At 45.5% G+C, this 511,581-nt stretch overlaps 8 protein-coding genes, 1 long non-coding RNA gene and 1 pseudogene across 26 annotated transcripts; 4 read left to right on the forward strand and 6 right to left on the reverse strand.

The window, feature by feature from the left end:
• Window positions 1-8,572: 8,572 nt before the first annotated feature.
• Window positions 8,573-18,992, reverse strand: LOC135917912 (RAC-beta serine/threonine-protein kinase-like). Of its 3 annotated transcripts, none has more exons than XM_065451531.2 (8): window positions 18,800-18,992; window positions 18,162-18,291; window positions 16,240-16,409; window positions 15,643-15,765; window positions 15,451-15,562; window positions 14,232-14,742; window positions 12,802-13,257; window positions 8,573-10,838 (listed from the first exon to the last, which is right to left on the reverse strand). In XM_065451531.2, exons 3-8 carry the CDS (start codon window positions 16,382-16,384, stop codon window positions 10,602-10,604), a joined length of 1,584 nt encoding a protein of 527 aa, XP_065307603.1. In that variant the 5' UTR covers window positions 16,385-16,409; window positions 18,162-18,291; window positions 18,800-18,992; the 3' UTR covers window positions 8,573-10,601. The 3 variants fall into 3 exon arrangements, with proteins under 3 accessions (XP_065307603.1, XP_065307602.1, XP_065307605.1); XM_065451530.2 differs by having other exon boundaries at window positions 18,722-18,992; XM_065451533.2 differs by lacking the exon at window positions 18,800-18,992 and adding an exon at window positions 18,368-18,673.
• A 670-nt stretch (window positions 18,993-19,662) lies between these two features.
• Window positions 19,663-73,193, reverse strand: Cpsf100 (cleavage and polyadenylation specificity factor subunit 2). The gene is made up of 16 exons (XM_065451485.2): window positions 72,869-73,193; window positions 71,937-72,202; window positions 64,525-64,770; window positions 57,999-58,087; window positions 53,787-53,885; window positions 52,070-52,192; window positions 49,995-50,162; window positions 47,722-47,819; window positions 45,227-45,314; window positions 41,522-41,628; window positions 38,660-38,745; window positions 32,703-32,947; window positions 29,983-30,151; window positions 27,288-27,343; window positions 26,198-26,332; window positions 19,663-19,780 (listed from the first exon to the last, which is right to left on the reverse strand). The coding sequence occupies exons 1-16, from the start codon at window positions 73,015-73,017 to the stop codon at window positions 19,688-19,690; spliced, it is 2,217 nt and encodes a 738-aa protein (XP_065307557.1). The 5' UTR covers window positions 73,018-73,193; the 3' UTR covers window positions 19,663-19,687.
• A 37,464-nt stretch (window positions 73,194-110,657) lies between these two features.
• Window positions 110,658-272,205, reverse strand: LOC135917913 (atlastin-3-like). 9 transcript variants are annotated; one of them, XM_070527340.1, is made up of 16 exons: window positions 271,913-272,106; window positions 268,059-268,111; window positions 267,368-267,508; window positions 185,709-186,033; window positions 184,438-184,686; window positions 181,258-181,479; window positions 162,595-162,768; window positions 162,484-162,540; window positions 154,634-154,705; window positions 152,102-152,248; window positions 145,500-145,742; window positions 142,758-142,853; window positions 137,884-137,982; window positions 135,554-135,625; window positions 130,581-130,730; window positions 110,658-111,151 (listed from the first exon to the last, which is right to left on the reverse strand). In XM_070527340.1, the coding sequence occupies exons 3-16, from the start codon at window positions 267,415-267,417 to the stop codon at window positions 111,101-111,103; spliced, it is 2,007 nt and encodes a 668-aa protein (XP_070383441.1). In that variant the 5' UTR covers window positions 267,418-267,508; window positions 268,059-268,111; window positions 271,913-272,106; the 3' UTR covers window positions 110,658-111,100. The 9 variants fall into 9 exon arrangements, 8 of the variants coding, with proteins under 8 accessions (XP_070383441.1, XP_070383439.1, XP_070383440.1 ...); XM_070527338.1 differs by lacking the exon at window positions 268,059-268,111 and adding an exon at window positions 268,431-268,629; XM_070527339.1 differs by lacking the exon at window positions 268,059-268,111.
• LOC135917911 (uncharacterized) lies at window positions 219,326-224,846 on the forward strand (annotated as a pseudogene).
• On the forward strand, window positions 227,705-258,686 carry LOC135917891 (uncharacterized). 3 transcript variants are annotated; one of them, XM_070527346.1, is made up of 7 exons: window positions 227,710-228,324; window positions 232,208-232,310; window positions 239,129-239,200; window positions 244,182-244,328; window positions 246,931-247,173; window positions 256,947-257,102; window positions 258,381-258,686. In XM_070527346.1, exons 3-6 carry the CDS (start codon window positions 239,159-239,161, stop codon window positions 257,094-257,096), a joined length of 582 nt encoding a protein of 193 aa, XP_070383447.1. In that variant the 5' UTR covers window positions 227,710-228,324; window positions 232,208-232,310; window positions 239,129-239,158; the 3' UTR covers window positions 257,097-257,102; window positions 258,381-258,686. The 3 variants fall into 3 exon arrangements, with proteins under 3 accessions (XP_070383448.1, XP_070383447.1, XP_070383446.1); XM_070527347.1 differs by lacking the exon at window positions 232,208-232,310 and having other exon boundaries at window positions 227,705-228,324; window positions 244,191-244,328; XM_070527345.1 differs by lacking the exon at window positions 232,208-232,310 and having other exon boundaries at window positions 227,712-228,324.
• A 117-nt stretch (window positions 272,206-272,322) lies between the features above and the next one.
• Window positions 272,323-311,988, forward strand: LOC135917914 (atlastin-3-like). The gene is made up of 13 exons (XM_065451539.2): window positions 272,323-272,665; window positions 289,644-289,712; window positions 294,020-294,344; window positions 300,007-300,219; window positions 302,839-303,057; window positions 303,190-303,354; window positions 303,412-303,468; window positions 303,523-303,594; window positions 303,660-303,803; window positions 307,093-307,338; window positions 307,516-307,590; window positions 308,422-308,493; window positions 311,606-311,988. Exons 2-13 carry the CDS (start codon window positions 289,684-289,686, stop codon window positions 311,738-311,740), a joined length of 1,752 nt encoding a protein of 583 aa, XP_065307611.2. The 5' UTR covers window positions 272,323-272,665; window positions 289,644-289,683; the 3' UTR covers window positions 311,741-311,988.
• A 1,652-nt stretch (window positions 311,989-313,640) lies between these two features.
• Window positions 313,641-334,707, reverse strand: LOC135917898 (uncharacterized). Its single transcript, XR_011508978.1, has 4 exons — window positions 334,275-334,707; window positions 317,920-317,993; window positions 316,231-316,311; window positions 313,641-314,390 (listed from the first exon to the last, which is right to left on the reverse strand). It is a non-coding gene; the product is annotated as an uncharacterized lncRNA (long non-coding RNA).
• Window positions 334,708-348,396: 13,689 nt separating this feature from the next.
• On the reverse strand, window positions 348,397-382,003 carry LOC135917894 (venom metalloproteinase BumaMPs1-like). 2 transcript variants are annotated; one of them, XM_065451512.2, is made up of 14 exons: window positions 381,900-382,003; window positions 380,339-380,508; window positions 378,152-378,244; window positions 377,917-378,031; window positions 377,338-377,397; window positions 371,468-371,601; window positions 370,398-370,469; window positions 367,970-368,091; window positions 363,287-363,339; window positions 358,303-358,411; window positions 355,034-355,201; window positions 353,312-353,453; window positions 351,896-352,009; window positions 348,397-348,526 (listed from the first exon to the last, which is right to left on the reverse strand). In XM_065451512.2, the coding sequence occupies exons 1-14, from the start codon at window positions 381,946-381,948 to the stop codon at window positions 348,482-348,484; spliced, it is 1,446 nt and encodes a 481-aa protein (XP_065307584.2). In that variant the 5' UTR covers window positions 381,949-382,003; the 3' UTR covers window positions 348,397-348,481. The 2 variants fall into 2 exon arrangements, with proteins under 2 accessions (XP_065307584.2, XP_070383425.1); XM_070527324.1 differs by lacking the exon at window positions 348,397-348,526 and adding an exon at window positions 350,504-350,586.
• A 7,779-nt stretch (window positions 382,004-389,782) lies between these two features.
• LOC135917890 (venom metalloproteinase antarease TserMP_A-like) lies at window positions 389,783-408,310 on the reverse strand. Its single transcript, XM_065451506.2, has 14 exons — window positions 408,101-408,310; window positions 404,828-405,000; window positions 403,661-403,753; window positions 403,344-403,464; window positions 402,672-402,734; window positions 400,213-400,352; window positions 395,221-395,292; window positions 394,792-394,913; window positions 394,448-394,500; window positions 394,036-394,144; window positions 393,099-393,266; window positions 392,217-392,358; window positions 391,380-391,493; window positions 389,783-389,959 (listed from the first exon to the last, which is right to left on the reverse strand). Exons 1-14 carry the CDS (start codon window positions 408,243-408,245, stop codon window positions 389,915-389,917), a joined length of 1,560 nt encoding a protein of 519 aa, XP_065307578.2. The 5' UTR covers window positions 408,246-408,310; the 3' UTR covers window positions 389,783-389,914.
• Window positions 408,311-453,734: 45,424 nt separating this feature from the next.
• On the forward strand, window positions 453,735-483,394 carry LOC135917896 (uncharacterized). Of its 5 annotated transcripts, XM_070526970.1 has the most exons (8): window positions 453,754-453,870; window positions 459,437-459,567; window positions 465,352-465,447; window positions 467,489-467,559; window positions 470,508-470,603; window positions 476,069-476,122; window positions 482,094-482,141; window positions 483,166-483,394. In XM_070526970.1, the coding sequence occupies exons 2-8, from the start codon at window positions 459,495-459,497 to the stop codon at window positions 483,244-483,246; spliced, it is 519 nt and encodes a 172-aa protein (XP_070383071.1). In that variant the 5' UTR covers window positions 453,754-453,870; window positions 459,437-459,494; the 3' UTR covers window positions 483,247-483,394. The 5 variants fall into 5 exon arrangements, with proteins under 5 accessions (XP_070383072.1, XP_070383071.1, XP_070383073.1 ...); XM_070526971.1 differs by lacking the exon at window positions 476,069-476,122 and having other exon boundaries at window positions 453,735-453,870; XM_065451513.2 differs by lacking the exons at window positions 453,754-453,870; window positions 459,437-459,567 and adding an exon at window positions 464,805-464,921.
• The last annotated feature ends 28,187 nt before the right edge of the window (window positions 483,395-511,581 follow it).

Genomic DNA, 511,581 nt, shown 5'->3' on the forward strand with positions numbered 1-511,581 from the left:
TGCCTCTTCTGATAACGCGCGTGCCGTTTGTTACTGGAAAGTTCCGGGCTTGCAGCGATAAAGAAAGGAAACGCATCAAGGCAGATGACGATTATTTTTGTGTGGCAGAAGGGGCAAGCCAAAGGGTGTAAACTGCTCTTAGAGTGTAAGAACAGTTTACACCCTTTGGCTTGCCCCTTCTGCCACACAAAAATAATCGTCATCTGCCTTGATGCGTTTCCTTTCTTTATCGCTGCAAGCCCGGAACTTTCCAGTGACGAACGGCACGCGCGTTATCAGAAGGGGCACTCCAAAGGGTGTAAACTGTTCTATGCTGATAACGCGCGTGCCGTTCGTTACTGGAAAGTTCCGGGCTCGCAGCGATAAAGAAAGGAAACGCATCAAGGCAGATGACGATTATTTTTGTGTGGCAGAAGGGGCAAGCCAAAGGGTGTAAACTGTTCTTAGAGTGCAGCTTGCACTCTTAGAAAAATTTACACCCTCTGGGGCGTATCTTGTCCCACAACAATAATCGTCATCTGCCTTGCCCGCGTTTCCTTTCTTTAACGCTGCGAGCCCGGTACTTCCCAGTCACGAACGGCATGCGCGTTATCAGTGTGACGCAGCATTCTCGACAGGAAAGTAGCGAGCGCCGAGTTTCAAGAAAGGAAACGCAAGCAAGGCAGATGACGATTATTGTTGTGGGACAAATATACACCCCAAAGGGTGCAACCGTTTTAAGAGTGTGGAAGCGGCGTTGTAACAAATGCTCTCTTTCGCACAGGTTCCAGTTGTATGACGCATGTTTTGTGTGTATTTTTTCTATTCCGCATCGTCTTGAACGCTGGACAAAAAAAAAATGCTCTTCTCGTCAAATCGGAATAAACGGCTTATGACAGCGCGCTCTTCGCCGACAGGCGCGAGCGGCTGCTGACGAAGCGCTTTTTCGGAACGCCGTAGCCAGCCGCTGCCGGTAGTGTCAGAGCCGAGCAAAGGTCGAATGAAGCCCGTTCTTGTAAGTGAAGGGAAGGCGCGGCGCTGGTGATGTTTTTACAAATAACTCACGAGACCACTGTAATCGCGGCGCATTCGGGCCCACAGAGCGCGCTGTCACGTGGTATTTTTTAAACTCCGCGGGCTTTCGTTTTTCCCGAAAAATAACGGCCACGCTAAGTCTATCTCGTTGAAAGTACCTAGGTTGGGCAATATTTGTAAATATCCACAACTTTCCTATTGATGCCTGAACGTTTCAAGCTATAATTAAAAATGTTAATAAGTTTATCTCGGCTAATTAGTCAGAAGACAAGCAAAAAAATAGTACTGTAAGTTTAGATAAACGCTAACAACATCCACGCGATTTCTGTCCTGAAGTAAGCATAGGTTTTTTCAAAATCTTGGTCCGAGTTAGCTGGGACACCATGTATATCATAGGAAGGCAACAAAGACACGAAGGACAACATAGGGTAAATCACCCGTGCCCACTAATCAACGATAAATCAATGGAAAGTGGATGAAAGAACAAATGGGCGCAGATGGGATACAAACCCACGTCTTCACATTATGCGTGCGATACTTTTACCAACCACTCACCATCTCTCTCCCTCTATCTTACACACGCACACACGCACGCACGCACAGACAGACAGAACTTGGAACTTAAGTGTCCTGCATACGGGCCCCACCCGCTTGCAAGAATGCCGGTTACAAAACATATTGGATATAAAGAATTGAAAACTATGGCATCATCCTCTGAAGTATGTGTTCTATGGTAAAACAGCTCACTTACTAGAACGTTTGCAGGCTACGTTAATGATTAGAAGTTAAGGCGCACAAAGAGACACGCGAAGGGACATACATAAACAAGACAAGCGCCATGTGTCTCTTAGTCGAAGTTTTCTCGTGCCTTACCAGTATTTCTGACTAATTAACTAGCTCAAACAAAAGCTATGCTACACCAAAGGAATTGATGTGACAGCCGTGAGCTAGCTTCGAGAGTAAAATGCTACGATTGTAACTCTAACGATGACGAAGTAGTGCAGCCTGCCAAGGTTGTGTCATAGCCATGATTGAGTCTCTACGGAGGTTCGTTTTTGTGAAGAGCCTATCACTTTGTCATGTGAAACACTTGTATGCTTTAGAGAAACTTGTCAGCATGCTTTCCGAGAAGCAAGCAAAACTGACAGACTATGACTGTCTGAGAACAGTTAAAGTTACACAATTTCCTTTGACGTAAGATGTTTAAATATTCTTTCTACTTTTACACATAACCAGTTTACAAGGATGCAGTATCCTAGGCAATATTTTATAAAATATTCTTATAAATGTGATGGATTGTAGCACCCTTTAATCTGGCTATGTGTCAGCCGTTATTTTGTGTCATCATCATTGCGCCACTGATGACACCCTTGTCAGGTCAGCTATGACTGCTTTGTGTGAGAGCGTTTCTTTAAATGGCCCTGTACATGTTTTGCTTTTCATTTCTCCGGGCTTGGAGTGAACTGAAGTAAGTGCCGAAACGTAACAATGTTCTGTTACCACATGACCACCTTCCATGTCATAGTAAGGCTATGATAGTACATTATTTGACGCAATAGTGCTGCGGAAACCCGAAAAGTGGAGAGAAGTAAATTATGTAGGACTGTCTGATGCTTGCCAGTATATTTTTCTAGGTTTTCAAGGTAGAGGACTTTCATTTAGTGGAAAAAGAAACTCAAGGCCACTTAGGTATCCCTATGCGGACGAATTCGAAAGCATTATGACATGCTTCCCGATGACGACTCGTTTTATGAAACGCAATGGTGTTGTTTTCATATTGCCTCATAATATTTGCTGTCTCACATGCCTCGGCCTCATTTGCGTACTTGTGTGGACGTCCAAAGGAGTCGGGCTCTGCTACTGACTGAGAAGTCGAAGGTTCGTTCATCGGAGCGCATGACAGAACCCACTGAAATCAGCACACCAACTGGCAGCAGGCCAGTGCCGTCAGCGCCTTCGCAGATGAAGTGGCAGTACGGGAACACTGACCCGATGAATGGCATTGCAGCCAGCTGTGGAAGATGCCGACGAACGCATGAGCAGTGGCACATGTGCGTCTCTGTGACCAGTGCGACTTCTTGTACTACCTCCGTCCACGCCGCCGGATTTTCCGCTTCACGAGCCATGTAATGCTTTCGCATTAATACGAAAAGATGTCAGTACTCTTTTGAATACCGATCGGTGTCCATGACCACCGACGACCACATAGGAGAAGCTCACAGGATCATGTGCAGGGACGATATCCCAGAGGGTGCCTCGAAGGCGGAAAGCATCCTTTGTATCCAGGCGCAAGAATTAAGGTCTACACATGGGGGAAGGAAAAGCTTATTCCCTTTATCCCAGTAGGTTCCCTTTGAGAAGTTCGCATGCGGTGTTGTCATATAGCAGTCCTCTTAATTCTGGGTATATACTGCAGATCCCAACAATCGGAGACTCGCAGGGGCGCTGCTCCTTGGAGAGGAATCAACAGCAGATTCCTCATGCAACAAAATACACATGAACGAAGCATGGTGGCCTGAAGGACTAAAGGAACACAAAGAGAACGCACTCTGGACTTGTAAATTACACTTAATGAAATCAAGAAGCAGCCTTACCGCAAGCACAGTTTTGGTAAGCCAGAAAGGATGTATATAAATGATAAACGGTTTGATGTTCCCATGCTTGCCCCTTGTGACGTCACAATACCTAGACAGCGTCTTCTCGAAACTAAATATTTTATCAATACGCAAGAATTACATTGCATTCTAAGAAAGAATTATGGGAACATTTTGTAACGAAAATGACCAGAACGTGAAAAAATACTTATATATTAATGTTGTCACACCAACGTACCAGTATGTGCTGCAAATCGAGCGTGAAGTTCAGAAATAATTTTTAAAAAATATTTCGGCTAGTCAGTAACTTATTTCTGCCAAATAAATGCGAATCGGGTCTTGGAAGAATCGCTTCACCAGCCTAAGCTAATGCACTTGCCGAAGCCCAGCCACCAGATGCATTGCGCACAGGTAGTGCCAGAGGTGGCACTGCGTGGCCCCTCGCATATCCAAATTCTTGCACATCATGCAGTTGCCCAGACGTCGTGCACCAAATGTGTCAAACTACATCACCAATTCCACAAAACGATGTTGTCAGTCGTAGTCCTTAGTGGCCTCTATGTCAACTGTGAATGGAGCACACGGTTTATATTCGCGTTGCATTGTCAAGGAATACATCAAACCCTTGCTTGGAGCAAGGAGGGCAAGGATATGTTTAGTTGTGAAGTTCCACAAGCTAAACTGAAGAGAACAGAGAACACATGCGCAGCTGCAGTGTAGCATATTTACTTGCTCCACCAGATTCGTGGCCAACACTCCCCGTACGCATTTTTCTTTCTCTCTCAGTTCCTTAATTGGCATTTTTTCATACTTTTTTAGGCCTTTATAGCATTAAAGACGGAAGGTTTGCATTTTGTATAACTGCCACATTATTCATGGCTTTAATGTGAAGCATTTTTCTTTGGATTGAACGGCTTTCTGGCGGGTGAGTCCATCTCACTGTTTTCGTGGGCCAGTCAAAAATTGTGTCACAGGGGTGACTGGACATGTGCACTGAGGCCACTGGGTTTTCGTTTGCTTTCATTCTCATATTTTGTCATGAGCACTAACACTGTTTTACTTAATATAAATACTACAGCCTATAATATTACATAACCGTTCACTACACAACATTACTGATACAACCATCTCATGCTGCAATGATTCACACAATGCTTTGCATTACGTAGGTGCCAACCACAGTCAAGTCTGCCAAGTCTGCCAATAAATGTCGATTGCTGGTGTGCGCCAATGTGCCTGCCTCTGTCTTTGCCTTCACCTGTGCAGCTTCAAGAATGTACTCATATTTACCCTATCATTCCTTTACCAGCTTGGAATTCCTTTTACTCCCTAATAGTAGACTGACTACCAAACATCTCCATCTTCTTATTCTTCTATCAAATAATTATTCAGGTAAAATGATATTTATAATTTCTAGCTTTAATACACGCAGACTTATAAAGCTGCACTGCTAAGTTGAAACGTACACAGGGACAAAAACAGAAGTGACAAAGCACTTGGTCTTTGCTATTTTCGTCCCTGTGTATGCTTCAACTTAGCAGTGTTGCTTCATAACTACAATATTCCACCTAGCCCCAACAAAAGCCTTAATTAATAGTCTCATTAAAACTATTACTACTATTCCCCCAACCTTTTATTGCTCTACAGCCCACTGCATGGCCAATTCCCCATTGCGAGCATGTGCCAATGTCAGCGATCAGCACCATCATTCAACCAACCTTAAGGATTGAAGGGCAAGATTCTACAGTAGAGGCAGAGTTGAAGGGTAGCAGGTGGACCACAATACACATGTTGCACAACAGTAACTCATGCCAAATGATCTACTATACATAGTTGACCTGGACACTCAACTTGCCTTGGATTTGAGTATGGTAGAAAGACGGCAAGGACAACAGGTACTATCACGGCACAGGCAGGCCAGCTGCGCACACACTCAAGGAATGGGACGATTGGGACAGGAAATAAAATGAAATCCACCCAATAGCAGCATGAAGCTACAAACCTGCATAGGCTTCTCAGGAAGTCCCCCCAGTTTTGAATTAAAATTTGTCCTAGTCCATGGATTGAAAATAGGACCAACAGGTTTCTGGAGCAGTCGCTATACCTTCCGAGCTAACCAGGAAGCCTTCAGATCGCACAGCAAAGCAGAATTGTCAACTCAAAGCACAGGGACACTCATCGAATATCTCAAATCAGTTTTGCGGAAATACGCAAGGTGGAGGACAAAGCTTCGCCAGCTTCATGCTATTCTACAGGTAGAGGACAATTTTTCCCTTCCATGAAACGTCCTCCACTTAATGCAGTTCATTTCTGCACTTAGTGCAGTTTGGTTCAAAGCAAGAAATAGTGCTCACATAGCCCTCCCGCTCCCCCCCTCCGCCCCCTCCCTAATGACAACTCCCACAGTGCAATGGAAACCAAGTGGACTTATCGAAACAAGAGAAAAATAAATGTGGGAAGATCTTCGTATTGGTCGCATGCTTTGCTCGCACTAATAAAACGAGTCGGAAATTGCCAGTGCGGTATTTCTCGAGGCTATGGTAGGCATCCTATGAACACTTTTTGCCCCCTTTTATTGCAACAGCCTACAAAATAATTCTAACAATGTCCTTTTTGATCTAATATGCAATTTATCTACGTCGCACGTAATTACACATAGCATGCTGTAAGCACTACTGCTGGAACTGCTGATAAATAGTATCTCAGTATTGTATAATAACGAACATTGTTTAACTGCACGAACAACCGAACCACAAAGACAGCAAGGGACAAGGACGGGCGCAGTCCTTGTCCCTATCATGCGGCAAAGTTTACATAGGCCAAACAGGAAGGTGTGTGAATGTATGCTTGCGTGAGCATGAATTGTCTATTAGAAATAAAACGAATGGGCACCTGCCTGTCCACTGCCTGGCGTGCACGTGCAAGCCGATCACGAAGGAAGTAAAGATTTTGTGCCACTGCCGATATAGCCGAGCCAGGGAGCTAGTCGAGGCGTACCATATTAGAAAGAAGGGACAAGAATGTGTCAGTGACACCTCAGTTTATTTACATAACAGTGTGATGAGGTTTATTGACGATCGTAGGTAGGTCGCGCTTGGCTTATACAAGGTTTTACTTTTCTTTTATCTTACCTTTTTTCGCACACGCGCAGTGGTTTATGTCGGGGGTGTACTTATATGTAGACGTTGTGGAATAAACTTTAGTTGCAAGTCTGCGCCCGTCCTTGTCCCTTGCTGTCTTTGTGGTTCGTTTGTTCGCGCAGTTAAACAATGTTCGCTAATATCTACCAACTCGCCCAACAACAAGTTCTTCTAAGTTGTATAATAAAGTGCGGTCAAACTTCATGACAATGATTACAAGTGTGCATTATGTTTTGCATGGCCTCTGGGATTGTGGCTTTCTTCCATTGTGCCACAAAATATTGAAGGCTGCACTTTAGAAGCATAGAACCGTTGATGCTTATTCTCAGAATAGCGAAGTGCGCCATGCACAAGCGCATGGAAAAAGAGTTTCATTGAATTTAGAAAGTCAGATGCAAGCATAACCAACAGCCAACTTCATAACACCCATTCGTTTAAGCCTAGTGATAAAAGACAATGGAAACAATAGACAATAAAACGTAATGTGTTTTCGAATCCCCTCAGAAGAGGACAAAGTGTTGAACAGAAAATTTTTGCTATGGTTCACCAGAAACAGCTTAGTTCCGGCAGATTGAAAAGTTTACACTGCTTCGGGTTCATTTGCCTGAGTAAAGAATACAGTAAACCAGCACAAATTTAATTTGTACAAAAACTTGACGATGCCGCTGAGCTGCCCTGAAGGATTACACCTGTTTGTTCTTCAAGCTGCACATAGTTACAAAAGAATTACAGATCCAACACCAATGCTGGAATCTATGCAAAGTAAAGCTTTATTGAGAGAGAGAGAGAGAGAGAGAGAGAGAGAGAGAGAGAGAGAGAGAGAGAGAGAGGGAGGGTGAACATATTGAGGAAACAGTCATCCAGCCTGCTACTCTAAAAAAAATTAAATTATGGAGTTTTACGTGCCAAAACTACTTTCCGATTATGAGGCACGCTGTAGTGGAGGACTCTGGAGATTTCGACCACCTGGGGTTCTTTAACGTGCAGCTAAATCTAAGTACACGGGTGTTTTCGCATTTCGCCCCGATCGAAATGTGGCCGCCGTGGCCGGGATTTGATCCCGCGACGTCGTGCTCAGCAGCCCAACACCATAGCCGCTGAGCAACCACGGCGGGTAGCCTGCTAGCTCAGGGGGAAAAGGAAGAGGAGAAAAATGGGGGACCGAGAAGCAATAATGAGGACGGGTAGCAGGATGCGATTATATACACGTTTGTGTTCGAAGGGCCCATACACAACCGTTAATGCTAACTTGAGTGAACTAAATATTCTAGGAGAGCCTTGATGGCTTGCTTCATTGGTATGTCCGGTAAATGTCCTAGTAACAATAGTTCACTGAATGGCCTGTTGTTCATTGGTGATAACGAATAGATTATCGCCTGCCATTCACAGTCATACTGGGGACAAGCAACACTTACATGAGCTCCACTGTATCGGCTACTTTGCACGCATCACAGCCTGGCGAGTCTGCACGTCGGATGCGATGCCATGTTGTCGTGTTAACACAACACATAGTCTACCTCTTGCCGCAATATGCTAGCAACCCTTCTAAAGATGTTTTTACATTCAAAATTGCGAGAGGAGGGTGGGTATTTACAAATAAGGTAGCATGGTTAATCCACAAGAGCAGGCAATGCATGGATAAAAAGCTCCTGGAAAGGTGGCCAGCCTGAACCGAAAACCATTATTTTTTTTCTTTCGGTCTGGCTCATGAGTGCAAAATATCATAGTGTTCCGGTTCAGTTCTGGTTCAAGCAAAAAAAAAAGTATATTTTTCTGTTAGGTTTGACACCATGGTGGAGGTGCCCTCATCCAATGTAGTCACAATCTCCGTGAAGCATTTTATTAGCCCCACCTCAGGCCTTACATTATGTACACGTTGCATTCCGTTCTTCCCAGGAGTCAAGCGGAAGGGCAACTTGGTTGGTTCCACTGCATATCGGCAGCTTCAGTGCCAACTGTTTGGGCAGAAATGCGAGTCTGTCCACAGCACAGGATTTGCTACAGCAGCTGAGGGAAAACGCGGCACCTGTTTCAGACTGCAGCACAACTACAATCCCCCCTAGACGGGGTCGAGTGAAACTGTGCACCACAAAGGCCCCAACATGGCTTCAACACAAATTCTTGGGAACGCTCTAGACAGTAAGGGCCCAATGTTTGTGCACTACATCGTCATTTGCACAACGGATTTTGGGTTCCATGCACAAGTGATGTAATTTTTTTTTTTTCGTGCCTACACCAAAGTCCCTTTGTATAAGCAAGCCACTCGAGTTGCTATTTCTAAATTTCTCTTGCAGCACACATACCTGCAAAATGCCCGCAACCTGCAATACAAATTTCTGTAAGCAGGCTATTCCACACTCCTAACTTGCCCTAATGAAGATGGCCGCATTGCTACTCGTAGCACTGTTAAAGCTGAGGCGTGTTTTGAGAGCTTGAACAGTGAGGAACACAGGGCAGCAAGATGTCACTAACCTGCATGTTGACAACTTATGATTCTAGTCCAGGGACTGCTATTCTGGTTATGTCAGACGATGTGTGTGGACAAGCGCACTAGCGTAATTTTACGTACTGTGCAAGATCACGCACTTGACACCTTCACCCCCACAGATGTGACAAACCGCCATCATCAGCAAGGTTACATGGCCGTAGGCTTGTGAACTTGCAGAAAATGCCAGGATTTAACGCAGGTCCGCAGTGCAAGTACCAAAGGCATGCCATTACTTTGCAGTCTGTATAAGCTAGCTTGTAACACAGAACAACAAAGTTCTTACATAAAAGTTAACAATACAGTGGAATCTCGATAATACGATCACAGTTTACTAGAATTTCACGGTGCTATGAATACCTAAGTAGTCCTACAAAAAATTAAGTATGATGCATTCTGTTTTGGGATGACTTGAACGCTATACTGGGCTGTAACGAGTAGTACGAATTTGTGAGTAGCCACAAAACCTTTCACAGTAGGAAGAGTATGGCTGTGGTGCATAGCAGCAAAGTGGCATATCACATACTGGGCCTCTCATGATCCTGGCCAAGAACTTTGTAGTTGCAAAGCACTCACTGTGACACGCACTGAGCCCTGGATAGGTAGGCGAAGAAACAAGTGCAAAGTTTTGCGCAGTCTGGGAGTGCCTACTTGACACAACACTAAGGGAATGAAGGTCAGTAAGGTCATCAAGAACATCTTCAACTGGAAATAGTCCCAAACGTAATAAACAAGAATGTCTTAATGTCACTTACGTGCTGTGAACACTTATCAATACTATGAATTTCAGATAATAAAAATCCTTTATGATGCCCCAAGATATTCGTAGCATTGAGAGTTAACTGTACTGTAACATGGAACTGACAATTCCTGCAATGCGTTGCTCAGCACTGAAATAGCATAAGCTCATAGCACGCTTTTGTAGCAAACTGCCCACCAACATTTTGGTTGAACGTCATGGTTCATTGCACCTTTCCAGAGTGAATGCAGATACTAAACGTGACAAATATTTTACAGTGTCCTTTAAGAACATGTGTAAGTGCCGACCATTTTAAGCAAAAGCTCTCCTGAAAAATCCGAAAAGGGCAGAGCACACTCAAAGATGACGTGCTGGGTCAAACAATTGCTTTTGCAATCTCAAACCATTCAACTCTATACAGGACCATCTGCAATAAACAGGGTTGTAGGGGTAACTTCTGACGGATGACAGAACACATTTTACCCTTGAGTGGCTCGTGTGTTCCATTTCACTGCGGCCGATGCAAGTTCACTGTGTTATCTGGATGTCGTGTTCCGCCTCAGCTGTGTGTGCACTGTTCATGAAAGAGAGAGAGAGAAAGACAGAAGTTCCACAATGACCTCTTCCGCTCAGGAGAGGATGGCCTTTCGATCTCCCGCCGAGTAGCCGCGGCCCCCCCCGCACAGGGCACCAGAGCTGCCGTGGTACGAGAACTGCTGGAAATAGGGCTGCTCAAACTCCTCGGATATGGAGTTCAGGGGGCCTTCCTCAGGCGGTGTCAGCTCCACCGTTTCGCCCGTGAATTCCTGGTCGAAGTAGCGCGTATCCGTGTCAGAGGTTACTAGCGGCTTGAAGGGCGGCGTCACCTGTGGGTAACAGGCAGGGCTGGTCTCACAAGCCTGTCGCAACAGCAGCCCCTTAAAGGGACACTAAATAGGAACACTGAACCTGTTTAGACTGATAAAATATTCATTCAAAACTCTGTTAGCCTGAGCCCACATAACATTAATTTGGCTGCCTATGATGACGAAACGGATAGTATTAAGGCATGTAAGAAGATATGCTATCGTAGGTCAGCAAACTCACACAGAAGCACACCCGATTCATATCTGTTCTACACACATTAAAAGGCATGACAGTGTGTCTGCAAGTGAAGAAAGGTGCGAGTGGATGCGAGCACAAGCAGGAGTGAGTACCGGTTGACATAATGAAAGTCACTGACAGTGATGTTAAGTTGACTTGGGTATAAACATGAGTAAATGACTTCAAATGGCTTCATTCAAATGAATGACCTTGAATGACTTCATTCAAATGACCACCTGTGTTTGCTGCTCGCAATGTATCTCATGAAGCTGTCTTTGCACAATCTGTGCAGGAGCCTTACTGCCATGAGTTTCCGGGTTGCACTTATTTCCTGGTGTAAAGGTTTTGGCAGTGATATAACCTTTATAGAGCAATTTCGGTCTTTTTTGTTTTTGTACCAAGAAATGTCGTGCAGCCTAGGGCAGTGGCATTATAGCAATTCCTTCCAATCGGTTCTATGCCACTCTTATCGTACACCTCTCATGGCTGGCTGATCCCACTGATAACATGGACAGGATGTTGCTTTGACAACAGATGAAACCCAATAAGTCAGAAAAGGTATTACTAGAAAAGCACGGCCCGGGAGTGTTCAGAATTCCTTACAGTTAAACACATTGTCCGGACATGTATCTAGTTACTGATGCTCTTGTTTCTAGCTTTGGTTTCTACGTGGTGTTTCTTGCTTTTTGAGAAACGAGCTACATCAGACATGACAAAATAATAATCAAAGTTACTCTTTAGGTTAGGCTGAGCACCTTCATGTGTAGCAAGTGCTTAATTAAAACCCTGTTAAAACATTTAACAATAATTGAAGGAACATATCTATAAAAACAAAATAGTCCAGACCACACATCTAATGAGTTATCTTAGATGAACTTGGGCAGTGACTTGTAACAGTGAAGTTCTATTGCATGTGAATGGCAAATGAGAAAAAAAGGGGGAAATGAAAAATGACTATGGCTGACTTTTCAATAGTCATAGTAGGCATGGTAATCACGATGGCACAGTGCAAACGAAACACTGACATAATGGTACGACACAGCCCTTCTCACAATCTCCACAATAACACCCAACCTCTTTTACAATTCTACAACAAAGCCCATTAGGAGGTCAGATAGGAACATTCTATATTCCCCTGGATTTTGCTTGAAAGGTGAAACATCAAGAATGACAGCAAGGTATTGTGAACAGTATGCAACGGTCACCGGGGCCCCGTCAAGTCGTTTTCATGGCTTTTAGCCCAGCAGACTTTCCAGCATATTGTCTGGTAAATAAACCTGAATTTGAATGTATTAAAAAGAGTAAGACTAGATTTTTTTATGGGCACTGCCGCCTCCTCAAGTTGGGCACAATGTGCATCTGCTTCCTGCTCCATAACTGCATAGTAGTGGTGTGCAGCCACACCACACTACTATGTCACTGTACCTCCGGCGTTGAGCTGCAACACTCCTTGCACGAGCAACTAGCACTCTGCTGCTTCAACTTTGGCATGTTTTGCCAGACAGCATGTTCAAGGACGATATAATACGAGACAGGCTTTGGGTAGTGGGAAATAGTGGAGGGATCTCACTTCACAGTGGAATTGCTATTGTCATTTTTGGCGTCTTTCTTTCCCTGACCAAAACTGGGAGATGTCACTGATGTCACGAGTGCGGCTGGAGTGCCCACAAAATAGCGACTGCAATAAAACAGAAAGCAACTTGATGCATGGCAAACTTTAGCCCTGGTCCCAGGAACAGCCCTCACCTTCTTCTGGGCCACGTCGTCCCAGTTGACGGAGCGGAAGAACGGGTGCACCTTGATGTCAGCGGCATCGTTGACTGAGCCACCCAGCCGGTGCCTCGGGTTCTTGACGAGCAGTCCCGAAAGCAGGTTCCGTGCCTCGGGGCTCATGCTCTTGGGGTACTTGACTTCTTCAACGAGGATGAGTTCAAACAGCACATCATGGTCTCGGCTGTAGAAGGGTAGGCGGCCACACATCATCTCGTACATGACGACACCCAGGCCCCACCAGTCCACGGCCCGGCCATAGTCAGTGTCCTCTAAAACCTCGGGCGCCAGATACTCGGGCGTGCCACAGAAGGTCTTGGTTGTGGACCCAAATGAGATGTCCTCTTTGCAGAGGCCAAAGTCCGCAATCTTGACGTGGCCCTCCCTGTCCAGCAAGAGGTTTTCCAGCTTCAGGTCCCGGTAGATAATGCCCTGCAACAGACCATTTAAAAGACTCTCACTGAAATGGAGCAGGTTCCGTAGTTGAGACGGACAAGGCCTTCAGGAAACAAAAGGGTGAGTCAGCAACTCTGCAAGGCTGTTTCTCAATCAAAAACTCTCGTCCACTGACATTTCTTCTTCTAACTGCAGTTCTCCTAGGGAGGAAGTGTGAGTAGCACCTGTTCTACTTGCTGCTCTTGTTGTTGCTAGTTGTTCTCGTCCTGTATTTTTGCGCCACACAAACTATGTCAGAGCATGAAGGCTCTCCGAGATTTGTTCAGAAAATGTGTGTTGTCACAGTCGCCCAACTGGTTCTCCTTGTACAAGGAATGTATTGTTCCCGTACAATATTTTTCACCACAGGCCTACGTTCACAGAGTATGACGTAGTAGTTCTGCGGAAACCCGCAAGGTGGAGAGAAGTAATGAATAAAGAGAAAAATCAGACATCCACCTGTTCGCAGCAATTGCTACAAAGGAAACCCATACGGGTTCCTTTGTAGCAATTCGTCCCGGACCAGGACGAATTTTTCTTCAACTTTGTGGCTTTTCTTTCGAGGAACCCGTATGGGTTTCCTTTGTAGCAATTGCTACGAACGGGTGGATGTCTGATTTTTCTCTCTGTTCACAGAGTAGAAGGGCGTGTGAAGGCTTTTGGTGGTGGTAAAGGCAAGACTACCGAATTGTAACAATATATATATCTATTAGTCTGTGGACAACAGTTCCTGGTTGGAAGACAGCCACTCTTGCGAGACAATAGCATCATTTTCCTTCAAATGATCTCTTCTGCGTCTTGTCCTCCCATGGCATGCACACTCCTCTAGCTTCCGCTCACCACAAGCTCGCCACACCAGTGATCTTACATGCTGCCCCCACTGGAATGTGGCCACCGAATTAAAACAGATGGCAATTGAGTGCTCGTGCATCTAGAAAGTGGGATGCAGCAGGTGAGAGGTAAAGACGCACCTGGCTGTGTAGGTATTCAAGGGCGAGCAGGATCTCGGCCGAGTAGAAGCGGGTGCGCTCCTCAGTGAATACACGGTCGCGTGACAGGTGGAAAAAGAGCTCGCCACCGTTGACATATTCCATGACGAAGCAGAGGCGGTCAGCCGTCTGGAAGGAGTAGCGCAGAGAGATGAGGAACGGGTGCTTGGTGCTGCGCAGCACCCGGTTCTCGGTCAGCGTATGTGCCACCTCATCCTTGTCAATGACAACCTTCTTCTTGAGAATCTTGATCGCATACAGGGACTCCGTGGATTTCTCACGACACAGCACTACCTTGCCAAAGGTGCCCTTGCCGAGCACTTTGAGGAACTCAAAGTTGTCCAGGCTAAGTCGGTTGCCTGTTGCGTATGTGCGGGTGGAGATGCTGAACTTGTCACGCAGGGACTGCTCGTCCTTGGGCTCGGCCATCTCAACGTCCTCCTCGCTCGCCAACTTCTCGGACACCTGCTGGATGGCCCGGCACCAACCCTCCCTACGTCAAGTACAGAGACACACAGACTCACCATGAGGCCGGCAGGGCAAGGCTTCGCAGCTACAAAGCAGACGTCGCCCAGCTTGCAATGTTAAGCTGTGCTCTTGACACACCTTCAAGACAATGCTCATGGTGTATCGGTATCAACCAAACATTTGCTGTCATCAATATTTTGGGTACTTGAAAAGTACCGTATTTACTCAAATAATGATCGCACTCTTTTGTAAAAAAAAAATTGACATGAATTCAGGGGTGTGACAACAGGATGCGAGCATTGCATTACGCGGGTTCAATTTCCTGCGAAAAGATTTTTTTTCAACCCGCATTAGCTGCGGGATAACAACAGGTCAACAAATAGGTGGCTGCCGCTGTATGTAGTGCGAGACACCAAAACAAAAATGGAGGCCGGCAGAGCAAGCTGAATGTGCAGTTCCCGCTAAAGCTATGACAAAACTATTTTACTTTGTTGATGTCAAGTCCCGTAGGCTTTTGACAGCAAGCACAATGCAGTCAGCACAGTGAAGATAGCAGCATGTGGATAGCATATAATGTATGCATAGCCCATTAGATGTGCACTGCATGCATTTAGTGATTGCATTGCTTGCTTGTGTGTGCAGCCAAGCACATGACACGCAAATATTCGGAAGCATCAACAATAAGCAGCTTCCGCAATTGTGGACACTCTTATCTCCAACAGCAAGGTCTCACCGGTCATCCTCAGAGTCGACGCAGAACATGCGCTCAATGACCGTCGTCCACTGCAGGCCACGTATGATGAAGGTGAATGGCTTTGGTCGCTCAGACTTCATCAGTTGGCAGCCTACAGCAGGTGAGAGAGGAGAAATGAGAAATTACCACCCGTCACGCAGACTGTTTATTGCGACGATGAGGGACACAAACCTTTTACAGTAAAGTTGTTCAGAGGGTCAGCGTGGCTATGCTCAGGCTTAAGCTTGAACCCAATCAATGTGCCATCCTCACGTAGCACAAAGTAGCGCTTTCGCCAGTTCTTGATGTGTTCCCCTGCATTGAACGCATCAAAAGGATCAGTAAAGATGACGCACTGATGCCAGCTCTAGCTGGAGACCTGTTACCGAACAGCAGCACTGCTGAGCTAGAAAATCCGATGAGGTTCAAGACAAACAAACATGCAAGTTTAAAAAAATTAAATTGTGGGGTTTTACATGCCAAAACCACTTTCTGATTATGAGGCACGTTGTAGTGGAGGACTCCGGAAATTTTGACCACCTGGGGTTCTTTAACGTGCACCTAAATCTAAGTACACAGGCGTTTCCACATTCTGCCCCCATCGAAATGCGGCCGCCGTGGCCGGGATTCGATCCCGCGACCTCGTGCTCAGCAGCCCAACACCATAGCCACTGAGCAACCTCGGCGGGTGAAAACGTGCAAGGTTCATGTGACAACTACCACAGATGGCGTTGCAATGATTTCGTATAGAAAAAAGAGTTATCACTGCAGCACCACCCATGGACTGACCTCGTTTGTTGAGCCAGCCTTCCTTGACGATGGACGGCTCCGGGTCGGCAACGATGGGCTCCATGCCGAAGGGGGCCATGCTCATGCCTCCGGGGTGCATTCCGAGCGGGGCACGTTGCTGCGGCGCCAGCGGCGCTTCCATCATCGTGACCCCGCCGGACCAAGCCAGCCTGCGCAAAATATGAGGACAATATGGCAAATCAGTTCTGTGGAAGCCCGCAAGGTGAAGGAAGGTTTATGAAAGAGAAAACTGTCATCCGCTGAACTTCAGCAAGAAGCGGCAATGAAAACTCACGTAATGATTTCTTAGAAAGACAGTGTCGCAAAGAAACTTGTCATACACAACAAGCCTCTTATTCGGAGGTGCACTAAGTGCAGCGATTTGCCTTTTCCTGTTGGAAACGCAAATGATAGCTACCCTGGTACTTCTACGGCTTCTAGTATACAAGAATGTGATTGACGTGATAACTGCCCCAGCAGTACAACTCAGCCAACTGGCTTAGCCATGCTCTAATGAAGAAAAAGAAAACATTCAGTTTTATTAAAAGTATCCAAAACAGCTTCTAAAGGATGTGCTGAAGCAAGAAATACACTGCATGCAACTGAGTTCCTAGGAAGTTGGCAAATACATTCAGAAGAACCACTCGACGGTACTAAGCATATAATGGCCACTATGCTCAACAGAAACATGCAGAACTACAAATGCACGAACAGAAACCAAACATCGATGTATTTTGAACATCTGCTGGTTCAAGTAAAGTTGGTTAATTAAGCGTGTTACCCCACGCAACAAAGCTTAAACATCAAGCCATGCTATACGAACTATTCCTTCATCGGAGCACTTTTAAGTACTGTTCTAGAAGGGCGCCAGGTTGCTCTCACCTCTGACTAACGCGTTTGCGCGAGGATCATCGACAAATGCTGCATAGACGGCTTCGCAAACTGCTTCCACAAGGCTCACAGATCATCCCGGGAGAAAATTTGGTTGTGCTTCAGTTGGCTGGTGTACACTATTGCACAGATAACACTGCTTTCAACTAATCCTGCAACAAGGCTGCTTACGATACAATCAGTACAGACAGACAAACAACGAAATCGCAAGCGGATGTCGGCGCGCTAGTGCGTATTTTCAGCCGCAGGTGCGGACAAACAACAACCTGCGTCCAGTGAGCAACATTTCCGCTTTTAGCAAGCAACGTCAGCTGTACTATAGAATGCAATGACGACTCCGAAATGACCTCGCCTGTTCGGCAGCCCGCCCGCCCGAACCAAAAATGCACAAACATCTTGTTAGCATTACCGCTGACGGTGACTGTAGGTGTTTTTGGAGCTCTCTTCACAGCTAACGGCGCAGAAGATAAGACCGAAGAGATGTTGCAGCTAGACTTTGCGCAATAACACCACGAGGTAAAAAAGCAGACGGGAAAGACGCGAAGAGTTCCGTTAGACACTTTGTTTTTCTTCTCGCTGGCAATAACTCATTCCTGTCCCAACCAAAAAGAGAAAGCTACACTGTCAACAAGGCTTGTGCGAAGGACAACCACTGCGCTGGTGCGCACATTTGGCAAGCACTCGGCTCGCCAGTGGAGAGATCGAAGTGAGCACGCTGCTCAAAACGCGGCTTCAAGGCGAATTCTCTCGTTCCTGAGGGGCGCTAGGCGAATAGCAGTACGTGAAGTTGCCACTGTGAAACTGTCTCTCAGAACTGCTGCACCAAGGCACCGTAAATACCTAATGCCGCTGTCGAGGTCGCGGCGGCAACCTCATAGACGCATTGCAAGGAAGAGACAAGCAAGGACACAAAACGACAGCTCACGCCGATCACCTTAATCACCAAACAATTCGACAGCTTTCGTATGTCCATGCGTGTTTTCTACAGAGGAAGCCAACGCAATATGCACTGCTGTAGGAAGTGGGCTCACCTAGCAGCGGCAGTTTAACCCCCGGCCCGACAAGATATGATGCTGTAAATCCGCAGTCCGACGCAGCGGCAGGTCACTGGCGTCCTCGGCTTATATCCGGTCAGTGGTGACGCCCCGTCGATGAGCGGCCCTAGCGAAGAAACAGGCGCGCAACGTTAGCTCGACCGCCACCCAAAATCTGCCAAGGCGGACAGCCCGCTGCCAACACCTAGATGGGAAGGGGGCCGTTATCGGAACAGCACGCCGCTTTCCAACTTCTCCCAAGCCGTGTCACCGTAGAGGCGGGCCTCAACGGCAAGCTGCACACCAAGGCTGCTTGGGAGAAGCGCAAATTTAGGCAACCGGCGAGCAATTAACGCGGAGACCACGCTCCGATCATCAAAGTAGGCTTAGCGACGATTGCGGCGGCTGTCCTGTGCTGCCGCCTTGCCTCCCACCACCTTCCGTGTGTCGGCAAACAACATCGGCCGCGTACGGCGCCGACAACCGTTCTCGGATAGACGCACGCAGGGAACGCGTGTGGCGCGTTGAGCGATAGTAGGCCGTACAGCATCGCTTACCCGCCCATGGTCAGGAAAAGTTAACATTACTTCACTCAGTCGCAAACACAACTTCCGAGAACACCCAAAGCCCCTCACGGTCGTTCCCAATGTTTGTTTGTTTGCACGTTTCCCGTGCTCCTGTGTGTGACCATCCGCGCCAGCGCCCCAAACCTCCTCTCCACCAAGTTCGCGAGCGATATCAAACAAGTAGGTTATGATGGGTGAGGCTGTCATCAATTCAGAAGAGTTGCTCTAGTTTTGTCAAAGGACGTGCTGCATCGACGCCGACAGGACTTGCTTTGCCTTTTCTTTTTTCTCGCCCGTCGACCATGCGTCTACATCGAGCGAAGTGTGCCCAGAAGTGGCGCCAACTCATGCTACGTGGCTATTGTTTGCCCTGCAACGCTAGTTATTGGATTCTCACGGCCATTCCGCAATTACATAGCTGAAAAAAAAAAAAAAGTTGAGAGTCGCATCGCGATGCATCATTCTCGGGAAGTTCGCGTTTGAGCGATTTCCACGATTGTGGCGGTATATTTAAACGTTAAATTCGGTTTTATGTTCACTGCTCGAAAGTGCGATAATTACAAGCTTCAAGTGAAGTCCGTTGCCCACGAATTTGTAAACACACACACACATTATATATATACATGCATACATACATACACATACACACACACACACACACACACACACACACACACACACACACACACACATCCACCGATTAGCACGGAAAATAGCCTGAGCAATTTACCTGAATTCTTGCACTGGTCAACAAAATTAGCATTGGATGCCTAAAAAATGGTAGAACATTAACATTTCGTTAACAAAAAAGAAAAAGAGAAAAACACATCGGCGGACCTGGTTCAGGGAATGTTGGGAGATGCTGCAAAGAAAAGCATGAAGGAGTGACACCAAATATTTTGTGCTTAAAGCACACCACATGCAAGAAAGAGTACATTTATAAAAACATGTTTATTTCTAGATGATGGCATACTGCTGGTAGAGGATCTCGCGCACTTTGAAGTAGTCTTCGCACAGGCAACCTTCAATGTTGATTCGGCCGGCTTCATTCTGCAAAAGATCAGACACACATTGAAATAACTAGAATACTAACAACTGTGGAGCTGAAATACACAACTGCTCAGCAAAAGCTGAAATAAACAACTGCTAGCCACGCCAAAGTACAGTCTGGTATGAAAGCTTACAGAAGACGAGTTCAAATGTGAATTTCTGTTTGGTTAACACAGTCTGAAACTTTGAATTAAAGTTTATAGGCACAGGTTTCACAAGAACCGGGCGTTTTCACAAATCCTGTGTCCTGTATACTTTCCTGGCCAACTACACATTCTTGACCTCATGGTGAAATACACCACTCTTGTGACTGCCAAGAATAAAATTTAGTGCGATTTGAAGATACAAAAAATAATATACTCTTTTCTCACCCCTACAAATGAGCTTAATTTTCTTCCAATTCAAGATGCATTGTCGCAACATATGCTGTGATGCATAATACTGCTGCTTAATCGTTTGCATTTTGTATGGAACAACATAAGTTATTGTCCACGAAGTTTCTCAAAATTTTTGTGAAAGTTCAAAGGAGCATCTCACGAAGTGCAAATGGAAATAATAATTTGCAATTTTACTGAAGTAAAAGAAAATCTGAAGCATATGAAAGTATGTTTCTCTCAAGAAGTTAGACCATGGCAAAAAGCTATAAAGATTTGGTGACATGAATATTAGCGACTGTAATGCCCATGTTATGCAGAAAAGCCGTGGCTTTGCAATTGTGAGAACAGGTATGCGCGCCCATTTTGTAGAGAGTGTTTTGAATCCTTGCAGCAAGCAACTGGTTCCATTTATTCTGCATTCTGTATGTTGTGCCTTGAGCAGAGGTACAGGGCCAAAATAACACATCTTTAATGGCAACGCATACATCTGCACCACCGTGTCCACACTATACACACTTCAAACATTTGAAGCAATGGTTGTCAGGTCAGGGAACAAACTAACATCATCATACTTGATTATCATCAGGCTTAACGCTAACGAATAAAAGCAACCCATCGTGGATGAAGTTGCACTCAATACTAGTTGAACAACATGATAATGAAAACAATATCCACACCTGCATGTGCATGTGTTTGAGGCATCGTTAAAGCAGTGTAGCAGGAAAACTGGATGACCTGACAGAAGCTCCCTTGTCTTCACTGTTGCTGCCATTTAAAAATTATGCAGCCAGGTCTACCCAAGTGCACATTTTGCGTCACTTGATGTTGGAAGCGCAAAAAGCACTGGAAGCCAGTTTTGACGATACCTTCTGTCGAAGCTTAGTTTTTGAGACTCGCCAATGCATCAAATATTGACAAATCTGACCAAAACTAAAAGGGGAGTCTTTTTTCCATTATGATGGAAGAGTTCCAACAGCAACATTTCACATGTTGAAATACTGTTGACCAAAGTGATGCATTTCCTATGACCTGGTAATGAAAGAGCTGAGTTTACAGCTCTTCAAAGACCATAGCTTTCAAACTTGTGTGACGCTGCCACTCTTCTTTAATGCAGTAAGTTCCTGTCTCTATTTAGCTGTACGCTAACTGACTGTGCATGGTTGGTGGCTAGCTAACTGCTGTAAAACTTTATTCCTCCCACTAGACTGTTAAACATTATTTTTCTTTGTTTATCGATTTCCAGGACAGCCAGAACATTTTGCTTACTAAGGTCATGGATTGCCTTATTACAGAGTGCTGAATTCACTGCCCAAATGGAATTGGGGATATAATGAAGAGAAAAAGAAGCCTATAAATCCACGACAGAGAAACCAACGCCGCTTAAAGGGATCCTGAACCACCCCTCGGGCTTGGTGAAAAAACAGACTGCAGATAGAATATGCTGCTGTGAACATTTAAGCCAAATTTTGTAGTTGTGCACGGTGCGTAGAGCTAACAAGCGGAGTGTGTTGCCGTTTTGTCAAACACTTTCTTTTCAAACAAGACCTTGTCCTCACCCATTTCAATGCAGCCGGCGGCTCGCATATGTCATCATATGCAAGATTCCTACAGACGGATGACATTGGCCAATAGCTAACATCAATCAAGAAAGGTGTTTGGACCAGTGCACTTCTTTCTACTGTAGTATGGTAGCTAGCTGGGCGAGTCAGTACATCTGCATTATTATTACTTAAAGCGTGCACTAAAAACACGGACAAAGAAGAGAGAGCGCTCGTTTTCCGTCTCTCTTCTTCGTCCTTGTTTTTAGTGCGCACTGTAAGTAAAAATAATCTTTCTACTGTTACTGTGTATATTGTTACATGTGATATCATGCACAAATACTTACGCAACAATATTTACTGATGCAGTTAATAAACAGGCTGAAGTAAGCGAAAATGTGTGTTTCGAATTTCGAAAAGAATGATGTACTTCTAGAAGAAGGCGACTGTAGCCTGCTCATGCTCGGTCACAGCCACCTGCATAGGAAATAAACTATGGCCATCCTAGTTATTGGTGTTGTAGCCGTTGGGGCCTCACTAATTTCGCTTAGTTTTGAACACTCAACTAGCCTCGAACCACGCAAAGGTCAGACCACATGTATGCTTGCCAATGCTTCTCCTGAGTGGACACCTTGGCAGACATTGTTTCCCGTTGAGCTATTGACAGTGCTTCAAAATGTGCAAGTTGAATGTGGCCACAAGCCAATAGCCAAGCTGGTGCAAAACAAAGCCGGTCCATGCCACATAGCAGACTTAGCATGGCTAGACTAGAGCACATGAGCGTGAGTGTGCACTCCAGCCTTGTCGTGCACAGATGAAACATTGTGCATATGCACTACAAGTTGCATGTAGCTGTGTCCGCTACATAGTATAGCTACGACAGGCACTGTGGGGTGCTACAACAAGCCCACTCACTGAGCTCAATGTGGCTTGCCAAGGTCAACCACCTTTGGCGCATTGTAGGCAGGGAGTCGTAGGCGCGAAAATTGTAAATAGCGGCGTCAACGTGAATACTGAAATCAAATTTGAACTGCGCACCATGGTGACATTGAGTAGGCAGAACGTTGCGGGCGCACCCCACTCCACCGTAGCCTTTGCAGTGCAAAGCATTGAAGAAGGAGTGGGAGCACCATGAAGGGGTTCAAAGGCGATTTTTTACTGCCAGTTGCTCCACTTCTGCTGAACACATTGCTGCAACGTATTTCTGAAATAGTCTATTTTAACTTCAAATCCATATCTCGAATTCGTTAAGTGTTTCGGTGACCCTTAAAATGACAAAAATAACCTGATGATAGGCAGATTATATACAGTCGAATGTCATTATATTGAATTCAAATACCACACAGAAATGTGTTCATTATGTCTAACATTCAACACAAGCATATGTTCATTACATGTCGAATATCGGTAGGAAAATTTTAGACCTTAAGTTAGGTTGACCTAGATGGATAGACTACTTGTCTAGAGGTCTATAATCGTTTTCTGTGTGCTAGTATATCACTTTGTTGCGTAGAAAATTGCTGCCGGAAGCCTTGCTGCTGCTCCTTAATTTGAACTGCCCTAGCTAAAATGCATCGATTTTTCGGACATAACTGATGATTCTGGCGCCTTTGTGACACCGCCATGTACCCCGTAGAACCAATGTATAAGGAGGTCTGAAATGTCAGACACCGAAACCCTCCTCAGTCCAATTTTTCTGACTTTTTGCTGTGACTGCAGCTATGAAATGGTATGAACTGAAGCTGCGACTGCCATCTTTTTGATTGTTTCGCAGCCTCAAACCAGCGCTCTCACATGCTGATCTATGCCAGTCTACTGGCAGCCAAAGTAGTCATTGTGTGCTGATATTAGGCCTAGCTGCTTCGATGTTCACTATCAAGCTTCTTGGGGTGGAATCTTATAACGGTTTGGAAAGTGAATGGTTGCATGAAAGTGAACTTTGCCGTTTGTGTCACTAAATGGGCAGCTCCCAAGCCGGAGGTGGAAGAAGGGGAGGATACGAGCAATAGAAGAGAAGGTGCCGCCTCTGAAAAGCAGGTCATTATACTGTGTGCTAGCCAAAGAACTTTACAATCTTCTGCTTGCTCAATAAATATGAAATACGAATTAAATATCATTTTGCAAGTGTTAAAGTGTAAACGTGTAGATCTGGGTGCTTGCACGATGCTTGAAGTAATTTACTAATGTCATTCGTTTTCATTCTCAGCTAACAGGTAGTGTCACAAGCGTAAATGCGTTGGCAGAGAGCAGCACCATGTCATCTTCTACCAGGAGCTTGCACGATGCACCCACCAGGAATGCACAGCCAGTGCTGTCTAAGTAGCGAGTGCAAGAGACCCATGAACTGTTTTATTAGGGCCACTTTTACTAACGTTCCTTTATTAATCTTGCCTTTTATTTTGCCCTTTATCATCAGCTCGGACATGACTCAGATACCGCCGCGCTGCCGTTACCATTGCGATCTGCCTCGGCACATCGTGTCATAAAAACAATGGAACCTGAAATCGAACATTACAATATATGGGCCCTGCATCGCCTGCTCGAAGTAAAATCTAGGAGCAAGGTGTTGATGGCGCATGCTGCACTGTGAAATTGAGAATGAAAGTGCAGCACTCCTGAACTAGAGCAAGGAGGGCAGCCAAATTTGGGGAGGTATTCTGTAAGAGTCCACTTAGTGGACATGTCCATTTCGTCTGCTGCTGCAGTGCTGATTGGACACACAGACGAGCCCAGCCAATTGGAACTTCAACAGCAGACGAAATGGACATGTCCACTAGGTGGGCTCTTACAGACTACCTCCCCAGATATCTCTACACTCTTCCCATCCTGATCACTTTGCAGTCTTATCAGCCGAACAAAAAGAAGCACTGGAGCTGCCTTGGGTGAACCATTCTGGCTGCTGAACGGCGATCTGCAAGCTATGGATGCTGGTGATAGCACAGGGAATCCCATCTTGCCATGCAGATGTCTTCTTGGCATTGGCTTTGACGGTCAGGGTCACCCAATGACACCCAATGACAGCATTGCGAGAGCTACTTTGTGCACAGTGTCGGCAACAGAGATCTAGGCCATTCTGATGAACGCTTCGCTTTGGACAGGTCTCTCGACGCTGCAGGAAAAGGGGCCAAGAGCCGCAGGGTGCAATTCATTCTGCTCCGTGGAACGACCACTGCACGCACACTGAATTGCACCTGAGTCTCCTCCAGTTTGTAGCGTAGCCAGCAAAAAGTCTGCTTAGAAAGCTGACAGTGATGGTGCAATTAATTTTATGTCATCTCTTTGAATGCGCATTATAGCTCCAGCTGTCGTCGACATAAAAATAACCCCAAGCAGACGACAAGGGCAAGTGATAGCCTCCGAAGCAACCAACGCACGCACGCAGTGCTCGCGGGTCTCTGGGGCAGCGCGGCCAGGGTCGCAAGTCAACAGCCAAGTCATAGCAACCGAACTCAAAGCGGACTACCTCTTTGCCAGTTGCACTCTTAGCCGACGATTGGTTCGCTTTAAAAATGATTGAGAGATGCGTGACGTGTTCATAATTGGTGGTCTCGCTACGCTGTCACTTACAGCTGGTGACGCAAGCACAATTCTGACCACTCACATGACGCCAAGTGAATCATCCGCTTTCCTAACCGTTACAAGATTTCGCCCCTGCTGTTTGGCGTCGTGTTTTTCCTTTACAGGATTCCCCACAATCGGCAATAGTGCCGACTCTGCATTTGTCATCCTTGGCGATGGCATCGAGGAGTGGAAAGCACGGCAAAAGTTTAAAGCGTTGTGCAATGCCAATTTTTGAAAGTCGGCCTTGCCGCAATACGCAGTGAAGTAAACTGCATTGCGATCTAGCATACCAAGAGCAGGAAGGGGCTACTGCCACGGGACAGAAAATGTGTTTAACTACAAAAATGCAGACCCACGATCTCCTGTCATAGTATGAGCACTGGGACGTCTAATGAGTGTACTGGCAGGCCTTTAGGGCTTCTGTATTCTGTGTTCTTTCATCTTGAGTCTCCTTTTTCCACACCTTGCGGTACAGATTTCATCCAGTACACTATAGAATTCTTTCAAGCTATTTCAGATGTGGCTGTAGTGATTTGAGCCCTTGAGGGCAGTTAAAGGTGTGCATTCACTGTTTCAGATTGCCCGATTTTCCTGATGTTTTCGCAGTCCTTAGGGAGTCCGAAAAATTTAGTGAATCTGAACTCTGATTTTCTGTTTTGGTCCTTTTTCTCACTTATGAGAGCTCTGTTCACGCTAGGAATGATGAATTCGTTACAACAGAAGCCTAATCTTTCAATTTAGTTAGCCTTAATATTTTCCTTTAGTGTACCCTTAAAAAGTGGCATCACCGTCTGTCTTTTGTTTTCGCATCTTTTCTGTGTTGGCAAGCCTATTCTCCCAGTAAGAGCAGCTTTTTTTGCAATTGCATAGAAGGGTAACTTACTAATACAGTTCAAGTTATTCTTCTAGTCGCTCTGAACATTGCTGAATACAATACCAACCCTTCGCACTGCCACGATGCCGTTGCAGTACAGGACTCCACCGGAGAATTCAGCTTGGACTCCGTTGCGAAGAAGCACTTGTTTGAAATCCGAGAGTTTGAGTTCGTTAACAAAGATGGTTGCGTGTCCCGGTACCTAGAAAATGATGAAAACAGTGTGAAAGAACTTGAACATCACTATGCAGCATTCTCTCTCTCTGTAAATGCACTGATGGACCTGCAGGATCCTGTGCAGCTTCTGTACTTTTTAACACTAATTGTTGACTAATGAGAAATCAATATTTATTCCACATACTAAAAAGACCACTCTCATACCCCTTGAAATATTGACGTGAAATAAGTTTGCACGTGTTGTCACGGGACCCTTAAGGCGAGAATGACGAAGTTCGTGGTTGCGCGCGGGCTCTCCGAGGACCAGCCATCGCTAAAGGCAGACGTTTTTTCCCAATCTGTCGGTGGCCAACTGTTTTAGTTGCAATAGCTGGGTGACAATATTACAATGGTCTATCTCAGCAAGTGTAGCCCTGAAGTTATTGGTAAGTGTACACACAGGCATGGGATTAAATAATTTGTTTTTGAAGTGTTCATGGCTTTAGATGTTTCTTTTACCTGCGCAAAAAAAAAAGGACACAAGAAAGAAAACACACGCCACACCACGAGCACATACACCACACCATGAGAGCTCGTGGTGTGGTGTGCGTTTTTTTTCTTGTGTCTTCGTTTCTTTCGCACAGTTAAAAGAAATGTCTAAAGCTATGAACCAACCAGCCCGCCTGAATGTCCTACCGAAGTGTCCACACCGTCAAGACATTATACGTACTTAATATGTTTGACTTCTGCAATTTCAATCATGTCAACCTGTAAGAGAACATCTGGGCACACTGTTTTGTTTATGAGCCCCATTAAACGTTGCTCACTGCAACATAAACTATGACTGCTTAGAGTACAGAAAATTTGCCAACTGACAAACTAAATGAGCAGTAATTAATGCCATCACACATATTGTTGCACAAACTCTGAATATGTGAAAGAAAGGAGTACTTTTGACGGTGCCAACATCACCTCTGACGATTCCAGTCCATATAACCTACCTGACTGGGTGGCAATGGTTGAAGTATGTACATGCTGTCACGATTCTCGTCTTCATCTGCAAGATAACAAAACAACTGAGTGAACAACTTATGCACATCAGCAGATGCATTATTTACAAGACAAGGGCATGGAAATGTGTGGTTGCTAAGAACTCTCATCACGTACAAAATGGAGATGAAACCTTTTTCATGGTAGAATGAAACAGAGATGAGACAACAAGATAGGAGGCAGACATGCGTGCTCTCCCTGCACAAATTTGCCGGTGACGTTAACCCTTGTACGCACAGGCACAAGTACAAAAGCACCCACCTATTTGTATGCATGGGACTGCTGCATATGATAATGCTAGAATAGCAGGAGCAGAAAAACACAACAAAACAAAACCACATCAAGTGCAAACTGCGCAAATTGCTGCCTTGATCTGACGATAGTGCTTCACTAGTAGGCTTGGAGTGAATGACCTCCGACAGGCTGAACTACGCACATGGTGTCAGCAGCAGCCATGATGTGACTGAAACAATTTGATGTGTGTAAATCGGTAGCTCAAGACAGGCTCAGATGCAGTAAAATTAAAGGAGTGCAAAAAAGCACATAGACAAGACTAAACAGTATAAGTGCTCACAGAGAACTTGTGTGCTCTGTGAGCACACAAGTGCTCCGTGCTCTGTGTGCTCTGTGTTTCCTGTTGAGAACGCACGTTCTCAACAGGAAATGACGTGTTTAAGACATTTTTTCCCTAAGTTAACCTAAGACAGCTGCTGCCAGTAAGGGGGTCACTACTGGGGTAACTGTGGTCAGGAGCATGCATGGTGACTGGTAAAGTTCAAGTTATCCGGCTAAGGCTAACTTTAAGACGAATATAATGAAACTACGGGCCCATAGAAATACACAGGTGCTGGCCAGTACCTTTGGTCAAGATAGAATCAACCAAAAAATGGAATTAACCAGAGTCAAATTAACTGAATTCTACTGTATACCATCAGTTATGAGTTAATTTGGCATACACAAACAGCATTCTCTACCACTTCGGTCAAACCACAAGCCCCTGTTGCAACAACTATGGCTCTATGAAATCAATTGAATATATTCTGCTAGACTCTAGAGCGTACAGTGATGAAAGAGTTAAAGTCGAACCCGGCTATATCAAACTTGCAAAAAGATGCCTATTAGTTTGACGTAGGGCACAATTCAATATAAGCCTGCTAAAGAATTGGATGTCATAAAAGCACATACCATTTATAAGATCACTTTATTAACGAAACTAGCTTAGTTTCGCATGAAATAGTGCTGTATGTTCTTGTGCTTGGGCAGTTTCACTGCCTGCAACACATGCACTTCACACTGTCTAAAGAGTCGGAGCAGATGAGGCTGCAACTTTCCACATTCGCACAAAAGCACCGGACTCGTGTGAGTGCACCAATCACCTCGGAGGATGTGGGCAAAGGACCATCGTTGCTTTCCTCATTGTGCCTAATTTCACTTGTGCTTGGTACGATGTCGGTATGTAGTCTTCACTTTCGGGCTCTACCGTGGTCGCGACACCATCATCTGCACTCACAAACTCTTTGACTGTTGACTCGTCAATGGCTTCCGGAAATTCTGACAGCTCGCTCCAAACTTCGGCAATACCGGCAATGGCTACGTAGCACTCATTAGAATTTACAGTAATCACCAGGCACATGGAAGCCGGCATGTCAGAAGCAATTTTGGATGAACCACTTGTACACGGCTGTGCGCACGCGTCAGGCACCACGAGCACCGGGTCACGAGTTTGTTTGCTTTAGCTCTAATCTCCCCCTTATTCTTCAAGATCGTGCTGAGAGTGCTCCTTGGAATGTTGCACGCTGCGGGGTCATCCGACTTCTCACCGCATTCGACCCAATTTACGATTTCAAGCTTCCCGGGGAAAAGCAAATTCTGTCGCTTCATCACGGCAACATTGCGGGAGGAGACCCACAAGGCACAAACACAATGAACCTGAAAAGCAGCGAGACAGCTCGCACTTGTGCCATTTTGCACGATGAGGGCACAAGAGCCTCTGATTGGCTGTCTGCGCAAGTGCTGCGGGCAGGCCAAGATCATATTTTGCAGGGGGGTGTCAACGGCTCGCCGGTGCACCGCGGTCACGGTAGGGAGAGCGGTTGGAGGGAGCCGTGCCCCAAGGTTTCTCCACAACCGCGAGAGAAAGCCAACTTCTGGGGGCACTTTTGCGCCACCTGTTGTTTGATGTATTGGGAGTAGCTGCTATTTTTGTTCGATGTAAGCGCAATTTTTGCTACACATACTAATTGTAACTATAACGTCTTCAGAAATTGTTCGATATACAGAAAAATTCTATGTAAACGGGTTCGATGTAGTCAGGTTCGACTGTACATACAAGACAAATGTGGCAACAATCTGTCAAGGTCCTCTGACACTAAGGCTCACACAGGGTCTCTGGCACTCTCCATGAATGCAACATCAAGCACTTGATTTCTTACTTGATTGCCTCAACTCAATACTCCAGCTGTTATTCGGACAACACACATTATCATAAAGCCAGCAGTGAAGTGAAGACTCACGTACTCAGAAAAGTAGGGCTCGAAAGCAAAATCAACAAATCAACGACTACAGGAGTGACTGCACATCCTCAAACTCCTGGTGAAAGTCTCACGTAGTTGCAATCCTCTCGAATAGTGCAAAGGCAATACTCACCGATGCTCTCGTCACGAGTCCCGTCGGGGGCAAGGTGCTCCTCTGTCGCAATCTCGCCGTCCAGCCAAGCCAGCTCAGCATTCTTGGCTCGTGCAAACTGCAGGGAGCTCACTAGCGAGTCGCGCAGCTTCACCTGGTAGATGTGTGACTCGGTTGTTGCATCTACCACCTGCACAGATGGACAAGACAGGCTGAGGATAAAACTTCACTATCGTAGCAAGTTCCCTTAAAGGCGAACACGATGGGATCCTGGAATTCTGTTTGTCTTACGAGAAGCTTGTCCCAACAGAAGTGCACTAAATCCATGGAAAGGTAAGTGATGTTCTCCAAGCCATTCAGTTTGCTAACAAATTTACTAGAGGCAATGCTAGCACCATGACTGCTCAGCTAACATGTGAAAGATCATTACTGCAGGGGCTTTTTGTCATCTTCATGCTTGTGGCTGGACACATTCTCGTGACGCTGCTTACAATGCATCATCCTTCTAAATTAAAAAAAAAAAAAGTATTTCTAAGTGCACGAAGGCAATAAAAATCTGTGCTGCATGATCATTGCAAATTGTTACATTTATAACACAATGTTCTGTTGAGAATGATCAATTTGAAAAGTCACAAAGCCGTTTAAAGCCACAGGGACAAAGTCTAGGCAAATCCATGAACCACCCATCATATCCAGGCTGGCTGGAATCCTCGTACTTTAAGCTCTCGCAGACATAGGTGCCTTATTTCCCTTATTTGTGTGCCTTATTGTGCATAAGTGCCTTATTTCCTACTGCCTTTAATTTATACTTTCTTTAATTCAATTATTAGGTACAAGTAATTTCCCCTATGTTGTCCTTGGCATCCTTGTTTGTTGGCTTCTTATGATTAATAAGAATCGAGCCCATCGGTTAACCCCCTTTCCTCTCGTTCATTACATAACGAGCATCTCGAATCCAGTAACATTGATGCCTTCAGGTAGCAGGTGTGAGTTTATTGACCAGTTGCCTTCAACCAAAAGAATTACGTACTTGGGATGCCTGCGGCAGAAAGGATGTTCCACATCCGCCGCCAAGATTAGTGAGTGATGGCGCAGGCTAACACTCCCAAGGTTAGTTCTTGTAGTAAAAACATAAATACCCCACCCCAGAAAGTGGATGTGGAAACGGTACCAGGGTAGCTCAATTGGTTAGAGCATCGCATGCGTAATGTGAAGACATAGGATCGTTCCCCACCTGTGGCAAGTTGTTTTTTCATCCACTTTCATTGCTATTAATTCATAATTTCTTTAATTCAATTATTAGGCACAAGTAATTTCCCCTATGTTGTCCTTGGTGTCTTTGTTTGTTGGCTTTTTATGATTAACAAAAAATCGGGCCCCTCGGTTAACCCCCCTTCCTCTAGTTTATTTCCCTCTAGTAATTTTTGTATAAAACCCTTGCTCCAAACTTTAGCTTACCACAAAACTCAGCTTAGATGTGAATTAAAGCAGACTGTTAAGTTAAACAGCCCCTCATCAGTTTTGGACATTTCAAACAGACAAGCCTGGGTGCACAGATCACACATTGGTGACTGCGTTTACAAAATCTGAAATCCCATACGCAAGAAACCTGTGCCGTACGATCTTCTCCGGACTTTTCGCCATGAGTGCAGGTCTGCAATGGCATTAATCGAACTCACCACTTTGATTATCTTGCTGCCTCGAACCGGTGCTCTTGCACGCAGATCCGTTGGCAGCTGTAGCACCACAGCAGCAACACTATCCTAGCTACTTCGATGTTACCTACCAAGCTTCTTGCTGTTTGGTGCCATGTTTTTCGTTAAAACAATTCGCCACTGTTGGAAATGGCGCCAACTGCGCATTCGTAATCCTTGCCAATGGCTTCGAAGCTCGGAAAGCACATTGCGCGGCATAATGCCCGTTTCCGAAAGTCGCCTTCGCTTCAACACAGCAATGTTACGCAATGAAGCACACACGCATTTAGGTGAAGCATACCAAGGGTAGGAAGGGGCAACTGTCACGGGGCATGGTATGTATTTTTTACTTGCACACGCCGTGCACCTACCATCTGCTATCACAGAACGAGCACTGATAGGCCTAATAAGTCTACTGGCAGGCCTTCAGAGCTATTTCAAATGTGCCTGTGGCGATTTGAGCCCTTGGGGGCAGCAAAAGGCACGCACTCACTTGTTCAGACATTTTTGCGGGCCCTAGGGAGTCCGAAAAATTGGATGTTGACTGTTACAATTGTTGTTGTGACAACAATAATTTTCCCATTTTCGATTTGCGACAGGGAACTTATGTGAAGACATTAGCTTCAGTAGGTGACCAGAAGCTGAAATGTTTCAGACACAACTCTTTGCTATGAAAGTTGAGTTATGGAAGTTGCTCCCACAGTGAAATGTAGATACGCAAGAGAATTCATGTTTGATTTAAAAGAACTCACACTTAGTTCTGATGCATTAGAGAGATAACCATGATCTGTGCAAACTCACCTACATTCTTCCTTGGCTGTGATGCTACTGCATTAAAACAACCAGCACAAAGATAATGACTTGCGCCAACTTACTTGTGGAGCTACTGCATGCGCTCCCAGCAACATGTACAGTAGCACTATGTTGGTAGCAGATGACAACAACCATCACATTTAGTGTTTACATTTCCTAGGCACAGGTCATGTACACAAGGTCATCGATGCATCTCCTAGCCTTAAGTTTTACTACATGCAAACGAGAACTTACCTCCCCTAGCCTTGGGGTGAACACGCGGCCTTGGACAGAGCCCGACGATCGGCAGAAGGCAGCCATGGCCTGTGTAGCCTCGGGACTACCGCGCACCAGTATTACCCGCTGTGGTTTCATCATTTGCACTATCTTCCGCACCGACTCGCCGTCCGAGCGGCCCTCAAAGTCGATGAACTGCAGTGAAGCGTTCACATCCAACTGCAGAGAGCTCTCCAGGCACTTGGTCGGAACCTCTGTAACATCTGCACAGCACACCAGAGAAAACAAGTCATTGACTACCAGCAGCTACTCCTACTAAGAATAGTTTCTAAACATTTTTTGCCTCCCAAAAGAGGTGTAGAAGCTGCATTTTTATATTTCATGACCGTTGTACACATTGGGAGATGTTGCATTTAACGAAAGATTGGAGATGTTTGCCTGACTGATGGCTTGGCATGTTAATCGAGGTGCGTGAGAAACATGATATATACACAGTGATCACACAAACACACAAATGGCACATACATGTAGACACGTGCACACACTCAGACTGCTCATAAAATGTCACTAAGGCTTGTAATCAAAAAGAAAGATATATCAGAAGTGCTTTCACTGTGTGCAATGTCTGACCAGTATTTCTCCCGGGGCCAAGAATGTCCAGCTGTTTCAAGTTTGAGTTATGGTATAAATATTCAAAGATCGTCTGATGAGTAATGATTGCAGTCACATACAGCAATCACAAAGTCCTCAGGATTGATGAAGCTTAAATGAGCTGTTGTATTTATGCTCATGCTTTCATCTTATGTAATACTATGCCAAGGGGTCTCTCAAGGCACCCTGAACCACTCCTCACGCTTAGCGAAAAACTACATTTCAGGGACAGCACATAATGCTGTGATCATGCCAGCCAAATTTGGCAGCCGTTCATGGTGCTCACTAGCAGAGCACAATGCCCCATTTTTCTAAAGTAATTCCTTTTCAGACAGACGCCTTTTCCTCACTTGTTTTTGGCACATAGCTGACATCAATTGAGAAGAGTGTTTGGATCAGTGTGCTTCTGCTTACTGTTACTGTGTATGTTAATTGATGCAGTTTACTAAACAGGCAAGCAAAAAAATTCACGATTACAATACTCCCTAATTCAAAATTTGATCACAGCTGCATACGCGTTTTCATTTCGCGTTATAATGGCTGGCGTGCACAATCTGTCTCGTGCGGCATGTTGCAAATGGAGTGATATGTGGTGCGACTGTGTCGCTGATTTGGAGATTATGAGGCAGCTCGAGGGTGATGTGGGCACGATTGACAGTAGCTGTTGCGACAGATCTTTGTTCATGCAGCATTTTGTTTCCATACAGATTACACATGATACACTGGTGCCATCTCGCTGCAAAGTCCAGCTTGCGTGGCATCACATTATTTTTCTCATGCTTTCACCATACCCACCTCGTCTGCTTTCCATCTTGCACTCTCTTTGCTATCACAGTCTATTATCTCCCGCTGTTCTCCACATTTGCTTTCATCCTTCACTGTATTTGTTCGCTCGGTTACGAGGAACAACACCAACTCTCACCCCTGAAATGAGTGCCTAAGAGCTGTACTCTAAAATCTGCGGTCGGAATTTCAATAAGAATTACGCAGTTCCAGAAAAAGACGACTATCATCTGCTCACACTCGGCGCGGCATCACATTATTTTTCTCATGCTTTCACCATACCCACCTCGTCTGCTTTCCATCTTGCACTCTCTTTGCTATCACAGTCTATTATCTCCCGCTGTTCTCCTCATTTGCTTTCATCCTTCACTGTGTTTGTTCGCTCGGTTACGAGGAACAACACCAACTCTCACCCCTGAAATGAGTGCCTAAGAGCTGTACTCTAAAATCTGCGGTCGGAATTTCAATAAGAATTACGCAGTTCCAGAAAAAGACGACTATCATCTGCTCACACTCGGCCGTGCCTGCCCACATAGGAATTGAACTTTGGCCACACTGCTTATCGGTATCATAGTCATTGAGTGTCACCGATTTCAATAAGCGTTGAACACTCAACTAGTCACGAACCATGACAAGCTTAATATAAGGCTACGCGTATACTACGCCTGCCTTGCCTTGTGAGGAATGGCAATTAGTACAGTTAAACTTCGATACAACAAACTTCAATATAACAAAATTCTCGATCTAACGAAGTATTTTACTTCTCATAACCTCTTATCCTCAGAACATCATGTATTTAGACAGTTTTAGTTTAGCGTACGCAACTATAGCGTACGCTATACGCTATAATATAGCGTGCGCTAAGCAGAGCACGTTTTCTACAATTTTAGTTGGCCGACGATATCTTCGGATCTCTGAGGCCACATGCCATCGTTGCAGCTATTTCGAGCCTGTATCGATAGGTGGCACTGACATCTCGAACGTTTCTTTCGGTAGGCTTCGACTCGTTCGAAACGAGAAGCGATCTCGAAAACACCACGGAGTTATCCATAATACTCTGTCGTCGAAGCGGCCTGAGACTAAGCGAAAGCCGTTTACACAGTCATTTGCTACGAACGAAGTGCATTTTACAAAAGCAATGCCAAATTGAATTCGAAGCGGGCAGCCGGGACGGCCGCCATGTTTCCCGCAAACTCCGCAAACCACGCAAAAACGCTAACGCTAACTCGTTTGCGTTGCGTACGCCTGCTATACCCGCTATATTGTTTAGCGTTCAGCGCATGCGTAGTGACGACCCGCTATTTTTTAGCGTACGCAATGGAATAGCGTACGCTATACTAAAACTGTCTTTTAGAACCTCAACATAACGAAATGTGCTTGTATGCGATTTCAACATGACAAAATTTCACTCCTGCAGCGACCGAATGCCGAAACAATAAACTGATATTTCCGCAGACGCAGATGGTCAAATGATTGAATTACAAGCGGCTGCTTACAAACGCACCTCTCAAATGACGCCCGGCGCGATAAGAGCAACCGCAGAAGTGGAGCCGCATAATGTTCCGTATAAGGTACAAGTGCGATAAGATCCTATTGCATCCCACGCGCTGTGTGCTTTAGGTGCAAGAGAAAGTGTGCAAGGATGAGACAAGAAAGGTGGTGGCTTCACGAGTGCCGCCTTCGCGCATGAGCAGCGAGAAAGAGGGGAGCGAGCTCATGGTAATGCGATCAAGCGCATGCGAATGTGCAGGGGGGGAGAATAAGGATGTGCGCGTCTCGGTTTCTAGCTCATATCTCGGCTATGGCTGCGCATGGATGTAGAGTGCGGCTGAGAGCGTATGCAGCCGCACATCCTGCTTTAGAGGTAATCTACCGCGTGTGAAAAGAGTGAGCGTGCTGAGATGGTGTGGCATAATGTAAGCTGTCTTCCAGTGTGTTTAGTATTGGAGATTGCGTAATCTTGAGCTTCAATGACCTGTTGGAGCGAAAGGCAGATGAGGCATTCACTTCCCACTGCTGGCGCTTTTCATTATAGTGTCGTCACAGTGCGGGTGACGCTATCAGCCATGTGGGCAGAGTGCACATGAAAGCATGGCTGGCTTCGCATAATTTGTACCACCAATTTGAAAGTATCGTCAACGTGGCATGAAACCGTATCATTCGTCGACAACTACCAAATTTATCAATATGGATTGTTTTCTCATTCAAGTTTGCTTTCTTCAATTGCCCGATAATTCGGAAAAGTCTGTGGCCCCTTTCCTCGCAAGAAAGTTCAATCGGCGACTGCTTATTTGCGTAAAAGGTCAAATTCCAATACAACAAATTTACGATATAACGAATCAACTTGCTGATTTTACTGACTTTGTTATATCGAGCTTTAACTGTATCTACAAGGGATGCGTGCCAGTGTGTGCTCACTCCCAGCTGCTCTTGACTAAACATGCTTTCCACTGAGGTATTGATAGCGCTTCAAAATGCGCATTGTGCATTTGCCTGCTATCCATGCAGGACAAAGCCGTGCACTACAGTTGCGTGTAGCTGGGTCTGCTGCATAGCATGAATATTGTGCCTGCTGCACGGTGCTGCAACGAGCCCTTTGAGTTACCATGGCGGACGTATTGAAATACATTTTCTTGGGTATTTGTGCATGCGTATGTATTTGTGTACGTCTATGTGCATCACATACTCCTAGGTTACACAGGCATTGCATAGTACTGTGTAAAGAATGCAACTTGTGTTAAGATACGACACAGAAAATGGTACAAATATAGGATACAACAGACACACTGGCTTCTGTTAGTCAAGAATTGTGAGCATGCACCCATCAGGCACTGTATGCACAATTGTGAATGCAAAGAAGATGCATCAAAAGCAAAAAAGCAGTGTTGAATATGATACAGTCAACGACTGAATTTTCGGACGCCCAAATTTTCGGACATGTCTGATATTTCAGACGTCTTCGCAGCACCACCACGAACCCCATAGAATCAATGTATAAGGACATCTGAAGTTTCGGATGCTCGACCTACAGCCGTCCAATTTTCCTGACTTTGTGAGGCGACGGAAGGTCCTTTGACTCCTCACACAGCGCCCTTGAGCAGGAAATTGACTTGCAGCCAAAGCATATCACTGCTTTGAACCACAACTAGCCAAATCTAGCCGTCACACACCGATTTGGTCTGGCCACGCTGGCTCTGTTCATCGCTGCACTTCCGCTTCCGCCTCCGGTGGAGTTTCCGGAGCGGCGCCATTTCATTTGTTTGCGTAGGCCACGTTTTGGCTGGCGTGGTGTGTGGCTGTGCTGCTGTGGAAAGTGTGCTCTGCTACGCTAGGCCTAGGTGCTTTGACGCTCGTCTGCGAACTCCACTGTTCGCAACTTGAGGATTTCGCTTGCCTTCGATGGCCCCCACTCCGTCTTCGTTGTCCTCGCCGATGGCATCGAAGCGCGGAAAGCAGTACCGTCGGTTAACGATGGAGAAGAAAGCCGCCATTATTAAGCAAGTCGTGAGCGGCCCATCGCAGGCTGATGTGAGCAAGGAGTTCGGCATGGAGCAAGGATTGCATGGAGCAAGGAGTCAGGTTGTGGGGGATTCAGAAGACTCCGATGTTGAAAATGAGGAGCCAATGCCTGCGCCGCCTTCAAGTGCCGAGTTGACGTGAGCACTGTTGACTCTTTCATCGGTGTACAGTGCTGACATGACCCTTGCTCAGATCAAGGTGAATATGATCGTATGAAACCGGATCGCCGTCGAAACAACAATCAACAAGTTCTTCAAGTCACTGCAGCAATAAAACCGGCTGCCCGACGATGCACATGTGCATAATAAACTGGCAGTCGGCTGCATACAGAGTTTTTGAACGCGTTTTTTTATAGCCACTTCACTGATGCTTTGGCAAGGTTTTTCGGAAACCTGGTACTTTGCCCTTTACCTCTAGATCCGAGAAAAAAAAAAGTGCGTTTTTTGCATGCATTAATTTTTTCGGACTGCCTGAATTTTCGGACGTTTTTACGTTCCCTAGAGGGTCCGAATATCGGTCGTTGACTGTATTTCAAATGTGTCACATGCACTTTGAAAGACTTCTGTTTGGGTATGTGGTGGAAGTTTGAACAATATGTGTAAACTGGTTTTAAATGAAACAAGTTGGAAGGTCGACAGTTGGGTGTTTGCTTTTGGTGCCTGTACATTGTCAAATAGCATGTTCACTTTCTAAATAAATAATAAAAAAAATTCTATAGGAGACATATTTTTCCAGTGGGCAGATAGGTGATCTCCAAGTAGGCTAAACATGAAATAGATGATGTCCTGAGAGTCAACGTTCCTGAAGAGAGCTCGCATGAGATGTACATGTTCTGTAAACTTTAAAAATAGACTGAAGAATTGAAAATTCTAAATCCGTTCTGCCGCTGCATGGTTCTGAATATCCAAGGAATGTGGGGAAACAGAATTTTTGATAGACTGAATATATTTCCGCCTTGAAGAGATATGCAAACACGCCAGCCTACTAACCACAATCTTCTGTCACGTGAGACAATAACTCACCCTGCATGAGGTCGTCATCGTCTGCCTTCTTCTCATCGGCCTCTTCCTCCTGCGCCGTCTTGTCGACGACCACAAAGTCTTCGGGCCTGCAGACACCACAAACAATGCGAGGCTTTCCACATACTAGAAATTATATATCTTTTGTTGTTCCATTGACGGTGAAGAAACGAACACTGTTAAAAGTGTGAGCTTAAAATCTAACTCTTCATTGGGCGATCTGGTACCCAGAAAGACAATGACAGTGGAAAGCCCAATCGGATGTTGAATCTGAATTTCATGTGTTGAGTTCGTCTGCTTTATTTACACAAAAAGTAAAGCAACGACGTGTGGCAGCATGGTAGCTTCGTATTGGTTTGTAATGCTGTATACAGCCAATGATTCAATTGCTATTGCTTGATCTGGAATGTGTTCTGCATGTGATAAGGCTACAAAGCAACCAGAACATGACCAATGGAAAGAGCAACAAATACAAACATTAAATCAATGCTAGCTCAGTGAGGGAAGTTCACAGTAAAATTGATAATAAAGAACAACTGAAGAATATGGAAGAAAGTAAATGGGCTGGGAGAGTGTTGAGGTATTTGTACAGGAAAAATATTGATTCACAGTGGAGGAAAAGAACTAGGAAGCTTACCAGCAAGTATGTGCCCTGTAGGGTAAGCAACACAGCAACAAAGAACGTCAAGCGGAAAGTCAGAGAGGCTGAAATAATCTCATGGGTGGTGGCAGTGGAAAAGAAATCTGCCATGAGTAACTAGTTAACAGGAAAAAATGAAATCAGGAAAGAAACGATTTATGATAACTCAAAGGGAAGCTCATTACTTTTTGAAGTGAGATCAGGATGCTTTGAAACATGTACCTATAAAACAAGATATAAGAAAGAAGAACAATAATGTGCTTGCTGCAGTAAAGCTAGAGAAACAGTGGAGCATATTTTATTAAAACATGACGATATCGGCCCAGCAGTCGATTTAGGCATCACTGGCCTCCTTGAAGCCCTTGGGTTCAGTGAGAGCAGGAGGAAAGTAAACATATCCGCAGTAGAGATTAGTAAGAGGCCAATGGAAGATTGGTGGAAGTAGGGAAACGACAAAGCATGAAGACGTACAAAAACAAAGTTCACAATAGGGAGTCAGATAATTTGGTTATGGGAATTCATCATGCTTTTTTTTCTTTTTTAACCTAGGTAGGATGTTAGGCAATATAATCACAAAAGCTTGGTGGTGCAACCGACCACCCTGTTCCAAAGGGGACACTCATAACATCCCTCCATCCATCCTAACACGAGTGACTTGATTCTGAAGTGTGGCTTCCCGGCAGCGCGGTGTGTGCTGCCATGAAGCCACACCTCTACAAAAATATTTGCTACTATGAAGCGTGCATCTAAAGGCAGAATTTGCATATAACCCACACGTTGACTTTACTGTTAAATTTTAAAATTTTTGGTGCAGGTGATATGCACCAAAATACAGTATTATAAATTGTAAAAAGGAGACGAGTTCAGGAGCTGGTGTGTGGATGCTTAATTAACCATTGAATTAATCGCTACAAATGCCTATGTGTTCGAATTACTGGCCATTTTTGTACATTGAAACACATAATTTTGACAAGGCCACTCTGTCCATTTGAATTCACAACATTTCACTGTAGTTTAGTCATAACATTTGAAGACAGTAAATAAAATGTTAATCAGTTCCATCAGCTACCTCAAATTTAAAGAAATATAAGTGTTTTCGGGCAGACTTTGGCCCCTAACAATTTCTGCCACCAACACATAGCTAACCTGACACACATCATCGATAAAAAGATGTGCACTATAGAAAGACAACCAATTTTAGTGGAACAAATTACACCTTATAGCCCCGGCTCAGTTCCTTGGGAGTGATATGCCAACGTGCAAATTATAGATCAGTGCCTATGCCTACAACTGACATACCGAAAATTTGAAGCACCAAACCATATTTTTTATCAAAATTGGCAGAGTGGAATCTATACACATAAAAAATTTTCTATAGGCGAGTCATTTTCCTATCTTCGGTATCTTCGGCGTGCCTTGGCATGATTTGCTATTAATGTTCTATTAAATTTAAGCCTGTGCTGCTCTTCAAGAGGTATTGGCCCACAGCACCGAGTTCCCCATAAAATTTACCAGAGAAAGATGTGGTGCTAGAGAGTATAGAAGCTGAAGGTATGGCAGTTCAGCCACCATGGGAATGACAGGCACTACATGGATTTGCCTAAACATTGTGCTTCTAGATTCAAACGACTTAATTGACTTTGGAAATTAATCATGTCAAAGAAAATATTTGGTTATAAATGCAACAATTCACAATGACATGCATGCATGCAGAGTCTTACCGACCTTCACGGACTTATAAAATATATACAACTGCTTAAAAATACAGGCCAACGAAGGCAGATAAAAATAAATAAGGCCACAAGGACACCTGAAGTTACAAGATTAAAAGATTGGACAAATGCATCATTCCAATCATCCCCAAATACTATTCATTCCAATGGTAGCTGAATAATTGCAGCACCAGACTATCCTCCAGTAATAATAAAAAAATTTAATTCTTGAGTTTTATGCACCAAAACCACAATGTAATTATGAGGCACTCTGTAATGAGGGACTCCGGATTAACTTCGACCCCTTGGGGCTCTTTAGCATGCACCCTATGCTTGGTACATGGGCATTTTTGCTTTTTGCCTCGATCGACATGTGGCCATCACGGACGGGATTTCATCCCATGACCGTTTTTAGCATTGCAATGTCAAAGCCACTGAGTCACCACTGCATCCTCTAACTTAAGAACGAAGCCCTAAGGTCTATAGTACAACACAGTAAACAAGAAAACTAACCGTATTACTTCTCCGTAGTCGTCCCACTTGATTTTCTCTTCCTTCACTGGAAACATGAGGTACGACTTTTTGGCCTGCTTGAAGAAGCCCATGCTCTTGGATTTTGCCTGCAAGTGTCAGATGCAAAAACAGATCAAGGCAAAGCAAACTAGGCAAGAACTAAAGCAGTTTGAGGCCACAAACATACCTTAAAAACACAGGGAGAATGATTTAACGCCACAGTTTCCGCACATGGCTTAAGCAACGTCATTGTGTATATATATATATATATATATATATATATATATATATATATATATATATATATATATATACAGTCGAACCCGGCTATATCGAACTCGCAAAAAAACGCCTATCAGTTCGATATAGAGCATAATTCGATATAAGCCTGCTAAATAATTGGATGCCATAAAAGCACATACCATTTATGAAATCACTTTATTGATGAAACTAGCTTCGTTTCGCACGAAATAGACCTGCATTTTCTTCTGCTTGGGCAATTTCGCTGCGTGCGAGGCACGCACTTCCCCACGTTGTCTAAGGAGTCGGAGCAGCTGAGGCCGCAACATTCCGCCTTCGCGCAGAAGCACCGGACTAGTGCGAGCGCACCAATCGCTTCGGAGGATGTGGGCCAAAGACGGTCGTTGCTTTCCTCGTTGTGCCCATTTTCACTTGTGCTCGGCACGATGCCGGCAATGTAGTCTTTGTTTCCGGGCTCTCCTGTGGTCGCAACACCATCATTTGCGCTCACAAACTCGTCCACCGTTGATTTGTCAACAGCTTCCGGAAATTCTGACACCTCGCTCCAAACTTCGGCAACGACAACGGCTTCATCGCATTAATCAGAATTTACAGTCATCACCGAGCACGCGGAAGTCGGTACGGCTTAAGCAATTTCGGATGAACCACTCGTACACGGCCGCGCGTACGCGTTGGGCGCCACAGGCACCGGGTCGTGAGTTCAGCCGCTTTAGCCCTAATCTCCCCCTTATTCTTCAAGATCGTGCTGAGAGTGCTCCTCGAAATCTTGCACGCTGCGGGGACATCCGACTTGTCACCGCGTTCGACCCGGTTTATTATTTCGAGCTTCACGATGAAAGGCGAATTCTGCCGCCTCATCACGCCAACACTGCGGGAGAACGCGCACACAATGAATCAGATAAGCAGCGAGACAACTAGCACTTTCGCCACCTTGCACGACGAGGGCACAAGAGCCTCTGATTGGCTGTCGGAGCAAGCGCTGCGGGCGGACGGGCCAGGATCATTTTTTTGTAGGGTGGTGTCGGCGGCTCCGAGGTAGCGCAGTCACGTAGGGAGAGCGGTTGGATGGAGCCGCGCCGCCGGGTTTTCCCTTCACCGCGAGGGAAAGCCAACTTCCGGGGGCACTTTTCGCCGTTTGACGTTCGATATATAGGGAGTCGCTACTAGTTTTGTTCGATGTATGCGTAATTTTTGCTATATATACTCATTGTAACTATACCGTGTCCAGAAATTGTTCGATATATGGAATAATTCGATGTAAACGGGTTCGATATAGTCGGGTTCGACTGTATTTAATTTGCTTACCAAATGAACAGGTGCATTTTATACACTGGTGTGACTTACATACCCTTTTTCTTTCTCAGAAAAACAGTCGTTTTGAGGGGGATGCGAATTATAAGCAAGTAAATATGGTATTCCATAACTGAAAACTCACTCCAGCATATTAAAAAAAGTACTCAGGGTGTCTACAAAGTTGACATTTCCAAATTCCCTGAGTTTTCCAGGTTTTCCCTGAGTGCCTTTGCAAAATTCCCTGATTGATGCAGAACTATGTTTTATGTCAAGACAGGCTGAAACTATATTGGCCGATGCTGTCACTTTCTAGTAAGCATATGAAAAAAAAAATTTAAAAACGACTTAATCCGATTTGTATACTAAGGAGTAATGTTTATGTCATTCAAAAAAGAGAATAGTAGGGAGGCGTTAGTAGAATGCACAGCAAATAATATGTCTTCGAAAAAAAATTGCAAATCGAGTCGGACATTCTCAAATACAAATACAGAAGCAAATATTTTCGAATGTCAGCTATTTCTATCAACTGATAGCAAGCTCAGTGGTATAAGGCCAGAACTTTGTCAGAATTGAAATTCTCTCTCAACAGCTCATAAGTCAACCTCAACTGTCCTGACATACTCTCAGCCCACGTACGACACCTCAGGGTTGTGTTTCACTGCGTTAAAGGGTTTATTTTGGTTTGGATGAGGGACACCTACATCTCGGCATTAGCCAACATTGTTTTTTGAGCTCAAGCTCCTTCAAAACAGCGGCAGCAGGCTTCCTTTCCAATTCATTCCTCAATGCGTAGGTCCTTTCTGTTCTTGTCCTCCTTCTGCCACTCGTTCGCCCCACGGACCATCTGAAGTAACTTCTTGGTCAGTTGCACAGTCCACGTTTGATTTTTTTAACTCCCTAGGGGCCGCGAAAACGTCCAAAAAATCGGCCAGTTGGAACAAATAAATGCATGTTATTTACTGCCCTTAAGGGCTCAAACCGCCACAGGCACATTCGAAAATGCTCTGAAGGCCTGTCGGTACACGCATCAGGAATATCGGTGCTCGTACTGTGACAGGAAATACCGGGTGAACGCATGTATAATTAAGGAATACATACTGTGTCCCGTGGCAATAGCCCCTTCCCACGCATGTTATGCTTCACTGCAATACTTTTGCATATGCTTCACCAAGTAACATTTTTGTACAGAGGCGAAGCCGACTTTCGGGAACTGGCATTATGCAACGCACAGTGCTTTCCAAGCATCTAAGCCAATCGCGGCCGACCACAAAGGCCGAGTCTGTGCCATTGCTGACAGCAGCGAATTCTTTCAATAAAAAACACGGTGCCCAACGGCAAGAAGCTTCATGGTGAACGTCGAAGCAGCTAGGCCTAGCGTTGTAGCAGTGGTGGCTATGGTTGCCAGTGGATCTGCGAGAGAGACGGCCGGTTCGAGGCGGTGAGGTAATCAAAATGGCAGCGGCGGTGGCTTTGATTAATTCTGTTTCAGATCTGCAGTCACGGCAAAACGCCTGGAAAATCAGACGGCAAAGAGTTCTTGCGTCCGAAATTTCAGACGTTCCGATACATTGACTCTATGGGGTACGTGGTGGTGCCGCGAAGCCGTCCAAATTATCAGGAATACGGAAAGTAGGTCGTTGACTGTACACTGGCCACTCTCCAGCCGACGACAGGGTGTCAAAGACGATTCATTACGATTCCTGTCTGTTACTCGAGCCAGAATTACCGCGACTTTCGACCCTTTCAATAAAATTAGAGCTAATTTTCCCTGATAGCGGCACAAATTCCCTGAGTTTTCACTGAGTTTTTCCAGACTACTCAAAATCCCTGAGAATTCCTGGTTGGTAGACACCCTGAGTACATAGGCTTACATTAGGTTCCCTGCGCTTAAACCAGAATTTTGAGGTATCAAACGCAGTGCAGCTTAAATAATACTCTGGACTATACAGGGTTAATTATCAGTTTGATTACATACCAGTACAGCCACAAACATTTAGCCATGTACTCTGTTTCCTTGATACACTGTAGTCTGTGATTTAGCATGAACGACTTTCTAAACAACTGTTTGCACATGAACAAGTTTGTACTTTGAGCTTTCACAGGAGTTACTGTCAGACGTAAATGTTTACTCAATGTCATTATATGGCCCACCTCTCCTTTTGGTTCGGGCAGTGGCTTCTTCTCATCAATGTCCATGTCATCCTCACTTTCTTCACTTGAGTCAGAAGCGTCCAGTTCCCTGCAGCCGGGCAAAAAGGAAAGGACAGCTTAGAGCACATGCTCATACCTGCCTGTGCACAAACAGCCATAGAGTTTTCCACAAAATTTACTAGAGAGAACTTTGGCGCTGGTGTCTTCGGAAGCTGCTAATATGGCGGTTCAACCAGTATGGCTGAACTGCCATATTACGCCTTAACTATGTCCTCATGACTTTCGAATGGCTTAGTGACTTTGCAAACCAGTCATTTTTCAACATGCTGCATTATCAATGCAGCGATTCACAACTACTATGCAGGTGTACAGAGACCAATTGCCTTGCTGCGTTTAGAAAAAAAAAATTTGCTTTTCGGAAATTTAGAAAGACAAGGCATAATGGTTAACATCGCAAGAATGATGAAGCCACAAGCCTAAAGATTACACCAATCCAGGTATTAACCACTACTGCCATGGTAGCTGAACAATCGCAGCACCAGACTTTCCTCTAGTATACACTATAAACCCTTCAGTTGGTGCTGTGTGCACAACTGAGCATTCCAAGATAGCGCATCAAAAGCAAAAGCACTGATGAAGATAACAATATTTCAAATGCGTCACAAGCACTTTGAAGCCCTTCTGATTGGACCTGTACTGCAAGTTTGAATATGTGCAAGGTGTTTTAGGAAGGCAACTTGGCTGGAGGTTTGCTCTCGGTGTCAGTATGTCAGCCTGCGGCGGGTTCACTTTTGTCATTGTTTTTCACACTTTATATCAGGCGTATTTTTCAAGCGGCAGGATGGGTGCTTTATTAGTATGACAGACATGAAAGAGCTGATGTTCTTATATCTGAAAAGTTCTTGATGGAATCCACCAGGGTCCTTCACAGAAACGTTTGAGGGGTGGACATCTTGCGACTGGAGGTACGTATCCAAATGAGCTCTTTTTAGCTTTTGTTTTTTATTGATAAGAACATTCTGGCATTTTTACGTTACATTCACCAATTTTGCATTTTGAATGTATTAATGAAAGAAACATAAGTGAAACCAGCGAAGCAGTCTATCGGTATTGCCAAACATTGCCGGGACAAAGAAAAGCAGAGCACACCGCAGTAAAAAAAATGCGCACAAAGTCTATGCCAGCAATTCAAATCTGCGTCAGCCAATAGAAGTACTTCTTGTGTATGGCAGCAGTAACAAATCGCTCTGCTATTTTTTTTCCTCTTTTCACTTGCTTCTTTGGCTTTTAGTTTTGCATGGCAAAGTGCAGCACTGTGGCTGTCTGAAGCTCCCATCTCTCCTCTTCGCGGTGATAGGAAGATGACGGCATTGCATTAACAGAAGGTCGTGCTATCCGTTTTGCGATGGCACCTCCCGAAGTCTGATTTTCTACTCTCTTTTTGTTGCTGCACACTAAAAAGTGTGATTTTCTCAACTTTTACTTCTGATTTGTTTCTAATATTTTCCTATGTTATGAAGAAATAACTAGGAATTGTAGGGAAAAAAACAAGAGTGAGAACTGAAAATTTTCACTAAATAAACCATTTTCATTGCAGAGTCCCCCCCAAAGGTGTGGGCAGTAAACCGGAACAATGGGCAGCACTTCCCCCGTCGCCTACCGCGACGAGAACCCTTGAATCCACATTCTATAAATTTGAGAAGACTCACTGAACAATTGCAAATCCTTAATCTGTTTTCCAGCTGTACATTTTTCATGATTCTGAATAGGCAAAAAAAGTGTGTTGAAAATGAAATTTTCGATGGTCAGAATTAATTGGCACGTGAAGAAGATTAACTGTGGCCAACGACTGGAAAAGTGGTGCACTCTAAGTGACCCCAGGTTTTGGAGTCCCTGAGCATGCAGTTCAACACAGGCAAATACAGATCAGCATAAATTCAAATCCGGGCAAGCTGAAAGTGGTTATAATGCACTGTTGCATTAACAGCATAATCTGAATTTTTAACTGCAACTTAGTTCCCGGTCGAAAACATAGGTTGGGGTCAACACCAAGCGTAAGAACTGGCTACGGAGTGATTGCATGTAGCACTCCCATGTGGTTGCACATTCTAGGTGTTCTGACTAGATTTTTTTTTATGTCTGCATTTCCATCCATGCTCATGCAACATGTTCATGGTGCAAACACAAGCAAAAGTTGGTTTCATGCCCCAACGATACAATTTGGCCATAAGGGATGCTCTTGTGGGGCTGGCTTCGTATTCATTTTTGTCACACTGGGTTCTTTAAAATGCACCTAGATCACCTAAACTATGCACCTGTATTTTAGTCCCCGAGTGTTTTTGCATTCCATTCCCATCATAACGCGGCTGTAGTGGTTTGGATTGAACCCACAACCTTGCACTTGGCAGGAGAATGCTGCAGCCCCTGAGCTACCTCACCGCCTGTGGGATCACAAGTATCACAAGTTTCTGCAGCGAATACATGAAACAACTCACGTGTCACGTTCAGCTTTGTGCCGTGCTGCGGCCAGCTCTTTCTCCTTGCGCATGTATTCTTCAAGTTCGGAACCTTCTAAGCGAACACGCTTCTTGACCTGTGAAACAGGAAGAGAACCAACCAAGCTAGAGCGAGCATTTCTTTGAGCACATGAGGTTTTTAAACTATCCATCCACTGCAAAGAAACAAATAATTAGAGCAGCACCAATGTAATGTGATTGTCAAAGTAGTCAAAGGCCTTGCTTGGCCGCTATTGCAGTGTACCTGAGCCAAATTATTTTCACAAAGTACAATCACTTGACATGTACTTGTGCACATGCTGATAGGACTCACCTTACTTTCTTTTTGTTCTTTTTGTGAGGTTTCAGCATTTTTCTTTTTCAATTCACTGTCATTTTAGTGTGCATTGTGTTGCTCACCAATGCTGGGTCTGAATGACTTTGTGCCAAAGAAGCTTATGGCTTTTGCAGGCCTGAAACTGTATCTGTACAAAAATAACCAACAAAATTATTTTTTTCTTTGTCTAATTATTATATATATATATTTTCACTTTATGTGTCATCCCAACTGTCTAGCTCTCTGAATATGTCCTAATTACTGTCCACAAAAAAACTACCTGCTGATCATACAACCACTACAAGCCTCCCGACTTGCCTTTTGAGGGCTATATTTAGCATCACACAATACAGTAACAACACTGCCTGAATTTAATTATATTCAACTATATTTGATTTCGGCCTGACCCAATGTGTGTTTTAGTCAAGAACACAGCACAGATAAGTTTATCTAAAATGTTCTTTGCTTCTGCTAGTCTCACTTTTGCTAGTCAAGGTTCCCTGTTAAGCTTTCAAGCATTCTGTTCAGCTGACATATTGTTTGGACAGCAAGGTAGCCTGAATCATTTTTTAGTTTGATGCTGTCTTTGTGAAGCTGTTCCTTTTTGCTGGATTTGTCAGAATTAGAATGATACTTGTGAGGAAGCTTTAGGTTGGGGCTAACACTGATTTCCCTATTCAAACACATGTGGAATGCAGAAATGAAGTTTTAAGAGAAGAGACAACCGCTGGACCAATTTAAATTAAATTTGTTGCATTTGAGAGAGAACGGTAAATTACAGTGACTGTAGGAAGCATAATTTTGATCTAAGGCCTGGAATTTCTTTCTGACATTCCCCAAAAGTAGTAAGCAAGAAAAAAACAACAAAAACAAATGAAGCAAGACGATTACCTCTGCACTAAAGCAGACAAGCAGATGGCGCTGCACCAAAAGCAGATATTGCAGTTCTGTAAACTGCTTTTCTTAGGGCATCTCAAGCGTACAAATATTATATGCGGGTATACAGCTTATGTGAAATTGTTACGATGTTTACGAGGGTTTTGCAAAAGTCCTACTAAAAAATTAGCAGTATATTTTAGAGCGGTGTATAACACACAAATTTTGTTTGCTTTAAATGCATAGTTAAGTGCAGTTTACAGCATTCTGATATCGTCTTTCATAGCTGAGTTGCAGAGTCGAACACATGGTACTTGAGTTGCTTTTCAGTTTTCAACAATTTCCATAAAAGAACCCGCAGAAAACTGCACCCTAAACAAAATCTCTGCTTCCTCCAGCTACTAGAGTTTACTTTGTTTCAACTGCAACAAACCTCACTAAAATTGGTGCAGTGGTTACCGAGAAAAACTGTTTCTCTGTTCCCATTTATTTACATAGGTGCCCCCTGAGCGCTGTCCACTTGGCTGTCTATTTGGTCATCTACGGCAAGCACAGGAACATAGCCTGTGAACACAGTCTGCCACACAGAAGAACTGCGACAAATTACGTGGTGTACGTACAGGTGCGAACAAAAGTAATTGGAACACGGAAGCTGTGGCTGAACTGCCTTCCAGTGCCACCTAGAAGCCTCTGCACTTCAGTGCTGGCATGTGTACATGTGTGATCCCATTTGTATTTTCTCCTTCGGGCCACTAGAGGGCGCTGGAATGCACTTCGGACACAGATCCTGTGTTCCAACGGCTTTTTTGTTTGCCCCTCTACCCCTCAATATGCAATCTCAATATGCAATCGTTTCATGACCTACCGCATACGTAACACACTCTTCTGTTCCTTGTCAGCCATACAGCTCGATGCTTTGTATATATTGGTACATGTATGCTGTTACATGTTTATGATTTACTGCCTGCGTAACAAATTTTTGTATCTACCTTTGCAATGTCTCATAGTGAGACAGCAGTACTTGCATATAAACAAGATAACTAAATGACGGTGCCCTCACCGTGATAGTGAGTGACTGCTGGTGTGGATTCTCGATGAGTTGCCGTGTCAGCGTACCGGGCGCCGATCGACTTGTGAGCACCACGCTGTTGCGCGGGCTGCTGCACCACTGGATGAAGAGCTCCCGCGAGAAGCCGCACTCCATGTCTGACATGCTGGCTAGAACAACCTGCGAGATTTTTTTGTTTTGCCTATGTAAAACAAAACCTGTTTCTTCTGCAAACTGCACACAAGTGCAAAAGTACAAATGAAAGTCTTTTGACCTCACACATTGCGGATGTCAAAACAGCGACCAAGATTCTACCTGTGTGTTGGATATTGCATTTGAACCTTGATAATTATGAAGACTGATGTAACGAAATAAATAAAAATGTTAATTGCCAGTATCTGCCTATGATGAATATATCCTTATAATACATATAGGATATAACAAAGTTGTTTTCCTGTTGGGTGTGACTTCATTAATTGGAGTTTGATTTATTTATACAAACAGAACGACATGAAAATTGGCAACATTTTACATTTGACTTATTAATGAACAACACAAGGCACACATGGCCAGTGTGGTCAGAGGGGGGAAGACAATGCAGCTAGCTTGACCTGAGCACAGTTGACTGCTGGTTAGTTAAAGCTAGGTTATATTTTTATTTCCCACAAGAACGTACGGGGTTTGCACCGAATTGTGATAAAGTAAAGCATCATCATAGTGCCGGCCACACAAAAATGACACAAAACAAGAAGAAGAGAACCATTCAGACCATATTCTGAAAAGGCAAAGCTTGATGATCATCTCTGCTGCTGCTACTGCTTAGTAGCACGACGGTGGACAGTTTAGCAACAAGGTGAAACAGACCAGATTATGTGCAAACACAGGAAAAAGAATACAATTTATTTTTACAGTGAAGCTATTTAGGGAAGTCTAGCAATTATTTTCATGCAGCAATGAAAGACAGGGAGCAAAGGCGTGCTTGGTATGAAATGTCAATAAAAAAAACATCCAGTAACGCAACCTGCATCCGACACTCAAATATTTGCTTTAAAACATAATTATCCAGAGTTACAAAATAAGTCACCTTGAATATGCGTCACTTGGATAGACAACCATTTCAGTGAGTGTTTATCTCAGTTAGTAATTAAAAATCTTTGTTTCTCAGGTCACATTTACATGGCTACACTTTGGATGTCAGCTAGAAGGGGTCTAAATCCACAAAACATTTTATGGGTATAGCATCTGGGCCTTTTGGCTAAGGTCATTTCTTTTTTTAATTATGGGGTTTTATGTGCCAAAACCACGATCTGCTCACGAGGCACACTGTAGTGGAGGACTCCAGAAATTTAGACCACCTGGGGTTCTTTAACCTGCACCTAAATCTAAGTACATAAGGTCAATTTTACCTCAGCATTTGTGTTCCCATGCTACCAGCATTTCATCAGCATTGGCTTCAGCATCCATGGGCCTGCTGAGGATCCCGCCTGCTGTTAATCTATTTTAGTTAGCTACAGCTAAAGCTATAGTTATCGTTCGCAAGAAAAAAGGAAGTTTCAAAGGTTGTTTTTAGGGAGTTTCAAGTTTTAATCAGTATCACTCTATCTCTTTGTTGGGTTTTACTTCGTCACAAAATTTCTCCTTTCTTTCAAATTCTGTACACAAGCCACATTGTTTACTGGAAAGCAACACAGCTGTGAGTATATGTGTTACCTTGCCTGTGCCACCTTGGTTCTAACCTGTCCTTTTTTGCATTGCAAAGCAGTAAGTGAAGCCATGACCTTACACCAACTAGTTATCCTCGCAGCATTACAATCAAGCCTTATTATAATGACATCGCACCTGACACAAAAATACCTTCGTTACATCTAATATTCATTTATGCATCCATTTGGCACAAGCTGATATTAGAAGGAAACATTAGATTTACTGTGCTATAACTGATAATTCTTTATTTCCCTGCTTGTTATTCTCAGGTTTCACTGAACAGAGATAGGGTATAACGTGCACAACAACCAGACCAAGACAACCCAACCAGACAAAGAACAGGCTACAGCAGGAAAATGCCTGCTACCCAGAAGTCCACTGACCTTTGGCTCGGGGACCCTGGCGAGTTCTGCCATGCCGTGGCAAAGTTGGAGGTGTCGGAACTGGAAGGGGTTGTTGCGCGCACCTTCGAAGGAGCGCATCACCTTGTCGCTCATCCACTCCACCTGGGGGCAGCAGCGAGCCAAGTGAGAGCAATGGAGTGCACTGCAATATCTCATTCCAAGAACAGGCCATTTTTTATCATCTGTAAACATGCTTCTCTGCATTGCACATTTGCCCAACAAACAGCAGCGCTGGTCAAGGCTCAAACGAAGATGAAGTTGTAGCTGCAACATGCTGGAGCTTGTCTCTATAGGATATTTTCAGCACAAGAGTCATGGCTACATTTTCCATGTAATAAGACAAGCAAACTGTTTTAGTGTGTGGCAACTGCCAAATATGACAAACGACTATGCTATTATTAGCTTGGCAAACTGCCTCGCAGGGAAGCTAGCTTTACAATTATGAGAAGGCTCCGTCTTGCTAAAACCACACTCAATATCTGCAATAACTATAAAAATCCTTTATGAAGGATTTAAACGAGAAAGAAGATTAAAAAATATAGTAAATAGGAATTTTAAGGCTTTAAGGCGTAAGTCATTTGGTACCTAGTGATGCCCTAAGTAAAAGATAACACATATCTGTCGCACTTGTTTACTTAGATGGCAATGTGCTTGTTGAATACCTTTGGAAGAATGCTCCTAACTTTACGATGGCCACTCTATTGAGAATGTTGTATGAAATCATTTCATTTTAATGCTCATGTGAATTATTAAAGAGAAGTATGGCAAATTGATGCTTCCATTTTGCTAAAACAGAAAAATCTATAAAATACTAATTTTAAAGAATAACCTAGAGTCAGCTAAATATTTTTTTGAATCTGCAAAAAAAGACAGGTTGACAATACCATGATGTAAAATTTGCTATATGCTAAAAGTGCATTTTTGGCACTAGACAAGCCACAAATTTGTTCGAACTAACAGAAACTCCATGAAAACAGCAACATTGATGCACAGCCCTCGTGTGGTATAAGAAACTCCTTCAACACATAATGGTTATGACAGCTGTCTTGCATTTCAAGTGTTCTTCAGCATAGCCCATGCACTGCTACAATAAATCTTCCAGCAAAGCAGCAAGGTTGATTGCCTATACGCCTTGACGCAACCATGATTAAGGGCAACAAACTAAATAAGAGTAGCAGGTTAAATAAAAAAAATTCAGCATTGTGAACCAACTGGCTCAAAAAAATGCTTTGCCACCAGCTGGCATCACCAGAACTGACGTGGTACTGTTAGCCATCAGCATTCATTTAGTGCCGTTGTGTGCAGCTATCGTTATTCATAAAAAAAAAATATCAATCAAATCAGCGAGTTGGTAGGTTACCATTGTAGAAAAGAAGCAATACGATAGGAGTGCAGGACAAAAAGAATTAGACAACACAGGCACTGTACAGCACCTGTGTGTTGTCAACTCCTCCATTTCCTGTTCCTTTCACCATTTCTTTCTTACGATGAAAAACATCACATCAAATCAAATTTGCTCTGTCTGAAATACAGGGTTGGTAAGGTGGCATGAGTTACAAAATGTTTCCTTAATCCGTACCTTCATGACATGGCCTCTACAATTACACACATTGCCGGGAAGCAGCGCTAATGTAGATAGGTCACTTCTCGGATGTCACGCGAAAGAGAGAGTTTCAGTCAGGTCCCCCCGACTCACCTGTGACTTGGCAAACTCAACCACATTGTAGCTGACATTGTTTAGGAGGGCCAGAGAGTACGCCATCAGGCCAGAATCCTGGTTGCGCCAGAGCTGTTCCTGTGAGGTGTGCACACAACAAGTAGATTTGTTGGAATCCTAAACTGAAATGTCAGAACTAAGTAAACTAAACTTCAAGACCTAATATGACATACAATTTTCAAGGTCTTTAAGGTAATAAGTGAAAATTAGGCTAACATATTTCTCCCGTACACTGTACAGAGATTGTTTTAGTGATTATGAATTTTTAGGGGATGGTACTGTCATACTGGCATAATGTTATCTGCCATTGTGATTGTGAGTGCTGCTGGATAACACTCCCAGGCCAGATCTAGCAGTCACACACAAGTACCGAAGAAAGTGGGAATCGAGCTATGGCCACAACCTTATCTCAAGTGGTAGAACATCATACCCACATTGTGGAAGACGCGAGTTTAGCCCCTACCAGCAGAAAATTGTGTTTTCCTCCACTTTCACTGCCATTTTCATTATTAACCAAGTTAAATTAAAATAACAGTCAATGTCCCCTATGCTTTCCCTGGCATCATTGTCTGTTAGCTTCACATAGTTTTAACTAACAAAAATTCAGTCCCCTTTGTTGCACATATGTGCTCATAATGACAACAGTGACACCTCGCTGAATGAATGGCCACCCACTGGTGAACTATGCTGCATACCTTCAAACATGTGAAACTTATGCAGTAGAATTCGCTTAAACAAAACTCAAAGGAGCAGAAGAAAGTGTTCCATTTATCCAAAGTTTCTTTTAAGCAAATGACACAAACAAGAACAATTACTTTAGGGAAATCATCAAGTGTTTTAGGTTTTCTGCAGTAAACAAAACAATGTTATAGTGCTTTGCTTCGAATATCACCACTCGTGCATAAGCCATTAATGCCCTTTTAGATGCAACCTCTGCTGCCTTCTATGTTAGCGTTGGGCAACTGATAGAAAAACTGTCACTCCACGGACATGTGAACCGCACAAACAATACTTTTTCAGTTTCTTCACGGTGAGATGTACGCATCTGCATACAGGCCTTCAAAAATATACCATTTAAAGCAGCGTTTATTTTCGTTTTGTCTTCGTTATCTCTGACAATGAGGATTTCAGAATCCAAAATTTTGCCACATTTCTCGTCTTCCATGATGTACATTTTTGTAGCCACTGTTGGTGCTTTATGCTCTTGATTTTGACTGGCACTATTAAGAGGCACAGAATGTGAAAACTAGGCAATGTGAAGGCTGCATAGCAACAGTTGTTGCTCCACCACTGCAAATGCCCGACGGACTGAATCTTCACCATTTAGCATCTCCATTTTACATGGTTGTTCAAGTTCCAGTTTTGTTTAATTGGAATTTCCATACACACAAAAAAAGCATTCCATTTGGGTGAAGTTTGTTAACATACTGGCTACGAGCGGCCAACCAAAATTGGTACGCTCAGCGAGTTTCGTTTATCCAGAGTTCACTGTATTCCTAAATGTCCCATAGGCACAACAAGGGTTGGAGAGAGGGAACAGGATGCATTTTAAAATGTTTCATGTGGGAACACACGCTTTTGTAAAATACATACCTACTTTAATAATGATGATTTACTACAACGACTATATTTTTTTCCAAGGTCCCATTGGTCACGAAATAAAAACCACAGGGAAAATCAAAATTGTTTCATTTGGAACAGTTAGACGCACTTTCCAGCTACATCTCTACATAGTTGCTGTTTCAATTGAGACATCCATCGTAGCCTGGTGCCAACTTTCCTATACCCTCGTCATAGAAGGCAGCTGGCTGCGCATTCAGCCAATTCTGTATGCTGGTCTGCAGCTGGTTGTCCGAGCCAAACTCCTGTCCTCCTTATCAGTGTTTCGTGTGAGCAAGAGCAAAAAGATGATAATCAGAGGGAGCCAAGTCCGGGCTGTACACTGAGTGATCAAACACTTCCCATCAAAAACGCTGCAGGAGCTTCTTTGTTGCAGCTGCACTGTGTGGCTGCGCATTGTCATGAAGAAGGACAATGTCTGATGACAACATTCCTCTTTGCTTGTTCTGAATTTCCTTTCGTAGGCATTCAAGAGTCACGCTGTACGAGGCTGCAGTGATGGTCATGTCACGTTTCATGAATTCCACTAAGAGAAACACCATTGCTGTCCTAGAACACAGTAGCCGCACACTTTCTGCTGGAGAAGGTTCGCCTGAACTTCTTTTCTTCCGAGGAATCAGAATGCATCCACTGTTTGGATTGCTATTTTGTTTCTTCAGTTTCAAAATTGACTCATGTCTCGTTCCCTGTGACGATTTTCTTCAAAAAATCTCCTCCTTTATGATGGTAGCGATGGAGAAATCTTAAGGCTGCACCCATTCGCTGTGTTTTGTGATGTTCAGTCAGCATCTTGGGAACCCACCTCGCACAGAGTTCGTAGTGCTGGAGTCTGTCACTCATGGTGGTATAGAGAGCTGACCGTGAAATTTTGGGAAACGAATCATTCGAAACAGAAACTGTGAACCGACGATTTTTCTAATTGCCTGATCCACTCGCTGAACAAGATCATCGGTTGACACTTGTTTCCTTCCCTGCGTGCCTGCATCATGAACATCTGTGCGTCCTGCTTCAAAGTTCCAGCACCATTGCCGCATTTTTCTGTCACTCGTGAAAGTTGTGCCGTAAACATTACTCATTTGTGAATGAATTTTGGCTGCATTGCACCCATCAGCATGCAGAAATCGAATGACAGCATGCACTTCCCACTTAGCGGAAGACTCTATTGTTTGATGTATGTTTACGTGCTCATTGTGCACTCAGAATTGACATCTGCGACCTCACGCGATCGATGGGCGTACTAGAGACACTGCGCAACATATCTGCACACAGCATCATCGGATTTTCACTGTGGTTTTTCTTTTGTGACCAATCAAACCTCGAAGAAAAAAAAAGCCTTATACATTGCACAAGAGCAGCGGCAAACTTTGTAAGGCAGTGTTGAAGAGCAATGCATTGCTTTTAGATCACAGCGACTTCGCTATTGTTGACATGGCCTGCTTCAGGAACTTGTCTGAATAAACTAGTTTGAAGAAAGTACCCCTCTGGTATATGGCGCCCTACTCTACCACAAGAGGGCGGCACAGGTACCATTCCAACTTCTCTTTTGTATACGCACTGTTTTGCAATCTCGCACAGTATTTTTGACCACCTTTAAAGCTTTTTTAGCAAACAGAATTCATTTTGCATAAAACTTGAAGCAACACTTGTGAAATTGTAGAATGAGCCAAAATTTGTAAAACTTTAGAAAAATTTGGTACAGTTGGCAGTTATGGCTACGTGACATGGATGTAGTGCTAATGGAAGGTGTGGCATGTTCTTCGCCGTTTCTACTTCTGCTAACTTTGCCAGTCAATGTACAATAAAAATATAACACATCGAAAAGAAGTTTACCAATGCAACCCTACAAAGCACCAGTGTTACGCAAGTAAGAAGTATTTAAATTGCATAGTTCATAAAACATTCTTGCTGTTTACCCTAGTGAGAGCCTAACCAGACAAATGCATGAACCACGAATGTGTAACTCAATTGCCAAGCTGGAAATGTGAAAAAAAAAAATAAAATAAAAGCACCAGACAAAAAGTATTTGGATTAAACACATATTATTATGTACAGGTTAAGCATGCTCTTTCAATGGTACCATTTACCAATAAGATATACATAAATCGAACTCTAGTTTGGTTAAAAATTAAATTAATTAAATTGCGATATACGAGCCAAACCCAAGATATGACTATGAGGCACGGCATAGTGGGGGACTTCGGATTAATTTTGATGGGCTGGGGTTCTTTTACATGCACTTGAATACAACAAGTGCATGAGCGTTTTTGAATTTCGCCTGTACTGAAATGTGACAACTACAGCTGGGATTGAACCCATGATCCCGAGCTTAGCAGCACGACGCCATAGCCACCTGTCTTCCATGGTGGGTTTTAAGCTCAGTGCGAGAATGATTATGGTATTCATCTAAATGTACCAAGATTGATACTCAGAAGTCCGATTTCATTACCTATGCCCCAGGGACTTATAAGTGTTAAACAACAAAAACGATAAGCACAGTCTACTACAGTGACATTGTTTAAGTGTGCAAATGTTAGCTTCAAGCTTGAACGAGCATCAGCAGACTTGTCGTACCAGCATGTGGGCCAGTTCGAGGACACGGCCAGCGGTGTCGACGGCCACTAGAACGTTGCCACCGTTCCGCAGGGTTTGGAGAATGTTGGCTGCAAGGAACATATCAGAAATGATAACAGTCCCACACTGTAATGCTTCAGCAGTGCAGGTCATTTTGCCAGATAGACAAGTAAATAAATCAACTTCATCACATACATTTGAGCATCATTACAATGAAGGTGCATTTGACCCAAGACTGTCTTCACATCCAATATTCATTGTAAAGCATACATGCTGAAATATTTTAGGCTAAATAAATTTGTGATATTATATTTGCTTCAGTATATCTGATATTTTATTATATTAACTGATTCCTTATACTGCATATACTTGAATCTAAGCAGGTATTAAAAAACAATGTGCAAAAGTAGAAGGTCAGCTTAGATTCGAGGATGCGATTTGGCTGCAACCACCAGACACTTAATGTCATCTCGGGGCCACAGAATAGCAGTGGGCAAATTGGCGACTGGTGTGTGCGATTTTGTTTCTTCGTTTTCTCAAAGTGTGTCATTCTGAGTGGTTGCGTCTGCAAGCATTTCACTGTTGCTTTGTTCTCGTGAAGAGCCCATGCTTGAGGTGAAATAGAACCCACCAAGTGACCCCACTACACTGTGGCCTTTAAGCAAAAGGTCGTTTCGCAAGCAGAGAAAACATGAAACCTCCAAGTCAAGCACAAGTTCAGCGTAGATGAAAAGAATGTGCGCCGATGGTGGAACAAATGGAACGAGCTCTTAAACTGTGCTGCAATGTGGATGGTGTTCACCGGACTACAGAAAGGTCGACACTACAAAGTGGAAAAAACAAAACAAAACAAAAACAATATGAACTTCATCAGGACACAGAGAAGCATGCATCCCTACAATGATGGAGATTACAGGTGAAGGAAAGGGAGGTTGCAAATGTTCGAGGCGTTGCATGAACCCAGTTTACGGCCAGCAGAGGCTGGGTGATGCCACTTTGAAGCGGTTCGTATGCAGCATTTGATGATGGACTTCAGCATACCAAAGGCTTTCTAGCGAATTCAATGAGAAGCTCATCGTATTCAAGTGCTATGTAATCAACGAAGGACTGGAGAAGGGCTACCAATTGGGTCAAATTGGGAATGCTGATCAGATGCCAGTCTACTTAAATATGCCTGTGGCATTCACAATTTAAAAAAAAGGTGCCAAGGAAGCTCATACCTGAAGTGCAGGCAATAAAAAGCAACAAACGATGACAATGTTGACTTGTGCTGCTGACAGGTGGAAGCTGCTGCCATACATTGTTTTTAGGCGCAAGACTCCTTTAACCAAAGTACTCCTGAAGAATGTGGTTGTGTATGTTCACGAGAACAGGTTGATGAGTAGCACAGTCATGGAAGACTGGGCCAAGACGGTTTGGCAATGCCATGCTGGGGTCCTGTTGCATAAGGAGTCGCTCCTGGTTCCCGGCTCCTACTGTAGTCACTTGACTGATGTTCTAAGACTGCGATTTTGTGAGGCAGTATGAACATCATGATTATATTGAGGCTGCTCGACGTCAACATTCAAAGACAGGCTTTAGAAACATTATATTGACTGGTTGACATTGCAAGAGCATCAGTTCACTTCACCTGGACGCATCAAGCATGCTTTGCTGAGTCAGCTGGTGAACTGGATCGTTGTGACATGGGACGAAATTATGGCAGAAATGATTGTGTGCGTGTTCCAAAGGTGTAGTACTTCTAATGTGCAGGATGGAAGTAAGGACGATTCACTGTGAGAAGGAACAAGTGACAAAGAGGACAGTGGTGTTGCGGATGCTGCTCACGCCAATGAGTAAACGTCGGACGTGCATATGACGAGTATGCTTGTGTAATATGATGCATGCTCTTTTCTCAGTCAAGTATCATTTCTTTTTCACTCTGCTTACATTCGACTTTTTTATTTTCTGGCCTTGGAAATTTCAAGGGTCGGCTTAGGTTCAACTAAATATGTTATTCGCTGATATAGGTGAAATAAATTATGTACATATCATATAACTTTTGCAATATAATCGAGCAATATGTGCCTGATATTGTGTTGAATCTTGTAATAATTTCATGCTGGTGGCAAAATTCCTCCTGTAAAATACGTTTAGCCACTGGACAGCTGAACTTTGTGAGAAAGCCAGCCTTTTAATAGCAAGGGGCACAGATTTGTGGACAGCAAGATGTGCTCTTTTGCAAGGCCACCCCCAATAACGAGCTTATTGCTTGACAGCAGACGCAATGAGTGATAGCTGGCACAGGGTCGAATGCCTCTGAGTTTACGGGCATTTGATGTATAATAAAACACGGGTTGGCGAGAACAGACAGCTTGTGGGAATTACTCAATTTTCCAGGTTAACATGAGCCAAATATACAATATTTTAGTATAGACTCATTTTTTTTACCATATACAATGTAATTGCGAAGTTCCAACATGTTAAATAACCGAAATTGCTAATAAATGCACGTATGTGCATATCATTATTTGATATTCAAAGCTATGTATCACATTCAATTCGGATTTGAAAATTTTGATATTTGCACACCCCTAGCACTGTACACAAATCTTCATGCAAACGCACCATGCAGACCTCTTTGTAATCATTACCCCAGACTCATTGCTCTCTGTGCACAGTGATATACAACAGTTCCCTTCCATAAAGTGACACTGATGTATTACTGTGCTTGCATGAAGATTTGCGTACACTTTTGATCTCTGCATTTCAAAAAGAGTTCGTACTCAGCACTCGTCCTGTCTATGTGTGTATTACTGTTGTCGTCATCAGGTTCATACAAGGTTCTTCCTATTAACAGTTATGCACCAATTAGTCCAGTAATATGTTCTTGTTAATCACAAGCCCCGTCCTTCGTACCAGTGTATGTAGTTGGTGAGAAGGCATATAGCCCCCTGATGACATAGGCAATTGGAGATTTACCTATTTATCTAAATGCTAAAAGGCTTGGATTAGAAGATTAGCAGATGAAACTTGAAGGAACAAAATCTGAACAGGCTGAACCACAGAAATGCAGGCCAAATATGTGCAAGTGATAGGAAATTACCAAGTCATCTTATAAATTAGGAAAAAAATTGAATTCTCAACTTCACGTTACACAGTCCCAATATGAAAAGGTTTGTTGGCGGCCCCAAATCTGCTGTAAAAATTATAGTATATTTATATTCCATACCAATCTGACATGTGCACCTATTGTTCGTTTATGCTGTGTGAGCTTTATCTCATAAATTTTTATGTTTGTATTGCTGTTGAGGATCCTCCTTTAATAATGCCTTCTGAGCAAATGCAGCAATCTGAATGATATTTCTTTTTCTTAATTTGAAATTTTGTCACGCTGCATAAAATAGTTTTGTTATAATGTACAGGTTGGTCCACTGTTAGAGGGAACATGCGAGCACATGGCTCACCCTTTGCGCAGCGCCATATAGGGAAGCACTGAAAAGCAAGCGCATGCACGAAATGGCGCTGGGGCAGCGCACGCCGTGCAATGTTTGCTGCCCACCGAATCGTTTCGCCTCCGTGTGGCTGGGCGACCACACATCTTGAGCTGTAGTTGCAATGAATGCGATCTAAAGGAGCAAAGATGCATTTCACTTGCAAGGCATCTGGATGATAAGAGCACAGAAATGATCGAGCTTTCAAAACATTATAGGTGACATGAACAGGGTGTCTACCAAGTTGACATTTCCAAGTTCCCCGAGTTTTCCAGGTTTTCCCTGAGCGCCTTTGCAAAATTCCCCGAGTGACGCAGAACTATGTTTTATGTCGAGACGGGCTGAAACCATGTCGCCTGATACTGCCCCTTTCTAGCAAGCATGTGAAAAAAAAAAAAAAAAACACGACGACTTGATCCAGTTTAATACTAAGGAGTAGTGTTTATTTTATTCAAAAAGAGAACAGAAGGGAGGGGTTAGTAAAATGCACAGCAAATAAAATGTTTTCGAAAAAAATTGCAAATCGAGTTGGGCATCCTCAAATACGAATAAAAGGAGATGCATAATGAAGCAAATATTTTCGAATATGAGCTATTTCTATCAACTGATAGCAAGCTTAGTGGTATGAGGCCCGAACTTTGTCCCAATTGAGATTCTCTCAACAGCTTGTAAGTCAACCTCAACTGTCCTATTTCTCAGCCCGCACATGATGCCTCAGTGTTGTGTTTCACTGCTTTAAAGATTTTAATTTGGTTTGATGAGGGACAACTGCATCTCGGCATCAGCCAACACTTTGTTTTTTGAGCTCAAGCTCCTTAAAAACGGTGGCAGCGTGCTTCCTTTCCTGTTCATTTCTCAATGCGTAGGTCATTTCTGTTCTCGTCCTCCTTCCGCCGCTCGTTTGCCCCACGGACCATTTGAAGCATCTTTTTGGTGAGCTGTACAGTCAACGTCCGATTTTTGAACTGCCTAGGGGCCGAGAAAACTTCAGAAAAATAGGCCAGTTGGAAAAGAATGCATGTCTTTTACTGTCTTTTACTGTCCAAACTACCACGGGCACATACGAAAAAGCTCTGAAGGCCTGCTGGTACATGTATTAGCAATACCGGTGCTTGGGCTGTGACAGGAGATACCGGGTGCACGCGTGTATAATTAAGGAATACATACTGTGTCCCATGGCAATAGCCCCTTCACATGCTTATGCTTCCCCGCAATACTTTTGCGTACGCTTCACGAACTAACATTTATGTACAAAAGCGAAGCTGACTTTTGAGAACCGGCATTATGCAACGCACAGTTTCTTCTGAGCTTTGAAGCCAATTGTGAGGACCACAAATTCGGAGTCGGTGCCATTGCTGACAGCGGCGAATTCATTCAATGAAAAACGCTGCACCCAACAGCAAGAAGCTTAATAGCGAACATTGAGCAGCTAGGCCTAGCGTTGCCGCAGGATCTGCATGCAAGAGCGCCGGTTCGAGGCGGTGAGGTAATCAAAATGACCGCAATGGTGGCTTTGATTAATGCCGTTTTGGACCGGCGATCCCGGCAAAAAACTCGGGAAAATCGTATGGCGAAGGGTTCTTGCGCCCAAAATTTCAGACGTTCTGATACATTGACTCTATGGAGTACGTGGAGGCACCGCGAAGCCATCCAAAAAGTCGGTCGTTCACTGTACACTGGAAACTCCTCCAGTCGACGATGGGGCATCAAAGATGATTGATTACGATTCCTGTCTGTTACTCGAGCCAGCATTACCGCGACTTTCGTTCCCTTTCAATAAAATTACAGCTTCCCGATAGAAGCACAAATTCTCTGAGTTTTCCCCGAGTTTTTACAGACTACTCAATATACTTGAGAATTCCCGGTTGGTAGACACCCTGATGAAGCACTGTTTTTTTGGAGGTGGCTTAGCATTCGGATGTTATGGCACGACGGATCGAAACACATTCACTTCATGGATGGAGCATGGCAACTGACTCAACGAAATGAGTGACACCGCAGTTTGTTTATGGCCCTGTGGCGCATGGCATGTTTCAGTGATGTCTGCCTACAACGTGCTCAGTCTGTCGAGTTGCTGGAAGATACAAAATGCTGTGTAAAGCTGCCATTGGCACATCAGGAAATGTAAACGTGTATATAGTAATTCAGAAGTGTCGCTGCTTTCCCCCAAAGTGACAGTGAGGGAGTGAGACTAACATATACATATAAGCAAATACATAGATAATAATTTGCAGCTACCGACGGTGTTGTGAATGTGTTTCCATCTGCCGAATGCTTGCGCGAGACGCAGCACGGCAATGTTATTTGGCCTGTCCAAAAATACCATTCTCCGAAACATAGTTCTGCCCCTGATTATTCGGATTCTATGTCACTGTAGTAGAAGTGAGAGTATTTGTGTGCTTCCTATGTCTCACGGGTAGCAGTGCACAGAATTAAATGCTTCTCCTTGAGGCAGATCCTGTTGATGTGTGACTGCATGGCAGCACGGCACTGCACAAGCAAAGCGGCAAAGGGTCAAGGTGGCAGCAGATGATGCACGGGGTGCGGCGCACCAGCACCGTTTCACACATGCACTTGGTTATCGTCGCTTCCTGTACATAGTGCTGCGCTGAGCATGAGCCACACACTAGCGTGTTCCCTCTAACAGTGGACCGACCTGTACATATAGAGCTGGTTTGCTTCAATGAAGTCTAGCAGTGATCTATGGTGTTGTGTTGGCCATAGATTTACAGATTGTAGTCAAGTGGGTAACTTGGATATAGCACAAATTTTGACCATTATAGTGGTGCCTTGATGAGCACAGTCCAGGAGAACTCTACAAGAGGCGCGGTGCATCTGCAAGAGCAAATGAGCAAGGACAGACGGGACAAGTTGCATGGAAGGCTGGCCGACGGTTCGGAACCCATAGCAAATTTGATTAACCTACTTCTTTATTATATGCATGCTGATCTATTAGCCCACAGATGTGGATTATGCTACTGCACACAAATATACATTGTACGACAGACACCTCAACAATAGTGAAATCTGGAGAAATGGAAAGCGGTGCTTACTCATGAGCTGCTCGTCACGCGTCCTTCGGCGTGCCTGTGCATAGTTTGCATTGTAGCAGTCCGTGATGAGCAGAGATGGCCGGCTGATGGTTTCGAGAGCACAGCCATTAAGATGCCGCTCCTTCTTGTGGTTGAAGTCCACCGCGTACACAATGTCCTCCTCGCCATCCTTGACTATGCGCCACACTGTGCCCCCGATCATGTGACCGGCTGGAAGCGGAGTGATGGAGAGGCCCTGGCCTTTACCTGCAAACAAGGCAGAGACCAGCGTTTCCCAAAGTACAGTCTATCTGCCATGGTCGCTCAATGGCTATGGTATTGTAGGAGCACATGGTAGCAGGTTCGATTCTGCGCTGTGGTGGCTGCATTCTAATGGAAATGGAATGCGTAAGTGATAATGTATGTTGGGTGCCTGCTGAAGAGCTCATGGTGGTTAAAATTAATCTACAGCTTTACACTATCATGTCTCTCACAGTGGCTGCTGCTTTAGGACATTAAACCCTAGCCATCAATCACTACACCAATCAACTATTATGTTAATCAAAGTGTGGCCTGCAGACACCCGTGGTTCCCTAGAGTAGATTTGAAACAGCAGGAGCACCTTCTGATGCAATTTTGGGAGCAGTAAAATCTTGGTTTTGTACCAGAATATTTTTAGTTTCGAGCAGGTTAGCAGGGTAAAAAGGACACTTTTGGAGCTGCAAATTTTAAATTTGGAGCAGCTTATTTAGAGCAGTACCACTTCAAATCTGGAGTGGCTCAATGAAGTAAGTCATCACAATTTTTACTCTAGTCCTTAATTTTGCCAATAGCTCCTGCAGTTACAGATCCAACTTCAGGGTGCGCAAAAGACATCTATGTTCCACTTTGCAATGTTTACCAGGTACAATGAAGTCCTTGTACAGTTGAAACTCGATTTAACAAAGTGATGACCATGCATGAATTATTTAGTTAAATCGGGAAGTTTCGAAAAACGAGTAAGGGGTTTTTTGGTCCTTTGAAATCTAAAATTGTAGCCCAGTGACACCCACAAGCTACTCTGGCATTGCATTTGCTGCTGAATCATGGCTGCGCGTGCAAAAAGTCTGCAAGGGCGGCCCAACTACTAGCTCCCCTCGCGGCTTCCTTATAAGTAAGAATGCTCACAGCTGCAGAGTCTTGTTCTGTGCGTGGGCGCGGCATGCAGCCTCGCCAAAATAAAGCTAGGGCCGTGACTAGGGTGCACATATGTTTTAAAGTGATAGCGTTAGAGTGCACACTCGAAGAAAAACCCGTCTATGTCAAAATTAGAAATCCCAACTTTTTTTTTACTCATTCATTTCTGAAAAAGCTTCATCGAATCAGGTTTAATGCAAGCTAGTTTCGTTAATTTGGGTTGATGACAACATGGAATGTTATGGTTATTTGCTGGGGCATTGAAATTTCTTCGTTAGATCTGGAACCTCGTAAGACTGGGTTTCGTTAGATCGAGTTTTAACTGTAATTCTAACTCCCATGGTACAATATAACGGATGATACGAACAGCATTTTGGGACCTGTTACGGAGCAAAATACTTAGATCCTATTTAGATTCTTCAATTTAATTCTTCCAAGAATTCAAACCCCAGTGTGCACAGTGCAACTGTGGACAAAGGACAGAAAAGCACAATGGAGACAAGCACTGACACCGTGGGTTGTTTAAAAAAGCTTCTTAAACCAACATATTTTCGACCATTAGTAATGGTTTTGTCAGTTTGCAAGCACGCTGTTCTCCCATGAATGCGGCTGACGTAAAATGCATTCCCATGTTGATGCATGCATTACTAACTATGGCCAACACTCGCCGTGCATCATTAACCCAGCCATGCTTCCAGCGAGAGTTCTTTTGATCATAATCTGTCTTGACCAGCATAAACATGACCATGCACTTTGCTGCTTTGTTTGCTTTTCCCCGTTAATATCTTATTTCTATGGCTTGATGACACAGACGTAATGGCCTGCCGGGCCTCTATTGTGAGTGCATTTGACATGGTGGCGATGGGATAACTTGCAGATTGCAGTCTAGCTTTGTATCAAACGGACTCCCATTATACCAGCCCCTTTATGGTCCCCTTGGCTTTAGTACCTAGAGCACAAAGTGAGAAAATATTAGCATTTGATAAAAATGGTAACATTGTTACAATATGGATGCTTCAAATTAATTTAAATCAAATACCCTTAGACTCACACACGAATTGTGTGCTGCTACAGTGTTCCTAGCAAGTGACAGGGAGCCTAATTGAAGTTTTCGCATTTACGTTTTACAATGTGTGTTTACACTGCTGTAAGTGAAACAACTGCACAGAAATGGAATGTACACACTGAATGGGTTTTAACAGGTGTGTCCTGACGCCGAGTGAACGAGCAAGCAAAGCAAGTTAGGTCTACAGGCCCAGCTGGAGGTATGAACTTGCACATGGGTTGGCGTCTTAGGGGATAAGTACGAAGGTATGCCACTCATAAAACACGAACGCGGGCATGCAGGTGTACTAATATGGTTGTGCATTATTGCATGTGAATGCGCAGGCTGGAACGGACCAGCAAAGTGTGGTACGCAATGACTCCCAATATCCTGAGGATCAAGTAAACAAAACATAGGCTATCTACCTTGAGCTCTATCACTTCCCTCTTCCTGCCTTGAATCAGGCTGCCCTAAGTGGTCGCACTCAAGTGTTTTGGAGCATCTTAGATGCAATATGAGGCATTGTTATGGTTTTGGCGCAGCCTGGCTCGGCAAGTCACAAACGTTGTACTTAGGCGCAATTGGTGCTGCTGTGCCACTTGTGCTAGAGATTTTCAAAAAAACGTCTGCAAACCCTGCTGTCATTCCATCCAGCTATAACAAGCATAGAAGGAACAAAATAGTTTGCTCCACTAGTAAAGTCTCTCATAACACTTGTGTTGCTTTGGCACATGGAACACATCAACCAATCAATAGATCAATAAACTAATATTTTAATCAATAAAAGTGTGGTTGTGGACACCAGAGAGCTCGAAGGGGTCTGTAGGAACTGCTGTAATTTCATGTACCTGATAAGCATTAAAGGAACAAAATAACTACCGTATTTGCTTGAAGATTGGTCAAACATGTATACAGGTCAACCTCTATATTGGACTTGCAGAGAAATAAAAATAGGTAATTCAAATAAATGCAGACCCATATCTTTTTACAACAACTTATATGACACTCGCTTATTTACTACAAGCTCGGCTACTAAATCTTGCTAGCCAATGTCACAAGCTACATCCTCGTCCTAAGTGCCAGAGTAGTCGTCCTCATCGGATGCTTTGCCAATGACCCAGGCACCCTAACAACATGATCCTTGGTGCTGTTGAGTACCTTGCATATGCAGAATTTCCTAAAGCCAGTCTAGATAATCTCCAGATTGTCTTTATAGGGGCTGTGAAGGAGGTACTCCATTCGCATGGAACTTTAGCTAGGTTGGTTCACGAGTATAGGTCGAGATACTTTGGTAACAATTATAGGTGGATAGCTCATTCTGGATATCATTTTTGAAAAAAAAAAAAAAGAAGGTTGACTTATCTTCGAATAAGTATGGCAGGCGTCACACAAAACTGACAAATCTGTTGCGTGTGAAGGTTCCTTGTTTATGTAAGTACAGACCAAATCGAATAGATGTAAAACGAGGTTGGTGCTTTAATGTTGGATTGGATTGTACTATTGTGAATAGAGGCAGATGAAGAACCAGTTTTCTGGCAGCAACATCACTTCTCTCCAGTGATTGTAAAGCGCGAGTAACATTCAGAGCACTGATATGTTACTGTAGTAGCTGAATACTTTATTTCTTATGGCTCAAGAAGTGATGTACAGAGTTATGTGCATGTTTTTATTTTTAAAAATTGCATAGGCTGTATTAGGGACGCAGCTGCAGTGGAGCATGTGAAATGTCTTGCGCGTGCTCCAGGGGGTGTGCTGGCAATGGGGTAAAAATGATGTAGCTAAATGCACAAGTTCATTTATTCACGCATTAGAAAGCTTAATTTATGTTACAGGTAGTCGGGGGTGGGTCTTACGGTTTAATTTTGCTATCATCCTCGCAGCCTATCCATAGTGGGTTCATTTATTTTGCAGAGACTGTCGGGTCACTAAGGTAAAGAAATGATCCTCCTACTAGTGCCACTGGAGTCCGCCGCCCTTGTATGTACATGGTAGGGGCTCCTGCGCTTGTGCTCCCAATGGAGGTGGACACATTCTGCTGTCATCAAAGGGGTCGGACATCCCTTTGGCTTGCTGCCCGAGTTTCTTCATGCCATTTCTGGACTGTGCGAGTTCAACGCAGAGGCACCATAACCAAGCAAGCGTGAAATTTCAGCAATAAATTACACACTTGTAGGCCTTATAACTCCCAAGGAGCACAGTTTTGAGTTTGATAAATTATACCTTCTATGACTGAGTCAGTTCTCTCAAATGCAGTCACTCCTGCTTGAATCGACAAATGCACTGCCTCGGTTCGCCTCTCCGAACGCCAAGCAAACAGCTAAATTTAGCTTCGATTATGTAATGTGTGGCATGACAACTGCATGATCTGTGCAAGCAACACATTCATGATTGAGTAATTGCTTTTTTTCCCTCTATACCATGACATCAAAGTAAGATGTATGGGTAGCACAGCTGCAAAGCTATCAGTGATGATAGAAGAAGGTATTCATTATCTGCATATTATTCTGTTCTGCAAACTCTACTGATAACTCTCCCCTGCTATTCCTAGAACATATGCCATATTCCCTCACTGACTAGTCTCCAGCTTGCTTTTTGCCTACCCTGGCATTGAAGTCGCCAATCAGTATAGTGTATTTTGTTTTGACTTTAGCCATCGCCGATTCAATGTCTTCATAGAAGCTTTCGACTTCCTGGTCATCATGACTGGACGTAGGGGCGTAGACCTGTAGAACCTTCAATTTGCACCTCTTATTAAGTTTCTAACAAGACCTGCCACCCTCTTGTTAATGCTATAGAATTCCTGTATGTTACCAGCTATATCCTTATTAATCAGGAATCTGACTCCTAGTTCTCGTCTCTCCGCTAAGCCCCGGTAGCACAGGATGTGCCCGCTTTTTAACACTGTATATGCTTCTTTTGTCCTCCTAACTTCACTGAGCCCTATTATATCCCATTTACTGCCCTCTAATTCCTCCAATAGCACTGCTATACTTGCCTCACTAGATAACGTTCTAGCATTAAACATCGCCAGGTTCAGATTCCAACGGTGGCCTGTTCGGATCCAGAGATTCTCAGCACCCTCTGCTGCATCACAAGTCGGACCGCCACCGTGGTCAGTTGCTTCGGAGCTGCTGGGGCTGAGGGCCGGGGTTTGATTATTGTATTCATATAGGAGGTTGTGGCCAAGTACTGCACCAGGGTGGCCAATCCTGCTCTAGTGAGGGAGTGCGTTACCGGTTCTGGTCACCAGGATCAGGCCACACTTCAGGCCTGTTTATGCAATTTTATCAACATGCATTTTTTTTAAATATCCAGTGGAAAATTGCGCAGCACCGGGATGCGAACCACGGTCCTCTTGCACGCGAGGTGGATCATCTACCTCTATGCCACTGCTGAACCACTGATAATATAATTCCATTTAATTCCACATTTTTGCATGAAAGAAGTGCAAGCCATCACTAAATAGGGGACTGGCACTCGGCCACAGGGTCTGTTTCGGCACTTCATTGGTGTTATTTATGCATGTTCCACTTGCATTCTGCCTGCTCTGTTGGTGTCACCGTTGCGCAACTCAATTAATGCCACACTTTTTGTTAATCATGCGGTCATGTAAAACAACAACAAAAAAATAAGCAGTTGCTAACTGTTAATGCTCACCCTACTTCACCGCTTGTTTATGCATCACCATCTTTCTTTTTATGCGAAGCATATTACGAGGGCTCAACCCAGCTCCTCAGGCGCGGCGGTGACCATGAAATCACGTGACACCGTGACGTCACGACAGAGGAGAAGTGGCTTTGGCTCAACTCTTGCAAGACGGGCTGGGTGGGAATCGAACCAGGGTCTCCGGAGTGTGGGACGGAGACGCTACCACTGAGCCACGAGTACAACGCTTCAAAGCGGTACAAAAGCGCCTCTAGTGAATGCGGTGTTGCCTTAGAAACGCGCTGTTTCTAAGGCGTGCGTCTCTTGCTCAGGCGCACATTTCGTTGCCGCGCCGAACGCTGCTTTGCTCGACGCTCACCGCGTCCAATGCGGGGCGCGTAGTCGCTGCCCTGTAGCCCATTGTCTTACACCCCTTGGCGGGTCGACGGGAACGCTGTCGCGTTCCACTCTTGAAGGCGAAGAAGTAATGCATGAGTTGTTTCTTCGTCTAGCCGAACCAAATATAGCCAAGCAACAGCAGTTCACCAGGCTAAACAGTGGTTCAACAACTAAAATAAAGGCTAGTATGCTTCGCATCCTGGGCTTAACCTTACCTAAGCCACAGCAATTTTTTTCTTCTGTGAAGTCCAAAACAGAAACTAAGTTCAGTAGACAGGTTATGTATGCCACTATGAGTGATAGCACAATGGCATGATCACCACAGTAAAATGCATGTAGTAATGGCTGCCAACAAATCAGTGGTATGACTTCCTGTGTCTTGTTTCTGCCATGTGCCATATGATCGTCATGTAATGCTGTACTTTCGGTTTCCTTAACAGAGAATAAATTTTGATTGAAGAAAAGATTATGTCTTCTTAATGGGACTAGGACCGCATAATAAAGGGACATCTCAGGCACAGATAAAGGTGGTCACACAGCCATGCAATTATATGCCTGAGATCAAGTGTGTCCTGCAATATAATGCGAGTTCTTACTTTTTTTTCTACTGCCAAGTGATCTTCACAATACCTCATTCATGTTTCGTGGTATCACATAGTGTATGGAATCACCAACACATCCAGACAACAAATTGCAAAAGAGCTACACCCATGCCTTGCTGTGACCATTTCAATTGTTTAAAACGATGCCAAATGCTTTTTGTGATGTAGTTGAAACGCAAGAGACACACACACAAAATATACATGATTGTGGTGAACCGAGGGTGCGACGATACATATCACGTGCTCGACACATGCAATTACTAGCCTTTTTGCAGCGCAAATCCTAATGTTTCTCTTGAACATCAAAAATTGCATTTTAGCATTTAAAACTGCGCTTCAGCCACAGAACAAAAAGCCTTTAGAAAATATGCATGCCATACGTGTGCATATAAACACACAGTGGCTAGCAGAGAATGTGACATACCGTTTGAATTACGCGTGGTTCAGCCAGTGTCTGCCAAGCATGAACTCCACTCAATCTTGTGGCCCATATCTAGACACACATTTGCATCTGTGGACCATGAGGTTGTGGTAGCATGCAGCATAAATGTATAATGTGACCTCACCTTTCAGATTGACTGTTTGGCTGTACTTGAGTTGAATGATTTTGTCGAAGGCAGCGTCGACATCGTCGAGGGTAAAAAGAGTAAAGTCCTCCATGTTATGGCGTGACTGGAACAGGTCGTACATGAACATCTGGCCCATCTTGTAAACGGGGACAGTTGCATAGATGGGGCACTTGAGCTCACACTGCCCCACCAAGTATGGCAGTGCCCCCAGGTGTCCACAGTCAGGAAATGAAAGAAGTACTGCATCCACCTGGCTTGCATGCCTGCATAGAGAAATGATGTGAGCACCATACTTCGAATCCTTCATAATGTAAAAGATGAAGGAAGTCATACAAATGCTACCCATGATAGCAAATATAAGGTAGGCATTAGAATATAAATTTCCCAACATAACCGCTTAACAATTGTGATGATGGCAAGCATCGCATTTAAATTCTGCATCCATGACGTTGTTTTTAATTCGAGCATTTGATGAAAGGAAACTACTCCTACTGAAGTCTTCCTTCCGCTGTTCACGAAGGTTTTATTTGTGTTGAAAAGAGGATCTATCATGGCAAGCAAAAAATAAAGTGTGCTAAGGCATTACTGGAGAAAGGTGTGCACACATGTAAACTTAAGGATAATCGTGCACCGAAGCGATATGAAAACATCACACAATGATGCGGCTGCGCCAAGAGTCAGTAACACCTGTTGCGAAATGAGCACAATGGTCTCTACGTTGGCCCTTCCCTACAAGAGTACATAAGTTCATCAAATGCCCCAAAATAATGTCTAGAAATGCCTAGAGTCTAGACATGACACGATTACTGTAAAATCACAAAATCAAGGAACGTTTAAAAGAAACGCTTAAAAGACAAGTTGGCTACGAAAACAAATGGTTGTCTTAAGAACGCCGACTAGAACTTCTACACGGTTTCACGCTCACTCACTTTTTCATTTCTTTGACAGCTTGCAAGCTGAAGAACTCATCCCAGCCACAGTCGAGCAAGAACTTAAATTCGTCCACTTGCAAGAGGTAGCACTGCGGCGATTCATCTTGAACGCCCGAAATGGCGTGCAGTTTGATAATGGAAGTCATACCGAAAAAAAAAAGAAACGATGAGGCGCTCTGCAGCGAGCACCTACGAACACATACACCTGTGCAGTCAAAATATGCACATTTGGGAGCGCACACAAGTTTAGAAAGACCGACGCCGCGGAACAAATGCCGGCCTCGCGTCTGCCATGTTTAGCGCGTTGGCTTGGATTGGATTGTCTGCAGCATGTCTTTCTCATGTACTGTCAAGCCACTTCAAGCCATTGCACAGCCATTTAACACGTAGGAAACGACGGAGGATGTAGAAAACTCTATCTTTACTGATACCAACTGATACCATAGAGTTTCCTACATTTTTGTAGGAAACTCTATAGCTGATACGAGATGTTCATTTGAGGGCTCGCCAACCGTTTGCGTGCAGGCGCGAGTAAGAACGGGCGTGAGAGGGAAAATCTGGGGGCTTTTGCTACGGAGAGGATTTCCTAGCTCGTGTTGTAAACATTTGACCCTAGGCGTGCCGGCATAGACAAGAACGGCACCGAGAGCGGCGCTGCTGCGCCGGCGTTGAGAGCGCCGCATGCGGAGCAAAATTCTATTAGCCGGTGGTGCCCCTCTCCCATCTCTCGTTCGCGCCGCCTTGATTGCCTCCTGCACTGCGCGTGTTTGGGCACGTTTCGCGCCGCGCGCGGTGTGTGCGCGTGGACATTTCTTTCGAAGGGCGGTGTACAGTCTCTCTCACATTTAGGGGAAAACTCGAAGCGCATTGCATCGCGATGCGGCGAGCGCTTGAGTCAAGCGGCGGCAGCAGCTCGCGCAGATGCTCGAGGGGCGGGATCTTGAACGGCGTCGTCTGCTACGGCGACGCACGCTGGCCGCATTGTCGAGAAACGTTCTACTGTCAGGTGCAGGGCGCTGATCACATCGTTACTGCGTGAAAGGAGCCGGTATTCTTTGCTAAGCGTTGCGCGACGCCCACTGATACGCCTCGAATGTAAGTTCATCGCTGCATGGCAGTCATAGACGACGTACTGATTCCATACATTCTTGACGGCCCGTTTCTGGAAGGCGACTAACTATTCTAACGCGATAGGACGCCGATCCACACTGCTCGTGCTGTGCAAGAACTGCTAGAAGAGCGCGCAGTCACTCTCTTGGAGCGGCCGCCTCAATCCCCGGGCGCCAACATCATTTAAAATGTCTGGGGCTCGTTGAAAGTATCGCTGGCGCAACATCCCCTCTATCAGTCGCCCGAGGATAGGCTTCGATCCACCATCGTCAGTGACTGAGACGTGCAGCGAATGAACACATCCCTGATCAAGTCATTCTACACTTCACTGCCTTCCAGGATGAGCGCTGTCATCGCTGCCGCTGGGGACACGACGAGATACTAACTGAAGTTCCGAGCGTGACGTGTCCAATTCCCCACCGGCGGGCAGGGTCTGTCTGGTGTAGCGAAAGATTATCGAGAAAAATCACTTCCAGCTCATTGTCTGAACCTACAACGTTCATTTAATCGTGTCCGTTTGTTTCACCGTGTTCGACTCCCATTGTTTAGTGCTTTGTTTTCCTTTCGAGTCAAACAAAGACTGAGCACGTTGCGCGCACATCTTGGTGCGTTTTGTCGCTGCTCATTACGGTAGCACACACAGTGAAGAAATATACGTGCACACGCTCAGTACTCCGGCCTTTCGAAAGAACAAATGAACCATGTTGTCAAAAGAAGTTTGTGGAACTCCATTATCGCCAATGAAGGATCAGAGTGTGGCGACGCACAACGTTTAGTAAAGAATATCAGCTCAGTTCCCGCAGTACCGATGAAATCGGTGCATTGCCCCTGACAGTACCACGCTTCCCGAAAATGCGGCCAGCGCGCGCCGCCGTAGCAGACGACGCAGATCACGGCACTGCCCCTCAAGCGTGTGCGCCTGCTCGAGCTGCTGCCGCCGCACGACTCCATTGCTTGCCGCATCGCGACGCAATACGTTCCGAGTTTTCCCCTTAGTGTGAAACAAACTGCACACGCTATATTTGCCTTTAAGAAGATCGGTACGCTTGACAATTATTTTTATGGCTGCAATGCGGCGAAACGGCAGCGTCTGCTTAACCATGTAAGGGACGCAGAGCAGGTAATTGGAAACGACATCGTATGTGCCGCCGGAAAAATCGTCAGCACATACGATGCGGCACATACATACGGCACCTACGAGCTAAAGTCATTTTTGCAGTTTCTCACATTATGTTTGCTACAAATCCGTGTTGTCTCTGATGGCGACAACGGACTTCTATCGACACTGTGCGGAAATAAACAAGATATATCGCTGCATAGCACAAGTACGACATGCGCACACAACTTTAACTAGTACGTCCCCTACAATATGGAATAGAGGCAGCAATGTAGACAGCTTGGTCATTTTTAACAGTACTCAAGAGACGGAAGTTGAAAGTATTATTAATCATTCCTGCTTCAGCAATGCCGGCGCGACCAAGACGCGGGTGTGTATCGTCCAGTAACCCGATCGATCGGTGCGGTGGTGAAGCGGGAATGAACTCCGGTCATGTTCAATGCATCATGCACATATTCAATTTCTCGGCACGCGTGAACTTCGGCCACTGCTAGCGCATACAACAGACGTGGTTTCCATTCTTAGACAGCGCACACACAAACGAAACACGAGAAAGAAGACAGGACAAGCGCTCGTTTAACTTAAAGTTTTTATATGAATAAAAGGATTATGTACCGAGTAATTATTAATTTCACGTGGGTTACATATAGAAACCGTCATACACTCAGGAGTGATCAATAAACGATCTCGCTTCGTTTGCCAGATGTTTACTTCGCTCGGCGCACCGCAGTAATCCATGTCTGTCGTCTGCTTCTTTCGTACCATTTTCTTGTGAATCGGTATAATTTCACTGGTGGCATCAACCTTTTCATGTTTACATTGCTGTCGTGACAGTTAACAACACAATAATAATTTCCGGTCATCCGAAGAGGCGCCGTCGCAAACAAGAGACGTTTCGCGCGCAGCGCGAACTGAACGCGGGCGCGACCGCGAAGGGAAGCGGCGACGGAAACCTACACCTTCTCGCGTGCAGCGCGCGCTCAGCCTGGCCTCCTCTGGCTCAGCGCGAGCGAAGGGAACCGGCGGAAGCAAACCCCCGGGGGATTGGAAACCGTGCCGCCAGGGGAGAAACGAGCGCTGGCGTCTCGGGCGAAACTTGGCGTGCGCTCGTCTATCCTCCTGAGACCCGAGATGCATTTGGGTGCACAGATTTTCCCCAAGCTTTCAGAATAAATCAGTAGGGTTATGAAGGTGAAAAGTGTTAAATATTTTTTCACTGGCCCTGATAGTTTCAGCTCAGCATGATGTCCAATATATTGGACACTGGGATGCTACCCGGTCTCTTTTCACACAGCGCGCACGTAATGACGTACCGCAGATATTGCGCTCAAACTCGTGTGCAAAAATGTTTAAGTACCTCGAAAGGCAAAATAGTGAATAAAGTACATAAAAAGAGCATTCCCCTGCTCAACAAAAATTTTGCTCTTTTGTTGACTTCCTGTGGGAAATTCCAAAACACCTTTTTGTCCTTGGTGATGCAGCAGAAGAGCCGACATTTGGTGCAAAAGAACTTTCTATTCATGTCGCAGTCCTGTAGTCTGCAATGAGCAGTTTTTGCAGTGTCTGCCAACACTGAGCAGTGGGTAATGCTCTTTTCTTGGGGTTCTCGAGGAGACAGTTGAACCTGCCTTGAATGGTTATGCCACTCGGCTTCGTTCTCACTCTCCGTTTCATCCTGCTTGTTCCCTTGAGCCACGAGTCTCAGCAACAGATTGGCCGAGCTGCATATATTTGAGTATTTCTTTCCGCTGTTTCTTTAGGGAGCGTATGTCCGGCGTGTACTGCACCCAGTAGTTGTTCAGGGCAATGTAGACGAGGTGAAAGATGGCTCTGATTGTCCACATGTTGACGCGTGCTTTTATCCTGCAGTAACTTATCATTCGGTCTGCCTTGTCAACACCGCCCATGTTGACGTTGTACATGCGAACAATATCTGGTAGAGGGATATCGATATGTTTTTCCCTTACGAGACCACCTGCGTCAGCTGGTGTGTTGCGGGTCCAAGCCATGGATTGAAAAAGGAAAAGTTATCGGCTTAATCCATCAGACACGCGAGGCCGGTCCCTTAAAGAAAAAAAAGAGACGCGATTTCGTCCACAAGCCGCTAAATGCCAACAGTACTCGCCTGCTGTTCATAAGAAAGCCATCGCAAAAGTGCAGTCGAAATAACCGGGTTGAGTCCTAGCGTCCAACGTAATGGACACGCGAAATCAAAGGAAGCGTAAAAAAAAGTAAGCGCGCGAACAGTTTAAATTTTGTTTTCTGCGCGTATGCTGACGTATTAACTTTAGTATGAAATTCAAAGATATGCCCTAAGAGCAGGTAGAAATACGAGAAAGAGTCCTTATTTCTCCGGCAGCTGGCGTTAAATGCCGTACCGCTGAATGCCGCCATTGTGGAACTGTTTCGGCGGGAATTTGAACGATGTATTTTGATCAATGATGCATTGATGGCGCAAGCAAGTGTCCAATAAGCGGGACAGCGTGGTTTTATGAGGATGAAAGCCTTGTCACAGGAGTACTGCCTCATATCTGAATGTCCAATATATTGGACAAATCCCCATAGCCGGGTCTCAGGAGGCTATTGCGGAGGGGGGTCGAGTTTGCCTAAGCTCGGACATGGGCTGCCGGGGCGGTAAAATAGGTGCTGTTGAACGCCAGTGGGCGAAAGGCCGCCGGTGACGATGACTGACAGTACCAGTTCTGACTGATGCTGCAGAAGTCGCGGAGTGCGGTAGTGCTGAACTTATCGTCACAAATTGGCGCCTGGACGTGATTAAATTTATTCAACCGTTTTTTTTTCTAATTGTAACATGACCATCATCACCAGCCTATCTTATGTACACTGCAGGACGAAGGCCTCTCCCTGTGATCTCCAATTACCCCTGTCCTGCGCCAACCGATTCGAACTAGCACCCGCAAATTTCCTGATTTCGTAGCACCACCTAGTCTTCTGCCGTCGTCTATTGCGCTTCCCTTCTCTTGGTACCCATTCTGTCACCCTATTGGCCCAACAGTTATCTAATCTGCGCATTACATGATTTGCCTAGTGCCATTTCTTTTCTCTTAATGTCAATTTGAATATCATCTATGGCTGTTTGCTCTCTGATCAAAACCGCCTCTTTCTGTCTCTTAAAGTTATGCCTAGCATTCGTTCCATCGCTCTTTGCGCCGTCCAGGGTTGCCGTTGGGAATTTTTCAAAAAGAGCCAGAACTGAGGCTAAAAGTAGCCAAAAGTAGCCACGCCACCTGGTCTTGGCGCCAAATTTGTAGCCAAGTAGAAAAGTACCATTATTATAAGCAACTTTTATTAATGAACAATAAATAATATCATTTTGAATCAACACAAGAACACAGAGTAAATAAAGAGCAAGGAAATTTGGTTCTCTTGCTTGGCCTTCAAGCATCAGGTACGTTGCAAATAAATAAAAGTTCAGTCCGCGTAGTTTATCTAGAGTAGATAGTGTTCATGCCGGAGTAATTTTGGCACATTCTATTCAACAACTCAGCAGGAACGTCAAACGATGATGCTGTTTTTTCTTGAAGTCGTAGCCCAAATTTGATTCGCAGAATCGCCATGAGCAAGTCCAGCTTCATTTTGTTACGGATCTGTTTTCGTCAAGTTCACGCAAGAGAACACGCGCTCTGCATTAGCGTTAGAAATTGGAAGGGTCAAAATTTTCAGTGCTCCTTGCGCCAGGTGTTGAAAAGGGCATTCGCCGCTAGGGTCCTTGTACGATGCCGCTGCGTGCCAGAAAGTCAAACATGATGCGCGATCAAGTGCACCGCTAACACTCTGCAGCTGGCGTATTTCAGACTCCAGTTCGATTGAGGAACATTAAAAAAAATGCAGCGGTAGCTTCATTATGCATTCACGGCTCTTAGCACTTTCTATGCCATCGGGATTTATGGCACACAGTCTTCGAAGTGCAGAGGAGGCATTTGGAAGTCGCTGCTGCAGTCCCATCGCCATTTGCCTCAAGAATTGGAAACAGCGCTCCCTCACGGCCCGTTGGTCTTCAATAGGGACTAGTGAAATCTTCTCTCTGAAGACGTCACCTAGGTCCACTACCTCTGGTTGCAGGAAAATCGACTTCATTTTTGCCAGGTCTAGCGACAGCAGACTTGCCGTTGTGTTGTGCCTCAAAACTGATGGATTCAAAATCCGCCTAAGAATTTCCAAATACAAATTTTCTAGCTCTTGGTCCAGTGGGTCAGTTGTGTTTGTTTGGAACATTTTGTTCACTCGCCTAACGTTACGGAGAACTGAGGCAAGAAACACGAGGTAAACATAATTTTTTCTGTCTCGATACATCTCTCGTAAAATGCGCACGTTGTAGCTGCGATCTTCTGCTTTCTCAAAAAACTCTTCGAGAGACTGGTACTGCGCCAAAATTCTTTCTATAGAGTCTGCAATAGCAAGCCATCTCGTCTGCGAAAGCGACAGAATCTTGGGCGGTGTATTTGCACTTTCATCTTCCACTGTCATACTGGCATACAGTCTCTTATAAGCATCTTGCCGGCAGCTGCTGTGTGCAAAGTAGTTGTAGGTTTCTCGCACTAAGTGCTCAGCCGCAGAAGGAATCGCCTCCATCGACTTGGATGCCACAAGGTCCAGGCTGTGGCAAGAGCATTTGATCAGAATCAAGTCTTTGTTGTCCTCACTAAGACGACTGAACAGAGAATTGTGTTTGCCGCACATGGCATTTGCACCATCGGTGCAGAGTCCGAGACAGTTCTTGATCGATAGGCCGTGCTTGTCCAACGTCTTCAATACCGTGTCGTGAAGCGTTTCTGCCGTTCCATCAGACAGCTCTACGAGATCAAGAAGGGTGGTTGCAATCCTGTTTTCTTCTAAACTCAGAAACCGCACAACCATGCAAAGTTGCTTTGTCGTGGATACATCGGTTGATTCATCCACCATTAGAGAATAGCTGGAGCCGTTCAGTTGTTTGTCCATGTTTTCCGTGAAGTACGGGAAGAGAACATTCGTAATTATAGCCGTGCACTTCGTTCTGTGCAGATCAAAATCATTGAATTCGGAATGCAGAATCTCACCAAGTTCGTCGACAGCATTTATGGAAGTGTGCACTGCAGTGTACAAGGCGATCCTTAACTCTCGGCGAGCCTTTTCATAGTACGTTCGACTCGAAGACGCTAGAAGCTGCGGCAGTTTTTGTTGCGAACTTGGGATTACTGCGCACTCGCGGTGCTTTTTGGTTTCTGCGTGCTTCAACAGATCACTGTAGTGGGGTCGAATGTTGCAATTGCAGTACTTGCAGTGAGCAGTCGTTCCGCCGTCACGTGACGAAATCCATCCTGTAACGCATGGTAATATGCATATTAGATACTAAGCGGCATGCGACTAAACGCCTAAAGAATAGTTTCCGTTTTGCTTACCGCTCAGTTTCTTGTCCTTTCTCCATTCTTCTCGAAACGTGCGCTTTGCTCTTGCGTCTTTTTCCCATGGTAGACGCCGGTGTCGGCAAGCCGAAGGCACAAAAACAGAAGCTTTGTCGCCTTGGGGTACACAAGTGTTATTTCACCTGTACTGCTCGTTCCTCTCTGGTGTCATGCCGTGCACACGGCTGCACCTAAACGCATGGTTTCGGATGCATGACCCTAACGGAGAAAGTACTCTAGATTAGTGTTATTTTCTCCAGATGGAGCGCAGCGTCCTTGCGGCCTTTGCTTCGCCGTGCGCTAGAATTAGCGTTATTTTCTCCAGATGGCGCGCAACGTCCTCACGGGCTTTGCTTCGACGTGCGCCCATCACCCAGAGTCCGTGCGTCTGCGCACCCGCGTCTGCTAGTTCGTCTCTATGTGCGCACCGCCGGCGGAGAGAATATATGCGTACAGGACGCGCGCGCTATGGCGCGCGCACGTCAAGGCGACCGGAACAGCCATGAGGAGAGCAAAGCTTTATAAATAATTGTTCTTCTTTGTTGCTCTGGCTTCGCCAGAGCATGGTAGTAGGTCGCACGTGGACGCATTACTTAAGGAAGTTAAGGAGCTTAGAGAGGAGGTACGCCGACTCAAAGCCGCCAAGGCAAACCCAAAGTCCTTTGAAATAGAGGCGTGCGACCAGACGCCACAGGTAGTCGAACATATACCCCGCGTAGGGCTCACTAAAGCAAAGCGTAAGGCCCCCCTTCCTAACGACGAGAGCGACTCGGAAACGTCTGAGGGAGAGGTCCAGCAAAGAAAGATGTTGGAGGAACTACTTAGGATAAGTAGAGAAAATCAGGAAAGCGTAAAGCTTTTGGTCCAAAGAGTGACCGTACTAGAAAAAAAGGCGGCGATTAAGGCCAAAGCCAAGGTGCGAACGCAAAGCAAGGCAGTGAATCACTCCGAGGTTGCTCCGGCTGTGGAGCAAGGTATGTTGTTGTAGCATCATGGCGGGCGATCACAAAGAGCTGGTAATATGGCAGTGGAACTGCGCTAGTTTTCAAAGGCGCAAGGCTCCGCTACGGCAACTTTTGGCGAATGAGGTGGAAAAACCGCAGATTTTGTTATTACAGGAAACACTATGTGACGACCCTACCCTTTCTGGCTTCAACACTGTGTCGGTCAGGAACGAGGGAGGCAGAGGACTAGCTACGATGATTAAAAAAAATCTAGCCTTTATTGAACATCCAATCCACTCTGGACGGGGTAAGATGGAGGCCCTTTTCGTGGAGGTTATACCGCACGGGCGTCTCAAGCAGAGCGTCTTTGTGCTTAATGTCTATAGCCCGCCGTCGGACCAGAGACAGACGTTTAACTCCCTGCTTAGGAAGGCGACTTCGATAGCCAAACACTCTCCTCTGATAGTTGCTGGGGACTTTAACGCCCCTCATAATGCATGGGGCTATGTCAGACGGACTGTAAAAGGAGAGAACCTGGCGATCATCCTGGATGATCTTGCGTTTTCGGTAATCACGGACCCAGGGTTCCCCACTAGGCTGGGCACGTCAGTTGCGCGAGACACAACGCCTGATTTGGCCTGTGTAAGGAACGTAGGTAACGTAACGTGGGCCAATAAGCAGGAGAACCTGGGCAGTGACCACTTTATAGTAGCGGTAACATTGACGGTGGAAGCCCGACCGGCGAGGGTATTTCGAGTCACGGATTGGGACGAGTTCAGGAAACTTAGGAAGGAGCGAACGAGCACATTTTCCTCGTTTGACGAGGCTATCGAATCGCTAACAGAGGACGTCGAGAGGGCTACTAAGGTAGTACAAACAGAAGCGGAGGTCCCAAGAGTGGATCCGCACCTAGCGCATCTGTTGGAGGCGAAATCGTCAATTCTGATTAGGTGGAAAACACAAAGGTTAAATCGTAGGCTGAGGAAAAAGGTTGCGGAGCTTAATAGAGAGATTGAGAGATATTGTGCGGAGCTCAATAGGCTACAATGGGACGAGGTCTGCGCGGCAGTAGACGGGTCCATGCGCTCAGGAGGGAAGTGGAACCTCCTCAAGCACCTCCTGGGTGACGCGCAGACAAAACATAATCAAAGGCAAACACTTAGTAAAGTCATACACCGGCACAAACAGGAGGGAGGTAGTGAAGAGTCACTTTTGAATGCGATCGCGGATAGATACCTTCCTATAGGGCCGACGCAGGAAGAGGATTATCCGCAGATCGAGTGCGCGACGGTAGAGGAACTGGACGCGCCTTTCACAGAATCAGAGGTCAGGGCGGTGATCTACAATTTAAACAGCAGATCGGCTCCGGGTCCGGATAAAGTTTCTAACAGGCTATTACGAAACCTGGACGATAAAGCAGTGGAACTACTTACTAAGGAGGTCAACAGGGTATGGGAGACAGGACAGGTGCCTGACGGATGGAGGTCGGCTATAGTGACACTCATCCCTAAACCAGGAAAACCTCTTCATTTGGACAACATGAGGCCAATATCACTAACCTCGTGCACAGGTAAGGTAGCGGAGCACGCAATCTTGAACCGGGTTTCCGGGTACATAGAGCGCCAAAACCTCTTCCCACATAATATGGTTGGTTTTCGGCCCGGCCTATCGACGCAGGAGGTTATGCTAATGCTAAGGAAGCAAATCTTTGATAGCGGCACCCGGGACGTGAGAGGGATTCTCGCCCTGGATCTCACTAAGGCGTTCGACACAGTGTTTCATAGATACATTCTGCAAGCCACGGCCGGGATAGGCCTGGGAGTCAAATTCCAGGCCTTCGTCAGGTCCTTTCTCATGAATAGAACTGCTACTATTCAGGTGGGGCAGATTCGGTCGAGCGTGTACGAATTGGGAGCTCGGGGTACCCCTCAGGGATCAGTCATCTCGCCACTGCTCTTCAATATCGTCATGAAGGGTCTATCAGATAGGCTGGGCGGCCTCCAGGGCATAGGTCACGCACTTTACGCAGATGACATCACGATCTGGTGCCCAGGGGGCTCCCTCGCTGAAATAGAGCAAGCTCTACAAGCGGCCTTGGACGAGACGGAGGCTTACCTCGCGGACACGGGTCTCAAGCTGTCTACGAGTAAATCGGAGCTGTTGCTTTACAGACCCGCAAGGCAAGGGGTTCGGGGTCTGACACTCCTCAACCAGCTACCCGTGGCATTATACGCGAATAATGGGCAGAAAATTCCCAGAGTCGACTCAGTTAAGATCCTAGGCCTGCTCATAGACGCGAGGGGCTGTAATGCCAGAACAATTACCCACGTTACAGCTAAAACAGATATATGTTGCGGCTAATTTCTAGGGTGTCCAACCGAAAGAAGGGGTTAGGTGAAGACAACCTCCTTCGGATGTACAACGCGTTCCTCATGAGCCATATTAACTATGTGGCGTCAGCTCTAGTGTGGACAAAAACGGAAAAGACCAAATTAAATACACTCATGCGCAAGAGCATCAAGAAAGTGCTAGGCTTGCCTATTGCCACGAGCTCCGACAGGCTAGATCAACTCGGTATGCACAATAGCATGGACGAGATCATAGAGGCACAGGTCACTGCCCAGGTGGTTAGGCTATCGTCGACCCAAGCTGGCAGGCGAATTCTCGACGAGGTTGGCATGGCTCCTAGGATAATGCAGGACCGGCGTATAACATTGACACGAGAAACGCGGGCGACATACCTGGTGAGGCCCTTCCCGCGGAACGTACATCCGCAGCATAACGAGGGTAAACGTAAAGCCCGTGCACGAGCCATATTGAAGAAAGTTAGGGATGACAGAGACTCCGCGGTCTTTGTCGATGCGGCGCAGTACGGGAACAGGAGAGTGTTCGCGCTGTCGGTTGTAGACGGGCGGGGGGTGCTTCGGTCCTCGGCCTCGGTCAGAGCGGCCACCGCGAGTATAGCGGAGCAAATTGCGGTTGCGCTGGCCTTGTGTGATCCAGAGCGTACCTACATTTACACCGACTCGAGAGACGCAATCAGAGCTTTCGAGTCGGGTAACCTCGCACGAGAAGCGGCCTCCATTTTAGAGAAAAGGGCTTGCTCCGGTTTTCATTATATCACGTGGTTCCCCGCACACATGGGGACGAACGTTCTCGAGGGATTCCCAAACCTCAACGAGCTTGCCCACGACCGTGCGCGAGAACTAACGCGCCGCGACGGTCTGGAGGCTCCGGAGGGGCAGGAAGGGCCTCAGCAGAACGATCCACTCCTCACATTTAATGAAATCACTAAACATTACCAACTTGGTCGGAGAATTTATCCTCTGCCTCACCCGAAGCTCAGTAGAGGTCAGTCAGCTACACTTAGAATGCTGCAGACGGGATCTTTCCCGTCGCAGGGATTCCTCAGTAGGATGTACTCGGATGTGGACCCTAGTTGTCCTGACTGCACTGAAACCTTTTGCTCAATGGCTCACATGCTCTGGCGATGTCCCGCGTTGCCTAACGACTTCCTCTCCAGCGAAGCCGAATGGGAGGAGGCCATCAGAAGCACGCTACTCCGAAAGCAAGCCCAGGCTATCCAGAGGGCCCAGGAAAGAGCAGAGCGTCACGGCGTTCTGTCCTTTACGTGGGCGCGGCCAGCGGCTACAATGGCCTCCCGTTAGGAGGTCCTGAAAGTAGCTCCTCAGGACTAAATAAAGTTCGTTGTCCGTCTGTCTGTCTGTCTGTCTGTCTGTCTGTCTGTCTTTGTTCTTGCTTGCTATTGTATATGCAATTGCAAAAAAATGGCTAGTGAATGCGCCAAAATAGAAGTTCAAGGTAGCCAGAAAGTAGCCAAGGAGCCAACGTGAAATTTTCATCGCCAGACGGGGTCGAAAAGTAGCCAATTTGGCGCAAAGTAGCCACCAACGGCAACCCTGGCGCCGTCCTTAACTTGTTTTCAAGCTTCTTTGTCAGACTCCAAGTCTCTGCCCCATATGTCAGCACTGGTAAAATGCACTTATTGTATACTTTCCGTAATATCCTCTGTCGAAATCCAGTTTCGGTTTCGAATCGTTTACGTCAGGACGTCACTCTGCGCCTATGCTCTGCGCCAAACGCTGTAAGTACACCTGTTGCGTTCACGACCTGCTGGAACTCCAGCTCTTGTTAGATACGGGACCTTTCCCTGAGCCTCCTTCGAGTTCACCAGACCACATCGAATTGCGTCACACCTAATTAAGGAGCGCAGAAGCACATCTACCACGTTCCCGAGGCGCAGCACGTCCAAACGAGTTGGCGTCCCCCACCTTGTGCGCCTTTATGTGGAGCTATTGTACCACTGCTAGGCTCTTCCTTAACATGTAGAGGGAGCCTGGCACGGTTCCAGGTAAACTGGGTCCCGAGAAAAGCTGCTTTGCAGCACTGGCGCCCACTCTCGTTCAACCATTGGCCGTTGGTGTCGCTTTTATAAGCTGGTAAGGGATAGGGATGCATTAGAACACGCTCCTATAAAGCGAGATAGAAGGAAGAAGAAGCATGTGCTTGCTGCGGTAAAGCTAGGGAAACGACGAAGGATGTTTTATTAGAATGTGAAGACGTCTACCCAGCGCTCAATTTAGGCACCACTGGCCTCCTTGAAGCCCTTGGGTTCAGCGGGAGCAGTGGTAAAGCAAGTATGTCCGCAATAGGCATTAGTAAGAGGCGATTGGAGGATTGATGGAAGAAAAGTAGGGAAACGACAAAAGACGGAGACGTACAAAAGCACAGTTCGCAATAGGGGATCAGAAAATTTGGGTGTGGTAGTTAACAGTGTTTTTTTTTCTTTTTTATTGTTTAACCTAGCCAGGACATCAGGCAATATAATAGCTAGGGCTTGGTGGCGCAACCCACCGCCCCGTTCCAAAGGGGACGCTCATAGCATCCATCCATCCATCCATCCATCCATCCATCCGTCTGCTACTCTACGGTCAAGGAGGATATATAGATATCCTCCTTGTCTACGGTTGACTGGTGCGGCATTGTAATTAGTACGGCGGCTGTTGTGTTGTGACGAGCTACTTGTCTACTTGATGATTTTTGCTAACACAGTGACAGTGATGTTACAAGGCTTTGATCGGTCACTTGGCTCCAAAAGTTGACTGACCGAACATAAAAAATATCGGAGCGTGTAGACCGCTGCTCTCTAAAATAGCGTTAAACAGCCGCCCCTATTGCCTTTTTCAAGGAGATTATTATAAATCACACTGATTATAGAGTTCGTAAAGTACACAACAGTTTCATTGTATACGTTGTAAAATTCGTTTCAGCGCTCTTTAGAAACTTGAAACCACCATAATGTTCTACGACAGAACGATTACCACTCATTTTAACGCTTAAAAGTTGTCCGTGAATGCGTCGTGAGTTCAAAAAGTGAATTACGCACACTGCTTCACTGCGTCCGTATCTTATGGCGTTTCTCAGTGGTCGATTCAGAGCAGGATTTCTTGATCCGCGGCAAGGAATCCGAATTTCACTGGTCGATCTGGAGCGGGTTCGCGCGTTCTACTGGTCGTTTCGGATCAAATCACTCCGTACCGGATCGCTCTCACTTGCTCCGCCGCCGAAGCGCGGATTCGGGCGGAAATAGCTCACGTCACTTCCGTCTTCTAGCGAAATCGGTACCCGGTAGGTACGCACAAGAGTGCTTCGCAAAATCGCTGCGTTCAGTGCTGCTGCGGAGCTCGCGTTTAGCGATGAGAGCTCGGACGACAGCGATTACGAGGTGGCGCAGGTGCTGTACGAAGCATTCTATGCACGTTGTCCATGCACAATCCTTGCGGGCGTGACATGGAAATGACGGATTCTGCGACTGCCGCGGTCAAATTACGGACGGGGGACGGAAAGTTTGGTTGCCGTGGAAACGTACAGAGCGGAAGTCGGGCATGGTTTCCGGAACCGGGTTGTGCGACGTGTACGCAGACTTCCCGTGTGATCCCCCGCGGAGCGTTTTGCGCTCCGCTGGCCTATTCGGATTTGTGAAACACGAGTGCTCGCTCGAGGATTTCGGCGGCCGCTCCAGATCGACCAGTGAAAAACGCCATTAGTAACTTATCAGTTAGCAACGATGGTCACAATGGATTTGTGGTAGCTATATACAACTGCAAACACATTCTTTGATACTGTGAAATCCATGCACGCATGCCGCTGGGTGGTCGCTGGGTGGGCAGGATCAGTGTGGCATCGCAATCGATGTCTTCAACACGAAACGCCAAGCCACTCCCTTTTCGGTCCCGACACATCCAGCACGTATATTGAGGTACACCTGTGAAGGTGTGCATGAACCTCGAACGCGCTCTGCTTAAAAGACTTCGTGCTGTCGTGAGTACTGCGAGGAACAAGCGAGGTAAGCAACACGTGTTTCTATATGCACAAAACCAAGTTGCTACTTAACACGAACTATGCATTCATAACGTACGTCTACGTGCCGCAAATGCACCATATGCGCTGTCAAAAGCAGGAATCACTGACCTGCAAGGCGTTCATTGTACAGATTCTGAAACGCATCGGTTTCGGCCTGCGATGACACGTTAGCATGATTCCACCAAAAGAGCAATATTTACCGCGGATATTCCTTCGCCCGATGCCATTGCCATGACGCGGTACATTGCGTACAGCGTTGCATGCGCGTTCATTTCACGAACTTTAGTTCCTCGTGTCCCACCTGGCTACGGCAACATCCGGGAGAGCACGGTCCAGATAACGCAGCGCAACCAAACACGGAGACCAACGGAAACCTGCCCGCTCGGCGCATTTGCCACGGTACGAAACCTACGGAGCAACACGTGTGAGCGCACAGAACCAAAACAAAGCCGCCATTGTGGCCCGAAAGGCGTGGCCGCCACGACAAAGAAATAAAAAATCAGCAAAAAAGAAAAGATTCTACTACGTCACTTCCTCCACACTTTTCTCCTAGCGCGTGGAGGGGGTAGGGCCTCTCCTTAGTTTCCTTCCTTCATGATAGACAAGAACGGAACCACGAGCGGCGCTGCTGGATGGATGGATGGATGGATGGATGGATGGATGGATGGATGTTATGAGCGTCCCCTTTGGAACGGGGTTGTGGGCTGTACCACCAAGCGCTTGCAATTATACTGCCTAATGTTCTACCTAGGTTAAACAATGAAAAAAAACCCTGTGAACTACCAAACCCAAATTTTCTGATCCCCTATTGCGAACTGTGCTTTTTGTACGTCTCCGTCTTTTGTCGTTTCCCTACTTTTCTTCCACCCATCTTCCAATCGCCTCTTACTAATGCCTATTGCGGACATACTTGCTTTACCACTGCTCTCGCTGAACCCAAGGGCTTCAACGAGGCCAGTGGTGCATAAATCGACCGCTGGATAGACGTCTTCACATTCTAATAAAACATGCTCCGTCGTTTCCCTAGCTTTACCCCAGCAAGCACATGCCTCTTCTTCCTTCTTATATCTCGCGTATTCTAAGGCATCCTGATCTCGCTTCGAAAAGTAATGAGCTTCCCTTTGAGTTATCATAAATGGTTTCATTCCTGATTTCGTTTTTTTCCTCTTAAGTAGTTACTCATGGCAGGTTTCTTTTCCATTGCCGCCACCCATTAGATTAATTCAGCTTCTCTGACTTTCCGCTTGACCTTTGTTGTTGTGTTGTCCACCCTACAGGCCGCATACTTGCTGGTAAGTTTCCTAGTTCTTTTCCTCCACTGGGAATCAATGTCTTTCCTGTACAGATACCTGAACGCTCTCCCAGCCCATTTACTTTCTTCCATATTCCTCAGCCGTTCTTCATACTCAGTTTTACTGCGAGCTTCCCTCACTTTAAAACTAGTCCAGCCCTTATCACCCTGCACAGCTTCATTTGTAGTCGTCCCGTGAGCGCCCATTGCGAGGCGACCCACTGACCTTTGGTTCCCGTCGAGTCCTAATTGTACCCCTGATTTAAGGCAAACAACCGCATTTCCAAAAGTAAGTCCTGGAACCATTACACCTTTCCACATACCGCGGAGGACCTCGTACCTATGTATCCCCATAGCGCTCTGCGCTTCATTATGGCTGCATTTCTCTTCCCCTTTACTGTTATGTTTTTTTTCCTAATTTTCCATATATCTATTGCCTTCGTTTATGCATATACCAAGGTATTTATATTCTGTTACCCGAGGTATTTCTTGGCCCTGTATCTCCACCGTCTTTTCACTGTTTTCATTGAATACCATAACACCTGATTTTCTAACACTAAATTTCAAACCTAAATTGTTGCCTTCCTGTCCACAGATATTAGCCAGCCGTTGCGAATCACTTTGCTTGTTAGCTAGCAACACAATGTCGTCGGCATAAAATAAACCTGGGATGCTGCTCTACTACTGTACCCGCCTGTTTGTACGAGAGATTAAACCCGATATTACTTCCTTCTAGCGCCCTCTCCATCCTCACCATGTACATCATAAACAGCAGCGGGGATAAAGGGCACCCCTGCCTCAGTCCCTTGTTGATATGAACTTTCTCCTCGCTCCTCATCCCTTCCCATTCAACGCAGACAGTATTTTCTAGGTAAATCTCTCTCAAAATCTGTAGACAATCGTTACCTAAGCCTTCCCCTCCCAGAATATCACACAAAATGTTGCGGTCTACGTTGTCGTAGGCTCCGGTAATGTCTAAAAAGGCCACATACAACGGTCTGCTTTCTGCTTTTGATATTTCAATACACTGTGTAAGAACAAATAAGTTATCCATACGCCTACCTATTCTGAAGCCATTCTGAAGCTCTCCCAAAATGCCATTATTGTCTGCCCATGCTTGAAGCTTTATTTTAATTGCCTGCATTGCTAGCCTGTATATTACCGATGTAATGGTCAACGGTCTACACGAGCGAATGGTGTCTTTCTCCCCCTTACCTTTATAAATTAAGTTCATTCTACTTTGTCACCAACTGTCTGGTATTCGTCTATATTTTAAAGTTTTTTCCACTGCTTTCACCAGAGCTTCCTTACTTTTTGGTGATATATATAGTTCATTAATCAGCCTAACGGGAACCTCGTCTAGCCCTGTGGCTGAACGCTTAGGAATTTTCTCTTCCGCTTTCTTCCAGTTTAAATTTGTTAGCACCAGCGCCATTTCCACTTGGGTCTCTTTCATGCTCTTGTTTTTTTCAACTACAACATCGTCATTGCCTTGGAAAGATTCGGCTGTTACTTTTTGGGATGTAATTTATTGCCGCTTCTCCTTCCAGTCTGTTTTCCTCTTCATCTGCGCCGGCGTTGAGAGCGCCGCATGCGGGGCAAAATTCAACTAGCGGATGGTACGCCTCTCCCATCTCTCGTTCGCACCGCCTTGATTTCCTCTTGACTGCGCGTGTTGGGGCACGTTTCGTACCGAGCGCTGTGTGCCTACGTGTGTGTGCGTGGACGTTTTATGCGAAGCATATTACTAGAGCTCAACCCAGCTCCTCAGGTGCGGCGGTGTCGCCTTCAATACACGTGACACCGTGACGTCACGACAGAGGAGAAACGGGGCTCCAACTCGCGCCGTCGCTCGCGGCGTCGCGGCGGTATATAAGCAGCTGCGCTTGCCTCTGCTAGACACTCACGAGGTGAGATGCCTCCTGGAGACAGAGCTGCTCGTTGGAATGAGAAGCGAAGGTTGCGGCGTGCTACGGAGACTGTTTCTAGGTGGCTTTGCTACGGCGCAGCGACTATACGCACCCCGCATCGGACGCGGTGAGCGTCGAGCAACGCAGCGTTCGGCGCGACAACGAAATGTGCGCCTGAGCAAGCGCCGCACGCCTCAGCCGACGCCGACGGCACCGGCTTTTCTGCGACACGAGCTCCTTAACGCTGTCGCGTTAAAATAAAGGCTAGTATGCTTCGCATCCTGGGCTTAACCTTCGCTAAGCCACAGCCATTTTTTATTCCAAGGACGACAGTGTGGAGCGCATTGCATCGCGATGCGGCGAGCGCTTGAGTCAGGCAGCGGCAACAGCTCGCGCAGGCGCAGGTACTCGATGGGCGGGGTCTTTAACGGCGTCGTCTGCTACGGCGGCGCGCGCTGGCCGCATTGCCGGGAAGCGTTCTACCCTCACTTGCAGTGGTGGTGGTAGAAACATTTTATTGCCAATGATATGAATGGTGGGGGCGAAGCCCCCTACATGGCACTTGAGTGCTCCCTTACTATGAGGGGGCACCCTTACAAAGCAAAGGAGAGTCCTTGAAGCGCAATCCTTCTTATTGCACTGGAGATGATCCGGCACTGGTCTTGAGCGGAAGTGCAGGTCAGAAGAGTCTCCCAGTAAGGCACCGCCACGGCAGGTGATGGGGGATGAGGGAAGGTGGGGCACGTGAGGAGGGTGTGCAGGAAGTCTCCTGGTTTGTCGCAAAGTTTGCATGTTGAGGGGAATTGGTCTGGGTATCTGGCATGTAGTAGTATGGGGTATGGAGCAGTCCGAGTTTGTAGTCGACGCCAGTGTGCGGCCTGCTCTATGGTGAGGGATGGGGCTGGGGGTGTGTATTCCCTTCGTTTGTCCCGGTAGTACGAGAGAATATCACGGAAGGAGAGCAGGCACTCCCCGGCCCGTAGAGGGGGCTCGGCTCCCACTGCCCGGAATGTGAGACCTCGGGCGAAGGAGTGAGCCTCCTCGTTGCCGGGGAGGCCAGCATGTGCTGGCGTCCAGATTAGCGTTATGCGGCGCCGGGGCTGCCAGGAGCGTAGTAAGCGCGCAGCGGTGCGGGATATGTAGCCATTGGCATAGTTGAGAATGGCGGATTTGGAGTCAGTGATAATTTTGGTGGCAGATGAAGAGATGAGAGCAAGCGCGATGGCTGCCTCTTCTGCCTCTGTGGTGGAATTGGTGATGATTGAACTGGAGGTTAGAAGCTTTGCTCGATTGTCGGCTACCGCCAGGGCCATACGGGAGCCTGACGTATATTCCGCTGCGTCCACGTAGACCACCTCATGGTCCTCGCCATACTGTTTGTGGAGGGCCCGAGCCCTTGCTCTTCGGCGGTTGCCGTCTCGCTCAGGGTTCATGTTCTTGGGGACAGGGAGTATGTTGAGGTTAGAGCGGAGGATAGGAGAAAGGGGGACGCTCTCGGTAGGGTGTGTAATAGGGGTTAGGTTTAATTGGGATAACAGAGTGCGGCCAGGCTCTGAGTTAGACAGACGGGATATTTGTGCCGTAAAGGTGGCTTCTCTGAGTTCCTCAAAGGTGTTCTGGACACCGAGTTTGAGGAGTCGGTCATTGGATGTGCTGGGAGGAAGGCGTAGAGCTGCTTTCGTGCAACTCCGTAGGAGCGCGTTTACTCGATCTCTCTCCTTCTGTCGAAGGGGTAGGTAAGGAAGAGCATATGCGGTGCGGCTTATTATGTAAGCCTGGGTGAGGCGAAGCGTGTTTTCCTCGCGTAAGCCAGCCCGGCGGTTCGCTATGCGGCGAATCAGTCGGGTGGTCTGTTGAGCGTGTGTTTGGAGAGTTTTTATGACTTCTCCGTGCGCGCCATGAGAGTGGATAACTAGCCCTAGCACTCGGATTTTTGATACTAGTGGGATGGGGTGAGTACCTAGCGTAAGGGTGATGGGAGGAACGACTGAATCGTGTTGCTTGTGGCGGTATAGAAAGAGCTCCGATTTTGAGGGGGAGCAGGTCAGGCCACGCTCTCGTACATATGTGTCGATGGTGGTTAGTGCCAATTGTAGGTGTTGTTCTATTTCGGCGTTATTGCCTCGGTTTGTCCAGACAGTGATGTCGTCGGCGTAGAGGCTAAAATGGATGTCGGGGATTTTAGCTAGTTGTTGAGGTAGGTGAAGGAGTGCTATATTGAATAATATAGGGGAAAGGACGGCTCCCTGGGGCGTACCTCGTGCCCCGATTGTGATACCTGGGAGGCTGTGGTCACCGAAAGTAAGTGTGGCTGTGCGGTGGCTGAGGAAGTCTCGGATGTAGTTGTACATCCTGGCTCCGACTCCCAAGGTTGTAAGGTTTTGTAGGATAGCTGAGTGTGTAACGTTGTCAAATGCCTTAGTAAGATCCACACCTAGAATAGCCTTGGTGTCGTTGGTTTGAGAGTCTAGAATGTGATGTTTTAGCTGTAGGAAGACGTCCTGTGTGGAAAGTCCAGGACGAAATCCAAACATGCAGGTGGGCATCAGATCATTGCTTTCTAGGTAACGGCAGAGCCTGGTCTGGAGTATGTGTTCCATCAATTTGCCCACCGAAGATGTCAAAGAGATGGGTCTGAGGTTAGAGGTGAGCAGAGGTTTCCCGGGTTTAGGTATGAAGACGACTTTGGCCTCTTTCCATTGCGATGGGAGGGTTCCCTTTTGCCAGCACCCGTTAAAGTATTCGGTAAGGGCCGTAATGGATTCGGCGTCGAGATTCCGGAGTGCCTTTTTAGGTACCCCGTCCGGACCGGGGGTTGAGCACGTGTTAAGTCTCTGGAGTTCAGCCTGAACTTCTGCTTCTGTAATGGGTTGGTCGATGAAGTCGTTAGGGGGGCCTGCATAGTCGGGGTGTGTTAAAGGAGGGTGTGTGGGGAAGTACAGATTTCGAAGTTCTTGAAGGAGTTCCAATGGAGGTGTATCGGAAGTATGTATGAGTTTGGTGAAGTTGTGTCTTTGTGTAGTCTTAGACTGTGTGGAGTCTATTAAGTGTCTAAAGAGGTTCCAGGTCTGAGGTAAACTCATATTGCCATCTAGCTTGTTGCATAGTGATTCCCAGTTTTGTCGTGAAAGAGTCGCTGCGTGTGTCTCTATCTCTTTATTGAGACGGGCGAGGCGGCGTCTAAGTGTCCGGTTCCAACGCTGCCTTTGCCAGCGTCGTTCTAGGCTTGCTTTAGCTTCCCATAAATGTAGAAGGTGGGAGTCAACCGTGTCGCTGGGGTAGTCCTCCCATAGGGGACGAGTTACGAGTCGGACATCACTTTGTAGTTGTTTGGACCATTCGGTGATGTCCTTGATGGGGGCGGAGGTGCGGGCTGCTCTACATGATCGGAAAGAGTCCCACTTCGTGAAAGTGGAGCCTCTGGGAGGTCTGCGGGGTAGTTGAATGTTTAAGAGAATTTCGATGATGCAATGGTCACTACCCAAATTCTCTTGTGTGTTGCACCATGTGGCGTGAGGGAGGCGATGTGCGAACGTAAGGTCTGGCGTAGTGTCTCTACAGACGCTGGTTCCCGTGCGTGTAGGAGAGGTAGGGTCGGTGAGTAGAGAGAGACCGGCTTGTTGCGCTGCTAACCACACACGACGGCCTTTCGGTGTGTCATGTGGGTAACCCCAAGCCGTATGCGGGGCATTAAAGTCTCCTACAACGAGTAAGGGGCACTTGTTTGCTATGCGCTTCGCAAGTGTAAAGAGGCGTTCGAAGTTGCTTTGTAGGCACTTTGGGTGGCTATATACATTTAGGATGAAGAGACTGTTCGCTCGAGCGTGTTGCGGCACAAGCTCAATTAGAAGGTGATTAATGTCTTGAATCGGTAGGGTTTGGGAGATGGTGGTGATTGAGCGACTAACTAGAAATGCTACCCGGGAGGGTAGGGGAGATGTGGGCAAAATAGGAGTATAGCCAGGGAGGGTAAGTGGGTTGGAGGGTTCCTGCAGTGCCAGGATGTCGGGCCCCGTTGCGCAGGACAGCAGTTGGTGGACCACATGACGCTTCTGGCGAAAGCCCCGGCAGTTCCACTGCCAGAGTGTAAGATTACGGTTTGGAGCTGCCATCATGAGAATCGATAGCAGGGGAAGGAATAACGGGGGGGTGGGAGTCGTGAGCAGGGGCGTAGCCAGGGGGGGGGGCTTATGGGGCTTCAGCCCCCCCCGAAATTTTTTCGTGTTGTCCATGCACCGCCGACCAAAGCGACCCCCGGCGCCGGAAATCACTCTGTATTTTGTCTAGAATGTCTTTTTGACGCTCGAAAAGACATTTAACCGCGAAGATTGCAAACTCGGGCTGGATTTCGTGGCAACGCCCATAACCGGGAGTCACATAACGCCAAGCAGTCCCATCCGAGCACAAAGTTTCAAGGGCGCTTTGATGGTGAGCGGGCTCGCCGCGGCATCTCACTGAGGCCACGGAATCTATGGAGCGCATGGATATCAATTGCGAAACTTTAGAGGTATAAATCTCATAAGCTTTTGATGTGAAAGGTGCATTGACATTTCCAAAGTTGTGCTTCAGATTTTCAATTGCGGAACTTTGTGGGTTTAATGCGGTTATAAATATTTGACGCCAAAGGTCCATTGACTTTTCTAAAGACTTACATCAGAACATACAACGAGACAAGCCAAATCAACACACCAGCAGACGAGTTGACAAAGCAGGTAGCGAGGTCCAATAAGACGAAACGTTGGGGTGGTTCATTTGTGCCGTCATGTCACATAAAAAAATATGAACATTTTTTTTACCTACGCCAGAACATCCATGTCAAGACACTAAAGCCAGCCAAAGTAACTACCTTCTTATTTATTTTTTCTACTTTGACTTTTATTCGCGAGGACACATTGAGCCTCTTCAATTTTTTTTGTTCTCGCTACCCTACCCGCGGGCTGCCAGAGCCAGCCAGAGCGCATAAGTTTTTCTCGTATGGCTCCGACCACCGTGCGGTGCACTTCGGTGCATGTTCGGTTTGCTCTGGCCGAGTGCATTTTCACCTGACATAGTTTTGGACGCTTTCTGGCTAGCAGACGAGAAAAAAAAAAAACAATGGTCGCTCGCCGCCATCAGTGTGGGGACTCGAAGCATTGCACCGCATTCCTTGAGCGGAACCTTTCCGGAAAGTCTTGTTTCGCCGCTGTAGGATACTGAGCATTATGCGTATGGTTCTCAGTGGACCAAGCGTCTCATGTTTTCTTCGGTATTCCTTCCGTAGCCCCATTAGGTGCCCGAAGTAGGCATTCGATTCTGGCCAACATACTTTCCTATGCGTTTTTTTTTTCATTTCGGTGCCTCCGCCTCACACAAAAAAATACATTGTTGCAGCGCAGCGAATTGTCGCTTGGTGAAAGTTCGATTTTGATACTTCTTTTGCGGAAAGTAATGGGCGACGGGACGCTTCAGTTGACGGATACGTTTATTATATTATTGCGAAAGCAATTATATGGACACTCCAGGCGCATTCCTGCCGTCGCCGTCACGTTTCGTATAAAGTCCAAGGGTGATAAAATCGTGACCACGCGCTGCATGCTGTATGTGCGAGTGAAAGCGTAGGGGGGGAGGTGGAATGGGTGAGCCGAGGATGGTGGCTCAGTCTTGTGTGCGCAAAGGAGAAAAGCGGGGAGCAAGCGCGTCGCCTTCCGTCGCGCGCAATGCATCGGGGGGAGTGCATTGAATGGGAGCGGAATCTAGGATTCTGTGAATCTATGATTGTGCAACATGTTTATTTGCCTTGTTTGACGCATTATATACAGTTACTTCTTCTTACATACATAGACTCATTGGAGACTTAAATGTATACTTAAATATCTTGTTGCGAGGTTTCGTGTATACATGCAGTGAACTTTGTTTCCAGTGACACTTTTTTGTCCTTTATCAAGCCGTATTTTCGCATTTCTAATGTATGAGGGCGAGTCAAATGAAAGTGAGCCTACCCTAACCACGCAATAATGGTCCGGCTCATTACCTGCGATGCATGCGCGTAGGAGAACGGCATGTCTCATTTACAAAAGTGACACGCAGGTGTGAAAAATGTTCTTTAATGCTCTCATACACTGGGTTGAATGTGGTTGCGTCACATTATGGACACTTCAAAAGTTGAACAGCTCGGTGTCGCGAAGTTTTTGACAGCTGAAGGTGTTTCCAAAACAGAAATTAATCACCATATGGCTGCCGTGTACGTTGAACACTGCATTTCACTGACCACTGTGAAGCGTTGGAGCAAACGGTTCAAAGGACGTTGCAAAGACATTCTAAGACCGGGCCAAAACCATCGTGCAATCATCCTCCCCCCAATTCCAAAGGTTCATGAGGTGCTGATAAGCATCGGTGCTCATGAGGTGCTCGTGATAAGCATCGATGAACTGACAGACCGTCTGAACATCAGTCGCGGTTCGGTTCACGCCATAATTCATGAGCTTCTTGGTTATTGGCTCTTTGGTGCACAATGGATCCCCAAGATTTGGATCCATCGCGAGAAGACGGAGAAGTTTCGCGCTGCCTTGACTCATCTGATCGGGTATCACGATGAGGATGACGACTTCTTGTTTGCAACTGTGATCGGGGACGAACCTTGGTGCCACTACTACGAGCCTGAAACACGACGGCAAAGCTTACAGTGGAAACATTCGAATTTACCACGCCCAAAGAACGTAAAGGCCATCATTTCCGCTGGAAAGGTGACTTTTTTTTTCGATCGACAGGGTCCATTACTGATAGAATTCGCTAAATCTTGAGAGGCTATCAATTGTTTCCGATATTGTGAAACGCCAGAACGGCAGCGTGTCCCAATCAAGAACGAACAACGTGGAAAATTGATGAATGGGGTCATCTTGTTCCACGACTATGCCTGTCCCCACGTCGCTTATGTGGTTAATAGAAAACTGGCAAAGTTCAAGTCGGAAACGCTGCAACATCCGCCATACAGTTCAGACCTGTCACCTTGCGACTTCTACATTTTGGGGCAACCGAAAGAAACAGCTCAACGGAACCAGATACAGACTTGTTGAAGCAGCAACCCAAGGAGTTTTATAAGATGGGAACCACGCGACTCGTTAGTCAATAGGACAAATGTCTAAATTTTCACGAAGACTACTTTTAAATAAGGTACCCCGTTGTTGGCTCATTCATTTGACTTGCCCTCATATATCTTGCAGAACTCCTGCTTTTTATACGTGCTCTCTGTCGCGACTATAACTTCGGTGCAATTACTCACGATACACGACAAGGGATAGCTACTCCTGCGTAATACATTGGAACAAACGACAGCGTCATTGAGATTTTTCACTGGCCGTTGCATATATACAAAAATGGAAGCACGGTTCTTGAATGACAAAGTTTCATTAACATATTTGTCCTCAACTTGTTCAGTTCATTGCCTTTTAATTTTTCATATGAGCGGCATGCGTTGCTTTCCTGGTTTCGAACTGATACAGTTGTAAAGTTCGTGTGATATTTTATTTACTCAATAAATAGACAAAAAACATGGAAGCATTGATGTCAGTTATGTTGGGCAAATTTTTGGCACATACGAGCATAATATTTTATGAAAAAATACATATGTTACTTGTATTTACAGTGCGTAGCTTTCAAGAATTCGTTTGCAGCATCTTTAGCAATGACAATGCAGTTATTATTCATGTATCTGATCCCTCGATAAATTGTTTAAGAGGAAGCTTTAGCTCGGGCCCAATCCGACGCGGCCTATTCAAATACTTGTAAAACGCAGAAACGCTTTTCTGAGATAATCCTGCTAATCGCTTTTATTGAAATTGGTTGCATTTGAAAGAGAAAGCTATATCCTAGTGTCTATAGGAAACAGAACTTCGATTTAGGGCCTGAATTTTGTTTAAAACATTTTGAAAAATTCGAAAGTTTGAAAAAATAGAAGCACGACGTTTAAAAATTATTAGCTATACATGAAGAACAGATATTTTGGTTCTGTAAACGGCATTTATTATAACAGTCAAGGCGGACAAGTTTTCTGTGTTAATTTGTATCTTACGTGAATTGGTTACGCTGTGTACAAGGGTTCTGCAAAAGACGTATTTCCACAATACTAAATTTTTTTGAGATTCATGTGTAACATATCTATTTTGTCCACTGTAGATGTACTATTAGATGCAATTCACAGAATTGTGATATAATTTTTCATTGTTGAGTCACTGAGTTTTAAACTCGATAGTTCCATTTTCTGAAAATTTTCAATTATGGCCAATTTTTAATAAATAATTGACCACCTAAATAAGAACTTCGAACCAGTAGTCACTAGATTGTACGTTTTTCTTTCAAATGCAACAAACCTCATCAAATTTGGTGCAGTGGTTGCCGAGAAAAACGAATTCTTCTTTTATATGGGTTTGGATAGGAGCGCCCGAGCTAAAGCTTCCTCTTAAGGAGGAGGCGGAGCTCAACGTGCAGCAATATATATATATATATATATATATATATATATATATATATATATATATATATATATATATATATATATATATATATATATATATATTGGGCCAGTGGCGTAGCCCCCCCCGAACAAAATTTCTGGCTACGCCACTGGTCGTGAGCTATGACAGGCATAGGGTTGTCGTTTCCCTCCGTTGCTTTAGCCTTCTTGCGTCTATTTGGGGTGGGGTCCCGCTTCGGGAGGGCGGTTGAGTAAGAATTGAGCTGGGACTCAAGATCGCTACATCGGTTAGAGAAGCCTTGGGTTAGTACGTCTAATCGTTGGTTAAAAGAAGTATTATCTTGCGTTAAGTGGATTACCGCGTTTTTGAGCGTTGCACATTCCTGGTTGATGTGAGTAATAGCGGCCTGCAATTTTGCCTCAAAGCGAGCAGCGAAGGACTCAAGCAGGGTTGGAATGTCGTCTCGTGAGGTAGCGGTGGGGGGAGTGGGTGCTGTGCATGCAGTTGAGTTTGCGGAGGGTTCCGTGTCAGCTTCCATTGCTAGCAAATCAGGAGAGGAAGTAGGGTTGGAGTGACTGGGTAAGGTATGGGCGGTGGGTGGGTTGGGGGTGGGAGGCTGGTATGCGGCAGGAGCGGGGGCAGGTGGAATGGGAGATCCAGAGGCAAGAGCACTTATCTGGGTTTCCAGTTTGGCGATATGTTGATGAAGGGCGGCGGCTTCTTTCCGGGCTGCTGTAGCTTCTGCTTTGGCCGCCGCTGCCTCCTCCTGGGATTTTGCAAGGGTGTGTTGCAGATTGGGAGTCGCCGTCATGGATGGCATGTGCTTGTGAGAAGAGAGGGGAGTGTCCCAGGCTTGCTTCAACGGCGCTGTCCAGGCTTGCTTGTGTTGATTGGGCGACAACTGGGGAAAATTGTCCCCGGATGTGATCAATTCTTGATGCCGCGTTTGTGGGTGGCTCGGCTGTTTCCGTGTCTGGTGAAGGTTTCGTCCCTTGCAGTATCCCGTGCCGGTAAGGTGAGGGCCCTCGCACAGAATGCAATTAGGCGTGCAAGGAGGTTCTTGTTGCGGATGTTGTATCCCACAGCGGGGGCAGAGATTGGTCTTGGGGCTTGGGCATACGTCATGACGGTGACCCGGTTGTCTGCAATTTGTGCAGGCTTCCGGACTGCCGCGGTATTGGGTGCAGCGGTGGATGGCTCCCATGTATTTGATGGAGTTCGGGACTGCGCTTGCGTCGAAGGTGATTAGGATGGAGTGCGTCTTTCCCATGCGTCGGGCTGCTAGTATGGTGTGCTCTGGATTTCTTCTGACCAGGTCTTGGTAGAGTTGCATTGGGGTCTCGTCGTCATAGGCGTTTGTGATGACTCCTCTGGTAGCCCCCGGTGGGGGTGCCACGTAAGCTGCGCACGGGTAGGTTCGGTCTCCAATGGTGAGGGAGGTCAGCGTCTTCAGAGTCTCGGCAGTTCGGAAATGTGTTGTTGCCATGGTGAAAGTATTGTTGGTGGGGTGGATGCGAAGGCAGAAGTCGTCCGGTAGAGTGGTTTGGAGCTGGGTCTGCACTGCCTTACTGAGTCGAGGTGTTGGGATGTCAAGGAGTCGCACTTCACCTCGCGGGCGAACGACCACTCTAATAGCGTTGGGTGGGAGTGGCGGCAGTTGCTTGCTGCGTTGCACTGTGAGTCGAGCCTCCTTGGTTGCAGGTGGTAGGCGGGCCGGCGTCTTGCCGCTGCTAGTTGCGGCTGCTGCGTCGGGCGCCGCGTTCCTGGCGTTCGGGTTTGCTGCCTCGGAGGTAGCGTTGTCTGAGCGTTGAGGTGGTTTCGGCGAATTGGCCGGTCGGGAGGCATAGGCTTTATATATAACTGGTGTCCAATCGTCTGACTGGAGCTCTTGTGCGGTTACCGTGTGTCCTTCAACCGTTACTTCCATGTTAACGGCTGGCGTCGCAGGCGGAGTGGCGGAGTCCGAGTGAGGCTTAGCTCGACGGCTGAGCGTCTCTCCGGAGCTGGGGAGCCGGAGTCCGGCACCTCGGGAGGCCCGGGCGGGGGGCGACGGGCAAAGCTCGCGCCTCGGGAGGCCCGGGCAGGGGGCGACGGGCAAGGTACACGTCGGATAGGTTCGGAGTGCGCGCCGACGGCACGTACGCTCTCTTCGGGCAGATTTCGGGGTCCGGAGAGCGCCGACGGCACGTCCGCTCACTTCGGGTGGCTGTGGTCGACCCCTCACTTGCAGTGCGCCGATCTCATCGTTGCTGCGTGAAATGATCCGGTGTTCTTTACTAAGCGTTGTGCGACGCCCACTGATACGTCTCGAAGGTAAGATCATCACTGAAAGGTGCCGGGAAGTCATAGACGAAGTACTGATTCCATACATTTCTGGAAGGCGACTATGTATTCTGACACGATAGGCCGCCGATCCACACGGCTCGTGTTGTGAAAGAACTGCTGGAAGAGCGCGCCGTCACTCTCTTGGAGTGGCCGCCTCAATCCCCGGGCGCCAACATCATTTAAAATATCTGGGGCTCGTTGAAAGTATCGCTGGCGCACCATCCCCTCTATCAGTCACCCGAGGATAGGCTTCGACCCACCATCGTCAGCGACTGAGACGTGATGCGAATGAACACATCCCTGATCAAGTCACTCTACACTTCACTGCCTTCCAGGATGAGCACTGTCATCGCTGCCGCTGGGGACATGACGAGATACTAACTAAAGTTCGGAGCGTGACGTGTCGGCGGGCAGGGTCTGTTTGGTGCAGTGGATGATTGTCGAGAAAAATCACTTCCAGCTCATTGTTCAAACCTAAAGCATTCCTTTATTCGTGTCCGTTTGTTTCATCATGTTCGACCCTTATAGTTATCATTGTTGAGTGCTCTGTTTTCTTTTTCGAGTCAAATAAAGACTGAACACGTTGCGCGCGCATCTTGGTGCGTCTTGTCGCTGCGTATTACGGTAGCACACGCAGCGAAGAAATATACGCGCACACGCTCAGTACTCGGCCTTTCGAAGGAACAAACGAAGCATGTTGTCAAAAGAAGTTTGTGGAACTCCATTATCGCCAAAGAAGGCTCAGAGTTTGGCGTCGCACAACGTTTAGCAAAGAATATCAGCTCAGTTACCGCAGTAACGACGAAATCAGTGCACTGCCCCTGCCACTGCCACGACGCAGATCACGACTCCGCGCCTCGAGCGTCTGCGCCTGCTCGAGCTGCCGCCGCCGCCATGACTCCAGTGCTTGCCGCATCGCGACGCAATGCGTTCCGAGTTTTCCCCTAAGAGTGAAACAGACTGTACACGCTTCTATTTGCCTTTAAAGGGAAGCTGAAGAGTCTGTCGAATTGAATAAGACGCTCATATACGGATGCGGGAACCTTATAAACCATGTAGGTAAAATTTGGGTTTTTTTTTCAACTAGGAGCGACGTAATCGTCGGTTGAAATTGCGCTGTAGCTCCGCCACCCGTTGAGTGAGCGAGCGGAGCGGAGACCGGAAACCGCGGTGTTGTGACGTCAACTCTGTTTCGTTCCTTCGCAGCGTCCGCAACCGTGCCTGACCGCGCTTGTTTCTGCGTGCGTGCCATCGTAATCTGCTTCGATCGACCCTGCATTCCTTTGTTGGTGCGTCTGCGTGTATGTAGAGTCAACGTGCGTGGTAGTCAACATGAGTGGTAATCAACGTGAGTGGTAGTCAACGTGAGTGGTAGTCAACAGATGAAGGTCACTACACGTATACTGCATGAACCGGGAAGCTTTTCACGCGTTTAAACCGTCTTTGTAGATTGCCGACAGCTTTGGGCAGCGCACAAATGCCGACGATCGCATCCCCGCTTAAGTTCCACGAGGAGGCATGCAGGAACACAACAGTACAGTTGTTTGACCGGAAACGAGCTCACTAGATCGGCGGAAGATCGGCGAGATCACTAGATCGCTTTGCAAAAAACATACTCACCAAAGAGCATTTCCAACACGAGGAGATCCCAAGACTTTGCTTTCGTTCGCGCCGAAAGCACTGCTCGCACCAGCATCCTTTGCTTCTTCGAGAGGCCGGCTCTTCGCAATCGGCTCGTACATGTAGGGAATAACGCCGAACTCCTCAGAAAAACGCAGTCTCTCTAAATTTTCCATTACCGTCTCAGAAAAACAGCACCAAACTACCTGGCACCGCGCTTCATGTGTAGCGGCAGCGGTCGTTTACTAGAGTTGACGTCACGAGACGCACCGACCAATCACAGGCGGAAACGAGACGCACGAGCTGGGCGTGTCCGCTGCTGCACTTTTCGTCGAAATAGAATATATTTGCGCTTTCTTTCGCTCAATTTCGATACGATATTGGAATTCGGAGGGTTGAAAACCATTATGTACAGATGTTCACTCATTTTTTCTGGAAAACCTTTCAGCTTCCCTTTAAGAAGATCGGTACGCTTGAGATGGTACGCATGGTTGCAATGCGGCGAAAGGGCAGCGTCTGCTTAGCCATGCAAGTGCAACCATGCAAGTGACATCGTATGTGCCGCCGGAAAAATCGTCGGCACATACGATGCGGCACATACGAGCTAAAGTGATTTTTGCAGTTTCTCACAATACGTTTGCTACAAATCCGCGTTGTCTCTGATGGCGACAACGGACTTGCATCGACACTGTGCAGAAATAAACAAAATATATCACCGCATAGCACAAGTACGACATGCGCACGCAACTTTAGCACGTCCCCTACAATATAGAAAAGAGGCAGCAACGTAAATAGCTTGGTGATTTTTAAACAGTACTCAAGCGACGGAAGTTGAAAGTATTAGTAATCATTTCTGCTTCAGCAATGCCGGCGCGACGTGTATCGTCCAGTAACTCGATCGATCGGTGCAGTGGCGATGCAGGAATGAACTGCGGTTATGTTCAATGCATCGCGCACATATTCAATTTCTCGGCACGCGTGGACTTCGACCACTGCAAGTGCCCACAACAGAAGTGGTTTCTATTATTGGACAGCGCGCACACAAACGAAACACGAGAAAGACGGGACAAGCGCTGGTCGAACAACTGAAAGTTTTTATATGAATGAGAGAATTATATACCCTGTAATCATGAAATTTATGTGGGTTACATATAAAAACCGTCATACGCTCACGAGTGATCAATGAACGAGTTCGCTTCGTTTGCCAGTTGTTTACTTCGGCGCACCGCAGTAATCCATCTATGTCGTCTGCTTTTTTCGTACCATTTTCTTGTGAATCGGCAGAATTTCACTGGTGCCATCAACCCTTTCATTTTTACATTGCTGTCGTGACATTTAGCAACACAATCATAATTTCCGGTCATCCGAAGAGGTGCCGTTAAACACGAGACGTTTCGCGCGCAGCGAGAACTGAACGCGGGCGCGACCGAGAAGGGAAGCGGCGGCGGTTGGAGATGAAATCGTTCCGCCAGGGGAGAAACGAGCGCTGGCGTCTGGGATGAAACTTGGCGTGCGGACGTCTATGCTGGAATAAGGTGACACGTTGTCTGGTCCCCGACTCAAGCAGTCCGGTTCTCTACGAGGCGCTGCGCGCCCCGGCCGTTTAGGATTCATGCCGTAGGTCCTCCTTCCGGCCGCCCCGTCGAAGTCACTACAAACTGGCGACGAGAATTCTAGTGTCTTCCATCGTACCCTTTCTGCCATGGCTGCCCCCCACCAAAATACTTTCGCCGGATGGGCACGCTGGGACACCGCTCTCGCGATGAGAGAGCGTTTCAAGCCTGTGACGATCCTCGATGCGCTCTACAGCGACTCAACTTACATTAGCGGAGGTACGCAGGGTATACGCGAGCATTTTCTGCTAGCCCGCGGTGATGCCCACTATCGTCAGGTAGACGATGTGGAGGACATCACAATCTGCCTTGCCGTTGCCAACGCCCTTGCTCCGGGACTCGAGAAGCTAACTCTCAAGGATGCCAACGAGCGAGTGTGTATCACTCTCCTTATGTTTCTGCGCCGAGAGGTGGCCAAAAGGGAGCTGGTCCACATTACCGACGAGATGGGGGCTGAGTGGATGCGTCCCGAAGCTGCCGGTACCCCCGCAGGCCCTCTATCAGCCATTGCATGGCTTCCGCAGACAAAGGCTGAGCTTCGCAACGTTGCTGCACCTACGACTGGTATCCCGGAAGGAGACGTAAAGTTGGTCCTTTGCGCTCTGGTGTCAGCCGCCACGCCCTTGGTTGCCGTCACGGGCCCAATGCTGCTGATCGCAGCCACCATTTTAGCTACAGCTAAGAAGGGTGACATCACTGTCGAAAAGCTCGCTGCTGTCCTCACACAGATCAACGCCGAGACCGGCCGAAGGATTGAATTTGGACCTCAGCTGGTGAAACAGCTGTGGCAAAAGGTTTGCTGCAAAATCCCGTACAAATCTCTCCGACCCATGCTTGAGATTGAGGCATGGGAGTCTAAGATGGAGAGCAACTCACTCTGCATGCGCGAGACCCTTAAACAAGCGGCGTGGACCGGACTGACCCAGTTCATCACCATCCGGAAGATGCTCCTGGGGTACCCCGGGTTCGACTGGGCAAAAGTTGCCGGTCTCTTGCCAGTGGATTTTCACAACTACATCAAGGCGGTGGAGCTGATCGGCAATGACAAGTACTTCGGGTTCAAGCCTAACATCGGGGTCGCAGCCGCCACCGGCTACCTTAACTTGGGCTACGTGGCCAAGGAGATGGTGATAAAGCTTGGAGGTCGGGAGGGAAGCGCCATCTCGGGATACAAGGGATGGATCACCAACCCTAGGTACAAGGCGGCTCTTGACGCCCTGGTTGCGGCCTGGAATCCAAGAGGATGAGCCGGCGACGCCCCGCCGGACCCAGATGCAGTGTCCGACTTGCGGCAGATCCTCCGGTAGGTCCCAGCAGCCTCTGCCATTGAAAGCCCTGACGAAACAGAGCACACGGTACACCAAAGGACACCAAAGCTATAACCTGGACTGGTCCGTGGGATGGGGCTGGCCGAGGCCTGCACTTGCCAGGGAGGTATAAGATCTGCTGTCCGCGACAGCGGCAAGTCAATTTTTTATGCGACCAACCCCTGACATGCTTCGGCCTCCGCGGCCCCAATCCACGGGCCGCCCTGCTTCCAGCTCTGATCCCCCGCTACCCCTTGGGTTCCTTGGGGATCCTGTGCCGCCTGCTTTATTATAACCACTGGTGCTTTCCTGAGGCCTCATTCTGCCGGTTACATGTGCTATCCTGGAGCAGTGCTTGTAAAAAATGCAATCTATCGTCGCGACTAAAAAAATGCCGCCACCGTCTGGAAGACGTTGAAGTAACGAGCGTTAGGTGTTTCGTTTACTAAAATTTATATGAATGAGATTAAAGTAAGGTACACCAATGGCAATACGAGTTTGTACGTTTATTTTCCCATATGATAAACACACTCACAAATATTTCCCTTGTACATATTGCAGCTGACTATCACACACGTTACTGCTCAACATCTTCACAATCACCTTCATCAAATTCTTCACTTGATTGGTTAGACGAACTGTCTTATTCCATAACACTTTCGTCATTTAGGAGCAAGGCTTTTAACTGTGTACACCGTGGCGCACACCTTACGTCTTTATTAGAAGCCACATAATCGCTTGCAATTTAAAAATTAATTTGCATATGTCAAATTGTGGGTTCTCCTGTAAAATAGTCAAGTGCTTCCGGCAGATATTTGAGACTTTGACTAAGGTGGCACAATCTACTTGCCAACCAAGTATGCTAGTGGAGGCAGGCCGGGGTGTGTTCAATGCAAAGAACATAGCATCTGCATGGAACACTTGTTCATCAATTGGCAGATGTTACCATACAGTGTTAATAGAGCAAAAGCCTCTTAGTTTGATGGCTTCTGCAGACATAATTTTTATAAAACAAAATAAAATAAAGCATTTTTGCACGAAGTAAATTTCTGCGCTTAAGATAGAGTGCACAGTGAGGCACTGTATTAGCCTTCCCAGACACATGTGTACTTGTTTTGAGATGAAGATAAGATTCTGTGAAGTGCGATAATTTTACTTTAGCGTACCTTAACCACTTCAGTAGGAAAAAAAAGCTTTGGTTTCAGTTAGTTCGTTCATTGTAAAACTACGCATAGCCGCATGCAAAATCAACGTGCATGGAAGAGATGTGTAAAACAGGATGGTGCTTTTACCAATTTATGATTTGCTTCTTTGTTTTTCTTTTTCATGCACTGCCTTGCTTGTACTCATGCTTATGTTGCGTTAGATGCATCGTATTCATCACATATGATTTTTGGTTTGCAGCTGAAGCCATGCTATACTTTAGTTAGATTGCATTTTTAACTAGTCGCAATAATTGATCATGTATTTATGCAACCTGCTCCCAACAAGTATAGTATTCCTACCGTAAAGGGAATGAAGTGCTACCATATATGAGAAGAAATTTGATACGCAAGATTTTAATGTCTATGCTCCTTGCCGTTTTATACTCATTTGCTACACACTACAGTAAAAGCTCGTTAATTCGAACCGCAAGGGGATGCCGCTTCAGTTCGAATTAACGAAAGTTCGAACTAACGAAAGTGAAGCAGAGCAGCAGTACACTGCGATTTGGAAGCAATAGGGCATGTCAGAAAATTCGCGTGTCAGAAAGTGATGTCGTGTGCCGCGGGCACACGCCATCTTCAAGTCGAAGCTCTGGGTCCGACTGTGCCACACCACCGATGTCTACCGAAACGAACGTTAGCCGAGGCTTAACACCATCACAATGAATCGCGACGGCCGATACCTCCTAAGCTGAAAACAGAGGTGCACTACCGATGAAGACTGCCGAGACAAAGACGCTGAACATGTGAAGGTGGCGAAGGCCCCGATTCGTTGGTTCTTGATTGCAAGCGCAGCTGCGACGTACTTGATTAGCTGTGTTTTGGCGCTTGCCGTGCCATCTCCACACAACATTAGCAGCTGTACAAGATTTGCAAAGCCGCCGAGATTCGAAACGGGCAAGAAGTCTCGGAGGTTACGTAGAACGGAGAGGCGGCAGCCGCCGCTGCCTTCTGGCTGACCCCGCGTCGGTTAGATTTTTTTCCGATTTTGCCTTCTTTCGCCATTCTCTCCGTTTCGGAGGCAATACAGCCTTGTGTGTAGGCAGTAAGCGCTTTTCTCTGGCCGTGTGCCAGGCGAGCGTAGTTCGAATTATCTGTGAGGGAACCTTCTCGCGTTCGAATTAACGGACTTTTTTATACATAGACTTCTGTGGAGCTTGGCCGGACCAAATCGTACAGTTCGGATTATCCATAAATTCGAATTATTGAAGTTCGAATTAACGAGCTTTCACTGTATACAGTATTGCAAATTTAATTTTATTTATTTGTCAGAAAGTGTAACGGATCAATCCCAACAGCAACAGGAAACTACTTTCGTGAGGACGCCAACCGAATAGGAAATACGATGCGCCTCTGTACCGCTTTGAGACCGGGCGGGATATTGCTGCAGAATGACGACAAGACATGCTTAGAAACAATAGGGTGCAGCCCATAGATAAATAACTACGTGAAATATTTATCACCAAAGCTAGACCGGCGGCCTCTCATGAGAATATACGACACATTTATAAATGCACTGTAGTCTCAGTCAGGAACATCCATACATTGCACAGGAAGTTATAAAATGAGCTGCTGTCTTAGAATATGGCACAAAATATAGTTTCTTGCACAATTTATCTACGTTACCAGCACCATGCTTAGCAGCTCATCTGGTAACCTCTGCCAAATAACTGCATGCGTGTTGCGCTAGAAATGTGTTTGCTGGCCAGTAATGTGGCGCATATTTCTCTTCGATCGTGGTGTCAATACTTTGCGAGTTTGCGAACGTTTGTCCTATGTTTAACTTTCCATTGTATACTTTATTTTGAAAAGATGGAGCCATTTGAAAAATAAAGGATTTTTCTACACTGCTATACTGATGAAACTTTAGAGAATACACTTGTTTTATTACAAGATGCGTTGTAAAGTTCGTGGGCGTCATTGTAATGTTTTATGTGTGTCAGTATATTTCTCAAATTATTATTTAGTTTGTCTTGTGACTGATCAATAAAGATTTTGACCTTTTAAGAGAAAAAAAATGTTTCATTTGAGTAACTCGGCGACTAAAGATTACTTCCGATTCACCAAGCTTAAGTGCAGGAGCTGCTGATGAAGGAATCAAATATTCCACACATGTAAGTATTACGAATCTCTTCTAAGATGACCATGGCTCTACATCGTGAGTGCTTTTACATTATTGGGAAGAGTACTAGCACTCTGTTCTGAAGTAGTACAATCTCTCTGTTAGGAGTTCAAGCACTCTGGGGAAGTAGAAACACTCGGTTTGGAGTACTATTAGCCTTGTGTGGAGAGTATTAGCACTCTGCGGAAGAGTACTAGCACTCTCTTGTGGTGGAGTAATAAAGTGCTGCGAGGAGTTATTGTACTCTCTCTCAAAGGGGGTCGATTTACTCGAAAACGGAGGGAATTATGGGACAAGCAAATACTTCCTCGAAGAGAGTTCCCGGAACTCTGTTTTTAGAGTATTACTTGCTTTGTTGGTTCCCTTTTGACGCGTACGCTTCTACGCCTCTGTTTTGTGTGCAGTGCAGCATAGGGGTGATCTTTTTAGGTGGGCGCACATAGACAGACGTACATTGCTTATCATGTTTATTTTGTGCCCGAAAAATCTAATAACAAGTACTAGAGATATCATTCTTCGCCATCACGACAATGCGACAGCATCGAAACGGCATACGCGCTTGCCTTAGCCCTCTGTAAGAACTTTCGCCTTGAGTTCTAAATTTTTTGTTAATTATGGGGTTTTACGTGCCAAAACCACTTTCTGATTATGAGGCACGCCGTAGTGGAGGACTCCGGAAATTTCGACCACCTGGGGTTCTTTAACGTGCACCTAAATCTAAGTACACGAGTGTTTTCGCATTTCGCCCCCATCGAAATGCGGTCGCCGTAGCCGGATTCAATTCCGCGACCTCGTGCTCAGCAGCCTAACAATATAGCCACTGAGCAACCACGGCGGGTTCCTTGAGTTCTAATATTTAGGAAAATAATACGCACCGAAAAGAAAAACAACTCCGCTTGTAACATCTCTTATTCTGATTCTATTTGCACAAGCGCTTCCAAAAAACAAGGACGCATTAACAAAAACGTTTCCAAGTAGGCGCTGACTATCTGTCAACTGCTTTATTTTCAGAATACCGCGGATTTCATACACATAATAGCTAGAAAGCTATTATAAAGAAATAATACAGAGAAAAGGATATATGACTTGCAGCGAAGGACTCCCAAAACGAGAGGCGCTTTTTGTTGATCAGTGATGTGTGCAGCTAACCTGTCAGCATCACAGGAGCAGCACACAATACAAAGGTGTTTATTATAGTCTTATTTTGTACATTTCAGAGGTATCCGGTAAATCAGTTTATATTTTACCAGAATACGCTTGCTTGAGCATTCTATAGTCTCGGCTCCACTGAGTCGTGAGTATCAGACATTTGTCCGCGCGTCTGAAAGGAGCCTCTGGTCGAGTTCTGTCGTGATGCAGGTGAGTTGTGCGTGCTGGTGGGTGGGGCAGGGCGGTAGGGCAGTGTGGCGCGGACAAAGGCACGGATGGCCTATTTTTCTCGGTTCTGATTGGTGAAATTCTTGAACTGTTCCTCCAACTTCTGCAAATTCAAACAAACGAGTACACTGTGACTCTCTTTCAGTGGCTTGGTTGAGAGCCAAAAAGCAATGGGCCATGTACTTAAGCACAGCTTCATAAAGATAAAAATAATATAATCTTACTAGCAGAGAATAACCTCTTACGGCACTGATCGGCATGGACTGTTAATAAACACTTGAAAGATTAATTTCATTCTGAGGTATCCCAGACTCTCCTGAAGAGTCTAAACTTTTACACGGTGCTTTGAGCACTTTCTGCTATGTCCTCCTAATTACATAGTAATTATCGATGTAATGCCCGGTCAGTCATGTGCTTATTCAGAAATGTTTCAACCAATGGCTCAAATCAAGTGAACGGATTAGTTGTTGGCAGCGGTCATTACGAGTCAGGCCAACTCATTCCTTTGCCATTGCTGACGGAACACGGTGGTGCCATCACTGAAGTAGTGAAATGAAGCTGAATGTAGCCACAGTGCGTAAGCAAAAGTAACCGTTCAATTAATCCGCAGATCTATATTTGTGGCTTTTGTTCCTGCTTGCTACTTATATATATATATATATATATATATATATATATATATATATATATATATATATATATATATATATATATATATATATATATATATATATATATATTTTTACGTAAGAAGACGCAAATGAAAAGCTATATACAAGTATATTTACAACGTAATACGCCGCACTTGGCCTAGAGGCAACAGCCCGCGTTAGCCTCCAATCGTTGTCGTCGTCTTCTTACTGCTCGCCTCTTCGTCGTCGGTTATACTATTCCGTAGCACTACCCCGGCGGCAAAAGCGCCGTCCCGTAGCGACTAAAGGCCGGACTTGGAAACAGTGTAGTAGGCCTTGAGCCTACTGACGTGCACGACATCACTAGGTGCCACAGTAGATGACGAGGTTGAGCTCACAGGGGCAATTTCGTACGTCACAGGCGTCACCTGGCGCAGCACGCGGTAGGGCCCTGTGTATCGCGAAAGGAGCTTTTGTGAAAGTCCGACGTGACGAGAGGGCGACCACAAGAGCACGAGCGCACCAGGCGAAAACTGTACGTCACGGTGGCGGGCGTTGTACTGACGCTGTTGAGTGGTTTGCGAGTCCGTCAGTCGAGCACGGGCAAGCTGGCGTGCATGGTCGGCGAGAGCGATGGCGTCGCGCTCATACTCGCTTGTTGAGATCGAAGCAGGAGGAAGTGCCGTGTCAAGGGGCAAGGTCGGTTCGCGACCGTAGAGCAGATAAAAGGGAGAAAATCCGGCGGTGTCGTGCCGGGAAGAATTATAAGCGAATGTGACGTAAGGAAGGGCAATGTCCCAGTCGCGGTGGTCCTTGGAAACGTACTTTGACAGCATATCGGTAAGAGTACGGTTTAACCGCTCTGTCAGGCCATTGGTTTGAGGATGGTATGAGGTAGTCAGCTTGTGTTCAGTGGAGCAGGAACGTACAATGTCGGCGATAACTTTCGAGAGGAAGTTACGACCACGGTCAGTGAGCAGCTGTCGCGGGGCGCCATGAAGTAAGATAATGTCACGCAAGAGAAAGTCCGCGACGTCAGTGGCGCAACTGGTAGGGAGAGCCCGCGTGATAGCGTATCGGGTGGCGTAATCAGTTGCGACGGCTACCCATTTGTTCCCAGAGGATGACGTGGGAAAGGGACCGAGGAGGTCTAATCCAACACGAAAGAACGGTTCCACAGGGACAGTGATCGGCTGGAGATGACCGGCAGGTAGCACCTGAGGTGTTTTCCGACGCTGGCAGGTATCACAGGCAGCAACATAGTGTCGGACGGAGCGAGCGAGACCAGGCCAATAGAAGCGGCGGCGGACGCGGTCGTACGTGCGGGTTACGCCAAGATGTCCTGCAGTAGGTGCGTCATGCATCTCAAAGAGCACAGTCTGTCGTAGATGTTTTGGCACGACAAGAAGAAGATCAGATCCGTCAGGGAGGAAGTTCCTTCGGTACAGAATGCCACCCTGGAGGACATATCGGCGAACGGATGCGTCGGTAGGTGTAGAGTGCAGACGCTCGATGAGTACTCGCAGCGATAGGTCTCGGTACTGCTCATCGGCGATGTTAGCGAAGGCAGACACAGAGAAAATGCCGTCGGCGCTACTACTGTCGGCGTCGTCAGGCTCGTCTACCGGGTAGCGAGACAGGCAGTCAGCGTCCTTGTGTAGTCGGCCAGATTTGTAGGTGACAGAGAACGAATATTCTTGGAGGCGTAATGCCCAGCGACCAAGTCTTCCTGAAGGGTCTTTCAATGAGCATAACCAACAAAGCGCGTGATGGTCTGTGATAACGGAAAAGGGGCGGCCATATAAGTATGGGCGGAACTTCGCAACCGCCCAAACTAGGGCCAGACACTCACGCTCAGTGATGGAATAGTTGCGCTCCGCGGGTGAGAGGAGCCTGCTGGCGTAAGCGATAACACGGTCGTTGCCGCGCTGGCGTTGTGCCAGGACTGCGCCAATTCCGTGACCGCTGGCATCAGTACGAACTTCGGTAGGCGCAGAAGGATCGAAATGGGCCAGAACGGGAGGCGTTGTGAGAACGTCGATTAGATGCGAGAATGCAGAGGCCTCGTTATCGCCCCACTGGAAAGGGGCGTCTTTTTTCAAAAGCTCGGTTAGTGGTCGTGCTATGGCCGCGAAATCTTTCACGAAACGGCGGAAGTAGCAACAAAGGCCGATGAAGCTGCGCACATCCTTGACACACTTCGGAACAGGAAAGTGCGTAACAGCATGGATCTTGCCTGGGTCCGGTTGCACTCCGTTCGCGTCAACGAGATGCCCAAGGACGGTAATCTGGCGACGGCCGAATTGGCACTTCGATGCGTTCAGTTGCAGACCGGCGCGACGAAAAACGTCCAGGACTGCCGAGAGGCGCTCGAGGTGCGTAGCGAACGTTGGGGAGAATACTATGACGTCGTCCAAGTAGCACAGGCATGTGGACCATTTGAAACCGTGAAGAAGGGAGTCCATCATGCGTTCAAAAGTGGCAGGAGCGTTACATAGACCAAACGGCATCACTTTGAATTGATAAAGACCGTTCGGAGTTACAAAAGCAGTCTTCTCGCGGTCGAGATCGTCCACAGCAATCTGCCAGTAGCCGGAGCGGAGGTCAATAGAAGAGAAGTAGCGAGCACCATGGAGGCAGTCAAGGGCGTCATCGATCCGAGGTAGGGGATACACGTCCTTTTTGGTAACCCTGTTAAGGTGCCGATAATCCACGCAAAAGCGCCATGAGCCATCCTTCTTTTTTACCAGTACAACCGGTGACGCCCATGGACTACATGACGGTTCTATGATGTTATGGCAAGCATTTTGCGAACTTCAGCGTGAATAACTTGACGCTCAACCGGTGACACTCGATACGGGCGGCGATGAATAGGAGGGGCATCGCCGGTATTAATGCGATGTTTAACAGTTGTAGTTTGGGCCAAAGGACGATCGTTAAAGTCAAAAATATCGTTGTAGGAAAACAGAACGCGGTAGAGCTCACGAGCGCGCTCGGACGGCATGTCGGGCGCAATCATTTTCTGTAAGTCGGCGATGGTGCAAGTTGTCGACTGAGATGGTAGAGGAGGATCGGCTGAATTGCTGTCCACCTCAATAGATGCTATTGAGTGATCTTCGAATGAGCAAAGCTGGGCCAGAGACATCCCGCGTGGCAGCACTTGTGTCGTCAAGCCAAAATTGACCACTGGCAGGCAGACGCAATTAGCCGTAATAGATAAAACGGTATGAGGTACCGTGATCCCGTGTGTAAGGAGGACGTCTTGTATAGGAGCCGCGATATAGTGACCGTCGGGCACTGGTGGGGCCGGAGTCGAAGGCAGCCGGATAGGCGGCCTCAATCTCACGCCGAACGATCTTGGTAATATCGCCGGTGTTGTTGGGACGAGGAGCGTCGGCACAGGAAGAAGTCACTGGGGTGTTGGGCAAACGGGCAAACTGCTGATCGATACGTCTGCTTTTAGCGAGTTCCAGGCGGCGGCACTCTTTGATAACAGCATCCACCGTCGCGACGTTGTTGAATACGAGCAAGTTGAAGGCGTCATCGGCAATGCCTTTGAGGATGTGGGATACCTTGTCTGACTCAGGCATGTCTGCATCAACTTTGCGGCACAGAGCCAGGACGTCCTGAATGTACGTGACATAGGGCTCTGTTGACGTCTGCACACGGCCGGAAAGCGCCTTCTGCGCGGCAAGTGTGTGACCGTAGGGGTTGCCGAACAAGTCTCGGAGCTTTTGCTTGAACGAATCCCAACTGGTGAGCTCCTCTTCGTGCGTCCGAAACCAAACTCGAGGTGTGCCACCGAGGTAAAAGACTACGTTGGCGAGCATGATAGTAGGGTCCCACCGGTTATTGCGGCTGACGTGTTCGTACAGGCTGATCCAGTCATCGACGTCGTCCCCATCTTTGCCCGAGAATACGCCAGGATCACGAGGAGCAGGGAGAGAGATGTAGGTCGTCGAAGTGGCAGGAGGGGTAGGAGGCGGCTGAGTCGAATTGTCATCGCCGGGAGCCATGAAGCTAGGCTCGACGTACCGTCCGCTGCGAAGCTCCGTGACGAGGTACAGGGAACGTCCACCTCCACCAGATATGTTACGTAAGAAGACGCAAATGAAAAGCTATATACAAGTATATTTACAACGTAATACGCCGCACTTGGCCTAGAGGCAACAGCCCGCGCTAACCTCCAATCGTTGTCGTCGTCTTCTTACCGCTCGCCTCTTCGTCATCGGTTATACTATTCCGTAGCAATATATATATATATATATATATATATATATATATATATATATATATATATATATATATATATATATATATATATATATATATATATTTTTTTACGTCAAAATCAATGATGAAGCCTCACGATGATGCCTTGGCTCATGGGGAAGTCGTGCGGTGGTGTGTATCACAATTTCTTTTATTGCCACTGTATTGTACCATCAATCCCATTTTTCTTCGTTTGTAATTCTGTGCACAACTTTTTCGTTTAAGGCTAATTGCACCAAGGCTCTACCCGGAGTGTGTAAAACAGCCGTCGTTACACCTGTAAACCATTCCTGATGATGGCCGGTCTCCGGCCGATACGTCTCCGGCCAATACACACACACACACACACACACACACACACACACACACACACACACACACACACACACACAAAGAAAAGAAAAAAATGAGAAGAAGGGTTAACAAAGGGGCCCGATTTTTATTAATCATCATAAGAAGCCAACGAACAATGACACCGAGCATGGTTATAACGGCGCGTGTTGACGACAGGACACAGAAAGAATGCACACAGGACAGTCGCCGAACTTGAACGTCCTGTGGGCGTTCTTTCTGTGTCCTGTTCTCAAAACGCGCCGTTATAACCATGTTCCGTCGAGCCAGCAACCAACTAGCCCATCTTAGTCTCTTAATGAAACCGAGGACAACATAGGGGAGATTACTTGTACTTGCTACTTGAATTAAACAAATGATAAATCAATGAGAGTGAAATTGGTTAAAAAAAAACAACTTGCTGCAGGAAGGGAACGATCCCACGTCTTCACATTACCCATGCGATGCTCTACCAATTGAACTATCGCGGCGCCGTTTTCCCATTCACTTTCTTGGGTACTTATGTTTTACTTGTAGAACTAACCCTGGAGTGTTAGCCAACGCCACCACTCACAAACCATGGCGGCGGATGTGGAACATCCTTTCTGCCGCAGGTGTCATGAGTACTGTTGTGCTAAAGCTCCCATAAAAAGTTCGCTTTGCCGGCATGCGGCTAAAGCCGGGCGCCGAGCGAATTGGCCGGGCCCGACGGCCGACGGCGAGTTATGTTCGATACGCTGGCGCCGCCGAAGCGGCGCCGATGAACCACTTCACCGGGATCGCCTGACGCAGGCGTCTCTCGTCCATTCGTCGGAATTCGCACAGCAACCCGCGGTGAGCCCTGCTTGGATGAGTTAGAACCGCTGACGGCTGCAACGACTCCTGGGGTTATGGAAGTCCGCACCACGGGATGCCGGAGGGAGACGACGACGATAGCGAGCAGAGGCGGGCTCCAGTTTCTCGCCGCACGCTTTTGTGCGAATCAGTTATGCTCCCGGCCTCTGAGCCGTTCATGTAACGCCCTTGTACATACTGCATACAAATGTTTCGTTTAATCACCGTCGCCTTGGATCCCCCCTCGCAACAGTGGCGGCAGCGTTAAGACTTCTCCGTCACAACGTTGGTTGGCAGCTGCGGGATCAACTGGCGTCAGCTACCCCGGCGCAGTGAGCGCCTGATGTTTTCCCCTCAGATCCCCAGACTTCTCTAGCACAGGTTATCGTAGCTTAAAGTAGGGCTGTGGTGAAGCACTGTGGAGAGCTTTGAGTGTTTCAGACCTAGTGAGAGTTTTGAAACCAAAGCTAGTGCCGAGAGAGTAAACCAGACAGTGTAAAGAATTGCTTGCGCGTGTCACGCTAGTAGCTCGATAGTGGTGAACGACAAGGGAATTCTAACAAGGGCAAACGGCAAGAGGCCACTGTGAACAATGGAGAACTTTCGGGTAAAGGAACTCATCGAAATTTGCGAGCAGCTAGGCCTTACCTTAGGCCGTGCGAAACGAAAGCAAGCGATTCTTGATATCTTTCAGAACGAGAACGTAACGGCTGAGGAGGCCAATGAGGCCTGGGCTGCGATCAAAGAGCACCACGAGCTCGAGGAGGCCGAGAAACAGGAGCGTATACGTAAAGAAGAGGCCGAGAAGCAGAAGCGTATACGTAAAGAGGAGGCCGAGGGGCAACAGCGTATACGTAAAGAGGAGGCCGAGAGGCAGGAGAGCATACGCAAAGAGGAGGCCGAGGGGCAACAGCGTATACGCAAAGAGGAGGCCGAGAGGCAACAGCGTATATGTAAAGAGGAGGCCGAGAGGCAGGAGCGTATGCGTAAAGAGGAGGCCGAGATGCAGGAGCGTATACGCAAAGAGGAGGCCGAGAGGCAGGAGCGTATACGTAAAGAGGAGGCCGAGAGGCAACAGCGTATACGTAAAGTGGAGGCCGAGGCAGGAGCGTATACGTAAAGAGGAGGCCGAGAGGCAGGAGCGTAAACGCAAAGAGGAGGCCGAGAGGCAGGAGCGTATACGTAAACAGGAAGCCAGTAAACAAGAGCGGCTCGCGACAAAGGGGTTGGAGTTAGAGCTTAATTTGGCAGTCCTCGCCAGCGTCTGGCGTAGCTTCTACGACGGTTCAGGCGAGCGGTCCCAGAATTCGGGACCAACTGCCGCCGTTCGTGATTGGCGAAGGCATGGCAATGTATCTCGTCGAGTTCGAGCACGTTTGTGAACGAAACGGCATCGAGAGGTCTCTTTGGGAACCGAACCTGTTAGCTATGCTTCCTGGGGATGCATCTGACGTGATAACGTGTCTGTCAAAGGATTCGTTTGAGAGCTACGATGATATCAAAGAGGCTCTATTGAGGAAGTATAAGTTGTCACCCGAGGCTTTCCGGCAAAGGTTCCGGTTCGCAAAAAAAAGGCACTGAGTCGCATAGCGACTTCGCATTCCACCTTAAGGCTGACCTGATTGAATGGCTTAAGGACGAAGAAGTTTATGACGATCGAGGTAAATTGGTAGAGTGCGCAGCATTGGAGCGATTCTACCACTGCATCGAAGATGACGTCAGGCCGGCGGCGAGTCATGTTCGGGTTACATCCGGTGGCGCCGCCGCAGCGGCGCCGATGAACCCCTTCACCGAGATCGCCTGACGCAGGTGCCTCTCGTCCATTCGTCGGAATTCGCACAGCAACCCGCGGTGGGTCCTGCTTGGAGGAGTTCGAACCGCTGACGGCTGCAACGACTCCTGGGGTTATAGAAGCCCGAACAAAGGGATGCCGGAGGGAGACGACGACGACAGCGAGCAGAGGCGGGCTCCCGTTTCTCGCCGCACGGTTTTGTGCGAGTCAGTTATGCTCCCGGCCTCTGAGGCGTTCATGTAACGCCCTTGTACATACTGCATACAAATGTTTCGTTTAATCACCGTCACGTTGAATCCTCCTTCGCAACAGTGGCGGCAGCGTTGAGACGTCTCCGTCACAACAGTACGTCATCTTTTTGGGTGAAGGCAACTGGTCAATATACCCACTTAAGCAACCTGAAGGTCTCATTGTTGCCAGATTAGAGACCCTCGCTATGCAATGAACGAGAAGGAAGGGGTTAACCGAAAGGCCCGTTTGTTATAGCACATATCCACACCTCCAAATACTCAGTAAGACACATCCTGCACTCTATGAAGATGTATGCCCTTGGTGCGTGGAGCAACCAACTCTTGCCCACGTAACTTGGACGTGTAAACTACTGCCTCCAAATTCCAATACACCTCTGCAGCGCAAGTTCCAAGTAACAGGCAATGGGAGGTTTCAATTGCTAGCGAAGATCTAGAGAGTCGTAGAGCTTTTCTCAGTCAAGCACAGTGAACTGCAGAGACCAGCGAAGCCCTGGGCTGTGGGACCCACGCACCGCCGAAAACCACTAAGTTAAATAAAGTTTGTACCACTGCTTTTAAAATTTTGAGTTCCTTCTGCGCCTCGGACACGTTCGAACGTCTGCGATCGAACTCATCAGCGAACCTCCATGCCACCCGTGTTCTGCACCCACGACCGCGCCCTCGAGCGTTGCCCTTTTTAGGGCTCCCAAGGGTGCAGATGCAGTCGGAGGTCCCAGCTTCCAGGGCTCTCTTCCAATGCACTGAGATTGTCTGTCTCCGACAACCCAGTGCAGGGGCCACGCGGTCCCACCCCAGCGCACTCGCGGGCGCTCAAACTGCTTCTTGCGGAAGCGAGACAGCAGTTTTGCGCCACCGCCACGAACGACGAGCAGCCTGTCGAGGCGGCTGCCCCATCCCCGAGGTTCCTACGTTCGGGAACCTGCAGGGACACTGCCCCAGTGGCAACACAGCATCGTCGACGCGGCCGTGCTGCCCCGCACAACGACGACGAGACTCTCAGCTCGCGCCGCTCTAGCAGCTGCCCGCCTTCCTGCTCGTACTCGTCAACCGGCGAGAGCAGCAGCGAGGACAGCCAGCTGACCCTGGCCACGGACTCGGCGAGCAGCCGTTCCCCGTCGCCCAGCGCCCAAGAAGAAAGGGTCGGCACCCCCGCTAATGCCAAAACAAGCGCTGAGGCTGCGCCTACTCGAGCGCCGCTCGAGACCCCGGCACCCGTAGTCGCACCCACCGAGACTGAGGCGAGCACGCGCGCGGTGGAGAGCGACGCTCCCGAGAGCGGCGCCACGGCGCATGCGCCGACCCCCACCGTCACGGCGCACACGCGAGGCGACGCCCCGCCTCCACCCGCTGCCCCTCTCCTCCCCGGCACGAAGCAGCCGGCCAGGAAAAAAAAACAGCCGTCGCTAGCGCCGCAACATGCGCTCGGCCACGATGATCACCACCGTCGTTGCCACGAGCGTACGCTCAAGCGCCCCTGCTGCAGTACAGGACACCGCACCGGCCACAGAAGGACGGGAAACTGTCCTGTACAGACCACTCGCAAGGAAGGCCCACTTCCTTGCGGCATCACGCGACGCTATTGCCGCATTCCTGGCCGGAGTTGCAGGGACCCATCCAGTGCGGCCGAACCTGCGACGGAACGTCGTGGCCGTCGACGCGCTGCCCGGCACGGACCTGTGTGCACTACTCGCCGTCCGGGTGATATGCGACGTGCCCGTCAAGGCGAAGGCACTTATCGCCGACTCTTGCACGGGCACGCTCTTCAACGTGGACCCGGCGATCGATGGGCCTTCCATCCTTGAGGGGCTTGAGTCCCGGGTGCCCGTTCTGGCCGTCACCAGGAGCGGCGATGTGGCAACCCTCCGCTTCGCTGGCAGAGACGTGCCGGAGGAGGTTCACCTCTTTAGGCAGCGCCTCATCGTACGCCCGCAGCTTCCGCGGCCGTTGCAGTGCGGTCGATGCGGGCTCTTCGGGCACGCCACTGCAACCTGCTCTCGCGACCCACGGTGTCTCCAGTGCGCGGGGTCGCACGCGACGACCGCCTGCACCTCAACGCGGACCCGCTGCATTAACTGCCGGGGCCCGCACGAGTCATCAGAGCCACGCTGCCCCAACTGGCAGCTCGAGCGGCGGGTGGCGAGCATACTCGCGAGAACCGTTCCGCGCATCACGCACCGACAAGCCTTGGTTCTCGCGAGGAGCAATGCCCCTGCAGCGCGGAACCAGCAGCCGGCCACCACCACCACAGGACAGCGCGCCCCCGAGCCTCGACCATCGCCGTCGGTTCAGCCGGGCCGATCATTCCGCGACGTGCTGGCCGGCAACACAGCGCCACTGCCAGCCGCCGAGAGCAGCCCCGCCCAACCCCGTAGCACGACAACACCCGATGCACGTGACCTCGTCATAACGACGCTCGCGTCGGCATTGCGTGCACTTTTGGAATCGGTACCTGCCGACTCCCCAGTGCGCCACATGTGTGTGGCAGCACTGGAAATGCATGACGCCCTGATCCAGCATGGCTAGCACACCAGTGGAGCAACGGCCGCGCATCGTTCAATGGAACGTTCGTTCGATGCGCCGCCGTCATCCAGAGCTGGCGGATGGGGCTCTTTTGGACGGATGCGACGTGCTTGCTTTGCAAGAAACCCACGTCCGCCCGGGAGAGCTCAATCTGCCTGGCTTCGTCAGCTACCACAGTGCTGTTGGCTGCGAGCAGGCGTCATGCACGGCCATTCCGTGTACCGATTCCGCTCATCCGGCTGGGCGATCTCGCGCGTCACTTTATGTGCGCGCTGGGCTCCCTCAGGCCGTAGTGAGTGTTGACGATTTGCCGTGCGCGGGCGTCGAGTACGTGGCGGTTACCGTGCGAATCGGAGCAACCGACACGTGCGTCGCGAGTGTTTACGCGTGCTGCGGCGGCCGCTGGGACAAGGAGCTAATCGTCCGGCTGTCGCAATGTGTGCGCGGGGATCTCGTTGTATGCGGGGATTTCAATTCGCACAACACGGCGTGGGGATCGAACCACACCGACAGCAGTGGCCGAGACCTGCTTGACGCCATCCAGCGGGCGGGTCTCCTCATAGCCAACACAGGCTGTATGACTTTCGCTCGTCGTGGCTGCGAGGGCAGTGTGTTGGACCTTTCGCTAGTCTCGGAGCGCTGCCATTATGTCTGGCGCCGCAACCCTGACATGCGAGGGTCCGACCACTATCCAATCCACCTCGAGCCCCACCATGCTGCCCACCTGCCGACGCGCGCGTACAGTGTAGTGAATTGGCCGCGATTCCGGGAACTGTGTGCTACAGTTGCCAGTCTCGGAGGGCGGCCTGTTTTTCGAACACATCGCACGGTGCGCGCGCGCCGCGTCAACTCGCTGTGTTGTGCCGGCCGGGACGCCCGTGCCCGACATGAAGCAGCTAAACCTCCGCGCTGTGCGTCGCAGTGCCGAGAGGATAGCGCTGCGCTCGGGCCAGCGCGAACATTGGACTGTGTACAACCGGCTGGACGCGGTATGCCGTCGCCATGCAAGGCAGCGCCGCGTCGCCAGCTGGTCCAGCCTTTGCTCATCGCTGGAGAGAGCGTGCGCTCGATCGAGTCCATGACGCATTGTTACGACTTTGCACCGCTGCACCACTATTACGACTTTGTGGTCCCGTAGCGCTCGTCACCCGTTTCGTGACAGAGCGTTGGTAGCGAAGACTCCGAGCCAGGCGTCGATGAGAATAGCGAAAGGGATTTTATACATTATATACAGGTCATTGTACAGGACAAGATCGGATCGGCACTGGGGCCGAGAGCTCACACAAACGCGACTGTTCCCGCACGACGGCGTCCGGCAAAAACGCGTGACACATCTCACCCCAGTCGGGAGCGACACTGTCTCCCGGTGGGTCGGCGGATCCTGTTTTTCAGGCAGCGCGTCGCTGCTTTTATAATCCCCGAGGAACCATTGTCACTCCAACGGCCCAATACAAAGTCAGCACACGACGGTCGTCCGAGGGGTCCAACCAGCGACCGCGCTGGCCACCCGGTTCAAAGTTCGCGCGCGCGGTGACCTCCAGGCAAAGGGAGGTGCGGCGCCGGGCTGTCTGGCACACGCTGACACGTCCAAACACGCTGCTCGCCGAGGCTTCTCCCGCAGGACACCGCTGCCTGACGGCTCAGCATCTTGCCTTTTCAAGGGAGAATTTGGGCGCGCGCAGGATAGATTCTGCATCTTGCAGATTCGGAATCCGGGCTTGTGGTAATGGCACAACAGCATCCCCGCCCTCAGATAAGGCGCCGGGAAGACGAGCTGCCTCCACGTGGCTCGGATGCCGGGCGCGCACGTTCGTCAGGCTCGTCCAAGTTCACGTCCAGTGTCGGGACGCCAGGTAACTTCACGTGCCCAGGTCCGACTCGCCAGGACAGGAGCTCTGCTCACCGCGTCGTCGCCAAGGCACCTTGACCAGCTCCGCTCGGGTCGTTCCTAAGACCTTGCTTCTCGCCACTGGTCCCGCTTGGTCGTTCTGCAGCTTGCAAAACCGACCGGCAAAAGGCAACACCCAACACGAACAAGTGCCCTCTGTCTCCCGTCAAACACCAGACAAGGCCCTAATTCAAATCAACCTAACTAAATTGCTATCCCTCTTTTTGCTCCCGCTGCAACAAGAGGCAGGTGTACGATCTAGTACACAAGGCTCAAACAACCAGTTTTCAAATTAACAACACACCAAAATAGAAACACTTAATAATCAGCAATAATAATTACAAATGGAATGGTCCCCTTGAAATCACTTGGACCGAAAACATACTTCTGAGGAAGCAAATGAGGTCATTAATTTTTCCCGGCGATATTTTCGCGGAATCCGAAGCTGCTTATATTTGCGACCCTGCTTATACGTGTAGCGGCGGTACAATAAGCCAGATTCCTTGCCAAATGAAACCCTCCTTTTTTTCACTCCCCGTTTGACGCTCTTCCTCAGATCGGCTAGTGAACAATCTTCCTGTTGCTCGCGAATCCGAGTTTCCCTTTCAACTGCAGCCTGCTCCTGCCAGCTGGCGGAAACCGGAGCGAGTGTGGAGCCCGCGTCGCCTAATTGCGGCGTCGCGTCTCTATCGCGGCTAGCACTGCACGCGTCACTCCCACTCACCTCCAGGACCCGCTCGCCTAGGCCAGCCTCCGAGCTTTGCCTCTCCCGTGCCTGCTCACCACTTAAGTTACCTTGATCGGTCCGTGTGCCGCACCGCTGTTCGCTCACCGACGCAAAGTCAAGTTCCCTCGACAGCGGGCGCGCTTTGGATCTCGTGAGGGCCATGTACGCCACGTCGGCAAAGAATGATTTGCCGCGATCCCTCAGCAGCTGCTCCGAGCTATTTGAGAAGAGGTAGGAAAATTGCTCCGGGAGGGCGGCTGACACAGCGGCTTCGGTGTTAAGTTTCCCAAACTCTCCTTCAATGATAACCGTTGCGATCGGTAAACAGACACTCTCCTTCTCGGCCACTTGCCGTATCCTAACGCGCTCTCCCGTAAAGTCACTCGAGGAGACGAAAGACGGGTGAACAACGTCCATAGTTGCTGCAGAGTCCCGCAGTGCTCGGCACTTCTTGCCGTTTACCTTAATTTTCTGCACATAGGGCTCCAATAGACGTATGTTTTTGTGAGTTTCCTGTATCGTTGCAAAAGCAATTCTCTCTGGGCAGCTTGCAGCGATGTGCCCTTGCTTTTTGCAATTGTAGCAGGTTAACGGTTTCCGTTTTTCAAAAGAACGCGTCATTTCGTTTCGCTGTTTCGGACCATCGGCATCATTCTGAGATGCATTCTGTCCTTCCCTTACAGTTTCTTTGGTAAGGGATTCGTCGTCCCGAAACTCGCGACGCGTGATTTGCTTCCGTTCGTCGGACCTCCCGGAAAACCCATCTCTCCTATCTGCTTTTTCTACGCGCACTGCCTTGCTGTGCAAGCTGCGGCGGGTGTAATACTCTTCCGCTAACTCTGCTGCCTTGTTTAGCTTAACCTCCTTTAGCCTATCTTGCAGCCAGAGCCGGACATCCTCATCAATGCAACGGTAGAACTGCTCCAACGCGATGCATTCGACAATTTTGTCGCGGTCGTCGTAAACCTCTTCGCCCTTCAGCCATTCCACCAGGTCGGCTTTTAGACGAAACGCGAAGTCAACATACGACTCCTTGCCCTTTTTTGCATACCGGAACCTCTGCCGGAAAGCTTCGGGCGACAATTTGTACTTCCGCAGTAGCGCTTCCTTCACATCACTGTAGCTCTCAAACGCCTCTTTCGATAAGCAAGTTATTACGTCTGATGCCTCCCCAGGAAGCAAGGCTAACAGATTCTGTGCCCAAAGGGATCGCTCAATGCTATTCCGTTCGCACACGTGCTCAAATTTCACGAGGTATTTGGCCATATGCTCTCCGACGACAAAGGGTGGAAGTTGATCGCGTATTCTTGGAACGTTAGAAGTGAGACTAGGCGCCGGCGAGTTATTTCGGATCTCCAACTCTTTCATTTTAAGCTCGTGCTCACGTCGCTCCCTCTCTCTCCTTTCCTCCTTTTCCTCCTCGCGACGTTGCTGTTCTCTCCTTTCCTCCTTTTCCTCTTCGCGACGTTCATTGACACCCGCCAAGGCCTCTGCGGCTTCCTCAGCCGTTACGTCCCCAGTCCTCATGACCTCAAGGATCGCATTCTTTCTTTTGGTTGAGCCCAACTCAATGCCCAACTCCTCACAAATTTCGAGAAGTTCCTTCACCTTGTACTTCTCCATCGTTCACACTGTCCTCCTGCTGTTTACCCTTTTTGAATATACCTGCCGTACGCTACTATAACACTACTAGTAAGACATATGCAAGTATTTCACACACTGCCCTGTTTACCCCCTCAGCATCCCCTGGTTTTCAAAACACTCTTACTAGGCTTGAAACACACAAGGTTATCACAATGCAACACCAAATCCTTCCCTAAGCTACTATAACCTGTGTCAAAGAAAGTCTGGTGTTTGAGGTAAACTTCAGGCACTCACCGCGCCGAGGTAGCTGATGCCGGTCAATCCCGTCGCTGCCATCCAGTGTTACGTACTTTGCACCGCTGCACCACTATTACGACTTTGTGGTCCCGTAGCGCCCGTCACCCGTTTCGTGACAGAGCGTTGGTAGCGAAGACTCCGAGCCAGGCGTCGATGAGAATAACGAAAGGGATTTTATACATTATATACAGGTCATTGTACAGGACAAGATCGGATCGGCACTGGGGCCGAGAGCTCACACAAACGCGACTGTTCCCGCACGACGGCGTCCGGCGAAAACGCGTGACACATCTCACCCCAGTCGGGAGCGACACTGTCTCCCGGTGGGTCGGCGGATCCTGTTTTTCAGGCAGCGCGTCGCTGCTTTTATAATCCCCGAGGAACCATTGTCACTCCAACGGCCCAATACAAAGTCAGCACACGACGGTCGTCCGAGGGGTCCAACCAGCGACCGCACTGGCCACCCGGTTCAAAGTTCGCGCGCGCGGTGACCTCCAGGCAAAGGGAGGTGCGGCGCCGGGCTGTCTGGCACACGCTGACACGTCCAAACACGCTGCTCGCCGAGGCTTCTCCCGCAGGACACCGCTGCCTGACGGCTCAGCATCTTGCCTTTTCAAGGGAGAATTTGGGCGCGCGCAGGATAGATTCTGCATCTTGCAGATTCGGAATCCGGGCTTGTGGTAATGGCACAACAGCATCCTTGGGGCAATCCTGCGGCCCCGCGTGCCGCGCTGCCCCGCCCTCTCCATCGCCGTGGCGCGCGGCATCACGAATGCTCAGCTGGCTGAACTGCTTGCCGAGACTTTCTGCCCGCCGCCCACCGTCCGTCCACCGGCGCCATACGTGCTGCAGCCGCAACCGCATCCAAGGCGCGAGCTGCTTGCCCCGGAGCGGTACTTCCCATCGGCCGGGATCCTCGAGGACATCAGGGCACTGTGCGAGGCTGACTTCACTATCGGTGAGCTTCGCACAGTGCTCACATCGAGGAAGCGCCGCTCAGCACCAGGTTCCGATGGCGTCACATATCAGATGCTTAGGAACCTGGATGGTGACCAGCTCCTGCTACTGCTCGACGCCTACAACGACGTCTGGCGGACCGGCAGCATCACGGACGAGTGGAACGATGCGGTGGTCGTCCCATTGCTCAAGGCTGGCAAGGCAACCAGCAATCCTGCTTCGTACCGGTCCGTTTCGCTCACCTCCACTGCTGGCAAGGTGCTCGAGGCCATGGCGCTGCGGCGGCTCGAGTGTATCACGGCGGCGCTCGACACCTTTGCGGCGGAGCAGAGCGGCTTCCGGCGACTCCAGGCCACAGCAGAGTGCCTTGCCGACGTGATCGCCACGCTGGAGACAGCAAAACGTCGGGGCGAGGCAGGCTACCTCGTCCTCCTCGACGTTGAGAGCGCCTTCGACCGTCTGCCACACACTACCATCATGGACGCACTCGATGCGCTCGGAGCGTGCGGACGAATGCGGATCTACGTTGCGGCGTTCCTCGGCGGCAGGACGATGCGGGTGCGCGTTGGGGGAGCATTCAGTCGGCCGCGTGCGGTTGTGACAGGAGTGCCGCAGGGCAGTGTGCTTAGCCCATTCCTGTTTAACCTTGCGCTGGCACGCATCCCCGACTACATTCCCCAGTTCCCGGTGCATGAGGTTCGTGTCGCTGTATATGCGGACGACATCGCGCTGTTCGTGAGTGGCCCCACCAGTGTCGGCTATGCCGTGCGTGCTTGTGTGCAGCGCGTGCTGGACGGTGTCGACAAGTACATCAGCGGCATCGGCCTCACCCTCTCGGCAGCCAAGACGAAGGCGCTCATCATACACCCAAAGTACGATGGGCAGTACAGCACGCCGCGCTTCACCCTCCACGGAGTGCTACTTCCGTGGGAGAAGCGGGTTCGCTACCTTGGCCTTGTGATCGACCGACGGCTGAACTGGTGTGCTGCGGTATCTGCCCTGCGGAAAGGTGCCGCAAAGGTAGCGGGCGCCGCGCGATCCCTGCTCGCTCGTGGCCAAGGCTGCTCGCCGCCCCTCGCTCTGCGCCCGTACAACTCCGTGGCCTCGGCGCGGATCCTGTACGCGCTGCCCCTGGCGGACCTGCAGCCGACGCAATGGAGGGTGATGAACGCGGATCACCGAGCCGTAGTACGCCAGTTCCTGTGCCTCCCGCGGTCTTCGCAGAGCGGCGCCACTCTCGCCGAGGCGGGGGAGACGCGCTTGCATCGCTCGCGGCACGGCCAGCAGCTGATCGGCCGGCTGCACTCTCTCCCGAGCTCCGGCATGGGTCGCCGCGTCGCCCAGTTCGCCAACCTGGTACGGGGTGGCGTCACGTGTACGTAGCTTGCTCCGCCCCCGCATCGAGAGCGTCGTCTGCTCGTCCGCACGACCGTACCTGTCGTTCGAGGCAAGCGCAACACACTGCTCTGCGCCCTGCAACAGGAGACTGCCGTAGCCATCAACGAGCAGCTGGCCGGCCGGGTGCTCGTATTCACCGACGGCTCTGTCTTGCGGGACGGTGCTGCTACTGCCGCGTGCGTAGCTCCTGAGATCCCGGCGCACAGTCAGTGCCGCGTCTTGAGCGCGGTCTCATCAACGCACGCGGAGCTGGCGACCATCGACTTGGCGGCCGAGCTGATCTTCCGACGGCGCATCCCTGCGGCGGCCATCCTCACGGACTGCCGAGCGGCACTGCACATGCTGGTCAGGGCCGACCAGGGATCCCCGCTCATTCAGCGCCTCCTCCGCAGGCTGCACGGCGTTTGCGAGCAGGGATGCGACCTCGTTCTGCAGTGGGTGCCTGCCCACATCGGCATACACGGGAACGAGGAAGCGGACCGGCTCGCAAGGGACGCCCACACGGCGTCGGTCCCTCGATCGCTCATCGTGACTCCCTTCGATGTCGCCAATCACACCGTGGCTGGCATGTTGCGTGCGAGACACCCGGACGCCCGCGTCGCCAGTGGCAACCCGCCGAAGCTGCTACCACGCACGGGACTTCACAGACGAGACCGGGCGCAGCTGCTTCGCCTCCGCATCGGCTGCTACCGCACCGCGGCAAGGATACACCGCTTGCAAGGTACGGGGAGCCCCTTTTGCCTCAAGTGCGCCGATGTGGAGGACTTGGAGCGCGTGCTTTTACGGTGCCCAGCGTACTCCGTGCAGCGCGACACGCTCACGAGCACTTACCGTCGCCTTGGCCTGCCCTGCGACAGCACCGAGGCGCTTCTCTTCCCGGCGGCGCACTCGTCGGTGACCGGACGCGCCTGCGCGGCACTGCTTGAATTCTTGGACGGCGCCGAACTGTACGAGCGGCTGTAGCCGCCGCGCCTTCCTGACGTACCTTACCGCTGGGCTATCTCTCACTTTTATACCCTGTTTTCTTCGCTACCCTTTTTATCCCTTTCCCTTCACCCGTACAGCGCCGTGGAGGTGCCCTCGCACGAGAGGCAGTAACAGCGCTGTACTTATCTCTTCCTTTTCCCCCTTTAAAACCACTCACACACACACACACATGTTTATAAAATTTCACTGAGGTCCCGTAAAATTGGATTGCTGCCTGGCTCGTCGTTAAGGAGGTTTAAGTCATTTTTCAGCTCGTTCTTTCTTTTTCCCGAGGACAAGTAAATGTACTTGTCATTTGATGTGCTCGCTGTCTTCTGAACGTCCGCGTTTCTTTACCACGCTTTTCGTTGCCGCAAATCCTGGGTCAGTTTGTTTACTGCGTAGTATACATGATTTCATGTCCCAGGTGTTGCGTTCCAAAAGAATTTAGCAGACAGTTATAAATATAAAAAAACAAATAGCTAACTATACAGATTATAAATCTGCAAATACAATAATATCGATGCACATATCATATTTAGGGAAAACCAGGTATCCCAGACCGCCCCCTCGCCCCTCCCCCTCATTGTGCTGTCGCATTCCTGCGGAGATGGCAGAGCAGTCACATCTCATTGAAACATTCGTGTAGTAAGCTTAAGAGCGCAGAGCCAGAAAACACCAAGGAAATACAAGTATTAAAGATTTTTGTTCATGCACACATTTGGCCTCACTGTTTTGCCTTCAGAGTGGTAACAACAAAACAGCTGCTTAATCTGTGCACTCAAGAACGCGATTTGCCGTTCATACTAACTTCTCTACGACGAAGCGGCGGCGCATTACAGTGGTAATTATACGTAAGCGGCACTATCGGCGAGAGGTTGGCTCAACTACGCACTCAAAATGTTAGAATTAACTAAACTGTACCACAAGTGGGCTCAGTCTTCTTCCACAATCACTACCACCATTCTATTGCCTTTTTTATGTCTCTGAGCCTGAGGAAGGTTTACAGTTAACATAGATTAGCTTTAAGAAGGAGTACTGGGCTGCAGGCTGTAGATGGTTGTGGTGCCAGCGACGAACTTACACTTTCAAGCGTGACTACGAAGCACCGTAGCACCCTCTTGCCGGCCGAATAGCAGGCTTTGAAAAACACTTCTTCAGCGGACTCTCGCATTCGGTAGTGGTGGATTTTCAGCCCTTCCTCAGTGAGGCGGGGAAGCGATTCGCCGCACACCTGCATACAAAGCCATGTTTGTTGATTTTTTATTGATTTATTCACAAAACTATAAACTCTTCACAAACGCGTAAGCACTGATGTGCTTCAATGCAGCAAGGGCATTATACAATAGCGAAATCTTTATGCGTTCAATAAAATACCAACTAAATAATGAAGATAGCGGATCGAAGAGATAACACGCGGTGGCAGTGCCCAGATCGCAGATCGCGTCTTTCCTGCATATGGTACACTTAAGCAAAAGAGAAAAAAGAATCCTTGTAATTGTTGGGAACTATCTTTTCTTGCAATCTTTATTGAATATTGTCAGAAAGAAGACTGTCATACTTCATTAAAACATAGCATTAAGCTTTCAACTTCGCAACAACAGAGATTTCACTGCAGTTCAAATATGAAAAGATAAATAGGGTAAAGCGCACATAATTAAATATTAATTTGGCACTTGGAATCATATATTTAGATAGTGACCTTTCGAAATGTCTTACTCACGCCACAGTGACATGTACCACCATGTGCCAGGTATCAATTTTGTCCGTTTCGGACGGTCTACCGGATACTATAACAATATAGCAGCTCTTGACCCCATGACTTGTTAACTTCTTATTTTTGTGGCGCTGCATTGAGGGTGTTAATAAACTTTCCGGTAGAACCCACCTCATGATGAATGTTGATGCTAATGCGAGTACCATGAAATAAATGCAGCGACGTAAACGCCGCATTGCCACCACAGACACACGAAATGGCTACATCGCTGCCAACTGCAATGCTAATAAGACACAATATATAGTTGTAATCACTGCACCCTAGTTGAAACTTCGTAGTCTCCGTAGTCTTTTGATTCCTTTATTAAGTTATTTAGATTTGTTAGATGCTCGTTCTTTCATCTTGCTAACATTCCATAATTTTTAACTCCTTTTTTTGCGAATCCCCTTGAATCCTACCCTCCCGCGACACTGCTTCGGGAGCCGGTGAGGTAACTGCAAAAAAAATATATGCTGCAACCTTCCTGCAACCTCCCTGCAATGACTCTCACTCAAGAAGCCACGCTCGACGTCGAGGGGGTTGAAGCAGATGGGGTGCTGTCACTTTAATTTAAGGCTACGTACCCTTTGTGTAACCTTGGCACGCTCATTCTTAATGATTGACCAAGGATGGCCGCGTACCAATCGCTTGGTGGTCACATTGTCTCGTTTTTATTTCTCTCACCCCCACTAAAATGTGACTCTTTTTTGAAGTCCTTCGAATAGGAACAATTCCCCCATTGTCGAAATCTGGCGGTTCTTGTCAAACCAGAATTTTGAGTGCAGTGCCTTCCTTCCTTCTTTTTTTGGGCAGTCGAAAGGGCATATCACAAGCTGCGTGAAGCGCGGGGGATGCAGAACGCCACATGGCTCTCAACAAGGCCCACCAATGAGCACGTCTAACTCGCCGTGACGGAGGCTGGCTGAAGAAAAGTGTTAATAGTCGTTGGGGCCCTCGCTAGTAAAAAAACCCGTGCACGAAGCATCTTCGTTGCTCAATCCTTCCCCCAGCGACTCACCACCCGTTCCTTTTGCATGAAACCCATGGAACCAGGTGCACGTACCCCAGGCTAATCTGCAGTATGCGAAGCGCCGTTTTGAAGCGAAGCTTTCTTTACCTTTTGCTTCGACTTTCCCGCTGCTGCTGCTGTGCAGCACACCGCGTCGGGGGGTGATTCAGAGTTTGTATATACATGGAAGAAGCATGGCAGAGACGAAAAGAGACGGGAGGAACTCGTTTGGACGGCACCGCGTCGAATCTGCACAATCCCCTCTGGAACTCCCGGGTCGTTGCCACTTTAGCCTCTTGACAGCTGTAATTCAGTAGAGATACCAGTAGTCACAGAGGCATTACGTAATCAAGGAGTGCAGACCGCTTACGTATCTTGGAAAATATCTACAGATTTTCCACAGCAACCTTAATTATACAGAAGAAAAGTAGGAAGATACCTATAAAGAAAGAATACAGACAAGCAGACACAATCTCTCCAATGCTATTCACTGCATGCTTGGAAGAAGTATTCAGGCTATCAAACTGGGAAGGCTTAGGAGTAAGGATCGACGGCGAATACCTCAGCGACCTTCGGCTTGCCAATGACATTGTTCTATTCAGCAACACTACAGACGAGTTACAACAAATGATTGAGGACCTTAATTAAGAGGAAGCTTTAGCTCTGGTGCTCTTATCTAAATACATGTAAAAGGAAAATATCATTAAAATCGGTCCAGGGGTTAACACAGAAAAACGTTTTTGCGTTTTACATGTATTTGAATAGGCCGCGTAGGAGTTGGTCCCGAGCTAAAGCATCCTCTTAACAGATAGAGTCTAAGAGTGAGGCTGAAGATTAATATGCAGAAGAGAAAGATAATGATGAATGACCAGGCAAGGGAACAAAAGTTCAAGATCACCACCCAGCCTCTAGAGTTTGAGAAAGAGTACGTTTACCTAGGTCAATGAATCACAGGGAACCCTGATCATGCGAAGGAAATTCATAGAAAAATAAAAACGGATTGGACCGCATATGGCAGACATTGTCAGCTGCTGACTGGAAGCTCACCATTATCATTGAAAAGGAAGGTGTATAATCAGTGCATTTTACCGGTGCTGACATATGGGGCAGGGACTTGGAGACTGACAAAGAAGCTTAAGAACAAGTTAAGGACCGCAAAAAGAGCGATGGAACAAAGAATGCTAGGCGTAACGTTAAGAGACAGGAAGACAGCGGTGCGGATCAGAGAGCAAACGGGGATAGCCGATATTAAAATCAACTTTAAGCGATAAAAATGGAGCTGGACAGGTTAGATAAACGTTGGACCATTAGGGTTACAGAATAGGTACCAAGAGAAGGGAAGGGCAGCAGAGAACGGTAGCAAACCTAGGTGGTGCACTAAAATCAAATTCGCGGGCTCTAGTTAGAATCGGTTGGCGCAGGACATGGGAAATTGGAGATCGCAGGGAGAGGCCTTCGTCCTGCAGTGGACATAAAATAGGCTGATGATGATAGTGATGAGAGCTGTAATTATCCGTGACCCCCCGAAAGCGCTTACCTTCCTACCAACGTGCAAGTCCAGGGGAAAGCTAGTAGAATTGAAGAGAGGAGGGGGAGAGGAGGCAGGGAATGGGCAGAACCGATGCAGTCGCGAAACGAATGAATAACAGCCTTGCCACTCTTCGATCGCAGTTCCCTTACAAATACGAGGGGGGGATAGGGAAAAGGTGGACGTGAGAAAGCAAGGAAACGCTGGATAATGTTAAGTTCAAGGTAGAGTACGGTGCGTTTTTGCTATTTATGAGAAATAAAACCATGCAAATATGTCTAGCGGACAACTTACACAGGGCTTGCAGAAGCAAAGCCGCATTAATTAAAGCGCACCGCAGGGTCTAGGCGACACAACGGACGTGGTAGCACGTCAAATCAACACTTCTTTGCCTGGCGCGATAGCTTTGCGGCTATGGCATTGCTCGAGGCCGCGGATTTGACCGATGCAGCCACATTTCGACGGGGCGAAATAAAAACGATCATGCACTTTGATTTAGGGACACATTAAAGGACGGTGTCAAAAATTAATCCGGAGTGCGACACTACGACCTGCCTCATAATCCGATTGTGGTCTTGGCACGTACAGCCCCATAATACAATTAAAGTTTAATGCTTCTGCCATGATGCGATGTGCCATGTGAGGCAATGATAATGCTCAACCCTCTCAGAGTTTATGAAATATGGCGCACAACAACGCCTCAAGCAAACACCTCTCCCTTTGTGTTTTGTGTACTACGCAGACAAACAGCAGTAATGCACGCAAGGTAACGTCAACCACCTTGCATCACATCAACCCACCATTCTTGTGTTGGACGAAACGTTGAAGAAATTAAACATTAACCGTCAACATAACTGCTAATTATCGTCAGTCAAAGCGAACAGCAGAGAAGGCTTCGCTTACATCGATTCCCAGAGTGCGCGGGATCTGCATAATTATTTCTTTGCTTTTTTTTCGTCCTAAATTTGTTACTCCCTGAATGGCAGTCATGCCCTCGCAGCGTGGTCAGCTTCAAAGCTGTTTGCCCTTTTCCTTTGGAAGCCTTTTTTTTGTGTGCACGTGCGAGCTCATGGCGACCTGTCGAGATAGCGGGGATAAAGTGCAGCGCCAGAAAGCAGTATTCGCTCTCCAAGCAGCAGGGGGACAATGCACCCATTTGTTTATATAAATTATACTGTGCGCGGTGCCCGGAGAGAACGCCGGGCCGTCAGCGCACGATTGTGCAGATTGCTACTGCGAAGGTCCATTCGGGGAGAAATCTGGTTTAACCCAATTCTTCTGAAACATGTTCGGGGCGTAAAAATCGGGTAAAATCGGGCTTTACCCAAAAACGAACAACCATAGACATACGCAGCGACACATGTTGCCTGCTTGGAAAGATAGCAGCCGGCACATGCCTTATGGACCAATCTAGTAGGCCATCATTTTTTTTCAATAGAATAAGCGCCAAAGAGTGACAGCACACAAGAAGAAAAACAGACAGGAGCGCCTTGTCCTGTCTGTTTTTCTTCTTGTGTGCTGTCACTTTTTGGCGCTTATTCTATTGAAAGCTATGCACCAACTAGCCCCACAACGTGTTTTACTCTAGTAGGCCACTTTGGCAACTACATATATGAAAGAGGCTAGGCACGTATAAATAAACCACAAAGTGGGGGACGTTGCCCAAGAATGCTAATCGCCATTAGAAAAACAAATCCTAGGATAATATATCGTTCAGCGGTCCCTGCAATGTATCATCCTTTTTCGTGCCGCTTAACTCCTTACCTGCTCCATGCCATCACTGTAATGTTCGTGTGCCCGAGCGAGCGCCTGAACGTTGGCCGCCTCTGTCATCGCCTGTAACGCAACACCCTGCAGTTAGACGCTGCACGTTCCCAGTAACCCAACGCCAAATTTCGTACGTGGTACGAAGATCATCACTTGGCGTTTCACCTTATTTATCCATACGAAGGCTGGCTGTCACAATGGTACTGGTAGTATAGAATCAATAGGGCTTTTATTAAAGTGTTCCAATCCAATCTCATTTCGAAGGCAACACACCTGTTGAGACATAAAGAAACCATGCACTAAATCCCACACAAGGGCTCGTGTTCGTGTGATACAGTGTTCATCTATGTCTCAACAAGGGTGCTGCCGTTGAAACGATAATGGCCAACCAGTTGGCCACAAATACCCCGAGTAAGTACTCTGGCCAGTCGACTGTCTCTGTAACATTACCAACAAATTTAGTTTAGAACGTAACAATTACTTGCACAAGTTGAGTGTTATACAGCATTCACATGATCTAGATTTAGGGACACTAAATATTTGGTCGAATGTGCAAAATTTATGCGATGCGCTTTTCGCGACACATTCACCTGAATAATAGAAAACCTAAAACAAGCCAAGCAGCAGTTCTACAGAACGTTGCGAGTATAGGGTGCCGTGCGTCCGAAGCACAAGAAAGAAAAGAAAATGCATGTTTTCTCAGCGAAGGCATGCCGAATCGTGGGGAAATGCTGCCCATGAGTACTACGATATTTGAACATGAATGGATGGATATTATGAGCGTCCCCTTTGGAAGGAGGCTGTGGATTGCGTCACCAAGCTATTGCTATAATATTGCATAATGTCCCACCTATGTTAAAGAAGAAAAAAGTAAAATTAAGAAAAACCACGACGAATCCCCATAACCATAACCAAAGTTTCTGAACCCTTTTGATCCCTATTTTTCTGCCACCAACCTTCCGATCGCCTCTTACTAATCTCTACTGCGCACACGTTTACTTTCCCCTTCTCTCACAGATCCCAAGGGCTTCAAGGAGGCCAGTGGTGCCTAAATCTACCGCTGGCAGATATGTTCCAAGGCATCCTGATCTCACTTTGGGTTTGTACTCAAGAGCTCATTGTTACATTGCCTACTTTACTCAATGCCCAGCAGGGCCTGTAAATATGCCGGCTGCTATATATATATATATATATATATATATATGCCTAATTGTTGAAGAGCTCTTTATACCCACGTTGTTTCATGTGTTAATATCATGGGCGTAAAACCGTGACAGTCATTGTTTTTCTTCATATACGTGTGCCCCGCTCCTGTTGTCCAAAACAGGGCTGCAGATGTGCAAATAAACTTAAAAAAAGCTAAAGGTTGTGGGCTCACTGTACGTCTCCGCGCACGGCGTCGCCAAGTGGCCCCCGAGAAGTGGAGCCTCGCGACGCGGCACGACGGCGCACGGCGATAGACCCACCGCAGGCTCGAGCACCGAGCCGAAAGACCTGGCCGGCTCTGGCCGTACGCATGGGCGCTCTCCCAGGAACACAAGGCGTCCAGGACAGTTAAGGCGTTTATTGATCACAAATGGCCAACACGTACCAGACTGCACCCAAACACACGGAGTACACTCGGCGCCCGCGGTTCCCGATGGCGAGGAAGGCGGGTTACACGCCGCGTCGAACAATGGTTTGCGCGCGCGGGCCGAAATGCGTTCGCAAACGCTACCTAGCGCTTCCCGTCACCGACAATGGTCTGCGACGGTTCGGACACGCAAAATGTGATGCACTGAGCACCTGCGACTACCGCAAGGGCGGAACGCAAAGCCACTCAGCAAGCCACACTTACGCAAGCTGACAAAGCACGTGAACGTCTCCAGGCCGGGGCGTTGGGGACACAAATAGCTGGTCGCTCACATACCTTGCAGCTTGCCTCTCGTGACCGGCGCTCGTCCCTGTCGCAGCACGACTCCCCCAAGCACGGCGATCGTCCCCAGTCGGGGCTTCTTCCCTACGTCACGCCCCACGACCCAATCGCAGGGCCGCGTAGCATGACGTCGCGGGACGCGGCCGCGGCGCCCGGGGAAAACGGCGCGCGGTCGAGGGGCAGGCATTTGGGAGAGGTTTTCCTCGCAATGGCGAATAAGTCCGGAGCCTTAGGCACAGCAACGACTGCACCCCGGTAGACCGAAGGAACTCCCACAAGGTAAAAGAGTTAAAAAGGAACACTGTAAAACAATTCTACACCAAAATAACAAAAACGAATATTCAATAAAGTTACACTGAGCATGCCCGGACAGATAAGCTTTGTTGCATGCGGGCATGGTTTACGGACTCACCTCTTCGTCGATAACCATAAGAGGTGGGTCAAGCGATATCCTTTCGACACCAGGTAGTTCAGTGGACGCCACACTGGTATTGTCGTCTGTACCACCACACTGCATACATCAGTTGGTCAGATTTCAAGCACGAATCAATCATTCGGCTAATCAGGTCACCCTAATCACTTGTTGGTCAACAGGGTAATCAGCTAATAACCGTTGTTGTTATTGTTATTACGATAATAATAGCACTTTCCCATTTGTGTAGACCCCCGTGTTGTCGAACGGAAGTTGCCATTGAGCAGACAGTAGCGTAGTTTGAAAATCTTAGACGTTCCTCATGACATGAGGAGTCGGTAACTGTTTTCCGCGTACATAGAGATGCTGTTTTCTGCATCTAACAACGGTAATTAAACAAAAAGAAAAGAAAGTTCATTATTCACTTGACTAAGTCATACAAAAACCGACTCCAGAGATATTATAGCCGTGAGCTGTCTCCAAGTCCGGGGATGACACAGCTCATTTATGTCGGCTTCAAGAAGTTAGCACAGGAAGCTGCAAGGACAATGGAAGCCAGAGAGATGATCAGAGACATCCATTAGCAGTGGGCAATGATTCAAACACGATAATCGGGCCAGTACTTCTTTCCGCGCGGTGGACGCTGAGGGCACCGAGCTGATGCACTGTGGTACTCGGTGCGCCCTAGGTGAAAGTGAAGGCTCCTGTGACGCAGTGTGACTGCATTTGTTCCGCAGCGATCACGCAGCGGCCACTGGTGGAGCGAGAAATGCCAGCCGCTGTGCGGTCCGATTATTGCGTTTGCACTTCCCACGAATCCCATGTTAGTTTCTGGACAGCGGTTGCAGACGCCGACATTAGCGCCAGATCTACCTCTAGTGACCATAGCGTGCAACTCCATGCGCCATCGGGGCCTACGCGATTGGAGCCGGCAGACAACCGCGAATGCCACAGTACCGCTGTGCTGCAGTTAGATTCATATCGTTGTTTCTGTACGGGCTTAGTTTCTTACAAAAGTTGCTAGAATGAACTCCGATGGTGCGATCGTTCGGCTATTCAATAGGATTGAATGGGTGTACATGCGTTTGTCTATAATCTTCGCTGCTATTCCTCCAGACGTTCTTGTAGCGTCACTTCTTAGGATTTAATTCTTTAATTGTTTTAAACATTATTTGATAGCATGAAGGTAACGAGACTGTGTGCATACGCATAATTGTTGCGAATTACTGCACTCATAACGCGGTATTTTAGAATACTAGGTAATAGAATAGAAGCTTATTCAGCCGTTTACAAAAATGTCCAAAGGCACAGGCACTCAAGGCATACAGCTTTGCCTGACGAGGCCCAGGACCACCAAGTCTTGCTTGCAAAGTCAGCATAAACAATATTTCACGCACGGCAATGCGGATCAACTTCCTCCTAGTGACAAGCAGTGACGAATAGTGACAGTACAAATTCTAAATCACTGGCACATTGTGAGAAAGTAGCAGTTGTACAAGCATGATAATGAATATTATTTAATTATGTGTTTAAATATTTTATAGATATCATATTGTGACAAAGAGTGCCTGCAAAAGGTAAACGATGAATAAGTGTTGCTAAGACATGCTCACTTAGGGTTGGGAGCCGTAGTTAGTTCGATTGGCCATAACGATCAATTTGCAAAGTAGGAAAGCCGTGTGAATCTACAAGGTCGAAAATTGGGTAAACTTATGAATACACTATCGATCATTCCCGTGCTGGCTCAGCGGCCATACTTGCAGCAATAGACAGTGGCGTAGCAAAAGGGGGGGGGGGCGGGGGGCCGTGGGCCCCGGGTGCAAGGGGCCAGTTGGTGGGCGGGGGGGGGGGGGGGGTGTCATATACGCCTGAAGACACCCCTCTTTCCGCCGGCTTGACTGGGCGCAAATTGCAAAGAATGCTCCGGTATCCAGTACCCCGAGCTCATGCACCCGATACGTTGCACCGCAGCATTGTCAACTGCAGCGCCATCAACACCCCACGAAATATTTGCACGAATGTTCGGGCTAAAAAATTTCATTCGCGAAATGGTCGCTAAACTACTCGCCTTAGCGGAACGTTTCATGTGGGGTGCGCTCGTGCTGTGCGTTCATGTTGGGAGCAGGAGTCGCTAAACATACAGTGAGGCGTTGTAAGGCGTTGGGGCTCTTGGGTCCCTCTTCCGTTCAGAACGCGCAGCGAAGACGAACAAAGACATCAGCATGAGGGCGTTTACGGCGAAGCGTTCGTTGAGAGCGACGTTGCATAAGTGGGGCCGTCAAAAGTCTCGAATGGGATTCTCTGTATCGTCTTCAGACTCGGTGCCGCCGAAGAGGTTGGCGGCGTATGACTCGACAGGCTGTAGTAGCGGGCCCGCCGCGATGTCCGGCTCGCTTTTACTTCGCCTCTCCCGCTCGCTCCGAGAAGCCGCTGCGAAACCTGCCGTTATGTTTCACGCTTTCCTTCTTACCCTCGAAAGTTTCAGAAAACTTGTTGTTGTGTGACTTCATGTCACAAGTACAGTGTCTGTATCAGCTGCACAGAATTTTATAAAGAAAAGGTGAATTTTGTAAGGATATTTCCCGATCGAGATTCTATGATGTTATGTCTTTTAGTGATTACTAGGAACTCGGTAGCGCGAAAAATATGGCAGATAAGTAATAACCACATCCTTAATAATCCCGTAATTAGTACTTATAGAGAAAACACTTCAATTCGAGAATTGAGGACTCAAAGTCATATTATTAACTCAACAAAAACTTCTTAAAACAAAATCGTTTTGGGTGCTACAACCTACAGTACTTTGGCACTGCGGGCGGCGCCCAGTATATGGCAGCAGTGAAAGAAATATGAAATAGTGGACCAGTGAGGTTGATCCCTTAATCCTCTCCATTGCGGTGCAGACCAACAGTAGTGCAAGCTTTCGCTGGCACGCGCTTCACCGCGGCCTTTTCGTTCTTTTTATTTATGGTGATGCCAAGAATCGACGCGAACCGTGCTCTATTCTGTTCTCAATTTTGCGGCGGTACCGCAGCTAGGATAATCACGCTTGTCCGTATAGCAGAAACTGAAAACAAGGCTTTATTGATCAGAATGAAGAGAACTCGTAATTCTCATAGCATTGGCGCCCGCGCAGTGGGGAGGCAGGTAGCGTTTTCTAATAGGACGGGGAGATCAGCCTCACTGACAAACAATTGAATTTTCGTTTTCGTTCAGGGCTGCCCACAGACAAAATACTGCGTGCCATAGTACCTACGACGATTTTTGTGAAGTTGTTGTTGGGCAAGATATGAATGTCGGGCCTCAATTTTGCAAATGCGATATTGCCGCTAAAATTGGTAATTAAAACTTTATTATAAAGATATTTTCGTTACTTGTGACGTGAGTCATATTTTCCACGATGCCGCATTTGTATTGGCTGCCAAGCCTTATAGTCTGGCAGAAGATGTGCACATGGACTTATCACACGTTATCAGTGCAGCACCCTGTGTTATTTGGCGCAGGAAAAACACCGTGTATATTATGCGAAGCATATTAACGTAGGTTTCGGGCCTTCGCGCAACGCCCGGCGGTGGCCACCATTGACCCTGAAGTGGGGTCACGTGACATGACGTCACGTGCTGACGTCACACAGGCTGCAGATCGGGCCTCATATCGCGCCGTCGGTCGCCTCCCGGCGGTGGCCACCATTGACCTTCAAGTAGGTCACGTGACATGACGTCACGTGATGACGTCACACCGGCTGCAGATGGGGCCTCATATCGCGTTGTCGGTCGCCTCCCGGCGGTGGCCACCATTGACCCTGAAGTGAGATCACATGATGTGACGTCACGTGATGACGTCACACCGGCTGCAGATGGGGCCTCATATCGCGCCGTCGGACGTCGCCCGGCGGAGGCCTCCACGCTTTGGTTCGCGCCGTCGCGCGCGACGCGGCGGCAGCGCCACCATCGCTGCATCACGTGATATGTGACGTCACGCCAGGGATGAAGCGGCGCGCGCCCGCCGTCGCGTCAGTCTCTGTGCCCGCAACCGCGCCAGCGTCTTTTCGCCGGGCATGTATGCGGTCAAGATGCCTCCAAACGCTAAGGATACGCTAAGGTTAAGCCCAGTGGATGCTTCGCATCTACTGGGCTAAACCTTGATAATCCTCCAATTATTTGCTACATTCGCGATCTCTGGGAAAGAAACCGAAGGAGAAGGGGACCCGGGGAAGGTGCGCGGTATCCAAGGCTACTGTACTGGTGCTGAAACCCGGAAATTGTCGATATCCTCGCCCGCCTTCCTCGACTACATCAGGTCGGGGGGGGGGGGGTGACAGAAGACCTATGGGCCCCAGGTGCCAGACGACCTAGCTACGCCACTGGCAATAGATACTTGAGGTGCCAAGATAACTATCAAAGTTGCGCCATTCTTCCTTTCCCGCTCCCCTCCTCCTACATGGAAGGCCACCAGCGCCCCCAAAAGGTTCCAAACGTCTCAACACGCGTGCAATAACAAATAGCTTCTAAATTGTGCCGTACTGCACTTATTATCAATACTCATTTTGAAACGTTATTCTGTGCGCTAAATCCTTACTAACGCGCCCGCTGGCGTAACCCATGCTACGTGAAAAAGTTTGAAACCTGTTGGGACCGCTAGTGATCAGTGCGGTCATGCGGAAATGCTATGTGATCACACTAAGACCGTCAGGCACGGGCAAGGGGGGTGTGGAGCACAAGGATGAGGGGCGCGGTGGCAAGATGAGAAAATGACCTTGTACCATGAAACTTTCTATCTAGGGACATTATCTAGTACTATTTCTAGGAAACTATGCTTTCGGAACTCTACTAACTCCCCCTTGCGGATTCCCGCTGAACAGGTTTGGTACCCACTAATGGTGTCTCCTCGTCGTCGCTGTCATCGTCGTACGTTCTGCTGCTGTTGGTTGCTCCTGCAGCCCTCGATGCGTTGTTCTGCCTCGCCTTTCTCTGAAAATTAAAGACCAGGCTGATGATAAAGCTCTTCAGTTGACCATGCATATTATTGAAACCACGCCGTTTCACGACACGGCGTGTAACATTATTTGTTACGGTGACCACGTGATGCTTCAAAATCATGAAAATATCACACTGATATTATTATTCCTTGTGAATTAGTAACTTATTGATTATTAATGTAGTAACGAGATGACAGCAATTTAAGCTGATATCTTAACAGTGTTTTGCATAATTATTGCTAATTTTGTTTTCGTAGGCTCTCTAGTCTTCTTTTTACCTTGGGAGAGCTGCAATAAATACGTAAATTTCAGCCACATATCCAGAAGTGCATTTGGCCGCTTGGTCCGGCTCCTGTTCTTAAAGCTACCATCATGAAGTAATAATTGTTGCATTAGTGTTAGTATAATGTTGTAAAACGGCAAGTGAAGTGGCAAATTTTCGAGCCTGCTTACTGAACTGCGGCCGACTTGGGTCACGGCTGACATGAGAATGACCGCCAGCAGATGAGGGTGGGGCAATACGAGTGAATGACATGTATTCAAGATAGGGGCCAGGATAAATAAGAAAGCTATGCTAAATAGCGATACTAAATAAGAAGCTAAGCCCATTTACAGGTGTTCCTTTCTTATGCGGAACAGTTTTTTTAAAAGAAATGTGTCACACCTAGGCCCCTGCCATTCCTGCAGATGGGCTACGTAGCTAGGGAGACATTAGCAACAAGAAAAATGTCGACTAATAATTTCGGGAATTACGTAAAGTACGCTATGAAGTTATTAATTCCTCAGCTTAGGTCGCATGTTTTATCGCAACATTGAAACCGAGGAGTATCGAAATCACGTCTGATAAACAGGAAGCAGCCTTTTCGAGATATGCTACTTAAAGTGTTCTACAATATACCTGGGCGTTCCAGGTAAATTTCCTATAAGAGGGTATTAACTGGTTTGGACGGTATAAACCGGAAGCCCGAGGCATTTTTGAGCAGATTATGGGGACGGATATTTAGACATTAATGCTAGTGATAGGATTTATGATAGTTGTCTCAGTGTAACTGGATTCGGCAAGTAGATCGTTTGACTGTGCGGATCGTGGAAGGCCTCGTATCGCTCGAAAAGCCGCTTGATGATCTTTCCCTAGCTGAGCCATCAGTCGAGCTGGAACATTGGCCAAAGTGAATGCAAAACGTACTCTTGACAACTCGGAAAGGGCAGTATTGTAACGTACGCACGCATATGATATGCACAAGATTTTTACTCCCGCGATGCATGCGTCTGGGTTCACTATGAAACGCAGCGTTTAATTGGTAGCTGGGGAGAGGAGAAGGTGCGCCCTACGGGAGCAAATGAAAAACTGTAAAAACTGTTATTTAGTGGTTTCGGGCATTAACGGCCGATGTGGCCACCGCTATTGAACCACAGCAAAGCCTATTTGAAACAAATATTGAGTGCCACAGTTAGCCTGTCTAAAAAGCTGCTAGGCTGCTGCGTGACACCGCTGCCACTCTTCCGCTGTACTGCCCACGAAATTTAAGTGATCAAGGCCACATCACCTGCTGCAGCTTGCTTCTTCAGTAATGTAACTCAAAAATGTATTTGGATTGCGCGGAGCTTTACAAAATAAAAAAGTAGGTGATCAATTGAACAATTGAGTTGTTTAAATTGTTTTCGTTACGTACAAATCTGAACATCGAACGCGACAGCAGTCGTCACGCAGCGAAATGGGTGGACGAAAAAGCAAGTTCTGAAGCACTTAATTGCGGTCGCAGTGAAACATTTTATACTGCAGTGAAGGCCCACTTACATCCATCACGTGGTTCGTCTACATAAACGGACTTCATTCTCTTAATGCGTTTCTGCGTGTTCAATGCGCTGTATAGAAAGTACTTGTATTTCTGCCCATATGCTTGCGTAACTTTCTGCTTTTCTAGAAGTGTTTTTTTGTCTTGTATAAGTTGTAGACTTCCTGCAATGACGTATTTTACTGTGTCCCGGGTCATCTTGCTCGAGTACACTTACATTTATCTAATCTTGGCCTGACCGCACAGCTGCAGAAAGAACTACGATTGCTGTTATAGACTATGTGTAGAATATTGGACTATAGACTCCAGGCTTTCCAGAGACCACCGGGTACTGTGATCTTCCGCGCTTCGTTCTCATCTCTCATCACACCTGTCTGTCCCCCTTCCTCCTTCTCGTGTGCAGATAAGGCCAAAAAGTATTTTAGTCGCGGACAATTATATGTGGCAACGAAAGGGTGTCAAAGCGCGCGAAATATAGGGGAGCTTATGAAAAAGGTGCCACGTCTTCATCCGCTATAATTGAAGCTGGGGAAGAAAAAATATTAGCATCTTATTTATAAGAGCAAAAAAAAGAGAAAGCACTTCGCTCAGTAATAAAGTTTAACTTTTTTTCCGCTTAGCTCTTCCATGTCTAGCCAAATGCGAAACTGTCGCACTTGGAAGCAATGCTGATTCGTTATCCGTTCCGAGAGACCAAAAGCGCTGTCAAACGCTGCCGTGCTACTTTGCGCAGTAATACACCTGCACAAGCTCCACCGCATTAGCTTTCCCTTTGGCACGGAAAATTGTCCGCGTCTATATGAGCTCAGGCCAATCTCTATGCCTTTCATGATAATGAATACCTTGCGCTTGGCAAGCATCAGATCCACGACCTTGTGAACAATGTGTCCGGTCAGAGACACAGCGCCCGCAGCCGCGAGCAGGCTGGCCACAATGGGTAGCTCCACCACGGCCAAAGCGATGGCTCCAGCCGCCAAACCGGCGGTCAAGACGCCGTGCATAACCTTGAAGACAACACTGTCGAAGACCGTGCTCTTCTTCTCTTTCAGGTACTCGCAGAAGAATTCGAAAGCGGTGTCGATTTTCTGAAACATCAACGATGCAGTCTAAGTCATGTATATCAGAAGCAAACACAATAATGAACACCGACAAGCACACTAATTTACTCGGGTCTATTTTGGTATCAGAAAAATTAAAGCACCATATGGCTAAGTATCAATCGGTCTGGAATCCCTGCGTGCGAGGCTCCATGATGGGTCTTTTTAGCGTTAGTTAGCGGCAGTATCTAGTCCTGGAAGGACATTTGTATTTTATCAAAGCCCAAGCTTAGGGCATATAGAAGGCAAGGAAACGCAAATTAAGTCGAGAGGTCGAGCCACTAAATCGAAATCCACGAGCAGTTATGTATGTAGCCTTCGCTGAGATCGAGTGTACTGAGTGAAGCGCAGGGCTGGCAGGGTTTCATTTAAATTAAATAGAAATGAATTCTCTCAAAGGACGTATTCATCAACAGCGCTTGAACTTGAGTTTTTTCGTGTGGTTTAATGGTACAAAAAAGCGCAAAGGACTGGACAACAAAGAAAGTACATAGCGCAGGGTAATTGTGTGCTTTGTGCCGTTTCTATATCATGAAAATGTACGCATACCCTCACTAATCTGTCCGTTCGAGCTCAATGACTTACATGCGTGAATGGGCAGCATGTGCAAAGCATTGTTTTAGCACAAGGAAGGTGCTCTACTACGGAGTGTAAATATTGTCGCCGGTATAAAACTATTTACACGATGTATTTACAAGAGATACATAAACAGCAGCTGATAATCTCGAGAGGCTGTTGCAACTTCGTTGTCGTCGCCGTCGTTGACGTTGTCCTCTTTTCCCACCGTAACACGACCCCCGGCGGAAAAAGCACCGACCCAGTGCGTCATCGGTAATGGCATAGTAATGGTTAAGCCGAGAGACGTGTTCGACGTTGGGTGATGTGGAACCGGGGGGCATGATGGAGGTCACGGGGATTATCTCGTAAGTGACATTGATTACTTGACGTATATATATAACGCGGTAAAAGCCTTTGTGGCACGGAAGGAGTTTCGCGGAGAGCCCCACTCGGCGGCAGGGAGACCAAAGTAGAACGAGAGAGATTGGTGAAAAGTAGGTGTCACGTTCATTAAGTCAGCAAGTCTTTTTTCATTCATTTAATCATCCTTATTCACCCCCATCCCATACCCTTGCATGCCCTGAGGCATTTATCCTCGCATTAAAAAAAAAAGGTGTCACGATGGCGGCAATTGTAAGCGTGCCATTGAGTTTTCTGCGATGCCAACAGACGAGTACGGGCAAGCTGGCGCGCATGGTCAGCATGTCAGCATGCGTCGCGGGCACACTCGGTCCTTGAATCGCGTACTAAAGGGAGTGAAGCGCCCAATGGTAATACACCGTTATGACCGAGCAGCAAGAAAAAGGGGGAATACCCAGCAGTATCGTGGCGTGATGAATTATAGGCGAACGTGACATATATAGGCAGTGCCACGTCCCAGTCCTTGCAGTCGGGTGAGCGTATTACGACAGCATGTCAGGAATGGTTGATTAAGACGCTCAGTAAGGCCGTTGGTCTGGGGATGATAGGAGGTAGCCAATTTGTGCTTAGTAGAATATGAGCGTAGGATATCGCGATGACTTGGGAGAAGAAAGTGTGGCTGTGGTCGGTGATAGGCTGTCGCGGGACGCCATGTACTAAAATGATATCCCGGATAACGAAATCTGCGACGTCGGTTGCACAGCTCGTGGGAAGTGTCCGAGTGGTGGCATAGCGCGTCGTGTAATCAGTAGCAACATCGATCCACCTGTTGCCGGAGCTGGACTCGCGCAAAGGACCAAGTAGATCCAAACCCATGCAAAAGAATGGCTCAGGTGGAATGTCGATCGGCTGTAAATACCCGGCAGGAAGGGTTGTTGGCTTTTTCCGATGTTGACAGGGCTTGCAAGATAGCTACATAGCGTCTTACGGAGCGTGCGAGGCCGGGCCAGTAGAAGCGGCGGCGCACGCGGTCGTATGTGCGAGCAACGCCAAGGTGTCCGGCAGTTGGGGGGTCAAGAGAAAGGGAGGACCATCAGGATGAAAACTGCGTCTGTACAATATCCCGTCGTTGAGGACGAACTACCTTAACGATGGATCAGTAGGAGCAGATTCTATTCGGTCAATGAGGATCATCAAGGTAGCGTCATGGCGTTGCTCGCTGGCCATGACCAAAAGCTGGCAAATGGAAAGAACATTTGCGGAAGCGGCCGTGTCAGCGTTGGCGGGCGTGGGTACAGGGTAACGGGACAAGCATTTGGAGTCCTTGCGTAGGCGACCAGATCTTTACACCACAGAATAGGAATACTCTTGTAGCCACAAAGCCCGTCGTCCAAGCCTCCCTGTGGGGATTTTTTAAGGGCGAAAGCCAACAGAGGGCATGGTGGTCTGTTACAACAGAAAACGGCGTGCTGTATAAATAGGGGTGGAATTTCTCTACTGCCCACACAAGGGCCAAACATTCGCGCTCGATAATAGAGCGATTCCGTTCCGCAGGTGACAAAAGACGCCCAGCGTACGCGATGACACGTTCAAGGCCGTGTTGAACTTTTGTCAAGACGGCACCAATTCCGTGGCCACTGGCATCAGTGCGAACCTCTGTAGGGGCTGAAGTAACGAAGTGTCTTAGAATCGGTGGGGTGGTGAGCATTGTGGTAAGGTGAGAAAAGACGGCGGCCGGAGAGGCTCTACGCGAAAACGGCACACTTTTCTTCAGGAGATCTGTTAGAGGGCGTGCTATGGTGGCAAAATCTTTAACAAAGCAGCGGAAGTAAGAGCAAAGGCCCACGAAACTTCGGATATCTTTTGCGGACTGTAGAACAGGAAACTCTTTGACGGCGCGAATTTTCTCTGTGTCCGGTGGGATGCCAGTTGCATTGACATGTTCAGAGGACAGTAACGTCACGGTGCCGATGTTACATTTCTTGGAGTTGAACCGCAGACCGGCCTTGCGAAAATCAGCAAGTACAGCGGAAATGCACTCAATGTGTGTGCTGAATGTGGGCGAGAACACATTAACGTTATCTAGGTAGCAGAGACAAGTCGACCACTTGATTCCTTAGAGGAATGAGTACATCATACGCTCAAAGGTAGCCAGAACGTTGCATAGCCCAAACGGCATAGCTTTTAAGTGGTAACGACTATCAGTCGTTTTAAAGGCGGTCTTTTCACGATCGAGATCCTCCACCGCGATTTGCCAATATCCGCACCGAAGGTCCATGGGCGAAAAATACTGCGCCCCGTATAGTTAATCGAGGGCGTCATCGATACGAGGTAGTGGGTAGACGTCCTTCATCGTGATGCTGTTGAGGTGGCTGTAATGGACGCAGAATCTCCATGCGCCGTCCTTTTTGGCCAGCACGACAGGTGAGGCCCAGGGACTTGGCGATGGCTTAATGATGTCTTTCGCGAACATCTTGTCTTCTTCCGTTTTGATGACGTGGCGGGCCGAAGCTGAAACTCGGTAGGGTTGCCGATGGAGGGGTGGATATCGCCTGTATGTATACGATGTTTGACAAGTTACGTCTGGCCTAGGCGTCGGTTGTTCAGGTCGAATATGTCCTTGTAGTAAGCAATAGACTGCAGGGCGTTTAAGCCTCCGCCGTTGAGAGATTCGGGGTGATCATATTCCGAATGTCGTTGTCAGTACTGTTGGCAGTCCGGAAAGGCTCACAGGAAACATCGACGGCAAAAGACTCAAGGCAGCTAACGTCTAAAGCAGTGATCGTAGCCAGGCATCTTCACGTAGCATTTTCTTAGTGAGCCCGAAATACACTACACGGAGATACGTGCGATCCTCTGTGACTCTCCGTATTGTATGCGGGACAGTACCGTTGTGGGGGAGAACGAGGGCAGTTACAGGAGCGGAGATGTAATCACCATCGGAAATTGGCGTAGAAGGCGACATTTCGATGCATGTCAAAATCTGTGGTGGAAGGTGAACAAAATCAGTCAGCCATAGGTGAATTTCATGTGGTGTCGGAGGAACGTCCAGTAGAGGCAGGTCAAGACGCACAGTACTTGAGGAACAACCGATGAGCGCTCAATAGGCGGAGAGGAAGTCTAGGCCCAGTATGAGGTCAAGGGGCACTGGTTAAGCACAATGAAAAGGACGACAGTATGGCGGCCGGAAATGGTGACACGTGCAGTACACATTCCGACCACGGTCACCGTGCTACCGTTGGCGATTCGTACAAATCGAGTAATGGCAGGCGTAACAATTTTCTTTAAATGGAGGCGTAGGCGGCTGGCCATAATCGATATGTGTGCTCCGGTATCTATGAGAGCTATGACGGGTGTGCCATCAACTTGGACGCCGAGAAGGTTATGTCTCGTAAACAACGTCAAAGGAGGATTTTGCGGTGGATACAACATTGCAGCCCCACCTCGAGGTGACCTATTGCCTAGTTTTCCTGCTGGGACGGTCCTGGGTAGGTCAGCGAGGGCGAGCGGTGAAGCTGGGGCCCACGTATACTTGAAAAAAGAAGCCTATGAAAAGCATTTAAATAGAACAATCACGTGTCGCAATAAGAAAAGACACCTGAACTGCTCGTTACATGAGCGTGTTAACGGCAATGCCAGCAACTAATATAACAACGTGTTATGCAAATGAACGCAAGTCACAACGTTAGCTAACGCAGGGGTAATCAATAGAAATGCCAACTCATTTAACGTTGCAAGCTTGGACGAGTTGGTAGTAGTTCACAGTGGTGTATTGCGCAGCACATGAGTACCTTTAGTAAAAGTACGCGGGAGAAAGAGCGCTGACTTCCAACCGATCTTTTATTTTCATGTAGAGCAGTGTATATACGAAGGTGTCCAGAAAGAAAAGACGAAAGTACAAACCAAAACCAAGGCAAGTCAACTCGCTTATAGCACGCGTCTACGATTGCCCCTCAACCAGGCCGAGTAATCATGATCACGGCTAGTGCGATATTCACTGCCGCGATTTTTACTGCGCCCAGGTCCCAGTAAACGCATAAAAACACAAGCAGAAGAAATTTTGTAAGCTCGGAGACTGCTGCAGCGTAAGTGCTCCATTATGGCCCTATCACGCCTTGGCCGAGTTGATTACTTCGCCGGGTTAAGGGGCAATCGTGGACACGTGCTATAAGAGAACTGACTCGTCTCTGTTGTCCCTGATCTTGCTTTTTTAGACAGTTGTGTCTGTGTACTGCTCATCCCAAAAATAAATGTCAGTTGGAATTCAGCGCTCTTTCTCCTCTGTACTTTTCCTAAATTCATTCACGCGATGCGGAAAACACCTCTAAAATCATTTAAGAATGGCGAAGTCGTTCGTTTTATTCTCTTTAAAAACCCATATTCCTTCCTTCTGCGTAAGAATGTTGATTACTAGATGAGAAGATTAGAAAATAAGAGTTGCTCCTTGAAGTGGTGTCTCCCAGTGAAGGCTATCTCTGAATAACAGAAAATGACCTCGAAGGTCGCGCTTTTTGCTAGCTACATGCGCCTCAAGCGATTCGGGAGCAGGGAACACGCCATAGACGTTCAAAAGAGCCACGCTAGTTGGTGGCTGTTCATAGTTTCTTCTTGCGCTATCTACTTAATGACGAGAACGTTTTCACCATCTTTGCTGCCGTGCTCATCATAATGTGCGAAGCGCAAGAAAAAACTATGAAGGTCATCGACGCTATGTTTTGGTAGCCATCTATTCATACTTGATTGTAAATCCGAAACCTAGCACATCGCAATTCCTTTCTCGAGCTTAAGGGCCGACGGCAATGAATTTTCACATTGGCTAGTTTATTGCAGAGAGGGAGAGAGAGAGGAGTGAGATTGCATAGACAGGCAAGGAGCTTAGCCAGAGGTAGTTCCGGTTGACTACCTTTCACGGGAAGTAGTAGGGGGATAAAAAGAGAAAGAGCCGAGGGGTGAGAGAAAGAGATATGAACACGAACAAACCGCATACAATTGTGCCAAAGCTGCAGGGCTGATATTCGTTTAATGTTTGTATAACAACCTTTAAATAGCACCTTAGTAGACGACGCGTGCACATCGTACTTAGCAGCTGTGACGCAAAAGCTAGCACATCGCCTCCGAAATTCTGATCATGTCGCAAGCGCCGCCAAATCTCTGACGTCACGCTCAAAAGACGCGCTAGTTCTCAGCGTTCTAACTTCGTTTCCGTCATTTCCGTCGAGTAGCAATGAGGCTTTTTCGCTGAGTTTCGGTATCGAAAACGTCTATTTCTGCGACGATATCATCACACATTCACTCGTATTTCAAACGCACAATAATGCAGGCAGGCTGTTCCGTATCTACGTTATCCGAAACAACAAGCCCTTACGCGGTCCAAAATTTCGTTGCAGTAGGCCTTTAATGGACACTATATATAAGCGGAAGGAACGTACCTCTTCTAGCTTCTGCAAATAGAGCTGTTCCAGCTCCTTCCCACCCATCTTGGGCGTCTCTCTATACCGCTCGAGCGCCTCCTCGCGGAGCCGGTAGTGTTGACCCTGCATGATCTCGCGACTTACGCCGCCAGGACGCTGCAACACCTGTAAGCATTCGGGAACTGTCAGTCCACTGCAATTCCTCTTGCCGTAGAAAGGTGTAGTGCCGCACAAGACGGGCTCTGCGGCGACGATGGCTACTAGATGGCGCCAGTGTAGCGCACGTCGTGTGTTCACCGTTAAAGCCCTTGATACCATATATGGAAACAAAGCGCTGCATGAGCGGAGGTCTGTCTGCGGCGGCTGCCGTGAATAGCGCCCACACGTCACCCACGCGCTGCCTCTCCCGATCTTCCAATTAGCGAGGCCGTCGTGCAACACATGGCCACGTTTGCAACGTGCCATGTGGGACAGATTGTCCGCGCCACCCAATATATCGCGAAATGGAAACACTATTGAGCTGCGCTCAAATTTCGCACTGGGTAGTATCGAAATCGCCGCTGCATTTTTTTTCTCAGCAACCACTGCACCAAATTTGATTTTGGTTGTTGGATTTAAAAGAAAAGTTAATATCCATCAAGTGTTGGAAACAAGTTTTGCTAATTGGGCCGTCGACTTTTTGTAAAGATTGCTGAAAATCCCAAATATTGAGAAAAGGAAACTATGAAGTTTACAATGCTCTAACTCGGCAATGAAAACTGATATCACTATTCTATATATTGCAACTAATAATACATGTATTTCATTTGATAAAGTAATATATTGTCACGGTGTAGTGATGGTGAAGAACACAGTAGCAAAACTGTGAATCGCGAAACAATTTTTTATTGGGCGAACCCGTGCCCACAAAAGCAAGCGACACTTGAAGCACGACGATAGCGACAAGCACAGTCGCCGATCGTCGACTTCGGATCTGCGGGTCAGGCACGTCGGCTTTTATACATGGTTCGCCGAAGGTTCCAGTGTAGTCAATGGTGCGCGGATACCTCCCAGAAAATACAACAGTGTTCGCGTCGCACACAGAATTTGATTACACAAAGCTCGGCGAAATTATAGACAACAGACAGAAACAACGATAACCTTCGAGTAAGTTCCAAATTATGCAGGTGCGTCTTGCGCTGTGCAATAACTTTAATTTGTTACCTGGGCAAATGCAGTCCCAGGAAAAAGGATAATTGATAACACGTGTCAGTGGCCCCGCTCTTAAAAGCATCGTCCTGATGCTTCAAATGCGAGAGGAACTAAATCACACGTCGTAAAGGAAAATAACAAGCAAACATACAAAATCCCAGAGTTCGTTAGCGCCGGTAGAAGAGCTTAAGGCATCTTTCCAAGCATGAAAGAAGCCCGCGAGTACACAAAAGATTGCTGCGCGACTGGCCGCTCGACGTACTTTGTGTGTATTCGCGGACTTCTCTCATGCTTGGGAAAACACTTTTATGTAGCATGTAGTGAGCAACAGAAAGCTGTATAGGAAGATTTTCATGTCGCTGTACAATTTTCTAATTACCAATTTTCATCTAATTATATTTGAGAAGTTGATTGATTAAATAATTATTACTAATTATGTAATTCGGCGGAATCGGAAAGTAATCTGAATATCTCCAAGCGATAGCAAACATTGTCAATTGGTTCTGTCCAGCTACGTGACATTTGCATATATTTAAAGTTTGGCTCAAGTTACGTGGGATATTTTGTATATACAACGTTCCTTTATTTCTGGCTCATTATTTACAGAAAGAACAGTACGAATACCAGGGCAAGAGCAAAAAGACACTTGACGAAGGCGCCTGCCCCGACTGCATTTACCAGCCGACATTATAAATACATCACCGTCACCTGCATGGAAGAATGCACTCGAAAAAATGCGTTTGAACGTGTGCATATCGGCATGACAGAAAATTTTCATTTTTCGCACAGTGCAAAGCTCCGTTCGAAGAGGGTCACAGACTGATATACCAAAATTAAATATTATCTCTCTCGGCCACAAAAAAAAAAGAAAAAGAAAAAAAGAAACAGCACAAAGAAATGCTTGAGAGAAAAGCGCCAACAAACAAAACCGGCGAAGAAGGAGTTTGAGACGGACCTTATTCACGACGAACAATCAGTTAAAACACAAAGGTGCACATATAATCAAAATAACGTAGCGCCACCCCTTCTCCTTCCCCACAAGACCTTCAAAAATCAATTATAAAACGCGTGCCCGGTTTGTGTATTTCGTTCATCTATTTTTTTCGCTCTATAATACTTCCAGTACGGTACAGTGCAGTTTGTACTGAATTCCTAGGTTCTCACAGGGTATAGCTGACGCTTGCTAGAAAATACGAGTGTTACCCCCTTTTGTTGAACTCCCCGCGGTGTTCATTTGTTACCAAAAGTTTTATTTACACATATATTTATTGATAACAAGGACTGTGAGGGCTTCTTTACTAGATCAAATGCATACTAACATTCTAAAACTTCAGTTTCCTTACGGTACAAACCACTCACTTTCAACATGCTGGTCGTGTAGAAATGGAAGGCAATTTCCATGGCTGCACGGATGCTTGCCACCTCGGTCACCTGGAGATAGAAAGAGAGCCTGTTGAAGGACAGATATCTCCGTCCATATACATGCTGATATTCTCTTCGGTATAGGGAGGAGACCAAAAGCTTTTAGAGAAGGGCTGCTAATTGTCGTTCATTAAAGACTCAAGCCAAGGAAAAATAGGTCTCTGGAGAAGAACTTCACTTTGGCCTGGTTGGTGTTTACTGCATATCATATTGACCGCAAATAAAAACGGGGACAAAGGGAGAGAGCACACATGTGTTCTCTCCCTCTGTTCACGTCTTTACTTGCGGTCAATATGATATGTAGGTCTCTGGAGCATCGGCAACCCCATAAACGACTAAAACAAACTCCGGCGGCAAAATATGAAGGAAAACAAAAAGAACAAAATGCTCTAGCGAGGAAGGGTCGAACAAATTGTATAAGTCAAACGTAGCGTTGTCGTCCTTCATGGAAACATGTGTCAAAATTAGCAAAGGAAAAGAAACCACGTAGGTAAAACATTGCTCACGTGTGAATATACGTAGCAGAAATCTATGTTTTTTGTAACACGAAGGGAACTTTGCCTATGCCAATTTCAGAAGGACAATTTCAGAAAGGTAGAACAAAACAGTCCTATGCCTTCCAGTCCTAAGGAAGGGCATGGAATGGTTCCATACCTCCATACCAAGGATAGCACCAAGGACGACAGCGCAGCGTAAGAGGTCAGGCATCCATTTGGCGTTCGAAGCAAGAATTTTTGTCTGTGTGCACAGGTCATTCAGCAATGGCCGAACAAGCGAAGCTGCAGCCTGGAGTCAGCGCTTCGTCAACTCGGATTTGCCCTGGCGAAGCAAGACCCTTTGGAAGTAGGAGGGAAACTTGGGCAAGTTTCTGTACGTTTATACTTGACAATACACATCGCTAACAAACATGAGTACGAAGTCGTCAAGGTAGTATTCCAGGCGACTGCTAGTCACAGTCATCCATCGACAAAATGGCTCATATCGCGTTATGTGCTCTGGTCAAGGAATGGGAGGTCTATTTCAAGTTATAACCACAAATAAAGCTTCAGGACTGCTACACAGTTAAGTGGTGTTGAAAAGTGAAATTGCACGTTAAATATGAAAGCAATAATAGCAAGATCAATATAGTCAATTATCACCGAAGTACAAAAAAAGTGTCCAACGATTACGAAATACTCCCTAACATGAAATTCGATCTCAGCTTGATACGCGATTTCATTGCGCGATATATTGAGGCAAAGAATTTGAGACCGAAACCACCGCACCGACTGACAGTGGGCCAGTGCCGTCGGCGTCTTCGCAGAGTGTGGGCCGATATGGAAACGATGGCATGATGAGCGGCATCTGAGCCAGCTGTGGAAGACGACGACGACGAACACGCGGGCAATGCCACAAGCGCGTTACGCTTAACCCAGGAACGGTCACCTAGGGGCTGCGCTCTAAAATGACACACAAGTTAAGCAGGCCATTCGGCTACACTGCACAAGAAATCCTCCGAGAGAACACTTGACTCTTCCGGTAATCCTTTCCTTTGGGGCTAGCGTGTGGGGCATAGCTACAACATTTGTGATGTCCCGTGAAATTTTCTGCACGAGACAAAAAGAACTGCATGCAAAAATTGCCGTTTCTTTTTATGCTAGCATAATTATTTTATGCAACGTCTAGATATTTTGGCTTCGAAATCTCTAACAGCTGAGATCTTTTTTTTTTTTACAAATTCAAGTGTATAATTTCATGCCCACTTATTTTCCTCTCTTCACCGCCCAGGTAATTCATGGTCCATCCCCCAGAGAGGGTTGCGCCACTTTACTAAGGAACAACATTCTTGGGGCACCAAACAGAAGAATATCAGGTTCTGTTACGTCCAGACCAAGCACTGCTGTGCGATCCTACCTTGATTTCTTCTTCCTTGTCTTTGTTAGCGCTGTTTATTGTCAAGTATCAACGAGTCACTTTGTCGAATAGCTGTCTGCAAGCTCATGATTCCATTTTTCGCCCAGCGTTGATTATTTCGTATTGAACATGCAAACGCAGATTATTTAACTGTATAACTTGCGGGTGCTCCTAGTTTTTTGATAATTGCACGATTATTTGGCATAGCAGTGACAAAGGCGCGTGGGAAATCGTCAAAGCAAATTAATTCTAAAGCTGAGTGTTTTGTTCTGAACGTGAAGAGTCAAATTGAAGATGGAAGACTGCGTCAACGCTCCGTCCTTCTTCTTACATAATTAGAAATCTAGTATATTGGGCACGTGATTTAACCACATGATTTTACCCTGTCTTCGTGTTACCATGCTCTTGAATTTTTTCTTCCTCGATATAGATTAAATTTAAGCAGCGCCCCGTTTGTTGTACAACTCTTGCTCGTGACCTGTCCCCTTTTGAATTTGCAACTCGGACAAGCTGACGTCCTGTTTACCTCTTCAAGCTTCCCTCTCAAACTTTTGTGCTTTTGGAAGTGCCACCCTTTGAGGTAATATATGAATGCACCGCTTGTCGCGACTTGGAAGAATAGCCGCAGTTTCGGCCTGATTCTACTGGCGCCTACCAAGCTCTGACTCAGAATGCAACGATGTGCATCCCGCTATTGGTAGCTATTACAGAGTCCAGCAACCTGGATCGAGTTGGTTGAGCTCGCTCAGCATTACGATGCAGACAGCGTATGATCCGGATATACTGAATCCGGATCAAGATAAATCGCGGTCGAGGGTACCCGCCTAGAAGCACCCGACCCGGGTTGGACTCGACAGCGCTCCAATGTGCCTCCATGACAGGGGTAAACTCATCAAGGGTCTAGATACCTCCGAGACGTCACAGTGGTTGTGTCGGGCGACGCAATGGCAAAAGCGTCACTCTTGGTACTTGTGAGGCGGCTTCCCACGCGGCTTCTTTAAGTTCTTTTTGGTCATTAACGAATCCTTTGCCTCTTTCTTCATTTTCGTTTTTAACGTGCAGTGATATCGCGACACACCACCCAGCTCGCTGCACTTTCGCGAAGCCGCCGCTCGTCGGTGGCACCTAGCGGAGGCTACGAGCCCCAGAGTCTAACTTTAATAATGGAGCCCGGTTACATGCGGGAGCCCGCGCGACTGGCTTTGCGACACGGATTAGTATGTCGCATGCGGAAACGTTATATATCTATATATATTGGTATGCAAAAGTGATCAAGCGCGACTTACTTGACTCTTGACTCTGCATGCCAACAACAGCGGTGCACGCTTTTCTCCTCTCTCTTATTTTGCACATCCTGCCCGGAAATATGGAGAATTTTAGGCGCATGTGTCAGCCACTCGTGTTTTCGAGGCTGTTGTAGCACTGAACGGCACAGGCTTGGGCAGACAAATGCACGGGAGACACAATCTCGCAGCTCATACTCCCGTACACAACACGCCTATGCAACCACGCTGCTTGACGACTCTTTCATTTCCACCCATAAGTTGGGAAGTCTATTTCGACAAACCGAATTTAATATGCCCCGCCAGAGCGTTTTGAAACACTTTAAAGTGACCAGCCAAATGTGCTACAAGTAAACACGCATGATAGCACGCGCCTAAAGAGCCACGTGAACAGAGTTCAGACAATGACCACGACGAATCGCGGTCACAACGCTGGCGTGATGAGCAGCACCGGCAGCGGGGGGCGTGCGCAATGCAATGCTTGTTCCATAGCTGACGTTCCATACTGCCGCTCCCTTCATTACTTCGACTGTATCGCATATTAGAAACACAGCAGATGACCTGACTTCAAACAGTGGACCCACAGGGAGAACAGCGCGCATCAAGCTACTAGTCTTCTCCGCTCCCCCTGCCAGCCATATATAAATTGATATCCAACACGCAGCACGCGGGCCGGGAAGGCTTGGCACATAACTTAGGGGGGGGGGGGGCGCCGCCCATAACCGCATGGCGCACTGACTATCGGTATTGGTGCATGCGCACCGATGCATGCATCCGCATAAAAGGCGATGTCTGCGTGCCTCGGGGGTTGTTGTGTGGCCGGCTGCGCGACACTCGAGTTGTGTGAGTAAACGCTCTTGTTCGAATTGAGCACTCATGCCTGTCTTTCCGGCTGGCTTCGGAAGGGTACAGTAAGCGAACCCCACAAACTTTATGGCTAATCGGGCTGCGCATGCGCTTTGTGCCCAGGACATCATGGGGGCGAATTCACGCATCAAGGATCCGTGCAATTACTGCCGCCATGAAAAGGAAATTGGGTAAGCTAACAATGTCCACCCTTGGGCAGACAAAATACACCGCGTGGCTGCACAGGCTCCAGGTCAGCTTCAGATACGGTGGACTCCGCGGGACGCTAGGTATTGCCAGTCACATATACAAGTCGACACCGCTGTGCACAGTGGGCTACCATCTACTTTTGGCGTACCTATCCCAAGTGACCCACAGGGCAATTTCTTCCAGCGCAAGGAGATCTTCCATCCCACCGCACGAGATTTAGCCCCGTATTGCCAAACCATCTTTGACTCGAAGTTCTTCCTCCACTCGAGTTGAGTACAGCGCCACCCGTCGACCGAAGAAGGTGTGACGCTTCCCAAGAATTGACGTTGAGTGTCAATGAAGCGCAGTGACACTTCAGTCGAGGAGCGGCGCGGCCATGTACTTTCTTGAGCCGAGGTGGCGTGTTGAGTGCAAGGACATTCTATAATATGGAGGTTAATCCCACCGTGTCGTTCAAACCTTCCAGGCGGCCTTGCCCGCAAGGGGGAGGTGGTGTAGCGGAGACTGAACAAATAGCAAATACAGTCACTAGAGTTGAGGAAGAACTTGGCAAATGGTGAAGTAAAGAGTGGGAATATAGTGAGCTTATAAGTGTATTAAAGACAGAACTACAGAAAGAGAATTAGCATGTTCGTTGGAAAGGAAAAAAGAAACCGAAAAGCTGGTGGAACAAGGAGATACGAGACGCGATCGCCGAACGACAGAAAGCATCTCGAGAGCACAGGCAGGCAAAGAAGGCGCAGTTGCCACAGGATGAAGTAACTAGTAAATGGGAAATATACCGGGAGAAAAAGTCTATGGTTCAAATACTGGTGCAAGCAAAATTAAAAGGTGAAAGTGAACGTTGGTTGTCAGAAATACGTGAGAAACAGATGGCCGCACCTAGAATATTTTGGAACCACATAAAATTATTAGGCAGGAAGTCAACAACAATGCAACAACATATCCTAGACGAAGATGAAAACAGACTCGAAGGAGAAGCGGCAATAAATTACATCAGAAAAGCAACAGCCGAATCTTTCCAAGGCAATGACGAGGTTATACTTGTTGAAAAAAAGAGCATAAAAGAGACCCAAGGGGAAAAGCAGCTGGTGCTAACAAATTTGAACTGGAAGAAAGCGGAAGAGAAAATTCCTAAGCGTACAGCCACAGGTCTAGACGAGGTTCCCATTAGGCTGATAAATGAACTAGGACCAAACAGTAAGGAAGCTCTGGTTAAAGCAGTGGAAAGAACTTTAAAAGATAGACGAATACCAGACAGTTGGCGACAAAGTAGAATGAATTTGATTTATAAAGGAAAGGGGGAGAAAGACAGAATTCACTCGCATAGACCGTTGACCATTACATCGGTAATATACAGGCTAGCAATGCAGGCAATCAAATTAAAGCTTCAAGCATGGACAGAGAATAATGGCATTTTGGGAGAGCTTCAGAATGGCTTCAGAATAGGTAGGCGTTTGGATGACAACTTGTTTGTTCTTACTCAGTGTATTGAAATATCAAAAGCAGAAAGCAGACCGTTGTATGTGGCCTTTTTAGACATTACAGGAGCCTACGACAACGTGGACCGCAACATTTTGTGGGATATCTTGGAAGGGGAAGGCTTAGGTAACGATTGTATACAGCTTTTGAGAGAGATTTACCTAGAAAATACCATTTGCATTGAATGGGAAGGGATGAGGAGCGAGGAGAAAGTTCATATCAACAAGGGACTGAGGCAGGGGTACCCTTTATCCCCGCTGTTGTTTATGATGTACATGGTGAGGATGGAGAGGGCGCTAGAAGGAAGTAATACCGGGTTTAATCTCTCATACAAACAGGCGGGTACAGTAATAGAGCAGCAACTCCCAGGTTTATTTTATGTGGACGACATTGTGTTGCTAGCTAACAACAAAGTGATTTGCAACGTCTGGCTAATATCTGTGGACAGGAAGGCAACGATTAACGTTTGAAGTTTAATGTTAGAAAATCAGGTGTGATGATATTCAATGAAAGCAGTGAACAGACAGTGGAGATACAGGGCCAAGAAACACATCGGGTAACAGAATATAAATACCTTGGTATATGGATAAACGAAGGCAATGGATATATGGAACCACAGGAAAGAACCATAACAGTAAAGGGGAAGAGAAATGCAGCCATAATGAAGCACAGAGCGCTATGGGGATACAATAGGTACGAGGTCCTCCGAGGTATGTGGAAAGGTGTAATGGTTCCAGAACACACTTCTGGAAATGCGGTTGTTTGCTATAAATCAGGGGTACAATCAGGACTCGACGGGAACCAAAGGTCAGTGGGTCGCCTCGCACTGGGCGCTCACGGGAAGACTACAAATGAATCTGTGCAGGGTGATATGGGCTGGACTAGTTTTGAAGTGAGGGAAGCTCGCAGTAAAATTGAGTATGAAGAACGGCTCAGGAATATGGAAGAAAGTAAATGGGCTGGGAGAGTGTTCAGGTATCTGTACAGGAAAAACATTGATTCACAGTGGAGGAAAAGAACTAGGAAGCTTACCAGCAAGTATGCGGCCTGTAGGGTGGACAACACAACAACAAAGGTCAAGCGGAAAGCCAGAGAAGCTGAATTAATCTAATGGGTGCGGCAATGGAAAAGAAACCTGCCATGAGTAACTACTTAAGAGGAAAAAACGAAATCAGGAAAGAAACCATTTATGATAACTCAAAGGGAAGCTCATTACTTTTCGAAGCGAGATCAGGATGCCTTAGAACACGCACCTATAAAGCGAGATATAAGAAGGAAGAAGAAGCATGTGCTTGCTGTGGTAAAGCTAGGGAAACTACGGAGCATGTTTTATTAGAATGTGAAGACGTCTACCCAGCGGTCGATTTAGGCACCACTGGCCTCCTTGAAGCCCTTGGGTTCAGAGGAAGGAGTGGCAAAGCAAACATGTCCGCAATAGACATTAGTAAGAGGCGACTGGAGGATTGGTGGAAGAAAAGTAGGGAAACGACAAAAGACGGAGACGTACAAAAGCACAGTTCGCAATAGGGGATCAGAAAATTTGGGCGGGGTAGTTCATAGTGTTTTTTTTGTGTCTTTTTTCATTGTTTAACCTAGGTAGAATATTAGGCAGTATAGAAGCAAGAGCTTGGTGGCGCAACCCACCGCCCCGTTCCAAAGGGGACGCTCATAACATCCATCCATCCATCCATCCTCCATGTGGGGATGGCCCTTACCCCGTCGGCCACCTGTGCCTCGCCACAACATCTTCATGGACCATTCGGAGATAACCTCCCTTATTTCTCAGCTCCAGCATCCACAGCTAAAATCAAACACCTCTCGTAGAAATACCCGACCTAAACCAGATACGACGACGCTATACCTGCAAGCGGTGGGCCTTCATCTAACGAGACCAGCCACTATGATTCTTGGCTCCAAGGGCCCAACCATCGAGAACTACAGATCTACATCAGAGAAACCGAACTGCATTTGCATATTTTAGCATCTATACTGTTGGGCAAGCTTTCGAAATAAAAAAGAAAAAAGAGTGCTACCGGGTGCTCCGGAAACCTTGCGGAATTCAGAAGCACTGACCTCCATCATAGATGTGGGCTCGCGTAGCCGGCCTCTCTTGGTTGCCCTCACGTAGACCTGCAAGGACCAGTTTCCATTAAGGCGGCTGCAAAGGAAGCTCACCGAACTTACCCGAAAGTACGTTATCAGCTCCTGGCACGTTATTCTGCGTCCATTGATTTCCTTGGGCAGCAGATTTTCTGGCTCTAATAGCAACTGCGTGAATTCCGCAAGGTGTTGTTTGAAGGCATCGCCGATATCCGACAGGCGGCCGTCGAATTCCCGAGACGAAGACGTTATCGCCACCTGTATGGCCCGAAGGACAAATTGTACCGTTTGAAAAAGGACAAAAAATAGCAGTTTGGTCCACTGGCGAATCCAGAAGGAAATCCCTGGGGGCATTCCCCCTCCTGAGTATGCCGGCACTTTAGTGCTTACAGTAATAGGCATACAGCAAGCGGTCCCTCTTATTTCTTTTGCAGTTATTTATAAGAGCCGCTCCATGCTGCCCTGAATCCGCCGCTGGTTTGGTCCAAATGTGATGCATCAAAAGCGATAGCAAGGTTTACCTTTGCGTTGAAGGAGTTTCTGAAACTTGGCGTGATGAAGAGCACCGCACCACTAGACCGAAGAAGAAACGTCGGCATCTTTCAGTATTCAGAAAAACCTTTATATAGATTTAGTTTGACGTCTGCGGTGTGTTCCCCTTAGATAATTGTAGGTATATACAATGATGTGGTATGCACACGGCTGACCTGCAGGAACGCTATAAATATAAACAAGTACTGCAACGCAGGCTTGTTGGTATGGCATCTTGGAGTACTATTGTAGCACATACAGGCGAACACGCAAGACGCCAAATGAAATACAGAGACATTGCGCTAACCCTTTTTTCTGTGTGCAGTTGAAGGAATGAATCTTTCAAACAACATTCTAGTTAACGGGACCTTCGAGATCTATGTCGGACCGTTGCCCTATGCGCCACAGCAGCATGCGGAGCACGTTCGGTAAGCTTCTATGTACAGACGCAAATTCTACCGGAATATTTCCGAATGATGTTCAGTGGATTTATTTATTTATTTATTTATTTATTTATTTATTACAGAACCCACAGCGCCAGTGTGGCATTACAGTGGGGGGGGGGGGGGGGTCAGATAGTATGTACAACAAACAGTACAAGTCATTTCATAATAAATGCAAAATAATTTACGGCACAACATATACATCCTGAGAGACACAACTTCAGTCAATAACAGAATATGTTATCTTAATGAAGAAAAAGAAAGATACATCGTCAGACAGCATTGGTCCTTAGAGCACAACTTCATTCATCAAAAGAACATGTTATAACAAGGAAGAAGAAAATGCATCGTTAGACAGGATTGTTACAGAGTTCTGCGGTAACCTGTTCCGGTTCGAGATTGTCCTGGGGAAAAAAGACATTCTTAGCATTTCGGTTTTGCATTTTATTTCTCTTACCTTATTCACATGATCTAGACGTAAAGATACATAATCAGGCCTAAGTATGTACTTATCGCGTTCAATACCAGTTCTAGAATGAGATATGTTATGAAAGAACTTTACCCTGAGTGATTTTCTTCGTTGCTCTAATAGTTCCCAGCCAAGATTCTCTTTCGCACGTGATACGCTGAAATGCGTAGAGTAATTACGGAACACAAAACGAGCCGCTAAATTTTGCACTCGTTCTACCTTTTGTATGTCAACCTTTAACCAAGGGTCCCATACAGCGCAAGCATAATCGAGGACAGATCTAACATTCGTATTATACAGGAGTTGCTTAGTTTCCGAAGGAAAATGTTTTGCATTTCGTCGCAAGGAACCTAGTACCCTACACGCCTTGGCTGAAACGTATTCAATATGTCGGTGCCATGACAGATTGGAGGTAAAAAAAAACACCAAGATATTTGAACTCGGATACAGATGACAGCTGTTGAGTGCTTATATTGTATTTAAATTGACGAGGAGTACGTTTTCTTGTAAAAGACAGGTGAACAGTCTTCTGCAAATTTATACGCATGCCCCAATTTTTGCTCCAATCCGTAACCTTGTTCAGGTCCTCTTGCAAGGCAAGACAATCATTTTCATTATGAATAACTCTATATAACACACAATAATCTGCGAATAAACGTATAGGAGATGAAATATCAACACATATGTCATTCATGTAGATTAAAATTAGGAGAGGGCCCAGGACGGATCCCTGTGGTACTCCTGATGTTACCTCAATGTCATCCGAGTGTTGGGTGTTTAAAAATACTTTCTGGTGCCTTGAGCTTAAATATTCCTTAATCCAAGCAATAACTGATGTGTTTAAATTATACCATGATAACTTCTCTACCAATAAATCGTGGGGAACAACATCAAAAGCTTTCTCAAAATCGAGAAAAACCGAATTAACAGAGCAGCCGTTATCTAATGCACTTGCTATATCATGTGTTAGTTCCGTTAGCTGGGTAACGCAGGAAAAACCTGTACGAAATCCATGTTGCTGAGGACTTAGAAGTGAGTATCTGTTTAAGTGGTTTATAATGCTAGTAAAAAGGATATGTTCAAACACTTTGCAAACAATACATATCAAAGAAATGGGTCGATAATTGAATACACTGTTACGGGGTCCACACTTGTGCACAGGGACAACATTTGCAGATTTCCAATCGTCAGGTAAGGCACTTTCTTGTAATGATTTATCAAAAATAACGCGAAGATATTTTGAGACAGATTGAGCACACGATGACAGTATTGCAACAGGTAAGCCATCAGGACCGCAAGCCTTACCAACGTCCAGCCGCTTTAGTGTCAGTTCAATTCCCCTCTGATCAATCAAAATGTCTTCCATTGGTTCACCACCCATTTTGCCAAAATTCGTATTCATTTTGCTGCTCTGTTTCCACGAGCAGAGAAAACCGAAGCAAAGAATGAGTTGAAGCATTTTGCTTTAGCCAGATTTTCGTTAACAACGATGCCAGCATCGTCTAAGGGGGGAATTGATAAGCCGTCCTTTCTATTCATTTTGATAAGCTTCCAGAATACTTTAGGCTGGTTTTTAATTCGCGAGGGGAAAGAGCCGAAAAACCTTTCCTTGGCCTGTTTCACTGCAATTTTCATTTCTTTTGTAAGGTTATGCAATTTAACTTTTCTTGTGGCCGACTGGTTCATTTTGTAGCTAGCGTAATTGACTGACTCATTTTGGCCAACATCAACGTCCAGCTTCCGGGAGTCGACTGCCTTATGAATTAAAATAAGAACGCCTCCTCCACGACGACCGCGATCCTTCCTATAACAGACGTAGCCTTCGGGAAATACTTCGGTATCAACTATATCGCCGTCCAGCCACGACTCGGTTCCAATTACTGCAGTTGGCTTCGCGATTTCCAAAAGACTCAAAAAGTCGTCGGTTTTGTAGCGAATACTTCTGCAGTTGACTACGAGTATTGTGAAAGCGGAGTACTGTGGCCGTGCCTGTCAAGCAGACCGTACAACTTGTTTGAGCGATTCATCATATACATACTTCGTCTTGTTTAAGTATAGTGTGTCGTACTTTAGGTTTACCTTATCGCCTTCTGTTCGGTGCTCCTTCGCGTACTCCCACAGCTGTTTCCTTTTTTTCCGCACACCTTCCGAAAAGTCTTCCAATATGCTAATTTCTGTTGCCTTCAACTTTTTTGCATTTGCCAGTACAGCCTGCTTGTCTTTGAACGTGGTAAATTTGACGATTATTGGTCGGTTTTTTCCGAACTGGTCGCTTCCAAGGCGGTGGGCTCTTTCAATGTTTACAGCGTCACATTCCAATGTAGACCGACAGATTTCCAAAACGTGTTTTTCAGAAACTTGATAGTTTTCATGTTCTTCGTTGTCTTGGACCCCATAGAAAAGCAAGTTGTTCCTTCTGCTCCGGTTCTCGAGATCGTCTACCTTGTTAACAAGGGATTCCAGCTTGGCTTCTTGCAGTTCACTAATTTCTTTGCACTCCCTGACAGTATTGTGCAGTTCCTCTAGCTTAGTTATTTGCGATTCGAGTTTAGTCATGCGCGCGGTAAGGTCACACATTGCCTTTTGATTATCAGCTTGATACTGTTCAATAGCGTTTAGCTTACTCTTTATCTCTTTCTGTCCATTCAAAAGCTGCTTTACAAAGTCGTCTCCGGGACCCGGGTTTCTTTCAACGTCGCCGCATAAGAGCAATAACAAAAGATAAAATGCGCACCGCCGTAAAAGAGAGAAACGGTGACGCCTACGGAAAAGTTTTCTTTGCACATTCGAGTTTGAACTGACACTTCCAAAAAGTACAGGGGGTGAAACCGGCAGCGCAAGAATGGGATGAGTGCAACATACATCATCGTAACTAACCTGCACGAAGAACAAGAAGTTCGTGAGCGACGCAGTCATGGCCGCGCCGACTGCGTTTCCTTGATTCCTTCAATTGGATTAGTAGAAAAGTTAACGCCGTGTCCGTGTCTTTCGTGTGCGTTCTTGCGTCTTCGTCTCTATGCGCTACAATAGTACCCCGAGATGCAATGTACGCGTACGCCCATGACGTTCCTGCCAGCGACGGAAGCCAGAACAGTAACTGGGCCTCCTCGGTTAGCCATCCCTGGCAGTTCCGGATTACCCGAGGCGTGCTTTCATACAATGAGTGTTGCATATGCAGTGCCTCAGGCAGTACTAAATGACAAATTGCAGCGGTCCACTGAAAACGTGGTGCCGCTGCGATCACTAGCAATGTCGATTTTAAAGCTCGATAATAAATTACGCGCTTTACACAGAGCACTTGAACGTACCCCTTAATGGACAAAGAGACCCAATGAATGAATGTGTGTGGTTAGTGGCGCAAGGGCCAGATATGGCCAGAGAGCGCCAAGACAGTGTTAGTGATTTCACGGTGATGGTAATGAGTTCTGTGAAGATGTGACTTGGCTGTAAAGGGGCCTAAAAATAGTGGCTGTAAAGTGCGTAAAATCCACGTGCTATAAAATTATGGCAATGACTAATGACGAATACTATGAACATTAAAATCCATCGTAGAAGAATGATGCATTATTTAATATATTCGAGAAGTTAAATTGCTTACAACACTACTGCCTCGCCAGAGCCCTTGTACCACAAAGGCCTAGAGACATGTGCTATTCAAAATAATTATCACAGCGGCATCCTCTGAAGAGAGGAGGCGCTACGAACATGTGGGGCTAATAACGTGCAACACAACATCTTTCAGAAAACCTAGCACTGCGTTGGTGTCAAAGAGTGGTTCTGGACCAAGTAGCATAACAGGATGAAAGGGGATAAGCTGCCGGTATGCTAAGGGAAAATGTTTCTTTCTTTCAGATTCGGCTTCCCGACACTCCAGTAGGACGTGGAGGACGGTCAGCCTCTCCCCGCATCTATGACAGGTTGGAGGCTCCTTTCCCGCGAGTAAAAAGTTATGTGTGCCAAAAGTGTGTCCTATTCTTAGACGGCAGAATAGGAAATCTGTCCGGCGGGATTTTGTTACAGGAGGCCAGAAACCTAATTGTGGTTTTATTACACGCAGTTTATTATTTGTTTCCAGGTCCCACAAGCGTTGCCAGTAGTTTCGCAGTTTTCTTCTTAAGAAAGGCTTCAGGTCTGTGACAGAGACCGAAGCAGTAGGATTAACTGCATGCATTCAGATTGATGTGGCCATCTGGTCCACTAGAACGTTACCCTCGATGCCCCTATGTCCAGGCACCCAGCATATAATCACATGTTGGTTAGATATATATGCTTTGCACAGGACAGAATAGAGTTCATTAATTACCGGATTTTTGTGGTTACAGAATGACATCAACGGCTTCACAACACTAAGGGAGTCCGTATATATAAAGTTTTGATTTCTTTATATGCTTTACAACCGACAAGAGTGCGTAGGCCTCAGCCGTAAAGATACTGGTTTCCGGATGTAGTACGTCGGATTCCGAGAAGGATGGACCGACGGCTGCATAGGACACCCCGTCGTGTGACTTCTATGCATCTGTGTACATCTGTGTGCATCTATGCTCCCTGCAGAAATGTTTGTACTGGAGTTCCCGGAAATGCATTTGGATTTCAGTCTCTGGAGCATGCTTTGTGACTTGCACAAAAGATATATCGCATTGTATGAGCTGCCACTCCCAAGGAGGTAGCAGCTTGGCTGGATGAATTAGGCGGAGCTCGAGGAGTGGGACATGCATTTGACCACTAAGCTCCCTCACACGCAGCGAGAAAGGCTGTCTTACGGAGGGACGATTATGAAAGAGTGTAGCATATGTCATATCGTTAACGGTATTGAAACATGAATGTTGAGGGTTAGAGTGGACTTTCAGGAAATATGTTTGGCTGATGTATGTTCTTTGAAGATGAAGTGACCACTCATTTGATTCTACATACAAACTTTCAATAGGACTTGTTCTGAAAGCGCCAGTGGCTAGTCGGATTCCTAAATGGTGAACCGGATCTAGCATCTTTAGCGCGCTCGGGGCTGCAGAATGATAAATCACGGCACCGTAGTCCAATCGTGATCGAATGAGGCTTTTGTAAAGATTCATCAAACATTTTCTGTCGCTGCCCCATGCTGTATGGGATAAAATTTTCAGTAAGTTCATTGTTTTTAAGCATATCACCTTGAGATACTTTATGTGCGGAATAAATGTTAGTTTAGAGTCAAGTATGATACCTAAGAACTTGTGCTCTTTGTTCACAGGGATTTGCTGGCCATACATTTCTATATTGGGATCTGCAACGAGCCCTCTCTTTCTTGTGAAAAGCACACAAGAACTTTTGTTCGGATTCACTTTGAAACCGTTTTCTTCTGTCCACTTAGATATCTTGTTCAATCCCTGCTGTATTTGTCTTTCGCACACTGCAAGGTTACAGGATTTAAAACCTATTTGTATGTCATCTACGTAGACGGAATAAGATATAGCTGGCGGTAATGAAGCGCGGAGTGTGTTCATCTTAATGATAAAGAGAGTGCAACTGAGTACGCCTCCCTGGGGTACACCAGTTTCCTGTGTGAATGTACGCGACAGTGCATTACCTATTTTCACCCGAAATGTACGGTTTTGTAGGTAGCTTTCGATAATGTTTAACATATTGCCGCGGATGCCCAGCGCTGACAGCTCGCGCAATATTCCGTACCGCCAAGTTGTATCGTACGCCTTTTCCATGTCAACAAGTACGGATAGGAAGGATTGTTTATGTACGAAAGCATCGCGAATGTTTGATTCGATACGCATGAGATGGTCGGTTGTAGATCGCCCTTCCCTGAAGCCACATTGAAGTGGGTCAAGCATATTGCCGGACTCTAGAAAATGTACGAGACGGCGATTGATCATTTTTTCAAAAAGCTTGCAAAGACAGCTCGTAAGCGCTATAGGACGGTAGCTAGTCAGCAGTGATGTATCTTTACCGTGTTTCAAAATAGGGATAACAATAGCTTCTTTTCATTTAGATGGGAGGTACCCGGCAGCCCATATAGCATTGAAAAGTGCGAGTAGCGTTATTTGAGTATCGTCGTGGAGATGTTTAAGCATATCGTACATGATCCTGTCAGGTCAGGTGCAGAGCTCTGACATGCAGCCAAAGCAGCTGTCAATTCGGCAATGTTAAAAGGCTGGTTATATATTTCGTTCTGTCTGCATTTGCGGTTGATGGCTTCACGTTCTGCTATTTGCTTGTGCTTTAGGAATGCCTTGGAATAATTATTTGAGCTGGAAATCCGCTCAAAATATTCCCCGAGTGCGTCAGCTTGTATCTTCTAAGCTATTGCCTTCATCGTTTACTAGGGGCAACGGATGAATTTCTTGTCCCTTTAGCCTTCTAAGCTCGTCCCACACTTTAGCCTCTTGAGTGTATGAATTTATATCTGAAAGGAACCTCTGCCAGCTTGCCCTCTTTGCCCGTCTTCGCGTTCGTCTTCCCTGGGATTTAATCTGTTTAAATTCTACTAAATTTTCAGTGGTAGGGCGGGCATTCATGTAGTTTGCCCCAAGCTTTATTTCGTCTCCTCCGTGCCTCTCTGCAATCGTTATTCCACCAAGGGACCCGTCTTTTCAATGAAGTGCCGTTTGTCTGAGGGATGAATTTCTTTGCTGTATCAATGATAAGAGCGGTAAAGTATGATACGGCATGATCTATGCTAAAATCACTTATAAAATCTGGTAATATGTAGGTGGATTCTTTAAAGCATTCCCAATTAGCCTCCGCTCGTTTCCAGCGAGGAACAGGCGGAGGGGAGTCATGTTGTGTTACTAGGTTTAGAGTTAATGGGAAGTGATCACTTCCAGATGGATTTTTAATTACAGACCACTCTAAATCAGGGAAGATAGAACCAGAACGGATAGACAGATCTATTGAGGAGTATGAATTATGCTGCGGGTTGTAGTAGGTCGGTTCTTTCTTATTAAAGAGGCACGCACTGGAGTTTAAAAAGAAATTTTCAATGAGTCGACCTCTCGCGTCGCATCGTGAGTCTCCCCACATCGGGTTATGGGCGTTAAAATCTCCCACGAGTATGTAAGGCTCGGGGAGCTGGTCAATGAGGTTATAAAAGTCTGTTTTTTCAAGACGCTGGTTTGTCGGTATATAAATGGAACACACTGTTACTAATTTGTGAAAAAGAATGGCCCGAACTGACACTGCCTCGAGGGCCGTGTTAAGGGCGACGGGTCGGCAAGCGACAGATCTGTGGACTACTATTGCTACACCGCCAGAAGCGGTAGCCTCGTCGCGGTCATTCCGAAAGATAGAGTAATTACGAAGGAAATTAGTGTTTGTGGGTTTCAGATGTGTCTCTTGAACACACAGCAACCTTGGATTATGTTTGTGTAACAGTTCATTAATGTCGTCGAGGTTACGTAAAAGCCCTCGTACATTCCACGGTAGTATTTGTGTTTCCATTATGATAAATCTGTTGGGTGCTGTGTGTTTAAGAGGGAAGAGTTAGCTCACGGGCCTTTCTGAGGCGCCGTGACGGGAGTTTTGTCTCTTTTGGAGCGATCGAGAGTGCCTCGCTGCTCCTTAGGCGCTGGTGGCGCCGTCTTGCTGGTGGTTGTATCCATCGCCTCTTGCGAGGCGCTGGACACTCGCTCTTCCAAGCGCTTTGTTTAGCGTGAAGGCCTCGGAACGTTGAACGAGGCCTTTGAGGTCACCTGCCCGGAGGTAGATGGCCCCTTCTGCTGGGTTGGCGTAGCAGCGCTAGCTGCAGCCGCCGGGGGGGGGGGGGGGGGGCGGATGGCGTTTCTGCCGCCTCACTGGGTGTGAGTCGGACAGCCGCCAGAGACCGTTGTGGTGCTGCCCCTGACGCGCCACTTCGGCAAATGTGTTTTTGGGCAGGTAGGATACCCACCTGCGTGCCTCCTTGAAACTAATATTTCCTTTTACTTTTATCATCACAATTTCTTTTTCTTTTATGCGAAGCATATTACGAGAGCTCAACCCAGCTCCTCAGGCGTGGTGGTGTCGCCTTGAATACCACGTGACACCGTGACGTCACGACAGCGGAGAAACGGCGCTCCAACTCGCGCCGTCGCTCGCGGCGTCGCCCCCCGCATCGGATGCGGTGAGCGTCGAGCAACGCAGCGTTCGGCGCGACAACGAAATGTGCGCCTGTGCAAGCGCCGCACGCCTGAGCCGACGCTGACGACACCGGCTTTTCTGCGACACGAGCTCCTTAACGCTGTCGCGTTAAAATAAAGGCTTGTATGCTTCGCATCCTGGGCTTAACCTTAGCTAAGCCACAGCCATTTTTTTCCAGGATGGGCACGACCGCGAGTATGCGGCGTGCTCCCCTTCACAATTTACACAATGGAGAGTATTCTTGCAAGCTTCAGAAGTATGTTCATGGGCACTGCACTTTGCACAGGTTTGACGACTTCGGCAGCTCTGCGAACTGTGGCCGAAGCGTTGGCATTTGAAACATCTGAGAGGATTTGGCACATATGGCCTAACACGGAGCTTGATGTACCCTGCCTCGATTGACTCGGGCAGGACACTTGATCCGAAGGTGATTATCAAGTGCTTGGTTTGGATTTCTTTGCCATCTCGCCTCATCTTAATTCTTTTGACATTGATTACATTCTGTTCACTGAAGCCCTCCATGAGTTCAGCCTCAGTGAGCTCCAGCAAGTCATCGTCCGACACAACGCCGCGGGTGGTGTTCATAGTACGGTGCGGGGTTACTGTTAGTTGGTTATCACCAAATGACACTAGCTTAGGCAGTTTCTCGTATTGCTTCTTATCGCGGAGCTCCAGGAGGAGATCACCACTTGCCATCCTGGTGGCCTTATAACCGGCTCCAAAAACATCAGTCAGAGTCTTCCATACAAGGAAAGGTGAAATGGTGCGTACTGGTTTGCTTGGTGTTTCTGAGTGAACAACATGGAAACGTGGGAAGTTGTGGACTTGGCGTCCGAAAAACTGAAAGACTTCATCGGTGCGCCCTCTTTTCTGAGGGCGCTCAGGGAGTTGAGGAAAGGAGCTATCCATAAATATATGTGATCTTTCGGCAGTAACGCCACCCACTCACCATGGAGTCCTACAAGGGGACGCTGCAGGACCTGTGAAACACTGCCTGAAAACGCCAGCTGTACATTACCACTATAACCAAATATGAAATAACCAAGGTTGGCTATTCACACAAGGTCAACCCTTGCTGCCTGGAAAAATCGGAATGAAAAGAAGCCAGAAGAAGACAGGAAAGGTGGAAAGTAAGGAAAGGACGAAGGTAATAGGGAGAAAGAGACAGGAAAAGGCAACTACCGATTTCCCCCGGGTGGGTCAGTCCGGGGGCGCCGTCTATGTGAAGCAGAGGCCAAAGAGGTGTGTTGCCTCCACCGGGGGGCCTTAAAGGTCCAAACACCCAGCATCGGCTCAACCTGCAGGATCCCCCTTTCCCAAGACACTGCGAGGCCGCGCACGGCTACACGCGGGAGGGTCCAACCCTCGTGTGCTCGGGTACGTGGTGTCGCAACACACCAAACGCCTGCTGACGCAGACGCCTCTGCGGGGCAAACAGACACACTCTACCGGTTCACTGCATATGTGCGTAACCGGCCAAATCGTTTTCAGGGTTTCTTTAAAGTCACTGCATCAACCCCCCCATGATGGCCATCTTATAAGGCTTCTATTCGGTCCTAGTTAAATCTTTATTGGTAACGCTCAACTACATCATATATTAAAAATAGCCGATGATTTAACTTTGTGAGAGAGAGGAGGCATAACTTTTATTTCCAATATTTGGAAAGATTGGCGAGGGTTGGCTACATTTATTTATTTACTTATTTATTAATTTATTTCCTGCAGCCCCGAAGGCAATATTGCAGGGGTGAATACACAGGGTTACATAAGCTCGGAAAAAATACATAACTGATTAAACAAAAATAACAAAACAGAAATGTTCACGCCGCTATAAATTCAAGCGAAATCCACTGAACGATGCTTTAGTGCAACAATCAGCAATTTCCTGCGGTAGCTGATTCCACTGTGATATTGTGTGTGGAAAAAATGAGTGCTGGAAGACGTATGTTCTACAAATAATTTATCTTATTATTAAAGAGTGGTCACTTCTGTCAGATAAGAAATGAGGAAGTAAACGCTAAGTTCTTTTATCTATTTTAACCATACCGAAATAAATTTTAAAAAGCACTTCTAAGCTCATGTTTTGTCTGCGTGTGCTTATTAATTCTCACCCCGAGCTATACTTAAGTGCAGTAATACTACAAGTCATAATTACTACAGACAAAACGCGCTGCGCGGTTCTGTAGAGGCTCGAGCATATTAGACAGAGTTTTGGTTTGCGGGTCCCAGACCATACAGGCATACTCTAATAAGGGTCTTACGTCTGAAAAGTAAAGTACTTTAATTTTGGGAGGAGCTAACCGGAAGTTGCGCTTAACAAAATTTAGCATTTTACAGGCTTTCGCTGCAACATATTCAAAGTGCTTAGTCCAAGTTAAATTCGATTAGAGATAAACACCAAGATAATTATCCTCAGTTACTCGCGATAGCTGGACGTTGTCTAATGTATAATGAAACAGGTATGGATCTTGTTTACGTGTAAAGGAGACGTATTGATACTTACTGGGGTTCAAAGACACTTGCCGCCTAACACACCAGCGCGTATACAGACCAAATTGGGTTACAAGTACTCGTGGTCAGTGAAAGACCTAAGAAGGTGATAAATCACACAATCATCCGCGCACAGACACAATTTGCATCACACAACCTGTAAAATATCATTGACGTATACCAGAAACAGCAATGGCCCCAAAAGAGATCATTTGGGAACTCCCGAAGTAGCAGCAATATAATCAGATTGTGAGTTATTATTCCCAACACGTTCCATGCATTCTTGTAGATAACACTTAATCCAATCAAGCAATGAAGGAGAGATACCGAGGGATGATAGCTTATGTAACACCAAATCTTGGGTCACAGAATGAAATGCCCTTTTGAAATCTAGAAATATACAGTCAGTCTTTACACTGAGATTGAATGAATGAAAAAGATCGAGGCTGAATTCTAGGAGCTGTGTCGAACAAAAATGACCAGACGTAAAACCATGCTGATATTCGCTAAACATTATTGTTTTCTAGATGTTCTATTATGGCACTGTATACTATGTGCTCCAGCATTTTACTACACACACTCGTTAGAGAAATTGGCCTGTAGTTGGAGACAATATTTTTTGGGTCACTTTTCTGGATTGGTACCACGTTTGCAACTTTCCACTCCTTAGGTAAACAAGAAGTACTTAACGATTTCTCAAACATGGTAACCAGATAGTGGGCCATTCTGTCAGAACAAGCCTTTAACACATAGGACGGTATGCCAGCAGGAACACTTGCAGAAGAATCATTTATATTGTCAAGTAACTTAAGTATACCACCGTGTGTCACGACCAGTTATGACACAAATTCGAACACATTGTCGGGAATACGCAGTAATTCATTATGACAGGGAGTTGTGAAAGAAGGCTGGAAATAAAAATTGAAGCAAGAAGCGCTATCGAAGTCTTCGGTAAGAAGAACACTGTCGTTTTTTAAGCTCGGGATGCCAACTGATTGTGTTCTTATTGTTTTTAAACATTTTCACATTTCTTTCGGATGATTTTCTAACTTTGGACCAAATGCTAAGAAGTATAGCAACCCTGTTTTTTTACTTTTATATCTGTTCCAAGGGACTTCAGCATCACAAATACAGCAGGGTTACGCTGCTTTGTATAAGCATTCAGAAGACGATGTTTCTTATTAATCAATCGCTTGACGTCCCGAGTAACCTAAGGCGTATCACTACGTTCTTCTGCAGACAAATGTTCACATAGAACAAATGTGTCAACCAACCGTTCTAGCGTGGAGCAAAATGTATCCCATAAGGTATTGCAATATGTGGACTGAGCTACCTAAGTGACTGAATTCCTGCAAGAATATGGCAAGATCATTAGATAATGGAACATAATTTGCCTTTCTAAAAAAAACCTTCCTTGGGTGATCATGTGCACATGAGAAGGGGACGTTCTGAACATGCGTTACAATGCAGTCATGATCACTAATACCGGGAATTACAGCGTTGTCAGACACAAGCAATGGCTGGTTGCAAAAAAGCAGGTCTCAGACAGAAGAGCTATTCGGACTACATCTAGTAGGTTGAGTAACAAACTGATAAATATCATTGGTAACTGCTGCCTCGTGGAACGCTGTAGACAGACCGGATGAATTAACAAGGACAGGCTTATTGCTAACCCACCTAACGTCAGGCACATTTAAATCACCGTCAATGAGATAGTCTTTATTTATTATAGAAAGAAACTCGGAGAGGGATGTGAAGGTCTCAGGCGGTATGGATGCGGGGGAAAGGTAAAAGGAGCGAACTGTCAGCAACTGCCCAGTTTGAAATCGTATATTGCACCAAACTGACTCGGGAGAATCAGTTGGGATTAACACGGGAGACGATTGCAAGGACGAATCAACAAGTAGAAAGGCTCCAACGCCATGAGCATTGCGATCGGAACGGTACACGTGAAACCCAGGCGGAAAAACTTCGGAACTACCAACAGATTGTTCGAGTTTGACTGATTGTTTGATCGAAGAAGTCAAAGTAGCAAGCTCATAAATTTTATTTTTTTATGCTTCTGCAGTTTACGACTAAATTGGTAAGTTCTGAATTTGGATTTGAATTTGGACATGAACACATTGCTTTGAAGACTGATTGTTTGGGCACCACCATTTTTGCAACTTTTTTCAATTCAACAACAATATCCTGAGTACTATCATACACATATCACTTCTTAACAACGAGTAGCTTATCGTATCGAAGTTTGAAAGAGCAATTCAATGTTTTTGCTTAACTTAGAAGTTTAGATCGTGCAAGCCTGACGTCAGGGTGGAAATCCTCACGGGTCGTAAAGTTAGTACCCTTAAGCCCAATACCACAAGCTAGGATAGGTTTCTCATCTTTGAAGTTAACAAACCTAACAATGACCGGTCTGTTTTTGCTTTCGTGAGATTTACCAAGCCTGTGAGCACGCTCTATACCTTCCGGAGTAATCTGTTCACCCAGTTGCGTTTGGAAGAAAGACAGTACTTTTCCCTCCGATTCAGACCATGTCTCATCGGCTGGATCATCCAGGCCACAAATAATGAGGTTGTTTCTTCTGCATCTGTTGCTCTCGTTATCAAGCGACGCCCTAAGCTTCGTCATATCATGGCGAAGGGCATCAAGAGAGCACGAAGCTGAGGCTGCATTGGGCGTATGAATCTGTTTGAGAGAATGCATATCAATTTCCAGAAGATTCACCCTGCTAACAAGGGCTTGCACTGACGTGTTCCGTACATTTCGCTGTTCTTTAACAACTTTTATTTCCTGAGGAAACCTCGCCCGATTCATTTCCAAGCCTTTCACAACTTCAAAAATTTCAGCGATTTTCAGCGACATCTTTTCACTGATGCGCTGGAGGTGACCTCGGTCCCGTGGGTGGAGGCTGCCTCCAGCGCAGCGTTGATGATATTGCGTTTTCACGTCTGAGCTAGCCATGGTGGTCTCCCAGTCATTGTTCTTGATATTTAATGCATGCTTTCTCTTCGGGCACTGCCAAATTATGTGGAAGAGGTCTACGATGCCACCGCAAAGTTTGCAGTGGGGATCGTAGATCTCTGGATACATTCTGTGCATAGGGGCTCGCGTTGGAAATGCCCGTGCTTGCAGTCTCCTCCATACCCATTCCTGTTTTTCATATAATTCTTTATGTCCTTGCGAATATTTCTGTCTACCGAGTTTGTAGTGCTCGGTGAATTCGTTGTAGCTGAGTAGCCGTTTGCCGGGTTTTCGCCCACTTCATCTTCGTCTCCGCTTAGTCCCCTAAACCAGTATGCGAGTCCGCGGGCGAGTGCGTCAGCAGATTCGTTGCGGGAGATATGAATGTGCGGTGGCCCAATTCAGAAGCTTTCTGATATTTTTGGGCATTTAATTTAGCAGACTAAGTGCCTTTTTGGATATTATGCCATTTGCGTAATTAATAATCACTGTCTTTGAATCACTGATAATTGTTCTCGCACCTTCTATGTTGATGGCTAGGGCTACTGCGCATTCCTGCACCGCTTCTATGGAATCACACGAAATGGTGGCAGTGACTTTCAAGAACCTTTACTAAGCCATCCCCCCACCCCCAAGGACATAAGTGTGAGAAAAAAAAGTTGGCAGTCACTTAAGTATCCTTACATGATTTGAATGCGAAAAAATGATTTTTGTAAGTAATCACCTTAGATTAAAAATCTGCCTTAATCCACATTAACCAACCTTAATGCACAATAACCCACCTTAATCTTAGTTATGCCATCTTATTCCAGTTTATTTTACCTTAATTCACATTACTCCATATAGTATACTTTATTCCACTTTAAACCACTTTATTCCCATTTAAACCACCTTAATCCCCTTTTATGGGAGGTGCAAGTCAATTTTGGGAGTGGAGGAGGTCGGTTTTGAACATGTGTCAACTCAATTTTCGAATAGCGCAGAATTCATTCTTTAGGTGTGGGATACGGCGTCCGTCCGACACCGTGGCATCACACCGTGAGATGTCGCAGTGCGAGCCGCAGCAGCTCCAGCGCCGGGAACATGACGACATGCGGGTTTTGGTTTTGGTCACGCGGGTTTTGGTACCATCGGATGTTAACCCCAGACGGGCGCGTGATTTTCTGCTTTATGAGGCATATAATGTGTTCGCGTTAATACTTTAAATGATGATATAACATCACGCTGACATACCGGCGATGGGGTTCTTGCGCAAAATCGAGAAATGGTACCTCTGACCTTCAATTTATTTATTTTTTTACTAACCAACATAATAGTGCGAAATTAACAAAAATTATGGTTTGAAAAAGTACTTTCTTAGTTTAAACTGCTTTCGCCTTTACCGTGGCTTGATTTCCCGTTTGCAGCTTTTCTTCTTTCTTTAATCGTTCGCCTTTGCGAGTGAGGAGACGTTAGATATCAGGATATTTTTTATGCGCACAGCATGCCATTCTACGGGCGTTGTCTTGTTTTACTTTAGTCTTTTTGATTTGTCCAACTCGTTCCTCATTTGTGTTTGCTTCCCAACTTCCTATCTTCAGTGTTTGTTGGTCCCTCCTTCTTGAAGTCAGTTGCTGCGTCTTGCCCGAAGTATTTGCCAGCAGTGTTTTCCCGTTCTCTCCATCCCTGTCAGTTGAATATATGTTTCCCTTATGGCAATAATAATACTATAGTGTCTATTAGATCTGAAGCCCACTGCGGTAGCCCAGTGACTATTAAACTAAATTATGGGGTTTTACGTGCCAAAACCACTTTCTGATTATGAGGCACGCCGTAGTGGAGGACTCCGGAAATTTCGACCACCTGGGGTTCTTTAACGTGCACCTAAACCTAAGTACACAGACGTTTTCGCATTTCGCCCCCATCGAAATGCGGCCGCCATGGCCGGGATTCGTTCCCGCGACCTCGTGCTCAGCAGCCCAACACCATACCCACTGAGCAACCGCGGCAGGTGCCCAGTGACTATGGCATTGCGCTGCTCAGCTTGAGGCGCCGCGCCTGAATGCGGCCAATGCGATGAGGGCGGAGTGCAAAAATGCTCGTGTACTGTGTACTGGGCACACATTATTGAAACCCAGGGGGCCGAATTGAACCTGAGTTTCCCCATTAAGGTGTGTCTCGAATTAAAGCTCAGTATAACGGAATTATAAATGTAACGAAGTATTTAGAACCTCAATATAACGAAGTGTACATCAAGACAGTGAGTTGGGCTAGTTGGTTAGGATTCATTGTAAGGTTCATAGCAGCGCAACACAAGACACGGACAAAAGGAAGGCAAACAACAACAACAACACCAGCGCCGTGTTGTCATTTTTTACCTTCCTCTTGTCCGTGTCTTGTGTTGTGCTGTTACGGAGATTACGATGAATAACGAAGTGTGTTTGTACATAGTTTCGATATAACGAAATTTTACTGCCACCTCAAAGGAATGCCGAGACAATACACGCAAACTTCCGCGGACGCAGATGGTGAAATGAATGAATTACGAGTGGCTGCTTACGAACGCACCTCTCAAATCCCATCTCAAATCGCGCGCCGCAAGACACAAAGCGACCACCGCAGCACAGCAGCGTTATGTTCCGTATAAAGTCCAAGTGCGATAAGATCCCGCCGGGCCAGGCACGCTGTACGCTTCAAGTGCGAGTGAAACTGCGAGGGTGGTCCGAGAAAGATGGAGGCTTGATGAGCGTAGTCTTTCCGCACGAGCAAGGCGAAAGGATGGAGGGGAGCGCGTTCACGAGAGGAACGGGGGGGGGGGGGAGAGAAGTGGGGGGCAGGTTGGCGAGCGTCTCCTTTCCTCACACAACCGTGGCTGCGTATGACAGTCAGCACAGCTGGTCGCATACGCAGCCCGCGCGCCCAGTTTTCGAGGAATTCTGCCGCGTGTGAAAAGACTGGGCGTGCCGAGATGGCGTGATGTCTTGTGCGCTGTCTTCCTGAGTTACGTAATCTCGAGTATCGGAGATAGAAATTTGGAATTGAGATTGAAATTGAAACGAGATTCGGCGTTGAAGTGAGAGGCAGACGGCGCATTCACTACCCGCTGCCAATTCTTTTCACGATAGCGTGGTCCCACTACGGTCGACACTATCAGCCACGGGCGTGGAGCAGACGCGGAAGTGTGGCTGGCTTTGCATAGTACCACCGATGTGAAAATAACGTCGGAACAGCATGAAACCGTATATTTTGGCGCCAAGATTCAATTGAACCAATTAGGCTTCTTTCTCATTCAAATTGCCTTTTCCGATTGCCCGATAATTCGGGATGTTTTGCTGACCCTTTAGTGTAACGAAAATCTATAGGCGACTGCACTTATTCGCATAAAAGGTCGAATTTCTATATAACGAATTTCGATGTAACGAAGCAAATTGCCGATATTACCGACTTCGTTGTATTGAGGTTTAACTTAGATCGCGGTTTGGCCACGTAAAATCCGAGAAGTCTTTATGAAAAGTACATTCATCAGGCCTACCAAAGCCAGCTAGTTTAGACTTAATAGGCAGCGTGCAAAACCTCATTACAAGAAAGAAAAAATAGCAACAGTGAACTAACAAAAAAAATTCATATGCGTATGTATCCGTACAGAAGCCCCGCACAGCACCATAATACACACATTTACATGTATACACGAATGTATACAAGTAATATTAATAATTGAAATATCAAAAATTTTACAAAAGTATACAAAGAACACCGTTAAAGTGGTTGCACCTTTTCGCCTGGGAAAGGCAAGAGAAAGCAGCGGATCGCCTTGAAGCAGCTCCGTATCTTCTCGCGCAGCCGCCGCAGGTCCTTGTCTTGCCCTGGCGTGATTGTCAGCCGCTTGTCCAGGAGCTTTCGGCCGCCCTCTGCGCCGTACTCCATCTCACGCGGTGACATCCAGTCTCGAACCAGAAACCACAAACTCTGGAAGGGTCGCATGCTCCCTTCCCCCTGCGAATAACGGATTGTCACGCAGTCCATAGTGAGGTCGGCAATTTCATTCGCCATGGGATGAAGGCGAGTCAAGAAATGAGCGGTAGGAACGAGTTTCCTGAAAGGATTACTAGAGGTAATCTCTAGCAATAATGACGTGATGCCTAGGGGAGTTGGGAGCATGGCGGCTCAGCCAGCTTGCGAAGCGTGGGTTTAATGAAATTAAAATTTATGCAGTGCTATGTGGGCAGTGAAATTCATCTAACTAGTACACAAAGTAGCGCAGCTGACATACATACTATTCAGGTATACACATACCCTGATTGTGTGGGAAGGAATTGAAAAAGAAAAGCAGCAATGACAATGGGTCCCGTCGACGTGCCTAATGCCGCCATAACCTACGAAATGCGAAGCGATCCGCGCCTTGGGCTACTGCATTTTTCAACAGCACGGTAATGAAAGAGGCGCACATAATTTTACACTTATAGTTAAAAAATAAAATTAAGAAGGCAGGCCGTCAGATATCATTTTACAATCTATCATAGAAGTAAAATTACAAAATCTTCATTTTAGCAATGGAGTCATAAACATTTCAAACGTGCAAGTCGAAAAGCAGAATGTAAGGTTAGGTGTAACATTGCAACACTTGCGCCCGCATTCGCGCAGCGCACCTATGTCACAGGCTTCTGAAAAGAGAACAGATCAAAAGTAAAAAAAAATCACATCTGAAGCGTGAGTCGATAAGCACGGGTTTTGTTTTTTGAGAAAGCGCTACTGAGCGGCATTCTACCCTGCATGCTGACCCGCCGTGGTTGCTCAGTGGCTATGGTGTTGGGCTGCTGAGCACGCGGTCGCGGGATCGAATCCCGGCCACGGCGGCCGCATTTCGATGGGGGCGAACTGCGAAAACACCCGTGTACTTAGATTTAGGTGCACGTTGAAGAACTCCAGGTAGTCAAAATTTCCGGAGTCCTCCACTACGGCGTGCCTCATAATCAGAAAGTGGTTTTGGCACGTAAAACTCCCTAATTTCACGTACACCTTCCAGAAACGCTTACGTTTAAACTGGACGGAAGCGTCAACCTGTCAGCAGTCGAGAGAAGCAAGAGGCGTTTACAGTATCAGTAGAAAAAAAGCAGGGAATAGTTTCACAAGACCTGACTGCATACACGTTTCATAGATGACGCGTTTTAGTGGTGGCCATAGAGCTTGTGGCTACATCGCTTCAATGATAATCGCACTAACGTGGACATTCATTTTGAAATGGGTTCTGCCTGATCTTTTTTTCTTTTTCGGGGGGAAGTGGGCTGAAAGGGGAGTTGTTGAAGCTCATGAATCAGTTAGGTATTTCAAATGTCATTTGCCTGAACAAAGGGCGCTCTATAGCACGCCGCGCGTGTTCCTTGTTGGCGTCGTTCCATATGGTGTGCGATATACGGTAGAACATGTCCATAGAGCCGTCAGCCCTAGCGCGATAGGCATCTTCTCCTATCATTGTTTCACAGCGCGTAGAGCGTAGTGCCGTTGGAATACTGCACGCTGTTAACACACGATAACTCAAACGCGCCGCCGTTCGCTTCTGAGGTCAGCGCGAACTGAATGCCATGCTTCGCTCTGGTGGCATCGCGCTCCCGTGTCACCCACCAAGTCGAATTCGCTTCGGTTTCCCACCACCATCTTAGAACACTACTCAATACGAAAACAACATGCATCTTGGTATTCGCTCCCGCCGCAGCAGCTTGACTTGCGTTGGCGTTTGGTGGGGCAACGATTCGCGCCGATTGGGCGCGGCGAAACATCCCATGAAAATGTCCTGCTCAAAAAAGCTGCTGGCCCACGCCGAATTTGAGAAGCGCAGGCCGCAAAAAAAAAAAAAAGCGATAACGCGCATCTCCGACCCGCTCAGCTCGCGTCGGCGTCTCGGGCTGCAGCGATTCGCATAACGCTTCGCATTACGTAGATGTCTACTACAGTTGAGTCTGTCAAATTTTGTGTGGCTTTGGATCGTATGTTTTGCCGGTTAGCACGTTCTTTGTCGCGTTTTTTTCCCTGGACATGTGAACGAGGTTCTATTGTACTATGTTAGGTAAATGACTGTACTCGTTGCACTGTCTTAAATGTGTACTTGGTAAAGAAACATTGTATAATATGCGTATTCGCGCTACTATCCAGTGTTTCAGAAACTCGGATGATAACAAGGAAACCTGCGAAGGTAAATACCGCGAAACAAGCACATGGAATGGAAAATCACGGGTGCAGTGATAATTAATAGACAAGAATAGCCACATGCCAGCGTAGACTCTCGATAAAAGGACAATCGTTTAAAGGCCAACTGCACCAAAATTTCATTTTGGTCAAACTTGTTACAACTGAGAACATGCAACACTGAAGGAACCTTGGCAAAACCGCAGGGCTTATCATTTATAGCTTCGTTGTTAGCAGCCTAAGTAGGCGGCACATGCACGTAGTGGTTGTCGCTATGACGTAAGTGTCCCAGCATGCCACCTCCGAGATTTTTCAGCGGGCCCAGGGCCAGCCGCCGGCGCCGTCTTATCTCGTAGGTCGCTCCAAGGAGACGAACTTTGCAGGATATAGGTCACTTCCGGCGAGTGGTAATAGCGGCGCCCTTTCTTCAGTTTCAGTATGGAAAACGGCCCTTTTCGCGAGCTTTTTGTTACGCTGCCGCTCATATTTCCATCGTGAAATTTTCCGCGAGGACTCTTCCATGTCTATACGCTAAATTAAGCTGAGGGTTTTCGTGGTCATGACCGTCATCCTAGACATGTGTAAATTTGTATTTGTATGAGGACTAAGGCCTCTCTCAGCAATCTCCCACTAACCCTGTCTTGAGCTATAGCTGATGCCAACCAGCTCCTACAAATTTCTGGGCGTCTTACCCGGTCCAAAATGCGCAATCCACGAAACAGGTGACCAGGGCCCTGTTTGAGGAAGAAGACGAATGCGAAAAGAAGTTACCTCCGCAGCAGAAGTAGATTGTTGCTGCTGCTGAGCAGACTTCCACAGCAAGCCATATTCCATGAAATTTTGCAGATGCTGCAGGTCGTCCTCCTGAATGTTCTGGGAGACGTTGTAGACGAGCACTGAGCTTATCATAGCACTGAGGGCAAAAATGTCGCGGTGTATTTTATTCGAGGATTGGCAGTCGAAGGTCCCTTGGGTATCCATCAGCAGCACTGCCAGCTCCTCGCCCCGAGATGTCTTCACCTGCGCAGAGGTTTGTATGCACTAACTCACACACGCGTTGAGGGCGATATCCTCCGATTCAAGAAGCTAACTGCGCGAAGCGTTTGGGCGGCGAAAGACACGTGACTAGCACATCGATAGCGCTGTGCATATTACCAGCATAAAAGGAAAGGAAAGGAGCAACTTGAGGTTCTTTATAATCCACCGCGGTAGCACAATGGCTAAGGCGTTGCGCTGCCGAATACCGCGAGGTCGCGGGATCGAATCCCGGCCCCGGCGACCGCATTCTTAAAGGGGTAGAATACAATAACACTCATGTGTACCGTGCATTGGGCGCTCGTCAAAGAACCCCAGGTGGTCAAAATTCACTTAGTTTACCCGTCCCCCACTGCCACGTGCCTCATAATCAGGTCGTGGTTTCGGCACGTAAGCCCCGCTATTTAATTCAGAGCGCGTGATCGTGAAGAAGTTGCAGTACTGCCGTCAGATTAAGCGTAAATAATATACTTAAGGAGCTGCGGATGCCTTGCCAGAAGAAACCTATGCACGCACCACTCATGTTTATTTTGTGAGCAACGTTGTCACGTCTAACCTTTTTGCAAATCTTGGTCTTAGTCACGACGTGACGTATACTGATGAACAGAAGTCAGTCGGTCGGTCGGTCGGTCGGTCGGTCGGTCGGTCGGTCGGTCGGTCGGTCGGTCGGTCGGTCGGTCGGTCGGCCGGCCGGCCGGCCGGCCGGTCAGCCAGCCATACACTTTACAGTTTATTATACGTGTGTGCGTCTTCAATATATTTGAAATGCTGGGGGTGCGCCTGGCTGACCGGCGGTATAGATAGATAGATAGATAGATAGATAGATAGATAGAAAGAAAGAAAGAAAGAAAGAACGGAAGAAAGAAAGAAAGATAGATAGATAGATAGATAGATAGATAGATAGATAGATAGATAGATAGATAGATAGATAGATAGATAGATAGATAGATAGATAGATAGATAGATAGATAGATAGATAGATAGGGCGTTCTTGCCGACATTCTCACCAAGAAAACCTCGCTCCAGATCACGATGCCCTTAGTGTTGCGGTCGCTGCCTCCGCACCACTCGAAACCCCGCAGCGGAGCGTTCGGATCACCGAGCCAGTCGGCCCGGCCCAGGTTGCGCAGGTACCGGAGCAGGAAACATAGCAGGAAGGACTTCCCCTTGCGGAAGGTTCCGACTACCGCGATCACGACCACGGGCTTGTCCTTGACGTGGTCGGCCAGCAGTACGCTTGCTAGTGCATGCTCGTCCAGCACCAGGCAGCGCTCGTCCACGTCCAGGATCCTCAGCGGCTGTCCGCCGCTATCTCGGTCACACATGGCGGCCCTGCGCGTGCGGCGGGCAATATAGGAAGCTCCTAATGGCTGCCGGCCGCACGGGTACACGGAGGAAGGAAACTCCGGAGAGGTCCTGGCGTCACTCTCGGTGTAGTTAAAGTGAAGCCGGAGGTTGGCGTTGCTCATGTCATTGCTCCGCCTATCGGGCCAGCTCTCCTCTCTTGTTTACATTTCTCGGGAAACCACGACGCGCTGCGCGCAACCGGTCTGGTCGGACGCGCGCGCTCCGCAGCAATACTAAACAATCGTTAGAACGTTAGCATGATTCTGCCAAAGAGGGCAAAATTTCCCGCGGATATTCCTTCGTCCGTTGCCATTGCCGTGGCGCGGTACATTGCGTACAGCGTTGCATGCGCGTTAATTTCCCGAACTTCAGTTCTTCCTCTTTCACCTGGCCACAGCAACATACCGTAGAGCACAGTCCAGATAACGCTGCACAACAAAACACGGAGACCAACGCAAACCTGCCCGCACGGCGCCTTTGCCACGGTACGAAACCTACGGAGCAATACGTGTGGACGCACAGAACAATAACAAAGGCGCCACTGTGGACCGAAAGGCGTGGCTGCTACAGCAAATTAATAAATAAAAACAGCAAAAAACGGAGAACCTATACGTCACTTCCTCCACACTTTTCTCCTAGCGCGCGGAGGGCGTAGGGCTATAGCAGAACACCATAGTAGGGCCTCTCCTTAGTTTCCTTTCTCCATAACGCGCCGTGCACGCCGACGGAAGCGCCACTGGTGGCGGCCTTGCGCAGAACACGCGGGAGAGGAGCCTGGCGCGCGCCGTCGTTTGTTGTGTCGTTGATCGTGCTTCTCTGTCTTATTCACGTTTTCAGAGCAAGATAGGCAACATCATTCGCACGTGTGGGGTGGCCAAAGTTTCAGGGAATGTCGAAGAAGAATTGTTGCAGGGTGGGGGGCTCAAATACCGGTGAAAACGTGCCGGCGATACGGTTCTAATCATTCCCGGCAAAGCCTCATGAGCGGGAGCAACGGTAGCAAAAATGGATCGTCGCTTCGAAGGGAAATTTCTTTTTCTCACCCTTTCCTTTCTCTCGTCGGTGTTCTTTTCCACTCGATCATAGTTAGACACGTGAGCAACGAAGTTCGTCTGCAGTGCACCATGAGGTTTAAAGGCATTTCGCTAAAGTTCGGAATGCTGTTTGCCGCTTATATTGTTTTCCGCTTCTTTACCGCGTTGAGCTAGCTAGGCAGCACGACTGCACGAGCGCATTGCGTTGTATGGTAAAGCTACTGAAGTTTGCAAGAACTGAAATTGTTGGTTTCATGTGGCGCGGTAAATCCTCGCACCAGCTGTCGCACACTTCATGTTTTTACACCTATTTTATGCGTGGCTTCGCACATGTCTAGCTGTTGCTAGTTGCTCCATGCATAACTCTTGTCGATTCTTTTGAGCTGCGAAGTTTTCACCCTGCCTTGTTTGTAAAGGGTATAAATCACGCTGTGTCTTATCGGAATGATACCCAGGAAGTGCTTCTTTCACAGCTTTATTCTTTTCGCCCGAGGGCATCTTGGATATTGTTTGAGTTTTGGGAAATGTGGTTAGAAAATAGGTAGTTCAGGGCGAGAATTGCTAATAGCTGCTGCATATGGTATTTTTGTTCCATTTCTCGCTGAAAAGTTCGCGGCCCGTTTGGAAAGTCATCACACCTCGATGCTGCCTGAGCAAACTTAACAGGCCGAGTGATTTGTTTGTTTCACAACGTAGTCCCTCCTTGCATGTGTGTTTTGTACTCAACTGAATTCTTTCTTATACTTACGATGCAGACGACTAAACCGGGCCTTGCCGCCAGCGCTCATCTACTTTGACTGGCGCTGCTCTGCCTTTAAATATATCATGTGGCGCCTCTCTAGTAATATAAAGAAGTATACTGAAAAGTAGGGGTGTGTGAATATTGAAATTTTCGAATACGAATCGAATACGAATAAGGCGAAAAACTGTCTTCGAATATCATATCGAATATCGAATATATGTGTACTATTAAAAAAATTGCAAAACGAGGTAACAATAGCTTTATTACCCTTTTAAAAATAATATTGCATTTTACGAGGCTGCTTCAGGTTAAAGAGGCACTCATTCTAGGTAATGCACTCAGGTAATGTAAGGTAATGCTCTTTCAGGTAAACGCTTGTTACAGATTATCGCGAAGGAAAATTGACTGCTCAACATGTTCAGAAAGTAAAGGCTCTCTATGCACTGTGACAACATTGGTCCAGGTAACATATTCTAGGTGCATATTTTATTGCGCATACTTACAAAGCCCGAAAGTACATCATATATTGTTATGAAAGAGCCGTAGAATAAAGCTTGGTAAAAAAAAATCGAAACTGATCATGTCTCACGGGCCTGATGCAGATAGACTGGGACAGAGCGTACACATTCATAGTAACGTTCGTTACAGCACTTAAGATCCCAGTGCTGTAACGCTGTGTCGTCGTTTTGTACCTTCTTTTGTCCTTGTTTTGTGTTGCGCTGTAACGAACCTTACTATGAATGCCAACCAACTGGCCCAACTTGCCATCTTGATGCAGAGCATACAGATAATGAGCGGATCATGTGAAGCTCTCAGTGAATAAACATGTTCTTAGGAGAATGTGGAGCAAGCGTATATATAATTCGTTAATTGCTAAATTATTCACAGTCTGTCCAAATATTCGGGAATTCACGAATATGCATTTCTCGAATCGAATACGCTTCGAATAAGGAAAATATTCGATTCGTATTCGAAATTTCGAATATTCGCACACCCCTACTGAAAAGTTACTCAGTCTTTAGCGTTGTACGTTTCCAAGCAGCTCCGTTGAGGAATTTAAAATTGCACAAACTGCGGGAACAGCGGGAACAGTACTTCATCGGCGTATGCAGCAGAATTGCATCGGTGGTGCAGCAGTAACACGCGCTTTTATTAACCTGTGTATTTCGTGACTTCGTTGGCTAGTGTATGCGTTTCCATCAATAAATTGGCAATTACTCTTCTTGAGGCGACTTCGACTGCACTTATTCGGTGATGTCACATGTATTCAACGGCAGAAAAGTCACAACGGCATATGCAGAGATTGCACCATGCGGATTTGTTTGATATGAGTCTGCACTAACGACGGGTGCTTATTATTCAGGTCCAGAAGCAGCATTGCGGCAAGGGTAGTATAAAAAAACCATCGAGAGATCGCATCACTCAACAAAATTTATCGGCTAGTGAATATGAGCTCCACGTCATGTAAATGGGGTTCATGGCGTTTGTCTGCGGGACACACCTTGCACGTATGTGGACCATGTTGTCCCAAACACCGGTAACATCGTGTTCATACCCGCTCGCACAGAGGTCAGCATCTTCCCTACACCTGTCACCGCAGAAGAAGCAGCCTGGCCCCCGAACAAAGGAGAAACCGCACCCGCGAACTTCAGCCATCCTTGCTGCAAAGGGTTGTCGTCTGCTACTGCTCCCGCGTGTACTGTTGGAAGCCTCCGCTAGGTGGCTTTCAGTGGCGCCTCTATAGGCGGTGCACGAGGCGTATAGTTTACACTGTAATGTATGCTGTCACTACTACCCAAAATAATTTTATCCATGGGTGAAAATTTTATCCACCGAACCAAGTAGTCACGCAATGTAATGTGCAGCTAACAGTTTGAACGTTTGTCAAAGTATAACAGCCCAGCTCCTATTGTAGCAGAACGGTACCTACGCTGTTACGATCGTCGCGTACGTTCCATTGTTCGTAAACCGCAGCTTAGAACTAGAGGGTAATACTGCAATAAGGCCACATAAGTGAATGGAACTTTAAAAAAACACATCTGATATCCGAGGCTGATTGTAGGCTCAAACATGTGCGCACACATCGCGCTGCGAGAGCATGCTTCATGCCTTTCATGCGTTTGCTTGTGGAACCACCAGTGTGACCTTTCCTACTGTATAAATGAGCGCAAGAATGTTCTCATTTGTGATCCTAATAATACTTAAGCTGTTGACATGCATTATAGTTGGGCAGACATCCATTTAATGGACAGTAGCAATATATTTTAAATTAAGGTGTTGCTTACGCACCCTAGAACAGTGTACATTTGCCGGTATTCTGCCGTCACAAGCCATTACAATATACATGTAATAGCTTGACGCTTTTCATATTGCAAAACTGTGCTTTTTAAATTTCTCACGCAGTCAAAATTTCTGCTCCAGACATGCAGTAAAGAGGACGGCTCTAGTGTAAAGCAACACACTTCACACACCAAAGAAAAGCTACTGCCAGCTACAACAAGGCCATTGTGTGGACTTTGCCTACTACTACAAGGTAAACAACAACGAATTCGAAAATATGTATGCTTGACATATGCTGTATTGGCTTGGTAGTCTTGAGATACATGTCCTTTGTTTGTAGAAGATGATATCAATGTTTGATCATATTTACGGTTGAGTATAAATGGTTCAAACATAAAAGCAAACACTACATGAGTTTGGGAAATCTGTGCTGTATCTCATGTGTTACTATTCTGCCCCATCAAAGTCTGCACTGGAGACATCTTGGTCCTCACAGGAGGCCCATTACACCAACAGGAAGGGGCTGGAGCCGAATTTGCAAGGCTTTTACACCAGGAACAAAGAAGCGCGTGCAGAAGTATTTGGATGAGATATGAACTCTACGGAGGACTGCGTCAAGACTGTAAAGAGTTTCAGCCATCATTCCACCAGCACAGATATTGGCCGAGTCATCCAGGTACCTCAACAAAGACTTCCTAGAAATTTTTCGTGTTCAAATACGCCTGCAATGTCTGAACAAGCATGGACGGCACTGGCCAAAAGAATTCCGTCAGTTTGCCCTTTCTTGATCAGCTTCCTGGCCATGTCAAATTCCATTGGTGCCAAGTATAAATTTTTTCTATGAATTCAAGCTTTTTCATTTCCCCATTCCTTACTTAGAAATAATTCTTCTTCTTCTTCCAAACATAAAAGTAAACCGATTCATTGCTCATACTTAATGCCAGGCACAATATATATGTAGCACTATGTTCTAGTATAAGTTGCCATGTGCACTACCTCTCCTGAAATAGCTGATGCAGCATCGCCATTTGTCTTGAATTAACCTTTGCACCATGTCATATGTAGCATTTGACTTCGCTTAATGTTTTTGGCCTTCAGTGCTTGCAGAGCAGAGTGGATTTTTCTTGAATGCACGCTTTCTCATTCCCATTTCTAATTCCAAGTGTCGTTGAGGATTGCTGTTCGTGCTCGATACCCAGGGTCTTTGCGCAAGCTACAGCGAAGTGATCTACTGGAGAACCTGGTTACGCTGCTGTCCCACTTGGTCATGGTCGCCATGTTATGTTTCTCAGGTGTGGTGGCCTGGTCAGTTGCAATGGGAAGCAGTCTCTTGAGGTAAGCACCTGCTCCCGCAATCCGCACAGCGACATAAACTCCCAATATACACGCATCGTAACTGGCGCTCCCAGTTCATTCTTTCCTGCTGCGGCCGAGGGCAAGTTGTGTTCTTTGCCGTCCTCGGCCGCGATTCGGCGTGAACGGAGACATGTTTACTTGGTCAGAAGCGTATGAAGTTGATAGCCCCATGGGTGGAAAGGCCCACCAATGTGGCTGCCAAAGGTGATGCGCCCGAAACTGACCATGTCCATATTGAGACTAACGCCGCGACAGTGAAGAAGATCGCCGCAAAGTCGAATAACGCCTTGAACCTCATACGACGCGTAGCAAACAGACAACACGGCCTTAAGGAAGAAAATTTCCTCAAGCTAACACGCGCGTTTGCGTTATGCCACTTCACCTACGAGGCGGCCATGCACAGATGGAAGGTAGCGGAGAAGGACAAACTGAATGTACAACTGAGGAAGCTAGTCAAACTAGCGCTGGGAATCCCCAAGAACACTGAGACAGAGCTCCTGCTGCAACTGGGAGTACACAATACACTTGAAGGAATCGCCGAAGCTCAAGAACGGGCTCAATGGACAAGACTCTCTGGAACCAAACCAGGTAGAGAAATTCTAGCCAAACTAGGTCATGACACCACAGTAATGGAGAATCTAAATCAAAACGTTCCGACGGACACACGCAACTCCTACACGGTCCGCCCACTCCCGCGGAACATGAACCCCGCGCACCATCAACCCAGAAGGCTGGCACGCGGATCGTTCATCCTGCGCGAAATACGTGATAAGAAGATCTTAGCCTGTTTCGTAGACGCGGCACAGTACCCGACCAGGAAGGCCTTCGTTGCCACCACGATCAGTAAGCAAGGTCAAGTCACAACCGCTCTCACAGTCACGACCCACAAGTCCGAGATAGCAGAACAGGTCGCCATCGCACTTGCGCTCACAGACCCGACCACCACCCACGTCTACAGCGATTCACGCTCGGCCGTCAAAGCCTTTCAGAAAGGAGCAGTTGCAAGCCAAGCACTACAGATAATCAATAGATCCGCACCGCTGCATCACACCATCTGCTGGTTCCCGGCACACCTCGGAGATATCGAGGACGCCCCTCGCAATCTCAATGAGATGGCTCACAGGAGCGCGCGAGACCTTACCCTCCGCGACGCGACCTATTCTGGTCATGACCATCCCAGCAAGAATCGGGACCCTCCCTCCACACATAAATAGATCATAAAGCACTTTTATCTAGACGGCAGAATATACAGCACACCTCACAATAAGCTCACCAGGCCTCAAGCCCTCACGTTCAGAATGCTTCAAACAAACACGTACCCCACGCAGAACAGACTACATCACTACATGCCTGACCTATACAAAACATCATATTGCGAAAATTGCCATAGCACACTAGACGTACATCACTTGCTCTGGCCGTGTGGTCGGACCCACGCAAATAAGGATCAAGACTCCGCCAGGCTACAAGAAGCATTACGCAGCACGTACCTGGCGGAGCAGCTCTGGGCCGTCCAGCGAGCCCACGATGCAGCCAGGGAGTTACAGCTCCCGGTCCCAACGTGGGAGTAGCCCGCTCTGTGGTACCTTGCGTCCCGTAGCTCGCAGGACCTTTCATTAAAGTTATTCCATCCATCTATCCATAGTGAGACAAATTAGAGCACCAAGAGTGAGCCACACATTAGCGGTCACCGAAAGAAAAGGTACGTGCAGGTTGGAAAGGAGTTAACGCTGAAATGCCGGGTAGTCCATGTCGCTGTGCTGGCTGAGGCAATAAATGACTCAATTAGCCGAGTGCCTCGCAATGCAAGTTGCTTATCTTCAACGGTGACTGTCGGTGTAAACAAGTGGGACACGCCGCCCAATCTGTTTGCGCTGCTGGTATTCGCTCGTTACCAGGCCACAATGTGCGATGAAGGCAAGCACTATGCCTGTCGTCGGACGGCTGAATGTGTTGTAAGATACCCGTGCACATGAATGCTCACTGTTGCCACATGGATCTTAACCAATGTATAATGTATCATGTGAACCTCATGCGGTGATTGATTGGTTGCTCAATCTCATTTCGCAGTTATCTCACTTGGGTAGGGCCACGGCGTTACGTTTCTCGGATGTAGCGGCCCGGTCAATTGCATTCGGAAGCAATCTCTCGAGCTAAGCATTTACTCCTGCAGTCAGCAGAGCGACATAAACTCCGAATTTACACGCACCGTGATTGGTTCTTCCCGTTCCGTCCTTTTCTGCTGCAGCCGGATCCTTCCTCGGCTGCGAATGGAGACCAGCATACGTGCTTACATGGTTGCAAGTCCATGAAGTTGCTAGCCACATGGGTGTGAAAACCAGCTAAAGTTGCTGCCGAAGGTAATGCGCACGAAACCGACCATGTCTATATTGAGAGATAGAGGGGCACCAAGTGTGAGCGACTCATTAGCGGCCCCAGAAAGAGCAAAAAGAAACGTGCAGGTTGGAAAGGAGTCAACGCTAAAATGCCAGGTAGTCCATGTGGCTGTGCTGGTTACGCCAGCAGATGCCTGCGTCACCCGATTGCTTCGCAATGCAAGCTGCTCATCTTCAACGGCGATTGTCGCTACAAACAAGTGGAACACTGTCCAATCTCCTTGCGCTGCTTGTTGTCGTTCGTTAGCAGACCGCCATGTGCGAAAACAAAGCTGAGCCGTTTACGAGCTCACGTTAATCATTACAGCGTATCTCGACATCCACATTTTATTTCTGCTCTAGTACGAGAAAGTTCACAGCTTGTCTTCTGCCGATAAAGTCCACCTACTGTTCATTCACTTCTGGTTTGTTTGTATGGGCGTCAGTAGGTGCTCTTTAATCTGTGGCAATTAGAACGCACCAGCTACGCGGCAGCCAACGTTTTTAGATTAGCTCTAATAACGTTGGCTGCCGCGTAGCTGGTGCGTTCTAATTGCCAGGATTTATTGCCAGAAGCATGAGGGTGTTTGTCGTTTCCACGATTGACATGGCACGAATTACATGGTGTCAACTAATGGAACAGCAGCATTTGAGAAGTACCAATGTTTGCTTTATCTGATTAGAGGACCATGCCGAATATCTCTAGGATTTATGCTACGCTCATCCTTCTTCGATGTACCAACCGTCGCAGTGGTAACTGCAACGTTTCATTCGTCCGACGCTGCAACCGGGAGGCTTGCTATGTCAATCAACTGCTACATGAATTTTGCAGTCGCTCAAGAAAACTATTCTTCGTGGGCCACGGCTTCCAATACCTGCCTCAAAGCCGGGTACTAGCTGCCGGCGGTCTCCATCCGAGCTTCGAAGGTGTCGCGGTCATGGCTAGCCACATTCGTGAACTTTGCTGCAAGCACCCCGACAACGACGTGTCGCTGTGGCGTGAGTTCGCGTCGTGCAACCTCTCGCGTGGTGGCAGCCAGATTTCTAGAACGTTTCACTCTCAACTTTCTCCAGACGCCAACCACTGCACTCCCGTTTCGAGCCGTTGCAATCCTCGTGAAGAATGTACACAGACAACTCCGTCTGTGGGTCGCCGCTGCCCTCTCCGCAAGCACCCTTGTCGAAACAACGCGGCTGACTACTAGTGCCCGGTAACTCTGTTTCACATTTGCCTTCTCGAACGTTCTTAAATGCTAGAAATATTGCTGAGAAAAGCATCCGTTCTGAGTTGCATGTCACCACATTGTCGTCCTACTTGAGCGCTTCTGTAGTTCCAAAAGGCTTACAGCTAAGACTGAAACCGGCCACGTCCGAACTGTGCGCTTTTAACAAGACAAAGTCGCAACAGATATTAAATAATGCATCGTTGGAGTTACTGCATGTAGTTGTTGATTCCTACAAATCGCGCATGTTACGTCTTCCTAGCGAAGAAAAGCGCCTCGCTACGCCGTTCGGGACGCGTGAATCAAAATACTTGGCAGCCTTTACACATACTAAGAAGAACAGCTTATGCGCGCTCAAACGCAATAAGTCTATTCGCGATGGCGTAGCCCCTTCTGAATTTATTGCCAATACAAATAATGCCCTCGTTGAACCATCACTTATAAGTAAGCCCGCTGAACCGAGCAACAATGTCGTAAACCTTTCCACGGTAACTCTTTCCGATGCTCATATCCGAAAGGTCTTCTCTTTCCGAAACTCTTTCCGAAAGGTCTTACTGCCTTATCGAAAGGTCTTACTTTTCGCCTAGCGTCAGGTGGATTCAGTGAACTGCAGCTTTTAAAATATTTACACAACTTTGATAGAAACATGCGCTTAGGGAGTTTCATAACCGTGAAAGTTCTTGCGAGACTAGACTGCTTGTGCCCGCACACAAGAACCTGACACCACCGCCGCAACGCGATAAATGTCTAGACATGTACATCAATGCTGTACAACGTGATATCCTCGAGGCATAGAAGGCCCGAGTTCCTTACCGACCCCATCTGACGAAGGAAGAAAAAAAACAGCGCTTGAACAATTAGGCAATAACCATGACATTGTTATTAAACCTGTAGATAAGGAAGGAGCAATTGTTCTACTTAATAAGCAGGATTATATAGAGGAATCTACGATTCAATTCTCGGATCTCACTTTCTACGAAGCACTTCCGAATGACGCAACCGAAAACTTTCAAGGCATTTTGAAGTATAGACTTATGGCACTACTAAAAGATAACATAGATGAATGAAAAAAAAAAACCACTCGGTCACTTGTACCGCTTAGTCTTGTGGCTGGTCGATTATACTTGCTCTCGAGGATTCACAAACAAGGTAACCCGGGCCGCCCGATTATTTGCGGCGTAAACACTGAACTGAGAACCTATCACGCTACGTAGACTCTCTTATTAACCAGATTCCCGGAACATTTCCGTAATTTGTAACAGATACCAACAACTTCCTTCAAGGTATATTAAAGCTTGCCATTCCGCATAACGTAATCCTTGTAACGCTCGACGTCACCTCTCGTTATACTAACAGACCGCATGCCGATGGAATCGCAGCAGTCTTAAGAGGTACGAACATTCTCATTTCGAGAAACCTGTTGATAAAGAAACCCTGGAATCCTTGTTAAAGCTTATTGTTGAGCTCAATAACTTTGAATTTATTAATTGTCATTACGTTCAGATTAGTGGCACGTCAATGGGAACTCGAATAGGCCCAAATTACGCTAATATCTTCATGGGTGTTTTGGAAAATGATTTTTTTATCCAGTACTAACCTGCAACCTTTCCTTTATAAGTGGTTTATTGACGATATCTTCTTGATTTGGGCTCATGGGGAGGCTAGACCGTTAAAGTTCATAGAAGGGTGCAATCACTTTCACCCTTCAATAAAATTTTCGCACAATTACTCGTCAGCGTCGGTGAACTTTCTGGACGTCACAGTTACGCTCTCCCAAGGTAAATTAGTGACAAAACTTTATCGCTAACCTATTGATAGAAACCAGCTTCTACATTTCCGGAGCAGCCATGTGCGACATTGCAAAACCGGTATCCCCAACAGTCAGGCTCACCGCTTCAAGCGATTGTGTTCCGATCGCAAAGATTTCATTTCTAACTGAGAACAACTCAAAAGTGATCTCGTTAACGGCAGCATCCACCAAATTTAATTTGAGACGCCATATGCCGAGCAGATCAATTAAACAGAGCCGATATTCTTAGTGGAAACCGGTTACCCGAAAAACATAACAGCACCAATCTTACACTAACATTGTGGGCATCAGCGCCAAAAGTCTTTTCTATATTGAAATGGCACCAAATGTCCTTTCCCAAAGTGAACATCTTCTCGATATCTTTCCTGAACCGCCTCACGTCGTGTACCGACGGTGTAAGAACCTCTGCGATATGTTAACATCTGCAAAATTAAATGATCAGAACAAGACGTCTGGATGCGCCCCATGCAACAAAGCACGTTGCAATGTGCGTGTGTGCACATGCAAACCACTCAGAGAGTGAATAGTAAGTCCTCAGACGTTACCCTAAAACTTCGTGGATTTTTTAATTGCGACACCTCAAATGCTGTATACATGCTTGAGTGCACAGTCTGCAGAAAACAGTGCATTGGACAAAAAGAAACCTAATTTCGAATACGCTTGAATAACCACAAATGGCAAGCTAATACGCTTCCTAAGCTACCATTACCAAGACATGTTCAGTTACCAGGGCATTCTTTAAAAAAACTCAGGGCCACTATACTTGAATCAGGCTTTCATTCCCATCACGATCGAGAAGTCCGCGAGTCTTACCTAATCTATAAGTTTAACACCGTGTCAGCTGGTATTAACGAAAGCACAGGTAAGTACAGTAACCAGAGTGCCTACTAAGCATCCTTGACATTAGCCGTGACTCCTTATGTATGCCATGAGACGCAGTTTTCTTTCAAGAACCCTCTTTATTCTTTTCAAGAACCCTCTTTATTCACTATTACGTCAGTTCTGTGTCACATAATGTCCATAGACTGCACACGACACTGTATTCCACCGTCCACCTGCCAATAACAGCCCTGATCACTCATCCTCCTCGCTATGACAACTACTGAGCAGTGTGCTTCACCTGCAACCTGAAAGCGCTGAACGCGCGGTGTCTTATTAACTCCATGTTTCTTCTTATTTTATTAGTTGTTATTTTTTGTTGATTTCAAGTGGTTTACATTGTAATATTGAGTAAACGAAAGATCAATTTCTGCACTGTGTGCCACTTGTGTGGCATGTACATGTTTACTTTGACTACAAGTCGCATTCACGAAATGCACTACTTTACTAGGTATCGAGCGCAATTGGTTGTCGACGCGACGATAGTCTCGAGGTAAGGGCAAGACCGATCGCCATTACGAGTGGCGGCCGACGGAACGCCGGCAAATTACGAAACGCTCTCGAGTAACGGAGAGATTTCTGCGAGAAACCAACGGACTCACCGGTACGCAGCGCACTCCTGTAGTTCTCCGTCTTCACTCGTTGCTTAAGCGTAAGCAGGTCCCCGAGCGTACGCAGGCTGTTCAAAAACAGCCTCGTATAATACCGCAGCAAAACGAAACAAAGCGGGAATAGATGGCTCGCTCGGCGAGCCCCGAGAAGATCCAGTCGTAGCGACTCCCTCGAAATCACGTGCTTGTCGAAGAGCGTATCCGTTCCCGCCCAGAGAGAAGCGGTGGGGGTGCTTTAGTATGCGCGTATGTACAGCGCTTATTTCTCAGTCACCGCTTTTGAAGGTCTCGGTGGCGTCGGTTAGATAACCTTAGCGCTCTGCATCGAAAACGAGCCTCGTTTTCGGCCGCTCCAGCACGCGGTCGCGTGCATATACTCCTCTCCCTATCTCTCCCTTTCTCTCCATCTCACCTCCTCGGCCATTGCCTCCGCGCGGTACAGCAGATGGCGGAGGCGCGGAACGCGAAAGACACCGCAGCTCGTCCAATGGCGGCCCTCCGTCGTGACGTAAGAATATCTCGGGAAGTAAAAAGGCAGCACACAAGCCCTACTCGCGTCTTGCGCGCGCTGCCGCGTCCGACGGCGCTGTTCGCCGTCCTGTGCGGCGCGGTATTGCGCCATCCCCTCGCAATGCAGCTTCGATAGAACCAGCGGCACAGCGGCGTAGTCAAACAACAACAACAACAATAATTATAATAATAATAGTAATAATAAATTTTGGTGTTTTACGTGCTAAACCAAACATGATTGTGAGGTACGCCGTGGCAAGTCACTCCGGGTTGCAGTCATATCGCCAACGGGCTCAATTATCAACGCGCTTATCCGGTCACGTAGTAGAGCAATACAGGCACGATGTACTTATAAAAATGAACACCTAGCTGGTTATTTCTTTCTTTCATTGACTAATTTTATTTGTTTATTTATTCATTTATTCATTCATCGGTTCGTTAAATTAGAGGGATGGGCGAATATCAAAATTTTCTTATGGTAATATAATATGAACAGTAAGTATTTAATATCCAATCGAATATCGAATAGTCAAACGCCAGGCCCATATATTTACAGCAGAAATATGTATTTCGGTATAATTTCGTGCCACGCCTGTACTGGCTATAGTGCAAAAAGAGGCAGCTATTAGGGCGGATGATAATTTTAAACATCACGTCAACAATCTTCATTAGAAAAGCTGCATAAATAGCCTCTATACAACGTTAGAGCCTGGTTGTAAACAAACTCTCCAAGAAAGAATGGCTGCTGTATGAATATTGCGTTCTGAAAGTGCTAAATGAATGGTTGCCGAGAGCTGCGGAAAAAAAAAATGTTTGCTGAAGAAATTGTGTACCGTAGACCCATGTAAGTAGCCCGTTGCAAGGAAAACGTCACAATATTGTAATGTGAAAGATGAAACTGTGACATAACCATACTGCCGAAACACTAAGCGATCGACTACAAGCAAAAATCCCAGGTTGTCATCTAGGCTTTCAGCGCGAAACCGAAAACAAAGCTTGTTCGTTTCTTCATTGCTTGAAAAACTTTCGCCGTTGTCGCACTTTTAATGTTTAGTGATACTTTAATCAGCGGTCTGATAAAAGTAACGATACCTAAACAGTCAATTCTTGCGAAGTACTTGGTTAGTGCTGAATAATCGAAAATGCGAAATAGTTTCTTTCCGAATACCAATCGAATATTATCCACTATTCATGTTCGTATTCGAATATTTGCCCACCTCTATAAATTATTTCATTATTTATTTTCTTCTCCTTTGTTTATTTCATTATTTAATTCTTATTGTAATTTTTTTTATTACTTTCCCCATTCTTCGGATATCAGTTGTGCACACTCATCATGGTTTACTGACGATCAGGTTCAATAGTTAAAAAGGCTTTAACAGCGACGTTCAACCCAATGCAGTGAACCGACTTCACAGTGAGAGCGGAAGATGCGGTTGAGGGCTTGCGGTTTTCCGAGGTCAACTGCAGGAAAACCGTTATTCTGTTCAAGCAGGGGCACTCAACCTTCTCTAATAAGAGCAGGGTATGAGGAACATATAACTCACTCTTTTCTTAAGGAATCAGCAATTCGTAACTGCTTCTGACATTTCGCGAGAGTAAAAATTTCTTGGAGAGTAAAATGGCTCCTTTACTCCCCCGATTCTTTCTCCAGTTTCCAGAGTCTAGATAAGCGTCTTATCTAGAGTTTCTAGATAAGACGCCGTCCCATAGAGTAAATGAGCCTCGATGGCTTTGTGCATTGTTTTGAGTTCTGTGCGCGGTTTTAGTACTCGAAAAGTGCTTACGCACGACCTTGCGCGCTATACTGCAACACAAGTCCTCGAAAGCGGGTGCTCTTTGCTTCGACAAACTGTGCCGAAGGTGGGCGGACCTGGCGACTACAGCGAGCTGCGCGCGGCCTCCAAGCGACGACCATAGTCCGGATAGTGCGAGCATATGGTACAGGACACAGCTCTCCGTATTGAGTGACGCCGTCATCGGGGGTCGCCGCCGGTCTCGCTAGCTTCGTTTTGCTGTTCAGGCTGCACATTTCACTTGTGTTCACCAGCCGTGGTTGCCCAGTGGCTATGGCTTTGGGCTGCTGAGCACGAGGTTGCGCGATCGAATCCCGGCCACGGCGGCCGCATTTCGATGGGGGCGAAAACACCCGTCTAGTTAGGTTTAGGTTCATGTTAAAGAAGTCCAGGTGGTCGAAATTTCCGGAGTCCTCCACTACGGCGTGCCTCATAATCAGAAAGTGGTTTTGGCGCGTAAAACCCCATAATTTAATTTAAATTTTTCACTTGTGTTCGGGTGTTTCCTATGCCGTAAAAGAAGGCACTTTTGTTCGCCGACAGTAGGCTGGGCCTCGTCTCGTCAAAAGTCGGTCACGTGCTTCGCTAAACCTCGCAAGAATCTTGCGTAATGTAGCGAAGCACGTATCCAACACGTATGGAGCAAAAAAATGTAGTCGAGTCTCTCGAACCATTAGTGGTGGTCCTTTTTTTTGAGAACTGCTACGTACAAATTTTTGGTGATGAAGTAGGCACAGGTAATGAATGGAAATCTCGTACAGTGGTGCAAACTGCTCCAGAATATGTTGCTGATATGCGTTCGCATTCTACGCTGCTCTTACGCAATCGATTGGCGAACAAATGAATCAATTGGGGCCGCATCGTCCTCTCTCGAACGCAGACGCAATATTGAGACAGAATCTCGCTCGATTTACCGGCGGCCACTGCCGGGAAATCTGCTTCGACTGTTGCCGGGATTCGCGTGATTTTTCAACTCGGAACATTCTTTGCGCACTACATAAGAAATAACGTTGGGAGTTCGGAGGCAAGCAGAGCGCCCGGTTCCCGCGAACCCGTTAAATTGTCAAATGTCGAAGACAGAAGAACGCCTGTCCGGGCCCCCTCCGCGGTCACCTCGCGCCAGCGTAGGGCCAGCGCTCTGTCTTCACGGTATTCTTTTCGCGCATCTTTTGCGCTATTCGAAACCCTCGCTACACTCTTAGGCAAAGTTACATCCTTTGGAGTGCCCCTTCTGTCACACAACAATAATCGTTATCTGCCATGATGTGTTTCCCTTCTTGAAAACGCCTCGTCCGCTACTTTCCTGTCGCGAATGCTATCATGCTGATAACGCGCATGTCGTTCGTTACTGCAAAGTACCGGGCTCGCAGCGTTAAAGAAAGGACATTCGGATATCGCCGGCGCGCAAAGAGGAAGCGCGGAAACATGCATGCTTGCAGTATCGAAGGGACGCGCATGCGTGCAGGCGTCGGTCTCGACACCAGGGGTTCACCGCTAGAAGGGGAGGAGGGTCGCTTTGCCACGCGCTCGCACATCCCGCAAACTTTTGCTGTGGACTGTACAAACACATATAAAAAACCAAGATTTTTATATAACGCCCTCCAGACCGAAATGTAGACGAGCTTCTGATATATGCACTAAGATATTGCACAAAACTGGACGACATGTATGACATAGTCATGACAACTATAGAAAGGAAGAACTCACTGGTAATGGCAAAAACAATGACACGCAAAATACCTAAAAATAGAATAAAATGCTAACATTGTTTGATTGACAGCCATACCGAAAAATAGCTTACTTATAGACCTCCACGAAAGTATGTGAAATTTGTGACATGTTCAGTACTACTGAACAAATTGAAAAAGACATTGCAGAAAAAAAAACATTGTACTAAAAACTGAAATACTCATAAGCACATTATTTTGCACTTGGCCACAACTTGAGTAATGGTAGCAAGGGGAACACAAGGAAGTCGTCTTTTGCAGCAGCACATAGAAAACATTCGCAGGAAGGCCTATTCCTCAATCAAATACCAAGTAAAATAATCCAACAACACGACTTTTCTTTCGCCCCGAATGCAATGCTTAGCAGTAAACCTACGTCACTTAAGGCACTAAGACCTACCTACTGGGCACTCACTTGTATAATACACACGAACTGCAAAAATCTGCATCTAGGACATTCGCAATGCTCATGCTTTCCAGAAGAAAAAAAACATATCATGCTTACACATCAAGGTTGTTCACGCGGTTTTTCCATCGGTGATTACTGAGATAATACACAAACACGAACAAAACAAGAAAGGGGCTGACAGATGGAATAGCACACTGTGGTATAAAGTTTGTAAACAGGGATAAGATGCCTCAGAAAGGCTGGCCAACGTTTCGATAGGACGACCTATCTTCGTCAAAGGCGGCCTCGTCATCTTCGGCGTGTTAGTTTTAAAGGGTTAGCGCAGTGACGTCACGTGCGGGTGTTGTCGCTGGCGGCTGGTTTTAAAGATAGAGATTACCAGAGGAAACAAGCGCTGTCGTGCGACGTCTGTGAGCTTCATTCCCAAGACGTGGGGACAAGAGCGTGAGAGTGGGCACGCGGGGAGAAAAGAAAAGGAATAGAAGCAGAAAAGAAAAAAAAAGAGAAAAAAAGGGGGGTGGGGGAAGCCAGGGCGGCACCAAGACAGACAAAAAAAAGGGAGGGGGGAGCGTGAAATAAAAAGAAAGAGAAAAATGAAATTTTCAAGAAATATGGGGGCTTGGGAGCGTGTTGGGGATGCGAAAGGTTAGGAGGTATTCAGGGGGAGTCGTTGGCGGCATGTTTTTGAGGTATTAGAACGGCCGGTCAAGCGGTCAGTGTGCGAGTAACACAAGACAAAAAAAGAGAAAAACAGACACACACACACACAAAAAAACCATGAGCTGAAAGTGACTTGAGTAGCATGGCAGCAGTACGTCGACTAATTATGAAATAGTTAAGATGGCGACGAGGAGTCTGCGGTGCAATGTGTGGGGTGACTGAAAGGCAGCGGCATGGTCTTTCAAGGGGCACTGCCCCAGTCGCTCATCGTAGGTGTCGTTACGACGGTATCCAGAAATGACGATACTCTGGGTTGAGGCACCGAAAAAGGCATATTGACTTCGGAATGTGTTGATGAGGGGGTTTAAAAAAATAGATTTAAAAAAGGGGGGGGAAGGGAAGGGAGAGGGGGGACTGAAACCGGAATAACAAACAGAAGGGTGACGCGCGCCGAAGCGGGCGGGGGCAAGTGTACATGGAAGAAGGGGTCGTACAGTTGGTATAGACGTAAAAACCTGAAAGAGCACATTAAATTCAGTAGTAGGCCGGAAAAAATTTTTTTTAGGAATGGAAGAGTAGGTGAGGTTAAGAATTAAAGTTAGCTGGTGGCCTATTGTGTTTTGTGTCTTGGTTGGTGATATGAGGGTTTCAGATTTAAGTTATCGCTTTTAAAGATTCTAAGTTGCCGCGTGCCAAATTAATTCCTGTCGGGTGTAGGCCGTTAAACTTGTGTATGAGGTATGATTCCGTATACTTCCTTTCGCGAGGGGAACGGAAATTTGTTTGTAGTATATAGAGCCTTGCTTTGTCAAATATATGACCATGTTCATTAAAGTGGCTGGCTACTGCTTTGGGTAAATTGTGTTTTGTGTCCGCGCGGTGACCATTGAGTCTTGTATTAATTTGTTGTCCAGTTCTCACCTATGTATTGTTTGCTACAAGCGGCGCATTCTAGACAGTAGACTACGTTGCTTGATGTGCAGGTGAAAGCCGAAGTTACCTTGTGTGTGTAATTCGACGCTGTACTTTTTCCTGTATTAGTAGATTGAATGTGTTTGCATGTAGAGCACCTGGGGCGGTCACAGGGATTGGTTTCCAACTTCCTCTTTTTCTGTAGTTTGGCGTGCACAAGAACATCTTTAAAATTAGTGTTGCGTCTGTAAGCTATTCTGGGAGGGTCGGGAAAAATCTTCTTAAGTTTCTGGTTGCTGGTGAGAATTGGGTAGTATTTACTTAGGATGTTATTCACGTTTGGGAGTGCGTTTGAGAATTTAGTAGTAAGAAGAGGCGTTGTTGTTCTTGTGATTCTCGGGCGGGGCTTGAGGACCTCGGCTCGATCAAGTTCGGTCCTCAAGCCCCGCCCGAGGATCACACTGGACCCCTGGACTGGACTGGACCCCCCATAATAAGAGTTCTTAAATTATACACTCGCGGCACCCGCCGCCTCTCAGGTCGCCAAAGTGGACATGATAGCGGTTCTAGTATGCTTCACCGCGTAGCTAAAATGCAGTGCGGCGAAGAAGCAGTACATTTGTACTGAGTGAATAAACAAATGGTTTTTACAACAGCACAGAAATAAACGCGCCCTATGCATCAGTCTACAATGCGGAAGAGCGTCGCAACAAAAGGTAGCTGATTCACATATGCTGTGTAGCCCAGTTATCAGTCATAAAGGGTATTATGGGTACTTCAAAATTTCATACACACAGAAATGCTTTTATGTGTTTACGTTCGTACTCCTTGCGTAATAAGATTGACAGAAATTTCACAACAGAAAATAATTTACAACACACAAATGGAAAGAACACAGACATATGCCTCGTTTTCAACTCGGTTGTCATGCAAATGACATATAGCACGGAAAAACGTGACCACGGTGTGTGTTAGCAGCGTAAACTTCCTACTATGCAAGGAGCACACCACAATGCCGCCACAGCCGTTAATGAGACAAAAACGGGAGCACATATCTGTGAACGCGCCAATGAAGCCCCTAAGCCACTCTGCTCCTTCACCACCCCCGCTGCACGGCTGCACCACTCGTTTCAAACACACACACACACACACACACACACACACACACACACACACACACACACACACACACACACACACACACACACACACACGCACGCACGCACGCACGCACGCACGCACACACGCGCGCACGCACGCACGCACGCACACACACACACACACACACACGCACACACACACACACACACACTACATTCAGCTCTGAACAGTGGGCGGTCGACGCAGTCGCATTTACATGACTTGTAGCGAGTAGCACATCCCTCGATGTCCGTTAAGCAAAGTTGGACACGGCGACGCCACATCGCGGTTCGGAGAACTTCGCTGCCGAGGCGCTAGGCCACTTCGACATTTCAATTGTCACCCCCGCCGAGTACTCAAGGAAGTACGGGTCACACAACGCAGATTCTGTACTGCCAGAGCTCACCAACGCCAAAACTGCACTGCCGCACCACCTCTACTCTCGGCTTTCCGCCAAGTAACACAGAACCTACAACCAACACACAAGCAACGCAAGCACAATCACATAAGCAACGTTGAACAATGCGCGGTCCGCGTGGGTCAGAAACGATCACGCCGAGGACGAACATGCCACGGCGTCGCTCGGCGCTACTCGGCGCCACACTTCGCGTATTCTCAAAAATCCCTAAACGATCCGGTCCCTAGGCACCTAGGATCAGGTCACGTGAGGCATTTTGACAACCATTAGTAAGTGCAGCGGGGCGTGGCACTTCCGGAGGCGCCGGACGTTTGTGCGCATGTGCGAGTAATAGCAGGTGCGAGAGAGATGTAGGGGCTTTTGCTTCTTGAATGTGACTGTGCCTAGGCACTATGGAGGAGAAGTTTATTAGCGCGTGTTGTATGCGTGTGTCCCTAGACGACCGCTTGACAAAGCTCTCGAACCCATTTAGCAACATTGACAAAGCCGACACGAGAAAAAAAAAGAAAAAAAATTAAGCAATATTAAAGCACAATATGTGTAGTGCAATGAAGTATCTCGGACATTGCGAGCGCAAGGGTTGTGTAGATGTTTATACAATGAAATATGGAACTCCAAATGCATTTATAACATGTAGTAAATACACAGTACGAAATATATTTGGATTAACGTTAAAAAGTATAATATTATAATAATAAAAGAAAATTCAAATGCTCTAGAAGATAAGGTCAACAAGAAATAAGTCATAAAGAAGTCTCGGATAGCAGAAAATGACGTATTTTTTAGAATTCAGTGTTTAAGCTTTTAAGCAATATGTAATATTGTGAAACCATAGTTACTTCTACTACGAGGTAATGTATAAGTATGCAGTTTTTTAGTTTCACAGGGCGTAATACGCGTGGTGAGTTTTACAATGCTATTAAGGAAGCGATCATTCTTTTGCAATCGTTTTTACACAACAACATGCAAACCTGTGTTGAAACAATTTATTTACACCAGCAATTTTATATTTTAGGCGTAGGGGATGTCTTGGGGCATCCTATGAGTTATCAGCAATTATCTCGAGCATTTTTTTTCCGAAGAAGAAATACATTTGAACATTCATAACGGTGGTGTTTCCCCTGACTAAAAAGCAGTAATTTAGGTATGAGTAAAAGAAAGCGTAGTGCAAACTTAGCTTAGCCTCGACGGGTAAACTACGTCTGTTGCGCGAAAAAATTATGATAAATCCGGAAAGGGTGATGCAAGGTTTATTTATGTGAGCCTCCCATGTGATAGTACTAATAAACTACACCAAGAGACGTAAATTCATCAACATAATCAATAATACCATCATTTAAGACTAAAGGTGGTGGATTTGATGGGAACTTGTTCGGGTGAAAAATCATTACCTTTGTTTTGCCTTCGTAAATTTTAGTGGATTCCACAATGACCATTTCGCCATTAATGAAAGAACCCGATTGGCAGTGCCAGTCATTTTCAGAATGTTATCGGACGAAAAAAAACAGGGACGTATCATCTGTATGCATAATGAACTTTGCTCTTTAGTGATAATAATAATGTCATTGACATAAATAATTAAGAATAGAGGTCCCAATAAACTGCCGTGCGGGACACCATTTTTGATTTGCAGGACTTCAGACGAATAGTTGCCAAAACTACGTACTGGAAACGCGAGTTTAAGCATGATTTATATACATTAAGGGCACGTCCCCGTACACTATAGTGTTCTAGTTCTGCGAAACGAACGTCATGGCTGAGCGCAGGGAATGCCTTGCTGAAGCCTACAAGTATGCCTAATGTGAGTAGTTTGGATCCAAAGTTATTTAATATAATTTCTTTTTGTCCAAGCAGTGCGTGTTCTGTTGATCTAATCCGTGTAAAACCATACTGATGGTCAGTAATTACAGAGTGCTTTAGAAAAAAAAAAACGTGCAGACGGCAGCGAATTTGTTCCTGACTCTGAGAAATCTGGAAGGGTCGATATAGGCCTCATAGTTACTCAAGATATTCCTATCGTCTTTCCTGTAAACGGCTGCAAAACTCTTGCTAGCTGCATATCAGTGGGGAAATTGTCTTGTGGTCAGTATAGTGTTAAATATATGTGTTAGGCATGGGATGACCAAGGTTAACACATATTTTACCGGCCTGTTTTGGAGATTAAATGCGTCTAAGCTAGAGCTAACGCGTAAAGCATTAAAGGTTACCGTGAATAGGGCGGTAGATAACCGAAAAAAAATTGGCAGTGGCTTAGCTCGGCTATACCAGGTTATACGTAGCAAAAGCTAAGGCATATAGCACGGTTAGCCTCGGTTAATCTTCATTGCATGTCCAGGTTAGTCTGGTTGTCTAGCTATGTTGCGGCGTTTAGCCAGTCGTTCGGCGCGATGTTCGTCTCTTTCCTGGGCGATTCGTTTCCTCGTCATCTCGTTCCGATGTCGATTCCAGGCCTCCTCTTGCTTATCAGAATTGTCGCCGTCTATACTGCCACCTCAACTGTGGTTGCGGTGCACGCGAGCTCTCCTTTTCAATCCTCCGACATGTTATCACGCGTGCAACGATGCTGGCGAAGCGAGTGGAGGCGAGTGCAATGACGAGGACCGCGGGTAACGTCATGTGCCTCATCGGAGCACGGCCACTTTGCACAAAATCGACCACTTTGCACAGCAAGCATTTTGATGTTGCTGTTACTGAAGCAGTCTTCTGACAGCAGAACGCGTGCGCAGCATTCTTTCGCAAGCAACGCGACGGCTATGCAGCGCTTTGCAGCACGACCCCGGGTTTCGCATGACCCCAGAATCATGACTATATTACCTCTCTGATAGCAAAACAATGTCAAAAGGGGTGTTGAACCTAGATAAAAACGAAGCGAGCTGTTCAGCTTTATTCATTCTTTCGCAAACAGAATCGTCGGGTTCTGATAGCGAAAGCGCCGCAGGGGCGAGACAGTCTGTTCGACACAGCGGTCGCCAAATGGGGCGTTAAGGCTGTTTCACATGGCGCGACTGGGGCGAAAGAAATCGTTCTGCCGCGCGCATCGCAGAGCCATTTTCTTTCGCTGACAGCTTTCGCATGCGTTTGCGGCAGCGCGATATCCGTCGCAGCGATGCGCAAGGTTGCCTCCTGCTCACGAAGTATCCGTGCCTGCATCGTTAAATAAAAACAACATGGAAACTAGTCAAATATTCGAATTTTCCTATTTTTATTTGATGATAGAAAAGGCACACCATTTGTAACGTTTAAAAGCGTTGAGACTTTACGACAGCTTGCAGACACGGTGAGTGAGGCGCTGCACAACACCGCAAGTATGAGCGTGGGCATGGCGTGCGGCGTCGGTGGGGTGGTTCCGTTTAGTTTCGTTGTTACTATGGAAGCCGCAACTTTTTTCCCTGGATGAGTATTTGCTTTTGCAGAACCACAAACTACCGTTGAGTGCGCATTTATATAAGCAGCTGGCGCAATTTGTAGCGATGAAGAGGTTGACGACGCGGCGCTCAAATAGGTACGTGCCTTATGTCGAAGCGGGGTCCGTCTCCCGACCTGGATAGCGTGCAGCTTCCGCTTTCAAACGAATCATGTAAGCGGAAGAAAAAAAAATGTTCATGAAGCTCCTAAGCCGCAAACGCCCACCAACCACAGCTAGAACTGACGCGCGACATTGCTCCACAGCGCTACCAACGCGCGGTAAAACACACATTGCCCCTCCCACATCGCGCCGATCGCTGCGACTGAGCGACCGTGCGGCCAACTTGTTGGAATCCAGTCGCGGAGAGCCCACGACGTCGCGGCGGTCACTGAGCGACGGAATTGGCTGTGTCGCTCACTGAAAATCGAGCCATGTGAAACAGCCTTTAGCGAGCGTGGCTTCACCTGTTTCACCATACCGGCAGCCAGCGTCCGAGCTTAAACAAACTCGACCCCACTCCGCAATGCTGGCGCGTCTAGGGACACACGCATACAACACGTGCTAATAAACTTCTCCTCCGTAGTGCCTAGGCACAGTCATATTCAAGGAGAAAAAGCCCCTACATCTTCTCTCTCGCAGCCGCTCTTACTCGCACATGCGCACAGACGTCCGGCGCCTCCGGAAGTGCCACGCCCCGCTGCACTTACTAGCAATTGTAAAGTCGCCTTCAAGACACCTGCAACTCGAGCACGTGCTGCGGCATCCAAGATCGCCATAGCATCTGTTGCTTTCTCTGAGGCTCGCAAGAACGCTCGGCACCAGAAGCCCCCGCATATCGGTGCTATCGACGCGCCGGCAGCAAAACGCCTTGAACTTCGTAACGTAGCGACACTTCCCTCCTCCGCCTTCCTTTCTCCTCGTTTCTCCTCTCTTTCACGCTCCCTCCTCGATCGTGGCGCCACCTACACTGCTCGAGCGTAGCAACGGCGCCAACATGCGCTCCTCGTCACTCCGTAGACGCTTCTCGAGCAAAAATCGCGCTGAAGCAAGGCGCGAGGGCCCACGTGATGCTATTAGGCCAATAGCGACGCGGCGGCGGCTTCGGCCAGAGTGCGCGAGGAGGAGGTGGCATTCTTCAAAGTGTGGCAGTACTTTATGAAGTTTAAGGGGTTTTAGCCAGCGGTAAGCTCTAGCCAGCGGTAACCAGGAGTAGCCGGCGGAAACATTCGGCCGCCGCGGCCACCGTCTTCGGAAGTTGCAAAGGCAACGAGTGCTGCCGCACCGAACTTATGCAAAACCAAGGGAACCGCCACTACAATGGGAAAGCTAGCGGCGGGCATTCGCCTATATATAGCAGTGCTGAAGCAAATGCAAGCGGCCCGCGACCTTACAGACCGGGCCGCTTTTACATATGGTGTTGATTCTGCTGGATTGGAGAACTTACTGAGAGATACGCTCATTACATACAATGAAATTACAAAACATTACTACATGGGAAAGAGGGAGTTTCCACCCACTCACTATACGCTAAACAGAGCAAAAGCAGTTACACTTAGGTAATTACAAACAGTCTTATTATTCACCTGCACAAATAAAGGAATGGTATGACATTGCCGACTTGAATATTACGTGCAAATCATGCAAAAAGGAGATATGCACACTTGAACATCTGCTCTGGTAGTGTGGGCTGCTCGGCCCTGACATTTCCCCGAATTCCCTTTTAGGAATGATCAGATCTCCAGATCATATCCAGATCATATCCTTCAAGTCCTGGCTGTCCAGTCGGCCCGTGATAGGGCTAGGAGGCTTGACCTCCCGGTCCCAATATGAAACTAGCCAGGCAGGTGGCAGCACCTTGTACAGGACAAGAATAAAGTGTTTTCCTCCTCCTCTTTCTCCTCAGTAGGCTTGATGAACTTCGGCCAGTGCCTCCCCTGAAATATTTTTCGAGGGATGCACACGCTTCGCCGGAGATAGGGAGGATGGAGGCCTACTGCGTGCGCAGAAAATTTTTGGGGGGAGGGCACAGGCCCTGTGTGCCAGTCTTGAAGTATAAACCCCATGCAAGCGATCTTGCGCGAGACAGCGACAAGCGACGCGATTGAGATGGCTGTCGCTTTCGCTCGTCGCCTACCAGTCGTACCCCATAGGGGCGAGGACTTCCCGGTATTGTCTTCCCGGTATTGTCGGTATGAGGGCAGCAAATAGGCGCGGGAACTGGCGTGACACGTGCTATATAAAGTTGATGTGTTTTACTGTAAAGAGCAGCATAAATTTCTGAAGTTGTTGCTGTAGGTTCTTTATGTCGCACGTATCAAAATTTAGTCGCCGACGCTCACAAAATCGCTCTCATGGGGTTTGGACTTTAGGCGGCGCTACTTTTCGGCGATACTGTCCTCCAGACCTTCCGGCTTTGTCACTTTCAGTGCGCGCTTGTTGGTTGATTGAGCAAAACCGGATGAGCTGATTGACTGCATGGTTGAGCACTGCGTCAACTAGCAACCTGACGCATAGCCAGGATTATTTTTCGGGAGAGGGGGGCGGCTAAGGTTCTAATATTCTCTGTTAAATTTTCCATGTTTGGTGCATAATAATACTACTATGACATTGAGCAGGCCCTTGGTCTGCCTGAAGGCGTGTACCATCCTGTACTTGTCTGGGCTAGGCGTTCGAAGGATATGAGGTTTTGTTCATAGTGGACGGGCCAAGCACAAAAGGGAGCACGGCGCCCGCCGCAAAAATTTCGCGGGAAGGGCTGAAGCTCGGCCAGTACCCCCCGCCCCCTGGCTACGCCACTGTCAACTACGTCAAGCGAAAGGGATGCATATTGGCCTAAAGGGCTTGCTTCAAGTCATGTCGAGGATGGTGCATCGAAGGACTATTCCCATAAACGTGTTTTTTAAATGCTTTTAAAAGCTAGAACTTGTTTATGCCACTGCGGTGTGGGAAGCGTGAGATCTGTCTCTTCATGGTATATGTGCCAACGCCGTTCATCATGCAGGGCCAGAGGCTTAGCCAGAAATTTCGTTCAGGGGGTAATTTGTCGATGGATCATGGCCCTGTGTGGGAGACGCCCGCTGCGCGCTGAGGCGCGTCCTACGGGACCTTTAATATAGTTTATTCAATCTAAATAGATAAATAATAACTGCATTGCCACAGGCAAAGACGCTGTAAACGAATCCTTGAACGCTGTGCACTGTCAAGACAAGTAAAATATGTATTTTTATGTGAAAGAATATACTTCTATATGTCCCAAAAATTTGCCCGTAATAACTGATAATAATGTTTCCTTGTTTTTGTCTATTCAGTAAGTCAAGAAAATATCACAGGAACTTAAGAACTATGTTAGTTCGAAACCACCAAAGCAGTGCATGCTGCTGATATCAAAAATGTAAAGGTAAGGAAATGAACAAGTTGAGGTCAAATATTTTAGTGAAATTTTGTCATTCAAGAACCTTCTTTACATTTCTGTAAATATACAACGGCCAGGGAAATATCTCAATGACGCTGTTCTTTGTTCCAACGTATTGCGCAGGAGCAGTTGTCACCGGTCGTGTATTGTGAGTAACTGCACCGAAATTATAGTCTCAACAGAGAACATATATAAAAAGCAGCAGTTCTGCAAAGTACACGAGGGCGAGACAAACGAAAGTGAGCCAAAGCGAATATATGACAATTGGGGTATTATATTTAAATGTAGCCGCCGTGGTCATTTAGGCATTTGTACCACTGACTAACCAGTTGCGCTATTCCCCTCTCATAAAACTCTTTGGGTCGCTGCTTCAAAAAGTCTCTAACTGACTCTTTCATGTCCTCGTCCGACACGAATCACGTTTCCTTGAGCAGTTTTTTTCTCAATTGCCCCAAAATGTGGAAGTCCCAAGGCGACAGGTCTGGGCTGTATGGCGGATGTTGCAGCGTTTCCAACTTGAACTTTGCCAGTTTTGTGTTAACCACATTAGTGATGTGGGGACCGGCATTGTCATGGAGGAAGATGACCCAATACGTCAATTTTCTACGTCGTTTGTTCTCAACTACGACACGCACTCTATTTGGCATTTCACAATACCCGAAACGATTGAGAGTGTCTCCAAGTTTAGCAAATTAGATCAGTAATAGCTCCTGACGATCGAAAAAAAAGTCAACAACACCTTTCCGGCGCAAATAGCGGCCTCTGCTTACTTTGGGGTGGTGAATTAGAATGTTTCCACTGTAAACTTTGCCATAGTGTTTAAGGCTCTTAGCAGGGGCACCATGATTCGTCCCCGGTCACAACTGCAGACGAGAAGTCGTCACCCTCATTGTGATACCGGATCAGATGAGTCAAGGCAGCGCCGAACCTCTCCGCCTTCTGGCCGTGGTTCAAAATCTTGAGCAGCCATTTCGCACGCAAGAGCCGATAACCGAGATGTTCATGAATTATGGCGTGAAACGAACCATGACTGATGTTCACACACTCTACAAGTTCATCCATGCTTATCCTCCGTTCTTGTCTAATGAGCTCATTGGCCTTCGCAATTGTGTTGGGGTTGATTGCATGGTGCCTTTGGCTCGGTCTTGGATCATCTTTGCAACTTTCCCGCCATTTTTTCATCCATTTCTCCAAGTCTTCACAGTGGCCAATGAAATGCAATGTTCAATCTAAAAGGTAGCCACACGGCTATTAATTTCTTTTTGGGAAACACCTTCAGCTGTCGAAAACCTCACGACACCACGCTGTTCAAATTTTGGAGCGACAATTATGTCACGCAACCATGTTCAACCCAGTGTATGAGAGCATTAAAGAACATTTATACTCACACCTGCGTGTCATTTTTTAAATGAGAGAAGCCTGTGTACTATGCGCATACCTCGCAGATAATGAAGTGAACCATTGTTGTGAGGGATGGGATGACTCACTTTCAGTTGACTCACTCTCATACATTAAAAATGCGAAGATACGATGGAATGTGCAATGCGAAGCTACAGCTTGATAAAGGGCAAAAGAGTCACTGGAAACAAAGTTCACTACACGTAAACGGAAAACCTCGCAACAAGAAAATCGAATATACGTATAAGTCTCCAATAAATCTAGGTATCTAAGAAAAAGTCACTGTACATAATGCGTCAGACAAAGCAAATAGACATGCTGCGAAATCACAGATTCACACATCACATAACGTTAAGGTCCGCCCCCCCCCCCTCCTTCCTCTCCTCCTGATAATGGCGCGCGACGGAAGGCGGCGTGCTTCCTTCCCGCTTTTCTCCCTTGCGCACACAAGATTGAGCCACCATCGGTGCCCCCATGCGACCCCCCTCCCCCCCAAGCTTTCACTCAATCGCACATACAGCATGCGGCGGACGGTCACGATGTTATTGCCCTTGGACTTCATACGGAACATGAGGGAGACCGTGACGGCAGAAATGCGCCTGGCGTGTCCAAATAATTGCTATCGCAAAAATATCATAAGAGTATCCGGCAACTGAAGCGTCCCATGGAACATTACTTTCCGCAGAAGAAGAAGTAACAAAATCGAACTTTCACTATGCGACAATTCGCTGCGCCACAACAATGTCCTTTTTCATTTTATGGGGCGGGAGCACCGAAATGAAAAAAGAAACGCGAAAGAAAGCATGGTGGCTACAATATAATGCCTACTTTGGGCACCTACCGAAGAGAATATTGAAGAAAACGTTAGACACTTGGTTCACAGAGAACCATACACATACTGCTCAGTATCCTACACTGGCGAGACAAGACTTTCCGGAGAGGTTGCGCTCAAGCAAAACCGTTGAAATCCGTCGAGTGCACAGTGATGGCGGAAAACGAGCGTGTCTGCCAGCCAAAAAGCGTTGAAAACTCTGCCAGGCGAAAATCCGTGCAGCCAGAGAAAAACGAACGCGCACCGAATTACGCGCGTGGTGGTCGAGGTAACACGAGAAAAACGCGTGTGCTTTGGCTGGCGCTGGCAGCCAGCGGGTAGCGAGAATAAGAAAATGAAAAGGCTCATCTCATCCGCTTCGGCACAACGCTTAATCTCATCAGACCTCGTTGCGTGCTTTGTCAACTTTATATCATAAGAAGCCAACAAACACTGACACGGAGGACAACATAGCGGATATGATCATCATCATCATCATCAGCCTAGTTACGCCCACTGCAGGGCAAAGGCCTCTCCCATACTTCTCCAACTACCCCGGTCATGTACTAATTGTGGCCATGTTGTCCCTGCAAACGTCTTAATGTCATCCGCCCACCTAACTTTCTGCCGCCCCCTGCTACGCTTCCCTTCCCTTGGAATCCAGTCCGTAACCCTTAATGACTATCGGTTATCTTCCCTCCTCATTACATGTCCGGCCCATGCCAATTTCTTTTTCTTGATTTCAACTAAGATGTCATTTACCCGCGTTTGTTGCCTCACCCAATCTGCTCATTTCTTATCCCTTAACGTTACACCGATCATTCTTCTTTCCATAGCTCGTTGCATCGCCCTCAATTTCAGCAGAACCCTTTTCGTAAGCCTCCAGGTTTCTGCCCCATATGTGAGAACTGGTAACACACAGGTGTTATACACTTTCCTTCTGAGGGATAGTGGCAACCTGCTGTTCATGATTTGAGAATGCCTGCCAAACGCACCCCAGCCCAGTCTTATTCTTCTGGTTATTTCAGTCTCATGATCCGGATCCGTGGTCACTACCTGTCCTAAGTAGATGTATTCCCTTACCACTTCCAGTGCCTCGCTACCTATCGTAAACTGCTGTTCTCTTCCGAGACTGTTAAACATTACTTTCGTTTTCTGCAGATTAATTTTCAGACCCACCCTTCTGCTTTGCCTCTCCAGGTCAGTGAGCATGCATTGTAATTGGTCTCCTGAGTTACTAAGCAAGGCAATATCATCAGCGAATCGCAAGTTGCTAAGGTATTCTCTATCAACTTTTATCCCCCATTCTTCCCACTCCAGGTCTCTGAATACCTCCTGTAAACATGCGGTGAATAGCATTGGAGAGATCGTATCTCCCTGTCTGACGCCTTTCTTTATTGGGATTTTGTTGCTTTCTTTGTGGAGGACTACGGTGGCTGTCGAGCCGCTATAGATATCTTCCAGTATTTCTACATATGGCTCATCTACACCCTGATTCCGTAATGCCTCCATGACTGCTGAGGTTTCGACTGAATCAAATGCTTTCTCGTAATCAATGAAAGCTATATATAAGAGTTGGTTATATTCTGCACATTTTGCTATCACCTGATTGATAGTGTGAATATGGTCTATTGCTGAGTAACCTTTACGGAATCCTGCCTGGTCCTTTGGTTCACAGAAGTCTAAGGTGTTCCTGATTCTATTTGCGATTACCTTAGTAAATACTTTGTAGGCAACGGACAGTAAGCTGATCGGTCTAAACTTTTTCAAGTCTTTAGCGTCCCCTTTCTTATGGATTAGGATTATGTTAGCGTTCTTCCAAGATTCCGGTATGCTCGAGGTTATGAGGCATTGCGTATACAGGGTGGCCAGTTTCTCTAGAACAATCTGACCACCATCCTTCAACAAATCTGCTGTTACCTGATCCTCCCCAGCTGCCTTCTCCCTTTGCGTAGCTCCTAAGGCTTTCTTTACTTCTTCTGGCGTTACCTGCTGGATTTCGAATTCATCTAGGCTATTCTCTCTTCCAAGATCGTCGTGGGTGCCACTGGTACTATATAAATCTCTGTAGAACTCCTCAGCCACTTGAACTATCTCATCCATATTAGTAACGATATTGCCGGCTTTGTCTCTCAGCGCACACATCTGATTCTTGCCTATTCCTAGTTTCTTCTTCACTGTTTTTAGGCTTCCTCCGTTCCTGAGAGCCTGTTCAATTCTATCCATATTATAGTTCCTGATGTCCGCTGTCTTACGCTTGTTGATTAACTTCGAAAGTTCTGCCAGTTCTATTCTAGCTGTAGGGTTAGAGGCTTTCATACATTGGCGTTTCTTGATCAGATCTTTTGTCTCCTGCGATAGCTTACTGGTTTCCTGTCTAACGGCGTTACCACCGACTTCTATTGCGCACTCCTTAATGATGCCCATGAGATTGTCGTCCATTGCTTCAACTATAAGGTCCTCTTCCTGAGTTAAAGCCGAATACCTGTTCTGTAGCTTGATCCTGAATTCCTCTAGTTTCCCCCTTACCGCTAACTCATTGATTGGCTTCTTGTGTACCAGTTTCTTCCGTTCCCTCCTCAAGTCTAGGCTAATTCGAGTTCTTACCATCCTATGGTCACTGCAGCGTACTTTGCCGAGCGCGTCTACATCTTGTATGATGCCAGGGTTCGCGCAGAGTATGAAGTCGATTTCATTTCTAGTCTCACCATTCGGGCTCCTCCACGCCCACTTTCGACTAACCCGCTTGCGGAAAAAGGTATTCATTATCCGCATATTATTCTGTTCTGCAAACTCTACTAATAACTCTCCTCTGCTATTCCTAGAGCCTATGCCATATTCCCCCACTGACTTGTCTCCAGCCTGCTTCTTGCCTACCCTGGCATTGAAGTCGCCCATCAGTATAGTGTATTTTGTTTTGACTTTACCCATCGCCGATTCCACGTCTTCATAAAAGCTTTCGACTTCCTGGTCATCATGACTGCATGTAGGGGCATAGACTTGTACCACCTTCAATTTGTACCTCTTATTAAGTTTCACAACAAGACCTGCCACCCTCTGGTTAATGCTATAGAATTACTGTATGTTACCAGCTATTTCCTTATTAATCAGGAATCCGACTCCTAGTTCTCGTCTCTCCGCTAAGCCCCGGTAGCACAGTACGTGCCCGCTTTTTAGCACTGTATATGCTTCTTTTGTCCTCCTAACCTCACTGAGCCCTATTATATCCCATTTACTACCCTCTATTTCCTCCAATAACACTGCTAGACTCGCCTCACTAGATAACGTTCTAACGTTAAACGTTGCGAGGTTCAGATTCCAATGGCGGCCTGTCCGGAGCCAGGTATTCTTAGCACCCTCTGCAGCGTCACAGATCTGACCGCCGCCGTGGTCAGTTGCTTCGCGGCTGCTGGGGACTGAGGGCCGGGGTTTGATTGTTGTCTTCATATGGGAGGTTGTGGCCAAGTACTGCACCAGGGTGGCCAATCCTGCTCTGGTGAGAGAGTGCGTTACCGGTTCTGGTCGCCGGGATCAGGCCGCACTCCAGGCCTGTTTGTGCAATTTTCTCAACACACGGTTTTTTGTATTTTCCGGTGGAGAATTGCGGGGCACCGGGATTTGAACCACGTTCCTCTTGCACGGGAGACGGATACTCTACCGTCCCCGCAGTAGTTAAATTAAAAAATTAAAGTATGGGGTTTTACGTGAGAAAACCACTTTCTGATTATGAGGCACGCCGTAGTGGGGGACTCCGGAAATTTCGACCACCTGGGGTTCTTTAACGTGCACCTAATTCTAAGTACACGGGTGTTTTCGCATTTCGCCCCCATCGAAATGCGGCCGCCGTGGCCGGGATCCGATCCCGCGCCCTCGTGCTCAGCAGTCTAACACCATAGCCACTGAGCAACCATGGCGGGTCCCGCAGGAGTTGTACGCCTCATTTAACCTACAGTGGTGCCCTATTTGATCAGTCAAGGTTGACCAATCTGAGCTCGGTTATACCGGACGGGTGGCACTCGGCTAGAGAACCTGGTATTTATGACTTGCACATGTGTCGCCATACCTAACTGAGGATGTATATAATTTTTTAGGAGGGTTCCCGTACAGTCATAAAATAAAGGAAAAGACATTAAAAAGAAAGAAAAAAAAGAAGAAAAGGGGGAAAAAGGAACATGACAGGTGATTTGAACTCATGACCCTTGGATGTTGCCCGGAAAGATAGCTCAGTCGATTAGTTCGTCAGGCCCCAGGTTGCTTTCAAGCGCCATAGCTCCTGCTCCGAGCCTCATACTTACGTGGAAAGGGAATGCTGTTGTCCGCGACAGTCGATTTTCCCAATTTCCCCTATTTTCCCAATTTCTTGGGAAAATGGGGGTGAGGGGGGAAAGATGAGGGGGGACATATGCGCTCACCGAGAGGGCATCGTTAGCACGAGACCATCACCAGGCACCTTACTGAGATGTGGGGAGCTTCGCGGCCGGAACGAAGCCTCCCTTCTCCGCCGGCCAAGAGGGGAAAACGCGCTTTCCGATCGCTCAAGGTTGCGCGGAAATAGTAGTATAGCGGAAATTACTTGTGCTTAATAAATGAAATAAAGAAATGATAAATTAGTGAAAATGAAAGTGCACGAAACAAAAACAACTTGCGCCCGGTGGGCAACGATCCCACAACTTTCGCATTTCGCGTGCGATGCTCTACCAATTGAGCTACCGCGGCGCCGTTTCCCTATCTACTTTCTTGGGTATTTGTGTTTCCTAGTGGAACCATGAGAGTGTTAGCCAGCACCACCACTCACAGACCTTGGCGGCGGACGTGGAACGTCCTTTCTGCCGCAGGCGTCATGAGAACGTGATCTTTTTGGGTGAAGGCGACTGGTCAATAAACCCACACATGTTACCTGAGTCCATCAATGTTGCCGGCATCGAGACCCTCGTTATGTAATAAACGAGAAGACAGGGAAGTAACGGAGGGGCCCGATTTTTATTAGCCATATCATAAGAAGCCAACAAACACTGACACCGAGGGTACATAGGGGAAATTAGTTGTGCATAATGAATGCAATAAAGAAATGACAAATTAGTCAAAATTAAAGTGGAGGAAAAAACAACTTGTCGCAGGTGGGGAAGTGCGAAGGTTGTGGAATAGTTGCCCACCTGCGGCAAGTTGTTTTTTCATCCACTTTCACTTCGTGTTTCGGCAGAATGGTTACGTCAAATTTTTACATTTTACGTTACAATCTTGTGACGTTTTCCTTGCAACGGGCTACATACACGGGTCTACGGCACATAAACCCTTCAGCAAACATTAAAATTTAGTTTTTCCGCAGCTCTCGGCATTTTTCGGCACCCATTCATTTAGCACTTTTGGAAAGCTTAGTCAAACAGCAGCCATTCTTGGAAAGTTTGTTAACAACCGGGCTGCATCGTTGTTGAGAGGCTATTCATGCTCTTTTATTAATGAAGAGCGATAACCTTATGTTTAAAGCTATCCGCCCCGATAGCTGCCTTTTCTTGCACTATAGCCGCTACAGGCATGGCAGCAAATTATACTGAAATACATATTTATGCTGTAAATATATTTGTCTGGCGTTTGACAATTCGATATTTGATTGGACATTAAATACTTAATGTTCATATTGGATTAGCATGAGAAAAAGTTGACATTCGCCCATCTATCTAATTGAATGAACAGATGAATAAAGTTAATCAATGAAGGAAAGAAATAACCAGCTAGGTGTTAATTTTAATTGATGTACGACGTGGCCGGATAAGTGCATAGATATTTGAGCCCGTTGGCGATTTGACTGCGACCCGCAGTGCCTCGCTACGGCGTGCCTCATAATCATATCCTGGTCGGGCACGTAAAACACCGAACTTTTTAAAAATATTATTATTGTTATTTGACTGTACGGCGCTGAAGCTGCATAGCTTGGGATGGCGCAATACCGCGCCGCAGCCGGAGCAAGGGCGAACAGCGCTGGCGGATGCGGCAGCGCGCGCAATACGCGAGCACTTCTTCTGTTCTGCCTTTTTACTTCGTGAGAGTTTCTTACGTCATGACGGAGGGAGGCCATTCGACGAGTCAATAGACCTTTTTCCTAATTCAGTCTGGCAACACTGACACAGGAGGCTCCCCGTGCTGTTACTCTATTACTCTACGAGTTGTCCGCCATTAGTTGGTCTGTGCGAGCGGTGCGGTGTGTTCGCCGGTTGCTAGGTTGACGCACAGCAGCAGCATGTCGTGGTCCAAGACCCTCGCTGTCATACCGAAAAGCCTTGATATAGGCAAAATAGAGGCGTATCGCACGTCGAGAAGCGTCGGGAACCGCAATGCGCTACGCAGCCATAAGTTCGTCGCAGAAAGCTACGTCCAATGCTCGAAGATTGAAACACGTTCATTCACAACGCAGTAAGTATCCTCGCTATCATTTTCTTTTCGCTTTCTTGCTAGCGTTTTTGTTGTTAAACGATACAACGACCGTTCATAAGGAACACAGGCTGATTCACATGCGTTTGCGAAATGATATGTTGCCGTGCAGAAGGATAACGTGTCGCCCGATATGACAGCTGTAATGACTGCGTTTATGCTGGCGCCAGCAGAAGTTAACTTGTCCTTCTTACTTCGATGCAGTGATTCCACGCTCGTGCGCGTATGTGCTAAGTGCTTCAGGAGCCAAAAGAAGACTGCAACACCATATGCCGTGACCCCCTGCTGACGCACGATGGTTTTGTGGGAGAGTGTACATGCGAGTGCGCTACATAGAAAGAACGGCACATGTCACCATGTCATGGGACTGTTGAAAGTCCTTGTGCTACTTCTTGATAACGGGTATGCAGAGGCTCCGCCGGGAATGTCATGTACGGAACTGGCACAAATCTGGAGGAGGCCCCGGGGGCACAAAATACCGGCTTCTAGCGTCGACGAAATTGACTGGAGAGCCACACGGCCAGACGGTCTTTCTTACCCGCTCCAATCGCGTCTTTATGAAGCCAGGAAAAGACCAAGGAGCGTAGAAGATGTTCAAAAAGTTGCGAGGCAGTTCGCAAGAGAGATGGCTGCACATACTGCGAGTCCACTTCTGGAAGACTGGCAGTCTGCAACACTAAAGAAAGCAGACAGTTTGTTTGGCGAGAAGTGTGAAGGCAGCCTCTTGTGGAGTCAGAAACCACTTGTACCACATGACTTCACCACCTATTTATGCCCAGAAATTCAGGTTGGGGTGACTACAGAGTTGACACCCATGCAGCCAGCATTTTTTCCAGTACCCTTAAACACTGTTGTGTCGTGCGTGGGCCTGCCACCAATGCAGCAGGCTGTAATCGAGGCAAGCACATACACGCATGTAGCATGCCGGCATTTAGCATGGAATAAAGCACAAGGAACACGAGAACCTTGTGCTCACCTTTCGCTTGTTTATGTCTTCGACCTATGTAGCATACTCTTGCTACGTGCTGCATAACTTGTGTTAACTAACCCACTTCGTCACGTTTATAACGCTTTTGCCTTTTAGCAACCAAACATAATATTTACAAAGTTATGTTGACTGTGGTTATGTCTTTCTGTGCGTTAACTCTAACATGTGCTGCACCCTTACACACAGGCTTTTGTGTACTGTCTGTTGATGAAGCTCACCAGGTTGAACAGACCTCTTGCGCGCAGAGCCTATTCATAGCATACCTGTATCATGGAATGAAGCCAGAAAATGCAACATTGTGCACAACTTCCAAGTAGTGCCCGTGTGTTTTTCAACGTGTGCTCTTGCTACTCACTATATACATTAGTTAAGCTAACTAACCTACATTTTCATAACACTATTTCTTCTGCTTAGCAACCGAACAGTTTTATTAGTTTACAAAACTATGCTGACTCTGTTATGTCCGCTTTCTGTGTGTTAACTCTAACATGTGCTGCACCCTTATATGCAGGCTCTCATGCTGTCTGTTCATGAAGCTCGCCAGCTTGAGCAGACCTCTCGCCAGCAGAGCCAAAGTGCGACATGGAAAGCTGCTCGCAAAAACCGCTTGACTGCTTCCAATTTTGGTGTTGCTGTTACACGTGAGAATTGGACAGAGAAAGGCCTCACCACAGACCGAGATCTGTCTAGAGTAAGGGCCATCCAGTAAGTACGGGTCCAAAAACATTTTCTTGGCCAAGTTAGTTCACAACAAAGTGAAAACTATAGCACAAGAAGAGAAAGTGTACAGGCGAGGCACTTCCTTGTTTACATCTGCTATGGATAATCTTGCTTCCAGTGAATCATGGTGGCTACAAGTGATTAGCACTAATGAATGTACAGGTACAATGTTATTAACAGATTACACATGTGCACCTGTTGTCACACATTGATCAAAAACCTTGGAAATGGGAGTAGCTTTGCACACTATATTGTCAATCAAGCTTTTAGTCGTGGGTACAGGTTGGCCTTTAATAAATATTATTTTATTAACCTGTGCTCCTCAACATCGTTACAATATTAGCATATGTATACACACCGTATGTACTGCCTAACGTGGATTGTATCACAGAATGCAAGTAAAAGACAGAACTTGCATCATGGTATTTCTTTTTCAGGTACGGAGTTTCAAGCGAAGCCATGGCTGTTCAAAAATATGAAACAACCCTCCGAACCTTCCGGCACAACATTCAGGCCTTCCACTGCGGCCTTATTGTGGATCCCACGTGCCCATGGCTCGGTGCATCACCTGATCGTGTGGTGTGGGACCCAGAGGAACCGAATCCTCATGGTATTGTCGAAGTTAAGTGCCCATATTCAATGAAAGACTTGAAAATAGCAAGCACTCATGGCTCGTGACTTGTGAAAGACAGCCACGGCACGTACAGGCTAAACCGCACCCACTATTACTATTACCAGATTCTTGGGCAGATGGCCCTTTCAGGGCTTACTTGGGCTGATTTTGTCATGTATGCTCCACAGTTTCTAGTTGTCGAAAGAATTCGATTCAGTGAAAGTGAACGGCAGAAATGCAAAAATAGGTTGGACATCTTTTATTTTTCCACACTTCTGCCGTACTTGGCAAAAACATGCAGTACGAACAATGGATGTTGAATTCAAGAGATTACAAAATGAATGAGCATTTATGTAGTTATTAATAAAGTTGTGATACTATTGACAATGCCTTGTATCCTTTTCTTGTTGAACTTATGTTGAAACATTGAAGCCATGTGCTCATAGCTTTGGCCATGCTAGCTTGGCAGTCACTGCGAAGGTTATGTAGTACTGAACTGACACCTTGCACATCACTGCAGCAAGATTGTTGCTGCTGCAGATCCTAGGTTGCTATTAAAGGACTTTGAAGATTGCTTAAGAATGCACACAATGCCCAAATTTCATTAATGATCGGTGCAACTGACAGTGGGATGGGCCTGTCCAAAATATGAAATGCCTTAATACGTTGAATGCGCCGCGCCGCTCGACATGTATTCTGAGACTTGCAATTTCCTCTGTTTGTCTAACTTCTTCAGTAAGGTGCTGTCTCCGAAGGAAAGGGGTAATGTTCAACGCAACTCCTTTTGCACTGAGCAGGTCCTGTATCTTAAAGCCCTTTTCGGCCATTACCGAGTCGCCAGGCTCAAACTAGAGTTTTAAAAACCCGCTTTTTTCAATGAGCTCTTTGTCTGACACCGACCTTGTAAATAATTTTGACAGAAACGTGATCGTTCCATCAGGTGAAATGACAACCAAACCCTTCATTGTATTAGTTGACTTGTAGGTTGAGTAGGTTGCTGACTGAAGGACCAGAGAGCTTGGAACTTCGCATCTCACTCCTGTCGCGTCGATAATGGCTCTTGTTGATGGGTATCGCTCTTTAAAAATGGCTGGCATTGCCTTGTCAACCTTGTCTCTGCTCAGCCAAAGGTCCATCTGGCCAACCTGCAAATAAATAAAGCTGATCCATGTGGTACATATTCTGGATACTGTAGCAATGGACACCCTGAACCTGTAGGCAAGGTCCCTTTCGAAAAGCCCAAGGCGCAACCTGAGGAGAACAAGAAAAAGCTGGTCCTTAGCCGTTAGCATGTGCGGCCTCCCTGCATTACTTGATGAACTCTAATAGCTCCTAGACCATACTTTTATATTTTCTACACACTCACCGGGGTTTATCAAACGGAAGAAGCACATGAATGATTCAAAGTTTGAAAGCCCAGTATAGAAACTAATGTCCTCAGGGCTGTCCTTGAAGCATTCGACAGAAAATTGCCTGCTTTTATGCCGATCAAGCTTTTTGTTTTCCATATTGAGTATTTCATACTCTCTTTGAGCATTATAAAGCACATCTTTTGCTGACTTCACCTCTTTCGTTCTAATTTCCAAGTCACTCTCCAGTTGTTGTATACGCACTTGAAGCAGAGAGAGCTGTGTCTTGAGCTCAGGCACTCGCTCTGCATTTGCTTTCGCAGACTTCACCTCTTCGGTCCTACCTTCTAGGTCGCTTTCCAGTTGGTGTATGCGCATTTGGAGCACAGAAAGCTGCTTCTCGAGCCCCAACACTCTAACTGCACATGCACAATCACACACTTCGTGGTCTCGGACGTGGGTCGCACTGGCCGGCTTTGAAACACTTGCACACTCTGTGGCGTCCATAGTTTCAACAGCTGTTGAAGAATCCCGCAACGCGGCGACATCACTACTAGGAGAAAGCGGTGGTTGTTACGCAAACCCGGAGCTGCTAACCTGGCCGACGGCGGAAAGCAGTTTTATTTTCGCGACACACTGTTGTCGTTCTTTCGGTTTTTTTCTTGCTGGAGGCTTGGGTTTTCCAAAGGCAAACACGCTCGGCACGGCGTCAACCCGGAGGTAACGCCGATCGCCGACTACATACGGCAAGTAACTGTCAGTGGTGAAGTGATTCGAGCACACCTTTGTGTGCTTCGTCACGACAAAAAGCTTTCCTTCATCGCGCTTATTAGCTACAATCCATTTCTTCTTCAGATGCGGATCCTTCGGAAAACAGAAGAACGACACCTGCAAGACGATAAAAGTGACGTAAGGCGCGCGCATGAGACGCAACAAACAGTAAACGAAATGTATACACACGCATACTTGCCTTCGAGCCATTGTCGTCCAGAACTCCTCGCTGGTTGCAAAGCGGCACGCAGCAATGCACAGGCATGTTACCGAATGCCGAGGAGAACCGGATTCAACGGAAATTCGTCGGGCAGGCAGATGAAAACTTAGGCGCTCAGTATAGTTTTGCTTGCCCGTCCGCTTCGTCAGTGCGCGGCGCGCAGACGCCGACTTCGCCCAGCTAATGGCGCCGATCTCATAGTCGCTGTCGTTCTCAATAGGTGGCGCTGAATTCCGAAACCGCTCTAATATTGGCGTCGAGGAGTTACGGAGTCGCCATCTATCGGAAGCGCCTCGCTGGCGTAGTATGAGGGATCACGTGGCACGCTGCTCATAGGTTTTGCTGTCAGCGCTCACTGAAAACACCACGCGCGAGCTCTCCCGGACATTTCTGTAAGTACTTTCGAAACGAGAGAAGTTTCTTACTGTCTAAAAAATAATCTTGGGCAAACTGAAAGCACACAATCGTTTACAGACGCTATCTCTTTACCGAATACGTACAGTGAACGCCACTGCGCGTGGTCGCCGCGATGGAGTCTCCCCAACCGGCTTCTTGCGTGAAAGGTAGGTAAACGCTGAGAGCAAACTATCTGAAATATGTTCTTATAGTGTTTGTATAACTAAATGGAGTGTAATAGAACGAAGCCTCAATGCAGCGATCGCGCAGATTCGCAGCGACCGAGTGCGCGTCTGCATGCTTGTCCGCGCACTGTTTCGCTTTTTCCGCGCGCGCGTTTTCGCACCGTGCCATGAGCTTTAGGCCGCAGAATATGAGCATTTCACGGTATACAAGCAACCATTGTTGCGTGGGCGCTATCAGAGCTGTTCAAAAATAATTTCATCGTAGAGACTTCGACGCTTGTGATGTGCCGTCGCGACGATTCAATCTTTTTTTTCTTCTAAATTCTTTGATCTTTCAATACTATTTCTCAAGTTGCGTCGGACTGCATGTTTATCGGTGCTCTCAGCGTGCAATTTCCCTCTGCTCCTTTGTTGTAATCCAGTGCATTAATTCATAACACAAACATGACCATATGCCATGCTTTTTTTAAAATGTGCTTCTTAACGCTGCCTTTCCACTCCACTGAACTTGCCAGTATCTATAGCATCGACAAGTTCATAGACCAAACCGTCATGACATTAGTCGGGCAGCGGACTCGGGCGAGCGCGTCTCAGTTCGCGTTTTCAGAACATCGCAGACCGGGCGCCGTAGCAGAAATCTTCCTCGCGTCTGTGCTTGCTGCATACCCGAGTTGCAGCCGATGACTGTTTGCCGGTTTTATGTTTCGCGAGCCAAGCTTCACGCAGCTTCTTGTCCTGCGGCTACGTGTGAATAAGGCTGACACCGGCCTCCGTTACGTGCGTCCGGCCCTGCGGCATCGAGCAGTAGCCTACCATGTTGCGCGCCTTCAACGGCAGCCACTACCTATTGTAGTGCTTTCAAGCGTTGTAAAGGAGACACTCGAAGCGGGAAAATTTCGCCACTAAATGAGGACCGCAGCGTTCGAGGGAATTTAAACTCGTTTTCAGCTCCCTTCGGCGCGCCCGAAGCAGCCGACGCGGCCGCTATGTCTACGTGATCCCTCCTAGCACGTCACGCCGACGGTGGCGCCAGCTTTTCCAGTGGTGGAGCTCGAGGCCAATAGTCGGTGGAGCGCAGCCCCTGCGGTCAGTGGCGTAGCTAGGTCGTCTGGCACCCGGGGCCCATAGGTATTCTGTCACCCCCCCGGGTGTAGCCGGCGGAAAGAGGGGTGTCTTCAGACGTATATGACGCCCCCCCCCCCCCTCCGTCACTGGCGCCTGCACCCGGGGCCCACGGCCCCCCGGCCCCCCCTGTTGCTACGCCACTGCCTGCGGTGTCTTTCAGGTTCTGCGCTTCCGCCATCTGACGGTACTACGCCGAGGAGAAAGAGAGATAGAGATAGGGAGAGGAGTACAGGCACGCGATAGGCGTGCTCGAGTGGTCTAAGGCTCCTTATCGATGCGAAGCGTAAAGGTTTTCTCACCGACGCCACCGAGACATTCAGAAGCGGTGACTGAGAAATTGGCGCTGTACACTGGGCGGGAACAGGTGCTCTCTTCGACAAGCACGTGATTTCGAGAGAGTCGCTACGACTGGATCTTCTCGGGCCTCGCCGACCGAGCCATCTATTCCCGCTTTGTTTCGTTTTGCTGCGGTATTATACGAGGGTGTTTTTGAATGGACTGCGTACGCTCGGGAACCTCCTTACATGTAAGCAACGAGTGAAGACGGAGAACTTCAGGAGTGCGCTGCGTCCCGGTGAGTCCGTTGGTTTCTCGCAGAAATGTCTCTGTTACTCGAGAGCGTTTCGTAATTTGCCGGCGTTCCGTCGGCCGCCACTCGTAATGGCGATCGGTCTTGCCCGTACTTCGAGACAATCGTTGCGTCGACAACCAATTGCGCTCGATACCTTGCAAGATGCCTTTTGTAATGTATTTATTTTTTCGGTGAGCGTTGCTCGACCGGCTTTCTGAAACCCGGTGAGATTATATATATATATATATATATATATATATATATATATATATATATATATATATATATATATATAATACCTCATACTTTGCTATTCTAACACTGCTTCGCCTTTCCTGCAGTCCCTTTTATCCTTTTTTTTTAAACTGTGAGTCCGGGTGTAAGTAGTTAGACGCTAAACAAAGCTGACGAAAAAAAAGAAAGAAAATAGTATACAGTTGCTTCAAATATTAGCTGAAACATAGTACTCGTGGTAAAATGGACCCACAAGACTGCACAGTGGCGCCGACATACCAAAAATTCAACAGCTATGCAGTTTGTGATTACTGGTATTTGATAAACGATCATATCGTGGTTAAATGTATCCCGGTGGCCCAGGCGCCAGTTCAACCACGGGTACAGTGTCGGAGCTCATATTTCACGCGACTGTACGTATGTAAGCATTAATTGTTACAAAATTACAGCATTTTCCTTTTTAGGTCTTAACATTAGACAGCCGAAATATATCTAACAAAAGCATCGTCCTAATATTTCTTTACTTTTCGTTCTAACGTACATGTCCACGCTGCCTCATATGTTACGAAGTACTGAATATGTATCCAATGCTCTCCTCCAGGCAGCTGTTTTCATTCTTGATGACGCCAAGAAACCGAGCCTGACGGCACCAACGCCCAGAAACCTAACCGAGAGCGCGCGCAGGGTTCTGGCACACCTTGTGTGATGTACCGTTGCGCTGAGGTGCTTCTTGTATAATGTAGGAGAAACGGTCGTAAAGGCAGAAATGCGCGGTTGGGCGCATGTATTTAAGTTCACGAACTCGATTTTTAATTTTATATTTTATTTCGTTTATTATTACCCTCAGGGCCAAAGGCATTAAAGACGGGAGTGGCCGGGTTACAGGAAATAAGAAAGAAACAAATATAAGCAGTTAGAACGTTTAAGTACAAAGGCTTCTGATTATACAGCTTTAGCTAGGTTTAACGCGTCATGATAAACTGGAAGCGAACTAATATAGCGAAGGCGGGAAATAGAGAAGTACTTAGGTTGCAACCGTACAGTAAGCAACAAGAACAAAAAAATTATTCAATTACACTATGTTCACCAGAAATGCTCGAAATCTTTGGTTATCGTAAATGGATACGACTTCACCAGGAAGATGGTTCCATTCCGTGGATGAACGCAGAAAAAATGACTGCCAAATGTTTTAGTGTGGCATGATTCAAGACCAACTTTATAACGGCCATCGATTCGAGGCGATACCAATTGTGGCTGAAGAATGAAATCGTTCTGGAGTGTTAAATGATGGTATAATTTATGAAAAAGGACTAAACTTGCGATTTTACGACGAGAAGAAAGGGCGGTAAGTGCAAGGTTGGTTTTCATGGCAGACACACTTGCAGTCTTTTTTGTAATTGCGTAGGATGAAACGAACTGAATTACTTTGCACAAGTTGTAATGACATAATTAGTCGGTCAATGGCAGAATCCCGAACAGTGCATGCATATTCAAATTTCGGACCTATGAGGGTTGGAATAAAGAAACATTTTTAGGGATGAAGGGGCAGTTGAAATGTTACGGCATAGGTAGCCAAGCATGCGGTTAGCATTGCTAATTACGTAGTTGGTATGAACATTCCAAGATAAATTAGCAGAGATATGCCCACGTAGGTATCTATAAGAGTGAGCTACTTCCAAGGAAACATTATTTACGTAATATGTATGCATGCTGTTAGTTATTCGCCCTACCCGCATCACTTTACATTTGCCAACGTTTAGTTCCATTAGCAAATGTTTGCACCAGATTGCTACACTAATTAGATCACATTGAAGGTGGTTAGCATCATGTGCACTAGTTTTTTCCCGAAATAGAACAGAATTATCAGCAAATAAGTGAAAGTTAGATGACAGTGACGAAGAAAGGTCGTGAATATAAATGAGAAACAAAAGAGACGCGAGTACTGAACCTTGAGGTACACCGGAAGTTGGGTTTCGAAGTGAGGAGTTATCGCCGTTTGCAGTTGCAAATTGAGAACGATTACAAAGGAAGCATTAAATCCATTTTGGGATGTTAGTGTCAAGGCTCAGCTGACTTAGAAGTTTATGACAGACCATATCTAACGCTTTAGCGAAGTCTAAAAAAATGCAGTCTGCAAATGACGAAAGATCGATAATACGATGCAATTTGTGCGTAAGGATTGCAAGCTGAGTTTCACATGAAAATGTTTTTTTAAACCCATGCTGGGCTGGCCTGATAAATGCATTGGATACCAGGAAGTTAACAAGATGTTTGTAGATTATGTGTTCGAGCAATTTACAGCAAGTGCTTGAGAGTGAGATGGGGCGATAATTAGCTGTCAAATTTTTGTAATGCAAAAGCATAGAAAGTTGGGCGAGTTGGTACGGTAACATGATCTTGGATTGTAGCGCGAAGTGACACGGACACAGACTAGAAGCAGACAGGGCGAGCGCTAACTGACAAATAAATTTCGTTCGGGGGGGGGGGGGGCGGCTCACGTTGCAGCTTGGCCTCCTCCTTAAGAGGAAGCTTTATCTCGCATGCTCCTATCTAAATACATGTAGAAGGTGAATTAGTTTTTCTCGGCAAGCACTTCACAAGATTTGATGAGGTTTGTTGCATTTAAAAGAAAAACTTAAATTCTACTGTCTTCTGGTTTCGAATTTTTTATTTAGGTTGTCAATTTTTTATTGAAAATTGGCACAAATCCCAAATTTTCAGAAAGCGAAACTATTACGTTTAAAGCTCTGTAACTCAACAATGAAAAATAATATCACAATTCTGTGAATCGCATCTAATAGTACATCTACAGCGGACAAAATTGATATGTTGCAAATGAATCTCAAACAATTTAGCATTTGCAGAACCCTTGTTCACCACGTAACTAATTCACGTAAGATACAAATTGACATACCGAATTTGTCCGCTTTGACTCTTATAATCGATGCCGTTTGAAGAACAACGATATCAGTTTTTGATGAAGAGCTTTTAGTTTGTAAACGTCGTGCTTCTATTTTTTCGGACTTTCAAAATTTTAAAAATATTTTAAACAAAGTTCAGGCCCTAAATCGAACTTCCGCTTCCAACGGATGCTAGAAGTTAACTTTCTCAAGTTCAACAAATTTTATTAAGAGTTATCCAGGCGTTATCTCAGAAAAGCGTTCCTGCGTTTTACATTTATTTGAATAGGCCGCGTCGGAGTTGGGCCCGAGGTAAAGCTTCCTCTTAAACAATTTGTCGAGATATCAAATAGTTGAATAATAACTGCGTTGCCATTACCAACCATGCTGCAAATGAATTCTTGAACGCTACGCACTGTCAAAAAAGTAATATATGTATTTTTTAATAAAAAGATATACTCGTATGTGCCAGAAATCGTGCTAAAAATAACTGATATCAATGCTTCCATGTTTTTGTCTATTTAATAAGTAGAGGGAATATCACACGATCCTTAGAACTATATCAGTTAGAAACGAGCAAAGGAATGCGTGCCACTGATATGAAAAATGTAAAGGCCCTGAAATGAACAAGTTGAGGCCAAATATGTTAATGAAACTTTGTCATTCAACAACCTTGTTTACATTATTGTACATATGCAACGGCCAGCGAAAAATCTCCATGACGCTGTCATTTGTTCCAATGTATTACGCAGGAGCAGCTGTCACTGGTTGTGTATCGTGAGTAATTGCACCGAAATTATTGTCCCAACAGAGAAGAGAGCACCTATATAAAGCCGTTCTGCAAAATATACGAGGGTGAGTCAAATGAAAGTGAGCCAATGCAAATATATGACAAACGGGGTACTTAATTTCAAGGTAGTCTCCATAAGCATTTAGACATTTATCCCATTGACTAAGCAGTTGGGTGATTCCCGTCTCATAAAACTCCTTAGGTTGCTGCTTCAACAAATCTGCAACTCACTCTTTCACGTCATCGTCCGACACGAATATGTTTCCCTTAAGCTGTTTTTTTTTTTCATTTGCCCCGAAACGTGGAAGTCGCAAGGCGACAGGTCTTAGCTGTATGGCTGATGTTGCAGCGTTTCCTACTTGAACTTTGCCAATTTTGTATTAACCACATCAGCGACGTGGGGACGGGCATTGTGGAAAATTTTAAAAATAAATTATGGGGTTTTATGTATCGGAATCATCAGACATATTAAAGATTGCCTGCCGAGAAGATCTGGATAAAATGCAACGTTAAGGTTGGCGTTGATATAGCATTTCTTTTTTTGGGTATAACCTAACAGTCATGGCTGCCATGGCAGGATGTAGATACTACGACATTGAAAACTTCAACACTGACGTGTCGTCTACTTACTTCAGTGCGTTCCATTTAAACGCTCGTAGCATTAAAAATAAAATGAACAGCTTACGCATGTTTTTCGATAGCCTATCGATAAAATTTGATGCCATATTGTTCACAGAATCCTGGCTTTCTGCAAACGATAACCCACCAAATATACCAGGATATAATCATCACGGAATCACGCGGTCCACTAACCGCGGAGGAGGTATATCTCTGTACATCAAAAATTGTATTGCTTGTGATGTTGTTGATGAACTAACTTGTATTACAGCCAATGTGGAGTGTCTAGTAGTAAGACTTACGAATATTGTTATTGCAGCAGTTTATAGGCCACCATTAGGACTTAAGTCCGAATTCTTTGAGTTCATGGAAACTTTGCTGCCTAGTCTACACTCAATGCGCACATCCTTTTTAGTAATGGGCGATGTGAACATCAATATGCTCAGTGGTGACGCATCCAGTGAACATTTTCAAAGCATCCTTCATACTTTTGCATGCGCAAATCTGATTACGTTACCCACGCGTATTACTGGAACTAGCGCCACACTTCTTGATATGAGTATCGTCAGCCTTCCTTGCGACCAGTACTTAGCAGGTGTTTTTTCCCTTGATATCAGTGATCATCTCCGGATTTTCACGTTTATACCAGTAGCTCCCAAAAAGCACAAAAATAACAACCCAAGTTATCGCGACATTAACTCTGTTTCGCTCAACAATTTTTATTCTGATACTGGAATGATAGTATGGGACAATGTTTACGCCGAAAGTGATCCCGATCAGGCCTACCGTATCTTTCTCAAGAAAATCATAGCCTGCTATGATAAAAATTTCCCTTTGATACATAACACAAAACGAAGCAAAAGAATACGCAAGGCTTGGATTACAAACTGCTTGCATAAAAGAATAAAAGCTAAAAACAAAATGTACCATAGATTCGTTCAATCACGTGATGCTGCCTTGCTCGCAGAATTCAAATCATATCGTAATAAATTAAACGCTGATTTAAAAAAGGCTAAGATCTTCTTCTATCAGTCTCTGTTTGCTAAAATATACAACAGTCCAAGAAAATTATGGCAGGAAATCCATAATTTGTCTAATAACGCTAAGGTTCAGTGCTCAATTAATATTGCAGCTTTTGCTCAAGGCAAGACGGATGAAGACGCCCTAACAGAAATGAACGAATTTTTTTCCAACGTTGGCGACTACGTGTCTCCGAATAGCCATAGTGATTGTACTAAAACGCCACAGTTTGCACGTACAATACTGGCTAATTCAATTATTCTTTCACCGGTTACTGCACAAGAAGTCACAAATTTCATTTCCAGAATTAAAAACAACGTTGCTGCCGGGTTGGATGGCCTGAGTGCTGTCCCTATTAAGCATGTGGCGTCTATTATAGCCTTACCGCTGACATTCATAATTAATCAAATGTTAGAGACTGGTATATTTCCCTCTGACCTTAAACTGGCACGTATAACCCCTGTTCACAAAGGTGGAGCCGTCAGTGATATAGCAAACTACCGACCAATATCTGTTCTGCCCATCTTGTCCAAAGTTTTTGAGAATGTCATTCATACACGGCTCGAAAACTTTCTCACTAAATACCGCGTTGTGAATGATTCACAATACGGCTTCCAGAAAGGGAAATCTACCGAAATGGCGCTATTACTAATCAAGAATGAAATTCTTAGCAACATAGAAAACAGACTTTTTACTGTGGGAATGTTCATTGATTTAAAAAAAAGCATTTGATTGTGTAAACCATAATATTCTGCTGTCAAAACTGCATGACTACGGCATACGTGGCGTCGCCCATGATCTCGTAAAAAACTATCTTTACAATAGAAAGCAGTGTGTGAAAGTCGATGGCTTGTCATCACCGACTACTGTGGTAAAACATGGAGTGCCTCAGGGGTCGATTCTAGGGCCCTTATTGTTTATACTTTATATCAATGACTTATGTGATGTGCCTAATTCTCCCAAACTGCTCATGTATGCTGATGATACTAATATTTTCTTTTCCGCATCAAATTTAGCCCACCTAAACACAACAATAAACAATTACCTAATTAACCTTGAACAGTGGTTGAACTCTAACAGATTAACCTTAAATATTAAAAAAACTAAATATATTATTTTTAAACCTCTCAACAAACAAAGCGATTTCGAACTCACCCTAAACTTTCAAGGAATGGCCCTACAACGCGTTGCATCTGAAAAGTTTTTGGGGGTTTGGTTCGAAGAAACAATGTCTTGGAACATGCACGTTACTAAGCTCACGATTGAATTAGGCAAAGCAGTTGGTTGCCTCTACAGACTGAGGGAACTAATTCCAATTAGACTAAAGAATGCAATATATTGTGCTAATTTTTACTCACGTCTTTCATATTGTACTTTAGTTTGGGGCACTACAACAACCACCAACTATAACAAACTGGAGCGGCTCCAAAAGAAAGTATTAAGAATCTTTGAGAACTTTAATGAACACCCCAGCCTATTACCCACTGGTCCCCTGTTCATTAAACATAATATGCTTAAAGCGTCTAAGTTATATGACTATAAACTATCTCTCTATATGTATAAAAATAAACTCCCACACTATACAGAACATTCCCCGTATGACTACAGCATACGTAACAGGCTAATACCAGTGCCGCGTACACGTACAAATTACGGTAGATCTAGGCTGGATTACTGCATACCAACACTATACAACCTCTTAAAAAATCACATTAATTTCAGTGCCCCATTCGACACGTTTAAATCGGAGGTGCGTGATTACCTGATGAAGCAATGAGCTTTTTCTCTTTTCCCCTGGCCGCTACATTTCCTGCACTGTTTATGCATTATGCATTCTGTGATGGTGTCCACCTTGTATGCTGCATCTGTATGAAATAAGTTCATTTCTTCTTCTTCATAATGTCTGTATCTGTATGCTGCATCTGTATGCTGCAATGTCATAATCTGTATGCTGCATCTGTATGAAACAAGTTTATTTCTTCTTCATAATGTCTGTATGTATTTACAATTGTTCGAATTTGTGAAATCCACTGCCTGCTGCTCTCTGTAGGCCCCCAGGTCCCGTCAAGCTGTCTGCGACAGCTTTTTGCCTGGGGGGCCCCAACTAGAGTGTTGGAAATAAAGTGGATTCTGATTCTGATTCTGATTCTGAAAACCACTTTCTGAATATGAGGCACGCCGTAGTGGAGGACTCCGGAAATTTGGATCACCTGGGGTTCTTTTACATGCACCTAAATATAAGTACACTGGTGTTTTCGCATTTCGCCCCCATCGAAATGCGGCCGCCTTGGCCGGGATTCGATTCCGCGACCTCGTGCTCAGCAGCCCAACACCATAGCCAGGTCGTGGAGCAAGATGACCCCATTCGTCAATTTTCCACGTCGTTTGTTCTTCATTGCGACACGCAGCCGATCCGGCGTTTCACAATATCGGAAACGATTGATAGACTCTCCGGCTTTAGAAAATTCTATCAGTAATGGCCCCTGACGATCGAAAAAAAATAGTAAACAACACCTTTCCGGCGGAAATGACGCCCTTTGCTTTCTTTGGGGGTGGTGAATGCGAATATTTTCAATGTAAGCTTTGCCACCGTGTTTCAGGCTCGTAGTAGTGGCACCATGGTTCGTCACCGATCACAACTGCAGACACGAAGTCGTCACCCTCATTGTGATACCGAATCAGATGAGTAAAGGCAGCGCAGAACCTTCTTCTGGCGGTGGGTCAAAATCTTGGGTATCCATTGCGCACACAAGAGCCGATGACCGAGATGCTCATGAATTATATTGTGAACCGAACCGCGACTGATGTTCACACGCTCTGCCAGTTCATCGATGTTTATCCTCCGTTCTTTCCTCATCAGCTCATCAACTTTTGCACTCGTGTTGGGGGTGATTGCACGGTTGCTTTGGCCCGGTTTCGGATCGTCTTTGCAACTTTCACGCCCTTTTTCAACCCTTTGCTCCAATGCTTCACAGTGGCCAATGAAATGCAATGTTGAACGTACACGGCCGCCATACGGCGAATAATTTCGTTTTTGGAAACACCTTCAGCTGTCAAAACATTCACGGCACCCCGCTGCTCAACTTCTGAAGTGTCCATTACGTCGCGCAACCATGTTCAATCCAGTGTATGAGAGCATTAAAGAACATTTACCCCCACATCTGCGTGTCACTTTTGTAAATGAAAAATTCCTGTGTGCTACCCGCATGCCTCGCAGATAATGAACCGAAACATTATTGCGCGGGGTGGGTAGGCTCACTTTCATTTAACTCGCCCTCGTTCATTAGAAATTCGAAGATACAATGGAATATAGAAACGCTTGATAAAGGACAAAAAAAAATGTCACTGGAAAGAAAGTTCACTGCACGTAAACACAAAACCTCGCAACAATATATTTAAATATACGTCTCCAATAAATCTACGTATCTAAGAAAACGTCACTGTATATAATGCGTCAAACAAGGCAAATAAACATATAGCGCAATCACAGAGTCACAAAATCCTAGATCCCGTCCCTATTCCATCCACTACATTCGAAGTATCGCGTGCGACGGAAGGCGGCGCGCTTGCTCCCCACTTTTCTCCTTTGCGCACGCAAGACTGAGCCACCATCGTCGGCTCACCCATTCCACCCCCCTCCCCCTTCTCTTTCACTCGCACATACAGCATGCGGCGCGCGGTCACGATGTTATCGCCTTTGGACTTTATACGAAACATGAGGGCGACGGCAACAGCAGGAATGCGCCTGGAGTGTCCATATAATTGTTATCGCAGTACTATATAATAAGGCTATCTGGCAACTGAAGCGTCCCGTGGCCCATTACTGTCCGCAAAAGAAGAAGTAACAAAATCGAACTTTCACCATACGACAATTCGTTGCGCCACAACAATGTCTTTTCTGTGGGGCCGGGGCACCGAAATGAAAAAGCGCAAAGTATGTTGGCCACAATCGAATGCCTACTTTGGGCACCTAATGTATCTACCGATAGAATATCGAAGAAAACGTGAGACGCTTGTTCCACCGAGAAGCATACGCATACTGCTCGGCATTTTACACCGGCGAGACAAGGCTTTCCGGAGACGTTGCGCTCAAGCGAGCACGATGTAATCCGTCAAGTCTTCACAGTGATGGCGGTGAGCGACAATTGCTTATTTTTATCGTCTGCTAGCCAGAAGGCGTCCAAAACTCCGCCAGGCGGAAATTCACTGGGCCAGAGAAAACCACATGCGCACCAAAGTACGCCAAGACCAAGCACTGACACTTGCGGGACGCCTGATGTTACTGGAAGAGACCTAGAAGCTTGAGTATTAACGTCAACAAATTTGGGTACGGTTTGCCAGAAAATCTTTTATCCACTGCAGTATGTTATGATCCAAATTTAACCAAGAAAGTTTTAGTAGCAAGCGCTTGCGAGGAACCTTGTCGAAGGCTTTGGCGAAATCCAGGAAGATTGTGTCAGTTTGGCAGGTTAGAATCAAAGCTCATGTGCAAGTCATATACAAAAAGATAGTCAATTGTGTTTCGCAAGATAAGTTCTTACGGAAGCCGTGCTGAGAAGGGTATCGTCTTCGCCAGGACAAATCCGAGTTGACGAAGCGCTGACTTCAGGCTACAGCTTCTCTTGTTCGGCGATGGCTGAATGGCCTCTGCATAGACACACAAGTTCTTGCTTCGAACGCCAGATGGATACATGACCTATTACGCTGCACTCCCATCCTTGTTGCCATCCTTGGTGTGGAGGTATGGCGCCCTTCCATACCCTTCCTTAGAACTGGAAGGCATAGGAGTGTTTTTCTTCCTTTCTGAAACTGGCCTTCTAAATACAGCATAGGCAAAGTTCCCTTCGTGTTAAAGAAAAGCGTACATTTCTGCTACGTATACTCACACGTGAACAATGCTGTCATCTTTGCCTACACGGTTTCTTTTCCTTTGCTAATTTTGTCAAATGTTTTCATGGAGTATGACAACGCTTCGTTTGACTTGCACGATTTGCTCGACCCTTTCTTGCTATAAGATATTGTTCTTTTTGTTTTCCTTCACATTTTGCCGCTGTAGTTTCTTTTAGGTGTTTATGGCATAGCCGATGCTCCAGATACCAATTTTTCCTAGGCTCGCATCATTTAATCAGCAACAGTAAGCAACCTTCCTCCAGAACTTTTAGTCTCCTCCTTATACTGAAGAGCATATCAGCATGTATATGGACGGAGATATCTGCCTTTCAATAGACTCTCTTTCTCTCTCCAGGCGACCGTGTGGGCAAGAATCCGTGCAGCCATGGAAATCGCCTTAGATTTCTACACGACCAGTATGTGGAAAGTGAGTAATTTGTACCGTAAGGAAACTGGTCTTAGTATGTTAATATGCATTTAATCCTGTAAAGAAGCCCTCCCGCTCCTTGCTGTCAATCAATCAATCAATCAATCAATCAATCAATCAATCAATCAATCAATCAATCAATCAATCAATCAATCAATCAATCAATCAATCAATCAATCAATCAATCAATCAATCAACCTTTCGGTATGAAATGAACACTGCGGGGAATTCAACAAAAGCGGTAACACTCGTATTTTCAAGCAATCTTCAGCTATACTCGGCGAGAACCCAGTAATTCAATGTAAAGTACATTTGCAGCATGCTGAAAGTATTATTTCATTTCATTTGATTTTATTTGTGCCCATTTACAAGCAAATGGGCACAACTAAAATAGAGCGAAAACAAGAAGAGAACGAAACACACACATCAGGCACGCGCTTTATTAGAACTGATTTTTTGAAGGTCTTGTGGGGAAGGAGGAGGGGTGGTGCTACGTTGTTTTGACTATATATGCGAGGCTGTACAGCGTTTGCAGGCGTGTCCCCTATGACTTCCTTATAGAGGCCACACAGCCGTCCCATGTGTGATGCTGGCCGGGAGCGTAGGCGCGTCAGGAGTGCTTGACCATCTGAGGCATGGTGTAGGCGATCAATGTGTCGTAGCCCTTGTTGCAGGAAGAGTAGTCACAGGGGCCAGACACCTGCCTCAGCAAGAGTGACGGCCACTTGTGAGGTTCGGGGAACGCCAAGACAGAGCCGTATTGCTGACCGGTTCCCCAGCTACAGTTTGTGCAGGTGGGGTGGGGGAAGCGCCACATGAGGGAGGGCACACAGTAGTCGTGAAGTGGCTGCAGATTCAAAGAGCTGCAGGGTCCACTTTGTGGTACAGCCCTGTCCACGGGCAAGTAGCTGTGAGATCACCTTGCGGACCCGAAGCGTCCGGCGCACAGGGCCTTGCTAGCCGGCAGCCAGGTCAGCCGATGGTCAATGCGCAGCCCTAGGTAGGTGACTGCCTTGCTTCATGGGATCTGGACGCCCTCCAAGCGTAGCCTGGCAGCTGAGCGGTGGGCTGCTACTCTGGAATGCCGCAGCGAGGCCTCAGTCTTCCTGGCTAAGATGGTAAGGCCGATGCTGCACAAGTAGGCAGCCCGGCAATGTCCAGGGCTCTCTGTAGGGCCGCATGGGCCTTGCGGATGTGTTGCGGTGGTGCCCGGACTCATAGTGCGATGTCGTCCGCGTAGATTGAGGAGTGCACGGGAGGTCGATCGGCAGGGCAGCCGGCAACCGTGCCAAGGCCCGGTTGAAAAGGAAGGGGCTCACCACTGACCCCTGTGGCACGCCTGCAGCGACTGGACGGGGGGTGCTCTTCGATCGACCCACACGCACCCTGAGGGTGGGGTAGTGCAGGAGCGACAAGAGGAACTCCCTCAGGTTGCCACAGATGCAGAGGAGGTCCAGGCCCTGCTGGACGACTGCATGAGGGACGCTGTCGATGGCACCCTGTACGTCGATCAGCAAGAGCATCACGAGGTCCCCGCCAGCCTGGGCGTCCTCAAGGGTGGACACCATTTCAGCGATGGAGTCCGCAGTGCACCACCACAGTGACCACCAGTCCCTATCTCGACGGAGCTGCCAGGTGTCTCGAAGAACCGTTCCCTACCATGTGCCCTACAGCAGACGGCAGCTTCTTTCCTCCAAGAGAGACTTGGGGACCACCTTCACATCTTCGTTGATGGATCCGCGATACCGGAGACGTGCTCATCCACAGCAGCCTGCGTTGCACCGGCCCTACAAAAGAGCAAGCTGTGCCGTCTATCGGGACATGCAAGCTCTACCTCAGCAGAGCTAGCAGGACTGCACCGTGATGTGAACCTACTGGCAGAGGAGCTACCAGCGAACCCCGGCAGCCATCTTCTGCGACCCCAAGGCGGCGCTGCTCTGCCTGCAGAGCCCTGACAGGGCTAGCCTGCCTATTAGGGTTGCGCTGCTCTCTTCAACACTGACGGCCCTTCAGGACGCCGGATGCTCACTATTCCTGCATTGGCTACCGGCACATGTGGGGATCCCGGGCAATGAAGAGGTGGACACTCTTACAAAGAGTGCCACTACTCAAGCGTCCCCCTAGCCCTGCTGTAACGGCCGCAGACTTCTTGAGACACAGGCTGCGCCGGCACATCATCGCCTGCCACCCGGACAAACGTGTATCATTGGGCCAGCCTCCACGGCATCTTCCACAGCATGGCCTCCCACGAAGGGATGCCTCGTTGCTGCTCCGACTGCGAGCTGGCTGCCACTGGACGGCAGCCCGCCGGCACCGCCTTGGGAAAGCCACCTCACCAGTCTGTGCCTCCTGCGGTGAACCAGAGACTGAAGCGCCTCCACCTCGCCAGTCTGTGCCTCCTGCGGTGAACCAGAGACTCTGGAGCACGTCCTGCTGGCCTGCCCTGCTCACCTGCAGCATCGCGGCCGACTTCTGCTGGTGTTCTACTGCCTGGGGCTCCCACGTTCACGACAGGAAGACATCCTCTTCCCCTGTCGCAATCAGCTATCAGCCTTTCTAAGTGTCGTCGAGTACCTCGACTTGTCGGGGCTCTCGGCGAGACTATAGGAAATTTCTACAAAGATGGATCGCCTAACGGCCATCCCACCACCTCGGGCTTCCTGATCAGCCACAACTTCGCTTCTGCTGGGCCACCTCCTATACGGTCTATCAACAGCCTACTCCTCCGGTCGAACCTACTGGGCCATCCCGGCCGGGCTGCTCTGATGTTGCTAGGACGACCCTCTACCTTTCTCCCTCCTACCCTCTCTCTCCTTTACTACCATCTCCACCACCCTGCTGGCGCTGAGCCGTGCTCCCGCATGGGTTGCAGAAGATAGTGCGAGCCTTTCCTCCTGTCCCCACAAGAACCACTCTCTCTCTGATTATATGTGCACTTTTACGTTATTAATTGGTGGTTCATCGCGAAAAATTCTGCATCAACTTCCTTTTTCACCGCTTTTGTTTGTTGGTGCTTTTCTCGCAAGCTCTTTCTTTGTGCTCTATTTTCTGTGCATGAGAAAGATAATATTTCATCTCGGTATATCAATCAGCGATCCTCTTCGAACGGAGCTTTGCACTGTGCGAAATATGAAAATTTTCTAACGTGGCGGTACGCACACATTCAAACGCATTTTCTCCAGTGTATTATTCCATGCACGTATTGGTTATGTATTTATAATGTCTGTTGCCAAATGCAATCGGGGCAGGCGCCTTTGTCGAGTCGCTGGAACAGCGACTTTTCTCTTTTGTCCTGGTATTCGTACTTTCCTTTCTGTAAAGAATGAGGCAGAAATAAAGGAACGGTGAATGTACAAATCATCCCACGTAACTTGAGCCAAACTTTAATGCAAATGTCACATAGCTGGACAGACCTAAGGTAAAGTTTGCCGTCGCTTGGCGATATTTACATTGCTTTTTGCAATCAGCCTTATTACATAATTAGTCAAGTAATTAATCAACTTCTCAAATACGTTAAAATTCGACGATTGCCGAATGTGTTCGCCGCTATCATTGTGCTTCGTGTGTCACTTGCTTTTGTGGGCACCGGATCGCATAATAAAAAGTTGTTTCGTGTTTCACAGTTTTGATATTGTGTTGTTAACTGTCACTACAACGTGACACTATATCAGTTTACCAAATCAAATAGATGTACAACTGATGCAATTATAAGAATTGTGATGTCACTTTTCAATGCTGAGTTACCGCATCGTAAACTTCATAGTTTCGTTTTATCAATACTTGTGACCTTTAACAGCCTTTACAAAAACGTGGACGGCCTAATTAGAAAAATTTGTTTACAGCAGTTCATATAGTGCAACATTTTTTAAAAATCCAGCAGCCCTAATCAAATTTGGTTCGGTGGTTGCTGAGAAAAAATTGGAGGATGCTTAAGCTTCGCCTTCAAGAGTGGAACGCGACAGCGTTTCCGTCGACCCGCCAAGTGGTGTAAGACAATGCGCTACGGCACAGCAATCACTTACGAGGCGCCCCGCATCGGACTTTGCACCCACCAATCACGAAACGTGCGCCTGAGCCAGCGGAACGAACCAAAGAGCTCGGTGTCTTGGAACGTCGTGATCGGCACGGACAACCGGGTGGCGACGCGCCTCGCACCGGTCCCCGCACAGCTCCAATGCGCGCGTGGCTCGCCACCTGTCGGGGCAGCACCGTACATTGCGAGGAGGGGTCTTCTGTGTTTGCCGCAAGATGGCTCTGCATGTGCGGAAAGCGCAAAAGAAATGTAGCGGAAACGTACTTCGCCACGCGTTTAACTGCGACTTCTGTAATTTACATGCTCATAATTACTGATATACACAGCAGTATAACTTTCTCCGGCACGTTTGTAAGTCAACACCGCATTCACTAGAGGCGTTTTTGCCTCACACTCCGGAGACCCTGGTTCTATTCCCACCCAGCCCATTTTGCAAGTTATTTTTATTTATGGATTGCCTTCCGGAATTTTTCGCTCACGCCCAACGCCGCCGACGCCGACAACACCGGCTTTTCTGCGACACGAGCTCCTTAGCGCTGTCGCGTTAAAATGCAGCGATGATTTCGATACCACCTAATGCAATTTGAGCGCAGCTCAATAGTGTTTCTATTTCGCGATATATTGGCTGGCGCGGACAATCTCTCTCGCATGGCACGTTGCAAACATGGACAAGCGTTGCACGACGGCCTCGCTAATTGGAAGATTGTGAGAGGCAGCGCGTGGGTGACATGTGGACGTGATTCACAAGAGCCACCGCAGACAGACCTCCGTTCATGCGGTGCTTTGTTTCTATATATGGTATCAATGGTGTTATCCCTGAACAGACGATGTGGGCTACTCTGGCGCCATCCAGTAGCCATCGTCGCCGCTGAGCCCGTCTTGCGCGGCACTACGCTTTTCTAAGGCAAGCGGACGTGCAGCGGACTGACAGTTCCTGAATGCTAGCAGGTGTTGCAGGGTCCTGGCGACGTCACTCGCGAGACCCTGCACCGTCACCACTACCGGCTTCGCAAGGTGGCGCTCGAGCGGTATACACAGACGCCCAAGATGGGCGGCGAGGAGCGGGCATCGCTCCATCTGCAGGAGCTCAAAGAGGCATGTTCCTTCCCCTTGTTATCGGCTCAGTTTTGGACCGCGTAAGTGCTTGTTGTTTCAGATAACGTAGATATAGAACACCCTGCCTGCAAAATTGTGCGCTTGAAATGCAAGTAAATGCGTGACAACATCGTCGCACATATAGATGTTTTCGATACCGAAACTGAGCAAAAAAGCCCGCCATTGCTATTCGTCGGACACGACACAGAAGTTAGAACGCTGAGAGCCGGCGCGTCTTTTGGGCGTGACGTCAGAGATTTGGCGGCGCCTGCAACATGCTGAAAATTTCGGAGGTGATGTGCTAGTTTTTGCGTCATAGCTGCTAAGTACGATGTACACGCGCCGTCTACTAGGGTGATACTTAAAGGCTGTTCTACAAAAATTAAACGTATATCAGCCCTGCAGCTTTCGCACAATTGTACGCGATTTGTTTGTGCTCATCTCTTTTTCTCTCTCCTTTCCAGTCTTTCTCTTTTTATCCTCCTATTCCTTCCCCCGTGAAAGGTAGCCAACCGGAACTGCCTCTGGTGAACATCCTTGCCTTTTCATGCAACCTTTCTCTCTCTCTCTCTCTCTGCAATAAATTAGCCAATGTGAAAATTTGTTGCTGTCGTCCTTTAAACTCGAGGAAGGAATTGTAATGTGCTAGTTTTCGGAGTTGTGTACAGGTAGGGGTAAACTTTTTTGGTTCACTGAATAGATGGCGTCCAAAACATGGCGTCTATAATGTTAGTAGTTTTTTCATGCGCTGTGTACTTAATGACGAGGACGGTAACAAAGAAGTGACAACGTCCTCTTCATTAAGTACGCAGCACAAGAAGAAACGATGAACAGCCACCAACTACCACGGCTCTTTTGAACATCTATGACGTGTTTCCTGCTCCTGAATCGCTTGCGGTGCATGCAGCTAGCAAAAAGCGCAACCTTCGAGATCGTTTTCTGTTATTCAGAGAGAGCTGTCTCTGGGAGACATTACTTTAAAGAGAAATTCTTATTTTCTAAGATTCTAATCTAGTAATCACCATTCATACGCCGAAGGAAGGAAAGTGGGTCTTGAAAAAAAGAGAAAGAAGCACTTCGCTAGCCTTAAATGATTTTAGAGGTGTGTTGGGCAGCGCACGGATGACTTTAGAAAAAATACAGAGGGGAAAGAGTGGCGAATTCCAACTGATATTTATTTTCGGAATGAGCAGTACATAGACACAACTGCCTAAAAAAGCAAGACCAGGGATAACAGAGACGAGCCAGTTTACGTATAGCACGTGTTCAAGATTGTCCCTTAACCCTGCTAATAAACGCGGTGAAGGCATGATAGCGCTATAGAAAGGGTGCTTACGCTTCAGCAGTCACGAAGCTTAGGAAGTTGCTTCTGCTTCTTTTATTTCACGCGTTAACTGGGAGCCGTTCCATGCCAGTATTTGTTATTGATCAAGAAGGGGGATGCAGCCAAAATTTCGGCATTGAATATCGCACTAGCCGTGAGCGTGATTACTCGGCCTGGTTGAGGCGTAAACGTGGACACCTACTAAGCGAATTGACTTGCCTTGGTGTTGGTTTGTACTTTCGTTTTGTCTTTCTAGACACCTTCGTATATACACTGCTCTTCTCGAAAATAAAAATCGGTTGGAAGTCAGCGCTCTTTCTCCTTTGTGCTTTTCCTAAAGCCACTCATGCACTGGGGAAGAAACCGCTTTGAATTACTCCCAACTTGGTCCAAGCTTCCACCCTTATATTATTTAGCATTTGTATTGATTGCCCGTGCATTAACTAACGTTGTGGCTTGCGTTCATTCGCATAACAAGTTGTTATATTAATTGCTGACCTTGCCGTTAACACGCTCATGTAACGAGCTGTTCAGGTGTTCTTGCCTATTTCGACATCTGATTGTTCCATTTAAATGCTTTTCCCAGTCTGTTTCCTTGTTTTTCAAGTATAATCCTTACACTCCGTAGTACAACAACTTCATTGCAGTAAGACAACGCTTTGCACAGGCTGCCCATTCACGCCTGTAAGTTGTGTAGCTCGAGCGCCCAGATTAGTGAATGTACGCATATATGTTCATGATATAGCAAGTACGCAAAGGATGCAGTTACCTTGCACTAAATACTTCCTTTGTTGTCCAGTCCATTGCGCTTTGTTTGTACCATGAATCCGCGCGCAGAAGCTCACGCTCAGACGCTGTTGATGTATACGTCCTTTCAACGAATTCTTTTCTACTGAATTTAAAAGAAACTCTGCCAGCCCTGCGCCCCGCGCTGTACGCTCGGTCTCAGCGAAGGCTGCATATATAACAGCTTGTGGATTTCGATTTAGCAGCTCGACCTATCGACTTGATTGTGTGTCCTTATCTTCTATATGCCCTAAGCTTGGTATAGGGTAAAATACTAATGTCCTTCTAATACTAGATACTGCCGCTATCCAACGCTAAAGAGACCCATCATGGAGCTTCGCACACAAGGCCTCCAGGCCGATGGATAGTTAGCCTTATAGTCTTTTCATTTTCCTGATTTCAAATAAAAACGCGAGTAATTAGTGTTCTTATTGTTGTTCTTTGTTGTGTTCGCTTCTAATATATACGTAAGTGACGTCTTTGACGTTTCAGAGAATCGACACCACTTTCCAAGTCTACCGCGAGTACCTGGAAGAAAAGAACAGCACGTTCGTCGACAGAGTAGCCTCCAAGGTTAAGCTGGGCCTCCTCACCGCCGGTGTGGGGGCTGCAGTCGCCACTGCAGCCATGGTGCCGATGTCCATAAGGGCTGGTTTACTTGCTGCTATGGGGGTTGTGTCCCTGACCGGACCCACTAACGACGGCATAGTGAAACAGAAGCTTGCCGAGCTCAAGGTATTCATCGTTATCATCATTATCATGAAAAGTAGAGAGGTCGGCTTGAGTTCACATACTGGCGGACAACTTCCCGCGGTTATGAAGGGAAAGGTAATGGGGCGGAGCTTGTGCACATGTATTACTGCGCAAAGCAGTGCGGCAGTGTTTGACCGCGCTTTTGGTTTCTCAGAAGGGATAACAAATCAGCGTCGATCCGGCAATTCGCAATTTTGCAAATGGGCGCATCTCGCAAGAGGCGTATCAGATACTCCAGCGACATCCCATGCACCAGAAAGAGGCCGACGTTGATAACTGAAGGCATTTGCTATGGATCCCGGCACACACTGGAATGAGCACCCCCAACGAAGCGGCTCACGGCGTTGCTCGAGGCCTGACTCACCGAGCAGTATCGGAGGAAGAGCCCCCGCGGGGTACGGCAAACGTCTGGGCATGGGAGGATCGTATGACCAGTTTTCACGACATCACGGCACACTACCAATTACAAAGACGCATATACCCAATCCCTCACGCTAGGTTAGACAGGACGCAAGCAGTACACGTCAGACAATTACAAACAGACTCTTACAGAAACCCCAGACTCATGCACGCCATGTATCCAGACATGTACACTACAAACAGATGCACGTCGTGTGGCGAGACTGCCACACTAAATCACATGTTATGGGAGTGTCGGGACCTAACAAACAAGTCGGGCAGTGCCGACCCCTCCGTCTCTTCCACCGCCAGCCTCCGGTCACGCTGGTTGACCGCACTGCTCAGCTCTGACCTGGCAGCACAACTCTGGGCAGTCCAGCGAGCCGAAGAAGCCGCTTCGAGACAAGGTCTCGGAACCGCGTCCGCGGCGGGTGCCCAGACCCACTAAAAAGACGCCGGACTCAAATCTTGTTGATTTGAAATAAAAGTTTACGCTCTCTCTCTCCAAGTACGTCGGTTTCGTATTTGGCTAAATGCGGAAAGCTTAAGCTGAAAAAGGGATTAAATTTGTTACTCAGCGGCGTACTTTGTCTTAATTTGCTCTTGTAAGTAAGTTTTTAATGTTTTTCTTGCCTAGCTTGAATTAAATCGGATGAGGACGTGGGATTTTTTTCATAAGCACTCTCATACTTTGCGCAGCTTGGCACCCTTTCATTGCCACAGAAAATTGTCCGCGACTAAAATAAGTTGTGGCCTGCTGCTCTGCACACGAGAAGGAAGGAAGGGGCTGACAAGTGTGATGAAATACGATTATGAGGAGTGGAAAATCACATAACACAGTGGTCTCAAGGAAGCCTGGGGCTATAGTCCAGTATTCTACAGATTGTCTGTAATAGCATTCGTTGTTGTTTCTGCAGCTGTGCGGTCACTTGAAGATTAGATAAATGTAAACGTATTCGAGCGATGTGACACGGGACAGAGTAAAATAAACTGTAGAAGAAGCTGTACAAGTTATACAAGACACTCATCAAAAAGAAGGAAGTTGCACAAGCATATGAGCAGAAATACAAGTACTTTCTATACAGCGTATGCAACACGCAGAAACGCATGAAAGGAATCAAGTTTGTTTATGTAGAAAAATAATGTGATGGATGCAAATGTACATCCACTGCAGTATAAAATGTTTTACTACGACTGCAATTAAGTGCTCCTGAGGTTGCTTTTCCGTGCGCCCATTTCGTCGCACTGACGACGACTGCTGTCGTGTTCGATATTCACATTTGTACGTAACGAATGAAATGTAAACAATTCAATTTTTCAGTTGATCGTCTACTTTTTTACTTTGTAAAGCTCAGTGTAATCCAAATGCATTTTTGAGTAACCAATTACTCGCAACCAATTACATTACTAAACAAGCAAGCTGCAGCAGGTGATGTGGCCTTGATCACTTAAATTTGGTGGGCACTACAGCTGAAGGGTGGCAGCGGTGTCACGCAGCAGCCTAGCAGCTGTTCAGACAGGCGAACTCTGGCGCTCAATATTTGTTTCAAACGGGCTTTGCTGTGGTTCAATAGCGGTGGCCACATAGGTCGTTAATGCCCGAAAACCACTAAATAACAGTTTTACAGCTTTTCATTTGCTCCCGTAGGGCGCACCTTCTCCTCTCCCCAGCTACCAATGAAGCGCTGCGTTTCATAGTGAACCCAGACGCGTGCATCGCGGGAGTAACCATAATCTTCTGCATAACATATGCGTACGTTACAATACTGCCCTTTCCGAGTTGTCAAGAGTACCTTTTGCATTCACTTTGGTAAATGTTCCACCTCGACTGATGGCTCAGCTAGAGAAAGATCATCAGGCGGCTCTTTGAGCGATATGAGGCCTTCCACGACCCGCACAGTCAAACAATCTACTTGTCGAATCCAGTTACACGGAGACAACTATCAGACATCCTATAACTAGCATTACTTTCTAAATATCCGTCCCCATAATCTCCTTAAGAATGCCTCGGTGTTCCGATTAATACCGTCGAAAACAGTTACAGGCTGTGGGCTCACAGTACGTCTCCGCGCACGGCGTCGCCAAGTGGCCCCCGAGAAGTGGAGCCCCACGACGCGGCACGACGGCGCACGGCGATAGACCCACCGCAGGTTCGAGCACCGAGCCGAAAGACCTGGACGGCTCTGGCCGTACGCATGGGCGCTCCCCCAGGAACACACGGCGTCCAGGACAGTTAAGGCGTTTAATGATCACCAATGGCCAACATGTACCAGACTGCACACAAACACACGGAGTACACTCGGCGCCCGCGGTTCCCGATGGCGAGGAAGGCGGGTTACACGCCGCGTCGAACAATGGTTTACGCGCGCGGGCCGAAATGCGTTCGCAAACGCTACCTAGCGCTTCCCGTCACCGACAATGGTCTGCGACGGTTCGGACACGCAAAATGTGACGCACTGAGCGCCTGCGACTACCGCAAGGGCGGAACGCAAAGCCACTCAGCAAGTCACACTTACGCAAGCTAACAAAGCACGTGAACGTCCCCAGGCCGGGGCGTTGGGGACACAAATAGCTGGTCGTTCAGGTACCTTGCAGCTTGCCTCTCGTGACCGGCGCTCGTCCCTCTCGCAGCACGACTCTCCCCGCGCACGGCGATCGTCCCCAGTCGGGGCTTCTTCCCTACGTCACGCCCCACGACCCAATCACAGGGCCGCGTAGCATGACGTCGCGGGACGCGGCCGCGGCGCCCGGGGAAAACGGCGCGCGGTCGAGGGGCAGGCATTTGGGAGAGGTTTTCCTCGCAATGGCGAATAAGTCCGGAGCCTTAGGCACAGCAACAACTGCGCCCCGGTAGACCGAAGGAATTCCCACATCCCTCTCCCCTTAAATGTCCCTACCAGCTGAGAAATAAGCCGGCGGCATGTAACACAAAGGAAAAGTCCCCTGTATCAGCCAGCACTAGATAGTGCAAGGACGGCTAACCTCCTGCCTCCGTTCCAGCCCTTAAACACATATTAAAGAAAACGAAAACGATACAACCAGGGCAAATACATTAATAGCACAATTATTTAACACGTACAACAAACCCAGTGAAAATCGTGTACAACCATATAACTCAAAGGGAAAACTGCACAACACACTGCTCCAGAATACCCCCAGAATACCCCCCCAGAATAAACGTACTGTCTGCTACACGAACACAGAAACATACACACACACGCACAGAGACACACGCTCACAAATAAACATTTAAAAAAAAGTTAAAGAACCCAACGTACAAAATAAAACGGCAAGACGTCCCCGGAGCCTCAGCGCTCAGTCCCGAACGTCTTATACCAAAGCCGTCGCGGGCACTTGGTCGGCGGCCACCACGTTCGGATTTGTTTGTTTCGGCGCATTAATCCGTCGCTCTCTGTGGGCCACCTCTTCATCGCCTGGAGCTCCCTGCCGAACGAGCGCTGCGAATCCGGGGTCCTCCCGCATCTTCTGCCGGCACAATTGGGCCAGCTCGCCGTCTGTCAGCGCCGTCGCCGCGCCAAAAGGCACCGGGGGATCTCCCGCCGCACTCTTCTTCCTCTCCTCCGGGTGCATCCGGCCGGTGTAGTGGCTATGGTGAATAACAAGGGTCCCGCACTTCCCGCAGGTAGCAGCACCAGCAGGGAGGGGCAGGTGGGCGCCGTCCGCGGCTGCCTCCGTTAGAGTGAGCGTGTGCCCCTTAAAAGGATAGGGCACGGGGTGCTGGCACCTCTCCACTCTGCGCTGCGCGGGCCATGCCTTCACCGACACGTACCAGAGGGGTGCCGATACACCCTCCTGGCACGTCCAGGTGGCCACACTCCGTGTTTTCGGACTGGTCTCCGTAGCTGTGGCAGGCGGGACAGTCGTTGGAGCAGGGAGTATCCTTGCGGCTGGAGCGCCTGGCTGTGCAACCCAGCGCCGGCGTCGGCTGCGGCGGCGGCTCGAAGGTGCGACAAGGGCAGACGGCTTGCCCATCTTGAGCGCGAGTGCACTGCAACTCCAAGCTACCGACGAAGGCGACTGTCGAGAGAGAATGACAGCGGGAAGACAGTTCCGGGCACCGGCAGCAGCAGTGCCAGCAGGAGTAGTAAATGCTGACGCCAGTCGTTTTCAAGAAGGAGCGAGCAGAGATGGGGGGCACAGGATGGAGGGTCGCGAAGCCAGCTGGACGTGGTTTTCGTCCCCTTTTGCACGCGCACACACGAGGCACCCGCGACACGTGCCCTTAGGGCTTGCAACGGATTCGGGCGCAGGCAACACCAATGTCTGAGGCGTCCAATGTCTCAAACCTCCTCCTCATCTGACGCTCCCGTGGTCGCACGCCCCCACTTTCCGGACACTTACGCGGCGAGTCTCAAAGACGAGACAACAAAAGAATGAGGGCACCAAGCGCCACTCTACAGCTACGTACAATGGCGATGCGGGGCACTTTGAAAACAAGGCTATGCACACGAGGAAGGCTAAACCTATTATTCAAGCAAGAAGAAATACAAGCACTGAACAAACGGGCAAACTTTTTGACATCTAGTTAGGGCGGGCTGGAACCGTGGCGCGCTGGCCTCTATGCGGGAAATCCCGAGAGAAAAGAAACACTCGCTCGCAGAGGCAGAAAGCAAGAGTAACGCGTTTCTTTTACCAGAAAGGTCTGGCAACGCGAGGGCGAATTCACAATGGTGGTCGTCGCCTGAGGGGGTATCGATGCGACGGCCGAAAGCGGTCGGAAACACCGGACGTGCTCTGTTCCCCGGAACACCCGAGATCGCTGGGCTCCGGCGCCGGCTCGACTGGCCTGCAATGGTAGGCTTTCAAGTCGGCAATGTGAACGCGGCCCCTGGTTCTCCCCGTCTGAGGATCCGTCAGCTCATACACAAGTGGTGAAAGTCGTTTCTCCACTCGGTAAGGCCCCAGCCATTTAGGAGCCAACGCTGCGGAAAACCCTTTGCTAGCGTCACTAAGGGTGTGGTTGCGCTTAAGCACCAAGTCACCGACCTGAAAGCAGACGTCGCGATGACTCTTGTCATACTGAGCTTTCTGCTGGGCTCGGGCGGCTCCCAAGCTGTCCCTTGCTCTAGAGAAAGCGCGGGCAAGCCGGGAGCGAAGCTGCGCTGCGTACGAGGAAAGGTCCCCTGGCGCATTCTCAACCCCTGCTCGGCGCTGCGTAACAATGGTTAGCGGATTCGCCAGTTCACGGCCAAAAATGAGGAAAGCGGGGGAGAAACTTGCTGAGCGGTTTTGCGCCGTCCGGATGGCGAACGCGAGTTCGTTCACGTGGTCTGCCCAATCCTTCTGGCTCCTGGCAAAGGCCGTGAGCATCGACTTCACAGTACGATTAAAGCGTTCCGTGAGGTTGGCCTGGGGGTGGTAGGGCGATGTGAGGCGATGCTCGATCTGAAGGGATGTACACGTCTCACGAAACACCCGAGAAGTGAAGTAAGACGCATTGTCAGTAATCAAACGCTCCGGAAATCCAAAGCGTGTGAAAACTTCCATTAGCTTATCCAACACTGCCCGAGCCGTCACCTTGCGGAGCGGAAATAGCTCCACCCACTTTGTAAAGTGATCGACCACAACCAAAAGGTGCTGAAAGCCCTGTTTACTCTTTGGAAAAGGCCCAATTAAGTCGCAGGCAGCAAACTGCCAAGGCCGCTGACTGTCAATCGGCTTCATTAAACCCGGCGGACGGCCACCGCGAGATTTAACCGTCTGACAGACGTGAGAAGTCCGGCAATAACGGAAAACGTCGCGCTTCATACCGGGCCAGGTGACAGTGTGGCTGAGTCTTGCAAAGACCTTAGAGCCACTGAGGTGTCCAGCCAGCGGTTCATCATGAGCGTAGTGCAAAAGTGCGCGCCTCAGACTTTTCGGTATCACCACCTTAAACGGGTTAATTGATTCATCCTCGGTAGCGATATATCTAAGCACTAGCCCATCGTGGTCCAGCAAGTAGGAATCTTCGGAAGTACCAGCAATAAAAGCTGCCCCGGGTACTTCTGCGCTCGTTGCAACACCAGCAACGTTACGGCGCTCCGTTTCCGCTACTCTACCAGCAATTTCCTTGCAAAATGAATCCTCCTGCTGGGCCTTTAGGAGCTCTTCTCGGCTGAAAATAATCGCGGTCCCTCCAGAGTGAGAGCCGGTTCCATTACTTCCTTTAGGAGATACTGCAAAGGCCTCGTTCTCCGGTGTCGTGGTACGCGGCTGTCTTTCTGCGGCTAACTCCTTCTGCACCCGTGCGAGAACATCATGCGCGGTGACATCGTGTTCATTAAAGGCACAGTCATGAACGGTTAAGTTACCACCAGTGCCGGTCGATCTATTCACAACGCTCCCCTTTGGCTCGTTTACAACTATTTCCCCCACGAAATGCGTTCGCAAACGCTACCTAGCGCTTCCCGTCACCGACAATGGTCTGCGACGGTTCGGACACGCAAAATGTGACGCACTGAGCGCCTGCGACTACCGCAAGGGCGGAACGCAAAGCCACTCAGCAAGTCACACTTACGCAAGCTAACAAAGCACGTGAACGTCCCCAGGCCGGGGCGTTGGGGACACAAATAGCTGGTCGCTCACGTACCTTGCAGCTTGCCTCTCGTGACCGGCGCTCGTCCCTCTCGCAGCACGACTCTCCCCGCGCACGGCGATCGTCCCCAGTCGGGGCTTCTTCCCTACGTCACGCCCCACGACCCAATCACAGGGCCGCGTAGCATGACGTCGCGGGACGCGGCCGCGGCGCCCGGGGAAAACGGCGCGCGGGTCGAGGGGCAGGCATTTGGGAGAGGTTTTCCTCGCAATAGGCGTCTTGCGCTGGAGTTTGAGGTATAGTAGCGGCGTCTGGTGGCGGCGCGGGAAACAACATCTGGGTCGTACCAGCTTGGGTCGTATTGGACCCTGGCTGTCGCGAAGCACGTTTCTAGGCCGAGTTTTGCGTCGATTCGCACTTTTTTCTGCCCTGTTGCGAGTACGAAAAGGCTCGTCACTTCTCACAGACCACGCCGACCACGCTGCGAGCTCGCCGCAGCCTATAGTTTAACGAAAACGGACTCTCCGTGTACCGTGGGACGTAATGCTAGGAGCAGAAGGAATCGGTGACGCCGATCCGGAGAGACCTAGCCCAGCCTCGAAAAGCCGTCACCGTCACTACTTCTGCGTCGTGGGCTGCTATGAACAAGAAGGCCTGAATCCCAACATCAGATTCTACCGTTTTCCTAAAAGGCCTCACGAAGTGGAGCGTCGGGCGCGCTGCATAGCTGCAGTTCGTCGCGCTGAGTAAGCCAAACTTCGCGCTATGCTGACTGCTTCGACTGTCTTGAAGCTTGCTTGATTATCTGCGTTCTAAAGTTCGGTCTTTTGCACTTACAGTCTCGACAGCAGACCGACATAGCAGCAGGCATGGCTGGTAATTCACAATTCGAGACCCGGCCACAGCGACAATGAACAATTCGACCGATGCGAAGTGGTGAAGTGACCAGGTGTGTGCAAATGAGCACAAATGGTCGGGCTCATTCGACGACAATTCACTACTCCACTACGAGCAGCACAGGTTAAGAGAGTTAAATGCGCTCATCCTTGATCTCAAGCCAGCACGTTGAGGCAGCGCAGCAAGGCAGTATTGATTGCAGCACATCGATGTTCGAGCGCTGTCATTAAAACCTACATCAAGCGAGCAGCGCACGAGCTCGCGCTGCAGCGCGATTCGCACGTACGTGGGAGCTCATATGCATTGCATCAGTTATTACCAGTTACTAAAAGGGACAGATGGCCGCTACTACAACGCAGGAATAACTACGTACTTGTTTAGCGGCATGCAGTCAACAAAGATTGCAGGAGGCCCGCCGTTTCACGGCATATGTCGAGAGACCGCTGCCGTCGCGGCGCGTACGATCGTGCACTCGAGAAGTTCGTACATCGCGGCGCGTACCGTCGTGTGCTCGAGCAGTTCAGTACACATTATGCCTGCTTATCGCTGCTGTGGATTCATTTATAGCAAGCATTTCCTCGCGTTTGTGCGCCTGAATCTAGCAGCTAGCGTGCAAACCTTACCTGAAGTTCCACTTCGTACGCGACTCGCTTCACTTGCGATTGACACGGCGATAAAACTTCGCCGCCTAATTCTTGAACGGCGTACACGTGTTCGGATCTGCATAATTTCTTGCCTTTACGCAGCGTGCCACTCCTGAAAAAATCTTCGGCGCCCGATATTCGCTGCAGGCCGTGAAACAACACAACCGAAAGTGGCGGGTCCATATTGTAAACGTGCTTCCCGAAGCAGACGACCGAGCTTGGTACGACCCATTTTAGCACAGAGGGCGCTTTTTAGCACCTTTTTCGCAGTGCCCCCTGGGCAATGCAAGAGCCCCATGGCGAATAAGTCCGGAGCCTTAGGCACAGCAACAACTGCGCCCCGGTAGACCGAAGGAATTCCCACAAGGCCAACTTTTAGGAAACTCAACTGGAACGTCCATGCATTTTGTAAAGCTTTTTAGGTCGTATATCTGGAAAAGGCTGCTTGCTGCTTATCAGATGTGACTTCGATACTCCTTGTATTCAATGGTGCAAATAAAGCATGTGACCTACGGTGTGTAATTAATAATTTAATTGGTGTATTTGAGGTAATTTGCGAAATTATTAGTTTGCATTTTTCTTGTTGCTAATGTCTACGTAGCCCATCTGCAAAAATGGCATGGGCTGAGATATTACACGTTTGAGAAAAAAAAAACGTGTTCCGCGTAAAATTAAACATCTGTAGATGTTGATGTAGCCATCTTATTATTGATCCTACCTCCTATCCTGAGTAAATGTCCCACACCCGTATTTCCCCACCCTCGTCTGCTAGCGGCTATTCATATGCCAGCCGTGACCTATAGTCGGTTACAGTGCAATAAGCAGGCTTGAAAGTTTGCCACTCCACTTGCCGCTTTCCAACAATATATTAATACTAATGCAACAATTACTACTTCTTGATGGTAGCTGTAAGTACAGGAGCCGAGACCAAGCAGTCAAAGGCATTTCTGGATGTGTGGCTGAATATTACGTATTTCTTACAGTTCCCTCAAGGCAAAAAAAGAGTAGAGTGCCTACGAAAACAAAATTAGCTATAACTACGCTAGTACTTTTCAAATATCTGCTTAAATTGCTGCTATCTCGTCACCAGATTGACAATCTTTACGTTACTAATCCACAACGAATAATAATGTCACTTTGATATTTACATGATCTTGAAGCATCAGGCGTTTACCGTAATAAATAAAGTTACACGCCGTGCCGTTAAACGACGTGGTTTTAATAATAGAAATCGTCAACTAAAGAGCATTATCATCAGCGTGCTGTTTAATTTTCAGAAAATGGAGAGGAAGAACAAAGCATCGATGGCTGCAAAAGCAGCCAAGGGCGTCAAAGCGTACGACGATGACAGCGACAACTCTGACGAGGAGGCACCTCTGGTGGATACCGCACCTGTCCTACGGAAATCCGCAAAGGGGAGCTACTAGAGTCCTGAAAGTATAATTTTATTCATATCGTACTTGATAATGTCCCTAGATAAAAAGATTCAAAGTATTGGGTCATTTGGGTCATTTTCTCATCTTGCCGCCGCGTCCTTCATCGTCGTGCTCCCCCGTGCTTGCTCGCGCCTCATTGTCTTAGTGTGGATACGTGACACTTCCGCATGACCGCACTGATCACTAGCGGTCCCAACAGGTTTAAAACTTTTTCACGTAGCGTGGCTTACGCCAACATGCGCGTTATTTTTCTGTTATTGGTTTTGGGCGGTGCGTTTGTCCCACAGTCTAGAGCTCCATTGCTCTGTGCAGTTCGCTGTGCTTGATTGAGGAGAGCTCTCTGGCTCTCTAGATTTTCGCTGGCGAGCGCAACCTCCCACTTGGCACTTGCGCTGTAAGAGGCGGATTGGAATTTGGAGGCGGTAGCGTACACGTCCACTTTACGTCGGCAAGGGTCCGTTGCTCCCGGCACCAAGGACATGCATCTCCATAGAGTGCAGGGTGAACCTTGCTGAATATTTGGAGTTGTGGATATGTGTTATAAAAATCGAGCCCCTCGTTTAACCCCCTTTCTTCTTGTTCTTTACATAACGAGAGTCTCTCTCTCTCTCTCTCTCTCTCTCTCTCTCTCTCTATATATATATATATATATATATATATATAATGTGTGTGTGCATGTGCATGTGCGTAAGTATCAAGAAGGAACAACGACCAGGCATATGGATTGGCGGATTATTTGACCGGTTTGCTTATGCACTGTGGCGACATTCCGCTTCATTGCACTACTTCAGTGATGGCACCACCTTGTTTGACCAAATGTTCGACGTGCCAGGTTCTGTGAGCAATGGCAAAGTAATGGTTCTGCCTGACTCGTAATGATTGCTGCCAACAATTAATCCGCTCATTTGCATTGAGCCATTGGTTCAAACATTTCTGAAAGAGGACCACATGACTGACGGTCCTTTACATCACTAAATAATTAGTGTATAACTCGGGAGACAGCGCAGAAGGTGCCCAAAGCATCGTGTAAACGTTTACACTTTTTTATTTCATGTGAGTCTGGAACACCGCAGAATAAAATTAATCTTTCATATATTTATTGACAGTCCATGCCGATCATTGCCGTAAATGGTTGTTGTATATTAGTACGATTAGATTATTTATCGTTATACTTATGAAGGTGTGGCGTAAGCGGAACAGAAGGCCCATTGCTTCTAGCTCTCCACCAAGCCGCTGAAAGAGAGTCACAGAGTGCTCGTTTGTTTGAATTTGCAGGAGCTGGAGGAACAATTCCAGAATTTCACCAATGAGAAAGTATAAAAATAGGCCGTACGTGCCTTTATCCCTGCCACACTGCCCTACCCCACCCACCAGCACCCACAACTCACCTGCATCAAGACAGAACTCGACCAGAGGCTCCTTTTAGACGCGCGGACAAATGTCTGATGCTCACGACTCAACGGAGCCGAGACTATAGAATGCTCAACCAAGCGCATTTTGGTATAATATAAATGGATTTACCGGATGCCTCTAAATTGTACAAAATAAGAGTACAATAAAGACTTTTGTATTGTGTCGCTACTCCGGAGACGATAACAGGTTAGCTGCACACCTCACTGATAAAGTGCATCGCGTCTTGGGAATCCTTCGCTGCGAGTCATATCATATTCTTTTCTCTGTATTATTCCTTTGTCATAGCTTCCTGCCATTGTGTGTCTGAATTCCGCCAGATTCTGGAACAGTTGAAAGCTAGTCAGCGCCGGCTTGGAAGTGTTTTTGTTCATGTGTCCTTATTTTTCAGAGGCGCTTGCATAAATAATACCAGAATAAAGGATGTTACAAGCGGAGCTGTTTTTCTTTTAGATGCATATTTTCCTAAATATCAGAACTCAAGGCGAAAGTTCTTACAGAGAGCTAGGGCAAGCACATATGCTGTTTCGATGCTGTCACATTGTCGGGATGGCGAAGAATAATACATTTAGTACTTGTTATCAAATGAAAAGCGGTTCGGTGAAAAAAATGGCTGTGGCTTAGGTAAGGTTAAGCCCAGGATGCGAAGCATACTAGCCTTTATTTTAGTTGTTGAACCACTGTTTAGCCTGGTGAACTGCTGTTGCTTGGCTATATTTGGTTCGGCTAGACGAAGAAACAACTCATGCATTACTTCTTCGCCTTCAAGAGTGGAACGCGACAGCGTTCCCGTCGACCCGCCAAGGGGTGTAAGACAATGGGCTACAGGGCAGCGACTACGCGCCCCGCATTGGACGCGGTGAGCGTCGAGCAAAGCAGCGTTCGGCGCGGCAACGAAATGTGCGCCTGAGCAAGAGACGCACGCCTTAGAAACAGCGCGTTTCTAAGGCAACACCGCATTCACTAGAGGCGCTTTTGTACCGCTTTGAAGCGTTGTACTCGTGGCTCAGTGGTAGCGTCTCCGTCCCACACTCCGGAGACCCTGGTTCGATTCCCACCCAGCCCGTCTTGCAAGAGTTGAGCCAAAGCCACTTCTCCTCTGTCGTGACGTCACGGTGTCACGTGATTTCATGGTCACCGCCGCGCCTGAGGAGCTGGGTTGAGCCCTCGTAATATGCTTCGCATAAAAATACAAACGCATAATGAACAATGCACATGCGTGAATGGGCCCCCTCGTAAAAACACCGTTCCTATGCTGCAAACAGAATAGAGAAGCGTAGAAGTGCACGTGTCGAAAGGAAACTAACAAGACAAGTAAAGATTACCGTTATATTATGTGGGGACCCCTTTTGGACCCCTGTCTCCTGTTCACGCGCGATTTGGGCCATTCGCCCGCGCGATCGCTGGGGACACGCAGTTCCAAGCCTTATTTTGGATAGCGTGCATTCCCCGCGGCCGCCGGCGCGACACGGAGCTTGCTGCATGCGGCGCGCGGCTCACGTTACGCCGTGCGCCGCGTGTAGGAACAGTGCCTGATGAGCGGGCCCCTCTCACGCTCTCTTCGGCTTCTCTCTCCTTCAGCATCGGAGGTGCGCGGGCGCTTTCGCCCGACAGATTGACTTTCGGTGCTCTTGGCTGTCGGACGTGGAGACCCACTTGGTCCCGCGCCCATCTGAGCAAGGCGGCCCCCTTCTGCGTTGTGAACCTGCTCGGAAGAGCCAGCGTAGCGGAGTAGACTTCCGGGGAGCTTTCACTCGTAGTCTGCGACTGACACCCCAGTGCCGTAGGAGCGGAAAGGGAAAATTTAAATAAACGTCTCGAAAGAAAGCCACAACTGTAGGGGAACACAAAAAGAAAAAAGAGCATGGCAAAACACAGAAGCCTCACGCGCAAGAAGAAAAAACAACACTGGTAGTACCGCAAAAGAAAAAAAATTCCTCCACAGCAAGGCCACCACGCGAAGTACTCAAAAGCGATAATGAGGTATCAGAATGGTGAAACAAAAGATTAACCGTATAGGCTGCTTGCGAAGTTTGACTTGCATGGTATTACACTCGGTCTAACTAACACAGCTTCGCTGTTCGACCATCTTCGCGGACTGGAAGGGGCGCTGACCTTTTTGCTACTGTGTTCTTTACGGTCTCCGGAACATGACTATATTCTTTCAGTTTCCTTGTCCTCATGTGGACGCGTCTCCCGTTCGGCTATCTTGTCCTCGTCTTGATGGCTACACTATCCTATTTGCTTCCTTGTCTACGCCCGTGTGGGTAGCGTGTCCTGTTTCGTTCTTTGTATGCTTCGTAACGGGTATCCTGTTTTGCTCGTTCCATTGTCCTCGTCTAAACGGGCATCCTGTTTGGTTTCTTTTATTGTTATCTTTTGAGCAATCATGTCCTGCTTTTCTACTTGTCCTCGCGTTCATGCACATCCCTTCCGGTTCCCTTATCATCTTGATGACTATCCAGTCAGGTTTCTGTGATTCTCGTCATCTTGACAGCAATCTTGTCCTGCTTCCTTGCTTGTCCTCGTCTCTACGGTATCCTATTTTGATTCAGATCTTCTTCTCGTCTTGACGCGAATCGTGTCATGTTGCGTTCTGTGTCCTCATATGGACGGGTATCCTAGCTGTCTTGTTTTCTTCAATGTCCTCGACCTGAGATGTATACTGTCCAGTTTCCTTGACTGCCGTTTTCTGTACAGTTATGCTGTTCTCTTTCCTTGCCTGTTCTCATATGAATGGGTATCCTGTCTTGTTTCCCTTTTTTTCATGATGAAGGGTATCCTGTCCTGCTTTCTTTTTGTCGCACGCCCTGATGGTTATGATGTCTTGATACTTTCTTTCTCCTTGTCTTGACGCATAACCTCTCCTGTTTGCTTCCTTGGCCTCGTACTGACGACTACCTTGCCCTGTTCCATTCTCTCTCCTAGCCTGGAATGCCTTTTTGTCCTGTTTCTTTCCTTGTCTTCGTCTGGGCTGGTATCCTGCCCTGTTTCTCTTCCACCTCGTCTCGATGGGTTTTGCTTATCCTCTTTCCTTCTCCTCATCCTGACGACTGTCCGGTCGTGTTTGCTTTCAGCAACACTACGTTCAGCAATAATTAGGTTGAACACCACTTGGGATAAATTGCAACAAATAATTGATCACTTTAACCGAGAAAAGGTAAAAGCAGAATTTAAGATTTCTATGCAGAAGACAAAGGTAATGTTCAATAGCTTGGCAAGTGACCAAGAATTCGTTATCACTAATCAACATCCAAGGTCTGTGCAGGAGTACGTTTATCTAGGTGAATTATTTACAGGAACCTTGATCATGGGAAGAAAACTTACAGAATAAAATTGGGTTGAAATGCATACGGCAGGCATTACCAAGTCCTGACAGGGAGCTTATCACTGCCGTTAAAGAGTGTGCTCTGATACCATTGATAGCACTGGTGCTAACATATGAGGCTGAATCTTGGATGTTAACAAAGGTGCTCATGAAGAAGTAAAGGGCCGCGGATAGAGCAATGGAACCAAAAAAAGGCTGGGCGTAACGTTAAGAGACAGGAAGAGAGCGGCGTGCATCAGAAAGCAAACGGGGATAACCGATATTCTAGTTGACAGGAAGAGAAAAAATGAAGCTGGCCAGGCAATGTTTATGCATAGCGCAGGTAACTGGTAGAACATAACATTACAAGGAAGGAATGCGTAGTTGAGGACTACAGAAAAACGAAATACGTTCAACACCACTGGGGATGAATTGCAACAGATAATTGATTACGTTAACCAAGAAAGTGTAAAAGGAGGATTGAAGATTCTTATGCAGAAGACAAAAGCGATGTTCAGTAGCCTGGCAAGGGACCAAGGATTTATGATCGCCTGCTAGCCTCTAAGGTCTGTGCAGGAGTACGTTTATCTAGCTGACTTACAGAGACCTTGATCATGAGAAGGAAATATACAGAAGAATAAAATTGGTATAAATGCATATCGCAATGAATTCTTCGGCAGTCGGGCGAAACTTAGTTTTTTTTCTTTTCAGTTCTAGACCTCACACGCTTTGATGATCATCTGTATGGGACAGCTTGGTAGTACAAGCTGTACAATGTCCCAGATAATATCCGTAAACCATGCTTTTAATTAACAGCCTCCTCCAAAAAGGTGATCGATGCATAAAGAGCAGCATAGGTGCAAGAACCTTTATGCTTTCCGGGAGGGGGCCGCAGATTTCAAGGCACCACCACGCTTTCGCCATGTATCGACATGGCGGTGCCGTGTTTGTTGTCGCAAACGCGCTCATTCCATTCGATGGGTTTAAGTTTCTCGATTGTTGCATTTGAAATACCTCACAATGTTTCTATACGTAAATGTGGTGACTTCGTCTATTTACCCTTTGATTAACCGGGAAGTGGTTCGGTCATCTACCCCACTTCATCATGGCCCGCAGTCAAAAAACCTGGTTTATTTTGCTATAACATTGTTTTCTTCGATTAGTGACCCTGCTCTTTAACATTCCACCTACAAAAAGCCCGCGTGAAACAGCATGAATAAAGAAAATTTTCTTCCGTAGCTTCACGTTGCAGATCGACAGCTTCTAGGAGAAAGTTACACGTTGCTTAAAAAATCATTGTTGATGACTACAGTTCACATGTCTAATAACATTACAGTTGGTACCAGCGTACACGAGTGATGAGTGCACCAAAGCAAATAAAGAGTATTTCCGCTATTTCCAGTATATATATATATATATATATATATATATATATATATATATATATATATATATATATATATATATATATATATATATATATATATATATATATATATATATATATATATATATATATATATATGTATATATATATATCTGAGTACACGTGGGAAACAGCAAAAAAGAATCAGTGCGAGAGATAAGAGTACAACACATACAGTCACGGCATCCAAGCCGAGACTATGTTGTACTCTTTATCTGTCGCACTGTTTATTTTGGTATTTACCACGTGTACATATAATGGAAAAGTGGAAATAAATTTTCAGTTGTTAGTTCAGCGCTGTCTTCTGTCTCGTCTTCACGTTCTCCTCATCTTGGCGCACTGTCTTAAACTATAAAGTATGCTCAAAATACGTAATAATGCCCACTTTCAAGGTGGACATTTCCCAGCCATACGGCCAGACAAAAGAGGGTCGGCTAAAAGCAGACAAGGCCAAGCAGCTGCAGGAGGCTCTTGACTGTGGCCAAGGAGACGCGACTATACATTAGAATTGCCGACTGCGGTTGCCATCGTAACCATCGTTTCGAGGACATGGAAGCTATTAGCCAAAACATGGACAGGAACATTGCTGGGCGAATTCAAATCTTGGAAAGGGAAGGAAAAACATCCGTATCAGATGTGAAAAAGTGCCTGCACTATTACATGCACGACGTACTTTTTTGCAAACAAGGAAAACCCTGATAGTAACTGCAGGGACTTTTTCCCAGTACATCGTGATATCAGCAACCAGATCCAAGCTGTTCTTAAGAAAGACCGCTTCAGCACAGTTGATCAAGAGAATGCGAGCATACTTATTGAAAAGACCAGGGTGAGCAACCCGAGTCCTCCATTGTCTATCGGCCGCATGCAGTACGCAGCTGCTTGGGTAGCAGAGACTCGAACAACGTGGAAGAGAGCATTGCCAGTGAGTGTGAAGACACGTTGCTGTTCTGCTTCCAGATAAAATTCATGAGAAACTTGCTTAAAAAGTATGATGGCTCAGTAGTTTTCCTGGACGCAACACTATGCCTTACCACTTTTCTTGCTTGTTGTGAAAACGCCGTCGGGATGCACACCAGCTGGTGTGTTTATGGTACAGTTTGAGACGGCCCATTGAGTCACTGAGACTTTAGACGTTTTCAAGGAGCGGTGTGATAACTGGTCCCCACAGTACTGGATGGTAGATTACAGCAAGGCAGAAATAAGTGCCATCAAGCAAGTGTTTCCAGAGAGTCAAATCTCCATCTGACTTTCGTAGACTACAGGCCAAGGAAAGGTGGCTGCGCAGAAAGGAAAACAACATATCCGATGCGGATGAGGCAGCGATACTCATGAAACGCTAAGCCATTGCTTAAATCAGGATGAGTTTGACAAGGCATTTGAAGTCGCTGACGCCTCAGAGTATTGGAAAAAGGAAAAATTCCGCAGTTACTTTGAAGCAGTGTGGCTCTCTGTAAAGGAGCTGTGGTTCATGTGTTAAAGGCTGGCGTTTTATCTTGTCTTGACCACAAATAACGGCATTGAGGTCCAAAACAGGGTGTTGAAGTCACAGAATGTGAAAAGTGCCAGTGGGAAACGGTCGTTAACATCCCTAATCACAGCTGTCGCCCATGTCTACCTTCCCGACAAAGTGAAATTCCATGGTGCAGCAAGGAGGCAGTCATCAGTGTACAAACAGTACAGTGAAAATATTGCTGCATACCTGCACAACCGGCCTGCCGGGTTTGTTAAACATATACTGAGGCGGCTCGTTAACGCGGATGAATACACCCACACAGACATGAAAGAGCTGCCCGTTGAAGGCATGTTCTCTGTTCTTTCTGAAAGAAGTAATGATGATGTGTACACAGTCGACTTCACCAAGCCATCGTGTACCTGCCCTGACTTTAGAAAGCACAAGCATCCATGCAAATACTTTTGTGTGGTTTTTAAGTACAGCGACAGATGGAGCTTTTTCTCTCTTCCGCAGAGTTACCTCAATCGACTGCAAATTACACTTCGAAGCTGTCTAGAATTAGAAACAGGTTCCGAGATTCCCCTTGTCAATAAGCCCAGCCCTTCTGAAGTGTCTTCACAGGCTCTTGGTACAGCAGTATCAGAGCCGGACAATCCCTTTGCCAATGAGCCAAGCTTTTGTCAAGTGCCTTCACAGCCTGTGGTTGCTATGGTTCCTGGGACAGCAGCCCCCTTAGTGTCAGAGTTCCACAAACGTATATAACCGAGGAATTCGAAAAGTCCGGTTCCCTTCTTTACTGCATCCATGACTTTCAAACACTGTCGGAGGATAGGCGCTTATTGCAAGTCACCTTCCGTAAGTTGGCTGAATCTGTGCCACAGAGTTCTGGTCTTCACATTCGGGGCTCACCGACAAAGGGATGCTTGTCTCTGAAGCCTCTTCCAAAGAGAAGGCGCCTATAGTGTGCTGTCATTCTGCCATTGATTCGTTGACTTTTCACAGGAGCTTTGGCTCTGACTTCTAGGAAAAGATCAGGGGGAAACATTAGACATTTCCACTCAGTGTTTTTTCTTCATTCTTTTAATAAATTGCAAACTTTAGAAAACTGAATTTTTACCATGCATAACTTTGGCTTGAACACAGTGTTTGGACATCTGTAAACATGTGTAAATACTTTTAGAATGTTTAGAGCTTTTAAGATTAATATGCTATGTTTTATACTAGACTCCATTATAATCATGTCATTGCGACATTGGCAATGGCTGTGTATGTGTTGAAATACTGCTTTAATGTTTCGTGTCGGTGATACTTTCAATTCATAGATTCTATAAGAATATATTTTTAGTCTTTTACTTTCAACGTATGTGTGTAAAACAGTTTGTAAAGTTGCATCCCTTCTGTACTTCTATGAAACTGCTTGTTTTTATACTCTTCTTTTAAGATTTTAATATAGCAGCTATTTTATACGAAAACATGTTATTACATTTTTGTCTGGTGGTTACTCCAAGAAACATTCAGTAGCGTGCTTGTAATATGCATCGACTGTAAGTAAACCACATTTGAGAGAATGCCTAATGTGCACCAACAGTTTACTTTGAAAATGTGAAGTATGGTTACCTACACAGTACAGCAATTTCGCCCAGACTACTTCAACAGCTGTGACTGGTATTAGAGGCCGGGCAAACTGACCATTTTCGAGGGCAATTATGAGAACTGCCCTTTCAGTGAAATGTTTTAGGTATACATACTGATACTACTGACTTGAGGGAGCTGTTTAATTATCCACAATTATCACAACTTTTCAATGGCATCCTATGGGAATGGGGATATAGAGAGGGGTTGCATAAGGAACAGGAATGCACAAGAAAATAGGCGATCGTCTAAACTTAGCATTTATTAGCTAGTATATTTAAATTAATCTCAACATGGTACTTTTAGTATCGTGGAACTAGAAACAGTCAATGTTGAGCTGCCTAGTTTTTGCCCATCATGTAAGCAAAACATGCGATCAGATGTATGGTGCATCAGTCGTTAGCATGGTGCATAGTACATAGGTGTTTCAAGGAAACAGGAAAAGTCTCGTGAACCCTCTTTTTTGTGCCTCGGAGGTTCATTCACTTTTTCTCGTACACCTCCTTCGGCCAGTCAGTGGTGCTTGCATCACGCAAATGAAATAAAGAATATTTATTTCTGGTGTTTTTACATACATGTTAAAAGACACACAGGTCAACTGTAACATCATGCGGCTTTGGTAAGTACAAAACTAACAGTGACATGCTTCCATAGTTCACACCAGGCATGTAGCCAGGATTTTGTTTGGCTCGCAACTACTGAATGGGGGGAGGGGCGCATGGGAAAACGCCACAGGTGGTAGAGGTGGTAGAGGACGTCCCAGCAAAACTGAAGATTTCTTGGGGGAGGGGGGGGGGCACTCCAACCATCGGCTATGTGCCTGGTCCACAGCCATAATGGTATTTTCCTAGATCTATTCATTTACTAGGAACAACCTAAGGGCCCTCAAAGGGGCCTTGCATAAGGGAAAATAAGATAAATACAGCTGTTGCAAAGTATCCTCCTTACACTGCTTGCACGCAATCTTTGAGTTGGAAGGCTGCTGGATATCTGCATGAGATTGAAGCGTTTGCAAGTGCATCCATGGAACATACCTGGTCTTCTTTTTCTCCTGAGTCTTCTTGTAGTATACCATTCCGAACATGCAGACTTTGACTGTTTCCTTGGCAACTCGAAACGGCACATTGTCCAGAGAGATTCGACATTAGCAGGGATTGTGAAGAGGACGACATTGGCTGGAAATAAACAATAAAGACGATTTAATGACGGCGCCTAGTTTTATGCGTGGCAGAAGGCAATAGCAAATCTGGCTTTAGTCTTTGTTTAATGGGCAGCATAGAAAGAAACTTTCAGATCCGCAAGCCTCTGGCAAGGAAGTTCTGGCTCTCCTCAGCCAGTATAATAATAATTATTATTACTAAATATACAGACATTCTTGTGTGGTTTTAAGTAACAACTTAACAACTGGCAGGCAGCGCCAAAAAACCAACATGTTACAGTTTGGTTGGGCCTTGGGATTTTAACATAACACTACAAAAAAAGCTAGACGCTGACGCTTCTTATATGCAGAGTTCAATATCAAGACTATGCCTTGTAGGCGGACCACGGAAGGCACACACGGCCGTGTCACGACATAGAGTATAGCCCCACGGCAAATATTGTCTCGTGTTACGCCCGATGGCTTTTTCAATGTTAACAAAAAGCGCTGATGCTCACAAAAAAAAACGCCCAAGTGCAGCTCTGTCTTGAATTCAAAGCAAATATGTAAAGAGCACAGGGACAGACCTTTTCATTTTTTTGTAGTCATGGTTACCTTGCATACCCGGTTATAATCATGACTGAAACCGAAAAATAACAGTTCAGTTATTTTTACGTTTATTAGAATTTCTGAGGATCGGGTCATGTCACGGTAACCAGAACAATACTCCACTTGAACTTAATTGAATCGGTGCCAGGGAAGCGGTAACCAGAACAATGATAACCCGATCTTCAAAAAGGCGAACCAAGATAAATCAATTCTCTAGTGTTGCGCACTAACCGGAACTGAAAAGAAGTCGTTCTGCCGGGTTGAGTCCCTGGTTAAAGTTACCACTGCGTTTCTCAATGATAAATCTACGCGCAGAGCGAAACATTAAGAAGCAGTCCATACATCCTTACATTTAGACAGCGTGTTCAGGTCTCTTGATGTCCGCACAGCATACCTCTCGATGACGGCAGCCAAGGACCTCTCAGAAAGCTTAAGCTAATCGTCTGACTTCAGGCAGCCATGAGAGTAGCCGTCTTCATGATGATGTAAACTTTGGAGGAACTTTTCGATCACCCTCTGTCGGTCACGAGGCTCGCTCATCGTTGCATTCTGCGCTTTCACAAGCGAAACAATACAACGCACGCTGCGAATATGATACGCGCGCTAACTTCTCGCTCACGTGGAAAGAGACGAACTTTTCGATCACGTTCTGTCGGTGAAGAGGCTCGCTCATCGTCGCATTCCGCGCATTCACAAGCGAAACAAAACAACGCGCGCCGCGAATATGATACGCGCGCTGACTTGTCGCTGACACGGAGTAAGCTGATCCGAACTGAGGCGGCGCACACCGACCGCGCCGCCAAACAGAGGAAAAAAGAAAATGGTGATACGTTATCGAGGCAAGGGCCCGCCCCGGCAAGAATTTGCTGTGAAAACAGTCGCACCCTTCGAACAACGACCGTGGTGTCAAAATCTTTTTTCCCACACTCTGACGTGTTGAGAGTTGAAGGTAAAGACACCATCTTCCTGTCGCGGTATTGCATGTTTACACTTCTCCCGCTCATCGGCGTCAGTAGGCAAGCAAAACAACAATACCTTTTCGCTCGTACCTCTGTAGCCGCAGCGAAAACGCGGTGCAGATCAACAAATTATCTCTTGAAATGAGGAAAACCGACTGCCGATGCTGCCGTACGGACTACTTGGGCGCCCAGCCATAGAAGAAAGAACCAAACTGACACAGCTCGCAGCCAAGGTATATGTAAACTGGTAGTGAAGCTTCCCTAGAAGCCCACATGTCAAGAAAATGGGGCTCGTTGTCCCCACAATGCGTAGTCGGCGACGGTTACAACTAACAGAAAGCAGAAAATGAAAAAGAAAAAAGTGACGTCACAACCGGAAATGCCCGTGACGTAAAGATTTTACGTTGCTTGGCGCGAGTGCTTGAATTTCTTTAGCGTCCGGCATTTCAACCGCTACGCCTGCACTTATTTTTATTTCGAGGCTGAGGCGAGCTTGCGACTAGCTTTAGATGGAATGCCAGCGTGTACTTTTAACAAGTAGGAGTGGCATATGTATTAATGTGAACGTAACTAGGCTCTTATCGACTGCAATTGCTCCAGTAGCTTCCGTGGGAAGGTAGTGAATGGGATGGAAACAAATGACACTGCCAAAAAGGTTTCAAAATGAACTTCACCTCTATTAGTTTAGAATAATGCAACCAATATAATTGACCAAACAAAACATTTTTCAATGGTGAAAAGTACTATGGCCAGCGCACTGTCCTAATGCAACTTATGCGAATCCTTTTCAGACAATCGCTTGTAATTCCTTGCGACACCATCTATTCATATTCTATGATTATCATGCAAGATGACATTGCCCCAGATTATCATTTAGAAAACATTCGACTTACTAATTTTGCTGCCCGTCGGACGCTCAGAGCCTGTGTTACGAAGAGTAAACGAACATAGCGCGACATTTCTTCGCGCGGCGTACCGCCTTTATCGCCACGACGAGAGAAGCGCGTCAGATGCCGCAGCGTGAACTTGCACGATGAGAAAAAACCTGCACTCATACTTGTCGATAACGAATGTCGCGCGCTAGGTCACGCAAAATTAGAAGTGAAGCGCACGGCACACTTTGAACAAAGACGCAAGAAAAGAAAACTGGTAAAAAAAAAACTTGAACGAGACCGCGGCATGCCGCCGCGTTCAAGTGTGCAACCACTCCGCACGACATACTAGCTGGCTTGCACAGCCTTGCCAAGTCTTGCGCCAGAATCACTGGTTGATAGGGGTCGCCAAGAGACAACTAGTAATTTGCGAAATAGAAAAGAAAATAACCTTCGTTTTTTAGTGCAAGAAAAATATCTGAAACGGAAAATGTACTCATATTGCAGTATTCAGATTAAAAATCTTAGAGTATTTTTGTTACACATACGTTTTCTAGTTTCAGTGTTTGATCCCGCTCACCTAGTCGCGCTTCAATCGTGCACCACTAACTGATATGCTTGGCGATAGGTTATGGCACGGTTTTCGTTCCAACCTTCGCGAGCTATAGACCTTTTTCATCCGCGATGTGACAGCAGTGCGTTCATCACCCCAGAGAACTTCCGGTCAGCCATTTTCGAGAGTCCAGTTAGCCATAAAAAATGAAGTATTTTGCTGTATAGTATACTGTAGGCACATATTCTTTCCCTCCAGGGGCCGATTCAGTCACTTCACGACTAATGTAGAACCCCACTGTCCAGACTGTGGGGAGGCGTACTGCTCCTTATCCCATATGCTCTGGCAATGCCCTGCGTTACGCAGCTCATCGCTAACCACTCTAACAGATTGGGAGGCATCCCTTAAGAGCGGCGACCTCTCAGAGCAACTACGAGCTGTCCGGAAGGCCTGCGACCGGGCGGAGGACCACGATTTTCCGACCCCGACGTGGGTGCGGCCCGCGACCGCTACAGGGACTCCCTGAAAAAGGAGGTACCTTAACGCCGGTTCCTCAGGACCATTAATAAAGTTCTTTGTCTGTCTTTCTGTCTATTCTTGATGTTTTCGGATATAAAGTACGTGCATCATGCGCCGAACTCATGTGTGGGCTTTTTTTGTTACACTTAACAATAGTGGTGTCAAACACTCCAACTCCCCAACAAAACTGGTGCCAGCTGGAGGGTCCTGTAATTTTATAGGCTAACATGTGCTGCTCCTGAGTTGTAATGTCTGTATACCACGATTGTGTATGATAGTTGTTGGTGATTCGGCTATGCGGTACACAGAAAAAATAAACCTATCTGCTTTCCGTTGAATTATTTCTAGTGCATTAACAGTATGCTTAATTTGTGGATTCCAACACAGTGCACGTGTATTCCATTGCCGACCTAATTAGAGTGCGCGAAGCTTTCCTTCCGGGGGTGCTCGTTTTAGTTAATGAAGCAGACTACAGACATTACGAAATGATGTAGCACGTACAGTAGAGATATGAAAATTGCAACGTAGGTTGTTATTTATTGTCACGCCCAAATATTTATATAATTTATTTCAACGACAGGATGCGTAGGAAGGCTAGGAAAACATCCACCTATTTGTTGTCTTGGTTATCTGCATGTATACTGTTTTTTTCTTCCTTCAGCTTCATGCCCCATTGTTTACACCACGAATAAATGTTATGAAGGTTAGTATTCAACAGTTCCGCGTCCTTTTGGCAAGCAGTCTCTTTAAACAAAATGTAGTCACCTGCAAATAAACGAACTTGTACTGGTTCAATAACAGCGTTTACAATATCATTATTAAAAAAATAAGAATGGTTCCAGTACGATACTTTTTGTACACCGAAAGTAACTGGCAAATGGTGCTATCGTCGTGATTCTGAGAGGAGAAACGAAAATATTGTGGCTCACGGATGCTGGCGAGACACTCGAGCAAACCCTCGGCGACAAATTTCCTGAAACAGGGCGAACGAAAGAGCCTGTCCCATCGACCAGCGGAAAAGGAGCCAGAAGCAAAGTGGCAGAGTCTTAGGCACCGACGTTTGTACACGTGAGGGTATCGAAGGCATCTCGCCTCTGGAGGATGTTGTCGATAGGCCGCGGGTTCCAGGGGCGGACGCGGACTTCCGCCGCCAGCGAGGAAAACTGATTCGCCCTCTTGCACACCTATTGCACCACGCCAGACCTATTGCGAGCATCCCGCGACGCGAATGAGCAGTGGCAGTCTAGGGAGAGAGTGAAAACGCTGGTCGCGGGAGAGGGAGGGAAGACCCGGCTGCCGGAGAGGAGCCAGTGTCTGAAAGCTGAGGAGGTCCGTGAAAGGGTCCACCCTTCCTTGCGAAGCGAGGGTTCAGAAAGTGCACCGCGACCATGCCCCGCATCGGAACGCGCTGAGCGGAGGGCAGAGTGTCGCCGACATTGTCTGAGCCGCGGTTTGTGCCAACGAAGGGCAGGTACTGGGCTGCTTTGTGCGAGCATAGCCCAACTGCGACCAACAGACTCTCCTGATTTGAATTCCGTTCTGGGCACCTCATGTTTCCCCGTTAGCCGCTGTTCGGAGCCATATCTGCTGTTTCTGAACAACTAGATCACCTATTGTGCAACCAGTCGTCCATGAGAGAGGAGATACCAAGGGGTGTTCGAACGAAAATATATAACGTCCGGGTAAGTTTTGAGGTTTTTCCTTCCTTTTCTGTGACGTGATTAGCGTCCAATCTGTAGGTGACAGCGTTTTTTACGTTGTGAGAATAGGGCTGTGTTTTTCACGACAGTATAAGTAAGTTTGGTAGGGCTACGCAGGCACGTGTGTTTCCTTTACGTATGCTTTTCTTGGTCGCTGCTTAGTATGTATGTATCCCTGCATGCATTTAATTATGTCCATGTATTTGTCATGCAAACATCACAAAGGAATTCTGACTGACTTTGACTCTGCTGATAATTCATCAGTGATTGAAAACGGGATTGCACAACCTCGGCGACCAACTCTGGGCCGTCCAGCAGGCCCGTGAGGCGGTGGCGAGGCAAGAACTTAACGTCCCCACGGGGGAGACCCAACGCCCCGTCGGCGACAGCTCTGCAGGGCTACAAATAAAGTTGCTACCAACCATATTGAAGAAGGGATTGAAATTTTCGATCAGAAATTCGAACCGCTTCTATATATTCACCGATCATCTTGCAGTACTGACAGATTGTGGAACATTTAACGACATGGTTATATATCTTGCAATTTGGTTAGCCTCAAAGCGCAGCAAAACGCAAGGAATTGCCCTTTCGCATAATGATGCAGCGCATGATTTTATTTGACTCACGATAGGTTTCATGTCGACTAAACAGATTACTGAATACGATGTCTTGAATTATCTGCTGTTTATAAAAAACAAACGGATGTCAAAGAGCAGGTGAATTCCCTCATGCATTTTTGTGCTTTCACGCTGAATGAGTCTTAAGCTATCTAGCCGTTATGTTGTAATCGCCCATCTACAGTGGTTTTCTCTTCTCATGGAAGGAACAAAGTTTTATCTTTACACAAATGTCACCCTGCTTTTAGCGGTTAGCAATTATCGAGCGATCTGTTCGATAATAGAACGCCCCAAGTGACTCGTATTTATTGTCTCGAAACACTTGCTGCGTTCATTGAAGACCAGTTGATGTAGCACCTCGATAACAAGAACTCATTTTTAATGGCTTGCCTAAAGGATTAGGCACAGCGACTTAGATATTAAAACTTCTGGACAGTTCTCATTCAGTAAACATTCGCGGCGAAACTGATATTTTTCAAAGGCACTGGTAAAATTGTTTAAAATAAAACAAAAAATGCACATTACTTATTGCATTATTTGCAGCAGAAACGCATACGTAACCTAGGTACACACATTGCAAATCTTACAGAGTCAGGATATTAAGACATCTAGATTTAGTCCATACAACTCCAATGCCTCGTATCTATTACAAACCGCATTCTTTTATTTATTTATTTTACAATACTGCCGCTCTCAGCCGAGAGCCTAGCAGATGGGCATGAAGAATTTCTTTTCCGTACATAAATACACGTGCGAGCTACACAAAGAATGAAAAAGCAACGATATTCAACAAAATAATAAAGATAAGGTTGTGGGGTCTCATGCGGGATATCTCCCACCGTACTCTTGGCACAAAGGAACGACAACACAGTAGTGCAAACAGTCACAAGGGCATTTATTGCACCTTTCATACATCAGTGCCTGCTAGCCGAGTTGCTATCCACAAAACATGCCGATGGGCGCGCGACAAATCTAGAAGTCCGACTTACCGCGACCGGAAGCGAGCGAATGTGTTCGCTCCATGCTGGATCCCAACGCCTGGTCGTTCGCGTGTATAGTCACGCGAATCGTGGCGCGTTCGAAGGCGGCCACGCGAGGCGGTCTCGCATATGCATCGGTCGCCGCGCGCGCGGGATGTCCGCGCTGCTTCGGCGACCCGCCGGGGAAGAGAGTTGCTGCGCGTGCAAGCACGTCTGTACCGCTCGCTGTCTGGAACCCAAGAGAGCGCGCCTTGTCTCTCCCGCCGAGGGTAACCCCGCAGCCGCGCAACACTAGCGCCATCTCTCGGACTGCGCCTGTACCACTCGGACTGCTGCGTGTGCGGCGAAGCCGCACTACAGGAGACGCGCTATGCGGGAAAAACATCAGGGGAGGCGCGAGGGTCGCGCCTCCCCACATCCCCCCAACCTTAAATCACTACATATTCCGGCGAAACATGTCACTCGGTCTCACATCAACGCGCGCTTCGCGACAAGGTAGTACATGTAACAGTAGCCGCGCCGAATAAATGTCCACACGCTGTCCATAACATGTGAGCCGACATTGTCCCTGGGTGCACCGCTGGCGTCCGCCGGTCACAGCAGCAGCTTTGCAGCCTCGACGGCACGATCCCAAGCCAGGACTCCGGTGACGACGACGCAGTAGTCGGTACGAGCAAGCGTCGCTCGCGCCGACGCGCCCTGCTGGCGGGAGCCGCAGTAGCTGTCGGTGACCGCCGGCTCTTTTGTCCGCCGCCGAGGGTTGTGAGCTGGATACAGGAGGCCGCCGAAGTCACCGCGCCGAACTGGCCACATCATCACCATCGCCCGGGGTGGCTCGATCGTAGTCCGGGGCAGCAGCGCAGACGATGTGCAGGTGACGGCAAACCAGGAGTGACTCCAATCACACTGCGTAAACTGAACACACTCGGCAAACACTAAAGTAGTGCAAGGGAGAGGAAGTCTGCATGCGTATCGCCCACGTGGTACGATGTTCAACTCGGCTAGCAAAAGATCGGGCAGCAACTCAGATGCTAAGTTCACGTGAACGAAGCTCGCTTTCTTGAGTCGAACGAGCAATTTCAATTCGTGCGAGGCTAAATAGAATGAGAGAAGCAAATTGCAACGCCTCAACGCCACGGTCCACCCGGTTGTGTCCCTCTACGTGCGACAGGCAGCTTCGTAAAGCCTTAGGCCTAAAGCGTCGCTCTCTGACAACAACCGGCATCCAAAAACAACACCCAAAATGGGCGCAAAACAGGCAGCCGCGAGGAGACGTCAGCTCTGTGAGGTGGTCCTACTCCGCTCGGTGCACACAGCATCCGAGTTGACGGCGCCCACCGTCCCAGACGGTGTCGGAGCGCCCGGTGCCAGGCCGCAATACCAGTCAGCCCGTAGTGGCACCCGTGGCCCGCGGGCACCCGGCTCCCAGAGCCGCGACTTCATCCGAGTCAAAGAGATAGGAGAAGCTATTTACATAAGAAATTCGGACCACCCACGAGGCTTCCGTACTCACTCGCTTCAGGCTTGCCACTGCTCCGCGGGCGCTCAGCCTCGCTCTCCCAGGATGCAGACCACGTGGCTCTCGTACCAACGAATGCCATTAAAAAAAACACTTGCGAAAAGGCTTAGTAAGTTGACATGTTCAAACACACTACAGCCATCGCCGCCTCGCTCAAGAAAGCACGCCGCTGACGCTAGCGATCAAAATCCACGCTAGGCCTACGCTTCGGTTCAAACAAAAGTCTCGAAAGAAGCAACACTTAAAATTATCGTCCGATGCCCCAAGAGGTCCACGTTGGGCAGCCAGATGTGGGGTCTGATGTGGGATATCTCACACCGTACTCTTGGGACAAAGGAACGACAACACAGTAGTGCAAACAGTCGCAAGGGCATTTATTGCACCTTTCATACATCAATGCCTGCTAGCCGAGTTGCTATACACAAAACATGCCGATGGGCGCGCGACAAATCTAGAAGTCCGACTTACCGCGACCGGAAGCGAGCGAATATGTTCGCCCCATGCTGGATCCCAACGCCTGGCCGTTCGCGTGTATGGTCACGCGAATCGTGGCGCGTTCGAAGGCGGCCACGCGAGGCGGTCTCGCCGAAGCATCGGTCGGCACGCACGCGGGAGTCGTCCCCCGCCACGCCCGACCCGCAGGGAAAGAGGGCCGCTGCACGTGCGGCGCGGCACGTCTCCAGTGTTGCCACGACACATTAAAAAATAGTAGTAGATTTTTTCGCGAAAAATCAGTAGAAATCAGTAGATTTTTTAATTTCAATTTTTGCACTCAGTTTATGAGCCCACGAATTCAGCGCTTATATTAGTACTCTGTTGAAGTATTGTAGCTTCCAGGAAATAGTACAAAAATTGATCCCGAGATTCTTAGCGATACTATTGAAAAACCCAGGGATCCAGAGAGCCATTGTCAAGCACGAATTTAAAAACAGTGAAGCCCTCCGATGGCCTATTCAAAGGCATCAGATAGTAGTTAGTACCTGAAAGCTTTAGACAGGGGTAATTGGAGATCGCTGGGAGAGGCCTCCGTGCTGCAGTGCACATAAAAATAGGTTGGTCATGATGATGATGATAGTGGTGGTTTCATAGTTGTGGGGTTCGGTATGCACCCACTTTCACAAATTCACCGCCTCACCTTTTCCCATAGAGCATAGAAACTCTACGCCTTTTCCCCACTTTGCTCAAAGACAGAGTTAGCGCCACGTTTGAGAGTCTGGAGACGCAAGAATGTATTTTAACTCCGAAGCCAACCACGTTTTTTTTTTTTGTCTCGCTAGGTGGCATCACATTAATATAGCCTCTGTATTCCTCTATAACCATCCATCCATCCTTCCTCTGTACTGAAAAAGTTGCAGATTCCGCTTTCGTTTCAGTAGAAAAGCAAGAAAATCAGCAGATTCCAGCGCTTTATCACTGAATCAGCAGAAAATTTTAAAAATCAGTAGATCTACTGATAAATCAGCAGCCGTGGCATCACTGCACGTCTCGCTCCCTCCTCGAACCCAAGAGAGCGCGCCTCGTCTCTCCCGCCGAGGGTAACCCCGCAGCCGCGCAACACTAGCGCCATCTCTCGGACTGCGCCTGTACCACTCGGACCGCCGCGTGTGCGGCGAAGCCGCACTACAGGAGACGCGCTATGCGGGAAATACGTAAGGGGAGGCGCGAGGGTCGCGCATCCCCACAAGGTATGCAGTAGAACACTAAACAACGTAGAATAAAATGAACAACCGGGGCACATCATAGACAAAGCAAAAACGTGAAATATTTGGGAACAAACAAGTGCATACAATTTTTTTCTAAGTGGTGACAGTTTAACATAAAGAGAATAGGGAACAAACATTAGAAGTCGTTAATAATCTATTGTGATGAGCTCCAGCTGTGAAACGAACAGGGATAAAGAGTTTGTCGCTATTAATGACGAGTTAAGTTCATCCCATTTTCTGATTACCTGAGCAAAGAATGAGTACCTGAATGCGTCATTAGGAAAGGAATACTCGGTTAGCGTATGCTCGTGTTGATGCCGTGTTATTCTAGATTGCGAATATGAAATGTACTGGGTGATATCAATATTATACTGACAGTGCAGAATTTGAAACAGGAATTTTAGTCGACCTTGTTTTGCTGCCGTCGACAATGTGTTGAGGCCTGAGGAAGCTAAGAGACGCGAAGGTGTGTCCGTAGAACGATATTTGCTATGAATTAACCTTGCGGCTTTTCTTTGTACGGCTTCAAGTTTAGCTAGGTTAGTTGCTGTGTAAGGAAACCAAATTGTGGTGGCAAGTTGGCAAGCTCATTATTATAACCATGCTTAAGAATTTGGTAAGACGATTCAATAGCACAAGATACTGTTACCTTATACGACAGTGTCCTCTGGTAAAATCCGTTTGCCGGGTTCATATTAAATAGGAACTTCGTCACACCCAAGGCATATACTAATTATGGCAAGCAGAATCTCCATTTTTCACCCGTAGCTTTTTGTAACGTTCTACGACTGCATATAAAGCATGTAAGGCGCATGAATTTAAGAAACTTGAATGTATTCTGCCCTCTGCAGATGCTAAGTTAACTTGTAATTAATAAGTATTATTCGATGGGCCAATTCATTTCCCTTGCATCGTGTTAGCATATAGCTGCTGTTTGATGTGTTTATTATGCATATGTATTTATTTTCCCGGTAATTTAAGTATGTCGTATGTTATTTATACTCCTAGGTTGTGTAAGTATTTAGCAAGGTTATGTAATGGCACGCATTTACATGTTCATTATTCATGCATTTCCCTAATTACGCTATGTACGCTATACAAGGATTGCTTACAAGCTTACTTTAAAGCATTAGGTGCAGTCAAGATGAAATAGTATTGGCAGGACTTGGCCTCACTTATTAGAAATAATCGTAAAAAGTTCTGGCAAATAATTTATCCCTGTAGTAAGTCTACTAATCGTATCACAATACACGATGCTAAACAAACTCCGCTTTCTGATTATGATTCTGCGGTTGCTTTCAATTCATATTTCTCGCCTGTTTTTATACAGAAAGATTGTTCCAATGTGCCATTTGTTCCGGAACAACCCTTCCCTTTCATGGCTGCAATCAGCATCACTGCCGAAGCTATCACGAACCTCATCACGAATATCAAAGGATTCTACTTCACCTGGCGTTGATCACATCAACTCTAAAAAACTGAAGAATATTACTTATATTTCCCTTTTTGTGTCTCCTCTTTAACCAGTTTTTATCATCAGGTGAGCTGCCCAAGGACTGAAAGATTGGCAAGGTAGTTCCCCCATTTAAATACGGTGACGAGCACTCGCCTTGTAATTATCGACCCATTTCACTAACATGCATATGCCGCAAATTACTCGAAAATATTATAGCTTCTCAGATCTACAGTCACCTAGAATCAAATAACGTTTATTTCTCTAATCAGCATGGCTTCAGAAGAGGATACTCATGCGACACGCAGTTATTCGAATTCACGACGACCTTGACTTTAACATGAACACTAACAATCAAACCGATCGACTCTTTCTTGATTTCACTAAGGCGTTCTATAATGTACCTCATTGCCACTTGATTTCCCAATTGTGTGCCCTTTGTATTGATTTATTAAGATTGTCTTGGCCATGTAACTTCTTGTCTTCGCGTCAGCAATTTACAGTGATCGACAACATTTCCCATAGACTTTGCGACGTCACGTCCGGTGCCCCCAAGGCTGTGTGCTAGGTCCCATTACTATTAATATACATCGGCGACTTGCTGGCTAACCTTTCATCATCAGTTAGGTTGTTCGCTCACGACTGTGTCATCTACCACAATATTAAATATTTCTATGATCATTCTGCTCTCCAAAATGACCTTGAATTAAACTATAGATTGTGCGGAATTTGGCAGATGTCCCTTATCGCCTCCAAATGCAAGCCAATCTCGTTTAGTCGAAAGTACTCTAACTCAGTGCTTCACTATTCGATTAATAATACTGTAGTTTCAATTGCACCCATCGTACAAATATCTCGGCGTTTACGTTTCATCGGACTTATCTTGCACAAAGCATGTAGCAGCTGTCACATCCAAAGCTTCTCAATCCTTCGGCTACCTGCGTAGAACCGTGCGCAACGCGCCTTCTAATGTACGAAAACTAGCATATCTTAGTTATGTTCACCCACAACTAGAATACGCTTCATCTACAGGGACACCATATCAAGATTATCTAATCCGCATGCTTGAAGCCCTTCTCAAAGGGCAGCCAAATTCATCTCTGGCAACTACGAGTATCATTCAAGCATTACTCCAATAAAACAAGACCTGGCATTTCAGCCATTGGAAGATCGCCACGTCATCATGTCATTGCTCTTTTATGTCTGTTTCACAGGTAAACTTATAGTGATAACTTTCACTATTTGCCGCGTCATGCTCCTGTGCGCACATGTCGACGCCTTCACAACGTACTTTGTTTCATGCGCATTCATGGTCAGACTCCGGCATTTAACTCATCGCATTTAATCAACGGTCTTCCGGATCACAGTGCATCCATCTCTAATCGTCAAACATTCCGTGATGTTCTGAATTGGTTGTGTGTTAATGTTGTATAACGATGTTGCACTTAGCTATTTTTCTGTCATGTAATTACCGGTTCCCCTCACTCAATGCTCTTGAATGGGCCTCTAAAGTATTGTGCAGAAATAAATGAATAAGTGAACAAATATATAAATAAATAAATACATAAATAAATAAATTTAATTGTTTCTTGTTAACGAATTGTTACAACTGTTGCATTCCTTTTTAATGTTTAATTTGGAAACCAGGTCTCATTGCAGTCCTTGACTTCGGGACCTCCTCTTGCATATAAATATTCTGTCGATGTTTGTTATTGTCACAATAAAACTGATTGTGATTCTGAAGTTATTCCTCATTAGGGTGCTAGTAAAATTGACTCCACTTTCAGATATTCATCGGTTGCAAAGCAGTCCACATTTATTGTAAAAGTAAACAGCAGTTCGAACTAGAACAGCGGAAAACGATTTATTGTGCTGCGCCCTCTGGTGTACCCTATGAATGTGCTTTTGGACCTCTTTTGCTTTTGGTTCTTTTAGTACAATTTATTTAAACTTTTATGACTTTTTTTTAGGTGATCACGTAATCTGCAAGAAACTAGACTTTCCAAATGGCTATACGAAAAAAACTTCATCATCATCATCACGAGCCTATCTTAATGCCACTGCAATCCGAAGGCCTCTGTCTGCGATCTCCAATCACACCTGTCCAGCGCCAACCGATTCCAACTAGCACCTGCGAATTTTCAAATTTCATTGCACTACCTAGTCTTCTGCCATCCTCTACTGCGCTTCCCTTCTCTTGGTACCTATCTTATAACCCTAATGGTCCAACGGTTATCTAACCTGCACATTATATGACCTACCCAGCTCCATTTTTACTCTTAATATCCATTAGAATATCGGCTATACCCGTTTGCTCTCTGATCCAAACCACTTCATTTCTGTCTCTCAACGTTATGCCCAGCATTTTTCGTTCCATCGCTCTTTACGCGGTCCATAACTTGTTCTCAAGCTTTTTTGTCAGTCTCCAAGTCTTTGCCCCATATGTCAGCACCGGTAAAATCCACTGATTATACCGGCGATAATGGTAATCAGCGATAATGGTAATCTTCCAGTCAGGAGCTGACAACGCCTGCGACAAGCTCATTTTTATTCTTCTAGAAATTTCCTTCTCGTGATAAAGGTTCCCTGTGAAGACTCTAGGGGCTGGCTGGTGATCCTGAACTCTTGTCTCCTTGCCCGGTTATTCATTATTATCTCTCTGCTCTGCATATTAATCGTCAACCTCATTCTTGCACTCTTTCTCTTAACGTCCTCAATTATTCGTTGTAAGTCGTCTGCAGTGTTGCTGAAGAGAACAATGTCATCGGCAAGGCGAAGGTTGCTGATATATTCGCCGTCGTTCCTTACTACTAAGCCTTCCCAGTTTAATAGCTTGAATACTTCTTCCAAGCAAGCAGTGAATAGCATTGTGGAGATTGTGTCTCCCTGTCGGACCCCTTTCTTTATAGGTATCTTCTTACTTTCCTTGTGTAGAATTAAGGTAGCTGTAGAATCTTTGTATATATTTTCCAAGATATTTATGTAAGTGGTCGGTACTCCTTGACTACGTAATTCCTCTAAGACTGCTGGTATCGCTACTGAATCAAAAGCATTTTCGTAATCTATGAAAACCATATAGAGAGGCTGATTGTACACTGCGAATTTCTCGATTATCTGATTGATGACACGGATGTGATCTATTGTAGAGTATCCCTTCCTGAAACCTGCCTGTTCACTTGGTTGACTAAAGTCCAATGTTGCCCTTATTCTACTGGGGATTATCTTTGTGAATATTTTCTATCATACAGGGAGTAAGCTAATGAGCCTGTCTCTTTAGTTGGACACTTTCATTCTTTGTCGTTTCTTTATTAGGTCCTTTGTTACTTGGGAAAGTTTGCCCACTGGTTGCCTTGGTGCCTTGCATCCCACTTCAATTGCTACCTTCGAAGCCAGCCTATTTAGGGTTTCATTCATTACCTCTATACGATCTTCATTTCTCTGTTCTAAGGCTGTATATTTGTTTGCAAGCACCAGCCTGAATTTTTCTGCTTTTACCCTTACGGCCTCTAGGTTGACCTGTTCCTTCTTTACCAAATTCACTCTTTCTCTCTTCAAACTGAGGTGAATCCTAGCCATCACTAACCTATGATCACTGCACCTTCATCCTACCCATCACTTCTACATCCTGCACTATGCTGGGACCGGCAGAAAATACGGAATCAATTTCATTTCTTGTTTCACAATTAGGGCTTTTCAAGGTCCGCTTTCTGTAGCTAGGCTTCCTGAACAACGTGTTCATTATTGGCAGCTTATACCTTTCTGCGAATTCTACCAGCATTTCTCCTATAGTGTTCCTAGAATCGATGGCATAGTTGCCATTTGCTTGTTCACCAGCCGGCCTTTTCCCCACTTTTGCATTGAATTTTCCCATTACTACAGTTTACTGAGTTCACACTTTTGTCATCGCTAATTCAACGTCATCGTGACTGGATGTTGGAGCGTATACTTGTACTACATTTAGTCTATACCTCTTATAAAGTTTGATTACGACTACTTCTACCCTCTCATTAATGCTGTAGAATTCGTCAATGTTGTCCGCTATGTCCTTATTGGTTAGGAATCCTACCCCGTATTGCTTCTTATCTGGGAGACCTCTATAGCAGAGGGCATGGCCGTTAGTCAGCATTGTATCAGCAGCATAATCAGAAAAAACCCAATGGCGTGGCTTACCTAAACATACTATCTAAGAAACGTGCCTCCCTATTGTAGAGCATGACCGATGTGTCACTGATGCATGCTTGTCCCTTCTTTTTTATGTAATATGATTCAAGAAGTTCTCGTGCTTTGTCGTTATGGCACTTGCGCAGGATCTTAACTTGGTCGAGCAGAGGCCTGCAGGGACAAGCATGCATCAGTGACACATCGGTCATGCTCTACAATAGGGAGGCACGTTTCTTAGATAGTATGTTTAGGTAAGCCACGCCATTGGGTTTTTTCTGATTATGCTGCTGATACCCTGAAGCGCCTGCGCTGGCATTGTGTGATATATAAGTGTTTTTTCTCGAATAAACCTCAGTTGTTAGTTTGCGCCTGTCCTGTCTTCTTTCATGTGATTGTCTAGTAAGCGCAACCAATGTTCCCAATTACAATGAACCAACTTGCCCAACAACGCATCCTGCTCAGCATTGTATAAGCTTACCAGTTTTTTATTCTCGCTAACGCCAATGATATCCCGAACAATATCTGATAGTTCCTCAAAGAGTCCTGCTAAGCTGAGTTCTAATAAATCAAAAAGAAGGCGGATCGCACGTCCTGTGGGAATCGATGTTATGCGAAATAATGTGTGGGGAGCCTACCAAGTTAATGAAACGACTATGAGAGCACCAAAACATAGGCGGCTGTTCTATGACCTACATGACTCAATGTCACGATATTCATGTCATGCATGACCAATCGTTTATTTTCGTCATACGCTCTTGTCATACTATGCCAATATCGGTACATACCTAGCTAACGAGACGACAATGAGAGCACCAAGACGTAGGCCATCAGACAGATTGATTGATACTGTCAGAGTGGAATATATTCGCCAAGAAATGCTTAGCATTTAAAAGTAAAGGTACAGTCTAGGTCGAAAAACTTGAACCCGCTGTTAACGGCTTGGGAGCAGCTGCGCCCCGCTATAGACAAGAACGGCACCGAGAGCGGCGCTGCTGCGCCGGCGTTGAGAGCGCCGCATGCGAAGCAAAATTCTATTAGCGGGTGGTACCCCTCTCCTATCTCTCGTTCGCGCCGCCTTGATTGCCTCCTGCACTGCGCGTGTTTGGGCACGTTTCGTGCCGCGCGCGGTGTGTGCCTACGTGTGTGCGCGTGGACATTTCCTTCAAAGGGCGGTGTACAGTCTGTTTCACATTTAGGGGAAAACTCGAAGCGCATTGCATCGCGATGCGGCTCGCGCTTGAGTCAGGCGGCGGCGGCAGCTCGCGCAGATGCTCGTGGGGCGGGATCTTGAACGGCGTCGTCTGCTACGGCGGCGCGCGCTGGCTGCATTGTCGGGAAACATTCTACTGTCAGGTGCAGGGCGCCGATCACATCGTTACTGCGTGAAATGAGCCGGTATTCTTTGCTAAGCGTTGCGCGACGCCCACTCATACGCCTCTAATGTAAGTTCATCGCTGCAGGGCAGTCATAGACGACGTACTGATTCCATACATTCTTGACGGCCCGTTTCTGGAAGGCGACTATATATTCTAACGTGATAGGACGCCGATCCACACTGCTCGTGCTGTGCAAGAACTGCTAGAAGAGCGCACAGTCACTCTCTTGGAGCGGCCCCCTCAATCCCCGGGCGCCAACATCATTTAAAATGTCTGGGCCTCGTTGAAAGTATTGCTGGCGCAACATCCCCTCTATCAGTCGCCCGAGGATAGGCTTCGATCCACCATCGTCAGCGACTGAGACGTGCTGCGAATGAACACATCCCTGATCAAGTAATTCTACACTTCACTGCCTTCCAGGATGAGCGCTGTCATCGCTGCCGCTGGGGACATGACGAGATACTAACTGAAGTTACGAGCGTGACGTGTCCAATTCCCCACCGGCGGACAGGGTCTGTCTGGTGTAGCGAATGACTGTCGAGAAAAATCACTTCCAGCTCATTGTCTGAACCTAAAACTTCCATTTAATCATGTCCGTTTGTTTCATCGTGTTCGACTCCTATTGTTGAGTGCTTTGTTTTCCTTTCGACTCAAACAAAGACTGAGCACGTTGCGCGCACATCTTGGTGCGTTTTGTCGCTGCTCATTACGGTAGCACACACAGTGAAGAAATATACGTGCAAACGCTCAGTACTCCGGCCTTTCGAAAGAACAAATGGACTATGCTGTCAAAAGAAGTTTGTGGAACTCCATTATCGCCAATGAAGGATCAGAGTTTGGCGACGCACAACGTTTAGTAAAGAATATCAGCACAGTTCCCGCAATACCGATGAAATCGGTGCACTGCCCCTGGCAGTACCACGCTTCTCGAAAATGCGGCCAGCGCGCGCTGCCGTAGCAGACGACGCAGATCACGACACCGCCCCTCAAGCGTGTGCGCCTGCTCAAGCTGCTGCCGCCGCACGACTCCATTGCTTGGCGCATCGCGATGCAATACGTTCCGAGTTTTCCCCTTAGTGTGAAACAAACTGCACACGCTATATTTGCCTTTAAGAAGGTCGGTACGCTTGACGATTATTTTTATGGCTGCAATGCGGCGAAAGGGCAGCGTCTGCTTAACCATCTAAGTGACGCTGAGCAGGTAATTGGAAACGACATCGTATGTGCCGCCGGCAAAATCATCAGCACATACGATGCGGCACATACATACGGCACCTACGAGCTAAAGTCATTTTTGCAGTTTCTCACATTATGTTTGCTACAAATCCGTGTTGTCTCCGATGGCGACAACGGACTTCTATCGACACTGTGCGGAAATAAACAAGATATATCGCTGCATAGCACAAGTACGACATGCGCACACAACTTTAACTAGTACGTGCCCTACAATATGGAATAGAGGCAGCAATGTAGACAGCTTGGCCATTTTTTAACAGTACTCAAGAGACGGAAGTTGAAAGAATTATTAATCATTCCTGCTTCAGCAATGCCGGCGCGACCAAGACGCGGGTGTGTATCGACCAGTAACCCGATCGATCGGTGCAGTGGTTAAGCGGGAATGAACTACGGTCATGTTCAATGCATCATGCACATATTCAATTTCTCGGCACGCGTGAACTTCGGCCACTGCTAGCGCATACAACAGACGTGGTTTCCATTCTTCGGCAGCGCACACACAAACGAAACACGAGAAAGAAGACAGGACAAGCGCTCGTTGAACTTAAAGTTTTTATATGAATAAAAGGATTATGTAACGAGTAATTATTAAATTCACGTGGGTTACATATAGAAACCGTCATACACTCAGGAGTGATCAATGAACGAGCTCGCTTCGTTTGCCAGTTGTTTACTTCGCTCGGCGCACCGCAGTAATCCATGTCTGTCGTCTGCTTCTTTCGTACCATTTTCTTGTGAATCGGCAGAATTTCACTGGTGGCATCAACCCTTTCATGTTTACATTGCTGTCGTGACAGTTAACAACACAATAATATTTTCCGGTCATCCGAAGAGGCGCCGTCGCAAACAAGAGACGTTTCGCGCGCAGCGCGAACTGAACGCGGGCGCGACCGCGAAGGGAAGCGGCGACGGAAACCTACACCCGTTGGAGATGAAATCGCTCCGCCAGGGGAGAAACGAGCGCTGGAGTCTAGGATGAAACTTGGCGTGCGGTCGTCTATCGCGGCGCTGCCACCGTCGACACGCGCCGCTGCTCGCTCGAGCCGAGACTAAAGAGGGCGAGGGAAGCATGTCTCTTACTCTCCAGCATCCTTTGATAACAGTGCTCGTGAAAAACTAATGCGGCAAGCGCGGCGCGAACGCGACGGTGGCCAAGCGGAAGCTACCCGACCGACTATCATACAGTTTGCAGCGTGTTCTGGATGAGCGGGCGGGGGCGTCTGGCGACCGCTGTCAAATGCGATACGCTCAAATTTATCGTAATCATCAGTTAATGTTTTCCGGAACCAAATTAAAGGAACAACGCTATGAATAGCCCTGCGCATGTGGGCACCTTGCGAGGATCGCAGCTAAGATCTGACTTCCGCAGCTGAGTGATATAATAAATAATTTGTCACAATGGCATCTCGTATTTGTAATCATGAATGTCACAAGTAGCCAATTAATCAAGAAAGCATAAGATTCAGGGTGGTCCCTGCATCTCTCGACGAAATCACAGGGGCGAGCATGCCTTCAAGGCATTGAGTGTGGCTTGGTCTGTGTTTGCCCCGAACAATCGCAGCTTGCCTATGTGTTTGACTGTAAACTAGCCATGGTCTCTGGTTGAAAGGACGCTACATATAACCCATTTTTTGAAAAACTGCTTGTGAAGCCCTTTCTCGTAGAGATGAACGATAGCTCAGTAAACTATATCCAAAATAGTTCTTCCAGTGAACCCGTGACAGCGACAGCACCACCGGTGTGACGCCTTCACTGTGCGGGAATCCAATAATGTCGCGGCCCTGGTAGACTTTACGCGATTCAAACGCGTGATGCCCAATGCAAACGGGATGAACTTACGTATGCATGAAAGTGGGCCCTAACGGCAATGAGGCAGTGTGCACGAAGATATAAAAAAATGCGAGGTAGTGGGCAGTTTTCAAAAACTCAATTGGCTACTCAGGCAGGCCAAACGTCTTTTAGTCCCGAAATGTTTTCATAGTCTGACTGTGGGTTGAATTAAAGAACTTCAACGCGAAACGCACTTGTGTGGTCGTTCCTTAGTGGAGAAGTGCGGTCAATGTATTTGAAATATTGTAAGGGTGGTTACCGACTTTTTCTGAAGGGAGCCTTTGTAGTCGAAATTAGTGCTTCTGGTCTTTTCTCAACGAACAATGATTGAATCGCCCGCATATTACAAGAAAACCTGGAACAATGCTAGACAGCACTGAGAGATGTCAGTTTACATTTTATTTTTTGCTTTCAGCGCACTTAGAAACACATTCAAAATGTTTATCTAAAAGTATAATGTGAAGGCTCTCGCCTTTGAATGTGTAGGATAAAAATTGGCAGTGGCTTAGCTCGGCTATGCCAGGATATACGCAACGAAAGCTAAGGCATCGCATGGTTAGCCTTGGTTAATCTTGATTGCAAGCCCAGGTTAGTCTGCTTGTCTAGCTATGTTGCGGCGTTTAGCCAGTCGTTCGGCGTACTGTCCGTCTGTTTCCTGGGCGATTCGTTTCCTCTTCATCTCGTTGCGATGTCGATTCCAGGCCTCCTCCTGCTTATCAGAATTGTCGCCGTCCATACTGCCACCTCAACTGTGGTTGCGGCGCACGCGGGCTCTCCTTTTGAATCCTCCGACATGTTATCAGGCATGCGACGCAGCTGGCAAAGCGAGTGGAGGCGAACGCAACGACGAGGAACGTGCTGTGACGTCATGTGCGTCCTCGGAGCACGGCCACGGCGAAATCACAATTTCGCGGCCAGTAAAGCTTTGTAAAATTGTAATAGGTAATTTCGATGATTAGGACAATTTTTATAGTGTAATGCCCTGTATGGAAGCCGGGCAGTTTTGGCCAGGCGAGCGCACTTACTCGCACGAAGCGCCGTACGACGGCGGCCGCAAGACGACCCCGCAGCTGGCAGAACGAACGGCGCACTAGTTTCTGACGAGCGCTGTTGTCAAAGAATGCTTGTGAATCAGAGGCATGATTCCCTCGCCCTCTTTATCCTCGGCTCAAGCGAACAGCGGCGCGCGCTGGCGGAGGCAGCGCCGCCACAGCGGAGCGCAGCCGCTCCCCCTGCTGTTCCCAGCGGGTTCAAGTTTTTTTGACCAAGACTGTACATTTATCATTCTTCTTATTGCATGAATAGCCATGAAATTATAAGAGGTAATTGGCGTCAGTATTTGGGTTCTGTACTTACTATGGGATTAGAGTGAGTGCCAGCACAGAAATTCTGTCTAAGGCTAACAAATTCTTGTGGGGTGACGGAATAACGCTCGTTAGAGTGAAGCTTTGATTTATAAAGCTTCCGTAAGACCTGTTATTCAACTAGCAACTATTGTATGGGACTCCTACCCGAAGACCAGCAGCTTAACAATTGACAAGTTTGAAAGCTTGCACCAAATTTAAATAAATGTTGCGAGTGACCTCCCGAACCGTGTAAATTCGCACAACTTGCAGCGCTGCTGAAAAGGAGTGCTTATGAGAAACGAAGCTTCCTTTTTCTAGCGCCACACAGTCAGGCAATAATTTGGGAGTGTATCTTTAAATGAGAAGTAATCATTAGTACGGAAATTTCCATAGTGCGTAATCGCCTCAACAGAACGAACTGCGTGCTTTGGATTCACCCTGTCTCCGATAGCCAACAAATGCCGTAGCTTACTCGACTTCTTTTACCTGTCCTCAAATTATTAGAGTTTTCCATTTTTAGACTTACTCCACTCCTGTCCAATGACTGCGAAGTCACTTCCAAACGAGACACACCACCAGGTTTACTTTTCTACATTTGGTGAGCTTGTCCTTCGAGATTGGCCAGATATGTTTTGTACAAGTGACGTGGAAAACGTCCAGTAAATCGAAATATCAATGTCCCAGCTATTTTGTGTTAATAATCTTCAATTGCACTCCACGTTTTACTCTTTTTTTGCAGGCAAAGCAATCCTTTTTCACGAGCTCATGCAGCAAGGCCAATGGTGAAAAAGGAACGACAACTTCAAAGGCAAGTTTTGACACTCAGTGAAGTGCGGCGTACTGCAAACACTTTGCGCGTGCTTGTCTGAATGATATCATCGTAGCAATAACTCCGCCTAGCGGCGTTACAGGGTGATCACACTACGAGAGCTCTACGCAGTCAAGTCTTGCATTGTACTTGTTTTGTTGCTGCAAGCATACGCCGTAAGGTATATGTAAGCTGGTAGCGAAGCTCCCATATATGCCCACACGTCAAGAAAATGGTTGGTCGTTGCAGCAGCCGCCATCTACGTATCGGGGGGAGAACTAACAGTGAGCAAAAAATAAAAAAAAGACGCCACAACCAGAGATGGCAGCGACGTCAAGATCTTATGCTGCTTGGTGCGGATGTTGGAATTTCTTCAGCGTCCGGCATATCCAGCGCTATGCCAGCAGTTATTTTTCTTTTGAGGATGAGGCGAGCTTGCGACTGACGTCATCTGAAGCGCCAGTGTGTCATTGAATGAGAGGAATGGTGTCAGTATTACTGTGAACATAATCCGGCTGTTACTGACGCCAGTTGCTTCAGTAGATTCCTCAAGACGGCGAGTGAATAGGATAGAAATAAATGACAGTGCCACAGAGGTTTTAAAAGCAAATCCATTTTTATTCGTCTAGAATAATGCAATCAATTGACCAAACAAAACATGTTTCAATGGATGAAAAGTACTATGGCCAGCACACAGTTGTAATGTATAGCAACATATACGAAACCTTTTCACAGAATCATTCGCAATTCTGTGAAACACCATGTGTTCATATCCAACAGTTACCACACAAGAAAACGTTTCCCCACACTATCATTTAGAAAACATTCGAATTACTAATTTTGCGGCCCTTCGGACACTCAGAGGCTTTGTTACGGAGAGTGGACGAACATAGCGCGACGTTTCTTCGCAGAGCATTCCGCATTTGTCGTCACGACGAGAAACAGCGCATCGGATGCCGCAGCGTGAACTTGTACTCTAACGAAACGCTGCACTCCCGCCTTTCGCCAATGGATACCGTGCGCTAGGCCACGCAAAATTTCAAGTGAAGCGCACGCCACACTTCGAAGAAACACGCAAGGAAATAAAAAAAAAACTCGGATGAAACTGCCGCTTTCGAGAGAACAACGTCATTCCGCATGACATTAGAGCTGGTTTGCAGTTTTTCCAAGTCTTGTGCCAGAATCACTGGTTGGTAGGAATCACCAAGAATGAACTCATAAATTGTGAAATTGAAAGAGTTAACATTTGTTGTTTTATTGCAGCAAAAATATTTAAAACGGAACATTTACTTGTATTACAGTATACTAATTAAAAATATTCAAACATTTTTTTCAGATGCGTTTTTTTTTAATTTCAGTCTTTGTCACCCCTCACCAAGTCGCGCTTCAATCTTTCACCGCTGACTGATATCGCTGGCGATAGGTTCTGCCACGTTTTTCGCTCCAAGCTTCGCGACCTATTTAGACGGACCTTGTATGTTGTCCAAATACAACCAGCCCCTTCTTTCATGTCTGTCTGAAAGCAGCAAGGGATAACTCTGTTGCGTGTTTTTCTTCGAAGGTGTCTATGCATAATTCGGGAGGTTGTTACATGTGGCAACTAATTAAAGCAGATCTCACATTTACACAAAAAATGGCTGTGGCTTAGCTAAGGTTAAGCCCAGGATGCAAAGCATACTAGCCTTTATTTTAGTTGTTGAACCACTGTTTAGCCTGGTGAACTGCTGTGGCTTGGCTACATTTGGTTCGGCTAGACGAAGAAACAACTCATGCGTTACTCTGCTTCGCCTTCAAGAGTGGAACGCGACAGCGTTCCCGTCGACCCGCCAGCGACTACGCGCCCCGCATTGGACGCGGTGAGCGTCGAGCAACGCAGCGTTCGGCGCGGCAACGAAATGTGCGCCTGAGCAAGTGACGCACGCCTGAGCCTTAGAAACAGCTCGTTTCTAAGGCAACACCGAATTCACTAGAGGCGCTTTTGTACCGCTTTGAAGCATCGTACTCGTGGCTCATTTTTGTAGCCTTGTTGCCATGTCGGTAATAAAGAAAAAAAATAGTCGTGGCTCAGTGGTAGCGTCTCCGTCTCACACTCCGGAGACCCTGGTTCGATTCCCACCCAGCCCATCTTGCGAGAGTTGAGCGACGCCGCGAGTTAGAGCCCCGTTTCTCCTCTGTCATGACGTCACGGTGTCACGTGGTATGGCATGGGGTCAAAGGTCATTGAAGGCGACACCGCCGCGCCTGAGGAGCTGGGTTGAGCTCTCGTAATATGCTTCACATAAAAAGTATGGCTACCCCGTAATCGAGAGTAGATGTAAGCCTGAAATGGCTACCGGCAAAGCAGATTGGCTAGAGATGATAGTAGCCATAGTCGTAAAATGGGCATAATGCCCATTCGCAACGGCACACCACAGCATACGAACTTGTTTTGAACTCAACCTCATTGCTACTGTAGTCTCGGCCAAACAGCCATCCGCAGCACGCCGGACGTTGCCGGATTGGTCACGCAGCGTGGCGCCATCTCCGAAGGACGAGGCGCAAAACCCTCACCGCGTAACTCTCACGTACCACTCGCGTTCAACAGGCGACCCTGTCTCAACGCCAAAAGATGCCAATCAAGTCTAGGGTGCTCTGTATCTGCCTTTTGAACGCCGCTATTGGAAATCACAAATAAAACTTCAGCTTGCGTGATGTGAAGAAACACAATGAAGAATTCGGAAGCAATCTTTTTTGTAACTTTTTCGGGCAGTAACTAGCACATTTAATGCGTTCCTGTACAACAGGTTGAGGGCCAGAGAGCGAATTTTCGAAATTTTGTCTGGTTGCCCGGATGATCTCGTTTTCTTCTCGCAACTTTCCCGGTTGTTCTCGTTTGAGAACCTGGACAACGGCTCAGTCTTTTGGCTCAAGGTCACTTGACGGTCGCCGACAATGGGATCTAAAATATTTTCATTCTTAAAATTTGGCACATTGGACTGTAGTTGACCTCTACGCAATGCGAAGCATTCATGATTTGTAGAGAATGGCTGTAAGAAAAATGTAACTATCGTGTAGCGAAACGGTTGTGGAGAGACTACGGACTGTAGCGCCTATATTGATAAATGAGAAGAAATGTTTGTAATACCAATGATATAATATTTAAAGCAAACTAAAAGCCAATGCACCCGTCCTAGTCGCCCCAGTGACACATACCCAGTTGCCCCGAGGCACACAATTTTAGTCGTCATTATTAACGGGATCGGTCCACAACATCCAGGAGATAGGCGCACGCACAGAAAAAGTGTCTGAACGCGGAGAAGAATGCTCCATATTATAAAAAAGTTACGCAGATCCAACGCACCTTTCGGAAAATCTACGTGAAGCGCAGCTTTTCTTAAGCGGTTAAGGAAAGGCTCTAAATGGGCCCATTTAATTCCCGCATTTCTTGCGTAAAGGAAACTGGTACGTGTGCATGTGCTCTATAGTGCAGCCGTGTTATGCAGTATTTTTTTCCATTATTTATTGTAAATGTAACATGCACTTCTTTGCCAATCCCCCATTATGGAATTCACCATCATTATCAACACTGCGATAATCTCAAAGAAGTAGTTGGCATTGGCACGACAGAAGTGTTCGCGTGATTGTGGCATAATGGACAGGAAAGTACGCATAGAAGCACGTGGCGAGAAATGTATGCTTTCTACACCTTCAAGTGCATTATTCTTTAAATAAATCAAATAGATTTCTAGAAGCGCCGGGCGATCCGCCCAACGTGACAAGCATCATCGATGATTTGTGCATAGTCTGTGGTTAGGAGCTTGGCACGGTTGTCCTCACTGAATAACTTAGTGTTGCTGAGTCACGCGTCTTGTGTTGGTTGTATGGGGAAATTCATGGTCGTTCAGGAAACGCTAGCCCAGTCAACTCGGCCGTGCAAAGACACCTTTATTGCTTTTCTTATTTTATTTATTTACAATTTCCTGCAGTGCCAACAAGGCCTTACTGCAGGTGGAACATAGTGAACAACCTAGTGTGAGGCAAATGAAAGCAACTAAAGAAACTAAAACAAAGATAAGAAATTTTAATGAACTGCAGAGTTGAACTCGGGAAGCAGTGCCCGCAGGATGCTCTCAGAATAGCATTAAGTAACCGTTTCAGACATATCATTCCATGTAGAAATGAGAGGTAGCAATAACGGCTATTTAAGCGCATTGATGCAGCACTACCTATTGAGAAACTTCCATGCAGAGTCGCGGAAACAATGTGCAAAATTAACGTTCATGTCTTTTATTAATCTCCTTACTACGCATTCTCTGTCACATGTTTAGGAGCTCTGGGTCGGATGGAGTTGGCAGTGGCCACGAACTGCAAATCGTCCGCATCAATGAAGAGCGCCTTGAACTTGACGAGGTTTCGTTGAAACGCATTCTACTGGATGACCGTGTCAAGGACAAGCCCATAGCGGTCGTGTCAGTGGCCGGCGGCTTTCGCACGGGGAAGTCATTCCTACTGGGATTCTTCCTTCGATACCTGCACAACTTGGGTCGCAGTGTCTGGCTTGGGGATCCAGATGCTCCACTGCGGGGCTTCCAATGGCGCGATGGCTGCCAACGTCACACAACAGGGATCCTGGTGTGGAGCGAAGTTTTTCTGGTGAGGAGACCTCACTGTTGATTCATTTATTTTACGTGCAAAAGCTGGAAAGGAAATGTGCCGCCCAACAGCACTGCTGGCCACAAACATATATGCGATTAGCATTTTTTACGATACCTAAGGCCTTTTTGGCGGTGTTTCGGTGTTTGCCCGCTTCTTTGTCTCAATTTTCCTACCAAATTAATTGACTGCATAGTCCATGGTTTAACGAGTCGAGCATTGGGTTGCTGTGCTGAGAGAACTACGTTCAAAAGAAAATAGCTGCTGCACCAACTTGTGTTACCAAGTATCTGAGTGTGAGTATGTGCCGATGAACCTTTCACACCAACACAGGCCCTTTGTTATGTGCTACTGGGCGCGTGGTGCTCTTTAATGAACCTCTCTCATGTAAACTTGGGTCACTGGGTATGTGCCTTCGCTTCAATGAACCTTTTTGATGGCTACGCTCGAAAAACTAAACAACCGCCCTTTCGCACAGGGAAAAGTTCTAGGATACTGGTCCAGACGGGTTTCGGCCCTCAAGCACTTAATGGGACTGACAACTGGCCAGAATGTGTTGTGAGACATTGATGGAAATTAAATTACCATGATTTGTAGTGATCTAGCACGCTGTTCGCGATTTAAGTAGGAATTATAACTTTAAATTGGCAGAGAAAGTTTCAAGAAGCAGCAAGTGGCGAGACTTGGCGGTGAAATCGTGGTACTTCGGATGCATTCTATGAGATTTCTGTATGTAAGTCGACAGTTATTAAGTAAAGCATAATTATCGCTTAAATCTTCAGCACGGTTTGGGTACGAGCTAGTTGGTATTCCATTGTTTCAAACATCACCTACAGCGAGTACATAGACAGGGACCAAAAGAACGACGAAAACAAGCGCTGACTTCCAACTCATTTTTATCTTGAGTAACACGCATATATACTGAGACACCACGACAAAAGCGCCCCCCCCCCCCTCACAGCATAAAACCGACATGAGTATGCATTCAAAATTCAAAGAAACCTGACTGCCGCCTTAGCATGAACGAGTGCGCACGTGTGATCTAAAAAAAAAAAACTTCTTCATCTGTTAATGCAATTCACGGCTTACTAACCGAGCCATTCCCAACAATGGCTGCTGCTTCAATGATAAGTCCAGTGCATTCATCGGTATGCCGAGCTAAGATAGTGGTTTCTTCAAACAGCGGGATACAGCCGCATTATGCGCAATGAACACCTAGAAACCCTTCCCGCTCTTGCGCACTTTATTGCCATGCTCTTGCAACCTAACATTGAGACATCTACCTGTCTGCCCTAAATAAGACCGGTCGCATTTCAATGGTATCTTGCACACAACAACTTTCGAACAAATTGTATACTTTTTTCTATGATTAATACTGCGTCCTACGTCCCTTAGCAACATAATTAGTTCTGACACACATCTGGGCATGTTTTTTGGGAGCAGAGAAAACAACATCGATACCTGCTCTTTGTCCTATTTCTTTAAGTTAGTGCAAGATCCCATGAACGTACGGGATAACAGCTGTTTTGTTTCTTCGATCATGTACCTGAGGCTCAATGCTGTGAGGATCAGTGCTTGACTTACTACGCTAGTTCTCCGGGACTGAGACAAGTAGGTTTCTAAGACACCCTGCCGCGCTCAACCGATCAATCTGCGAACGGAAACTAGGTTCTTTCAAATGATAATAGGACTGGAAATCAGTGCTTGTTCTCGTCGTTCTTTTGGTCCCTGTCTATGTACGCGCTGTAAGTGATGTTTGAAAGAATCAAATCTGCAGTTGATGTATTATTAGACACTCGCGCATTATTGTATGCCTCGGAAAGCAAAACGCACGCGTGGTTACGGCAACACGCTGAACTCCGTATCACATGTAACGGGTTCGTTTCGTTTTCGATCCGATTGGTTTCGTTTTGACTGATTAAATACCAAAGCAGTTGGACAGGAAACAACGAAAGCACGTCGCTATTACTGCAGAAATAATTTAACAATTCGGGGAACATGAATCGCAGGAACATCAACTTGATAAAAAAATCTTCTGTTACAGTGTCCTGACTCAGAGTCGATGCGTTAGCTCCTCCTGAGTAGTGGCATAAGGAGGTGGAGTCTAGAGCCTGGCTTTCGCCAATTGTCGTCGTGAATGAGACAAAGGCCTGATGAAATCAAGCAAAGACGGTAATTTAATGCGATTCCCCAGCAACAAAACAAACGGGCGTTATGAAGTAGTGGATGTAAATATGTTAGACAGAAACAGTAAAGTCACAATTCCAAAGAACAGGTGTAACAACGTTGAACAATTACGATGTGCAATCGCAAGGTGAACAATGAACATCAGTTCAAACTACATTTCCAAAGAATAATTGGGAAAGGAAATATTTAGAGTCCAGAGTCTACAGAGTCAAAAGGGACATGCAGCAAACCGGGCGCGCTGACAGTCCGTCCCAACCGATGCAGCCCGTAAGTGACCCTCGAAGTCGGCGCCTCGACGTCGGCGGCTGGCGGTGTTCTGTGTCAGGGCGTCATGTCGGCAGCACCGTGGTCGGCAACTTATTTGCCCGGGAGCTGCTCGGCGTTCGTTTATCGTCCCCTGAGCAGACTGCCGAAGTGTCGGATTGGCACATTTTTATAAACCTCTCGAGGCATCGGCGTTCACCTCTTGTCGTCCAGACATGGATCCCACATGCGCACACTGGATCTCGCTGTAGTTCAGACTCCACAGGCGGTCACCTTGACCGGCCGTCAATTTGATCACAAAAAACAATAGCTGCGGACGAAGACGGCTTGGCGTAGGCCGGGCGTGCTTCCACCGTGGTTCAGATTCTGCTAGCGGTCACCTTCACTGGCAAGCAATTTAATAGCACACAAAACAACACCCGTGGATGCAGCCTGCTTCACGTAGCCCGGGTGTGTAGCCGCCATGGTTTCTAACCTACCAGCGGTCACGTTCTCCGTCGAACAATTTAATCACACACGAAACAGCAGTCACGAACGCGCACAACTCACGTGGTCTGGATGTACCCAAGGTCACGTTCCCCACCGTTTGCGAAACGGTGCAGCACGTCGGCTTGAGGCCCATTCTTAAAGAAGCGATGCTTAATAAGCGTGTATACCTTGGATGCGGGGGTGGAGAATTGAAGAACTAACGCGCCTGTTGTGACATACAGCTATGGTCACACTTGTCGTCTCCCTCCTACTAATGACGGCGTATAATAGCAATCATGCATAATCGCTATAATCATGCTATCGGCGTATAACTGTATTCAGCATGCTTCCAGAGAATGACTACATCTTGGCTGCTGATCAAAAAATTTCCATAGAAATGTTCCACAGCCTTGTCCGCGTTAGCACTTCATGATTAGACACTCTGGCTGGTAAGCTTTTCATTACACAAAAAATGGGTACCATTAAAATTTGTTGTCAGTCCCTCTAAGGGCTCTGCTCAAGTTCTTAAGGGCTTGTGAATTGTGCGACAGACTTTGAAAGTTGTAGGGCGTAGCATCGCGTTCTTGTGTCAATTTGTCTCGATTTATTTTTCATTTGTTTATTGGTTCACCTTTTATTCCCTTTTCACCTTTCCCCAGCATAGGGCAGCCAGCAGGTCCTGGCTAACCTCCCTGTCTTTTCTTCCATTTTTCTCTCTCTCTTGGCGCCAACTTTACCTTTGAGCGCTGCATATGCCACTAGCTACGTGCCGCTCTTCAATTACAAAAAATCATTTAAAATTTGTGTAGTCTTGTGTGGAATCGAACTGTTGTGTGGATATATATATATATATATATATATATATATATATATATAGCTGGGCTACCGGTGACATGTTTAGCTACAGGGTCCACCTGTAGCAATAGTTGTGCTAGGAATTGTCCGAGCATCAACAGGTGGGCCCAGAGTTATCTAGGCCCAAGGAAAGCAATACTTCCTTGCCAGTACTCCGGTATCCCTGACGTCCAGCCTGGTGCAGGGTTCACCCTTTCTTTAAGCTGCAGATAGCAGGAACTAGTTCAGCCGCATGAGTCGCATCGAAACGACCCACGCTGACAAGGGTTCAGCTAACGTTATCCCCCTGCTAAGCTGACCAGCCCTGCCGCAACTGATGGCCAGTTCTGCTCACCTGGGCACATTCCCTGCACCGGGATAGCAGGAGGGGGTAGACATCCCGCGCGTTTTGCCGGGTGCCGAAACATATAGGGCTCCGTATTTTCCCTCTCTCTGCGACCGCAGCCCTCCGACTACAGGCTGTGCGAGCATCCGACTCTACTCGCACGTTGCCCGTGACGCACCTCTAGGAGGTGGGGAGAGCTCAGATCCAGAGGCCGCGACTCCACCCAGGCTGAATTACACGGACACGCCACAATCCGCATCGTTCAGGCACCTCTGGACCATGAATGGTCGCCGGCCTTTCCCTTGACCGGCTTACGAGATGGACCGACTTCCGCACTGTGGCCTCCAATAGGCTGGATTACAGGGGCGCAGAACCGTCCCCCGGGCCTAACAGTACGGTTATGAACTCTCTCAAGGACGCCATTCCATGCTGAGGCCTCCGTGTAGCTAGATCACAGGAGTCCGTCAAGCCCCCCGGCCACTTCAGGCTGTGGTCTGGTTAATTTACTCATTCTCTGCTAAGGCTTCCCTGAAGCAGGAATACAAGGGTCCGCCACGACCCCCGGCCACATCACGACTGTAGGCTGAGCTCAGGGACATTATTCCATGCTGAGGCCTCCATGGCTGGATTACAAGGGTCCGCTACAACCCCCGGCCATTTAAAACTTTGGTCTCAGTTCGCCACCTTGGGAATGCCCTGGTGAACTTTGCACTGGTGAATGCCCTTGATTGTAAGTCGGTTGGAATGGAAACAGCGAACTTCATTCGTGAGTGAAATGATCAACGCCTTGCCCCCAGGCGATAGGTTACAGAGACTCGCCACAAGTCTCCGGCATGGACCAGCCTTGGCACTGTACACTGCCACGCACTTCAAGCGTATAGGTTTCATACATGCCAGTTTTCGCGATTGCAGTGCAGTGTATCGCTACATAACTTCAATGCTAATCGCAATAACGTAGACATTATTCGCGAGATGGGTTCTGCGGGAATTTTTTACAATACAGGAACAAGAGATTTACGGTGAAATTCTCTTATAACCTTAGCTCTGAATGGAGCATGACCCGTTTGTCGACTCTAAGGGCGTTAGGTCATTTGCGTTGAATTATTGAACTCGTGCCGCCAAATTAATGTATATTTTCTGTCGCTGTAATGTTTAAAGACAACGACAGTGACTCAACACACCTGCAAAAGAATGCTGTACCAAGATTACGATTTGTGTTGATTGGTCAATCCTAGCTCTCGCTGAAGTTTTCTTGAGTATTTTTTGTAAAACAACCATCCTGCCTTCATAATTGCACCCCATTCATTGCATATACTGGCGACGATAAGCTGTTCTGCTCTTTCTTGGTACATATCCTGCAGCCCAAAAATGTATTCGGAGGTTCGCTGAAACCCAACATGTCGACACCTAACAAGTTGAGGTAATTACTGTGCTGTAGATTCTTATGCAATATATTATCGCAACAAGTAAGTAGATCTACATGACACATTTACACAATATTTTTTCTAGCAGTGTTTATCGCTGGAAATCATGCATGTTGTACTGCTACTGGCACTTTTGCAGGTCAAGACGTCTAAAGACCAGGAGATAGCTGTGCTTTTAATGGACACCCAAGGGATGTACGACAATCACTCCACGATTAAGGAATCGGCAATCATCTTCGCTTTGAGCACAATGATGAGCTCGGTACTTGTCTACAACCTCTCACAAATCATTAAAGAAAATGACCTCCAGTATTTGGAGCTCTTCGTTGACTACGGCCGGTTGGCGCAACAGGTATGTATCGACAGCTAGTGGCCTGTCATTTACTGAAAAGATGTGTAAACTCTACAAATCTTTCAAGAAATTCACAGACTTCACACATCCACAAATCTCGAAGTTGAGGCGTAGTGGGATCGGGGGCACAGTCGGAATCGTTTCGACTGCATGGCAGACCGACTGGTTTGATCGCGTGCCTCATTTGAGACATCTGTATTTCTTCTATCAGATCCCTGCGCTCATCACCAAGCACTGAATTCTAGCCTACGATGGGACACACGCGTCTTAATTCCCTCGTGTGTCTGCTCCCTTCCCAGTAACTTTAACCATGTGCAGGAAGCATCTCTTCGGTGGATTCGGGCTGGAGGGGTCCCTACACCACTTGTTACCTGTGCTTGAGGATTCACAGAAGTCAACCAAGAAACGTGCCCCAACCGCTCAGCTCCTTCGTCAACGTCAAATAGTGTACGCCTGCTTTTGTTGCGCCATATAATGCGGTCAATGCGGCTTAATATGTTAAGAAACGCTAAAATGAAGCCAGATGTACTTGAGAAGTGTAACCGTTAGGTGACAGAATATAAGTTTGTAGAGGAATTGTTGCAGCTCCTGCACGGCGCAGAGTTAGAAACTTTTTGAGCATGAAATACTTTTAGCTCCCGTGGTCGGCGACCTTCATGTGACCTTGAGTCAAAAAGCCAGAGCCGTCATCCGGGCATTCAAACCAGTACATCCGGGCAAGTTCCTAGCACAAAACGAGGTCACCCGGGCAGCCAGTCAGAACCTTAAAAATTAGGTCTCTTTCGCCCAACCCTTTGTACAGGACCGCCTTACACGCGCTAGTTGCTGCTCAAACAAGTTACAAAAAATATTCCTTCCTTGTTCTTCCTAACGTTTGTACACAATATCACTCAAACTGTAACTTCTAGTGCGCTGAAGTTCTCTTTGTCATTCCCAGTAGTGATATTCAAAAGGAAGATGCAGGGAACCATACGCTTCATTGTCATCTTTCGGCACTGAACTCAGTACGCCAGTGGTCCGCGAGTTCCGTGGTGCGTGTTTCGCGTCGCCTGGAGAGATGGCGCCACGCAACCCCCTGCTTCAGGCGCTTCTAGCCGCCGCGGTGACTTAGCGGTAATGGTGTTGGGCTGCTAAGCACGAGGTCACGGGGTCGATACAGGGCCTAGATGGCCGCATGTCGATGGGGGCGAAATGCGAAAATACCTAAGTGCTTAGATTAAGGTGCACGTTAAAGAACCCCAGGTGGTGCAGATTTCCGAAGACCCCACTACGGCGTGCCTCATATTTAAATCGTGGTTTTTGCACGTGAAACCCGCGAATTCAATTCATTCTTCTTCTAGCTTGGCAATGCGCTCTCTCCCTGGCGTCTTTCACTGCCTGTCGTTAGGCCTACAGCCGGTTTCCTTCTAGCTGGGCAGCATCCATATGGACCCGTGCACAGTATGGCCTGGTGCGGTGTGGTGAGGTATGGTGTGCCATTACAAGCATGCACTACACCCATTTTAAGATTGTGGCTAGTATCACCTCCAACTAATCTGCTTTGCCGGTTGCCATTCCATGCTTACATCCACCATTATGGGAAATCCAGCATTTCACTGATTTTCTTTTATTCCCCATACACTTTGCGGCTACCCCCCCCCCCCCCCCTCCTCAAAAAAAGTATTTCACTAGTTCGAAGCCATACTTGCCGTGAACTAAGCATCACGCCATGCTGCGAATGCCAAGAGTGGCTCAACTTGAAGTAATCCAGGCAAGACAGGTGCGCAGGAGATGGAGACTCAGAGTGATTAACGGTAATTGAACAAGGGATCTATTACATGCTAGAGCCATGCTTTCGACAAGGGTGCCTGTCTTCGTCAGGGAATTGGTCATGTTCGTTGATGTTGACTCAATAAAACAAAGAAAAATACTACATGGCTCATGAATCACTGTGCACAGCAACACAACCACTGTGACTTTGGCAGGCCCGTTCTTGTACTTTGAAGAAGCATACAATTAGACAAAATTGTGTTTTATTTTTATTTTTAAATAGTAATAATAATAATTGTTATCCCTTAGTCCGCTACCATACGTAGACCACCTTATTTGAAGTAGTCTTAACAGGTTCTGCCGCATTGTATACTAGCGAACAGAAATGCAAGCACAGCGAAAGGATAGAGCCCGACTTGTCATTATCCTTTCATTGCTGTATACTATTACATGAATGAAAAGCCAACATGCGCAAACTTTTAATTTTAAAAGTTTCCCCAATGCTTCGGCATGGGAGTAGCACTGCCAAGAAAATTGACGTCCTATTCAGAGGTGATAGCAATATTTCAAGCTCCTTGCATACAGTGTACGAGTTTGCAGGCAGGTGATGCTTATCGACAACGTTTTGGGTTGTTATTATTGATTCACTAATAGAAAGGAAAACGATAGGAGGCACATGAATCACCTGAAACTGGAGCATAGTGATGAGATACGTTAGTGTTTATTGCACTACACCCTACAAAGGAAGAGTTGACTGTCTGTGTTCATGACTGCAGTTCCTTTCTCTAGCTCTACACTTACCTTCAATGGAAAGAAAGTGAGCACCGTCTATATTTTCCTCATTTCTCCATTCTTTCTCCGCTTATGCAGCAAAGGGCTGGCAAGCCCTTCCAAAAGCTGCTATTTTTGGTGCGGGATTGGTATCACCTAAGGGATGCAGAGTACGGTGCTGACGGTGGGCGTAAGATCCTGGAGCGATGTCTGGAGATTTCAGAGGAGCAGCCCGAGCAGCTGCAGCAGCTGCGGCGGTACATCCATTCCAGTTTCACGGACATCGACTGCTTCCTGTTGCCCCATCCTGGCAGAAAGGTTTGCAATCCCCACTTGGCCTTGTGTGAAACTCCTCGTGTACGCTTCAATAAGAAAGCTGCGTCAGCATAGCACTGAGTTGGCAAATTGTTCACGTATCATGTAATTAAATAATCGGTTCCTTTTCTACAGGCGGCGACTGGTGTATCGTTTGATGGGCGTCTTGCGGATATCGACGAGGAGTTCAAGCAACAACTGCAGGACTTAGTTTCCTCACTTCTAGATCCGGATAATCTGATTTCCAAGAGTATAAATGGTCAGGACATCACTTGCCGGGAATTTACCATTTATATGAAGGTAGGTAACCTTACTTCTCTGCACGTCCTAGCTCATTTGCGCTTTCCGGTTTTACAGGCCTATATCGAAGTGTTCAATGGAGGAGAACTTCCCGAGCCAATGTCCGTGCTACAGGTCAGCCGCGATGCCTTGTAGCAAGCTATTCCTCATAAACTGCTTCCTTTTCAGGCGACAGCTAAAGCGAACAACCTGGCGGCAGTGTTCAAAGCGCTGAAGCTTTATAGGACCAACATGAAACAAGTGAGTTGACACTGGCAGTTATAGGTGGTTCTAAACCAAAGGAACCTTTTTTACATAAACTGCAGCTGTGCAAGGGAGGCAAGATGAGCGCGGATAGGCTCAGGAGCTGCCACGCGCGTGAACGTCAGCGCGCCTTGGACTTGTTCCAGAACACTGCCAAGATGGGCGGGGATGAGTTCTCCCAGCCGTATCTGGAGCGGCTCACAAAGGTACGTCCGCGCTGCCACCGTAAATCAATTGGCGCTGCTGACGCTACTGCAGAGACATCAGGCAGATGACCGCGGCTGCCGACTGAGTTGCTCATCCACGTTGTAAAGTGTAAGAGAGTGCAAGGCCATGTGCTTCCCAAGTCCCGCGGCGGCAATTTCAGCCATGAAAAGTGCCGTGCTTCTGTTATTTCTTTTTGCTGCTGTGAAACCTTCAATTCGGCTGCCAACGACGTTAACACTGATTACACGACATTTTTAGAAATATGTGAGGCATCACTGTCATAAAAAAGGCAAATAAGGGGAACAATAAGGAGAAAGAGACGTGCTTTTTTTTTTAGAAGGGTGGCTAACAGAGCGAGCTGGTAATGCGTCCTTGACTTAGAGCGCGCGAAATACCACACACGGAGGGAAAGAAAACACAGACACAACGCAGAGTTATATTATTTCGCGTTGCGTAAGTCAAGGATTTTTTTCCTTGGTGTTCGGCTTGGAGAATGTAATCCCACGATATATAAAGACGGACTGTTAGGCGTGATTTTGTTGCGCAAGGAGTGCGCGAGCGAATGAGTGCACATTTGTCAAAGATTTATGGTGGGGTAGTTCGCACTCTCCGAACCGGAGGGGATGGGGCGACAAGAAACCCACCCCGCGTGCGTTTAGTGAGGGTTCGACTGCTGACCGGCGATAAGGTCCACGCCTGATTGACCGTGAACCAGAGCCATGAGACGGGAGGCGACGTAAAACAACACACACACTCAATTTAATACAATAAAATCATGCGCGAGACATACTCGAAAAAAGGACATACAAATCGCCAGCAGTGGGGCCTGGTTCGCGGAAGGCGTGCTGGTCACACAACACACGCACTGACGCCGCTCGCGCGACACTAAGCCCACCACGTGGGAAATCCTACACTCGCGAAATATTAAACAAAATACGCGACAAAAATGAAAAATACACGTGACAATAAACGCGGGAAACATTACACTAACAGAACATACAAAAATTAACACGCGATGGATAAACAAATGAAAGATTAAACGCGATTAGAAAAGAGAGTCCGGCGGAAAGTTCTGAGAGTGGCCTGGAACACGAGGCTTATCTGGGGCGTGCTTGCCGAGATCCCGATCTGAAGAGCGTCGGGCTGCTGGTACCTCGCTGCCGAAGATCCTGACGGACTTGCACCGTCTGTCGGTCGAACGGCGAAGACTTCGGCCTGGAGGTTTCAGCCTGCCGACCACATCTTCAGCTGTCTCCCGGTGCACGACCCCGCTCCTTCGTCCTCCAAGCTGCTCTGCTGCTCGCCGAGCCACCTCATCCCTCCGCCGCGCTCAGGCGACACACGTGACCAAACAGGTCGTGCGAGCTCGGGACAATGGGGAGCGCTCTCTCCCCATCGCCGTGCAAGCGGCGCTGTAGCTGAGGCGACACTGGCGGCCATACCGAGAGGGACGCGGGCATGCACTCTGTGACAACATTACAGTGGCTCATCACAATTTGTTGCATGGCTCGTCTTCACCACTGGTGTCCTTGCTGTTTATCTCCGTAAAGAAAATGTGGAAAGGTGAATGGTGCCATCTGATCCCATAAAATACGAATGTAAATAAAAGGGGGGGGGGAGTCTTTTACAACCACTTGGTTGATCAAATAGGGAATTGTTGGGGGTTAAAATCTGTCCGTGGTGTGACCGATGCGTAAGAAAGCGACTCCAAAAGTATTTTTATATGGTAAATTAATTGTCATCCACTTAAATGTTGCGCGAAGCTAGTTACATAGTCCCACGGAAAGTATTCGTATCACAATGGTTCATTATGGAAATATGTTTATACACACACTGAAAGCAAGTACGCTTTGTATATTCATACCATAGTTCAAACTTCTTAAGCAAATGTGCTTACCGATACACTGCCGAACGCGTTGTTGTTGCTGAGCGGCTATGTTGCTCAGCTACTATGTTGTGCGTTCGTTTCCCTGGTGCGGCGGCTGCACTCCGATAGGCCGAAACAAAAGGCGTGCCAACCGAACTTTGGGTTGAGGAGCTCCCGGGAGCCCTCCATTACAGGAGTATTCATAGTCCTAGTGTTGTTTTGGGGCCTTAGGTCTCATTAGTCAAGCACTGGACTAAAGCGTTTGTTACTCTATAACAGGATCTCCCAGCTATCATCCACCAAGATATTAAAATATGCAAATGCCACGCAGCTGGACAGAAGAAAGGCAATGTTTGCCGCCGCTTGGATGTACTCCGAGTAGCTTTTTGTATTCCGTCTAATTACATAATTTGTCTTAATGGATCAGTCAACTTCTCAAATATTATAGTTAGGTGAAACGGTGTCACTTAGAAAATTGCAGAGCGACATGAGAAACTGCTGATACATCTTTCTGTTGCCCTATAAGTGCTACGTGAAAGCGTTTTTTCTAGTGTGAAAGAATCTCGCGAATATACGCAAAGTGCCTCGAGCGGCAAGTCGCACGGCAATTTTCCGTGTATTCGCGGGCTTGTGTCTTACGCAAAACGCACTCCCTGCAACGTCCCTGAGTGCAGCGCGGGACTTAGGTAAATCGTCCCCTGCAGAAAGAGCAATGCCACAATTTAAAACGCACAGTATAAGCAAGAAGAAGGGGGAAAAGGTGGTGGGGCTCGCGACTAAACGTGCCGTGGTGCCTCGGCTTCAGTATGGGAGAAGGCAGGGAAGTAATGACACAACTTTAAGGCAAAACCACGGGAGTGGAGCTTATGCACGTGTGTTATTGCAGCAAGTAATGCGGCAACATAAGACGACGTTATCGGATTTTTGGACCAGATAGTAAGAAATCAGCTTGACTTCCACGTGCAGCGCGTTTGCATTTGCGCAGAGTCATTGGGAGAAAAAAAACCCAGAAGAATAAGGGAAATGTGCCCCTCATTGCTGTTGTAAATATGGTGTTTACGGTTTTTCTTGCCAAGCTTAAAAGAAGGCTGATGAAAATGTGGCACTACCTTGGGAAGCGCTCTTATTTGTGCGCCCTTTGCCTCTGCAGCTTTTCTTTCGTTGCCACAGAAAATTGTGCATGAGTGTAGTCGTGTCAGAAGTAGAGGGCGCATAAGTTGGCAGTGAAGCTCGCCTCCCGGCAGCATGAGAACATGACATTTCAATGTATCCTGTCGCCTTTAATAATGAACCTATTTCAAGAATACTTGCAGTGCGACGCTCCGTGGACATCACGCTACAACTTCCAGCGTCTGAGCAAAATTTGCAACGGTGTCTGGTGAAGGATCTCGCAAGTGACTACGGTTCGCTGCACTTTGCAGGAGATCGACCAGTGGTTCAAGGACTTTGCCACTCGAATGACGATGAAGTCATGTCTGGTGTCCAAGCGCTGCAGGAATGCGCAGCTCGGTGGCGCCACGGTTTTGACAATTGGGACTGGAGCATTCGTGGCGGCCGGGGTGCCAGTGGCTGCCGGCTGTTGCGCAATCGCGGCCCTCGTGGTACTGGTCAACCTCTCGCTGACCGGATTCAAAGGGTGCAAGAGCACCCCGGAAGAGGAGAGCCACGTGAGCCCCACTTCGGCCCCACCGCAGGGCTCTTTTTCTACTCGTCGCTCTCCACACTGAGCTTTTTGTTTTATCTCGTGTTCGTATTCCTAGGATGCAAGCGATGGCCTTGTCATCAGCATCCCTTTCTAGATCCCTCCGATACGCATTTTCTAGATAGCGCTTTTCTATTTTCAGGAGATCGAAGAAGGGGTTGTCCTAGTGGAAGTCAACGACGAATTGCTTGATGGGCGCCAGAAGACTTCTGCCGGGGTAACCTACTTCAACCTAATCGCGTGTCGTGCTAGATGCGATTGATTATAGCGCAGGGAACTCTCAAGAAATTATTGTTAGAAAGTGTCACTAAGGTGAAATGAACAAGGTGAGCGTGCGGCGCTTTAGCGATAGGTCACATAAACTAAAGTGAGCAACAGCGGTCAACAGAGGACTTTTGGGTGCCTACGTTTTGGTAGGGGCACTTGTCCTCGCCAGAGCCTTAACGCAACCACGTGTTCGCGGGGAAAGATTGACTGCTGAGACACTGTTCGCGCAGTGCTAATTATACGCTTCAGGTCACTATCCTCCTGCGTACATCGCCCTTTCTTGAATGTCAAAGGATTTGAACAATTTGGATAGATTTCACCATAGTCGACACAGGCCATGAACAACGGAATAGCAGTCCGCTTGCAACAATATGAAATGAATTTAATCTCTTCACACACCAACGTGTCTACAGGGGCAAAAAAATGACGCGACTTCGCGGAATCGCGCCCTTGAGGGTGGCAACATGGGCTTGTTGGTTGGTCGTCGTGGAACGGTATTCGGTATAGTGCAGCAAAACACACACACAGGAAGAAATGACAGAGGGACGCCAACGCCAACTATCATCATGCACCCATACAAAACCTCTTGCATGGCGATAACGAACCCTGGAAATGCATGATGGCGTGAAAACAACTCTAAAACTGGTACATCACACAAACACCAAATAAACCTAATTATACACTACAAATGAAGTAAGCTTTCAAGGCATGCGCAAATAATCCTCACCTAATGACCTCACCTAATGCACCTAAAACTCGTACTTGTATTCTTGTCTTGCAGGCAACCACGAATCTAAGAAGTCGGCAAGGCATTTCTGCAGTCAAGGAGACGTCCTTCAACAGAGTGGAGGAGGTAAGTGATTGGGTGAGGAGCGGTCGGTTTAAACAGGCGTTGAAGGTATGCGCATGCCCTTCATCGGACATTCAGGCAATATTTTGGAGCTGGCCTTTCAGCTTGATAGATGCTATTGTAAAAATGTTAAGTTGTGCTCATTTTGTAAAATAATGTGCAATTGAGAGTAAATGTGAGTAAGAAAAATCATCGAATGAACAGGAAATTTTTTTTTTGCGAGAAGAGATCAAGTAATTCTTCTTTAATGTTCTAGCAAGTGAATGTAGGCAAAATGCAAAGAATATGTATTCCTTGCATTCGAAATAAATAAGTAAAAAGATGAATTCTGCTAGATCAAGTCCAAAAACCATGATATAATTATGAGGTACGCTGTAGCGGGGAACTCTGCATTAATGATGACCACCTAGAGTTCTTTGGAGGGCTCCTGTATTCCAATATTTATGTTTTCTTGACATAATGTTTTCAACCAGTCCAGCTGAAGCAGCGACTTGTGTCGTAAGGCGAGTACTATAGGCATTGCTTACACCAACGCCAGCGCAGAGTCACGTTACATTGAAAGATCCGAGGACACCTAAGCACTTCGTATGAGTTGTGAATGCGAAAGCGTTAATGTCCATTCGAAAGCCGCTGAGCCGTCCTTCGAGTTATGAGCTCCTTGCGGGCAAGCGAGCGCGTTTTTACTTGACCTTACCGAGGCAGTTAGAAGGCATGCGAAAGCTGGAGCGGCCAAGGAACGCGCGCATAACACAAGCTTCCGAAAGCGATGGTGAATCGGCGTACCAGCGATTTCATCTCCCCTCACGTAATCACGCGGCAACAGGTGTTCCTTTTCGGTTGCTCTGCTCCGTCGAAACCCGAGCTAGCAAGCGCGAACCAGCGTCGAGAGGCGCGCTCGTTATTCATCGCGTCGCGTGATTTTTAATGGGCGTAGCTTGGTGCGTGTACGTAGAAAGAAGACAGCGCAGGGCATCGGCTTATCTTGCACTAAACAGGGCGAGAACTCTTTACTGTGGCGGAAACCGATGTCTTAACCGCCGTGGGTTAGCTTAAAAAGGATAGCAGAAAGCTTCACGCTTCAAATCATGGAACTGAAAAGCATGACACTGTCTCAGAGGCGTTAACGAGTTATATATAGCGTGAAACAAACAGAAAAGAAACGTTTATATATTTCGGAAGGAGTGTAATACGTCACGAACTGCACTCGTTAGTCAAGGAATCGTTTGCATCGCTCAAGAGGCACTTGCGATGGTACATAAATTTCTGCAAGTTCATGCATATTCACAAGCACACACGGGCACACACACACTCGCATGCACATACATACATACATACATACATACGTACGTACGTACGTACATACGTACATACGTACATACGTACATACGTACATACATACATACATACATACATACATACATACATACATACATACATACATACATACATACATACATACATACATACATACATACATACATACATACATACATACATACATACACATAGATGTACAGGTACATAGATACCTACATACATAGACGTGGAGAAATAGAAATGTACTGCCACTGAATGCACTATTTCCGACGATACACGCAGAGTAATGCGTAGGGCACAGTCAAGAATGTACACATTATTCCAACTTCACTACTCGTCCAGCGAGTGATTAATTTCATTGCGATACGTATCCATACAGCTGCGTCAACTCAGGTACAAAGCAGGTCAGTATACGATGCTCTCGAATAAGTCCTTAACGCACCCCTTGCGAAACACTCCCATATTTGCCGCAAAGCTGTGGTCGGGGCCTCAAAGCATTCCTCGTACTGGAGATTAGCCATAGGGGGGATAATAAAAAGTACGAACTGCAAAAAAGAAATTAAAACAAACAGTCCAATAGAACAAGCTGTCAGATGGGACATTCAGTGACGTAAGGACAAGATATTTTTGTCATAACTATTTAGTATATTTCCGTGGCACCTCCTGCGTCATTACCTTCTTGTCACCTTCAGTGGAATTATGCAGATCTGCCCTTATGGAATGTGACTGGCGCTCGACTGAGACGTACAAAGAGACAACGGGTTTAATGTTGATAAATTCAAGCCTAAATTTCTCGTTTGAAGTGCAAGAAACCTTCTACATGGCGAGGAGGTGTGGTGGTTGGAAATATGAAAATGAGCAATCGTTTCTGATTCGTTACGTAAAGAACACAATTTAGTTAAACAAAAAGAAATGCATGAAGATAGTAATAGAGACTCAGAAGGCTACAGAGGAAGCTTTATATTGTCATCTCACATTGTCGTGAAAAGCATTCGCTCTTGTTTCGCAGAAATTGTCAGAGTTTGAAATCAAGTACACTAATGGCTGGCGATTCAATGCATTTTAGAAGTCTTTTACATCAAGCGCTTGCCAGTAAAAAAAAAAGAAACTTTGGAAGAACATTTAAAACAGAGAAATTGAGTGACAACAACGCGAGACAAGCAGCGGACTTATTTGGAAAGAATGGACAGGTGCTTATTTGGTCCCGATTCTCAATTTGGCCTTTTATTAACGACGTATCCTAATGCGCACTGTAATGGCAGAAGCTTACTAACGTTGTAAATATACTAAGACGGGAAGATATAAAGCTTGATCAATTATTGGAAAACTACTTGAAAACCATACATACTGCCTTTCATTCGGTTCACGCCTGTCACGATCTATTCAACTACTATTTGTCCTGGTCGCAAAAAGCACTATTCTCAAATATCTTACAGCATCAATTTGCTCTGGATTCCACTTGCTGTTTGCGAAGATAACTACATGCCACAAGTTCTGTGAGAAACTACGGCGTGAATTTCGGCAGACGGAAAGCAAAACACCAGTTAAGTCGAGCAGAAAAAATGTCAACTCCGGTGTTCTCTAAACTTTGATTGGTGTCTATAGAAATGACAGAGTGGCGCAGGAATTGAACAAGGTGGCCTTCCAGAAAGCCTTCAAGGCTGTGCAGATGTATGTGTGCGGAATGACAGAACCAGGCTCGTGTTCAGCGCTTTGTTTGTGTCCTTTACTTCGTGCATTTGTTCCTCGAGTGGCCTGGTCTATGTAAAGAGAGCCCTTTCTCGTGTGATCCTTGCAGGAGATCGACGAGTCACCAGCGAATCCTGGCAATGGCAAGCAGAAAAGAAAAAAGAAGTTCTTTAGGAAGTTATTTGGGAAGGCGCGCAGAAAGTCCCGCGGACCAACAGAGCTGGACCGACTGAAGCAATGCTAAACACCGCTGGGCTTGATTAGAACGAAGGTGTGCACTGTTTTGAAGCAACGAAGGGACCATAAACTACACTCCCACATTTCGTCACCGTAGTCTACAACTTCACGTCCTGTGGAACTATGAATCTCTCTGTCATGATGATCTGCATTTCCTAGTCGCTCTAATGTCGTTTTGTGTGTTATGTCACTGCCACAGCTACGCCAATCTGTATTGTTTGTCATAAACATGTTTGTCAATCAAGTTGTTTCCCTCTTCCCGATGTGTCCCTTTTCACTGACGCTGGGAGTGCATAGAAAATGAGAAATTCGGCATGTGTGAGAATGCGAAAGCGTTATAACGTTTGTAGACCTCGAAACGTCATGAACGCGTTCACTGCACGCATGAACGTGCTCATGAACACAGGCAATAGGTACACCTTGAGTCAGCCAGAGCCCGTGGACGAGACGTGAATTCGGGTTGGCGTGTACTCGCAACTCGGAAGCCTGGGTTCGATTCCCACTCAGACTGAAATGTACCAAATTTTTTTAAAGCAATAAGTTTACTTTGTTTACAGGAACCTCCCTGTGGAATTCGAGGGCAAAGCGAGCATTTTTAGAACGATAGCTCTACTATAGTCCAGGTACAAACCCAGAAAGCAACTGGTCCCGTAAATCTGACGTTCAAGCTCAGCCAAGGTCAAACTAGGACTTAGCCAGCCTAAGGCGTTGTGGAGTGAAAACTAAGAGCGGCTGAAGGTCAGTCTTTCGTGTCGCCAACGCAAGTAGCGCTGGCTGCATCCAGGTTCACTGTAAGATCGTGCCGAGAGCGCCGACGGCGCCGAGCAGCGCCGCTGTGTTGTCTTAATTGTGGTGGAATTGCAGATGTTGTAGTTGTGGCTACACGAAAACCGAGCTATCGCTCGACAAACTCGCTTTAACCGCCTTCAACCACGGCAATATTTTGGCGTGTTTTTACTCTTTGTGCCGTCAGCAATTTCTGGTATTATCTTTCGGTCACGCCGATCCCGAGGATTTTCGCGGGACGCAGCATATAATGTTTTCGCATTAAAATAAATAACTTCAGTGGCGATTTAGTGGTGACTGCAAGCGAAACACGTTAGCATTACGGCTCACCTCTTTGAGGTCCCGGATCTATGATTTAAACTGTGTTCATCAGATTCGAAAATGTTGTTCAGGAGCTCACTCGACACACGCCCTGCCTCTTCGAGGAGCCAAGTGCAACTAACACTACTCCGGAACAGGTCACTGCCAGTTACACTACATATATATGAAGGAAGCAGTTCGCTTAATCCGGTGTTGAATAATTCGAAAAAACGAAAGCGCAGACGCACGCAGGGAAGCAGATACAAACATTTAATTTAAACGTTTCGGCCGGGGTCTGCCCTTCATGAAAATTGCGATTGCAAGCACACAGGGTTCAATTCATACATTCTTCTCTGTAAGGGCAAAATAACCAAAATGTTGGCGCATATGAACACAAAGACACGCATATTGAGCCACTTGTAGAAGGTAAGGCTGTAAGTACTATAAGATAGAAAGATGGAGCTAGTGGAATTTAGCGGAAAGCGGGGTGGGGGCGACATGTTTGCATAGGGCATGCGAGGGGTCGCAGGTGCCTGAGGAATGTTTCACCGTTTGTTTGGAGTACTGCAAGTTTTTTGAGACTATTAGGAGGGTCCCGCACCCCCACTTGGTTTCGTCACGCCCATAGTGTGACTTACACTCAGCCCTGAATTCCGTGAACAGCATTACACAGCATTCGTTGCACCATTGGCATTTTCGTGATTGCGGGCAGATTGATTTTACGCAATGCCTGTACGTGTTCGAAAAATAAAATAAAACAAATAAATGAGAAAAGAGGAAACGGTGAAGTAATAAATATCAACATATAACAGGAGGAAGAGGAGGACGAGGAGAATATAATTTATTAGAGATTCTTCTCGCCTTTAAGTTATGTTGATGCTTACTAGGAATGGAATGAGAATGGAAACGTCAAGCCTAAGGGTTAACGTTTATTAGTAAGGAATCACACAATATAACGGACATCCACATTGCGAGGTCCTACGTATTCGTATCGTATGGCGGGAGGAGTGGTGGTCTGTGTATGCCTTGCGGTTCGATAATGTATTGATTTACACATATATTGTTCTTTAGTCATAGTCAATTACTGCATTGGCAATATTACTTGCCTTTAAATGGATTCAGCAGTGACTCAAGAGGCCCAGTCACTCCTTCCACCAAGTCCGTCAATGGGCCCCATAGCTGCCCTGGCTTCCATTGGTTGCTTCGGTTGTCTTGATTTCCTTGGCCGCCTCGGTTGCCTTGGTTCCACTGATTCCATGGGTTCCATTTGTTACTTTGGTTGCCTTGGATCCATAGTTTCCAAGGCTTCCATGGGTTCAATATATCCCATGGGTCCTGGTGACCAGGATGTCCTTTTGGTGGCGTATCCGTCGGTGTCGCAGTTGGTGGTGGCGATGGCGGCGGTTTGGTTACATGCTCCCACGAAAGTATGGAAAACGTCACTGGAGCGCACGTCGGATCGTAAAGGTCGTACTTTGGGCTAGTGCCGCACAGTTCATCGTAGATGAACTAGCAACCTTCGGCTTGTTGATGTATTCCGTCGAAGCTACGCCAATAGGTACATCCATAACCTGTGTGGAAAAGATTTAACATAACATATTTCTACCGCATCCTACCTTAGGGCGGGAGTTCTGTGTAAAAGCTTCCTCAAGAACAGCTTATTGGACACAGCGCCTAACCCCGTGTAAAAACATAGCAAACTTAGCAGAAAGTGTATCAGTGTAGAAGTGGCAATAGCCATATCCAATAATATAACAAAGAGAATACGCAAAGAGAGGAAGACGCACATAGCTCTGGCATTCAACTGATTGAATTGATTCGATTTCCACTTTCAACTGATATATTGATTCACCCGCGCAAGCTCACCCTATTCGCATTACATCTCCTAAAGTCAAGTTCCTTCTCTGATGCCATGATTGATGGTTTTGACGCACAAAGCTCAGCCAGCCGAGCTCTCAGCTCTGCTTCCATAACGTCTCTGATTAGCTGGTTACGGTTCCCCCCGTCAATCATTGTTCTATGAAAAAAAGATGTCTCGCTAGAATTTTGATACGTGTTGCGCCCCAGTGAATTTGTTTGTTTATTGTAATTTGCGTGTCCAATCTCGCTCATGTATTCTCATGCAAACTGCGATAAAGGTCAGCGTGTCTTGTTTGCGCGTTATTTATAGTCGGATACAACTTTAGAAAAAAGGGGAGGCCCCGCCCAGATGACCGAAGCGGCGAAGTCACCGGCCGTCCGGCGCATGACGTCGGTACAGAATGCGCGCCCATTGGTGCACCCGCCTCGGAGGAGTAAACGCCCCCTTTTTTCTAAAGTTGTATCCGACTATAGATAGTCTCATGAAACCTTCCATTTCAATTGTAACGAAGCATTGAAATGCACACGATGGGCTGTTGCTACACTATAGGGCACGCATGGCGAAATCGTGTTCAAAGAAACAGAGCCACGTATTGACAGAAAACTCTTGTACTAAAATTCTTCGTCAAAGAATATGTCAGGCAATCCTCATGTTGGACGCATTATTAGGAAAGGCGGCTGGGCAATCACAAATAGTACGTACGAGAGAAAAACTTTGAATTCAGTCTCAGGTCTTTATTTACTTATTAGAATATTTTCTAGGCACAAAGGCACTATAGAAAGGTGTGTCATAATTGAAAAACAAAGACATATGTACCAATAAAGTTTTAACAGGACGTGTTGTTTACGGCTGTTCCGAAGCTTGCAATGCCCGGAATACTGGCGATGAAAGCAAGCAGTTATCTGCAATCCAGACTTCTTCTTTGAAAAAGTAATCCTAGCAGAACTTTGTTCGAAATCATGGCACGCCAGTTTGAAAGCTGTGATCACAACGGGATGACCTGTACGACGGACAGGTTATAAACTGTTCATTTGGACTGGCGTTGAATATGTAGATCTTAGGAAAAAGACACAACCATGTACATTCACGACATGATGAGAGTTCAGGTATACTAAGCGTAAGTTTAGTAGACGTAACACTGGTGTAACAAGAATAATTGGACAATATAAAACAAGAAGAACAATTTTGAATTCTTTTAATGAGTTTTATTTAGTGCTGCTAGCTGCGAAACAAATCACTTGTTCGAAAATTTCCAGCCACCGTTCCTAGCATATTATAGTAGGGAACTCCAAAGACTTCGTAACTGTTTTTTTTCTGGATTGTGATTTGTTATATGGGAATTAGAAGTTGAATGAATCTGTAAGCTGGCACATGGAAGAAGTGAAAGGAAATAAAATGGGACTGTCACTTCTTGGATTCTTCTGCCCGAGAGGAATAATTAAGGTGGACATGCACCGGCAAGATTATTTGCAGATTTTTTTTTTGCTGCGTACAAAAGCCACTCTACAAGAGATACTCGAAAGGTGTTATGTGATACCTTTTTAACTCACCGTTATTAGCATACGGGTGTTGCAGTACAATGCACAGTTGACAGTCTATAAATATGACGTGCACTTCCACAATGCTGTTTACTGTAATAGAAGTGGGAAGTTTTTTAAAGACGCATGGAATCGCTTTTAATGGTGCGCTGTGCGATGCGGTACCACTTTCTAAAATTGCACCGGGAAGGGTGATAACGATTTTCTTTTTCAATGTGATACCGTACTTTTGGGCATTACGACCGACTCTCCCGAATCTTGTTTCACAACTACGCCAAATAAGCAAGAAGAAAAGTCTCGTCTTCCGTTAAATGAAAACCACATATACCAGGGGTGTGATAGCGCTCTATGTGATTAGCTCGCAAACTGATTGCATTGTCAAGAAAAACACAGTAAAGAGAAGTAAACCTAAAAACGGACTGTCGTAGTTAACAGAAACGTTTTCACGAGTCACGTTAAAAGGTAGCCCCGAAGCATTTGAAATCTTTCGCCATGTAAATTAGCTGATACAAAAGACTCAGGGCTATGGTCTGGAGGTTTTATGGGCCCCGCGTGGGCAAGAGGTATCAAAAATTTTGAAATGCAAAAAATATACGCATCGTGATTTCTCACACATCGTCTACTACACTCTGTAACAATTAGTGAATGATCTGCGAGGCCCAGGAATCTCTTCAGACGTCACCGAGTCTACTGACAACAAAGAACTTAGGACTTATGTCATTATACAACTCAACGCTGAAATGCTTGCGCATTGTGATAGTCATTAAAGATCAACTCGTCAGTCTGCCGGTTGGCAGTATTCGCAGGCAGAGCGTCCTTGCAGATGAGCGAAAACGGAAACTGACAATCGATTGCTATCATGAACGCACTTACGCAAAGACAATTCTACGAACGAGCACGCAATATTCTTTCGCAGACTAATGTTAAACTGTCAGGTGAATCGCGAAACTGGAGACATGACGAGAAAGTGAATTAGGAGGATGAGAACCAAAGTGCTCAATTTTTTTTCCTTAAGCGCGGCCAAATGCAGTCAACAGACCATGAAGCAAACGAAAGCATTCCGCAAATTATTTCTGGTTTGAATTTGAGCGTAGAAATGATACGCAAAAGGGATACTAAAAGTGGACTAAAAGACTACTCGCCGCCAAAGGAAGCTGACGTCACGTTCTCCGCGTTATTACGCGTGCGACCGAGTGGCTCAACTTCGGCCAATGTTTCTCGGCAGCCTCACAATGCATACAAGTTTCAGTCGATAGGATTTTATTTAGGTGTGAAATACACTGAGAACTTTTCCTGTCAGGAGGCTTCAGTATGTTTGCAGTAAAAGCCCGAACATTCGCAATTCCGCATGTTGCGAGCCTTCGGTAGCATAACAACGATGCCAAGTGTTCGCGAACGTGTGTCAGTGCTGCGGAAAAATCTATCAAGGATATTATCTTGGATTTTCTTTAACAAGGCAACGTTCGGCCATGTGGCAAGATTATTCCCGCACACATCAAGCAAGAGGAATTTATTTCATATAATCGCTTGGCGTGTGTATTTATACTGCACAGCTCAATGGGATCTGAATATATTACCCGTTAATGCACCGACCATCTCACATTGTAAAAACTGGAAAAGTCAAAGGAAATACTTTCTGTTTCCCAATTCCACGCGCGTGCGTTTAGTGTATATTTGCTGTAATACATTGAAAATACTCACATTCATTCGTATCAGTGATTATTAAGTTCTTGGCTGTATAGTTCCAGGAAGAACCAAGCATGATCACGTGGGTTCTGAAATGAGTACAATTTGTTTAGGAGGCATACATGTTTTTTTTTTCAATAACATGCATCACTATAGATTACCCCTTACGCGCTTGTGTTTGGATCGATTCTTTTGCCGCCGGGCATTGATAACTATGTGCTGAAAATGACACTGTTTCCTGAATTCTGTTAGTACGATAAGGTACAGCTGTTTGACACTCCCTTGTACAACATAATACTGTTTGGTTTACTGTTACATTGCGAACGTAAAATACGACGTGAAGCTTTAACATAGTGTAACAGCTGTACGCAAGTTATTTTAACCAATTCACCGGCATAACAAATAACAATAATAATATAGAACGCATAGGGTCTCCTTATTTTATCAGAGCAGGAAAGACACACCCTGAAAAGGTGTGGAAAACGACTGGCGAGCCTGCAAATAGGTGGTGGGACATTCACTTTGCTACGCTGCCTACAGCATAGTACAGCATATTGCGAAGCAGGCTACGCAGGAGTTAAGTTCTGTTCCATGTCTCGGCTATTTTCCCCCAGCTTTTCGTTTGTTTTGTACGTAGGTTCTTTAGTCGCTGAATTTGATTTTTGATGATTGGGATAGCCGGGGTTTCGGTGGCCTAGTTTACTACCTGCTCATCATTTAATAAACAATAACAGCACGAAGTCGTCGTTATCGTTGGTGGCGCCAATGGTGGTCGTGATGGTGTGAATGCACCTCGTACATTATAATGTAACTCGCGATAAAACGCTTGTGGAGTGGACTTGGAACGTAGCGAGAATTTTCGAACGTTACATTTCCGCCTCTGATACAATATTATTTCACGCAAACGGCTCCACCGAAGCATGTAGCAGTTGCCTTTCTGTACAATTTTAAAAGCGAAGAATTCTTCGCGAGCGATCCCGTAATGTTGTGGTAATGGCTGCTGCGGGTGCTGTCCTATATTGCGCGCAGAAAAGAAAACCTTGCGATGCATTATACATTTCATTTCACCACAAATATTAATGCCTTAAAGGCGTTTCGGATGCATACATTACAATATCATAGCGCATACCGAGATTAACGACTGAGACTAATCAAAGATTTTGCACTTTTTAAGAAGCATTGGCATTACTTCATGCCAATGGAACGCACCACTTCTTCAGTCGCAACCAAACTTCACACTTTTTTGTGGAAACTATATAAGCAGCGTGGGCCCTTGCTGACGCACGTTTTCAGCGCAAATTCTTTCTCTTTTCTTTTACTAAAAAAAAAGTATTCCTCCTTGTGATCTTACTCCACTGAGGCCCGCCGGAATATAAAACCGCAGAACATCATGGCGGTAAATGGAACACTATTTGTAACAATTCAGAAGACCACACAATTCTTTAGGGAAAACGTTTTTTTCAATCGATCATTATGATCAATACAGTGGAAAACTCTTATCGAGGTGCCCATATTTTGATGTAAGATCTGTCGGGACCATCGACAGAACATCATCGTGTCATAGACGTGTGACCCCAGGTTCTACCTCGTGATTGTGATGCAGATACGAGTGTGGCGAATCGCGCATGCGCTGCATATGGTATTTATATTGAAGAAGTAGCCGTCATACTAGGGGAGACTGTGTCAGGCCTGCACAGCAAGAGATGTAGGATATAGCCACCTGTGTATTTGAACAGTTGCCCTAATTTTGACTTAAATCCATTTAATTTCAAATATTATTTTCTAAGTATTGTTTTGCGGTTGATAGGCCTTTTATTTCTGGTGCTTGAGGCTGGGCAACGTACTGCCCCAGGAAGCCGTACTGAAGTGTGGGCGCTTCACATCCTATGCATGATTTTTTTTAAATCTTGGAGTCATTTACCAAGCTGGTACATGGGAAAATGTCATACGTTCACAGATAGCACTTACGTGTTGCAATTTCCACTTAGCGAGAGGTTCGCCGTGGCATATTCGGCGCAGAGTCCAAGGTCATGAAACCTGATACATTTTATACTTCCGAAGTACACGTCGTCATAAAAGTTTCTGTACACGAGACTCCACTCCATCTTGTCAAGTGAACACTGTTCATGGGGAGATTATTATATAAGGGAATTCATGAAATGGGTTTTGTAAATTGAATAAACATTTACAGTACTTGATAATTCACTTCGGCATAAACAGTGTCATCATCAAAGATTGAGAGTTTGTGTACGTCTGATTACGCGCAATTGCCAAGTTCTCCATTATGATAACGGGAAGAGATACAAAGGCTTGGACTGAAATCTAAGAAGAAATGTTCATACAGGGTGCAATTTGCAGATTGCAGAAAGCAGGTGTAACGTCTATTATTGGGCCGTGATAGCCCTTAGCAGGAGAGAGGGAGTAGGATCCCGCCTGTGATCCGACGTGCGACTAATAGCACAAACAAGCACACGTAGCAAGTTTTCCGCAGGTTCCAGCAGTTTCCGAGAAGTTTCAGTAGGCTCCAACATGTTCTAGCGCGCTCCCACAGGTTCGAGCACTATCCCTCCGGTTTCTTCAGGTGCCAACAGGATGCAAGTTCCAACAGGCACCATCATGTTTTACCAGATACCAGCACATTCACACATGCTCTGACACGTTCTAGCAAGCGCCGTCAGGTCTTTCCAGGTCACGACATGTCACAACAGGTTTCGGCAGGCTCTGAGAGTTTTTAACAAGTTGCAACACAAATTAACAGGCTTCGACAGATACAAATTGCATCTGTCACTTTTCCTAGGGTCTCCACAGACTCCCACAAGCTCCTACAGGTTCTAACATGTAACCGCACATTACCACATATTTTCACTCGTTGTAGCAGTTGCGTCAGGTCTTGGATGTCGACAGAAGGTTTGAGCAGGCTCTAGCAGGTCTTAACATGTTACAGAACACTTATACAGGTTCCAAAAAGGTTCTAGCGAGATCTTGAATTGTAGCGTGAAGTGACATGGACAGAGACTAGAAGCAGACAGGACGAGTGCCAACTCTCAACTAAATTTTTATAGAAACTAACAACATATATATAAGTGATTGCAAATACCGCAGCATATGCACATGACAAGGTCTAAAGACATCATTTGAACATATAAAGAGGTAGGGAAGCCAACAACAAAGAAAACAACAAAAAGACACTACTTGAGATTAACACACGTGCTGGGCACATACTGGAATTCGCATTCTAACAGAGAATGATGCGTGGCTAACGCGTCTCTCCCAATTTTTTTATGTGAAATGCCTGGATTATTTCCCGTGTGGTTTGGCATTTGTGTCTTGAAAGAATGTTTGTGTCTTAAAACAAAGGTTTACAACTGCAAATGAAACAATGTGACGCTAGATGTGAACCATTAGGGTTGTTAAGTGATTGTTTGTGTTCTTTTAGTCTAACATTAATGCACCTGCCGCTCTGTCCAATGGATGTTTTCCCGCACTTCAGTGGAATCTCATAAACTATACCAGTGTTACAAGGCACAAAAGGGGACACATGCCTAACGCCACAGTCATCTTTTCTTTTTTTTGCCACCCTGTTCAAGTTTCCTGTTCATCATAGGGCACATGATAGACAACTTATGGGGGGGGGGGCGAGAAAACTGCATTGACGTTATATCTATAGACCAAGTTCCGTAAACTATGGTATAACCTATGTACACAGAGGACTACAGCAAACATGTCACACCCCAATAAGTTGCAACGAGTTCCCGCAAGCTCGAACAGGTTCTAACGAGTTACAGCACATTCCTACAGTTTTCGTCAGGTTCCAGCACTATTGTATCATGCTTTGCCAGGTCTCAGCAGGTTGCAACTGGTACCACATGGTGCCCGAAGGTTACAGGAGGATCCGTCATTTATCGACAAGCCTGAACAGTTCCAGGGAGTCTATGCCACGTCATCAAAGTGCCCGCTCTAGATGGCCTTGTTTTTTGTGCCCGTTATTCTTTTCGCTAATTTACCATAATTATAATGCGAGATCAACTAGTCACAACATTTTTTCGATGACGTAACAAAGCAAATTGTTAGAAAAATGTATCTCATTTGTGAACTGTTCCCTACTACTGTATTTTCTTGTTTTACTTATTCAGCTATCTCAGTTTTATGTGATATTGCAGTATAAAAGAAACAGCTGCCATAGAAGTGTTTTTTCCTAATAACAATCGGTAGGGACCCTTTAACAAATTTCTTGGGTCCCAAAAGTGTGTACTTTGCAATTTTATACGTTCATTATGTTAAATAAACCTTCAAACTTTCAAACAGTTAGTCTTCCTGAAGTGCATCTCTGGGTGCAACAGGCTTCAACAGGTTTCAGAAGTTCAAGTTCTTACAGCTTCCAGGGCGTTCCCACAGGTGCCGACAAGCAACAGTAGTATCCGTCAGGTTTACCTTGGGGTTTTTAAGTGTCCAGAAAAGTCTCAGCGTGTCCCCACATGTTCGAGCAGGTTCCCACAGTTCCCACAAAGCCATTATATTTACAGCACAGCTCCTACACATTGACAGGTGAAAGAACGCGGAACAAGTGCTGACTATCAACTGAATTGGTGCCGAAATCACCAACATTTTCATTCGTAAGTACTTTTTGCCAATGGCTGGCCCACTGCGCTTGTAATGTCCAGCATTAAGAGTGGCTGGACCTTTCTCTACTGAACAATTCTAGTGTAAGAGCTTATTCTCGTGAATATGGTACCAGATCCTTTCTGGCTACTTGTGCGGAGGAGACATAGTGGACATTAATATAAGATCATGATAGCTTTCACTCAAGCCACACAACATGGCCTCAAGATAGCTGAACAAGTATCGCTTTAAATGAACTGATCACGAAGAGAGTGCGTTAACGAAATGTGTCTTCACCGTGCTGAGGTCCTGGTAGTATTGAAGTGTAGCATCAATTTCAGGGTAGAAGGGCAAGTCGGCGAACACGTGATGCATTTGCGCGCAAAGTAGTGTATACAACGAAGGCAGCATTCTGTGTCCTTTCGTGGGCCATCTGGTGCGAAAAAAATCCGCTATCTTCCTTTAAAGCGGAAAACTACCGGAAGTATTAAAAATTGTTGCCTGGTCCTAGGGGCGCTTCAGTGAGTCAGCTAATTACTATCCCACGCACACACTATCTCGGTACGACGTCGAACATTAGCTTTTTATCAACGTTATTTCAGGCGGCTAAAATGAGTGTATGAGGCCGCCGGATGTACAGCATGTTATTTTTTGGAATGAAACTTTACGAGTGTGAGGACTGCGGCTAGTGCCCCTGTGGCATGCCTGGCAATATTTCGTTTGCGTCATAATGGCAACTGGTAATTTCGACATGTGTCGTCGGCACGAAGCACACCGAAAGCTTTATTGCAATGCACTGCAGTGTTAGTATTATTGGTCGTACGTTTAGGCTATATATACTTGAACATTGCCTGGGACAATGCTTTCGATACTTTGGAATAATATGCAAAATGATATGTGCGTAATGTGGCTGCGTACTAATGACCTGTCCCAGAGAAAAAGACATTGCAGCTGAAACCATCGAAGATTATCGCAACGTTAGTGGTAACTTTCCTGCGCGACCTGCTGCATGTTCCGACGACACTAGTGAATCACGATACATTACGGGCCCATCAGCTGACATACAAATTGGCGATCTCGCTGAGAAAGACACTGTCAAATGGTTCGACGACATAATATGTCTTCTTCGAATCACTGCACCCTATAGTGGAAACTGCGCGTCAACCTTCACTATCCTCAGTATCCTGGCTATAACTTCGTTGCATTGGTTATCCATAAAGCAGCCGCGCTCAAGGTGGAGGTGCCTGTTGCAAATGGGATTCTATAGATTTAATATATTTAAGACTACATGTCACTCATTCCACCTTGGCGCATCCATCACGGGAGATTCAACATGAATGAATAGATGCCATCATTACACACAGCAGAACCAAGCTCATTCGGACACATACCTAGTGGCACATACATACGGTGACCCAAATTGTCTACTAGGCGAGGCACTGGTCGACGGCAAGGTTTCTATTCGGGAACATACCTAGTGGCCCGTGTTGTCTGCTCGGCAAGGCAGCGGCCAGTACCTGCCTAGTGGCCCAAGCTGACTGACCTCCCATTAATCCCCAGAAGCGTGCGAACAGCAAAGCCGGGGGAAGAGCTTGAGAAAGATAACGCTTAAAAATATCTTGGCCGGAGAAAATCAAAGCGCAGAGTAAGGGCGAGCAGGCGCAGCAAACTGTCACTGAATGTGACGCTCCTGAATTCCCAGTTTGTAAATTCTTATAACTCATTGCTGGCGTCAAAATATATTTCTTTTTAACGCCAGCAATCAACTATAATAGAATGGCTCACGTCTGCCCATGAGTCTTTTCCACAATGTTGTGAATTGTTCAAAGGAAGCTTTACCTCGGGTGCTCATATCTCAATACGTGTAAAAGGAGAATTCGTTTTTCTCGGCAACCACAGCACTAAATTTAACGAGATTCATTGCATTTCAAAGAAAAACTTAAAATCTGGTGACTGTTGGTTTTGAATGTTTGATGTAGATTGTCAATTTTTTGTTACACCTTAGTCAACATCGGAAATTTTTAGAAAGCGAGACTCTGAAGATTACAACTGTGTCTCTCGGCACTGAAAAATGATATTAGAATTCTGTGATATCATCTAAAGCGGACAAAATTGATATGTTACACATGATCCTCAAAAATTTAGTAATATTGAAATACTGCTTCTCCAGAACCATTGTACACAACGTAACCAGTTCAAGATACAAATAGACATATCAAATTTGTCCACTTTGACTGTTCTAATGAATGCCGTTTACAGAACTGTGATAGCTGCGCTGATGCAGAGGTATTAATTTGTAAACTCAGCGTTTCTATTTTGTCCAACCTTAAAATTTTTGAAAATGCTTTTTTAAGGAATCAAGGCTCCAAATTCAAATGAGCTTCCAGCAGTCACTAGAAGTTAACTTTCTCTGTCAAATTCAACAAATTTCATTAAAATCAGATGAGTGGTTATCTCAGAAAAGCGTTTCTGCGTTTTACATATATTTGAACAGGCCGCATTGTAGTAGGGCCCGAGCTCAAGCTTCCTAAGACCCGGTCCATGAAACCCAAAAAGTTCCTTGCAACAAACTTCACATGAATCGGCGCAGTGTTCTTACGGCGATAATTTTCCGCCACCTGAAGGGATGCCTTAGAACCCACAATTTGAGTTGATTGATTCTCACGGTGATGATGTAAGCCTTTATCGGCTTCCGTCGAAAGCCCCTTCTACAAGCCCGAAGAAAAAAGAAAATAAAGATAAATTCGGATTCGTTTACTACCATGGAAACGTAAAGCAAATTGTAAACTCATCGCACATGACAGCGGAGTCAAAGCGCATTGAGCAATATGACGGTTTTGGTCGCTAGAACGGCGTAATACGTCATGCAATGTTTTGCATGGATCACGCTCATTATAACATTGGCTTCTAGATAATCAAAAGACAAATGTGAGTTACTTGACTTATCACGATGAAGCAAACGCGCGGAGACCTGACACAGCTTGATAACACATGTCTGCTTTCGGACATCCTCTGGAAGAATGTTTTATGGCGTAGGCGGTGCTTTTACGCCATATCGAAGCCCCTGTGGTTATTGCGCTCATTCGAGAATTTTTATGTCTGCGACATATGAAATATTATTTCTTTGCGAGCCACAGCGAAAAGGTAGCGCCATGCGATTGTTTTCACCGCCATTCTATTTTATGTGCGGATGACATCCGGCTGCTAATAGAGTTCAGTAAACTCGGATGGAAGAAAACAAAAAAGAGAAAAAAACTTTGTCCAGATTCCACGCGTTGTGGGAATCGATGTTAGGGACGCATTTCGCAAGTGACAGGCTATCCAGCATTGTTTAGGGTCCCACAAAGCGATACCAAGTGGACCAACGTACTTGCGCAAATTGAGTAGTTGTCTGAGTGTGGGTCGGGAGCGTACGCAAGTGTGATGACAACAGCGTTTTCCCAAGTAAGGCGCGTGGGTAGTACGGTTGCAAATATACAAGCCATTGTACTATTACATCTTTCCGTTCCATGCTACTTTAGCAAGCTGATTTGCTGTAGAAGCAGCATTACTCAAATATAAAACGAATAGAAGTAGCCGTTGAGAACGATACGACAAAACATTGCACGTTGGTGACTTCATAGATTCGAAGTGGGTGGCTGTCTCCTCGAAAGCACCGTCATGTGTTCCCCGCTGGACCGTCGTGTGGTTGCAGCGTGATGAAGAAATCGCTTGATAATATGCCTACGAAACCGGTTTCGCCGACCCGCCACCAACACGGCCATCGGCGATCTGCCTGTTGGCTCAGTGTGACAGAGGCGCCGACACTACAGAGACCGCTGCCACGGCAAGCCAGCATACCAAGTCGGAGTCGTGTCGGCCTACTGGGCCCGGTTGTTTACAGAACATTTGCAGCTTTTGCTTGACTGCCTGCCTGTGCGTCATCCTTCCCGCGTGACATTATAGTGGAAGGAAGCGGCAGGCGGTGACGGCTGTCAGGTGTAGACGGTGGACAGAGCCAGTGCTCAGTGCTGTGGTGCATTGGAAGCAGTGGCTCACGTATATGCGAGTTTATCGACAGCCCGTTGAAGCCCCATTAACGAAAGGTTCTTCTTCTGGACAGGAAGCGGACAACAATTACAGCGCCTCTCGGGAGGACAGCGACCTTTTCTCCGGGGATTGGGTGAAACATAGAAGGAGACGAAATAAGGATCGCCATTATGGTCAGCCTGTTCTTATCCCACGCTTACCAACAATATTCGCTCACCATGACATTGTCGTCAGCGTCCTGTGATGAAATTGGCTGCTCAGCGCAGATAGGTTGCGTCTGGGGCCGAGAGTAAGCGCATTTGGTCTAAACAAGTGTGCAAGACTAAGAGATTCTCTTGTAGTCAGCGTGTTGTAAATTAAGTTGAAGCTAGAGACGAGAACCATGTTTGGTAGGCGTTATTTATTTATAGTTACAAAAGGTATTAGCGCTTTCTTATTTATTCATGGGGGTCCTGCATTATTCATGGGTCCTGCATGTCACGTCAGTTCGGTTGCATTCACGCCAAGGTGCATTAATGTAGGATTAACATTTCACTTTTCTTTTTCTTTCTTGAGCATCAGTGGATCCCCACCTTGGGAATATTACTAGATTGGTACTACAATACTACAGTGAAGGATCGCCACGTTCAGACTGTTACTAAAGTATGAAAGGCTGTGGCCAAAAGTCCAGGAGTTCCAGCTTCTTGGACCACTATCTCCACGGCTTCCGTGAATTTGGCAGAAAAGGATGCACGGGCGACAGCAGTGGCCTTCTTAGGGGCTTTCACAATCGGTGCAGCGGTAGCCACAATGACCACAACCGATTAGATGGGATCCACGGGTGTATGACGAACGTCTCTGGCGTGCACTTCGAATTGTACTTCGGGTACTTTGGAGTTGTGCCACAAAGTTCATCGTAGACAAACTCGCAACAGTCAGCTTGTTCCTTTATTGTGTCGAAGCGACGCCAGTACGTGCACCCGTAACCTGTGTGCCGAAAAGAAGATGAAGGTTCTGGTAAAGAAACAACGCTTCGGCTTACATATACAGTACAAAATTCGTTAAAAATCTTTAATAAAACACACACTATTTCCCTTTAAGGCAACAGTGCTCATTTCATTATTACAGAGCAGGGGTGCGCGAATATTAAAAGTTTGCAAACTCAAGAGCTCATTATTCGAAGTGGTCCAATATCCATTTCTGTCCAAGTATAAGAGATAACTGCAGTTTCTGGGCTAACATCGAGAAAAGCGCTCCAATTGCACGGCATGTAAGCTGTCAATGTTCTGAATTAGTCAGCTGCAGGGAGGCTGCACTTACTGCGTAGTGCTTTTCAAAAGCCTGAAATAGTTACCGGCTGGTCAGTAGTTTCCAGTCACTCAATAAGGGTTCGTCAGCTTCAGGTAGCTCACGGACCTTTCTTTTTCGATTCAGGCAAACAGTTTAGTATGTAATAAACCCCACCATATTGGTACTTTTTCAAGATAACGTGCTGTGATGTACTATTAAACTTCGATAATTGAACAAACTACTGTAGCTGCATCTGTTGAAATGATGTTCCTGTATTTCGTTTCTGTTATTGTCACGGTGCACTTCATACGAACAGGTTGAATTTGTTTCTTGTTTACAAGCTCTTAAGTTGACCACGCCCAGTTCTCTGAATGGCACAATATGCATCGACTTGTAGTTTTTGTCGTTGTTGTTCTTGTTGCCTCTAATACGGCATGAGGTGAACAAGCCTTCTTTTTCGTTAACCTTATTTTTCTGAATACGCCTCGCACAACATTTAAATTTGAAATAGACGAGGTAATATTTGGAAAGGGATCTGATATTCTTCTCGAATATTTGTACACGATTCGAGATGTTCGCTCTTGAAATATTCCCATTGTGCAGGTATGCCATTGATGACATTTACTTGTATCCTGCCTCTTCACCACCATTTTGGTTCGGGTTATGTATGCGTACTTTAGCCCTGGAGTTTTATTAGCGAGCTCTTATTGCGCAGCGTTACTCAAGGTACTCTTCTCTCAGGAGCTGCTGAGGACAGTGTTTATCGAATTCGAATTTCTTTTTGTCCACGTTACAAAGAAACAGTTCGGCTGCAAAATCACAAGGAAGCTGAGTGGGCGCACCATCGGGTTTAGGCCAGTCGGCTGGGACGTCTTCGCTACCTTCACATTAGATATTGAGAACTTGATGTCAGATGCTGGTGATGCCCTTGAACTCAAGAGCGACGTTTTAACCATCAACTGCACACGAATGTTGAGTTTCTGTCCTGTATATCGCGTCATTGTCCTCATCTTTTCTCACTACGATTCTTACTCTTTTTTGGCTCATAAGTTATTTGAGGACAGCAATTCCGCTTACCAGGGCCCGCGTAAGCGTAACGCGCAAGCACTGCGGCTATTGCGGCGAGCGACTGTTGCTCACCGTTAGGACAAATCCATCTGAGTGGAGGGGCCGGAATAAGTGAGCCAAATCTTTTAGTGTCCTTGTACAATATTTATCATGGTAGCAAGTGCACAGTGATCAATGTCCTTGTTCTCAGTCTGTGCCCGGAAGAACACGGACCCGCTGTTACTGGAATTCATGACTTTCTAGTAGATACCGACCTCACGCAGTTTTCTAAATAGAAAATCAATTGTGAGTAGATCCATCATCTAACTTCGTATTGCACACTCACGTTAACTTCCACCAGTTCTGATTTTGTCGGCAAAACGCACTGTCAAAATCTTACACGTAGTTTGCAGTGATGATGTGATTTAGTATGCGCCGTCTGCCAGATTATTTTCATCTAGTGAATGAACAGACGTCCACGTGTTACCAAGATATCGTGGTGTCATTATTGGTTTAGGAGGGCACACCTATGTTATGTAATGTTTTAGTCCTCCGATATATTTTTCTTTCTGTATTTTTTCTTAATATATTTCATAGTAAACTGCATTCCTTTTATTTTTTCGGGACAGCTGACCCTTCGGTGAATTATTGACCCATGCTTTCGTCGCTTAATAAATGAAAGCATAAAGTTCGCAACAGCTACAGAGTCAGTGATTTCCATATCTGTTCCTCTTTGATGTTTTGTTTTGTGTTTCTTATTAGGGCGCACAACTTCCCCCGCGTGTTTTTTGTGTAAGCTGGACTAAAGTAGTGTTTCAATAGTTTGGAGATATAACGCTCTTTTACAGCAAAGCTGTATCTAGCTACCCTGTCGCTGTGGTAGCTGTCCGTCCATCTACTTGTCAAGCCGACCCGAAAAATATTTTCGCCTCCAGTTTCTCGCAAATGCTCTTTAGCTGTGAATAGAATGCAGGCATAACTTCGAAAAAATTACACTGAAATTTGCCGCTAAACGACTTTATCACTTTGCTGAGTTTCAATTGCTTGTCAAAATTACTTAGTTGACAGTGAAGTGAACGTTACAGAATTCCCTCCTGCTGCCAAGACATGGCCGTCTACGGAGGGAATATGGTTATAGAAAACAGGCTGTAACACTTAGTTTAATAAAACTAGCCCAAAAAGTATGATATTACAATTAGGCGCTAAGGGAACTTAACAGTATGCCGAAGTTCATCTACTTTTCGTAATCACGCAGTTCACAGTGAAGGTGTCAATAATGCAGAATTCTCGTGGTGCTGTCCATTCATGGGCTTCTACAGAAGGGAAAGGGACAATCCTATGTTTGTCCGCTAGAATAAAACTGTAGTCCTTCCAAGTTTCATTCAGCTATTTAACAAGGAAGTATACTCAATCGCAAATGACCAAGAACCGTGTTTTGTTTTGTGCACTCCTTAGACTGTGCACCAGTCAATGCATATCATCGCTCGCGTTGAAGGTTGAAGGTTTATTTCCGCAACTGGTGTTGCGAGGACAGCCAGGGAAAAAGCTGTATAGACAGCTTGAGAGGTCCTGGCTTCCTCTTACAGTGCAGCATTGACGGCGGCAGAGTACAACAAACAAAACGTGAGGAGAAAAACAAAAAAAGCAAAAAAAACACGTACGTTTGGTACAGAGAATGAGACATGCACGTTCAGTACGCACTACATTGTACTTGTACAGTACAAAACTACACGAACATTTGGGGCAATTCTTTCAGAGAAATATTATATAAATCAATATTCTCGTAGCAGTACAAATGATTCAGAAGTGTCGGTAAGGTTTGCTGCAACATTTGTTTGCCATAGTTTGTGCGGCATTTCTTAACATTCCAAGGTTCTGTTGTGCGGGTATCATACACAGTTCTGCTCTGCTCTAACCCAGCAAGTCTAAGCAAGGAGTCATCATTTTTCATCATGGCGAGTTTATATTTATAGCACAGTCTGTAGTTATACATGGACTTAATCTGTATAATGTTGTGTTGATGGAAAAGGCCTGCAGTGTGGAAGAAATACGGCACTTTACATGCAATGCGTATAATACGTTTTTGTAAGACAGTGAGTTTGTTAATGTTTCCAGCTGTTGTTGTTGCCCACACCATACATCCGTAGTTGGCTATGGAAGAGAACAAACAGTGGTAAAGTAACAAGTTAACTGATGTAGGAAAATTAAAGCAATTGCGGCGCATGATACCAACTGTTCTGGAAAGTTTCTGAACTACGTAATTAATATGATCATTCCACGACATATCTGCTGCAAAGTAAACGCCCAGAGTTTTCACAGACTGCACAAATTCTATTCTGGTATTGTTTAATTCAATTAGAGGAGGTTCAAAGTGTTTGTGACGTGGGTGAAACATGACTGCTGCAGTTTTGCTAACGTTAATTCTTAAGTGATTATCAGCCGCCCAAGTATTTATTTCTTTTAAGGTTTTATTAGCTCGATTTGCGAGATCAGCAGTTGAAGTACCCGAAAAAAAACAAGCTGGTGTCATCTGCGTAAATTATGTACTTAGCAGTGCTGTCGATGTGGACAATATCATTGACATAAAGAACAAAAAGAAACGGACCCAAAATGCTCCCTTGCGGAACGCCGGAAGCTACCGCTTTCAACTGGGAGCATTCACCGGCAATACTAACAAACTGAGACCTATGTCGCAAGTATGAGGAAATCAGCGTATGGGCTATGCCTCTAATACCGTAATGATCCAATTTTTTAAGCAGCACAGAGTGATTAACAAGGTCGAACGCCTTTGAAAAATCTAGAAATAATCCTAGTACCATGTTTTTCGATTCAAAATTTTCTAGTATGAATTCTTTTTGAGCAAGGAGAGCTAACTCAGTAGATCTGTTTTTACGAAAGCCATATTGAGCTGAAGTGATAATGTTGTATCTTTCAAAACAAGATAGTCGTTTAAGAACAACTTTTTCGAGGCCTTTAGAAAACACAGGTAAGATGGATATCGGGCGATAGTTTCCCATTACATTTTTGTTCCCTTTTTTATATATTACTATAACTTTTGCCCTTTGCATAAGACGCGGGAAAACGCCGGAAACTAAAGATAAGTTGAAGATATGGGCAAGGCAAGGTGCAAGAATGTCGATAGTAAATTTTATGGGCTGTATCTGGAAACCTGACGCATCTGTAGCTTTACTATTATTGAGTGATAAAAATTCTGTAATTACTTCATTTACTGTAACCGGCATTAGAAATATTGTTTCGCTATTTCGGGCACTCATATTAGACAGATTTACATCGCTGTTTGATGTGTCCGCAAAAGAAAGAAAGTAGTTATTAAAGGCATCTGCCAGGTCAGCACCTTTTAATTCAATCCCTTCATAAATAATTTTTGTCGTCGGTTCGGAAGAATTACCAAAGATAGATTTTAAAACCTTCCAAACTTTTTCGGACTGTCCACCAGTTGAATTGAATCGGTTATAAATATATTGCTTTTTAGCGATGCGAAGTTGCTTTGTTACGAAGTTCCTAAATTTTTTGAACGTTTTCAGCGCTTCAGGACACCTACTTTTTAAAAACAGTCTGTAAAGTTTATCTCGTTTTCTTATCAATTGCAACATATCTTTGTCGACCCATGGTTTTCTACTTTTCTTTGATTGGGAGAATTTCTTCAGTCGAAAGGAAGCATTATAAATGTCAGTAAATATCTCTAAAAATTTTTTGTATGCTTCATCAGGGTCGGTTTCCTCAAAAACATGTTCCCAGTTAAGAATAGATAAGCGTTCCTTGAACTCGCATAACGTCTGATCATTTATAACTCGATAAAATGACGTTTGGTCCGGTTGTCGTTGGGAATTCGGAGTGAGATTGACAGATATGAAAATTGGCATGTGATCACTCAGAGCATAAGCGATGGTGCCAGATTTCAAGCTATCTGTTTTGAAGTTTGTTATGAAGAGATCTAAAAGTGTTTCTGATTCTGTCGTAATCCGTGTAGGTGACATGATGACATTTTCACAGGAGTGAACGTTAAGTAAAGTATTGAACTCGATTGTTGTGTTATTATTGGCCAGCATGTCAATGTTAAAATCGCCACCTAAAATTAACTGATAATGGTTCATGTTAACAAATTCTAGGAATGAATCAAGAAATAAAAAAAGCTCAGCAGAACTGCTACCCGGTGGACGGTAGCAGACAAAATATCCTTGTGCCAGACTTGACTGCCAAGACTTCATAATGGGGCGTGATACAAGAAAATTCAGGCAGCATTTCCGATTCCATAAGATTCGAAACTAACATTGCAACACCACCTCCCCTTCTTATGGATCGGTTCATATAGAAACACTTATACGTCGGTACAACATAAACGTCACCTTCACAAGTAAACCACGTTTCCGAAAACATAACAACATTGAAACGAGTTTCCACTTCGCCGAAAAAACAGTCAAGTTCTTCTTGCTTATTTCGGCCAGATCTGAGATTAACGTGAATACAAGAACAGCAATGAGGATTATCAAGCTTAATGGAACTATGGAGGTCAGAAAGAGGAACTAATTCAGTAAAAAGAGACATTGAAGAAAGAGTGCCGCGTACTACCGCACATTACTGGCCTCACAACTGGTCTAAATCTGCTGCACAACGAATGACAAGCGCAGGATCGTATTGTTTCCTTCTAATGAACACTTTTCCATTCCGATGCCAAGCATACTGGTACTCATTTTCACCTGCCCAAGCCTTTGTATAGCGCAACAGCTCACGGCTTTGACGCGTCATGTTTTCAGTGACTGAAACATCCGATTGAGCATCTCTTAAGGCTGTCCGCTTTTGAAACCACATGTCACGAGTTAAGAGCTTTGAAAACCGTACAATAATCCCGGGCACCTTGCCTGGCTTTGAAGGAAGTCTGTGCACAACATCAACGTCGTTCGAAGTGAGCTCTGGTAAATTCACAGATTTTGCTACATCATTTATCTTTTCCATCAGATTCTCATCATTAGTCACAGGTATGCCATGCACCTCAAGATTCAGCTTCCTATTTCGCCACTCAAGATCGTTCACAGTCATTTTCAACGACTCCACATCATCAGCGTCGACTCTGGTCTCAAGGGCACTGACACGTTTCTTTAAGGAACAAATTTCTTTGTCATGTTTCACTTGTTGCTCAAGTATATCATCGTATTTTTTTGACATTAGTTCGATGGATTTCTTCACTTCATTGACTTGGTCAGGCAGGCCAGCAAGAGCATCAAGTTTTTGAACTATGCCGGCTAAACAGCTAGCTAGGTCAGGCTGCGTACTGGGTGCGTCAGAACTTCCTGCGTTTGTTTTACGACAGTCTGGACATCGCCACGCTTTGCGACCTTTCTCGCCTTTTCCCTTATATGTTGACGGAGAGACACCAGAGCAATTGCCGAGATGGTAGGTGTACTCACATTCGGTGCACTTGATGGCGAGTCAGTCACTTGGCAGACATTCTTTGCAGGCAGGGCATGTCTCCGGCATATTAGCCTTGGTATAGCTTATGCAACATACAGGCTTAAGATGGGAAATCTTTCTACTAACACTACAACTGAGAGCACGGTAAAAAACAAGGCAGCAGCGAGCAACACGGCAGCAGCAGCGGTGGTGAAAGAAAATGGCAAGTAAGAAGGTAGGTTTTTCACCAACCTGTAAGGCGAAAACAAAGCAGATAAGGGGGCGTCCGATCACCACCGTCGCTGCTGCTCGTGTGACCCGTTTACAGCTCGGCCGGCAGAAGAGCGGTGGCGCAAAAGTCTGTGACGTCACACTTGGAGCTGTCCTGAGGCCGGGGCAGCAGGGTTCGTCGTTGAAATCTGTAAGGCGAAAACAAAGCAGATAAGGGGGCGTCCGATCACCACCGTCGCTGCTGCTCGTGTTGAGGCTCGGTTTAACGGCCACCAGCGTCCTATACAGACTGCTACCACCAGTGGGCGTTGTGTGTTTTGGTTAGGTCATTGTCGCCTAGACCACCTTATTATAATAATAATAATAATAATAATAATAATAATAATAATAATAATAATAATAATAATAATAATTTATTATCAAATCTGCAAGTACAAGTACGGAAATCGGGTTCGTCTAAGCCATCACAGTGGCTTAGGCTTATTATCAATAATAATAATAATAATAATAATAATAATAATAATAATAATAATAATAATAATAATAATAATACATAGATGCATGGATTGACGTAACACACCACAGCTTCACTGCTCGCGCTTCTTCACGGAGTGGAAGGGCTGCTGATTTCTTTTTCAGCACGATTTATGTGATGGCCTTCAGTTATGGTCGTAAGGTGTCAGAGTTATGCTTAAAGAAATTGTTCTTCTCATACTGTTAGCCGACGATACGAAGCACTTACTTCAGCAGAAAGGGAAAGCGGGAGAGTTTGCACATGTTGGGTTGATTCAAGTTTCACAGGCTGTCCAAGCTAGCCTTGTAATGCTACAACAGGGAACCCTGAGCCAAATTTGTGAAGGCTTTTTTCTGAATTGTGCTTTCCTTAAAATGCAATCACTTTTAAGTGAATCGGTGATTTCATACAAGGGAAATGTGGGTGGAAATGAAACGTGATCTTCCAATCTTGGGTCTCTCCTATCGAGGAGTAGAAGCAAGTTAGTCATGCGCTCGTAAGGTTATTTTGCAGATTTTTTTTTCCCGTTAAGGAAGGCATTTTGCAAGAAATACTCGAGATGGTGTAAAAACCTTCTTAACTCACCGTTATTTGCATAAGGGTGTCGTAGGACTATACACTTTCGACAGTCCCTGTATATGACGTGCGCTCTCGCAGTAATAAGTGCTGAAAAAAGAATTTAGGCTTTTGTGACTAAGCAGTCAATAAAATGGCGAAACTGCTGCAAGAAACAAAGAACAGCGTCTAACATTTTCTAATAAACTTGTTACCGCTTCTTAAGAGCCAATAGAATAACTGATAATATATATAGTTTCTGTCCCTAACGCAAAGGCGTAATTGCTTTGTCCTTTAGGCTTGAGGCAAGAGGGAGGTGGGAAGGGAGTAGGGAATTCCAGGCAGCCGCATTTCCTCTGCATTTTTGAGGCAACCAAATACATAGGTAACGTCATAGAGCATGTAAGGTGAGTTCTTTATTGAACAAATGGTAATTCGTCATCTATTTGAACGGACTGTTTCCCCGTTAGTCTAGAAGATAAAGTGATTCGCAGAACTCGATTTGTCTGATAATGCATAGGGGAGTTACTTGATTTTCAACAATAAGATATAGAAAACTTGTTAGCTGCATCGTGCTCTGGTTGTATTACGCACAAAGGTGCTTCCCCTTTTGAACTACCGGGTGTGGTGGCGTGGTGGCTTTGACATTCCTCCGCTATGCCCAAAGGCGAGGGATGAAATCCTTGCCGCGGCGGCTGCATTTCGATGTGGGCGAAATGCAAAAACGCCCGCGCTGGGCACACGTTGAACACACGTTGAACAGTCCCAGCTAGTCAAAATCAATCCGGAGTCTCCCTCTATCGCGCGCCTGATGATCATATTATGGCTCTGGCACCTAAAACGCCAGAATTTAATCAAATTTATTTGTTTGTTCTTGTAGAGGTTGTCCCTTAGCTTTTCATGTAATAAAACCTCTCTGTAATTTTATGATGACTATCCCATGTTGTGGGTACAGAAAACGCATAAAAATGCCTTTTCTGATTGCATGCAAGCGCGAAAGAGTTTATATCGGCTATTTTATTATCGTTACTCACATTTTCCAGACCTCAAGACAATTTGGTTCCTGGCTTTATAGCTTGGCGAGGAACTTAAGACAATCTTCTTGCTATTGGAAGAAAGACAGAGTGCGATTATTGAGTATTCACACTTCCTTAAAAGAGGGTTTTGTGTTTACACTTACGCACAGTGCAATATTTAACTTTTATTGATCCACAGTACCATTTCAATGGTACTGTCGGTCCACAGTACCATTTCCACGATGCGGCCAGGGAGTTACAACTTCCGGTACCAACGTGGGAGTAGCCCGCTCTATGGGACCTTGCGTCCCGTAGCTCGCAGGACCTTTCATTAAAGTTATTCCATCCATTCATCCATTTCAATTCAGCTGTCATCGTGAAATCAGTGGCGTTCATTTGCACGAGAAATACAACCATCCGTTCAATGTTGAAAATGCAAGCGTCTATACGCGACGTTTAGACTCCATGTCACGCAGTTGCTCTTGCATGTGAGTCATTTAGGATAGTAAAATACTGAATGTAAAAAGAACACAGCAGCGCGAAAGCAGCACGCAGCGTCACTGTCTGGTGCTGAGACGTAAAACATTATAGTAAATAGGAGCAGAGGACAGTAACTGCAAAACCATTTGCAATAAATATAAAGAACCTACGCAATTTTTTGTCCAACGGTTTTACTAGAACAAGCAATTGTGGGCAAAAAAAAAGAAGAAAAATTCTACATGAAGACACATAACGCGAAGCAACCATTTGCGTAAAAATCTCATGAATCAGCACAACTTGGCGCTACGGAAACAACACGAACATGCTGAAACGGGAGACAGAGGGAAGCTAAGCTTCCAAATTATTTGTTTCATTTGCACTGTGTGCATTCGTACGTACATTCGCTCGTACATTCGCAGGCATTTTACAAATAACAGTCGGTTACACTAAGCGCGAAACAACATGGCGTCGAAGTCCGCGTGCGAGTCGCCTTCCTCTACGTCAGAGGAAGCCGTAACAACCTCTTCGTATTCTACCACGCTACAGTACTCTCTAGCCAAGCTTTATTTGCCTCTTCACCCCACTTTGCGGGTCCTGGTGGTTTTGCTGCTGTCTTGCGGAATACACAACCGGCGCCACAGGGTATGCTCAGCTGTATATGTGCCACTGAGCAAAGGCTTCAAGACGGCTGCTTCCAGGCTTAGTTGGTATCTGCTGAAATACGTATTTACCGGAATGAGGACACGCACAAAAAGGAAGAAGGCATCGAGGACGACACGGTTGGCACTGCCAACGTACTCATTTATGGCGCAGACTCACAGGGAGTAAATAGATAAATACACGCATACGTAGACTAACAACCCAACTTGAGACAACCAGTAGTCAAACAAACTCGTCTTCGATTGACGCAACAGAAGCGCCGTATCAGTCATAACGTGAAAGTATTTCTGTCGTATACAGTACACACCTACTGACTCACGTGTGGTCTCATTCTTGCTCTCCATTCTTTCTTTCTACACCCTTTCACCTTCACCCAACGCGGATTAGCAGGTCAGGACATTGGTTGAGGCTGACCTTTCAGCTTTTCTCTCGTAATAAATACATATATCTCTCATTCTTACTCCTTGCGATAATCACTGTCTCACTGAAACATGGTTTACGTATACAGGCCTTTCAGTGTGTGGGTAAATGCGCCGCGCAGTCTTTATTAATATTTAGGACATGTCCGAATAGACAACTTGGGAAATGGCCTTTTGAACATTCTTGGTGAATTCCTCAGAATGGGAATGTGCCAATGGATAGGTGCCTCAAAAGACTAGTAAAACAAGAGGTAATAAGTGAGGAAGTCAGCGCCAAAAGCAACCGAGTGCGGAGAAATAACTTAAAGGAACCGATCGGGGCAAGAGCGTGCATTCAAAGAGAGGCATTGAGATATACAGAAGTGAACAAAGAGTAGTGAAGACATTTCTATAGACATCAAATAATTGTTTTTCATATTACCGATGCACAGGTGTGCGTCGCATCGGCCAACATTTTAAAAACTTCTTAGAGTTAATTGCATGAAAAAAGGCGCGAAATTTACGTATGTCACTTACGAGTGCGAGACTCCACTTGTATTCGAGAGGGGCGTCGTGTAGTCTTGGAAGAGGCCGAAGTCACGAAACATGATGCACTTTGCATTTCCGATGTATTTGTCATCGTCAAAATTTCTGTATACAAGGTTCCACTTCGTCTTGTCAAGTAAACACTGCAAAAGGAGGGCGTTAATATGAAAAGTAATTCATCAAATGGAGCGAAAAAAGTTCACTAAAATTTCATATTTCTATTCCGTCGTGCCAGAAATAGTGCGTCAACAAAGACATCGGACGTTGTGTCTGTCCATGCGCAGTGGTTTGATTGCTGCATTATGCAAACAATTGAAAAGCCCACATATTTGCAAAAAAACAAAGAAACATCTAACTAAACGTACTTCAAATGCAAATGCTGCTAATAAGATTACGACCACAAGTTTTCTTACGACCGCAAGAAAAGTAAATATCCATGGGTAATTTTCTGCAAAAGGCAGCTGGCTTTTAATTTTCCGTGATAGGGGGCATATATTCTCGCACACTAATCGGTGCCTCAGGCGACCGCTTACAAACTTGCACTATCAAGGTCCAGATTTTCAGCGAGAAAGGAAAACCTAGAAGGGAGCATTACGTGACCCTTTTAACCCTTCCCCCCTCCAAAAATTATCGTCTCAATATCTCATCATATCTCAGTCATCTAAGCGTGCTCTTTAGAAAAAGAACAATAACCACAAACAAGTGTGATGCCAATGTGTACGGCAACCACACTCGCATGTTACAATGTTAGACGTGGATACGTTACAAGGAGCGATGAAAGTTGCACAAGATTAACGAGAGAAAGTGTGCGCAGAGCGGTTAGCAAGGCATCCGGACAAGTTCACTTCAATTAATATTTACCGGGAACCAAATATAATATCCTTAGTCTGCTGAGCACGGATTCGTGTGTTGGAAAAACGTTTAAATAAACGAGGGCAGGAAAAGGGGGGGGGGGTCGATGCGGACGACTTCACGCAGAAATGGCTTGCGATGGTTGGCTGCGCGACCTAATGATCCCTCCTTGTTCTTTTCCATCCTACGCGCAATTATTACGCACATGAAATAAGCTTCTGTATTTGCTTCGGTGCTGCATTAGGGCGACATCAAGTGCAACCATCGTGATCATTATCATCAGCCCACTTTATTTCCACCTCAAGACGAAGGCCTATCCCTACAATCTCCTATAACCCCTGTCCTGTGCCAGCCGATTCGAACTTGACCCGGCAAATTTTCTAATTTCATCACCCCACTTAATTTTATGTAGTTCTCGACTGCACCTCCCTTTCCCCGGTACCCATTCTGTAACTTTAATGGTCGACCGGTTATCGACCCTGAGCATCACATGTCCTGCCCAGCTCCATGTTTTTTCTCTTAGTGTCAAGTACAATATCGGATATCCCCACTTACTCTCTGATCCACACCACTCTCTTTCTGTCGCTTAGCGTTACCCCTAACACTTCTTTTTCCATCGCTCGTTGCGTGGTCCTTAATTTATTCCCAAGGTTCTTTGCTAACAGTTTCTGCCCCATATGCTATCACCGGTAGAATGCAATGATTATACACTTTCCTCTTCAACGACAGTAGTAAGCTCCCAGTCAGATGTAACGCCTGCCGCACCAAATCATGTTTGTCCTCCTGTAAATTTCCTTGCGATGATCAGAATCTCCTGTGAGTAATTTAACTAGCTGAATGTACTCCTGTACAACCTGTAGAGGCTGACTGGCGATCTTGAATTCTTGTTTTATTGCCAGGCTATTGAACATTACCTTCATCTTCTGCATAATAATCTTTAACGCTACTCTTGAACTTTCTCGGTTAAGGTCCTGAGACATTTGTTGTGATTCGTCCCCAGTGTTGTTGGACAGGATAATCATATCATGAGAAGCCAACAAGGTTTGTGAGTGGTGGCGCTGGGTACCATTCCCAGGGTCAGTACTCGTAGTAACACATAAATACGCCAGAAAGTGAATGTGAAAGCGGCGCCGTGGTAGCTAGATTGGTTAGAGCAACGCAGGCATAATGCGAAGACGTGGATCGTTCCCCACCTGCGGCAAGTTGTTTTTTCCTCCACGTTCATGGTCATTTTTTTCTCATTTATTTAATTCAAATATTAAGTACAAGTAATCTCCCCTGTGTTGTCCTTAAAGTCGTTGTTGGCTTCTCATGATATGATTATTAAAAATTGGGCCCCTTGGTTAACCCCCTTTCTTCACGTTTTAACAGGACGATGTCATCTGCAAACTGAAGATTCCTGAGATATTCGCCTTTGGTACTCGTAAGTCTTCCCAGTCTAATAGCTTGAATGTGTCTAAGCATTCAGTGAATAGCATTGCAGAGATTGTGTCTCCTTGCCAGACCCCTTTTTTTCATAGATAACTTTCTACTTTTCTTGCGAAAATCCAAGTTAGCTGCGGAAATATTCTAAATATTTCCCACTGTATTTTTGTAGCACCCTGTACTTTTTGATCGTAGTGCATGCGTGTCATGAAGCATGCTCTAATTAAGCAAATGATAGCTGTTGGCTCCGACATATCAGCGTACGGCTATGCTTCTTTTTCCGCCTCTATTGTTGCCGTAATGGTGCTACTTATTTTGATTAAGACCATCGTTCTTTTTCTTCCGTGATTATACGCATGGCATGCAGGAAGTTTCAGAAAAGATAGTAAAGTCTTCACGAATCGGAGCGAACGCTGACCTTCATATCGTAGAATCTCCCTCGAATACACAATTACTCGCCTGAAGAAAGGGCTTGGCAGGCGCCGCTGTTCATCTCGAGAGGACCCGACGTGTAATCATCATCACCGCAGTATATAATTTCTAACTTTTTGTACACATACACATGTACACATAGATCATGCTCTCTGTCTCGGACTTCTAATCATCCGAATTACACCAAGGTTGTTTTAGGCGCTGTATGAGATGTTTATACGCATTCTTTTCTTCGCTTTCTTGCCTAAATAATGAGCAGCATCGCAAATATGCTTTGCGATATAGGCCGGCGTCTCTATTTTATAGTTACCATAGCTTGCGCTGGTGGTAGCCCCGTTTATCATGCTTATTCCATTGGCTTACGTACCTTTGAACAATTGCTTAGCCAGGGTTCTGGTCACCACAGGCTCACCACAGGAATTATTATGGCACTATTCTGGTCACCACAGGGTTCCGCAACCCTGTCGTGACCAGAATAGTGTCATAATCAACACCATAGGAGAGAGCTGTTTTTAGCTTTCACTAATGCCATGGTTATTCGCAGCGCTTGAAGCCATGTTGCAGGAGTTTAGAAGAATTGTTAGCGTTGTGCTCTGTTTCATCTAACTTACCCAGCGTGGCCGTCAGTACTGACGTGGACGACGACACGCATCATATGTACGCGATCAATTCAAGACAGGAGGAATACGCAGTGGCTTTATTTAGAGACTTATTGCACCAACCAAATTATGACGCTGATATGATGATGATGATACTTACGACATGGGCCCCAAAATGTGCAAATTGTACTCTTAACAGATCTCACGTTAAGGAGTATTAAATAAGACGACACGCAATATATGCAAGTACCCTTACCGTGCTTAGATCCTGGTAACGCTGAAGGCCAAAACGTATTTCGGGGTAGGAGGGAAGGTGGGCAAACACTTCAAGTATTTGCGTGAGCAGGAAAACAGACAACGAAAGCAGCATCTTGTAGCCTCTTGAGGGCCATTTCGCGCGAACAGCTCTGTGAGCTTCTTTTAAGCTGAGTAGACACAGGAAGGTTTAAATATTCTAGCCTGGTGACAGGAATGCCGAGGCGAGTCAGTTTAATACATCCCATGCAGGCAGTGTTTGGCACTTCGTCGAATAATTCAACTTTTCTGGGCGCGATTGTACGCCTATGGATGACTGTACAAACAGACCAGGCTGTCGGAAATGCGTATGATATACTGCGGCGTCAAACTTATGGATCGTATATTTTGGGGCTAGTACCCCTGTTGCTATCAGTGTTACCGTGAACTTTTTGAAGCATAGCGCTAATGTGAGATAGTAAGGTGGCTAAACTTTGAAGCTTGCTGCAAGGTGGCTAAAATTGGCACTAATACTTTTGAGTAAATATTAGTTAACGTAAGCGTATTGGAAAACTGCAATAGAAGCTAACGTGGCGTAAATTGTTTAATAATCCACTTCACGTTTTTATATTGTCCGTGCGAGCTAGAAATAAACAATATATTTACGTAGGGTATGTAGTAGGCCTTTACTTTGCTAATGCACCTACATGCAAACGGTTGAGGACAGTTTAAGTTCGGCGTTTAACTTCAGATTGTGTGGTTACAAATGCTGCATAATGCTAAAGAACACGAGTAATCTGATCTTCCTAGCACCGAAAAGCACACGGTCCAAATTATAGGTTCTGTATGGTTCCACATTTTGGTGTTCCGCGAAGTTTACCAGATTCCGCAACAAGTTCATATGAGGTGAACATGTGTGTGCATGACACCAGCATGGATGTGAAGACGACAAGGCGATGGGGCGAAAGTGATGGTGGCTGGGCGGTGGCAGCACTGGTAGGAGGAGTGCTTAATTTACTGTACAGGCGCCCAAATCTTTAACTGGCGTGCGCGAGCGGGGACTTTTCCGGGCGTCAGCGCCGTGTGACGGGGCGAGGCTGGAAACAGTCTCAGGCTAAGCGCATGCGGACAAAGCCCGCACAGCTGGGCCCATCGTCTGCTAGGCTGTTTCCAGCCTCGCCCCGTCATACGGCGCTGACGCCCGGAAAAGTCCCCGCTCGCGCACGCCAGTTAAAGATTTGGGCGCCTGTACCCCAGCGAAGGAATGCTCTGCAAAATGTTCTGTTAGGGACTGAGCCGATCCTGAAGCCGGTACAATACCACATATATCGTCTCAAAACGCTAGATGCCACAAAGAAAAAAAAATGGGAGAAATTGGTCCGGTTGCACTTCTAAAAGCGACGTCTCACGCTCTAAGGAGAGCGGTAAGGTTTACAGTTATTCACGTGTTTTATTCTTGAGTAAGCAGGCTAATGGAAACATGCACGCCCACATATGCTCTCGATTTTTAAAGCATATGGTTGCTATATATGTCACTTGGCGCATGCGCCCATAGCTTCAAGGGGCTAGTTGGTATGAAAGAAGTATGCATGTACTGGAGTGCTATATTGCTGGAATCTCACCACCAGACCCGTGATTTCTTTTTTCTTTTATGAAGAGGCCAGACACGAGACGTCGATGTCAAAATACATGTGCGCTTAAATGTTTGTGACAGCTGGCGAAGGTTAGCCGAGCAATACGTTTCGGCATGCTACTGCAGGTTTAACATATAACAGCAGATCAAAAAACGACAGAAAATAAGAAAAACTAACGACGCAACCACTCCAGCAAAAACTCGGAAAGGGGCAGGGGGGAGCAGAATGCAGTCAGCAAAGTGGACAGGGGAGCTTTATGATACCGCTGATAAAAAATGATATGCCTTCTTTATGTAGACAAATAATATGTATGAGATCGTTAACATTTTGTTTATTTACGGTTTCACAAAGTCAGTTTTTCCACTTTGTTCATGTGGTACTCCCTGCTGCCGTTTTCCAAGTTTTTGTGTGAGTGAATGCGTGTGGGCTTTTTTCTTTCGTCTTTTCATCTACTGTTAAATATTAAACATATAATAGCCTGCCAAACCTTTTGCATGGCTAACCTCGCTAACTATAATTAATGTTTATCTCACAAGCGCCCACGTATTTTACATAGTGTTCAATAGACTCAGTTTTCTCGTGCTACACATTCTTGGAATTCTCAAGTTGTGTGTAGGGTGGGTGGGCTATGCGGTGGGAATAACGTAGCGCGGCAGTGCGTGTTCAAGAATCGGTTGCCCTAAGCGAGCGGTCTGGCACAATGTAGCACAAGCAATCTTAGCATTTTAGTCCATAGGACCGAAACGAAAAAGATTCCTTTCTGTTCACTGCTAGCTGGGCAGCGTTTATTGACCCTTCATTATTTGCCATTCAGAGTTTGACATTTTAATGCTAGCGCTTCAGTTGGCAGATTTGATGTACACACCATCTGAATCTCTCCTTTTCCGTCTCTGCAACGGATGCAGTTTGCCAGGGAAAACTGCGTGATTGAAGGTGTTATGAGATATCACCAAATAATAAAAAAATTGGAAAGATACTAATGAAGAAGCTTGTACGCAAACTGATTAATAGGAATAAGCATTGGTCCGAAGCTGCAAGAAAATTAGTAAGAATTTGACACCTGAGGTCTTGTCTTCAATGCGAAATTTCATCAACATGCACACTGTTTCGAGCCATCGTCGGCTAAAGAAGGTCCAAGCTACAATTTGTCATCGGATTCTTGTTGGAACCGCAAAAAATTGATCAAACTTTATGGTTTTTCTGCCACAAGAAGTTTCAAAGATGTGATATTGGCCTAAAGATATATGTATAATAATTCTGCCATCGCGAATGCTTCTCTACTGGGAATACAAGAGCGGACAAAATGAAATATTTTGCCTTTGGGTCCCGTGTGCTGAAATGTTCACAATGCTGGAGCTGTGCTATGCCAGAGTGGTAGCCTGGGGCGATAATCTCTTTAAGACGCACCTGTCATCGTACATTATTCATCGTATTTTTGGTAAATGGGCAAAGAGACGCAGACAAAAGGAAGAAATATGACAATACGGGCGCGACAACACGTTATTCACACCGTGTAGCACATCTACCGTGTTCATAATTTGCATATTCCGGAAGTGTGACACAAATAAACCATAATATAAATAATCAGGGAAAAATACGTGCGCCCTAGTGGCAGAAATATTAGTGATGGAGGAGGAGGTTAGCCGTGCGAGATGTATGGCATGCGACCATAGGTTTCACATACCGAGTGATCGTTTTAGGTGTTACAGAATTTTTTTTGGAGTCGCTTGTGGCAGATAACATAATTCTAGTCCTTCGGACATCACTTGCACGTGAAATTAAAACAGATATTAAACCAACTTAAGAAATTCCCTGTCTAACGGCCCAAAGTTAATTTACAGCACATATTGCAATTTACAAATTGTAGCCGGCGAGCTGGCAGGACATATGCATGTAGAATGAATTTTCGGGATGACACTAGTTTTTAGATGTTCATTGCCGAATCAAAGTGTGCGACAACTGCTATGGGCATTCCAGTTACATTTGTGCCCCAATATATAAAAAATCAGTTTGCTAAAAAAAGTGGATTAACCGTACATTTTTACCGCTAGTTTGGTGGCCCATATCTAGAAACCCAACATATTCAAAATTTGTATCAAGTGGTAATGCCTGACAAACTCCTCATGGGAAAGAATGAGTAAATTGCAATATGTGCCGTAATGAAAATAATTTGGGAAGTTATTCGGCAATTTTCTGTCTATTAGTTGATAATTTCTTTCGATTTCTTGTTCAAGCAATGTCCGCGCCTCTTTTAATAATCTACCTGAATGACTAGAATTATGCCATCTGCGCCAGAGAATCTTTAAAAATACGTAAAATTAGAGAATGATCACCTCGCATAAGAATAGATCGAAGAACAAGAGAAAAGAAAGAACGCAGACATATCTACTCACACAAAAACACGGGAATTGGCAGCGTGTGAGCAGCATGAAATGAACAAAGTGCTAAGTATAGGCTTATGACATCGTCAATAGGCATAATGTTATCCATCTCGTTGGTGCAGCCAGAAAGTACGGAGGTGGATAACATTCTGTTTAGCGATGCCACCATAAAGGTTTATTTTCCATTTTGTTCATTTCATGCTGCTGATTGTCGCCCGTTTCTGAGTTTCTTGTTTGAGTACATTGGTCTCCGTTCTTTCTTTTCTCTCATGTTTTAATTTATTGTTCCATATATTAAACCTGTAATAGCATGTCAAAGCTTTTGCTAGGCTAACCTCTCATCCCATTAATAAAAGTTCCCTCACCGGAGCATGTGTATTTTCACTGCTGGTAGATATTACGGTTTCTTTGTCAAAAATTCTTTGAAGACGGAAATTATGTAGATTCCGGGTGGGCCATGCAGTGCGAATAAATTACAATGATAGTGCAAGTTAAAGAGACTGTACCTTAGGTCAGCTATCTGCCATCACGCTGCAACCAACATTCTCATGCGTTCATGTCGCAGGACCCAAACGCAAAATATCATCTTTTTGTTTGCTACTGTCGATTTTTTTTATTCCGCGCTTCAGAGTCACTTGATTGGTTACGCAAGTAAGTGCATTGAGGAGAAAGATGACACGGTTCTCCAAGACTAAGCGAATATATCACTTTACAATATCGCGTCTCTTCTAGAGAGAGATAGAGGAATAGGAAGAGCAGCCAGGAAGGCCGGTGAGGTTAAATGTCCCTGCCGGCATTTTACATCTGCAATGCAGCTTTTAACAGCGACCTGCATGCACAACGCAACAAAATGTGTAATGCTTTTTGTGGGGTGCGTTCGTTGTGCCCTATTTTTTTTAGCCTGCATAGATTACACGCTTTATTACACCTGATGACAGCATATTCCACAAGGCTTCTCTATAGGTTAAAAAAAATTAAGATTTATAATAAAGACCTCTCATTTTAATGGCGATAGTTCTATTGAATACACTTTAACCGCTAGTCAGTAGCACGGAGAGGCCATGTTCCAAGTCCGTGTGCGTCGAAGGGACTATCTCGTACGATTCCGCGCACTCCAAGGTAGTGAGGAAAAGAACTGGCGCCCACTGCTTAAAATGCGATTGCATCGTGTCCTTCTGCTATACAGGCTAGCCTGGCCAGATGATTGGCGAGCCTCGTTGGTACCCGGCTATACCTTTCTTCGGTACTTTTGAGTTATCCAATAAGTCCTCTCGCAAAACACTGAGGACAACAACGCCCGAGAGTCAACCCTCATATCACCAAGAAACGTCGAGAAAAAGTGATGCCTTACGTCCGCTACATTTCCGGTAGCCTCAGAAAGGTGACTAGCACGTATTGTGCTTTGACTTTTTTCTGATCTCCACGCAAACTGGCAGGCCCACGTATTTCTTGTGCCAAGGATGTCAGTCAAGATGCCAAAAGAAGCGTATCATGGCACGTATGAAGATTGCAACCAGCAAACCAGCTGGTGTGTCGTGGACGGGAAACAAGAGCATCAAATTTAGTAAAGAAACAGAGGAAGCACGCATTTAGCACCGCAGTGCAGCACCTGCAAGCGTGGAACACGATCTGAGGAGATTAGAATTCTGGGTGGAAGGAAAAAATAGGCTAACGCGTGAATTAATGAAACCTTTCTAGCTTCCCTCGACAAGAAACTAGAGGCAATGACAGCACTTGCGATATTACAGTTTTACTTTTCAGCAGCGTATCCAATTTTTATTATTGTGATTCCTCACTCCGATCTATTCGCAACATCCCCGTAATGTGCGCATAACCCTGTATACCAGGTGTTTATGTGAAGACTATCACCAATTTTGTTTTAAAAATCAACTCTGGGAGTTATCAAAATTACAATTCTTGAGCTAGGTTGCTGAAAGATGAGGACATTGTTTGCATGACATATCAGAAGGCACAAATTGAACTATTACTAAAACTCACTAATGAGGTTTGTGGTTTATGCAACAATCTGCAACATTTGACTACATTAAACTACACCTGTTCGATGCCAATGGTAGACGAGGACAAAAGTGCATTATAAATCTACTTTCTTTCGATAGCAGGTACAACCAGAGATCCGAATCAGACACACGCACTGCATACATTAGATTGCACGTCAGTTAGAGCAAGTACATTTATTCTCGCAATAAAATATTCAGTATTGTTTCCTTGTCCACGGCAAAATTTGTCAGAGCATGTCGCATCAGGAATCAAGAATCCAAAGCATGGTATCCGCAAATTCCCTTTCTACAGGTCTGGAAAAAAGAAGACTAGAGTTAAGAATTTTTCTATAGTAGGACGTTATTGAAAACATCGGGGTATATGCACAAACGATTAATATTGTGATGCAGAATAACCCGTAAAGGCCATGTTGAAGTTTAACTTTGAAGAACTTTGAACATTAACACGAAGAATAAAAATAATACGCAGCAAGAATACACAAGGTCGTTTCCCATGTCTAATTTATATTTTCGCTTTCCGAACAAGACCTCCAAATAAGAGAGGTGTTCGCATAATCAAGAAGGATTGAAGTGGTCATCGGCGCAGAAGAGCGAACATCTTTTCATCCGCGATTCTTTGTTTTAACACACCTGCTGCAGTATTTTCGCCAGTGCGATGCAAATCAGGTAGTGGCACATACTCACCTGCCTTTATAATCAAGCAATCGTCGCTATTCGACACACTGTTATAGAAGTAATGAGATACATGCAAGTATGTCCACAATGAATATTTCACATTACATCAGTCATTAATTAGCGTGAGCGTGTAAAGCAATGTATATATCTCAATTGAGGCTGGTGATCCTCAAGCGAAGTTAATCACAACCATATAAAGCCAACAGACAATATATATGTTTGTAAGTAATATGTATGTGGATGAATGCCGCACCCCGATCGAAACGCCAGTAAAGTACTGTTATTTTTCCTACATGCTTCTGTTATTCTTCCTACGTGCGATATGGGCTTGTTGGTCGGTCATCATTGAAAGGTATCTGTATAGCGCAACAAAACAAAGACACAAGAAGCGAAGACTATTAGAGATAGGGATAAGCGCGAATGTGTAAGGCTAATAATAGAAATAAGGCAGGTCCTCTCGACTGCCGACCAATGCATCAGCAAACCATCACTGTCATTGTCCGCCAGAGAGCTGGCTTATTTGCGCACGGAATAAAGCCTGAACTGCATTTTCATATGTCGTTTAGATTTCCTTCTGTTTTCCTGTTGTATCGGTTTCAGATTGCTTTCATACCGTCATGTACGTAAGTGCATCCTCATGGTTGATTCATAGTGTGCACGTGGTTGTTTGGGGGTATAAGTATGACCGATCCCGGAAGTAAAATTTTCGTTGTTGATAGTTAGCACTTGTCTTCCTTTCTTATTGTGTCTTTGCTTTGTTGCGCTATACAGACACCTTTCAATGATGCCCGTAGAAAACCACGACAGTAAAACCGGATTACTTTCAGGTTCGAGCACTGGTATTGTTTTTCGCGTTATTATTTAATATGCCGTATTCACTCGCATAATTTGCGCACCTTTTTTCGCGATTTGAGAGCTCCGAAAAGGGGGAGCGCAAATTACGCGGAGATTTGGTGAACACATCCGAAATAATGTGCAATATGTAGTAACACGCGCGGTATATACATCAAAAAGAAAATAAATTATAGCACAAACGAACGGTACTTGCTTATTTAACAGAATTAGCACGTACTTTAATCAGCCAGATCCGGTCATGTACGGTCTAGCCGGCATCACTCGTCGAGAGGTCCGACTGGGAATCGTCGTCGCTCTCGCCGCCCTCCCAAAGCGCATCGTCCTCGGTTCCGTCGAGCGCGTTCGTCTTCTTGAAGCTCTCCTCGACAATACTGGGAGAAACCAGGTCCCACGCTGCGAGTATCCACTCGCAGACCGCTCTAGTGGCGGTCTCTTTATTCAGCCGGTGGGAAGGAGCCCATGCTCTCCGCCGGCCATCCATTCCACGCGTACACTTTGCGCACGCAGTCCTTGAAGGGTTTATTTTTGGAGACATCGAAATACTGCAGAAGAGATGTTAGTCCGCCCGGGATAATAGCCAGGTTAGTCCTCATGTGCCGCAACGAGATGGCCTTGGAAACTGTCGAGCACCAACAGCGATGACAATCGCAGTAAGGCCCCCGGTCGCTTACCCCAGACAGTGTCCAGCCAGTCGTTCATCAGTTCTTCATATATCCAGCCTTTTTCTTGGGCGTGGATGTGAATACGGCCTTCAACCTTCCATCCGGGCAATGTTTTCCGCTTGAAGATCACGAACGGCGGTAGTTTTCGGCCATCAGCTGTCACTGCAAGCATAACCATGGAGCGTTGCTTTTCGCAGCCGGTTGTCTTTATAGGAACGAACGAGACGCCTTTCTCTCTCACTATTGCGTTAAACTTCCGAAATCAACCAAAGATGCGCTGCAGCGCGGACGCACAAAACCAGGGGCAACGAGGGGAAAAGTTGGCCGGGACGGGCCCTCGCACGCCTCCGATGCAGAAAATAATCCGTAACGCGCCGCGTGCATGCATTCTCATGGCGGTAGAGATGGGGAGATAGTAAAGCAATGAAGGGGGCTAGTTGGTGAACGTTCATGGTTATATTGCGCTCAGTTTTACACAGACGATGTTAAGCAAGGACAGGACGTGGGCGGACGTAGCGCAAGTCCGTCCACGTCCTGTCCTTCCTTAACACCGTCTGTGTAAAACTGAGCGCAATATAACCATGGATGGGGAGATAGGAGGAGGCAAATGCTCGAGCAGTTCCGACAACCCGTGAACAGGTTCACGTGTTCGGGTGTGGTCCCTAGAATATAATATTCTAGAAACTGTAGTTCGGGGGCTTCCGAAGAAGGGACTTCGCACTCGCAGCCCGTCTTGTGTACGGCTACTGCTCTCGCCTGCGCGGCAAGGGGCCCGGTCGTCCAAAGTCTCTCCGTGCTCGCACGCCGGCGAGCTGGCTCGGGTGGGACGGGGAGCTCTAAATAAGCAAGTAAATTTTTGTGTGTGTGTAAAGCTGGCTAAATATGAGGGGTGCGCAAATTATGCCAGGGAGCAAATTATGCGGGTGAACACGGTACATTGTCTGAGAATATTTAGGACAGAAGGGACGCTCTGTCAGTGTTACGCATAATGAAATTTGTTTGCGGGCAGTCATGCGCAACATTTTCAGGAATAATTTGGTGAAGCACGCAAGACCCAGTATCAGTACCTTTAGCGGGCGAATAATGTAGCATTATAACTTGTATTCACGGCATGGATATGCAGATGTCACTAATTACTTGAAAATATTTTGAGTTTCACGACGCCGCCGACTGGAACGATTCGGCTGGATTGTACATGCAATTGCTATCGCACTAAAACAACGCTCTAAGTTTCCGTCTGTTCAGATGAGATGTTCGCAATGTAACCTTTACGTTGAAATTATTAACCACGCCGTTTTATTGCAAAGTCACAGCTCTATTATACATTGCATTGCTTTTACATTTAATGTAGAACATGCCGTCGCCAGCACACCGTCAGCTCAGCACCAGATTTGTTGCGGAAAGTCCATTAATTACAAGCTTGGTTGCAATATGCCACATCAGAGTGAGGGTATTTGATAATGTGAATTACCTTCCCATGCACGCAGCTCATTCCATCAGGAACAAATTCCTTTCGACACTTTCCACCCCCGTATGATGTTTTCAGGCAGCACATCATCCTGCACTGCTTGAGCTGGTTTGGTGGCTGTAGAAATAAAGGCAACGTTGTTTTTATACAGGCCATACATTAAACGCTAACGCATATGGCTGAAATAAGTATTCGCGAGCAGACAAGCGGCCAGAAAGCCTTCAAAAGCGGCAGTGATAGAAACCAGTTTTTTCATTTCAGCGATTTCGCCACCAAATGTAGCTTCTTTTGTCTGTTTAGCGACAAATGTTGACATTTTGCTGCCGGCGACATTTTTATTGACGTCGCAGAATTGGTGACATTTTAGTGCTTTCGAAGTCGAAAAGTTGTTTCAAAAACAACCCATATAGAACGTACTTTATTACTTAAGATCTGCGTGTAAGTGGCCGAAATTGGTGGTATGATGCGTATAGGATCTCTGACCATGATGAAGCAATATTTGCCTTAATTGGATTCAGTGTGATCATAAAATGCAAGTTTCTTTTCATTCTCGACGTAACCGATTTCAATGGGTCCTAACGCTTCGTATTCGGCACTTTTACTAAATACACTTTTTACTGTGAGACTTCAAACGCAAAAGAAGAATGATAAGATAGATCAACTCTATAAAGGCGTATAGATATGAGCGGCTTGTCTTGCTCACGTGAGCCTGAACATACTGCTCCTCTAATGCATGGACTTTGGATGAATGAGCCCTGTGAATAGTATTCAGTTAGGCGGGGGGGGGGGGGGGCGGAAGACGTGTATTTCCCTTGCACATAGGTCACGTAATCGTCACCACCGTGTTGGCGACGTTATGCATCTTGGTAATATTGCTGCCCTTTCAGTAGCGCCGAGAATGAGAAATAATTCGGGAATTATGAACGAGTAAGCGGCTTTGCATGTTAGGGATAAGAAATCGCTTGCGCTCTTTTCAATCGTTCGGTATTTGGAACCTCATAATTTGAGAGTAAACACCTAATTTCAGGTGTCATTGTTCGCTGTTATGGAAGTATAATAGTAAAGTTATGATAATTCGGCAAGCTCACCGACCTGCGACATATGTAGAATACGAAAGAATAAGCTAATAGAGCGCGAGGACTGGAGTACTATACATATAACATTTAAGTGCTATTGCATCAAGTGGACTCATGGCAGAAAAGCTACAGCAGTGATGCATGATTGTACAGGCTCCAGAATAGAGAGGTGGGCAAATTGGACTTAGTTCACAATAGGTTTCATTGTTACTTCGGTAGCGGGACAACGCCGGGAGAAGTGGTGAACTAATACGATATGCGCTACTCTTACAACTGACTCTTTTATTGATAACGAAATACTGAAACACAACGAGAAATGGCAAAAACAAAAATTTTAGCTTACCTGAATTGGCAGACCTAGTCCTTGGTCTGACAGTAGACCGTTGCAGTAGTCTTCCGCAGTCATGATTTGACCGGGAAGTATTTTGCCTCGGGTTCTCATACTTAATTTCGCAGTTTCCGCTAAGCACTTGTCTGGTACGATTCTGTAACCGCATCGAGAAAAGTCCGGGAAACGTTGCATGAAGATGAAACATCGCCACACGTTAGCGTAATTGTTCAAGACGAATCGAGATAACGCTTGGAAACAATTAGAGTAAACTATGTTTTTCTCTCGTGACGACGACTATCACCCGTTGTATTTCCAGTATCACCCCTGTTTGTTACACTGGCTTAAGTATGAAACCAAGGAGCGTGCACCGTAGAATAGGTCATGCGTAGAAACCAGCTGCTGTGCGATGGAAAGTCCCAGTCCCCGCGTAATTATGCATAACAGACTTTCCTATCAGCATTTTTTCCTTACGTAGTTTCAATTTACGCTGAAGATACACGTAAGCTGCTTCAACTATTATGCCTTGGTCACATACATACGCTATGAAATGTTGTGTCTGTTTATGCCTACCATTGTTATGTTTATTTTCTTTGTTTATTTTGCACACTCAAGCTATAGAGGATTGTTGCTTTTAGCCTGCTGTTCCTTTCCTTCTTGCGAAGAATGGAATAAAATTTAATTCGTCCGTTCATGTTCATCGCGCTTATGTTATGATATAGCTATTTAATGTTAGCATTACTAATCTACAACATGCAACGAATTATCATGTAGTTCTGAATGTACAGTATCATATAAGCATCATCACCTATAAAGTTAATGAGTGTTGTCAAGCAATCGCTCAGGTGGCATATTTGTTTTCCTTGTTGCAAAGGTTATTTGTTTCCAGTTTTGCGCATATCTGGGCAAGTTGGAGTCGCGAATCCACAGTAGGCTTCTGAGCAGAATACATAACCTTCGAGAAATAATTATAGAAATTCTGATGGGATTCAGTTGAGTTTTTTCAATAGTAAACGTAGAGGTTGTGTTTAATGCAACTGAATGTCATACACAATCATCCCAAGAAGAAAAAAAAACACACGCGAAGGAAAGAAAGAGAGAAAAGAAACGAATAAAACCTGGACAGAGAAATCTGCCTACAGCTTGGGGAGTGCTCTGCCCACGTTTTATTCGTTCTTTTTTTCGTGCGCTTTGTGCAATCCTGGCATCATCCTATGTTCGTCAGTGGTGTTTGTACGTTCACGCTTTTATCAACAACGAAGGCTTTGCGGATTATGAGTTGAAAGCTACATGTGTAGTGGTATGGGATGCTGCTAAGGTATCACACAGGGAACACTGTCAAGAGAACATGAAGCGAATGCCTACGTTGCGCATTCTGCCTCATTTCATGTTTAAATAATGGCATATTTGAGTGCAAGGGCACGTCCACAAAGACGACGTACGGACACACGTCACGAGTGCCTGTGATCATGTGTCTGTGTGTCTTCTTTGTGTATGTGCCTTTCCGCTACGATATTTCGTTAGGCAAGCACAACTAGCGCACCAGAATGCCCTTCTGAAAGTCGCGTTTCGGTGTCTGCGTCCCCGTGAGTGCCACCTTGGCTGTGCAATCATACCGCGTAAATTCCTACCATACCAACTAGCATCCCTTGATCGAAGCTGTTACGAAAGCTACCGCTGCTTCATTTCTCTTTTCAGGGAAACTTAGAAAGACTTATTGATTGCAAACGACCGCACCTGAGGAGTCCCCGAATCTGTGCCTTGGTGCAAGGCGAGAGCTTGTATTTCTTGACACCACCATCGACGTAACTCATCAGGTATCCTTGGTTCCAGGAGCATGGCCGGCCTCCCTTGTTGTTGGGAATCCACGGGGCGCCTGGGCCTCCATCGTGAGATGAGCCCAAGCTAAGAAGACGCAATTTTTCACTGACTCAGTAAAATATGAAAAAAATATTTGTTCGTTGAGTGACAACAGCAATTTACTCATGTATTGATTTGTGGATCGGCAAGGTTATTGATCGAGAGATTCATTATTTGACTGTGCTTAAGGGGAAGCGTCACCGCGTGGCAAACTTCTATTTCTATATTTAAGGGCGTACGAAGCGTAGAAATGCTTTTCTAAGACAACTGCTGATTTGAATGAAATTTGTTGTGTCTGAGGGATAGTTAAATTCTACTGACTGTACCAGGCATACTTCCGGTCTAGAACACGAAATTTGTCACAAAAATCCTCATGAACTGCCCAGTTTAAACCAAAATTGAAACACGAAGTTTACAAGCCTGTACCTCTCAACGAAAAGCACATGTCTTAGTTCTGTAAGCTTTATCTGTTAGGAAATCTAAAGCGGACAAACTAAATATATGAATTTACAGCTTATGTAGAAGCGTTCTAATATTTACGAGGGCTTTGCTAAAGTTCTACCGAAAACTTAACGGCATGTTGCATGACGGTGCATGATAGATCAATTTTGTTCGATAAATATATGTTATTACGTCTCGTTCAGACCATTGTGGTATCGATTTTAATTGTGGAGATACAGAGTTCTAAACTCGAAGGTTCAAGATCCTGAAATGTTTCAATTTTCAAGAATCTGAAGAGTTTGACAGATTAAATAAAGAGTTTACTTAAAGAGATGACATTCCAAATATTTTCTGTAAAATACAACAACCTTCATTAAGACCGGTAAAGTAGTTTCCGAGAAAAAAAAGATTTATTAATTCCCATTTGCTTACATTGGGCCTCCCATGCGTGTGTTTCCACTTAAAGTTTCAAACGTCTGAGTTATTGTGAAGGGTGCTTTCAGATTTACCTTTACCTCTTTGGTAGTTATTATTATTTGTGGTTCAAGTCACCTTTTGTCTCTGTAAGAACGAGCGAGCCTTGGACCACAAGCCATGCCTTCTTTAGTCTTTTTAGCTCACTCCGTTCTTCGTTTCCCGAACCTGTCACATTTCTTTCGATATTAAACATATCTTGTTTTTGATATCCTAGAGAAAGGAACAGCCATTATTACTATAAGGTGTCTGAGTTTCTCTCGTATATTCATTTAATTAAAGGCAGCTTTTGGCACCAGCGGTCAGTGAACGTCTATTGAATTAGATCTATACGTTCGTTTTCACATACTGCACTTTTGTGAATGCCAGCCGCCGCATAAGGTAAACACTCGCCCTTTTGATATTATTTATTTTAGGGGCAGGAGTCGCTGATGGACTGTTGTCAGAAAGTTAAAAATATGCGTTGCTGACCATTCGCTCATGCGGAGGCGACAAGACTTTTTGCCGCTGTGGCCACCATCATCGCTGCTAGAAAACGCCGCAGAAAACCGAAAGAAAACAAAATTTTCTCTTTGCCACGAACACTTTCATCACATTTTGCGAATATGAGTTTCCGCCTAAGCGCCTATTATTTGGAAGCTGATGTGAAACTCTGTCCTCACAATGTGAACTTGTCGTAGCGACAGCAACTTTTGTAAGAAGCCTGATCGATGCTGTATTTTTACGCGAAGGCAGATTCTTTCGAGGCCACAGAAACCACTGTCGTGACGAGAAAACATCGGTGCCTTTTAATAATTCATTGATATCTTTTCCAAGTGGGGAATCTTTTTTGTTGCACATTTAGCATGCCCTTCTTGTACTCATCAATAGGTAAGGAAAGCACAAGAATGTATAAAATTATACAGGCAATATTTGCATATAACCTACAAAATATCACCGCAAATTATGTTACCGCCACTCGAGGCAGTTAAATACGTTGTTGCAGCGGGAAGCGTTAAATAGGAAACAAAAAAATAGCTCGGCAGCATGTTACACTCCTGTAACACGTGAAAGCAAAAGCCTGCTTCACACGTAGTACTACACTAAGTTATACGATTGGAGGGGTCCGACTTCTTGCAAGCCATAACGAGCGGCACTGGGAAGTGAACGCATGGCACTGCAGGTCGACTTCCTCAACGACTCATGCGAGCACTTAATGCACTACCTAAAGGTTCTTTCTTTCTTTCTTTCTTTCTTTCTTTCTTTCTTTCTTTCTTTCTTTCTTTCTTTCTTTCTTTCTTTCTTTCTTTCTTTCTTTCTTTCTTTCTTTGTTAGGCTCTCTTTCTTCGTTTTTCTTTCTGTCGTTCCTTCATTCACATTCAGTTATTGCATCTTTCCTTACTTACGAGGTATGAGCCATTTCTGATGATGATATTTTTTTGCATGATGGATTTTTTGCATCACTGGACTAGACGCCACGTTTTTCGAGTATGAGCCATCGCAACGAGCCACTTAAGGCCTACGCCTTCCAGACTATTGATGATATTATAAGAATCAAAAAGAGGAATGAAATGTTGATGCTGTCAGCATCGTTTAAAAGGAGACGAGTAGGATATGGTACTGAGAAAAAAAAGAAGTAATTGTAAACATTGTTAGCACAAGTCGTTACTCACTTGTTTAGTCTTTTCTGTTCCCATTATTTTTTGTTTGCATGTTGCTTGAATCTTTTAATCGTGCCAGCGACCCTTGCTATTAGTGAAAATCGGTTGTTACGGTGTTAACACCTTGTCACGTACATTTTGTTATATGGGTCGTGTTACCTTGCAGTGATGCCCATTGAGACAGTTTAGGAAATTGTTATGCTATTCGCTTTTCATTCACAGCTGATATTGAACAACGAACTGATGTTTCAAGCGGAACGAATGCATTCATTTAAGTATTGAAAGTTACTCTAGAATTGGTTCGACGTCAATGCTGCAAACCAGTTCAGGCGACCGGAGAACGCCAAGATGAAGGACAGGGTGACCGTGTCGACAGACTGCACTATACAGACTATACTTCCCAATTTTAGGAAGTTACCACAAAGAACACACGGGACGAAGAAAGAAACAACAAGAAGTGGTAACCTCCCAAATTCATGATTCACCAACTGGCCTAGAACCACACTCTTCTATAATTCTTGCCTGCCTGAAGTGTGCTCTATATTTTTTGTTCTTTTAAAGGAAGTGGATAGAATCCTACGAAATACGTACATGTGAATAATTTCATGAGCGGCGGTGTAAACTCCTTTGAAGGTGCCGGCCATGTCTTCGCCGATGCCGACCCTCAAAGGAGTGCAAAGGGTGGCCATGGCTGCGAGACCTGTAGACGGGAAAGGGAAGACGCATTTGACCAACGGATAACGGCAGAAGTCCGCTGTGTACAGCCATACAACTAAAAAGCCCAGAAGGGCACACGACCATTTCAGAAGCTGAAAAAAATTCGCGAGAAAGATCGAGGACACCTAAGTACTTCTTATTAGTTGCGAATGCGAAAGCTGAACGCCGTGGAGCGGTCTTTACAGTTACGAACTCCGCGCGGGCAAGCGAGCGCACTGAGACGCTTGACGCGTCTTGATTTGGCCTTACCGAGCTGCAGATATAGAACGGAAGCGAGAGCTTGTACGGACAAAGAACGCACGCATAACAAGATTCCAAGAGCGACGGTGACGTGGCATCACGGCGATGCCCTCTTCCCCCCCGGAACACCTGGCGGGCTAGCGCTGCAAAAGGTGTCCCCTTTCGCCCACTATTCCCCCTCTAGGCGCGCTCGTTCCGTGACGTGGCAGCCAATGGCAACGCGAGTTTAAGAGCCGTTTTGCCGCTACAGACGACAGATGCGAGGCTTTTACGCTCAATAAGCCATTTTAAGACGCTTTGGCATCAAAAAGTTGAGTGCCCGAGTGTGGACTTGCTTGTGCCTCAACCAGTGCACCCATATGCAGAGAAATAGAGAATGGAAAGCGTAGCCGAAATTAATTTTCACGTTTAATTTAAATCTACAGGTAAGAAGGGCAAAGGTGAAACTAAAAGTGGGTGGCAAGAAGTTCGCCAGCATGTTACACGCCTGTAAAACTTGAAGGCGAGAGCCTGCTGCACACGTGGTAGTGCATTAAGTTATACAATCGGAGAGGTCAGACTTCTTGCAAGACGCAATGGATCGCACAGTGAAGTAAGCGTGTGGCGCTGTAGGTCGACCTCTTGAACGACACGTGCGAGCACCTATTGGACTTCCTAGAGGTTCTTTCTTCCTTTCGTACGTGCATTCTTTGTTCTTTCTTTCTTTTTTCTTTTGTTCTTTCACTCGTTCCTTTGTTCGTTCTCTTTATCTTTCTTTTCTTCCTTCTTTCTTTCTTTCGTTTCCTCCTACATATTCAATCATTCCATGTTTCGTTGCTTACGGGGTATGAGCCATTCCTGCCGATGGTATTTTTTGTCACATTGCAGGTTACACCTGCAGGCAAACGGCCATAACGGAGAGACGGTGCGAATACTTCGTCGTTCGGTAGATGACACGATCCGACTCTTGCATCGCATCACGAATAGACGCAATGGTATGCGTGAAGAGTGCGCGATCCGTCTCGTGCAGGCGTACGCGATAAGCCGCATAACGTATGTTGCCCCCTACCTGAGGTGGATCGGGTCCGAAAAAAACAAACTCGAATGCATGATCCGAAAGGCTTTCAAGAGGGCGGTCGGCGTTCCACTCAACGCGAGCACCGACAAGTTTCTAGAGCTCGGAGTTCACAACTCCCTTAACGAGTTAATCGAGGCGCACGACATTGCACAATACGAACGATTATCGAGGTCAAAGGCAGATCGATGCATCCTCGAGTCGCTCAGCATCGCGTACCACACCCAGCATGGAGAAAAGACGGCGGTTCCCGCCTCTGTTCGCGACCGCCTGATCATCCCACCGCTTCCCAAGAACATGCACCCTACGCACCACACCGGGAGACGCAACAAACGAGCAAGCGACCTACAGAAGAAGTTTGGTAACAGCAACGAGGCGGTATACGTAGACGCGGCTTCATATGGAGGAGGGAGAAGCGCACACGTGATAGCGGTTGTAGACCGCTCGGGTAAGTGCCTCGCGAGCGCCACGGTGACCACGGTACACACGGAGGCGGCCGAAGAAGCCGCGATAGCCCTAGCACTCGTCGCGGTGCGGAACGCTGCGATCGTGATCAGCGACTCGCAGGCGGCAATCCGCGGCTTCGCGCGCGGTCGTGTCTCGCGGGAAGCGGCCCGCATATTCCAAATTTCTGACGACGGCGACTCGTCATCGCCCTCGCAACGCCAAAATTCTACGGTCTTCCTCCTCTGGACCCCGGCACATACCGATCTTCCGCTCGCGGGCAACGAGGCGGCCCACGCCACGGCTCGAGGTCTCACACGCCGAGCCGCCGCTGATTATGTGGCCGCCTCCGCCCCCGAGAGCGGGGCATCGGATCTGCCGGATCGGGACACTACAACAGAAACACAACAAGAAGCACACTGGGCGTGGGGCGATCGCCTAACCACGTTCAGAGACCTCACCCAACACTACAGACTCGAAAGACGCACATTCCCGCCACCGCAAGACAAATTGAACACTAACGAGGCCGTAACGTTACGCTTGCTCCAAACACACACCTACCCTAGCCCCGCTATCTTACACCACTGCTATCCGTGTTTATATTCAACAGACGCGTGTAAAACATGCGGACAGAGAGCAACGCTTCGACACATGCTCTGGGAGTGTGCCGGCAACAACGGTAATCAGACCAGCTCCGTTAGCGACGCGTCCATAATCGTGGCCGTTGCCAGGGTGGGAGAAGGTTCGAGCTCGCTTCTTCCCGACGCCGCCCCGGATGCGGGAGCCGCCGGGGACCTTCTCCGTAGGCGTCGCCGCCGCTGGGAGGCGGCTATCAGAAGTTCAGAGCTGGCAGACCAGCTCTGGGCCGTCCGGCAAGCCGAAGATGCCGCTCGAGTCCAAGGACTTCGAGCCGTCACCTGAGGCCACCACAGCAAGCACTGCCGGACTATTCTTTATTAAAGTTTCTTCTTCTTCTTGGACTAGACGCTCCTTTCCTCGGCTATGAGTCACTGCAACGAGTCACTTAAGGCTTTCGCTTTAATAACTTGCCGTAGGTGCGAATGAAACCACATCTTCCAGATTACGCCGATGAGGCTTCCCCAATTAAGCTCTTAAGGCGCCATCCCTCCACCCAATTCCTTGAGCAATTGTGTGTGCGTGAAGGATTAGCCGTGGGAGAGTTAGCCGGTGCCTCTCCGGGAGCGGCGCTGTTCAATTAAAAATGACAATAGTCATAAGAATTAGGTTAACATTTATGTTCAAATAAATAAAGCAAATAGCTTCCTCTGTACATCCTCTGGCTTCAATGTTAGTCTCTTTCGATGATTGCGACTAACAGACAACAAAATAAAAAAAATCAATAAGCTAGCCACTCTGAATTGCTTGTTCATGTAGTTGCTCTATTGTATTGGTTTATTTATCCAAAACTGTCTTCTCCGTCTCTCGGCCGCAGCCTTACGATGAGCGGGATGCCACGTTGGACAGTCTAGTTAACGTCCTCACATATTTTTCCTTTGCCGCTTTTTGCCTTTCAGTATGTCTCGGCTTTGCTCCATCGATTTTGTCTGGTGATGCATGTCGCAAGGCGGAGACCTCAAAGGCAGCTTGTGCTAAACGTGGTGAGTTGGTTCCCTTTCGTGGTGTAAATGAAGCAGGGCTAGCCTAGTCATTACGATGTGAGAGGCCCGCCCAACCCTGAATAAGTAAAAAGTGTTAGAAGAAATGAGTCAGAGATGATAAGCAAACATTAAGTGCGCTAATATAGCACTGTAATCATATTAGGCCAGGGTGTTAAAATAAGAAAATTTAGCGAATCGAAATAGAATAACAGTATTGACGAAAAACGGTTTCCACATATTGGTTCGGATGCCGAATATTTTCTCATTTCCCAGGAAAGTGAAATATAAAGTTGCACTTCATGAATGTACAGACTAAAGCGCGTCTAGTAAAAGCTTATTTTTAGCATTTTTTCTTGCGTGCATGCAATTTTCTTAACAACCAGCCGCCTTCACAACTGAGGGATTTGTAAATGCTAGTTATATTATCTGTTGGGTCCCAACCAATACGGGAATAAAACAAAAGAGCATCATGTCAGTATATGCGCGTCTGTGTTACTTTCATTGAGGGAACCAAGAGTAATAACTCGAGAATTGCACGTCATCTTAAGAACAAACAACCGGGATGAGATCTGTAAAATAAATAAAAAGACGCTTTGCCACATTGCTAACGACAAATTCTTAGGCTGCACAAAGGCGGTGGCGTTCTTATTGAATGGGGACAAGTTATTGTTAAATGAGACGATGGCTGGCTATATGCGTTTGATGAGGAACTGCTGTCTTTTAGTGAATCTGCACCAGTCCGTCAGCCGTGAATTAGCGTATGATTAACAGATAGCACCAGCTTCATTTGGAGGTCAGCGCTTGCCTCGACCATTTTGCCTCGTGATTCCACTAGGGGCTGCTATCAGTTAATATTGACCAGAAACGAATATTGGGTAATTTCTAATAGTGAATACTCTAATCAAATAAGCATTCAGCCGCGAAGACTATTCAATTCGTATTCGAAATATGAAATATTCGCACGTCACAGTAATAGGTGCTAATAGACAACGGAAATTTAAAAAACAAATAGTGCTAAAAGTATACAAGGCTTCTACATTTCCGCCTAAAGACAAGAAGGAACACTGGCTGGAACAGTTTACTTAATATCCTAAAAAAATGGCCAGGCTTAGCTTGGTTAAGCCAAGAATGCGTTGCATATTGCGCGAGTTGGGGCCCAGCTTTTCCTCCGGCTGTCGTGACATGGTTGCGCTACAGGTCAATGGTGGCTGCCCGGCCGCGCCCAAGGGCTGAACTGAGTGATTCCAATATGCAACGCATAAAAATAGAAGCACCTTAATAACAAACATAGCAAACTTAAAAGAGAATAGACCCACATATGAGACGCGCAGCAATGAACAATGGCTCATACCCTCAATGGTGGCTGCCCGGCCGCGCCCAAGGGCTGAACTGAGTGGTTGCAATATGCAACGCATATTAAACAAGAAGGAAGTATACCCTCTCGTGCCTTCCTTTATTTTAGGACAGAACAGGTATTGATTTGTGCAACGCAAGCCCTTACCTAGAAGGTTGCCCTCAGGTCTGCCAATGAGTGGTATTGTAGCCAAGTCTTGCCTGGAAAAGTATGAAAGAGTGTTATACTTGTATGTTCTGATGTTTAACCAAGCTAATCCCTATTGCCACATGTGTGGCAGAGCAGGGAACTGAACTGAAGAAGTGGAGAACGAAACCCATGGTGGCACCACGCGTCGACGCTTACGCTCAGTAAACTCGGGAGACTCAGTGTATATTTCAACAGGATATATATATATATATATATATATATATATATATATATATATATATATATATATATATATATATATATATATATATATATGTATGTATATATATATATATATATATATATATATATATATATATATATATATATATATATATATATATATATATATATATATATATATATATACGCAGGAAAGAGACGACGCACTTTTAGGAAGGCCTACGTACTGAACGTTTTCGGCTTGTGCACCTGCCTTCGTCAGAGTACAGAACCGAAAACGGTCAGTGCATAAGTCTTCCTAAAAGTTCGTCGTCTCTTTCCTGCGTATGTTACCTCGGGTCGTGCGTGCTGAACTTTGAAGAAACCCCGTGTATATATATATATATATATATATATATATATATATATATATATATATATATATATATATATATATATATATATATATATATATATATATATATATATATATATATATATATATATATATATATATATGGTATTCACGGGCATACACGATATTCCAATAGACATTAAGAGACAAAAATGGCGCAGACTAGATAGCAGACTAGAATGGCGCATGCGCAAACTAGATAACCGTTGGACCATTAGGGTAACAGAATGCGTACCAAGAGAAGGTAAGCGCAGTAGAGGACGGTAGAAGATTGGATGGAGGGAAGAAATTAGGAAATTTGCAGATGCTATTTGGAATCGGTTGACGCAGGACAGGGGTAATTGGAGATGGCAGGAAGAGGCCTTCGTCCTGCAGTGGACATGAATAGGCTGATGATACATATATATATATATATATATATATATATATATATATATATATATATATATATATATATATATATATATATATATATATATACACACACACATGAGAGTATTGCACGCGTAGGGCGAAGAAGTGAATTCGTATCCCACCTGCGGCCACTTGTTTTGTCATGCACTTTCATTTCCATTTATTTATGATTTCTTTCATTCAATTAATAAGTACAAGTAATTTCCCCTATGTTGTCCTTGGTGCCTTCGTTGGGTTCTTATGGTACATATATATATATATATATATTCCTGGTTGGGAGAAGGCTTGGGAAAATAGCCATCGTCCTAAATTCCTGTAGACAACCCCGTGAGCACAAAAGCATGAACCATTTCAATCCACGGATGGCCTTGTTGAAGAGCATCCGCCGCGACTGTGGGTACAAAATAGGTACAAGCGCACTCATTGGCCTAAACCTCGGTCATTACGGGATCAAAATGCTTGGAAAGGGCTTTTGTCCTCAACTAGAAGGCATCCCCACCTCAATAGGTGCATCTACGGCACCATATAGGAAATGGCCACCATGGGAGCGGATCAAACATCACTTTCTTTTTTTGGGGCTCACGAGGGTTTCGAAGGGAATTTAGAGCGCAGGCTCCTTTCCCAGGCGTTTGACCCCTGAAGGAAGCCAAGCGCCGGGTGCTCTTGTGCCCATCTCAGAACCAGTGGGTGCCCTGCGGCAGTGGGAATCGAACCCACAACCTCCCGCAGCCGAAGCGGACTCTCTGCAACTTGACTTTACTATCCATAACCGACTACATTCGTCACTCAATAGATACTGGTAACATCGTTGATTCGGTATTTTTCTGCTTTACTAATGCCTTTTCGTACGATTAATCATAACATACTCTTCACTCAGCTAGAAGCCCTGGGAATTACAGGTCCAGTAATAAAACCTCCGAAAAGTTACCTGCATGACAGAGAACAAACAGTTTCTTCAGAAAGTGCTTATTCTTGTACTAAAGTTATTAATCAAGGTGCACCCCAAGGTTCCGTACTAGGTCCCTTACTATTTTCCATATATATTAATGAATTACCCGCTTGTCTTAAACCTGTACATTGCGTGCTATACGCAGACGATGCTGCCATCTGCTCGAGTGACGAATCTTCAACAATCTTAAACTGAACAACGAGCTCGAACAGATTGTACCATGATGTTCTTCGAATCATTTAATTTTCAGTCCTACCAAAACTCAACTCATGATTTTCTGATCAAGCCAAAGAATGCTCCCCGGCATGGCTGAAATGACTATGGATGGTCATCACATTTTCGTCACCGACTGCGTATCATTTTTGGGCATCAAACTAGATTGCACATTCGGTATTAGAGCAATATTCAAATCAAAGGCATATTTTTCCAAAGACGTGTCAGTAGCATTATATGTTGCTTTCTGTCACAGTCCCATTAATTGCGGCATTATTTCCTGGGGAAGCCATAATGTCATACCTCATGTGTTCAGCACTTACAAAAACAATCAACACGCATTATTATTACCAGCGGCTTTATCACGACTAGCAGCACCATTACTTCGTGAAAACGACATCCTTCTTGTTCTTTTGTGGTCATAATTGTGGACTATTATCTGGCAATTATGTTTTATAACTTACTTACTAAAAAGCTTACATTCGAGTTCATTCGTTCCAGAAATCTCATTTAAAAATGTAATAATACTTGGTTGGCACGTAACTGAAATTGTCTACGGCCTGTAATTCATTCTAACTAAGGGGAAATGCCGTCATCATTCGCGGCTATAGAACTATGCACTGCTTGACCGAACACCATTAAATATTCATGCTTTCAGGCACTTAGAGATGCCGTTCAGCTATTTAAATGTATAACTGAGTTTTAATCGCTCATTACAGTATCTCTGCCGGTATGTTTATGCACTATAGGATTGTATACTGACAATTGTTTTTCGTTTGGCTAATTTGTCTGTGTTGTGTTTTACGGCGTTTTTTACCTACCTTGCTCATTTTCCACATGTTTCCACATTCTTATTATTAACAAAAGGTCCCGTTCTAGTGTTTGACTTTGGGCCCCTCGTCTGTATGTTATGTGTAGCCCATCATTGTATGTAAATAATAAAAAATTGAGACGTAAACTTAAAGAGATTGGTGTTATCTATAGATGTCTCTGAGCCAATATTATTTCTTTGTGTTATGCAGGAACCGGGCATAATAGGACATCTGCGTTCAGGAAGATTGGCATTAAATAAAACCTGTGACAGAAGATGAGGAAACAGATAAAGAAATTAAAGTAGATGAAGGAATCCAGCAAATATAATTCGTCATTTCATTATTGCCTTAGTGTGCTTTAGAGTTGCCTGTGAACATAGATTACATGTGCAGGTTTTATGTATGAAGTAATGGTTTTTTTTTGTTAAACAGGAACCGAACCCACAACCTTCGCATGTCGCGAAGGTTGTGGGTTCGGTTCCCACCTGCGGCAAGTTGTTTTTTCATCCACTTTAATTTCCATTAATTTATCATTACTTTATTTCATTTATTAAGCACATGCAATTTCCCCTATGTTGTACTTGGTGTCAGTGCTTGTTGGCTTCTCATTATATGACTAATAAATATCGGGTCCCTCGGTTAAGCCCCTTTCTTCTCGTTTATTACATAACGAGGGTCTCGAATCCGGCAACATTGATGCCTTCAGGTAGCATATGTGGGTTTATTGACCAGTTGCCTTCACCCGAAAAAGATCACGTTCTCGTGACGCCTGCGGCAAAAAAGACGTTCCACGTCCGCCGCCAAGGTCTCTGAGTGGGGGCGCTGGCTAACACTCCCAGGGTTCTACTAGTACACATAAATACCCAAGAAAGTGGATGGGGAAACGCCGCCGCGGTAGCTCAATTGGTAGAGCATCGCACGCGACATGCGAAGGTTGTGGGTTCGGTTCCCACCTGCGGCAAGTTGTTTTTTCATCCACTTTAATTTCCATTAATTTATCATTACTTTATTTCATTTATTAAGCACATGCAATTTCCCCTATGTTGTACTTGGTGTCAGTGTTTGTTGGCTTCTCATTATATGACTAATAAATATCGGGTCCCTCGGTTAAGCCCCTTTCTTCTCGTTTATATATATATATATATATATATATATATATATATATATATATATATATATATATATATATATCCAGCAATAATATATTCGCAAGACAGCAGCCACGCATACTAATTTTTGTGTTCGCGACGGCTTTTTTTGTCGACCGTTTTTGACACGTTTGTTTATGTCCGTGGGTGTTTTATTTTTGGACTGTCCTTCAAACTGTCCCATGCAACATGACCTTTTTGAAGGATGTTCAGTTCTGCTAGTAGATTTTGAGAACTCTCTGCTTTCGCGTTTATTGCCACATCGCTGTCACGAATTGCGGACCTTCGTTGATTTTATATGTTTTGTTGTCTGTGAAACTTTTATTTCTGCATGGTCAGGAAATGCCGGCCGTGTACGCAAAGTCTCGCCCGAAAAACTTCCCCGAATACGTCAAAGCTCAGCGGCAAGCACAATGGTAAAACCTCTGCGTGCGCCTGAAAGTCACGCGAACACTTGAAAGCTTGCCGGACAGGGTTTTCAAACGAAGCCATTTTACTCGCACAGCACTATCTGACCAGCGCACTTACTCGGTGATCACGTAGACAACGTCCGAATTTCCTGGCAAGTTTTTATTTACGTGTTCTATGAATTTGCCTAAAGTGAGGCGGCCGTTCAAGTAGCGGCCGGCTCTTACTTCATTTCGGAGATCCTGAAAAAAGAAAGATATCAATGTGGCATTGCAATAGACCTACAGGGCTACCGCGCAGTTTGTTCCTTATTTACGTCGTTCAGTGGGCGCGATGTCACCTACTGCCGGTGCTCCTCTTCTACTGTCTCATACTCATGTCACACAGGCACTGTAGTGATCAAATGTTCTATCGCGATCAACGATAATCGCTGTTACACAGTCCAACGATGCCGATCAAACTGGATGATCTATGTCACACCAGATGACGCTTAGTGGGTCCGAATTACTTGCAAAATACACCTAATAAGCATTAAACATCGCAGTTCAGACGTCAACGTAGGATCGGGATCGAGAAGCTCGATCACCACACAGGAATTGTGACTGACCAGATGTGGAGCAAGAAAAATCCCCACCTAAAGTATCTGTCCATTGTCACCTGATCAGGATCAAGCTCAATCCAGATCGGGTTGTAGCAATCGAAAGTTCCCGTGTGTGACCGACCTTGAACGCAGTAAGTCAATGATAAACGTCCAGCAAACACTTCCAAACTGGCGAAGTTTGAACTGCAAAACACTCACAAATATTCGACTCAAATTTTAAGAGAAACTGATTTTCGGGAGCTTAACAAGGGCTGTAAACCATCCGGTTGTTATTAAGTTGTACTATTTGAGGGCTTCGGTTCTATATGGCTTTTAATTTGCGCAACAATGCAGAGCACATGTGTTACGCACCCGAAACTATCAGCTAGGTTTTAAGGAGTTACAGGTTTACAGAACGTGAAACCGAGCTTCCTTTTATTGTAGAACAACCATTCTTCTAAGAGAAAGGTATCGTTCATATCTTACAAGGACGTCATTGCCGGCAGCATTAGTAAGCAGGCGCCTTTAAAGAGGTTTCATGCATGTTTGAGACATAGTTGCCGCGCTCTCGTCATGCTTACCTTTTCAACAGCAAACAATATTATAGATGGCCCTATATATTCGTTCCATTACAGCCATCCGCTGTCAAGATATAGATTCTAATTACCTGATTCATATTTCTGGATTAAAACTAACTCCAAAATTACGTGGTTAGTTACAGAATTTCGTTTTATCTGAAGAGGTTCACCTCAGATCCAGGCCTATAATTGTGTATTCACGCTGTGCCACTGTGATGGATCAACTGCGGAAGTACAGTTTTGCTAAAATGACGTTGTATTGAATCGATAATTTTTTCTTGCACTGCTAGCATGGGGGTGGTATCTGCATTATATTATAAATGAAAACTAATGTTATTTGCGTTAAAATTTCAAATGCCCTCATTCGTAATTATTGCATAGCCACGTCATGTGACCGCTTTTCAAGAGCAGTGGCATTCTATGTATTGAATGAAACTGCCACAGTGTTGAACGGCACAATTTGTAGCAGTCATACAGCACTTTCACGCATAGTTATTGAACAAGATACTTGCGAAAGACAATAACGGTACTTCACCCGAAAATTAGTCAACCGTAAATCAAACACAAATAAAACATTATTTTTCCCCCTCCCTTTGAACATATATTGATGGAACCACGACAAAATTTATCCGTCGAATTAAAAAACAAAAAAAATTCGGAAAATAAAAATCGAAAACAATGAACCCGAATATTAACACAATGATTTTTCGACCAGTCCTCCCGGTTATCTGAGCAAATGAAGTGACAGCGCTGGATGTGGGATGAGCTGTGTTTCGATCACGAGGTCTAGTCGATTTTTTCTTCAAACCTCTAGCTGAGGTCCTCAGGATCTAGAATGAACATCTTAGTTGTCTCGTGCTGATCCACAAGAGAAAGAGAGAGAAGCTATTTATTATAATGCATATGTCTTGACAGGTGTGCATATTACCGCTGACATGCTACTGTGCATTCTGTTGACTCTAGAGTAAAGGAATACGTAAGATAAAAATCAAAGGCTCGAGTAGCCGTTATAACGTTTTATATATGTGACGATGGCTACAATTAAGATTTTTTATATATCATGAACAGAACCCTATTTAAAGCTTTCCGAGAAGGGATAATTTCTCAGACGTGTCCAAACGTTTGGGTTAGGTTGGCGTCAGATGCTGCCTGAATCTTGCGGTATAAGATGTATGGATCATTCCATGTTCTAATACGTAATTAGTCTTGATGCTTTGAGAAGACGTATTAACACAGCTCTCTTTTTAAGGGGTGTCCTGAAGTCTGTTTGCTTCTATAATGGATTTGTGGGCAATATTAGATAATTATGAGTGTGATGATAAAGTACTAATACAGCTCTAGAGCTGCATTATATTGTAGTACTCACTGGTTTAGAAAGGTTCATACTTACTTTGTTTCGTGAAATTCCCACAATTTTGGTCCTGATTTTTGGTTTGGTCATTCCTTCGTACCATACGTTCACCTAGAAAATTGGTGCAATTATGAAGATCATAAATGGCATGAAAATTAACTCGCGCTTTTACTCTGGCAACTTGATCCAAAGTGTTTAAAACGACGGTTTATAAATTAGTATTGAAAGGGCAATATTAGCTAGCTTTCTTTTTTTCTAACTGCCGAAAAGCAGGCAATACTGAGGTCACAAATATTCCAGGAAATGACCAGTCAATAATTTTCATTGGGGTCCTTGATTCCTTGTGAGTACATCTTTTTTTTATTGAGACAGAAACACCACCCAGCGTTTAAATCTTGCCATTATGCGTTCAGATCATCTTGCGCGACCTCAGCTATACGCCAGCTGTTTTTAGGTCTGTTCTGGCTTATAAAACTTCTTCTCATGGTGACAGTGGCCTTATTGGTAGTATAGAAATCTAAGTGAGGTATACAGCAGATTTTTTCTCTTTTGAGTGCATATTTAATGCAAAAGTGGCTAATGCACTCACATGGCTATAATTTAGACATAGACGGCCCGTTATTTCACAAGTACGGCGTGTTTGCCCGAGTAATATTTTGCACGGTATATTTCGCAAAGCCTCATGATATGATGAATGGTGACGACTTATTATTAGGCCATTACGATGCCTGCAGCATGGGTTAAGAGTGCCTGAGAAACAGTTCCGAGTAGGGCTTACTAGACAAAGTGTACTGGTTGCAAAATATTCTTAGGACCTTGTGGCAAGAAGGAATTATTGCAATGTATAAGACTGAGTAAAAGAGAAGTACCGAAAAAAAACCAATGTCCTGTCGCGACATACGCCCTAATCCTAAAATTGCCATCTGATAAAGATCGACCACATCGGAATTGAGACATGTACGATGGCAGTTTTGGATACGGTACCCATTTCTGCATCCGATGGGTCATTCCATAAGCATAACTTCATAGAGGGTGAACTGCATAGATATGTTGCATGGAAGAGCAATATGCGAAATATGCACGCAAATAACACCAAATATTGAGCTTACTGCGTTCATCAGTACAGCCATGTAGGCGATGAGATTTTTATCTTCCTTGAACTGTTTCTGGTGGCGGCTGCCGGATATTAAATAGATTTCAGCGACGTACTCCTTTGGAAGCTTGTTCCTGGGATTACGCCAATCTGCAGTGCAGTGCCAAAAATGAGAAATAGTATTTTTTTTAACAATTTGTTGTCTCATGAGTGGCCGTTGGTATTGTGTGTATGCGTCCCTATTTCTCTTTAATCGCTTGTCTGGCCCATAATCATGCGAGTTTGAAGAACAGATGGGGTCATCGTCAATGTCTCTATCTGTATATTTCTGTACTTAGGCGACGAATAAGTATTTTCAGCATAATGCAGTTAGGCAAGGAGAGAAATAATGTATATATAAAGAGGCAAGAATGTTAATCAGATTTACTTGCGGTTGGCTACCCTGCACAGGGGGTAAGGAGCAAGGGTTGAGAATGAGACGGGAATGAGAGCAAAGTAGTAGTTCATGCAGGCCAACTGCAACAAAATTTGCGGCTACGTAAAACGCCTAGTTTCAGTTAATGTAAAATACAGCAGCCTCCGCGCAGAATTTCGCATTTTAAATACGATTCGATGCATTACAGACGGCTAGCGGAAAGTTCCTGTTTCGATACCGAAATTGAACAAAAAGAAAACGCGGCCATTACCACTCGCCGCAAGTGACGCACAAGCCTGAACTCTGACAACCATTGTGGTTCTTTGGCGTAACCTCCGAGATTGTGCGGCGCGAGATTGTTTAGTTGAAAATCTCGGAGGTGACCTGCTATGATTCTCGTCAAATCCGCTAGCTAGAAGGCCCAGCCAACATCAGCTTAGGTGTGAAGGCTGTTAGAAATTTAGTCCATTACCAGCCCTGCAGCTTTGCCAAGGTTGCTTCAATGTTATGTACTACACTAATTTCTAGAAAAGTTATTGAAAGCAAAAGCTTGTTGCAGATGTACTGCAGCAACAATGAACTAGCAAATGCAGTATCCAGTCTGCGAGTGGATTCGCCTGCAATATGCTTGTTTCGGTGGTTATTTTTGAAAGCTTTATTAAAGACGCACACAGGGGGTATCCAGGGGTCTGTATGAACGCCATTTCTATGATTAAGATACTGGCGTCCGACCGTATACGTCGGTATCGAGATCATAGGACACAGAGAGGATCGTGGTCAGACTCCATGAATTTTTTTTAAGAATGGATTCATCTATATGAGCCTAAATGCACGCGCAGCGAGCATCTGGGCCACTATACTCTTAATATCGTCCCACCTACGTTCCACTAAGAGAGTACATAATTTTTTCAACTACGTTTATGTGAAACGAGTTGAAGATTTTTCATTAACTGAGTGAAAATTATAAATAATGATGTTAACACCAGCAAGCATCTCGACGGAAGTCTTAGGTTGACACGCAAGGCTATTTGCGCCACTATAATTTCACATAGCAAGTGAATAAATTTCGCAAATATGTTTCTCTTCTTAAGTGGATGCTAAGTAAAACTACATTAAAAGTGTACAGGTGAATGTAGTAAGTAAGGCGGTATGAACAAGAAACAAGCGCCCAATAGAGAAAGAGAAGCTGTCTTCAAAGTTAGATGTCTGTGGCTATACGCCTAACATATTACCTCAAATTACATCTGAATTACATCTGAATTACATCTGAACGAGGACATGACATCATATTTCAGTGGCTGCCGGGACACTGTGGCATCGTTGGTAATCACCTCGCCGATGACGCTGCCCGACGTGCCCAGGCTGGCTCACCGACAGTCCTTATTCCTTTATCCAGAGTCGACGCTGCAAGAGAGCTTCGCAGTCTTGCTCGTGCAATCACGTTAGGTTGCTGGCATACACCACAGAACTCTAAGTGTCGTTTACACAGTCTCGACCCATCACTAAAACTTACATTACCAGCGAACCTTCCACGACGTGACGCAACACTGCTGTGTCGGCTGTGGGTAGGAGTAGCTTTCACCAACTCCTACAGCTACCGCATTGGAATGGCGGATTCACCAATGTGCGCTAAGTGCAAGTGTGAAGAGACCATCAGTCACCTTCTGTGCCACTGTTCTCGCTTCGATAATCAACGTGAGAGTCTCCAGTGTGCATTAAATAGACTGGATGACAGGCCATTCACGGAAGCGAAGATCTTGGGAGCCTGGCCTCATAGCTCATTGGCCCAAAAAGCAGTTAGAGCGCTTTTTCGCTACCTGAAGGCAACGGACTTGAGTGCCCGACTATAGACAACCTACACTTAAGTTCTCTCTCTTTCTCTTTCACTCCCCATTCCCCTCCCCACGCGTAGGGTAGCAAACTGGACTCAGTCTAGTTAACCTCCCTGCCTTTCCGTCTTCCCTTCTCTCTCTCTCTCTCTCTCTCAAATTACATGAGGGACGTATGAAATAACTTATTAAAACGCCTGCACACCATACACGCGTACACACGCACATATGGTTGCAAAATAATTGGGCTTTCTAATAAAAGGTCATGTCCGGGAGGGCGCCTTGTTTATGTGTAAATAATTATGCCGACCCTTGCAAAGGTCCAAGTACAAAGGACAACGGTGCTACCGAGTGTTGTCTTGAAGCCGCATAGGTCGTGCGTGCGTTCATAAAACATGATGAAATGTGTGATTTGGTAAGGTGACAATAATCGCTGTTTTGTTCTTTCACAATGTTCTGCTTCTCCAAATCAAGGAACAACAAACAACGCTTCATGGGACTCGAATTCAATGTCAAACTTTATAAGCTAACAGTACTTAAAAGTACAGTTATCAGGGCCACAAACAAAAAGCAAAAAAAGAAAAAACTTGACGAGCTCTGTACCCCCTAAAATTACCCTAAACGAATGGACAGTTTGCCGTATAGCATTCAAACTATTGCTCGACCTGATATTGGTTCACCGGTTAACCGTTTCGGGCATTTGCGAGAATGGTCGAGTGAGCCCATTTTTCTTCGCGTTTTTGGACGCAACGCCTAGTGCTCGCGCAATCCGAATCAACCTCAGGCAACTGGATCCAACTCGTCGTGGATAGGACAGGAACGAGAGGGCTTAGTAATGCCCTTTCAATTGAATCACTTCTAAAAGACAGCCTAGTGAGGCAGCGGATATGACGAGCAAAGAGATGATAAATATGTGCCGTTTCTTTGCTTTATCGCAGCTATAGTGACACAGCCCACTCGTGACCGGAGTGTGCGAGATCTTTCTTTGACCAGCGTACCCTGAGCTGGTCAAGAAAACACGCATGTATTACCGGGCATAGCTGATCACAGTGTCCTTCTGTGTGAGATGAATCTCAGATACGCAAAGACACTAAGTAGCGGATGCCGGCGTATTTACAGCTATAGAAAAGCGCTTGTAAACGAGATATTATCTGCACTGGACGCATACCCTGACCCATTTCTAACGCTTTCCGAATCGGAAGGCGTCAGTGAGCACTGGTTCGTATTGACTAACAAAATGCTTGCGTTGCGTGAGCCGCTTGTACGGTCGTGGTGGCTGGCATCAAGACAAAGTAAAAGCAAGCCGTGACTCTCCAAGGAAATAAGCAGAATTGGTCGGAGAAGAAAGCATGCTTATGAAGCCTATAAAAAAAATCCGCCATCTTTCAAGGAAGAACTAAACAGAACAACAGATGAATTGAAGAGTACTACGAAACAATCAAAATACTCATAGTCTGACTCTTTAATTTCGCGAATGAAGGAGTGGTCTAAACAACTCTGGAATTTTATTAAAACTAGCCGCAAAAACGAAATTTCAGTACCCTTGCTTGACCATGATGGTGCAGTTGTTCACGATAGCGTGGCTAAAACCAATTGCTATAATTCGTCCCTTGGGTCAGCGTTTGGGAGGCGCTCTCATGAAAGTGAAATTTTTTCTGAACTATGGCACAAATGTACTGAACGCATGTATCATGATGTGATTCACTCAAGGGGAGATTAATTGTCACTCCAGCGCCTTGATAAACCTAAGGCAGCTAGGCCGGATGATTTTCCTCCTGGTTTTGTCTCTTTAAGCGCTTCTCCTGTGTCCCGATATCTACATGGTATTTTTACTAAATCTTTAGAACTAAGCATCATGCCAGATGACTGGAAAATAGCCCATGCTGTACCCGTACACAAATCATGACCACGTAGTACTGTACCAAATTATCTGTCTATTTCAGAAAAACGAGTTGCATTTGCAAAATTTTTAACACATCCTTTTTACTATTATTATGAACCTCCTCGACGCGCACGTATTGCTAAGCCCTAATCAACATGGTTTTAGACGTGGCTATTCATCCATCTCAACTCACTGAATTAAAACATAATTTAGCAAGAGCATTAGACATGGGTTTCTCCATTGATGTCATTTCCTTGGATTTGCAGAAAGCTTTTGCTGTTGCACCTCATCACCTATTGCTTGAAAAGCTTTCATGGTATAATATTAATCCACAGTAATTTGCTGGATCAAAGAATAGTGAAGTACTAGACGTCCGTGCGTAATTATTAACAACAAAAGATCTCATGAGGTTTATGTCACATCAGGAGTGTCACAGTGGGCCGTTTTGGGTCCAGTGCTGTTTCTGATTTATAATATTGATATAGATGCTGGCCTATCTTCCCATGTGTGCCTGTTGGCGGATGGTTCTGTTATTTATAGCGTTATTATTAATGAATAGGATTATACTGTTTTACAGCATGAAGTGAACACCGTAGTTGAGTGGTGCAGCGCTTGAGGCATGCATACATATCAATTTGGAAAAAAAAAACAGTACGCATGTCGTTTAGTAAAAAAAGCGATTCGCCCACAATTACAAATACTTGCTAAACATTAGTGCTCTAATTCCCGTGTGAGACTGCAGATACCTTGGCGTTATATTTACCCCCAACCTATCATGCCACCTCCACATTGAAAAAATTATAGCCAAAGCATGCCGGACATTAGGCTTCCTGCGTGGAAATACCAAGCGGTTTCCTTCAGAAATTAAATAGCTATTGTTTCCATCATATATTAAGTCCACGTTTGATTACACCTGTACCGTGTGGGATCCGTGGCTCAAAAATAACATTCAGTGAATAGAAAGAGTGCAGAATTTAGGAGTTTGATATGTTTTTTTTTTGGAAATTACCAAAGACAGTTCGGTGTAACGCGTGCAAAGGAGAACCTTGGCTGGATTTCATTAGGTAAGCGAAGAAAAATGCTAAGACTGAAATTTCTGCATAATATTTTTCATTAACAAACAGGTCTACGGCGTGAAACGTACTTACTTCCTCCTGATTATGTTTCTTTATGAAGATACCATGTCAACAAAATTAAAGAAATAAGGTGGAAGACTGTAAGGTTTAATGTCATTTTCCCCCGGACAATTCCGAAATGGAACCAACTACCACGAGAAGTTGCTACCGCTGCCGGAACTGCAAATTTTTTTTCGTTGCTCCAGTAGTGCATCTACGTGGGCAACGTAATTAATGCGAAAGCGAGTTTCATCGAATTCACATAATGTATTCTCGTGATTACTAGGCCCTGTGATGTATGTTTATGTTTAAGCAAAAATTACTCCTTTCTATTTTTTTGTGGATCGTTCTTGCAGTGTTTGTTTTCGTGTGTGCTTGTGTAATCACAGGTTTCTATGCACATGACAATTCCCCTGTATTTTCTTTCTTTGTTTCCCCTTTTATTGTACTATATCAATCTTTCCCTCCACTGTAACGCCATTTGTGGCGCTGTAGATAAAGTGATAAATAAATGAAAGCGCTAGCCATAGGCCTTCGTGATTATGCCTTCCCAGCTGACATTATGTTGAACGTTAAAATGAGAAGCCTGAAGCTTGAAGCACGAATGTGACTGTTGATGGCCACAAAAAAGAAAAAAAAACTTACATCCTCTATAGCCCCTCTTGAGCACAGGAATATCGACAGTAAGGTCACGAAAAGCGAGATCTAGAAAGAAAAAGGCAATGAAAAAAAATCAAATTCAGCAAGAAGGACACCTACTTTTCGGTGGGTACGGTTTTTCTCTCAACAATCCGTATCTTGTGAGGCGATGGGGTTCTCGCAGGACATTAGAAGATTGCACAATTGATAATGAGGAGGCGATGTTTAGAGATACGACTATCAACTAGCCTATAAGTGGTTTTACTGACATGAAAACTAGGCACATTCTGATATCCTCAGTAACCATCCTGCGGACATTGTGGTTCCTACTAATCCCGCGCTCTTCTAAGTAGTCCACATATCTCTATTTTATTATCATCATCATTATAATTCCACCTCGTGTAGGACTGCCGCATTACGGAATCTTTGAGGTATCGTAAATAAATAAATAAATAAATAAATAAATAAATAAATCTAAGCTATGAACCGGAAGAGTACTACAATGCAACCACTGTATAAAAGAAAACGATTACATGCATTAACGTTTCCAGGAACGTCTCTCAAGAAACTGAAGCCACTGCTAACCATTCCTATGGTCCGTTTCTTGAACTCGGTAGACCATGTGAGGTATTGGAGCGTTTTCAGAGCGTTCGATCGATAACAGTGGCGCGATTCTCCAGCTTGGGTTAAGTATTCCCTCCTGAAACAGAAGAAGTTCTAAAAATAAAATGCACGCTGAGATTATTAGCGCATTAGGGCCGTGAGGCGCTGCCCATCCAGAATGAGCTTAGTTTCGTTTCTTGTGCTTAACGAATCTTACCACTCTTAATTCCCGGTCATCTTGGTAAAGCATAATCGATGATTGCTGTGCGCTGTCATGGTACAGGTTCTCTTCTAAACTGGTTCCGTTCCACTGAAAAAAAAAAGAATAGTCCGTGCTCCTAAATATTGAAAGCACTTGGTACACGGCGCGAGTTGAAGAGACCGGTTTCCGCAAGTAGCATGCATTGTGTGCGAGTTTCAGAAGAGCTGGTATCTTCTTCTCATTAATCGTCGGTCGTTGGCACTATCTTACATGCAGAATTGCTTTTAGTTTTTCATTGTAGCAAGGTGTAGTATGTGCTTTCTAGGCCCGGCTATCGCTGCTTCATATGTTACACAGCGATCGTCTGACCTAGACTATCACTGGTCCTTAGTCATCTCCCTGTGCAGAGTAGCCAACGGAACAGTTATTCGAGTTAACCACTCTTCCTTTTATTTTTTATCTCTCTCCTGGATATATAATGATCGCGCAGTTCTTGTGTAGTTTTACACTGCATACAACAAAAACTGTCCAAGAAAGAAATCATGAGCCATTACACGCTGTGAAGGTGGATGACTAGCGAAGCTGCGTATAATATACGACAAAATGGTAACACAGAATTTTGAGCAAAGGTACGAACACATTTATTTGACAGTTTTATAATAGTGTTTCTCGCCTCACGTACGTCAAACGTAAGCACTATTGCGGGAGGTTACGGTGCACGTCTCTTCCAGGCTTTGTGTTTACCGTACAAGAACGCAAACACAAGGAAGACGTTATGAAACAAGGCGCCTTCTGCTGCCTCGTTCTAAATGTATGCAAGCCAAGACAATCCATTAGCAGCCATCCTGTTGTTGCTATGTGGATGCGTCTAGTTGAGTCTACGGGCACCGGAATCGCCGAATGGTGTCATAAATTGTACGCGCTATGCGGTCATAATTAACGTTTCAGGTGATCTTAGAGAAAGTGAAACCTGGTCTCAATAGTTCCTGGGGATCACTGAGAGTGAGCGCGTAGCCATCACGAGAATTTACGCTGAAGCGGGAGCGATGGGTACCTCCATGTTCGACACTGCTATTTAAGAAAAAACTAAATTATGGCGTTTTACGTGCCAAAACCACTCTCTTATTATGAGGTACACCGTATTGAGGACTCCAGAAAGTTCGTCAACCTGGGGTTCTTTAACGTGCACCTAAATCCAAGTACACGGGTGTTTTCGCATTTCTCCCCCATCGAAATCCGGCCGCCATGGCCGGGATTCGATCCTGCGACGTCGCGCTCAGCAGCCCAACACCGTAGCCACTGAGCAACCACGGCGGGTGACAATGCTATTTCTTTGCGCCCCTAAACACTACGAACGTTAAACGCGCCAAATAATGCACGTTATCATAGCGCACGTAAACCACGGAATCCGGATAACGTTCAGAGCATGCGCACTGATGATAACGCTATTTCTTTAGGTACGTAATGCGTTTGCGTTTGGCTGCGAACGCTAGATTACAACATGCTATTGTCTTGATCGGTGTTCATCGTGACGAAAGGTACGCACACACATTTATTTTTATGCATCTGCGTTCATTCATATTACACATTCGTTATGTGAGTTCGTGTTTTCATTTCGCGAATTTCCAAGACAAAAAAAATTTGACACCGAAATCAAAGCACCGACGGGCAGTGGGCCAGCACCGTCAGCACCTTCGCAGAGGGAGGATCAGTATGTGAACGAAAGCATGATGAGCGGAAACGCAGCCAACTGTGGAAGACTACGATGGCGACGACGACGAACACACTAGCAGTGGCACGAGCCATTGATAATGATGATAGTTATTTGCTCTAACACATTTGTTGGCGCACACGAAAAATTCACGGAACCGTAGCCCTAAACAGATTCACTGTAAAAAAAAAGTGTGTTAGACATGATACTTAGACGGAGGCCCAGTTCGATGCCCTACGACCTCTCGTGCCTGTGTTGTTCTTCTACTTTTATAATCTTTTGTCTTCGTTTCTGCCTTTGTTCAATGAAATTGTTTCGACAGTATTTCGCTATTTCCTTATGAATTTGTTCCGACAATGCTTTGTAATTTTGTTGCTCTTTTCCGTGCTTTTATTGGCTAACATTTTAGTATAGTCGGCCTTTTCAGGTGCCTAACTATTCATATTTCGCAGCTGATGTATAAGGAAAAGTAAGTAGTTAAATGCGCTCACCAGGCTGTACTCAGTGTCACCGTCGACGATTGTACCCACGAATAGGTCATCTGCCAGTACCGAGCTTTTCTTCAAGTGCAAAGTCGTGTCTTTTATTCGCAGCACAAGCTCACCACTTTCACTCCTTTCCTGCAGTAGTTCTGGGTATACTAATTCTTCCTCGAAGTAAGCTAGAAAAAATGACAGAAAGAAGTTTAGTGATTACTATGCGGTTCTTGCCGTTTGATTTTAGACATTCGCCATTGAAAGGCAAGGGAACTCACCACAGTGGTTCATTGGCTATGGCGTTGCACTGGAAAGGAAAGAGACGGGGCTTACTCCCGTCTCTTTCCTTTTACTTGTGCTGGCGTATTTTTTTTTACCTGATGCAGTAATCTTAATCTTTCATGCTAGTTACGAGCTCACCAGCTCGATTTGCGGTTCTGGCAGCTGCATTTAAAGGGTGTGGGATGCAAGTACACCATGCTTTAGGTGCGTGTTAAAATATACCAGACGGTCAAAACTCATTGATAAAACCCACAGGGTAGTATTTGGAAGTTAAGCAGTCGAATTTTTCAAAAAGAAAAGAGCGAGTGCCGTAGTTACAGACTATGTAGTGGAAAGTTGTACATTTAACTTTCAAAGCACTCGCCATATTGGCTAACTATGCACGAAGTTACGTGTTCGATCCCACGACAATACCATTCCGTTCCGACGGAGGCTAACTGTAAAAACGCGTTATGTACGGAGCTCTAGTATGGTGGTGGCAAATAATTCCAAGGACTGTTCCACGTCTCAAGTAGCCGATTGGCAAGTGAAATGCCACAGTAAATCATGTCATAAATTTTATATTAGTCACAATTTACATAGTCGAACCGACGGCTACATAAGGGATGTCAGCTTCGATCGACAGCAACCGAGATAAAACGAGGGACACCGGAAGCGCCTTATGTGCCCTTTGTGTTTTTCATCTGTCGTTTCCTCAGAGCGCTTAGAACTATTGAAAAATGATGACTACCCAACTGGCAGAAAATTTCCTCCGTTGATGGCTATACGGCATGCGAAAATCAGCTTGCGGGCTTTAACGTTCTGATCTCCACAGGGTGGGATGGGGGAGGAGTTATGGGTGACGATGAAATGGAGTGCTCCGGATTAAATTGGGCCACCTAGCGTTCCTTAACGCGAACCCTAATTCTACACTACGAGCGTTGTTACACATCTCCCCGATCGGAAATTAGCCGCATAAGGCCGGGCATCGAATTCGCAACCAAGCAGCAGAATGCCAAAGCCACTAATCGCACTATGGCGGGTACGCGCTGCAAGCTAGGAAAATGTAGATGCATTTAGACAGGCTATCAATCTTTTTTTTTCTCATGCTGAAATAGTACATTCTTTTTTAATGTTTACGTGTAGTTATGTAATATTAAGTTCAGCTCGCAGCTCGTCAATATTATGCGCTGCCTCTAGCATGAGCTATCAATGTGGGCTCAACATGGACATTTAAGATTTTTGCCGCGAAGTTGTTTCGATATTAGTGGTGATATATTTTATGCGCACATAGTTCCCGGAGGTGTAGACTCACCTGCTAACGTTATGCCAAGAAAGCCGCAAGCAACAGCTGCGAAAAGCATGCTGCGTCATTCTCAGTTAGCTAGCCAGATTTTCCCCGCTGTTGTTTTATCAAACGCTACCTGCACATTTTTTTGTTTCATATGTTTGTGTATGGTTTTATCGTGGCAACGTCCTTATGGGATTCGTTTTTAACTGTCTGCTGAACAAATGCCAGGCCTCGAATTGTGCTTATTTCATGACTTCATAAACAGACTGAAGATGTTTGCGTTTTCTAAAGCGGCAACCTTAACCTTAACCGTCGTTTGCTCGAGATTGTTGATGTAGGGCGGTGTTTGCGCGAAGGGCAGGTGACTCGTGTTCACTTGACGTTTTACAAAACATTAAAATAAAATGCGCAGTTTCTGTGCTTCAAAGCAAACATAACACAAGTAAAAAAAGAAGAAACGTTTGCATAGCTCCTGATGTTTTTATGAAGCAACGCTATCGTGGCCGTAGTACGCATGAAACGCATGAAGAGTATATTAAGCAAGCTAAAACATTACACAGGCTGAAAGCAATGAAGATGTTCTCACATTTAGTTGTTGCCGATAGTTCGTAGTTGACTCCCATTTCTTGCACCAATATCACTATCAGTCTAAGCCCCCTCTTAACTGATTACAGCAATCCGTGTGACAGCAAAAACAATTTTTTTTCTGAAGAGACAACACAGGAATGGGCCTGAATGCGATGATTTTGTCAAAGCATAAGCACAGCGCGTATTATCCTTTTGTTAGCACCTAGCGGCAATACGGTATTCTGAAGAAAAAGCATTTACCGTGTCATTTTTGACGGCATGCGAACTTTACATTCTCACATGCAGAAAAAACTTGTTGAATGACCTTTTCATGGATGTTTTGAGACTCGCTTTAGGCGTCTCGTCTTGCCGCGGCCACATTTATCGCATTTGCGCAAATTAAGTTCTTAGCATCTACAGGCTTTCATGTTATAGAATTTAAGGACGCCGCCTGCTACCGCTGGGCATACGCAGTTTACTCCGTTGGTGCTCAGCTCACTTTTTCTCCTTCCCTCTCTCTCTCTCTCTCTTTGATCCCTGCACCCCCTTTTCCTCGTGTGGGGCAGCCAACCAGAACTAGCTCCTGCTCCCCGCATTTTATACATATTTCTGTATGATGGCTTTTTCAACAATTGACGACTGGTCAGGCCAATTAATTTGTCTGAACGTCTCTTCGAAGATGCGATGGTAGGTTAGATTCTTCAAGTAGTGCTTGAAGGATCATTTGTGGACCAAGTGCGGTATTTTGCACAAGAGTGTCGTCTCTCCTACGCTGAATTGGGCAGAACTGCCGTTTTTCAAGCAGTTTTCGTCAATAAGCAAATTGAGAGAGCCTTCAATAAATATGTGGGACGTTTTTCTTACCTCTTCGGCGGTCTAAAAACTTAGTAGTTCATAGCTGAATTCAATATTTTGGATCCTGGTGATGTTTTGTAGCGCACAAAAACATATGTATACATGTTAAGGCTGGCGCATTGCGTAACCAGGCTTGTCCCGGAAGAATGGCGCATACTCGTTGTGATTCGTACTGTGTCGCGAGCATGGGGGCCTCCAGTGCTCGTTCGGGTAGTTCTGTACTCATTGGGCCTTTTGTGAACTCTGTCTTCCTGAGAAAGATTATCTATGTAGAAATTGGACTTAACAACAAAATAAATTGTATAAAAGACGGGACCGCTGCCGCAACCAAGTGTCTTAGATCTTTGTATAACCATTTATTTAGCTCTATACACTAAGCACACTGTTTGGCGGACGCAGGTGTCCAACTTGCATGAGTCACTGTGTGACTTTGCTTGGGTACAGGGTGCCGGATACGATCACTTCTGCCCTTGCGGCCAGAGAAGTTGATGGTAGTTGCATTCGGTCGCCACTTCGGCGGTTGTAAAGAAAGAACGTGATGCCATTCGCAGCGACGGCATAAGTGGGGAAACAAGGCAGGCGCTTTTCATGAATGTGGAATCCTAGTGTCGCATTTGAGAGTTAGCATTGTCCGAAACAGGTGGCGCCATTCTGGTCTTCGGTTTTCTAACGCTGACATTCGCAAATGCAATTCTTTGCTTAAAATCCTATATCTTGCCGGGGTTGTAAGGTAACGAAAGAACGGTACGCAGGTTGGCTTTGGGAGCACACAGCAAAATCACAAATGAGGCAGTGCAGGGTGCCATAAGTTGGGCCTCGTTTGAAGTCAGACAAGCACAGAGCAACATTAGTTTTGAAGAAAGGCTCGGGAACACGGGTGAAAATGAATGACCGGACGGCTAAAGCACACAAGCTTGTGTACCTGAAACGCGTCGACACAGATTGAAGGAAGAGGTCAAGAAAGTTGGCAACCAAGGACAGGGTAACTGAAAGGGTAGATAGACAATCTGTGGGAATCCTCAGTTCCTATGAGCACCGCACGCACGCCAGGCAGGTTGTCCAAAGGAAAAACCTTTCTTTCCCTGGCGGCGCATGGCGATGGATGGATGGATGAATGCTATGAGTGTACCCTCTGAAATGGTATGGTGGATTGCGCCATCCAGCTCTTCTTATTTTGCCTAATGTCCTACCTATATTAAAAAACGTAAAGAACTCCCAACACCAAATTTTCTCAACGGCCATAGGAAACGCTAAACCTAAGGTTTCTACACGCCGTTTCGAACCAAACCCCCTGCTTCTCCACAGGATTTGCCCCGAAATTCAGACAACAATGCATGTGCACTATGCAGCGACTCAGCGCACTTAGATCACGTGCTCTGGGTGTGTCCCGCGTTACGCGGCAATGAAAGCAACATTCTTCACGCTGGTGTGCACTTCTACTCAGCCCCAACCTCGAAGAACAGTAATGGGTTGTCCAATGGGCCTGCTAAGCCCCAGAGAGGCCCCTCTGTGTCCCGACGTGGGAGCGACCCACTGCGCGATGACGCACCCCCTAAAGAACCACAATATAATTATTCATCCATCCATTGGAAACCTTGTTTTTGTAGACCTTCCTTGTTTGTCGTTTCCCTACTTTTTTTCCTCCAAATTTCCACTCGCCTCTTACTAATCTCTATTGCCGACATGTTTGCTTTCCTCTTGCTCGTGCTGAACCCAAGGGCTTCAAGGAGGCTAGAGGAGCCCATATCTACCGCTAGGCACATATCTGTACGTTCTAATAAAACGACCATTTCCCTAGCATTACCCCAGCAAGCACGTGCTTCTTTTTCCTTGTTGTACCTCGCTTTGTAAGTGCGCGTTCTAATGCATGCTGATCTGGCTTCAAAAAGTAAAGAGCTTTCATTTGACTTATCATAAATTGTTTGTTTCGTGTTTTCGTTTTCCCTTTTAAGCAGTTAGTAATACCAGGTTTATGTTTCATTGCCGCCACCCATGAGATTGCCTCAGCCTCCCTGACCTTGCGCTTGATGTTTTTGTTGCCGTGTCGCTTACTATACCTGTCGCATGCTTCCTGGTAAGCTTCCAAGTTCTTTTCCTCCGCTATGAATCAGTGTTTTTTCAGCACAAATATCTGAACACCCTCCCAACCCATTTACTTTCTTCCCTATTCATCAATCGTTCTTCATAATCAATCTTACTCTGAGCTTCCCTCACTTAAAAACACCCAGCACCGCTTCATGTGTAGTGTTCCCGCGAGCGCCCAATGCGAGGCGTCCCACTGCCCTTTCGTTGCCATCGAGTCCTGATTCTACCCTTGACTTCAAGCAAACAACCGCATTTCGAAATGTAAGTCCTGGAACCACTACACATTTTCGCATACCCCAGAGCACCTCATATATAGTGTATCCTCATGGGGCTCTGTGCTTCATTATCGCCGCATTTCTCTTCCCCTTTGCTGTTATTGTTTTTTTCTGTGTTGACACAATATTTATTGCCTTCGTTTATGCATATACAAAGGCACACTTTTTAACCTGAGGTATTTCCTGGCACTGTATTGAAACTACCTCTTCACTGTTTTCATTCAATACCATAAAACCAGATTTACTTAACGCCAAATTTCAACCACAATTTAAATGAGTGTGGGTGTAGGCCGGTTGGTAAATAACGAGTTGGGAAGCGACCACAAAGAACACACAAGGCGAAGAAAGAGACAACAGGAAGCTTTATGCCGTCTTTTTCTTCGCCCTCTGTCTTCCTTGCGGTAACTTCCCAAATAACGATTCAACCATACATTGTCACCTTCCTCTCGACAGATATTAGGCAGACATTGCATATCACTTTTCTTGTTAGCAAGCAACACAATGCCGTCAGCGTAAAACACATCTGGAAGCTGCTGCTTTAGTATTGTGCCCACTACTTCGTATGAGAGATTAAACCCGACATTGATTCCCTCTAGCGACCTTTTCATCCTTACCATGTACATCATAAACAGCAGTGGGGATAAACGGCACACCTGTCTCAGTCGATTGGGCGCAACCGCTATGATCGCCACCGCGTGTGTGACTTCAAATCACTCTAACACCGCCCCATTTTTTGGGGTGGTTACCAGCAAGCGGCGAGTGTGGAACTCTACGTCGCCGCTCCCGTTTTCCCGCACGTGGTTAGTCAACGGCGTTTTCGTCGGACCAGTCGCCGTGGCCGTCCGTAGCCCCAGCTGATAATAAGCTAGCGTATTATTCTTTTCGAGGGATACCTCAGTGACGTCAACTACAGCTAGTTGATTATAAAATATAAAGACGCCATATAAACGGACACACACAAGAGAAGAGAACGCAACAGGGACAAATAGGCTGTGGGACCAAACATGGGCGACCTATCATGAAGTGTGCCGAAGGAGTTGTGTACGAGATTCCCTTCTAGTGCGGTCGTTACTATACAGGACAGACCGGGCGCTGTGTTAATGAGCGTGTCAGGGAGCATGAAAGAAATGTTGAGCAAATGAAAGAGGGCCCAAATTTGCTTTAGCACATCGGGCCCTGTCCCTCAGGCTCTTCTGAACCACGTTTTTGAGATGTGCGGATTCTTGCCCGAAACACTGATACTAGATCAAGGGAACTGGTTGAAGCCTATCACACAGGCAGGAAAGGCAGCTTGTGCGTTAGCGAAACTTCGTTATCATTATGTAAGGGTGAGAAGAAGTCTCTTGAGCGTTGCGTAGCATGAATGTTTGATTAGATGCGTGATTGTAAGTTTGCTCTGTGCGTATGCGTTGACTGATGGTATATATGTGCCTGCATTCTGTGAATAAAGCAGTTGCAAGGAGCCCTGTCCCGTTCTCTTCTCTTGTGTGCCTCCGTTTATTTGGCGTCTTTACATTTTATAATGAAAAGCTACCAACTAGCCCAACAAGAAGTGCTTTTAATACAGCCTAGTTGGCCTGCTCTAACTGTTAGGTGGAAGCGTAATAAATGCTTTCCGACTGTACATGTGGCTGTCGTTTCCCGGAGGCTGTACCGGACCGTGGTTGAAGGGCGGGCATGCGCCAACCGCGTGGCTCGGTTTTTCGAGGCATAGCGCCTTTGGCATCCCCGACTTATCCCGACACAGCGGGATTCATCAGAAAGTTAGAGAAACAGAAACCGTTAATTGGGTGCAAAGAATGGGAACAGATATGACCATGGAGACCTACAAGAATGGCAAGTAAGAAATTGGAAGGGAAAACCTGTACGATAATTCGAAGGGAAGATTTATTTATTTATTTATTTATTTATTTATTTATTTATTTATTTATTTATTTATTTATTAGAAATACCTACAGCGCCCGAGTTGGGCATTATCGTAGGGGGGTTAATTACAAGCATAAAGGTCAAAGATTGAACTTCGCAAAAAACAGCATCATATAAGTTATGGTATTAAAAATTCAATCATCTTAATTAGTAGAAAAAGACAACACATCCAATACTAACAACATCCGATTGTAAAATTTGTTACGTAACGCATAAAACGGCACACCGGAAATACTGTCTAAAACGGATTAATGTAAAGTTCTCTATGGCAGATAAAAAATTGGGTGCAGACACTACCTCATCCGGGAGCAAATTACATTCTGCAATCGTTCGCGGAAAGACCGAAAACTTAAATACATTAATACGACTTTGGTAGGCCCTTACTTTCTTGGAATTGTCGCGTCTCTTAGACTGATAATGATGTGGTTTTAAATATATGTTCTAATCATTTCCAGTGTTACCACTGTTAAAGTTGTGTAAAAGCTTTAACCTGATTATTTTTCTGCGTGTGGACAGTAACTTCCACTCTAGACTGTCCCGGATTTGCGAACCTCTAATTTTGTAGTCGTAGATGGCCATGACCAATCTTGCAGCCCTTTTCTGAACACGCTCTAACTTATATTCAAGAACTTTTGTGAAGGGATCCCATGATGCGCAAGCGTATTGTGCCTTGCTATTTAACGCACGAGCTGGTTGCCGAAGAACAAAGACATGCCGGAGCAAATGCTCGCAACAAGATGAGGCAGGTCTGTGCTGCAGCAAAAAAATGGGAGGCCACTCCGCCCATCCTAATGGAATGCGAAGGAATTCACCCAGTGATACCCGGAAGTAACGCGCACCTTCCAGATGCGCTTGCATTTAAAGTGGACCGAATCATCAATCGGTGAGCAGTGGAGAGAAGCAAAAGATGTTTACAGTATCGGTGAAAAGAAAGCAGGAGAGAGAAAGAGCGAGTGATACCGGATCCATTACAGGCATAGGTAACGGTTCAAGGTAGGTTGAGAAGTTTTCAGAAAAGGAAAAAAAAACATTAAAGATTTGCCTATACAAAAATGCTAGAACGAAAAGCATCTTGAGCCCAGCTGATCCACTCCAGCAGGCTTGGTTACTATTTGTCACCGTCCCGTCTCAAGCGGGATGCCAATAAATCATCGCCAATCACCCTAATTTTCGTCGTTCTCTCCCTCGCAAAAGCTGCTTTTTTGTTATGCATAACAGATTCGTTATTACAGCAGCCTAATGCTTCAATCTTGATTGACTTATTTTTCATTAGTGTTCCGTTAAGATTTGTGCTAATATGTGCCCCATGTCGGTTTAAGTGTCCTAAAAAGCGTATTATTAGGTAAGTTCATGAATCGGTTCTTACACTGTGTTATCCAGGTGATGAAATGTCAGGCCCGTGTGATTGTACGACCGCCTGCATTTACACAAATCAAGAATCTGTATTGGCTCTCCTTAGCGATCTGTTCGTATACCACCAATGTGTCTGGAGTGACCGAGTTTCGACTCTGGACTGCACCTACCTGCAACATCTACCGGTGACTGCATAGTTTGGTACCTGTCAACGAGGAGTGGTCATGAGCATGCCTACAGATAAAACTACGACTGAGGCTCAGGCTACGTGCGTTGGATTAGCAAGGACAGCTTTAAAAACATACTAGAGAGAACTCTTGTGCAGCAATCATTTAGCTACGACGAGAATGAGGCATATTTTTTACGCTTGTTAAGACACACAACAAAGGAAGAAGCTAGACAACGGCACTTCGTTGTGTGAAATCATGACTACCTACTTGAGCATTCATATCTATATATGAATGCTCAATATCTATATATATATATATATATATATATATATATATATATATATATATATATATATATATATATATAAATATATATGCAGGCGCATATGAATGTTCACGTAGAAAAAAAGATTTAAGGGTTAAAAAAAACTACTTATTGCTGTGTGCACTGCAACTTCAAGTCCAGTCACCATGGCTTCGTTGCCAATTCCTCCAAACTTTAGTGCACAGACACAGAAACTTAGTGCTACGCGTAGATACACACTGAATTTCACAAAATTTCAGAAGCAACCTTCCAGCTGTTATATAGCCATTCAGAATTGCCCATTTCGGAAAAGTTGAGGAACCCAAAACTCAAACGTGATGCATGCTTGGCAGCATAAATTAATACCGCAGATTTCAAAAAAGCAAGAAAACTTTATTTTTAGCATTGACTTTCACGTTAGTGTGATTTTCGAAGCTAATGAGATAAATGTAGGCACGCCACCGTGTGACGCATTTTGAAGGCATCGATGCTACCGTGAAAGTGTTAGCGCTCCCATTTGAAGTCGCCGCAGACACCCTTTCGGCAAGTCTGAAAACAAAAGCGTAATTTAATTATTTGGAGATGTCTGTGCAACGTGTAGGGTGAAGCAAATTTTCGTAGACCAGCCGGAATATCACACAGTGAAAGCTTTTGTTCACCTACTGAAACAAGTTTGCAATGCAGCTTACCAAAGCCGTCATTAGTTAACAAATTAATGTGAAACTCCTCGTTTTTGGAGCACTTTCTCCTCATTAGTAGACCATTGCCGCTCTGTTGCTAATTGAGATGTCTATGAATACTGGTGCTCTTCATTCCGCTAAAAAGTAATGGACTTGATAAAATCCTTCTGTGCTTGTTATGTAACATGCAAAAAGAACGGTCGGGTGTAGCGTTACGCAGTTCAAACCGCCAAAAGAGCGGAGATTTCAAATTTATGGTCAATCACATTATGCATGGATTGCATCACAAGCAAGGGATGAGGTCCTCGAATTTTCAAGTAGCTGCCGGACACTCGAACTGACAAGGTGTACAGGCGCATTGTGCCTGCGTCCAAGCCGTCCCTGAAAATCCTTGTAGCGCCTGGGCGGACATTTTAAAGCGAAAGCTTTACTGACCGGGAACTTACGATTTCGCCGTGACGGTGCTCCGAGGAGGCACATGACGTCACAACGCGCGCCTCGCCCCGGATACTTCTCTCTCTCTCTCTCGCTCCCTAGTCACTACTGCGCATGTGCCACTAGTAGCACCGAGCAATGCACCAAGCCACAGGTGTTCCGCCGCTGCGCAGCGCCGCGCCTTTGCGCCGCCACCGTTTGGTATGACGTCACACCACGTTGCTCGTTGTTGCGCTCGCCTCCGCTCACTTCGCCAGCTGCGTCACATGCCTAATAACATGTCGGAGGATTCAAAAGGAGAGCTCGCATGCACCGCAACCACATTTCAGGCGACAGTATGGACGGCGACAATTCTTATAAGCAGGAGGAGGCCTGGAATCGACATCGGAATGAGATGAAGAGGAAACGAATCGCCCAGGAAACAGACGAACAGCGCACCGAATGACTGGCTAAACGCCGCAACATAGCTAGACAACCAGGCTAAGCTGGACTTGCAGTCAAGGTTAACTAAGGCTACCCATGCTATACCTTAGCTTTCGCTACGTATATCCTGGCATAGCCGAGCTGAGCCACTGTCAATTTTAGAATAGAACGACGATGAATCAGCGTTTTGCGGTGATTGTGGGCAGGACAACCCACGGGTTTGGGACTCCGTGGGCGTCCTATATTCAGGACATGTCGTTAAAGTCATTGCTGTAAAAATTACAAGTTCCCACTCCTGAATAGGCTACCAGAAGACGAAACAATATCCCATGGAGTATAGGCTGTATGTTCTATGTGATGTATGAAAAGTCTGTTAGAATAATATTTTTAAATGAAGGCGGTAAAGATACAAGCATACTGGAGCTACATACCTTGCCTTCAGCACACTGCATTCCTTCGGGGACGAATTCCGTATTACACCTACCAGGGCCATAGTACGTTCTCAAACAGCATTGAAACCGGCATTCTTCTAGCATGTCCGCTTTCTAAAAAGGAAAAACAATGAAACGTTGCCCAACGTCACATACTTCTATAACACCTTCCGAGCGCAGAAGTATTAATATGCACTCGGATAATAACATTTCAGGAAAAATGAGATCAGACTCAAGTGATTCCTTCGACTCTAAACTCATGTACTGTGACAGCTGCATTATCACCAAGCAAAAGCCGCCAATTTATTTTTACATGTTTGTGTGTTCCTCAAGGATTTCCGCTATTTAATTGCGGGAGAATTGCCAGGAAGTCAGTGGTGCCGGGATAGGTGGTTGAGGGTGCGGGGAGTGTTTGAAAAGTAATGTTTTAATTAAAATTAGGAATTTCAAGAAATTTATTAGCTCAGTTATGCTGTGATCAAGAACGACTATGCGCACATTGCCGTACTCTTCTGCTACAGCATTAATTCCTGCGCCCTCCGAAATGCGTGGACATACGCTACTGCTCTCAAATTCGCTGTAGAGCAAAAGCAAACTTTGCACTAATTAAAACAAGCGCTGTTGCTTTTGATATCTGCATAAATGCACCAATCTCTCCTTTGGCTGCCGCATAAATACTCATACACAGCTGCTGTTTTAGTTTTCTTTTATAGAATACACACGGTATCAAACAGCAAGACGCCATTAAAGCTTTCTTTCGTGTCTGAGTATGCTAGATATATTAGTAGTAAGCCGAGCTTGTGAGTGTAGTAAAAAACAGTTGCGTTGAAGTTATACCATCAACGGAACGCCGCGTCCCTGATTCTTCAACAGAATGTTGCAGTAATCTTCGGCGCTGATCAGTTGGCCTGGTGCTTTCCGATGACTCGACATGTAATCCTTGTCGGAGGTTTCGTCCAAGCATGTCTGCGGCACGTGCCTGTAATTTTAAAAGAAAAACTCTGCAGTTTTTTTAATGTAAGCGAGACTCTAAACAAGAATATTGCTCCAAAGAGAGCGCCACAGCCATCGACTGAGTCATTTGCTCTAAAATCTGATGCTGACTCCATGGCCTTAACTTACGCTCACAGTGCATTCCTGGCCTTTATCGTATAGATTCGCGCTGGAGTGCAGCGTGCCAGCCACAGAAGGTACATTCGCTTTCATCGTATTTGTTGGTGCATGCGCCTTGATGCCATGAGTCTGCTGAATGCACGAAATTGTACAGCTCGCAAATGGGGCCGGTGCCACACAAGCTCTGTCTCTCGAGGACAATGTCTAGGACATCGTTTGCTGTCCACTTTACCTCGCTCATTACAGTTCTAATGCACAGAATAACGGGAAGAGAGCAAGCAAGACATGCTTTCCAGATGTCTTGTGGCATCGCTAAAGTCGCGGCAGGTTTTTGGGGTGCAGTTCAGGATTCTCTATGTCAGGTGACAAATCCACCAGCTCAGTCGGAACGTGTTGTCTGCCTACACCATGGCGCTATTAGGACCCTTCCTCATGAACCTTTCCCTTTGGCTTGTTTCGTAATTGTTTCAAAGTTGTCGTTCGCTTCAAAGCTGTTCTTTTTTTCCTTCTTCCGTAAACAACCAAACACATTATGTCTACGTGAATCATTCGCGGCATTTGTTCTGGATTGATTTCGGTGTTAATTCTCAGTTCGCCAAGATGTACCTGAGTAGCGCCCGTATCTGGCCTTGGCTGCATGGTGACAGCTCGAACTTTTTGGTGCCACCGTCCGCGTAGCTCATGAGGTAGCCCTCTTCCCAGGGACAATCTTTGGCTCCCGGGTTGTTGGGTATTGCTCTCACTCCGGGATCACCGTCATGGGCTGAGCCCAGCCTGCAGTGGTCCAGGAATTATATGCACGCATTACTAAGGCTGCAAATTTTAAAAAATGGCATTATTAACCCTTTCGACACCCAAGCTATTTCCTGGATAACTATAAAATCACCGCATTTCCTTAAACTTTCCCTAGGGTGGCACGTCCGGTGCTTAGTGAAAAATTAAATAAATATATATTGTATTGCGTGGGCCCAGTGAAGACATCGAATAAGAAACAAGGTTTCGAGAAAGACAGTTTCTGTCACAATACATAAAAGGATATAAAAATATTACCTCAACACACGACAGCAAAATAAATGTAAACTACAAAATAATATGCACGAGTGGTCAAACTAAGCAGTAGGCGATGACGTAAGTAGTGGAAAGTTGGTGGAAGACGTAGGTCCACGTCGCGCCTGCATGAAGTTGTGCTTTAGCCAATGGCCATGTCTCTTTTCCTTATTAATTACACCATCCAAGCAAACATGACAGTTATTTTCTTCTATGACCTTATTGTCAGGGTCCTTCGTACGACCTTAATTACCAAACAAAATAACCCCTCTAACTCCCCTCAGCCTTCTCTCATACAGCGTCGGCGACACACGCAGATATATAACGCCACAAATTGTGCTCTGTAACGCAAACATAATTTGTGCAACACTGCGGTATAGTGTATGCACGGAAACTCGGGAGGGTACTGAGGTATTCAGTTTCAACTTATTCTCAATTGAATAACAATGAATATGTAGCAGGTAGTATAAATAAGCGGTTCAAAAAAACAACATACGTGTGTGCAAGCTCGTGGGCAGCTGGGTAAACTCCTTTGAAGCTGCCAGCCGGGTCTTCACCAATGGCGACATTCTGGAATCCGCACAGCGTTCCGACGAATGCCAGACCTGTTTCAGAAAAGGTGGCCAACGTTATCCCAGGCCACCACCTTGCCACCTTATGCGTGAGTAAAAAGTTTTGCTTTCTAGGTCTTTTTCGAGCAGGTCTTTTGTTTTACATTCAATCGCTGTATAGGAGCACTAGTTTCTTTTTGACCCAGCACCATTTGCGATTGTTGTCATACTAGCAACCTATTGTAATCTGTGATCGTTTTATATATTACTGTTTATCTTGCGTAATTGTTTTTATTTATTTCATGTACTTAGTTTCGAGCACGAAGACGCACGTATTTTCAGACTCGTGACGCTTACCTGCGACGCCAGTGTCGATAGTTCCAGAAAGCGAAATAGATGCCATTTCCTGGCTGTAAAGTGAAATGACAATGTTGTAGTCATGTTAACGAACGAACTGTGTATAAAGAATGGTAACATTATTTTTACATATTTCTATAATGCTTCACATCTCTTTAAATGCTTCAACATATTCCACGACTAAAAAATCGCAATATATGGATAAGATTTTCCAATATTTTTTGATGGGCACACAACAACACGGAACTCTTTTCGATGCAGTGTGGTTGGTGCAGAAGAATGCTGGCTGCAAATTTCGTGAATATTTCAGTCTTCCTATGTAAATATATCAATCGAAGAAAAACCTGGTCATCAAGTAAACGGCGTCAGGGTGTCCAGGGATACTTTTGTCGGCATACTCGGAGAATCTGTTGAGAGTTCTGTCAGCAATTAAATAACCGTCTTCCCTTACTTCGTAGTCACCATCCTGAAAAAAAAAATAGATGTAAAAATGAGTGCTGATGATAATACATTTTTACGTCATAAGTACTTACACTTTATTTTCGTGTTATGTATAGACTGCTGAATCATGCGCCATGCGTCCATCACTTTCACTTATACAAAAACTTCCGGCGTGATACCTGACGTGCAATTTGTGTGTCGGTGTCCGCAATGTACACACAGGGAAAAGCAATCGCATTCGGAAACATTTGATACAAGCTGGTTACATGCCGCACTTTAAACCCACCCCAGAGCTTTCGTCATAAATAATGCCATAAAAGTTTGGTGCTTACTGTATTGCGGGTTATGCCCACGATTTTCGTCCTTATTCTGGGGTTCTCCATTCCTTCGTACCATATATTCACCTGGAAATGCCAAATGCGATGATCAACACTTCGGCTGGAGATGTAATATTCCTCCCACTGATGCTTCTGCAGCAAATACTGCAGCAAATTCGACACTGGATGGCATGGCACCGCCAACCAAATACCCACGTCTCCGATAACCCAGTATTCCGCAAAAGCCAGTAGCGCTACAGGCAAAGTAAATCTGCCTAATGTGTGATTATTAACTGACTTATTTTTTTCTATCAAACAGGATACAGAAACTCCTCCTATAGCTAGCGCTGAGGTCAGAAGTGCCTTGCAAGACATGGAAAGAGGGAGAGCGGTAGGAATAGAGGAATAACAGCCGATTTCATCAAAGAGGGAGGGGACATACTGCTTGGAGAACTGGCGGCTCTTTATACGAAGTGTCTATTGACTGCAAAGGTCCCATAAAACTGCAATAATGCAAACATTATACTAATCCACAAAAAGGGAGACGTTAAAGAATTGAAAAATCATATGCCCATTAGCGTACTACCAGTATTATATAAAATATTTACCAAATAATCTCCAGTAGAATAAGGGTAACACTGGACTTTAGTCAACCAAGGGAACAGGCTGGCTTCAGGAAGGGATACTCTACAATGGATCACATCCATGTCATTAATCAGGTTATCGAGAAATCCCCAGAGTATAATAAGCCTATCTATATGGTTTTCATAGATTGCGAAAAGGCATTTGATTCAATAGAGATACCAACAGTCATAGCGGCATTACGTAGTCAAGGAGTACAGAACGCTTGCGTAAATACCTTGGAAAATACCTATAGAGGCTCTACAGGTACCTTAATTCTACACAAGCAGGAAAATACCTATAAAGAAAGAGGTCAGACAGGAAGACACAATCTCTCCAATGCTATTCACTGCGTGCTTGGAAGAAGTATTGAAGCTATTAAACTGGGAAGGCTTAGGAGTAAGGATCGATGGCGAATATCTCAGCAACATTATGCAAAAAAGAGGTGAGGCGTGCAGACAGGAAACAAAAGTAGAGAAGTGGACCAACGCGAAGGCTGACTATCAACTGAAGGGAGCACTGAGGCGAAAAAGAAAGAAGACACATAACTCATCTGCGCAAGCTCAGGAAAGGTATCACCATGTGTCAGTTGGGTACATGTGTCAGTCTACATGAGCGATAACTGTTAAGGCACTTAATCTCTTCCTTATGTAAGGTAACCCAAGGCTGACTCCCGCACGCTCTTCCGCCGTTATAGATATGCTATGCCTCAACCATAAGACGCGTATCTATAAGACGCGTGCCTTAACAGTTATCTCTCACGTAGACCGACACATGTACCCGACTGACACGTGGTGATACCTTTCTTGAGCTTGCGCAGATGAGTTTTGTGTCTTCTTTCTTTTTCGCCTCAGTGCTCCCTTCAGTTAGTAGTTGGCGTTCGTGTTGTCCACTTCTCTACTCTTGTGTCCTGTCCGCATGCCTCACCTCCTTTTTGCATAATGAATCCTTACCATCTAGCTCAGCTTTATGTCGTTCTAAATCCCAGCAACCTTCGATTTGCCGATGACATTGTTCTATTCAGCATTAATGCAGACGACTTACAACAAATGATTGAAGACCTTAACAGAGAAAGTGAAAGAGTGGAGTTGAAGATTAATATACAGAAAACAAAGATAATATTCAATAGCCTGGCAAAGGAACAAGAGTTCAGGATCGCCAGTCGGCCTCTAGAGTCTGTGAAGTAGTCCGTTTACCTAGGTCAATTATGTACTGTGAACCCTGATCATGAGATGGAAATTCACAGAATGAAAATGGGTTGCATCGTATACGGCAGACATCGCGAACTCCTGACTGGAAGCTTACCATTATCATTGAAAAGTAAGGTATACAATCAATGCATTTTACCAGTGCTGATATATGGGGCAGAGACTTGGAGACTGACAAAGAAGCTTGAGAGAAAGTTAAGAACCGCGCAAAGAGCAACGGAACGAAGATTGCTAGGCATAACGTTGAGATGAAAGAGAGCGGTTTAGATCAGAGAGCAAACGGGTATAGACAATATTCTAACTGACATCAAGTGAAAAGAAATGGAGTTGGGCAGGTCATGTATTACTTAGGTTAGATAACCACTGGACGATTAGGGTTACAGAATGGGTACCAAGAGAAGGCAAACGCAGTCGAAGACGACAGAAGACTAGGTGGAGTGTTGAAATTAGGACATTCGTGGGCGCAGGACAGAGCTAATTGGAGATCGCAGGGAGAGACCTTCGTCCTGCAGTGGACATAAAACAGGCGGATAATAATGATGATCACTCTCTGTTTGTAAACGAAATACGCAAAGTTTTCAAAGGACTTGTTAAGTGACCAGGGTTAAATGATACAACATAAGAAATCGAGACCAGTATCTTGTGTATTAGCCCCGAGAAAGAGGAATGGCGCCCTCTCGCGAGTGACGTCACGGCCAGGACGCCGCTCGCTCCGGCTCGCTCGGCTGCCGCGCGCGCTCGTTCCCTTCGTGTATGCTTGGGGTATAGGTGGCTCGAGCCGTACGTATTGATGAATAAGTCGGCTTCTTTCAGCTGTAATACCTTAACCACAGTTTCTTCTTCAAAAGCGTGTGAGTCGAGAAACTTTGCGACTTGGATATCGCAAGCTAAGTAGCGTTAAAGGGGTCTACAAGTTTTTGCAATGCATATATGCGCCGTGTCTATCGGTAAATTTTGACTAAAAAAAGAATATCTGCAAATTCAACACGCGAAGTTGTGTATGATGCTTCGCTAAACACTTAACATTCCTTTAGTATTTAGCTATGAGAGGTATTGCATTTTACGTGGAAGAAAAATTTGGTACTTGGCGTCAACATGTTATCCGATGTTAGAAAGACACTGCCCAGCGAAGCTGTCATCATGATTCCTATTACTCTGGTGTGTTGTTCTATTCAAATATGGCCATTCATTAATGCGTAAAAAATAGTTAGGCGCGCATTTCTTATGAAAATGTTTGCTGCTACTTTCATCCCCCTCTGAAACAGGCCTCCAAAAAACGAATTGCTCATGGCTGCTAACACGACGGCGTGTCATGTAGAGTATTTACATAGTTAATTCACAAACACCATAGCAGCAATCACCTGAGAGAAAAGTTTCGTTGTTTAGATCAACAGCCACTCAATTGAAAGTGATGAAATGTATCATAGTGGCCCTCAGTAGCCTTTATCGACAATATGGCACACCCCTGATCACGTAACGGTAGCAATCGACTGTCCGTATGGCGAGGCACGCTATGTTCGCGAAACCCATCAGTTCACTTCAACTTCGAATTAAAACCATAAAGCATTTTTTTACAGCGCCAACTGGAATGGCTAAAGTATTCTCGAGCTACTACTACGCAGCTTAGATTGCCTACAAAAGGAAAATTCAAGCACCTTTTTGTCTCACCATGTCTCGATCCAGCGTTATTTAATTATACAAACGGATAACTATTCGCTTCGTCGGTACTTAAAAGAGAACCTTGCAGGCTAATTTAAGTTTGCTCCAATCCAATCGCAAACATTCATAAAGAAAGCACCACAAGCCTTGCATATACTTTCACTTGATTTCTGACCCTCCACAGGGGAATTTCGATATCTTCAATATGTCCCATACTACTAGTCATTGACGCTTCGACTGCTTTCTGGCTGCAGCTATGCGGTCCAGCAGGCATACTTCACTAAAAAAATTGGGCCGAGCAGCCTGTGTCAGTTTGCCAAACAGATTCGTCATGTATATTCCTCAAGCAACAAGCACCAGTAAATTTCTCAAGTGAGTTTGATTTGATTTGATTTATTAATTTTCATTTACGCACACACATGTACAGAGGAGTTGTAAATGGAGGTAGATGCGGGAAAAAAGCCGCACAGACGCGGCTTGAGGTAATCTCACCCTCTTAGGTACAATATGGCTGCATGGGGTAACACATCAAGCGCCATATAAATTACATTTATATAGTGGCCATAAAACATTGCAGTTATACAATATATGAAAGCACAGTAAAATATTTCCACGATAGCAATGCAAAACACACTGCGGCATTGAAATAAATAAATGATATACACTTCGTAACATAGACAAAAAAAGAGGAACATAACATGCATTATTAATCATTAACAAACGCGCTCTAAAGAGGTGAGTTGAACGTGTAGCACGGAAAAGGGAATATATATTGGTACATTCCTATTTGTACTCTGTAAATAGCTGTAAGCCTTCATTAACTTTACTTCAAATTTCCGCCGCTTAAAAAAAAATAAACACGTGAAGAACCGCCTAATGTTGACGAGCAGTTAAAGAAGCAAGTGAGGCGTGTAGAATCTAAGCTCCAGTATTAGTTAAGTGACCGTGCTACTGCCGAGCGTTTCTGTGAGGAAATGCAAAAATTCGATATTATACCATGGACTACTCGTCGTGAGCAAACCTGTTTTAGCGGAATAAAATCAACGTAACTGCTGTAGAAGTCATATATAGCCAGCTTTGTGACATACTTGTTGCACCGCGGCAGGTATGGTATCATAACTGGATTCCTATAGGCTATGCTTTTGCGATTGTCTTTCCCGTATGAAAAACCCGCAATGGGCTGGTCTGCGTCGCTTCGGCTGGCACTGTAGCGTTGCCTTCGAGAGCTGCATTGTTGTCTAAAAAATTAGCTCTTTGAATAAATGTTCGCAAAGGAAGACGTCGTAAAAATATATTTGAGACGACCACCATAAGTATACAAGCAGAGAGAACATGGGCGAACAAACGAAAACACCGCAGAAAGCGCCCGTACAACGCACGAACTGTAGCAGACGACAGGCGCGAGTCCGTGCCCTGACGTCACGCGAGCGGCGCTCGCAGCGCCGCTCGTGTTCGTTCTCGGGGCTAATAGAGCAGAAGATACACAGGACAGAGACCGCTCAGGAAGAGTAGGGCTTACTGCGTTCATTAGGACGGCGATGTAGGCGATGAGTTCTTCGTTTGTCTCGAACTCCTTCTCGTGGCTGCTGCAAGACACTACATGGACTTCTGCGACGTACTCTTCGGGCAGCTCCCTATTTGCCGGTGGTGCTGACTGAGCTGCGAGATATACAGCATCTTACAGCTTATTTCAGGTGCAGAATTACTCTGCCCATCCAGAATTTAGTTTCACCTCATTTCTTGCACCTTCCGAATCACGAAAAAAAGTACCGTTGGAAAACAGATTAAGCGCTGACAATTCTCCGGTGAACTTTTCAGAGATTACAGAATGCGGACGACACGCGAGAACTTTCTGCAGGAATGTCAGATACAAGAATGTGAATAATTTGCAGTCTAACAAGCTTCAAAAGCTATGTCAAGCCTCATGAAGGATAAGCTTGATGTAGACACTGCAAAAAAGGAAAAGTGGACCTGCTACATGCAGACGTACGGACACTCAGAACAAACACCCAGCCATCAACCTAAAAAATCATTTCACTAAAACAGCGTGGGCATATTATTCAAACTTGCAGCTGAGTTTCCGTGAGAAGTATCTCAACATCTATGCGGCGCATGTACAATTGCGCACACAGCACCACGGAGGCATTAGACTAATACCGTTAATTGAATAATGTTTTTCGAACCAGTTCCATTTACGGGCAACTTTCGCATGCTGCGATTAGCTGCAGGACAATCGCAAACGTGATTTTTGGATTTGCAATCATTTTGTTTCGCATGAATATTTAGAGTAGCGAGATCGTACAGACTGTAAAAAATTATCTGGTTGTGCGAGATACGAAACTTCGATACCCAAACTGAGCATGCTGCGATTGCCAGTCTATGGGTGTATTGACGTGGCACCAGTGAGCAACAAAGTAATATTTTTCTTCAGCGCATGGTCGGCTAGCGCCTATAATGCCACCTACTGTAGCTTCTCATTCCGAGGCCCTTTCTTCTGTATTGTCAAGGGACTAAACATAAAACTTCAAAAAGCGCTACGATTAGCAAATTCGACTGGAATACGATGTTCGTATGAAATGTCAATTTTAGGCTTTCTCTTTGATGCCTACTAAAAAGAGCACCACATTGTGGTTATCTTTGTGGTTCATAAATGACGCGACGATCAGTAGACTCCCACGTTTTCGGCGGATTATCGTTACCGGATTCTGCAACACGGGGCTTATGGACATTTTTGCGAACGGTATGACTAAAGAGCTCGGGATTTCACTATGAAGAATACTACCCTTTGGCACAGTGTCTAATAACCTATAGGTGACAGTAGACGCTGTCACCATAAGGGATGTGGCCGTAGAGACAGAGTTTATTGGGCACCGCACGGAGAGGCCTTTGTCCTGCAGTGTACATAAAATAGGCTGATTATGATGATGATGGTGGAGGAGCTTCTCCAATGCGTGCTAGTTGTTCACGGGATCAGGGCTTCTACGTTAAATGACGCTTGTTTGAAATGTTAGCTACGCATTAGGTGTACGTAAATGTACGCAACAAGCCCAGCTCTTTCGTCTTGTCTGTATGGAATCACATGCAAAAGCCCGGTGCTTTGCCTCGTCGTCATAACTTCGCGACAGCGCTTTGGTTGTGAAATATGGCAGGCATGTGGGGGCACGTGTAACCTGTTGCGTGTGACAATGTTTGCAGTAGATTTTATTTCAGCATATTTTTGTCTGTGATATACTTCTAGTGAGCAACAGGTAACATTGTGTGGTTTACTAGATGGCATTCCATGGCACGACCTGTGAACAGAAGCTGTATGGTTGGGGCACGCCTCCGAAAATGCATTACGCCAATCATTCTTGGCGTTTTCTGTAAGAGTGTTTTAACACATACAGATAAAGTTCTGCCGTTAAATGAAAGGAAGGTTTGTCAGGCGCTACCAGACAGATAGTACCAGTCAAAACAGCTAGCCAGTCCGGCAGTGGTATGTGGCCCTGCGCTTGCAAGCAGTGACAGCCGTTTTCGGTGACTATGATTTTAAGCCACTGCACGCATTTGGAATTCATTGAGCTGTATGAGCATTTGTTGAAGAAGCTGACATTTCTTGTTAGGATCGAAGGCAGTTGCAAAAAATCTTTCTTCTTCAGCGTTAATTATTGATTTGCCACGAGAAATACGGAAAATGAAGTTAAATTGTGTTTGAACAGCTACTGCAGGCCATTCTCTAAACATTTTGGAGAAGTCGCTTTCTCGGCAAATAAAGTAGCAGCAGATAGGTTACTTATGTTTCAACTTATGTTTGCGCAGGGGCACATGGTTGTCTCCACCACTGTCTCTCTCTCTATCTACCGTATTCTTTTACGTGTGCTTTGGTCTGAGCAGTAACGGATTACCAGCTCGACTAAATATGCACCCTACAGAGTTAACCGCGTCATGTCATTCCAGTTTACCTGCCAGAAAAAGTAAAGAAAATATCGCAACACTTACTGGACGGCCCCCATGGCGCGTTGAACCAAGGAACATTGAAGGGTGTGATCCAAGTGTCAGCCGCTGAAAAAGGCAGACGACAGCAACATATCTCGAAGAAGCAAGAGTTTGTAGAAGTCAACTTGACTGGGACAGTGCTTGAACGGGAAATGATGTGAACTACGCTTGCATGTTGCGCCCAATGGAACCGACCCTGGTTTCAACACATGCACTCAAGGCGCGTGTAGCTTGCAAGACTGCTTTAGGTGACCTGCGATTTTGGTGTAGCGTTGTTCTTGAAGCTGTGCTTGAAACATCCTACAGATTATTTCTTTTTAGCATAGGACAACATGCTACTGTCCACCATTTGGCGTTCTCGGTACTTTCTCCTAAAATTGTAATGAAAATAGTTTGACGGTGCCTTCTGTTGTCATGGGACGTTACATCACTCAATTCAGTTAGTGAAGATACCTCACGAATTCCTTTAGTACAAGCAAGACAAAGAACAAAACAAATATGATCAAGCACTTTTATGAGCGTCGGTAGCGCTATTGGCAATAACAAAAACACAATGACATTACAAACAGTTGCCTGAACGCCTTTCAGGCTAATCATTAAGTCTACAAAATAACGTAAGACTTGTGCGACTCTAAGATTGATATAGATATCAAAAATACCCCATTCCGTACTAACTTTCGTCAAACTTTTGCTTTACGTCGTCAATTTCGTAAACTTTATGAAGTATTGAAGCATCTCCGGAGCGTTCGCTTGATGGCATTGGTTTTATCCTCAATGTCGCGCTTAATATGCCTTCCTGAAAAAGAAGGAAAAAAAGAAGTCCACTTGATAAACCCGGTGCTTATAAGATATTCATGCAAACTATGCACTAGATGACACAAGATTTTGAATGTGTCTGAAGCTTTTTTGGGACTAAATCCATTTTCACTTGTGCACCGTCATACTACACTGTAGTAAATTAAACTCAAGAATCTGATGAATGACGCGCTTACCACTTTCACTGAGTGGTCGTCTTCGTAAAGCATAATCGACGATTGATACTTGCTGTCGTGGTACAAGTTTTCTTCTATACGAGAGCCATTCCACTGTATAAAAAGAGGACTTTAATTAAAGCCGGCAAGATAAATTTTTGTCATTAAGTAAAGACACTAAAGGGGCACCCAAGAGAAACAGTTTGTCACTTTCGGCAGGTCATATATGACAGATAAGGCCGATAAGGCAGAGAAGGTAAGGTATTGTTTCAAAACTTTGTTTTCATTTATTTCGGTATAACTGCATGGAGATAAAATGAAGGCCAAACAACCGTTTCTTGCATTTCACGCCAAAATCCCAGCAAGGTGCATGTCACTGTGACCTTACGGATTCCATTGCATTTTTGTATGTTTTGATCATTGGGGCATTGTAAAGCTCTCTAAACATGCCAAGTACAGTCTGTCGCTTTCTTACGTTGCACTTCAGTCCATCTTAACTGAAGAAAAGTTGCTACGCCTGAGCCACGGGTGCTTAGCGGCGTCGCGACAACTCGTCTTTCGTTTTTGCGCCTCTGATGGCTTACAAAACCTCCTTTCACGGCAAAAGTGGCTTTTCTGTTATTCAGGCAATTTAATATTACAGGTTTAATTGCTTTTTGCATTAGGGTCCCTTCAGTAGTATATATCGAAGTCGTACCGTGTGCCATGGTCATTCATGCTGAGAGATGTTTACAGTGTTCTCACCGATGAAAGGGAAAATTGTCATTTAGACAGTTAGTAACTCGAAGCTACAAAGGACAGCAACACGAGTTTCTCAGAACGAAAGCTTTGCAGTTGAAGAAAGATCCATTCTGATCCGGGATTCGAACTCGAGACCAACGCCTTTACGTTGTACCAACTGGCCTAACCAGGAGGCTAGCAGTCCGTATTTAATATCCCAGTGCTTCCAGCTGTCGATTATTTCGCTCTCACTCAGCGATCTGCTAGCTCTGAAAAGTCGTTGGTCTCGGGTTCAGATCTCGGACCAGGACAAATATTTCTTCCGATGCGAGGCTTTCTTTCTGGGAAACTCGCGTGGGTCTCCTCTGTAGCTTCGCACTACAAGTCGGATGAATGATGATTTCTTTCCCTTCATGAACACTCCTCCATCCTGCGGACTGCCGCAGAACTCATTTGCCATGTTCTCACCAATGTATCTTCGGACTGCCTGCCGGCATTGGTCGTGAAAAAGAGGTCATCGGCCAACACTGAGCTTTTCTGCAGGTGCAGCGTCATGTCGTCGTTAATTCGAAGGAGCAACCGTCCGTCGTCGCTTCTCTGCTGCAATAGCTTTGGGTAAACGAATTCTTCCCTGAGAGAGACTTGAGAAAGGAAGTGAGAAATCAGAAATGACGCTCTGTATTTGACAACTTGCGGAATATGTCTCGTTTAGCCCTTTCAGACGTCATTTCAATTTGTTGAGTTTCATGGCATTTCTTTCAACTTAGGAATCATAAAAAGCATACCGCTATACAATGTATTAATGTTTTAATTCTTTAGTGAGTTTCGTTTTGTTAACAGAATGTGGATTGCATGCTACAGGAACACCACATATAAAATCCTCAACACGTTTATGTCTAGCAGGCTTGAAAAGCCCCTATCCAGCCACTTGGAAATTATGACTGATGCAACAGGTAGTGAAAAACAACGAAAGGTGTGAACCCACTACATAAGATGAAATACTCTTACTGAGCAGAGTGCTCAACCATGCACATTCCCCCTCGGTTTACTAAATCGTCTTGCGCACGACATTCAAACTTCCTGCATATTTCACATCTGAAGGATTTAAACATGCACGTGACACGTTTTAAGTATACCATTCAATAATATTTTTGCTATTGATGTAGTATCGTAGCGTGTAGAATTGTGTATGCAGTACCTGAAAGAGCCAATGTAGCAATATGGAGCAAGCGATGGAGGGTGCTGAACTAAAATTGATGTATATAGGGAGCGGTCATGTGCCGTTATGTACGCGGTATTGTTGTCCAGTTCACCACTTCCGCAACTCTTCTTCAGATAAGCGGATCGAGATACCGCTTAGCTTTTTCATCATGCTGGCTGCAAAGCACTCTGGCAACATTAATGACGCCAGTGCATGCCGAAAACTGCATAATCTAAGAAAAATGTCAACACGGTGGGAAGTTACAATCATTTAAAAGATTGATTCCTGTGGTAAAGTGGTCGGGAAGCGATGTCTAAAATTCAGGATTTTTTTTATCGCAGAGTGCTCTGGCGGTTCTTGTTATGAAAAAAAGGCCATGATTAGTGTTTTTCAGTAAAATAGCATAAGCTCTTATAAAATCCCTGTAACGCTGTACCACCGTTCAACTAAATTTCTTGCCGACGGTTTAAACAAGGTCTAATCATGTCATTTTTTCTGAATTCACGTGAACAACATATAAGACCAGAATTGTGGCACACACGACCCTCCCCATTTTCAGTATATATCATGGAAAAGCACCTTTAAACGAAATATTACATCTGGACCCACTAAACAAAGCCTTCAGTGCCTTCAGTAAAGCTATGAACGTTGTGACGACGACGACAAAAAAAAAGTAGGCAGACAAACTGCAATTGACATCTACGTAACGCGAATCATTGCGGGAATTGTTGCTTCCCAAGACACCGACGTGTGTTGAGCTGGTGGGGCCCATGTGGCGCTAAACACGCTTTGTCGTTTTCCTATTGCCTAGAGTTTTTATACGTTGAAAGAGTGAGCGAACGAACGAAGGAACGATCGAGTGAGCAAGCGAACGAACACGTACTCCCTACTGTTGCGCGTACGCTATGACCCCTGTTTGACATACCCAGTTGCAGATATGCAGTGGCTTCGAGGGCACATGTCCAGTGGGCCTAGTGCACATACCCAGTGATGCATACTTTTAGAGTACACAGTTGTCAAGATCGCCCAGTGAAAACGCCAACACGCACGCCAAAAACTGAGTTGAGTTCAAGAATACTTCACGCAAAGTAAATATACGGCTACAACTGGAGCCCTTAGCGAACAAACTGTAGCGACCGCTGCACTCCGGTTCGTATTGTGGGTCCTGGTTTCCGATATCACGACGTGACCTAATATATCTTCGGCGATGCGCGTAGACGTATGATAGATTGATGACCTTGTGAGAGCCAAATTATACAAGAACAGCCGCAGCTGCGAAAAGGAAAAACACGTCATTTGCACAGAAGGCCCGAGATGAACGCCAGTGATCGCAGTCGCTTTCCTTATGTTCTGTAGGCAAACAACATATCGACCTGGAATACATCTACAGCAAGTATATAGTAGAACTGACTGACGGACATCATTGTGGGGATTACATGTATCCTAGAGCACAGAACTTATTAGGGCTAGCGGATGACGCCAATATTATGGTAAGGAATATCCTGCAGCACAAGAGATTTCAACGCATCCCACGGGGAGAAAAAAAATGTGATAACGTGACGCCTGAAAGACGTCACGTTATCAATAACCTATTCATGTCCCCTTCACGAAAAAAGTCTTTGCCAGTGATGTCCACTTTTCTCTGTATCTGTCCAATCTGCATCTGTCTCTGCATTGTCTAATCTTAACCAATCACATAATTCTCCGTCAGCATCAACTGGATATTCTCCGTTTGGAATCTGTTCTCTTAGTCTAGTGCAAATTGTAAATAGCTGCACATTCGTGTTTGCTAGTCTCAATAAATTACATGAGGACGATAGGAGCGAGAATCTAAACATTGTTCTGGAGGTAGTTCCAGGCTGCGCTGCGACAAATGCCAAATGTAGTCACATCTAAGCGTGGTAGAAGGGACCGATAGAATTCGCCATCACAGTCACGCTCACGCGATATTCGTATCGAAATACGAATTTCAGTTTGCAGGAGTAGTAGAATTAAATAAAGTGAATTCAAGGGTTTTACATGTCAAAACCACGATTTTATTATGACGCACGCTTGAGATAAATTTTGGCCACCAGGGGATCTTCAGCGTGCTCCCAATGCAAGAGACATGGATGTTTTCGCATTTTGTCAACATCGTAATGAGGCCGCCGCGGCCGGGATTACACTCCGCGACCTCGTGCTTAGCAGTGCAGTGCCATAGCCGCTTAGTCACCGCGGCGGGTGTATATGAGTAGTTGTTCTTGCGGCCTACGCAATGATCCACACTCTACTAATGTCATCTGAAGCGACTAGAAGTCCACATTTGGCGTAGAGTCCGTGTCCCCGCAAACATTTGCGGCCTACTGTACCTATTAGCACCCGTTAAAACACCGAATCTTGAAAAGCGGGAATTTTAATTATTGTTTAGTACTACCAGAAAGAGAAATAATTTGAACATTTTCGTATCGGCCCTATCATATTTCATAATGTTGGTGTTATAAAATTTAAGTAGGCACTAAATTCACTATCAGTGCCAATGTGGTTAAATATTTGTGACTCACCTGCTAAAATGGCGTTGGCAAAGCTCATAAACAGTGCTAGAAAGAACATGCTCCTAAGATGTAAGCACCCAGCGACAGCTCTTCCGTGTACAAGCGAGCAAATTTCACTGCAGATTTTAGTTATATACATGTTTTCATGTGGCATTACCCACTTGACAGACAGCTGCTGTCGTCAACCCTTGATGTGAGTTTTTAACTGAAAGCCGCAAACCCGGTCTGTCATATATTTACCTGAGCTTATGTCAGTTCACTCATCTTGCCTAAAGACGGAATGTAAAAGGAAAAGGGGCTAGCTTTTCAATTTATTTAAGGCCAATGGTAGGGGACCTAACTTTTTTATTCACGTGTGAGGAAGTGCCATACGTACACGTATGGTTTGTTATGAGCAACTTCTGAGCTTATAAAAGCAAGGAAAGGTGCTTAAGTTCGTAAGGACATATAATTGATATACAGGCGTGAAAAACATGGACACCAGAAGAACGAGAAGGCGTCCCTGCTGTACTTATCGTTTTTCGTGTCCGTGTTTTGTAGTGCATTGGCGTATCTTGTACTTCCGGGTGTATTCACTGCTGCATTGAAAACGTTCATTTAAAACTTTCATTTAAAACTTTCATATACAACGTTTATTTAAAATCTCAGCGCTGTTAAAACGTTCAACGGACGCTCTATTCCAAACATACGGAGTTATTTCCTGATCCTCTTCGCTCGTGAGCCGTTTTGTCAAAGTGCTTTGATGCTCGAAATGTTCTCACAAAGGTCAGTCAGTTAAATAATTACGCTGGATCAGCTTCAAACACGAACATAACGTCTTTTTATGTCATTTTCCCACTTTCGCATTGTGCACATCATCACATGTTATCAACTAATCCGTTTGCACAACTTCATCCTGTTTTATGTTAACGAGTACAAAAGGGTATAGAACGTGACGACCACTTTTATCATTCATACCTAAGGACCTAGAACTAGCTTATGTGTTGTGAACAAAATTTTTATAGCAAAGCACTGTCCCTCAAAAAAAAAATACATAGGTGCCTCGTTTGTCAAAACAAACGCGTCAGTTAAGGGCATGGGCATTGTTGGGTTCTTCTTGCATCCTTGTCGTAGAGCTCCTGGCTCTTGAAAACTCTTGACGAGAGGTGAAGGAAAGAGTCACCGACCTTCTCCTGGCTGATGAGCTTGGGCACGTGAAACTGACGTCGTTCTGCCAGCTGCGGAGTATTTCCTGTGTTAGCTGGTTAAACATAAGTATTAGAAGAGCGGCTAAAGCTGGCCCACATACACAATCTGTCTTCATGTGCGGCGATTTGAGCTCCCCTTGCCATCTCTGCTGTGCTCACGGGCATCGCAAAATTATGATGCATAATCCCATGTGCACAGAGATTTGGATGCATTTACGAATAGTCCTTGTATTCGCAAGGTAATGGTGCATGAATACACGTTTGTTACTCCATTAAATTATTACCAATATATTGACCCAATTTGTCACAGTCGAAGAGCCAGATTGCCCTCTCCACAACCGCAGAATGTCCAGAAGTAGCCTGATAGAATGCAAAAACATTTGTTTTGAACTGGCGTTGTATTGAAAAAGAAGATTCAACCTGTCTTCAAATTATGCATGAGGAGTTTGTAGCCTCTGTAGTTTTAAGTATTGAGCTGGGCGATACTTTTTTGATGTAAGAGGCGATGCATCGCTTAGGGCTTCTTTTTTTCTTCTTCTATGAACCTGACATGGGCATGAGTTGCTTGGCAAAGCTTGGAAAATGCACAGTGGTGTTTCGGAAACTACAACAAGTGACAATTCTAATGTTTTCACGCACTGCAGAACACCGTGATATCATTTAGAAATCTCAGCTGTGGGTTTTATTTTAGGTTTCTATAATAGAACTCTTTTATCTAAATCCTGTCATGAGGTGTGAATGATAATGACCGTGAAAGTAGAAAAGAATAGAACATGGATTTCGGCACAAATAAATATACCCAATTATTTACAGTCCGCAAAAATGTTGTGGCTTGTGCGCGTGACTGGGCAATGTAGACTCACGAGCACTTATTGTTTGTAATACGGCTGTCATTAGTAAAAGAGAGAGAAAAGAGCACAGCATCCATGGCGATTTCCCCATATTGCACAAAAGCTCGTGAACAATTTCAAAACTCTGGATAAAAAAAAATGCATTAGTAACTATCCCTTCGACTAAACGTAAATCATCCATAAATTAAAGAAATCAAAATAATAAAAAGCTCATCAGTATCCGTCAAAAACACAGGTGAAAATTTTGACACAGTCCTGAGAATAACATATGCATTAAAAAGAACTGTGCAGATATATTGCTCGATAGCAGCGTATCACGAAGTAATAGTGTGGAGTGGGGGTATACTTCGCTGGTCTCCACTACGCATTAAATGCCCACATGCTTAACGGACGATCTCCTAAAATTTAAAATCTGTTTCAATGAACTCGCAGAAAAGTCCGTTTGCAAGTAATTCAAGGAAAACAAAGTAGGATCCAACATTTTTAAAAAGAAAGCTTATAATCACTGCTTCAGGGATAACCACTATGGACAACAAATATTACTAAACTTTTATGGAAATACAAGTGTTAGCAGCAAGAAGATAATCGTGTTCGGTTTATCCCATTCAAACCAGGTGTGTTGAAGCGCATCATATGTGGCCTTTTGTAAACGCCAGAGTCGCACAAATTGATATCTCGCAGAATACTACAATATACCCCCATTTGTAACATTTTCATACTAAATGTTCGGAAAAAATAATAAACTGAGAAAAAGGTTACAGCTCTGGGTAAGCGCAGGTATGAAATCATACTTAAGTATAGTTTTCTACCGTTTAACCTTGAAATGTTTTCATGCAATTGCTGAAAACCAATTCTACGTGGCAGGTAGACATTATTATGTGTTGCGTCGCGGTAGTATACACTGAGGGTTAATTAATGCAACTGGCTGCGTATTGAGTTAAGGCATGATGAAAAGTCAGAATGTCTGGAGTCACAGGTAAATTCGTCTGATTCTGGATGTTTCTTAATGAAGGGATGCCGCAGCCATTCTAGTCTCTCCCACTAGATATTAGGCCGTTAGCAAACGAAAATATCCTAGGACTTTGATACTCTTCTATGCTCAAGTAGATAATAAAGCACCGTCGCGCTTCCTTCGGGCATCAGGCTAACGTGGTCGCCTGTGAATACCAGGGGCCGTTTCGCTGTAGGTGTATGCCCGATGAGTCGATCTTTCGCTTTTATGCGAAGCATATTACGAGAGCTCAACCCAGCTCCTCAGGCGCGGCGGTGTCGCCTTCAATACCACGTGACACCATGACGTCACGACAGAGGAGAAACGGGGCTCCAACTCGCGCCGTCGCTCGCGGCGTCGCGGCGGTATATAAGCAGCTGCGCTTGCCTCTGCTATAGACTAGACACTCACGAGGTGAGATGCCTCCTAGAGACAGAGCTGCTCGTTGGAATGAGAAGCGAAGGTTGCGGCGTGCTACAGAGACTGATTTTCTAGGTGGCTTTGGCTCAACTCTTGCAAGATGGGCTGGGTGGGAATCGAACCAGGGTCTCCGGAGTGTGAGACGGAGACGCTACCACTGAGCCACGGGTATGATGCTTCAAAGCGCTACAAAAGCGCCTCTAGTGAATGTGGTGTTGCCTTAGAAACGAACTGTTTCTAAGGCTCAGGCGTGCGTCGCTTGCTCAGGCGCACATTTCGTTGCCGCGCCGAACGCTGCGTTGCTCGACGCTCACCGCGTCCAATGCGGGGCGCGTAGTCGCTGCGCCGTAGCCCATTGTCTTACACCCCTTGGCGGGTCGACGGGAACGCTGTCGCGTTCCACTCTTGAAGGCGAAGCAGAGTAACACATGAGTTGTTTCTTCGTCTAGCCGAACCAAATATAGCCAAGCAACAGCAGTTCACCAGACTAAACAGTAGTTCAACAACTAAAATAAAGGCTAGTATGCTTCGCATCCTGGGCTTAACCTTAGCTAAGCCATAGCCATTTTTTTGGCATATATTGCTTTCCCGCTATCCTTTCCCCAAGCGTAGGCTAGCCAGCCGTGTGCTCCACTTGTTATTCGGAAGCAATCTTTACAGTACGTGACATGGCCCTGCTCAGCCTTGGCCTCCCTATAGTAGCCCACAGCACCTCAACAAAGGCAGCTGAACTGCGGCAAGCCTGTGCGTAGCTTCGCTTTGAGTTCTGTAGTACACGTTATTTTTTCGTATCCTTTATCGCAAGCCATGACACGAAAGGTTCCTACCACCGAGAGGGCAGCGATCCGGCGCGCATCGCGAGAGGGTAGTTCAGTAGGTGCCACTTTAACGGTAGTATGCAATGCAGCGAATAATGACACGTTCCTTTATTTAATGTGCTAATAACACGTCAATTTATTGTACAGCACACATTTGCAGGTTATACCGAAGGTCATGTTCATGACCGAGAGGAGCACACAGAGCGGGCCCAAGTGGAACGTACTGTCAAGATCACCTTCCTTTGTTAATGGCCTGCGCCTCCTCTTTCTCCTCCTCTTCGTTAATGTTTAGCAAGAGAAAATTTCTATCGTATTGCAGTAAATGTTTATTTTTAACTGTAGGCTGGATACGTATTGTGTTCGTGAAATACTACTTCTAACATGCTCAAAAGATTCTTTAGGCTCTGCTGAAAACTACTTTTGCCAGCATGTGCGCATGCAATAAACCTGGAATTTAGTCACAACGTCGTACAATCATCTTTCCCATCTTCATAACATCGCTGTTCCATCTTGCACCAAGTGTAGTCGCCGTGTCTGCCCGGAGCTATGCCAACTTCAGCGAGAAGGCAAAAGTCTCTTCGACTGCTACGGGCTTTATTGTGGGCGTCACCCACTTGCATGTGGGGTTGTACATCTCGTACTTCGGAAAGGCGCCGCAGTTTTGGTCGTATATGAACTCGCAACAATGAGCCGATTCATGAAGGCTGTCTGAGCGGCGCCAGAAGGAACAGCCCTGGCCTGCACGGTAGAAAGGAAACTATTACCAGAGTACAATTACATCAAGCAGACGGCCTATAGCAGATCGATTCAGTTTTTTTTTTGCCGTGTAAATGTCTACTCATGAGGTTCATGTTGCTCATTTTCTATCCAGTAATATAGGCGTATTTCTGAAGCTAACTTGCGCAGTGCGAACTATGAATAGGTGAGACCCACTGAAATATGTCATCTGAAGTGCTCTTTCTCGCAAGGATGAATAAACTCAAGGGATTCGCAATCAAGCAGATGGCATAATTCACCCTGCAAGGTGCACACTGCAAATGCTACCACCGACGTCATCAAGAGGCACAATTTGCTATCTAGATGACTGTGACTTTGTGACTGGACTCGTGCTGATACACCAGTGAAGATGCCAGAACGATTCCTACTTTGACTCAAATTACGTTAGGCGCCGTTTGAAGCGTTGCACGCTTAATTTTATTTCAGTAAATTGTCGCTATTTCGTCTTGCAGCGAAATAAGTCCGTTAAGATAAGGAGCTAGCAGTAAATGAGGAGCTCAGTAAGTAATCTACGTACAAGATAAAAAATAAATTGGGCAGACCTTCGAAATTTACGAGAGCAAGCAGAATCCAGTATTACTCTCCGTCGCTACTTTGTTTTACTACTACTTCGTAAGTCGTCACCCGGGGAGGGATGAACATTGGTTCATCTCTATTTTCTCTAAAACAAGGGCTGATTTTTTTTCATTGCTACCGTTAATTGTCCGATATCCAAGCAGTAGCTGAAAACTGCAGTACCAGGAGTGGCTCAGAATGAATTTCAACCGTATGAGGCTATTCATCATGCGAGCGAAGTTCGGTATGCGAACGCTTTCTAATTCCCCTCCATGGCAATGCCACCGCCTCAGCTGGAAATCGAAATCGCGATCTATCGTACTCAGCAGGATGGCATCATAACGATTGAGCCACTACTCCGGGTACAAGGTGTTTAGAGACACAGGCAGAAAGCATTGACACCGAACGTTCCTAAGGCAGCTAGACGTGTGCTGTGAAAATTTATTCGAGTCAAACGTAAAGAATCAAACGTTTTTTCAAACATAGATCGTGGGCCACTCATCTACCTTCAAGCCACCCACTTAAAGTAGAAAATTACTGCAAGGCACCAAGGCGAGGGCATACAGCTTTGTTGCTTCTGATTCAAGAAATTGACAGCACGAGTTCTCGAGAGCACACTCATGTTCTACATTGCTATGCTCAGTATCTGCTGTTGTACCACACTCACCGTCACCAGCGTACGGGTGGCGAGCAACGAAACAAGTGGCACATTCGATGTATATGACGTGCAACGACTCGTCCGGGCCATGATCTGAAACGTATTTAAGGGCTCTATTACATATATCCATGCCATATTCATGTCACGACTACGGTGGTTTATCAAGTTTATACGCACTATTGTCAGGAACAAAGGTCTTTTTGTTTTTCGCCACGTAGCAGTCTGTCGAACTTAATGTGAGCTTTCCCGTCCTGCAACGAGAGACGACATCGCTTAGATCTTGCACTTCTCTAACTTTGTTACAATGGTTACTTCAGAAGAGTTATCTAACTTCAGTTAACACAGTTACCACTTTGCTCATGCGAAATGCGCAGGTTGCGTAACATTATTCCTTAGCGCCTATTTTTATGCTGACCGTCAAAAACGTCCTGCACGTTGTTGACACAAATGCAGCATCAATATGAAACTGCAGTTTTGACTAGTCGCTGTGATGTAGAAGAAAACTACCTATGCATTCAATGGAAGGCACACATCAGACGTACGTGGTACACATTCTTACTGAATTTGGACCACTAGTTGGAGTATTAGCAGTTAAATTCCCGTGTTATCTTCAGTGGTTCAAATGGCTGGCATATGTGCTTGTTAGGGTAATGCATGCCGACGTGATTCATTTCTTGAGTATACCCCGTGATGTATGTATCAGCAAGCATCTTATATAAAGCGTCCCAAAGTTCTTGGTCCTTAATTATTGAGCGTATAAGACCTCACTGATCTTTCGTGGTTTTTCCCACCGCAATTCGCGAATTTCTCGTAATTAGTGTGAACGGTGCTTCATAGAACATGAGCAAACAAAATATTCTCTTATCGCTTTTTCCTCTTAGAAATTCAGTGACATAGTCACAGAAGAATATAAGAGTTTCAGACATCATTGGTTTGTCCTGCAAAGCAAAATCAGTCTACCGTGGCTTTGCTAGTGTAGCTTGTAAAAGTTGTGTTGCAAAGGTTCTCACAGATATCCATCTTCCCCAAAAGTAAAAACTGCGGGGGTGCTGAAGTTTTCATATGACCCATATCGGCTATATTTGACACACTTGGCTGTTCCACCAAAGTCAGCATCTTCATAGTAGTTTCTGTAGATAAGGTACCATTCTCCAACGTCAGGATAACACTGAAAAATACGAAAGGATAAAGAGCAAACAAAATTTTAGCCGATAATAAGTGTGGCCATTAATTTTGTGACATCAGCATGAGAGACAAACTGATGATCTCTGAATTACGTTGTATCACATCAGCTGCTCGTTTTTAACTTTTCGAGAGAGAAGTAAAATCGCTTTAGCAGTGAAGAAGTTTGGGCGTGTTGGTGGGATACATTCAGACTGGGATACATAGCGCAAAAAATGACACAGGGACAAGCAGAACACAGGACGAGCGCTAACTTTCAACAGTTGATTTATTACAGCTGGTGAGTATATATATAGCTTGAATTTTTGGGCATAATAGTCACATGACTGTCTTTTCCTCCTTCCCTTCAGTGTGTTATATTGTAGTGGCGTCCCAGTGAGAGCTTGAATTTTTGGGCATAATAGTCACATAACTGTCTTTTCCTCCTTCCCTTCAGTGTGTTCTATTGTAGTGGCGTCCCAGTGAGTATATATATACTCACCAGCTGCAATAAATCAATTGTTGAAAGTTAGCGCTCGTCCTGTGTTCTGCTTGTCCCTGTGTCATTTTTTGCGCTATGTATCCCAGTCTGAAAGTAAAATCGATCGTGCACGGAGCCACCGAGCTCGAATGCTTCAGAGAAGCTGATTTTTGCGTTAATTTCAGAATCGTTCGAAAAGTCTTGAAGTTAAAATAAATCTTATGTTTCATTCAGCATCACTGCTTTCAAAACGTTTGGCGAGAGCGATCGCCGCAGCCTGGTAGAGTAACTTTCAGTTAGAGCCAAATGTCAAACGTCACTCCGTCTATTACGTGCGTTCATAAGACAACGTTGATTGGCAGCTGTCGCCCGGCTGACCATAACAAGCGACCAAGAAGCGACTCACGGCGACCGACGTTAAAACTGGCGAGCGCGACCAGGAAGTCGCCACCTCAACATGCCTCGCGGTAAGCGCCCTTCCGATCTGCTAGCGCTGCAATCACAGCGTGAAATAAGCGTCAGTGTGCACATACGTCCTGCTCTCGGACCGTTTATCGGTTCAACAGCTTTGCGAGTGGAGTCACGCGACTGAGAAGTCAAGCAGTGAGCGAAGACGCTTTCTGAATAAAATTACCAGTTGCACTTGGTCGCGCAACCTCTGCGAGTCGCCGGTGGAAATAAGACCGAAGTCTTCATGTTTTCTTTACCTCAACAAAGCAACTATACATAACTGGGTAATAAAGATTTCTGAGATACGAATGTATTAAGTGCAAGAACAAGAATTATGACAATGTAATTGTACGTGCGCTCTGTGAGCACCTATAATTATACAGAATTCATTGCACACATTTCTCTGATGCATTACAGTGTTTTACCCCAATACTTTCTTCGCGATATACTTTTTACAAGCGCATTCCTCATTCATGCAATTATCACAATATTCTATTCAGCTACATTGATGAAATTGTGCTGGTGTGTCTAATAGGTGCACCTTCAATTGTTTGTCTCGAACCGGGTTTAATGTATTGTTTGCGAAAACTTGTGAGCCTATGCCTCCATCACATGCTTGTTGCATCATTGAATGATAGAAACCCTTAAATATTAGCAGGTAGTTTGCCCGTTGGAATTTCACAGTTTTATGACGGTAATAGTTCGTTTCTACGCGTGTGTTCTTATATGTGTAGCCAGAGAGCACCCTTTATTGAAGACAAGAAAGCATGACGGGAGGATTAAAATACAGGAAATCTTCGAAACAAGCACTGCGTACAAACCCCGCCTAATAAATGAGTTTATTCGTAATCTAGGTCACACATTATGTTTGAAACAACCACAATAATTGAAGCTGATATTATTCAAAGTTTGTTTCTCGTTTAAACACTTCACTCAGCTGGTGTTCGTCCAGTCCGTTTTCTACATTTAGTGCCCTTTTGTTCTCGTTTCATGGTTGATGACAAAATAGAATATTACATAGCCTGAATTACTAAGTCAATGTACTGTCCTCTTTTCACAGTCTACAGAGAACATTATATGGAAAGAGCTACTTCGTGTACTTTCCGGATAAGAGAAGCACACTTAACATTGCATAATAGCCTTTTCTTCTCATGTAAGTCCTAGCGCTTCGTTCTTGACAATTCACGAATGACGAAAAACGTACCCGACTTGTATCTTGGTAATCTTGTAGGTCACTTCTCAGCTCCGGGTATACAGGTTTATTCGCGAGTATTAGTGGAATCAGTGTGATTAGCATGCCTAGATAGGCTCTTAGCGACTTCAGACCAAAATACATCGTCTACCGCACAGAGGCCGTACAGAGCGAAGCTTGCAAGTCTTGCAGTGGGCGAGATGAATTGTCGCACGATCCTCTATGTGCAGAGCTAGCGCTTTGATTTTGTACACAGCACTTCCATGAAGTTCATTCACCTGTTTATTTTCGATGGTAATTGCACTGCAATGAGGGACTGTAACGTGCTCTCAAAGCATTTAGTGTACATCGATCACATTTGGACCAGGGCCCTATTATTCCCGGATGTCCTATACAGATGATCAGGCATGCAAACGTGATCGCTCTCTTTTGTCACGGACTTCCGCCATATTCAAGTAACATCTGCCAGCATCAAATTGCCCTGGGATGTCACAGAGAATATACGAAAGTCAAACAGGAAAGAAATGATAGTCAAGCGTATGACTTGGATGGTAAACTTCATTTAACCAATTGCTGGCAATAGATTGTGTCTGGGATTTACGTTGTAAGGGCTAGCCTCCCTGTCTGTTTCCTCAGCCATCTCTTCTCCTTCCTCCACGTACCGCGTAGCGTAGCTCAACTGCACCTTATCAGTCTCCCCTACCATCCTAGATGTCGTTCCACTCTCTTTATCTAAATAAACACTATATAATACTTGGCGTGCACAACCAAATAAAGACAACATTTAGTATCCATGAACGACAACCAATCGTGCGCTTGATTTAGCGTAAAACCTCAGTAGGGAAAACACAACTGGCTAGGAAGTGGGTAACGTGGGTCGGTACAACAATATTATGATGAGCCAAGTCTCTGCTCAACGAATTTGTACCTGAAAGCCAAGCTGTCAATGAAGCTTTCTACGTGGAGGTTCCGAAACGTCTCGGTGGTCATGCATGCCGCGCGGGGCCAAACTTGCCGCAAAAGGTGCGCTGAATTCTACCCCACAATAAGGCCCCTGCGCACTCTGCATTATTGAATAATGTCCCTGACTTTTTGGCACGCCATTTTATCGCTGTGCTGTACACTCTCCCTACTCCCTACTACCCAGTTCAAAAGTCGCTACAGGAAGCAGTAAACTCAGTGCAGGAGTATGCAACAGCCGAGGTACTCGTCTGCGCACCTGTGAAGTCGGAGCGTCTGCTTGTATTCAAAAAACGCAATAAGGCCGATATACTACCAAACGTCACATGGTATCTCAATGACAACCTTATTCCAAGAGTGGACAGACTCCGTGTACTAGGCCTTCACCTTCAGTACTACGGGAAGGCGACACATACCCTACACATAATGCATCAACAAATCACCTAATAATGCACATGATAAAGCGCATTACGAACCACCCAAAAGCACTCCAAGAAAAGATGTACTTCGAATCGTGCAAGCCCTCGTAAGTAGCAGATTAACCTACCACCTGCCCTACCATAACCTGACTCAGACCAAGACGAACCGGATGGGCCCCGTCCTCCGCACTCTACTAAAATCAGCGCTGGCTTTGCCCAAACATGCGTCCACGCAGCTCCTACTATGACTCTGGGTGCGCAACATCATTCGTGAACTAGTGGAGCAGCCGAAGAACGACATGGACGAGCGAGTTTGATAGGCGTGAGACTCGGTCCCCAGTGGCAGAAGACGGCTGTAAAAAGATGTCTGAGCAGTCGGCTGATACATGTGAATTTGGCAGCTCCGGCATGCAGGCGCGGCGCATGCTTCAAAGGAAACCGTAAGTGAATAAGCGAGGAATACAATGTTGGACACATTGTAAAAAAATGCGCTGTTGTTTGTACTGGGCTTTTCAGGGCCATCTATGATTGCCACCTATTTCCCGTAATATTGACGCGTGTACTTGTTTATCTGTACCGGGCACCGCCTAACAAGTGTTATCGCACAGTGCTGGGCGCGCCTGCATGTATCGGAAGCATCTGGACTGTTATCAATGGTTCCATCCGATGTCTGTCACCGAAACTTGTGTAATCTGATTGCATGTATGCGCGACGCGAATAGTGCAGAACTTTGTGGAAGACACGCGGGTCCCACTGATTACTCTGGAACATTCGCCGACTGATGTATAAAAGCCGACGCGCTTGACCCACTGATCAGATTTTGAAGATCGCTGACTGTGTTCAGCGCTGTCGCGTTCTTTAAGTATAGCCTGTTTCTGTGGGCACAGGTTCGCTCAATATAAGTTAGTTTCGTATTTCGAAGTATTGCTATTGTGTTCTTTATACGTCACTACAACGTGACATCTGGTGGAGGTGCTTTTGGTTCATGTACCGGACGCCCCCGACAAGCCGTGATCCAAGCCCGGACCGCAAAGAGAACACCAACGTAGTCCCGGGCCATGGAGTAAGCCGCTGTCTACAACAGCTGCCCTGGAGCACGGACTTTTACCTGAGAAGATCAAGAAGATTGTGGCCAAGAGAACCACAATGGCAGCCCCAGTGTCACCTATCGCTCTTGAACAACCCAGAGAGCCCTCTACCTTCCGTGGAGCTACGTTGGAGTAATAAGAAACCTGACTCGAAACCTTCGAAAGAATCGCGACCTTCATCAACTGGACATCTGAGGATAAGCTACGACATCTGTACTTCTACTTCGAAGATGCCTGGAGGACTTGGTTCGAGAACTGGGAGTCCACCCTTACAACATGGGACCTGTTCCGCAATAACTTTCTGAGGACGTTCACGAGCGTTGTCCGAAAAGAAAGGATCAAAGTTCTGCTGGAAACCCGAGGTAAACTGCCCAGTGAGACTATCGCCATCTTCACGGAAGAGATGACCCGTCTTTTCCGGCACGCCGACCTGGAAATGTCCGAAGATAAAAAAAGTGTGTTTCTTGATGCGAGGCGTAAAGCAAGAACTTTTCGCCGGACTGATCCGAAACCCTCCGAAGACCGTAGCTGAGTTCTTGACAGCGACAACGACGATTGAGAAAATTGCTGGCGTAAATCGCACAGCCAATGCTTTCGTAACTGTCCCATCGCCGTTTAAGCGGCCGCGCGCCCTGCTAGATGCTATGTTCGAACCAGCCTTCATCAGAGTGCATTTCTGACGAAGGCTTGTCTACAAGCCGAAAACGTTAAATAAACACGACTTACTTCCAAAAGGTTCGTCGTCTCTTTCCTGCATATGTTACGTCGGGTCATGCATGCTGAACTTTGAATGAAACCCCCTACTCGACCCTCCGGAGTAGCCCAGTGGTTATGACGTTGGGCTGCTGTGCTCAAGATCGTTGGTTTCCTTCCTGTAGCGACTGCCTCATTTTCATGAGCTGGAACCACAAGAACACCCGTGTACTTATACGAAGTGCACGTTAAAGAATCCTGGTTAGTCAAAACTATTCAGAAGTGCGACATATTACCCTAGTACCACCCACCCTTGTTTAAACGTCTCACGAGAGTGTATAGAAACAGTCTCGTTGGGAACTCGTTTGAAAAATCTAACTTTATACTGATCTGTTCGTGCTGACGGTTGCCAATTTACTGAATTTGTCGCTAGATTAAGTGACATTCCTGTCTGTTTACGACAAATTTTTCTGCTTAGCCACCGGCGACCTTTTTTAACGATATGACAGAGTAATTCGCTATATTTTGCGACTTTGACTTTAGAAAAGTAGCTTTCTAAATGGCTTTCAGGACGTACTTCACCATTCAAAAACTGCAGATTTCCTGCATCGCGCATGGTTTCTGTCCCCATGCTTGCTGAAGCAAGCGTTGTTTGCCCATTGGTGGTGTTCAGATTGTGGTTGTGCTCAGTGTTGCCATTTTAGGGATGTTGTAGCAAGATTTAGCGCCTTAACTGTCTGTTTAGTGATACATTCTTCAATTCAGAGACCAGATACTTGTTTAGCGACGGGAAGGAACAGTTAATGACATTTTATTTATTCTGTAGTTGGGAAAGCTGCTTCGAAAGTAACCCTTTAGAACGCATTTGAAAAGCTACGTGTTAGCGGCCGCAATTCAATGTATGACACGTAGGCCCTGGGATCATGATGAGGTAAATGGCTGCCTGCACAGGATTCACAGTATTCTCACGAAATTCATGATTCTTTATTACTTACGAAACCAATTTTAACGGATATTAACGCTCAAGATTCTGCACGTTCACTAAATACGTCCAACTGGCAGGCATTTACAAATTTTATTTTAAGACCAGGACCGTAGCATTTGAACAATTACATAGATCGACAGCATATGTGCATAGGAGCAAGTGGGCTCGCCCACGCGAACCTGAGTACATTGCCTTCTTATCGCATGGGTTTCAGACAAATAAGTATTGAAAACAGCCTGCAGGTAGACCAATGAGTGGTAGCATATTGACCTGCATAATGGCCACGTTATTCTCATCATCATGTTCACATTCGCCTTTGTGCGTTTTGTAGAATTTCGCTATCCTTTCACGAGCACTCAGGACTCGATAATTTTCGGGGATAATGTGGGCCAAGTGCACTCGCGTGCTAAACTAAATCAGATTTCTTGCGTTCTACTTAATCGTGCTGTATTAAACACCTGTTAGCCTGAGGATAAATGACGAATTTCAGTGCTCGTTGTCCATTTTTATGTAGTCTATAATAACAAAGCAAGAGCCCACTACTGTGCTGGTAAAACACTGTCTATTCGTCACAACACGGGTCCTACACAAACGTGACACGTTTCGGTCAATGATTTTCGCCATGCTAGGATGTATTATAATGTTCCAAAACACCTACGTTATATAAAAATCACTCAAAACTATTAGCGACTTTCTTGTGTCACTTAAGCGACATGCTTACAAACATATGGCAACACGGGAACTTCCCTACGCAGTAACGTGGCGCCCAGCGTGAACAGGGAGCGGTTAGCTGATGCCTCTTTGGCGCCCACGCAGGAAGGAATAAGGGCCCGTTGTTATTTTGAACTCGTTTTATTGCAAAACAACCATTTACAGGTTACACTGGCGTTCATGTTCATTGCTCGGTGGAGCATACGCAGAGCGGGCCCAAGCGGCACGTCCTGTAAAAATCACCTCCCTTCACCGACGACCCTACCAGTGACAGAGCACGGACGGCGCAATGCGAAGCGGCAAATATTTATGTTACGTGCGTCCCACTGACGCCAACTACTCACTGGAAAAATTGCCGCGACGCCATTACGGGCCCTCGCTATCGGCCATTATGAGCCTATCTACAAGCACTCTTTGCTGAATTGCTAATTGGACAAGTCCGACAAAGAACCTCTCTTTCAACCGTACTGCTTGTTTTGTAGCTTGCTCAGTCTCTAACGTGCTTGTTCACAAAGAAAAATAGAGTGGTCATGCATTCTCGAAGTTCGGGTCTGGGTGAGGGGTCTGGAGGCGAAGTGAGGAGCTTGGAGGCGAAGTTTCGCGTAAGGTTTACACCAGCGGGAGTGAAATACAGCAGAAAGAGATAGCAAAAACGAGCCAAGTAAGCGAACATATGAAGTGAAATCTCAGACGTTATACTGATGTTACAGTCGCGGCGGTGTAGGACGAAGCTACGTGAATTGAATATTGGCATTCGTTTGGTTCGCGAATGTCAAGTATTTTTTGTCGCATTGCCGGGTGTCTTGATAGAGTAATTTAGCTGCCGGAACTGATGTTCGGTTTGGTGTTTGTTTAGAAAACTGACGCGTTAATCTTGAAACCCGCATTATTCAGGGGCTTCCGTACTTTCTTGAGGGGCTTCGGAATTTTATTCAGGGGCGTCCGAACTTTCTTCAGGGGCCTCGGGACTTTCTTCAAGGGCTTGCGAACTTTCTTCAGGGGCTTCGGAATTTTCTTCGGGGTCTTCCGTAAGCGATGTTGTTTCCCATGTGCACGTCGAGTCGTACATTTTGTACTTAGGCGAAGAGCCGCAATTTTCGTCGTAAATAAAGTCGCAGTAGTCGAGTCGGCGATCTAAGGAGTCGTAACGACGCCACAAGGTGCAGCCGCGTCCTGTACAAAAGAAGGATTAGGCAGTTGGTTCCCACGTAATATAAAAAAGGTCAGCTTAATGATGCGACACAAACTGCAGTATTGACAACAAAAGGGGTAGGAGCTGAGGTATATATATATATATATATATATATATGCATAAGTTCAGTCATTATATTTGGTACACATGTCCGTATTGTAGAAACGTTTTTCTCTACAGTGAAAGCAGTCGTTCCAAGGCTACAAAGTGGCCATGGTCCGCGTATCCTCCGAAGTCACAGATGGGGTTCACCTAAATTTTTAGGCTTGAAACGTAGCTGTTGCCCTTGCAGCGCATATCGGGGGCAGTCCCGTAATGCGCAGATTTGCTTCATCCACTGATCCACAAGCTTGCCCGGTGAACTTTAAAAAATAAGGTGCCTGCTGTAGGAAACACCAAGGTGAAAGCGCTACAACAAAGCCTCCCCACTTCGTGGCAACTTATTGCACACATAATAGAGGATTCGTAAGTTTGTAGCTCGAAGAAGGAAGCAGGAACAGGCGCTACCCAAAGTGATAACAAAACTAGAATAAATTATATCAGAAGGGCAAAAACGCCGCTTTTATCATGCTTGCATCAGTAAACTCGGAGGCAAAATTAGGCATTATTAGAGTAATTACTGATAAGCAGATAAATTCACAAGCCAGTCAGCTTAGGGGCTACCTCGCAGAGACAAGTTCGGCGTGCAGATCTCGATACATGGCACTTCCGGAAGCGCACGCTCTTGGTTATCGATGCACCGCAGAGAGCTTGCTACCAGCTTGACACCTCCAACACGAAGAAAATTCCTATGGCGTCTTGAAACAAGAGTGGTTGAGCGTGTGGCTCTCCTTATAGGCTCTGTTCGTCGAGCGAATGCCAATGCCGCGTTGGTCCTACCTGCACATTTACAGCTGCATCTACGCTTTCGCTCTGAGCTTAGGAATGGATCTGCGCGGCTTCTTTCACAGCTCAGTGATCTTAGTGTCCTCGTTCTACTGTAGGGGTACGTTGTACGTACAAGATGCACCGCGATAGTCGTCGGCAAGCGCAATACGCGGATGCACGCGCGCCTTGTAAGGCACAGTCGTGCTAGGGCTACACACAAATGGCCCTCTGGGCTTATTTCAATGCGATAGCCTTAAATACCCCTTGTCGCAGAAAATCCGATGTCGCCGTCGGCAGCGTTCCCCGTCAGAAAAAGTCGTCCTGAACTACAAAGCTCAGGCGCACGACGTCGCATAGGCGTTACTGAACTAATTTCTCAAAGTAAAATGCGCCAGAAAATTTGTAAAGGCCGACTTGCGAAATTGAAAGACATCATAGCATCGGATCGTAATTTGAATATAACAGCAAACAATTTGAATATACGAGAAAGCATCATTCTGTGACGTGGAAACTCAAACACAAACCCATTTATCCTTGCTTACGGGAGTATGAGCAACTTATTAGTCACTGCTTGTCTGCCCTGCCATACGGGTTAGGAGCCGTTGCTCTGCCCTGCAAAGGAAGACCGGGACCGCAGCAGATTCTACATCTACGACGCATATCTATGACGATAGTCCTTGCATTTCGCCTTGATCGTCATGCGGCTGGTGCCGTTAGGAGTTGAACCCGCGACCTCATGCTAATCAGCAACCGCTGAAGATGGGAATCACGCATACGCCGGAAATGCTTGCCTGTTTTTATTTGCTTTATTTGAAACACTGGTGGCCGTGCGCCTTTATCACTGTGCACAAAGGTTTGCTAACAATGCCGCGAACAAACTTTGTCAGCAGTCTAGTCCGCTCGCTTCAATAACACTGCGCGTAGAGTGGGCATTCTGAAAAGTATTTACATCGTTTGTGGGATGAATGGTATTTTTACGCGATGAAACCGGGAAGCAACGTTACTTCCTCGACGACGTTCAAAATCTCCATCCCACTCCGCGACATGGTTTCGTAAAAAATCTTAACGTCGGTAAATAACCTTTAAACTCACCGTCTCCAGCATTGGGGTGCCGGCCAACGAAGCAACTCTCACAGTCCATAAATATGGCATGGAACGACTCCGAAGTAGCGTTATCTGCAAGTATTCAAACTATGCAGCCTACACTGTACCCTATGGAATGACTACGAGACAAGTTTTTATCCAAAGGGATGCTGTAGGTTATTTTCGCCTTGTAACAATCTGCCGGCAATAGATTTTTGTTTGCTTCGCGTACTGCTTACCCGCAAAGAGATCACCGACAAGATGCAGTGAAGTTGTCACTTGTCCAGCTTCATCAACAGCAGTGCATTGATGTTCAAATACCAATAGTCTAGCAATGAAGCTAAGTGGTGGCAGAGAGGGAGTATATTTGCTGTGTTGACATTGGTCGCTTATATTGACGTGTATAATATGGCACTTCCCATCTCCGTGTAAACGTCTTTTGTATATGTAGTGGTTAGTATGTTTGGTGTTCTATTCGCTGTGCGTGTGGGCATACCATTAAAATTTGGTATTAGCTGCAATCAAGCTGTTACCAAGATTGCACAAACGGAGAGAACATTTTTATTTTATTTTGTAATGTTTGGATGTCCTTGGGGCACTATACATTGTGATTGTTGCGGGGTGCAATAGCATTTGTTTTGCAGGAAGACGTGGGCTTACAGAAGTAGTTGACATTTGTTAAACAAGGGCTGTCACTCTAGCCACTGCTTCGACAAGGAGGTTTATCTCCCTCCAAGCCTCACCAAGATACCACTAACAGAGGGTGTACTAAAGTCCTTAGATGTGAACCCTTCTTTCTGGCGTGGAAAGACCTTCATTAGAAAAAGTTTTGCCACTTACACACGGTACAGCATGATCTGCTTTATATGTTTTCCGCAACCAGTGCACAAAAACATGCAGCAATACGTCTTTTACACTGAAACTGAAAAATGTCAAGAATAGTGTATCTGTTCTAGTTGTCTCACCGTTAAATCGGAAATTGTTTTTGAAACATCTCAAATTATTATTAAGGCACTTTTATGTTTCATCTTTTTTTTTGTCGTTGAAGAGTTGCGAACGAAGTGACCCCTTCCGGTTTATAAAGTACTTAAGATATCTGCCTTCTGCAAAGGGCGTTCTTTGAAAGCGAGATACACTTTTTGATGTGCCGTCCAGGGTGAACACTTTTCCAGTAGATGTTACTTAGTCCAAAGAACTTTTGAGCACCCGTACAGGTCACGTACAGGTATCACACGTATAACATAGCCCTCCTTTGGTCACCCTTGATCAGAAGTAGCTTTAACGCTTGAAGTTTTATAACGTGAGCAGAACTACATCCTGAACCATCCACTGAACAGCTCAATGATGGAAGCGAGAAAATAGCAAGTTCAGAAAAGGTTCCAATGCTACATGATTAGTGAGTGTGTTTAATTTCTTTATTCTCCTAGAAAAAGAAATTCGTTTAGACAATGACCAAGACTGAATATCAGGCCTTATTGGTAACTGATTCCCTCTTCCCTGTGTACCTGCGAATAGGTACTCCAATTTATTAAATGCCGGGGAAGAGTGGCATCAAACAGGGGTATTCTAAACTCGCAGACTAAAAAGCGCATGCGTGATAAGAAATAAAGGAGTTTTATCATAATGCAGCCAAATATCAATTCACGTCATAGATGAAAAGAGTAGACGTAATGAATATTTTTTCATACATTTGGGTGGGATAGTACTATTTGTAGTACTGAAAGTCCGGCATTATTAATGTGTGAGCATTAGGCGGGTCGAAGTGGAAACAAGTTTGTGTGAAGGGTGAGAAGCTTGTCACCGTGGTATATGTATCCACCGGTGGTTGCCCTTCACTCCTGGAAGAGGCAGGACCTGCGTTGCGTGGGCTTCAGAACAACACTTTGCAATGTGGTGGATGGCATATAAATCATAGATTCGGGACCTCAAAGCGGTACGATCTAACGCCAGCGCATTTTTGTAGCATTTACCGTTAAAAGGCAACTGAATATTTCTTTTGGTATTTAGTAACAGCTCCTTTATATCTTTATATTATCTTTAAAGTAATCTTTAATCTTTATAGTAGTCCACTTCACCAACAGACGCCGTCGTGGAGGACTCCGGAAATTTCGACCACCTGGGGTTTTTTAACGTGCACCTAAATCTCAGTACACGGGTGTTTTCGCATTTCGCCCCCATCGAAATGCGGCCGCCGTGGCCGGGATTCGATCCCGCGACCTCGTGCTCAGCAGCCCAACACTATAGCCACTGAGCAACCACGGCGGGTTGTTTGCAAAATGTAGTAGTTTTTGGTAGTGCAGACACGAGGAAAAATTTATGTGTAAAAAAATGTCATTCTGCTTACCATCGTCAGGAACAAATTCCTTCTTGTTTTTGGCACTGTAGCATGACGATGAACTGAGTGTCAGCGTGCCACGCCTAAAAGATGCGAAACCATGCGAAGCTTTTGTGTCACTTTCTTGAGCATTCAGTATTTTCGAAAAAAGAGCAACGCTCTGCATAATTAGCCTACCATAATCTCCTGTTTCAGAAGTTTGAGGTATTTTAGAGGTCTCTTTTCAGCTACGTAAATGTTGATCTGTCTGCACTGGCGGAAAAAAATATTGACATGGTCCTCTCGATATACAATGGGGAAACAAAAATGATCGAGCATTTGCGAGGCATGAAGCAGTCATGAAGCATCGCTAAAAACAAGTACACAGTATGTTTGGTAATGCGACACCGCATGAACCAAAGCCTGCAATGCCGTGCTGTATTGCCGTCTTGCATCCGTACCTTTGTACAGCTATGGAGTAATCCCCGTCAACTGACGGAGGGTAATGTGTCAAACCTTACGGTAGCTTTTGCCGTTATGCGTGTATGCTGCCTTTGGGCGCCATGTCCACACTTGTGGAAGAAATATTTTTGAGCCGGTTCTATCGAATGGTTGCCAAGAAAGAGCAGCAACATTGGGCTTCCGGTCCATTGACCACCTTGCATGCGCAATCTGTATTGATTTCACTTCCAATAAGTTCTGTACACTGCTGCAGCCGACCACCTTGCTGGAGTTACTATCATGTTTGATGAAACATTTAACATAGCGCATTCGGGCACCAACGTAGAAAGTTGAATTTTTCATTTCTCGTAATGCATATACTCATTATCAATATATTTAATAGATTTAAAGCCCACGATTGAATTTTTATGCATAAACGGAGTCGCTGATTAAACAGTAAAGCTTTATTTATTACTTTCGAATTATGATGACTCCGCAAAAAGTGCCCAAAGCACAATCTTAGCACTTCCTCTTTGTTGCGGTGAAGTGTTAAGAGCCTTGGAATTGAGTTGTCTGTGTTTGACACATTTATACGCAGTTCATTATAATTCGTGCCTGAAGCGGAGTCAAAGCTAACCCAATACGAGATTCAGAATGCACTCTAACAAATACATAAATTCCAGAACAAGAATTTTACTAGAGCTCTAACATATTTAGCACAAGTACAGCAAAGCTTCTTTAAATACACCACACTTTGAGTGATTTGCTTGCCGAAATCCCCCTTACGACCCCCTTTGTTGCAATCCTGTCTTTGTTTTTTCATTTTCAGTACCGGAGGCCGTCACCTGCAATAAATTAGTCTTTAGCACATTTTTTTTTACAGTTCAGGCCCATCACACTTATAATGTCAACGCAGCGATGTACGAGAAAGTGACTAAGAACGAAAATAATAAAAAATAGAACGCCCTACAAAACACAACCCCAGCCTCTTAACACCATACAGTGTCACCAAGGAAGTTGTTTGCACATTTCGTAGTAAAACATAAGACACAAAATTGTTGCAACTGCAAAAGCTCTTACTTTGATTCGCTATTCCCGAAATGAAAAACACACGGCGTGCTGTAATCTTCATAGGTTCCGTATTTGCTGTACTTGACGCATTTTTCTGCCCCGCCGAAAGCTTCGTCGTAGTAATAATTTCTGTACACGAGCACCCATTCTCCAATGTCGGGATAGCACTGCGATTGCAATTAAAGAAGAAAATAATAAACGAACTTTCGCAAATGCATATTATTCTTGCCATTCAATATTGCCATGCGAGTTTAGCTCGCTTTCTGTGTGCGGCTGTGTTGTCACATTTCTGGTGTCACGATGGAAACCAATGGAGTAGCAATGCAGTAGCAATGCAATGCAGTAGCAGTTTCTAGAAACACGGACCCATGGTTCATCACTTTGTCGGCGCGCTTTAGATGGGTGTGGTATGCTCTAGAAGCGACCGCATCATGAAGATTCCATGGCACATGTATAAAAGCGAGCGTCATTCGATTCGACGACCGACCGCCCTTGTTGCTATTGCAGCACCTAGGCGAATCTTACTGCATTTTATGTACCTTAGCTGTACATATTCCAAGTTACAAATTCTAGCAGGGAAGCCCGCAAGGCGGATCTACTTGGAATTGATTCTCAGGATGATACCAGTTTCGAGACATGAATTCCCAAACTTTGCGTAGAATTGCATTGGCTTTCCAGTTACATCTGTGCTTCAATGCATGAAACGACGTTTCGTTGAAAAAGTAAGGAGAACGACAATGCATTTGCACCGCAATTTCGACGGCTGGTATCTGGTAATGCTGTCTTCCACACAATTCTTTTCAAGTGAATATGCCTTCCAGTCTCACCCACTAGAGTTTGTACTGTGCCGTAAGGTAACCAGTTAAAAACTTAACTAGTTATGTTTTCTTGATTGGTCGATCATGCATTTCAACTTTTTGTGCAAGTAATGTCCGCCTCTTCGAGTAGATGGACTAGAATTGTGCTATCGGCCATGGGCAATGTCTCAAAAATGTGAAATTGTTCGCGTGAAACACCCTGTAGAATACGCATGCAGTACTCGGGGCGCTTTCACTAAACTAAACATATATATTTTTGACGGTGTACAGCAGATCGAGGCCCGATTTTGTCACAGGTGAAATCATATTTCTATGAGATTTGACGTCGGAAGTACTTACGGTCGTACTTGTTTTTTCATGGCAACGCAGGTAGTTAAAAAGGAAAAAATGCCTGCCTACATAGCAGCCCATACTGACGATTCTTTGAAGGCAGTGGCATTTCTTTCCACGATCAAAATATTTCAATGCGCTTTTTTTTCCTCCGAAGTATTTGTGAATGGCATAACTTTCTCCGTGAAATTATCTGTGCTACGCAATAACAATTTCGTTCTCGCTTCGGAATTTGCTTTTCAGTCAACCCTCCCCCTGCCCCTTGCGTACACTAATGCCCCTGCGGGTTGTGTAGATATTTCAATAAACATGCTCCTCATCGAACTATTTCCACGCTAAAGTTGAGGGCATATAAAGATACTTCACCCGACTATTATCTTGGTAGACTTGAAGGTCGGCTCGCAGTTCCGGGAACGAAGGGTAACTGGCGAGGTTTGACGAAACTTGTATGAGAACTACGAAAATGCTCCATTGTACGATCATATCTTGGTGTAAGCAACTTAGTGCCTGTGGTCTCGTAGAGGAGCCAATTCATATATCCTCGCGGTCTTGTATTTGTTTATTTATTTATGACACTGTGGGAGGCATCCGTACAAGTGGTTCCTCCGGACTAATAAACGACATATACGATGTTATCGGGTTGCTAACCTGAACATTTTATGGTTGAATTACAGTTTATGCTCCATCCGGAAGTGTGTTTTAGTGACGGCGAATGTCAACATATCTTTGTGTGCTAGCAAAAAAAAGGAATGAAAGCTTTGGGAATAAGAACTTGTAGTACATATGACGCCGACTATACCTATCTGACATATTTCCTCGACCATAAAATGAGAGGAGATCACAGCAAGCGCCAGTATTTACTTGTAGCTGCCTGCGTCCTGCGCTCCAGTAATTCGTTTTTATATTAGTGTCAGTGCGTACTTTGTCTCTCTCTCATCTTATGTAACAGAACTAATTCGAGCCTAAAGAAGGTATTGTTTGATCGCGCTAGAAGATACTCCGAATCTAAAGCCAAGTATCTCCACATAAAAAAAGTTATTCCAAATTGCTATTTGGTTCACTGGCAATTTTAACGAGCTTTTAAACATTGAATACGGCGCTTCCTTCTCTTTGGTAAAGACTACTCCGAGTAAGGCTACAGATTTTGTATGAGAATACCGGCACATCCCAGAGTTGCCCTCCCACATTAACGCTAAGCATATGCTGAATACGGTGGGTCTTTTATTGTGGCGCTTCCCTTGTTCCTTTCCGTCCTTCCTCTTTTGCGCCAAGCGATCATATTTATTGTCTACTCAGCAAAGATAAGGAAAGACGTGCTTGTTGAAAGGACGGATGTTAATAGGCGTTTTTCTGCTGTCCTACTGTCGTAGCTTCCTGCTTTTAGGGACACATCAGGGGAAAATGCGAGAGAAATGCGTCAGCATTCTGTCGCACCTTTTGAGATCATCAATAGCTTATTTAAACCATGTTCACCATATTTAAAACTATCCGTGAGCATTTTAAATCATTCTTTGATGGCAGGTTTGTATCAAGTTACAAGGGAACGCAATTTCTGCACGTCATCGAATTTCGTCTCACTAAAAAAAAAAATGCGGAAGGGCTGATTTGAAGCCCTCATAGCAAACAAAAGCTGGGTGTCTTAGGACGTTGGGTGCTTTCCTCGACAACCATTTATGCGTTTATTGAATCAAATGTGCCCACCAAGCATTACGCTCATAAGCACTACGTACAGCGCTACGTACAGTCTAGCATTGTGTAGAGCCTTACGTCTCTCTCTAGTTATTACGCTTTGATCTTGGATTTCTTCGGCATTTGTACTAGCGCCCTTTTCCATCTCTCCCGCTACGTTGCAGCGCAGCATGCAGGTGCACTGCATTTCCATCAATAAATCAATTATTGGATCAATCCTCTCGTGAATTGGGCTAAAAGTCACGATTGCGTCTTTACAAAATAAAAAAAACAATTTCGTGACATTATATGGCAACAGCGTTACATAGAATAGCGACAAATTTTTTTTTCATGTGACAATGGCATGAAAAAGTATGATCGATACAGAGTGCAATAAAAAATTCATTTCAATATACTGAATATGAGTACCATTCTCACGGCATTGAACCCGGTTTTGATACGCGGCTAAAATAGTTGTACATTTACGTATACAAATACGTAAACAGCCAGAAATTGAACTATACTTAGTCGAATAAAGAAGAATCGGAGATGAAACATTAGAAACAGTGGTCTCTCTTCACAGGCGGTCGCAACATTAGGGTACAAAAATTTGTGCGATTGTGCTTAGAGGAATGAAAACAACAAAATATACACAGGAAAAACGCGCCCCGTTGCCGGTACAGCCGCACGAAAGACCTGAACAGAACGATAGCAAAAGCTCAAAGTGCATTAGCCTGATATATTTGTTGCTTACGTCAATGGTCTGGACACTGAACTTTTTCTATACAGCTATTTCCTGCCACGATAATAAAGCAGAAAAATGCGTTTGTTATATTCACGCAGTTCTGAATTGTGTGGCGTGAATATGGCATCGTACCTCCTGCCCTTTTCGGCTTAGCATGACCAATATTTTACTTAAAGCAAACATCTGCTCGACCTCATAAAACGAGGCACACGTTTTGAGCAAAATGTAGTGAAGGTATAAGATATTCGTAAAGAGTTCATGGACACGACAATCATTCGATACCAAACTGTTTTTTACGCCTCTGTAACAATTTCGCTTCGTCATGTTGACCAAGAGTCAGTGAATGGAAAAAAAATATCAGCAGATACCGGTCATCGTCCCTTGAGACATTTCATACAAGTACACATGGGCCACATAAATCATATAAACGCAGTTCGTTAAGAGTGATCTTTAACTCGAGAGCTCATATCTAAATACATGAGAACGGAGAAATTGTTTTTCTCAGCACTCACTTCATCGCTTTTGATGAGTTTTATTGAATTAAAATATAAGTTCAAATATAATGACTACAGATCGAAAATATGATATTTAGGCTCTCATTTTTTTGAAGAAGTTATGCACGTTGCAAAATAGAAAAAAGCTCAAGTACCAAGTTTTCAACTGTGTAAATCACTAAGATGTACCTAACAATACATATGAAACGGGCACTTGACATATTTACCACCAGTGTCCAATATACTACTTTATGGTGAGTAACACATATGGACAATCATCGTGAAGACTAACAATTACGCGTGGGTTGAAATTTCGGTAATTAACTTGGGCGCTTGAGATAAAACACGTGCCGTTTACAGAACTGCGATGTCTATTTCTCATACATAGTTAGGCATTTGTAACTTAATCGAAATTTTAAAAGAAACTGTTAAGATCGGTGCAGTGGATTAGAGCACTTCTACATTCCTCATGTATTTGAATAGGAAAGTGTAAGCTGAAGCTTTCTCTGAAAAGGAAGCTTGCGCTCGGGGCCAGTCCCCATTCCGCCTATTTATATACACGTAAGATTCAGAGATGCTTTGATAAAACATTCTCTGCACTCATTTCAAATAAATTTATCACGTTTAAGAGAGCAAGCTGAACTTTGTTGACTGTAAATCAATCAATCATTCAACCAACCAAGGAATCATTCTTATTTCACAAATAGAAAAAATACATCGATGTATTCACAGAAGGAGGTCCCACAGGACAAAGCTGTAAAATTTTCATTTGGGGCCTGCAATAATTTACAGGAATGGCCAAAATTGGCAAGTTTAAAAAATAGAAGTATCAAGTTTACGAATTGCTCACTCTGGAGCAAACCAGCTCTCTCAGTGCTGTGAACCGCAATCTTAAGAACATGGAAAGGGGATCAATTTGATGCATAATTTTAGAACTTACTTACGTTTGTTATGATGTTCACGAAAGTTTTGGACATGTCCGACTTGCATATTATTAGTACATTTCTAAGTGGCGTACATTACATATTTTTTGCCGCTTTAGATGTGCTATTAGGTGCACGTTACAAAATTGTGAAATTGCTTTTCTTTGCCTAGTTACAGAGTTGTAATATTCCTAGTTTAATTTGTCGAATTTTCAGTTTTTCAACAATCTTTCAAGAACTTAACGTTCGAATTTGACATTTTCTTTACTACGATCACTATCTTCTAGCTTTTCTTTGAAATGCAGCAAGCCTCATCAATATCCGTGAAGTGGTTACCGACAAATTGAGTTTTCCGTTTCTTGCATTTACATAACACCTCCCGAGCTAAAACTTCCTCTTAAGGAATAACCTTGTATGCCATTAGTTGAAAATTGGAATGGGCAACTCTCCATTGTGTAGTGAACGTTTCTTTTAATTTCTTTATTTGTATATGAGTTACAATTGCACGGTGTATTTGACTATCATGCTTTTGCCTGAATGCACTCATTTCTCTGCAGTTACATTTGCCTGGCAGCATTTTCCGCAGATGTTTCAGCGCACATACAGATTTATATGTCTGGCTTTCATGGCCAAAACTTTCGAGTTCCTGCGCAATATGTGCTAGTGTTCCAATACGTTTTGATCAAAGACAAGCTATCTGCGTCCTATGATATGTGGCACTTTCCACATACGTAATGCTGCTCAATGTTAGTAATGCAGAAAACCTGTCAGGTGCTATGTGCTTTTTCTTGTGCCATTCTTTCAATGTACGGATATCCACAGAGATTATGGGACGTGGGCACGATGCAACTGTGAATTCCTGCTCGGTTGAGGCATGGGGCATTTAATTTATTTATCACTTCAGTCGAGGATTTTCTGAAGTTTCATCTCACCAGGATGAATCATGGCGAAAAACAAGATAGGTGCCGACGGAGCCGAGAATAAAATTTAAAGTTTATGGCCCTCACAGGGATCCATTGAACCGGGGCTCCTGCTTGGTGGGCCGTAATCTCAAGCGTCAAGTTTTCATTATTTGCTCACCGTGGTCGGCCTTTGTCTTGTTTTTCATATTAAATATGAGACTGCGTAGGTCCAAAATGCTAATACGCGATGAAACTCTGAAATCGAAATTATGAGCGCAGGCTTTCCTGAAAATAAGTTTTTGGGGGGAACACCGTGTCCCCTAGATTTTCGTGGCCAACTGTATCTTTTAAGAACAAAACGCTAACTAACGAAGCATCAGCAATTTAGGCGCTGTAGCTTTTTGTTACTGTACCTATAGCCTCCGGCAATCATGACAGCGTAAGGGGGACAGCCAACGACGTGCAGCTCTGATTAGTGAGGAGCTTTGTGATTGCTGTTCCTGTTTTTCTAGCTTGGGGCATCGGAGACGGAAATGTCGCATTTTGGCAAAAGCGAACCATCACTAGCGATAGGAAATCATGAGGCAGCTCATGATACGAAGTAAGGATAGCAGCTTTATTTGCCGTATAAACTTGTAAACATTCGCTTAGTAACTAAATTAACAAGCTTGGCCTCACACGCTCACAAGCGAACATGAACACATCTCAATCGATTACCGCAAGCACTCGCTGTCAAAACGCTGGCGTGAGAAAGAGGGGCAGCACTAACGGGCGAATTGACCTTGCTACCTCTCGTGTCAGCGCGAACTAAGCGGCTAGAACACAGCGCACACGAAGCCATCAGCTCTCGGCAGCCTTGACTCCGGACCTACCGCAGATCGCTTTCAAGGTAGAGCCCGCACGGCCGCGTTGGGCCACTCCATGCGCAGTCATCGCTGGAGCCTGCTATCATGAAATATAAACTAAGTTCAGAAGAGCTGCGAGTTGTGCAAGTTGGCTCATAATTAGCGGCCGCGCGAGAAACGAAGACGAAGCGAGTTCAGCTCCACGCGTTTGTCGTCTCGCTTCGTACTTGCCCATTGCACTGCCGTTAATCATAAACTAAGTATTTTGCAGACTTAAAAATGTATATTATGCTACAATACAAAAACTCTGCACCCAAGCGCGAGGACGATTAACGCCGTGCGCAAAGTCGGATTGCACTTTGCTTATATTGCACTGCCTCTAAGTATGCGCTTCCGCCTTTCCGAGCGGATGTCGCTCTGTGACAAGCCGACAAACTTGGGCAATTTAGCTGCCACGAAGCGGCCACGAGAATTTCCTCGGCATGAATGCTAAAAGCTGCAGCTGCAGCTCCGTTCACTCCACCACTTCTAAGCTCGTGTAAAGCAAACTACTGGAGTGAAAGATGCTACTTGCATGTCTCTTCCTACTGGCGGTTCAAGCCGTGCAAGTGTTTTCCAGCGTTGTCATTTACTCTGAAATACAACCACACCTCCAGAAGTACCAAGATTTTGGCTTGGTAAGAACCTATATTTTCGATGTCTTCTGTTCGGAGTCATGTTGTGTCTACTGTTTAACATGAACTGCACCAACCGAAAGATAACTGAACACATTAAACATCTTTTCTGCTTACCCGGTGCTGAAGTATCGACTCTCCACCTGCAAGTCGCTTGCAGCACTGTCACAAGTAACATCATTGCGCACCAAGATAAAGCTCTGGGCGTTGCAGCCTAGTTATTGGCGGGATTAGAGTTGCACTTTTCTTGGTACATGATATGTTACAGTGATACGACATGTGCAAACCTTTGCGCATCCACGTATTATTCCACGAATTACTGTGGCAGTGACCCGGCGAAGCAACGCGGGTGAACACATCTCGAGGGCTATTCGGCTTTCCTGTTGGCTAAGTAGCCCAGCAGCTCCTAATGAGCTGCAAACGACTAGTGAGATAGAGCAGTACTCGTACACCAGTCCAGCACGCTAGCTATACCGCCTTCCCTTCAAACACCCTCCCCCCTTCTCGCCGCGCATGCCGGAATTTAAAAAGGTCAGACTGTTTCAGCCTTGGTTTGACCCTCTTGTAGATTATATATTTTACGTGAACACAAATATGTTCTTGACATTTGATATTTTTCTTCCTTTTTTGAGATAGAAGATAATAAATTTTTAGACTTGGTACGCAAACAGCGACAAGGAACAATACAAAACATACGTCGGACGATAAAATATACGTTTGTGTATCCCTCAGCTGCTTAACAGTTTTGTGTATTTTGATCCGGAAAGCATGCAGTCTAAGATATCGTGGTAGCTCCAGTAGAAGGGATGCCACCGCCTGTGTTCATTGGAGGTTTCTTAGCCTTGATGAAACCTTCTGTATGCAACTTCGTTTTTTCGAATGTCGTCACTTGGTGACGTGCTTATAGATTGTTGTGAGACGATCACACATGATGTCGCAATCAACTGCAAGACCAACTGCAACAAATTTTAACTTTGGCAAAGTTGACTCTAAATTAGTATATGCCACTTAAGCACACTTGGATAGGCTGCAGGGCTCGTAACTGTTTTCCTTGTCAGAAGCTTATAAACAGCCACTTAGCAAACGATGCGTGCACCTGGCGGCTAGAGTGCATAACCTAAGTCCCAACACGTGGCTCCGAGATTTTTCAGCGCGCTGGAGCAGCTAGCCGTCGCTGTCGCCTGATCTCGGAGGTCATGCGAAGCACCCACGCTTACTTTATTTAACATGAGCATTTTCGGCGAGGGGTAGAGGTGGTGTCTTTTTTCAGTTTCGGTATCAAAAATAGCTATTTTAGCGAGGTTTGTGGGACCCTACTGCTCGTATTTTGAAGGTGATATTTAAGCAGTTATTTAAGAACTGGTAGGCAGTGAAATCGGGAGAACTGGCTTGGCAAGGTTAATGCATTCTGTTATGTGCCACTCAATGATGACGAACATGGGGCTGGAGAATATTTGTCAATGCTTCAAAAATTTCAGGCAAGTGACTTTTATTGCATTGAACCCTGAATGACTCTCTCGGTTGCCACTATCAAAATTTTGGAGGTAATTATCGATAGATTGGTCTCCTGTATTTGCGTATTTACACAGTTGTAAAAATGCTCAGTATCATAGCCTAAGCAAAAAAGAAAAAGAAAACCATGAATCGGGAAATGCCATTGCAGGTTCCCATTATTTTTATCAATCAATATTATTTATTTGTTATTTATTATTTTATTATTATTTTGATCAATATGATCAGATAAACATTATTGCTACGAAAGAAGTGCATTTTTACGCCTTATCATTAAAAATTACCTACCTTTTCTACGTATAATTTCGGCTCTGCTGAATGCACTATTACATGAACAAAGCAGATTGACGAAACGATCTGTGTTCTTTTACGCAGGGATTCCCTGATTTCGGCGAGTGGATCTTGATGTACACAAACTTTCGTGAAGATATATTTTTTGGCGACGAAATCAAGGGTCTGAAAAACCAGAAATATGGAAGGAACACAAAGGATCGCTCTCAAATTGTCATAACTTACCAGACCGATGTGAAAGTGTAAGTGGATCATGCGCCATATCACCCGTGCTTTTTATTAATGCGATGAGGACCTGTTTTAAGGCACAATTTTTGGTGTGCGTTAGATGTTCGCTGTAAGGCACGCAGTGTTGCGTATGAATTAAAGCAGGGTTCTGTCGTAGTTGTTGTGATACACCCAGCGATCATTGCTGGTTGTGGCAGTTACGTCTCGCAGTCGTGGTGATTCCTATGCATGATAAAATTTAAGGGTCATCTTACTAAAGAGCTATGTTGCAAGCGCTGGTACAAGAGGTGGGACGTTCGGACTCTGGTGATAGAGTAACTTGCGAATTTCAAAGAAATGGCTATTGTTCTATTTCACGGGTTACTTTATGATTACCGGTCGGCTGCAACATGTGGCCTTAGAGAAATCTTCGAAAGGCCAGAATTTTAAACAAAGAAAAAGGTAGGACTGAGCTATGAACCATGGCAACAGTGGCAACATTAGGAGGCCAATATCGTGAATGAAGGAAATCAAGTTCTCGGAAAAAAATAAATGCAATTTTTTATTCATTTCATAATCTCATAAAAGCTCATCGTATGACAGCAAGATCACCTTGAAATATATGCGTTGTATTTTGTTTTAGGAGCGGGCGTTTGACTATAGACTCATCGGAAGGCTACACAGCAAGAAATGTTATTCGCTTGGACTTCTGTCAATGTAAGTGGAAAATAAACTGACTTCGCAATCGCCAACATGCTGTATATTGGAAAAGCATTTCACTGTATGCCGCTAGAAGTACCTAAAAGAATACGCCTTTCTGTTCATTTATAGCAAGGTGCTATGAATTGCGGACCAATTTTACATTATTCCTCTAGAAGCAGATGAAGGAATACGCCTTTGTTATTTTACTTGTTTGTTTAACTACGAAGACTCATCAGTTTATTTACAGTATGCGTTCGTCTGGTTGTCTTGGAGCCTTTTTTTCATTCTCGTGGCACAATCTACATCCACGTGGTCGAAATTGAGCATTTAGGATACCTTGACCTCCCTCTTCCAGAGCGCAGCGCTTCAGATTAGAGCGTTCGGAGGCTCCATCCCCTTCGTCGCGGGTACAACATTTTCTACAAAAATAACTAGAGGGAACTCAGGCCCTGCAACTTTTCAGCAACCATGGGTAGTGTTTATATTTGTAGACATGACTCAGTCCAGCAAACTCCCACGGGAATGGAGGAACGCCCGCATAACACTTCGCTAAGAAGTCTCTTCCAGGTAACTACCGACCGATCACAACAACGTCTGCCATGTACAGGCTGTTTGCTTATATTCTTCGAACAAGGATAAAAAGAAGGACGGGGGCTGCAACGCTGGAAAAGCTGCGAAATTGCATCACGCCTGTCAAGTGCCTAGAAGACGATCTGTTCACTGAGACACGGACGATCGAAATCTCTTCGCGGAAGTCCCGCCTTTATGACTTTCTTGGACATATCGCAGGCCAATGATGCCGCAGAGCAGTCCAGCTTGTGGTCCAATCTGTTTGACCTCGGTGCAGAAGACTAAATGCTTCTATTGCTGTGGTCGTTGTTTGCAGACACTCAGGCTGTCACCGAGTCGGGAAAAACGACATTAGAAGGAATTAAACTGTCAAGAGCCCTGCTGCAAGGATTCGCTATGTCTCCTTTGGTGTTCATACTGTCTCTCATATGGAGTGGCGACTGACCGAAAGTGGATTGTGTTTTACACGAAGCTTTGTGTAGGACGGCATTGCCAACGTGAGGCGGATACCAACCCTGCTCCGCGCTGATTACATCGTCCTCATGGTAGACAGCCATGAAATGTTGCAAGGCCTAGGCTGCTTGACATCCGCAGAGAAAAGAGAATAAATGTTGGGGTGCGTTTCAGCGACAATAAATCTACTGCAATAGCCTTTGCTCCCACTGCACACCAGGAAGCCTCGGAGCTCCACATACAGGACGACTGCGTGCGTTGGGCCAGTGAATACAAATACTTAGGTATAACCCTCTCGGCGGTGCCAGATTTCATGCACAACTATGAGGGAAGCTAAGAGCAAAGGCGAAAACCTATCGGTCCTTTCTTGCCTTGTGTGCCCTATGGTCCTTAACCGGTTCGAGGTCTGAACTGGCTTGTGCATAGGAGTGCAGGGTCTTTTGGAAAAGAGCGCACAGCATTTCCGAAGCGAGGCCTGGCGTGAGTTTCGGGAATGCTGTAATATCCCTGTCTTCTTCCACATGGCAGGCTCTGTAAAGCCGACAAATGCAGGCGAGCCGCACTGCTCTTAGCGATAACAGATGCACACCCAATGAGGCAGTAGAGGCAGATGTTGGCTAAGGCGCGTAAGGCCATGGTGAAAGGTTCATATGAATCGAAACTAAGAGGTAAGACCGATGGCCGATGGGCTCGACAGGCCCACAAGTGTATCCACTCGAGATGGATTAATGCTAAGCGGGTAACAAGGACAAAATACCTCACTGGACGATACAGGGTCAACATGGTCCGGCTCACGACACCCCCCTTAAGGGGACCAAAGGCATAAGGTGAGATCAGTCAAACTGCACAGGTGGAACGAGGCTGCAAAGGCAAAACCAGCGATGTCAGTATGCTGCTCCTTCAAACCGGACATCGTGAAAGGGTCGTATTGCGACAGTACCAAAGGAAGTGGTCTCCTGTGCAAGGCCCGCAGTGGTATGCTACGAACTCCCCTTTTGCATGTGAAATACACAACGGATATGAGTACAGCCTGCTACTATATGGCAGCGCCACTGCACAGTCGATTCCCCACGTTTTCCTGGAATACACGAATCTCCAGTCCAAGGCTCCACTGCAGGCCGACAATAATAATGCGCTGGCACTAGCTTTGGGCCATCACTAACTCTGCGAGCAGCCAGACTGGAAATATGTCGACTCTAAAACGGCGACTCCAACACTGGTGGCCCACATGGAAACAGCCGAGTGTCCCATAATAAGAAAAAAATGGGAATGGCATTAACATTACATGTTTATGCTCTAGTTTTCTTTTTTCTGCATTTTTTCTTTCATATTTTACAGGTCAGATCCGAGCTTGATTCTTCCGTAAATCATCCGATTCAAAGAAGTCTACCGTGATTTTCATTACCATCATTGTCTAATTTTTGTGCTTGTGGCTTCAGGCATGCTTATGTCGTTATTTATTACACTCTATCTGTCAACTTTCCAACCAATCATAGCTTTATAAACACAGCGAGGCTATGGGCCTCTACGGACATCGAAGACCCTTGAAAATTGTTGTTATTACGCGATATCTTGTTCAAAACGATTACTTCGCAAGGTCACAAAGACGCTTGAAGTAAAAAAAACTAAGTTTAGGGAAACACATGCGATATATACATCCGTGTGATGGTTGAACCACCTTACCACACTAGTGTTAGAGTTACTTGAAGCAATTTTTGAAGGAACCTCTATGGTACTGGCATGGCTTCTGATATTGCATGGGCAGGTGAACTGTGATCTCGGAGGCCATGGTTCTGGTAGCATGACTGAGATCCACCGGAGGTTTGGTAACGTGGCTGCTACATCTTACTTCTTTTGGCAAGGCACCTGCTACTAACCCCGGCAGAAGTAATGTTGTTTGCATTCCCTGGGTGCCTGAAATATTTTCCCACAAAATGTACTAAAAGAACTCTGGTACTAGTGTCAACCAGAGCTGAACGCATGGCGGTTCAGAGGCCATGGGAATTACTCTTAGTACACATATTTGCATAAGCTTCATCCTTCTGGCTGTAAACGACTTTGTAACCTTGCAACTTCATTATATATAAATACAATACTGCGTAATAAACGCAACAATTCGCAATGATTACGCATGTGCGCAAAGTAATATCACGTTCTGATTTATAAATACAGGATTTCTTCGAAATTTACTCCATCAAAGGCAGATATAGAGCAGTGAATAAAACCGCAGGAATGAACATTAGACAAACTTATTTGCCAGCCGCTTCCCATGGTAGCTTTACGATTGAAGCATCAGAGTCACCTCTGGGAATTTTAGTAGAAAAATCTGAGGTTGTTACCAAAAGAAGTAGTGGTGATGTGCTCCCGCAATTGGCTCTGACACAACTCTGGCGAGCGGCCGAGCGTCCTTCTTGATCACGATTTCTCCAATTACGAGTGAATTTCACAATGCCAATCGGGACGTGGTAGAGATTAGTCGGGTGTACCATGAAAAACTAAGCAGGTGAGGTCAAGTACCGATTTGCATAAGATACGGAGAAGTTTTGTAACAAGAAAGCGTGATGACACCATTGTACTCACCTTAAAAACAGAGAACACAAGTAGGAAACGCAATGCACCGATGAATGTCCATTCTACTGAATGTTGGTATTCTCATATGATAAGAATACAAGTGTGATCCTCGAAAAAAAGGCACTTCTTGAGACAAGACTCGAATTATTCGCCTTATAGAATTTTATCTCATTTACATCCTATGCCAGCGTGTCAATCAGCGCTGATGTTTTACTGTAATTGGGTGTTATTGATTTACGGTCAAAAGAAACAGCTGGTCCAGATGAGATGCTGTAATGAGCTCTCCAGGTTAATTTTGGCTGCTTTCGACTTGAAGCAGACATGTTTTGACATTCTGCTTTCATCGGAACTTGAGACAGGGGTCAATGGTCCCACCCACGATTTCATGATCAGCAAAAGAACGTCATAGCCTGTTAGCCACCATGTTGGGTAGTTGCTTGCGCCTAGGATAACTCAGTCACTATGCAGCACGTGTCAAAGATGTTTTTATAAAGCATATATATTATAGTGTGCTTAATTTGAATTGATTTCCTGAGCTATCAACAGCTGAAGTATTACTCCAGCATTAAGTACCCCTTGCTTGAATAAACATATTGAGGCAACAGACACAGCTTATGGAATATGGTACATTTAATTCTGCGGGACTAAATTATATGGTATGTATCACGACCGAAATATTCAACACCACAGATTCGTTTCACAATAGTAAAATCAAAGAAAAGGAATCACTGCAATAATCATATTATATCGCGCGGTTTAGCTGTCAATGCTACTCCAGTTGATATAAGCAATATCACACACTGCAATACTCTGAGCATTATATTATCACAAAAATTTGTTTCACTCACATGAAGCTGCCGAAAGCACAAATTTGAAGCTTTGATAATGGTATAGACGCCATTCCCGCGGTTGCTTATTTCTCCTATTATGTGACCGGCAACATTAAAAAATGTAAGCCGTGAAACATAAAACGAAGCGAATATGTAAATTGCACATTTATTCAAAGAATACTTTTGGCTGCTTCCTGTGGGTAGCACGAGATCACTAAAAGAAGAAAGTTTTCAAGCTAACAAATCAACCTATAACATCTAATCTTGCAAGAATGTTTCATGGTTTTCCCTTAGTGTTCCAAGTGTTCGTCCAGCTTTAAAAACTTAGCTTTTTCTCTCCAGGCAGTAATATTATCCGAACTTTCTTTTTTCAGCTAACTACACCATCGAGACTCATGTTATCTTCTGGGAACCCTACAACTGCTTAATCTTGCGTCACCATTACATTGCCAACGGTACGAGCACTGCAACTGCTTTTGTACGCACTTTAATTCTGATATCTGCTCATTGTAATTCTATGGTGTAGGGGCCGGCAAAATGCTTATTCGGAATATCAGGAAATTTTGAGTTTCTGCTCGAAAGTGATGAATGAGTAGCATTTACAGGGAGCATTACTTCGGCAGATTCCACCTAAATAAAAACATTGAAGCGTATTTAATTTGCAGCAGTCTTACGGGAGACAAGAAAAAACTGAGCGAACAGCTTGAGCAGACCCGAGCACCCCATATCATATTTTCTTTAGAGCAGATAAGTTGTCTTTCTCAGCACTCGCCGAAGTCAGTATGAGAATTCTTGCTGCACTTAAAACAGCGTTCAGATCACCCGGTATTTTGTACCGTCCTGATCATCATTTCTTAAATAGGAAAAGTTCAGAAAAGTTAGGCATAAAGTCTACAGGCTGTACTTGAGCAATAAAAGAAAGAAATATCCTCATTCAATAAAGTGTAGCTATCTGGACCTTTAGAGGCTGGAAAATTCAGATTTAGCAGATCTATGTAAAATATGCACAATATAAAACATGCCCTGTACAAGATAGTAAACATTGTGCAAGTTCGTGTAGTTTCGGAAGTAATTCCGAACTATAAACAATATTGTAGCGGCAGGAAAGGCGAGAGAAGTCCACCGGCAGCTAACGGCGCCCTTAATGATGATGATGATGATGTCCTTAATGTGTTTGGCGCATACCCACTCAAGGGGCTTGGCGAATAGTCTCGTATATTTTAGATCTGATGATAATAATTATGAAATGAACATATAAAACACGAGTAGCAATGGGTGCCTTATTTCATGATGATGAATATGGAATGAACATGTAAAACACTCGTGCCAATAGATTCAACGAGACAAAAAGTGATACCTGTTCTCTAGGGTACGACTGTACAACTTCGGAGCTGTTCAACAAATTATTTCAAATTTTTTTAGTTAACGTAGGCGTAGGTGAAAAAATAGGTTGCCTAAATAAAAATCCAGCTTCTGGCATCTGGAAGTCCGTACAATTCAGCTTCTTTGTCTAAAATTGAATATAATTTCTTGAAACCATGCTGGAGGTTGCTGGGGAGCATTTCTGCGTTGCAAATGTTTGTGCTTAGTGAAGTTCGAGTTAGCAACGAGTTAAAGGTAAAGTAATATAGGGGTAGGGGGTGGTACATAGAACACGTTTACACTTCGTCTCACCCCCTTCGTGCAGTCCAGTGAAAGCTGTACCAGAGCACAAGTCAGTGAATCGGTTACGAGAGCTGACTGCCTATTCGAGAGAAGAGAGGGTGCCTCACTTACATTTATAAATACGTGCCCCGTATTTGTACAGTTGTCACAGTTACTTGTGCAGTTTCGCACTATTGAATAAAAGGCATATTGCGACGTTTTGGTACATGAAGTTGTTTGCTGTAACTGCATCGCAGCCAATTGTCGCGTTTTCATTTTTTCAGGCGGTTCTGACGCATTCCAGCATTCGCGTTTTTTAACCAACTTGTTCTTCAACGTAGTCATTGTATATTTTATTTTTACGAGTCCGTGCTAGGGGTTGTGCAAGACACTAGCTGGCGTAGACCCTGTGAGGTCATTATTTGTTTACTGTCTTTCTGCCCTCCCAAAATCTCAGTTGTTATACCAACATTAATCAGATTTCATTGCATGCTACTGACTTGTTCGTGAAGCTGCCACCCATTCGTCATACTACAGAAAGCAAACAGATGCTGACGATGACGGAGCTCTTTTCCTAGTTCTCTCTTACGATTGGCTCACGTAGGCAGTAGATGGCTCTCGTTTCATTGTACAGAGTCCCTCAGATGGAGCATATAATAATCTCGACGTCATAGCGAATGTCATACGCTGCAGTATGGTTTTCTGTACCATCTGCTGCGCAAGTTAATTCCTCCATAGCTCGCGATTTTTTTCCTGCCAAGGGCGCCTTTCTCGTCCGGTATCGGGAGAATCGCACTCCCAAGCAATTTTCTCTGGGATAGGCGTGACGGACTCTCTGCCATCATAACCGGTGTAGCAGTGTCACTAGTTTGCTCCCATGAACTCGAAATAACGATTAGTGCATTTTAGCTGTTTATGTCTCACCGAAGCAGCCTGTTTATATGATACTATAATTGTGCTTCACAACTCTCGTGTGCGCACCATTGGCATAGTGCACGTTTCATGCCTGCAAATTTATCCGCATCCTGTCAGAACTCCTAAAAAATGAAGAACAGGCGACGCCGCTTGGAGTTTTTACAAACTCCATTGTATTGATTGAATAATATAAGAAGCAACAGCAAGAAAATCGAAACTTGTCTGAGGACGGAACACGCATATTTGTTTCTCCTGTTCGCAGTTTCAGTACCTAAGTAGACCACTCCTCAAGAGACAACCACTGGTAATGTTGTGTTACTGTGACTACCTTTATTTCTTAAGGCGTGAAGTGAAGCACCGACCAATTGAGTGGGGAATTAATGGTTACGTAATAAAAACACCAGTGATTAAACTCTTTACGCTTTTGGTCGGTGCTCATATATCTTCTCGGCCAGGCGGACTGCCGTCAAGCTTCACGTTTCACTACCACGGTTATGCAGGTTTTGGATGTACCTATTGGCGCCACATCGACGCACTGAACAAACCGGATCATTGCTGCCAGTTCATTTACGACGAAAACTGTGGTACGGTTCCGAAGTACAAGATTTACGACCCGCGATGTCCTCCAGGAAAGAAATGCTGAACGCCAAGATTCCGACAGTGTTACTGAATGAACACGCACAGCGTCGTTCACAGTCATCCCATGTCCAGGCCTCATTTTCTTGTAGTGCCATGCACAGCATGCCCTGCATGAGATGATGTATAAAGGTGGTGGAAGAAAATATGAGTAATGTGGAAACCTGCCTCAATTGAAACTTCTAATTTTTCTGTGTTACGACTGATGAGCTTGCACCAACGGCGCACTGTGAATAATATTCTTCATTGTTTCAAAAGAATTTGTCACAGAAAAATTGGTCTGCTACCCAATGATGATTGGTGGCGTAGGACACATTATTAGTGAAACATATAATTCTTAAACATATAACTATCTTTTTAGAGGAGCAGAAGGTGCGTCATTTAGTACAACACGGCTTCAGTCACTCTTTTTCAACGATCACTCCACTCGTTGAAAACATGTATGACTTATCGAGCACCATTCATAATGGAGAGGAAATGGATGTCATACCTTCATGATTTTTCGCAAGGTAGTTGACAACATCGCAAAAAGAAAGCTGCTCCACAGGTTTAGTTACCTAATACGAAATCATAATTTACCTAAATAACTTATTTGTAAAATATAAGTCAACTTAATGAACTAAATTAACTTCCTCTAAAGTAGCATCTGTTGACTTTGGTATTGCCTAGGGTTTGTTAGGTTCATGGACCACTTTTATTTTGGCAAATCTTAGAGAGAATAATTGAAGACCTTTCCATCCGTGTTAAGCTCCATGCTGATAACTGTGTACAAAAAGTTCGATATGTTGAAGAATAAATGTGGTTGAATAAAGTCTTGAAACAGTAATAATAACTTGTCGTAAATGGCAACTGGATGCCATTTTAGAAAAAAAAGCTGTGCATGAGAAAAAAAGGACGTTTTTTTTTATCCGTATCATTGCGGCGCTACTTCGTTCAGTCAGATGTTACAGAATATAACTATACCGAACATTTGACTACTAACACTTTCTCTAGTAATAAGCATATTGATACTGGTTGGTGTAACTTTCTTCGTGAGTGGTTTTTTAAGGCGTTCTTTAAAGGGGACAAAGTCCGCAGCGCGTCTCCTTGCATACGGCACAATAATACCGCATGTATTAGAATATGCAGTAATAATACGGGATTCTTTCACAAAAACATACATTAGCAAACTAGAAATGTGTCGAAAACGGCAGCGAGATTCACTTATAACTTTTGTGGCAGCACATACATCACTGAGCTCCTTAGACGAAGTGGATTGGCCTTGTAGTATACAAAAAAACCATAACTGTCACTCAAAGCGACAGTCTACCGTTCTTTAAAGAGCTTCAATTTTGTAGAGAAATAAAAAGCCTACCATTCAAAGTGTCTAATCATGCAGTGGTTGCTCTGAAACGTGAAAGGAATATTTTTAAAAATGATTTTTTGGCCGGCAACAGCGATTCCATGCGGTTTTGTGAGAAACTGATAACGCATAATGTTTCTGTTGGAATGATTGCTTTGTGTTAAACACTGAAATTATTACCTTAATAACTGTTTTCAGCACGTAATCAGTTGCATAAGTCAATATTTCTTTCTTGGTCTACTATAATGGCACGTTTCATACCGGCGCATAATGTACAATCAATCTAAGCTCTTTGTGCGACGGTCAAGGAAGCCCACTGTGGTAAGGAATCCCTACGCTGGCGTTGTGAGGACGTTGGCATATCTCAACAGCACTATGAATTTTCGACATGATGAAAAAGACGTCGACCTTCACACCACAACCACAACGCCACTCGCACTGCTGTGAGCATAGTGGTTGCGCACTTGGTTGTGCTCTTGATTGCATAGGGGTTGCGCACTTCGGGATACAACCCCTGGATGATCTGCATGGAGACAGAGCCACTTCTCAGCACGCGATAACTGGAAACTAAAAACTAATTACTCTATGACACAAAGTTATTAGAAGGGCATCAGACATAATTTTAGGCCACACAGTAATATATACAAGCAAAATCACTCTCCGTACGTGGGGTTTTCATTGTTTCGTGAAACACAGATTGGTTGACAATGTTTCCCGTAACGCGATGGTACATGTCATTATCGCATTGCTTTCAGAGCCAAATTATAGTTACTTGTCAATGAGACATACGCATGCACGTTTCCATGCTCTTCTCATTCCTACCATAATCCACAGACAGGTGTGAAGCGTAGAGAGTGCCTTTAAATATTTTGTTTGAACTAATCTAGGGTCATCACGAAATCGCTCAATTTATGTCACACGTAAATGACGTTTTCAGTACATAACACTCTTTCTCCCAAGAAGTTATTGTTTCAACTTTTTTTTTCTAGATGTCTCACGGAATTAAATAACCTTACTGACAAAATTGAAACACAAGAATCCCCACCGTCATTTGAGTTACACTTCAAATAGCCGCCTGTTGTTTTGTTTGCTGCTGTTTTACAACTTGTGTTGTTCATGGTGCTTACCTTTATACAGTTCACGTTGTAAAATTTCTTTAGGCATTTATTTTTTTGTAGATTTAAGGCCCTTCTATGTATTTGTATGCCTCTATATACTTGATGTACTTGCAGCTATTTATACACCCTGCGAAGATCTTTGTAAGATCATACTGTTCATAAAGTAAAAAAGAGACGCAAACCGGTATAAATTCTAAGAACACAAAGTTTTGTGAATTCAGCCCCTGGTTCTTGGCTTAAAGAGGATGTTTGAAAGAAATCTATATTTACTTGCACAGAAACAACACGCAGGAAAAATGGCACAGCGCAACCTTGCTATCGCAATGAATGCCTCGCTCTTCAGACAAAACTGCCATTTTTTTTTCGTTTGGTTAAATTTGTCTCTCAGTGAAGTAAGGTTTCAGTTGCTTGAACCGCTTGCTCTTCATTTAGAGTGAGGATTTAAACTCACAATAAAACAGCTCGAGCGGACGTTCCCAGGCTTGTAATTTTATCAGCTCCTTGTTTAGTCAAATATTCGTCAAGTCTTTTGAATCGCTTCCTAGATCACCACGTCTCGGCGAAGATATTATACTTGGACGATGTGGCACAGTTTTGGCCAGTTTGAGCTTCCGTTACAATTTATTATTCTTTAACTACAATTAATTCGTAGGAGACAATATACAGACGTGGGTCCCAAAGTCAAAGACTGCATTATCGTCGTAGATTAATTCACAGCCGTCGGCCGGCCAGTGAAGTGTGTTCGTCTTCCGCCAGAGGGAACAGCCGCGGCCTGTGGAGGATAAAAACAGCTGTTCTTTCTTGCACATGCTTTTGATACTAAATACAGCAACTACGTGTGCATAGATGGTGCTTTCCTTCAGCTGCAGCGCATGTTTTAAAAACGTAAGACAATACAACGTACGATGAAGTTGCTCTTATATTTTGGACGTCCAGTCGTTCGTGGCGATGCCGAATAGAAGAAGCATATAAATATTTTTTTCAGAGAAACAGTGCTGCGGTTTTTCCAGGGTGAAGGGCCCACCATGTTGGAATTGTTTCTCCCCTCTTACGCGATGCTCCACCTCACTTCCGATCGTGAAACACGGTGCCATTGTTTCGTCCGCTGGGAAACCTAAGGCACTTTCTAGCTCAGGAAGTGTTGCACCTGTCTAACATGGAGCCATATCCACGCAGTCATTCGTTTTGCCCATTAAAAGCTTCGTGCTGGGCTCGGTCGTGACATTGCCTGAATTCGCCAGAGAGGTTCTGCAGGGCTCGTGCCAGTGGTGCCGTGCTACTTCTGCACGAGTAAAACGTGGTACTGAACTGGGGGTAACAAATTCAATAAGTACAGGTTGTACAGAAGGGTCCTCAATATTTTGTAGTCTGCAGGATTGGTTGGAATTTTCTCTTGCGAACAATTCTAGCGTAAGACGTTTTTTTTTGTGTATACTTGTGCTGATTTCATTCGAATAACAAAGGTACGGAGCCTTCCCAAAAAATTTGGTCACAGGCAGTGTGACAACCGATGTTATGCGAAACAGTTTGCATTTAGCTGGCTGCCTAGCCTTGTTTGGGGTTCCCCAACGTTCCTGTAGTAACAGCACGTAAAACAAGGGCTGAACATAAAAAGAGACGCACAGGCGCTATCTATGCTCCTTTTGTATTCGTCTCTTGCTTTACGCCTTTACGTGCTGTTATTGGAGGGTAATGAATAACTACGCGTGTGAAGAGTAAATATTGAGACCGAATCGAATATGATGAATCCAATGGGGCAAAAAGCGAATGAAATCCAATATCGAATACTTTTCGAATAGTATGGAATAATAAACATCTTTATTTCCCATAAAAGGCAATGCTCCCGCATTCATAATATTTACGTCAGCAAATTTCTGCAATTACGTTATTCGCTACGAGGCTTCGCTCGATAAAACCACAAATGGAGCTCTAGGAAACAAATATGCAACTTCTTCGCATACCCAGGACTATTGGGTAGTGTCGATGATCGTGGTTTGACCGTTAACGTCTACTCCTTGATCAATGTGAGCTGCTCCACTACGTTACGTCTTATGTTCTATACCTACTGTGGCCGTGGGGATGTATCGTACATTTGCCCAAGTTTATGTTTGATTGAGCAGAGTTGACGATTCTGAAATGTACAAGAACTATTGAACAATTATTTGTGTTTATTAATAGGGACTATTCGTATCGAAAACCCAATCGAAGAGGACAATATTTGATTCGTTATCTGAAAGTTTGGAATATTCGCCCGCCTCTATGAATAACCAAGTTGCCCGAATTTTCAGCCCTCTGAAGTTCCTCAAAGTGCTGTCAAGTGGCCTGTCCACGAAACGTCCGGGATAGCTACAGGCACAGTTAAATATACAAGACATAAGTATGCTTTGTAATATGGTAGACTCGAATAAATATACAATAAATTCTTATTAGGTCGAGCATGGGCTGGCCGGCTAATTGTCACCACAGCTTTTCAATGTGGATGCCATTAGAGATCATCACCTTTTATCATAGTGCGAACAATTCTGTGTGACGATAAACAATTTGTTATTGCTATTCATAGGGCTACTGCAATGTTCTCCTAAAATGAATAGCTGAAACTTAGCTGATGTAGAGGGTGTTTCGAGAGGTAATATGATAAAGTAATACGAATACTGCAAACAAGATGTCCGTTTTGAGTTACAAATATAGACATTTTCATTATACGAAATACACAATACAAACAATCGATTAGACCCATAGACTCCGGTGATCGGTCTATTCCATGTAAGATTGCTGCTATCCTGAAAAAAATATATTTTTATGGAGAGTCGTTGTGACTATATTTTTGTCTCAGCGGAGCACACAATTTGTGTGAGAAAACTGGAGTGTGCCCTACCTAAAATATACACTATTATAAATATATATTCCTTCTACTTTTCTGTGGCACCCTTCAAAGGTGACGAATTGCGCCAAGAAAGTGGCACCGTTCCATTTACATAAAAGTCAAGGGCCCCCACATTCCTTTCTATTGTCTCCAAACTGCGATGTATTCCTAGTGACTCACGTTCAGTTGTGCAACGTCACTGATAAGCCACTTACAACGTAGGAAACAAACGGTTTATGTCCGGTAATAAGGCTTCTTTCCTTCGTACAGTTGAGAAGTGACAAGATTCCCATCTATTCAGTTACAGAATATTAGGGCAGTAGTTCTGGCCTTGTTGTTTCAAACATTACGAGGTTCCTGAATATTCAAGAACAAGAAAGAAAATCGCAGCTTCACCGGGAAGGTGAAACATCGATTGCGATAGGAAATTAGTGGACAGCTATACGAAGTAAGGATAGCAGTTTTATCGGCCCCATAAACTTGTAAACATAAGCACACTAACTAAATTAACAAGGATGGCGTCACGTGCGGGCCAGCAAACATGAACACATCTGACTCGATGGCCGGGGAAACTCGCTGTCAAAACGCTGGCATGAGGAAACGCAGCAGCAGCTGCGAGTGAAATGACATTCGTGCTGTGTATGGCTTCAACGCAAAGTGAGCGCCGAGAATGCACAGCATGCACAAAGCTACGAGCCGCCGACGCAACTAGGCTCTGCCCCCAACGCAGATCGCTCTCAAAATACGGCTGCAAGACCACGCGTAGCCGCCGCATGCGCAGTTGTAGCCGGAGTAGAACGCCACCCCCCCCCCTCTGTCTCTCTCTTCCCTCCCCCCGGTGGCTCGCAATGCTGGGTACCTCACGCACGACGGAAGACGGCATGCGTCCTCCCCGCTTTCGTGTCTGTTGCGCGAATTAGGTTTAGCCAACCCCCGGAAGGCGAACGCTGGTTTCGGTTTCAATAAACAAGCGCGCTCCAAGTGGTTGTCGGACACCCTAATTTCTTTATTTTTATTTCTCCTTTCGTGAATTCGAAATCACGCGAAGCGCGGGAAGTGGTGGTCTTCGTGCGTCCCGTCGAGCTTACCTCCGCTCACCCTTGCCACTTGCTCAGCGATATAAAAAGTCGGATCACACTTCGTCATCTGCTTCGGTTGTCGTCCCAAGTATGAAGATGGGAAAGATAAGACAGAGAAGCTGGATCAGGCGTGCAACGAACGGAAGACGCGGGGAACCGGGTCAAACAAGCATTAGACGAAGATGGCTAAGCGAGGCATCACATGTGTTGCGCGGCTGTGTGGTGTTCTAAGACCGGGAATTCCAGTTCAGCGAAGTTCTTCAGGTTTGTTGACAACACTTGGTAAGCACAAGTATCTCACTTTATTCTCTGAGCAGGTATTCATTTTGCATGAGTAAACCAGTTCTGTGCAAGCCTGAGTGGACTGACATAAGAGCAGTGTCGCTCCACTCATTTGTAATGATGGCTGCCCATCTGCATGCTGTCCGTGAAATACTTGTACTGAAAGGCTTGAGTGCGTGTTTGTCGGGCTATACATTTTGCGCACTCTTTACCTTGTCCACACATACAACCAAAACCAAAGAAAAAGGACAGCCGTGATATTTTATCAAATTTCAAGAGGAATGACTGAAAAGCGATGCACGCACGTAATTTCTTGTTGTGTTTTGATGCACCATTACAAAGATATCGTGCTGAAGAAGTTTGAAGCTCTCTACTTTATGTGAATTTTGGAGCGCAGACTGTATCATATGCTCCGTTACCTCGCTTTAGGTACAGCTTCCGTCTGTGCCAGTTTTTCAGCACCTGTGTAGTGGACGAGGAACAGTGTTATTTATTTTTCAGGAAAAAATGTATTTAATAATACCAGTAATCAAGTATAGAGTATTTAAAGCTAATTAAGTGCGGACTGGTAATACCGCTTGCGAGGAAGAGTGCTATTAAGCTTTTTTTTTTGTGAATGGTCAGTTCCATGCATTGCTGTTGTGTCAAAATAGTGCACTAATACACGTCGTGCTTTTCTGTAGCTATGATTATGACGCAAAGTATGAGGACAGGCAGATTATATACGCTTGTAAGTGCTACAGAAATATGCTCCCTCATGCGGCATGTAGTTCAAATACTGAGAGCAATTATAGGCTTCTTCCTGTTCATGCAGATACATGTAGCCAGTTTAAATTCTGTGGGTCTTTACTTCTCATACTGTCAATGAAATACATGAATTGTACTCTACCTTCTTTCTGTAAGCCACAAAATGTGTCGCCATCATAACATACGTGATAGTCGAGTTCCGTGTAACCAGCCCGTCAAGGTTAACTTTCGCATTGGTTTGGGTCTTCTGGAATATATGTTCGCTCGTTATGTGCGAATTTCAGTTGTGAATGAAAATAGCATCTCAAGACTGACGCTTTCGCGTTGTGTGCAGGTCAGTCTTTTTCTAGTACGGAATGTGTGAATAAGAACAAAAGCGTTCCACCTTGTGTTGAGTTTTGGCTGACTGAGAAAGCGGTCAGCTTTAGTTGATCCACTTCCCAACACGCGAACAATATTAACTATTGATGATGCAGAAAGTTATTTTCTTTATGCTATCCCAACTATATCTATGGACTAGTTGAACTGCAACCATAAACTTGACCACAAGTTAGGAATTTCAACGCAACTACTTTCACGAAATGACGAAATGTAGTATATTACCTGTGAATATCGGTAGTTAATGACGGTTAACTGCACGACGGTGTGCTCGAGCGCTGCCCTAGTGCTTTAAAAGATGAATAGAAGCTTCCAAGGTGAACGCGGCAGAAAAAAAATTATGCAGATCCCAGATCCCACGCACTGTGTGAATCGATGTAAGCGAAGCTTTCCGCTCTGGATGCTTTGATGGATCATAATTAGCGGTGAGGTTGACGACTAAAGCTTACTTCTTCAACGTTTTGTCCAACACAAGAGTGGTCAGTTTATGTTAAACGTTACCTTGCGTGCACCACTGCTGTTTGAGTAGTACACAAAACACAAATGGAGAGGTGTTTGTTTGAGGCGTTGTTGTGCGCCATAATTCATAACCTTTGATGGGGCTGAGCATTCTCATTCCTCACATCGCACCTCGCATCGTTGCACAAGCATTAAACTTGCATTATGGAACTGCAAGCGCCAAAACCCTAATGGGATTATGAAGCAGGCCGTAGGGGGGCACTCCAGATTAATTTTGGCACCTTGGTGCTCTTTAACGTGTCCCTAAATAAAAGTGCGCGAACTTTTTTATTTCGCCCCCGTGGAAATGCAGCTGCCGCGGTTGGGATGAAATCCACGGCCTCTAGTAATGCCATATCCGCAAAGCTAACGCGGCGGGCAGGGAAGTGTCGATTTGACGTTCAACCGCTTCCGCAGTGTCCCCTGGATCCTGCGGTGCACTTTAAGGGCTCAGTCACACCGGCGACTTGAGGAGGTCGCGCGACCATTTGCGACTCGCAATCAAAAAGCGAGACGAAGGCGGCTGATGTTCACACCGGCAAGCCCGGCTGAGCGCGACCCGCAAGTCGCAATCCCGGAGATTATCGTTCTCAGCGAGAACTCTCGGAATCTACGCGGAATTTGAACGCGACGCGAGAGGAGGCCGGATGTAGACACATGAAAGATCACTTCCGGTGCGCCGCTGATTGGTTTATCAGTTTTGCGACCACGGTCGCGCAACTGAAAAATCGCGCAGAGAGCGACTGGCCCAAAATGGTCGCTTTTTAATGAAGGCGACCGTTTGCGACCATTTGCGACTGGTCGCACGACCACTGTCAGTCGCTGGTGTGAATGAGCGTTAAGTAATGCGGCTCTGCTGCTGCACGCCCTGCGTAATTTATCCGCTTGACATATTTGCATGGTGTTTATTTTTCGGAAATAGCAGGAACGTAATGCACCGTACTTTGAACTTCAGCTTATCCATTTTCCCCGCAACCGCCATCGCGTAGAAGTAGGGTTTCTTTGCCTTCTCACATCACATCCCTCACCCTCCCTTGTATGGGAACTGCCTCTTCTCCTGCCTCCTTCCTATAGTTCTAGCTAGGGCCACTCCAGATTCGCACGTGACAAGCGCTGCAGTTTCTGCAATGCTTCTGAGGAGGGTGATGGATAATTACAGCTGTCAAGAGGCTAATGTGGTGACGGCCAGGGAGTTCCAGAGGGCATGGTGCACATTCGACATGGTGGGGTGAAAACAAGTTTCTAGCATCCCCTTTCCTCTCTGACTCGCTCCTGTCATGTATGAGCACTCTATGCCACCTCCCCCCCCCCCCCCCCCCCGCAACGCAGTGTGTTTGACAGCACAAGCCACCGCAGCAGCAGCAGCAGCAGTGGGAAAGTCGAAGAGGCAAAATAACCTTCGACTTTAAAAGCACTTCGTAAGCACGGTACCCTTCAGCGGGTTTTGCTCCGCATTTTGGCCGATGTCCCCACGCGGCAAGCGCACCTACAAGAAAGCACGAACACAGCCCGCTTGCATGCGAAGTGGGAAAGGAGGGCTTCGCGGCTTTCGGGGCAAGCCTCGTCCTCTCGACAGCGCCCCCTCTCCCTCTCACATCATCAGTGAAGCCATGGCGACATTGTTTTGTTTAGGATTAGTTCCACTTGGATATCCGGCAACCGCCAGTGGTGGAAGCGGCACTACGGCCGCCTATCGGCATGGGACCGAGTGTCCCAAGGGAGGTATACGGAGTTTCCACCCCCCTGTTTGAGCCACAATCGTTGGCTCCCGTGACACGCCTTCACTCGCACATACTGTGTAAAGTGCGGCGATGGTTATTGCCGAAATTATAGGGAACCTCACCGTGACGCACTTAGAAATAGTAACGACATCGGTGTCTTGCAGACACTTGAGGAACATAACAGGCGTGCAAATAACGTAATTTATTAACGTGATTATCATGTTTTTACACTTAGCATGAAGAAAGACTTCGGACAACGCTTCATGTGCTTACGAAGGAGTCGTTTTTGAGCTGCAAGCACTCGCTTTGTGACGCCAAAGACTGCGCACAAACGTATGTCCTCGTGTCCTTTGCTATTGCTTTTATCTCTTGCTCATACACACCTGTTTCCGGACGGCTGTCCAGACCAGGATGTAATAAATAGTTGGAAATGTTTGAGGCTTGTAAATTATGGTTTAGTGACCCCGGTCAGAAACGAGCTTTAATTATCACCATAGGATATACTAAACGAGAAGCTTTCGATACAAACGAGACGGTACATTCCTAAATAAATATTGCTACTTGGATGCACATATTTTGAAGGCATACATTGCTGTATCCATAAATGTGCCCCTTTCTCCCCGTTGAAGTCCTAAAGATAACAACTGAGGTGCTAAACATTGAAATATGTCGATGATGACAGAGATGCCGACAATTTGGCCTTCTGGGTATCCAGGAAACTGAATCTGTTTCCAGTAATGCACAGCGAATAGGTTGACTTCAAATGTTTCGTAATCTTAATATTTGTTACATTCATGCGTCAGTCTACGTGGATAGCTGCTTACGAATATTAGCTGCAAGCAGCTATCCCCACCGAGCAAGCAGCTTCGGCCCCCTGCAGCACTTGCTGGGGGGAGGCCTCAATGAGACTACGTAGATAACTTTCGGACTAGTTACCCCGCGTATAAGTGTTAGAGCTTGTGTGCGTGCTTTGTTCATCTTGCACTCTCTTTCATTCCTTACCATTTTACTTGAAGCAGCATGCCAAGCCCTTCGCTACAGCTAATTTTTCCTTTTTTTATTTAAAGTTATTCGCCGACATTGTGGTTACGGAACACATACGTCCATCTGCAAAATTTTGCTGGCTAAACAACCAACAAAATATTGAAAACATTTTGAAAATGTCAATGTGTGTCAATTATTCTTTACCATGCAGTACTATTGTTTATTAGTGATAAACAATGTTTAGTTTGTGTATATGAACTGTTCTCGTCTGCTCAACTGTTTAACCGCTCACCAAAACTGTTGACCACTTGAAAGTTCCATCTTTGTGTGGACTTCTGCCTAGTTTTCTCTCTTGGTTTGAATTCGTGCTTATTAAATTTCTACTTCGTGATATTTACTGTCGTTACCAGAGCAAATGGTGACTACACTCAACACAAACGCACTGTGCAATTTGTGGCTACACATTATATTGACAAACATATTTAGCATAGCTGAAAACTATGCTCGTAAACTCACATACAAATGCTTCGTAAAATACTCTTTTATATATAATGTGTAAAATATTGTTTTTGTATACACCGGATTCATTGCCCATCAAGTACCCCATGTCATCGGCGGTCATATTTCAGCCAGCAAGGCATGCTCGAATGCATGTCAGTGCTCCACCTTGTGTATCCCGTGAGAGTGCCATTTGCCAGATACAAAAAATATGCATATTTAATCCACATAATATAATACATGTATATGTGAAGCGGACCCATCGTGTAGCGGTTAATTATATGCTATAAAATATTCCAGCAGAACTAATCTCACAACGACTCTCTACGTTAATGCCATTGCTATCCAAGCAATGTGTAGCGACACACGCTAGTCCTCCGAAACGCACCATGTAATGGCCACGTGCTGTAGCTGGTCACCTCTCTGGCGCTTGATTGATTGATGATGATGATGATTTACTTGGCAATCCCTATTAAACGAAGTGGTGACAAATAGTCCCCTGCACGAATTTATCAAGCATGTTATACATTATTTTTATTCTAGCACTTTTCTGTAGAACTCCTTAATTATTTTTCTCCCTCTAAACTTAACTACCTTGTACCACTACCTATGGTGTAACGGATCTGGTCGTACCGATCCCTTCACTGTTTTTTTTCACACCAATACTCAAAACGTCTCTTGCTTATCTTGAATGTTGACCGGTTGATGCTTTTGTCTGTATTAAATCTAAACTCTTCTAGAACGTCTACGTTACCTACGAGGGTCACTGAGTGAATCCCCTTCGCATTACTCGAGGATATGCTGAGTGTTTCCGGTTTCCGGATTGAGTGGTTTCCGGACGTGCCTCATCTAGTTGCGAATATTTGCTCCGGTAAGTTTTTATCCTTAGGTAACGAGCGCGAGCCTCAAATAGTTAGAGCTCGTTGTGTTATTTTAGATGTGTTGCCTTCGTATTTATGTCACCTCTTTCATATAAATGCCCACAGTCTTTTTTCGATCTATTTCTGCATCCAATTCTCCGTTTCTCTCATTTTCTTTCTGGTGACTGCTGGTTCTCTACATATACTTTCAATTATGCTGTACTTGGTTGCTAACTTTCGTTACCTCTTCCTCCATTCTGTTTCCACGCTTTTCAGGTACAGATACATGAGCAGTTTAGCTGCCCATTTATTTTCCTTTATGTTCCTGAGTCAACCTTCAACACTAATTTTGATCTGCACTTCTCTGAATTCAAAAGGATTCCAATCCGCGTCACCCTGCACCACCTCATTTATCGTGGACTCCCAAAGCCATTCGGCCCACCAATCTTTGGCTAGCTTCCCACCCCGACAAGACATCCCATTTAAATACAGAATGGCATTTGTGAACGTTACCACTGGGATCATTACTTCTTTCCAGATCCCATGCACCATGTCACGTTTATTGTGGCCCCAAGGTGCTTATGTTTCAATATTGCTGCATTCCGCTTCTCCTTTATTGTAACATTATTTCCTGAGGGACTGAATAATTCTTTCCTTCGTTTATGTGTACGCCGATGTATATTCATATTGCTTGACAATGGGTGTGATTTGCTGTTAAATTGATGCTACGTAATTACTCGTCTCTTCATTAAATATCATAGTTCCCGATTTCTCTGAGCCATACATAAGGTCTAGACTTGTCGCTGCGTTGTCACACATATTCGCAAGTGTCTTTAAATATCTTGCATTGATCGCTAGTAACATTATTCCGTTCGCATACATCAGCCCTGGGACCTTCTGTTGTACCATTTGTCCATTCCGCATTTAAGTTAAATCAAACCCTAATTCACGACTTTCCAGTCGCCGTTCTATGTACTTAACATAAAGCGTGAACAATAATGGAGACAGAAGACATACTTGCTTCAGCCCTTAGTGAATTTCCACAACTTCATTACATTTTGAGCCTTGCCATACAATTTGTACTCGGTTGTCTCTATATACGTCCCTCAACAGCTCCACGAAATCATCATTCATGCCTTCTTGCTTGAGAATATCTCATATCAGTGCCTTGTCTACGTTGTCGTAGGCTCCTTTGATATCCATTAATGCCATCCATAAAGGTCGATTCTGAGCCACAGAAATCTCTTTTGCGCTGAGTTCATAGAAATATATTATCCTTTACATCTGCCCTGCCCAAACCCATTCTGTATTTTCTCACCGTAGATAATTACGATACCATACCATACCATACCACACCCACTTCCACAGTTCAAATTTTGTGGCTTGCATTGCCATTCTATATATCATGTCGCCGACGTTACGGTCACTAGCCTGTACGAGCTCGTCTTATCCTTATCACCTTTTCCTTTTTAGATGAAGTTCATCTTGCTTGCATGCCATCCAACCGGAATTTTCTTTGTTCTAATCACTTTCTCTACGGCGTTCGTCAGCAGTGCCTTCTTCTTTGGACTTATGTTGTCTTTAACTGCATGGGAATCAGACTGCGTACTGCGGCCTTGAAATTTTCTAGTAAACTTTTCCTATGCTAAATTTCATGTCTGAGATTTCTCTCTTATTGCTGGATCTGTTTGAGCCTGAACTAGGCTTTCTTTTGTGCCGAAGTTATCCTTAGTATCATCTGTGATGTACCTCAGCGCATCGTCTCCTTTCAAAGGTGTTACCGTCTTCATCCCTTATCGCTTGCGAATCTTTAGCTGAAGCTCCAAGTGCTCCTACATGGTTCCAGAATTTTACGGTGCACTTTTGCCTTTTTTGTGAATGTTCTGCACCCGACGTCCAGTTGTGCATTTAGTTGTTTCTTGCTCAAGTTCACGCAACACCATTTTCTTTTTTCTGTATTTGTTCCATTTAAGGAGCACCTCTTCTTTGTGTAATAGCAACTTTTTGGCTTCCAGATGGTCCCTAGACGCCTGCCTACGCTCTTCTATAGCTTCCTATATTTCCTTGTTCCACCAATTACATGTTTTTCCATTTCCAATTCAACAATTCTTTTGCCCGATCTGTGTTATATCTCGCTGCATAACGTTTACCAGTTGTTCATATTCCAAGAATGTTGTAGGAAAAGTCTCCACTTTCTTCGCTACGTTTTTTCAACTTATGTTATTTGCTATACATTCATTTTTAGAAATTCTAATGGCACTGATTCGTACTTTGCATTAGTATCTCGCCCAAATGTTAAAGATAAATGTTTATTATCACTACCCAGGCCGTTTTCCCATGTTCGTCTATCGTCATTTGGTGTAGTCGTTCGTAGACCGTTTCAGAGACTAATGCGTAGTCAATAGATGACTGCCTGTTTCAGTACTACCACGTTACCTGTGCAAGATACTCATTATCCCGGTGAACTAATATAAGGTTCTGTTCATCGTACAGATCCAGCACTAGAGAACCGCTGCAATAACAATATCCGTCTAAATCTTCCATGTGCGCATTCGGATATCCTACTAATACTACATGGTCCGGTTGTTTGAACTCGTTAATATCGCTTCTTATGCATTCAATCAATTGTTTATTTTTATCTCTGCTATCACTGCCTGTCCACAGGTAAGCTGCTCCAAGCCACGTCGTATTGCCTTCCCATGAGCCGCTAATCCATAAATGCTCCTTAGATGTCGCACTTACTCTTTTCTACTTCGTGCCTCGCCTAATTAGTGTGCCTGCACCTCCACCTTTCCATGACCCAGTCATGCTGTTGCACCCCTCCCACACAAAATTGTCAGTAAAAGGCGGCTGCTCCAAATCCAACCTCTCCTCTGGACACGCTGCGCCATCTAGCAGCACGCGTGCAAAATCCTACGCGAAAGCTGCCTCTTAGATATAAAAAAGGGGCCTAACTAGGCTACGTGCATCAAAACTGAAGCAAAGCATCCATTTCTCTTTAATGACAACATATGCCCCGTGTAATCGCATGCAGTGTTTTTATTTAGGACAGCTAAGGTGAAAACATTATCATCATGTAATATTTGCGTTTATCTGGCACTACTGCTCACAAGTTATGCCAAAAGTGCATACCGGCAATTCCTCCGACCGAGTGTCTGCTTTCAGCGCGTTGGAATAAACATGTAAATGAATAACGAGTTTTTCACAGCAGACAGTTCACTCCATATTTGATGATGTTGTCAAGTGCATTACGCTATTAGTAACGTGTAGCATTATTTCCTAAGCTTTACCATTCTTTGAATAGGGCTGTGTCCCTAAAAAAGATCGCAGACTCGCCCGAAAGGCGAAGCATCAATTGCGACAGCAAATTAGTAGACAGCTATACGAAATAAGGATAGCAGTTCTATCAGCCGTATGAACTTGTAAGCATAGGCACACTATACTCACGTACAACATTCTGGGGCTATGAGGGGAAAGCTACGGGCGTGTGGCCACTGCACATTTGTTACCGCGCGAAGTAGCCCGGCAGCGTCTGACAGTGCTTTTGCTTGCTCGGAACAGACGCTGAATCGACGCAGCTTTCATGTGCGGCGGTTTCGCGTTTTCCCAGACGCAGAAGCGAAAAGCCGCAAGATAAGCAAACCTTTACACTTAGCGGTGTGTGTACTGTCTTATTTAACTTTTGCTGATAAGGCGCTTATATTATCTCTTTCCCAGCCTAAGCTAACGTGGAATAAAACGCGGGACTCTTTTCATAAGCATTATCACTTGTGTGCGCTTTGCCTGCGTAGGTTTCCGTTCATAGCCACAGGAAGTTCTTCGCGAATATAACTAAATTAACAAGCATGGTGCCACGCACGCACAATAAAACATGAACACATCTCACTCGATGACCGCGGAAACTCGCTGTCAAAACGCTACAGTGCGGAAACGCGGCCGCATCCCAGAGCGAATTGACGTTCGTGCAGCCGCTCGCATCAACGACACCGACGCCTTGAAAACACAGCGCAACGCCGACTGTACCGGTAGCGGATGGCTTACAAGAAACAGCGGTCCTGCCGGGTGCGCGGGCCGCCCGCAGTAGAATGCGCTTCCTCCCTCCAATTCCTCCGAAGCCCAACGCGCGACGGAAGGCAGTGCGCTTCCTCCCCGCTTTCCATCGTTGCGTGCTCGAGTTGAGCCATGATCGCCGCCTTACCCTCGCAACCTTTCACTCGCACATACAGCATACGGCGCGCGGCGCCGATCGTATCGCACGTGGACTTTACGAGGAACCTCACGACGACGCCTACGGCAGAAATGCGCCTGGAGAGCCCATATATTTGCTATCGCATTAAAAACTTCAGAAGGTGGCGAAACGCCCCTCTCTTGAAAATCTAGTGTCCTCACCAACGTGTTCGCTCTGTGCCACGCGCATGGTGATATAAAACATGACGCCCGAGTGAATACCATTGGCGGAAGAGCGGAACACTTTACTTGACGAATTGAAACCTAAGGCGTCTCTGGGGTTGCTTTGCAGAAATTGAATTGCTTTCCAAAAAAAATTAGATTATGGGGTTTTACGTGCCAAAACCAATTTCTGATTATGAGGCACGCCGTAGTGGAGGACTCCGGAAATTTCGACCACCTGGGGTTCTTTAACGTGCACCTAAATTTAAGTACAAGCGTGTTTTCGCATTTCGCCCCCATCGAAATGCGGCCGCCGTGGCCGGGATTCGATCCCGCGACCTCGTGCTCAGCAGCCTAACACCATAGCCACTGAGCAACCGCGGCGGGTAATTGCTTTCCAAGTGAAGTACTATAGCGCCAAACAGACGACACAGGAAGAGACACGGACGAGTACTTCAGTAATGCACCAACTACCCCAACAAAACGTTTTGCTTTCCAAGTATCATGCACATAATGCAGCCTCGTTGCGTCCAAGTGCTAAACGTGCTTCATGTATGAGCGGTACGTTGCTGCTCAAGTGACAGCATAGTGTAAATATTCCTAAAGCACGGCAAAATCTTTCGCTACGTTTTCACTTTACAAAAGCACAGTTTATCCTAACTCCAGAACAACTGAACCCGCGTAAAAACCGACCGCAGTCTGTAGGAACACTTGCTTCAAGATTCATGTCTTTTGTCAAGATTTTTATTAGGCTGTAACTCTTTCAGGCTATGCAAAAGGAAGCGAGATAGTGCAATAAAAATAATTTCCACCAAAAGGTCAAGAAAAAGTTGGTTTTAGCTTTTGTCTGTCATTTGTCCGCAACGTGTTACGTGTGTTACCGCCCTATTCGAAGCGTATCAGGGTCTAAAAAAAAACATTATATTGCAAAAGTGCTTCGCGCCTGTGTGCTATCGCTTATTCCGTCCTTCTTGTGGTATGTAGCACTGCACATAACTTTTTCATTATAATGTTGCATGCTGCTGCAGGTGCTCTTTTCGAGAAGGTACGGTATCTATAATTTCCCACTACTAATAACGTCTACTAGTCATGAAGATAGTATATTTCATTTGGTACCACTGCTTTACCAAACTTTTAGCACCTGTCACAGCGATCTTTACTGTCGAATTAGAATGAGCATACATTGTAGTTTGATTCCCATACCTTTAAAGTGTTCCTCCAAGTTGTGTTTTCCGAATAACACTGTAAGCGGCGCCCATTTTAGGCCAGCGTTCTCTTAACTAAGTTCAGGCAACGATGAAGCTGCGTTGCTGCTGTTTCCTGTGCTGACGGAAATATTGTACGTCCAATAATGGCAGTAAAAAGAAATAATAGTACTGACACCGTCTCCTTCACTGTGCTCGCAGTCATGGTGCTAAGCCCAACGTATTTGGGAGTCGCTCTCTTGTTGGTAAGAAGCCTGGCACAACCCCAGTTCCACAAGAGAGAGAAGTGCCGTCAATGTAAGCCAACGATTCTACTCGATAAGCATAGGAACCTCAAGGGTCACTAAAGAAAAACACTGAATCAGTTTAGACTGATGAATTAGTCTTGAAGAACTTTAACATTGTTGATATCGTGGTATAGCAGGCTCATTATTAAAAGAATAAATGATGCTCAACGTATCATCTCTTTTTTTAATTTGGCGGGAACCCTCGGGCATTCTTTCACATTTCAGTGTTTTTGGTTCAGTGATAATTCTTGAAACTTCCTCTTTAATCTTCGACTCTTTAGAAACAAAATGTTCATTTCTGCCGATAAAAAAAAATTTAGCTAGGCCGCGCAGACTTCATGTTTTCAGGCATACGAAGCCTGTCACCGTAACGGCGATTTTTCGTTATTGAGGAAGGGTAATTTGCTAACACAGCTCAAATCTTCCTTTTTTCTATTTAGTGTTCATTTTGTGTCAGAACAAGAAACAATGGAGAAGCCGACAGAAATAAAGGCAGCCCGTGACCAAGAAGGGCTTAGTTTGACATAAATATAACTTAAATGTGTACGTAAAGCAAGTGAACCGGATAGAGGACACACTGTAAAATTCGGCACAGAGCATTTTCCAGCGGGTCTGTTAAATACCACGTTCGTGGCCATTACTTGCCTGTCTCGTCCACGATAAACTCGAAGAACATGCCTGCTGCAAACGTTACTCTAAACAAAGTCGCGTTTGCTGCCAACTAAGCTCTCTGTATATATAGAAGTTAGGTTCCATCTAGCCGTCAACCTCGTCATCCTCACGCACTCCTGGAATTGCCCGTGCGTGATTTGCGTTGGTGCGGGCGCACTGATCGTCAGCGCCCCAGAAGCTTCAAATTTTTTTTTTTCAGGTAGCATGTTTCACGTAAACATACGCGTCAATATATATTTACTCCTCAAAATGCACTTTCAAAACTAGTATTGATAATCCACTGTATTACGACACAAGCGAAAATCTGCTTGTTCTTACACGTGTTTGGAGGGACTTGGAATCTTTGGGAGCATTAGCATTGCTCCTAGTTGAGGTATAAGAAGCGGAGGGGAGTAAGAAAGGAGGAATGAAGCTTTCTTAACATTTATCTAAAGACTAAACCGCTGCGCCGAGGGCACCATCTGTCACAGCTACGGTAAAACGCGTCTTTAATTGGAGCAGCGTCAGATGGCGCCACCGTTCTGCTCCACAAAACTCAAGATATCTTTAGTTCGGTCGCCGCTGATCAAAAACACAAGAAGGCTACAGGTTAGCTTGGATGGTAGAGCAAACACACCGTGAAGGCCTTGGTCCCGGGTTCGATGCCCAGACACAGGCAATTTGTTCTTTAACTCTGAAGCTTTGTTCCCGAGAAGCCGGTATGGGGTTTCTTAGTACCCTAGTATGCTACAGTTGGGTTAATGGTAATTTTGCCTTCCGTGAATCTTCGTCTTCTTTGCTGGCTTACACAGGCCTGATTTACCATGTATAGTCTAATAATGTATTTATATAGGTGTTGGTCTTCGGGTGAATGTTACTTAAGGTAGTGACACCAGAAGTGTCTGTTTCGTTGAGCGCTGTTACTTAAAAGATTCAAAAAATTTCATGCGTGCACGTACCAAGGCAGCGAGTAAAGACTGATGCGAAGCGCTGCCCGCGAAATATGCAAGCAGCTATTTGATGTCTAAAAGATGTCTTGAACGGCTGTCTTGATCAAGACATTTTGTAGCCATGGACGTCTAGAACTACTTCAGTAAGCCCTCCTAACGTTACGCTAAATGTTGCCTAATGGACAGCTTGACAAGAACTGAAGACTTATTGTAGACATACAAGCGTCTTCAAAACAGTTCCAGGTTCATTTCATAAATACCTGGACTCGAAACTGCCTCATCTCTCGGTGTATATTGTTTTCAATGTGGCCAGAATAGCAACATAGTTTATGTCCTGTCCTCTTTACCGTCTTCTTTTGTAAGCCTGCTGAAACTTGCCCAGCCTTCTATCATTCTATGCACGTACTTTACACCATCACGCATTGTTTTCTTTTTTTCTTTTTTTCTTAGTGAGTCGACATGCTCACTCCTGCTTGGATAGTACACCTGCAACGGGACTACCGGTCCATATCAAGAATGTAGTAAGTGTAAAACATGCAACTAAACATAATCCCGAGAAGCTTACCAGACAACATTTATCATGCCCACATATTAGGAACGTGAGCGTAAAAATCTAAGCAATGCAACTGCACCTTAAATGAGAATCAACTTTGAGGGTTTACTCAACGCGACCAGAATTTTTTACATGTTTCGTGTACATTCACACGCAGCAATTAAGGCATCCCAGCTAGCGTTAACAACATTTTTATGAGAAACGAAGAAAAAGACAGCTGCAAGATACGGTTATCAGATCTGCGGGGTTTGGTCGTGATATCTGCATGAACGAACACTGCATACGTTTTCTAATTGTGTCATGCGCCGTGTATTTTCTTCCTTTCTTTAACAACGTCGCTAACGTTAGTGGGAGCATACAGTATATGTAGTTACGAAATTTTAGTAAAATTATGCTCTTGCTTCGTAAGTGTGCTGCCCTCCACAATTTATTGCGTGCTTACAAGACAAACCAAAAATATGTTCGGAAATAATGCATAATTCAGCCGTACAAAATAAATTATCGCATAGGCTTAAAAGGGAACTAAAGGCCAATCTAAGTCAACTTGGACTGTTCAAATACCATTCCAGAAACATCGCAATGCTTGTTTCGTGCCAAAAAAAGACTCAGTAGACTTGGTTAACGAGAAAATTGCATCTGAAGAGCCCGAATACATCTTTCGAAATTCAAATCTCCCGCTACTCTACCGGGCGAGTGGTGACGTTGCGCCCATTGCTGCCGTCAGTGAGTAAGACAGCGCCCGACAGACGGCGGCACCGAGCCAATCACGGTAAATCAGAGAGGGATTCGCCGCAGCAGCTGCTTTTTGGTCAAGTGGCGTAGATCGTTCGGGCACCTCCCCACATCACATGGAAGTAGGATTCTCTGCTGCTCGCAGTTTGTGCGAGTTTCGCGAGCTAGCAAAACCAGCGCAGCACTACGCAATAAAAAATTACTGAAACGCGAAAGCGTGGGCCGCGCAGAGGGGAGCGAAAACGAAGCCTTTGGACCACCGCGTCATTATCATAACTTCAGTGAGATCTCTTTCCTAAAGATGAGATAGAACCGGACAAGTAGCATTTTATTTCGTCTTATAATACTGTACAAGGACTTTTTTTGCAACGAGTGGTTGAGTACTAGTGGCAGAGTTTAAATGAGAAGTGCTTTCCCCATCAGGCAACTACTTGAATGTCCCGGGAAGTCTCTAATTATCTCCTGCATTTACCTCAATTTCACGATTATTAAGGCTCTGTTGGCGATAATATTGACGGCTTAGAGATTCTCGAGCCCTCATCTGTTACTTTAGCTTAACTTATACTTGCATTTAGTGTCGCTTTAAACAATCGATAATACATGGAATATTTATATACGTACTGCACATTGTAATTGGCGTTGGAATCAGCAGTTCTTCGCTGGTACTGTTTGGCATTTATGATTCATACATACTAGTAGGTAAAACGAGAACAAGGTAAAAGCGGGAGCCAATGTTTCGGCAAGTGGACTTGTCTTTTTCAAGACGACGTACGCTTTCCTCGGCACAATTTATGCAGGGTGTTTCAGCCAACACTTTCAAAAATCTTTAAAAGTTGCCTGTGTTAGATATCGCAATTCTAGTTCATGAGCTGCATGGTCTACTCGAAGCGGCGGACAATACTTGTAAAAAAAATTGAGATGCAAAACTGAATAATTATTAAAAATTCACCATTTAACTTTTTAACTAACTACATTATGGCCCATATTGAAGTTTACACATTATAGCTGTGGAGTTCGCAAGGCGGATCCACTTGGAACGAATTTTCAAGATGACACCAGTTTCGAGATATAAATTCCCGATCTTTGCGAAGAAATGCATTTGCATTCCAGTTAAGTTGTTAACAAAACGTCGTTTCATACACTGAAGCTCACAAGAATTTCTTTCCGTGAGTTCTTTAAGGATTTGGTGCTGAGCGGTGGCCAATTTTTTGCGTTTCCGGCAATACCGGGCTGGCTCAAGAATTTTTTTATATTAGCTTTATGCATAAATCCAAGTCTGGGCAGTGTTCGGCTTCCGGTGTTCACATGCTAGGTGCTCTAAGAGAGCCTCTATCCTGTATTCCTACGTCTGGCCTATCGAAAAAGAACTCCTTGATGCGCATGCGTCTTGAAAGCTCTATTTTATTAATGTGGAGTTTGTATTCCTTTACTGCGTTGTTCGTGGGATAAAACGTTAGACCACATTTCCGGAGGTCAACTTCATCGGGGCTTAGACTCAGGGATATGTCTACTGCGTTGCTGCAGTGCTCTGGATGCTCGCTTGTAGCAGTATCGTTGGAGCTATGTGCTGCAGGGGTTACATTAGTTTTCTTGGGGGATCTGCTACTCTAATATCTTTGTGCTGGTATTTATCTAGTAATTTTTCCTCCCTTGTTTCAACGAATAGTGCAAGTTTTGTTTTTTTTCCGGTTCAGATAAATTTATGCTGTCGAGCTGATTAGTAATTATTGTAAGTTGTTCCTTGCAATGTTGTTCGAGAATATCAATTAATTCCACTTGTCTTTAAGCCCACATGTCGAAACGTTTGCTCCCGCTTTTACCTTGTTCTCGTTTTGCTCACCGTCCTGAATTTTCATCTCCCACCTTCCCCGTGCTTTACCTGAATACTAGTAGGCAGCCATTCTCACAAGCCATTTACACATCGATACTTATGGTTAAGTTATTGTAAGAAAAAGTTTCTATTTGCCAATTTTGATTGAATACTCAGTCGCGTCAGATGTGTCTTCCTGAACACCGTAAGCATGTGCTCCATATAGGATAACGAACTAAATAAATACATAAATAAATGAATAAATAAACAGTGCAAGCGATCGAACAGTAGAAAATAAAATGCCCCAAACTCTCATGTGCGTCATTTCGTCATTAAACTTTAATTTGCGTCTTGTAATCTACTCTTCCCAACAGTTCAAGGGCAGAAAGTTCAATGATATGGTCTTGCGCTGCTATTATGAAAATACTGAATGGGCCAACTCTCAGCATATGTGCGAAGGCGTTAAGTCGGTAAGTGCACGATAAAGTCAGAATACTCAGTAAATCTGGTTTGATGTAGGAGCTAATTGATCGCGTAAAAAAAATCACATTCACTTGTGAGCAACCAATCAAGTGCGTCCCTCAATCGTGTTAATTGAAAGTTCACCTGTAATTTATTTTAGGAAGAACGCTAACCAGAAAGTGCCAATTGTTCCGCTCTTGGTATAAACGCGTGAAGAAGACAGTCAGAACCGTGTATGACGCACGCAACAGAAATTTTCATTCTCTTTTCTTGGAGTATATAAATAATTATGAACAAAATTGATGAGGCGAGGTGCTATAATATCAGTTTTGGTGTCGCTTCTTTATTGTTTCCTATTCGTCATATCATTTACCAACATATTGCACGCTGATGGCGCAAGTTTTCTCCTGTATATAAACCATCTTCGTCATTAAATATCGCTGTTTGTCCGAGTCCACTTTAGATTGTTCGTGTTCCTTACACGGCGCCAGTCTCCATCCAGTTTTCCTGTCACCATCTTCAGAACTCATTGTGGTTGTCAAAAAATAAAGATGGTGGAATTCGATTCTACGTCAATCTTCGTGAACCAAAGAAGGTGATTGTCGTCGATGTCTTTCCTCGTCCTCACCTAGAGGAAATGCGGCGCACTATCGCCGGAACTGCGAACTTCTCCAAGTTGGACCTCGCATGGGCATATGATCAGGTGCTGCTGCGTCATCAAAGGTACGAGTTAACTTCATGAATCACGAAGGACCCTAGTGGTTCAAACGAGGGCGATTTCGACGGGCATCAGCGCCGGCAGCTTTTATGCAGATGATGCCCCAGGTGCTTAAACGCTGTTCCTGAGTTCGTTTTATATAGACATCATCGCGTCTGTGAAAAGCAAAGAAGAGCAACTCTCAAATCACGCCGTTGAATTCTGTAAACTCAAAGTTGCTGGGCTCGAGCTGAACGAAAAATTGGAATTCTGCATGCCAGAACATTTCGTTTTTGGCCACAATGTAACAGCTCACGAAATCATGAACACTCCTGCACCCACCGACAATGCAAGCTTGCACTGATTTCTCTGATTGGTGGAGTAGTATGGTGAATGTGTGCCAAATCTTCCTGACGTAGTGGAAGCGCAAGTTTGACCGCGCTCTACCCATTTTTGTCTCCATATACGCTTCTTACTGTGGCCTTGGTATTGTTCTCCAAAAATTCTTGGACATACTGCACGTACTATAGCTTTCACTTCTAGCACCCTGTCTTCAGCGGACAGAATATCTTTAGTAGGGAAACGCGAGGCACTTGAATATGTCTGGGCATGTGACATATACCTTTCGGGATGGCCTTTCACCTTCTGTACAGACCACCAAGGTCTTGTTTCTCTTCTGTCATCTCATCATCCCCTTCAACTACACTGTGGAGTAACGAAAGTGTTAGATCATAGAAACAAGTCACAGACCCCTAAAAAAAGGCTCGCCTCTGTGAATGCTTTTGGTGGCCAGACATGGGCAAGCAAATTGAAATCAAAATTAGCAGCTGCGTTTTCTGCCAAGCTGCTGGCAAGAGCGCGACGAACGCACCCATGTCATTACAACCTGCACCTCTACCAGACCACCCATGGCAAAATCTTGCTGTTGATATAGTTAGACCCTTCGAAAGGGGCCCACAGGATTGTAGATATTCTATCATTGTCATTGACTACCTTTTCAAGATGACTTGAAATAAGATTATGCGGTGAAGTGTCAGGCCACACAATCTTCGCTTTTCTTTTTTCTGTGATTGCACTAGAAGAGTACCTCAACGAGACTTTGACAACGGGCTTCAGTTCACATGCAGAGAGTTCGTGAATTTCTTTGAGGAACGTGCCCTCCATATTAAACACTCTTCAGGCTATGCTCGAGGGAAAAGACTCATCGAGCAATTCAACCGCGCCTTCAAGAATTTTCTGCATGTTGCCATAACAGAGCAGCGCCTTTGCATGACGCTCTGACGCAATATCTCGGCATATATCACCGCTAGATACATATAGCATATATCGCCACTAATACAAAGATTTACCCAGTCATACTGCTATGCGAAAGACTGCTGCTAACATGTATTTAACTTCAAGCACTGCCATCAATAAGTCTCTTCAATAAGCCTGCTGCGGAGCTTCAACGCCTTCAGGAGCGGGCAACGCAAAATTAGAAATACAGCAAGACCTACACTGATTCTTTTAGGGCTGCAAAGAGGCAAAATGTTTCTGCCGGTGATTCTGTTCGCCTGAGAAAGACTGCATTCGCTGACAAAGGTGACCTGTTGTTCAAAGGCCCCCGGAAGGTCTTCCCTTCATTTCTATGATGGGAGAACCTGGAACACCTCGAACTTGTATAGGTTTCCCTTGGGCAGTCTCTGACCTGGGGGAACCTGCAATCCTCAGCTACCGACATCACACAGCCACAGCGCACCCGAGGCTGGCCATGGCGCTGCCGCTTATGAGACCACAACAGCCTCAGCCGTTCCGACTTGCTGCATATAGGAGAACCCTTCCACCCTCGAACCATCGCAGGGACCCGAAAGTTGCTGCCTCCAATAAGATATCCTGATTGATATGGCCACGAGATATGGAATAAAAGCTTCCTTATTGTGGGCTGGCACCGTGGAAGGAACACGAGCAGGCTGAAGTGGGCTCCGACAAACAGCGAGAGTTTGAGGACGTATATGGTTTATACACAAGAGCACACTAGCACCATTAGCGTGTGCAATGTTGGCAGACGGCATGGCGAATATATAGTAATAGAAAAGCGAACCCGAAACTAGCACTACAACACAGGGTACAGGATATGGCTGGAATAACGTCGGCCCACGTTTAAGGTTATTTTTTTCTAAAGCATTTGGGAGCGTTTTGTGGTGTTCGTTTAGAAATAATGAAAAAATGGATGATAAATTGTTGAGGATATGATTATTGCTTTTACCCTTGTTATCTTTCCACTCTGCCTACATTGTGCCTCGTCATGCGCGAAAGAGATGCAATCATCCGATTGGAAGTGGATGCGGTAGTGACAGGCATAATTTGCATGGCAAGCTGAGAATTGTCTAGCGATCAGTAAGCGCTGTTGCTGCTGTTGGGAACATTGTATCCTAAGGGAACCTATAATTTGCAGAAATACTTTGCTCCAACGCGTAGTCATGTCATGTGAACAACAGCTGTTCTAAAACCGCACGAATCTCTACATAGTTTGTACACCTAGGCTTTTGATATTGCTTAATCTTGATCACTTTCTTGTCGATTTTAGCCACATGTGGCCCTTGAATCAATACACACGACATCATCATTCGCTGAAGTGCAACGAATTTGAGTCTTCAAAATAATTAACATGGGAAAATTTGACAACATGGTTGGGCGCAGTTCTTAAAGTCAAGTTTATTTCACATTACCATTTCACAATACCTACCGCAAGACGCCCGCTTAATTTTTCCCTTAGGAAAGCGCATTGCGGGTTTAAATATTTCTACACTCGTGCGTGAAGCGCGGAGCGTCGTAGTCAATTGCGCCCAGGTCGCGAGTGAGGCTCATCTCTACAACTCATCGAAGAAGGTGCAGACTGACTGGAGCTGCGCGCTGCACGTGTCCATATATTGTTGCAGATGTCCATATATGTCCATGACAGAAGTCGACATATTCACTCTTAATCTCGTTACACATCAATTCTCCTCAGTAATAAGGGGAACATGTTTGCAAATATGTTGCACTTTGTAGAACCAATGTGTAATGAGATTAAAACTTTTTTTAGATCACTTGAACATCGTAAAGCACACTGCTTTCAATGCTTTGAAATATTAACTTGGAGGTGACAGCATAAAATATTCGTTCCAGATAAAAGTCAGGGGCTTGACGAATCACAAGCAACAGATTTAGCGTATTTTTCTGATCAGTTTCTTAAAAAATTGGCACTTATGTTATCTACATCAGTGTCGTCTCAAAGGATGAAAAACATTGCCGTGGTCTAACACTGTTAAACCAAATTTGTTGAGCGATAGCGCGATTTTGCTTGCTTTTGGAAAGTACACAGACGCTGCTCGGCGCCGTCAGTAACTACCGCATCTACAAATGCACCACAAGACGACACACTGATGCTGCTTGGGGCGGCAGCAGCAGCGAGCGAATTGACCTTCATGCTGGGTCTCACTTCAACGCGAACTAAGCGTCGAAAGCACAGCGCATACGAAGCTACCAGCACTCGGCGCACTTTGTACACATCGCAGATCGCTTTCAAGATATGGGCGCCGACGCGGCGCACGAAGCAGCCGCCACCGGTAGGGGCAGGCTAAGTGCCATGGCAATTAGACCTTGGCTGAGCTTGAAGGTCACATTTACAGAACCAGGTGTTTTCTGGGTTTGTGCCTTGAGTAGTAGAGCTATTGCTCTTAAAAGAAGCCCCACTGTGCCTTCCGAATACCGCCGAATCACATGAAAATCGAAGACGCTACCTTGATATGGCAGTCCACACTATATTTCAACTTTTATAGCTTTTCGTTTGAGTGGTGAAAAGCTGTTTTTAGGAGATTCGGTGAGAGGAGAGAATCGCATTGTCCTCGTATATGCGGCTGCTGCTCATAGAAGCTAAGCATGTTATTTAAACAAAAATCGAGTATTTGCACTGCTAACAGCAGCCACAAATAAGAACGAAACTGAAAAGCCAACATATATACCCGTTTATGATCTCCGGAGGATGTACGAAACATCTCAGAAGATGCACTGAAAAATATTTCGACATATGGAAGATGAGATATACTATCGCGAGATCCTTGGTATTGCTTTTACCACAGTGGCATACATACTACAATAACTCAAGTTAGGAATATGACAAAATATTAAAGTATTGGACGAATAACTTTTAAACAGAAAGGCCATCCGAGGGCAAGCCTTTAAGCCTATTGCTCGAAGAGCTGAAGCTACTTCTAAAGTAGTAAAAAGCTCAGGTAGTCAATTTCTGTAAAGGAAAAAATGCCAGTCAATTTCAGCCAGAAACGGAAATTAAGATTCCGAAAATGGGCTTAACTGTCATGCCACTAGCTCATTGCAATGACAGACGTGACTGTTTCGGCTTCTCCGTCGGTACGTAAAACCAGGAAGATCCCGACGTTATAAAGATATTTGCAGGATGCGTTTGAACCCGAACCAGAACACACCTGTGACGTGGGGCACCAAGACGAAATGGCACTGAATCAAGTTTGGTTGGTGCAATATATGTGAAATGCGTATGTGAGGAAAGAGGCTGGAAGGCAGAATGCGCGACACGAACACTATTCTTGATTCGTTTTATTCCTTCCTTTCTACTCCAATCTACTAATGGACCGCCAGACATACTAGAAAAAAAGTTACTGTTTAGAACATGTGCAGATCTACTTCAGATCACTTCAGATCACTTCAGTCCAACAGTATGATTCTCCACTTTGGGGCGGCCGTTTAACAGAACGCATTTTATATCTCCTCCTCCTGTAGCTGCAGATGATAATGACTTGCATGAAAAATACAATGTTTGAGACTCCAATACCGGTGAGTACTATATCGGTATTTGGGATTCTAGATAATGAGTAAATAATTTTTAATTCGATATCAACTCGGCTATTGGAGCACGATTAGCGGGCACCGTTGCTTGTCACACGTCATGCTCTGGATTTCCATTCTTTGTCATCACGCATGTACCTGGTGTTTCAGCGAACACTTTCAAAATTTTTAAATGTTACGTGTGGAAGATAGTTCAAGTCTAGTTAATGAGCCGGTCTACTCGAAAGGGCGCACAGTACTTGCACAAAAATATTGCAATGCAACATCGACTAATTAACGAGAATTTACTAATTAACTTTCTAGCTAGTCATCTTATGAGCCATACTGCGATTTACAAATTCTAGCAGAGGACTTCGCAAGGCGAATCCACTTCGAACAAATTCTCAGGACGACACCAGTTTCGAAATATAAATTCCCGAACTTTGCGGTGAAATGCATTGACGTTCCAGTTGTGTGCTTCAGTGCATGAAACGACGTTTTTTTAACAAACTAACTGCATCGGCTATGCGTTTCTTCTCAATGTTCGCGAATTTATATCTCGAAACTGGTATCATCTTGAAAGTTCGTCCCAAGTGGATCCGCCTTGCAAACTCCACGGCTAGAATTTGTAAATTGCAATATGTGCCATAGTGGAATTAGTTAGAAACCTAAATAGCGAATTTTTATTAATTACTCGATTTCGCACCACAATTTCTTGTGCAAGTGTTCTCCGCCGCTTCGAGTAGACCATTTTATGAACAACAATTGTGATACCTGCCACAGGCAACTTTTAAATATTTGTGAAAGTGTTCGCTGAAACACTCTGCATATTTGACTTTGTTGTATATCTAAGTATATATTGATGAGCGAGGATTTCTTACTTTTCTCGTAGCCGATGCGATGTCTTTCATTATGACCTTCATTATATATATATATATATATATATATATATATATATATATATATATATATATATATATATATATATATATATATATATATATATACTGCGATGCAACAGTTATCGCGACATTTATTACGCGTCGGGTATGCGGCGAACCGGCCACGCCCAAAGCACGGATCACACTCAAGAGCGAGCCCCGCACCCACAAGCGATGATGAAGAAGAACCCCATGTGAACCCCACATGATAATGATCATGTGCAAATGACAAATAGTTTATAAATGCCCACACTAATGCGCCCTTGCGTGAGAGCGACCATCATGGCCGCAATTCAAAGGGGCGCCGAATGCCTTGTGAAAGGCTTCATACAGGAAACGTGGACAACCTCAGCAGCGCGGCAGCGGCGTTCATTTTGAACAATAACTGGTACCACGCGATAGTTAACTGGAGGGGTCTCCTCCTAGACTTTGTAGGGACCTAGGAACCAAAGCTGAAACTTGTCACACAAGCCAGAAGTACGAACTGGTGTCCAGAGTAGCACTTTCTCGCCAGGGAGGAAGCATATGACGTGATGAGAGGCGTCGTAATGCTGCTTGCGGTCCTGTTGCTGTGCTTCGGTGTTGATGCGGCCGAGCTGGCGACAACGAAGAATGCGGGACACATATTCTTCACAGGAGGATGGACATCGATTGACAGTTGGCGCGAAGAAAGAAACGTCTAGACGGGAAGAGGGCGAACGACCATAGACAAGGTAGAATGACGAGTAAGCGGTCGTGCGTGTAACGGCGGTACTGTACGCAAAAGTCACGAATGGCAAAATTGCGTCCCAGTTTCTGTGATCTGGTTCGCTGTACTTGGCTAGAATGTCTGACAGCGTGCGATGAAATCGGTCTGTTAGGCCGTTGGTGTGCGGATGGTAATTGGAGGTAGTCTTGTGGCTGGTTCCGCAGGCTCTGAGTACTTTGTCTACTAGTTGCGAGAGGAATGATTTTCCACGGTCGCTCAGGAGGACGCGAGGAGCACCGCGACGCAGTATTAAGGCTTTAACTATGAATGCAGCAACTTCAATATGTATATATATACACACACACTCGATTTCTGTTTAGTTTCTCCGTACGATTTTGGCATGGTGCGATGTTAGTAGGGAAGCTTCCCAAGTTCTCACCGGTAGAAAAATAGCAGAAAAAACTGAGTACTTCTCATTCGGTTATGAACATTTCTCCTTGCCTAATCTTATATTGGAAAGTTAAAATTCAAGTAACTAAGTATTTGGCACGAAGGACGGACACGCACAAATGCGTGGGCTGAGCGTTTATTCGTGTTAGAAACAGCTCTACATTCAAGGAAAGTTAGCGTTGCGCATGGAAGACTCCGAAACAGTATTTCTCGCTTGAGTGGCGCAGGTGTGTTGTTGCATTTCTCGCAGCGTGTACGCGAAGTGCCACGTGGAAGTATGCAGCAGCGAACGCACGTCAAGTGACGGCGAATAGTCGTAGTCTTCCAATTGCCTGTACCTGGCAGTTCCGGCCCACCTGGTGATCTTTCAGAAAATTGGCTAAATGACACTTTTTCATTGTTGGTTTCGGCTGTTTTTCGGCTCGGCGATGCATTAAGTGCCTCAACTACAGCAAGGCGGAAGTGAAAACGGGTCATTGTGTTCCACCCAGACATCGTAGTTTTTTTCTACAGGCATCACTACATTCAAGACAACAAGGCAATAAATTGTAACGGCGTACCATGCCATGTACAGTGTCACCGTGATCGTCCCCTATTTTGCCTTCAGTGAAACTCTGTAACATTCAACTAGCTGGTGACAAATATAAAGTCGTCGCATTCTCGCGTTGGACCTTCTAACAACTTCCAGAGTGGGGACATCGATGTACTTCTCCTTTTTAGACAACCGCTTCTCAGGTTCAGCAGTGGTGACGCCAGCACAAGTTGAAGCCATGAACACTGCTGTCTTTCCACTTCACAAGCGCTACTTTCTTGTCCCCTAGTATGTGCCCATCAAGATCACCTTACTCTCTTTGAGTATACATCTTCAGGCGGACATTTTTTAAACGATTTGTCGTAATGGTGTTCGTCCCATCAATGTCCTTCTTCAGAAGCTCATCCGTGAGGGAAATAGGGAAATATTGTAAAACAATACAGTGGACTGCTCTGGCAAGGTGGGCACAAGGCTCAGCATTGCGTTTCTACCAAAACCCAGTGGTTTTTGGCAAGAAGCGCGAACTTACCTTGGTAGATATCGAAATCCATTACCGAGCCCTCAGCTGTAGCGAGTAGAAAGTTTTTGAGCCCAATTAGTCTCGCCTTTCTTTTGGTATTATTTGCTCGTCGATCGAGTAGGAAATAGGTGGCCTCCAGAGCTATAAACAGAGGCTCCTGACTGCATGAATTATTGCCTGCACTTTCCAAAGCCTATTCACGTTGACGTGGACTCTCTGTCTACACACTATAAATTCGATCTCAGCTTCTTGAACTCTTCCCGCGTCATCAAAGTGTTGACGAGGTCAAAATGGCACCCTTTCTACAAAAAAAGGTATTGGATGCAACCTATGTTGAGGCACATGCCTAAGTGTTGCTTCATCTTTTCCAGACAGGCTTGCAACGCTTTTCAATGTTTATGCATGTGGTACGTCTCTTCTGCAGCAATTTCATCGTGTTCATCAAAATATTCAGAAAAATGTGTCAAAGGACTCTTAACTTCAACTATAACCGTCATTTGAACCATCTTTGGGTGTCTCCAGCTTCGCAAACTTTCTTTTTCTTCCAAGAAACGCTGGCTTGACTTTGACTGGTAGGAGACGACTGGTGGTCACGTGACTCCGGAGGTAAAGACGCAGATTTCTCAATTTCTTCGTCCTTGTCGAAGGTGTTTTCTTCAAAAACTTATCTGAACTACGATGTATTTCTGTATTCGCTGTCATCATCTTTACTGAAATCAATATCAGAAGAATGGACGATATTCAAAATTTCATCCATATCATAATCATCCTGGGGATTCAACATCCCTGCAAGTAAAATACAACAAATTAAACTTACACTGCTAACTCACCACGACGAAAGTGCTGCAAAGCACTGCCATGCACGTGGCACAATAAAATGTAAACACACGAAAAACACAGCCATTTTCGAGGGTGAGAGCAACTGAGACAAATTTTTGAGGAACATCTTCAATGAGGTCTTCAAATGCCGCCCTATTTTTATTATTCCACACAGACATACATAAACAAGAAAAAATGTTAACTTATGTCTCGAAGGAAGCCGGCATTGTCTCCCTGGACAAGGCGACATTTTTCAACTGCGATTGCGCGCTCCCTAGTGACGAAACTGCTGAAACCTCTGAAATCAAGATAACATCAAAGGCGCTGACAATGCAGGGTTGGGAAACTGAAACCAATACAGCTGGTGTGCTGCGTGTGCCTTTGTGTACCCCCACGTTTGTGCGGAATAGGCTGTAAAAAGAAGCAATTGCCTGACTTTTTTAATGTATTACCAATGGGAGTGTCAAAATAGGGAAAAGGTCTGTCTACGAAATGTTGGAAGGTGGTCACGAGGTAGAAATCGACAGGGGATAGAAGAGCTTAGAATGGGGTGTATATGTGTATGTGCGTGTATGCACGTATGTATATACGTACGTGCCTATGTATGTATGAATGAATGAATGAATGAATGAATGAATGAATTTTTATTTCTCCTGTTTACAACAGAAAGTATGTATGTATGTATGTATGTATGTATGTATGTATGTATGTATGTATGTATGTATGTATGTATGTATGTATGTATGTATGTATGTATGTATGCATGCATGCATGCATGCATGCATGCATGCATGCATGCATGTATGTATGTATGTATGTATGTATGTATGTATGTATGTATGTATGTATGTATGTATGTATGTATGTATGTATGTATGTATGTATGTATGTATGTATGTATGTATGTATGTATGTATGTATGTATGTATGTATGTATGTATGTATGTATGTATGTATGTATGTATGTATGTATGTATGTATGTATGTATGTATGTATGTATGTATGTATGTATGTATGTATGTATGTATGTATGTATGTATGTATGTATGTATGTATGTATGTATGTATGTATGTATGTATGTATGTATGTATGTATGTATGTATGTATGTATGTATGTATGTATGTATGTATGTATGTATGTATGTATGTATGTATGTATGTATGTATGTATGTATGTATGTATGTATGTATGTATGTATGTATGTATGTATGTATGTATGTATGTATGTATGTATGTATGTATGTATGTATGTATGTATGTATGTATGCATGCATGCATGCATGCATGCATGTATGTATGTATGTATGTATGTTCACGGAACGAGGACTTCAATGAAGGTGACGTAATGCTAACGCATTTCCCTCGAATTTACTGCAAAATTCCACGGAACGTTTGGATGCTGTATTCTAGAGGCAACAATGCAAATGTTCGCAACATAATGGCGGGTACACAATGAACGTATTCCCTATATGTGAAACTTCAGTGAAGTATCCATCTTCAGATGAAGGCATGGCGATTACTTTGAGAGCACTCAAACTAATCAAATAAAAGACAAATTACAACTCATTCCGTGTACGAAATATGCACATGTATGGAAGAGATGTTTTAATGGGGCTACCAAACCTGGCGCCACCAGTTACCTTTCCGTTCTTAGCACGCGCGGTGCACCTGCCTTAAGAAACGCTTGCGACTTCATCGCCACTGGTCGAACTTGAATTTTGCTTGTATGGTCGGTGGTCGCGGTAATAAAAGTTTTAAGTAACGTATATACATGGGGAGGAGCGTGAAACTACTAATATTATTTATATTTGGTCAACATGTGTAGTAGATTTTGTCAATCGGGCTTTCGTATATCTGCCACTTTTCTTTTCCTATCATATCTGTAGTATCACAGTTATTTCAATAGTGCTAGAACTACTTTTTCTGCTGTTGTTTTACATTTACATAGTGTGAGACGTACTTTCTATAAATACTGCGCCATCAAAATGCCGTGCCTACGCTTCAGTCTTCATCTCACGCTATTTCAGTCATCCTACCAAAAGGTCTACCTGATTGACTTCGCCGATAAAGTCACTGTAAGTGCGTGTTTTATTATTTGTGAAATATTATTTCGCTAATTTGTGATATAAAATAGTGAAAATATATATGCTGTACTGCGATGAAACTAATTTTCTTCATACCTCTTTGATACGGTGTCAATATTAGGAAGGCAAAATACAAACAGATCGCATTGTAGCGAGCGAGAACTATGAGCAAAAAGGGAATGAAAAGATTGTTTACTGTACATTTACATATTATAATAAGGAGGGTTTTCGTCCGGCCAGCTGTTCGTCAGAAACCTAGATGCAATCCGCAAGTATGAGGCTTTCGATGAGTTATCAGATGCCCAGTTAGGATATCTAGATGCAGGGTTTGGGTACGGGCTAGATGGTATTCCATTGCAAACGTGACCACAGCACGTACATATAGACAAAAGGACTGAAAGGACGACAATAGCACTTGTCGTCGTCGTTCTTTCGGTCATTTCGTATGTATGTACGCGCTGTATTCAAGTTCGCAAATGGATATTTAGAAACTCTTTGTATAAGTACACGATTCTGTATTTGGACTATAGAAAATTGTTCAAGAATTTTAAAAAAACCTAGGTTGAAAGTGATAGATAACGTTTGGAAACGTCAGGCGACGTGATTTCGATAGATTAGGAGTATACTGTTTTGCATTAAAATAAAGGCCTAACAATGAACGTCCCAGTCAAAGTGCAATCTATATTGCCGCACGCTTGCGAACATAAAAATATCAATACGCATTGTAGCCTAATTGGTAGCCACCGCTTTCATGTAATCATATGCCGGAAGTACAGTGACATTGCAATTATTTTCTTCCCCACGCCGTAATTAAACCTAACCTGTCTACTGTGCACTAAGGTGAAAGTTCTGATGCATAAATCTTTTATAACTCTCTTTTCACATTGCAGAAAATAACTGCATGCAAAATATTAGGTATCCGTTAAATTTCAGCGCATGCAGTCAGCAAACACTTCCCTCTACTTCTTTGCTTGATTGATTGTATGAAATCCCCAACATGAGTTTCCACTTGCAGGAATGTCTCGCCACGTTACTGCACCATCCAATGCCTTATGGCAGAAGTGCCGCTGAAGTTATTGGTGAATCAAAATCTTAACTCGCCTTATCCGCTGACGTCTTCTAGGAGGCTGTCCCCTTGGAGAGGTTCTCCTTTTTGGATTAAAAGCATGCTACCTTCTACACGACAGGTATATGAATGTTCTGATGAGTTGCCTCAAACCCAATAAAGACGTATTCGCATTTTGCTTGTTTGTTGATTGCAACGGGGCATTTAACTTCTGACTTTAGTCACGATTTCCTGGTTCGCTGCAGTTGGCGTTTGATTCCCAGTGGTGACGGTAAGCAGCTTTGTTTTTCTTCGTCACGTATAAGAGGTGAGGAGGCATGAAATGATAGCTACAATGTTCCGAATAGAAAAGATACTGGACGAATCGGGCACCGAGCCTTTCATTGCTGCCGCAGTAAATAATGCAGCAGAATACAGTAGCCGATCAATTCATTGCACTTGTTTCGACAGGTGCGTGTCCGGTCTTGTGGCTTGTGTGACGTCGAGTCAGGACATGGATGCCCTGAGGCGATGACTTTCCACTGCCATTCATGGTATAATCATTGCTCTCTCACCCGTTTCCGGGGTTACCGACTGTAGTTAGATTTCATCTTTCCTCACTATTCACCACTTTCTGTGTTTAAAAAGAAAGCTTTACGGCTCGCGCCCCTCGCTGACCCTCTCATGCGGGTCCAGAAATTGTGCACATGAGGCCAGCGACGACTGTGCTGCTTGCGGGTCAAACCCTGCTAGCCTTCTCCGAGGAACAGCTCCATCCCTAACTGAGATGGGGCTTGCAACACTTTCAAGATAACAGCAAGGTGAGAGCTCCTGTAGCACTTGCGGTAGTGTCTATTCGCAAAGTGTTAGCTCTTGCGACAATCCTGAGGCACCTGCCGTGATGGATCAGAGTATATGGCGTCGTTCGGCCAAGCACGAGTCCGATGGACTCGGGTTTTTGTCATTTATGCGTTTATTTAGCAATTATTGGAACGAATTAGAGTTTAAAAGGCGATGGACTTCGAAACCACTTGTGCACCGTGTTTTACGCACATGTTAAAGTACCCCTAGTTGAAAACATTAATCCCGGACTTTCCACAACAACATCCTTTATAGCCCACTGTACAGTTTCGTGGTGGTGAACTCCATAATTTAAAATAGATGAGGAAGAATAATAGTGCAGAAAGAGTATATCCTCACAAGTAAGCATTCAGTACGGCTTCTATGCACGCTTTCCTTGTGATTCTTATACAGGATACAGAATTGACGTAATAGTTCTGCGGAAACCCGCAAGGTGGGGAGAAGTAAATAATGAAGGGAAAATCAGTTTCCTTTGCTGCAACTGCTACAAATGCGTGAATGTCTGATTTTACCTTTATTATGCTACAGAATTATACAGGACAAATTTGGCTGTGCAGGTAAGAATGGGCCTTAGGCGCTAAATTTTACCGACAGCATGTGATATGTTGCCCTTAGGATAGTCAAATTTCTCATTCCGCGTTATATGCTCGGAAAATATAACACCGCGTGTTTTCAGAAAATCTACAATCTAACTACAAGCTCTATAAGTTCAGTACCCACGTAAAAGCGTTCAGGTGAAACTATTTTCTTCCCTTTCGGCACGTATAAAGAACTGTTCTTGTTTTGCTAGAATTTAATGTCAAACGAATAAATAAAGCCTATTTCCTTATTTGAGAAATCACTTGGTTTGGTTTGCGTGCTAAACCTTTTTGTGATCTAGCAGCGATAAAAACTGTTGTATGATCGGCATAAGCTATAAGCGGCGCATAATTAGCATATCTTATTTGCCCACCTCGGTAATTTCTTAGACTCTAACTTGTTACAGCGAAGCTGGTTATGGTTATGGATCCGTGCATATTTCTGTCCGTCAACAAATCTACGTGAGAAAAAAACTACCGTCAGCAATGGCTCGAGCATCGTCGTCTTCTTCCATAGCTGGCTCATTGGCGCCCCTCAGCTAAACCGCTTATTGTCACGATGACAACCGATCAGAACAATAAAAGTTTTCGTACCTTTGTTCAAATTTCTATGTCGTCTCTGTGTCGTGTGCTAAACAGCTTCGCTGGTTGTCCACTTTCACAAGGTTAAATGGCTCGTGATTTTTTACCTCCTTCACAACATGGTCTGCGCAAGCGATACTCATGTGAAATGCAGCTAGTATTGTTCGCGTACAAGCTAAATGTAATAAACAGTATTCACTAGCTGAGTGCATAATTTTAGATGTTTCGAGTACTTTTGACAACGTCCTGCTCTTCAGTCTTAGTCTACTTGACTTAGACTCGACACTTCAAACGTGGATGAGTGCTTTCTTTTAACGCCACCCTGTCTTTGGCTGCTAACAACAGTAATAGTAAGTCCTCTCCTGCGCATTCTCATGCACCTTAGAGCTCAATTTTTGGCGCTGTACTTTTACTTATCTATATTGGTGACTTGATTTCATGCGTTTCATCTAAAATTTGTTTATTTGCAGACGATCGTTATTGTTATAAAAATTACATGCCTTGATGTTATTACCAAAATTAAGTACGATCCTAATTCTGTTTCTTTCGTGTTCAAGATTGGAGAAGAGAAACACATGTACAAAAAACGCATATCTATGAAAGGTTCCAGAATAGATAGCGTGCTTCCTATTTCTTTCCACAACTTAAATAATGTTCCATTGGACAGCGTTTTCTAATATGAGTATCTCGGTGCTGGCATAACATGTAACCTGTCTTGATTTATTCACATACAGAACATCATTCACAATGCATTAACAATGTGAGGTTACTGTCCTTGTCGGTGCGCATGGATCACTTGTGATCCACTGCTTCAATGAGGGTACGCAGGAACACATGCGATCTATGAGCTCCGGCACGAGCAGTAATATCCCCTTGCACTGCAAGAGCGGAGATTCAAAGAGGAGATCGAAGGGAAGGGTAGGGATGACTATTTTCATTCAGTGACATTACCCAATTCTATAGAAAGTCGAGGTGTACATATCCACCTCCTAGCCCAAAGTTGGATAGGTGAATGGCGGTTGACTGCAGGCACGTTCAAACCAGAACTTACACGAGCCTAGTACATCTTAACCGCATGGTTCTGGATTTATACCTTGATGCCAGATGTAACCATGTGACGATAGAGGAGCCACCGTACAGCATATACTCTTGGTATTGTGAAATAGTTCAAAGTAGAATTGCAGTCCCCCTGGATGAACTGGAGGTGCGGTGGAGAGGTGCGCTGAGGAGCTCAGACCTTCGGGACCAACTTTGGGCCATCCAGCAAGCGCAGGAAGCTACCGAGAGGCAAGGTCTCTCTACTGCCCCGGCGTGGACTGGGCCCAGGCCATCAATTTGCAGGATATTTAATAAAGTTGTCACACACACACATTCCACATCGCTAAAAGGAGGGTGAAACTGCATTAGCTCACCTTCTTTACCACTATCAAGAAAATAAATAGAATTCTTAGATGGAAACATCAGGTCTCTTCGGCGCTTTGAATGCACACGTGGCCTCGCTATTTTTCGTCGCTACCTCGCGTACGATTCCCTTACGATTGTTCCTTGTTTTGCTATGTTTAAATCCCCTATAAATTCCCTACCTTCACGCAATAAAGCCATTCGGAAGTCTGAGCTTTGTGTGTGAGTCTGTTACTGTTCGAGTCTTCTCTTCATCGCGCAGTTTAAAACTTTGCTGAATCTATGCACCGACTAGCCCAACAACATGTCTTACTTCAGAAGGTTTCAACAAATTGTTGTCTCCACTGTTTATTCGGCGCCCGTGTTTAGGATGACAGCTTAACGAGTACACAATGCGTGAAGAGGACCTAGAAAGAGAAACTACAAACATGGGCGCTGATTTCAAACTTATTTATTCACAAATAATGCGAAGCACTTCCCGGTGATGTAAGCTATATTCATTGAACTAATGACTTGAACTGAATAAAATTTATAATAGAGCGCCTGTGAGCTCTATATTTCTGGCAATGTTTTATTGCGAAGTCATTATATGCCCCATTACGCAAAAATCAGGTGTTGTCGGGGGCGCAACCGAATGATGGTACCGGAAATGGCCTACGGCAAAGACCACACCAAATTAATACTCGGACTGGTGCCAAATTTCTCAGGGAGGTTCCTGTAAACAAAGTAAACCAATGCCTTTGAAACGAATATTAGGCTAATGTCGGTCTGGGTGGGAATAAAAACCGGGCCTCCGGGGTGCGAGGCGAGCATGCTTCCCCAGTGCGATGGTGGCTCAACGGTACTCCTTGACATAATGTGAGCCTAGCGCGCGCGTCATTCCGCACGTCACATTTGTATACGTCTCCTTAATCTTTTTTCACTTCAAAATCTACCTTGTAGCGCTAGATATGACTGTAACAGATTCGGTCGTATCAATCTCTTTCCTGCTTTTTTCTACCAATAATCTAAACGTATCTTGCTTATCTCGACTGCAGACCGGTTGACGCTTCCATTCACCTAAAACAAGCACTTCTGGAAGGTGTGCGTTGAAAACAGCAATCACTGCGTGAATCTCTTCGCATTGCACTAGTATGAGCGGTCTCCGCATCTTTGCTGCCGCGTACGCATGCCTCATCTAGTTCCGAATACTTGCTCCAGTACGTTTTTCTCCTTAGGCAACCGGCTCTAGCCTCAAATAACAAGGCACTGCTGTTTGTATTATCGTACAGATTTTCCCTTTCAACTTCTTTCTTCTCATTCTCGTAAATCTCCATGATCATTTTTGTTTCCATTCTTTGCATCCAATTAACTGTATGTGTCGCACCCTGGTAATCCTCCGAAACACATGCTGCACAATTTAACGCCCTGCCGAGAAGTCAGCGTGTGGCGTCAAAGACGGCAATCTGGGCACGCCGGTGCCTGAGAACACTGAGAATTGTTCTCTCGTTTGCCGCACACTCAGTGATACATACTTAGTGACTCAAGTCTCAAACGGCATAATTGAGGAGTGCCACGTACCCTGTGCATTCGCAACGCAGCGCCCTAAAGCATTGGCGTGGAAGCCGTTCTTTGCAAAGAGGCACATACTTCGCGCTTTGTAGTGCAACCAGCTAATTTATTGGACAGCGGTCCTTGAAGAAACCTTCTGGCGTGGGATAGACTCCACTCAGTACTGAAGAATATTAAGGAACTTTATTTGTGACTCAAGTTAGCTACAAAGAGGTTCATTGAAGATGAGCACTGACCGAGTGGTCCATACCCCGTGCTTTGTTGCGCAACCCGCTAATCCATCAAGCGACTGTCCTTGAGGAATCTTCTGGGGTGGTTTTGGTTCCACTCAGCATTGCAGAATATTAAGGGATCTCTTTCTGTGACCCAAGATGGCCACAAGAAGTTCATTCAAGATCAGTGACCAAGTGCCACATACGCCGTGTATTGTAGCGCAGCCTCCTGACCAGTCGGGATACTGTACTTCAGAAACCCTTCTTGCGTAGGTTTGATTCCGTTCAGCATCGGAGAATTTTGAGGGACCTTTTTTTGTCACCCAAGTTGGCATCAAATAGGTTAATTGAAGATGAGCACTAAATGGCACATACCCCGTGCTTTCTAGTGTGGCCTGCTAATCCATCGGGCTGCTCTCCTTGAGAAACCCTTCTCGCGTGGGTTAGATTCCGCTCAGCATCGAAAAATACGAAAGGACCTTTCACTGTGACCCCAGTTGGCATCAAACAGGTTCATTGAAGATCAGCTCTGACTGAGTGGCACATACCTCGAGCTTTGTAGCGCAGCGTGCAAACCTGTCGAGCTGCTGTCGTTGAGGAAACATTTTGGTGTGGGTTCGATTGCGCTCAGAATTGAAGAATATTAATGGATCTTTTTTGTGACACAGGTTGACATCAAACAGGTCCACTGAAGTTCAGCACTAACCGAGTGGCACATACGCTATGTTTTGTAGCGCAGCCTGCTAATTCGACAGGCTGCTGTCCTTGAAGGAACTCTTCTGGCGTGGACACCATACTGCTCCCCCTTCGAGAACATCAAGGGATCTTTTTGACCCAAATTGGCATCAGACAGGTTAATTTAATATCAGCACTGACTGAGTGGCACATACCCTGTGCTTGGTAGCGCAGCATGCTTACCCGTCGGGCTGCTGCCCTTTAGGAATCCTTTTCGCGCTGGTTAGAATCCTCTCAGGATCGGACACTATTAAGGGACTTTTTTGTATGACCCATGTTGGCCTCAAAGAGGTGTATCAAAGATCAGCACTGATCGAGTAGCAGATACACCGTGCTTTATAGCTCAGCCTGCTAATCCATTGGGCTGCTGCCTTTCAGAAAGCCTTCTGGCATGGGTTTGATCCCGTTCTGCATAGGATAATTTTAAAGGATTTTCCTTCTTGTGACCAAAGTTAGCATCAAAGAGGTTCATGGCAGATCAGCACTGACCGAGCAGCACATACCCCCTGCTTTGTGGCGCACCCTGCTGATCCACTAGGTTGCTGCCTTTGAGGAACCCTTCTGGCGTGGGTTTGATTCCGCACTGCATTGGATAATTTTAAAGACTTTCTTTTTTATGACCCAAGTTCGTATACAAGAGGTTCAGCAAAGATCAGCACTGGCCGAGCGGCACATAGCCCCTGCATTGTGGTGCAGCCTGATAATTCATTGGGCTGCTCTCCTTAAGGAACCCTTCTGGCGGAGGCTTGGTTCCGCTCAGCACAAGAGAACATTAGGGACCTTTATTGTGTCCGAAGTTGGCATCAAAGAAGTTCATCGAAGATTAGCACTGACCGAACGGCACACACCCCGTGCTTTATTACACAGCCAGCTAATCCATCAGGCGGCTTTCCTTGAGGAATCATCTGCGGTGGGTTCGATTCCGCTCAGCATTAGACCGCATTAAGGGACATCTTTATGTGACCCAAGATGACCTCAAAGAGGTTCATTGCAGATCAGCACTGACGGAGTCGCACATACCCAGTGCCTTGTAGCGCGGCCTCCTAATCCGTCGGGCTGCTGTACTTGAGGAACCCTTCTTGCGTGGGTTTGGTTGAATTAAACATTCGAGAAAATTAAGGAATCTTTTTGTAACTCAAGTTGTATCAAAGAAGTTCACTCAAGATCAGCACTGGCCGAGTCGCAAGGACCCCGTGTTTTGTAGTGCAGCCTGCTAATCCGTCGGACTGCTGTCCTTGAGGAACCCTTCTGCCATAGTTTTTATTCCAATCAGCATTGAACTTTAGGGGAGCCTTCTTGTGGCCCAAGTTGCTTTCAAAGAGGTTCATTGACGATCAGCACTGACCGAGTGGCATATACCTCGTGCTTTGTAGCGCATTCTACTTATCCGTTGGGCTGATGTCCTTGAAGAACCCTTCTCGCGTGGGTTCGATTCCTCTCAGCATTGGAGAATATTAAGGGATCTTTCTTTGTGACCCAAGTAGGCATCAAAGAGGTTCATTGATCATGAGCACTGACACAGTGGCATATACCCCGTGCTTTATAGTGCAGCCTGCTAATTCTTCAGGCTGCTGTCGTTAAGGAACCCTTCAAGCATGGCTTCGATTCCGCTCAGCACTGGGAAATTTTGAGGGAATTGGTTGTGACGCAAGTTGGCATCAAGAGGTTCATCGAAAGTCAACACTCAGCGAGTGACACTTGCCTCGTGTCAGTTCGATCTCGTGTAGTGCGACCTGCTAATCTGTCGGAATGCTGTTTTTGAGGAACCCTTCTGGCATTTGTTAAATTCCGCACAGTATTGGGGAATTTTACGGAATCCATTCTTGACCCAAGTTGGCATAAGAGGTTTATCGAAGATCAGCACTAACCGAGTGACACATACCCCATGCTTAGTTACGCAGCACGCTATTCCGTCGGTAGTTATCCTTCGGGAATCTTCTGGACTGGCTCCGATCCTGCTAAACATTGCAGAATATTAAGAGATCTCTTTCTGTGTCCGAAGATTCTCTCAAAGAGGTTCATTGAACATCAGCACTGACCGAGTCGCACAGACATCGTGCTTTGTAGTGCAGCCTGCTAATTCATCGGGCTGCTGTCCTTGAGGAACTCCTATGTCGTGGTTTTTATTTCGCTCAGCATTGGAGAACATTGACAGATCTCTTTGTATGACCGAAGATGGACTCAAAAAAGTTCACATATGACCAGCACTGACGGAGTGGCTCATGTACCCCGTGCTTTGCAGCGCAGCCTCTTAACACACCGTGTTGCTGTGCTTGAGGAACCCTTCTTGCCTGGGATTGATTCCGCTCAGCGTTGGAGAATTTTAAGGAATATTTTTGTGACCCAAGTTGTAATCAAGGACGTTCATTAAAGATCAGCATTGACCGAGTGGCACAGACCCCGTGCTTCGTAACACAGCCCGCTAATCCGTCGGGCTCCTGTCATTGAGGAACCGTTCTCGCGTGGGTTCAATTCTAACTCAGCATTACATAGCTTTAACGAATCTTTTTTGTGACCCAACTTGGCATCAAAGAAGTTCATTGAAGATCAGAACGGACCGAGTGGCACGTACCCCATGCTTTGTAGCGCCACCTGCAAAACCATCGGGCTGATGTCTTTCATGACCCATTCTTGCGTGGGTTCAATTCCGCTCAGCGTTGGAGAACATTAGGGACGTTTTTTTCTGTGACTCAAGCTGGAATTAAAGAGGTTCATTGAAGATCAGCGCTGACCCAGTGGCACATACCCCGTGCTTTGTTGTGCTGCCTGCTAATTTTTTGGGCTGATGTTGTTCAGGAAGCCTTCTGACGTGGGTTCGATTCCGCTAAATATTGGAGAACATTAAGGGACCTTTTTTGTGACCCAAGTTGGCATCAAACAGGTTCATTGAAGATCAGCTCTGACAGAGTGGTACATACCCCACGCTTTCTTGTGCAGTCTGCTAATCAGTCGTACTGCTGTCCTTGAGGAATCCTTTTGGCAAGGGTTGGATTCCACTCAGCATTGCAGAAAATTAAGGTATCTTTCTTTGTGAACCAAGTTGGCATCAAAGAGTTTCATTGAAGATCAGGACTGACCGAGTAGGACATACCCCTTGCCTTGTAGCACCGCCAGCTAAACCATCGGACTGCTGTCCCAGAGGAGTTCTGGCGTGGGTTCCATTCCACTCAGTAATGCAGAACATTAAGGGACCTTTTTCGTGCGATACAAGCTGATACAAGCTGGCATCAAAGAAGTTCATTGAAGATCAGCACTGGCCGAGTGGCACATACCCCATGCTTTCTCGCGCACCCAGCTAATCCGTTGGGCTGCTGTCCTTGAGGAAACCTTCTGGCGTGGTTTCACTATCTGCCTGATATACTTCACTATCGCAATATATCATCCACTGCTGCTCTCCGTGTTCGCTCTTTGATGGTTCGCAGTGTTCGGTTACGCCTAGGGAGGACGACGAAAGACGACTCCGACAGGAAACGTAGGAATCTGGACCTAAGGGCTGCGCCCTAAGATGTGGGCTGATTCTGGAGGGCGTGCAATACCGGGACGACCCGTGGCGGAGGTTAAGCAGGCTTTAAGTACATCGCCCCTAATATTAATAATAATAAATAATAATAAATGAAATAAATCAATACAATAGCCATTGTTTCAAGTAGATGGGCATACTAGCATCGGTTGTGAACAGCACACGGACTCATGATCAGTATGTATTGCTATGTATGGAAAGGACAAAATATATGCACAACCTATGGACCCCTGACTCACAAGAGGACAATGCCACCGACCGTGAGGATTTCTGCGCCGTACAAAGGAAAGACGAGATTCTGACATCCACTGTGTATGTATCTAAAGGCGCACACAAGTGTTCGATCGAAAAGTTCACGACCACGCACTTTTCATGGTTTAGCCATGACGACAATATGCATCGAGACCTTCGTTGCAAATTTTGATCTGGATATTTCAAAATTACAGAAGAAATATTTCACTCAGCTTGGGCTGGAAGATTTTCTTTTGAAGTGCTACTCTAATCGAAGTCGCTCAGCTACTCAACGACGGTCGTGTACATTTTTAACTTTGGCCAAGAACCTGTCTAATTTCGTAACCCAACCAGTCAGTGTATATCACAGTAATCACAAAGCTTTCGTCACTGTCATTATAAAATAAGGAAAATAAATACATGTAGCGTTGTCTAACTTTCTGTGATGTTCTACAGCTTCACTGGTTAACCACTTTCACAGAGTGGAATTACTCCTCAATTGTGTGCACATCCGCTATTATTCAGGCCCGACGTTGTGGTAATTAGGCAGTTGAAACGTGTGCGTCCGGTCTTGTGTTTTGTTTGTGGTTGAATGGACTGCATCAGAAGATCATTTGTCGCTGACCGTAATAACGTAATTACTGTACTCTCATCCGTTTCCGGTATGACAGACTTCGCATATATTTGCGGTTCTTTCACTGGTTATTTCTTTTCGTGTTTAAAAAGAAGCCCATCAGGCGCGCATCATTTTCTAACCCTCTCATACGGGCCCAGCTACAGTTGACATGTGGCCAACGACCGCTCTCCTCCTTCTGGGCCAAATCCTGCTAACCTTCTCCGAGGAACAATTCTATCCCGAACTGAGAAGTGACCTACAAGAGTTCCAAGACAACAGCAGGGTGAGAATGTCGGATTCGTTTGCGCTATTCTTAATTTTATCACAGAAGGTATACCCATTACAAATATTCCGAAGCAGCCACCGGGATGACTCAGCGTCTGTGGCGTCTGGCTGCCGAGCACTAATTCAGCGGATCGAGCTCCCTGTCATTTGTGCTTTTACTTAGCATTTAATAGAGGGAATTGGACATTTCAAAGGTTGATGAATGCAAGAAACACCTTTGCATCATGCTTTGCGGTTATAAAAGGTATTCGGGTAGCCCTCCACTACGACGTCCCACAATACCCACTGTACAGCTTCGGGACCTTAAACCCCACAATTTTTAAGAGACATTAATCAGAACACTAATTTACGCTGTATCCGGAATGTTAGACTAATAGGAGTCCTATATCGTAAAACTATTACATTCAGATTTACTTCAATCTCCTGACGTCGAATTTACGCACTCGCCGACACAAACATCGGGCGGTTACCAGCAGCGTTGCTTGAAGAGCCCAGTCAAACACGCTTGTTGTTTATAGCATGTGCTGTTTTTTTTTTCATTTTGCTTTCACAGCGAGTAGCGTTGCCAACATTAAGCCGTCTTTGTAATCTAATTGCCTGACAAGAGACGATGACCCCGCTTAAGGGGAAAGAGCGTTGATGGGGCCGAGCCAGCACAGTGAAAGTAGATAACCAGAGAAGGAAGGTGGTACCGGCGTCTGCGATTGGTTCGCTTTTGGTTAGCTCTTGATTGGTACGATTGGATAGCTTGCGCTGGCTGGTCGAAAATCACGGTGGCGTGCAACGGAAGGGTAAAAGTGCCGCTAAACCTGGTCTTCAGCAAGGAAGAGTGAGGTCATTACACGTGCAGAAGTGTCTCAATAACTTTATATTGCCACGCAATTTTTTTTATTTTACATAAACAAATACATGCTCCTCGGCAGCCCCGAGTAGCCAGTGCCAGAGTGATCGGCTGGCAGCGATCTTTTATTCCTTTCGGAACGGGACTCTCTGGCTAATCACGATAAATATTCAGTTTACTTGGGCATATTGATGCCTCTTCAATGTGTGCATGTCACTTTGACGTACCCGCGGTTTTCTCAGGCCACGTGACAGACAGGATAAGTGGGCGCATCGCGAAAGCCTTTAGCCAATAAGAATTGGTTAGAAATTGTTTTTCTTTCGTTTCGTCTTATCATGCATAATCAGTCAACGCATATCACTTCAAATGAATCGTTCTCGCTGTTTTCGTGACTCATTTACTTATGCATTTACTCAGCTGCAACAGCCCAACTTACACAATATATTTCAAAATTTGTGATCATCCAATTTATATCCCAGTTACTTCATCATCGAATTCCATACAATTTCTCATGAAAATTTCAGTCGTCTCATAGTTTCAAAAAGAACATTGAAAAAGAATGGCAGGAAGGGTAGACTTCCTGCGGATTTACACCATGTTTGTGTATTTCTGTCAGGAGGTCTCAATACAATCATGTACTGCGGGACCGCCTTCTGTATATAAATGTGTCAATTGGATAATTTTGAATGAATACAATTATGATTCTGATTTGTATTCTTATTCTGACGCAGCATTGACGTACTGGCGCGGGTATTTCGGCGCAAAGTTGAAAAGTTAAACTTTTACCTTCGTTTTCTAGTGGGATAATCACCCTATTAGCTTAACATTAATGAAAATAGCATTTTCAAGTAGTACTGTATTAGTCCAAACTGACATGGTGTTTCGCTTTAGTTTCCCTTTAAATATACCAGACACTCAGAGTGTAAGAACAGTACTCTCTTACAGGAGACATTCTATATGCCTTTTGTGCATGCTTTGCGTATAATTCTCTTAATTTTCCTTTTCAAATAATGCATGCTTGATCAAAAATTCCTTAAGAGTCACATGCGAAATGTATGAAAAACATACGCACTTATTGAGCAGCTTGTAGAGCATTTTCCTATGACTGCATAAGTAAACACTTTAGAGGCAGCAGATGTTCAATGCCGGCAATTTCGAACATACTTAGAGAATACATATAGAAAGGACATGAACAAACTAAACAATTTCCGCCCGTCCGTATCCTTTTTTGTCATCAGGTCCGGATGGTATTAGTTTTGCTACGTTGAAAATCCGAGAACATCAAGAAGAAATCAGACACCGTTGGTTGAACTGTGTGAAGTCCAATATGATTGTGATTGCAACAACCAGGGGCCATAATTGACTGCAACGCTGATTAGCTAGTTTTTGTGCACTGTTCTAACAACGGTAGCAGAAAGGTCATACTCGGTAGGTGTAAAAGACTCAATTCCTCAAACATCTAAAGGTGACTCTTCTCTAAATTTGCGATGTTTGCCCTCAACATTGCATGCAATTTAACGACCGAGCAAACATTACAGGGCGCGCATCCTCATGTGACTCCCCACAGTTTCAGCGCATCAGCTTACTCTCATTTCGAAGCACGATGACATTTGGAAGTTCCACACAAAGTCAAACAAATAAAACTCCAATTCATGGGCTGTGCCTCCTTGCCTACACTCTGTGCGATGTTCATCGGTGCAGTACTTATCTATCAACTACCCCGTAAGCATCGTTCTCAGGCGCAATAAAGCTTCGTACTGTGGTGACCATATGTAGCTAGCCGTCCCAAGCGAAATCACTAATGCGGCTACAGCTTGCCGGCTAAACCCGCAAAATCTCTCTTATCGCAGAAAGTGCATGCTTCCTGACAAAAAGCCCCGATTTGAGAGCTATCAAACAGAACGGAGCCTTTTGCATTACGGGCCACACCTGTTATGTTCCCATCCTCTCACAAGAAAGCATGTTGCTTAGGTCCGTCGTCAGATGTGCATGCGCATTGCTTGAAAGGAATCGCCATAAATAAACTAGGTGGTACATAGTGCACCGCGACCTTTTATACAGAGATGCAAATATGCATACACAAGCTCATCACCAGGTACAATATAATGTCATAACGTGCACCGTTGTGGCAGTTCAGGGGTCATCGATGTCTCATGCTGAGCATGAGGTCGCAGGTTTTAATTCCGGTGGTGGCATTTTGACGGGGTCGAAATGCAAAAAAGATGACTCGCTTAGATTTAGGTGAATGTTAAAGAATGACACGGAGTTTGACATTAACCTAAAGGGCTTCACAAAGGCTCCCATCATTGCTCCACTGTTAGTTCGGTACATTAATCTCAACCACCCCATTATTTTACCTTCATAAGGTCATCATACTCATCACATGCAGTACTAAATGCGTAAGGGCATATGTGGCCTGAAAAGGTCTTGTAACTGTCGTAAGGACTGTAGTGTGAATTGATGCAAGGCTGGGTTCGTCACTGATTCTTTCTTTCTTTTGCGCAGTGTTATCCGGACATCGGAGAATGGTATCAAATATACAGAAATTACTACTATGACCCAAATTACGGCGGAACAGCGAAATGCGTGAAGTATACCCGATACGGGGAGTATCAGAACTTCAGCACGCCAGCAGTGCTCAGCTATGGCCTAGGTGAAACCTATGCACTGTAAGAGAGGCCGTTCTTTCTACGCTTTCTTTCGAAGTATCCAGGCAGGTTTATTCCGCAGAGGAAACGCATAGATTCATCTCAAGGGGACAGAGATTGTAATACTTGTATATAGAATCCACACACTAATAGCATACTATGCAAGTGTACTGAAATTGTCAGGGTAAATGCGATGGCAAGCCTTGTAGCTGGTGTTAATATTCTCAAGACTAAAAACCTAAAACAGGTCAGTGCTGGCCAGGGAGTGTTTCTCTTGCTCTTCAAGTAGTCACTGGCGGCAGAATTGACCACGAAGAAAGTTTCCACGTTGATTCGTCTGCGTAGAACGGATTTGATAAGTCACCGGGAGCAAGCTCCACACCAAAGAACCGCTGCTGCTAAGAACCACCGTAGACCACGGTGTGCAAGGGGAAGATGTGCGCAGTCGCACAGTTCGGTCACCGCAGAATCGTTGCCAGCTCAAGTGTGGGCATCTGTAAGGACCGAATACGATACACAAGCCTAAGCCATGTTTCTCCAATGCTGCCGTCGCTGCCAGACCTTAAGCAGCGTCAGTCGTAGCTGCGGTGGCCAACGAGCTAGGTCTACCTTCTGCATCGACGACTGTCAGAGGTGCCATCAGTAAGCAGCGCGCCGTTGTCAAGTGTTTGTCGCTTCCGTATGCATACCATTATTGAGCAGATTTGTGAAAAACGAATGAGCGTCACGCAAAGTTGCTTGTTTTATACTTATTGGCGAAGATACGAAGTCTTTTAGGCTCATTTCACGCAGGGACGCCGGATCTGGGCGAACTTTCGCCACCCCCCCCCTCCCCCTTGCACGTCACTTTCCCAACTATACCGAATGGCAGTATGCGGCAAGTGAAACGCGCACGCGTCGTACGACGGATGGCACACGAAACAATATTGTGTGTTTCACACTTCATTCCTGCCTCTCATGTGAGCGCCACCAATAGTCCGAACGCATCGTCATGATGTGCAGTTGTTGTGCGGTGCGGCAGCGTCCAGATAAGCGAGGAGATGCCACCCACGCGCAGTCACGAGGACAGTTGGTCAGCCTCACTTGCAGCACCGGCCGAAATGAATAGAAACGAGAGAAAAAAGAGACATACTTGACTGCTTCATCTGGGGCCTGCTTGTTTCAAGAGGAACCTGTATCCCTGGCAAAGCCCGGTATTACAAAACGAAGCCCAACTTTTGCACATAAAGCGGCGCAGACTCCGAGCACCGACGTGCACCTCGTTTCAGCACAATGCACTGCTATTGAAAATACGCAAGAGAAATTACCACAAGAGGACATTCACACATATATATATATATATATATATATATATATATATATATATATATATATATATATATATATATATATATTTCAGTATTCTGTAGGCACCGATGTTGCAACTAACAAGCGTGCATGCGCCTATACTAATTTCTGTAGGGTAATTATTTGCGGTGTATAAGCGCTTCCCGTTTCAGCACTCGTCACGGCTGCTTTAAGGGTTGACGTATGATGATAATATTGACATGCCCCATCTCTCAACTATACATCGAAACAGTTTTATCTCTGTTACAACAAAAAAATGTGTGTAGCTTAAAAATTGGAGAGGTTCAGTTACTTATGCACGTAATGTAAACTAGTTTTAATCATTAGAATCACTGGATATTACTTATCTCACAGATATATATATATATATATATATATATATATATATATATATATATATATATGTGTGTGTGTGTATATAAAGACATGCTGCTTGCGTACTTTTCACGTCAGAATATAACTCTCCCTAGAAATGCATACACAGCTGTAACACTAGTGCAGACTCTTCTCTATCCAACAAAACTTAATTCCTCATTTCAGCTCAATGCTGAGAGCTTATACATTCGCAATATATGCTCTTATTGTCAGATACCCATTCTCAGCTACTCATACATTGCTAAATGTCCTTTCCAAATGGTTCCGACAGCATGGCCTCATCTTACGAGATGGTTGAAAATGTATAGCACAATAATATCGATCCCAATTCATTGATTATGTGAAGTGCTTTTGAGGACGCCCTTCTAGAAAATATTAGAGTGAAGCGGCTTGCTAATTTATCTAATAGCACTAAACAACTTCGACAACAGAGGAGGAACGAAACGTGGTGCTGACATGCAGCTTATTTATTCTTCTTGAAACAGATGCTTTTATAGGATTATCGGATAACAGCCATGTACTAGATCTGTTAAAAAAGATCAAAAGGGATAACTGATAGCGATAAGCAACAATATCTACACAAAAAACACTAAAATACAGCAAAGGGAACTTGATACGCATGCTATGATATGGAGATTCCACGTTTCAAATCTATAGACTACAATTCTTTCTGAGACAGAGCAACCAAAAGCACACTGACACATTTGGTGTGAGAACAAGCGCCTCGGATGTTCCAGTGATTTGTTTTGTAGTTCTCTCGTTGCTCTGGTCACAGCTGTGCAGCATTTAAATGTAAGTGTACACCCACACTTTTTGCAGTGAGCAGCCCTTCCAAGCCTCGCCTGACCTTACAGAAGTAATACTTATTTTTTTTGTAGCTGGCCCGGAATCGTATAACAGCCTATGTTTTGAAAAGTATAAACCAGTTAGAAGTCAGCACCATGCTTCGTCCCTTCTCTGATGTGGAAGTCTTCTTTCGCGTAGTTATTTATAATTATGCCTAAGCAATTAGCGCGACCCTGCATTGTGCGACGTGCAATAAACAAACTTATTTTCAGAGAGGGCGGCGTAACCATGACTCCAACAACGTGCTACAATAACAGAAACTCCCTCACATTTGAACCTTATAACAGTGAGTGCATCATGAATGTCTCTATTTTCTTTAAAAAAAGGGGAGGTTTATTAGAGTATTGATACGAATTTAAGAGACAGGTGGGCACATTTAGTGATGCCAGCTAGACCATGTCACAGGGCCAACAAAAAATAAATCCACGGAAAGCATTAAAAACACTTCAGGCAACATTTCCGAACTTCTTCACTCGAGCAAAGGAAAGCAGTGAAGAGAGCTCAAGCATACTCACGCACAGTTTTGTTAATAAACGATATACCCAAAGTAGTCCGATAACACGCACACAAGTTGACAGTTTTGCAGGTGAGGCGGCTGAAAACGTAGAACGATGTTTCGGGCACAAGTCCTCTACAGTCATTTCTCCATTTTGTGCACATGTCAGCACTTTGTGTGTACTGTGTACGACCGCTTCTTTGGAACAAACATTAGGTTAATAGATAAAGTTATCTGCTCTTTTGTCCTAGTCGTTTTTTTTTCTGGCGATGTATATTGAAAAAAGATATAGCACAGGTTTCCATCGTGCTTCGAAGCGAAGGGCAGATTTCGACAAATTGCCTTCTCCTATCCTTGTTTTTGTACAGCAGTTACGCTCACAGCTCATCGAGTGCCTAACATACGAAGAACAACTAGAAATAGAATCGAAAAGCATGAGCGCTGATTTCAAACTTTTTAAGTGACTCAAACTAAAGTAACCCGCCGTGGTTGCTCAGTGGCTATGGTGTTGGGCTGCTGAGCACGAGGTCGCGGGATCGAATCCCGGCCACGGCGGCCGCATTTCGATGGGGGCGAAATGCGAAAACACCTGTGTGCTTAGATTTAGGTGCACGTTAAAGAACCCCAGGTGGTCAAAATTTCCGGAGTCCTCCACTACGGCGTGCCTCATAATCAGAAAGTGGTTTTGGCACGTAAAACCCCAAATATTATTATTATTACAAACTAAAGTAGCGTCACGAGAATGTGCGGTACTATGGATGTTCGCGCAACCGACGAAAAGCACTCAGTTGAAGTTAATGAAGACCTTGTGAGTTCCATATTTTTACTTATGTTTTCTCACGTAATATGATAAAGTGGAAGCTCGGGCGAGTTGATTTAATATCGACAGCGCAAAAGACGAGGACAGAAAAGAGGACACAACACAATCGCTGTTTTGTGCGCTTTCTTAAGTCCTCATTTTCTACGCTGTACTGTCATGTCGACTCTCATACAAGAACCTAGGGCTTATCGCACACAGTACCGACGACGTTATCGTTTGTGTAAAAACTAATATTGCCCGTGTGAATGACCATTTCGGTCATGAATATGACATGTAGTCATTTTTGAGGTGGTTGTTACGTTCAAGCCCATCTTCTGGCTGGCCTTACACAACGAACTGATAGCATAAGCAGTGAACGAGGGTTGCAATGTGGGCTTGTTGGTAACCCATCTTGAAGAGGTGCACTGTAGCGCGATTGAAAGACAGGACAAAAGAAGACTCGCACGGACACATACAGCGCTAACTTCCAACAATGTTTATTATCGAAAACCGGGTCGTAATTATACAATCAGCCACATGAGTCACAGCCACGTGAAGAGAAACGTTCAAAGCGAAATATTTTTATAAGTGATATCTTAAGCCATGCGCAAAAATTTCAGTTCTTTTTCAGGGAGAGCCAATGACGGTTTACTGATACAAGAATTCCCCAGGACAGCAATCGTCTCAGCTTCTATTATAAGCCTACTCAGTTCGCACTTACTTCTACCAGTAGTGGTTGTTGATTCGGAGAGGAGAGCACTTCGATACGTGGTTTTTTCTGCACCTCGCAAACTAATCAGCTTGTGCAGCAATACAAGAGCAGAAAAGACAGAAAGTGCTCCTATGTGCTAAGTTAAACATAGGAAGAAGTTTAGAGAATGTAACACTTCGATTATATATCGTACACCCTTATCGTGTGGGAAGCATTACGTCGAACAGTCAGGAAGATGCATTAATAATAGACTGCGCGAACACAAAAATGAAGTCTACAAAGTTACATCAAATGGCTTTCCCTCCCTTCATTGTAAGCAGCATAAGTGATCCCCTCCCTTCTAATCAACAATCATTACTGGTAGAAGTGCGAACTGACTAGACTTATAGTAGAAGTTGAGCAGATTGCGGCCCTGGGGGATTCTTGCACCAGTAAACCGTCATTGGCTATCTCACAGAAAGAACTGATTTTTTTGTGCATGGCAGATATACCTTATAAAAATATTTCGCTTTGAATGTTTACCTGTTCACGTGGCTGTGACTCATGTTGGCTGAGTGTATAAGTACGACCTGGTTTTCGTTAATAAACATCGTTGGAAGTTAGCGCTGTGTGTCCCTGTGTCTCTCCTTTTGCCCCGTCTTTTAATCGCGCTACTGTACCCCTATACAATAAGTAGTGAGTTTTGATAACAGGGCCTGTTCCTTACCGCTGTCAGAAATAGTCCTTCGCGCAAACTCATGGATTGCTACAAGCAATAAACATTTCGCGGTCGTACTAAGAGAAAAGTCTCGTCAAATCAATGCAAATACTTTGCGTTAGGCATGCCATAATAATGCATTCGCGGTAACTATAACAAGTTGGAAACTGATTCACAATTTATTCGAAATTATTTAATTAGGCCGGAGGCAAAATCTTGGAGGCTTATCTTGGATAGTTTCTGCTAACAACATAAAATTAAATTCATTCACATGGAAGGTTAAGCTTGCTTTTAAAACTTAGTGCACGATAGAGGGGACACCATGTATATGCCATGAATGTCAATCAATGTGCATGAATTTGTTATGCAGAATCAGCTGATTTCATCGTAGAAAACTACAATGTAATTTATACGGACTGCAACATCTGCTACATCCTTCGTCATCTTTATGTTGAAAATGGTAAGTCTGATAAGCTTGAAATGAATGCACCACATAGTAACAGCAACAAAAACGCGCACAAGCCCTGTGGCTTGTCCTTGTAGCTTAGCAGTCACAGCTTGGTTCACATCTCTAGAAAAGGGAACAAAGTAAAACATTTAGTCAGAAACGAAAATTCTCGCCAGTGAGCTGATAGAACCATGCCATGACGCCCTAAATTCTTCATATATGTTTAGTAAAAATGCATCCTATAGACAATAATTACGAACGATGCAGCGAATGAGTGGCAATAGCTTAGGTACTGTAGTTGCAAATGAAAGTGAATGCCAAAGGCTCCTGTTAAATGTTTTCCTGAATTATTCTTCATCTGCTGCGGTAACTCGGAGGTTATGATGTTGCACTTCTGAGCACCAGGTTGCAGGTTCTATAGCGGCGGCCGCATTTCGATGGGAGAAGAAGGCGAAAATCCCAGATAGTCGAAACTAACCCTGAGTCCTTCACTACGGCGCTCTTGAAATGCTACTGTGTATTTTCGGAATAATAAACGCCACAATATATTTTCTTTGCTCTTGGTCACCCAGGTTACGGTTGCACCTTGTGGCGTCGCTCGTCGACATTCAAGCAGGTGGCCGACTGCTGCGAGTTTATCTACGCAGAGAACTGCGGTACGACACCCAAGTACCAAATATACCAGCCATCGTGCGCTCCAGAGCTGGGGATGCCAGGTCTATAGTGCCACGTTTAATGGTGGTCACCATGGTTTGCAGAAGTGCCGTCTCGGGTACACTTTCCTCGCCTCCTCACTAGCAGAAGTTTGAATCGCCGTTGAAGTTACTGACACAATAAAATATTTGTACTTTTGAGGCACCGCATACACGCTGTTTCAATAGCGACAACTTGATTGGAGTGAGTTGGCTCGTTTTGCATGGGAACTGATGCAACACGAGCCAATGGGGCTAAGACAGACATGGGAAACATTCACAACTGCACCAGCGTCCACTGCCATCAACATCTTATTCAGATAAGCACGAGCAATGTGTATATATATATATATATATATATATATATATATATATATATATATATATATATATATATATATATATATATATATATATATATATATATATATATATATATACTTTGACGGAAAAGACAGAGAGGTCGACCTGAGCTAGTGCGCTCTAGTCTGCTACTGTGCACTGGGGAAGCGGAAAGGGGAGCTAGTGAAACTGCTGGGAGGGGTGATGATAAGAGAGGTGGTGAATGCTTATGTATATTAGACAGGGGCCCTACTAGAGCTGCTCGTCTCGCATGGTGTCCTGCAGAAACTTCGAGAGCAGTTTACTAGCCCGCATTGAAGTTGCAGTGTCAGGCCACGGCACTGCCGGGAATAGCGTCCTCCTACAGCGGTCACCTGCCATCGTCGGCTAGAGAACATTCTTCGCTTTAGCATACATGCTGGGCAATATCACAATATGTGTTCCAGCGTTTCAGGTGTGTGGCAGTGTTCACAATCGGGGCTGTTCGAGTGGCCGATGAGGTGTGTGTAGCGACGGGTGAAAGCAACACCCAGCCGAATCCTGTGTAGCGATGACGTTTTGCTCTGCGTAACCTTCGCGGGCAAACAGAATTTACCGTCTGGGGCGATCATATGAAGCCATCTGTGGATGTTTTCATCGTGGGCTGTGCATGCCTTTGTAAGATCCTGCATGAGTGCCTTGATCATAGAGTTGGTGTAAGCTCTAGGGTAGGCAATCCGTACTTTATCAGAGGAAAATAATTCCGATCTTGCCTCAGTTAGCGAGCTCATTGCCAATCACACTATGATGACAACGTACGCATTGAAAAGCGATCACGTGGCCACCTAACTCGGCACTGTGATAAAGTTCGGCGATTTCCAGCACAAGCAAGTAATATGGCCCTTCCTTTAAAACGCAATGTACAGTTCTTTCGAAAAGTACAGGAAACTCATCACGTTGTCACAGGCAAGCGCACAAAGAGAAGCACAAAGAGATGCAGCTGTAAACATCTAAATTTGGCCGGAATTAGAGCCTCCAAAGGGAAGAAAACGTGTACATGGGCTACCTCCTTCCCGCAATTAGTGTGCTTCAGCTATGCCTCGATAAACTCAGCATGGCAGGCTTACTGAGTTGCATCTCTCTTAGTTTCTTATTTCTCAAGTTTTATCTGATAACAAATTTCGCTCTCGGTTTCCCTCTTCTGAAAGCGCTTCTAGGAGGTATTCGGAGGCGCGAATAGCTGCTGCGAATTTTTCGCTTAGAACGGTCTTTCACTTCTCAGATATTGACAAAAGTTTTTAGCCATTAAACGCATATGTTTCTATCTGTTTGGTATGGACGCAACTCAAATATATTTGAGGTTCTAACCCACGAAGGACGTTATTAGAGCTGAGATATATTCAATTTTATGTTAAGTGATATATACAGGTTTCGCAAGCTTTTCGGGGAACGTGAACGTTTGCTCGCGTCCGCAATAATTTGTCATTTGACTCTAAATACCTAACGACTCAAGGGTGCTGCGTGGAGGTCCATCAAATACTGGCCGACATATTGAAGAGGCGCTTCTACGGCTCGATTGTGATGACCTCTTCACACGTTTATGCAAGGCAGCCACTTACGGGCATTTTTTTTTAAGTTTATCACAAGCCTTATCACGAGGGCCTTCCTCTAACCGCAGCAACAATGAAGAGCTGCGCCTCCACCGAGGACACAAATCCGAGAACCCTGGCTTTCAATAACTATGCACCATCTTTTCAGGAAGATTTTCGACCAAACCGCTCAGCTATATCTTCCCATCGCGGACGTGGACCGAGTTTTCAGTGCAGCTGCAGATGTCTTCACAAGAAAACAATGGAAGGTTACAAAAGAACACATTTAAAAGCAATCTTAAGTGAAAATAATATCTTTACGCCTTCAAAATGAAAAATAGAACGCACTGAAAGAGCCAGGCCAGCTTGTTTTATTGACTGTATTTGCGCACTAATAATAAATGTAGGGAGAAAAGTAACGTTTAAGTAGTCGAGTACTTATTATTTGCTCAGTAACTTTCGTGTGAGACTAACTGTTAACTCTAATCAAATGAACTTTTCAAAGTAGTAGGTGTTGTAATCGGTCGCCTTTTTTCCTGTAATGCGTACAAGTCTGGATGCGCTGCTATCTAAATATTATCGCACGATAACAAGGGTCATTGATCCCAAATTGATCCGAAGGGCCCATACTACTGGGTATGGGCCTAATCTTGGCCAGTGTCTCAGAATTGGTATTTACGCGCACAGCCAAGAGGCACAAACAGCCGAAGGTGGAAAAAGAATTCAAGTGAACATGCTGAATGAATGAACAAGCGTGCATGGACTGAGTTCGATTCTTTTTCTCCCTTGTCCGACTTTTCCTGCTTGAGCGGGCACTGAGTGTCGAGCGTAGTGCTACAGGGAAGTGAAGGGGTCGGCAACCCAAAAGTTTAAGACATTGGCTACAGAAGTGTGTAAAAGTACATTCCGTTTGCGTCAGATTGTACAAGTATTTCTGTCATTAGCGTTTTGTTTTGCATAAATTTACATTTAACATTTGCGCTAACATTAAAAAAAGATATACTTTAAAAGAGTTGAATATCGAGCTACGTGGTATTTTGACATGAGAACTATGTTAATATATAGTGCAACGGGACTGCACAGCAGAAAGAAATACGAACACAGGTGCAAACTAACAAATGGTTTTATTGAAGCCAAACCCACAGGATTATATATATCCAGAAGCAGCACAGGCGCATCATTACAAGGAATAATGGACTTCGTCGAACAGGAAGTGATTAAACCGGGCGCAAAAGGAATTTCATTTCTGCTTGGTACAGTGCAATCGATGTTTTCCCTTACATAATACTTACCGGATTTTTTGATAAAAAATGTCTCTAACTTTTCACAAGTGGTTTTTTGCTTGCTCTTCCCTAGGATTTTCACGCTAAGGAAACAGGGTTCACATGCGGTAAAGCTACTGCAATGGTCAGAAAGATGTGTATTCTGCTTATTAGCTAAATTTCCTGCGTGCTCCCTGAGTTGGCCATTGACGCATAGCCCCCTCTGGCTGATGTATACTTTTCTGCAGGATAGTACACGACGTTGTTGGCACACGTCACAAATCGTGTTTCACGCTTTTTTTTACACCCCACATTTTTGTCTCCCTAAGGTATGCGACGGCTTAGCTCAGCAAGCTTCTTGGAGGTTGAAAAAACTATCGGCACGTTAAATCGAGTAGCCACTTATTTCAGGCAACGTGTCACCTTGTGCGTGTACGGAACAACTTTTGGCCTCTGAGTGCCTATCGGGGTTTCCACGGCATTGCAAACAGCGCACTTCATTTTCTTGCGGAGCATTTCCGCTAAAGACACGACGACCGACCCAGGGAGGCCAGCTGAAGAAAGCCTTGCACATTGTAGGACAAAACTAGCTTTCACATTGTGACTGCACGACTTCCGGAGCGCGTATTCTTAACAGAATGCTGCGATGCCTCTTTGTTTTAGCAACACATTAGAGGCGTTTTTTTTTTTTGTCGTGTGTTTAATCGCGCGTACTCAATTTTTAACGACGGTGCAGCCTAGCTCATTGCAAAATCACTGTTTCTGTTAGGATATGAACCGTGATTGCTTGCTTTTGTCCTTTTTTTTAGGCTTCAAAATTGGGAAATTGGGCACGTGTGCTGGGGTAAACAGACTCTAAATTGCCGCTCTTTAATCATCGATACACGCATCCGGTCTGGCGCATCGTTTGATGTGAATGTAGACATATGAAGTGGGCGAGATTAGGTGTCACTGACCCTTCATGACATATTCTTTTCCATCCTGTTTGGATGCGGCAGGCTTCGGTTACATTTATATCTTTAGTTTTCTTCCCTCCCTATTAAAAATTTAATTATATGGTTTTATGTGACAAAACTAATATGAGGCAATATATGAGGCACGCCGCCGGGGGGAGTTCCCAAATTTGGACCACCTGGGGTTTTTAACGCGCACCTAAATTTAAGTACATGGGTGTTTTTGCATTTCGCCCCCATCAAAATACCACCGCCGTGGCCAGCATTTTTTTTTCATCATCATCATTATTTTAATTTATGTAACCAATACAACAAAACATGATTGGACCCATAGCCAACTCGGCTAGTGAAAGGTCCCAATACAACATATTCACTAAATAAATGGCAGACATTCAAACTACGTGTACAAAAAGACGTGAGATACTACAATAGTGGCATTGCAAATATGCAAAGCACATACGTATTCTGAAAAACAACAAAAAATAGGTTTATAAGTATACAAAACCAAACTGAAAGGTATTTAGTCCCACATTTCTGGACAGACAAGAAACATGTTTTTCAATAAGGCCGCAAAATTATGTTTGAGTTTGATGTCATCGGGAATCTCATGCCACATCTGAGCACCATTGTACTCAATAGCCTTTGACCATAAGTGCTATTACAAGGCGGTAAGTTGAATGTATAATTGGTGACAGCTCTTGTTTATCAAAGCGGCGATCTAAACAGTGTAAGAGGAAGTGGATGATTAGTTCTTATTACTGTGTTTATTTTTTGAGCTATCTTTATGCAACTGATACCGGTAATATTCGCAGTTCTTTAAAGATTGGTCGACTAGGGTCGGTTATCATTGCGAAGCTTATGGTACGAAGAGCCCGTTTCTACAGGCATAAAACTGATTCTAAATACGTTTTATTGGTACCTCCCCATGTCTCTAGGCAGTAACATAGGTCACTATGGACAAACGCGAAGTACAATATGCGTAAAATTGGTGCACGGAAACATTCAATCGCCCTTAATAAAATATGACAGCCATAAGCAAATTTAGAGCCAACATTTTTAATTTGTTGCTTCCAATGCATGTCCGATTCAAAGACCACACCTAAGTACTTGGTGTGGGAGACATTACGCAAATACGTACCGTTTAAGGCTTAAAGCAATTTATCCCAGCTAATATTCTTTTTCCTTGAGCGAAATAATGTATACTTTGTTTTCTCGGTGTTAAGTGTGACCCAATTGCTTACGAAATAGTGCAAAATTTTACTAAGTTCCTCGTTAATTTTGCCCCCAGATGCTCTAATTTATCACCTGTAAAGAATAGCGCAGTGTCGTCGGCATATATAACCGCTTCAGAATAGTTCAGAAACAATGAAAAGTTATTGATGTATAGAGAAAAAAGAAGGGGCCCGAGTACAGAGCCCTGCGGCACGCCGAGTGTGATATTTTGAGGAGCGGAGATAGAGCCTCTGGTAACAACGCATTGCACTCGACCAGAAAAATAACCCTTAATTAAATCATAGATTTTCCCCCTTAAACCATAGGTCTCTATTTTCTGTAGTAATATCGAATGGTCAACCGTTTCAAACTCTTTTGATATGTCTAAGTGAACAACTACGGCCAGTTTGTTGCTATGTAATGCGGTGTTTATCAGCTGTGTAAGGACCAGAACTGCCGAGGAAGTGGGTCTTTGGGGTCGGAAACAGTGCTTATTTGTACAGAGGACATTGTACTTAGTTAAAAAGCTCTGCATTCGCTTGCACAGCACCTTTTCGAATACTGTATTAATTACACTGAATACCGAAATTGGCCTATAGTTTGATAGTATCGACCGCTCACTACCTTTAAAGACAGGCGTAACCTTGGCGGCTTTGAGCTCATGAAGATACACTCCCACTTCTCAGGGAAAAATTAAGAAGATGGAACAAATGGGTAGCTAGAATATCAATATCGTTTTTTATAAGTCTCACAGGTATTGCGTCTAGTCCTGCTGCTTTGTCTATTGAGGGACTGCTGACTGCCGTTGTCACTTCCTCTATTGATAAGTCAGGCAATGCGAAAGTATTGTCAACACGCTCAGGCATTCTGAACGAGGCTTCATCAATAATAATTCGCGAGGCCAGCGAAGGTCCTATGGAGGCAAAATGTGCATTAAATAATTCAGCCGTGTCTTCGTTCACTCTTGAACATCCACTCTTGAACGAAGGCCGATTGCATCAATAACTATGGCCCCCATTTTTTTCGTATTACCCCGAGTCTCCTTTACAAGTGACGAAAAATATTCTTTTTTTCATTTTCCTCATGAGATACATAATATGTTGCGGTATCGTTTAAACTGGCTTAGATAATAGTCGTTCGTTTTTAGTTGCTTCCATTTATGGTACCATTTGTCCTTTTTCTTCAGAATGTTCAAGATCTCAGTTGTCATCCAGGGACATGTTGGCTGGCTGTATTTTTTAGTGATCATTGTAGAGCTCCGAGTAATAGCAGTTTTCAGAAGAGCTAGGAATTGTGCGTACTCAACGTTAATATCCTTGTCATAGGCAGAAGTAAATGTGGTTTGTTTAAGCATTTTGCGTAGTAAAACGTGATTGATTTAATACGCATCTTTCTGAGTGATGTCTGTTTTTGCTTACGTAGCTCTGTTTCAAATAAGACAAAAATCGGCCGGTGGTCGGCAATCATATCAGCACAAGTACCAGCTTTCACAAGTCTGTCAATGTTGCATAGGGCATGATCTAATAAAATGCATGAGGTACTCGTTATATGGGTTGGTTCTGAGATGAGATTACGCAATGCGAACGATTTGAGGAGAAGGGTATAGTTATTCTGTGTGCCAGATGACAGATCAATATTAACATCTCCCACAATGATTACATTGCATTTCCCACCAAATATTTCTGCAAGGATAGTTTCAAATATTCAAGAAAGACCAATATCGATGAGTTAGGTTGCCGTTTTAATACCCCAACTACAAGTCCACTGGAAAGCTTTATAAAAAGTGTTTCATTACAATTATCACAAAGAGATGCCACGGTCAATACTTGGTAGACAAGGTTATCTTTCACAACGAGTCCAACCCCGCCTCCGCTCGTATGTGATTCACGAGGTCGAGACAAGAATTTATAACCCGGAAGACACTGATTCATATTCCTTGAGCCACGTTTCACTCAATGCAATGACATCAAAAAGAGGAGTTGTACCTTGACAAATGCGCAACCAAATAATTGATGTTTCTTCTAACACTGCGCACATTACAATAAAAAACTGAAAAGAAGTTTTTATCGCGCATGAATTCAACTTCAATAAACGAAAAAGCCATGGTGAAGGACACATCATCATTCCACCATCACCATTCCACATCACCCAAAAAAATCGAAAAGCAGACTCACACAACATTCGTCAGATCATCCTCACATGTAACGTGTAATATAGTGGAGTTTTCCGTTCTGCGCATCAAAACCTTCCTCTGCGTCACCCAAACAAATTTCCATTCTTTGTCCTGCTTTGCTTGCTTGGCTTTAGTGAGTAGTACCTTAGTTTCAACGCAAAGATGCTCATCGGCATACAGTGACTGCTCTCCGTAGAAACCGAGGAGGCTCACGTTCAGTTGAGTCTTTTTAGCGGCATTGAGCACCCTGTGCCGGGCTGACCTGCTTGCAAACTTGACCACGACATTCGACTTGTCTTTATCTTTAGAGCGAACTCTATGCACAATGCGAATATCGGATTCGGCATTCTCAACGCCCAGGGAATTATCCACTTTCTGCGCAGCATTGAAAAGGTTCTCACCC

The sequence above is a fragment of the Dermacentor albipictus genome, chromosome 10 (genome assembly GCF_038994185.2).
Source record: "Dermacentor albipictus isolate Rhodes 1998 colony chromosome 10, USDA_Dalb.pri_finalv2, whole genome shotgun sequence".
Lineage (NCBI taxonomy): Eukaryota > Metazoa > Arthropoda > Arachnida > Ixodida > Ixodidae > Dermacentor > Dermacentor albipictus.

Excerpts from the sequence above, each read along its gene's own strand:
- LOC135917912 (XM_065451531.2), bottom strand. The coding sequence starts at position 16,384 with ATGATGGAAGCGCCGCTGGCGCCGCAGCAACGTGCCCCGCTCGGAATG. Across the intron at positions 15,563-15,642 it reads GAACAACTTTACTGTAAAAG|GCTGCCAACTGATGAAGTCT; the intron begins GTTTGTGTCCCT and ends CACCTGCTGTAG. Across the intron at positions 13,258-14,231 it reads TTGAATACCTACACAGCCAG|GGCATTATCTACCGGGACCT; the intron begins GTGCGTCTTTAC and ends GGTCTGTTGCAG.
- Cpsf100 (XM_065451485.2), bottom strand. The coding sequence starts at position 73,017 with ATGACTTCCATTATCAAACTGCACGCCATTTCGGGCGTTCAAGATGAA. Across the intron at positions 58,088-64,524 it reads GCGTGACGAGCAGCTCATGA|CCAACATTCTCCAAACCCTG; the intron begins GTAAGCACCGCT and ends TGTTCCTTGCAG. Across the intron at positions 32,948-38,659 it reads CGATGACGACCTCATGCAGG|ATGTTACAGAGGTTCCGACC; the intron begins GTGAGTTATTGT and ends TGTGCTGTGCAG.
- LOC135917891 (XM_070527346.1), top strand. The coding sequence starts at position 239,159 with ATGGAAATCGCCTTAGATTTCTACACGACCAGTATGTGGAAA. Across the intron at positions 244,329-246,930 it reads ATCTGCAGGAGCTCAAAGAG|AGAATCGACACCACTTTCCA; the intron begins GCATGTTCCTTC and ends TTGACGTTTCAG. Across the intron at positions 247,174-256,946 it reads AGAAGCTTGCCGAGCTCAAG|AAAATGGAGAGGAAGAACAA; the intron begins GTATTCATCGTT and ends TTTAATTTTCAG.
- LOC135917913 (XM_070527337.1), bottom strand. The coding sequence starts at position 272,070 with ATGCCTTCGATACCCTCACGTGTACAAACGTCGGTGCCTAAGACTCTG. Across the intron at positions 152,249-154,633 it reads ACACGACCAGCATGTTGAAA|GTGTTGCAGCGTCCTGGCGG; the intron begins GTGAGTGGTTTG and ends GAATGCTTACAG. Across the intron at positions 142,854-145,499 it reads TGATGCTTGCCAAGCGCAAG|AGAAAGGCGAGGCAGAACAA; the intron begins GTATTCATTATC and ends TTTAATTTTCAG.
- LOC135917914 (XM_065451539.2), top strand. The coding sequence starts at position 289,684 with ATGGTGAAAAAGGAACGACAACTTCAAAG. Across the intron at positions 303,058-303,189 it reads TGCCCCATCCTGGCAGAAAG|GCGGCGACTGGTGTATCGTT; the intron begins GTTTGCAATCCC and ends CCTTTTCTACAG. Across the intron at positions 307,339-307,515 it reads CCCCGGAAGAGGAGAGCCAC|GAGATCGAAGAAGGGGTTGT; the intron begins GTGAGCCCCACT and ends TTCTATTTTCAG.
- LOC135917894 (XM_065451512.2), bottom strand. The coding sequence starts at position 381,948 with ATGCTTTTCGCAGCTGTTGCTTGCGGCTTTCTTGGCATAACGTTAGCA. Across the intron at positions 377,398-377,916 it reads AGAAACGGACCATAGGAATG|ATCTCGCTTTTCGTGACCTT; the intron begins GTTAGCAGTGGC and ends TTTTCTTTCTAG. Across the intron at positions 371,602-377,337 it reads CAAGAGGGGCTATAGAGGAT|ATTGGCGTAATCCCAGGAAC; the intron begins GTAAGTTTTTTT and ends ACTGCACTGCAG.
- LOC135917890 (XM_065451506.2), bottom strand. The coding sequence starts at position 408,245 with ATGCCACATGAAAACATGTATATAACTAAAATCTGCAGTGAAATTTGC. Across the intron at positions 403,754-404,827 it reads GGCAGTCCGAAGATACATTG|TGGAATGGCTCTCGTATAGA; the intron begins GTGAGAACATGG and ends CTTTTTATACAG. Across the intron at positions 392,359-393,098 it reads CAGATACGGGCGCTACTCAG|GCACGTGCCGCAGACATGCT; the intron begins GTACATCTTGGC and ends TTAAAATTACAG.
- LOC135917896 (XM_070526970.1), top strand. The coding sequence starts at position 459,495 with ATGCTGAGTGTTTCCGGTTTCCGGATTGAGTGGTTTCCGGACGTGCCT. Across the intron at positions 465,448-467,488 it reads GAGAGAGAAGTGCCGTCAAT|TGAGTCGACATGCTCACTCC; the intron begins GTAAGCCAACGA and ends TTTTTTTCTTAG. Across the intron at positions 482,142-483,165 it reads ACTTCGCCGATAAAGTCACT|GAATGTCTCGCCACGTTACT; the intron begins GTAAGTGCGTGT and ends TTCCACTTGCAG.